The 511,272-nt window shown below is 37.8% G+C and overlaps 4 protein-coding genes across 7 annotated transcripts; 3 read left to right on the top strand and 1 right to left on the bottom strand.

The window, feature by feature from the left end:
* Nucleotides 1–3,161: 3,161 nt before the first annotated feature.
* ARSB (arylsulfatase B) lies at nt 3,162–88,953 on the top strand. Its single transcript, XM_058169360.1, has 8 exons — nt 3,162–3,458; nt 8,854–9,040; nt 10,775–10,965; nt 12,093–12,300; nt 38,009–38,252; nt 40,704–40,774; nt 82,412–82,537; nt 87,773–88,953. Exons 1-8 carry the CDS (start codon nt 3,195–3,197, stop codon nt 88,036–88,038), a joined length of 1,557 nt encoding a protein of 518 aa, XP_058025343.1. The 5' UTR covers nt 3,162–3,194; the 3' UTR covers nt 88,039–88,953.
* Nucleotides 88,954–120,937: 31,984 nt separating this feature from the next.
* Nucleotides 120,938–261,293, top strand: LHFPL2 (LHFPL tetraspan subfamily member 2). Of its 2 annotated transcripts, XM_058169363.1 has the most exons (4): nt 120,938–121,345; nt 212,404–212,466; nt 243,500–244,250; nt 255,392–261,293. In XM_058169363.1, exons 3-4 carry the CDS (start codon nt 243,821–243,823, stop codon nt 255,646–255,648), a joined length of 687 nt encoding a protein of 228 aa, XP_058025346.1. In that variant the 5' UTR covers nt 120,938–121,345; nt 212,404–212,466; nt 243,500–243,820; the 3' UTR covers nt 255,649–261,293. The 2 variants fall into 2 exon arrangements, with proteins under 2 accessions (XP_058025346.1, XP_058025347.1); XM_058169364.1 differs by lacking the exon at nt 212,404–212,466.
* A 2,580-nt stretch (nt 261,294–263,873) lies between these two features.
* On the bottom strand, nt 263,874–297,498 carry SCAMP1 (secretory carrier membrane protein 1). The gene is made up of 9 exons (XM_058169362.1): nt 297,312–297,498; nt 285,285–285,362; nt 284,830–284,928; nt 284,619–284,730; nt 283,226–283,354; nt 276,508–276,667; nt 274,303–274,404; nt 272,442–272,559; nt 263,874–267,934 (listed from the first exon to the last, which is right to left on the bottom strand). Exons 1-9 carry the CDS (start codon nt 297,366–297,368, stop codon nt 267,770–267,772), a joined length of 1,020 nt encoding a protein of 339 aa, XP_058025345.1. The 5' UTR covers nt 297,369–297,498; the 3' UTR covers nt 263,874–267,769.
* Nucleotides 297,499–312,937: 15,439 nt separating this feature from the next.
* Nucleotides 312,938–497,130, top strand: AP3B1 (adaptor related protein complex 3 subunit beta 1). Of its 3 annotated transcripts, XM_058169358.1 has the most exons (28): nt 313,130–313,244; nt 336,000–336,290; nt 339,382–339,457; nt 344,550–344,624; nt 353,301–353,396; nt 357,519–357,679; nt 358,057–358,123; nt 366,964–367,146; nt 375,762–375,917; nt 379,229–379,326; nt 380,456–380,510; nt 380,604–380,675; nt 382,716–382,778; nt 383,278–383,410; nt 386,077–386,186; nt 399,909–400,085; nt 404,816–405,002; nt 405,945–406,075; nt 406,964–407,099; nt 408,796–408,946; nt 411,411–411,558; nt 423,746–423,815; nt 425,570–425,676; nt 453,608–453,839; nt 455,437–455,521; nt 468,899–468,996; nt 473,915–474,053; nt 496,354–497,130. In XM_058169358.1, the coding sequence occupies exons 2-28, from the start codon at nt 336,070–336,072 to the stop codon at nt 496,505–496,507; spliced, it is 3,381 nt and encodes a 1,126-aa protein (XP_058025341.1). In that variant the 5' UTR covers nt 313,130–313,244; nt 336,000–336,069; the 3' UTR covers nt 496,508–497,130. The 3 variants fall into 3 exon arrangements, with proteins under 3 accessions (XP_058025342.1, XP_058025341.1, XP_058025339.1); XM_058169359.1 differs by lacking the exon at nt 336,000–336,290 and having other exon boundaries at nt 312,938–313,244; XM_058169356.1 differs by lacking the exons at nt 313,130–313,244; nt 336,000–336,290 and adding an exon at nt 335,715–335,952.
* Nucleotides 497,131–511,272: the final 14,142 nt, after the last annotated feature.

The raw sequence follows: 511,272 nt of genomic DNA, 5'->3' as shown, positions 1-511,272 counted from the left end.
TTTAGGCCAAAAACAAAATGCACCAGTACCGTATATGTGGTACCTTGCTCAATAGTAGTACCTGTGAGAGGGATCTTGGAGTCCTAGTGGATAACCATCTAGATATGAGCCAGCAGTGCAGCAGCCGTTAAAAAAGCCAACACAGTTCTGGGCTGCATAAACAGAGGGATAGAATCAAGATCACGTGAAGTGCTAGTACCACTTTATAATGCCTTGGTAAGGCCACACTTGGAATATTGCATCCAGTTTTGGTCGCCACGATGTAAAAAAGATGTTGAGACTCTAGAAAGAGTGCAGGGAAGAGCAACAAAGATGATTAGGGACTGGAGGATAAAACATATGAAGAACGGTTGCAGGAACTGGGTATGTCTAGTTTAACAAAAGAAGGACTAGGGAGACATGATAGCAGTGTTCCAATATCTCAGGGGCTGCCACAGAGAAGTGGGAGTTGGGCTGTTCTCCAGAGCACCTGAGGGTAGAACAAGAAGCAATGGGTGGAAACTGATCAAGGAAAGAAGCAACTTAGAACTAAGGAGAAATTTCCTGACAGTTAGAACAATTAATCAGTGGAACGACTTGCCTGCAGAAGTTGTGAATGCTCCAACACTGGAAATTTTTAAGAAAATGTTGGATAACCATCTGACTGAGATGGTGTAGGGTTTCCTGCCTGGGCAGGGGGTTGGACTAGAAGGCCTCCAAGGTCCCTTCCAACTCTGATGTTATGTTATGTTATGTTACATATAAGAAAAGATATGTCCATTAAGAATCACAAGGTACAACACTTAATGATAGTCATAGGATACAAATAAGCAATCAAGAAACAGTCAATATAAATTGTAAGAATACAAGCAAGAAAGTTACAGTCATACAGTGATAAGTGGAAGGAGATGGGTGATAGGAACGATGAGAAGATTAATAGTAGTGCAGACTTAGTAAATAGTTTCACAGTGTTGAGGGAATTATTTGTTTAGCAGAGTGATGGTGTTTGGGGAAAAACTGTTCTTTTTTTCTTTTTTTTTATTCAAAAAGTTTTACAAAATTTTTTTCCCCCTTTCCCCCCCTCCTCTCCCCTCCCTTCACAACCCCCCTCCCCTCCCGACTTCCCGGAATGGGCACAAGGTATAGTTAAAAATAAAACAAACATATGCTAAAAAATTTTCATCCCAACTTAATTATACCCCTACAATCATCAATTCCTAACTTCCCCCAAAAACAGTCAAGAATAATACATCATAATCATTCAAAAACAGTCTGATAACTCTTAGTCTGATATCTACGTTGAATATAGTCAATCCATTTTTTCCATTCCTTTAAGTATCTTTCATGATATCTTTCAAAAAGGCTGATATCTTCGCCATCTCAGCCAAATTGGCAACCTTCAATATCCATTCTTCTATTGTAGGTACTTCTTTTTTCTTCCAGTATTGTCCTATTAATAATCTTGCTGCTGTTATTAGGTTTAAAATCAATTTAGTCTCAATTACTGTACAATCCGTAATAATTCCCAACAAAAAAATTATGCAGGAACTTTATCTTCTTTTCAAAACATTTTGTAAAATCCACCAAATTTTTATCCAAAAGGCCTTTATGTCCTTACAAGTCCACCAAATGTGAAAATATGTAGCGTCATCACAATTACATCTCCAACATTTTGCTTGCATATCTGGATACATACACGATAATTTTTTAGGATCTAAATGCCATCTATAAAACATTTTATAAAATTGTCCCTCAGATTCTGTGCCTCATGAATTTAACATTTCTAACCCAAATTTTTTCCCAAGTTTCCAATAATATTGGCTCCTGAAAATTTTGTGCCCACTTTATCATACAGTCCTTTACCAAGTCCCTTTCAGAATCTATTTCAAGTAACACATTATACAATCTCTTTATATGCTCCTGAGACTGATTTCTAATTTGCTTTACCAAATTTCCCTCGTTCTGCTCTATACCAATTTTCTGATCTTCCTTCCATCTAGCACGTAGTTGCTCATATTGAAACCAAGTATAATTTTTCCCTTCCTCTTTTAATACGTGCAGAGATTTTAATTGCAAATTACCTCTTTCAGTATACAAAAGATCTTTATATGTAATCATTTCCTGATTCTGTTCTATATTTATGTTCTCTATTGTATGTCTAGGACTTGCCCATATAGGAACCTTATAATTTAGTTTATAAGAGTATTTTTTCCAAACACGCAGAAGAGCAGTTCTTAGCACATGATTTTTAAAGGCCTTATCCACTTTTTTGTCATAAATTAGATATGCATGCCATCCATATAACAAATCATAACCTTCTATATTCAAAATTCTTTCCTCTGTTAAATTAAACCAATCACTTATTGCAGAGAGAGCAGCTGCTTCATAGTATAATTTAAAATTGGGCATTTTTAAACCTCCCCTTTCCCAAGAAACTGTTCTTGTGTCTAGTAGTGTGCAGTGCTCTATACCGTCGTTTTGAGGGTAGGAGTTGAAACAGTTTATGTCCAACAACCAAGCTCAGAGAGCACTAAGGACCCCTCAAATTAGATGTGATACAGTTCAATTAACCCTACAATAGGAAAGGGGCTCTACTCTTCAGAGGGAGATGAACCACTAGTCTTTTCTTGCTCACTTATATGTTCACAGTTGGCCCAATCTCACTTTTCTATCTCCAAGATGTGAATATGTTGGCTGGAGAATTGTGGGAGTTAAAGTCCACAAGTCTTAAAGCTGCCGAGTTTGAAGACCTCTGTTCCAAATGTTCAATACAGCTACAGCCCCATTCACCAAAGCGGAGGACGAGGGATACTAGAAGTCGTCTTCCAGCAAGATTGCACTGGTGCAAAACCTGCTCTCTAAATGGGGAACTCTCTAAACGGGGAACCGGGCCCAGTTTAAGAAGCACAAAACAAGCCGGCCAGTTCTCGGGGTTGCACTCTGCACCCGATATTCATTTCATCACACGGCGGGCTATTAGCGAAATCGCCTCAACTGCACAGATACCGGTGGAGTTTCCCCTAGAAAAACGCGCTTCAATCGAACCAGCCGGCTTCTAGTCCCGCCTCCTTTCATTGCCCTGGGCCTGGACGAAGCTGTTTTCGTCCGGATTGGGCGGATAGTCTGACTTTGATGGCGGTCCCGCCTATAAGGAAGATCATAATTCTTCCTTATAGGCGGGCTGTCGACTCAGTTCCTGCTTGATCAGGCGAGCGATGATGGTTCGGCGGCTCCTATTCCTGGGGCTGCAGGTCTTATTGCAGCTGGGTCGTTTGAATGCAGGGTCTCCGAGCTCGTCGCCGCATCTGGTCTTTATCCTGGCCGACGATCTAGGCTGGAACGACGTGGGCTGGCACGGCTCCCAGATCCGCACCCCGAACTTAGACGCGCTGGGTGCCGCTGGAGTGCGCTTGGAGCGCTACTATACGCAGCCGCTGTGTACTCCCTCTCGCAGTCAGCTGCTGACCGGCAGGTACCAGGTAGGCGCGAAAAGGAGTTGAAGTTGTCCCCAGGAAAGTTGAGATGCATAACAACATTGGCTGGTTCTCTTCTCACCGTGCTCCTCTTGCAGGAGGAGGTAAAACCCTGATGCGATGAAGCTACTGAGATAGGCGAGAGCGTTTTATAATAATAGGGACTCCTACTATATATTAGTATAGGGTCTCCTGCTTGAATAGGGGATTGGACTAGAAGACCTCCACATCAATTATTCCATGTCTCATAGAAAAGAGTGCAGAGAACAGCAACAAAGATGATTAGGAGACTGAAAGCTAAAACCTATGAAGAATGGTTGCAGGCATTGGGTATTTCTAATTTAATGAAAAGTAAGACTACAGGTGATATGATAGCAATGTTCCAATATCTAAGGAGCTGCCACAAAGAAGAAAAGGTCAATCTATTCTCCAAAGTACCTGAAGGCAGAACAAGAAGCAATGGATAGAAACCAATCAAAGAGAGAAGCAACCTAGAACCAAGGAGAAATTTCCTGACAGTGGAAACAGCTTGCTTCCTGTCCAGAGGTTGTGTGTGCTCTAACACTGAAGGTTTTTAAGAAGAGATTGGACAACCACTTGTCTGAAATGGTATAGGGTTTCCTGCCTGAGCAGGGAGGTCGGACTAGAAGACCTCCAAGGTCCCTTCCAACTCTGTTATTCTGCTGTTCTGTTATTCTGTTAATTAAACTTGATCAGAGAAATGTTGGATCACGTTAAACCCCATCTTGATTTTTAGAACAAGTATGATGATTTTCTGACAAAAATATATCATTCATAAATCAGGAGAAATCATGACCAGATAATACAGAATGACAGGAGGTGGAAAATTGGAATTAAACATTTTCTTAGGATGTAAAATGTAGGCTTTCCCAAGAATCTCTTTAGTTCTTTTACCTGATGTTAAAGGTGAGCAGGGAAGTAGCCAAATTGCTGATACTTTAGATTTAAATAATATGAAGAAGAGAATCTCTATAAATTAAGAAACTGGCATTAAAAGCAAATATAATAATTAAATTTATAAGTTCACAGATACAAATGTAAAGGGATTTTGGAGAAACCCAGGTTCAAGTATTGCCCATAGAAACTAGTCATTTGATCTCATCCCAACCTACTTCACAAGGTAGTTGTTACAGAGGAAAGTTGAAGCAAGTGTGGAGTATGTCTCTGAGCTATCGGAGGAAATGTCAAGTAGAAAACTAATGAAAGGGATCATAGAGAAAGGAATCAATGCTGAAACACTATATACCAGTGTTGCGAACCTTTTTGGCACTGAGTGCTGAAACAGGAGTGTGCGTGTGTGCTTGTGCCAAAAACCAGAAGAGCAGCCACCCAGTGCGCATACTCGCGCTGGGAAGATAATCTTCCAGTTTCCAGCACGCGCATGCGCACTGGCCACCTGGCCTTCTGGTTTCTGCCACGCATACACACATGAAGACCAGCTGGCTGGTGCAGATGCGCATGCCGGCAACTGGAAGATCACCTTCCCAGTTCGTGCATGCGTAGTGGGCGGCTGCTGTTCCAGTTTCCGGTGGTCCCACAAGTGAAGAACAGTTGGCCGGCGTGCCAGAACCTTGAAGAGCAACCGGCGACGGCTCGCATGCCTGGAAAGATGGCTCTGTGTTCCACTTCCGGCATGTGTGGCATAAGTTCGCCATAACGGCTATATACCATTCTATGCATAATAGTTCAAAAAGAGCATTATAGAGCCGGAAAAGGTGCAGAGAAGAGCAACAGTCAGCTCATTTCTAAGGAAATATTGCAATATTTGGGAGATTTGCCTTTTTTTCCCAAAAAGCAAATAAGGTATAATAGAAATGTGTGCAGGTATAGTTAGTATAAAGAAAATAAGAGTCAATCAATCATGCTGAATTATGGCAGTTTCTGGCCAACACATTTAAATGTTGAATTCCTGCAACAAAATAACAAAATAAAAAGATGCCTTGGATAAAAAAAACCCAATTAGGGTAGTTAAAGGGAGATGAGAAACATAATGCTTTTGTTTAGCCTCACTTTGTACAAATTCAGCCAGTTATTTATTCAATGTGTTCACTTTGTTACTTAAATCGGTCTTAAAAATGTAAGAAATTATCTTTTGTTCTTAAGATATAGTCAAAATGGATAATGTCCTTTATAGAGTCCTCTTGTGGCTTGTAATTTTGTTTTTTTAAAAATGGGGGCATTGTGCATTCTTAAACTTCTCTATTCTGCTATGGAAAATAACTTATAAATGGAAGCACCAATATTTTTTCCATGTTAGCAACATGTTTAGTAATAAGTTCCTTTTGCAGAATAGGAAATGAGGGAGTAGAAAACCACAAAGCCTTTTCTACTTTTCTGTCAGTATTATACCCAAAATAATGTTAATAATAGAAATGTGGGAAGAAGCCAACTAAGAAAAACTAATTAGAGTAGTTTTTTCAATTAGTACCTGTGACTTAAGTAACTTTGTGCTTATAAGTGCTTCTTGTTACTCAAGATTTTGAGTTGATTCCCCCTCCCCCCTCTTTTTTAGAGTGAATGTATTGCATCTAGGAAGTCTGACATTATCCATTTGGAAATAGACTAAGGAGAAGCAAAAGAATTTTGGCAATTCTGAAGAAACTTGTAAGAAATTTCTGTTTCTTACAACATGCCAAATTGCACCAGCATGATTGGTTTCTATAAGAGACCACAGTGTTTAAGTTCTCTTCGAGAACATTTTTGCAGGGGGAAATGCATGCATAAATAACATGCTTGCTTCTTCAAAAGCTTTGCTTCAGGAGTCAGAATTGCACCCTTACTTTCCCCAAAGTTGCGATGGAGGCCAAGAGGTTGCTTCAAGGTGTTCCCAGCAATTTGTAATAATGCTTGTTCTGGACTTTATTCACCTTTTCTGTATCAAAAAGTGTGTGTGGAAAGCTTTGGCTCTCTGACTACAAATCAGCACATGAAGCCAATTAAGGTTTGCCATACAGAGAGCTAGATTTGCAACAAAGATGTTTTAAACAAAATAGAGTTGTAGTATTAGTACTGTGTATTCTCTTTATTTATCAGATCTTTGAACATATTATGAATTTGAGTATGAATATAAACTTGCCTCTTTTTCCTTCCCATTCCCCAATATCCAGGAATTTTTTGTTTTGTTTTTGTATTTATATCCCGCCCTTCTCCGAAGACTCAGGGCGGCTTACACTATGTCAATGTTCAATATTTTTAAATCTAATAAGTACAAATACATTACTGCTTGTATGTTATATTGCAGTTATGACTACATTTGGGACCAGAATCTCTGTTGCTAAGTGAGGCCCTTAAGCTCAAGTTTTATGACCTTTTCTGTTACGACCATTAAACAAACCTCCATGGTCATTAAGTGGATCACACAGTTGTCAAATGAATCTGGCTTTCCCCATTGACTTTGCTTGTTGGAAGCCAGCTGGAAAAGTCACAAATGGTGATCACATGACCCTGGGACACTGCAACCCTCATAAATGCATGCCAGTTGCCAAGCACCCAAATTTTGATCAGGTGATCAAAAGGATGCTGCAGTAGTCGTAAGTGCAAGGTCTAGTTGTAAGTACATTTTGTTACAACTTTGGTCATTAAATGAATGGTCGTAAGACAAGGAGTATCTATATTCTCTCATAAGATCTCCCAAAGCCTCAGTGTTCATCAGTAAACCTTGGGATTTCTCAAGATTTGAATAATTAAGAAAGGATGTTTCTTGTGGCCCCAGCGAAGTTCTGTTGTTATATCTGTAGTGGCGGGATAAAATGTAAGATCCTCTAGCTGAGTTTCCATTATACTTCCCTTCTGCCTCTCCCTTCCCCAGCTCTAAGATAATGAAGGATAAATAGGGAGTTATTAAAAAGAAGAAGACAGAGTTAATGAGTCAATTTCAAACATTTTCTGTAATAAGATAACCGTACCTAATCTGATATAAGGTAGCAGCAGTTTTGGGCTTGATTTTCTTTTATTTAGAATCAAAACACAGATGTCCTATAAATGCAAGTTAACTATGTTTAAGTGTTTTCTTACAGATACATCATGCAAAATATTCTTCATATATTTCTTTAATTGATTATACTTAAAGTTGTCACAATTTATTTTTCCAATATTCACATTTCTCTTCTGATAAAAATATGTCACTCTTGTTGTGTCTTGCCCGCTCTCACCGCAGCCGGGGCCTTCTTATCTGCTTCCGAACGCTGAGGAATGTCCTAGTATGCCTCCCGGCCCCAGCCCTGGGTCCATGCCCAGACAGGCTGAGGAGGAGGAAACACCTCCCGGCCCCAGCCCTGGCTCCATGCCCAGACAGGCTGAGGAGGAGGAAGCACCTCCAGCCCCCAGCTCTGGCTCCATGCCCAGGCAAACGGAGCAACTAGACCCCTCCCCCTCCCCCACAGCATGTGAGCCTGAGGGAGGTCAATTACCAACAGCTGCTGACTGGAGTGACCCTCGCTTCAGAAGAATTGATAGGCGGCGGCGTCAGAAGGAAGGGAGGGGCAGGCCTGGATAAGTGCTGAGTCATGGAGCCACACCCCATGGCCTATATAAAGGATCTGCTTTCTGGCATTCTCTGAGTCAGGCAAAGTCTAACATATCTTGCTGAAGTCACTTTCTGGTCTGCCTGCCTGCCTTGAGGACTTTGCTAGGACTTTGGCAGAGCTGCAGAGGCACGCCTGATTCGGATTTCCCTGACCTGGCCGTCAGCGGAGGAGTGGGACACAACAACTCTAGACCAGAGGTGTCAAACTCGCGTCGTCACGGTGTCGTCATGTGACGTATCACAACTTTCCCCCCCTTCGCTAAACCAGATATGGGCATGGCCAGCGCATGATGCATTCAGCCTACGGGCCGCAAGTTTGACACCCCTGCTCTAGACCAATACTGGTAGAACTCAACTTACAACAGTTCATTCCAGTTGCAATGGAACTGGAAAAAACGAGTTATGACCATTTTTCATACTTAACAACCATTGCAGCATCCCTACATGATCTGGACTCTTGGCAAGTGATTCATATTTATGATGGTTGCAGTATCCCAGGGTCATGTGATCACCTTTTGTGACCTTCTGGCAAGTAGATCAGTGTGGAAGCCAGATACACTTAACAGTCCTGATACTAACTTAACATCTACAGTGATCCACTTAATAACTATGGCAAGAAAGATAATAAAATGGGGCAAAATTCATTTAACAAATGTCTCACTTAGCAACATAATTTTTTGGCTCAGCTGTGGCTGTAGGTTGAAAGCTACACCTGTATTTCTCAAGTTTGACAACTTGAAGAAGTGTGGACTACAACTCCCAGAATTTCCGAGCCAGCAGAATATGAGATAGAACTGGTTAAGCTTCCTAACATTATGTGGGAACTAATATTTAAGGCACATTTGTTTTCATTAGATCCATACAGGTTTACAGCATCAAATAATTTGGCCTTGTCAGCCAAGCTGTGTCCCACTGGATGAAAAACTCCTGCCTGAGTTGCTTAAAGAAGCTGGCTATGTTACTCACATGGTGGGGAAGTGGCATATAGGAATGTACAGAAAAGAATGTCTTCCTACCCGTAGAGGATTTGATACTTACTTTGGTAAGCAAATTTATTTTCATCCTTTCTTTATGCTGAATGCTAAAAATAGTACCTGACAAATTACTTCTAAAACTAAAATCCTATGACATTTCTGGACTTCTACATAAATGGATAACTGCCTTCCTGTCAAACAGACAACAAGTGGTCAAAATAGGAAGCACTTCAGTAACAGAGTGGTCAATGCCTGGAATGCACTCCCTGACTCTGTAGTTTCTTCCCCAAACCCCCAAAACTTTAAGCTTAAACTGTCTACTGTTGACCTCACCCCATTCCTAAGAGATCTGTAAGAGGCGTGCATAAGTGCACCTGCGTGCCTACCGTCCCTGTCCTAACATTCCTTTTTACTTACTCTTTTCATGTATCCAAATTATGTTTATACTTTTACCCGTTACCTTATATATGATTGACAAAATAAATAAATAAATAAATGTTCTATCATTTCCAGCAGCCCAGACTGGTAAGCCCAGTCATGATTTCTTTTTTTATTGACCAAATTGTAATTGCCTGAGATCACTTATAGGCTGCGGCAAACTCCATAGGTTTCAAACACTGATATCTAGGTTCATTAAATGCATCAAGGCAGAACCACACGAACCACGTGGAAACTTAGTGATGAGTGAACCTCAGGTAGAAGATTCTATTGAACTGGGTAATCAAGACACAAAGAATGAAGCCCTTCAATGTTAAATAAGTAATTGAGTGCACAAAAGTGAAAGAAACATACACTGTGTATAATTTATAAAATGGATTTCTTTTGCCTGTTATTCAAATATATTCTTTGCTGGTTGTCGGTAAGCATAAATGAACTGACATATGTATGAATTCATAAAGGAAACCTATCCTAACTGATACGATGGGCATGTTGAACCCTTTTATATGTTTATGAAGAGCCGCATCAGTGTTCTCCAGCCTGAAACTCTCCAAATACTTTGTTCTTGTGGGAGTTGCAATTTCAAAACAGTTGAAGCACAGTAAGTTGGGAAAATTAGGTAATACTGCAATAGTTGTTTCTGTAGAGATTTCAGTTTCTAATATAATGTACCGTAAGTTTGCTGCGCAATGATCTTCAGCTTCGTTGATGGCAGGTTCAGAGAAGAACTGGAAGTGAAAACTATATACATACTCTAATTACTTTAATATTGTCTCTCTTAAAGCTGGAGAAGTCTATTGAAAATATTCGGAGAGACAAGTTTATCATTCTATGCAGAAATTGCTAATCATTGATATATGTATTAGTTTCAAGGATTCATAATATTCCAGCAGTCGTAAGAGAAAAAGTATTTTTCCTTACTTGAATCAGGTAATTCCTGATTCTGATGAGTCTCTAAGTCACCAGTTGGTGTCAGTAGTACATCAGATTTTTTACACTTGCCTGGAGAATGTGAACATAACTAGCACAAAAGTTGTATGAGCATCTGTTGCTGCAAGCCTGATTCAGTTTATTCTGCAAATTTCAAAACAAAAACAGCTGTTCTTGCCTACAGTGTTCTATAATTTCAATATCCATGTTTCTGATATATCAAACCACTTAATATATTACTGCATTGCTTTTAATAATTTTACATAGTGTATCTATTTATATTTTTTAAATAGAGGATGGAATACATTGCCAAATAAGTGATAAGAGTTTAGTTATTTTTTTAAAAAATCTGAGGAGGTTTTTTTTCAGGTTTAGGGCATCTCTGTAGTTTTTCCTCCTGAAATCATATCATAATCGATCATTTCTTGTTTTAGGCTACCTTCTTGGAAGTGAAGATTATTATTCTCATGAACGCTGCGTGCCTATTGTGTCTAAAAATGTGACCAGATGTGCCCTTGATTTTCGAGATGGAGAAAAAATTGCTGAGGGATTCAAAACTATGTATTCTACTAATGTATTTACAAAAAGAGCTCTTGATCTTATAGCAAGTCATCAAACTGAGAAGGTATAATTCTATTATTTTTTTTTGGTCATACATCTGTTCTTCAACACAACTAAATATTTGAATGCCCCTGAATGAGTTGTTGTAAGCAATAGCAGAAGACTATCTGTCTGGATAGGTCCTTTATTTAAATGCACATTATTTCTAAGAAAAATAATAGTCTGGGTTCTTCCATTGCACGAAGTGAGGTGTCATCAGTTGTTTCAAGCATGAATTGCTATTATACAGTTTTACATGAAGTTGTAGGTGCCAGTAAATAAATAACTCAAAAATGTTAGGTATTTGGGGAATTCAGTCCGTAAATCCATAAGACTTTAGATGGGAAAATTAATATCTCATTAGATTTGAGGCAATCAATGCATGATTGTGAATAATTTAAAAATAAACATGATTTTTGTTATTTAAGGCTTCTGAATGCTACCTAGAGATATGTAGTTGACATGGCATCGTTGATTCTATTTTGCTGGTTCCTATGCTAAAGCATGATTGATTTAATTATGTTTCATAGCCACAGCTAACTAGGTTCACATATACTAATCGTGGTGAAAGGTGCAATGGGGTCACATGCTTATTTACATATCCGTGAGCTTCTGTTTCTCTCCTGCCATCCTCACCTTTGTCTTATCTTACATATTAGGGTTTTATATCATTTTGAATCCTGGGTAATTTGGATTCTAAGTTCTAAGTTCTAAGTTATGAAACCTCATAAAGTTTCCTTTTGCAAAAAACTAAAATGAAGAGCAAAAGTCATCTTGGAAATTATGGAACCATGATCCAACCAACTGTCTTTCAGCTAGTCATATCTGATTGTAAATGTTTGTCAGTGCCTTTGGCTCCTGAACATGTTTCTGCAGCAAACAGAATTCGGTTGCCATATTTTCTATATTATAAATGTTTTTAAAGTTTTTTTTAAACTAAACAAAAGTTTTGTTCAGAGATTAAGCTCATTATCAGAGCTTCACAGACATGGAAAGCAAAGTTCTTTTCTCAAGTGCTTTTTACCCTAGCCAAGTGACAATATAAGGAAGGAAGAATACATAGCTGAAAATGTTATCATTTGTTCTTCTGATGGTTTAATGCTATGGTATCTTAACTTTTTCTTTTTTGTCATGTGTCTGTTTATGTTATAGCCATTATTTCTTTACTTTGCCCTGCAATCTGTCCATGAGCCCCTTCAAGTGCCTGAAAAATACATAGAACCATATTCTTTTATCAAAGATGAAAAGAGACGCAAATATGCTGGAATGGTTTCCATAATGGATGAAGCGGTAGGAAATATCACTTCAGCCTTGAAGAGATGTGGCCTTTGGAATAATACCATTCTCATCTTTTCTACAGGTAAGAATGAATAATTAAATATATAGGTACGCAGTGATAGATCTTCTGATACAAAAAGTAGAGGTCAGATTGCTGTAAAAATGGCTGTTGCAGAATAATAATTGCACTGGTCATCAGTGGGCTTCCAGACCTAATTCAGAATAGTGGTCATTCCCCATAAAGCCCTATATGATAGGGCCCTGAATTACATCATTAAGGATTCTGTCTCATCTAAATGTCCAGAGAAGACCTAGTCAAGGTCCAAACTTCAAATGAGCTAAACAATGTGTAAGCCACAAGGAAGGTGGTCTTGGTACTAGTTCCCCCATTGTGGAACATATTGGTCTCCCCAGATACCTTTGGCCCCTTCATTTCTGGGGTTTCAGAAAGTATTAAAGTTACTTTTTAAAAAATCTAATAGGCTTTCAGCTTCTATCAAGAAACATTTAGTGATTTTTTAAAATATTATTTATGGGGGAGAGCTATTTAATATGTTGGTACTTTTAGATGTTTGTTATTGACAGTTTTTTCTGCACATCACCTGATGTTGACATGATCAGGTCATACAGAAATAATCCAAATAAATAATTAAATCTATAGAAAATGAGGCACCATAAGTAGATGATGGAGTTTGATATCAAGGGCAGAATTCGGAACCAATTCTCCCTTGCTTTGCTTTGCTGCAGTCCTAACACGATAAGGCAATTTGCAACATTTAATGTACTTACATGGATAAATATGATTATCATTAATCCCACTTGTAGCTGAAATTGTGTTTTTTTAAATTTGGTAATTTTCTAGGGTACCTTTCATTCCTTTTTTATTTTATTTTTTACAAATCTTAGGAAACATTTTCTTTCCCCAAACACTTGGAAATGTTGCAATACAAACAGTTGGTGCAGTTGCACAACATACAATTTCCAACACATGTTTGTTTATTGTATATGGATGTATTGAGAATTTGTTCTCTAACAAGCCTATTAATGTGTTTACTTACAGTAAATTAAAATATTGTTGACTAAATATTGCTTTAGTTTTGTGCATTAGTTTTGCCCAACTTTGCTCTACCCAGGTGCTCTAAAAGTATATATGGAAAGCTTGGCATGTTCTTTACAAAACTGACCTTGTGACATTTTAAATACAGAACAATATTGCTATCCAGATTTTATTACTATGATGATTTTATGCAATGCTTTCTCAAATTGCCATGTAGTTTCTTAAAAAATGTCTTCCTCTATAAAATTAGCTTCTGTTTTTCTCCCATAATTAAGTATAATTAAAGTTGTTTTCAATTTCTCTTAGCAATTTTAGGTTATTTTATTATTGAAATAATGAAGAGTGTTACTGCTGAGTTGCATGTCTATGGAGATTCTTAGTCATCCAAGTCATAGTTGTCCCAAAGGTGCTTTTTCAAAAGGCAACTGGACTTTGTTTTTCCTTGAAGACATTTTGCTTCTCATCCAAGAAGGCTCTTTAGTTCTAGGTTGTAGTTTTCTGTTGTACATTATTAAAAGTAGAGAAATCAAGATACCTATCCATTATGATTCTGGAGAGATGATTATACAAAACAAAAAGATCCAGACCCACAGGTGGGCCTCTAAGACATGCAAGAACATCATCCCTGAGAATTCCATCAGAATTCTCTTATTTTTCTTTGAAATTTCAAAAGCAAATTCTCTAGCAACAGAATGAGACAGTTATAAAAAGACCAGGCCTTACCTTGCGGTAAGCTTAATAAAATTGAATCAGCTTCTGAGATACAAATACCCCACTTCTCAAGCAGAGAAAATAGCAAATAAGAAAGAAATGTTTAGCCTAAATATATTAAAAACATTTCAGTTCATGATTTGACTATTGTCTAAAAGTACTTGTAAAAAAGGCAAAATGAATCCAGGTATATTTTAAAATACCTTAACAGTATTTTCAGGTAAAATATTAAATAAATCTGCTGGAGTTCTACTTATACAGGTAGTCCTCGATTTACAACAGTTCATTTAGTGATCGTTTAAAGTTACAATAGCACTGAAAAAAGTGACTTATGACCATTTTTCACACTTATGACCATTGTAACATCTCCATAGTTACCACAATTCAGACACTTGCCGACTAACACATATCTATGATGGTTGCAGTGTCCTGGATCATGTGATCATCCTTTGCAACCTTCTGACAAGCAAAGCCAATGGAAAAGCTAGATTCACTTAACAACTGTGTTACTAATTAACACATGCACTGATTCACTTAACTGTGACAACATAGATCGTAAAATGGGGCAAAACTCACCTAATAAATATTTAACAACAGAAATTTTGGGCTCAATTGTGGTCATAAGTCAAGGACTACCTGTATATTTATCTGTATTTTTATACAATTAATTTTTTTTTTGAAATAGTACTGGTGTTTTTAAGAATTCCTCTTTTTAAGGAATAATAACTTTAAATCAAGCATTGTACTAACTGTCATAAAGCACCCTTAGTAATAACAAGACAATTTTCACAGTCCAATCACAAGATAATTATAAAACTCTTTACATATATTTGTATTTTTTTCATAGGAAGCTGCTTTATGCTGAGTCAGATAATTTTTCTCAATATTGTCAATTCAGCAGCAATTCCAAATAGTAGAGACTGTATTCAACAGATTTAACCTAGGGCTTTTAACTTACAGAAAATGGATTCTGCCATTGAAGTAAGACCAATTTTTGTTTTAGTTCTTATAGAATAGAATAGAATAGAATATTTTTTATTGGCTAAGTGTGATTGGACACACAAGGAATTTGTCTTGGTGCATATGCTCTCAGTGTACATAAAAGAAAAGATACCTTCATCAAGGTACAACACTTACAACACTTAATCATAAGGTACTAATTTAACACTTAATGATAAAACACTTAATGATAGTCATAGGCTACAATTAAGCAATCAGGAAAAAATCAGTTACAATAAAATCGTAAGGCTATAAGCAACAAAGTTACAGTCAAACATGGAAGGAGATGGTGATGGGAACGATGAGAAGATTAACAGTAGTGCAGATTTAGTAAATAGTTTGACACTGTTGAGAGAATTATTTGTTTAGCAGAGTGATGGCATTCGGGAAAAAACTGTTCTTGTGTCTAGTTATTCTGGTGTGCAGTGCTCTATAGCGTCGTTTTGAGGGTAGGAGTTGAAACAGTTTATGTCCAGGATGTGAGGGATCTGTAAATATTTTCACAGCCCTCTTTTTGATTTGTGCAGTATACAGGTCCTCAAGGGAAGGCAGGTTGGTAGCAATTGTTTTTTTCTGCAGTTCTAATTATCATCTGAAGTCTGTGTCTGTCTTGTTCGGTTGCAGAACCAAACCAGACAATTATAGAGATGCAGATGACAGACTCAATAATTCCTCTGTAGAACTGAATCAGCAGCTCCTTGGGCAGTTTGAGCTTTCTCAGTTGGGGCAGAAAAAACATTCTTTGTTGTCCTTTTTTGATGACGTTTTTGATGTTAGCTGTCCATTTTAAATCTTGCAATATGATAGAACCGAGAAATTTGAAGGTTTCTACTGTTGATACTGTGTTGTTTAGTATTGTGAGAGGTGGAAGTATGGAAGGGTTTCTCCTAAAGTCTACCACCATTTCTATGGTTTTAAGTGTGTTCAGTTCCAGATTGTTCTGGTCGCACCACGAGGCTAGTTGTTCAACCTCCTGTCTGTATGCGGATTCATCATTGTCTTGAATGAGACCAATCACTGTTGTGTCATCTGCGAACTTCAGTAGTTTTAACAGATGGATCATTAGAGAAGCAGTCATTGGTATACAGAGAGAAGAGAAGTGGGGAGAGCACACAGCCTTGGGGGGCCTCTGTGCTAATTGTACAGGTATCTGATGTGATTCTGCTTAGCTTCACCTGCTGCTTCCTGTTTGTTAGGAAGCTTGTGAAACACTTACAAGTCTGTTCAGGTACCTGTAGCTGGTTTAGCTTAGTTAGAAGAGTGTCTGGAATGATGGTATTGAATGATGAACTAAAGTCTACAAAGAGGACCCTTACATAGGTCTTTGGAGATTCAAGATGTTCTAGGATGTAGTGCAGAGCCATATTAACAGCATCATCTGTTGATCTATTTGCTCGGTATGCAAATTGCAAGGGGTCTAACAGCGGATCCGTGATGGTTTTCAAATGGGACAGCACTAGCCTTTCAAAGGTTTTCATGACTACAGATGTTAGAGCAACTGGTCAGTAGTCATTCAGTTCCTTGATGGTGGGTTTCACTGGGATGATAGTAGAGCATTTGAAGCAAGAAGGAACATAGCACATCTCTAGTGATTTATTGAAGATATGGGTGAAGATGGGGGCCAATTGGTCAGCACAGACTTTTAAGCAAGAAGGAGTTATCTTGTCTGGGCCTGGAGCTTTTCCTGGCTTTTATCTGTGAAATCTTAACCAAAAGAATAGAAACCCATAAATAAGGTGGCTACTTGGCAGACCCTATATCTTTAGCAACTTACAAAATGTGGAAGTTCAGCACATTCTGTACTCCAAATACAAACATAAAACTATGGAGAAGACTGTGCCTACTACTGTATACCTGGTAATTTCCAGAAGAGGGTGCTACAAGATATGGAATTTACTTTTATTATCATGGTCAGAAATTAGTTTCATCTATATTGTTCTTTGTTTTGAAGTGTAATCTTTTCCATATTACTTTCCTACTGTTATGATACTTCATGTAGCAAAACAATGATCTAAAATAAATCTGAGTACGTTTTCTTCCATCAACAGCTAGTACAATTTAGTAAACATCCTGATCTTCTTTGGAATGCTGTTTGTAGTCTGGGTTGGCTTTCTGGTACAGCAGTGAAAAATGTATTGCTGTCCAGATGTAGCCATTCAGCATGCCCCACTGTAAATATTAGTTGAAGTTGTTGGGAGTTGTAATACAATATCTGGAGGAACTGTTTCAGTAGACAGTACCAGAGAGTCAGTAGTAAAATAGAATAGAATAGATTTTTTTTATTGGCCAAGTGTGATTGGACACACAAGGAATTTGTCTTGGTGCATATGCTCTCAGTGTACATAAAAGAAAAGCTACGTTCATCAAGAGTTCTAAGGTACAACATTTAATGATAATCATAGGGTACAAATAAGCAATCAGGAAACAATATCAATATAAATCGTAAGTATACAAGCAACAAAGTTACAGTCATACAGTCATAAGTGGAAGGAGATGGGTGATGGGAACGATGAGAAGATTAATAGTAGTGTAGACTTAATAAATAGTTTGACAGCGTTGAGGGAATTATTTGTTTAGCAGAGTGATGGCATTCAGGAAAAAACCTGTTTTTTTGTCTAGTTGTTCTGGTGTGCAGTGCTCTATAGCATCATTTTGAGGGTAGGAGTTGAAATAGTTTATGTCCAGGATGTGCTTTTAAAAGGCTCTAATGATCCCAGCTGAGCCACGCTATCATCAGAGCCTTTTTTTTAACTTTTAAAAGCATTTTTTCGGCCGAAGAAAAAATGCTTTTAAAAGTAAAAAAACAACAACCTCTGATGATTGCGTGGCTCAGCTGGGCATGAGCGGGAGGTGGGGGGCAGGGATTTTTGCTACCGCTTCTCCAAACCACCCACTTGAGGCAATTAATCAGACTTGCCTCAAGAAGTTGTGGGGGCTCCAACACTGGGGATTTTTAAGAAAAGATTGGACAACCATTTATTTGTCTGAAATGGTATAGGGTTTCTTGCTTGAGCAGGGAGTTGGACTAGAAGTCCTCCAAGGTCTCTTCCAATTCCATTATTCTGTGGGAATTCCACTTTGATTAGTCTGTGGTCCGGCTATTTCACAGGTTCCTTCTCCCATCTCAAAATGATTTATCTCTCTATTGACTATAATTGAAATTATAAGTAATAGGTGAGACCAGCACTATTGTGCACTGAGAGCAATATGTTCATATGTATCTTGAGTATAATTATTAATACTGGAGTCTCCCTAAGTTACAGGGCAATGATGACAATAATGAGAGTCAACATTATCACTTTGCTACTCAAGTGGAAACTTATAGTCACTTCATTAGCGAGGCAAAGTGTAAATTAGATTTTGCTGGATCCACAGTTTCTTTTTGTCCCAATGTGATATTAGAGACCAGAAAACATACAGTATCTGACTTTGTAATTAGGTTCAAAGAGAGCAAGAATGTGAAGGAAAGAATTTTTGATAGCTTCCCAGCCTTCTTGGTTTCAGCAATAAAGAACATCCCTGTCCTATAGATGTATTATAATGTTTGGACCGCTTTTGAAAATGTTTAGTCCCACCTGTTTGGAGATGAATCTGAAAATCTCGTCCTGCTAGGACGAGCCTGCCCTACTCGTGCTGGTAGAGAGTGGCTACTGTGGATCCCATTGGTCAAAGAACTCCAACTGTTGGGATCCAAAAGAAGAACCTTCTCTGCCACATTGCCCACCCTTTGGAACATCCTAGGGTAAGATCTGTTCCCTCCTATCCTTCAGCAAGAGCCTGAAGACCTGGCTCTGCTGGTTGGCCTTGGGACCAAATGTGAGAGTTCCCCGCTGGAGGTGGCTGCTGGATTTGCAACTCCATCTCCCCTCCTTGCTCTCTACACTCCACTCATCCATCTTTTTGTTATCATACTGATGTATTCTCATTGGTTTCTTTTTCATAGTTTATTCTATTGTTCTATTATGTTACTTTTGTTTATGTTTGTTTAGTCTTTTTATTCCTTTTTATTGTAAGCTGCTACAGTAGGCAAGATAGGTGGCAAATAAATTTAGCAAATAAATAAAATAAAAATAGAGGAATTTCATTATAGATTCATTTTTCAAAGAAGACGTGTCTCTTGTTATGTGTCTATGTAAGGACTGGATTCGATGTAAATGCTTCAAAAACGTGGTGAAATCCAATTTTTTTTACTATCAGTTATGTGGGTGTGGCTTAGTGGGCGTGGGGTGGCTTGGTGGGTGTGGCTTGGTGAGTATGGCAGGGGAAGGATACTGCAAAATCTCCATTCTCACCCCATACGAGGGGAAGTATATTGCAAAATCTCCATTCTCACCCCATACGAGGGAAAGGATACTGCAAAATCTCCATTCCCACCCCACTCCTGGCGGAAGGATATTGCAAAATCTCCATTCCCACCCCACTCCAGGGAAAGGATACTGCAAAATCTCCATTCCCACCCCACTCCTGGCAGAAGGATATTGCAAAATTTCCATTCCCACCCCACTCTGGGGCCAGCCAGAGATGGTATTTGCCGGTTCTCCAAACTACTCAAAATTTCTGCTACCGATTCTCCAAACTACTCAGAATTTCCACTACTGGTTCTCCAGACCTGTCAGAACCTACTGGATTTCATCCCTGCTTCAAATACTGATACCATATGTGGAATCATTGAATTATACATAAACAGCATATTAAGGTTTTTAAGAAAACAGTGGTATATACTCTGTAGCTATACTACAAATAGGCTTTAAAAACAGTTTTCAAAATGTATGAGTGATTTTGGAGTTCAGACTGGGAGCAGAATTCTTCAAAATATAGAAGTTGTTTGTATGGGTTTAAAAATGGGTGCATTTTTAAAAAATTTAGTAGGACGAGTGGGAAGGAACTAATCTTGCTCAGAGAAGAATAAACCTATCACAGAAATTATTCATTGTGGATGGCATTGAAACACACAATACACAAAGACCAAAAGGGAGAGAGGAGGGAGCTGCTTAATCCTTGAAGTACAGAAGTTCAAGAATCCAGGTCAGTGGGAATGCCTGAGGTTAGAAATTAAGTGGCTCAGTCAAGCTCTGAATTAAAGCTTTCATAGAAGCTGCACAACTAATAAATACAGTGCATACTACTAATCCTTTCCTTTTATAAGTTTTGGAAGGATTCACTCCCACAGTTTAAAAATTTATAATGAAATTGAAATCAGAGACTTCCATTGCTATTTTTGGCAGTCAGTTCTAAATGCTCCAAGCTGATGTGAACAGAAGAACAACTTGAATTGGTGGCAGGTTTGCCCCTTTGCTTAAACTCATTCCACAGCCTCCTGCCTTTTAAATAACTACATGTTTCAGACATTTCATATTGGTACCACCATATATAATTCTTGACATATTAGTGTCTCTTTATTGCTTCTAAGATATATGTATAAATAGCCAGACTCCAGGCTCAACAGATGGGCTCAATTCCTTTTTTCATAGTTACATTGTGCTTCTTGCTATTGATTTCTTAACTTATTTATCCAGTGGTGAAATTCAATTTTTTATTCTACTGGTTCTGTGGGCGTGGCTTGGTGGGCATGGTGTGGCTTGGTGGGCATGGCAGGGGAAGGATACTGCAAAATCCCCATTCCCTCCCCACTCCGGGGCCAGCCAGAGGTGGCATTTGCCGGTTCTCTGAACTACTCAAAATTTCCCCTACTGGTTTCCCGAACTACTCAAAATTTGCGCTACCAGTTCTCTGAACTACTCAAAATTTCCGCTACCGGTTGTCCAGAACCTGTCAGAACCTGCTGGATTTCACCTTTATATTTATCTCTTATTACGGAACTAACTTTATGCTAATATGAAATTGCTTTAAAAAACAGATCATTATTTATTTATTTATTTATTTATTATTTAAATTTGTATACCGCCCTTCTCCCGAAGGACTCAGGGCGGTTCACAGCCAGGTAAAAATACAATACAATAAATACAAATTAAAATACAATTAAAAAACTTATTAAAATTGGCCAGGATTAAAATTTAGAGCTAAAAACCCATTAAAACCCATTAAAACACTAACCCAGTCCAGCGCAGATGAATAAGTAGGTTTTAAGCTCATGCGAAAGGTTCGGAGGTCCGGAAGTTGACGAAGTCCTGGGGAGTTCGTTCCAGAGGGCGGAGCCCCACAGAGAAGGCCCTTCCTGGGTGTCGCCAGACGACACTGTCGCGCCGATGGCACCCTGAGGAGCCCTCTCTGTGAGAGCGCACGGGTCGGTGAGAGGTATTCGTAGCAGCAGGCGGTCCCGTAAGTATCCCGGCCCTATGCCATGGAGCGCTTTAAAGACATTCACCAACACCTTGAAGCGCACCCGAAGGCCACAGGTAGCCAGTGCAGCCGGCGCAGGATAGGTGTCACTGGGAGCCACGAGGGCTCCTCAATCACCCGCGCAGCTGCATTCTGGACTAACTGTAGCCTCCGGATGCCCCTCAAGGGAGCCCCATGTAGAGAGCATTGCAGTAGTCCAGACGAGACGTCACAAGGGCGTGAGTGACTGTGCACAAGGCATCCCGGTCTAGAAAGGCGCACTGGCGCACCAGGCGGACCTGGTGGAAAGCTCTCCTGGAGACGGCCGTCAAATGGTCTTCAAAAGACAGCCGTTCATCCAGGAGAACGCCCAAATTGCGCACCCTCCATCGGGCCAATGACTCGCTCCCGACAGTCAGCCGGACTCAGCTGACTGTACCGGGATGCCGGCATCCACAGCCACTCCGTCTTGGAGGGATTGAGCTTGAGCCTGTTCCTCCCCATCCAGACCCGCACGGCTTCCAGACACCGGGACAGCACTCGATGGCTTCATTGGGGTGGCCCGTGGAAAAGTACAGCTGGGTGTCATCAGCGTACAGCTGGTACCTCACACGAAGCCACTGATGATCTCACCCAGCGGCTTCATATAGATGTTGAACAGAAGTGGCGAGAGAATCGACCCCTGCGGCACCCCACAAGTGAGGCGCCGCGGGGTCGACCTCTGCCCCCCCGTCAACACCGTCTGCGGCCGGTCGGGGAGATAGGAGGGGAACCACCGATAAACGGTGCCCCCCACCCCCAATCCCCCCAGCGGGCGCAGCAGGATACCATGGTCGATGGTATCGAAAGCCGCTGAGAGGTCTAATAGGACCAGGGCAGAGGAATAACCCCTATCCCTGGCCCTCCAGAGATCATCCACCAACGCGACCAAAGCCGCCTCAGTGCTGTAACCGGCCGGAAGCCGGACTGAACGGGTCCAGATAGACAGTTTCCTCCAGGTGAAGGGGAAACTGATATGCCACCATATTTCTACAACCTTCGCCGCGAAGCGAAGGTTGGAGACTGGACGATAATTACCTAAAACAGCCGGGTCCAAGGAAGGCTTCTTGAGGAGGGGCCTCACCACCGCCTCTTTCAAGGCGGCCGGAAAGACTCCCTCCAACAAAGAAGCACTCAGAATCCCTGAGCCAGCCTCGTGTCACCTCCTGAGTGGCCAGCACCAGCCAGGAGGGGCACGGGTCCAGTAAACATGTGGTGGCACTCAATCTACCCAGCAACCTGTCCATGTCCTCGGGAGTCACCGGGTCAAACTCAGCCCACACAACATCACCAAGACCGCCTCAGACGCCCCGTCCGAATCGCTGCAATCTTGGTCCAGACCGTCCTTCAGCTGAACGATTTTATCGTATAGATAACCGTTAAACTCCTCAGCACGCCCCTGCATCGGGTCATCCCGCTCCCCTGGTGAAGGAGGGAGCGGTCACCCAAACAGGGCAGCTGGGCGGTTATCTGCCGACGCAATGAGGGAGGAGGCGAGCAACGCCTCGCTTCCCTCAGTGCCACTAGGTAGGTCCTAGTATAGGATCTAACTAGTGTCCGATCAGCCTCTGAACGGCTGGACCTCCAGGAACTCTCTAGGCGCCTTCTCCGCGTTTCATCCCCTCAGCTCCTCGGAGAACCAAGGAGCCGGTTGGGATCTACGCCGGGTCAGAGGTCGCAAAGGCACGACACGGCCCAGCCCCAGCCGCAGCCCGCTCCCAGGCTGCAGCCAGTTCCTCTGCCGTGCCGTGAGCCAGACCTCAGGAAATGGCCCAAGCTCCGTCCGGAACCTCTCTGGGTCCATCAGGCGCCTGGGACGGTACCAACGTAATGGTTCCGTCTCCCTGCGGTGTTGGGTAGCGGTCAGAAAGTCCAGGCGAAGGAGAGAGTGATCTGACCATGACAAAGGTTCAATGACTATTTAATTTAAGTCCAGATCTCTCAACCACTGACCAGAGACAAAAATCAGGTCCAGTGTGCCACCCCCGATGTGAGTGGGGCCATCCACTACTTGAGTCAGGTCCAAGGCCGTCATGGAAGCCAAGAACTCCCGAGCTACCGTCGATGACGAGCCGGCAGATGGCAGGTTAAAGTCCCCATGACTAAAAGTCTGGGGTCTCCACCGCCACCCCGCAAGCACCTCTAGGAGCTCGGGCAGGGCAGCTGTCACGCAGCAAGGAGCCAGGTACGCCACCAGCAAGCCCATCTGACATCTATGACCCCACCTCACAAAGAGGGATTCACACCGCCATCTGAGGTACAGTGGTCTCCTCGGCTCTAGACTCTTTAATCACAACCGCCACCCTCCACCCCTACCCTGGGCCCTCGGTTGATGGAATGCACGGAAACCCGGTGGGCACATCTCAACCAGGGGCACACCCCCTTCATTGCCCAACCAGGTCTCCGTAACGCCTATAATATCCGCGGCACCCCCCTGAATTAGATCATGTATTAGGGGGGCCTTATTGGCCACGGACCGTGCGTTGCATAACATTTTCTTAAAGCAGTGCAGTATAGTACTGTGAGTTCCCCAAGATTTTCCCCTTACCTTTGATCCAGTGGTGGAATTCAATTTATTTTACTATGGGTTCTGTGGGCGTGGCTTGTTGGGCGTGACAGGGGAAGCTGCAAAATCTCCATTCCCTCCCCACTCCTGGGGGAAGGATATTGCAAAATCTCCATTCCCACCCTACTCTGGGGCCAGCCAAAGGTGGTATTTGCTGGTTCTCTGAACTACTCAAAATCTCTGCTACCAATTCTCCAGAACCTGTCAGAACCTGCTGAATAGCACCCCTGCTTTGATCCAAGGAGAGGCATCTGAATGCCCTCCAAACGTTTTAGGCTCCAATTGCTTTCAAATCAACCGTTATAGCCAGTGGGAGGAAACTCTGAGAGATGTATAAAAAATTACTTGGATCCTATGTTTACCATCTCAAATTGTGAGACTCAACACTTGTTTATCCATATGGATATTTTATTTTATTGATTTTGGAACTGATTTCATCCATTCTTAGGCAAGATGATCCCTGGAATTCAAAGTGGAAACAGACTAAGGAAGATGTGTACATAGGTTCACACTAACCAATAATGCATTTCTTTTGATTTTGGCTTAATAGATCATATTTTATGTCAATCCATCTATTTCCTTATGTAAACTATAGATTGTGGGTTAGTGTGCTGTGTTGATTGTGATTTATTTAGCAAATTATTAAAATAAATCATGGCTGCTGAACACAGCGTGCAAATGTGTAGAGTAGAGTAGAGTAGAGTAGAGTAGAATAGAATAGAATAGAATTAGAATAGAATAGAATAGAATCCTTTATTTTTATTTTTATTTTTTGTTTACATTTATACCCCGCCCTTCTCCGAAGACTCAGGGCGGCTTACAGTGTATAAGGCAATAGTCTCATTCTATTTGTATATTTTTACAAAGTCAACTTATTGCCCCCCCAACAATCTGGGTCCTCATTTTACCTACCTTATAAAGGATGGAAGGCTGAGTCAACCTTGGACCGGGCTCGAACCTGCAGTAATTGCAGGCTACTGTGTTCTTAATAACAGGCTTTACCAGCGTGAGCTAAACCGGCCAGATTATTGGCTAAATGTGATTGGACACACAAGGAATTTGTCTTTGGTGCATGTGCTCTTAGTGTACATAAGGAGAATAAAATACATTAATCAAGAATAAAAAGATACAACACTTAGTGATAGTCAAGGTTACTAATAAGCTATCAAATTGTACTAGGAAACAAATAAAAACAATATAAATTGAAAGATACAAGCAACATAGTTATAGTAATAAGTTGGAAGAGATAGATACTAATAAGGAAGAGAAGATACAGTCTTAGTAAATTATTTTTACTAAGGGAAGGAGTCAAACTATTCTCCAAAGCATCTGAGGGTAGAACAAGAAGCAATGGGTGGAAACTAATCAAGCAACTTAGAACTAAGGAGAAATTTCCTGACAGTTAGAACAATTAACCAGTGGAACAACTTGCCTGCAGAAGTTGTGAATGCTCCAACACTGGAAATTTTTAAGAAAATGTTGGATAACTATTTGTCTGAAATGGTGTAGTTTCCTGCCTGGGCAGGGGGTTGGACTAGAAGACCTCCAGGGTTCCTTCCAACTCTGTTGTTGTTGCTGTTGTTGTTGTTGTTGTTGTTGTTGTTATTTGACAGTGGTGCGGAAATTAGTTGTTAAGTGATGGCATTCGGGGAAAAAACTGTCCTTGTGTCTAGTTGTTCTGGTGTGCAGTGCTCTATAACGTCATTTGAGGGTAGAAGTTGAAACAATTTATGGCCAGGATGTGAGGGGTCTATAAATATTTTCATAGCCCTTGTTTTGACTAGTGCAGTATACAGGTGGTCAGTGGAAGACAAGTTGGTAGCAATTGTTTTTTCTGCAGTTCTAATTATCCGTTGAAGTCTGTGTTTGTCTTGTTTGGTTGCAGAGCCAAACCAGACATTTATGGAGGTGCAGATGACAGACTCAATAATTCCTCTGTAGAACTAGGTCAGCAGTTCTTTGGGCAGTTAGAGCTTTCTGAGTTGGCGCAGAAAGATCATTGTTTGTTGAGCTTTTTTGATAACGTTTTTGAAGTTAGGTGTCCATTTTAAGTCTTGAGATATGATAGAATCTAGAAACTTGAAGGACTCTACAGTTGATATTGTGTTGTCTAGTATTGTAAGAGGTGGTAGTATAGGAGGTTTTCGTCTAAAATCTACCACCATTTCTATGGTTTTGAGTGTGTTTAGTTCAAGATTGTTCTGGTTGCACCACCAGGCTAGTTGTTCAACCTCCCGTCTGTATGCAGATTCATCATTGTCTTGAATAAGACCAATCATTGTTGTATCATCTGCAAACTTCAGTATTTTAACAGAGGGATCTTTTGAGATGCAGTCATTGGTGTATAGAGAGAGGAGTAGTGGAGAGAGCACAAACCCCTAGGGGGCTCCTGTGCTAATTGTGCAGGTATTTGATGTGATTTTGACTAGCTTCACTTGCTGTCTGTTAGGAAGCTTATGATCCATAACATTTTTATAAGATGCAAAAGATTGTGGGTTGCATTAAACAACTAAGCACTCAGATTCACTTTGTGAGTCATCTATAGTGAGATGGGTGATATATGGAAGTCTGAAAATTGTGCTGGCTTTAGAGGACTGCTTAGTACTGGTAATAATGTCTCCAGTACCTTATCTTGACAGTTTAAATTCAACATAAGAAATAATTATTTTGCATTAGCAGATGACAGATTTTATTTTCCTGGGCTCCAAGATCACCGCAGATGAGGACTGCAGCCGAAAATTAAAAGACACTTGCTCCTGGGGAGGAAAGCTATGGCAAATCTAGACAGTGTACTAAAAAGCAGAGATATCACCCTGCCAACAAAAGTGCGTATAGTCAAGGCTATGTTTTTTCCAGTTGCAATGTATGGATGTGAAACTTGGACCATAAGAAAGGCTGAGCACCAAAGAATTGAGGCCTTTGAACTCTGGTGCTGGAGAAGACTCCTACGAGTCCCTTGGACTGCAAGGCGAACAAGCAAGTCAGTCCTAGAGGAGATCCCAACCCTGACTGCTCCTTAGAAGGCCAGATCCTGAAGATGAAACTGAAATACTTTGGCCACCTAATGAGAAGGAAGGACTCACTGGAGAAGAGCCTAATGCTGGGAAAGATTGAGGGCAAAAGAAGAATGGGACGACAAAGAATGAAGTGGCTGGATGGAGTCACTGAAGCAGTAGGCATGAGCTTAAATGGACTCCAGAGGATGGTAGAGGATAGGAAGGCCTGGAGGAACGTTGTCCATGGGGTTGCGATGGGTCGGACACGACTTCGCAACTAACAACAAGCAGATGGGATTTGAGATTCTTTCACCAACATGCACGGAAATGCCTTGGCAATGAGACACGGTATATGAATGGCAAAATACTCATTGGAAGAGGCACTCTGAGTTTTGGAAGCAGGATTTACTATTTCAGCTCCCCTGAATATACTGTAGCAGTGGATGTAGGCTAACTGAAATGGAATTCAATTTAACTTATTATTTATGAAGATCTTGAGTTTGAAGAAACCATCTGAGAAGTTGGTGGACTTCACTGTATAAAAGCCTAAAAAAGGTTAGGAGGCTGGATAAATTTTATTCCAAGGGAATATGAACTTAATAACCATATTTTGTCAGTCATTGTCACTTGCATTTTCCCCTTACAATGTATTTCCCCTTTTCAGCAAAATGACAGCAGTGCAAAGTAGCAAGTGCACATTGAAAAGTACACTTTTAGAATGAATTTTGCTCTTCTCCCAGAATGTCTAATAAAGTTCAAAAGTCAGTGTGAGGAGATATATTTTTCTAAGTCTCCCTTTTTTTGTTCAGAAAAACGATTCGAAAAAGGAGCGTGCATAAACCATATATTTCTCAAAAATGGGGAAATTACTTCTCTCAAGAGAAAAGGGTGAATTCCTTGCCAATACATATTAAGGTAAATATGCTCACTAATATAGTGTTTTAATGTACATTTTGCCAGAGTTAAATAAGGAATATTGTGTACAGTTCTGAATGCCCTATGAGGCAGTTTTGCTAATAAATATTAAATCATAGAATCGTTGGGCTGGAAGGGACCTTGGAGATCTTCTAGTCCAGACCACAAGATAGTATAGACCCGTGATGGCGAACCTATAGCATGCGTGCCACAGGTGGCACGCAGAGCCCTCTCTGTGGGCATATGTGCCATCGGCAGCAGCTCTTCTGGTTACCAGCATGCACATGTGCGCTGACCAGCTGGTCTTCGCGGGTGCCAGAGCACTGGAAAATGGCCTGGAAACAGCCAAAAATGGTCAAAAAATAGGCATGCATGCGCCAGCCAGCTGGTCTTCGGGTTTCTGGTGCTCCGGCACGCGCTCTTGCACACACTTGCACGTGCGTTCCGGTTTGGGCACTCGGTGCCGAAAAAGTTCGCCATCACTGGTATAGACATTTGTACTATGCGGGATAAATTAATATCCACTCTTTTCTTGAAATCTCCAGCGACAAAGCATCTCCAACTCCAGAAGGCAAGCCGTTCCATTATTTAATTTCTCTCACAGTCATATGGCATATCCTGTAAGAATAGCTTATTTACATTGTTCTTTTTCTGGGATTTTCAATTCTTCAAAAATTGTTTTGTTTTCTCCATATAATAACAATTTCACAGGTCACTATTTTTTAGATATGGTGTGTAAATGATGTGGAAGAAGACAGTGAAATGTTCAGGCTTGCTACAAACTGCAAAGGTTTTAAAATTGGAAATGATTTTTTATTTAATTATGACATTGTCTTTTTCTTGACATGTAAAAAGTCCATCTTTCATTACTCCTCAGACTTTGATTGTGTCACTATTTGAATGATCAGGCCTCAGGGTTTATGTCAGATTTCACCATTGTGTGCTTTACTGCTTTTAATGCTACAGATTGCTTATGATATATAAGCTTAATAATATTCAATACCTCTTTCATATATAAGAGCAAACCCCTTTGGTGTATGCTAATGAAGACAATACTGTTTATGCTTCTAAATTAGAGTAGCATTGACAGATATATTCTATTCAATTTGAAATGGGTTAGAGTATGTTTGGATTTTGACTTGCATTGGCCTTGCAATATGAGACTATTTTGAAACATGACCAAAAAAAAACGTTGGTAGGTAGATGGTGAGGGGAGGCACCTTGGTAAGATAAGAAAGTTATTTATACTTTTGTAAGAACTCAAAACATCAGTAACTAGATAAGATAACCTAACATTAGTATTATCCTAATTTGTCAGAAGGCTAAATTATTGTGGAGATACATGGAATTTTTCCACTAGCAAAGCCAAATTAGAAATATGCTTTGAATGGGCCACATATTGAGATTATAATTGCTAGACTATCATTATTATCTCAAATAAATTTACTAAGAAGTATGAAATACCCAGCAATTATTTGAACCCAGGTGGCATAAGTTCTTCTTCAGACATATATTCTAAATATGTGATAGGAGAACATGAATAATTCCTGAGAAAATATAACAATAGGCTTTGCCCTGTTTTGTTCTTATTCACATATCACATACAGCTCTGTAAACTTTAGAAGATTTGAAAAGCTAAAAAGATTATTCCCAAGCTCTTTCAAAGTACTTTACTAATTCACTTAAGAAATGTACAACATTAAATCCAATCTAACTTTGATTTGAAATTCAGAATGATAATTTCCTTTAGTTTATGCATATTCCTGAGCTTATCCTCTCAAAGCCCTAAGCCCTAAAATAGCTTACAACAGTTAATATATTCTAAAAGAGTTGGATAAAGATGGAGAATGATCTTCAAAACAACTTAAATATAAACAACTTGGTATTTATTTTTCCATGGTGGGCCAGACAGTGTAGATGTTTATCTACCTGTCTGCCTGTGTACCTATCTATTGTGGTATGCTGTTACAAATCCCAGCAGATCAGGTTGCAGAATCTGTATTTGCTTTAGAAACAAATAAATGTAAGCAATTGTTTTCTTCATTATTGCCTGCATTAATATATCACTTTCCTGTCTCAACATTGGTATCTTACAGTGACTTACAATCTAAGATATAAAATGCACATTCAGTTTTGTATAATGTTTAGATAGTTTGTGGAGAGAATTCTGGAAAAAGTGAGATACTGTATAGCATTTGGCCTCAACCAAAAAAGGTTTGTGTCTTAATCTTTCAAAATATTTCCCTTATTAATGTGATAGCTCACTCTGGGACAGTATTTTTCAACTTTGACAACTTTCAGATATGTGGACTTCTACCTCCAGAATTCCCCAGCTAGCATTGTTCAGCCTTTAAGAAGTATCACAATTGTTTAAGATCAAGGTTTATGTAAGGAGAAATTTCCTTCATGGAAAACCAATTGAAACAAAATGTTTCACTATGAATAGAATGTTCATTTCTCCAGATGCTTTCCAGGTATGTGAATTTCCTACAATTCTAAGCAATAGCTGTGCCTGCTAGAAAGTTATACAGTATTCTTTTATTTATTTGCAGTAAGTAGTTTTGCTTGCTAATGGCTCATCCTTGTATAATCTTGAATATAAAATCTGAATGTCAGGCAGGAAAAAATACACTGTAACTCATGGTTTGCAAATGGCCATTTAGGTGATTACTGAAGCTCTGAAGCCTTGCATATTCTAGTAATTTCAACATTTATCAATGACATTTCAACCAAAATCATCTTATCTTTATGTACTGTCACAATGAGTCAGTTTCAGATAACATGTTTTGGATAAATAAGAAGAAAATCCAAGAGTATTTGGATAAGATGATATAATGTAAACAAAAGGTTTTGGAGAGCACTATAAATGTCCCCTTTCTCCAAGAATATTCTAGTCATTTTTGTTGGGCTGGGTACTGCTGTTTGTTTAAGATGTTGAATAAATAGCAAGAAAATATTATGGCTAAATTACAAATTTGTGACTTCAGTAAAAAATATTTTCTTTCTTGTACTTAATTGTAAGTTAAAAAGCTTGAAGCATGATTTATTTCAATGGGATATAATTCATGTTGGTGTGCCCCTATTGAAATAATTACATGGAGTACCAATCCTCTTATGAAGACCATATATAATTTATTTTCAAGATTCACATTCCTCCAGGAATAATCTGTTGGAAATTGCATACATGCCAACAGTAGATGGGATTGAACCAAGCAGGCCGGACTCTTTTGGTGGCATTCACTTTTGTTTATATCGCTTTCCATTTTTTTCTGCATATGCATTTTCTTTTTTATTCTTCCTCATATTGTAGGTTGTCATTGAAGGCACAATTCACTCTTTTCAGAGGTCTGAGTCAGTGGTGAAATTCAAATTTTTTTACTACTGATTCTGTGGGTGTGGTGTGGCTTGATGAGCATGGCTTGGTGGGCATGGCAGGATACTGCAAAATCTCCATTCCCACCCCACTCCTGGGAGAAGGATATTGCAAAATCTCCATTCCAACCCCACTCTGGGGCCAGCCAGAGGTGGTATTTGCTGATTCTCTGAACTACTCAAAATTTCCTCTACCGGTTCTGCAGAACCTGTCAGAATCTGCTGGATTTCACCCCGGTCTGAGTGCCCCAAACATCTCTGCTTTAAGATAAAATTTCCAGGTTTTCAGGATGTTTTATTGGATATCTTTTTTTGGATATCTTATTTGACACCCCTTTCCTAACTGCATTGAATTATTTCTGCCTCTCTGTTTTTGTCCAACTAGGCCTATAGCCCAGAAAATGAAGGAAAATGCAAAATACAGCCATTCGTTGACTTATAGCCATTCTGTTAATGACCATTCGAAGTTACAGAAGTACTGAAAAAAGTGACATATAACTGTTTTTCACACTTATGACCATTGCAGTAAACCCAGAGTCACATGATCAAAATGTAGGCGCTTGACAACTGTCATGTCTCATGGTCATGTGATCACCATTTGTAACCTTCCCAGCTGGTTTCTGGCAAGCAAAGTCAATGGTGGAAGCCAGATTCACTTAACAATTGTATGATTGACTTAACAACTGCAGTGATTTGCTTAACAACTATGGCATGGGGCACAACTCACTTAACAACTGTCTTGCTTAGCCACAGAAATTTTGGGCTCCATTGTAGTCATAAGTCGAGGACTTGTTACATTGTTAAAACATTGTAATTATTTTTCTGTCATGAATGAACGACAGTGGTCCATCTGATTCAATCAATAGCTTGCATAGATTGTATCCCCATAAAAAGTGGCCAGGAAGCTATCTAAATGCATTTAGATCATTGACAAGGGGTTTTTAATTTATTCATTCTAAATTTAAAAAATTAGTTTTAGTGAATCTCATAAATTTCCTAATCAGGGATCTGTCCTAATCCTATTATGGTATGTCTGGACCAATTCCTTCCCATTCTGCTGTTGCTTTATTTTTCATAACCCCTGTCTTAAACCTTCTTTTATCTCCTTTTGTATTATTTTCCTCTGTACCTTCCTATATTATGTCTGGGACTTTAATAATAATGTGGGAAACAGATGTCAGAACTCACCAGGATGGAAATAGCCTCATTATTAGCAGTCACTTCCAGGTTTAAATGCATCAGGTGCTTGGAGACACAATTTTGGCTATATTGCCTGGGAATTCTGTATGATGTACACACAGTACATCTGGAGACCATCAGATTACAGAAAGTTCTTGTATGGCTCTTGGTTTCTAAGTCAGGAAAAAGTCAGCTGAAAATCTGCTTAAGAGGGTACTTAAAAATATTTACATTACGAAGATAGATGGGAGGAAGAGAATGTTATTTCCATGGGTACCAATACAGTTTTGTATGATGCTAAGTTACTCTGAGAGTCCTCCTAGTATTGTCCCTACTGCCTTTGTGCTATATTCTGCAATAGCTGCTAGGAAAGAAATGCTAGGAAAAAAAGATCTAGAGACAAAGTCTTTGCTTAATTGTTGGAAAGCTCTGAACTAAATGGGGAATTCTTGAAAATCAGTAAATACCGAAGTACATGATACAGTAAGCATAATTTTTAAAAAGTCAGCATTACTTGGAAAAAAATAGTCATGCAAGACCTTAGCCCAGATGAAAATAAATATCTGGGAATATTGGAAGATTGGTCTTGAGAAACTAAAGAGTCAGTGAAAACTCTGCTCTGCTAAATCTGTTTCAGATAACTTGTGAATATTAAGTTGAATTTGTATCAGAGGTGATTAAGATGATATCTGATCTTCAGCTATGCCAAACTATAGAAATTTTGATTATGTTTGCTCTTTATTTCAGGGTAAATACGTATCAATTCTTTGGAACCAGTCCTAAGATTATTTTTTTTTGGAATTTAGTTCTTTATGAAATCAGAGATGTGATAACATAGTTTGCCACTGAATCTATACTTCATTATATATCTGTAGAATTTGCTGTTACTTTCTTTCTGAATATATGGAAATAACTATCCATTTCTTAAAAGTAGTGCAGATATGCATGAAAAAGGCTAGTTTTTAAAAGACAGAAACCAGTATGACCAATTTAGTTCTTTTTGTTTTCCTTCTGTTCACTCGTGTCTAATTCTTGGAGTCTGTCTGGACAAGTCCCTGAAGTTTTCTTGGAAAAGTTTTTTTTTTTAAAGTGGTTTGCCATTCCAGTTTCTTTGGGCTGAGAGAAAGTGACTGGCCCAAAGTCACCCACCTGGCTTTGTTCCTGAGGCAAGACTAGAACTCAGGGTTTCCTGTTTTCTAGCCAGGAGCCTTAACCACTACACCAAACTGGCTCCTCACTTATCTTTAACAGGGAAAAAATAGGTGGACAGATTACCATTTGATTGAGAAGTCATTTTTTTTTAATATTTAAAAGTCCAAAGTGCATTAGATATTATTTGAAGTCATACATATAAGATGTATTCTTAATATTTAGGTGTGATTTATTTCTTTTAGAATGATTCTTAGGTCTATTTTAAAACGTTTAGATGCAAAGTTTTAAATTTATTTTTGGTCTGGTGTCCATTATTGTTTCTTTAATGGTTAAAAATACATGTCACTCTGGGGAGAGGACTGATTTGCAAAACAGATGAAGATACTGTACGTCTGACTGCCTGAACTCAGTTGCAATTCACAGTAAATAAAGCCAGCATATTGGCTTTGGGCCTGTGTTTTGCAGATACGGTACTTTAATTGCAGCTGCTCTTTATTTGTGAATGGGGGAGGGCAAGGAGAGGAAGGGGAAAAAGAAGCCACGTGCAGTCAGAATATCCCTGACACTGAATTATGTCCATGACACTCAGGCCACTAATGCTGAAACGTTTAATCCTTTGTTGGTGTTCCTGAGCTGGCTCGGGAGGTTAGATCCTGGCCAGTTTTCATTGGCTGCAGGAAATGTTGTTGGAATGGCTGACAGCTGTCTGCCAGCCTGTCTGCAGAGCCTTCCTGTCCAAGCTGCTGTTCAGCTTCACAGAGCCATTGTTTGCCCCCTGCGCCTCCTCCCCCCTTTCACCCCCCATTCTCCCCCCCCTGTAAAGCCTTTCCAGCCATATCCTGATCCTGCTCGAATTAGCTCCAGATTGCTTTATTTATTTTGTGTCAGATAGGCGACAATGTGCAGCCCCAGCCTGCCACCTCAAGTAAATTGGGGAGAGGGACGGTAGCCATTCCCAAGCCCTAAGTACAACCATAGAGATGGTCCTTTTCCCATCTCTCTTTTCCCCTCCTTCCCTTCCCACCTTGCTATAAGCCTTACCAGACCAAAGTATATTTGGATGGAAGGAATAGCGAGTGGGCTTATATTTGTTTATTTATTTTAAAGGAACTGCTGTCCTGCAGTGCTGCCTTGCTAAGGAATCAGGCTCATTTCAGGAAGGGCCTATTTGGCCACAATTGGAAGTGAGCCTTCTGTTGCACATTTTAATGTTAAACTGAGGAAATCAATCTGGTGGCTATGGCTGGATTTTTTTTTTAACCTGCATTGTGCATATGATGCACATATAACAGGGCAGGGCTTCAGATATGCAGTTGTGACCACCAGTTTGACTTTTTAGTCCACTTATACCCAGATATCCCTGCTTTCTCATGTGTAAAATGAAAACAGCAATACTGACACTGATCTATAAACAGGAAAGGCATAGTTATCAGAACTGTTACAGCAAAAGAGGTTCTGGATTTTCCTCAGCCTTGACAAAAATTGTATCTGTCCAGCTGACTTTTTAATTGTGACTAGTTTCCCCCCCCCTCAGTTTGCTATGAGTTTAAGATAGTGAGGTTTCTTTATTTGTTTGAAGTTCCTACCTAACATCTGCAAAAGTATATAAGAGTAGCCTCATTTCCTCCTTGGCCCTTTTGAAGATGTTATAAATATACATCTCAATTAGATCCTTAAGTTTAAAAAAATCAGATGAGTAAATCCTGTTCTAAAAGAACATAATGTTTCAAAAGGCTTTGGGGAATGCCCAAACAGTGTATTCAAGATAAACTTCCTTCAGTGTCTATACACATACACACAAACACATCAGACACAATTTTGCAGCATTTGAGTATTCATTCAGTAGATACAAGGTTTTGGCAACAAATACAAGACTTTGGCTCCATTCCTAAATAAACATGTGACAGTAAATTCCATTGAAATCAGCGGGCTTTCCTTCCAAAAATTTGGCTGACTTGTACTTCTACGCTCAAAAAAGAGCTATATATGTAGAGCAGATATATAAATTAATCAAATAAATAAATTTGCCTCATGCACTGTGCAGAAGAACGTGGCATGAGAAAATCAAGTTGTCTACAGAAGCTTTTTTTTCTTTTACACAAAACTAATCACACACAGTGAATATGAAAGTTGCTGGTTTTTTCACATGTCATCGGTGGATATTTGTACCAGCTAATGTGTTTAAGATTAAGACATGAGTACAGTTTTTGTCTCATGTTAAGCCTCTGCCTTTCCATCATAGGATAATATTTAGGAATATTGTAGAGGAGACTTTCTGCTTGAAAGATTTAAAGTCGTTTCTCAATAATTTCATAAAGTACAGTAAACTTGCAATAGCAGTCATCCTAACTGTGAAAGTTGGCTCTCCAAGTCAGCATGATTATTATTCATCCAGTATTCCTCAGTACATTGTGTGCACATAGTTTGTACTGAATTATACTCAGCTGACAGAGCTAATGCATCAGCAATTCTTATTCCTGCAATAGCCAAAGAAAGAATTATTTTCATTACTTCTGTTACTGCATATTAAAATAAAAGATTCCTTGGTTATGTATTGAAACAGAAACTCTGAAATTACCATATGGAGCCAAAATCAGTAGGTATCTTCACCCCGCAGTTTAACTATCACACATTCAACATGGCACTGTAAAAAGCATAATAAGCCCTGGGGAAAAGCTCAACAAATGCATACTTATAGGTTTGAATTGCTGTTACATTGAACTGGTCCATAATTTGGTTTATAGTATGATTTGTAAATTCCACCATAATGGCTTGCAGACCAGAGGGATTTTAATGTATTTTGTAAACCCAGTCTAATGTGGTTTATTCACCAAATTAAGCAAATTATGGCTTAATGCTATACACAAACTCAAGCAACTGGTGATGCCCAGTTGGTCAGATGACATGCCTGTTTACAGTTTTCAAGGTAATCTGGACTTGGACCAGATTATGAGATATTTATATTTTATCATAATATTTGTATCTATTGATAATTAAATATGATATTTGATTTCTGCATGCATTTCCAGTTGGTGAGATCAGAACAATAGGAGGTTGGCTTTAAATTTAAGATAGTAGCTTACATAAATATTTGTGTAAATGTTTGAATGGTCCTTTTGATAAAATGACAAAAATAAAATGATCCCTAGCATCAGCAGAGAATGGGCATATGACATGAGTACTACTAAAGCTAATATCTTAGACTCTTCTCCCGTTTAATATACTAAAAACCATTTTGTGCGAGCCTCAGTTGATCAAAGCTTTGCAGGCTCCTCTGTTGGCAACCACAACATATGGAGAGTATTGTGACTTGGAAAATAAGAGGAATAAATGGTAAAAGCATTAGTTAATGTTTGAAATGAAGGAAACAATGGATGCATTGTATATTTCTAAAGTTTAGGGAAAAGGGAACAATAGAAATCTTAATGGAGCTGGCTGGGTATGTGGACTGAACATTATGAATTTATTATTTCAATCTATATTTCTGCATATTTCAATTTCATGACTCTTGGTAGCTAACAACTTAAAAAACATCATTAAAATATAGCAATAAAACATACACACATAATGAGCAGAGGTTAAAAAACAACTAACAAATCAACATAAATATTGCACAGATCCTGCCATTCATCCAGTTCTACAGGCTTGATGACACAACTATGTCTTTAAGGCCTTATAACAGGTTGACAGGAATGGGGCCAATCTCTCCTCCAGAACAGAACAACTAATTTTAAGTGGTTTGAATCTAGACTGAAATACACACAATTTTGTGTTTAATTTTTGTTTTAAATTTAAAGAATGTAAACGTGGAATCGAAGTGAAATATAAAAGATGATGGGCATGGTAGAGAGGTGTCCATCAACACCGTAGTTGCTACACAAGGGTCCTTATCCAGTCAGGTGATTAATCCCTTTAGTTTACATTATATTTTTTATATAGATCCAGAGCACCTATCCAAGATTTTAGTCGTATTTTCTACTTTATAATCCCAAGAGGTATTCTATTATTCTGAGTGACAACTGTTTATTTAGATGATAACTGCTAATGAAATTGAAGGCAGGAATTTTTGCTTTCACTGGAGATTCTGAGGACTGATTCTTTCTTTACTATTCCATGTTATCTGTTTGATTCATATTGTATAAACTATTATTTATTTAACTATGGTTTGTTAATTACACAGCAATGGATTGTTATTATAAAATTAAGCTATAAACTATGATGTACAAACCATAGCTTCTGGGTTCAGACTATCAAACAAAACCAGAAGTAATACCCATTTGCAATAGAGCAATATGTGACCCAATATGTGACCCAATGTTGAACTCTAGGCCTGCCCTATACAGCCTTCTATTTTCCTATAGAAAACATCAGTTTAATATATTATTTACTCTGAATCATAGAATGAGATGGAGTAAGTTGTCTGTTAAGTCCAACCTTCTGTTTCACACACAAAATATTACATAAACGTACAGTATATGAGAAAATGTTTTCAGGCTCACTCACATATATTGTTAAATTATTTCAGATAATGGAGGGCAAACTCTGGGAGGTGGAAACAACTGGCCCTTAAGAGGAAGAAAGTGGACATTATGGGAAGGAGGAGTGAGAGGAGTTGGATTCGTTGCCAGTCCTTTATTGAAACGGAAAGGAGTCGAAAGCCATGACCTGATCCACATTTCTGATTGGCTGCCAACTTTGGTGAAGCTTGCTGGAGGACATACCAATGGCACAAAGCCTTTAGATGGCTTTGATGTCTGGAAAACACTCAGGTAATATGCTTGAAGTAGAATTTGATGAAGCCCAAGAAGCAAAATATGCTTCTAAAATATATATTATTATAATATGAAAGGAGTTTTTTTAAAGTACATTTGTTAAAAAGTCTATTCATCAGATGTTAATATGTTGTTAAAGCAAAAAAGATGTTGAACAAAATTGGAAGGGACATGAAGGAAAACTGTTCATCAGGACTTTTAAACAGCAAAGTGTCTTGAAAATGGCATGATGATGATGAAGATGAGGATGATGAAAAAGTATTCACTTTCACATTTCCTCTTTATAACACTTTACAGGACAAACAGATTTCCCCTGAAAGCTTATAATTTTAAAAATGTAACTTGATTAATTCTATCATAGTAGAAAAGTAACTGGTTTTCAGAATTGTGAAGTAAATGTGGAGACATGATAATTGTTTAATAAGCTATCAGCAGCATAAAATGATTGCGGTCCTAACATTGTTTCAACAAAAACGTTGAAATATAATGACTGAGTTTTAATAGGTAGTTTTTAAACATATAGATGTATTTTGGATATGAGATTATTGGGAGACACCCCTCCATGGGAAAAGAAATCTGTTGCCCTTACAGTTTTGTATTAAGGCCAAGTACATGAAATTGACCACACTCTACTTCCTGCTTGATTCTGTCATGCATCAGTTACTTACAACAGCTTTCTATTAGAGTTATTTAAACTATTTTGCTTGCCTCAGGGTAAGGTTTTTGTTATTCTCTTTGGTCAGACAACCATCTCTGGGGATGTTTTAGGTACTCTGTATCTGAAGGATGATATTTTATGAATGATTGGGTATTCTCTGGCAGCTGGTGTCCCTGAACTTTTCTAAGTGCAGTAGACCAACAAAGATTCTGATCTGACAAGGCTGTCTAAATAAAATTACACCATAGCAACCAATGTTGTGTAAACTGAGTACTGTAAAACTAAATCTCATATATGCTGAGCCACAGTCTTGTGACGCACTATTTCCAGCAGTGTTTGGGAAAGGGAGCAAGAATGAGAACACATTAGGAACATCTTTTGTATGATTAGCCTTTGGTGGATTGAGATTCAGAAAGAGAAGTCTAGTCAGTAAGGCAAAACATGGATAAGACATTTTTTCATTAAGTGGCACAGGAACTTTGGAGCTTTTTCCCAGAAAAAGTCTTCTAAGATTCTCCTTTGAACTATTTAGAAAACAGCTTTTAAATATGAAGCCAGGTCTTGATTTGCTGATTTGTTTTATGGTGGGTGTTTAATTTCATCTTGTAAGCTCTTCAAAATGAATTGATGGATTGCATTAATAGTTTCCAGTTTCGGAGTATTATGCTGTAGGAAGGTAGCCATTGTGGTTTATAAATCATGAATAGGGTTTAACACAAAGTGCTAATATATAGCAATAGCACGTAGATTTACGGTATATACTGCTCCATGTTTCTACTAGGGACATAGTGAATGTGCTATACTAGGGCCACTTCTGTTCTAAAAATAGCTTGGTTGCCCATCTGCCATATCACCTCCCCTAGAGTCTGAACCACAGACCCAACTCACCAATGATGTTCTTAGAAAGAGACCTGGATTGCTGAAGGGCAATATTGCAGCTGGAAGTGCAATGAGAAGAAAGAGTGGGTTGGGCTAGTCTGCTGTAGTGGTTAATCTTTGGGATTGAAGAAAACCAGAATTCCGGCAAGTCACTTTATCTCAGCCTATGTTACTCCACAGGATTGTTCTGAGAAAGAATAAAAGAAGAGAATGCAATGCATATCACCTTCAGCTCCTTGAAGAAAGTCTAGTTATCAATTAATCAAACAATCACGTTTCTATGACTTTTCTTATTTCTAGATAGTAATAGCACTTAGACATATACTGCTCCATAGTGTTTCACAGCCCGCTCTAAGCAGTTTACAGAGTCAGCATATTGCCCCCAACAATCTGGGTCCTCATTTTATCAACCTGGAAGGATGGAAGGCTGAGTCAACCTTGAGCCATTCAGGATCAAACTGCTGGCAGTCAGCATTAGCCTGCAACACTGTATTCTAACCACTGCGTCACCACGGCTCTGGTGGTGTAGTGGTTTGGTTATGTTATGTTATTGAACAAACTATGTTTAAATCTCGCACAATGACTTAGTGTGTGATATGAACCAGAACTGCTTTTTTAATTGAATCAGCTTACTGTATTACAAGAGATTGATGCAAATCTCTTTGATTTTTATTTCATATAAGGAAACCAGACATACTCCCTAAAATAAAGAAATAAACTAGGTAAAGTTTTTCCCAGTGCAATGAAAGGGGCATCCACTATTTAACACTTATTTTGGAGCAACTTTGCAAATGTGATTGGTTAACAAGCATTCCTTTATTTCTTCAAAAGGAAACATTGAAGTGGGAGGAATGGGATTCTATTGAACTATGGAAGGAGATTGAATCTTTTTATAATAATTTTTGTTTCAGTGAAGGAAAACCATCACCCAGGAAGGAGCTACTTCATAACATAGATCCAATTTTTGTGGATCCATCTCCATGTAAGTCTGACATTAATTGCTGGATCTTTTTACAAATCTGTGCAGATGTACTAGAATGAGTCTTGTTGAATCTAGTGGGACATGTTCCCAACTATGAGTGTTATTTGAATCCTCCTGAAGACCAAGTGAGGCTTTCCTGTGACAGTGAGAACAATTAATCAGTGGAATGGCTTGCCTTCATAAATTAAGAAGAGATTGATCAGCTATTTGTCTGGAATGGTATAGGGTCTCCTGCATGAGCAGTATGTTGGACTAGAAGACTTCCAGGGTCCCTTCCAACCCTGTTATTCTGTTCCCCCCTCCACTGGGAAGAACCTATACGGCTGGGTACAAACTATTCTATCTCTTTGTCATAAAACTATTATAGTAATTTCATCCACATAGCATACAGTTAACCACTCTAAACCATTCCCAGAAATTATAGTCCTAACTAGTGCACCTAAGTTACTCAAATGTAAATGTAATTCACAGTGTGCAGCTGATAAGCAGCTACATGTCCTAGATACAGATAATCCTTGACTTACAATAGTTCATTTATTGACTATTCAAAGTTACACTGGCATTGAAAAAAGTGAGTTATGATCGTTTTTCACAGTTAGGACCATTCCAGTGACCCCCTTGGTCAAGGGAATAAAATTCAGACTCTTGGCAACTGACTCATATTTATGACAATTCCAGTGCCCTGGGTCATCTGCTCTCATTTTGCAACTTTCTGACGAGCAAAATCAATGGGGAAGCCAGATTCACTTAACAACTGGGTTACTAACTTATCAACTGCAGTGATGACAGATAACAACTGAGGCAAGAAAGGTTGTAAAAGGGGGCAAAATTCATTTCAAATATGTCTCACTTATCATCAGAAATTTGGGACTCAGTTATGGTTGTACGTCAAGTAGCACCTGTAGACTGTTCAGACCAAAGATATAACCACCTTCTCCAACCCTATTTAAACTATCTCTTAAAACCTGACTCTGTTGTCAGGCCTGGGTCAGAGTGAGTGATGAACACCTTGTGTGTTGTTGTGGCACTATGAATGGTAGGAATCTTTTTATGGACTTTCTCATTCTAATGATGTAATTCCTTTTTTAAAACTTCTGTCTTTAATTTGTATTCTATACGCTGCCCTTCTATATGCTAGAGTTGCAGCAGATTGGGGTGTCCTGTAATGGCCAGAAATGAAATAAAATGTAGTGATTTTGTTCTGATAGTTGTTTTCTCTGATAGATACACGGATTCTTTCGTATGCAATCAAGTTTCTTTGTTGACCTCTTAGAAAAGGGAGGGGGCTGGGGGAAGCCGGAGCCCATTTCTCTCTAAAGTTCCAAGTACTCTGGTTGCTTTTGCATTCTAACAATATGATTTGGAGATTCCACCCGATCTTTTTTCCCGTAAACATTGTCTATTCCAAAACTCTCTCCAGGTTTTTTTTTCTTTGCCAGACACTAAGCTTTTCAATATGGGAATGATTTTAAGAAAATTTTCATTGGAACATGTCACTTTTGCATTCTCTCTAGATTTCTTAATGAAATTACCATGTAATAAGAAAACGGTATCTAAAACTACAGAGGACACCTCCCTGCAGGGTTGTGGTTTTATGCTGCTTTTTTAATCTTCCCATTCCTACAAAACTGAAAGCAGAGAGACCACAAGCAGGTGTGCAAGTTGTGTATTCCACAAAGGTTCCATGACATGGAGGGTGCCAAAGGATAGTAATGATAGAGGAAACAGCTCATCCAGTTGCTACTTTGTGCACATGCCCTATAGAAGAAAAGGAGAATGAAATACTGGGAAGCCATAACTACCATGTAATGCACATGTGCAGTCAACGCACTCCTAACTGTAATTGCAAGAAAGAAAGAAAGGTTTGGAGGCAGAATCAGGATGGCCTCTGCTTTTTTTCCTTCTTCCCAAAGCAACTGTGCAAGATGGATAGAAGATAAATAATTGTGCAGGCATGAGAGAAAGTCAATAAAGGAGTGGAAGAACAAGAAGTACATCACAATCAAGGTCATAGAGAGCATTCCAGGCATATATTTTTATCTTTCTGGAAGTCTAAACACGTTTTATGAGGTATTAGGTTAGCTAATTAATATACTGTATATAACCAGGGAGCCATGTGCTGTATAAAACAGTTGCTTTGAGTTCTGTATATTCTGGATAGTGCATAGAGTCCCTAAAATCATTTGTTATGAAGAAAAGCAGTTGCTCTGGAGGAAATAAAGACAGCTGCCCGATGAATTATGGTTTTCTCCAAACATATCTATTTTGCTTCTAGTGTCTGTAACTAAAAGTCGTATGCATAGGATTTGCCCATCTAAACCTCGACCAGTATCTTACTTGCAAATTCAGCATGTAAACCACATGAAGTCATCTAATATTTAATAAGATTGTCAAATATTCTGAGATTTTTATGATCTCACTGAGTTCTTACACGAGATCCTAAGATTTTGAAGTTCTTAGTAAATTTTGCAATTTTGTCGGATTTGGGCATTCTCAATATAGAGTATTATGAGACTTTAGATAGAATTAAAAAAGAAAGACTAAAGCCCAAGATTTAGTGAGCATAGATGAATAATTTTTAATTTGCTGTTTTAATGGTGGATGGACATATAACTATATAAAGTGCTGTGGACCATCCAGTCCTGAACTATCTTAAATATATTGTAATAAGGCATACTAATCCATGTTGACAATGAAACAGCTTTCAATATGTGTTCATGTGGATGGCAGTTTTTCTGCTTATTTTGTACATTAGTTCTTTGAACATAGCTACTCTGCAGAGAATAGTTAATTTAGATAAAGGACCTCCTTTGTAGTTGATCAATAAGTTGGAAGTCATTGTGGGAGATACTTGAGATTCTTTATGCCCGTGATGGCGAACCTATGGCATGCATGCCACAGGTGGTACACGGAGCCATTTCTGCAGGCAGGCAAGCTTTCTCCCAGGTCAGCTCCACCGCGCATGCCCACGTGTCTCCCGCTGGCCAGCTAATTTTCAGGTCCCTGCCTGGAGACACGCAGGCATACCCAGAATTGGGGGGCCCATGTGCACATGTGTGTGTGTGGGGGTGCAGTGCCCCCTCTTCACACCTCATTTTTGATTCCAGGAAGCTTCCAGGCCTGCTATCACCAAAACGGGAGTCACATGCGCATGGGCGAGGAACAGGGGAAGGTCGCACGTGCATGCGGGGGGGGCATCCACGGTGGGCATTGCATTATGGGTGTCAACATGCGCATGCGTGCTGTTGGTACCCGAGGAAAAAAAGGTTCGCCATCACTGATTTATGCTGTGCCTAATATGAGCCAGATTTGATAAAGCCTTGGTTCCAGAACCTCTTTTCAGTGCTATGGCTACTTAGCTCTAAGTATATAAAATACATTTTATTAACATCTGACTTCTACAACAAACTCATGCCTCTAGGATGAAAATATCCCTAAACTAGAAGGTGTGATTTGGTTATTAGTGATTGCATTTACTTCAACTTTCCTCTACATGCTCAGTGAAGTGTATGTGGTTCTCTTACCGATCTATCACATTTATTTCACAATGATTCTATGAATGAAGGCTGAGAAAAAGTGGCTGGTTATGAGTGAGTTTCATATTCGAATGGGGGTTTGATTTAAATTTTCTCAAACCATCATCTACTCACTTTGACTGTTAGTTGTTTAGATTTTGTACGTGTGAGATTTTGAGTCATTCTTGACTCTTGGCAATGGACTAATCACAGCAGTTTTCTTGTTGTCATTGGAAGTGGTTTGCCATTGCCTTCTTGCTAGGACTCAGAGAGTTTGTGTCTAAGGCAGCAGGACTAGAACTCACAGAATCCTGGATTTTAGCCTGGTGTCTTAACCACTATAACAAACTGGCTCTTTTTTAGATGTTTACTACAATTAAAACAAAAACAAAACCTATTGGCACAGGATGGCTGTTTCTCAATATAGGAGCAACTTAAATATATACTCTGTTATGGAAGACAGGGAGCTCAGAGCTGGTGGATATGAAGATCAGGTGTGTGAAATAGTAAAAACAAATAAAATAAATTGCTAGTAGTGCCACCCAATGTTAAAAAATTTCTGAAATAAAAGAAAGCTAAGAGGAATCACACTGGATAATATTTTTGTGGGAAACCATCAGGAAATATCATAATGGTAGACAATCTTGGAAAATGGATAAAATATCTTGGAAGAAGGCAGTGCCAAACCAGGGGTGAAATGCTACTGGATCGGACCGGATCGGCCGAGTAGGTAGCGGAGATTGGGGCTGGTTCGGAGAACCGGTAGCAATCTCTGGCTGGCCACGCCCCTGAACCAATCTGCGGCCCGCAGCCATGTGTGAAGGCAGGCAAGCAGAAGGCCACGTGGAAGGCAGAAACTGAAGAAAGCATGACAGGGCTGCAGGGAGAGGATCTATAAGGTAAGCCAATGCTGGCAGTGGTGGGGGGAGGGAGACCCACTGTGCTCAGCCTCGGGGGGGACCTGCAAGGCTCGCTTGCCTTTTGGGCGTGGTGCGCTCAGCTTTTGCGCTTGGCTTCCACAGGGCCTTTGGCTAACTGCTGCTTCCCCCCCCCCACCCTGTATCCAGCCCATGATGGAGAATGTGCCGCTTCTGGGCCAGGCCACCCACCTTCGGATCCCTGAAGGGCAGGGTGTGTTCTGCCGCTGCTGCTGCCGTTGGCACCATGGCCACACAGGAAAACTCCCCGGTGCAGCGCAGTTCTGGGATGGCGGGGGAGCCCAGGCAAGCTCTGCCGCCACCGCTGCTGCTGCCGGGAGCATCCATGTGGGAAAACTCCCCGGCGCAGCACAGTTCCGGGATGGCAGGAGAGCCCAGGCAAGCTCTGCCGCCACTGTCGCTGCTGCTGGGATCGTCCACATGGGGAGAACTCCCTGGCAGAGCACAGTTCTGGGATAGCGGGGGAGCCCAGGCAAGCTCTGCTGCTGCTGCCGCTGCCACTGTTGCTGCTGCCAGGAGCGTCCCGGCAGGAAAACTTCCCAGGAAGGGCTCTGTTTAGACCAGGTTGTGTGTGTGTGTGTGTTTGTGTGTGTGACAGAGAGTGAGAGACAGAGAGAAAAAGAAAGAAAGAGGAAGGGAGAGAGAGAGAAAAAGAAAGAAAGAGGAAGGGGGAGAGAGAGAGACAAGAGAAAGAAAGAAAGAAGGAAGGAAGGAAGGAAGGAAGGAAGGAAGGAAGGAAGGAAGGAACGAAGGAAGGAAGGAAGGAAAGCTTATGACCACAGTTATGCCCCAAATTTTGGTTGCTAAGCAAGTTTCACCACATTTTACAACCTGGCCACACCCACCCTGTCACATGACCACCAAGCCACACCCACAGGACCAGTAGCAAAAGAAATTAGATTTCACCCCTGTGCCAAACCCCTTTGTATTAATATTGAGAAAGCAACATGAGTGTGTCCATGAAGCTGCCAGGAATCAAACTCAGATTTTTGCCTTACTTTCCTAGATTGTTTGTATTTTGCAAAAGCATTTGAGTGGTTTCAGCGAAGGGGCCTATGCAGGAAAAGGTAGACTATTAAAAAACAATAAATTTACTGAAAGCTTCTAAAGTGTTCTTGTTTGTCTAGTTCTAGTTGATTGCTGCTTTAAAATCCTCTGAAATTTGTGAAAGTGACATAATAGTTGCAATTTTGCAAATGGGGATTTTTTCTGTTAGGGTATTATCATGATTGGATGCTATTGTGTTGACTGAATTAGGGGAGTGGCGTGAAAGAAGATAAATTCTAAACTATGATAGAACATGAATAAGGCTGCTTCTGTCCTTTTCAGGTTAAAAAAAAGCAAAATTTTAAGCTGCAAAAGAAAGAAGGAAGGAAGGAAGGAAGGAAGGAAGGAAGGCTTATGACCACAGTTATGCCCCAAATTTTGGTTGCTAAGCAAGTTTCACCACATTTTACAACCTGGCCACACCCACCCTGTCACATGACCACCAAGCCACACCCACCCTGTCACATGACCACCAAGCCACACCCACCCTGTCACATGACCACCAAGCCACACCCACCCTGTCACATGACCACCAAGCCACACCCACCCTGTCACATGACCACCAAGCCACACCCACCCTGTCACATGACCACCAAGCCACACCCACCCTGTCACATGACCACCAAGCCACACCCACAGGACCAGTAGCAAAAGAAATTAGATTTCACCACTGTGCCAAACCCCTTTGTATTAATGTTGAGAAAGCAACATGTGTGTGTCCATGAAGCTGCCAGGAATCAAACTCAGATTTTTGCCTTACTTTCCTAGATTGTTTGTATTTTGCAAAAGCATTTGAGTGGTTTCAGCGAAGGGGCCTATGCAGGAAAAGGTAGACTATTAAAAAACAATAAATTTACTGAAAGCTTCTAAAGTGTTCTTGTTTGTCTAGTTCTAGTTGATTGCTGCTTTAAAATCCTCTGAAATTTGTGAAAGTGACATAATAGTTGCAATTTTGCAAATGGGGATTTTTTCTGTTAGGGTATTATCATGATTGGATGCTATTGTGTTGACTGAATTAGGGGAGTGGCGTGAAAGAAGATAAATTCTAAACTATGCATATAGAAACAGGCTTCAGGAACAAGATATTGAAGCTCTGTGAAGGGGAATTGATGTGCACTGGCTGATTTGAGCCCCCAAAGCAGGATGAGGTGAGAATTTCCTGCAGTGGAAAATGGACCACCCACATGTTCTGCAGAATTGTAGGACAAGCTCTCCAAAATGAATTTAAAAGCCACTGTTGCTGTAATTTCCAATAAGCCAGTGAAGAGTCAGGAATAAGTCAACTGAGCTTCAAAACAGATAACGTCATGTGAACAAATAGGACTGGAGCCAATCCTGAAGTGAAGCAAAAACATTTGTCTGGAAGTATTCCCATTCACCCTGTTTGATATGCAAATGTGCTGATTATCTTTGTTTGAGTGCTGAGAATTGGAATGGTTTGTCTGAAAGATTAAATATCTTTCAAATATTGAGTTTTAAACATTGCTAGAATAATTATTATTTCCGAAACACATGTTTAGATTAGAGGATCCACCACTGGTGATTTTCTCAATATAATTTCATTTCTTTTGAAAAGAACATTGGTACTTGAAGAATTACAAACACATATTGCCAAGCATTTTCCTTTAAAACAGATGTCCAACTTACAAAATAAGGGGCAGGTATGATTTTATACATTTATTTTTTTATAACTTGGGAAAACTATGACTGATAGAACATGAATAAGGCTGCTTCTGTCCTTTTCAGGTTAAAAAAAAAAAACTCGAGTATAAGCCGATATACCGAGTATAAGCCGAGGTCCCCAATTTACCCCAAAACTGGGGTAAACTGGGGACTCGAGTATAAGCCGAGGTGGGAATGAGGCACCACCGTTGAAACCTCCTCCCTCAGCTGAGAAGGCTGGCCCCCGCCCGCCCTCTCACTGCACCGCAGGGCTTCGCCGTCATCGCAAAATGTGAAAAAGAAAAAACTCGAGTATAAGCCGATATACCGAGTATAAGCCGAGGGGCTTAAAAAAAAACTCGAGTATAAGCCGAGGGGCTTAAAAAAAAAAGCAAAATTTTTAAGCTGCAAAAAAGAAAAGAGAAAAAGACATGGATTCCCTATTTAGAGATGTCAGTTTTATAATGACAATAAAAACGATAGCATGGATGGAAAAATGCAGCATCCTGTATGTTTCAGACGTTTTTCAGCACAAAAAACGTGCTGAAAAACTCGGCTTATACTCGAGTATATACGGTAATATTTCCTCATAGTTTATTTTTTTTCTAGTAAAAACAAATAGTTTTGTGTTATCTTCAAGACTAACACATTTATTTTTGGATAATCGTTTGTGCATCTAATCTTAGTTGCCACAAGATCCTTTGCTATTTTCACTGAAAAAGTGTAGCACAGCTATCCACTGTAAAAAATATTCTATTGTTCCTCAGTTCCAATTTATTATGATATTGTTTTAAATATTTAAAAAACCAGTAAGGTTTATGCATCACCATGGTTAACGCATAATAGCCTGCTCATTCTTGGTGTGTCGTACACTTTTATTTGTAAACCACAGTTGTCTTCTTGAAACACATTAAGCTCAAATGAACCATATCGTGTGTCATGAACACAACTGTGGTTTACAAACAAAAGTTTATGGCGTACAAACAGTGAACAGGGTCATTATGCTAAGCATGGTGATTTGTAGCCAACAAACACACACAAGCACACAGCCATATATAATATTATCTGAAGTGGTCCAGTTGTAATATTCAGTTGCATAATGAACAGATTTTCCTTTAGACACCTTTGGCTCATTATTTAAACTTGGATAATTTCCTTGTTTGTATGTTTAATAAATAATGACAGCATCACAGACACCTGGCTCTTTAGTAGGAGAATTATAGAATTATAAGTGCTGGAAGGAATCTTGGAGGTCTTCCAATCAATCCAAGGCAGGAATCCTTATACCATCTTCCTGGACAAATGAATATTCAATCTTTTCTTGAAAATCTCCAGCATAGAGCATCCAAGACTCTGGAAGGAAAGTTGTTTCATTAGGCTAACTGAAAACTGAAAATTTGTTCTTGATGTGTTCTACAATATGCAACTGAACTCTGTGCTAAATCAAATTGGAATTGGAGGGGTTCACATATTTAATTGATGAATCAGAGCTGCCTCTCTGACACTTCAAACATTTAAATGATGGCTAAATAACAGCAAAGAGAGGTTCTTCTGTCTAGTAGCTATCTTGATTTTAGCAGATTAACTGCTGCATTTGGATTGTATTTTCTCAAAGTTCTAAAAAGTTAGCAAAACATAATGAAAAATATTGGAACTCTGACCACTTGCATATTTACTGTACATTACTTATAAAACAGATTTAAGAATTTCACACACCTACACACTACTCTTGTGTAAGTCTGTTCAGAATTAAGTTACTTGGAATTCAATGGAAATAGTTCTCATCCAAATGACATAAGTAAGACTGCAATTTAGAAATAAAGACTTGGTTTTCCAGCAGTGGCATCCACAGTAATTTACAGCAATAAAAACAATAAATGCAAATAGCACAATATTAATGAATAAAACAGCAGCAAAATATCAAAGATAAAAGAGCTGGAATAGGACATTTCAAAGAGATGATAGTACCATGAGTATCAAAAGCTAAAAATAACTCATTTTCTGCACATAGCACATCTTTGGCACAATCTAATGTGCATTATACCAGAGAAAATTATTTTTTTTAAGTTTGTTCATTGACAAAATTGTAAGTAAATATGTTTGAAAAATATATAGCAGAATCCATCCAAATTTTAACATGGACTTATCAGAAAACAACTCACAAATTAAAATTAAAGACCAAATTTCATTTATTTGAAACAAAATTTCCAATTTGCCTACATTTTCCTGTCAGTGTTATAATTGAAGTCTAAAATGTCTGGAAGCAATCAAGATTATGAAAGTTGTTAGCTACTCAGAACTGTTACTGAAATCCTTTTTCCTTGATCAATAATCTATATATTTTCAGGGTTTCTTGATCTTCTGTTTAGTCAGAATTTCAAACTGAACATCAAATTAAAGACAAACTTATCCCTGATGAATACACTAAATTAACCATACTGAGAACTCACAAAATATATGTTTCAAATTAAGTGACTTATATGCATTGGAACAATATTCCAAAATGTAATATACACATTTGGTACAACTTTGCATCTTTCCTTTTGAAAAACAGCTCTGCAAGTTATTGATGGCTTGGCAGCTTTGAGGGTGACGTCAGCTCTTCTATTGTGAAGGATCTGCTTTCTTTTAGATTGTCTTATGGCATTTCATCAAGTTTCAGTGATTCAGCTGAATTAAAAACCAGCTGGCTTTAAATCAAAATTCCCTTAACTGCTAAACCAAACATATTCCTAACCACATAGACTTTGCTCTATGGCTTGTCACATACAAACCCTCAAACTTTGTGTTCTACCATATCCAATTTTATTTTTGCATAATCTGAATTGAATGATGATAAAAATAATTGAATCCTTGGCACTGATTGGTTGTTAATCAGAACTTGTCTATATAGTTATCATTTTATCTTATTAATAACAGCTATAAAAATTAAGAAAATTTTAAATAGGATTTTTATCAAATATATCTAATGTTGAGCACTAAACTCAAAATAAAAGTGCTATTTTCATATCTTTTGGGAAGAAAAATTCTACATTCTAAATTTTATACAACTACTATTACTAATAATAATAATAATATGCAATTATGGATGAAACATGCAACAGTGATACCCATGGTCATCAGGGTACTTGATACTTTGTCCAAGAATTTTACAAAATACAAAAAGAAATTGCAGCTTCCTGCAATAACACCAGCGGAACTGCAAAAAACTGCACTACTCGAAACAGCGTACATTTTAAGAAGATACTTGGTTGATACCTAGGATGCTGGCAGCAACCCATATCAACCATCAGTGCCAGTCAATGATATTTGTGATACATTTTTAAATGTTCAGTTGACTGAGTTTCATGTTTAATGAATAAAAGAGATAATAATAATAATGATGATGATGATGATGATGATGATGATGGTGGTGGTGGTAGAAATGGAAGCATCATGAAAGCATTAGCAAAGGATGACGGTTACAAATATCTAAGCATATTGGAAGCAGATAACATCTTGAATGGAAAAGTCAAAGAGTCAACGCGAAAGGAATACATCAGGAGGGTCCACAAAATATTAAAATCAAAACTGAATGCTGGAAACATAATTAAAGCTATTAATACATGGGCAGTTCCACTACCCAGCTGGAATTATCAACTGGATTGTAGCTGAACTGGAAAACCTGGACTGGAAAACGCATAAACTTTTGAATATGTACCACGTTTACATCCACAAAGTGACACCAACAGGTTGTACCTGCCAAGAAGAATAAGGGGCAGAGGGCTATTGCAAATCCATCCAACTGTAGAAGAAGAAAAATGAAGTTTTAGTGATTATGTGAACCAAAGCACAGAAAGATTGCTCAGGCTGTGAAAATGAAAAACATTATAAAAACAACAGAAACAAATGCAGAATATAAGGAAAAACAGTTTGATGACAGATTAAATGGATGGAAAACCAAAGCTCTGCATGGACAGCACTTGAACAACATTGAAGGAAAGTGTGATAACAATTTGACATGGATATGGCTTAAGAGAGGAACCATCAAGAAAGAAACGGAAGGTTTAATACTTGCTGCTCAAGAACAAGCACTACAAACTAATGCCATGAGAGCAAAGATACAAAAATCCACTGACAATTCAAACTGCCGACTTTGCAACGACAAAGTTGAAACTGTTTCACACTTAATATGTGAGTGTAGCAAAATCGTGCAAACTGATTACAAAACTAGACATGATCAAGTTGCTAAATTAGTCCACTGGTCATTATATAAAAAATAAAACATACCTGTATCTGAAAAGACATGGGAGCACAAAATGGAAAAAGTTATCAAAAATGAGACAGTGAAGATTGTGGGACTTTCAAATACAGACAGATCTGTATGGATTTGGAACATAACACACCATATCATGGTTGTTGAGAGCCGAAGTGTACAGTTTATTGATATCACTATACCAGTAGACGCCAGACTCGAAGAAAAAGAACTGGAAGAAATCACAAAATATCACGACCTGGCCATCAAAACTACACAGCTATGGATGAAATATGTAACAGTGATACCCATTGTCATTGGGGCATTTGGTACCCTGTCCAAGAATTTTACAAAACACATCAGGAAATTGCAGCTTCCTGCAATAACACCAACGGAACTGCAAAAAACTGTGCTACTTGGAACATCGTACATCTTAAGAACAGCGGTGCCCTCTATGTACGAGAGGATAAAATCAGCAAAATTCTCCACAAACACAACATCAAGACAGCCTTCTGCACTGACCAAAAAATAGCCAACATCTTAAGAAACCCCAAAGACAAGATCCAGCTAGAAAACCAAGGAGTCTATGAAATACCATGCAAAATCTGCCCAGCCACATACATTGGACAAACTAATAGGAGAATAAATGCACACATTGCAGAACACAAGAACGCAGTCAGAAAAGAAGAAAAAACTTCCTCCCTTTTCCAGCTCCTTAAAACTACAGGACATGAAATTGATTTTGAAGGAACCAAATTAATCTCCAAAACTGAACACTACAACAAGAGAATAATTATGGAAGCCATCAAATAGAGAAATACCCCCAAAACATGAACAAATGTGATGATACCTCCCACCTACCAGACATCTGGAAACTAGCCCTAGTCAACAAATGTGTCCCAGCCATGAAAAGTGACACTGAACGCAGGATAACACACGACGCCACCACCAATCATCCTCACCAGATTCAAACCCAAACCCATCCCACAGACGAAATACAACCACCATCCAGAAGCCAGACCACGTTGGCACCACCAGCTGCTTTATCCCCCTCCGATCCCCACACAAACTGACACATGCCACAAACTGACACATGCCATAAACACATGACAAGACTTCAAACTCGGAGCCAAATCAAAACACGGGATGTTGCATCACAGCCATCTGTTCAGGACATTACATCACAGAACTCAAGAGGTTACAACACTAAAGCTCAGGATGTTACAACACAACCAACCACCCAAGATGTTGCAGCACAAGATTCAGGATGTCACAGTACTAGAGCTCAGGATGTTACCACACAGTCCATTACCCAGGTCGTTACAACACAGAAGACTAATGGGCGCACAACTAGGACCACACCAGGGGTGAAATCTAAAATTTTTCCCTACTGGTTCTGTGGGTGTGGCTTAATTGGTAGGTGTGGCTTCATGGTCAGATGACTGGGTGGCCGTGGCCAATAACAATAAATAATAAAAATAATTAACAAAGTATAAAAAAAAATAGGTACCAAAAACCAACTTTCACACTTTACACACACACAACACAACACAACACAACTGACTGACATACAATGTAAAAGCAGCTGCACTTCACACTTCACACAGCCACAAAAAGCTCAAAAACCAACTTTCACACTTTACACACACACACACACACACACACACACACAAAATGCCACATACAGCTTTCTGAGATTTTGTGTGTTTGTGTAATTAGAGTGAAACACTACATAAACACACCAAATCTCAGAAAGCTGCACAAATATTTTATTATTTTATTTTATTTTATTGTGGACTTCAAATCCCAGAGTTCCTCAGCCAGCAAAGCCAGCCAGTTGATCACCGAGGAAATAGATTAGCTAAGCAGTTGATTCTGTCTGGCTGAAACTGAAACTGCTTTCTGGCTGGAAAGAGAGCCATGCGTTCATCAGTAATCAGGTAAGTGCCTTAGAATCTCTACTCTTACTTGTAGAAAACATGTTTTCTACAAGTACGAGTACAAGTAAGGTTCTGCTGATGAGGAACTCAGGTGAGATCGCCAGAGGAAACTTTAAATTTATTTTTTTTAAGTTTAAAGTCTCTGCTGATCTCAGCTGAGGGGCGGGATCCTCAAAGACTTTTTTTTACTTTGCTGAAGCAAAACCGGCTTTTAAAAGTTAAAAAAAAAACCTCTGCAGATGGTGCGGCTCGGCAGACGCGGGGGGCGGGGCAGGGATTTTTGCTACCGGTCCTCCGAACCAGCAGCCGCCATTGCTACCAGATCGCGCGATCCAGTCCAATCTGGGAGCATTTCACCCCTGGACCACAGCCACACAGGATGCTACGAAACAGCCGACTAATCTGCAAACATCAACTCCGCCAACCAATTAAGATGTAGCAACACAGCTAACCAACCCGCTTACAGCAACAAAGCCAGCACTCTACATCTCCCCACCAGTATTTACAGAGAGACGGCAGCTCCGAACATGCTTTGCTCGCATAGCACGAAGCCGTAGGCACCAGCCTATGCCATCCTACTCTAAATGGCTCTTCGGCAGCTCACAAAAATAAAAATAAAAAATAAAATAGAGATAAAAGATGTTATATGAAAAATCAGATATATTTATATGTCTACTGATTGCAACTTGGACAAATTTGCATTTTAATCTATGACACTGTAATAAAAGAGACACTATCAATTATGCCTATTTTAAACTTAAAAACTAATTTAATTTAAATTCCTTCACTGACTATGACATCTATAAGATCAATACTTCAACAACTGCCAAAATAAATAACCTCGTAGTAGGTTCAGTGTGTGTGTGGAAGTTGTTTTTGCTTTGCGCACATACATAAACGCATACACAATCATTGTATATTGGCAAAATGCAGAATGCATTGGCTACAATTTTATTTTCAGTTATTTGCTTATAGTTTCATTCATTTCTTTAAGATTTTAGCACCTATAACATTATCAGATGTTGGTGGCAGCCACTAATTAACATTCAGAGACAGTATCGGTTATCAGAGAGAAAGAGGGAAATAGACAAACCCTCTACTGAAGATACAACAGCAATTAGATCAAAAGTCTGTGGAGTTACCAAAATGATTAATTCAACAATTATATTCATTTTTGGGTAAACGTGTTTAATAATATCTTAATATAGTTTCTGTGGTATGGTATTTATGCATATCTATATTCTGCCGAATCAGTACTTTTTCTTTTCTATGGAATTGCCCATTACCTTTTGAAGTAATATTTTATAATATGTGAGTACTGTATTTAGTTTATAATAAATCACATTTGAATTCCAGTGACATTATATATTGCATCTGCAAGAATACCAGAAGAATTTGTCTTGATTATTGGACATTTAGTCCTTTGGGCTCCATCTTTCATCCAGTGCACAAGAGCTAGACATGATTCTATGAGTTATTGTACAGCTAGGTTGATTTGTGCCATTCATACTTCTTTTTCAATATTAGAAGAATATAAAATTGATATAAAGAGAACAAACATGCAGTGTAAGGAAATGGAATGAACTGCTTTTGGGTTGAGTGCACTTATATAGCCTCTTAAAAAGAAGCAAATATTTTTCTTTATGCTCAGGCAGATAACATTGTTTGGGGAAAAAGTTAACAAAACTTAAAAGTCCCATAAGTGATCTCTTACTAGTAACTTACTGCATTTAAACTTGTCAAGTACACATAAATTGTCTAATCCAAAACTTCCATAAGAAAATTGTTTATCTTTACACTTGATCATGATGTTCTATTGAAAAAGAGTTCAATACACCACAACTTTACCAAGCTATGTGTGGAAAACAAAGAAATAGTTTATAATATTCTTGTACGGCAGCAGTAAATTCTATTATATAAGCATAAAATTCTAAATATTCCCCCTTTATGGTGGGATCATACTGGTAGGTAGTATCACTTGGTATGTGTACTGTTGTTAAGGATACTGAAGGAAGTAGCTGATTCTTACATTCTACTGCCTAACCAGTGTATCTACACAGCTCCCTTTGAAATTTTATTTTACATGATTAAAATATTTTAATGTTAAAAATGAGGTGCTAATAAGTTGCCAAGCAAAATGTCAAAATCCAGTTTCATTTCTATTTCCAAAAATGTCTCTGGGTCCCAAAGCACCTCATAAAATTTATTTTAGAAAATAAAAGTAATTGGTACCTATTCTTTTAAAAATACATATGTTTAAAAATTATCTCCAGAAAAAAAAACAAAGATAAGCAGAGGTAAAGGAGAGTGCTGTGGCTACTGAGTTAGAGCAAGAGTTGACTTATTCTAGTGGTTTGGTAGTCTGTGATTGGTTTGATCTCCCATGGACATTTTGTGGATGATAAGGCTCAGCTCCATGGCAAGACATTCTTATTATGGCAAATATTCTCAACAGCTCCAGAAGATTAGAGATCCCAGAAATAGATTATGCCTATGGACCAGGGGTGTCAAACTCAAGGCCTACAGGTCGGATTCAGCCCGCAAGATGCTTAGATCTGGCCTGTGGGGCCGCCCTGGAAACAATGAAGGACTGGCCTGCAGTGCCTCTGACAGCAAAAATGGAGCTCAAGAGGACCGCGCACAGTCCTCCCAGGCTCTGTTTTTGGCTGTGACGGCCTCCTGCAACCCTCTCCCAGCAAAAGCGGAGCCCAGGAGGACCGAATATTCTAAACAGCTCCACTTTCAGCTCAGTGGTGGGTTTCAAATTTTTTTACTACTGGTTCTGTGGGCATGGCTTGGTGGGTGTGGCATAGCTTGGTGGGCGTGGCTTGGTGGATGTGGCAGGGGAAGGATACTGCAAAATCCCTATTCCCTCCCCATTCCAGGGGAAGGATACTGCAAAATCCCCATTCCCTCCCCACTCTAGGGGAAGGATGGTGCAAAATCCCCATTTCCTCCCAATCAGCTAGGACTTGGAAGGCAGAGAATAGAAGGCAGGGCCAGTCAGTATTTTTACTACCAGATCTCCGAACTACTCAAAATTTCCGCTACTGGTTCTCCAGAATTGGTCAGAACCTGTTGACACCCACCTCTGTTTCAGCTGCTGGAAACATTTCAGCTGTAAGATGGCGGTTGCTCCTGGTCCTACTGCTTTTTGCCTGTTTCCCTCATGGAAATGCAATAGAGAAGCCTGCAGGAAATCGCTTCCATTCTCACTGCTTTTTTTCCCCACGGTTGCTCCCATTCTCACTACTTCATTCTGTTTCTCTGTTTAGGTAAGGAAATATCTCTGAAATGATGACCCATCAGGTTGTGGGCTGTCTAGTTCCTTATAAATGCCTCATTTTTGTCTTTACAAAATAACAAATTTAATTCCTATCTCCTTTTTTCATAAGTGGGAGTGTGTCTATTAATTTTGTATTCAATGTGTATTGCAGAGCATCCAAAATTTTGGATGACCAAGGGGGCGCTGGACGGTTAAAGGCTGAGGACTGCAGACAACAAGGCAATACTGGAAAATTGGCAAGGCCATATCATACCTATAGGAATTTTTCTCAGATGTTCAAATATTATAAATTTAAATATATTTATTAAAATATAAATTTATAATACAAATACTGGGGAATAATATTTGAGTTGTATTCAGTGCATTGTGCTGATAAACCAATACCAGAAGTGCAGTTGAGAGGAATTCACACTTGGGTTTCTCCTATGGACTGAAATCCTAGGATGTTCCCTCCTGCTTTCCTGAAAATCAAGTAAACTTAATAGACCACTTTTTCCCATTAGCTCATTACAAAATATAAGTTTGGGAAGGAGGTTGATATTTTTTATTGTTTCTACAGGATAATTTCTATGGGGGGACGTGGTGGCTCAGGGATAAGGACGTTGAGCTTGTCGATCGAAAGTTCAGCAGCTCGACAGTTCGAATCCCTAGTGCTGCCGTGTAATGGAGTGAGCTCCCGTTACTTGTCCCAGCTTCTGCCAACCTAGCAGTTTCGAAAGCACATAAAAATGCAAATAGAAAAAATAGGGACCACCTTTGGTGGGAAGGTAACAGCATTTCGTGCACCTTTGGCGATGAGTCATGCTGGCCACATGACCACAGAGACGTCTTTTGACAGCGCTGGCTCTTCGGCTTTGAAACGGAGATGAGCACCGCCCCCTAGAGTCGGCAACAACTAGCACGTATGTGCGAGGGGAACCTTTACCATTACCTTACAGGATAATTGTTCCCTCCCCTCCTGGGACTTTCCCTAATTATTTTGTTAAATAGCTTTTATGCTCTTCACAGGAAACTTTTTACTCTGGAATAAATCGGGGAACTTCCGATTAGGAATCAATGAATTGGCAATCAATAAAATGTGATCTTCTGTACAAAAGTTATACTTATCTGTGCTGGGAAACAGAGGATGAACCTGAATCATGTGTGCCAGTAAAATGCGAATTATATTACCATTGGCAATCTAAATTCATAACTCAATTTTTTAGAACCCTCTTGATATCTCCACATTATTAATTTGCTTCAATTTTCTTTTATTTATCATATTTCCTGTACTTTGCTTTATGATTAGTTAATGATTATTGGGCAAATAATGCATCAATTCGATCACAGAATGAGGGAAGATCAATAAAATTTCATTGCAGTTGCAAAAGTCTTTGCCTTTTTCATCCTGAAGCTACCAAATATTTTCTAAATGTACTGCAAGCCTTCAGAGCAGGTTTGAAAAACATAGGAAAAATGGGGAGAAAGATTTTTCTCCACTTTTGCAGATTTGACTAGACACATCAAATAAATTAAATTTAAATATTGTTCCAAGATTTTCTTCTCAAGAATTAGACAGGCCTAGCTATATGGACAAAGATCTCCTGCTTACCTGCCTTCCTGCTGCCTGTCTCACAAATGTAACTCTAAGCAGCATGCAATAAGCAGTTAAAAACAAGTCTAAAGCAACCATTAAAAACAATCATACATAAAAAGAAACAAGATTGTCAGAGAATGGACCAACAGCCTACACACAATGTAACCATCTTACAGGCTCTTTGTTTACATGGGATCCCCAAGTTTGATGGAAAAACCATATTTTAAGAAATTTCTGGAAAGCCTATACTATATATAGAGTGTAGTTTGGGCACTCGGTCTCTAAATGGTTCGTCATCACTGGCCTATAGGGACTAATCTTACCTCAGAGGGAATGATGTTCTAAACTAGATCTTATTTCTGTCTTGATTTGTATGTATGATTTTCTTCACTGTAACTTTCTTTCAGGTTTCTATGTAGCACTGCCAGAAACTAATAAATTGGTAGTGGTTTTTTTTCTCTTTTTTTCTTTTAGAAAATAACATTTCTAATAAAATTTAAGGTTTGGGAAACAGCTCACTGTGATTGTCTTGAAATAGAAATTGATTTATTTACATATTTTACTAAATTTATTGTAGCCATTCATTTCAGCAGACCTCAGGGGTGGGGGCTTACAAAATCAAATGATTAAAACAATTTTATAAGCTCTAAAATAGTGTTGTAATAAAGCACAATAGCCCCTCTAATGATAAAATTTTGTGGTTTTTTTTTTAACCTGATCTCTTAAAACAATAATTGAAGACTAATTGGAAATTTGAACGAGATAAGGCTTTGCTAAAGACAAACCCTGGTTATTTTGTAGTTCACTTAAATTAAAAGATAAGGCCTGGAACTAATCCTGTTCAAGTTGTTACTGTTACTTTTCTGACTTGCAAAAATCTTTCAACTTGAACAAAAACATCCTTATATAAAACTGATATTGTCACCATGAAAAAAAAAATCAGTAGAGGGTTTATATCTAAATATCAGATGTTAATAGTTCAACTCAGGAGTGAAGAAGGTTGAATAACATTGTTTGGTTTTTGTAAAAAATATTTATCAGATGTTATCTGGGCATTATTGCCATAACAGTAATGAATCACAGTCTAGATAATAGATTTTTATCAGTTCCTTCAAAATCAGTTTTCCATTAATTTTTTTCAAAGGTCAAGGTCACAGCTATTCCTCAAGCATTCTTATTTTAATAGAGTAACTGAAATTGTCTGAGTCCTGCAGAAAATTCATTATCGCCATAAAGCTGCAAAAGGTCACAAAATGTCTTTCTTCACTAAAGGAGCAAAAAAAATTTTTTTTTATTTCTCCAATACTTTATTATCACAGTAGAGCCTAAAGGAGCTTTTGACATTTCAGCATCTTCCTCCTTCAGGGGAAATAATTGTTTTCATATATCATGATTTAGAAAAATGACAGAAAAATTAGTGAAAAATAAACACAAACCTTTCTGGTCTAAGAATCATCTGTATTACCTTTTGTTCCTAAGTTCCTCACGTGCCATGCTGTCATGGATGCTTTTTGCATCTCTTTGTGCAAAATTGGTAGTTGGATCTATGAGATCTCTCCAAGTACATATACAGTATGCAAGACACTTGGAATAACTTTCTGGACTCACATACTGTAATATTTTCCTTTTTAGATTAGAATTACTGTTTAGTAATGTCATCACTTTGCTTCCAATATAGGACAGCCAAGTGCTTCTACTTGACTATCTGTGTCAAAATGGGGAATTTTTCTCTAGTCACTCACAATATTTTTTCTTATATTTTATTATTTAGGCTATCAATAGTTTCAAGGAATGTAGTGGTAATGTATCTGAAGAGAGTGGGGCTGTATAGTAGCTAAAAGGTAAAGGTTTCCCTATCAGTTGTGTCTGACTATAGGGCATGGTAATCATCTCCGTTTCTTGACTGAGGGAGCCAGCATTCTCTGAAAACAATCTCCATGATCATGTGGTCACCATGGCTATATGCCAAAGGCACATGGAACACTGTTAACTTTCTCACCAAAGTGGTACATATTAATCTACTTGCATATGCATGCTTTCAAACTGCTAGGTGGACAGGAGCTGGGGCAAGTAGCGGGAGCTCACCCGGTTGTGTGGCGCTCGGGCCTCAAACTTGGGCTGTCAGCTCTGCAGCTGACAGCTGACAAGCTCAGTGTCTTTAACCACTAAGCCATCACACCCCTATTGTACTGTATTGTAGGACACTAGTTAAAAAAAAAACGTACCAGAGACTTGACCTATCAACTTTAGGATGTAGCTGAGGGAGGAAAAAAGAGAGAATACAAAACATTGCATCTTCAAACATTGCCACTACTTCAACAGCATAGTTTTAAATTCTAGAGGCAGCAGAAATGTCTGTGGGACAATAGGTGCTCAGTGCTTGCTCAATATTACTTTCAAATTAATATTTGGTTAAATTCTTGAGAACTGCAGTTGATTGCAGAACACATGCATGTAGAATTCCAAGTTCAGTTATGATATCTTTTTCAGATAGAATGTGTTCTAAGATGTGTTCGACAACTTGAAGCATAATTTCCAGGCAGTATTGGTTTAATGGATTTAGTAGCTTCCCGTATTTTATCTATGAGCATAAAATTATTGATAGCCTAATTGGAAGCCGCCCAGAAATTCATATAAGATGGGTGGCTACATAAATGTTTTGAATAAATAAATAAATAAATCTTATTTTCGATGATAATGAAAGCCTTCGAAGCTAATGTGCCAGCTCATCCTTATTAAATGACCAATAGCCAGGTGTTCCAAACCAGTAGCATTTAAAAAAAATTATAGTCTTCGCTTATAGCAGTGTTTCTCAAAGTGTTGTCTTAGGACCCATGGGGGTGACCCAAGACTCTCTCAGGGTTAACCAAAATCAAAATTATTTGAAAAATAAGGAAATATTAAACTCTAAAAAAAGTGAGAGAAGAAGTAGCAACAATGACTACATTAATTTTAATATGGTAAATATCTGTCACATCCCCTGCTGGAACGTTGCCATAAGGGAAGAAGGGGCTATCTTGAAGACAGATGGGCTTCCCCCCAGCCGGTTCAAGCCGACACCAAGGTCGCTGCGTCCTGGGGATGAACTGTTACCAAGCTAACACCTCAGAGTTCTCAAAACACCTATATGGCATTGTATTGGCTAATGGTGGACTGGTGAAGGGGAGTGGGGTTTGAATTGGGAAGAATAGCTTAACGCTTTGTGTGGGAAATTCAGATTCTGCCTGAGTTCTCTGCAATCACTTTCACTCAGCAAAAGTTCCTGTTGATAACTAATTATTTCAAGAGTCATTCTTTCCTGAGGGAGTAGTTGAAGCAGGTCCTTAAAATATTAGTAAATATAACCAGTAAAACAAAAAAGCTTTTTGTGGATTTTCCGTAATTTTTAAAAGTGGGGGAGGGCCCTGAGAAGAAAAAAGACTAAGAACAACCACCAGCTTATAGGAACAATTTGGTCTTTTCAATGAAATGTTAACTTTATAAGGTTTCTTCCTTTTACATATGTATGTGCTATTACTTATGTATGTTATTTATATATGTATTAATAATGTGCTTCATTTTTAATTTCTGTGACTTGGACTATAAATGAATAAATAGCTACTTTTAATTTAAATTTATAGGCTGACTGATTCCCAATGAGTCATCGTCCCTATGAGATTTTTGTATGAATACATGTTCTTCAAATAATCAATTACCAATTAATATTACATCATTATTAATATTAGGTCATGCTTTCCATTTCTCTTTTAGTCTTATTATTGTAAACTTTAAAAATGGCATATTTCTGCTTTATGAAGAATATTGCCAGATATTCTGAGAATATAATCAGATTTTCATAGCTTTATGGAAAGATTTTAGAAGGTGAGCTTGTAAAAGCTGATGATATATGATTTTTCAATTTGGTTACTGCATACTTTTTTAATATCAGTTTTTGTATTCTTAGTTTCTTTTCCAGGCAAGCCATTTGCCATTTATACTTCTACAGTCTACTTTGCAATTGTTTGCTTGCATTTTACATCTGCAATTTTGCTTGCAAATTACAAGTTCAATTCCATCCACAATAGGTAGGAAGCAGGGGTGAAATGCTCCGGTTCGGACCGGCTCGCCCGGTAGCGATGGTGGCGCGTGGTTTGGAGAACCAGTAGCAAAAATCCTTGGTCCCATTCCCTGCCCCTGCTGAGCCGCGCCATCATTAGAGGTTTGTTTTTTTTACTTTTAAAAGCCAATTAAGCCCACCAATTAAGCCACACCCCCAGAACTGGTAGGGAAAATTTTTAGATTTCACCCCTGATAGGAAGGACAAAAAGTTATAGTGCTGGGACACTAAATGCTTCTAGATATTTTTGACTAAACTCTAGCTATTTTTTTTAGTTTTCTGCTGGTTGGCCTTTGACTCAGCAGTTGGCCTTTGGCTCAGCCTTTGGCTCAGCGGTTGAGCCACCAGAAGCAGGGGCTTCTGGTGACTCAACAGACTAATGCAGTCTGTTATTAACAGCAGCTGCTTGCAATTACTGCAGGTTCAAGTCCCACCAGGCCCAAGGTTGACTCAGCCTTCCATCCTTTATAAGGTAGGTAAAATGAGGACCCAGATTGTTGGGGGCAATAAGTTGACTTTGTATATAATATACAAATGGATGAAGACTATTGCTTGACATAGTGTAAGCCACCCTGAGTCTTCGGAGAAGGGCGGGATATAAATGCAAATGTAAAAAAAAAAAAAAGTAAGTCTTTTTCTTAGCAGTTTTGGGCCTCGAGAAACTGCTCTCTCAACTGCATGAGTTTCTCATTGCTGATATAAAATCTTCTAATTTCTTCTGTAGTTTTATTGGTGTTTTGTCTGATTATTTTCATTTATCTCATTTTACTTGGCTCTTTTCTGTTTTATTGGCCTTATTGTGTGCTAATATTATTTACTCTTCTTGAATTCTTTCAGTAAAAAGATGGAGATGTTTATTTTAAATCAACTGTGGATAAAGAAATAATTTGCAGCAAACTCTTCTTTTTCTTATGAAAAGGCAGGAATTATACTTGTAATCTCTCATACTGGAATTACTGTTTGCAGATCTGTCTTCTAGGGAAACCTGTCATACAGTAAATACAGTCATGGCTCTATTATGGTGCCAGCTGTGGAAAGAGAACATGAGCAGATATAGTGATAAATTCAATGCCTTTCTCTGCTGTAGATTGTTGGTAGTTTGAACTTCCTCCTTATGATAGCAAGAAGGATAATGCCAGGATGTTTCTGTTATTGTAATGTTTATGCAATGGCCAGTATAATTACTTTCAGCTACAAATATTAATTCTGAAATTTTCTGGAGAATATGGAAATTCATGTGCAAATTCTGGTGTAATCTCAGATGCAATTCAAAAGCACAATCAAAGTGGCAACATCATCCTGCCACAAAAGTTATACAAGTAGTCCTCAATTTAGAACCATAATTGGGCCAGAATTTTTGTCACTAAGTGAGGCAGTAGTTAAATGTGTTGTAACCACTTTTATAACTTTTTTTGCTGCGATTGCTAAGTATATTGCTGTGGTTGTTAAGTGAATCATGCAATCATCAACCGAATCCAGCTCTCCTCATTTACCTTGTTTGTTGAATGTCATCTGGAAAGGTTGCAAATGGCAATTACGTGACCTTGGGATACTGCAGCTATCATAAATATATGCTAGTTGCCAAGTGCACGAATTCTGATCACGTGATCACAGAGATGCTGATTCTGTCACAAGTATGAGGAGTCACTTTTTTGACTTACAAAATTGAGACAGAATTTTGGCTTTATTCTTCTTTTAAATAAACAGCTCTTTGATTTGCTGACTTGTGAGATTATATCACTTTACAATCTGATATTTGAAGTTGTAGAGTGGAGGATAATACAAGTAGTCCTCCAATTTATAACTGTTCATTTAGTGACCATTGGAAGTTACCAAGTGGCACTGAAAAAATTTGACTTATGACTATTTTTCACAATGACAACTGTTGCAATATCCCCAAAGTCATGTTATCAAACTTCAGATGCTTGGCAACTGGCTCATATTTATGATGATTGCAATGTCCCAGGGTCATGTGATCCCCTTTTGCAATCTTCTGACAAGCAAAGTCAATGGGGAAGCCAGATTCATTTAACAACTGTAACAAAAAAGGAAGTAAAATGAAACAAAACTCACTTAACAAATGTCTTATTTGGGAACAAAAATGTTGGGTTCAGTTGTGACCGTAAGTCGAAGACTACTTGTATTTCATGGGAAATAGTATGTTATACTATGATCTTGGTTTTCCCTAGCTTCTTTTTCAAGACTTTATTAGATGTGTAAAAGGGGAGAATAAAGGATGAATATTTCATCCTTTTATACAAATGTAACTGGAACAGGAAAACTGTTGTTGGCAGAGCACAGCTGAAATCTTGAACTAATGAGTGGAAACATTCTGGAAGCAATTATTTTACAAAGGTTTTCTGTTATTTTTTTGCTTTCGTCTTATTTCTAAATGTCTGTTCAGAATATCTGAGGCTCCGATATTTCTTAGAACTCAGATGGTCATGGAATCATGAGTTTTAAGCATTTTTTTAGATCACCAATATTTGGGGAGTGTTTACAATACAATGGAAAGGATTGTGCTTGTAGTTTATGAAATTGGAATTGAAACTTGTGAAGTTTCTGAAATTGATTTATGTGTGTTTTAATTGGTTGTAGAGATTACTACTTTGAATACACAATAACTGTTGATACAAACATGTCGGGCCACTTATCCCTGGAGAAAATACAGTAGTTTTTCAGAGGAAGCATCATTTTCCTGGCTTTTCCCCAATCCCAACCTCTTTTTTGGTGTATAAATTATAAGATGGGAGATGGTATCATTTTAATTGTGTGTGTGTTTGTACATTTGTATGACTGTCTTCAAGTGTGCCTTAGGTTCACGTTTTCTGGTTTGGTTCAACTCTTTTGAGCAATGCTGCAAAGAAAAGCATTGTCAGCCCTTGAAATATATACTTGAGAGAATAACATACAAAACTGCTTATATTGGGGGGAAATTCATCTAAAAATATGCACGAATGTAATTGTTGCTTTAAATCTCAGATGGGGAAATAAAATGAACTATGCTTAAGGCTGGAAACATAAGACATCCAAATTGGCAAGTTTGTAATTCTATCCAAATCATCTAGGAAAAATTAATCCACCAACAGTATATGGCAGTCCATCAGCATTTCATAAAACCTCTTATTTTTAATATCTGTCCGGACTGCAGTACTTGTCTGATTGCATGCTTATTCCTTCTCTACCCGCTTCATTTTTTTACTTGATGTGTTTTAAGTTATGTATATCTGATGTGAAGCCAACATTGAAACAAAACCATGCTTGCAATTCTGAATTGTATATCATTTGAGATCCATTAAGCTGAAGGAGCAACAGTGTAATGCAACGTAACCTTCCTTGATACCAGAATTGGGATGATGGGAATTGTAGTCAAAAACATATGGTGTGCACCAGGTAGGAAAAACTGTTGCAATGCATTGAAGGGTAATCTTAATTTAACTGCTAAATGATGGTGCAATTTTAACACAAGGATAAAGTTTAAAACTCTATTGAATGGAGCAGGAGCAGGAGGCAGTGAAACTAGTATATCATGAACCTCAAATGAGAAACAGAAAAGAGACATGGCAAGGCAAAGTTTCATATGACCAGTAAATTAAAACAAAACAGCAGGGAAAGCAGATAACAACAAGACCTGGCAATGGCTAAGAACAGGGAAGTTGAAGAAAGAGACATAAGGGCTAATTCTGGCTGCACAATATCAAGCCTTCAGAACAAATGCATTCAAAGTCAGAACTGAGAGGAGAGCAGCAGACAGCAAATGATGTGTCTGCAAAGAAGCTGAGGAAGCAATGGACCACCTAGTTAGCTGCTGCAAGAAGATCGCACAGACTGACTACAAACACTGGCATGCCGAAGTAACACAGTGGTGCATTGGAATACCTGCAAGAATTATCATTTGACTGCAAGCAAGAACTGGTGGGGCCACAAAGCAGTCATAGAAAATAAAGAAGCTAATCTGGGACTTTAGAATTCAAACAGATAAGCACCAGCCACATAACATCCCAGACTTAACAACTGCCAATAGGAAAGATAACATTTCATTCAATAGGTTTACAAAGAAAGTCTCAGTGAAAATCACTATGTATACAATATAATTCCTTATGAATTTCAGGGAGGAAGGCATCACAGGAGGGAGACAGCATTAGAGAAAGCTGAATAGCATAAGGTATTTGTCTGCCAACCTTGGCCCATACAGTAAGATATCATCTGATGATCTTAGTAAGCAACAGACGTATAAGAATGAAATCAGTTGATCAAATAACCTGCGTAGGGGCATAATGATTAGAATGCAGTATTGCAGGTAACTCTGCCCACAGCCAGAAGTTCGATCCTAACTGGCTCAAGGTCAAATCAGTCTTCCATCCTTCTGAGGTCAGTAAAATGAGGATGCAGATTGTTGGGGTCAATATGCTGATATTTGTAAAGCACTATAGAGCAGTATATAAGTCTAAGTGCAGTATATAAGTCTATTGCTACAGTTTAGCAGCCTGTATTAATTGCCCCACTACTCTAGTCATCGTACATATAAGGCTTTTTGTTTACATTATCTTAAATAAGTAATACATTTGAATGTTTTTAATTAGCCAGTGAAAGAATGTATTTAATTTTTTAGCCCATTCATACCTCCTGCTCTCAATTACATTGTCTTATAAAAAGGAACTTCATGAATTCCTGAAATTTTTTAAAAAATGGGAAAGAGGTCTCATAACATCAAGGCCATGTATAAGAGTGTGGAACATGAACATACTTTTGTAAGCACCACTCAAAATAACATAATTTTACCATCTTTTGAACTTGAAGCTCTTTTCTTTTTCTTTGGATTAGAATGTAACTAAATAGTTACATTCCATTTGCTATATTAAGAATCTATAAAGTAGATTTTGTGTTTCCTAATTTTGATAGCATTTTTTGGTGTGTTTGTACATCCACCTTTTGTGGATGTCTAAACCTGACAAACCTCTTTATCCAATTATATCACTACCAGGGGCCCCAACATAATTAAAGAAATTATTTTAAAAGCTTGGAAATCTCGCAAAGAAGAGTGAATATTCTATGAACTCCCCAATACAGTGCCTCCAGAAAATCAAAGACCTAATAATAATAGAAGATAAGATTATGATTTCATTTAATGTCACAGAGCTCTTTAAATACATGGAACAGAACTAGCAAAGGAATCCACAGTAGCAATACTATATAATACAGCCAACTTAATCCAAAATTACTAAGATCAAAATACCCAGAATCATGGATCTCATCTTTGTCTCACTATCTACTTTCAATGTGATGGACAAATATACCAACAAATCTGAGTAATAACCATGGGATCACCACTCTCAGAACTTATAGCACAGACTGTGAAATAGTATCTAGAAACTATGGTACTCTCACACATACAATCAAAAATATGAATCCAATGTGTAGACGATACTTTTGTCATAATAAGGAACAACTAGAGAAGACACATGAAACAAATTTTCAGAGGAATAAAATTCACAAGGGAAGAAGAAAACAACATATAATGCTTCCTGGATAATCCTCATCAACAAAGGAAATGGCAGCAAATTAGAAATACACGTCTTGAAAAACGACCCAAGTGCTCCACTTGAAGTATCAAAGTAACAACCCAACTTTTCACAAGAGGAACTGTGTAAGAACATTATTGAGATAACTATAAATGTACTGCAACAACCCAGAACACCAGAAAAAGGAAACAGATCACTACACAACATCTTCCAACAAAATGGATACCCATGCAATTTTATCAAAAGGTGCGTGCCCATTCAAATCACTACAGCACAACCAACATAAGCTATGAAAAGGATAACATTGCATACATAAAAAAACATCACAGGAACAACCAACAAACTAATACAATAACTAATAGAGTGGAGGTGGCGCAATGGTTAGAGTTCAGTACTGCAGGCTACTTCAGCTGACTGCTAGCTGCAGTTTGGCAGTTCAAATCTCATCAGCTCAAGGTTGACTCAGCCTTCCATCCTTCCGAGATGGGTAAAATGAGGACTCAAGATTGTTGGGGGCAATATGCTGACTCTGTAAACTGCTTAGAGAGGGCTGTAAAAAGCACTATGAAGTAGTATATAAGTCTAAGTGCTATTACTATTGCTAATACAACCACATAGCATCACCATGGCACACAAACCAGCCAAAGCCTTCCAAAACATTTAAGTAAACTAAAAGAAGATAAAATGAAATGCATTGTAAAGATGAGCCACTATTTAAGACAAACACAAAACTAGCAAAGCACATCCATGAAGATCAACTACCATTCAGTTCAGATACAATGAAAACTGCTTAATTTCATAGTGTATGGACATAATTAACCATAGTTTCAAGTGAGAAACTGGGACAATCCTAAACCAAGCTAAATCTAAAAATCCTGGAGAATTTGTGGAAGCCTGTCATTCGGACAAATCAGCTATCAATGGGCACATGGATATAAACAATATTTATACACTATTCATAGACAATAAAAAAGTTTAAAAGAGAACAAAAAGATCAAAATACCTTGACTCCAACAATCAACACCATATAAGCAGGGATTAAGAGCGGAATTTAGATAGATAAACAATCAACCAACAATTAATCAATTAACAGCCTAATCAAGAAAGTATCAAGGTGAAAAGAACATTCCCACCAACAGTGACAGGCAAGCTATTGAATATAAACAGAGACCAAATTGCATTCCCATCTGGTACCGAATATATTATGTATTCTGGTTAATGAAAAGTCTGCAAGCAAACAACCAACCCCAGAAAGTACCAAGGACTCCACATACATATACATATAGAATATATACATTCAATGTAGTTGACCACAAGTTCCCATTAAATCCTTTGGAATCTTTTTAGTACATTAATAAATAAAGCTGAATTAGAAAGTAATAATAGCTTTTGAATGGTAAACTAAACTAAAAGATTAAGTGATTTAGGCTGGAGAGTTGATTTAAGAGGTGTGGAATAAATGACTAAGATAATACATATAATTAGATATTATGGAAAAAAGACAAGATCTTTTAAGAACGGCTTTCCTTTATTAAATATTGAACTGATAAGTCTTAGTAGGTCCTTTTTGTTCAGATAATTGATGTTTGCATCAAATATGTCTTGCATATTTAATGCGTTGCTTGCTGCTACTCTCCATCCTTTTTAACAATTGCATGAACTGATCTGCATATTACTGATAAACGTGGAATTATAATCCCCACACATTACTACAGAAAAGAGACAAAAGGGTGAAATTAATTCAATAGCAAAGTTTAAAGTAGCATAATATTTTACTAGGAAGTATGTTACACAAAAGAAATACCCTTAATATGCCAGCCTGTCACACTCTTTCTAATATAATCAGTAAAGAAGATGGGATAGAATTTGTTTTTGTCAAACAATGAATAGGAAGATTGCTGTGAAAGTCCTATTATGAATACATACCATTAGTCTATGTGGGACATAGAATTAATGAAACCTAAGAATTTAAGAGCTAAAGAAAGAAATGGAGCTCAAAGAGTAAAAGAGACACCCTGGAAAAAGAGAACATGCAACCTTCCCTAGTCCACTAAATATTATCAGGATGAAAATGTCCAAGTCGCCAGACTGACAGCATTTCTAGATTTCTCCACTTGACTCTGGAGGAGAACTTCTCAGTTAAAAATCCTATTTTCTGTAAAAATTGTATTATCATTGCTGTGAGCAAGCTGCTGCTCATTTCTGTCTATAGATTGGATCCATGGTGTTTCCCTTTACAGCTAAAAACTGATATGTATTTGCATATTCCGCAAGCATAGGTGCATAGCCTGAGGCCCCTTGCACACATGCAGCCTTACAGAGATTTCAAGTGTGATCCATTGGCTTAGATTGTACTACTTTGTTTTGAGGTCATTTATACATGCTGCCACTTCTGCCATCCCGGATCCTTCTTTACTCTCCACTTTAACCTTCCATGGCAGCCTCTCTGTATCATCTTCTCATTGCCACATCCTCCATTGCCACATTCTGTCATCTACTGTCTTCTCAGGCAGCCAATTCCGTTACCTTCATCACTCCTTTAACTCCATGCTCATCCTGCATTCTCAAGTCTTCCTTCCAGCCTATGCAACAATACTCAATACCACATTGTTATATTTATTTATATATAATTAGTTATTCATATGTTTATGTACCATTAATATATTTAAATACTTATTTAACTTTTGTTCAAGCTTCCTCTGTTTATCTTTTTGGTGTGGCCCCACTCTCTTTTGGTAATCATGCTCCCTTATATGCCATTTTAAGTCTGTTGCAGCCCCTTGAACAAATAAAGATGTACACTTCCTGATTACAGGATCCAAACCTGGTTATATCATTATTATTGTAAAATAATTTTATGTATTGTGGTAATCAATATTTTTAATTGTCATGTATTCATTTTGACTACTTTCAGTGACGTCTGAGTAAGTTAGGATAACTAAATTGGACACCAAGAAAATGTACAATGGTGACAAAAATAAATGCAATGCTTTGAAAGTGAGGTATTTTTCAATGTATCAATCCCTTAGTTAATTGGATAATTACTTAGATAAGCCATCTACAATTTTTGGATGGATTCAGCAGTCCTGATTGGTGAGGAAATATTGGAGATGATTTATAGGTAAACTGGCAAGTGTTAATACATTTTTAATAGAATTCCTTAAAATCTCAGCTAGCATGAGATAGCTCACCTGTTTCCAGAGGTGAAATCCAGCAGGTTCCGATAGGTTATGGAGAGCCGGTAGTGGAAATTTTGAGTAGTTCAGAGAACTGGCAAATACTACCTCTGGCTGGCCCCAGAGTGGGGTGGGAATGGAGATTTTGCAATATCCTTCTCTCAGGAGTGGGGAGGGAATGGGGATTTTGCAGTATCTTTTCCCAGCCACGCCCACCAAGCCACACCATGTCCACCAAGCCATGCTCACAGAACCGGTAGTAAAAAAATTTGAATTTCAACACTGCCTGTTTCCCACATAAAGACATGCTCAGAAACTACAAAATCGTTCCCTTATAGCCCTAGCCATTGACCCACAAACATTCTCCACCCGAAAACAACCAAAAAGATTGTACACTATTATGATATGCTTGGACCAATACTATTTGCAAGACTGCAAAATAAACTGAGCTATTTAGATTTTGTAGATCAATGGCCCTTTTGGTTAGCTATAATATTTTGGCAGTTGCAATCATGTAATAAATCTATACTAGTAACAAACTCTTTCCTTACCACCATTTCTATGAAGTGGGAGGTAGCCAGCAAGCAAATCTAAAGAGAAAATATGGAAACTCTGTGGAAAGATGATTGAGCATAGCTCTGCCTCCAAAGTATTACATTTATATGGTTTTAGTGTTTTTTCCAGTTTTTCTTCAAGCCCCAAAATATACTGTCCACTCATTGGAAGAAGAGATCACAAATCTCCTGTAATACAGAATGCCTTAACTTTTGTGGTTGAGTTTTTACTAAATTACACCAAAATCATGTGCCCTTTGATCACTTGCCACATAGGAGGAGGAAAGAAATCTCTCTCCGCCTAGTTCTCTCTCATCATTTTAATCACAGACTGAAGAATGTATTTGGTTATCTTCCATTCTTCTCTTTCTTTTCTTACATACTGAGTATCTATTTATATCTCATCTCTTTTATTGGCTGTACCAATAATATTGTTGGAGCTTTGAGTGAATGAACGTGAGTAAACTAAACAGTGAACCTTTGAGGTTAATGCTGAAATTGTTAAACTGTAACTCGGTGTTTGCTAAGCTGGCATTCCTGCAATTTTCAACTCCCAGATTTTTTTTTTTATTTGTCAAGCATGTATAAGATAACAGATGTAAGTATAAACTTGATTATGAATACAGGAAATAGATATGAATAGGACACGGAAGGTAGGCACATTGGTGCACTTATGCATGCCCATTACGGACCTCTTAGGAATGGGGTGAGGTCAACAATAGGCAGTCTAATGTTAAAGTTTGGGGAGTTTGGGGATGAGACCACAGAGTCAGGTAGTGCATTGACCACTCTGTTGCTGAAGTCGTATTTTCTGCAGTCGAGTTTGGAGAAGTTTACCTTAAGTTTGTATCTATTGTGTGCTCGTGTATTGTTGCAGTTGAAGCTGAAGTAGTCATTGACAGATAGGATGTTGTAGCAGATAATTTTGTGTACTATGGTTAGGTTAGACCAAAGGCAGCACAGTTCTAAGTTGTCTAAGCCCAAAATTTCAAGCCTGGTGGCATAAGGTATACTTTTGTGAGCAAAGGAGTGGGGCACTCTTTCGTGAAATATCTCTGGACTCGCTCAATTGTATTAATATCCGATATGCAAGGTGGGTTCCAGACAGATGCCAGATAGCATGGCAAAGGCTTTTGGCTTTGAAGTTGTAGTCTGACAAAACTTGGCGAATGCAAGACAGGGGACAGTGTTTATGAGGGATTGGTGGCCAGATGCTGTACCATGGCCGGCAAGAGAAAGATGAGATCATGCTATTTCATACATCTTCTCCAGACAGCTTCTTCTCGTGAATAGACTACAAGAACTGAGATTTTTGCATTCAGGTTATGAGTCAAGCCCTCAGAATTGCTCAGCTCATAAGCAACCATCAAAACTCATAATTGTAAGGTAGCCTTTATGGGCACAAAGTTCAAATGAACCTCATTTCTTAATCATTTTAGAATTAACTTTTCAAATATTAAGTACTTTCTGAATGGTAACTTTTTATAATATTTACGGTGTGAGTCTCCTTCTCCTTAGCAAAAAAAGATTTAATAATAAATCTAAGGATTTAGAAAAAAAATACTTTTTGGAATAAAAAGGAAAGATGTTTAGAGTGTGGATTTTGGATAGTTAAAACTGACTGGGGGGGCCAGATGAATTTGAAATAAGACTTTGAAATTAAATATAAGAATCCTTTTCTGTGGGAAATTGCTGGGTTTTTGGATTCCTTAGGAAAATGTATGATGGAATGGGACTTTGAAAGTTGGGTACCAGAGGGAACTAGAAGCAACAAAAAATTACAATTAAAGGAGAAGAATACTTAAAAGTCAACTCGTTAACACAAAATGGAGCAAAATACTTTAACATTGGATATTTTGAATGAAAAAGAGCCAAGGTGGCGCAGTGGTTAGAGTGCAGTACTGCAGGCTACTTCAGCTGACTGTTAGCTGCAGTTCAGCAGTTCAGAGCTCATTGGCTCAAGGTTTACTCAGCCTTCCATCCTTCCAAGGCGGGTAAAATGAGGACCCAGATTGTTGGGGGGGAATATGTTGACTCTGTAAACTGCTTAGAGAGGGCTGTAAAAGCCCTATGAAGCAGTATATAAGTCTAAGTGCTATTGCTAGAATTAGAATAGATTAGATTAGATTAGATTAGATTAGAAGAGAAGAGAAGAGAAGAGAAGAGAAGAGAAGAGAAGAGAATTCTTTATTGGCCAAGTGTGATTGGACACACAAGGAATTTGTATGGTACACCATATTCTATAGGTATTGGGAATATTATATGCAACAATGAAAAGAGAGACGGAAATGGAGTGGAGTGGAGTGGAGTGGAGTGGAAGGGAGGAGGAGAGAAAGAGTAAGGGTAGAGAGGGGAAAGAAGAGAATGGAGGGGAGGGGAGGAGAAGAGTAGAAAGGGCAGGAGATAGAAGCAGAGAAGAAGAGAGAGGGAAAATAGAGAGGGGACAGGAGAAGGAGAGAAGGAGAAAGGGAAGGAGAGGGAAGGAGAAGAGAAGGAAGGAGGGAAGGAGAGCGAAGGAGAGGGGAGGAGAGAAGAGAGGGAGGAGAAAGAAGAGGGAAGGAGAGGGATTGTTGTAAAAATGGGTGAAATATGGTGTACAGGAGAAAAGAAAACAGACGGGCAATTCCGTATTTTTTTTCCTTGAGGGTTATACTATTGAAATTATAACGGAAGATAATATGGATGCTAAAGCACATCGGTTTAGATGTTATTGCAAACTAGTTAATATTTATATGAAAATTAAAATTTTGTGTAAAAGTTAGGAGTAAATAATATGGAATAAGGAAAATAGAATGTAATTAGAAATATGTTTGTATGTATTGAAATGTAAGATACTCAAACATCGCGCCATTCACACAATAATACGTATAAACTTTTAAAAAATAATAAAAACTTGATTAAAAAAAGAATCATAAGGTACAACACTTAATGATAGTCATAGGGAACAAATAAGCAATCAAGTCGCATTAGGAAACAGTCAATATAAATCGTAAGGATACCAGCAACATACAGTCATAAGTGGGAGGAGATAGGTGATAGGAACGATGAGAAGATTAATAGTAATTTATTAGTAATAGTAATGCTATTTTTGAGCAATGGTCACAAAAGTTAATTTTAAGAATATCATAGAGAGATGATGTATAAATGATATTACAGAAGAAGAACAAGATATATCAGACAAGATTGAAATTGATTTGAATGTGGATTCAGAAAGATAAGCTACAAGAATGACACTGTAATGATATGAGGAAATGATTTTGAAGGACGAAGGAAAAGATGCTGCCAAGGGAATAATGGGCCAAGAGGGAGAGGAGGCTGCAGATGTCTAGGATCATCTGCAGTCAGATGATCCTAGGTCTGTGTGTGTTGAGGGGGGAAACATGACTTCTTAACTCAGTTATTAACAGGTACAATCTGCATACCCACACGGGCTCTGATATCACTTTTTCGCCTTTGAATCTGGTCACTGCACTGCCATAGGAAGTTTGCCTTCCCAGAATCCTTGAAGAGTCAGAATTTACTTTCATAGAATGGAATCATGGTTCTATGCTTAGATAGCCTTAAAATGGGATCCCCCACCAGATCAGTGGTGGGTTGCTACCGGTTCACCCCGGAACGGGCAAACCAATAACGGCAGCGGCAAGAGGCTCTGCCCACCCACCCAGACATCTCTGCACATGCACAGAAGCTTTTGCACATGCGCAGAAACGTCGCACAAGCGTGCACGCATCCACAAGCAAACCGGTAGCGATGGGATTTGAAACCCACTACTGCACCAGATCCCAGCTTTTGAAGCACATGTAAGCAGCAATGAAGGGGAAGAGGCAGGGAAAAAAGATGTTTCTGTACTGCTGGATTTCGCACGGTGGGTATGTAAATAAGAAAACTGAAAACTATCACTCAATGCTGCGACTAATTTCAGTCTCTAAAATAGCCATTCCTAATCTGGAGAGCTCTATAGACATATTGATTTGTCCTCTGGAATTCTGCAGATCATATCACTAAAATTCAGCAGCAAATGCAAACAACTAGGCATAAAATGTTTGCATGAGTTTCTACAAAAAAATACAGTCTAAAGAAAATGGGTACATCATATTCTTACTTGCTTAACTTATTTGACTTAATTTTCCAGTCCTTATAAAGGTAAAAAAAAAAACACCCCAAAGTTTTATTTTATACTCTCTGTTGAGGTTATGGCTGTGAATTCAAGAAGCACCTTAGCCATGAATGCCAGCTGGGTGACTTTTCGCCAGTCACTCTCTCACTTCACAGAATTGTTGTGTGGGAAAAATACAAGGGGGGGAAGTGTGTTGGATATGTTTGCTTCCTTGAGTTTGTTGTAAAAATAATTAAGGTGGGATACATACATACAAACAAGTAAATAAAAAACAGGAAGTATTGACAATTCCTAGACAATAGCATTGTAGTTTGGAGAATACCAGATTAAAGAAGACTGCCACCTAAAGAGTGATTCTGAGTAAGTCTTGAGTAGCTGGGGAATTCAGCAGTTGGAAGTCCTGACCTCTTAAAGTTGCAAAGGTTGAAAAACAATGGTCTATATAATGTTTGATTTTCTACACTGCAAATGAGAAAGTTTCAATCACTTTGCAACAAGCCATATGGAATGTATGCAAAACGATGGAAGATCTGACTCTGGCGCTGTTAATAAATACCATGTGTTGTTTTACTGTTGCTGATTTTTCTAAGTCTGGCACTATTTTCCCTTCTTTCCTGTTCTGTGTTAAAAGAAGAGCAAGAAACTGTTAAAAACATAATGAAATTTACAGAGATCAAGGACAAAGCATAAACCAACATAATTTAGCTTGAAACTTTAGGATGAACTGGACTGGCTTTATTTTATATTTAAAAACTGTGTGGGAAAGTGCCTGTTCTAGAAGAACATACAGTATCAAATCTCATGGAATTGTTTATTCGCCAGTACTCTTCAGAAAAGGAACTTTTTCACCAAAGATTTCACACACCACCTAATGAAACACTGTATATGAAGACAGAGATAGATTGCTTTCAGTCAGAATGGAGAAAATCCAACCCTCTCCTAAACTAGCCTGGGACAAGTCACCTCTCCAATTCAGCTCTCCAGTGTTGTTATGATGGCGTTCCAAATATATTAGACTACTACCACCATGATTCCCAGCAAACACAGTTGTCATTGTTGGGTGTGAATTGTTACAGTTAGAGAGCAACACATATTGGGAGCAAGTTGGAGAAAGCTATACAGGTAGTTCTCGAGTTACAACCAGAATTGAGATCAGAATTTTGTTTGCTAAGCAAGGTAGTTGTTAAAGTGGGTCATGCCCAATTTAACAACCTTTATTGTCATTGTTGTTAAATGAATCACTGCATTTTAGTGAATCATGATCATTAAGTGAATCTGGTTTCCTCCATTGACTTTGTTGCTTGCTAGCTGGGAAAGTCACCAATGGCAATCACATGATTCCAGGATTCTGCAACTGTCATACATCTATGCTGATTGACAAGCACCCAGATTTTGATCACGTGATCGTGAGGATGCTGCACTGATAATAAGTGTGAGGAACAGTTGCAAGTCACTTTTTTGAGTGCTGTTGTAACTTTACATAGTCACTAAACAAATGGTTGTAAGTTGAGGACTACCTGTAATGTTGGCTATTACTATTGTAATAATAATAGTAAAAAATAAGGTAAAGGTAAAGGTTCCCCTCACACATATGTGCTAGTCGTTCCCAACTCTAGGAGGCAGTGTTCATCTCCATTTCAAAGCCAAAGAGCCAGCACTGTCTGAAGATGTCTCCATGGCCATGTGGCCAGCATGACTAAACACCAGAGGTGCACGGAACGCTGTTAGCTTCCCACCAAAGGTGGTCCCTATTTTTCTACTTGCATTTTTTACATGCTTTCGAACTGCTAGGCTGGCAGAAGCTGGGACAAGTAATGGGAGCTCACCCCGTTACGCAGCACTAGGGATTCGAACTGCTGACCTTTTGATCAACAAGCTCAGTGTCTTAGCCACTGAGAAGTACAACGCTTAATAAGAAGGCTAGCTTACAGTTATATAGTATAGTATAGGTGGTGTTGGACTTCCGGAGGAAGAGAGAGGAACCTGCCCCACTTTACATTGAGGGGGGCTGTGTAGAGAGAGTTTCCTCCTTTAAATTCCTGGGAGTCCATCTCAGCGAAGACCTCACCTGAAAAAACAATACGATTCAGGTGGCCAGGGAGGCCCAGCAGAGACTCCATTTCCTTAGGGTCTTGTGTAAAAACAGAATGGAACAACAACTGATGACCTCCTTTTACCGGTCCACAATAGAAAGCTTCCTCACTTATTGCATCACAGTATGGTAGGCTGGTCTGACAGCCGCAGATAGAAAAACATTACAGAGGGTGGTGAGTACAGCACAAAACATCGTGGGCTGTCCCCTGATACCACTAGACGAGATCGCTAGGGCTCATTGCCTTAGAAGAGTGAGGAAAATTCTCAGGGACGACTCTCACCCTGGTCATCACTTCTTTACCCTCCTACCATTGGGAAGGAGATATAGAAGTATAACCAGCCGCACAAACAAGCTGAAAAACAGTATTCAGAAAAACTCCTGAATGAGAAACAACATCATAACTATGTAGTATGATGGACTGCAGGGCCAGTGCAATGTGTAACATGTTCACTGGTGCAATAGGACTGGGTGTTTTGTTAATATGATTTATTGGGTTAGGGATTTTCTGTCTTCACTGTGAGTTGTATTATGTTGCGGGGGGGGGTGCATTGAGGGAGCGCAACCAAGCTCATTGTGCATAAGTTGCGCACTGACAATAAAGTATAATAAAATAATAGTCTTAGCAATTAGGGAACATTATATTACCTTCAAATGTTTCCCATATGTACCCTTACTAATGTATAGAAGTCTTATTATTAAATTTTGTAAACTAGCTGTCCTATTAAGCTTTGGCTTGTTAAGTCTAAGTGACAAAAAATCCTGCCCATAGGCATTCCATCATGGTTCCATTGATCAGACTAATAAGGCTAGCTATCTAGAGAGCTATATGAACTATAGCTTCTCCTATCTTTAGTCATACTGGCTGGAAATGATGGGAGTTGCAGTTCTACAGCATTTAAGTAATCAACGTCATTGCTTTCATAAAAGTTATCAAAAGTTATTCAAGCTACTAGCTCTTTTATGTATCTTGCCCTAATCATGATGTATTTTTTGAGAATGTAAGAGACATCTCAGTTATGAACTACCTACTGTTTTCATAATTCGTTGACCCATTCTTTGATCTTGGACAAGATTAAGAATATTTTGGGCTAAGCATAGGATTCCACCACTCCAGGATGGAGTGGAATACAGTGACATGAGAAGTGAAATTCAGAGGGAAGAATAGCACAGTGTCTTTATCTATATGCAAAAAAAGAACTTAAATAAAAGTCTATATTTACAAAATATAGTCTGAGCTATAATATATAGTAATATATAATACAGATTCTTACATTTAAGGGTGGAAGGCCTCCAGACACAAGAATTTCCACTCTGCAGAACTGCCTTTCCTGCGGGAATTGAAAACTGTCCCTACTTTGCTGATCTCTGCCTGCTGTTGAAGTCATTTTTATGTAGCTTTTACTTTGGCTCAAATATTGAATATTTATTTTCAACTGGCTTCTCTGCATTTTATAGTATGGCTTGTTTTTTATTCATTTATGCTTCTATTTGTAGTCCCTCTTTCCTTAAAAACAGGGCATAATAATATAAAACCACTAATGATAAAAAATTAGTAAAAACTTTTTTAAAAAGCCAGTTAATCCCAATACATACAACCCTAAAGAAAATAAGATTCCAATATATTTATTACATTCATGAATACTTGAAGAAAGTAAGAGTATCTATCTAGGTGATAAAATATCAGTCGGGTTGATGGAACAAGTTCTAAATATTATGAAAAGACAGCAAATTGTTTCTTTTTTCTATTTATAGATCTGTTTTACTACCAGGGATGAAATCTGCACTGATAGAATCTTCTGTTTCATATGAACAATTTGGTTAATTTGGGGTATGATGTAGTTTGATTTTGGATTCTGGAAGATTATCACATCCTCAAAGTTTTAAGAACACAGGCTACTATACAGAGATTACCATTCAATACAACCATTTTAAATTTGCCCCCAAATCAGTGGTGGGTTTCAAATTTTTTTACTACTGGTTCTGTGGGTGTGGCTTGGTGGGCACGGCAGGGGAAGGATACTGCAAAATCCCCATTCCCTCCCCAATCCAGGGGAAGGTTACTGCAAAATCCCCATTTCCTCCCAATCAGATGGGACTCGGGAGGCAGAGAATAGATGGGGGCAGGGCCAGTCAGAATTTTTACTTAACTACTCAAAATTTCCATTACCAGTTCTCCAGAACTGGTCAGAACCGGTCAGAACCTGCTGAAACCCACCTCTGCCCCAAATTAATTAATTCAGCTTTCTCAGGATCACTTTAATATATTCCTCCCTTCATTCTTTTCCTCGCAGTATCCTAGAAGCCTTGCATTTTGATTCAAATATGGTTTTCAGATTGTCTTCAAAAGAGTTCTTTGTAGGATACCCTAAAATATTTTAAATGAAAGTTTCATTTAATCAAAGCTTATTGGAATATTGCCAAAACTGAGGAAAGGCACTCCCACCCACCTGTGTCCCTCCCATCTCTGCTTTTTTGAACGCCCTCCACCCTACATTGCAGGGCAGTAAGCAGCCCCAGAACAGTGTAGCCCTGGGACTACTTGAAATGCCCCAGGAAGCTGCAGCCACCCCAGTCCAATCCCACTTGCCTTCACCACCCTACACTCCGAGACCTCTTCTGCCCTGTACTCTGCCACCCCAGCTGACTTTCGCCATCATCTTCTCACTTTCAATGATGATGAGATGTATCTGGCCTGACTATTGGACTACTACTGCCAGCTGCTTTAGTGCTATGAAAAAGAGAATGACTAGGCTTCTTTCGGCTTTCTCCCCCTTTTTTACAGAGCAAAGCCATACAGCCCAGCAGCCAGAACAGGCATGGTTCATCATCATCAGTAGCAATAAGGCAAAAGTCAGCTGGGGCAATGCAAGATATGAGGGGGGGGGGCGCAAAAGGACAGAGATTGAGGAGATGGGTAAGGAAGGTGAAGTACCTCTGCGGTCATAAGTGGGAATGGATTGCCAAGTGCACAAATGTTGATCATGTGATTACAGAGGCACAGCAATAGCCATAATTTCATAAATCCCTTCAGCGCCATCATAATTTCAAATGATTGTTGAACAAATGGTTGTAAGACAAGGATTAGCTGCAGTGAAAAGTGATAATCTTAGAATTCAAAGACACATTTTCTTCTTAAGATTTAATTCTCTGCTTTTTCATTAGTTGGATTTTGAGGTTCATTTTTTGAAATTTTGAAAAGTTGGACAGAATAATTATAAGTTTCAAGCTATTTTGAGCAGCCCGTTGGAAACCTGGGAAAAATAGGACTGAGAAACAATTGAGAATTGTTTAAATTATTACTGTACATTTTTTCTAGTATTATTGGATTGCAATTAGCCCAGGTTGCATCCATCTCCTTAGTCTGAAAGGCTTGGAACAGATGTTCATTATAATATTTACATTATTGCCAGGGCCAAATGAAAAGCTGAAAAATATTCTCAAACCTCTCATATGGCTGGACACATTTTCCCTATAAATCTTGTAAATTAGATTGTCCAAAGAGTGCATTATTCACTGATCTTTAATATGCTTCCACTTCTCACATTTGCATATACATTTGTACATATGAGGAAATTATTTAGGCTTCAAGATGAAGCTAGTTGACTAAACTTTAAGACTACAGTTAACCACCATCAGAGTGACTGGTTTGGAAATCTGATATTGTTAATCCCTCGAAAGGTGCCAAGGTAGGGAAGGCTTGCTTTGAACATTGTACAAATGTTTCTTCTGTCCTTAGGCAAAAATGTATCTGTGAACACTTTGAAGTGTTTCTTTCAAAATACCAAATAAGATTGAATATGATTGTTACCTACTTTTCATCTGAATCCACATAACATGTTTGCAGAATCATCCTTACCTATTTTTCCCTTCTCCTTTTAGGTGCTGTCAGCAGCCACAAAATTTCATCACAGAATAATTATTTTTCATGGGAAGATTCCATTTTCAATACCTCCATACATGCTGCAGTTCGACATGGAAAATGGAAACTACTCACAGGCAATCCTGGTAAATTTGGAAAAAGTACTTGACAATTCTGAAAGCAATTGATACTTCAAAGCGGGACTTGCAACGTGGAGATCCTTTGAAATCCTGTTTTGTTCCTGCTGGATTCTCTGTCTTTCCTAAGCAGATTTTTTTTAAAAAAGATTATTTTATTTAACAAATTTAAAGGGGAAGTTGATGAAAACAAAGTACCAGCCCTTAGCATGGTCTTTATAAAAATGTATCTAGGCCCTGCCTAGCCCTCACAACCATTGTTGTAGCCAGCCATTCTTTCAGAAGGTGTGATCACTTGCCTTGACAACAACAAAAACTAGATGGAATGTTTTCTTCTTTTGCCAATGGATATAACTTTCTTCTATCCATTAAAACCGCAGGAGATTATGATTTTAAGCATGTTTACTCAGTGGCAGCTACTACTTCTTTCTATTTCAAGCACCAAGCTTGGACTGGAATTACCAAATATACTTGCAAGAAAGTCTCTTATTTATGCCATGTTGTTTTGAAACTCTTCGTTTTCTTTTAGAATAGAATAGAATTGGCCAAGTGTGATTGGACACACAAGGAATTTGTCTTGGTGCATATGCTCTCAGTGTACTTTTAATTCATCTTTCGTGCTTTCTTTTACTCAGAAATCACAACTAACAAAACAACAGCTTGCATGCATAGTTGTATTAGTGCAGGGTTCTCCTTTAGTCTGTATTTTCAGAGTATCTGATTATGCGGTAGCTATGCTTGACAAGATCATAATTATTGAATGAAAATATTTATTTTATTTATTTATTTATTATTCGAATTTATATACCGCCCTATCTCCCAAAGGACTCAGGGCGGTTTACAGGCATATAAAACATCAAAATCAATAAATTAAAATAATCCTTAAAAAACTTATTCTAGCGCCCGAATTATTAAAAATAGAAATATAAATATCAAATATAAATATTAAAATCAATTTAAAACCCCTCTAAATTTAAAAATCTAAGCCAGTCCTGCACAGATGAATAAATGTGTCTTGAGCTCGCGACGGAAGGTTCGAAGGTCAGGAAGTTGACGGAGTCCTGGGGGGAGTTCATTCCAGAGGGTGGGAGCCCCACAGAGAAGGCCCTTCCCTGGGCGCCGCCAACCGACACTGCCTAGCTGACGGCACCCTGAGGAGTCCCCCTCTGTGAGAGCGCACGGGTCGGTGAGAGGTATCTGGTCGCAGTAGGCGGTCCCGTAGATAACCCGGCCCTATGCCATGGAGCGCTTTAAAGGTGGTCACCAAAACCTTGAAGCGCACCCGGAAGGCCACAGGTAGCCAGTGCAGCCTGCGCAGGATGGTGTTATGCGGGAGCCACGAGGGCTCCTCTATCACCCGCGCAGCCGCATTCTGAACTAACTGCAGCCTCCGGATGCCCTTCAAGGAAGCCCCATGTAGAGAGCGCAGTAATCCAGGCGAGACGTCACAAGGCGTGAGTGACCGTGCAAAGGCCTCCCGGTCCAGAAAGGCGCAACTGGCGCACCAGGCGAACCTGGTAGAACGCTCTCCTGGAGACGGCCGTCAAATGATCTTCTAGAGACAGCCGCTCATCCAGGAGGGCGCCTAAGTTGCGCACCCTCTCCATCGGGGCCAATGACTCGCCACCGATGGTCAGCCGCGGATTTAGCTGACTGTACCGGGATGCCGCATCCACAGCCACTCTGTCTTGGAGGGATTGAGCTTGAGCCTGTTTCTCCCCATCCAGACCCGCACGGCCTCCAGGCACCGGGACAGCACTTGATAACCGTTGGGGTGGTCCGGTGTGGAAAAGTACAGCTGGGTGTCATCCGCACAGCTGGTACCTCACACCGAACCCACTGATGATCTCACCCAGCGGCTTCATGTAGATGTTGAACAGAAGGCGAGAGGATCGATCCCCGCGGCACCCCACAAGTGAGGGGCCTCGGGCCGACCTCTGCCCCTGTCAACACCGACTGCGACCGGTCGGAGAGATAGGAGGAGAACCACCGTAAACGGTGCCTCCCACTCCCAATCCCTCCAACCGCGCAGCAGGATACCATGGTCGATGGTATCGAAAGCCGCTGAGAGGTCTAATAGGACCAGGGCAGAGGAACAACCCCTATCCCTGGCCCTCCAGAGATCATCCACCAACGCGACCAAAGCCGTCTCCGTGCTGTAACCGGGCCGGAAACCGACTGAACGGGTCTAGATAGACAGTTTCATCCAGGTGTAAGGGAAACTGATATGCCACCATATTCTCAACAACCTTCGCCGCGGCAAGGTTGAGACCGGACGATAATTACCTAAAACAGCCGGGTCCAGGGAAGGCTTGAGGAGGGCCTCACCACCGCCTCTTTCAAGGCGGCCGGAAAGACACCTCCACCAAAGAAGCGCCAGAATCGCCTGAGCCAGCTCGGTCACCTCCTGCGTGGCCAGCACCAACCAGGAGGGGCACGGGTCCAGTAAACATGTGGTGGCATTCAGCCTCCCAACAACCTGTCCATGTCCTCGGAGCAACAGGGTCAAACTCATCCCATAAAATGTCACCAAGACCACCTCAGCCGCCTCACCAGATCACCGCAATCTTGGTCCAAACCATCCCGGTTGAACGATTTTATCGATAGATAACCGTTAAACTCCTCAGCACGCCCCTGCACGGGTCATCCCGCTCCCCTGGTGTAGGAGGGAGCGGTCACCCAAACAGGGCGGCTGGGCGGTTATCTGCCGATGCAATGAGGGAGGAGGCGAGCTACGCCGCTTCCTCAATGCCACTAGGTAAGTCCTAGTATAGGACTTCACTAGTGTCCGATCAGCTTCTGAACGGCTAGACCTCCAGGAACTCTCTAGGCGCCTTCTCCGCGCTCATCCTCTCAGCCCTCGGAGAACCAAGGAGCCGGTTGGGACCTGCGCCGGGTCAGAGGCCGCAAAGGCACGACACGGTCTAAGGCCCCGCCGCGCCCGCTCCCAGGCCGCAACAAGTTCCTCAACCGAGCCGTGAGCCAGACCTCAGGAAATGGCCCAAGCTCCGTCCGAACCCATCCGGGTCCATCAGGCGCCTGGGGCGGAACCAGCGTGTCGGCTCCGTCTCCCTGCGGTGGTGAATGGCGGTCAGAAAGTCCAGGCGAAGAAGAGAGTGATCTGACCATGACAAAGGTTCAATGACTATTTCCTTTAAGTCCAGATCTCTCAACCACTGACCAGAGACAAAAATCAGGTCCAGAGTGCCACCCCCAATGTGAGTAGGGCCATCAACTACTTGGGTCAGGTCCAAGGCCGTCATGGAAGCCATGAACTCCCGAGCTGCCGATGACGAGCCGGAAGATGGCAGTTAAAGTCCCCCATGACTAAAAGTCTGGGGGTCTCAACTGCCACCCCAGCCAGCACCTCCAGGAGCTCCGGCAGGGCGGCTGTCACGCTGCAAGCTGCCAGGGACGTGACCAGCAAGCCCATCTGACACCTATGACCCCACCTCACTAAGAGGGATTCACACCCGCAATCTGAGGTACAGTGGTCTCCTCGGCTCTAGACTCTCTTTAATAACAACCGCCACCCCACCACCCCTACCCTGGGCCTCGGCTGATGGAATGCACGGAAACCCGTGGGCACATCTCGACCAGGGCACGCCTTCAGTGCCCAACCAGGTCTCCGTAACGCCTATAATATCCGCGGCACCCCCCTGAATCTGATCATGTATTAGGGGGGCCTTATTGGCCACGGACCGTGCGTTGCATAACATCAGACGAAGGCCCAGGCTCTGAGGGTCTTGACCATCCGGGGGACGGGAGAAGGGAGGGGGATCGGGGCGCGCGATCGCCTGCAGACATCGAGCGCGCGCCCCCCCAAAACGATGCGGTCCCCCCCTTCCGCCAGGAGGAATAAAATACAGGAGGAATAAAAGCTAATACGAGTTTTTACATGGGTGCATTTAAAAAAAAAAGAAAGAATAATTGAAGGACACATTTTTAGCCACAAAAAGGTAGATCAGCTTCTTCTTTCCCAATCAGTTCCTGTGTAGATACATAGAATGGAAAAAAACTGAAAGACGTAAGATGCAGGATTGGGCCTACAAATTGAGTGTTTCACAATCTTAGCAGCTTGATGAAGTAGAATAGGGACTTCAAATCCACATATCTTAAAGCTGCCAAGGTTAAGAAGTACTGACTTAAAGCTTTAATATATTACTCTTTCAGTATAATATATTCCATGATGATTCACTATAAAGTACAACTATATGATTCAAAAGCTGCCTTTAGTTCAAAATTTGCCAGAATTTTAAAACTATTCAGATAGCCAAATAGAAGCTCTTTTGTTCCAATCTTTAAATATATCTTCTTGTTTCCATCAAATCTTTTTTTAAAAACTGATTTTGTCTAAAAAGCTTGAGATTTGAAGAAAGAATCTCAAGTGGAAAAGACAAAAATAATGTAGAACAACATCAATGGAAAACCTATCGCTTTTGAATATTGATGCTCGTAGCAGTCTGAAAAGGGGGAAAGATACATTTTAATGGGGAGACTATGCATTTGGTAGCACTTAAGTTCCTTTTTTTTTTGTATCTTGAAAAACATTATCTCTGTCTTGTGACTTGTTTTTTTCCTGTGCACACATACAGGGAATGAATGAGGTATAGTGAAATATAATGGAAAATACCAAAACAAGCCAAAAAGTAATGAACTGCAGCCAAGTGGCTTTGTCACATGCATATTTTCATACATGTTATATCAGGAATCCTAATTTTTATTAATGTTTAATTTCTCTTCACAGTACCTGATATTCTCTTGTTCATTTAACACAGGGGTGTCAAACTCAAGGCCTGGTGGGCTGGGGCCAGCCCGCAGGGTGCTTAGATTTGGCCCGCGGGGCCACCCTCGAAATAGTGAAGGATTAGCCTACGGTGCCTCTGTCAGTGAAAACGGAGCTCCGGGTTCCTTTTCACTGACAGAGGACTGCAGGAGGATCCCCCCAGGCCCACCTGGGCCACCACAGGTGCCCCCGACACGAATGATGTCAAGCTGGTCGTGACTACCTTGGCCATGCCCACCATCCCCCCAAGGTCAAACACAACCCTGATGCAGCAATCGAGTTTGACATCCCTGATTTAACGGATCTGAACTGACCTATTACCACCACAACAGAATCAAATCTAGGTGGCAAATTCAGTTCCATGTCAATGTAATTGAAGAACCTAGATCTGCAAACACATTGGATTCCAATTATGAAGCAAATACTTTCCTAGCTAACCTTTGATTTTCTCTTTATAGGCTGCAGTCATTGGTTTCCACCACCGTCTTTATTCAACGAGTCAAATACTTTGTCATTAGATCCATCCACGAAGAAGCTTTGGCTGTTTGATGTTGTCCATGATGCTGAAGAAAGAAATGATTTGTCAGAACAGTATCCTGACATTGTGAAAAAACTGCTGTTGCGACTCCAGCATTACTATAAGAACTCTGTCCCTGTGTTCTACCCAGAAGAGGATCCGCGCTGTGATCCATCTGCACAAGCTGCTTGGGGGCCTTGGTTGTAGGAACTTGCACAGCAAACATTATTATGTCATGCAGTAGAGTTGAAAAGTGGTTTGCCATGCTCCATTTGTGTACATCAGATGTATGTGCTCTTGCATAACGATAACAGCAACCATTCCATAAACTCAGGGATACAAATAAAGAACTCTGGGATCCTTTTATTGTACCTTGACAGTTTCAATTTCAGACATTTGGATTTATTTCTTACTCAACGAACCTGGGCAATTTTAATTTCACATTAGATTGGTCTTGAAGTTCTACCGAAATCATAAGTCTGTAATTTGGAAGTTAGTTTTTGTTCAAAGCAGAGGGTAAAGAGATGCTGCCTTTCCAAAATTTCTGGGCAGCAGCTGGGAAACATTATTTCATTTGGAAAGCTCTGAGTCATGGGTGGTGGTGGGATGATAGGGGCTTCTAAATTCCTTCACATTTGAAGTCAGATCCTGGATTTCAATATTTGCCTGAAGCAGTCAGCATTAGTGGAGGTGAGGGAGGATGCTGAAGGAATTGAGAAGAAAAAGTGAAGAAGCAGATTATTGCGCTGTCTTGGCATTTCTTCGTTCACCTTTATCTTCCCAATTAGAAGAGCATTCCAATTTTCTCATGTGTACAACTTCTTATCCAAGAAATTCACAGAACCTCTTTAGAAACTGCTGCCAAATTTTAAGAAAGTATTAAATACTATTTAATTCCAATAATCTTTTTTTTCTGATTTCATGTTTTAAATCTGGCCTTGTTAACTTTGTGGAATCTGATTTTCAGAGGCAAACTGTGGCTCATAGATTGAAGAGAGGTCATACACTCCTATAATTTACAAGGTCTTTGCTTATACAGCCTTCATTTAAAGTCTGTCTCTAAATTCTGCAGTTTGAACAGAGCAATCTTGACATATCTATTTAAATTTCAGATTTGGAACAAGACTACAGGCTCTCTCGTGGACCAATAACTGGTTTAAAAAAACCCAGATGTAATTAGCAGTTATCACAACATAGAGAAATAAAAACTAAAATCCTGGGACAATCACTCCTGCTATAACAGGTTTTTTTTAATTTCTACATAATTACCTAGAATTAGTAATGAAATGCAAAGAAGACAAATTGCTGATAATATCCAATAATTTTAGGAGATGGTATAAAAATAATTATCAAGAAAATCTGTCCAAAATAAGTGGTTAATATTATTAATATATAATAATAATAATAATAATAATAATAATAATAATAATAATAATAATAATAATAATAATAATAATAATAATAATAATAATAATAATAATAATAATAATTTAATTTATAGACCGCCCTTCTCCCGAGGGACTCAGGGCGGTGAACAGCCAGTTAAAATACAGGAAAACAGACAATATTAAAAAACAACCCTTAAAAAACTCATTCAATTGGTCAAAACTAAAACACAATTACACCCTATAAATTATTAAAAATTTAAAACCCCAATTAATCAAATTAAAAAAAATTTTAAAAAATCAAGCCAGTCCAGCGAGATGGAACAAATAGGTTTTAAGTTCGCGGCGAAAGGTCCTAAGGTCAGACAATTGTCGGAGTCCAGGGGGAAGCTCATTCCACAGGGTAGGAGCCCCCACAGAGAAGGCCCTCCCTCTGGGGGCCGCCAGCCGACATTGTTTGGCTGACGGCACCCTAAGGAGTCCCTCTCTGTGAGAACGCACCGGTCGCTGGGAGATTGAAGCCGGCAGAAGACGGTCCCGTAAATATCCCGGTCCTAAGCCATGGAGCGCTTTAAAGGTCGTCACCAAAACCTTGAAGCGCACCCGGAAGACCACAGGTAGCCAGTGCAGTCTGCGCAGGATAGGTGTTACATGGGAGCTACGTGCTGCTCCCTCAATAACCCACACAGCCGCATTCTGGACTAACTGGAATCTCCGAGTGCTCTTCAAGGGGAGCCCCATGTAGAGAGCATTGCAGTAGTCCAGGCGAGATGTAACGAGAGAATGAGTGACCGTGGATAGGGCATCTTGGTCCAGGAAGGGACGCAACTGGCGAATCAGGCGAACCTGATAAAAAGCTCTCCTGGAGACGGTCGTCAAATGGTCTTCAAAAGACAACCGTCCATCCAGGAGCACGCCCAAGTTGCGCACCTTCTCCGTCGGGGCCAATGACTTGCCCCCGACGGACAGCCGCATCTGCAGCTGACTGTACCGGGGTGCCGGCATCCACAGCCACTCCGTCTTGGAGGGATTAAGCTTGAGCCTGTTTCTCCCCATCCAGTACGGCTTCCAAACACCGGGACAGCACTTCGATAGCTTCGTTGGGGTGGCCTGGGGTGGAAAAGTACAGCTGAGTGTCATCAGCGTACAGCTGGTATCTCACCCCAAAACCACTGATGATCTCACCCAGTGGCTTCATATAGATGTTGAACAGGAGAGGCGAGAGGATCGACCCTTGCGGCACCCCACACAGGAGGCACTTCGGGCTCGATCTCTGCCCCTCTGTCAACACCGTCTGCATCCGGTCAGAGAGGTAGGAGGAGAACCACCGATAAACGGTGCCTCCCACTCCCAACCCCTCTAGCCGGCGCAGCAGGATACCATGGTCGATGGTATCAAAAGCCGCTGAGAGTTCTAATAGGACCAGGGCAGAGGCGTAACCCTTATCCCTGGCCCTCCAGAGATCATCCACCAACGCGACCAAAGCCGTCTCAGTACTGTAACCAGGTTGGAAGCTGGACTGGAACGGGTCTAGATAGACAGTTTCATCCAGGTACTGGGGTAGCTGCCATGCCACTGCACTCTCTACAATCTTCGCCGTAAAGCGAAGATTTGAGACTGGACGGTAATTACCTAAAACAGCTGGGTCCAGGGAAGACTTCTTGAGGAGAGGTCTCACCACCGCCTCTTTCAAGGCAGCGGGAAAGACTCCCTCCCGCAAAGAAGCATTTGTAATCCCCTGGAGCCAGCCTCGTGTCACCTCCTGTGTGGCCAGTACCAACCAGGAGGGACACGGGTCCAGTAAACATGTGGTGGCATTCAACCTTCCCAGCAACCTGTCCATGTCCTCGGGAGTCACAGGATCAAAGCTATCCCAAACAGCCTCAACAACACGGGCCTCGGAACCCTCGCCTGGATCTACCCAATTTTGATCCAATCCGTCCCGAAGCTGAACGATTTTGTCGTATAGATAACCGTTAAACTCCTCGGCACACCCTAGTAATGGGTCCCCTCGCCCCCCCTGTTGAAGGAGGGAGCGGGTCACCCGAAACAGGGCGGCTGGGTGGTTATCTGCCGACGCAATGAGGGAGGAAACATAAAAACGCTTTGCCTCCCTCAATGCCACTAGGTAGGTCCTACTATAGGACCTAACTAGTATCCGGTCAGCCTCGGAGCAGCTGGATCTCCAGACACTCTCTAGGCGTCTTCTCCAGCGTTTCATCTCCCTCAGCTCCTTGGAAAACCAAGGGGCTGATTGAGATCGGCGCCGGGTCAGAGGCCGCAAAGGCACGACACGGTCCAAAGCTCCAGCCGCGGCCTGTTCCCAGGCCGCGACTAGTTCTTCAGTCGTGCCGTGGGCCAGATTCTCAGGAAACGGCCCAAGCTCCGTCAGGAACCTTTCAGGGTCCATCAGGCGCCTGGGACGGAACCAACGTATTGGTTCCGTCTCCCTGCGGTGGTGGGTGGCAGTCAGAAAGTCTAGACGAAGGAGGGAATGATCTGAACATGACAAAGTTTCAACAACTAAATCCCTTAAAATCAGATCATTCAACCACTGGCCAGAGATAAAAACCAAATCTAGGGTGCCACCCCCGACATGAGTAGGGTAGTCAACTAATTGAGTCAGGTCCATGGCTGTCATGGAAGCCATGAACTCCCGAGCCGCCGAAGAAGCCACGCCAGTTGATGGCAGATTGAAATCCCCCATGACCAACAGTCTAGGGGTTTCAACTGCCAACCCGGCCAGCAATTCCAGCAGCTTGGGCAGGGCTGTTGTCACGCAGCAAGGAGCCAGGTACGTGATCAATAAGCCCACCTGAGTCCTAGGACCCCACTTCACGTAGAGGGATTCACACCCAGATATCTGAGGCACAGTGGTCTCCCTCGGTTCCAGACTCTCCTTAATAATAACTGCCACCCCACCTCCCCTACCCTGGGCCCTCGGCTGATGGAATGCTCGGAAACCTGGTGGGCACATCTCCACTAGGGGAACCCCCCCTTCGGTGCCCAACCAGGTCTCCATAATGCCCATAACATCCGTGGTCCCCTCCCGAATTAGATCTGATATCAGGGGGGCTTTGTTAACCACGGACCTCGCGTTACATAACATCAGCCGAAGGCCCAGGTCTTGATAATATGTTCAAAATATGAAAACAAAATGATATAGAAACTTTGCCCTTGCATATACATTGATATAGTCTAAACTTGCAGTCATGGACTATTAAAAATTCCTAGAGTTCTGCTAGATAGTACAGATAGTCCTCAACCTTCTATCACAACTGGAACCAGAATTTCTGTTGCTAAGCAAGGTTGTTTTAAATGAGTCACATCTGATTTTATGACTTTTTCGGCATGGTTGTTAAGTGAATCATGTAGTTGTTAAGCAAATATTGGTTCTCCCATTGGCTTAGTTTGTCAAAAGCCACCAGGCAAGGTCACAAATAGTGATCACATGACCCGCACAATGCAAATACATGTCAGTTGCCAAGAACCTGAATTTTGGTCATGTGACCAGGAGGATGCTACTATGCTTGTAAGTGAGGACTAGTTGTAAATAACTTTTCAGTGTGCTATTGTAGCTTCAAATAGTAGCTAAACAAATGGTTTTAAATCAAGGACTGTATATTAAACTGACCCAACATCCAGAAGGTCTATAAAAGATAAGTTGTGAATGCTCCAACACTGGAAATTTTTAAGAAAATGTTGGATAGCCATTTGTCTGAAATGGTGTAGGGTTTCCTGCCTGTGCAGGGGGTTGGACTAGAAGACCTCCAAGGTCCCTTCCAACTCTGTTATTATGTTATGTTATGTTATAAATTGAGAGCTAGGGTTCATTAGGATGGGATTCAGAATCACTAACCATAGTATCCTCAGTGTTGTGGCTTAGAGAGACTATCTTACAGTGGTTCCACTTCTTCCTAAGTGTGTTGGTGTGCATATGAAAATAGTGATCATATCCATGATTACTCAATGTGGAGTTTCACAGGATTTCCCACTTGGGGAGGTCATTTGTCAGTTTGGAGTGAGATAGTAGAATATTTCCAATACTCAGTTGTATAGTACTACCCCAGATTGGATGAGAGATAGTCACAATCTTGTCTTGATGTTTGAAGACTGTGTAGGTCTGAATTGATCTAATGGAGCTCAAATTAAATCCTTGCAAGATGGGGGTACTATTTATGCTGATTGATCTAGCTTGATTTTGATTCCATGTTTAACTGTGAGTTGTGCTCTTCTTAAAGAAGCAGATAGGTCCTCCTGAATTCACAACTCCTGGTAGAGAAGATGGGGGCATGAGTAAGGAGTAAGGAGGACTTTTTTTCCACTATATTGCAACACACTATACATCAGGGGTATTAAACTGGATTTCTTCAAGGGCCGGATCAGCATTGTAGTTCTCCATAGGCTGGAGGGGGGGACAGGCGGGGAAATAGGACGGCTGCCTCCTGCAGCACTTTGCTCCCCATTTTGGCCTCCAGAATGCGGCAGGAGGCCATCTCGGCCAAAAATGAGGGGCCATTTTGGCTGTTAGAAGCACTACAGGCCATCCCTTTGCTACTGCGGGCCAGATTTAAGCACCCCAGATCTGGTCCGCGGGCCTTGAGTTTGACACCCCTGCTATACATGTATGTAACGTATTTTTGAAGAAGCTTCAGCTGCACCATAATACTATCTCCCACCAACTAATTAGAAATAGATTTCCCAATGTTTACATATATACTGCAATCACTGCATTAAGTTCTGGATCCATTTCAAAGTATTGATGTTTATCTTCAAAGTTCTTTGTGGCTTGGCACCCAAATGCCTATTAGTAAAGTTGGCTATACTTTTCCCCAGCTAAATTTAGCACAACCTACATATTCTTCAAGAGAGGGTACATTGAAAGGATTCTCTATCAGGTAAGTGAAATTGTTAACTGTTGTTATTTTAATTGCTTGTTTTTAAGATAAACAAAACAGAGTCTTAGGAAGTATGTAGTGAATGCAATTACCTATGTAATTATTACATAAAATATCCAAATTCCAAGTTCGTGAATGAAATGAGATAAGAGAAAATTCAGGACAGACAAATGGAATAGCTTTTCACACAAAACCCCCCAAGTGGATCAGTTTTCAAAAGATTGGTTGAATTCATGGAAGTTTAAGCTTTGCAAGGATACATAAGATGACTGCAGGTAAGATTCTGTATCTCTGAATATCAGTTACTGAGCAAATTAATTGGAAAAACTGTTGCTCTGTCCGACTTGAATCAGGCTATCAGATTTGAACTACAAAAAATCTGGATAACCAGTAGGTAGCAGCAAAGAGATACTGGAAATTCAGATCCAGCATTCAATAATTGAGGGCCAAGGCGCTTCCTGCCATTAGGCTGTGAAGGAAGCTATTTCAGGCAATTGATTTTGTATGTCATAAAAAGGCAATCAAGTTCTTAATACTATAATGCTGTTTTTACAATTCGTGAGATGCACCTATGAGATTTCATGGCATATGAGACAAATCAACTTAGCCTATCTTAAGTACATATGCATCTGAAATTAGGGAAGCAAGAATGCCTTGTTAAAGGCTTCCTGTTTTTGTTAGGCTTGCCGCTCTGGGAATAAAACACAGATCTAAATTTGGCTATGACCTGTCTGATCAATTAGACCTCTTATTACAGTAAGCAGTTCTAACTAGGGATGTGTAAACCTATTCCAAGAAATAAAATGTTCTGGAGAATTCTGGAATGTTCCATTACTCCTTATGGACTACCCCATTTCTTGCCAGATTAGCATGTTTCAGAAGAGAAATTGAATCTTTAAGGGTTCTCTGGAATGTAATTATTAGTGCCCAGCAACATAATTTTTTAAAATCACTTCAAATAGTGCTTGACAACATAATTTTTAAAAATCACTTCTGAGGCTTTAGATAAGACATACAGTACCATTCATAATCCCACCCCAAGAGAATAATTACCTCAACATTAAAATTGTATATTGTCAAAAAATAGTACTACTATTAACCAAATAGTACCAAATTACTTTATTTCCCAGCTGAAGTTTTTGACTTACTATGTAAGCTTTGTAAGCTTTTCTCTGATTCAGTGCCTTGCCAATAATGTAATCTAAATTACATTAGCAATAAAATCTTGAAATAAAACCTTGAAAAGAATTTAAACCAATATTTTAGAATCTTACATTTTTGCAGATATAATTTCTTTAGAAATATGAATATATTTTAGCAGGAAATTAAAGCAAAAGGCATATTATAAACAGGCAATTATTTTTTTATCAGTTCTTTTGTATCATAATCTTAGAAGTCAAAATTATATCAGAGCTGTCTACCATAATACACTCTCTGAAAGCAACAAGAAGGGATATATTTATACCTATGGCATATAATTTTTGCATTGTTTTCATGGTCTAGTGATATTTGAAAAATAGACTGTTTCCACAGATTCTACTTTTGGATGGTGATTCCCAAAAAATGGTTTTGTCAAAGATCTAATTGATTTGAAAGATCATTTAGCATTTAATGTTGTTTTGGTGTAAGTCTTTCCTCAACTTCTACCTTGTAGATTTTAAACCTTAGATTTTATTATAAATTATAAAATTGTTTGTTAAATTACTTTATTTAAGTCATTTACAGTATTTTCAAGTTACAATGTCAATTAGGACCTAACAATGAGATTGTAAAATGTAACTATCCCATGATTTTATCATTAGCCATGACAATTCTGGCAGTCCCAATGCCATTGTAACCCCAAGATGTGCAGGTCATTAAAAAGGGAGTGGCAGGAGTCCCAGGTTAAAAAAAAAGGGGGTATCATAGTGGGGAGTGGGAGAGGGCTGGAAATCTGCACGCAACTTACAGGACTGACTTGTGACCTTTCCCGCCAGCTTCCCCATTGCTTTCGGAATTTGAAATTGGAATATTGGCTAAGTGTGATTGGACACATAAGGAATTTCAGTGTACATACAAACAAAAGTGATAAGTCATAGAGCATAAATCATAAGACACAAACAGGTGATAAATCATAAGATACCAAAAGGAAAAGGTAGTAGGAAAGTAGATTAGATTAAATTAGATTAGAGTAGAGTAGAGTACGAGTAGGAGTAGGAGTAGGAATAGGAATAGGAATAGGAATAGGAATAGAATAACAGTGTTGGGAGGACCTTGGAAGTCTTTTAGTCCAGCCTCTTGCTTAGGCAGGAAACAATATACCTTTTCAGACAAATGGTTATCCAATCTCTTCTTAAAAATTTACAGTGTTGGAGCATTTACCATATCTCAAAGAATTGTGTTCTCTTTGCTGACGATGTCAAACTATTTAACACCACAGACAATACATCTATCATTCAAAAAGACCTTGATCATCTAACTGCTTGGTCTAAAACTTGGCAACTCCAAATCTCAACCAGCAAATGCTCAGTCTTACATATTGGAAAAAAGAACCCAAACACTAAATACATACTTGATGGACATTACAGATGACCCCCATCCCATTAAAGACCTTGGAGTTTTCATGTCAAATGATCTAAGTGCCAAAACCCACTGCAACTACATCGCAAAAAAGGCTCTAAGAGTTGTTAACCTAATCTTGCGTAGCTTGTTTTCCAAAAACACTACACTACTAATCAGAGCATATAAAACATTTGCTAGACCAATTCTATAATACAGCTCGCCTGTTTGGAATCCTCACCACATCTCTGACATCAATACAATTGAACGTGTCCAGAAATATTTTACAAGAAGAGTTCTCCATTCCTCTGAAAACAACAAAATACCTTATCCCACCAGACTTGAAATCCTAGGCTTAGAAAACTTGGAACTCAGTCGCCTTCGACAAGACCTAAATTTAACTCACAGACTCATCTATTGTAATGTCCTTCCTGTTAAAGACTACTTCAGCTTTAATTGCAATAATACAAGAGCAACCAATAGATTTAAACTTAATGTCAACCACTTTAATCTAGATTGCAGAAGATATGACTTCTGTAACAAAATCATTAGTGCTTGGAACACTTTACCTGACTCTGTGGTCTCTTCCCAAAATCCTAAAAACTTTAACCAAAAACTTTCTACTATTGACCTCATCCCATTCCTAAGAGGACCATAAAGGGCGTACATAAGAGCACAAACGTGCCTACCGTTCCTGTCCTATTATTTTTCTTTTCTTCTTCCTATATGTATATATGCTTATATCTCCTAATATTTACTCATATATATATAACCTTTTGTACGATGCTTATATATATTGTTGTGACAAAATAAATAAATAAATAAATAAATAAATAAATAAATTAATTAATTAATTTACAACTTCTGGAGGCAAGTTGTTCCACTGATTAATTGCTCTGTCAGGAAATTTTTTCTTAGTTTTAGGTTGCTTCTCTACCTGATTAGTTTGCACCCATTGCTTCTTGTCCTACCCTCAGGTGCTCTGGAGAATAGTTTGACTCCCTCTTCTTTGTGGCAACCCCTGAGATATTGGAACACTGCTATCATGTGATTCCTAGCCCTTCTTTTCATCAAACTAGACATACCCAATTCCAGCAAACGTTCTTTATATGTTTCAGCCTCCAGTCCCCTAATCATCTTTGTTGCTATTCTCTGCAGTCTTTCTAGAGTCTTACCATCTTTTTTACATCATGGTGACTAAAACTGGATGCAGTATTCCAAGTGTGGCTTTATTAAGGCATTACAAAGTGGTATTAACTCTTCATGTGATCTTGATTCTATCCCTCTATTTATGCAGCCTAGAACTGTGCTGGCTTTTTTGGCAGCTGCAGCATACTGCTAGCTCATATTTAAGTGCTTGGCCACTAGAACTCCAAGATCCCTGTCACAGTTACTATTATTTGAGCAAGGTACCACATATTCTGTACCTGTGCAGAAGATGAGGTTAAAAACAATACAGCCCTCTGCATGGGTAAATATCTTTAGGCATAAGACAGTGCTGTGGGGATTAGGTGTTTAACAGTGATGGCAAGGGAGGGAAACTATCTTTATGTCTAGTTGTTTTGGCATGCAATGTCTTATAGCAGTGTCATGAAGGGAGAAGTTGAAATATTGCCAAGAAAGGCAGCAAATGGCAACCACAATTACATGACTCCCTGCGACATAACCACAGTGCTGCAATGGCTGGAACTTCAGGGACTGGTTGCATGCCCATTTTTTTAGTGCCATTGTAGCTTTGAACAATCACATGGTACAAACCAAGGACTGCCTGTATTTCATCAGCAGGAGGTAGCATAGAAGAGTCAAGGTGAGTTATGCTTATATGTTTGTTTGTTCAGTTTAACTGGCAAATGTAACAAGTATCTGATTTTAAGTATAACTTCCTTGTCATCATGCTGAATGTCAGAGCTGATTGCTAAAATAGAATGCAGGAAACGAAGTAACATGTACTAAAATCAAAATAAGCATTGAAGCCCCATCAGAGAGATTCAGCATTGCACAGAGGACTGTAATATAAGTCATAACTTTTTTAAAAAAGCCTTCAGATATTTTAAGAATTAAAGGCCCTTTGTAAAAATCAACCCCGTATTTTTGTCATTGCTTGAGATGCCAACATGTGCCCACAGTGAACCCATGCGGCTTTGAAAGGCTTGCTCGTTGTGGTTTTTAAAGTGTATGTTCTTTACATCTAAATCTAGTGTTTCTTCTTGACTGTACTTATTCTAACTATAGCTATGCAGACAAAACACACCATGTTTTATACCACAGGTCCAAACAGAAGAAAGGATAAGTAGCAGAGTAGAGAGCTTTCTTTTTTTTAAAAAAAATGCAGATGTTCAGTTTTTTTTTTTTAAATTTCTTCTAGTAGACTTCTTTTTCTTCTTTTTAGTTCTTGCATCTATATTACTTTGATGCAGGAAATAATGCGGTATGATGAACACTTGATATATCAGTTAAGAATAAAGGTTTAGGTTTGCGCAATCAGTCAGACCTCATGCACCTTTATTCAGTAAATTTTATTTGGGGTGTGTGTGTGTGTGTGTGTGTGTGTGTGTGTGTGTATGATGTTGACTCCTGGCAAGTCCCTGCTGTTTTCTTGGCAAGATCACAGATATGGTTTGCCATGCCCGCTTCCTGGGGCTGGGAGAAACTGACTGGCCTAAGAACACCCAGCTGGCTTTGTGCCTAAACTGGGACTAGAACTCATGGTTTCCTGGTTTCTATCCTGACACTTTAACCACTACACCAAACTGGCTTTCATAAACATAGTAGCCCTCCTCTAATTTTATTCTCATAGCAGCCACATCAGGGAGCTTAGGCAAAAGTGGTCAGGATTTCATGACCCAATAGGAATTTGCACCTGATTCTCTCTTATTCTAGTGCAACATTAATCCAGCGCTATATGTGACCAAGTGTATCTGGCTTCAACTCTCAATTGTTATTGAATCAAACAAAAAGTTAATAGTGTAACACAATCCCTGGGAATCTATTCAGCATGAAGGATTTTTCTCTATTAGCCCATGAAAACACATCAGCTAGAGATAAATTACAGAATATAATTAATGGTTAAATACAAACTTACTCAATTAACAAGGGGAGACTCAGATTCAAAAGCAAAAGTGTGGCTTCAGGATTTCCCGTTAAACTGCAGATAAAGAAAACCTATATGAAATGTTTTATAGATGGCACTTTCCACCTTCAAGACTGGCAAAGATTTTTAAGGACATGTCCACTAAATGTTGGAAATGTAATCAGACACCAGGTGGTGGACATGCCCAAAGGCAAAAAAATATTGGACAAAAATACATACATAGTTAGAAAAAATGGTAAAGCAGCACATAGATCTAAAAGCAAAAATACTTTTGCTGGGTATCCTACCATAAAAATACAATAAAGGAAATACATATTTAATAGAACAGCAGCTAGAATTTTGTTTGCACAAAAGTGGAAAAATGGAGAGATCCCTACAGAGGAAAATGTAATAAAAAATATTAGAATATGCAGAAATTGATAGATCAACACTCAAAATTAAGGAGAAGAAAGTAAATACTTTTTAACATGGGATTCGTTTTATCAATGGCTAACTAAAACATAAGTTAGAAATTTAAAAGCATAAGAGAATGATTATTTAGATAAGGAAGGTTTACTAAAACGGATAAACAAATATTAGTATGATGTGATCATTATTGTTATGAATATTGTTATTATTATTACTAGTACTTAAAATTAACTGTACCCGGACAACACACTGTTTATGTAGACATTGGTGTGTTTTTTTAAAAAAAACTTTTTAAAAAAAACTAGCCCAGTGCATAATCACTTGAGAATCGTTAACTCTACATGTATAAATGTACTGCATTTATGTACATCCATTACTGCACAAATGTACATTTTAGGATTCAAATATCAAATATACTTTCCTACTCCACACATAACTTCAAGGTATTGGTAATCATCTTTAAAGCCTGTCGGGCTACCTGAGGGACCATGTCAACCAACTTAATTGGCACATCCCATCTGTGCCAGCAGAGAAGGGATGCTGCGGTCCTTTCAGGCCACTTGTTCCAGCTGGCAGGGTCCAGAAAAAGGACCTTCTCTGCTGTTGCACCTGACCCCTGGAACATCTTGACCCAGTGAGGTTGGCTCCAACCCTCGTGACCCTTTGTAGTGGCCTAAGAATAGAACAGAATAGAATAGAATTTTTTATTGGCCAAGTGTGATTGGACACACAAGGAATTTGTCTTGGTGCATATGCTCTCAGTGTACATAAAAGAAAAGATACCTTCATCAAGGTACAACATTTACAACACAAATGATGGTCAATATATCAATATAAATCATAAGGATTACCAGCAACAAAGTTACAGTCATACAGTCATAAATGGAAGGAGATGGGTGATGGGAATGATAAGAAGATTAATAGTAGTGCAGATTTAGTAAATAGTTTGACAGTGTTGAGGGAATTATTTGTTTAGCAGAGTGATGGCCTTCGGGAAAAAACTGTTCTTGTGTCTAGTTGTTTTGGTGTGCAGTGCTCTATAGCGTCGTTTTGAGGGTAGGAGTTGAAACAGTTTATGTCCAGGATGTGAGGGATCTGTAAATATTTTCACGGCCCTCTTCTTGATTCGTGCAGTATACAGGTCCTCAATGGAAGGCAGGTTGGTAGCAATTATTTTTTCTGCAGTTCCAATTATCCTCTGAAGTCTGTGTCTTTCTTGTTGGGTTGCAGAACCGAACCAGACAGTTAGCTTGGGGCCCCAATGGATCATTGTGTTTGCGGGTATTATTTAACATATATAACAGTGGTGAAATGTAAAATTTGTTACTACCAGTTCTGTGGGCGTGGTTTGGTGGGGGGGAGTAATGTGACTGGATGGGCATGGCCAACTTTTTTTTTTTACTTTTAAAAGCATTTTTTCTACAACCTCTTCAGCTGAAGAGGTTATTAAAAATGCTTTTAAAAGGTTCTTCTGATGATCCCAGCTGAGTTGCCTGATTGTCAGAGGCTTTTCTTTTCTTTTAAAAGCAATTTTTTTGCCTTTAAAAGAAAAAAAAGCCTCTGCTGATCAGGCAACTCAGCTGGGATCGTCAGAGGAGCCTTTTAAAAGCATCTTTTTACAACCTCTTCGGCCGAAGAGGTTGTAGAAAAAATGCTTTTAAAAGCCTTTGACGATCCCGGCTGAGCCACATGATCATCAGGGCCTTTTTTTTTACTTTTAAAAGCACTTTTTTGACCGAAGAAAAAGTGCTTTTAAAAGTTAAAAAAGAAAACCTCTGATGATCGCGTTGCTTGGCTGGGTGGGTGGGGGCGCAGAGATTTTTGCTAACAGTTCTCCGAACCACCCGCCGCCATCGCTATTGGCTCGGGCGATGTGGTCTGAACCGAGAGCATTTCACCTCTGATATATATCTTGTATAAAGATTAACAGAATTACCTTGTAGTATGATGGGTGGCCAAAAGATTTAAGAAACAAACAAACAGACTTAGCTATGGCCCTATTTTTCTTCTTTGGATATTGCCTTTGATATCAAAGGCAGGACTGCAAGCTTGGAATCCAGAATTCAACATCAATTAAACTGCATGATGATTTCTAAGGTTGCAACTTCTGCAACTTTAGAAACCCCTAACAAATTGGTCATGCAGAGAATCCAATACTTTCATGTGTGCCCAACGATGGCTTAAGCAAAATGAAAGGTATTCTTTCCAATAATATTTTCCCACGGCTAACTAATAATAACTATTAACTGTACACAATAATTTGAAGTCACAGTTGCCAGTTCTTTGGCCGGTGTTGGCCTTCATATGCATTAAATTCTCCAAAAAACCTAGGGTGTTGTAATGTATCATGTAGCATATGTGTGGATCCAAGGAATGTGCCCTTTTGTAGTTTGGATAAAAAGAGGAGTTATTTCCAGTTCTATCTTTGACACCTCTAGGTAGGGCTGGAAGAATTGAACAGCCACTGCCACTCAGTGTTGACCGTATCAGACCAGAGAGAACAAGAATATGCAACCTGCAGCCCCAGTCATCATCACTGCATTTCCAGATTTGACAGGACCAGATATAGCTCATTTTTAGGAGTTCGGTTTGAGCCAATCTTAAAGATGTCTTAAAGCCTTGCAGATTATGCCCATACTATCCCTAAACCTACTAGTAATATAAAAAATGTTGACACCCTCCTCCCTAAGTTCAAATATGTATCTAGTTCCACTCCTTGCAATCTTTGGAGCGAAATTAAAAGAACAGTTTCCCAACCACAAGAAAGTTACAGAGCCCTGAGACAGACTAGTTGTCTGACTCAGAATGACACTTTCCTAGGCTTGGGGCAACAAGACATGTTTGGCCACTTCCCTGCTTTCCCTGAGCAACTTCCCTAGCCAGCCATCTCTCCACATTCAGATATTAAGAAGTGCTATCATCTAAATACAAAACTTCTTCCAAATATTGCAGGCATTCTGGCACAACTAAAGGGGAACACAATATCATGTGGACTGATATAAACATTAGATCTCATCAGTGTGCCAATTTTCTCACTCAAGAAAATAATAAGCACACTTGTTTGATTCTACTGTCCCTAAAAGCTATATGATTTTTCCTCCTCCTCTTCTATTATAGATTTAAGTTCATTGCAACTTGATGACTTCAATTAATTTCAAAACTGTTACTATAAGAGCTGCGTTATTTGTCAACTGGAGCTTGGCGAGGATACATACTTGTGTAAAATGTGAAAATTAGCCTAGGGAATCATTGTTGGCATTAACTAGGGGGTGGGTTAAATTTGGCTTAACTAATAAAGTAAGCTTCTGAAATGCATTGTCAAATTGGGTGGAGCGGGGGAGGACATGGAACCCCAAGCTCTGCTTCCAATAGTTCTCAAACTTTTCTTCATGGACCCCCTTTAAATACCTTTTGTGGTCACAGACCATGGCCACAAACCCCCAAGACTTAACTCAAGATTTAAATCATAACATTTCTTCAAGCCTTTGTGGACCCCCAGGACAACCTCATGGCCCTCCAGGGGTCTGCAGACCACAGGTTGACAATCACTGCTCTCAGGGATTGTAAGATTTATTTTCTTTTCAAAAAACACCTGAAAACTGCTATGTTGCTGCTCTTCACAAATATTGCTGCTCTTCACAAATGCTACTTCTCCCATATGTATGAAGTGTGCATATTGTATTTGCTTTGTAATCACTTGGCTATTGTGTTGTACTATGTGTCATAGAGCTGGTGAGAAGCAACTTGAGTTTGGAATGATACCGTCATAGTTATCTCATACCTGGAAAGTTTCCACTGTGAGTTCTGTTCTTCTTATCACTTAAATATAAGATATGTGCTACCCTTGAGCTAATGTTTTGGTTTTTCTCCCACCTATGTAGATATGATTACCTCAGCTTTTTCTCCTCAGCTTTTGCTTACACTCTTCAAAAAACCAGGGGTAGTCTTTGCAGTCTCAATGCTTATCAACCGTATATGTAGAAATCCCTTTCTGATACAGAAGACTTGCTAAATTGGAATGACTCTTTTTAAGTGTATTAAGAGTGGAGTTGAAGACAGTTATTCCATACTATTGGCAGAAAAGCACATTCCGTATTTTTTTTAAAAAACGATATGTTGGAAAGGAAACACATTAACGTTTGCTTTAGGGTAAAAGCTGTTTTAACAATTCTTTAGAATACTGTCTAGTTGAAATAAAGATTTACATAGTCCAAAATTATAATTTCCAGAATGGTCATACATGCTAAATTAAGAACCAGCACGAAAGCTTTTACTGTTTCAAAGAGAAGCTTGGGATTTTATAAAGTGTCCTCAGTTACATCACTGGCCATCTGTTGCATAAACATCTGTTGTTTGAAGGTCAGGAGTTGCTCTCAATTTTAGTGTGGAAAAAGCTCAAAGCAGTTGTGTTGAAGTATCTGTCTTTGGCATTTTACATGGCTCACAAAGTCAGAAAAAGATTTAGTTCTTGTTGTTGAAGCTTCCACATATCCAATTAAATCAGCCTGGCAAACTTTCCCAGCTTCCACCCATATCCACCATATTGATAAGCTCATGGTAAATGTAACCATAACTACCTGGGATGCGGTGGCTCAGTGGCTAAGATGCTGAGCTTGTTGATCAGTTGATCAGGTTGACAGTTCAGCGGTTTGAATCCCTTGTGCCATGTAATGGGGTGAGCTCCCATTACTTGTCCCAGCTTCTGCCAATCTAGCAGTTCTAAAGTATGTAAAAAAATGCAAGTAGAAAAATAGGGACCACCTTTGGTGGGAAGGCAACAGTGTTCCGTGCGCCTTTGGCATTTAGAATAGAATAGAATAGAATAGAATTTTATTGGCCAAGTGTGATTGGACACACAAGGAATTTCTCTTGGTGCATATGCTCTCAGTGTACATAAAAGAAAAGATACGTTCATCAAGGTACAACATTTACAACACAATTGATGATCAATATATCAATGTAAATCATAAGGATTGCCAGCAACAAGTTATAGTCATACAGTCATAGGTGGAAAGAGATTGGTGATGGGAACTATGAAACGATTAATAGTAGTGCAGATTCAGTAAATAGTCTGACAGTGTTGAGGGAACTATTTGTTTAGCAGAGTGATGGCCTTCGGGGAAAAACTGTTCTTGTGTCTAGTTGTTCTGGTGTGCAGTGCTCTATAGCGTCGTTTTGAGGGTAGGAGTTGAAACAGTTTATGTCCAGGATGCGAGGGATCTGCAAATATTTTCACGGCCCTCTTCTTGATTCGTGCAGTATACAGGTCCTCAATGGAAGGCAAGTTGGTAGCAATTATTTTTTCTGCAGTTCTAATTATCCTCTGAAGTCTGTGTTTTTCTTGTTGGGTTGCAGAACCGAACCAGACAGTTATAGAGGTGCAAATGACAGACTCAATAATTCCTCTGTAGAATTGGATCAGCAGCTCCTTGGGCAGTTTGAGCTTACTGAGTTGGCGCAGAAAGAACATTCTTTGTTGTCCTTTTTTAATGATGTTTTTGATGTTAGCTGTCCATTTGAGATCTTGCGATATGATAGAACCCAGAAATTTGAAGGTTTCTACTGTTGATACTGTGTTGTCAAGTATTGTGAGAGGTGGAAGTATGGAAGGGTTTTTCCTAAAGTCTACCACCATTTCTACGGTTTTGAGTGTGTTCAGTTCCAGATTGTTTTGGTTGCACCACAAGGCTAATCGTTCGACCTCTCGTCTATATGCGGATTCGTCATTGTCTCGAATGAGACCAATCACTGTTGTGTCATCTGCGAACTTCAGTAGCTTAACAGATGGATCATTGGAGATGCAGTCATTGGTATACAGAGAGAAGTGGGGAGAGCACACAGCCTTGGGGGGCCCCTGTGCTAATTGTACAGGTATTTGATGTGATCTTGCTTAGCTTCACCTGCTGCTTCCTGTTTGTTAGGAAGCTTGTGATCCACTTACAAGTCTGTTCCGGTACCTGTAGCTGGTTTAGCTTAGTTAGAAGAATGTCTGGAATGATGGTATTGAATGCTGAACTAAAGTCTACAAAAAGGACCCTTGCATAGGTCTTTGGAGACTCAAGATGTTGTAGGATGTAGTGCAGAGCCATATTAACAGCATCATCTGTTGATCTATTTGCTCGGTATGCAAATTGCAAGGGGTCTAACAGCGGATCCGTGATGGTTTTCAGGTAGGAAAGCACTAGCCTTTCAAAGGTTTTCATGACTACAGATGTTAAAGCAACTGGTCTGTAGTCATTCAGTTCCTTGATGGTGGGCTTCTTCGGCACTGGGATGATGGTAGAGCGTTTGAAGCAAGAAGGAACATAACACATCTCTAGTGATTTATTGAAAATATGGGTGAAGATGGGGGCCAATTGGTCAGCACAGACTTTTAAGCAAGAAGGAGTTATCTTGTCTGGGCCTGGAGCTTTTCCTGGCTTTTGTCTGTGAAATAGGTCCTGCACTTCCTTTTCTGTGATCACTAGGGGTTGTGAACCCAATGAAATGGGGTCAGTTGTAGGAAGCTTGGCTGTTGTTGGTGTGTCTGAGATGGGTGTTGTGGAGATAGGTGGCTGTAGTTTCCTTTCAAACCTGCAGTAAAACTCATTCAGGTCATCTGCCATTGTTGATTACCTTCAGCCTGGGAAGGAGGTTTGCCATAGCCAGTGATATTTTTAAGAGTTTTCCACATGTTTGCTGGTTCATTTGCTGAAAACTGATTCTTTAGCTTTTCAGAGTAGCTTCTTTTTGCTGCTCTGATCTCCCTTGTTAGTGCATTTCTGGCCTGATTGTACAGCATTTTATCACCTTTTCTAGTCATGCCAGCTACATGACCACAGAGACATTTTTGGACAATGCTGGCTCTTTGGCTTTGAAATGGAGATTAGCACTGGCCCCTAGAATCAGGAACGATTAGCACATATGTGCGAGGGGAACCTTTACCTTTACTTTACCTGGTACAAATATATATTTAGATCACAATACTATTTACAAGTGGGATGCAAATATCTCTATAATTTTGACATTGTTTCCAGTCTTTCCTTGCTCAGAATACTAGTGGCATCTATCTGAGAATCTATCAAGATGGTTATATGTTACCTTCTAACTGCCTGTCTCAATCCAGGTACACTTATAATTTTGCCTTGATTAGATAAGTGGTCTAGTAGTTCATCCATGCATACAGTAATTTATTGCTTGAAATCAAGTTTAAAAGGAGGTCTTTCTTTAACTTAGTATAGTAGTGTTTTATATTTCCATCTTCTAAGATTTTGTTTTACTTCTCAGCCTAAAGAATTCCCAACCAAAAGATAATCATGATTGATCCTGTTTTAACAAAGTCAACCAGGTTTTGCCAGCTGTTTATGTATATTGAGGGCTGCCAAGAATATTAATACAAACTGTTTGTACAACAAACCATAATATAGATAGTAGCAGGACATTACAAAGTACTTTACTCCATGGACATGATGAAATATCCTATCTCCATCCCTGTATAACTTTCCAAAAGTCAATTTTTATGTGTACACCTTAACTCACGCTAAAAACAACTGCATTCTGGCTGAAATAAAAATAATCCATATTATGATCATAACTCTATCAATCCATTTTTTATTATTTGCCATCAAGTCAGTGTTAACTCTTAGCAACCACACAGGTAGATTTTCTTCAGGAATAAATCCCATTGCAAAGTGACAAAATAATATGTAGCTCTTCAACTTTGCAGAAATCTGCTGTTTTTAATATTGTGACTTTATGTTTTATTTATTGCCATTATTATTGCCAATCCTGGTTTTTACATTTGCCCTTTCTATCTTATGATGCCTCAAGTTCAGATTATATCCTTTTATCAGTTCTTGTAGAGCCTGGTTTATTACCAAATTTTCTATCCACCAACTAAGCCTCACTGCTATGACTCCCCATTGTCCATTCACAGCTAAGACTTTGATTTGTTTCTTCTCTGATAGCTATATGGTCAGATGGGGTTATTAACCAGAATTCCAATGTGCAGTTTTTAGTATAAGCAGTCTTTACGGAGTTGACAATTATCTGGGATTATAATAATTTATCCCATTCAAAATGAGGTACTTATGCATTTAATTATAGTTGGTTAGTAGACATATTAGTAGATGTTCCAAACAATGGAGATCTCTGTCAACAATATCCACCAATGAGACAAACTGCAACATTTGATGGGAAACAGTATTTAGCACTACAAAAAATCCTTTAAAACTTTTTGTCCTGACCTTTTGATCTCTACAGTAATGCCTATTCTGAAATTTAGTCTACAGTACATCATTCCCATACAAACCATATTACTGTATTTTTCGGAGTATAAGACGCACTCCCCCGCCCCCCAAAGTGGGTAGAAAAGTCTGTGCATCTTATACATCGAATATTGTGGTGGGTGGGAGGGGAGTTGGTACAGCACTGATCAGCTGTTCTGAATGGGTGGCAGCAGCAGTGGCAAACAGGCAGCAGGGATGAAAGGGCAGCAGCAAACGGGTGACAAACGGGCTGTGCTGAACGGCTGTGGCAAACAGGCCAGATGAATACCGGATGGATGCTGGAAGGCAGAGACAGATTTTTTTTTCTTGTTTTCCTCCCCAAAAGCTAGGTGCGTTTTATAATCTGGAGCGTTTTATAGTCCAAAAAATATGGTATTTGCATTTTTCAAATTACAAGTTGTTGTAATACTATGTTGCTCAAATACGTGAATATATTATTGTTATGTGACAATGTGACCTCCAATGTAATACCAGATGAAACTGATGATGGAAATTTCAGTTTAAGATAAGAGAAGGAAAACTTGAGATTTATACAATTATGTAATTGCATGCTGTATTGACAACATCTCTACAACAAGGAACATTATGACTTACTCAGGCAGAACAATATCTGAGCAAAATGTACTATCATTACAAGTGCACAATCCAAACTTCAATTTTAATGTACTATCCAAATATTATTAGTTATTATAATAGCTGTTATTCTTTCTCATGGATGACTCATTTCCTAGGAATAATTCCAAATTGTCTTCTAACTTATTGGCTGTGTTACTAAATGTGTAAAAGGAAATGGTCTAGTATTATCTCTAGGAATTGTTTATTTTAGGAGTTTTTCTTCTTTAGCCATTTTAAACACTATAAGGGATTTGCATTGTCTTTTAATAGTTGCAGAAAACCTGTATCAGGCATGCAAGCACGAAAGAGACATTCAATTTTGTTCCAAAATAACACTTCAATAAAAGCATTACATACTCCTAGTTGACATTCCACTCAAGCTGCAAGCGTGCAAAGAAAGTTGGAGCCAAATAGCAAAAGTGAGGAAGTAAGTTGCTTAGTTTCTCCATCTCTTGCTCTGGCTTCTTTTTTCCACAGGTGCAGTCTCCAACCTTTGTGGTTTGGGAGCCCAGTTGCAGAAGGGCAGCTGTGCGAGTGGCAGGCCAGCATGCATACACATGTGTAGCTCAATTTGTGTGAGTTGGTGGGATGGCGTGTATGCACACACAGCTCAACTGCAAGTTGAGCTCATATAAATGCTCGGATGCACCAGTCCACTGTGTTAGATTCGGGCAATAACGAGGCAGGAGACCAGGATAGTGACAACAGCTCTTTACTATATGGTGAACCCAGCAGCCAGTGCTGGGAAAAACCTCTCTTTATATACAGTTTAGCCAGAGGCTTCAACCAATCAGCAACGTGCTATTTTCCCGCCAAAACTTTTAAAGATACATTACACTCCTTCCCTCCCAGAAAACACTTTACCACTATTTACATAAAATTAACATCTTATTTTTCAACGTAATCACGCAAGTAGACTGGGCGTCTCCTGACTCTTTCGGACCTGCGCAACTCATTCTCTGGGAGTGAGTCGAGCTGACCAGAGGGACTGTTTGTTCCTCTCAGCTCCTCCTCTAGGCCATCCGGCCCTGGATTATTTGCCGAGTCGTCCCTGTTGTTTTCCGAAAGAACCGGTTGGCGTCGCTGGACCTCCTGGAACTCAGATAAGTCTCGCGTTTGCCTCGGGTTTGAGTCAGTTGTGGATTCATTCGTTGGGTAGTCAGGGCCTGTTTCGTCTGTTTCTGATTTACCGGTTATGCGTTTCCTTATCTGGTCTATGTGGCGCTTCCATACCCGGCCATCCTCTATCTCTACTAGATATGATTTTGGTCCTGTTATCTCTAGGATTTTTCCTGTTACCCAGGTCGGACCCTCGCTGTAGTTGTGTGCCCACACTAGGTCGCCTACTGCCATCCCTCTTGTTTTACCCTGTACCCCTTTGTAACCGTCTGGTGTGTAGTTTGGGTTTAAACGGTCTAGTGGGCACCTGAGCTTCCGACCCATTAATAACTCTGCCGGGCTTCTGCCAGTTGTGACACAGGGGGTTCTGTGTTGGACGGCCAGGAAGGTATCGATTTTTGTTTGCCAGTCGCCTGGCCTGATTCTGGACAGTGCTTCTTTTGCGCTCCGAACGGAACGTTCTGCAAGGCCATTCGTCGCAGGGTGGAAAATAGGCCACAGCCCAGGGGTTGGGGACCCCTGCTTTAAGATGTTTGGACTCCCAACTCCCAGAGAATTAATGCATTTTGGTTGCTTACCTTATTTCAAGATTTTATTTGGATTTAAGACATTTCACTTTTGGAATAAAGTGGCAAGGGTATGGTTTAAAAAAGTCAAGGTGGCAGCCTTTGATAGTACAATCAAAACTCTGTTTTCTATGGATGCCACAATATTCTTAACCCCTGCATATGGGCTCTTTTATCTCTTTCTTTTAGATTTGACTTTGATGCCAGACATTATTATGGAACCCTTTGGGGGGGAAAACAGTCTTGTTTGTGGAAATCAGCATAATTTTGCATTTCCTGACTAATTATTTTCCATACAGGCTTCCTACAACTCCTAATTTAGATATTATTGTTTTTGTCTTTACTTAATGTGTGGTTTATATGGGAAGATACACAATTTTGAATCAGCTGTTTAAACTGATTTCATTTTGGAGATTATCCAAGTTTCCTCATAGTGTATCATGTTAATAAATTTAGAAATGGAAAATGTTCTCAGTAAATCCACTTCCAGAGTAATATTTTACAAGTGGTGTGCAAGTCTTTTGAAAGCATTTATACGCATTGTACTGATGCTCTGCCTCTTCCAAAGATTCTGAACTAGTTTCCAAACATTGTTTTTTTCCATTCCAGTCCTTTCAATCAGCCAAATAATTTTGGATAAGTCTGAAATACTAGCTGTTGTGTCATTGTTTGGATATTGGAAGATTTTTACTGTGTGATTCTGCAGTGACAATTATAGATTTATTAATGTATTAATTTCCCCAAATGCACATACTAACACAATTGTAGATTCCAAGTCTTTGAGTTTTAGGCTATAACTCCTGCTTATACTTTTACTTTTGTTCTGATTTATGTCTTGGTCACTTTCTTAACCTTGGAGACTAGAAAAGTGTGGCTTCAACTCCCAGAATTCCCAGCCAACCATGATTCATTCAACCATTCATAAAATCAATCAAATAGTGTTTAAAACTGAAAAAGTATTGCAGTTCTTGCCATATTGAATCATTTATGGAACCACTATGTTTTAGTGTTATCTAAAAGCTAATTTTGTTGAACATCCTGACCTTTGGATAAGTAATTCAGGCTAATTTCTTCTTTGTAAATGCTTTGTACAGTATTGGTTTACATTAGGTAAAGGCTATCAATAAATAATTTGTTTTGGCAGTGAATTTATACATTATGGGTAGGAACTGTACATTTGCACCTTCAAAAAAACATTTTAGTCATCAAATTAAATCAAGAAATCTACTTTGAAATCCTGAGCAAGTATACCTGAAGCTAATTACCACTTTATCAGAACTTATACTTCAGTAAACAGAAATAGAATTGGCTCATATGCTATTTTAATACTTCACTTGAGAGGGATTTAATGCATGAAGAGAAAAAAAAATCTGAAATAGTTTTCTCTATCATAAGGCAGAGGGAAGCAATTAGGCAGTGAATACAAATAAACAATACACAATTTGCAGCAGAGTTGTTGAACATGGAATCTAATCTGCCTTCTCATTCCTTGTATAGTATAAGATGCTACCCTAGCATCTTGGTTGATCTAAAATTTATTTTTATGCAGTCTTTTATGTTTATAAAGTATAGAACACTATCCTTGGGAGTTCCACAAGTAATTGTTCGATGGCAAAATTGTGTAAGGTACTGTATCTAGAAATATCACTTCTCATATCTGAAACCTTTAAAGCCCTTGTATTGCTAACTAAATTTACCTTTCAATGCAATGACCCCATCCTGACTGTATCTAGATAAGTTCTTTAAGTCCTCTATGTTTTCCCAGGCTCCTAGAGTGGGTTGCAACCTTGGGGGTTATTGTGATTGGTTAGATAATTGCTATCTCTGGTCATTCTTTTTGTGTATTTCCACTGCATGGACTGTTTTAATTTTTTCATATTATATGCTGTCCAGAATTGTAATGGAGTTGAGCTGCTGATAAATTTAAATAAATACATAAATTCATACATAAATTCAGTGCAATATTTTTTCTTACGATGCTTCCCTGACTGCATTCTTTCTGTTAAAACAAATGATATTAGGATAGCTCACATATGGAGGGATATGGAATCTCAAGGCTTCCTTAGTTGTCCTGCAGAGTTACAAGTTTGCATCATAGTCTAAAGCCAATATTTGTAACAGCATGTGGGGATATATAAATTGATAGATTGTAAGTGAAAAACAACACAGAAATAGCTTAGTTCTGGCTATAAATCTAACTGCAGTTCCATGAAAACTGTCCCTGAGAAAAAGATGCACAGATTGATTTATATTACTTGATATAATATTAGAGATACAAAAATGTAACTGTATTCTGTATTTGACCCATCATTTGTATCAACTAGGTAAGACTTGTATTTCTGGTTAGATCTAAATTTGACAGTTCCAAATAAATACTTTTGCTGAAAATGTTGACTTGCGGTTGCAATATTATATCTACTTCTCATACATCTTGAAGTGAACCTTAACCAATCTGTATTGAGCAATAACTCTCTCCAATGGATATTTTATTTAGGCAGCATCAAGATATTGAGGCTGGGGATGGAAATGTTTATTTGAAACCTGACTGTATTACAGATAGTCCTCGACTTGCAAACATTTGTTTAGTGATCATTTGAAGCTACACCAGCACTAAAAAAAAGGTGACTTATGACCAGTTTTCACACTTACAATCACTGTAGCATTCCCATGATCACATGATCAAAATTCAGGCATTTGGCAACAGACGTATTTATGACAGTTGCACTGTCCTGGGATCATGCAATCAATCACCTCTCTAACCTTCCCAGCTGGCTTCCGACAAGCAGAGTCCATGTGGAGAGCCAGATTTGCTTAATGACTACATGATTCACTTAACAACTGCAGTGATACACTTAACAACTGTGGGAAAAATCATAAAATGGGAAAAAACTAACTTAACAACTGCCTTGCTTAGCAACAGAAATGTTGGGCTTGGTTGTGGTCATAAGTCGAGGACTGCCCATACTGATGTACAAACAAAAATATGTATGCTTTTGTTTCAGATCGCTAAGAGTTACTATGGTGATTAAGCTGGCCTATATATTGACTAATTATAAAATGAGCTATATAAATGGTCAATAGAATGAGACTATTGCCTTACACAATGTAAGCCGCCCTGAGTCTTCGGAGAAGGGCGGGATATAAATTTTTATTTATATTATTTTTATATAAATTAAAATTTTTAAATTTTAATTGTTTAAATTTTAGATTTGGTTTTAAATTGGGTTTTATTATTTATATGTCTATTTTAAATATTTGACCTATTTAATAAGTTTTTTAGATTAATGTTTTACTTTGTATATTTATGTTGTTTTTATATGGCTGCACACCGCCCTGAGTCCCTAGGGAGATAGGGCGGTATAAAAATATGAATAAATAAATAAATAAATAAATAAATAAATAAATAAATAAATGTAAAAAAATATATATATACAATTAGGGGGAATCGAGGTGGGTGGGTTGAGAAGTTAATATTTAATAGCAGCATCAAGATGAAACAACAGAGATCATTGTTATAAAAAATGAAATATTTGGATTTAGAATAAGTAATAGTTTTAGTAGAAACTTACTAAAGTAGCCATATAATTTGATTATAGACAAATTATGATTAGATAGATAAATTATGATTATGATAGATTATGGAGCAGAGTTTATGTGGATTAATTAAATAGTTGCCTATTTAACATATATACATACATAGCATATGTATATGTGTGTGCATGTATGAGTGTGTGTACACACACACACACATAGACATACACACTCAGATTCTTTGGAGAGCTGTCATCAGAATTTAATTTTTTAATGCGTGTCAGTGTAAAAATCTTTTTTCATTTGATTCTTACTCTATGCAGGAATACAGTACTTATGGCTGGTTCTTGCAGTTAAGATCATCGCAGCATGCTTAAGGTCATGTGATGAAAATTTGAGTACAAATTTGTGACCTTCCCAGCCAACTTCTGACAAGCAAAGTTAATTGGGGAAGCTGGATTCAGTTAACAACCATGGGATTCACTTAAAAACTGCAGTGATTCACTTAACAAACCATGGAAAACACAATAGGTAACATGGGGCACAACTCACTTAACCACATTTTGGTTGCAATTGTAGTCACAAGTTGAGGACTATCCCTACATATTTTTGCATCACTTTTTCACCTCCAGGCTTCCTACAAAGTAGAAGAGAGTCAATCAGATTTCCAATCCATTACTTCAGGGCAAAGCAGAGGGTGTTATGGGGGCAATTCCATCAACCTCATTTTTAAAACAATTAGTCCCTTTTAATAATTTAAACAATACAGCAAAAAGATGAACAGAGGTAGATGCAAGCATTTCGTATTGACTCATCAGTACCTACATTACAATAATTATAGCTGTCGGCCTCTTTGATGCTTGCTTGCTATCGGCTGCCATAGTAACGGGGAGGGGGGCAGATTGGCATTTGGGTGGGGAAGTGAGTTGGAGTGAAGATGGCCTGTGTGAACAAAAAGGGAAGGATGCTCTCATGATCTACTGCGCAGCTGAATGGAGTTGTTTATGCCCAGTCAAGGTCAACCATCCCAGAATACCAGATGGATGAAAACACCTGAAGATGTGCCCCACAATACCATATAGGATGGGGATTGGACATTCAGCCTGGGTCCTTGTGGGGAGGGATTTGGGGAAACTTTCAACATGTAACTTTCGTGCCTTTTGCTTCAGATCTCGCTTTTCTTTCATTGCTATCATTTCAAACTGGTAAAAGTACCTCTTCTCTACAAACATGGAGTTGGGGGTTTTCTTTCTTCTGTTCTGAACGGAGGCAAGCCTGACAACAGCTTTATGACAATCTACTCCTCCCGTGGGTGTAAGGCTTGCCATTGGTTGCTTTCCTGCATACATTATAGGCTTAATTAATGCCCTTGCTAGGTCTTATATTTGAGGCTGACTTCAAGTGTGTTATTGTAACATAGGTACTAATGAGTCAATACAAAATGCTTGCCTCTATCTCTGTTCATCTTTTGGCTGTATTGTTTAAACCTCATTTTTCTTCACTCCAGTAAAGCTTTTGTTTGCTTACTTGTCAGTCTCCCCGTAATTCTCTGGTTCAATCACTTTCCCCTCAGTACCTGTCATGGCAAGAGGCTCTTTTCTTCATCTCTGGGACTCTTTCTGAATGTGTTACCCATGTTTCCTTATTTCAGCTTATTTTAATTTGGGAGATGCTGAAATGGGAGGAGAGACAGACCTCCCCGCCATCATCATTTGTTCTGTGGTAGTATATTTATTTATTTATTTATTTATTATATTTGTATACCGCCCTTCTCCCGAAGGACTCAGGGCGGTTCACAGCCAATAAAAAACACAATACATAGAATACAAATTAAAAACTATATAAAAAACTGATTCAATAACGGCCTAAAAATTTAGATACAATTTAAAACCCCATTTAAAACCCCCAATTAAAACCCATAAATTTAAAAAACTAACCCAGTCCTGCGCAGATGAATAAATGCGTTTTAAGCTCGCGACGAAAGGTTCGGAGGTCCGGAAGTTGACGGAGTCCCGGGGGGAGTTCGTTCCAGAGGGCGGGAGCCCCCACAGAGAAGGCCCTTCCCCTGGGCGCCGCCAGACGACACTGTCGCGCCGACGGCACCCTGAGGAGTCCCTCTCTGTGAGAGCGCACGGGTCGGTGGGAGGTATTCGGTAGCAGTAGGCGGTCCCGTAAATAGCCCGGCCCTATGCCATGGAGCGCTTTGAAGACGTTCACCAGAACCTTGAAGCGCACCCGGAAGGCCACAGGTAGCCAGTGCAGTCTGCGCAGGATAGGTGTCACGCGGGAGCCACGAGGGGCTCCCTCTATCACCCGCGCAGCCGCATTCTGGACTAACTGAAGCCTCCGGATGCCCCTCAAGGGGAGCCCCATGTAGAGAGCATTGCAGTAATCCAGACGAGACGTCACGAGGGCGTGAGTGACTGTGCATAAGGCATCCCGGTCTAGAAAGGGGCGCAACTGGCGCACCAGGCGAACCTGGTGGAAAGCTCTCCTGGAGACGGCCGCCAGGTGGTCTTCAAAAGACAGCCGTTCATCCAGGAGAACGCCCAAGTTGCGCACCCTCTCCATCGGGGCCAATGACTCGCTCCCAACAGTCAGCCGTGGACTCAGCTGACTGTACCGGGATGCCGGCATCCACAGCCACTCCGTCTTGGAGGGATTGAGCTTGAGCCTGTTTCTCCCCATCCAGACCCGTACGGCTTCCAAACACCGGGAAAACACTTCGATAGCTTCATTGGGGTGGCCCGGTGTGGAAAAGTACAGCTGGGTGTCATCAGCGTACAGCTGGTACCTCACACCGAAGCCACTGATGATCTCACCCAGCGGCTTCATATAGATGTTGAACAGAAGGGGCGAGAGAATCGACCCCTGCGGCACCCCACAAGTGAGGCGCCGCGGAGTCGACCTCTGCCCCCCCGTCAACACCGTCTGCGACCGGTCGGAGAGATAGGAGGAGAACCACCGATAAACGGTGCCTCTCACTCCCAGTCCCCCCAACCGGCGCAGCAGGATACCATGGTCGATGGTATCAAAAGCCGCTGAGAGGTCTAATAGGACCAGGGCAGAGGAACAACCCCTATCCCTGGCCCTCCAGAGATCATCCACCAACGCGACCAAAGCCGTCTCAGTGCTGTAACCGGGCCGGAAGCCGGACTGGAACGGGTCTAGATAGACAGTTTCCTCCAGGTGGAGGGGAAACTGATATGCCACCATACTCTCTACAACCTTCGCCGCGAAGCGAAGGTTGGAGACCGGACGATAATTACCTAAAATAGCCGGGTCCAGGGAAGGCTTCTTGAGGAGGGGCCTCACCACCGCCTCTTTCAAGGCGGCGGGAAAGACTCCCTCCAACAAGGAAGCACTTGTAATCGCCTGGAGCCAGCCTCGTGTCACCTCCTGAGTGGCCAGCACCAGCCAGGAGGGGCACGGGTCCAGTAAACACGTGGTGGCATTCAGTCTACCCAGCAACCTGTCCATGTCCTCGTGAGCCACAGGGTCAAACTCATCCCAGACAATATCACCAAGACCGCCCTCAGACGCCCCGTCCGAATCGCCACAATTTTGGTCCAGACCGTCCCGAAGCTGAACGATTTTATCGTATAGATAACCGTTAAACTCCTCAGCACGTCCCTGCAACGGGTCATCCCGCTCCCCCTGGTGAAGGAGGGAGCGGGTCACCCGAAACAGGGCAGCTGGGCGGTTATCTGCCGACGCAATGAGGGAGGAGGCGTAGCAACGCCTCGCTTCCCTCAGTGCCACTAGGTAGGTCCTAGTATAGGATCTAACTAGTGTCCGATCAGCCTCTGAGCGGCTGTACAAATGTATTACAATGTTTTCCCTGTTGCTTTCTAATATACCAAAGGGGGAGAAGAGCAAACCCAAAAGGAGGGGGGAAAAATTCCTTTGTCTATAGCCATGATGGCGAATCTATGGCACATGTGCCATAGGTGGCATGTGGAGCCATATTGGTGGGCACGCAAGCTCAGCTCCAGCCAGCTGATTTTCAGGCCTTCTGGCCCATCAGAAGTCAGGAAACACACTGTTTCCGGATGGGGAAGGCTTTTTTCACCCTCTCCAGGCTCCTTGAAAGGCTCTACCGGGTCCACTGTGCCATCATGTGCCAAAAGCTGGGGGAGCACAGAGAGTTGTGTGGGTATGCGCTGGGGGTGGGGCGCATAGAATTATGGATGTGGGCATGCGCACGTGCAACCCCCCAGCACTCCCCCTGCTTTTAGCATGTGATGGCAAATGGGCCTACCGGGTCCACTGTGCCATCATGTGCCAAAAGCTGGGGGAGCACAGAGGATTGTGTGGGTATGCGCTGGGGGGTGGGGCGCATAGAATTATGGATATGGGCATGCGTGCGTGCAACCCCCCAGCACTCCCCCTGCTTTTGGCATGTGATGGCAAAAAGGTTAGCAGTCACTGGTCTATAGTGATTAGTGCACAAAGCAGGACAATATGATTTGGCAGTGACCTGGAATAGCTGCAATAGAGACAAGATAGGAATTGATAATGCAAGAACTCTTTTAGTACTATTGTTTTGTCTTATCAAAGATAACATTATCTAGAGTGCATTAAAACAATCCGGGTCTGTTGAAATTAGGGTTAGGCATGTGTTGCCATGGCCAGATCCACACAGCCCGGATGTCAGAGGGTGAAGACCAATGACACTCCTGGCTGCTGAAGTTTGGAACAGAAAGTAAAGTCCAGACAAGGTGGAAATAAATCTCAACCATCCAACAAAATAGAATTTTATTGGCCAAGTGTGATTGGACACACAAGGAATTTGTCTTGGTGCATATGCTCACAATGTACATAAAAGAAAAGATACCTTCATCAAGGTAAAACACTTAATGTCATAGGGTACAAATTTAACACTTAATGATAGTCATAGGCTACAAAAAAGAGCAATAACAGGATACCATCAAGCATAAGGTTATGTTCTTGCACATTATGATTTGTAAATTTGTGCTGAGTTGTGCAGACCACAACATTGTGGCCTATTTAACAAGCCATGACTTCTCTAGGCTTTACTTGATTCCTTGCTCAAGCTTTAGCAGCCAGGAGTGTGGAAATCAATCTCAACCACCCAACAAAAAGAACAGTAACGGAATACCACCAATCATAATATGACATTCTCACACATTATGATTTGTAAAATTCGTGCCGAGTTGTGCAGACCACAGCACCGTGGCCTATTTAACAAGCCATGACTTAGTCCTGCATGAGAAATTAACAATTTTCTGGCGGTGCCACTAAAAAAAAAAAGAATCACTGTTTTCGAATCGTTGATCTCTCGAGACTGATTGAATCCTTCTGTATCTCAAGGGCTCCATGCTATTGCAGGCTATTCGAAGAGATTCCCTCAATATGATCCTTAGCAGCCTTCGTGGCAGGGAGGCACCTAGGCAGGCCCATTAACGTGCGCGCGCGCGTGCGTCCCGCTCTCCCGCCCAGAAAGCAGAGAGGTAACCTCGGGGTTGTCGGGAACTTCGTTTATTAAACCAGCGATTTCCCTTCCCGCCTCCCCCGTCTTGAATTTCCCACCAGGCCGGCCTAGAGGCGACTCCCTCCTGCGCGCTCTTCACCGTCGGCGGGATCCGGGCCCCGGGAGTTCCGCCACCCCTGCCGCGCTTCTCCTGCCTCCAGCCCTCCTTCCTCTCCCGCGCTCTGCTCCAGGCATGAACCCTTTATTGTGTCTGCCGCGCTCACTCCTCCCCGCCTGGCGGGGCCTCCCTCGACCAACAGGCAGCGGCTGACCTCGTTTTGCGTCCCCCGAGAGACACTGCTTGGACTGCGCCGCGGGGGCAGCCTGATTTTCGGCCAGTCCTCCGCCTCGCCAGTCCATGAACGGGAACCTGGGGGCTGCTCCTCCCACAAGTCCTTCCCTGGGTGATTTCTCCCCCACCCCGTCCCTAGGTATGGAGGAAGAGAGGCGTGTTCCCTCTCATCCATGTAACCTTAAGGGGCCCAGGCTGCACACTTGCTCTGCTCTGGCAAAGCAACCCTCAAGTGGCTGCTATCCGGTGAGAAAGCTGCTTCCCCGTCTGTCCTCAACCTGGTGCCCTCTGGCCGAGGTGGGAATATAATTCGCAGGACCTCCAGCATTATTCTGAAAGATGGGACCCCAATGTACCTCGCAGAGCGCAGAGTTGTCTTCTCCCCCCTTCCTTCATTCTTAAAATTAACCTCGGTTTAAGCAAGTAAATTACATTTCTAGATCCTCCCAACCAGTCACAAACCAATCCCACGGGCTGCGTTCAACAGGCCCGCGCTAAAGTTTGATCGGCCAGCTGTACGGTATATTCGCATGTACATTCGCCTCCGTTCGTGCAAAAGAACCCCTTCGCCCCCGGAATTGGGAGCGGCCTTTGCGGGGCGCTTGCGTGGCTCATTGAGCCACCCCGTTTCCCTCTGCGAACGCCTTAACTCCCCTTTTGTTAACTCTTCCCTCAGGACTCCCGCTCCCCGCCGTCTCTCCTAGCTGAGGCTTCCCCTCTGTGTCCGGGCGCGCCCCAGGCTCCCTGAGGGCAGCCCTCTCTTCAGCGGGAAAACATCGGAGCGCCCGGCTGCCTCGGCACTTGCCCGCACGGTCCAGCGCTGCCCAGCAGAGAGCCCTCCTTTTACGCGGATCCACCTCAGGCCTCTTCCGCGTCCTGCCCGCCCCCTCTCTCGCCTTTCGGTGGGGAGATCCCTCTCCCGCTCTCCGGGCCGGCTCTTCCGTGGGGCGCCCGCCCCTTTCGCTCTCCGAGCCCTCCCTTCATCTCGTCCCGCCGCCGACCCTCATCGCTTTAATCTTGGTGGGCCCGGGAGGGAAGGCGGGGGACGTCAGTGCCGAGTGGGCTGGTCCAGGACAAGGCAAGGCAAGGCAGGGCAGAGCTAGGCAGCTTCGCTTTTCACGGCTCCTTCCCTCCCGCGGGAAGCAGCAGCCGCCCTTCTGGACTGGCCGTGCCGAGGCCTGGCGGAGAGGAGGCTGGGACCGAGGTGACCCTAAGGGCTCCGCGGAGGCGCGCTCAGAGGCGCTTTCTTCCCGGCTCTGGGAATTGACTGGCCAGGAGGGAGGCTGCGAGCAAGCGGCCGTGGACTGCGGGTAAGTCGGGAAGGAGAAGCCACAGTTATGCGGCCGTTCCCATTCATTGTATCGAGGGGAATTGGGGAGCAAGGAGGAGCGGAGAATGCGGGCGGCTTTTGCTTAGTCAAACTTTCCTCCGGGTAATTCAACTTCGAATTGGGGACGAGGTGCGGGGTGGGATCGATTCTGCTTCGCTTGGGTGACTTGCAAACGGGTATCACGCCGGGTAACCTAAGGCGCATGCAGGTTGCTCCCGCAGGAAGAGTCACAGGCACACGCCTCTTAGAGAAAGTAAGTTTGCCCATTGATTTCAACGGGATTCGTTTCTAAGGATACCCCGCGTAGGATTGCAGTCTGAAAAGTTCTGTTTTAAGATGGACCCAAATTCCAGCCTTCCGGGTATTTAGGTGGCCGGGTGGGAACGAGAGGAAAAAGGCAACGAAATTATGTAGCCTTCTCCGGCTGATTTATGTATCGGAGCAGTTGGAGAGAAAAGCTGGGATCCTGCTAAGGGGCTGGCATCACAGGAGTTCTGCCTAACCAACAAGGGAATACACACCATAAACCCACATGCAGCCTCTGCAACTCAAACAAACTTTACTCTTTAGCATTTTCCGCCCCTGCGGAATAAGCCTCTGAGAGCCCCAAACGTAGCAGCTGTAACCGATCTGGCTTTCTAAGGTGCTGGGACTGCGTGGCCTTGTACCAACCCGGTTCTTCTCCCAGGCGGCGCTTTTGCTCTTGCAGAAGCCGTTTCCTTCCATCTGGCTGAACCCAAAGTGAGCAGGCTGATAAATCTGCCAGTCCTTTTATTGCTCGGTCTCCTGCTGTGGTTTTTCCAGCACGAAAAGGAAAGCGGGGCTGCTTGCATTGTTCGTGCACGGGACCCCTTACTGGTTGGGTGACTGGCTTGGAAGGAGGCGTTTGTTTGTCTTGGTGGGTTTTGTTTTTTTTTGCACATGCATTCTTTGGAAGTGAAGCACTTTCAGAAGCCTGGTATCCTCTCCTCTTCCTTCGCGCCTCTTTGTGTGTCAGGGAACTGTAACATTCTTGTTCCTTTTGCACGCATAAATTATAAAGGGGGAAGGGGAAATTACCAGACGCCTTGCATCCAAACCTTCCCAACTGCTTTTGTTTTTCCTTTTGGACTGGCTGCAATGCCCTGAAGGGGAAAACCGCAGGTCCAGGGGTTGTTCCATTGATTTGGCAGGAAAGAGGCTCGCCAGCCGCCTCCATGTAAACTTTGGGGCTTTCTTCTTTCTTATCCTTTCCCCTCCTCCACCTTCTGTTTTCTATTTGGTGGTGTACTTTTTCCTGGTTTTGAGAAAATAGGAGACCTACTTTGACAACAGGATAATAAACAGTATAATTATTACAGGAAAAACGTTGGCTTATAGAATAGGTTTGGGGATGCTGTAATGCACATGAGGCCAAATAAGGAATTGTAGAACAAGAGAAAGAGTTTAATAACTGCAGTGTTTTGTTTTACACTGTTTGCTTGTAGTTTGATTTGGTGCAGATCTTACTTGTGTCTTTATAACTTCTTAAAGGACACTGAAATGTCTTTGGATTGACAACTGGTCTTTAGAGTACCTGGTACGCACTTAATTTGATCATTAACCTTTTTTTCCTATGCAAAAGTAGTCATATAAACCAGGCCTGGTTGAAGCTGTAGCTTATAGTGTATCAGTTATTTGGTATTTCTATTACTTGTTAACTTTTATTACTTCAAGTAGTATAACTGTTCAAACCAACTTCTACTTCCTGACCTTGTTACAACTGTATTTTTGGAATTGTATGATGGAAGGGAGTCAGCCTGTCTTGGATCCTTTCTTCTGCATTGTGCTACTGTTGTTTTCTAGACTTTTAATATATATCGTTGCCAGCTGTGTCAGGAAGGGAAATAGAGAAAGATAGCACAATTAACAGTTGTTGTTCAGTACAAATTTAGAAAGAGCAGTTATGACCCCTAGAAAAAAATGTATTTCCAAGTTGGGAAAATTGGACTGCTGTCAAGTAAAACAGTGGCATTAAGTGTTATCTGACACATTGGAAAAACGCTTTGTTTGTATTTTTATATCAATTTTCTGAATTGTGTATTATGTTATACTTACGTTTTTCTGAATGGTGGAATGTATTGCCCATGTCATACAATTTATTTTCTCAGAGAAGAGTGAATGAAATGTATATCTTGAGACTCAAAATGTATATTTGCAAAAATTATTTGCCAGATTCCATATAAAATATATTAAATGGAGAAGCTTTATATACCCCGCTCCTCCCCCCTCTCTCTTTCTGTGTCCCATCCCCCACCCCAACCAAATTGATCACTGCACTGGTCAAAATGCTAAAGTTTTAGAAGTTATGGCTCCAAAATAGGCTCTTTAGACTTCCTTCTGCACTCAGTGAAAAACATTTATATTCCTGTAGCATATACAAACAAATGTATTGTACAATCATGTTTATTGTACAATCATGTTAAATTATATGAGCATTCCAGAATTGCATCAGACCAGACTTTTAATCTTCTGGATGACCATGAAGATCTGTTTTTCCCATAAGCTTTGGGCTAGGATGAGGGTTAAGCATGGGGGCTAGTCTGGTGGCTGGGATGGAGACTATTTTTGTTTTTGTCTTTGTTTTTATGGTAAATTGCTCATAATCATTATATGAGATAGACAGACATCTAAGTCCTGTACATAAAGAAATACACATAGCACATTGACTTATGGCCACACTTGGGATGGAAACTTTCATCATTAAATAGTGTGGTTACTACATGAGTTGTGCATGATTTTACGGGGGAAAAAATTGCCATCTTTATTAAACAAACCATCTAGTTGTTAAACAATAATGGCTTTTCCTATTGACTTTGCTTGACAGAAGCCTCGTGGTAAGGTCACAAATAATGATCACATGTCCCAAGGATGTTGCAGTGTCATAATTACATAACGTGACACTGTAATGTTTGTAAGCATGAGGACCAGTCACAAGTCACTTTCTGAGATTTGTTACAGGGGTCACTATGCAGATGCTTTGAGTGGTCACTAAGTAAATGCTTGTAAGTTGAGGATTTCCTGTGTGTCGTGAGTGCTAAATTACCTTTGTTTTCATCCACAAGCCTCTTCTTCAGATCCATAGGGCCATTTGTAGAATATGCATGGTGCAAGTGCCAAAAGAACCATGCCTTACCTGATTTTATTGATAACACTTTGATGGGTTTTATCAAAAGTTTATTCAGATCTCTTTCCAGCTGCTCAGGTCTAAATCAGAAACTGTCATAATGCAAAACATGTGATCTTCCAGTTAGTATTATCTGTCTCTGCATGAGCTTTCCAGTAACTTTGAAGTTTCCTTTATGTTCTGCTGTAGTAACATTCCATTTTATGCAATGAGTAAAATGTTCCAGGTTGTATTTTCTTAGGTAGGACATGAAATAAAACAATTGCCTATTAGTCACAGGAATATTATTGGTACCATAGTAACTAATGTTGGCTAATCTCAGAATTGAAGTACACTCAGCCTGGTCAGAACTTAGATGAGATATTGCTTCAAAATTTGAGGTTAGCTTGTCAGAAAGAGATCCTGGAAGTGTAAGGACTTTCACCATAACATGTAAATTCAATATTTGATAGCTAGTCTAATAAAGAGACTATCATATAAAGCAAGCGTTTTCAAGCCATGACCCACAGGCTGCATATGGCCTTGAACAGCTAATAATGTGGCCCCACAAGATCTTAAACATTTCTTATTATTATTTAGCACATGATGAGAATATGAAGTGAAATAAATATATATACACAGTCCATGTAATTATAAATAAAGCTTCTAGGCAGTTTGGCAGTGGTGTCATAACTGAATGTCCAGTTCAGCTATCTAGGTGATTGCCTCTGGCGTTGCTTCATGCAGATCTTCTAGGGAACAAGCAGACTTGAGCAATTTTGCACAAAATGTTTAATAGTTTGCATATCAGCACCATAATCACATCAAGAGGAATATTTCCATCCCCACCGATACAAGGTAGAGGCACTTCTTCCAGTATCACACCTAGTTCTGTACAATTTCGACAAGACAAAGCAAGGCAGGTCAAAAGCAGGTGGTTTGGTAGAGGATTTTATACTGTGTTTCCCTGAAAATAAGCCCTACCTTGATTTTACATGTGCGCCCAATATAAGCCCTACCCCCAAAATAAGCCCTAGTTAAGATCCCACCCACTCGGTTGCACCTGGTTGTATGAGGTGGAGCGAGGTTCACAGGTAAAAATCAAGCTACGCTAGGGATGAGGGGGGTGGACCTGCCCCATATACTCTGCACCCGCTTACCTTAGGACAGTTGCAACCAGGCCTCCTACATCCCGACACCTGCCTCACCTTGCCAGCCCACTTCTTCTGTGGCGGCTTACCACTGCTTGCGCATGTTGCTCCTCAGCTTCCATTTCGCCATCAGAGGCCTGTGAAGCCAAGAAATGAGCTGCAGATTGACGCATGCAGCGCACCCTCCCCCCCGGCCTCCATTTTGCTGTCAGAGGCCTTCAGAAAGGTTTCTGCAGCTGAGAAACAGGTTCTGGATTGATGGCGAAAGGCCTCTGATGGTGAAACACGCACCATGTTTATCAATCCAGAGCTTGTTTCTCAGCTGCAGAGGTCTTTCCTGAAGGTCTCTGATGGTGAAATGGAGCCCGGGGGGCACCTCATGTGTGAGCGGCAGCAAGTAGCTGCAGAAGTGGGCTGGCAGTGCCACACTCCTGCTGGGCAGAGCTGTTGGTGCCACCACCACAAGGTGAGACAGTGGAAAAAACATCCCTGAAAAAGAGACCTAATGCCTCTTTTGGAGGCAAAAAAAAAAGACCAGTTTTTATTTTTGAGAAATCACGGTATTATAAAATTAAATCATAAGGTAACTTTGTTATTTTTTTATTGTGCGCACACTGGCCCACATTAAAAATGAAATTCTGTTGCCTGCTCTCAAGAGAAAGTATATATCTCAAACACATAACACACATATACACATGGTATATTCATATATAAATATATACCTGCACCATACATATATGTACATATTAATCACTGTCCATTTTGAATACCTACTGGAAATAGATAACTTGAGAGTTCACAAGATTGATACTATATTTATTTATTTTATTTATTTATTTTATTAAATTTTTATACCGCCCTTCTCCCGAAGGACTCAGAGCGGTGTACAGCCAGAAATAAAATACAAGATATATACAATTAAAAAGGAATTAAAATATAGCAATTACTAAACGGCTGATAGTTAAAAATGAATTTAAAATTTAAAATATTGATAAAACCCCAATATAAAACCAAACTATTATGCCAGTCCCGCTTGAGTAAATAAATATGTTTTTAGCTCACAACGGAAGGTCCGAAGATCAGGCACTTGACGTAGGCCAGGGGGGAGTTCATTCCAGAGCGTCGATGCTCCCACAGAGAAGGCCCTACTCCTGGGGGCCGCCAGCCGACATTGTTTGGCGGACGGCACCCTGAGGAGACCCTCTCTGTGAGAGCGTACGGGTCGGTGGGAGGCATACGGTAACAGCAGGCGGTCTCGTAAGTACCCGGGTCCTAAGCCATGGAGCGCTTTAAAGGTGGTAACCAGAATCTTGAAGCGCACCCGAAAGACCACAGGAAGCCAGTGCAGACTACGGAGCAGTGGTGTTACGTGGGAGCCTCGAGCGGCTCCCATTACTACTCGCGCAGCTGCATTCTGGACTAACTGCAGCCTCCGGGTGCACCTCAAGGGCAGCCCCATGTAGAGAGCATTGCAGTAATCCAGCCGAGACGTAACCAGAGCATGAGTGACTGTGCATAGGGCATCCCGGTCAAGGAAGGGACGCAACTGGCGGACCAAGCGAACTTGGTAAAAGGCCCTCCTGGAGACGGCCGCCAGATGTTCATCAAAGGACAGCCGTCCATCCAGGAGGACGCCCAAGTTGCGAACCACCTCCTTTGGGGCCACTAACTCGCCCCCAACAGTCAGCTGCGGGTGCAGCTGACTGTACCGGGTGCCGCATCCACAGCCACTCCATCTTGGAGGATTGAGCTTGAGTCTGTTTCTCCCCATCCAGACCCGTACAGCTTCCAGGCACCGGGACAGCACTTCGACCGCTTCATTGGGGTGGTCCGGGGTGGAAAAGTACAGCTGAGTATCATCAGCGTACAGATGATAACTCACCCCGAAACCACTGATGACCTCACCCAGCGGCTTCATATAGATGTTGAACAGGGTAGGCGAGAGAATCGACCCCTGAGGTACTCCACAAGTGAGGCACCTCGAGGACGACCTCTGCCCCCCTGTCAACACCGTCTGCGACCGGTTGGAGAGATAGGAGGAGAACCACCAATAAACGGTGCCTCCCACTCCCAATCCCTCCAACCGGTGCAGCAGGATACCATGGTCGATGGTATCAAAAGCCGCTGAGAGATCTAATAGGACCAAGGCAGAGGAGCAACCCCTGTCCCTGGCCCTCCAGAGGTCATCCACCAACGCGACCAAAGCAGTCTCCATGCTGTAGCCGGGTCGGAAGCCGGACTGGAACGGGTCTAGATAGACAGCTTCCTCCAGGTGCCGGGGGAGCTGCCATGCAACCACACTCTCTACAACCTTCGCCAGAAAGCGAAGGTTGGAGACTGGACGGTAATTTCCCAAAATAGCTGGGTCCAGGGAAGGCTTCTTCAGGAGAGGTCTCACCACCGCCTCTTTCAATTATAAATTATAAATAAATTGTGCATTTTATGTTGCCCAACCCTAACCTTAACCCTAATTCCTCTTAATTCAAAGCTGAAAGATTTGACATATATGATCTAAAAATCCACAATTGTACTGATGCTCTCCATTAAAGACTTACGTCAAATTACTTATCAAATTGAATGTTGAATTCTTCAAGTCAAAGCTTGCTCCCTTTGAATTTCAAAATACAGATTTGAATAAAATTTTTGAATTTCAAATGTATCTTAGATGTTCACAACCTTTTATCTTTTCTTTATGAGTGTACTAGCAACAGCAATAGCACTTATATATCGTTTTACAGTGCTTTACAGCCCTCTCTAAGCCGTTTGCCCCCAACAATTGGATTCCTCAATTTACCCACCTCGGAAGGATGGAAGGCTGAGTCAACCCTGAGCCTGGTGAGATTTGAACTGCCAATTTGCAGTCAGCCGGCAGTCAGCAGAAGTAGCCTTCAGTACTGCACTCTTAACTACTGTGCCACTGTGGCAAAGTATAAACATTATATAGGTATAGAATGCATAAAAAACTGAAATGTAAACCTAATATGGTGACTTCATATAATTAAAAAAGTCAAATTACTTAGAAAAACATGGAAAATCCTAATTCCCTCTACTGTAGCCACTGCCCCACAAGTACAGTAACGAAAACCTCATCTTCAGCAACTCAAGAATGATGTCTAATTATTTTGCATCTGTTATAATAATAATATAATTGACAAAATCACCAGTCAATTGCAACAGACAGCAAATGCCAAATCCAGTCTAAACATCTGCCTGACTGCAACAAGCAACAATTATTTAGACAATCGACGATAAAATGAAAAATAATAATTCAAAATGCAGATTGTGCAAAGAAACAAAAGAAACAGTACATCATATACTCAGCTCATGCAAGAAGATTGCACAAACATTATAAATAATGACATAGTCACCAAAATGATTCACTGGAACATCTGTAAAAATTATTGTGCCAATTTTGAAAAATTGGTGGGAATATGGGGTTGGAAAAAGTAGTTGAGAATGAGTAGGCTAAAATATTGTTGAATTTTCAGATAAAAACTGATAAAACCTTGGCTCATAACAGTCAGATTTAACTGATTGAAAAGAAGAAAGTGTAAATAATTGAGGTGGAAATACCATGAGCTAATAGAATTTGAAAACAATACAAAGCATCAAGATCTATAAATTGAAATGAAAAGATATAGATGAATATAGATAGAAAGATATAGATAGAAAGATAAACCAGCCGTGGTAATCCCAGTAGCTACTGAGTGCCATACCAAAAAATATTGGATGGTGCTTAGAAAATATGTGTATTGTCAAAATTTCCATTTGTCAATTTCAAAAGGCCACATATACTGCATCAAAACATTATGACATCCTAAGTTCTCAAGAAGAATTCGATGTGTATGAAGGCCAACACCAATAAAAGAACTGGTAGCTGAGATTTCACACTGTTGTGTATAATAATACAGGTATCCCTCGCTTACCAACTACAGTTAGGAGTGGCAATTCCATTGCTAAGCACCACGGTCATTAAACGGTGTCATGTGACTGCTAGATTTATGGTATCACTTCTGTTTCTGTCACTAAGTGAATTGATGCGATTATTAAGCAAGACAACATGACTGCAGCTTGCAATTTCACTTCTGTGTTCTCCATTAATTCTGCTTATTGGAAGCTGGTTGAGAAGCTATGAAATGGCAATCACGTGACCATGGGACTCTCCAACAATCTTGTGATGTATCCAAGTGGCAATCATATGATCGCAACAGGTTTTGTTAACTAACTTCAAATGGTTTCTAAAGAAAAAAAATAAACATGGGCTATCTATATTAATAATAATTTATTAAGCTTATATGCCTCTTGATTCCTAATGAGTGGTATGTCCATGAATGTATTTTCAAGTTCAGCATTTTGTTGCTAAGCCTACTAAACTGTCAGTATAAAAAGCAAATCTATAGTAAACTCTTCAAAGAACATTGAACTTAAATCAGTACAACTGAAATCCAATAAAAGAATCAATTTTCTGCTTTGATATTCATAAGTAATGCCTATTGAATTTGTCTGAATTTATAATTTTGGATGGTGTGAGCAGACTGGTGCTTTTTGCTTCTTAAATGCCATTTCTTAAAATAATTATTCTACGTTTTATCTCATTAGATTCTTTCTCTTTTCTGTTGCTTGGATTGTGAATTTACTGTTTTTTTAAATTCATGAAAATATTGCTATGGTCTCTAAGCAAATATACCAAAGATGTCAATAATTTTGTTGCAATAATTAAATTAAAAGAAAAGAAAAACATAAGGGTATTTTTGAGATCTGGGGTCACAAGTCTTATTATTTAATTTATGCAAGATGTTTTAAGGTTTGACAGCATAGCTATTTTTTGTAATAATAATATATGCCTATTCATTCAAATACTTCTTGGTTTTTTTGTATTTGATGATAGTTTTTAACGTCTGCCCTCACATTATGGTCCAGATCTTAATATAAAAAAACTACAGTTTTAGTTTGAAAAGCCTGAAATAATTGTTACTCTTATCTTGTTTTGATCTCTTGACATAAAAAAGCCCAGTTAGTTCTATCTTGGTTCTCAACTGCAATTTTATTGTGACATCTTACAGGAAAAAAATTATGAACAGGCATAACATAATCACAATTGTTTGTTAGCAGAGTTGTCTACTTTAACTTAAGTACATAGATGCTTAAAAATACATTTATCCAACCATTTTACCACTGTGCCCATTTATAAATCAGTGAAAATGATTTCATTCAATTTTTAAAAGACAGGTATAGATGACTCATTGCTAATCAGTCAAGACAGTTCGCTTGATACTTGAATATGGATGTGTGAAATTTACTTTTAGGAAAAACAAGCATTTTCTATTTTTGGGAAGAGAGTGCTAAAGTACTTGTTTTTATAATACCTCATGGATTTGAATAGGAGCTGCATGTACAATAAATGTGAAATATACTGTGGAGACCTTTTTTGTTTTTTAATTCTACATGCAAATTATCAAAAGTACACCAGATCCACAGTGGAGAACTGTGGTGACAGCATTATGCTTTGGGGCTGCTTTTCTTCAGTTGGAACTGAGATTTTAGTCAAGGTGGAAGGAATTCTTAACACTTCCATATATCATGTCATTTTTGGCACAAAACCTTCAGGCCTCTGCTAAAATGAAGAAGAACTTTGACCTTTGACCTTTCAACACCACAATGATCCCAAAGCATACTTCCAAATCAACAAAATAATGGCTTCACCAGAAGAAGATCGAAGTTTTAGAATGGCCCAGCTACAGCCTGGACCTGAATGCAATTGAAAATCTGTGAGGTGATATGAAGCGGGTTATGCACAGGAGACACCCTCACAATCTGACAGATTTGGAGACTTTTTGCAAGGAAGAGTGGGTAAAGATTCTCAAGGGAAGAAGTGCTATGGTGATAGGTTCCTACCCCAAAAGACTGAATGCTGTCATAAAATGAAAAGGCTTCAACGAAGTACTAGTTTTAAGTTCTGTATTTATGCAACTATGTTTTCCCCCTAGAACAGGAGTCTGTAACGTTAAACACTTAAAGACCCATTGGGACCCATTTCCCACAGAAAAGAAAACACCGGGAGCCATAAAACCTGGGTGGGTGTGGCCAACTCGGTGTCACTCCCACCCAGTCACATGACCCCCCCTAGCTACGCCTACCCAGCTGGTCATTAGGGCAGAGAACCACACCGGGAAGCACAAAATCTTTTGACCTCTCTCTCTCCCCTCTCCGTCCCATCCCTCCCTCTCTATCTCCCCCCTCTCTTACCTCTCTGTCCTCCCCCACTCTCTCTGTATCTTTCTCCCCCTCTCCCTCTGCGTCTTTCCCTCTTCTATCTTTCCCCCTCTCTCTATATCTCATTATGTCTCTCTCCCTCTCCCACTTCTCTCTTCCCCCTCTCTGTATCTCTCTCTCCCCCTCTCTTTGTATCTCTCTCTGTTTATCTCTGTATCTCTCTCTCTCTCTCTCTCTCTGTGTGTCTCTTCTCTATTGGAAAGCCCTAATGAGCTCTCCTTGGGGCTCTTTGCTACTCCTTTTCTTTCTTCTTGGCAACTTTTTGGAAATCGGAGCTGGCTGAGGAATGAGTGTGAGCCATGGTGTAGGCTTCCCTTTGGGTGACCCTCCACCCTCTCCTCTTGCGACCACCTGTCCAGCTGTGGTGGGGCCTGGAGGGTGCGCATGAGCGGGGAGACCCTCTTCAATAAGAAAGGAGTAGCAAAGAGCCCCAAAGAGAGCTCACTGGGGCTTTCCAAGAGAGAGAGAGAAGAGAGAGAGATACAGAGATACACATACACACACACATACATGGACAGATACAGAGGGGGGACACTGGCTGATGGATGAGCGTCTTTGGTGAGGGCACTCCGGCTTTCTCCAAGCCTGACCCCCGGGGCGGGCATGCAAAGTTTGGTGGGGCCTCCCCCTTTTCCCACTGCCCTGAGCTGCTTTACTTCTCCAGTGGAGTGGTGCCACTGGCGGTTTTCATTGAAAAGCATCCTCTGGGCGGCAAAAGTCCCCTGTGCAAGTTTTAAAGCCGCAGCTGGGTACTGCAGGCCTGGCCCCTTTTCGGTCATCCCCTCCTCCCGGATCCCATTCCCACCCCGCCATCCCTCGTGTTAGCGAGGCTGGCATCAGTTGCGGCTGGGTTGGGCTAGTGTCTCGGGGTGGAGAACAGGTTGTGCATCTCCCCAAGTGACCGAAGCATACCCAGCACCAACGGGCCAGAAGAAGCTCCAACAAGAGTGAGGCCACTTCTCCATCCCCCACAATTGCCCTTACCTTCTCAGGCCAGGCGAGGAGTGACTGGGAGGGGAGGGCAAGTGTTCTGAACTAGGCTTCCTGTGAAAGTATACAGCACAATCTTAGTCCCGGCAAACCTCTTTTATTCATACAGCTGTGAATTACAAACACCCATCTTGTCTCCCATGGAATGCTGCCAGAGAACTAATAGCCACACACAGGGCAAAAAGAACTTTTCCAAAGCTTTTACTGACTAGATTAACTAATTGCTTCCTGCAAAAGATCACTTCCCGTTCGCTTCTCTTTTATGTCTTATGGGAGGGCCCAATCATCTTCAAGCCTTACTTCCAAGTTGACCCTGTTTTCTTAATTGTTCCTGTCTTCTGGCAACTCTGCGCATGCACACACTGGGAACAGGCTCCCGCTGGTCTGCCTCGCTGATGTCAGACTCTAGAGACTTTGGAGGCAGCAAGGAACTACCAGATGGCCTTGGCCCCCTCTCTGCCTCCGACTCAGAGCCCTCGTCTGAGCCTTTCCCAGACTGCAGGACTGGCCCACATTCCTCCCCAACCTCCTCACTGTCCGAATCTGCTGCTATCTCTGCTGGCTCTGGCAAGCCATAACAGCCAGCCAGTGGTGGGATCACCCAACAGGGAACCATAGCAGAGGGCCGCAGGTTCAGTGTGTTTTTCAATTGAATTGAACAGTATCTTATATTAAAGGTGGAAACAATTCTGAAATGATTTATATTGGTCTGATTTTTTTTACATGTCAAAAACCTGGCATTTTAACAGGGTGTTTTTATATCCATTGTATATTTTTAATGCTCATGGTATTGTCTTTCTTTATTGCTGCTTTCCTTTTATTTAATCTTGCTCCATTTTAATTCCTAGGGCTAGTAATGTCTAGCAAGCTGCAATCCTCCTCTATTTTTTGAAGACCTACAATGACTTAATGCAATTGGAATTGATTTGTCTTTAGCCAGCCTATAAATTTAAATCTGGACAGTCCTGGTCAACCAACTTGATAAAGAGATGTCTACAAATACGTTTTGTGTCACATCTAATATTAAAGAATATAAAGAATAAATAGCTGAACCCAAGATGAAAAATATGAGAAATCATAGAAACCAAAGCTAGAAAATATGTATTTTGTTACCTGGAATCTCTTTCCACAATTGGAGTATAAAGCAAAACTAGAGTGCAAAGGGGAGGTCTGGAATAAAGCTGCAAAAAAGTAGGTGCAATTACATAGGCAGTTGGCCAACTTGACTTTTAGAGTTTAGGAACTCTTAACAATTATTGCTTAGAGAAGAATCATGACATCTGGATATACTTTCAAAGCTTTGATCTGCTATTTTAAAATGTTTAAAATGTTCTGTGCTACAATTTCCATGTTAAATTCTGTGTGACTTGAAATGCTTTCTTAAAAGCAGCCTGAAGCAGTTTTGAGAGTAAAATGAATGAGATGAGACTGGATTATGATCAGTAAATATATTAACTGTGTATATTAGTCATACTGTGATATAAATGTCCAAATCTTACAATATAATATATATTGTAAACTCAAAATTAAGACCTACTGATAGATAAATAGATAAATAGATAGGTAATAGATATGCACACACATTAAATTGTACTGGACTTATTTCTGAGGAAACAAGCACAGAGTTGTGAGATTAGTATATAATATTTCTAAATGTTATGAGTCTAGGCTTACAAATGTATTCATTCTTACCTGGAACTGAATTTAATCCGTAGGGCTGCACTGGAAAAGATATGAACAATCAGGATGTGAATCTTCTGAATACCCAACTGCATGCAAATTAGGGATTTTTCAGTAATTGTATAATGCCTGAAAAGTAACACAGAACTTTGTGCTGGTGTTTGCATTCTGTTCTACAGTACTACAGTACAAATTAACTGTGGAAAAACAAAGACTTTACTGAATGAGATACCATCCTTCCTTAGACTGCTGCTTTTACCCATATTGGCTAAGAATTATGGAAGCTAGTCCAAGACATCTGGAAGGCACCGTAATAGCAGAAGATTGTTACAGAATATTTTATTTGGAAAAGAATGTCTGAATATTTAATAGATTTTTTTCCATCTTAAGGCAAAATGTGTTAACACTCTGTGGATTGAAGCAATCTGATAAAACGCAAATGATCCAGAATAACCATTGTTCTTCTTGTGCCTCCTTTATAAAGAGCTTGTGATCTATATACAGGTATTCTAATTTACTAAACAAAAGCCTTCAGTTCATTTTCTTCGTAACTTAAGTTCCAATTTGTTTATGTCTGCTGTAAAGACTTCTGATTTGTGAAGATTTTACCTGTATCTCTGCTTGTCATTGTTTCTTTTTCCTTAATATGCCCTAGATGTGTTTGGCAAGGTTTTCACATTTCCAACTACCAATCTCTATGGTGTTATAGTCATTCTTACATATAAGGTAACACACTTAGTCTCCTTTATGGATGTATTTTTTCTGAACAAATTATATATTTCTAGTACTAAGATGCCAAGTTTTGATTGTTCTCCATCCTTTGCAGTGGGTATATAAGCATCTGAGCCCTTCAGAGCTGTCCTCCTTAGTTCACATGCTACCTTTTTCTTCTTATTACTTTGTCCCTGTGAGGTTTACTATCTTACGGCATATGCTTTCTTTTTTTTTTTTTTTAAAGTTTTATTTTGACATTCTTATCCAATAACATATCCAATAACATATTTAATGTACCATCATATACAATTAATCGGATCTGCCCGGTCACCACCCCCTTCCTTTTCCTTTTACTCTCCTTCTCTACCTTCTTCTACTTTCCATAACCATCCTCCCCCTCTCTTATCTACATCCTCTCCTCTTTCCTCCCTACTCCTTTCTTCTCCCTCTTCCCCTCTTCCTTCCTTTCCTCCTCCTCCTCTTCTCTTTCCTCCTTCTCTCTTCTACTTCCTTCTTTCCCATCATTCTAAAGTAGTAGCCAGGCAGGTCCGATCTTACATTAATTATACATCTTCAATCATCTTTGTACATTAACTATCAATCCATTTTCTGCCCCCTCCCCCCTCCTTCCCCTTCCTCCCCTCCCCCAGGACTTCCGAGAACCGAATACAGGGTATAAAACTAACAACAAAATTAAAATCTAGCACAAATCATAATCCATAGTCATTCCTTAAAACCTCCACTCCCCTTCCAAAGACAAAGAAGATACTTTTCTTCCAATCCATTATATATCAGACCATTCCACTCCTAGAGTTCTCAGAAATTTCCGATTGAGTTAGTGTTTATTCTTGAATAAAGTACATAGTTTTAATATCCAACCTTCATCAATCAATATCAAAACAACGTTCCATCTTCCAATATTCACCAAGGGTTCTTCTAAAATGTCTTTCTTCCTAAGCAATCTCTCAAAATAGTTCATATTTCCAACTTAGTTTCTTTAATTTTTCTGTCCAACCTTCAAGGGTAAGCAATAGTCCATCTTTTCACATCTTTAACATTTATATATACAACAAATAATATTACAAATATCCAAAGTATCAATTGTAGTAGTTAAAATCTTCACTTTACCTTACTTATATCAAATAACATTATTAAAATTACACCTATAACTTATCCAAAATATATCTATTATAACAATTACATTCTAATTAACATTACATCCATCTCTCAAATATAATATTTAATCCAAATTCCTAAATTTTACTATCTATCCTCCAAAATTAAACAATATTCCATCTTCCTATTCCTTTATACCTTAAATATATCAAATAGTACCCCTAAAATTACACATTTATATCCACAATAAATCATTTACAAAATTAACCATAATCATATATAATAAAGTTAAACATTCTCCTCCCTTCTTCTGTCTTACACATTTTCACCATCTATTCACCATTCAACTTAACATCTGTTAACAAAGAATTCCCAATCTTTAATACATTAGTATAAAAATCTCGTGCTTTACAAATTGTGTTGAGAAAATACTTTTCTTCCTTTATAATTCAGTGTTAAACCAGCTGGAACCTCCCATCTAAAATATATCTGATGTTTCTTAAGCTCATCCACCAGAAAGGCAAATTCTTTTCTTCTTAACATTTTAGGAGGAATTTCCTTCATCATTATTATATCTTGTCCTAATATTTGAAATTTATTTTTATAAAATGCTCGCAAAATTCCATACCTAATCCTCTTATTTGTAAAATAAATAACCACATCTCTCGGTAAGCACTTCTGCCTTGCCCACCAAGAATTAACACGATAAATTTTTTCAATATTAACTTCAAAATCTTCTGGTTCCACCTCTATCTGAGCAAAGGCCTGAATAAAAATCTCTTTCAAATTTTCTTCCTTACACTCTCTTATTCCTCTCACCCTTATAGCATATTCCATTAATTTATATTGTAATATTACCCTTTCTTCCTCTGCCTTATCAGCCTTAACCTGAATATCATCTATTTTATTTTCTAAATTCAAATTAATTTGAACTTCATCTATTTTCCTTTGCAAATCTAAATTAATTTGGTTAAATTCATTCAGTCTTTCTTCTGTCTGTGTACTAGATAACAATAATGGGGTAATTGATTCCTTTAATTTTTTCATCTCCCTACTCTGCTCTTCCACCAAATCTTTAAAATCCAGTATTTCTTTCTCCATTTCATTAAATTTTTGATCTATTTCTGAAAGATGAGCCTCCATAAGCTCCTGTAAAAAATTCCTTAGACTTTCTTTAATATCCTCTCTCAATTTCCGTACCTGAAGTGAAGAAATTTCCAATATTTTAGAAGTGGGTAAATCTCTTTGCTTAAAAGCCATTTTTAAACTAAGTAATATCAAGAAGAAAAAAAGGGGGGGGGGAATAAAAAGAAAAAAAACCCAATAAATTTTTCTTCTTAAACACTGTAAGAAAAAGATAATTAAAAAAAAGAATAGATTTTTTAAAAAAAGAATTCCATTTAAAAAAAATCTTGTTATTTTCTTCTTAAAGGTTCCACGCCAGCAATTGTAATCAGCATTTCCTTAGCTTTCACTTTCAAAACACAAAACGCCATCTTTCTTCATCTCCACTCTTAAATACAAATAACTTCTCTGTCAGGGAGTTAAAATCATCTTACAAACAAATGCCAGCCCTCCTGCTTTCGGCTCTTTCCGTGTTGACAATTTATCAATAATCCTCTTCAGTCACGGAGATGGACGCTGCGTTTTGCTCTGCTTTTGCAGAGGCGTTCTGGATTCTGGAGCTTTTTTTGAGCTATAGAAGGAGCGTTCCCATCAAACCACCAGAAATCATTCTGGGGCTTTTCTTGGGGGCTCAACTTCAGCTCAAATGCTCATCATCCCCCTCCTTGCCCGAGGGTAGAGATTTACGAGCTGTTGATAGCAGATTAACGCTGTCTAAACAGCTCTCACAGAATCACAAAGAACGGGCGGACTGAGATTGCCCGCCATTTAGCGCAGCGGAGCCACCCGGAAGTCCGCATATGCTTTCTTTAAATTTGTTTTTGTAGATAGTTTTCTCTGTATTTCTCTCTTTAAATTGCAGTGATTTTTTTGAAAAAAAGTTCACAAAACTAAAGTCTCTGCCCCCCCACCCCTTCTGTCTCCCAAATCCACCACACTCTCCACAACAGAAGAGTAAATCAGGAGAATGCTTTTCAGGAACCAATAATAATGAAGGAGAACAGCAAATAGAAGATACAGTCAGATAAGAATGCCTGTTACTCTAGCTCTAAGTCTTTAAACAAACCAACTTGTATGATCTAATCTGGATGTTTTAGGATGGTAAAAAAGAGAATTGTAATTTTCAGCAGACATAAACTAATTGGAACTTAAGTTACAAAGAAAATGAACTGAAGGCTCCTTAATAGCAGTAACTGTTGTAACATCATGTTGATAGTGGATTTCAGACAAAATAGAGTTTTGGATTTCAGACAAAATAGAGCTGAAATAGTACATGCTTAGATTGTAATGTTGCAACTTCTGCATTGTGCCATTAGAAGAAAGTCAACTAAAACCATGCCTTGCTAACATTCTCTGAGGTGCCCAGAATACATGAAGCAACATGCTCAGTTGTATTAATCTTATTATAAAATCAGAAGAAAATAGTTTGACTTTAAAAACAACTGGTTTTCAAGAGCATAACAGTTGTGGTCATAAAGGTCAAGTAAATTATCAATTTCATCTATTTCCTTGAACTTCATAAAAAGATAATTGAAAAATATGCAAAAAATATTTAGAAAGATGCATCTAGGTGCATTTAAAAGAAAACATTGTCTGGAAAGCAGGAAAAAGTACAGAAAAGTAATTGTATAAAAAGTATCTTGGGTATAGTTGAAATAAAAATAAAGTTTAGCAAAAGTTACAGGCACCAGAAATTATTGTGAATAACACATAACGTTTTTTTTAAAATGCACTGAAAGATAATGACATGCAATGATAGATAAAATGTGTATACTTCAGTACTCTATGGTATGGAAAGTGAATCCTAAGAATTTTCAAACATCTTTGTAAATTTCCAATGACAACATACTCTAACATGTATGTATCCAATATTTTTAATATTTCAATTATTTGGCACAAGTTCCATATATGATTTCCTGAAGATGGCAGTAGAACCCTTAAATTATAAGTTTTTAGTATTTCAGCTGAAAGCAGAATTTCAAATTAGAATATAATTAATGTATTGTTCCCTGAAATTCCTGCTGTGTCCTTAAAAGATGACAATAACTTAATTTGAACCCCATTCCTATTCCCTCGTGTATCAGTGAACATTAACCTGAAGATTTTATGTTTAGCCAATGTAAAAATAAGACTTGAAGATTTTACTTGGAATCTAGTATAACTTGATAATTTTAATTTTGCTAAAGGATTCTAGAGTGCTATCCAAAGCTCTGGAATGAAATGGTTCTACAGTGTGGGGGCCATCACATAAAAGCTCTGCCTTTGGATCCCAGCTCCTCCCCCTCATGCAGCAATTACTAAGAAAACTAATGGGCGTACCTATTAAATCAATACAGTGAAAATAACTTGAAGATTTTATTTTTACCTGGTATAATTTGATGAGTTTAATTTTATTTAATAACAATTACTTTTAAAGTTTTACTGTTGTATATTTAAGCTTAATTTGAAGATTTGACCTTTACCTGATAAAGATAACATATAAGCCGTTTTAAAATTGCACAGAAGAGATGTGGAATAAATGCAATAATATGAGTAATATTATTTCTAGAATTATTTCTGTAATGTAGAGAGGATGTTTTTGCCCTTAATAAATTGCCAGGAAATATTCTCGGCAAATCAAAATGTCATTTTTAGAGGTTCAAGGAGTTCAAAACATAGCCACTTGATACAGTATGCAATCCAACTTCTAGCATTGGTAGCTGGGAGCAATGAGAATTCAGCATTGGTATGTGACCATATGTGGTAGAGAAGAGCAGTGGGGAGCTTCCTCAGTGCCTGAGGCTGTTCTAGAAGCTATTCTGTTCTTTCTCTGGTGGTGACAGATGAGATACTTAGGGTAGTGTGTTTCTTCAGCTGTAAACACTAGCTTTGAAATGAATCGGTTGCCTCAACTGTTTCAAGAATGTCAAGTACAGCTGATTCATAGGTAACCTCCCTCCATCCTTCACCTTTTGTCCTGACTTGTGGGAGTCATTAGCACTGGAGATGAATCTAGAGATCCTTGTCATTTCTCTTCCAGTCTTGCTCAAGATTATGTCTTAGCTGGTAACTGGGACTAGTTCATTATGAAACTTTGGAACAGCTTGATAGCTGCAGTGTGTTCAGAAGAAAAGTACAAATGTTGCTACTTATCTTTTAAAGGTCTTCATAATGTAGGGCAACCTTACCCATCTTAGCAAACAGATTGAAAAGTTTAAAAGTATCATCTTTGCATTTTCAGGCATTTTGAAATATCGTGCTTTTATCTATGTTTCCTGATTCCATTTTATTGATCAATATCTAGACTCTGTTTGAAACTTCAGTGAAGGGAAACATTCTTCATATTCCGTTCTCCTGGTTGGCAAATCTTACTGTGAGGAAATTCTTCCTGTTAATCTGGATCAAATTTATTTCCCTGTGGTTTCAGTCCACTGCTTCTGCTCCCTGAGCCAGAAAAAACAACCCCACTTCTTTTGTATGACAGCCTGTTAGTATCTGAAATTAAAAATAAAATCAATAAAAGATAAATATACTTCACAGATCTCCAAAACAGTATCTGATAGAGGGATGAAGGGAAAGCAGAAAGTTTGATTTATCTTGGGGCAGTGGTCTTATTCTGTCCTGAATGCATCTCTCATTCAAAATTTGTATATTGTCCTTTCCAATTTGCCATTTTCTTTATACATAGATACTCAAATGACGTTCTGTGGGATTTCTTTTCTATTTTGTCCTCTTGCAAACACATGTGACTGTATCTGTCTATCTATATAAGCATTTTGCCATTGCTTCTTATCCCTCGTGACATTTTATAGACAGTCTACTTCAGCTATTTCAATTTATTATTGGTTACCAACTTCCTCTTGTTTCTTCTGACAACTCAGCATCTTTGCCTGAAAAATCTAAACAAAATGCCTTTGGGACTTTCCTCAATAAGGTCCTATACATTTTAACATCATTTTCTTTGAGGTACAGATCATCTATAAATTTTGAAACGGTCTAACAAAAGCTGGCTGTATCCATTCATCTTTATTCCCAGTTCGGTTTAAAATCTTAACAAATTTGAATTGGCTGGTGATGAGGCAGTTCCTGAGCCCCCTGAATCTACTTTTATGCATATATGAAGTAAATATAGAGGGAGCACCTACAACATTCAGATTATGCAGCTATAAGAATACAGCTGTATTTCTGCAGGTAATTAATAGAAATTACAGTATTGTGATTATTTTCTTTCACCTTTTACAGAATTATCAAATGCCCTTGCCTATGTACATTCCTAATGTTCCACTTTACATTGTGTAGAGAATGAACTGTTGCTATATCCAGTGAAGCTGGATTATGCCTCCAGCTTTTCAGTTTCCTGCTAAATTATGTGGAACATGTAATTAATAAATAGGTGAGAGTGTTCATTGGAGACAATTGGAGGGGATGGCAGTTAAAGACAAATGTTGATGAGTAATGATGAGATTTGGCTGCAAAATGCATGTGTTAATACATTTTTAAGTGTCAACAAAATTACTGGGCAACTGCTTCTGTAGAATCTTTGATTTAGTCACTTCTGGAGATGAGTAATCTTCATAATTTCAGAAAGACAATTATTTTTCTGGCTGTTAACATTCTACTTAATATTTCCAATATATAAAGTACAGTAGTTAAGTTTTGCTGTTCATTTAAAATAAACTTGGATGTCACACAAAAGAAAGTGTGAATTTATCCACCATTGTTCCAGAGTACAGGACCAGAAACAATAAATTCAGACAGGAGCTTCTTCAGGCTAGACACCAGATTTCCTGATTGTATGAACTGTCAGCCAGCAGAACAGGCTGCAACATGTGGGAATCCTATTTCACTACAGATCTTCAAAAATGGTCATTTATTGGAGATGGTCTTGTGGATCCTACCTTGAGTTTATAACATTGAAATATATTATCTTCCTTCCAACTCACATGATTTTAGAAAGAATATACACATAAGAACAACAGAATTTCCAGAGATTCCACTACATCCTTCAATAAGCGCCTTAGGAAAATAGAGGATGTACGGTAAGCTTCAAAGCAGAAATGAGTGTGGGAAGGAATAAAAATCTGAATTGTGAGATGGACAGCAAATAAATTTTATAAATAAATAAATATTTGAAATCTCTTGATAAATCAGATTAGTAGCTTTATAAATTGCAGTAAACTTCCTCAACATAAAATCAGTACAGCAGTGAAGAAGTCAATCTCTGGAGCTTGTGGTTCTCCATCTTCGCAAGTTTTAAGAAGCTGGATAGCCACCTTTCATAGGTGATCCAATTCTTTTCAATGTGTTTTGTAGATTAGACCAGGAGTCTCAACCTTGGCAACTTTAAGACTTGTGGACTTAACTCCCAGAATTCCTCAGCCAGCTGAGGAATTCTGGGAGTTGAAGTCCACAAGTCTTAAAGTTGCCAAGGTTGAGACCCTGGGTTAGACTATGCAGTATTTTTTGTTGCCTCATAGCTCCACAACTGTATCTACAGTGTTTCATTGCATAATCAAAGTATGTATTAAAATATAATTACAGTATTTGTGAAGCATTTCTCAGGTGTATTAGAAAACCACACTGATGTATAAATTCAGCTGGATATGAATTGATATTGCTGTTCGATGGACAATTTTGTTGGTCTCTTGATTCCTATAAAAAACCTCAGTTAAATGAAACCAATTAACAATATTTACTCTCAAAATACCACATCCTTTTAAAGACAACAGAATAAAATAGCATATGCATGAACCTGAAGTAATATCTAAAGGTCCTAAAAAAAAGACTTTGGGGAGAGGCCTTTGCCCTTGCAAAAGTGATGAAATGGACGTCTGTGTATCCTCTCTAGAGATTCAGCTAGATCAGGGGTCGGCAACCAGCAGCTCTGGAGCCATAAGTGGCTCTTTGGGCGCTCTGCCATGGCTCCATGTCCCACCACTGGTTCGCCCGGCCCCTCTCATTTCTTTTTTGGACTCCAGCCCAAAGTGGAGGGGGGAGGGAGACACACACGCACAGAGAGACTTGGAGAGAGAAACAGTGATACACAGAGAGGGGGTGAGAGGGACAGTGATATATAGAGGGGATGACAGAGGTGAAGAGAGGGAGAGAGACATAGAGAATAGTTTTGTGGCTAGGTAGGCGTGGCTGTGGTCATGTGACTGGGTGGGAGTGAGTGACATCGAGTTGGCCATGTCCACCCAGGTTTTGTGGCTCCTGGTGTGGTTTTTTTCTGTAGGAAACAGGTCCAAGTGGCTCTGAGTGTTTAAGGTTGCCGAGCCTTGAGCTAGATGGACCATGTAGTCTAAATAACCACATGGAAGTAGTTGATACCACCTCACTAATTCTTCTACTATATTACAGCCATTGTTCTTCTTAATAGGTAGTTCACAACATCACAATTTAGTCTTGATGGAAGACCACATAAGTTCATAAAATTTTGAAAATAAGATTTAAATTCCAAACTCCTATGATCTGACTGTTGACACATTATTTGATCCCGGAGGCAGAATCTACATTTGTAGATTTGCATATTTTAAATTACCACATAATTTTTCCTTCCTTTATTAAAGTAGCTCAATGTGCAATTTTATTTCTACATTGAATTTTTCAGTATCTTAAGTATCAATGTTGGTGTGGAACTATTTCTTAGATCAGGAAGTTGACAGAAATTTTTCTCATTAGAAAAGTGGTAACGTGAAAAAAAAGTATTAGTGATTCAGAAATATGTCTAACTTAAATACTAGAGTCTACAAATGTTAATGATTAAACTCCAGGCTCTGCATTTCCAGTAACTCTTTTTTTAAGCTGCTTGAATATTTTACCAATTAAAATGCAATGGAAAGATTTTATCTAGTCTTTTTGAGAAAATGAGACTTTATAATGCAGTAATTTTAGGTTTTGTCTGCAGCAAAGGACTTCATTTCTATATTTAATATAAGGGTATTTTCTGATTAGTGTACTCAGAAATATCAAGTTTAAGTTCCGCTGAATTTTTGGTTTATGTATATTAGTTGGTATTTTGGAAGAGATCAAATATGTAGTTGCTTTATTTATTTTAAATTCTTCAAAGTAATTTTAGTGGATAACATATATGGTTAATTTAAATTAATGGTTTCTGATCTAGGGTACATTAGACTACCGATTATTCACACAGAGTATCACATTCAGTCTGTGATACAGGAACCACAGTAAAAAAATAGGCCATTTATTTTCAAATTTTGAAATTCTCATTTGATGTTTTGGGGAATATGGATGTTATTGCTTGTGGATTACAGATTACAAGTGGGTGCATCAAAATCTTGTGGAATTTGGTCATCTCATGAGATCCTAGCCATTTGATTTATTAAAATTGTAAAGTTTAATTATTTTGAGGTCTAGCAAACCATGTAGGTTTCATGATGCCCAAGGGCACGTTAAGATTTTGTAGCAGTTCTCAAAATCTTAATAATGTATTATGTAATTGAAGGAAAAATTAGGAACCATTGTTTTAAACAGAAGTATTTCTTTTTTACTGTGAGCCTCTCAGAGAGAGTTATATAGTGAGGTGAGTGATGTATAAATTTGATCAATGAATAAAAGAAAAGCCATTTGAAACATGAATAAGCAACAACTGGTTGCTAGAGGCATTCAGCTGTTGGAAATTTTGAAAATGAGAATTGTATATTAACTGGCTTGCAGTCATAATTCTTTTCGTAATTATGAATCATAATTTCAGATCTTATTAGAGAGATTCATATTACAACTTCAACTTTCATTCACCTGTGCTTCCCGTGTTTTTAAGAGGCTATATTCTTTTTCATAACAACTGAAGTAAAGAAATAGCGGTCAATATACAAGTAGAATGCTCCTGAAGCTAGAAAATCTGTGCTATGGAATTTGTGACTTTTTAAATCTTCTAAACATGGATTTTTTTTCCACTTCCCATTCTAAGAACCTTAGAAAAGCATATGTGGAAGTCAACAGGAAATCTTATGCATTCATTATGAAGAGAAGATATTTTACCTTCTGGTCACCTTTCCCCTCAGCAACCAGAAAGCTTATTGTAAAATTAAAAAAGGCAGGAAATACATTTTTTAAGATGGGAAAACTTAGTTAAACAAGAGAGAAATTTCTCCCTAGTGGATTTCAAAATTTGGCATGGGTTCTGCATTGTTTCAAAGCTAAGGTTAGCAAATTTTCATAATGTTTCAACTCAACTTTTTAAAGCAAGAAACAAGCAGGCCAATAAAACCACACAATACAATATTAAAGCACTAGAATGCAGAGAGTATAAATATCTTTTAGGCCTCAACAATAATAATTTAAACTGAATTGTACAAAATCTTAGCTATTACATTTATGTGCTGCTTTTAGACAGTGGGTAGTCTTGTGGACCCCTTGGCACCCTTGGGTTTTTGTGTCGATGGTACTGTTTTCCTTTGCTTCCTAAACTTGCCACCCTTCATATTGTTGGTCAAGAGCCAATCTTTGATTCGTTTACCTGACACTAGAGCCAATCAATAATACAGGGTCTTTTCTTGGTGCTGAATGGGGGCTGCTCATGTGGTCAGTTCAGAGTTTGAGGCTTGATCATTTGCCGCAGATTCCAATTATTCCTAGATATGTGGTTAGCCCAAGTCAAGTTTGGGTTGGTTATAGCAGAAGAAACAAGCACCACAATTTTAATTTGAGATGAATCTGAGTTCCAGTTAATTATGTCATTGTGGAGGCCCCCCGCTTGATTACCTCTAGGAAAAAATTCTGTTTCACTAAGAATTGCCTATGGGTGTGATTGTGGAGAAGACTTCATAGGTGGTGGTGAGTTATTGTACTATACTCTTGACTTGTGAATACAACAGCTTTTTTTCCCCTAGAGGTTGTAATTTAAAAAGAGTATTTAGTTTTTCAAATGGTTCTGCCTTTCATGTGGCTGAGGGAACTCTTTTTACTTGTGAATGATGCATTCAGGGCTTGACTCTTAAGAGATCCAGGATTTAAGCAGAACTCAGTCTTCAGTTCTGTATGGGTGAACAAGCTGGTCCAATCCTACTGACTGGTAACATAACATAATAACAGAGTTGGAAGGGACCTTGGAGGTCTTCTAGTCCAACCCCCTGCCCAGGCAGGAAACTCTACACCATTTCAGACAAATGGCTATCCAACATTTTCTTAAAAATTTCCAGTGTTGGAGCATTCACAACTTCTGCAGGCAAGTTGTTCCACTGATTAATTGTTCTAACTGGTATTGGTGGGCATATCTGGAAAGAGAAAATAAAGCATCAGAACAACAGCAACAGATGTTGCTCCTTCTGGTTGACGACAACAGTCATTTGCACTATAGGGTATGGCTTCTCATACAAGATTTCAAAGGGACTCATTTCCAACCTCTTGCTTGGAGTGACTTCATATGCAAGTCACTCCAAGCAAGTGTTGGGAATGAGTTCTGTCTCTGTGGTTTGAACATAATGCTTCTTTCTTTTCCTCTTTTTTCCCCACAAAAACATCCTTGTGTGATGGGTTGGTCTGACAGAGACTAAATGACCCCAACTTACCCAGCTGACTTTCATGCCTAAAACTTGGTCTCCTGGTTTCTAGTCTAGGCCTTAACCAGTACACTAGGAGGGTGGTATTAGCTCCATATGCATAAATGACAGATGAAACTGTTCTGTCTAAATAATCAATAGGAAATATGCTTCTCTTGCAGGCCTTCTCCCATTAGATTTCATGTTGGAAAAAATAACTAATAATGAAAAGTTTTGTATACTTGGTGACAGTAAATTAGACTCTGTTTGTAACTTACAATAGCTCTTTTGAGAAATAATGTTTATTTGCAAGATTTGGCTGTGGGTATCTTATTATAACTTTTAAATCTCTGTGGGCGCCGTGGGTGGCCAGTTTTGTTAACTCTTTTTTGAGATGTATGTTTTACTTCCATAGCATGATAACATTAAAGTACATACTGAAAATAAACAGGTATCTAAAACCAAGGCATGAAAACTATTTCAACATTTTCATGATGAACTGAAACCTATGAACAAGTATTTGCAAAGTTTGTTCAAGTAATATTTTAAGGAAAATACTATATAACCAGCATGGGGGTTGTTTGACAAATTGCAACTTGGCCTCCCAAATTTCCAACAAGCCACATAGGATTGAAGGCCCCTACTCATGACTGCATTCAAATAACATTAATGATGTAATGATGATTTTTTGTAATATACTCAGGCTTCCATGAGCATTGGGGCTTGTTCATTTCCTTTCTCTACTGCTGGCCAAGGGGTTTTGAAAGCTATACTTTTGTTAAATCACAGCTATACTTTTGTGTGAATAAAGTTTCATGACTTTAAACTAAATTTAGTCAGTTTCAAAATAAAGGCAGGTTCAGAACTGATACCATGTATACCATGCAGTGGCGCAGTGGTTAGAGTGCAGTACTGCAGGCTATCTCTGTTGCCTGCCTACTGCCTGCAGTTTGGCAGTTCAAATCTCACCAGGCTCAAAATTGATTCAGCCTTCCGTTCTTCCAAGGTAGTTAAAATGAAGACCCAGATTGTTGGGGGCAATATGCTGACTCAGCGCTTAGAGAGGGCTGTAAAGCACTTCGAAGCGGTATATAAATGCTATAGCTATTGATAAATTTATATGCCACCCTCCCCCCTGGGGGGGGGACTCCAGAGGAACGTAAGTGCTAGCTTTCAGCACCAGCCAGAGCTCTCACTCTCTAAACCCCTCATTCATACAAAGTATCCCCTCCAGTAACCGGTGTCTCCCACTGACCAATGGGGGAGGATTTCATGCACCCCCTGTGCCATCTCTCACTTAGGAGCACACTAAAACAACAGTAAGAAAACCACATTATAATTGTGATTTGTAAATCTAACCTAACTATAATTCTTGATAATTGTGATTCCCCATTGTGGATCTATGAAAATTATATTTTGGTTACATAAAATTAAAATTAAAAGTCATCCTACCATCCTTGTGTAAGGGGGACACTGGTTCAAACTAGCTACTTTAAATAGAAACAGTTACTTCCTATTTATTTTGTAATAATCATTTGTAAGGGACTTAAGTCAAAACAATGCCCTTGTAAAACATTAATCTGTTTTAAATGATCCTGGCGAACAATTAATTGCAGGCAAGCCATAGAACACAGGCTTTCCAGGAGGTAGCTTTGTAGTCTGTGGTAGCAATTAAAAAACATCCAATCTAGAAAAAAAGATAATAAAAAAGAATAGATTTTAAAAAGAATTCCATTTAAAAAAAATCTTATTTTTCTTCTTAGAGGTTCCACGCCAGCAATTGTAATCAGCATTTCCTTAGCTTTCACTTTCAAAACACAAAACGCCATCTTTCTTCATCTCCACTCTTCAAATAACTTCTCTGTCAGGAGTTAAAATCATCTTACAAACAAATGCCAGCCCTCCTGCTTTCGGCTCTTTCCGTGTTGACAATTTATCAATAATCCTCTTCAGTCACGGAGATGGACGCTGCGTTTGCTCTGCTTTTGCAGGCGTTCTGGATTCTGGAGCTTTTGAGCTATAGAAGGCGTTCCCATCAAACCACCAGAAATCATTCTGGGGCTTTTCTTGGGGCTCAACTTCAGCTCAAATGCTCATCATCCTCCTGCCCGAGGGTAGAGATTCTGAGCTGTTGATAGCAGATTAACGCTGTCTAAACAGCTCTCACAGAATCACAAAGAACGGGCGGACTGAGATTGCCCGCCATTTAGCGCAGCGGAGCCACCCGGAAGTCCGCATATGCTTTCTTTAAATTTGTTTTTGTAGATAGTTTTCTCTGTATTTCTCTCTTTAAATTGCAGTGATTTTTTTGAAAAAAAGTTCACAAAACTAAAGTCTCTGCCCCCCCACCCCTTCTGTCTCCCAAATCCACCACACTCTCCACAACAGAAGAGTAAATCAGGAGAATGCTTTTCAGGAACCAATAATAATGAAGGAGAACAGCAAATAGAAGATACAGTCAGATAAGAATGCCTGTTACTCTAGCTCTAAGTCTTTAAACAAACCAACTTGTATGATCTAATCTGGATGTTTTAGGATGGTAAAAAAGAGAATTGTAATTTTCAGCAGACATAAACTAATTGGAACTTAAGTTACAAAGAAAATGAACTGAAGGCTCCTTAATAGCAGTAACTGTTGTAACATCATGTTGATAGTGGATTTCAGACAAAATAGAGTTTTGGATTTCAGACAAAATAGAGCTGAAATAGTACATGCTTAGATTGTAATGTTGCAACTTCTGCATTGTGCCATTAGAAGAAAGTCAACTAAAACCATGCCTTGCTAACATTCTCTGAGGTGCCCAGAATACATGAAGCAACATGCTCAGTTGTATTAATCTCATTATAAAATCAGAAGAAAATAGTTTGACTTTAAAAACAACTGGTTTTCAAGAGCATAACAGTTGTGGTCATAAAGGTCAAGTAAATTATCAATTTCATCTATTTCCTTGAACTTCATAAAAAGATAATTGAAAAATATGCAAAAAATATTTAGAAAGATGCATCTAGGTGCATTTAAAAGAAAACATTGTCTGGAAAGCAGGAAAAAGTACAGAAAAGTAATTGTATAAAAAGTATCTTGGGTATAGTTGAAATAAAAATAAAGTTTAGCGAAAGTTACAGGCACCAGAAATTATTGTGAATAACACATAACGATTTTTTTTAAATGCACTGAAAGATAATGACATGCAATGATAGATAAAATGTGTATACTTCAGTACTCTATGGTATGGAAAGTGAATCCTAAGAATTTTCAAACATCTTTGTAAATTTCAATGACAACATACTCTAACATGTATGTATCCAATATTTTTAATATTTCAATTATTTGGCACAAGTTCCATATATGATTTCCTGAAGATGGCAGTAGAACCCTTAAATTATAAGTTTTTAGTATTTCAGCTGAAAGCAGAATTTCAAATTAGAATATAATTAATGTATTGTTCCCTGAAATTCCTGCTGTGTCCTTAAAAGATGACAATAACTTAATTTGAACCCCATTCCTATTCCCTCGTGTATCAGTGAACATTAACCTGAAGATTTTATGTTTAGCCAATGTAAAAATAAGACTTGAAGATTTTACTTGGAATCTAGTATAACTTGATAATTTTAATTTTGCTAAAGGATTCTAGAGTGCTATCCAAAGCTCTGGAATGAAATGGTTCTACAGTGTGGGGGCCATCACATAAAAGCTCTGCCTTTGGACCCCAGCTCGTCCCCCTCATGCAGCAATTACTAAGAAAACTAATGAGCGTACCTATTAAATCAATACAGTGAAAATAACTTGAAGATTTTATTTTTACCTGGTATAATTTGATGAGTTTAATTTTATTTAATAACAATTACTTTTAAAGTTTTACTGTTGTATATTTAAGCTTAATTTGAAGATTTGACCTTTACCTGATAAAGATAACATATAAGCCGTTTTAAAATTGCACAGAAGAGATGTGGAATAAATGCAATAATATGAGTAATATTATTTCTAGAATTATTTCTGTAATGTAGAGAGGATGTTTTTGCCCTTAATAAATTGCCAGGAAATATTCTCGGCAAATCAAAATGTCATTTTTAGAGGTTCAAGGAGTTCAAAACATAGCCACTTGATACAGTATGCAATCCAACTTCTAGCATTGGTAGCTGGGAGCAATGAGAATTCAGCATTGGTATGTGACCATATGTGGTAGAGAAGAGCAGTGGGGAGCTTCCTCAGTGCCTGAGGCTGTTCTAGAAGCTATTCTGTTCTTTCTCTGGTGGTGACAGATGAGATACTTAGGTAGTGTGTTTCTTCAGCTGTAAACACTAGCTTTGAAATGAATCGGTTGCCTCAACTGTTTCAAGAATGTCAAGTACAGCTGATTCATAGGTAACCTCCCTCCATCCTTCACCTTTTGTCCTGACTTGTGGGAGTCATTAGCACTGGAGATGAATCTAGAGATCCTTGTCATTTCTCTTCCAGTCTTGCTCAAGATTATGTCTTAGCTGGTAACTGGGACTAGTTCATTATGAAACTTTGGAACAGCTTGATAGCTGCAGTGTGTTCAGAAGAAAAGTACAAATGTTGCTACTTATCTTTTAAAGGTCTTCATAATGTAGGGCAACCTTTCCCATCTTAGCAAACAGATTGAAAAGTTTAAAAGTATCATCTTTGCATTTTCAGGCATTTTGAAATATTGTGCTTTTATCTATGTTTCCTGATTCCATTTTATTGATCAATATCTAGACTCTGTTTGAAACTTCAGTGAAGGGAAACATTCTTCATATTCCGTTCTCCTGGTTGGCAAATCTTACTGTGAGGAAATTCTTCCTGTTAATCTGGATCAAATTTATTTCCCTGTGGTTTCAGTCCACTGCTTCTGCTCCCTGAGCCAGAAAAAACAACCCCACTTCTTTTGTATGACAGCCTGTTAGTATCTGAAATTAAAAATAAAATCAATAAAAGATAAATATACTTCACAGATCTCCAAAACAGTATCTGATAGAGGGATGAAGGGAAAGCAGAAAGTTTGATTTATCTTGGGGCAGTGGTCTTATTCTGTCCTGAATGCATCTCTCATTCAAAATTTGTATATTGTCCTTTCAATTTGCCATTTCTTTATACATAGATACTCAAATGACGTTCTGTGGGATTTCTTTTCTATTTTGTCCTCTTGCAAACACATGTGACTGTATCTGTCTATCTATATAAGCATTTTGCCATTGCTTCTTATCCCTCGTGACATTTTATAGACAGTCTACTTCAGCTATTTCAATTTATTATTGGTTACCAACTTCCTCTTGTTTCTTCTGACAACTCAGCATCTTTGCCTGAAAAATCTAAACAAAATGCCTTTGGGACTTTCCTCAATAAGGTCCTATACATTTTAACATCATTTTCTTTGAGGTACAGATCATCTATAAATTTTGAAACGGTCTAACAAAAGCTGGCTGTATCCATTCATCTTTATTCCCAGTTCGGTTTAAAATCTTAACAAATTTGAATTGGCTGGTGATGAGGCAGTTCCTGAGCCCCCTGAATCTACTTTTATGCATATATGAAGTAAATATAGAGGGAGCACCTACAACATTCAGATTATGCAGCTATAAGAATACAGCTGTATTTCTGCAGGTAATTAATAGAAATTACAGTATTGTGATTATTTTCTTTCACCTTTTACAGAATTATCAAATGCCCTTGCCTATGTACATTCCTAATGCTCCACTTTACATTGTGTTGAGAATGAACTGTTGCTATATCCAGTGAAGCTGGATTATGCCTCCAGCTTTTCAGTTTCCTGCTAAATTATGTGGAACATGTAATTAATAAATAGGCGAGAGTGTTCATTGGAGACAATTGGAGGGGATGGCAGTTAAAGACAAATGTTGATGAGTAATGATGAGATTTGGCTGCAAAATGCATGTGTTAATACATTTTTAAGTGTCAACAAAATTACTGGGCAACTGCTTCTGTAGAATCTTTGCTTTAGTCACTTCTGGAGATGAGTAATCTTCATAATTTCAGAAAGACAATTATTTTTCTGGCTGTTAACATTCTACTTAACATTTCCAATATATAAAGTACAGTAGTTAAGTTTTGCTGTTCATTTAAAATAAACTTGGATGTCACACAAAAGAAAGTGTGAATTTATCCACCATTGTTCCAGAGTACAGGACCAGAAACAGTAAATTCAGACAGGAGCTTCTTCAGGCTAGACACCAGACCGTTATTTCCTGATTGTATGAACTGTCAGCCAGCAGAACAGGCTGCAACATGTGGGAATCCTATTTCACTACAGATCTTCAAAAATGGTCATTTATTGGAGATGGTCTTGTGGATCCTACCTTGAGTTTATAACATTGAAATATATTATCTTCCTTCCAACTCACATGATTTTAGAAAGAATATACACATAAGAACAACAGAATTTCCAGAGATTCCACTACATCCTTCAATAAGCGCCTTAGGAAAATAGAGGATGTATGGTAAGCTTCAAAGCAGAAATGAGTGTGGGAAGGAATAAAAATCTGAATTGTGAGATGGACAGCAAATAAATTTTATAAATAAATAAATATTTGAAATCTCTTGATAAATCAGATTAGTAGCTTTATAAATTGCAGTAAACTTCCTCAACATAAAATCAGTACAGCAGTGAAGAAGTCAATCTCTGGAGCTTGTGGTTCTCCATCTTCGCAAGTTTTAAGAAGCTGGATAGCCACCTTTCATAGGTGATCCAATTCTTTTCAATGTGTTTTGTAGGGGGTTAGACCAGGAGTCTCCAACCTTGGCAACTTTAAGACTTGTGGACTTCAACTCCCAGAATTCCTCAGCCAGCTGAGGAATTCTGGGAGTTGAAGTCCACAAGTCTTAAAGTTGCCAAGGTTGGAGACCCCTGGGTTAGACTATGCAGTATTTTTTTGTTGCCTCATAGCTCCACAACTGTATCTACAGTGTTTCATTGCATAATCAAAGTATGTATTAAAATATAATTACAGTATTTGTGAAGCATTTCTCAGGTGTATTAGAAAACCACACTGATGTATAAATTCAGCTGGATATGAATTGATATTGCTGTTCGATGGACAATTTTGTTGGTCTCTTGATTCCTATAAAAAACCTCAGTTAAATGAAACCAATTAACAATATTTACTCTCAAAATACCACATCCTTTTAAAGACAACAGAATAAAATAGCATATGCATGAACCTGAAGTAATAATATCTAAAGGTCCTAAAAAAAAGACTTTGGGGAGAGGCCTTTGCCCTTGCAAAAGTGATGAAATGGACGTCTGTGTATCCTCTCTAGAGATTCAGCTAGATCAGGGGTCGGCAACCAGCAGCTCTGGAGCCATAAGTGGCTCTTTGGGCGCTCTGCCATGGCTCCATGTCCCATCACTGGTTCGCCCGGCCCCTCTCATTTCTTTTTTGGACTCCAGCCCAAAGTGGAGGGGGGAGGGAGACACACACGCACGCACAGAGAGACATGGAGAGAGAAACAGTGATACACAGAGGGGGTGACAGGGACAGTGATATATAGAGGGGATGACAGAGGTGAAGAGAGGGAGAGAGACATAGAGAATAGTTTTGTGGCTAGGTAGGTGTGGCTGTGGTCATGTGACTGGGTGGGAGTGAGTGACATCGAGTTGGCCATGTCCACCCAGGTTTTGTGGCTCCTGGTGTGGTTTTTTTCTGTAGGAAACAGGTCCAAGTGGCTCTGAGTGTTTAAGGTTGCCGACCCTTGAGCTAGATGGACCATGTAGTCTAAATAACCACATGGAAGTAGTTGATACCACCTCACTAATTCTTCTACTATATTACAGCCATTGTTCTCCTTAATAGGTAGTTCACAACATCACAATTTAGTCTTGATGGAAGACCACATAAGTTAATAAAATTTTGAAAATAAGATTTAAATTCCAAACTCCTATGATCTGACTGTTGACACATTATTTGATCCCCGGAGAGCAGAATCTACATTTGTAGATTTGCATATTTTAAATTACCACATAATTTTTCCTTCCTTTATTAAAGTAGCTCAATGTGCAATTTTATTTCTACATTGAATTTTTCAGTATCTTAAGTATCAATGTTGGTGTGGAACTATTTCTTAGATCAGGAAGTTGACAGAAATTTTTCTCATTAGAAAAGTGGTAACGTGAAAAAAAAGTATTAGTGATTCAGAAATATGTCTAACTTAAATACTAGAGTCTACAAATGTTAATGATTAAACTCCAGGCTCTGCATTTCCAGTAACTCTTTTTTTAAGCTGCTTGAATATTTTACCAATTAAAATGCAATGGAAAGATTTTATCTAGTCTTTTTGAGAAAATGAGACTTTATAATGCAGTAATTTTAGGTTTTGTCTGCAGCAAAGGACTTCATTTCTATATTTAATATAAGGGTATTTTCTGATTAGTGTACTCAGAAATATCAAGTTTAAGTTCCGCTGAATTTTTGGTTTATGTATATTAGTTGGTATTTTGGAAGAGATCAAATATGTAGTTGCTTTATTTATTTTAAATTCTTCAAAGTAATTTTAGTGGATAACATATATGGTTAATTTAAATTAATGGTTTCTGATCTAGGGTACATTAGACTACCGATTATTCACACAGAGTATCACATTCAGTCTGTGATACAGGAACCACAGTAAAAAAATAGGCCATTTATTTTCAAATTTTGAAATTCTCATTTGATGTTTTGGGGAATATGGATGTTATTGCTTGTGGATTACAGATTACAAGTGGGTGCATCAAAATCTTGTGGAATTTGGTCATCTCATGAGATCCTAGCCATTTGATTTATTAAAATTGTAAAGTTTAATTATTTTGAGGTCTAGCAAACCATGTAGGTTTCATGATGCCCAAGGGCACGTTAAGATTTTGTAGCAGTTCTCAAAATCTTAATAATGTATTATGTAATTGAAGGAAAAATTAGGAACCATTGTTTTAAACAGAAGTATTTCTTTTTTACTGTGAGCCTGTCAGAGAGAGTTATATAGTGAGGTGAGTGATGTATAAATTTGATCAATGAATAAAAGAAAAGCCATTTGAAACATGAATAAGCAACAACTGGTTGCTAGAGGCATTCAGCTGTTGGAAATTTTGAAAATGAGAATTGTATATTAACTGTCTTGCAGTCATAATTCTTTTCGTAATTATGAATCATAATTTCAGATCTTATTAGAGAGATTCATATTACAACTTCAACTTTCATTCACCTGTGCTTCCCGTGTTTTTAAGAGGCTATATTCTTTTTCATAACAACTGAAGTAAAGAAATAGCGGTCAATATACAAGTAGAATGCTCCTGAAGCTAGGAAATCTGTGCTATGGAATTTGTGACTTTTTAAATCTTCTAAACATGGATTTTTTTTCCACTTCCCATTCTAAGAACCTTAGAAAAGCATATGTGGAAGTCAACAGGAAATCTTATGCATTCATTATGAAGAGAAGATATTTTACCTTCTGGTCACCTTTCCCCTCAGCAACCAGAAAGCTTATTGTAAAATTAAAAAAGGCAGGAAATACATTTTTTAAGATGGGAAAAACTTAGTTAAACAAGAGAGAAATTTCTCCCTAGTGGATTTCAAAATTTGGCATGGGTTCTGCATTGTTTCAAAGCTAAGGTTAGCAAATTTTCATAATGTTTCAACTCAACTTTTTAAAGCAAGAAACAAGCAGGCCAATAAAACCACACAATACAATATTAAAGCACTAGAATGCAGAGAGAGTATAAATATCTTTTTAGGCCTCAACAATAATAATTTAAACCGAATTGTACAAAATCTTAGCTATTACATTTATGTGCTGCTTTTAGACAGTGGGTAGTCTTGTGGACCCCTTGGCACCCTTGGGTTTTTGTGTCGATGGTACTGTTTTCCTTTGCTTCCTAAACTTGCCACCCTTCATATTGTTGGTCAAGAGCCAATCTTTGATTCGTTTACCTGACACTAGAGCCAATCAATAATACAGGGTCTTTTCTTGGTGCTGAATGGGGGCTGCTCATGTGGTCAGTTCAGAGTTTGAGGCTTGATCATTTGCCGCAGATTCCAATTATTCCTAGATATGTGGTTAGCCCAAGTCAAGTTTGGGTTGGTTATAGCAGAAGAAACAAGCACCACAATTTTAATTTGAGATGAATCTGAGTTCCAGTTAATTATGTCATTGTGGAGGCCCCCCGCTTCGATTACCTCTAGGAAAAAATTCTGTTTCACTAAGAATTGCCTATGGGTGTGATTGTGGAGAAGACTTCATAGGTGGTGGTGAGTTATTGTACTATACTCTTGACTTGTGAATACAACAGCTTTTTTTCCCCTAGAGGTTGTAATTTAAAAAGAGTATTTAGTTTTTCAAATGGTTCTGCCTTTCATGTGGCTGAGGGAACTCTTTTTACTTGTGAATGATGCATTCAGGGCTTGACTCTTAAGAGATCCAGGATTTAAGCAGAACTCAGTCTTCAGTTCTGTATGGGTGAACAAGCTGGTCCAATCCTACTGACTGGTAACATAACATAATAACAGAGTTGGAAGGGACCTTGGAGGTCTTCTAGTCCAACCCCCTGCCCAGGCAGGAAACTCTACACCATTTCAGACAAATGGCTATCCAACATTTTCTTAAAAATTTCCAGTGTTGGAGCATTCACAACTTCTGCAGGCAAGTTGTTCCACTGATTAATTGTTCTAACTGGTATTGGTGGGCATATCTGGAAAGAGAAAATAAAGCATCAGAACAACAGCAACAGATGTTGCTCCTTCTGGTTGACGACAACAGTCATTTGCACTATAGGGTATGGCTTCTCATACAAGATTTCAAAGGGACTCATTTCCAACCTCTTGCTTGGAGTGACTTCATATGCAAGTCACTCCAAGCAAGAGGTTGGGAATGAGTTCTGTCTCTGTGGTTTGAACATAATGCTTCTTTCTTTTCCTCTTTTTTCCCCACAAAAACATCCTTGTGTGATGGGTTGGTCTGACAGAGACTAAATGACCCCAACTTACCCAGCTGACTTTCATGCCTAAAACTTGGTCTCCTGGTTTCTAGTCTAGGCCTTAACCAGTACACTAGGAGGGTGGTATTAGCTCCATATGCATAAATGACAGATGAAACTGTTCTGTCTAAATAATCAATAGGAAATATGCTTCTCTTGCAGGCCTTCTCCCATTAGATTTCATGTTGGAAAAAATAACTAATAATGAAAAGTTTTGTATACTTGGTGACAGTAAATTAGACTCTGTTTGTAACTTACAATAGCTCTTTTGAGAAATAATGTTTATTTGCAAGATTTGGCTGTGGGTATCTTATTATAACTTTTAAATCTCTGTGGGCGCCGTGGGTGGCCAGTTTTGTTAACTCTTTTTTGAGATGTATGTTTTACTTCCATAGCATGATAACATTAAAGTACATACTGAAAATAAACAGGTATCTAAAACCAAGGCATGAAAACTATTTCAACATTTTCATGATGAACTGAAACCTATGAACAAGTATTTGCAAAGTTTGTTCAAGTAATATTTTAAGGAAAATACTATATAACCAGCATGGGGGTTGTTTGACAAATTGCAACTTGGCCTCCCAAATTTCCAACAAGCCACATAGGATTGAAGGCCCCTACTCATGACTGCATTCAAATAACATTAATGATGTAATGATGATTTTTTGTAATATACTCAGGCTTCCATGAGCATTGGGGCTTGTTCATTTCCTTTCTCTACTGCTGGCCAAGGGGTTTTGAAAGCTATACTTTTGTTAAATCACAGCTATACTTTTGTGTGAATAAAGTTTCATGACTTTAAACTAAATTTAGTCAGTTTCAAAATAAAGGCAGGTTCAGAACTGATACCATGTATACCATGCAGTGGCGCAGTGGTTAGAGTGCAGTACTGCAGGCTATCTCTGTTGCCTGCCTACTGCCTGCAGTTTGGCAGTTCAAATCTCACCAGGCTCAAAATTGATTCAGCCTTCCGTTCTTCCAAGGTAGTTAAAATGAAGACCCAGATTGTTGGGGGCAATATGCTGACTCAGCGCTTAGAGAGGGCTGTAAAGCACTTCGAAGCGGTATATAAATGCTATAGCTATTGATAAATTTATATGCCACCCTCCCCCCTGGGGGGGGGACTCCAGAGGAACGTAAGTGCTAGCTTTCAGCACCAGCCAGAGCTCTCACTCTAAACCCCTCATTCATACAAAGTATCCCCTCCAGTAACCGGTGTCTCCCACTGACCAATGGGGGAGGATTTCATGCACCCCCTGTGCCATCTCTCACTTAGGAGCACACTAAAACAACAGTAAGAAAACCACATTATAATTGTGATTTGTAAATCTAACCTAACTATAATTCTTGATAATTGTGATTCCCCATTGTGGATCTATGAAAATTATATTTTGGTTACATAAAATTAAAATTAAAAGTCATCCTACCATCCTTGTGTAAGGGGGACACTGGTTCAAACTAGCTACTTTAAATAGAAACAGTTACTTCCTATTTATTTTGTAATAATCATTTGTAAGGGACTTAAGTCAAAACAATGCCCTTGTAAAACATTAATCTGTTTTAAATGATCCTGGCGAACAATTAATTGCAGGCAAGCCATAGAACACAGGCTTTCCAGGAGGTAGCTTTGTAGTCTGTGGTAGCAATTAAAAAACATCCAATCTAGAAAAAAAAGATAACTGTTTGCATGACACGATAAGCTGGTAAATATAGCTTATGTTCAAATAAACTCAGCCTCACTCTGCTCTATTGAAACAGTTGTTTCTGGTTTGTTTGAAGCTTACTGAATTCTTTATAGGATATTTGCACTGCAATTAACTCAAGAATATCTCCATGACATATGCTTCTGTTACACTGTTACTCTCTTGCTATCATTATTTTCATTCTGTTGTTACGCTTAGTTTTTGTGCTTTCTTGTGCATACTGTTTTTTACTTCCTATTAGCCTTATTCTTATCTATGTTCATAGCAACCTGCACTTTGTTTTAGCATTTGCTATTAATGAAAGAAAAAAAATGGCTCTGGAAGGGGTTTTTAGTTCAGCTTTTTTTCTTAGCTCAGTTTTTACCTTGGCTAAGATTTTGCTTTATATAATAGAAGAATAGTGTATCATGCTATATGATTATCTGAAATTGGAATGCACATTATGTAGTTCTCCTGATAACTCAAATCATCATTCACCATTTGCCCTATTTATTTTTTTGGGCATCGTTATACTGCCTTGATTTCAGGTGATTTTAAAAGGTTTATACTTTGACAATATGCATTCTAAAATAGCGATCTAGCACAGTACTGTGGTAATTTTTCTATAAATCATCATAATGCAATATAGTAATTATCAGTATTCATTCATTTTTTTGTGTAGCTTCAAGTCACTGTAAAGTCCTAGTAACTGACTGGCAGTTTCTTTGCAAGATTTTTCCTTCCTTCCTTCCTTCCTTCCTTCCTTCCTTCCTTCCTTCCTTCCTTCCATCCATCCATCCATCCATCCATCCATCCATCCATCTATCCGGTAATAGCCATGTGGTCTCATGATAGTCATCCCTGATCCAGAGGGATGGAAAAATATGGAATTTAGAATCCATATTCTACTTCTCTGATATCCATATCATTTTCCAAAATAAAGCAGAAAGCAGAAATTTTTCCTTCACCCTCAAAATCATCAGGACGTTAAGATGAATGTGATAATATAAGTTCACATATGGAATCCTGTTAGTGGCTTCCTCCTTCCTTCACACAGAATAAATAGGTAGGTAGGTAGGTAGGTAGGTAGGTAGGTAGGTAGGTAGGTAGATAGATAGATAGATAGATAGATAGATAGATAGATAGATAGATAGATAGACTGACTGACTACATATAATAGACATTTTTGTGTGTTTTTAAGGGGCTGAATATAAAACTTTCACATTCAAAAAACGTTTGTTTAAATTAGCACTACAGCACTCTTAATCATTCAGTTGCTTTATAAGTAGTTTATAACTACCTGTATTTTGAAAAGCCGATGAAATGTGGAGTAGTTTGTTGCAAAAAAGAAAGAGTGGCAAACAGAACAAAGTGCCTTATGAATGATGGAATATTTGATTCATTTATTGTTCCTTGAATTGACTTGACAGCTACAGCTACAGAACTCTCTGTTGTTATCTGAATAATAAGCTTTGTATTCTGCTAAGCCTGCCATATTAAGGCTTTATATTGGAAACAATGGTTTGTTTGTAATATAATGACAGGAAAAGTTGAGGCACAGCTGAAGATCCTTACTCAGAGTTCTGTCAAAGAGCAAAATGTAACATAATAGACAACAGAACTCTTCATGTTATATGCCTAACATTTAAATGATCTCAATGTGTCACTAGAATTTCTTAAACGTTCTGTATGTGCAGAGTCCCATATGCCTGGTGCCACATTACATGGGTGCATGTGCTTTTTAAAATACTTGAGAGGCCCAGGCCAGGGTGTTAATTTGAGTTCTGTTCTTGCACCCACTTGGTTATTTTTTCTTCTTCCATTAATATCAGTCATATAGTAAACAAGTTAATGGCAAGAAAGCCGAAAATATGGACCAATTTTATGGATGAAATTAGAAAAGATTTCCTACTTGAATAAAAAAAATACCAGTTCACAGATATATATTAAATTGTCCTAATTTCAGTTAGTAAAAGGAAATAAGAAATTTAATTCTTTTTTTTTTTTACTTAGACTGCTGTGCATACCAAGTGGACAGAACTATGAATTAGTCATCTATTGAAGACTTAAAAGGCAGGTTTGAAAAATGGATCGTTCAATTCTGTAGTAAAGCAGGAGTGTTTCATTTAATTGACTTATATAAAAGTCCTTTTTATAAAGATGATAGATTCAACTATAGTGGTGTAAAGAACCATAAGATACAAAAATGAGATAAGATGCTTAAAAAAAATTTCTGCTCCTGAATTACAAAGGTGCTGCTGCTTTAAGAGTTACTTGAAGCTTGATGAGAGATGCATCAAAGCAGAAACAGTTATTTTCAAGTTCATGAGGAAACGTTGGGCTACTTATGTGACCAGTGGAAAAGGGGTGGTTCATCCCTTTTTTAAACAGTTTTCAAAGAACATATAACATATGAGCACCCTTATGAGCACACTCACTTGGCCCTTAAATGCCCATTCATTGCAGCTCTCTATGTGGATGCAGATAAATTGAAAGACAACAACAAAGGAATGATAAAAGCAATACATGTGAACCACTTGGAGTAAGTAATAATGCATCACGCAGTAGAATAAAATACATTTTAAAGCATTAAATGAAATCTTAAAGTCCCAGGGAAAATTGAAGAAAAAGTCTTCCTACGTCCTCAGAAGAATCGGAACATCTGGGGAAGATGCCCAGATGTACCTGCTTTGCTTTGTACAGTAGTTACAAGTAGTTCTCACTTACTAATGGTAATTAGGACCAGGAGCTCTGTCACTAAGTGATACATACCAATTTATGATTGCAGTTCCAGCAATTACTGCTGTTAGGCAAATTCAGAACATCAGAATTTTGCAAGTCTGAAGGTACAACTTCCAACCTCCATTTTTAACCACTTGATCAATTAGGGCAGATCCTTCCTAAGTTTATTTGATTTTATTTGACAAATACATTTTATTTAAGTTTGACATTTTAGCCACTGAGGCTCCTGCCCCTCTTGTCTGGTTGCTTCCTAAGCACTTTTCCCCCTCAGTCCTCAAGGTTATTCTATGACAATAAGTAGTTATTAAACAAGGACTGCCTAACTGTAGTGTAATAGCCCTTGGATGATTAACTTAAAATCTGGGGAGATATATGGAGTGGTCCCTACTTCAGGCCTCCAGGTCTCAAGCAGGTTAAGGATTTAAACCAGCATGTTGATTTTGTCATAGAAATTGAATGGTAATCACTGTATATTGGAGCTTTCTGTACTTGTATTGATTAGAGAAAGCTCACTCTAACCAAGAGGCCCAAACCATTAGGACACTTTCAGATATTTGTGAGTATAACAACATGTTGGAATACTTTCACAGAATGATTGTCCTAAGCCATTCCCCAAAGAATTGCTATGTTGGTATAAACAGCAGTCAAATAACTTTTATCAAAAGTCAATAGGTGCTCATTCTAGCCTCCAAGGAAATGCCCTACACACTTTTCTAAATTATTCCAGTGCGCGGAAAAGAGGCTATTTCTTCAGCTCGTGTGGCCATGAGATGTTTGGTATGGCTAGGTCTCTGTCAGCCCCTCAGCCGGTGTACACGGTGCCATGGGAGATGCTGCTGGAGAAATTGAAGAATCATTATTCTCCAACTCCCTCACGCATAGGCAGAAGACATGCATTTCGCCAACGTATCCAGAGTGATGGGGAGTCCATCAGCGATTACATGGCTTCACTCCGGTCAGTTGCGCTATACTGTGATTTCCACGAACTAGATGAAACCCTGCTCAACCAACTGGTGTGCGGAGTCAAAGACCTGAAGCTGCAGAGCCATTTGCTAGCCCACAAAGAACTAATCCTTCAGACGGCCCTGGACGAAACCAGGGCTTCCAAAATGTCTGATAAGTCAGCCACAGAAATCCAGCATTTCCACACACCCAGCTACCAAAAGGAAAAAAGCCACTCCGTGCATTATGAGGAGTTGGAAGGTGACACCTCAGAAGAAGAGGGGGTGAGCCGCCTTAAAACCGCATGGAGAAAGAAAGAGGCTCCGCTCATCAAATTTCCTCAGGCTAACTGCACTGGTTGTGGCGGGAACCATAATAGGACTGATTGCAGGTTCAAAATTGCCATCTGCTGCCATTGTGGCAAGAGGGGCCACCTATCAAGGGTCTGCCAAGCTGCCTTACCCACTGCAGATGCACTTCCAGAGCCCACCGGCTACAAGAAAATCTTCAAAAAGCCTCCTAAGCAGCAAGAAGACTGTTTCGCAGTCAGCCATGCCACTGTGACCTTACCTAACAACAAAATTTACCTCACAGTAATGCTAGAGGGCATCCCCTGTAAGATGGAAGTAGACACTGGCTCGTCCAAATCCCTGATCTCTTGGGCCACCTTACAGCGTCTTCTGCCTGGCCTCCCTAAACAATGCCTCAACCCATGCCAAATAAGACTCAAAGACTATCAGGGGAAACCTACCCCATTGTGGGATGTGGCACCTTTCAATTCACCCACAGAAAGTTCTCAGGCCGCCTGCCCTGATCGTAGTCAAGGGGAACCTGCCAAGCCTCCTGGGGCTGGACTGGTTTGCAGCTTTTGGCCAGGACGTCTTGGGCATCCATGACATCCATCCTTGGGCAGCTACTATTCCAGACAAATTCAGCAGCCTGTACCGAGAATTCGAGGATGTGTTCAACAACAAGCTGGGTAAATATAAGGGGAGACCCATATCCTTTAATTTGGACCCCCAGGTGGCACCTGTACGCTTGAAATCTAGAAGGGTGCCATTCGCCCTCCGCCCTAAGGTAGATTTGGAGCTGGAGAAGTTCATAGCCCAAGGGGTGTTAGAGCCTGTAGAGCATTCCAGTGGGAGACCCCCATAGTGATCCCCCTTAAACAGAATGGCTCTATAAGAATTTGTGCACACTACAAATGCAGAATCAATAAGGCATTGCAAACTAATCCCTATCAGTGGTGCAGCACCTGTTCCACTCGCTGGGCCAGGCTCCATCTTTGCAAAGCTGGATCTGGCACAAGCCTATCAGCAGCTCCCTGTGGATGAGGCTACTGCCATGGCTCAGACTATAGTCACCCACAGGGGAGCTTTTAGGTGTAACCGCCCCAGGTTTGTTCCAATGCCTGATGGAACGCTTACTACAGGACCTAGCAGGAGTCATCCTCTACTTTGACGACATTCTAATCTCTGCCTCAGATCAGAAGGACCTCATCCATAAGCTAAGGGCAGTTCTGTCAATCTTTAGATGCACAGGCCTCAAGTTAAAGAAGGACAAATGCAAACTGGGGGTTTCTCAAGTTGAATTCCTGGGGTTCCTTCTAGATTCCCAGGGAATTCACCCAACCACTTCAAAGGTTGAAGTGATACAGAAGGTGCCCACACCTTCCAATAAGTTGCAGGCCTTTTTAGGCTTGCTTAACTTTTACGCTATATTCTTACCCCACAAGGCATTCCTTGATGAGCCTTTGCACCGGCTTTTAGATTCCAAGGCACCATGGCATTGGAGTAGGAGGGCTGCCGCCTTGTTTAAAGCCATTAAGGATGTGCTGACCTTAGAGGAAGCAGTCTTGGTCCAGTATAATGACCGCTTATTACTCTAGGACCCTATCAGCCCCAGAGAGAAATTATAGTCAGCTGGATAAGGAGGCTTTAGCTGCTGTAGCAGCTGCTGTTACAGCAGCTGCTGTAGCAGGAATTAAGAGATTCCATGACTGCCTTTATGGCCATTTTTTTTTTACTTCATTACAGATCATAAACCCCTTCTAGGATTATTGGCTGGAGACCACCAAACGTCACTAATTCTGTCCCCACAGATGTCATGATAGGCAGAATTCCTGGCTGCCTATACATACCACCTACAGTATAGGCTGGGAAAAACTTGGGGCATGCTGATGCCCTCAGTAGGTACCCCCTCCCAAGCCCTGTAGAGGACCCTGCCCCAGCTGCCTCTGTCCTCCTGATAGACGAACTGCAGTCCCCAATATCTGCAACGGATATTGCCTGCCACTCCTTCATGGACCCTATTATTTTCTGCATTTTGGACTAGGTGTGAAGGGGCTGGCCCAGAGAACCGGTGTCAGCTGAGTTCTTGCCCTACCAATGCCGACAGCATGAGCTGTTGGCGCTGAAGGGATGCCTCCTCTGGGGAAACCGGGTAGTGGCCCCGTCCGAATTAAGGGTGCCAATTTTGAACAGCCTGCATGATGTCCACCCTGGCATTATACATATGAAATCCCTGGGGCGCAGTTATGTGTGGTGGCCTCAGATGGACAAGGAAATAGAGGAATGGGTAGCCCGGTGCCAGCTGTGACAGCAATCCAGGCCGGTGCCTCCAGCCACTCCTATTCAGGAATGGGAAACACCCAGGGCTCCCTGGTCGTGGATCCATCTGGATTTCGCCAGACCATTCTTTGCAAAAGCAATGCTTCCAGAGAGCCTAATTGTCCCTCCCTTCTCAGACAAGAAAGAAGAGAGAAAAAAAAATGGAGTGGGGGTGAATGGTTTTCCCCCCCGTAGCCCACCCTTTTTCCTGGCACAGCAAGGAATGAAGGGGGGAGTAGTTAAGATAAGCCAGAGGGCAGAAAAAAAAAAAGTTAAAAGTAACTCACTGGAAAGACACTCTCATGCATATGAAGAGAAAAAAAAAATGTCCAAAAGTAACTCACTTGCTTGCAAAAGGAAAAAAAATGTTTTATTTCTTTTCCAAAAGTACCTGGCTGCTTGCATACGGAATTTATGCAGACAGATACACACACACACACACACACACACATGCAGAGACAATTTCTCACACATGCACACATTTCTTGCAAATCCAAAAGACAACACAGAAATTTCACACCTTCTCAATGAGTTTTGCACATACACACATTCCATGCAAATCAAGCATCACAATTATCTCTACAATTCTTATGCAGGTCTGAAAATGATCACATACATACATACACAAGCACACACATCATCAAACAACATTTACAGACCTGGGGAACTTGTCTGAGAAAACTCAGCAGTTTAAATCATGACTGTGATTGTGGATCCTTTTAAGTCATTTTTGATCTAAGTGACGTCTGCAAGTAAAATGAGGCATTCAAGGATCATGTGCCAGATGGACAAAATTTTACAGGGGCTCTTGGACTTTCATGGAAAAAGTTCCCAATGTTTCCCATGTAGTCGCTGTGAGCAAATTCTTTTCCAGATTGTTTCCAGATATAGAGAAGCAATTAAACCAAATCAGTTGCTGATCACCCATGGGGGAAAGGGAGGGGTGCTCTGGGGGAAGGGAGGCAGGCAGGGGAAAGGAGGCAGTTTTCAAAGCAGGGATGGAAGAAACAGGCATTTGGTACAATACGCTTTCTAGCTCAATATGCTTTGAAGGTTCAGAGTGGGGGGAAAGGGAGGAGGAGGGAAAGGAATGAGCAGACATAGGAACTGAAGGAGAGTGAATGTCATAGGAAGTAACAGCTTCTTTTAAATTTTTAAGCACCCGTACATTGATGTTGTCATGTATCGGCTGTCCTCCTCCTGCTGGATTGAGGTTTAAAGGGTAAGCCGATATCGGGGGTTCAGTTCTTAGAGAAAGAGAAGAAAGAGCAACCAAGGCAGAGAGAGTGCCTGCAGCTAAGTCTGTATCCTCCGGCGGGGGGGGGGGGGAGACGCTGCAGAAGGAGAAAGAGCTGTGTCTGCAGGGGGAGCAGAGGCAGCTACAGAGACAGACGGAGACTCATAGGCATGAACATAGGATAGAAAAGAGGCAAGAGATTTCTTAGAAAGAGGATAGACAGTGGTGCCATTAACTTTTTGCAAACAATTAGCCTTCTTCACCAGAGAGTAAAGCTCATTCCTATGCCATGATGAGACTTTCGAGTTCGAGGAGCTCATTACTTACGTGTGCACGTGTCGCATCCCGGACGGGTAAGCAATGAGGGTGAAGGTGACGCACCGCTAGACAACGATCACGCCTCTGGACAACACAACAGGTCCGGACGAGCCCCCAGATGTTGCTGTTGGTCTGCAACAATTATTTGTTGTCCTAGGTTCCCTGTTAATGTTGTCCTGGGTTCCCGCAGGAACGGGTCTCAGCCCTCGCTGAGACAATTTAGTGGGTCCTCGCAAGGACGAAAGAAGCCAAATAAAAGACACCACACCAGGAGTTCTTCAAAATGAGAGAGTACGAAGAAAGGGTTGTAAAAGGAGATGTTGTAAAAAGATCCCCCTTAGATCGCAACAGTCTCTTTTATTATGCAGTTTTAGCAGGAGGGTAACTACAGCAATGAGGGAATTTAGCATATAGAAACTTAACATCACCAATCAGCAAGCGTTTAGAGTATACGTATTAGCAAAATACCACGTGTTTTTCAGGAAATCATGCGTTTTACCTGAATAGAAACTCAACTTAAGGAATGCAAAACTAGAAGCTTATCTCAGGGAAGGCTAGGGGCCCAAATCAGGGAGAGCAATACTATGCATCTAACTCAGAGAAGGTTAGGCGGAATAGAAACTTAATTCAGGGAATCATGTCTGTCATGTAGCACTGAAAAAAGTCAAATCAAGTTCTCCCGGCTGTGAGGCCTAAGAAAACCTGAACCAATGATATATCCATATGTCCTCTGTTTTTATTTTTTAAGATGGGTAATTGATATATCCATAATGTTGCCCAACCCTAACCTTAACCCTAATTCCTCTTAATTCAATGCTGAAAGATTTGACATATATGATCTAAAAATCCACAATTGTACTGATGCTCTCCATTAAAGACTTACGTCAAATTACTTATCAAATTGAATGTTGAATTCTTCAAGTCAAAGCTTGCTCCCTTTGAATTTCAAAATACAGATTTGAATAAAATTTTTGAATTTCAAATGTATCTTAGATGTTCACAACCTTTTATCTTTTCTTTATGAGTGTACTAGCAACAGCAATAGCACTTAGACTTATATATCGTTTTACAGTGCTTTACAGCCCTCTCTAAGCCGTTTGCCCCCAACAATTGGATTCCTCAATTTACCCACCTCGGAAGGATGGAAGGCTGAGTCAACCCTGAGCCTGGTGAGATTTGAACTTCCAATTTGCAGTCAGCCGGCAGTCAGCAGAAGTAGCCTTCAGTACTGCACTCTTAACTACTGTGCCACTGTGGCAAAGTATAAACATTATATAGGTATAGAATGCATAAAAAACTGAAATGTAAACCTAATATGGTGGCTTCATATAATTAAAAAAGTCAAATTACTTAGAAAAACATGGAAAATCCTAATTCCCTCTACTGTAGCCACTGCCCCACAAGTACAGTAACGAAAACCTCATCTTCAGCAACTCAAGAATGATGTCTAATTATTTTGCATCTGTTATAATAATAATATAATTGACAAAATCACCAGTCAATTGCAACAGACAGCAAATGCCAAATCCAATCTAAACATCTGGCTGACTGCAACAAGCAACAATTATTTAGAACTAATACAATCGACGATAAAATGAAAAATAATAATTCAAAATGCAGATTGTGCAAAGAAACAAAAGAAACAGTACATCATATACTCAGCTCATGCAAGAAGATTGCACAAACATTATAAATAATGACATAGTCACCAAAATGATTCACTGGAACATCTGTAAAAATTATTGTGCCAATTTTGAAAAATTGGTGGGAATATGGGGTTGGAAAAAGTAGTTGAGAATGAGTAGGCTAAAATATTGTTGAATTTTCAGATAAAAACTGATAAAACCTTGGCTCATAACAGTCAGATTTAACTGATTGAAAAGAAGAAAGTGTAAATAATTGAGGTGGAAATACCATGAGCTAATAGAATTTGAAAACAATACAAAGCATCAAGATCTATAAATTGAAATGAAAAGATATAGATGAATATAGATAGAAAGATATAGATAGAAAGATAAACCAGCCGTGGTAATCCCAGTAGCTACTGAGTGCCATACCAAAAAATATTGGATGGTGCTTAGAAAATATGTGTATTGTCAAAATTTCCATTTGTCAATTTCAAAAGGCCACATATACTGCATCAAAACATTATGACATCCCAAGTTCTCAAGAAGAATTTGATGTGTATGAAGGCCAACACCAATAAAAGAACTGGTAGCTGAGATTTCACACTGTTGTGTATAATAATACAGGTATCCCTCGCTTACCAACTACAGTTAGGAGTGGCAATTCCATTGCTAAGCACCACAGCCATTAAACGGTGTCATGTGACTGCTAGATTTATGGTATCACTTCTGTTTCTGTCACTAAGTGAATTGATGCGATTATTAAGCAAGACAACATGACTGCAGCTTGCAATTTCACTTCTGTGTTCTCCATTAATTCTGCTTATTGGAAGCTGGTTGAGAAGCTATGAAATGGCAATCACGTGACCATGGGACTCTCCAATAATCTTGTGATGTATCCAAGTGGCAATCATATGATCGCAACAGCTTTTGTTAACTAACTTCAAATGGTTTCTAAAGAAAAAAAATAAACATGGACTATCTATATTAATAATAATTTATTAAGCTTATATGCCTCTTGATTCCTAATGAGTGGTATGTCCATGAATGTATTTTCAAGTTCAGCATTTTGTTGCTAAGCCTACTAAACTCCTGTCAGTATAAAAAGCAAATCTATAGTAAACTCTTCAAAGAACATTGAACTTAAATCAGTACAACTGAAATCCAATAAAAGAATCAATTTTCTGCTTTGATATTCATAAGTAATGCCTATTGAATTTGTCTGAATTTATAATTTTGGATGGTGTGAGCAGACTGGTGCTTTTAGGAACATGTTTTGCTTCTTAAATGCCATTTCTTAAAATAATTATTCTACGTTTTATCTCATTAGATTCTTTCTCTTTTCTGTTGCTTGGATTGTGAATTTACTGTTTTTTTTAAATTTATGAAAATATTGCTATGGTCTCTAAGCAAATATACCAAAGATGTCAATAATTTTGTTGCAGTAATTAAATTAAAAGAAAAGAAAAACATAAGGGTATTTTTGAGATCTGGGGTCACAAGTCTTATTATTTAATTTATGCAAGATGTTTTAAGGTTTGACAGCATAGCTATTTTTTGTAATAATAGTATATGCCTATTCATTCAAATACTTCTTGGTTTTTTTGTATTTGATGATAGTTTTTAACTTCTGCCCTCACATTATGGTCCAGATCTTAATATAAAAAAACTACAGTTTTAGTTTGAAAAGCCTGAAATAATTGTTACTCATTTTATCTTGTTTTGATCTCTTGACATAAAAAAGCCCAGTTAGTTCTATCTTGGTTCTCAACTGCAATTTTATTGTGACATCTTACAGGAAAAAAATTATGAACAGGCATAATATAATCACAATTGTTTGTTAGCAGAGTTGTTACTAACAAAGTTACTTTAACTTAAGTACATAGATGCTTAAAAATACATTTATCCAACCATTTTACCACTGTGCCCATTTATAAATCAGTGAAAATGATTTCATTCAATTTTTAAAAGACAGGTATAGATGACTCATTGCTAATCAGTCAAGACAGTTCACTTGATACTTTAATATGGATGTGTGAAATTTACTTTTAGGAAAAACAAGCATTTTCTATTTTTGGGAAGAGAGTGCTAAAGTATTTGTTTTTATAATACCTCATGGATTTGAATAGGAGCTGCATGTACAGTAAATGTGAAATATACTGTGGACACCTTATTTGTTTTTTAATTCTACATGCAAATTATCAAAAGTACACCAGATCCACAGTGGAGAACTATGGTGACAGCATTATGCTTTGGGGCTGTTTTTCTTCAGTTGGAACTGAGATTTTAGTCAAGGTGGAAGGAATTCTTAACACTTCCATATATCATGTCATTTTTGGCACAAAACCTTCAAACCTCTGCTAAAATGAAGAAGAACTTTGACCTTTGACCTTTCAACACCACAATGATCTCAAAGCATACTTCCAAATCAACAAAATAATGGCTTCACCAGAAGATCAAAGTTTTAGAATGGCCCAGCTACAGCCTGGACCTGAATGCAATTGAAAATCTGTGAGGTGATATGAAGCGGGTTGTGCACAGGAGACACCCTCACAATCTGACAGATTTGGAGACTTTTTGCAAGGAAGAGTGGGTAAAGATTCTCAAGGGAAGAAGTGCTATGGTGATAGGTTCCTACCCCAAAAGACTGAATGCTGTCATAAAATGAAAAGGCTTCAACGAAGTACTAGTTTTAAGTTCTGTATTTATGCAACTGTGATGTAAGTTTTTTATGTTTATGTTTTCCCCCTAGAACAGGAGTCTGTAACCTTAAACACTTAAAGACCCATTGGGACCCATTTCCCACAGAAAAGAAAACACCGGGAGCCATAAAACCTGGGTGGGGGTGGCCAACTCGGTGTCACTCCCACCCAGTCACATGACACACACCCCAGCCACGCCTACCCAGCTGGTCATTAGGGCAGAGAACCACACCGGGAAGCACAAAATCTTTTGACCTCTCTCTCTCTCTCCCCCCTCCGTCCCATCCCTCCCTCTCTATCTCCCCCCTCTCTTACCTCTCTGTCCTCCCCCACTCTCTCTGTATCTCTCTCCCCCTCTCCCTCTGCGTCTTTCTCTCTTCTATCTTTCCCCTTCTCTCTATATCTCATTATGTCTCTCTCCCTCTCCCTCTCCCACTTCTCTCTTCCCCCTCTCTATCTCTCTCTCTCCCCCTCTCTTTGTATCTCTCTCTGTGTATCTCTGTATCTCTCTCTCTCTGTCTCTGTGTCTCTTCTCTATTGGAAAGCCCTATTGGGGCTCTTTGCTACTCCTTTTCTTTCTTCTTGGCAACTTTTTGGAAATCAGAGCTGGCTGAGGAATGAGTGTGAGCCATGGTGTAGGCTTCCCTTTGGGTGACCCTCCACCCTCTCCTCTTGCGACCACCTGTCCAGCTGTGGTGGGGCCTGGAGGGTGCGCATGAGCGGGGAGACCCTCTTCAATAAGAAAGGAGTAGCAAAGAGCCCCAAAGAGAGCTCACTGGGGCTTTCCAAGAGAGAAGAGAGAGATACAGAGATACACATACACACACACATACATGGACAGATACAGAGGGGGGAGACTGGCTGATGGATGAGCGTCTTTGGTGAGGGCACTCCGGCTTTCTCCAAGCCTGACCCCCGGGGCGGGCATGCAAAGTTTGGTGGGGCCTCCCCCTTTTCCCACTGCCCTGAGCTGCTTTCATTGAAAAGCATCCTCTGGGCGGCAAAAGTCCCCTGTGCAAGTTTTAAAGCCGCAGCTGGGTGCTGCAGGCCTGGCCCCTTTTCGGTCATCCCCTCCTCCCACCCCACCATCCCACCCCACCATCCCTCGTGTTAGCGAGGCTGGCATCAGTTGCGGCTAGGTTGGGCTAGTGTCTCGGGGTAGAGAGCAGGTTGTGCATCTCCCCAAGTGACCGAAGCATACCCAGCACCAACGGGCCAGAAGAAGCTCCAACAAGAGTGAGGCCACTTCTCCATCCCCCACAATTGCCCTTACCTTCTCAGGCCAGGCGAGGAGTGACTGGGAGGGGAGGGCAAGTGTTCTGAACTAGGCTTCCTGTGAAAGTATACAGCACAATCTTAGTCCCGGCAAACCTCTTTTATTCATACAGCTGTGAATTACAAACACCCATCTTGTCTCCCATGGAATGCTGCCAGAGAACTAATAGCCACACACAGGGCAAAAAGAACTTTTCCAAAGCTTTTACTGACTAGATTAACTAATTGCTTCCTGCAAAAGATCACTTCCCGTTCGCTTCTCTTTTATGTCTTATGGGAGGGCCCAATCATCTTCAAGCCTTACTTCCAAGTTGACCCTGTTTTCTTAATTGTTCCTGTCTTCTGGCAACTCTGCGCATGCACACACTGGGAACAGGCTCCCGCTGGTCTGCCTCGCTGATGTCAGACTCTGGAGACTTTGGAGGCAGCAAGGAACTACCAGATGGCCTTGGCCCCCTCTCTGCCTCCGACTCAGAGCCCTCGTCTGAGCCTTTCCCAGACTGCAGGACTGGCCCACATTCCTCCCAACCTCCTCACTGTCCGAATCTGCTGCTATCTCTGCTGGCTCTGGCAAGCCATAACAGCCAGCCAGTGGTGGGATCACCCAACAGGGAACCATAGCAGAGGGCCGCAGGTTCAGTGTGTTTTTCAATTGAATTGAACAGTATCTTATATTAAAGGTGGAAACAATTCTGAAATGATTTATATTGGTCTGATTTTTTTTACATGTCAAAAACCTGGCATTTTAACAGGGTGTTTTTATATCCATTGTATATTTTTAATGCTCATGGTATTGTCTTTCTTTATTGCTGCTTTCCTTTTATTTAATCTTGCTCCATTTTAATTCCTAGGGCTAGTAATGTCTAGCAAGCTGCAATCCTCCTCTATTTTTTGAAGACCTACAATGACTTAATGCAATTGGAATTGATTTGTCTTTAGCCAGCCTATAAATTTAAATCTGGACAGTCCTGGTCAACCAACTTGATAAAGAGATGTCTACAAATACGTTTTGTGTCACATCTAATATTAAAGAATATAAAGAATAAATAGCTGAACCCAAGATGAAAATATGAGAAATCATAGAAACCAAAGCTAGAAAATATGTATTTTGTTACCTGGAATCTCTTTCCACAATTGGAGTATAAAGCAAAACTAGAGTGCAAAGGGGAGGTCTGGAATAAAGCTGCAAAAAAGTAGGTGCAATTACATAGGCAGTTGGCCAACTTGACTTTTAGAGTTTAGGAACTCTTAACAATTATTGCTTAGAGAAGAATCATGACATCTGGATATACTTTCAAAGCTTTGATCTGCTATTTTAAAATGTTTAAAATGTTCTGTGCTACAATTTCCATGTTAAATTCTGTGTGACTTGAAATGCTTTCTTAAAAGCAGCCTGAAGCAGTTTTGAGAGTAAAATGAATGAGATGAGACTGGATTATGATCAGTAAATATATTAACTGTGTATATTAGTCATACTGTGATATAAATGTCCAAATCTTACAATATAATATATATTGTAAACTCAAAATTAAGACCTACTGATAGATAAATAGATAAATAGATAGGTAATAGATATGCACACACATTAAATTGTACTGGACTTATTTCTGAGGAAACAAGCACAGAGTTGTGAGATTAGTATATAATATTTCTAAATGTTATGAGTCTAGGCTTACAAATGTATTCATTCTTACCTGGAACTGAATTTAATCCGTAGGGCTGCACTGGAAAAGATATGAACAATCAGGATGTGAATCTTCTGAATACCCAACTGCATGCAAATTAGGGATTTTTCAGTAATTGTATAATGCCTGAAAAGTAACACAGAACTTTGTGCTGGTGTTTGCATTCTGTTCTACAGTACTACAGTACAAATTAACTGTGGAAAAACAAAGACTTTACTGAATGAGATACCATCCTTCCTTAGACTGCTGCTTTTACCCATATTGGCTAAGAATTATGGAAGCTAGTCCAAGACATCTGGAAGGCACCGTAATAGCAGAAGATTGTTACAGAATATTTTATTTGGAAAAGAATTTCTGAATATTTAATAGATTTTTTTCCATCTTAAGGCAAAATGTGTTAACACTCTGTGGATTGAAGCAATCTGATAAAACGCAAATGATCCAGAATAACCATTGTTCTTCTTGTGCCTCCTTTATAAAGAGCTTGTGATCTATATACAGGTATTCTAATTTACTAAACAAAAGCCTTCAGTTCATTTTCTTTGTAACTTAAGTTCCAATTTGTTTATGTCTGCTGTAAAGACTTCTGATTTGTGAAGATTTTACCTGTATCTCTGCTTGTCATTGTTTCTTTTTCCTTAATATGCCCTAGATGTGTTTGGCAAGGTTTTCACATTTCCAACTACCAATCTCTATGGTGTTATAGTCATTCTTACATATAAGGTAACACACTTAGTCTCCTTTATGGATGTATTTTTTCTGAACAAATTATATATTTCTAGTACTAAGATGCCAAGTTTTGATTGTTCTCCATCCTTTGCAGTGGGTATATAAGCATCTGAGCCCTTCAGAGCTGTCCTCCTTAGTTCACATGCTACCTTTTTCTTCTTATTACTTTGTCCCTGTGAGGTTTACTATCTTACGGCATATGCTTTCTTTTTTTTTTTTTTAAGTTTTATTTTGACATTCTTATCCAATAACATATCCAATAACATATTTAATGTACCATCATATACAATTAATCGGATCCGCCCGGTCATCACCCCCTTCCTTTTCCTTTTACTCTCCTTCTCTACCTTCTTCTACTTTCCATAACCATCCTCCCCCTCTCTTATCTACATCCTCTCCTCTTTCCTCCCTACTCCTTTCTTCTCCCTCTTCCCCTCTTCCTTCCTTTCCTCCTCCTCCTCTTCTCTTTCCTCCTTCTCTCTTCTACTTCCTTCTTTCCCATCATTCTAAAGTAGTAGCCAGGCAGGTCCGATCTTACATTAATTATACATCTTCAATCATCTTTGTACATTAACTATCAATCCATTTTCTGCCCCCTCCCTCCCTTCCCTTCCTCCCCACCCCCAGGACTTCCGAGAACCGAATACAGGGTATAAAACTAACAACAAAATTAAAATCTAGCACAAATCATAATCCATAGTCATTCCTTAAAACCTCCACTCCTTCCAAAGACAAAGAAGATACTTTTCTTCCAATCCATTATATATCAGACCATTCCACTCCTAGAGTTCTCAGAAATTTCCGATTGAGTTAGTGTTTATTCTTGAATAAAGTACATAGTTTTAATATCCAACCTTCATCAATCAATATCAAAACAACGTTCCATCTTCCAATATTCACCAAGGGTTCTTCTAAAATGTCTTTCTTCCTAAGCAATCTCTCAAAATAGTTCATATTTCCAACTTAGTTTCTTTAATTTTTCTGTCCAACCTTCAAGGGTAAGCAATAGTCCATCTTTTCACATCTTTAACATTTATTTATACAACAAATAATATTACAAATATCCAAAGTATCAATTGTAGTAGTTAAAATCTTCACTTTACCTTACTTATATCAAATAACATTATTAAAATTACACCTATAACTTATCCAAAATATATCTATTATAACAATTACATTCTAATTAACATTACATCCATCTCTTAAATATAATATTTAATCCAAATTCCTAAATTTTACTATCTATCCTCCAAAATTAAACAATATTCCATCTTCCTATTCCTTTATACCTTAAATATATCAAATAGTACCCTAAAATTACACATTTATATCCACAATAAATCATTTACAAAATTAACCATAATCATATATAATAAAGTTAAACATTCTCCCCCTTCTTCTGTCTTACACATTTTCGACCATCTATTCACCATTCAACTTAACATCTGTTAACAAAGAATTCCCAATCTTTAATACATTAGTATAAAAATCTCGTGCTTTACAAATTGTGTTGAGAAAATACTTTCTTCCTTTATAATTCAGTGTTAAACCAGCTGGAACCTCCCATCTAAAATATATCTGATGTTTCTTAAGCTCATCCACCAGAAAGGCAAATTCTTTTCTCTTTCTTAACATTTTAGGAGGAATTTCCTTCATCATTATTATATCTTGTCCTAATATTTGAAATTTATTTTTATAAAATGCTCGCAAAATTCCATACCTAATCCTCTTATTTGTAAAATAAATAACCACATCTCTCGGTAAGCACTTCTGCCTTGCCCACCAAGAATTAACACGATAAATTTTTTCAATATTAACTTCAAAATCTTCTGGTTCCATTCCCTCTATCTGAGCAAAGGCCTGAATAAAAATCTCTTTCAAATTTTCTTCCTTACACTCTCTTATTCCTCTCACCCTTATAGCATATTCCATTAATTTATATTGTAATATAACCCTTTCTTCCTCTGCCTTATCAGCCTTAACCTGAATATCATCTATTTTATTTTCTAAATTCAAATTAATTTGAACTTCATCTATTTTCCTTTGCAAATCTGAATTAATTTGGTTAAATTCATTCAGTCTTTCTTCTGTCTGTGTACTAGATAACAATAATGGGGTAATTGATTCCTTTAATTTTTTCATCTCCCTACTTTGCTCTTCCACCAAATCTTTAAAATCCAGTATTTCTTTCTCCATTTCATTAAATTTTTGATCTATTTCTGAAAGATGAGCCTCCATAAGCTCCTGTAAAAAATTCCTTAGACTTTCTTTAATATCCTCTCTCAATTTCTGTACCTGAAGTGAAGAAATTTCCAATATTTTAGAAGTGGTTAAATCTCTTTGCTTAAAAGCCATTTTTAAACTAAGTAATATCAAGAAGAAGAAAAAAAAGGGGGGGGGAATAAAAAGAAAAAAAAACCAATAAATTTTTCTTCTTAAACACTGTAAGAAAAAGATAATAAAAAAAAAGAATAGATTTTTAAAAAAAGAATTCCATTTTTTAAAAAAAAATCTTGTTATTTTCTTCTTAAAGGTTCCACGCCAGCAATTGTAATCAGCATTTCCTTAGCTTTCACTTTCAAAACACAAAACGCCATCTTTCTTCATCTCCACTCTTCAAATAACTTCTCTGTCAGGGAGTTAAAATCATCTTACAAACAAATGCCAGCCCTCCTGCTTTCGGCTCTTTCCGTGTTGACAATTTATCAATAATCCTCTTCAGTCACGGAGATGGACGCTGCGTTTTGCTCTGCTTTTGCAGAGGCGTTCTGGATTCTGGAGCTTTTTTTGAGCTATAGAAGGAGCGTTCCCATCAAACCACCAGAAATCATTCTGGGGCTTTTCTTGGGGGCTCAACTTCAGCTCAAATGCTCATCATCCCCCTCCCTGCCCGAGGGTAAAGATTTACGAGCTGTTGATAGCAGATTAACGCTGTCTAAACAGCTCTCACAGAATCACAAAGAACGGGCGGACTGAGATTGCCCGCCATTTAGCGCAGCGGAGCCACCCGGAAGTCCGCATATGCTTTCTTTAAATTTGTTTTTGTAGATAGTTTTCTCTGTATTTCTCTCTTTAAATTGCAGTGATTTTTTTGAAAAAAAGTTCACAAAACTAAAGTCTCTGCCCCCCCACCCCTTCTGTCTCCCAAATCCACCACACTCTCCACAACAGAAGAGTAAATCAGGAGAATGCTTTTCAGGAACCAATAATAATGAAGGAGAACAGCAAATAGAAGATACAGTCAGATAAGAATGCCTGTTACTCTAGCTCTAAGTCTTTAAACAAACCAACTTGTATGATCTAATCTGGATGTTTTAGGATGGTAAAAAAGAGAATTGTAATTTTCAGCAGACATAAACTAATTGGAACTTAAGTTACAAAGAAAATGAACTGAAGGCTCCTTAATAGCAGTAACTGTTGTAACATCATGTTGATAGTGGATTTCAGACAAAATAGAGTTTTGGATTTCAGACAAAATAGAGCTGAAATAGTACATGCTTAGATTGTAATGTTGCAACTTCTGCATTGTGCCATTAGAAGAAAGTCAACTAAAACCATGCCTTGCTAACATTCTCTGAGGTGCCCAGAATACATGAAGCAACATGCTCAGTTGTATTAATCTCATTATAAAATCAGAAGAAAATAGTTTGACTTTAAAAACAACTGGTTTTCAAGAGCATAACAGTTGTGGTCATAAAGGTCAAGTAAATTATCAATTTCATCTATTTCCTTGAACTTCATAAAAAGATAATTGAAAAATATGCAAAAAATATTTAGAAAGATGCATCTAGGTGCATTTAAAAGAAAACATTGTCTGGAAAGCAGGAAAAAGTACAGAAAAGTAATTGTATAAAAAGTATCTTGGGTATAGTTGAAATAAAAATAAAGTTTAGCGAAAGTTACAGGCACCAGAAATTATTGTGAATAACACATAACGATTTTTTTTAAATGCACTGAAAGATAATGACATGCAATGATAGATAAAATGTGTATACTTCAGTACTCTATGGTATGGAAAGTGAATCCTAAGAATTTTCAAACATCTTTGTAAATTTCCAATGACAACATACTCTAACATGTATGTATCCAATATTTTTAATATTTCAATTATTTGGCACAAGTTCCATATATGATTTCCTGAAGATGGCAGTAGAACCCTTAAATTATAAGTTTTTAGTATTTCAGCTGAAAGCAGAATTTCAAATTAGAATATAATTAATGTATTGTTCCCTGAAATTCCTGCTGTGTCCTTAAAAGATGACAATAACTTAATTTGAACCCCATTCCTATTCCCTCGTGTATCAGTGAACATTAACCTGAAGATTTTATGTTTAGCCAATGTAAAAATAAGACTTGAAGATTTTACTTGGAATCTAGTATAACTTGATAATTTTAATTTTGCTAAAGGATTCTAGAGTGCTATCCAAAGCTCTGGAATGAAATGGTTCTACAGTGTGGGGGCCATCACATAAAAGCTCTGCCTTTGGATCCCAGCTCCTCCCCCTCATGCAGCAATTACTAAGAAAACTAATGGCGTACCTATTAAATCAATACAGTGAAAATAACTTGAAGATTTTATTTTTACCTGGTATAATTTGATGAGTTTAATTTTATTTAATAACAATTACTTTTAAAGTTTTACTGTTGTATATTTAAGCTTAATTTGAAGATTTGACCTTTACCTGATAAAGATAACATATAAGCCGTTTTAAAATTGCACAGAAGAGATGTGGAATAAATGCAATAATATGAGTAATATTATTTCTAGAATTATTTCTGTAATGTAGAGAGGATGTTTTTGCCCTTAATAAATTGCCAGGAAATATTCTCGGCAAATCAAAATGTCATTTTTAGAGGTTCAAGGAGTTCAAAACATAGCCACTTGATACAGTATGCAATCCAACTTCTAGCATTGGTAGCTGGGAGCAATGAGAATTCAGCATTGGTATGTGACCATATGTGGTAGAGAAGAGCAGTGGGGAGCTTCCTCAGTGCCTGAGGCTGTTCTAGAAGCTATTCTGTTCTTTCTCTGGTGGTGACAGATGAGATACTTAGGGTAGTGTGTTTCTTCAGCTGTAAACACTAGCTTTGAAATGAATCGGTTGCCTCAACTGTTTCAAGAATGTCAAGTACAGCTGATTCATAGGTAACCTCCCTCCATCCTTCACCTTTTGTCCTGACTTGTGGGAGTCATTAGCACTGGAGATGAATCTAGAGATCCTTGTCATTTCTCTTCCAGTCTTGCTCAAGATTATGTCTTAGCTGGTAACTGGGACTAGTTCATTATGAAACTTTGGAACAGCTTGATAGCTGCAGTGTGTTCCAGAAGAAAAGTACAAATGTTGCTACTTATCTTTTAAAGGTCTTCATAATGTAGGGCAACCTTTCCCATCTTAGCAAACAGATTGAAAAGTTTAAAAGTATCATCTTTGCATTTTCAGGCATTTTGAAATATTGTGCTTTTATCTATGTTTCCTGATTCCATTTTATTGATCAATATCTAGACTCTGTTTGAAACTTCAGTGAAGGGAAACATTCTTCATATTCCGTTCTCCTGGTTGGCAAATCTTACTGTGAGGAAATTCTTCCTGTTAATCTGGATCAAATTTATTTCCCTGTGGTTTCAATCCACTGCTTCTGCTCCCTGAGCCAGAAAAAACAACCCCACTTCTTTTGTATGACAGCCTGTTAGTATCTGAAATTAAAAATAAAATCAATAAAAGATAAATATACTTCACAGATCTCCAAAACAGTATCTGATAGAGGGATGAAGGGAAAGCAGAAAGTTTGATTTATCTTGGGGCAGTGGTCTTATTCTGTCCTGAGTGCATCTCTCATTCAAAATTTGTATATTGTCCTTTCCAATTTGCCATTTTCTTTATACATAGATACTCAAATGACGTTCTGTGGGATTTCTTTTCTATTTTGTCCTCTTGCAAACACATGTGACTGTATCTGTCTATCTATATAAGCATTTTGCCATTGCTTCTTATCCCTCGTGACATTTTATAGACAGTCTACTTCAGCTATTTCAATTTATTATTGGTTACCAACTTCCTCTTTCTTGTTTCTTCTGACAACTCAGCATCTTTGCCTGAAAAATCTAAACAAAATGCCTTTGGGACTTTCCTCAATAAGGTCCTATACATTTTAACATCATTTTCTTTGAGGTACAGATCATCTATAAATTTTGAAACGGTCTAACAAAAGCTGGCTGTATCCATTCATCTTTATTCCCAGTTCGGTTTAAAATCTTAACAAATTTGAATTGGCTGGTGATGAGGCAGTTCCTGAGCCCCCTGAATCTACTTTTATGCATATATGAAGTAAATATAGAGGGAGCACCTACAACATTCAGATTATGCAGCTATAAGAATACAGCTGTATTTCTGCAGGTAATTAATAGAAATTACAGTATTGTGATTATTTTCTTTCACCTTTTACAGAATTATCAAATGCCCTTGCCTATGTACATTCCTAATGTTCCACTTTACATTGTGTAGAGAATGAACTGTTGCTATATCCAGTGAAGCTGGATTATGCCTCAGCTTTTCAGTTTCCTGCTAAATTATGTGGAACATGTAATTAATAAATAGGTGAGAGTGTTCATTGGAGACAATTGGAGGGGATGGCAGTTAAAGACAAATGTTGATGAGTAATGATGAGATTTGGCTGCAAAATGCATGTGTTAATACATTTTTAAGTGTCAACAAAATTACTGGGCAACTGCTTCTGTAGAATCTTTGCTTTAGTCACTTCTGGAGATGAGTAATCTTCATAATTTCAGAAAGACAATTATTTTTCTGGCTGTTAACATTCTACTTAACATTTCCAATATATAAAGTACAGTAGTTAAGTTTTGCTGTTCATTTAAAATAAACTTGGATGTCACACAAAAGAAAGTGTGAATTTATCCACCATTGTTCCAGAGTACAGGACCAGAAACAATAAATTCAGACAGGAGCTTCTTCAGGCTAGACACCAGATTTCCTGATTGTATGAACTGTCAGCCAGCAGAACAGGCTGCAACATGTGGAATCTATTTCACTACAGATCTTCAAAATGGTCATTTATTGGAGATGGTCTTGTGGATCCTACCTTGAGTTTATAACATTGAAATATATTATCTTCCTTCCAACTCACATGATTTTAGAAAGAATATACACATAAGAACAACAGAATTTCCAGAGATTCCACTACATCCTTCAATAAGCGCCTTAGGAAAATAGAGGATGTGGTAAGCTTCAAAGCAGAAATGAGTGTGGGAAGGAATAAAATCTGAATTGTGAGATGGACAGCAAATAAATTTTATAAATAAATAAATATTTGAAATCTCTTGATAAATCAGATTAGTAGCTTTATAAATTGCAGTAAACTTCCTCAACATAAAATCAGTACAGCAGTGAAGAAGTCAATCTCTGGAGCTTGTGGTTCTCCATCTTCGCAAGTTTTAAGAAGCTGGATAGCCACCTTTCATAGGTGGTCCAATTCTTTTCAATGTGTTTTGTAGGGGGTTAGACCAGGAGTCTCCAACCTTGGCAACTTTAAGACTTGTGGACTTCAACTCCCAGAATTCCTCAGCCAGCTGAGGAATTCTGGGAGTTGAAGTCCACAAGTCTTAAAGTTGCCAAGGTTGAGACCCTGTTAGACTATGCAGTATTTTTTTGTTGCCTCATAGCTTCACAACTGTATCTACAGTGTTTCATTGCATAATCAAAGTATGTATTAAAATATAATTACAGTATTTGTGAAGCATTTCTCAGGTGTATTAGAAAACCACACTGATGTATAAATTCAGCTGGATATGAATTGATATTGCTGTTCGATGGACAATTTTGTTGGTCTCTTGATTCCTATAAAAAACCTCAGTTAAATGAAACCAATTAACAATATTTACTCTCAAAATACCACATCCTTTTAAAGACAACAGAATAAAATAGCATATGCATGAACCTGAAGTAATATCTAAAGGTCCTAAAAAAAAGACTTTGGGGAGAGGCCTTTGCCCTTGCAAAAGTGATGAAATGGACGTCTGTGTATCCTCTCTAGAGATTCAGCTAGATCAGGGGTCGGCAACCAGCAGCTCTGGAGCCATAAGTGGCTCTTTGGGCGCTCTGCCATGGCTCCATGTCCCACCACTGGTTCGCCCGGCCCCTCTCATTTCTTTTTTGGACTCCAGCCCAAAGTGGAGGGGGGAGGGAGACACACACACGCACGCACAGAGAGACATGGAGAGAGAAACAGTGATACACAGAGAGGGGGTGAGAGGGACAGTGATATATAGAGGGGATGACAGAGGTGAAGAGAGGGAGAGAGACATAGAGAATAGTTTTGTGGCTAGGTAGGCGTGGCTGTGGTCATGTGACTGGGTGGGAGTGAGTGACATCGAGTTGGCCATGTCCACCCAGGTTTTGTGGCTCCTGGTGTGGTTTTTTTCTGTAGGAAACAGGTCCAAGTGGCTCTGAGTGTTTAAGGTTGCCGAGCCTTGAGCTAGATGGACCATGTAGTCTAAATAACCACATGGAAGTAGTTGATACCACCTCACTAATTCTTCTACTATATTACAGCCATTGTTCTTCTTAATAGGTAGTTCACAACATCACAATTTAGTCTTGATGGAAGACCACATAAGTTCATAAAATTTTGAAAATAAGATTTAAATTCCAAACTCCTATGATCTGACTGTTGACACAATTATTTGATCCCCGGAGAGCAGAATCTACATTTGTAGACTTGCATATTTTAAATTACCACATAATTTTTCCTTCCTTTATTAAAGTAGCTCAATGTGCAATTTTATTTCTACATTGAATTTTTCAGTATCTTAAGTATCAATGTTGGTGTGGAACTATTTCTTAGATCAGGAAGTTGACAGAAATTTTTCTCATTAGAAAAGTGGTAACATGTGAAAAAAAAGTATTAGTGATTCAGAAATATGTCTAACTTAAATACTAGAGTCTACAAATGTTAATGATTAAACTCCAGGCTCTGCATTTCCAGTAACTCTTTTTTTAAGCTGCTTGAATATTTTACCAATTAAAATGCAATGGAAAGATTTTATCTAGTCTTTTTGAGAAAATGAGACTTTATAATGCAGTAATTTTAGGTTTTGTCTGCAGCAAAGGACTTCATTTCTATATTTAATATAAGGGTATTTTCTGATTAGTGTACTCAGAAATATCAAGTTTAAGTTCCGCTGAATTTTTGGTTTATGTATATTAGTTGGTGTTTTGGAAGAGATCAAATATGTAGTTGCTTTATTTATTTTAAATTCTTCAAAGTAATTTTAGTGGATAACATATATGGTTAATTTAAATTAATGGTTTCTGATCTAGGGTACATTAGACTACCGATTATTCACACAGAGTATCACATTCAGTCTGTGATACAGGAACCACAGTAAAAAAATAGGCCATTTATTTTCAAATTTTGAAATTCTCATTTGATGTTTTGGGGAATATGGATGTTATTGCTTGTGGATTACAGATTACAAGTGGGTGCATCAAAATCTTGTGGAATTTGGTCATCTCATGAGATCCTAGCCATTTGATTTATTAAAATTGTAAAGTTTAATTATTTTGAGGTCTAGCAAACCATGTAGGTTTCATGATGCCCAAGGGCACGTTAAGATTTTGTAGCAGTTCTCAAAATCTTAATAATGTATTATGTAATTGAAGGAAAAATTAGGAACCATTGTTTTAAACAGAAGTATTTCTTTTTTACTGTGAGCCTGTCAGAGAGAGTTATATAGTGAGGTGAGTGATGTATAAATTTGATCAATGAATAAAAGAAAAGCCATTTGAAACATGAATAAGCAACAACTGGTTGCTAGAGGCATTCAGCTGTTGGAAATTTTGAAAATGAGAATTGTATATTAACTGTCTTGCAGTCATAATTCTTTTCGTAATTATGAATCATAATTTCAGATCTTATTAGAGATTCATATTACAACTTCAACTTTCATTCACCTGTGCTTCCCGTGTTTTTAAGAGGCTATATTCTTTTTCGTAACAACTGAAGTAAAGAAATAGCGGTCAATATACAAGTAGAATGCTCCTGAAGCTAGAAAATCTGTGCTATGGAATTTGTGACTTTTTAAATCTTCTAAACATGGATTTTTTTTCCACTTCCCATTCTAAGAACCTTAGAAAAGCATATGTGGAAGTCAACAGGAAATCTTATGCATTCATTATGAAGAGAAGATATTTTACCTTCTGGTCACCTTTCCCCTCAGCAACCAGAAAGCTTATTGTAAAATTAAAAAAGGCAGGAAATACATTTTTTAAGATGGGAAAAACTTAGTTAAACAAGAGAGAAATTTCTCCCTAGTGGATTTCAAAATTTGGCATGGGTTCTGCATTGTTTCAAAGCTAAGGTTAGCAAATTTTCATAATGTTTCAACTCAACTTTTTAAAGCAAGAAACAAGCAGGCCAATAAAACCACACAATACAATATTAAAGCACTAGAATACAGAGAGAGTATAAATATCTTTTTAGGCCTCAACAATAATAATTTAAACTGAATTGTACAAAATCTTAGCTATTACATTTATGTGCTGCTTTTAGACAGTGGGTAGTCTTGTGGACCCCTTGGCACCCTTGGGTTTTTGTGTTGATGGTATTGTTTTCCTTTGCTTCCTAAACTTGCCACCCTTCATATTGTTGGTCAAGAGCCAATCTTTGATTCGTTTACCTGACACTAGAGCCAATCAATAATACAGGGTCTTTTCTTGGTGCTGAATGGGGGCTGCTCATGTGGTCAGTTCAGAGTTTGAGGCTTGATCATTTGCCACAGATTCCAATTATTCCTAGATATGTGGTTAGCCCAAGTCAAGTTTGGGTCAGTTATAGCAGAAGAAACAAGCACCACAATTTTAATTTGAGATGAATCTGAGTTCCAGTTAACTATGTCATTGTGGAGGCCCCCCGCTTGGATTACCTCTAGGGAAAAAATCTGTTTCACTAAGAATTGCCTATGGGTGTGATTGTGGAGAAGACTTCATAGGTGGTGGTGAGTTACTGTACTATACTCTTGACTTGTGAATACAACAGCTTTTTTCCCCCTAGAGGTTGTAATTTAAAAAGAGTATTTAGTTTTTCAAATGGTTCTGCCTTTCATGTGGCTGAGGGAACTCTTTTTACTTGTGAATGATGCATTCAGGACTTGACTCTTAAGAGATCCAGGATTTAAGCAGAACTCAGTCTTCAGTTCTGTATGGATGAACAAGCTGGTCCAATCCTACTGACTGGTAACATAACATAATAACAGAGTTGGAAGGGACCTTGGAGGTCTTCTAGTCCAACCCCCTGCCCAGGCAGGAAACTCTACACCATTTCAGACAAATGGCTATCCAACATTTTCTTAAAAATTTCCAGTGTTGGAGCATTCACAACTTCTGCAGGCAAGTTGTTCCACTTATTGATTGTTCTAACTGGTATTGGTGGGCATATCTGGAAAGAGAAAATAAAGCATCAGAACAACAGCAACAGATGTTGCTCCTTCTAGTTGATGACAACAGTCATTTGCGCTATAGGGTATGGCTTCTCATACAAGATTTCAAAGGGACTCATTTCCAACCTCTTGCTTGGAGTGACTTCATATGCAAGTCACTCCAAGCAAGAGGTTGGGAATGAATTCTGTCTCTGTGGTTTGAACATAATGCTTCTTTCTTTTCCTCTTTTTCCCCACAACAACATCCTTGTGTGATGGGTTGGTCTGACAGAGACTAAATGATCCCAACTTACCCAGCTGACTTTCATGCCTAAAACTTAGTCTCCTGGTTTCTAGCCTAGGCCTTAACCAGTACACTAGGAGGGTGGTATTAGCTCCATATGCATAAATGACAGATGAAACTGTTCTGTCTAAATAATCAATAGGAAATATGCTTCTCTTGCAGGCCTTCTCCCATTAGATTTCATGTTGAAAAAAATAACTAATAATGAAAAGTTTTGTATACTCGGTGACAGTAAATTAGACTCTGTTTGTAACTTACAATAGCTCTTTTGAGAAATAATGTTTATTTGCAAGATTTGGCTGTGGGTATCTTATTATAACTTTTAAATCTCTGTGGGCGCCGTGGGTGGCCAGTTTTGTTAACTCTTTTTTGAGATGTATGTTTTACTTCCATAGCATGATAACATTAAAGTACATACTGAAAATAAACAGGTATCTAAAACCAAGGCATGAAAACTATTTCAACATTTTCATGATGAACTGAAACCTATGAACAAGTATTTGCAAAGTTTGTTCAAGTAATATTTTAAGGAAAATACTATATAACCAGCATGGGGATTGTTTGACAAATTGCAACTTGGCCTCCCAAATTTCCAACAAGCCACATAGGATTGAAGGCCCCTACTCATGACTGCATTCAAATAACATTAATGATGTAATGATGATTTTTTGTAATATACTCAGGCTTCCATGAGCATTGGGGCTTGTTCATTTCCTTTCTCTACTGCTGGCCAAGGGGTTTTGAAAGCTATACTTTTGTTAAATCACAGCTATACTTTTGTGTGAATAAAGTTTCATGACTTTAAACTAAATTTAGTCAGTTTCAAAATAAAGGCAGGTTCAGAACTGATACCATGTATACCATGCAGTGGCGCAGTGGTTAGAGTGCAGTACTGCAGGTTATCTCTGTTGCCTGCCTACTGCCTGCAGTTTGGCAGTTCAAATCTCACCAGGCTCAAAATTGATTCAGCCTTCTGTCCTTCCGAGGTAGTTAAAATGAAGACCCAGATTGTTGGGGGCAATATGCTGACTCAGCCCTTAGAGAGGGCTGTTAAGCACTTCGAAGCGGTATATAAATGCTATTGCTATTGATAAATTTATATGCCACCCTCCCCCCTGGGGGGGGGCTCCAGAGGAACTTAAGTGCTAGCTTTCAGCACCAGCCAGAGCTCTCACTCTCTAAACCCCTCATTCATACAAAGTATCCCCTCCAGTAACCGGTGTCTCCCACTGACCAATGGGGGAGGATTTCATGCACCCCCTGTGCCATCTCTCACTTAGGAGCACACTAAAACAACAGTAAGAAAACCACATTATAATTGTGATTTGTAAATCTAACCTAACTATAATTCTTGATAATTGTGATTCCCCATTGTGGATCTATGAAAATTATATTTTGGTTACATAAAATTAAAATTAAAAGTCATCCTACCATCCTTGTGTAAGGGGGACACTGGTTCAAACTAGCTACTTTAAATAGAAACAGTTACTTCCTATTTATTTTGTAATAATCATTTGTAAGGGACTTAAGTCAAAACAATGCCCTTGTAAAACATTAATCTGTTTTAAATGATCCTGGCGAACAATTAATTGCAGGCAAGCCATAGAACACAAGCTTTCCAGGAGGTAGCTTTGTAGTCTGTGGTAGCAATTAAAAAACATCCAATCTAGAAAAAAAAGATCACTGTTTGCATGACACGATAAGCTGGTAAATATAGCTTATGTTCAAATAAACTCAGCCTCACTCTGCTCTATTGAAACAGTTGTTTCTGGTTTGTTTGAAGCTTACTGAATTCTTTATAGGATATTTGCACTGCAATTAACTCAAGAATATCTCCATGACATATGCTTTTGTTACACTGTTACTCTCTTGCTATCATTATTTTCATTCTGTTGTTACGCTTAGTTTTTGTGCTTTCTTGTGCATACTGTTTTTTACTTCCTATTAGCCTTATTCTTATCTATGTTCATAGCAACCTGCACTTTGTTTTAGCATTTGCTATTAATGAAAGAAAAAAAATGGCTCTGGAAGGGGTTTTTAGTTCAGCTTTTTTTCTTAGCTCAGTTTTTACCTTGGCTAAGATTTTGCTTTATATAATAGAAGAATAGTGTATCATGCTATATGATTATCTGAAATTGGAATGCACATTATGTAGTTCTCCTGATAACTCAAATCATCATTCACCATTTGCCCTATTTATTTTTTTGGGCATCGTTATACTGCCTTGATTTCAGGTGATTTTAAAAGGTTTATACTTTGACAATATGCATTCTAAAATAGCGATCTAGCACAGTACTGTGGTAATTTTTCTATAAATCATCATAATGCAATATAGTAATTATCAGTATTCATTCATTTTTTTGTGTAGCTTCAAGTCACTGTAAAGTCCTAGTAACTGACTGGCAGTTTCTTTGCAAGATTTTTCCTTCTTTCCTTCCTTCCTTCCTTCCTTCCTTCCTTCCTTCCTTCCTTCCATCCATCCATCCATCCATCCATCCATCCATCTATCCGGTAATAGCCATGTGGTCTCATGATAGTCATCCCTGATCCAGAGGGATGGAAAAATATGGAATTTAGAATCCATATTCTACTTCTCTGATATCCATATCATTTTCCAAAATAAAGCAGAAAGCAGAAATTTTTCCTTCACCCTCAAAATCATCAGGATGTTAAGATGAATGTGATAATATAAGTTCACATATGGAATCCTGTTAGTGGCTTCCTCCTTCCTTCACACAGAATAAATAGGTAGGTAGGTAGGTAGGTAGGTAGGTAGGTAGGTAGGTAGGTAGATAGATAGATAGATAGATAGATAGATAGATAGATAGATAGATAGATAGATAGATAGACTGACTGACTACATATAATAGACATTTTTGTGTGTTTTTAAGGGGCTGAATATAAAACTTTCACATTCAAAAAACATTTGTTTAAATTAGCACTACAGCACTCTTAATCATTCAGTTGCTTTATAAGTAGTTTATAACTACCTGTATTTTGAAAAACCGATGAAATGTGGAGTCGTTTGTTGCAAAAAAGAAAGAGTGGCAAACAGAACAAAGTGCCTTATGAATGATGGAATATTTGATTCATTTATTGTTCCTTGAATTGACTTGACAGCTACAGCTACAGAACTCTCTGTTGTTATCTGAATAATAAGCTTTGTATTCTGCTAAGCCTGCCATATTAAGGCTTTATATTGGAAACAATGGTTTGTTTGTAATATAATGACAGGAAAAGTTGAGGCACAGCTGAAGATCCTTACTCAGAGTTCTGTCAAAGAGCAAAATGTAACATAATAGACAACAGAACTCTTCATGTTATATGCCTAACATTTAAATGATCTCAATGTGTCACTAGAATTTCTTAAACGTTCTGTATGTGCAGAGTCCCATATGCCTGGTGCCACATTACATGGGTGCATGTGCTTTTTAAAATACTTGAGAGGCCCAGGCCAGGGTGTTAATTTGAGTTCTGTTCTTGCACCCACTTGGTTATTTTTTCTTCTTCCATTAATATCAGTCATATAGTAAACAAGTTAATGGCAAGAAAGCCGAAAATATGGACCAATTTTATGGATGAAATTAGAAAAGATTTCCTACTTGAATAAAAAAAATACCAGTTCACAGATATATATTAAATTGTCCTAATTTCAGTTAGTAAAAGGAAATAAGAAATTTAATTCTTTTTTTTTTTTACTTAGACTGCTGTGCATACCAAGTGGACAGAACTATGAATTAGTCATCTATTGAAGACTTAAAAGGCAGGTTTGAAAAATGGATTGTTCAATTCTGTAGTAAAGCAGGAGTGTTTCATTTAATTGACTTATATAAAAGTCCTTTTTATAAAGATGATAGATTCAACTATAGTGGTGTAAAGAACCATAAGATACAAAAATGAGATAAGATGCTTAAAAAAAATTTCTGCTCCTGAATTACAAAGGTGCTTCTGCTTTAAGAGTTACTTGAAGCTTGATGAGAGATGCATCAAAGCAGAAACAGTTATTTTCAAGTTCATGAGGAAACGTTGGGCTACTTATGTGACCAGTGAAAAAGGGGTGGTTCATCCCTTTTTTAAACAGTTTTCAAAGAACATATAACATATGAGCACCCTTATGAGCACACTCACTTGGCCCTTAAATGCCCATTCATTGCAGCTCTCTATGTGGATGCAGATAAATTGAAAGACAACAACAAAGGAATGATAAAAGCAATACATGTGAACCACTTGGAGTAAGTAATAATGCATCACGCAGTAGAATAAAATACATTTTAAAGCATTAAATGAAATCTTAAAGTCCCAGGGAAAATTGAAGAAAAAGTCTTCCTATGTCCTCAGAAGAATCGGAACATCTGGGGAAGATGCCCAGATGTACCTGCTTTGCTTTGTACAGTAGTTACAAGTAGTTCTCACTTACTAATGGTAATTAGGACCAGGAGCTCTGTCACTAAGTGATACATACCAATTTATGATTGCAGTTCCAGCAATTACTGCTGTTAGGCAAATTCAGAACATCAGAATTTTGCAAGTCTGAAGGTACAACTTCCAACCTCCATTTTTAACCACTTGATCAATTAGGGCAGATCCTTCCTAAGTTTATTTGATTTTATTTGACAAATACATTTTATTTAAGTTTGACATTTTAGCCACTGAGGCTCCTGCCCCTCTTGTCTGGTTGCTTCCTAAGCACTTTTCCCCCTCAGTCCTCAAGGTTATTCCATGACAATAAGTAGTTATTAAACAAGGACTGCCTAACTGTAGTGTAATAGCCCTTGGATGATTAACTTAAAATCTGGGGAGATATATGGAGTGGTCCCTACTTCAGGCTTCCAGGTCTCAAGCAGGTTAAGGATTTAAACCAGCATGTTGATTTTGTCATAGAAATTGAATGGTAATCACTGTATATTGGAGCTTTCTGTACTTGTATTGATTAGAGGAAGCTCACTCTAACCAAGAGGCCCAAACCATTAGGACACTTTCAGATATTTGTGAGTATAACAACATGTTGGAATACTTTCACAGAATGATTGTCCTAAGCCATTCCCCAAAGAATTGCTATGTTGGTATAAACAGCAGTCAAATAACTTTTATCAAAAGTCAATAGGTGCTCTTTCTAGCCTCCAAGGAAATGCCCTACACACTTTTCTAAATTATTCCAGTGCGCGGAAAAGGGGCTATTTCTTCAGCTCGTGTGGCCATGAGATGTTTGGTATGGCTAGGTCTCTGTCAGCCCCTCAGCCGGTGTACACGGTGCCATGGGAGACGCTGCTGGAGAAGTTGAAGAATCATTATTCTCCAACTCCCTCACGCATAGGCAGAAGATATGCATTTCGCCAACGTATCCAGAGGGATGGGGAGTCCATCAGTGATTACATGGCTTCACTCCGGTCAGCTGCGCTGTACTGTGATTTCCACGAGCTACATGACACCCTGCTCAACCAACTGGTGTGCGGAGTCAAAGACCTGAAGCTGCAGAGCCGTTTGCTTGCCCACAAAGAACTAACCCTTCAGACGGCCCTGGACGAAGCCAGGGCTTCCGAAATGTCTGATAAGTCAGCCACAGAAATCCAGCATTTCCACACACCCAGCTACCAAAAGGAAAAAAGCCACTCTGTGCATTATGAGGAGTCGGAAGGTGACACCTCAGAAGAAGAGGGGGTGAGCCGCCTTAAAACCGCATGGAGAAAGAAAGAGGCTCCGCTCGTCAAATTTCCTCAGGCTAACTGCACTGGTTGTGGCGGGAACCATAATAGGACTGATTGCAGGTTCAAAATTGCCATCTGCCGCCATTGTGGCAAGAGGGGCCACCTATCAAGGGTCTGCCAAGCTGCCTTATCCACTGCAGATGCACTTCCAGAGCCCACCGGCTACAAGAAAATCTTCAAAAAGCCTCCTAAGCAGCAAGAAGACTGTTTCGCAGTCAGCCATGCCACTGTGACCTCACCTAACAACAAAATTTACCTCACAGTAATGCTAGAGGGCATCCCCTGTAAGATGGAAATAGACACTGGCTCGTCCAAATCCCTGATCTCTTGGGCCACCTTACAGCGTCTTCTGCCTGGCCTCCCTAAACAATGCCTCAACCCATGCCAAATAAGACTCAAAGACTATCAGGGGAAACCTACCCCATTGTGGGATGTGGCACCTTTCAATTCACCCACAGAAAGTTCTCAGGCCGCCTGCCCTGATCGTAGTCAAGGGGAACCTGCCAAGCCTCCTGGGGCTGGACTGGTTTGCAGCTTTTGGCCAGGACGTCTTGGGCATCCATGACATCCATCCTTGGGCAGCTACTATTCCAGACAAATTCAGCAGCCTGTACCGAGAATTCGAGGATGTGTTCAACAACAAGCTGGGTAAATATAAGGGGAGACCCATATCCTTTAATTTGGACCCCCAGGTGGCACCTGTACGCTTGAAATCTAGAAGGGTGCCATTCGTCCTCCGCCCTAAGGTAGATTTGGAGCTGGAGAAGTTCATAGCCCAAGGGGTGTTAGAGCCTGTAGAGCATTCCAGTGGGAGACCCCCATAGTGATCCCCCTTAAACAGAAAGGCTCTATAAGAATTTGTGCACACTACAAATGCACAATCAATAAGGCATTGCAAACTAATCCCTATCCGGTGTCAGTGGTGCAGCACCTGTTCCACTCGCTGGGCCAGGCTCCATCTTTGCAAAGCTGGATCTGGCACAAGCCTATCAGCAGCTCCCTGTGGATGAGGCTACTGCCATGGCTCAGACTATAGTCACCCACAGGGGAGCTTTTAGGTGTAACCGCCTCCAGTATGGGGTCAGTGTGGCCCCAGGTTTGTTCCAATGCCTGATGGAACGCTTACTACAGGACCTAGCAGGAGTCATCCTCTACTTTGACGACATTCTAATCTCTGCCTCAGATCAGAAGGACCTCATCCATAAGCTAAGGGCAGTTCTGTCAATCTTTAGATGCACAGGCCTCAAGTTAAAGAAGGACAAATGCAAACTGGGGGTTTCTCAAGTTGAATTCCTGGGGTTCCTTCTAGATTCCCAGGGAATTCACCCAACCACTTCAAAGGTTGAGGTGATACAGAAGGTGCCCACACCTTCCAATAAGTTGCAGGCCTTTTTAGGCTTGCTTAACTTTTACGCTATATTCTTACCCCACAAGGCATTCCTTGATGAGCCTTTGCACCGGCTTTTAGATTCCAAGGCACCATGGCATTGGAGTAGGAGGGCTGCCGCCTTGTTTAAAGCCATTAAGGATGTGCTGACCTTAGAGGAAGCAGTCTTGGTCCAGTATAATGACCGCTTATTACTCTAGGACCCTATCAGCCCCAGAGAGAAATTATAGTCAGCTGGATAAGGAGGCTTTAGCTGCTGTAGCAGCTGCTGCTACAGCAGCTGCTGTAGCAGGAATTAAGAGATTCCATGACTGCCTTTATGGCCATTTTTTTTTTACTTCATATACAGATCATAAACCCCTTCTAGGATTATTGGCTGGAGACCACCAAACGTCACTAATTCTGTCCCCACAGATGTCATGATAGGCAGAATTCCTGGCTGCCTATACATACCACCTACAGTATAGGCTGGGAAAAACTTGGGGCATGCTGATGCCCTCAGTAGGTACCCCCTCCCAAGCCCTGTAGAGGACCCTGCCCCAGCTGCCTCTGTCCTCCTGATAGACGAACTGCAGTCCCCAATATCTGCAACGGATATTGCCTGCCACTCCTCCATGGACCCTATTATTTTCTGCATTTTGGACTAGGTGTGAAGGGGCTGGGCCAGAGAACCGGTGTCAGCCGAGTTCTTGCCCTACCAATGCCGACAGCATGAGCTGTCGGCGCTGAAGGGATTCCTCCTCTGGGGAAACAGGGTAGTGGCCCTGTCCGAATTAAGGGTGCCAATTTTGAACAGCCTGCACGATGTCCACCCTGGCATTATACATATGAAATCCCTGGGGCACAGTTATGTGTGGTGGCCTCAGATGGACAAGGAATAGAGGAATGGGTAGCCCGGTGCCAGCTGTGACAGCAATCCAGGCCGGTGCCTCCAGCCACTCCTATTCAGGAATGGGAAACACCCAGGGCTCCCTGGTCGTGGATCCATCTGGATTTCGCCAGACCATTCTTAGGACAAACCTTCCTAGTGGCGGTCGATGCCTATTCCAAATGGGTGGAGCTGGCCATCATGCAATCCACTACGGCAGAGGCAACCATTAGGGTATTAAGAAGGCTGTTCGCCACTCACGGGCTGCCCGACCTAGTGGTGACAGATAACAGACCCCGGTTCATGGCGTCACCCTTCCAGTTGTTTCTGTCCAAGCATGGCATTCGCCATGCCCCAACGGCTCTGTTCCACCCGGCTGCTAATGGCGAGGCTGAATGGACTGTCAGATCGGCCAAAGAGGCCCTAGGCCACCTGGGACCAGGAAATTGGCACAACAAAATTTGCCAGTACTTGCTGGCCCAATACACAACCCCATGCCCAGTCACTAAACTAAGCCCAGCCGAGACACTGATGGGATGTCGACTCAGAACAACCCTAGATTGACTACATCCCAGCTATGCCGATGAACGATGCCCAGAGTCTCCCCACTGCCCAGGAAGGCACCCGAGCCTACCGCCCCGGAGATCCTGTTTTTGCACAGAACTACGGGTCTAAACCAAGAGGCTTCCAGGCCACATAACCCAACTAACTGGACCCTACTCTTACAGCGTCCAGCTTGAAGATGGCAGGTGTGGCGCAGACATGTAAACCAGCTCAGAAGAAGATCCCCGCTCACCACCCGTCATCACCCAGAGCAGGCCTACCCATGCTCTGGGGAAACACCAAGCCCAGTCAACAGCTATTCCGACCCGGAGACACTGCAACCCTCCACCACTGAAGCATTCTCGATGCCAGGCTCACCTGTGGAACAGGCCTCCTCCTGGAGTGGTTGCACAGTCTCCAGGAGTTCCAGAGATCCTACCAGCAGCTCCTCCTCCTTCGGCTGCTGGCCTTGAACTGAGACGATCTGGGCGGAGGCGACGTCGACCAGCGTACCTATCTGATTACGCATGCGCTATCTGGGAGGAGAGGAGTGTTAAGTCCTCGTGGCTTAACTTACCAGCAACCCGGCGATCCTGATTGGCTAAGACGCGAGCTGCTGAAAAGCGGGAAACCCGAAGCCTTATCTTTGGTTCAGCCGTCTGACAGCTCTGTATTTAAGCAGCTGTCAGATGGCACTTGTTGCTGTGTGCCTCAAAGAAGTTAGCCTGTTAACTGTTGCCTTGTTAGCATTAAAGGTTGTTAATTGTTACTCGCAACCTGCCTTGCCTCAGTTCTTGACCACCTGGGTTCTCCATATAGAGCACTAGGCCACTCCGGAGGCCCCATTTTGGGCCTGGATGACTCCAGAGGTCCTCTTTTGTGCCTGGAAAGCCTCCTGAAGCACTCAGGAGGTCCCATTTTGGGCCTGGAAGGCCTCCTGGGCAACTGTGTAGGCCAAAAGCGGTTGCGGGGGGTTGCACCCCCCATGACCCATTTTTGCTAACAGAGGCACTGTGGGCTGGTCCTTTGCTATTTCCACACCACCCCCAAGGGCCAGATCTAAGTATCCCTTGGGGAGGATCCGGCTCGTGGGCCTTGAATTTGATACCCCTGGGCTAGACTGAGAAAAGTGACTGGCTCAATTTTGTTTCCATGGCTGAATGTAGATTAGGACCTAGGTTTCCCCATTCTTAGTTCAACACAATGCTCACTGTACCATCCCAATTGCCTGTTTCCTGGTTACCATCTTACCTATTGATGCTATCTACTGACCTCTTCCATTTCTCCAGCTGCCCAAGGCTTACTTCCCATTCCTCGTTTTCTGAATAAGCAAATTTGATTGGCTTTACTCTTTTTAGGCAAGGAAGCAGACAATGTAATTATTCCCAAGTGATTCTAGGTAAGGACATATAAACATTGTGAAAAATTGAAATATTGCACATCATTTTCACCCTTTTTGATGTCTTCTCTGGGAATGACATGATTGCTTTGTTGTTTTTATGAAAAAAAGCTTCTTTTTATACATACTGACAGTGCCTGATTTTTAGAAAAATTGGTTGAAGTGGAAATCTGAATGCAAAGGATACCAGGATGAAAGAGGATGTGACATAAAAAATTAAGCCACATTCATAATTTACACTTTTGCCCATCCAGTTGTACATAAACCCAGCCCAAATAATATACATACTTTTTATTTTAAAAAAAAAACTATTTAAAATAAGCATACCAAGTCTTCAGAAAAGATTCACTGTTGGGACGGGTTGATACAAATTTTAGGTAATACTAGTTTATTCCCAAAAATGTTTTATATACTTACATAAATATAGAGATGCACAAGGCAAAAGCATTTAAGCAAGTGTGCCTTCTTTGTGTACTCAGAATATAACTTTTTCAGTACTTAACACATTTAAAATCAGTTGTAGCTTCAACCATCTTTTGTATAGACTTTTTTTTTGTGTACGTGCATGAAGCCAAAGTCTCCGGGGCCTAGTTATTTAATAGAGAAGCCAGGATGTATTAAAACCCTATTACTCACTGTGCTTTCATTCTGGCACATGGTCAGCACACATACATATGATCCATTGATTTTCTGTGTATGTGAATGTAATTATGTAGAAGATCACAGTTTAAAATATTATTGCTTTTAGCTGAATAATTTATATGCAGTGCCCTCATACTGGAGCTGCTTTCTTTCTTAATAATTCTAGTCAAGGACAATCCAAATTTTGCAGGAAAATAACTTGGACCTACTTAGAATATACCAAAATAGCTATAACAAAAAAAGTTTATCAGAGATCTATTCTTAAAATTGCAGCAGAAAAGAAAGATAACTCTAATTAACTTTGTGCTGAACTTGGAAAATTGTAGAATATTTTGTTGCTGAATGCAGTAATGTGTTTTTCTTGCACAATTCAGATTTGTCACTGAATATAAAAACTATTTATATGATGTTAAACATTTAAGCTAAAGAAATGTATTCACAGCATGTTTATATATAATATATTCTCCCTGGAGTATTTTGTGCTGTAGTAATGAGGGTAATTTATCTAATAAAATGCTTAGTATTATAAACCAAAGATGTAGAAAGCATTTTTCAGTTCCTATATTGAACTGCACTGAGCATGAACTTCTTGAACTCTTTAAATCAGAAATTGAAATTGCTTCAGTATTTTTTATTTAACAAAATGCTGTGATACAACCTCAGATACATTTTTTTCAAGAAAGTTGCATGTGAGAAAGTTTGTTGGATACTTGTTGATTTAGAAAAACTGAGGCTAAAAGGAGTATACTTGAATTTTGCTCTGTTTGCACAAACACAAGAGTTGAAGATTGGTTGCTCATTATAGTAAGAGCATATGATAGAAGTCAAGTAAGAATTAAAATAAATTTAAGGGTTAGTGAATGGTTCATCATTGAAAGGTTTCTGAATCACTTTCAATGTTCAATATATTTGTGGATAAATATATATAGCTAGTCTTCGTTTAGCAGTCACAATTGGGACTAGCAACATGGCTGTGAAACTGCAACTATGGTTATGTTCTTACCATCAGCTTTCCTTTACTTTTAAAGACCAGCAAAGTTTATAAATGCCAGGGTCAGAAAGTTACTTTTCTGTCACTGTCATAACTGCAAATGAAGCAATTGTTAAACAAGGACTAGCTGTAAAAAGGCAGGATATTATCTATATGTTGGTTGTGGATGTGATTAGATGCATATGAGATAGTGCCATTTTGTTATCTCAGATAATTTACAACGAACGTTAGATCGGTGTTGTAGTACAATGTGGAATATATAGATAATGAAAGTTATGGAAGAACAAGATAATTCCTTGACAGGATAAATGAGATAAACAATTGCAAGTATATAAATAGTTATGGCAAAAATTAGGGCAAGTAGAGAAATTTGACAGTTTTTACAAGGCTAGAAAGGCAGAAGAGGTATATAGTGAATAGCTCTGGAATTAGCTTCAGTTATGTTTCCTTTCCTTTTTCTTATCTTAGCCCTTTTTCTGGCTTACTGTTTCTTATTCCTTTTATTCTTCATAGAGTTACTTATTCCGAAAAGGAATAAACAATAGGTACATTTATATATTGGAGAGTGAAGTAAGATTCCATTATACAAGTAGTCCTTATTTAGCAACCCTAATTGTAAGCGGAATTTTTGTTACTAAGCAAAACAGATCATAGAATAGAATAGAATAGAATAGAATAGAATAGAATAGAATAGAATAGAATAGAATAGAATAGAATAGAATTTTATTGGCCAAGTGTGATTGGACACACAAGGAATTTGTCTTGGTGCATATGCTCTCCGTGTACATAAAAGAAAAGATACGTTCATCAAGGTACAACATTTACAACACAATTGATGGTCAATATATCAATATAAATCATAAGGATTGCCAGCAACAAGTTATAGTCATACAGTCATAAGTGGATCATTAGGCAAAACACATCATTAGGCAAAACACATGACCACGCCACTTTATGACAGCAGTTCAAGTAGTTTTGGTTGTGGTTGTTAGGTGAGGCCCTCATGTTTCAGCATTCCAAGCTGTCACCCCTCCCCACCCCACCCCCGCTATCCTCCACTGATCTCCCTTCCGCTGCTGATGAGGTGCACCTGGTAGTTGCCTTGGCTGGGCATTCCTCATCAGAGAAGGAAGATGAAGATGGTAAAGGTCAGCTAGGGATGGTGGGAGTAAGTGACAGCAGGGAAGGGCAGAGTGGCCAAAAGAACAGAGATGGGGGGGATAGATAGGCGGGTGAGCAGGTGGAGTTGAAACATGCTGCAGTTGTAAATGTGGTCATTGCAACTTTGAATGGGTACTGAACAAATAAGCAAGAACTATCCTCTAATTCATCTCCTTTGTGTTAATTATGAAAATTTATATTAATCAAAGAAAAGGTTGACTTATCAAGAGTTGTTAGAATAAAAGCATGGGCAATATAAGATGAAATCAGAAGTACAGCTGGCTGCAAAGGGATTTAATTTTCAATAGTTTTCATATCCAGAGTTAAGGGAAAGATTTAAAGTAGATAATCATTTGGAATTGAGCAGCAAAAGACAGAATTTAAAGCTGAACTATATTTAAACAATGAACATATAATTGCTAAAATGTATACATTTTTATAGATGTATAGAACAAGTGAAAGAGCATAAGTAAAATGGGCTAAGAACTTTGGACATAACGTATTGATGGAATAATGGGAATACGTTGTTAAAATGATTGAAAGTTATATCATGTTATAACTTAAGAGAGGTTTTTTTATAAGATGATGCATTGTCAGTATACTCTGTCTCCATAAAAATAGTTTAAAATGTGTAAAAGTATTTTAAATTTATGTTGAAAATGTGGACCACCAAAAAAGATCACTTTTATTATGTCTGGTAAACTTAAAAGAAAGATAGAGAATTTGGGGTTCAAATACACACAATAATAGAGAGAATTTGAAAAATTAATATTCAACTGAATTCAGAACTTTTTTGGATAATTTTAAAAAATCCATAGAACACTATTTTTATATATGATTACTGTTGTGAGACTATTATATATGAAAAATGAAAACACTCTGAAATTTTATAATGGAAGAATAGTTTGTGAAGATGATGAAACTAGCGGAAATTAACTTTTTTTCTTGGAGAAAGTTCAATTACTACATTTATTAGTCACTGGAAATTCCTTAGGACTTTTTGCTGAATTTTTTTTAAACTTGTGTATTTGAATTATTATTCAAATTACTATATCAAATTATTGAGTCTGTCATTTGCACCTCTATAACTGTCTGGTTTGGTTCTGCAACCCAACAAGAAAGTCACAGACTTCAGAGGATAATCAGAACTGCAGAAAAAATAATTGCTACCAACCTGCCTTCCATTGAGGACCTGTATACTGCACGAATCAAGAAGAGGGCCGTGAAAATATTTATAGATCCCTCACATCCTGGACATTAGCTGTTTCAACTCCTACCCTTAAAACAATGCTATAGAGCACTGCACACCAGAACAACTAGACACAAGAACTGTTTTTTCCCCAAAGGCCATCACTCTGCTAAACAAATAATTCCCTCAACACTGTCAAACTATTTACTAAATCTACACTACTATTAATCTTCTCATCGTTCCCATCACCAATCTCTTTCCACTTATGACTGTATGACTGTAACTTTGTTGCTGGTAATCCTTATTATTTATATTGATATTGATTGTTCCTGATTGCTTATTTGTATCCTATGGTTATCATTAAGTGTTGTATCATTAAGTGTTAAATTGTACCCTATGACCATCATTGGTGTTGTACCTTGATGAAGGTATCTTTTCTTTTATGTACACTGAGAGCATATGCACCAAGACAAATTCCTTGTGTGTCCAATCACACTTGGCCAATAAAATTCTATTCTATTCTATTCTATTTGGTGATTGGAAAGGGTAGAATATGAAAAGAAGGAAATTATGGTGTAATTTGAGAGAGAGAGAGAGAGAGAGAGAAATATAAATTCATTTATAACTGCTGTTAAGAATATCAGAATCCACTTCTTTGTAACTTTTTATCTCTTTTTCACTTCTTATTTTTTCCTCTCTATTTCTCTTTTTTGAGTTGTTTTTTGGGATGTTTTTTACCATTATAATTAAAAAATCTTCAATTTTTTAAAGATGAAAATTTGTATTAATCATTTACAAAGTAATATAACATAATATGCAACTTCACTATGATATAGTAGTTTTATTATTTGCATTTTTTATATATCTTCTTGGGAACATGTAAATTTTCTGTTTGTTTTCGTATTTACTGAGTTGTAAACATGGTTGCAGTTTTTCTAGTTTGCACCCTAGTGTGAATTGTCACTGGCCTGTATAAACACTTTTATGCACATATGTTATTCAAATCTGTGACTTCTCTCCATGCAGACTTGATAAATGACTCAACTTCTTCAGATCTTAAAGGCTTAAGCTATGCAATATGTTTTGCCTTTTACTCTAAGTAATAGACAGTATTTCCCAATAGTTGTAAATTGGATGTACACTCAGCAGTATGAGAAGAAAGCTATAATCTGATAAACATAGTGTCTCATAGTTGAGAAATTACTCCATCTTTGCCGCCATTAAGCTTAATTCCCAATTGACAAGTTAACATCTGTTGGAAGATATGTCCATCTAGGTTCAGTTCCATGTGGAGAGAAAGACACTGGAAACATGGAGGCTGTTTAGAAATATGGTTTAATGATGGACAGGACCACATGGTTTGAACACATGGGTGAGAGAGAGATAGAGAGAGAGATTTATACCCTCTCTTGGGCTTTGAACTTGCTTCCTGTTCCTGTGGCAAGGGCATGTATTCTGATTGGTTGTCAGATTCCCATGGGGCATGCAGGGGTAACTTTTTATGTTGTCTTGAGTCCCAGGCTTGGTTGAACCTTGCTGGTTGATGCAATCTTCCCAGGTGCCATGTGATGAGATAGAGGGCTAATCCTATTATGTCCTGAGGGTAAAGGTCTTTTGTTTTGTAGATAAGCTGGCCCAACCTTTTGTCTTGTAGATAGGTTGGCATCAAAATATCTGCTGGGGGGCAGAGAGCTGAGGCTCTGAGTTTATGTCTTTAGAAACATGTTTCTCCTTTACAGAAAATATAATATTCTGCCTTTTTAATATATCCTAGAATTTTTCATTCTTCTAGGAAAAGGGTGGATGCTAACTTTCTACACTTCCTATACTTTAAATAAAGAAAGTTGTGGCATTATAAATGTATAGGAATACAAAAGTACAGGAAGGCAAAAGTTATTAACTAACAGCAGTATAATATATTCAAATAGTATTTCTTCTCCACTGATCATTCAGGAAATACTATCTACTACTGAAATTTCATTGAAAAATAGAAGATAAAACATGCCTGGTAAAAGATGGTGTTTTGTCTGTTTCTTATTAACACGTGAGGTTTCAGAACTGATGGCACAGTATTGTCATGGTCTTACTGGCTTAAATGAAACATCTGTTTATAATAGTGAGAATTGATACCACTTGCAAGAAGTTACAATACCAGGCTGTTTCAATTGTTACAGAACATACTAGACTTTTATGGAACAGGCCCACCTCAGAGGACTGCAAGCTGAGTTTCAAAATATCTGCATTTGAAAGACTGACTGATTGGCTCTTGGGTGTCCTGTGGGATTTTGTTAGTTTATTTTGCTAGTTAGAGAGCCGGACTTCCAACATTGATTTATTTTTAATTACAATATTAAGCACAGATAATGATTTATCAATACAATTGCAAATTATCCACACGTAGTTAAAGGTAATTAAGTGAACAATGCCAGACCCCAAAGAGCCATATATTGCTCAGCAAGGAGTTAATAAGACCAGCTTCATGCTCACTGAAAGATACGTGAGCAATTTAGTCTGAATTATAGAGAGAACAACTGTTGGACTTTCTTGTCTCTTCCACTTTCTCTGTTTCCCCGACTTTCTCAATTTCTTTGATCCTCCAGCTCTCTTATCTTAAGACTTATCATTTAGCTGTCCAGAGCACTCAGATAACAGGATGCGCCAGCTGCAACAGTAACTTCAAAAGGCAGCATAGGAAAATGCTCATTCACTTACAGACGTCTCTGTATATCTCGGAAAATGCCTATGAAGAAAGCAAATAGACTGCAGAAAGACATATAGAAATAAGCTTTTAAATATATATGAATACTTTGAGAATTTATAGGGTAAGATAAAAAAAATTAAACAGATTACAAAGATAAAGAAATATACTTGATCAAGCTCTTCCTTCATGATTTGATTTCTTCAATTGCCTTTAATCAATAACCATCTGTAATTTAGTATTGTTTTTAATTTTAGGTAATTTTAAAGGCTGGGTGCCTACACTTCTATGCTTTCATCCTTGCTCAGCTCACACTTTCTTTAAAAGTTTCTCTAATGTCTGTGAATCATTTTATGAAAACGTTGGATTGAGTTTCAGCTTTCTGGTCGGTGATGATGCATTAAATCTTCCATCGTATTGGCAGTGAGGAAAGGGGGATCCTTTGTTTAGCCAGACAAATTCAAAAACTGTCAACTCCAGATGTTTTGAGGCCAGACAGAGCTTACTAAAGAATGGACAATGCCTTTGGGACTGGTGTGTGTGTGTGTGTGTGTGTGTGTGTGTGTGTGTGTGTGTGTGTGTGTGTGTATTGAGTTCATTAGGTGTGTTTTTTTCCTTCTTCACCAGCTGCAAGTAAAATGACAAAGAAACAATGGAATATATTATGAATCTATAGGGTTGCTAGTGAAATATGTTTTAAGCTCTTTTCGTATGTGCTGTGATTTCCATTCACTATTCTAATCTTAGATCCAGCTGTTCTGAAGATCTCTTTTCTTGAACATGAACGACTGATCTTTTCAGCCTAGATTTTAAAAAACTGAAAATAATTGAATAGAAAAAATTGAAAATATTCTCTGTTTTTTGCCTTCTCTATTTTCCTGTTCCCAAAATCTGATTTTAAATATTGACATTTACTGTAGTCCTCAACTTATAACCATCCATTTAGCCACCATTCAAACTTTACAACAGTACTTAAAAAAATGACTTACGGCCTGGTCCTACACTTACAACCATAGAAGCATTCTCATGATCACATGATCAAAGTTCAAGCACTTGGCAACCAGCATGTATTTATGACACTCACAGCATCCTGTGGTCATGTGATCTCACCATTTGCAATCTTCACAGCTAGATTCCAATAAGCAAAATCAAAAGAAAAAACTGGATTCATTTAATGACAACATGAATCACTTAATAACTATAGTGATTTGCTTAACAAAAAAAAGGACTTAAAATTTAATGCAACTCCCTTAACAACGGTAAGGACCTAGCAGTGGAAATTCTGGTTCCAATTGTGCTCCTAAGTCGAGGACTACCTGTATACCTTTCAAATTATTATTGATATAATACCTTTTATAGTGTATATTACCGATTGGCTACACATTTTCAATTTTAAGTTTGTTTTCCTATTCTCTTCCTTATATGTTGCACCGAAATTCCAGGAAGTGGTGCTGAAATCTTGCTTGTTATTCATGGAAGATATTTGTGTATTGTGCACATGCATACAATGTGTTTTCTCACTTTCTCTTACAAGCCAAAATCATAAACATTAAGCTCAATGTAGTAGACCAGTGATGACGAACCTTTTAGACCCCAAGTGCCCAAACTGTGCACGCGTGCATGTCCAAATTGAAAGGTGCACAAATGTGCAGACGTATGTGCGCATGCATGAACATGTGCAGGTGCTGATATGCATGCACATATGCATGGACATGTGCAAATGTGCACATGCATGGACATGTGCAAATGTGCACATGCATGGGCACGTGCAAATGTGCACATGCATGGGCACGTGCAAATATGCATGACTGCACATGCACAGACATGCATGCATGCATGGATGGACATGTGCGCATGCACAGCAGAGACCCAAAGACTGGTGGCCAGAGGGAGGCGGGGCATCCTAACACTGGCAGCGCAGCAAGACGTAAGATCTTTTTCTTTTGTGAGCTTCTTTTTCGTCATTTGCAGGGAAACAGAAGCTCATGAAAGAAACGCCACAGAGATCTGACCTGGGGCGACGGTGCGCGTGCCGAGCAGAGAGGGCTCTGTGTGCCACCTCTGACATGCATGACATAGGTTTGCCATCACAGTAATAGAATAATACAGGAGACCTAGATTGAAATCCATTCTTCCCATGATCATTTACTGACTTTCAAGACAATCTAATTCACAGGGTTGGGCTGGTGAAAAACTAGAGGAGTGTTATGTATACTGAGACAAAACTCCTGGAAGAAAGGCAGAATATAATTCTAATCAGTATTTATTGGCTAGCATAAGAGTTCCACTTTGAATGATATAATGTGAAAATAATATCAGTTTTATTTAGCAATTTGTATCAGTTGGGTCCTAAAGGAAATCAATCCAGTTTTTTGGAAGGACAGATACTAAAGCTGAAGCTCAAATACTTTGGTCACTTAATGAGAAGAGAGGACTCATTGGAAAAAACACTGATGTTGGGAAAGACTGAAGGCAAATTTTATTGTTCACATTTATTGTTCACATTTATATACCGCCCTATCTCCCTAGGGACTCAGGGCGGTTCACAGGCACTTAAAAATACACATAAATACAAACTAAAATAACAAGTAAAAAACTTATTCCATAGCCGAATTGTTAAAACCATATAAATAATAAAACCCATTTAAAACCATAAAATTTAAAATCTAATCCAGTCCCGCGCAGATAAATAAGTGTGTTTTAAGCTCGCGACGGAAGGTTCGGAGGTCCGGAAGTTGTGAAGTCCTGGAGGAGTTCGTTCCAGAGGTGGGAGCCCCACAGAAGGCCCTTCCCTTGGGTGTCGCCAGACGGCACTGCCTAGCTGACGGCACCCTGAGGAGTCCCTCTCTGTGAGAGCGCACGGGTCGGTGAGAGGTGTTTGGTAGCAGTAGGCGGTCCCGTAAATAGCCCGGCCCTATGCCATGGAGCGCTTTAAAGATTGTCACCAAAACCTTGAAGCGCACCCGGAAAGCCACAGGTAGCCAGTGCAGTCTGCGCAGGATAGGTGTCACGCGGGAGCCACGAGGGGCTCCCTCTATCACCCGCGCAGCCGCATTCTGGACTAACTGAAGCCTCCGGATGCCCCTCAAGGGGAGCCCCATGTAGAGAGCATTGCAGTAATCCAGACGAGATGTCACGAGGGCGTGAGTGACCGTGCATAAGGCATCCCGGTCTAGAAATGGAGAAGGGTATGGCAGATGATGAGATGGTTAGATAGTATCATCAACACAATGAACATGAATTTGGGAAAACTCCAGGACAGGATGCGGAGGCCTGGTGTGCTGTGATCCAGTGGTTCCGTTGTGACCCAGGCCCAAGTAGGTAATAAGAAACTCAGTCCATGGACAAACAAACAAATTTTATTCGAACAGCTGGGAATTACTTCATTCCCAGCATTGTTCAACTCAAAGTAAAACAAATGCCTCCCAACACAAATTCCTCAGTTATCTCACAAATCTTGGTCCAATTAGGTAAACTGCCAAAGATCCTTCCTGGCAAATGTCCAGAAGCCACAAAAACAAAGATGTAGACAAAGCAGAAGACAAAGCAGAAGATGCAGCTACTACGTTGTTTTCAGGCAAAGCTCAAACGCTGGTGCTGGTCTGTTTTAAGCCTTATGGGAGGGGCCAATCATCTCTTGGCCCTACTCCCAAATTGTCTTCTCTGCTTGAGCTGCTCTTGCCTTCTGGCAGCTCTTCTCATGCATGCATTAGGAACAGGCTCCTCCTATTCCTCTGCCTCACTACTATCAGTCTCTGGAGTCCACACCTCACTTCCCGATAGCCCTGGCTTCACCTCAGCCTCATCACTGTATGACTCCGTTGCCAGCTCCGTAGGCTGCTGATGGACCACAACAGGTTCGTGAAAGATTGGGCATGAGTTAGGGACTGTACAATAACAACCAGTTAGAGGAATAGCAATGAATAAGTGTAAATTATAATAAACTAAGATACCTCTAAATCCTCCTCTTCACATATATCAGCAGTCCCCAACCTTTGCAGATTGGTGGCCTGGCAGCAGGGATAGAGGAGAACCCGCCATGCAAGCAGTGGCCTGGACCACATATGATGTGTGCGCAGCTCGATTTGCACAGGAAATCGATGCCACTTGCACAGCCTGATTCCAAATAGGCCACAGTCTGGTGGTGGGCCATGGCCCAGGGCTTCAGAACCCCTGACATATGATAAATGTAGTTCTTTAGCATGGAAATTATTTTGTGCAGTTTGACAAAATTTAGTTTGATCTTTGGGCTTTTTAGGATCAACGGGAAATTTTGGTGTCTCACTTGATTCAGCTATAAACAACAAATCCGTTCTTCAGTGCTAGACTTAAGAATGAATAAACGTGATTAATCCAAACAAGGAAGATTTGCTGTTATGGAACTCAGCAACTCAGCTAGATGAGGAAATACCCAGTCTATGTATTATGTCATACCTTCTTTGAAGGAATAGGCTTCTGGCCCAGAATAATTCTGAGCTCAGTTTTGCTCCTGGGGTCTCAAAATGCTTGTGGCTATGATTCAGAGTATTTTTCTAACTTTGGCTGCAGGATCAAGACCTGGCTATTGTCATCCATCTGTTGGTAACTTGCCAATTATGTATTAATGTATTTTTCCAGGTGGTCTGGCAATTGCAGTTGATGGATACTGATATGCATGATATTGTGTGGGTGTGAGAGAGGAGGGGGGGAAGTGAATGCATACTTCAAGATATGAATAATATTTTTTCAAATCCAATTATCCCAAATTCATTTCTGAGCTTAGTGCTGAAATTTGTTAATGACCTAAGTCATACTCTGGCTGTTTTATATGTAACCTAATAACACCAAGAAGCAGATGTTTTTCAATTGGAGTCCCAAACTATTAGAATGCATTACCCAGTAGTAGTCAGTATATATTTCTCCCTCTTTTTCAATGGCTTACAAATTTATTTTTTAGGTAGGATCTCATTATTTCTATGTGCTTCATAAATTGGATTTATTGTGACTTGATGAGAGTTCAGAGCCACAATACTTAGCTGTTGGCTGCCTTTCTAGTTGTGATGTTTCCATGATGCTTAGGGAAGATGCACAACAGGAAATGGGAACAATTAAAGTCTCCTCCTCTCTCCAACTTCTTTATTTCTGGGGCGGAAAATCCATAGAGCATATGTTTTGCATCCAAAAGTTCCAGGTGCAGTTTTTCTCCAGATAGAATTAAGACTCTTCTTAAGAGTCATATTACTCAGGGTTATTTCTCAGTGGAAATTACCATCTTGTGATCTAAAGGCTGGATTTTTGTGATGGGATGACATGTGTCTTGCTGAACAAATTAAGGATTCTGAAAGAGAGTTGAGAAAAATAACACATTTTGATGAGCAGAAGGAGAATTAAGTACCCTTCAAAGGAAAGGACTTCAAGGATGTGTGTTGATGCAGTGATAGAAAACAAACTGAAAGCCTTTCACGTAAGCCTTGCCTAATCATGCAACAAATGTGTGTGTAGGTAAAAGAAGGTTCCCACCAAGTCATCAGCAAGGTCTAATTTAAGAGTCTTCTAAATTTATAAGTGTAAATGGGTTCTGTGCTAATCTATAATCTGTATATGCAAATTCATGGAGCCACACATTACTAGTGTCCAAGAAAAATAGCATGAAGCAGCTAAATGAATTGTGAAAAGAGAAAGGTATACCCTACTTTCATAAATAAAACTGTAGTGAGGCCAGATCTAAAGAACATGGAAATATTTTAGGAATTAAGTGCAAAAATCCTGTAATAACAACTGATAACGCCCTATTCTTGGAATGTTTCACTTGAAAATTTTTGAAATTTTATATTTTTTAATTTTAAAACTATTTAATTTTAAGTTCATTCTAATTTTAATGTTAATTATATATATTGTTTGTATATTTATTATGTTGTACACCACCCAGAATCCTTCTCTGAGAAAAGTGGGCAGTTAAGTAATAGGAAATATAAATTAATAAACAGAAAAAAAATCTTCAAACTGTTCAAAATAAGTGTCATTTGGCAGGTACAGAATAGCCAAAATGTTGCTTTAAAGAAGACCTGAAGCCAGAGGTGGTATTCAGCAGGTTCTGACCAGTTCTGGAGAACCAGTAGCGGAAATTTTGAGTAGTTCGGAGAACCAGTAAATACCACTTCTGACTGTTCAACTATCCGTAGTTATTTTCTTGGTTTTGCTCTTGAATTTTCTTTTGTAAAGCCAAGTTATAAATATAAACAGTTGGGTTTTTTTTTATCTTTATGGATTTGCCTCCTTTCCAGGGTTGACCTTTACTTTTTCTGAGAAAATATAGTTGGTGAATGTATGTGATATGTTTGCATGTATACTGTAAGCTGAGAGAGTGACTATTTGTTTATGAGATAAGCTTTTTCTGTAACTTTCCGTAACAAGGGAAAACAGAAGAAAAAAACCTAAAGAAATAACATCTGTGGAGTAGTTCATGTAGCCTCTTAGTCATATATGCAGGATTGCCTTAACTAGACAAAATTGGCAAACAGATCCACTTGAGAGAATAAGATTTAACTTGGCAGAATGTTAGAGCCACAGCTTTTGAAAAAGAGTACTTATCTTTACCACCTTTCCAAAGCTGATGACAAAGAGCCAGTAAAACTAGAAAGATTCTGTTTATTTTGTAACAAATAGAACAGACTATTTTTTGTGAAAGTAATGGGTAGGCTCTTAAGAGTATTTAAATAATGAAGTCCCTACAGTGAATTGTAGAATGACCAAAAAAAGAAAGAAAAAGTTCTTTGTGGTATATTGTTAACTACTTTTAACATTCCCACTAATCCTGCAGCTGGACTTCATCTGAAAAAATGAGTGCAGTGTTAACTCCTTCAAAACCGGCAAACTGATCCTACAATTGTTTTTCTGGCATCAGAGAATACCAGTTTTGCAAGTTCCTCCCCTTTTCTGGAAAGCAATCAATAAATAAGAGAGTCAATGCTGTTAAGAAGTGAATGAAAACCAAGGGAGTTTAATTAAACACAGAAATGTAAAAAATGTAAAACAAAGTAGACTATTTGGTTAGTTCTAAATTGAATTAAGAAGAATTGCTTCCTATTTCAGTTTTATTTTTCTTTGTATTCATAAATCTAGTTAACATTAAAAACCTAATAGCGGTGGTCGGTTATTAAGAAAAAATGTTGGGCATGATGTAGTAAAAGCTAGGTCCTAGAGATAAAAATGTCTTAGGATGTTTGTACACTATATATTTAAATCATAAAATTTTTAAATTTTAAAAAATGTAGAAACATTGCAAATGCAGTTTTATTGACGCTTTCTGGGAGGTACACAGTACAATTTAAATCAACCAGATTTTTGTGTTTAAGCTTCAACCACAAAACTATTTCTGTACCCTAAATCAGTTGGCCAGGAATTCTAGGGTTACGTCTTCTCCAGGCCATCAGTTTAGAGAAGACTGCCCAAGCAGGATAAGGTTTATAGCTAAGAAAGAGGGCTGCTTTGTTAATATTGAGTCTAATGCAGTTTTGTTCAGTGCAATTATCCTGTGTAGTTCAAAAGATACAGCTAGCTTAGTTAATGTTTTCTGAATTCATAATGTATTTGGGCAGAATGCCATGTAGATTTGCCAGTATTGAGAAAGACCTTTAAGAGACCTATGGTAATTTCACTTGCAAATGATAATATTATTGTTAATTACTCATTTGGGTCATCCTTTGGGAAACAGAGGTACAGGTAGTCCTCAACTTTCGACCACAATTGAGCCCAAAATTATGTTGCTAAGTGAAACAATTGTTAAGTGACTTTTGTCCCATTTTAGACCTTTTTTGCCACTATTGTTAAGTGAATCACTGAAGCTGTTAAGTTAGTAACACGATTGTTAAGCGAATCTGGCTCTCCCATTGACTTGTCAGAAGGTCGCAAAAGGGGATTATATGACACTGATTATATAGGACACGGCAACTGTTAAAAATTTGAGGCAGTTGCCCAGCGTCTGAATTTTAATCACGTGACCATGGGGATGCTATAATGGTCATAAGTGTGTGAAAAACAGTCATAAGTCACTTTTTTAGTGTTGTAATTTGAACAGTCCTTAAATGAATAGTTGTAAGTTGAGGACTACCTGTATGTTCTCTTGCTGAAGAGATAAAATATGCTTATGACTGAGGGATCCTCAAACTGTAAACGCTCAGCTTCTTCAGTCGCCCTAACTCTACTCCGAATTAAGGGATTACAGAGTTGTGAAAAGGGAGTTATGGATATTGTACTACGAAATGTAAACTGGATTAACAGACTGGTACATTTTTTTTTTAATTGAAAAAGTTTTAGAACAACAATTAAATTTTCCCCCTCCCCCACCTTCCCCCTCCCCCACCTTCCCCCCTCCCTCCAAAACCTCCTCCCCCCCCCCCGACTTCCCGGAGCAAACACAAGGTATAGTTCATTAAACACACAGTCATACATTAAATTTTTAAAATCTAACACAATTATAATCCTTCTCTCCCACATAACCTGACTTCTTCCATTAAAGTCAGACTGGTACATTTTTAACTAATACAGTTTTGCTTACATGATGTTAATATTTCTTCCCAGAAACACCCTACTGAATGACAGTCCTCTTTTTCTCAGAAGGAAGGACTCTGATATATTGATCAGGTAAGTAAAATGGAGGATTCTCTTGGTTAAATAAGCTTAAAGTTAATTTTATTCTTTATTTTATTTTATTCAAAAGGTCTTTGATGAGCAGCCCCTCAGAATTTGGGAACAACCAAGGAAATGAAAGATAGCTTTTCATTAGAAGTTCACTTACAGTTAATATGATGGTTCCTTATTGAAATTTGCAGTGATAATAAAATAATACCTTGCTGGATCAGACCAAGACCCATCTTAGAAATGTTTTCCTCGTTTCTTTGGGTTGTTTTCAAGCAGGAAATGGAGGCATTCTTCTCTCTTGCTATGGTTTGCCTTCAGCTGTGATTTGGAAGTAGCATGCCCCAACCTGGAAGGAAACATTGAGTCTTCCAAACAACAGCTCTTGACAAACCTGTTTTCTATGTGTTTATCCAGTTCCTATTTAAACTCATCCCAGTTAGTTGCTATCCCCACATCTCCTAATACTGGTAGTCCTTGACTTACAACAGTTAATTTAGTAACTGTTCAAAGTTACAATGGCACTGAAAAAAGTGATTTATGACTGATTTCCCTGCTTAATGACTGTTGAAGCATCCCCATGGTCACATGGTCAAAATTTGGGCACTTGCCAGCTAGCATGTATCTATGATGGTTGCAGTGTCCTGGGGTCATGTGATCACCTTTGACCAATGGATCCACAGTAGGCCTGCTCTGCCAGCACAAATAGGATGTGTTTGTCCTAGTAGGAGGAGGCAGTTCATCAGGTAGAATGGACCTATGCCATTAGGGGCTTTAAAGGTCATAATCAGGGGTGAAATGCTCCCGGTTTGGACCGGATCCCTGATCGGTAGCGATGGCGATGGGTGGTTCGGAGAACCAATAGCAAAAATCCCTGTCCCCCCTATGCCCAGCTGAGCTGCGTGATCATCAGAGGTTGGTTTTTTTTTACTTTTAAAAGCATTTTTTCTTTGGCTGAAAAAAATGCTTTTAAAAGTAAAAAAAAAAGCCTCTGATGATTGTGTGGCTCAGCTGAGATTGTCAGAGCTTTTTAAAAGCATTTTTTTACAACCTCTTCGGCTGAAGAGGTTTTAAAAAATGCTTTTAAAAGTAAAAAAAAAAACTTGGCCACGCCCACAGAACCGGTAGTAACAAATTTTACATTTCACTACTGGTCATAACCAACACTTGAACTGCATTCTGCCAGTGAAATTGGCAGAGTAGAAGTATAATATGGGCCATCCTAAGGCCCTCAAAGATTGGTCTCATTGTTGCACTTTGTACACCAGCTAAAGCTTCTGAATGAACTTCAAGGGTAGCCCCATGTAGAGTGCATTGCAATAGTCTACATGAGTGATAACCAGGGCTTGAGTGTCTGAGTGCAGGGAGTCGTGATGCAGGAACATAGATGCATAGACTTCATAGACATTTTTTTAGAAAAATAAAAAATGTCTGTAAATCAGTGCTTGTTTGAAAATGGGCCTGCAAAAGAAAAAGAGAGAGAGAATTTAACGGGAGAGTAGGAATGTTGGCAGTTACCAGTTTGCCTTCTGCTAAATGGATCTGACACATCTGGCTGCACCAACTATAGTCCCTATTTTTGCAAGAGCACAGCCTTCCCTCCGTGTGGTTTTGATTTTGTGAGAGTGCACATCTTATACTATTAACCAGAAGAAAAAAACCCTCTGCTCCAGATTGTGGTCTATATCAGGGGTCTCCAACCTTGACAACTTTAAGACTTGTAGACTTTGCTGGCTGAGGAACTCTGGGAGTTGAAGTCCACAAGTCTTAAAGTTGCCAAAGTTGGAGACCCCTGATATATATCCAATATCTTGAATCATATCATGCAAATGTTAATATGAAGAAGGAATCCTTGAAGAAATTTTTATTCTTCACATCTGGATGTTTTCATTTTCTATTTCCACCTGCAAATAGAGGAGCTGTTACTCTGACTGGAGCTCTCCAAATTCTACTACCTATATCAGGGATGTCAAACTGGCGGCCCATGGGCCAGATGTGTCACATGCAGGCCACGCCCACCCCAGCTCAGCAAATGGGGAAAACGTTGCAAAATGTCATGTGATGACAACGTGATGCTGCGAGTTTGACACTGGTGACCTAGATTTTACTTTTTTTAATTAGATTTTTATCCTGCCCATTTTTTCATACCCAACTTAAGGTGGCAAACATATCATAATACCCCTTCCTCCTCCTGTTTTCCCCACAGTAACCAATGTGTTAGATGGGCAGTGCTGAGAAGAGAGAGTAATTGGCCCAAAATCAACAACCAGCTTTCATGCCTCAGACTTACACATCTTAGCCATTGCACCATCTGCATTTCCATTATATGAGTTATTGATGATTAGTTCAAGGCCATCATTTCAGCCAGCTTCATTTAGGTCTCATTCTCATGGTCAAGAATTGGATTTCAAAGAGAGCTCTTGCCTCAGATACAGTCCATCTGTTTTACTAAATGCCCAGCTGTAGACATGCAACATCCCCCTCCCTCACCCCACTTTCCACATTGCTTTCTGCAATAACAGGTATAATTGTAGCAGGTTCCTGAGAAGCAATCTGATTAGCAGATGTTAAAAGGGGATGTTTTCAGCAGGTTCTTGGTGTGAAGTGGTAATTTGAGAGATCTTGTGCATGGGCTTGCTGGGGTCTGATTGATGGGCTGTCTGCCTTTGACTCTGCCTCTGCTTTGGGAATTACATCATTTCCATAGCCCCCAACTGTTTCCCTACTCCAATGAGGCCAGGTGGAAATATTTATATGGAGAGCAGCCAAGTACCATTTATACAGCTGGAAGGCTGCTTTTCCCATAACCAAGACAAAATACAACAACTCCTCCTTTTTCACAAGACACACACCAGCTGCATATCTGTTCAGGCCCATTATCATATGAAGGCATACAGCCTTGGCAATTAAAGAGAGGAGAGTTTACTGTGTTTTGTCTGCAATCTCTTCTGATAAGTCTTCATTGTTCCATTGCATAAATTACCCTACTTTATTCCTATTCTACTTGAAAAGTAATAATTGGGATCTCTGGCAATTGGTGATAGATTTGATTTCATCTCCTTTGTTTATTAAAATTATGTTCAGCAACATCAGGTCCTGTTATCTTCTGTATAACATGCTTTTAGGTACATTACCCCCTGTCCTGGCAGATTATAACATGTAATCAACCTTGTCTGGGCTCAGAAGCGAGCAAGTCCAGTTACTACTAACTGGTAGTTCCAGGACTATATTCTAGTGAGAAATGTTTTTTAAGAAAGTTCCATAAGAAATCAGCAGAAAATATCTTCCATATTACTATCAAAAAACCTAAGTGGATAAATATGTGAATTGACTTGGACTTGTAGGAATATTTACTTTTTTAAATTGTTATATCTCAAATAATTAATATGTCTATTAGCTAAATGGATCCTGCCGAAAAGCATCTTTTCACCCCTAACAAAACTGTTTTTGAAATAGGAATGGCATTGTACTTAAAAAAACAGCTCTCTTCATTTATTCAAGGGTTTTTTTAAAAACCTATCTGGAAAGTTTTCTAAGTAAGCAGAAAATATTATTTTATTTTGGCAATGCTTACATTTGGCTTCCACATTCAATGCTAACTAAAGTTATTGAAGGGAATCTTCAGTAACTAAATATTGAATATTAAGAAGTGTCTGTATAATATCCCTCATCCCTGCCACAACTAACCAACTTTATTTCTATAAAGTGTGATTAACTATGTGGAATAGAATGTTGGATTAAAGAAAATAAATAAATAAAATAAATAAATAAATATTGGGGGGGGCAGTGTCTTCCAAAACTTTACTCTTTTCATTGTGTTTTAACATATAAACACTGCATGTTATTCCCATAATCCTGAGTGTCTGTGGATATATTCTGCACTACTTAAATGAAAACAGGAACGCAAGACAGTCTTTGTTTCTCAGTGCTAGTGCTGACAACATTGTCTGCTGTCGACTCATGTGTTTTGTCTACAGTCTCCAGCATGAGACTTATTTGAACTTAAGGCATTATGGCTGAAATAGCTGGCCTTAAGTTTGAACTTCCTCTTTTTCCATCTGTCACTTGTTTCTTACCAATTTCCCTAATTGGGTGGTCTCAAAACTTAAAACTTGAAAACTCTTTTTCAGCTATTTGTTTGTTAGTCTTTCTTTCTTTCTAGACAGATATTGATATAATTTTCTGACAAGAATCACTACGTGAGCATTTCACCTGTTTAAAATTATTATAAGTTTTTTCTACGCTTTCACTTCGTCTGTCCTGTAGATAAACTGAATAGTACTGTTTTATCTTATTAAAGAGAGTGATTAATCTCACAGGGCTATGCTGTTCATAGATTCAGTTCAAATATGTTCAAACAAACTTATAATGTGGATAGTTATACAGGAAAATGGAAGGCCTGTAAAGTACCCCCAACAGACATAAATGGTTAGCCCCCCCCCCATGACATCAGTGCAAATTGGGTGGTCACAGTATTCCACAGTCACATCACCACAATTCGCTATAGGCTTTTTTGCTAGTTTCTGGCATCCACCACCAAATCCAGTTGCAGCACCCATTCAAATGAAAGGGGTTCACTTAATGATCATAGTGTTCGCTTAACAACCCTAAAAAAAAAAAGGCCAGAAAATTACTTCTGGTTATGTAGCTGCCTCAATTTACTGCCACAATGACTTAAGACAGTAATTCAGGTTTAAGTCAAGGACTACCTGCATCAAAAGGTTCTAAGGCTGTGATGGGGAACCTATGGCATGCGTGCCACAGGTTGCACACAGAGCCCTCTCTGCAGGCATGCGAGCCATCACCCCAGCTCAGCTCTGCAGTGCATGCGCACGCACCTTCCACCAGCCAGCTGATTTTTGGGTCCCTGCCATGCATGCGAGGGGGGGCACACGGGGGATCGTGTGTGCATGGGCAGGTTGCACACGTGGGTGTAAGGCATGCATGCATGGGATGCAGGGGGGGTCACATGTGCATGTGTAGGGGGGCACGCATTGCATTATGGTGCGCGTGCTTTCGGCACTGCCGAAAAGGTTAGCCATCATTGTCCTACAGCATCAAGGAGGACATTACCCCAACCCTAGTCTCTCCATAGTTCATCCACACGTGGAACCAGTGCAGTTACCATTCTGTCCTGGTCTGAAACCTGACTGTCAAAGGTCCACCTTTCTCCTTCTCCTCCTCCTCCTCATGATGGTGGGAAAAAAGTCCCATGCAGTTTATTTCTGCCAAGCATTCAGGTTAATTCTCAAGATGAAAAACTTTGCTGCTATAGTTTTCTGTCCTGAGAACACTTTTTACACTCTTTGTTTTGTTTTCCGTGCCTTCCATCTTTTACATTAATATAATGTCTTTTTAAAGAAAATGCTCCCAGAACTATAGTAATTTTTCAAATGCAGCAATGCCAGCAATGGGTATAAATGCACAAGACAGTATGATGCTGGCCATTTTATTTTAAAATCCATCCCTTATTATTCTCAAAGCAGAACAGCTGCTGAATCCTGGCCAACTGTAAATCAACAGATGGCCTTTGAGAAATAGAGGAAGGTATCAACATGCTCAGTAGATCCACATACACACACACACACACACACACACACACACACACACACACACACAAATTGAAAGGGGCAAACTGCTAAATATTTCTGTTGTGATCTTGAGAAACAAGAATGAGCAAGAAAAATTTAAAACTTATGTAAAGAAGAAATAATGTAATTTGCCAATTTTAGCATCTGTGGATATGTAATTTATACATATATGCATGCACGCATGCACACACGTGTGTATATATGTGTGCATGTGTATAAAATTTCACATATGTATCTATGTGTAGATATGTGTGCGTGTGTATAAAATTTCAAATGATTATAATATTTTGCCCTCAGAATCAAAAACTGATACATTTATTGTAGCTAAACAGTTCAGTTGTCACTATGCATACATTTATACTCAATCTTTAGAATTGTTGTGCTACAAGTAAGTTTTTCCAGTGGATATGTCAATTGCTATATTCAGAAACAGAGTTCCCCCTGTTTTTCCCCCCTATGGAATCTTTTTCTTCTTTTTTCCCCACTTCCAAAGAATTGGATTATTTTAAAAACAATTTGATTGTTCAGGACAATTCTTATTCTGAAAGTTTTATCCTTAATAATGTAATTTCTGCTTTCTACCTAAAGTAATTACAATTAATGCTTGCATGCTATGATTTTTTACAAGAGAAGAAAAAAGAATTCACGTTGTTTCCTTCTGAGGTCCATTGGTAAAGATTGATGGATCTATTCCTATCTTCTGACCAATTGATCAGGACCCAAAGCTGGCAGTGCAGTGAAGAAGGTGACAGTCTATTTACTCAGGAAGAGATTAGATTAGAAACAAGAAACTGCCCTGTTTTCTCTGGAGAAGAGACAAACCTAAATATGTTTTTTTCAGCTACAAAGAACCTCTGGCCATGAAATTCAGTTTTAGAGACCCACCAAAAAACAACATAGTATGAAGGAGCTGAAAGAAATCACCATTTTCTTCTTTGCTAAATGCTGAGCTTGTTGATTGAAAGGTCAGCAGTTCAAATCCTTAGTGTTGTGTAACGGGGTGAGCTCCTGTTACTTGTCCCAGCTTCTACCAACCTAGCAGTTTGAAAGCATGTAAAAAATGCAAGTAGAAAAATAGGGACTACCTTTGGTGGGAAGGTATCTGCATGAATTCGGCATTTAGTCATACCAGCCATATGACCATGGAGACGTCTTTGGACAGTGCTGGCTCTTCGGCTTTGAAACGGAGATGAGCACCGCCTCCTAGAGTCGGGAACAACTAGCAAATATGGACGAGGGGAACCTTTACCTTTAGACAATATCTTAAATATAATATACTGCATTTTATATTAGCCATATTTGTATGTTTTCAGAATTTATGCAACTTACTTTACTAGTTTCTTATTTTTTTGTGGCCAAATATTTTATTCAGTTAAACTTCTGAATTTATGAACCCCTCTTTTAATTTTTATACACCAAATGTTATGACTTCATGATCAGATATATTGTTTAGGTAATTTTTTAGACTTTTCTAGAATTTTAGGATCTATTCCTTGGAAGACTTTTTATTATTTGTGGTCAGCCCTTTCCTATTTTCAAGGATTGTTGCTAATTTGCTATACATTGCAAATTCTGCTGGAATTGAATTATTTCAATTCTATTATTTCAAATCTATAATTGTGGTTGGTTACACACTCAGCCAGATGTTTAAACTGAATTTGCCATTTTTATCCACCATCAATTCCTTCCCAAGGACCTGGGTTGTTGTTCTTATCATCATCATCCTATTCCAAATCAGTAAATGAAGTTGGTATTTTTATGTCCAGCATGACTATGGAAGCAGTTCAATAATATATACCTTTGAATAAAGACTAATTTATATTGGGGGGGGAAAGATTGATATACTTTTAATCTATCTGCCTATCAAAATTTGAAACAGTATTATACTTGGCATATCTTTTGGTTGATAGATCATTATAAAGCAATTTAAGTATAATCACTAAAGCACTTTGCTTTAATTCAACATTTTTGAAACATGAAAATCACAGTTTTAATTATCCATGGGGAAGATTTGATGAACTGCATAATTTCAAACAATGGATTCTTTAAAAATACAGAACTGCAAAATGATAAATAGCTACTGGCTGCATTGTTAGTGTATTAATGTTGGTTCCTTCCAACTTTAACAAAGATTATTAATATAGACAGCTTGTAAATGGGGTGTTTGATCCATTTTAGAAGCTTCAAGGTTCTTGGATTGAAAGTGGATTAACGGAAATGTAATATATTTTTCAGACAAGTGATTTGAAACTGCAAATTTTAATTTACATTCAGCTGATAGAAATGTATTGCAGGGAATATATTGTACATACAGAAGTATTAGTAAATGGTGGAGGCTTCAATGCTGATTTTGATTCTTCACTTCATTTAGTGTTTGATTTGTGTAGGATTAACCTGATTCAATTTTGATTAACTTTTGGAGATTTTGTTGTTAGCCTTGCATTTAAACATCCTATTTATGGCTCACACATAAACATCTGTTGTTAATGAGGCAATATATATGAAAGAATTGAGATTCATGTTGCAATATACTAAGTATTTTGCTGAGGGGATCTGCTGCTAAGCCTGTCATTTGAGGCTTTTGAAGTAATTTCTCACAAACCATTGCTCGTCTTGTGGCTAATGGGTGAGGCTTATACTGTATGTGCATGTGTGTGAGAGAAAAAGGTTTACTCCCCAGTCAGCCTGATGGTATTTATATCCTAATTTCTTTTCCATGGTAAATACAGGGTATTTTAAAAATAAAAATAAATATTTCTATGTTCATCCAAAGGGAAAATTATGACTTGCTATAAAAATATGTGTCGGCCTCAGTGTCCTTAAAAATCAAAATTATTTCTGAGGAAAGTTGAATTTGATACATACATTGTTAGATTTTCTTTTTATCTCTACTATAGTTGGAATGAATTTTCTGAAATCTGTTAAGAGAATAATAGTTGGAAGGGACTTTGGAGATCTAATTCCATGCTCAAGCAGGAGACCCTATACCAGTTTAGACAAGTAATTGTCCAGTTTCTTCTTAAACGCCTCCACTGATGGAACAGCTACAAGTTCTGAAGGCAAGCTATTCCATTGATTAATTGTTGTAACGGTCAGGAAATTTCTCCTTATTTCTAGCTTGGTTCTCTCCTTGATTAGTTTCTATCCATGGCTTCTTGTTCTGCTTTCAAGTGGTTTGGAGAATAGTTGTCCCCCACTTCTTTGTGGCAGCCCCTTAGATGAAAAGTATGGGGATGTTTAAATTACATGAGGATGTATTGATCTATTTGTACATTAATTATTCTGCAGTGCAAAGTAGTTCCTTTGCTACATGTATATGTATTGTAGAGCTTCCTTTCCCCTGCCTCCAAATTTATTGGAATTATAGCCCCCAATATTTCCAGGTAGATGTAGCTGTTATTTATTTTCAAATATGAGAATCTAAATGTTATAATTGATTATATTCCCAAGGCTTCAGAAGTGGGGAGGCTGTTATATGTTCTAGGATGGATTATATAGAATTAAGATATACAGTATTTCATCTCCCTGAACATACAAAAAAATTACTTCTTAGTTGGCCATAAAAGCTTTACTTAATGACCTGTGCTTTTAAAGCAGACTGGTCTACAGTATTGTCAAGTGGCTTATAGTGCATGAAATTTTTTTACTAATTAGAATCTTTTAAACTGAATCTTTTATCAGGACATTACTTTCTGCAGAAAAACGCTCCAAAAACACTTTCCTATCTAAAGTATATAACACCTTTTCAGATATTTTAAAGTAATTATCATATTCCCATTTAATTATTTCTTATCCAAGCTAAACTGGTACAATATCAGATCTTAAAACAGCTATTTTGTTCCTTGTTTAATGGGGCAAAAATAAGGACTCAAATCTGGTGTTGAGAGGAAGCTAAGGAACGGAATGTTGAAATACTCCATATGGAAGATGACCAGGGCATGAGTTATCATAAAAAGGATTTCCCCAATCTAGATCTGAGCCCAATTGATGCACAACATGGATTTGTGGAAATGCCTTTATGGTCATGGTTGCCATCTGCTGTTTCAGCAATAGCCTAGAGCAAGGGTGTCAAACAATTTCATTGAGGGCCACATCAGAATTGTGTTTGATCTTGGGAGGCTGGGGTGGGGGTGGCTAGCTCAACGTCACTCATGTCAGGGATGTCTGTGGTGGCTCGAGCACTCTGCCAGTGAAAACAGGCTCTCAAGCTCCGTTTACAGCTGCCACAGCCTCCTGCTACCCTCTGCCAGTGAAAATGGAGCTCGGGGTGGGGGGGCTTATGCGGCCCTCCCAAGCTCCAATTTCATGGCAGAAGCACTGAGGCTGGTCCTTTGCTGTTTCCAGGGCGACCCCGTGGGCGGCATCTAAGCATCCTGCGGGCCAGATCCAGCCCCTGGGCCTTGAGTTTGACACCCCTGGCCTAGAGAAAAAGAATACTCCCTAATGATGTACTATTCTGTCTGAGTATAACAGATAGAGAATCCCAGACTCAGGGAATCCCGAAACCCAAAATGATTTTGTCTTGCTTGGTTAAACTGAAGCCTTTCTTCCCCATTCCGCTCAACTATGGCAATTGAGATTGGGAGTTGCAGTGTTTTTCTTCCTTTCTCTGTGGCTGGTTCTAACTGATATTGATAGGAGGGGATTGAATACATAGTCCATGGTTTGTGGGCTGCCACAGGACCTAATGCTCTTGTTCCCCTTGTTTAAAAAAATCTACATTAAGATCAGTGGTGAAATCCAAATTTTTTTACTACCGGTTCTTTGGGCATGGCAGGGGAAGGATATTGCAAAAACTCCATTCCCACCCCACTCTGGGGCCAGCCAGAGATGGTATCTGCCGGTTTTCTGAACTACTCAAAATTTCCGCTACCGGTTCTCCAAATTGCTCAAAATTTCTGCTACCTGTTCTCCAGAACCTGTCAGAACCTGCTGGATTTCACCCCTGATTAAGATGGATGAAATCATTTATTGGCATAGGATTAGATAACCTGGTCATCAACAGTCAAATTGTGTTTGAGTGCCTTGAGGAGGTTGGGGTCTGGACAAGGAGGAACAGTTTGAAACGCAACCCTGTGTAAATCCAGAGGTTATGTCTTTAGTTGCTTTATTATCAGAATTAGCATATGATTCCAAACAAATGTTCTTTGGCACTTATTATAGGTTTTACCTAAAAATATTGATCTTTTTGAGATTGTTGGCAGTACTTTGAATGTGACAAATGTATACGTGTGTGTGTTTTTTAAAAAAATGAAAGTTTCATACAAAACTAACAGAATTGTTGAATAATTCAATCTTGTTCATTAAGCTTAAAGAGATTTTTCTTGGATGTGCAAGTGTTGAATACATATAATTAAAAAAAGGTTGGCTGCATTGGCTATGGTCCATTAACCTTTAAACTGGAATAGTCCAATGGAATTGGCACACAGGTCCTAAATTATCTCATCTGATGGATGTGCCTGCAATGCTTGTAACATTAACAAGGTCTTTCAATGACAATATTTTGTGACCTTGCCATGGGATAACATTTGGTAGGAATCCAACTGTAAGCATTGCTAGTTGTAAAGTTTTTAGGATTTGGATCACAAAGTAAATTTTAGATTTGTGTAGTTTAATTCAACTGGACTGCTAATTATAATGATGAACGGGATTTTCATTTATTGAGTGAAGAAATACATTTATTTGCTTCTCTTTGACAGCCCCTATATTTATTTAGCAGCATCATGCTTTACTTTTCCTAGAGGTGTAGAAGAAACAAGGCATATGTGTGCAGACAGGTATGTGTTAGAAACCGGATACCATGCCTTCCGTTTTTTAATGTAGATGGATTTTATAATGAAAAGATTTTTTTCAGATGGTTATTATATATTCCAAATCTCTCAAGATGGTAAAAATCTTATTTTATTATTATTTTTGCAGCATTTGGAATATTTATTACAACTTGATAAAGTTGTATGCCTCCACGTACCCACCCTCTGCAGAACTCTTGCATGTTGGAAAGAGTGTATAATAGGATTTCTCTTTTGATTGCAAGAGCCCTGCTATTTGGCAAGATGTTCGGAAATGCCTTCTATAAGGTCTTTGGAAAACCGCCTGGAAATTTCAGCGTATCCAGAATGCTATGATAAGACAGTTGATTCCATATTGCCACAGCTTCACTGTTCTGTTTCCAAATCAAAGTTCAGGTTGCTGCCTTTAAAACCTTGAATATTTTGCAGCCAGGTTTGCTGGTGTTCTGTTCTCCAAATTTGTGGTTTAGAAAGAAACAGGCTTCCTTAAATGTGCGTGCCAACAGATGAATTACAGTATATTTAGCTGAGAAGGCCTTTATCTGGCTAATCTGTAGACTTTGGTGTATGCACCCGGTTGGATGGGAAATCATTTTCTTTTTTGGCAAGCAATAGTCTTTCTCCTGTAATTTTTTTTTAACTACCTGGTGAGCAAAAGTAATCATTGGATTAACAGTTATTGAAAGATTCAATTTCTCTGAAAGGACATTCTCAAGAAATAGCTGGTCTATGCCTAGGTGTTCATGAGTAAACTGTAGCTTTGCCCTAATGCTCTTTTTGGACAGCAGAGCAGGGGTGAAATCCAGCAGGTTCAGACAGGTTCTGGAGAACCGGTAACGGAAATTTTGAGCAGTTCGGAGAACCGGCAAATACCACCTCTGGCTGGCCCCAGAGTGGGGTGGGAATGGAGATTTTGCAGTATCCTTCCCCTGCCATGCCCACCAAGCCATGTCCACAGAATAGGTAGTAAAAAAAATTGGATTTCACCACTGCAGCAGAGGTTTCTTCCTGGCATACCCTTTATCTACTAATATTATTGAAATGAAGATCAAATGCCTCTGTATTGAAATAGGATTAAAAAGTGGAAAATTTCAATGGGGCAAGTTTAATTTTTCACATAACTCTATATCACATATACATCCAAGTGTATGGATTACATGGTTGTAATGAGACAGTCTTTGCATTTACGGAGTGAAAATGCCACGGTTGTAATATTAGCCTTTACTATGTTCCCCCATCCTGCTAATATAACTTTTGTTTTAGGTTAGCAAACTGTTCCACTTGGATTCCAGGGTGCAGGAGTGGGAGGAAAGGAAAGAGAACTGGTGGTTATTAGTCAGTCTTAATTCATGAATGCCAGAAAGCTGAGAAAATAGTTTAGTAACAGAGAAGGTTTGTTTTGTTTCTAAGTCACTTTCTTGTGCCTGTGCACTAATTCTCAGATAAGGAGGCCCTGTGAAAAGATTAGTATCCAGTTTTATCAATGAGAATTGCTTAAGAGGATAAAAACAAATTCTGTCTCTAAAGTTTTTGTTATGTCTTCCCCTACCACCACCACCTATAAATTGTTCTTCTAATAAGACTAATTTTCTGATTATGCTTCTGCTTAGCAGAAACCTACAAACACAAATTAAGAAATGGAAAATTAAAAGCATATTATAGAACTCCAATTTTTCCCCTGCAATTTGACCATTTTTTTCATACAGGAGGACCATATGAAAAGATTTTTGATCGCCAAGTCTGCATTCATTGTAATGGTGGTCGCTGAGTTGGAATATATATTGAAAATAGTACAACTGTTTTTTATGTGGTTTGTACAAGCTTTTCATGAACAAAATACAACTTGATGTCACATGATCCTATAAACCTTGATATGCTTTTATTATTCTTACTTGTAGGATTGTTTGCTAAGGTGTTACTTCTCACCATCATGTTTCAGTATGTTACTGTTTTTATACATTGGAAGCTCCCTTGGAGAGTTTGATTCTAAGCTTTAAACAAATGAATGTTGTTGGATTATGTGGGTTTACTGATTGTCCGGGCAGTGTCAGAAGTTGAATTGCTTAGTGTCTGCTGTTCAAATCTATGAGTTTCTTCATAGACTTTTTATGGAATTTCTTGTGTTTCTGAATTAATATTCCTTTTTAATTTTTTTTAAAAACAAGGGCATATTATATATTCATATATATGTTAATGTTGGAAGAAATATCCATCTGGTTCAGTTCCAAGCCGGGAGAAAAACACTGGAAACTTGGAGCCTGATTGGAAGGATGGTTAATGTTGAAGCAGAATTACCAAGCACATGGTTCTCTGGTGCAGCTGAACACATGGAGTTGAGAGTGAGGGGTATTTATACCTTCTCTTGGGCTTTGAACTTGAGCTTCCTGTGCAAGAACATGTATTCTATTGGCTGTTGTCAGACGCTTATGGTGCCAGGTACAAATCCTAGGAGTTTGTCTGGCCAAGCTTGATTGAAGTTTGGCTGATGCAATGTCCTTAGGAGATTGTACAATGTAGTGGGTTAATCCTATTATGTTCTGGAGTGTCATGTCTTAATCCCATCACCCTGAAGCTGAAGGTCTTTTGTTTTGTACATAGGCTGGCCCAGTCTTTAATGGGCACAAAATATTTGCTGGGGAGAGGGAGCTGGGGCTCTGGGTTTCTGTCTCCCTTAAGATTTTTATTTCTTTTTTAGGATAAATATTTTATCCTGCCTTTTTTAATATTTCTCAAAATATTTCATTCTTCTAGGAGAGGGGTAGCTTCCCACACATATATATTCCGTTATCGCTTCCTTGTAATACAGTAACTAGGATAACTGTGAATAACCATGTAGATTTGCAAATGATACCCATCTAGGGGTAATTGAGTAATTATCTTCAAGGAATAAATGTCATTACCAAATGATTTTGATAGGCTTGAATATTATGCCAGATCCATCAGAATAACTTTACACTGTGTCAGTTCCTACATATGAGTGGGGGGGAGAGGGAGAGGAAAATCAAATGTATTGATAAGCACAGTATCTAGAAGTACTATGTCAGTGTTCCAGAAAACCTCTCCTGCAGAAAAGACTCCGAAACCAACATCTTTCAAAGTTCTTTTACTAGCATAGGTAAACTGGCACAGTTGGATGAAAACCGAAACTGGGGATTCCGGTTCGTCCCTCAGTAATACAACCCCCAAAATCTCCACCCTCATGACCCTTCTGCCGGTCACATGCTCCAATCCCCAACCATCCCATGTCGAAGCCTCACTCCAGCCATTCCTTCTCCAGATGCGAACCCAGCCTGACCTTGACCAGCAGGAAAAAAACGTTATGTCTAATCATCCCTTGCACTACCACCCTCCTCCCCTCCTTTCCCACAGAGGAGAATTGTGGCAGCGTATGGAAGCCTTCAGCCTAGTACGGCTTCCAAAGCTGACATACTAGTGAGCTATACCCTTAAGTTGAACTGAACCCTTAAGTTGAATGAACTGAACATGAATAAGCAGGGCCAATGCAATTGTCAGTTGCTTTAACAGTGCTCAGAGCAAAGGAGATCATTTCATTATACAGGTAGTCCTTGACTTACAACAGTTCATTTAATGACCGTTCAAAGTTACAATGGCACTGAAAAAAAGTAACTTATGACTGTTTTTCACAGTTAATGACCTTTGCAGCATCCCCATGATCATGTAATCAAAATTCAGATGCTTGGCAACTGGTTCATACTTAACGACTGTTGCTGTGTCCCAAGATCATGTGATCACCTTTTGTGACCTTCCGACAAGCAAAGTCAATGGGGAAGCCAGGTTCATTTAACAATCAGCTTACTAACTTAACACCTCCAATGATTCACTTAACAACTGCGGCAAGAAAGGTCATAAAATGGAGCAAAACTTACATAACAAATGCCTCACTTAACAACACAAATTTTGGGCTCAATTGTGGTCGTAAGTTGAGAACTACCTGTACTCTTCACTGATAAGATCACTTCCAGTGCTTTTCAAAGAATCTATAGAAGTCAGTGAAGATTCATTCCAGATTCTAGAAATCAAGCCATTCAGGAATGATTAAAGGAGCCAGGCATGTTTAGCTTGGGATAAATATAATAAGTAAGCCTTGCATTAGATGCATAAATAGATAATGATAGGGGGATGGAATCCAAATAAGCAAGACTTATCTTTTATCACTCTGTAATAAATGGGTTTACAGTAAAATGGTTTAAGTTCAAATTAGCAATTAAAGAGATGCTGCCTATTTTGAGCTGGGCATTCATTCTCTGTCCTTGAGAATGGAAAAGTTAACAAATCTGTGATTGATACACACACACACACACACACACACACACACACACACGGGTTTGGAGGAAGGTCTGTTTAAGCAGAAGAGGTGATATAATTGAGTTGACTTTGTAAATATACAAATAGAATGAGACTATTGCCTTATACACTGTAAGCCGCCCTGAGTCTTCGGAGAAGGGCGGGATATAAATGTAAAAATAAATAAATAAATAAATAAATAATCCAGGGATGAAATCCAGCAGGTTCTAACAGGTTCTGGAGAACCCGTAGCGGAAATTTTGAGTAGTTCGGAGAACTGGCAAATACCACCTCTGGCTGGCCCTGGAATGAAGATTTTGCAATTTCCTTCCCCTGGGAGGGGAGGGAATGGAGATTCTGCAATATCCTTTTCCTGCCAAGCCCACAAGCCACGCCCACAGAACCGGTAGGGAAAATTTTTGGATTTCACCCCTGATACAATCAGATAAATCAAAACAATTATATCAGAATAGCCAATTTAGACAGTTCTATTAAATTCAGTATTATGTTTTAAGACTAATTTATACATTTCAATCCTCAAGTAGTTGGCTGAAAGATCTTTGTGAATGGATTACTAGAAAGACAACAGATGGTAATGTAGTAGTTCCCAAACCTGAATAAATTACTCAAAATTGAGTAAAAAGGTTTCTTTTTAATTTTATTTATTTATATCCCACCTCTACAATTTTTAGGTATAACTCAAGCTGGCAAACACATCCAACACACCTTTCTCCTTTTTCCCCCACAACAACCCTGTGAGGTCATTTTGGCCTGAGCGAATGACTTTTTTTTTTTTTTTTGGCTAACAACACAAATCCATTACCCAAATCACAACCTGGACATTTAAATAAGAACTTCCCGATAAGTGGTAAAAAGGACTTTCCAATAAGCGGTTTTGGCTAATGAAGAAAAAAATATCCGAAGCAGTGAGGTAATGGGCAGCGTTTTGAAAAGACAGAATCTACTGTCCTTTCCATTGGCTAATCTGCTAAATAATTTGAAAAATGATTAAGGGTGATGGATTTTGTAGTATTTATAATTAAGCTCTGCTTCATCTGATTTAGAGTTTTTACATAGAGAAATAAGGTTTGAAGTTCAAATACTTAATGGTTCCCTACAGTGAAACTGAGGATGGGGGGAAATATTGCTGACTCCTTCCACTTTTGCTTTGATTCTGACTTCTAATGGCTATTACACAATAGAGGCCCCATTGCTTATCAGGTCTGTGGTATAGTTTGCATCCATGTAATATGAATGTGGACTTTGTTCTAAAAACTGAAATTAAATACATATGTAGCAGTTTTGAATGCCATTTAAATTTGATGTGGAATAAAACTCTATGGGCTTTCCTCCCCTAAACAAAACATAAACATCTGTAAAATAAATTATGATTTCAGAGGAAAAACTTCATGGTGGATTTTAATAATTACAATAGGGAATAGTGCTCACAATGTCTAGTGTTGTTGTGTGATTTGGGTAACTATGACTTAAATCTATAGAGAAACAAGTAAACTAGAGCTTTTTTAACTAATTCTTTCCAGACCTTGTTTGATTTGCACAAGACTTTGGTTCTTTCACTATGTTATAAATTTATGAGTTAAGGGCCATATAATATCTATAAATCTCATTTAGTGCTTGACTTTTTCCTGGCTTAAATAAATCTCAGCAGAGATGAAAATTGCTCTTGTGTTTTTGTATGTTTGTGAGAAGGGATCTGTAAATAGAATAAATTAAATAGTTTTTAAATAAAGATTTTTCTAAACAATTTTTAAAAGAGAAAAGAAATACAATACAGACTAATTAAATGAAAACCTGCATTTAAAATGGTATTTTGATCTAACATACTACCAAATATATTGGATTAAAAAGAACTTGCTGTTTTTCATAGATCTTTTAAGGATATGCATGACAGCTATGTTATTGAAGATTATTATTAATATAGACATGATGCTGGGACCTAGGGAATTAGAGAATAAATTTAATACTAACAACTTGGTTTTATGCCCTTTGTGTTATGTCACATCTAATTTTTATTTCAACAAAATAGAGCTGCTTCTTTAAATGTCTTAGCTGTATTTTGTTTCTTCTGTGATTACTCCCACTATTATTCGTTACTATTATTTTAAAATTTATTTAGTATATTCCATACTAAATTTTATGCCTTGCATCTGAAAATAGAATTTTTGCTCTACTTACAGGTTTGGAAAGATGTACAGTAATTTTGAGGTCTTCTGATACTTGTATCTGAAATTACAAATTATTCAAACAAATTAAAGAACCGTAATTTATTCTAAAGTAAAAACTACTATTCTTCGTGTACAAAGGAGTTAAAAGGGACAAGGCAGCCCAAGAGACCAAAGCTGTTCTGTTGGTTTGATCCTGATGTGTCAAACAATTGAGTAACATTGGAGAAGAACTTTTCAATAAAACATTTGAAAGTAATAAGGTACCCATGCAACAGGGATGAAAACAATAAGAGGTACCAAAACCCAACTTTCACACTTTACACACTCACAACACAATACAACTGACTCACACACAATGTAAAAGCAGCTGCACTTCACCCAAAATGGCCCCTGCAACAAACAGGAACCTCACACAGCCACAAAAAGCCCCCAAACCAACTTTCACACTTCACACACACACACAACACAACACAGCACAACACAACTGACTCTCTCTCTTTCTCACACACACACACACACACACACACACACACAATGCCATATACAGCTTTGTGAGATTTTGTGTGTTTGTGTAGTTAGAGTGAAACACTATAGAAACACACCAAAACTCAGAAAGCTGCACAAATATTTTATTATTTTATTTTATTTATATTTTTAGATAAAAGCAGCTAAATTTAAAACTTCCTTAACTTTAAAACTTCCTTAACTTTAAAACTTCCTTAACTAAATTGCTATGTCTAAAAAAAAAAAATCCTAAAAAACCCCAATTAACTATTTTTTAAAGCTCCCCCTTAATTACCTAATTCAAGGGAAAAGGCAGGCAGATTGAGTTGCTCACCGATGAGATGTATTGCAGGCAGGCAGATTGCTATGTCCCAAGATCATGTGATCACCTTTTGTGACCTTCTGACAAGCAAAGTCAATGGGGAAGCCATATTCATTTAACAATCAGCTTACTAACACCTCCAATGATTCACTTAACAACTGCGGCAAGAAAAGTCATAAAATGGGGCAAAATTTACAATTGATTGCAGCAGCCGAAGCAAGGCCGGAATAGAGAATGAGACCGAAAGAAGCAGAAAGTTGCCAAGTAGACAAGTGGGGACAGGGCGAATGGGTGGGGTGGGGACAGGGATTTTTGCTACCGGTTCTCCGAACTACCCGCCCTCATTGCTACTACCAGGAGCATTTCACCCCTGCCATGCAACCTATATTCAGTTTGGAGCCCAAATTGCTGTATATCCATTAAATAATTGGGTAATTGTTTCCTCTCAGAAAGTTAGAATTTTAGAAAGCCAATATATGTTTTTTTTTCTTTGGATGTCTCATAATAAAGCATCTTATCCTCTTATTCTCCAATGATCACCTAATGAAACGAGAATAACATGGAAGTTTGGCCTCCTTTAGATAAGGTGCACTCCTGCTAGTGAGTAGTTATAAATTATAATTTTGAACAAATTATAATTTTGTTCAGTTTTGTTTACTGTGCGATTTTCCCCTTTATCAGTATTTTTCTAGTATTGGCAGAGTCACTTTAATTTTGGTTCAATAAATAAATAATTATCTTGCATATATGTCATAATAGTGTAAAACGTAATACTGTAGCAGTTCATTAGGATTCTGATGCCTAGAGCAAAAGTTTGACAGTACATGGTGCTGAATTAGCTGATACGTTGAAGCAGGAGTGAGCAACCTATGGCAACTTTATGACCTGGGGATTTCAAGTCCCAGAATTCTTGAGCCAGCATAGAAGGTAAAATTGCCATAGTTATCCACCCCTGGATTAAAGTTACCCTTTGACAGTAAAGTTGTACCTGTCCTGTGCAGGATAGCCTGTCTTCGTAGGTTGGATTTCTGTTGAAGTAACACTGCCATCATGTGGTGGAGTGTTATGGGACTATCTTTCCTAGACAATACATTTATTCATGAGGAACTTTTCAAGATTTCACCCTTTCTGAGTTTCAGGTTTTCCACTTATCCCTAAGAAAAGGAAAAACTTTTGCTGTTTTTTGTTCTTTGTGTATTATTTATTTATGCTTTCTCTCTTCCAAAACCTGACTTTGGTTTTAATAGTTTCCTGCTTTTTCTTTCTCCTGGATTCCTCTGAGAATCTGTTTGATAAATAATTCCCAGACAATGTTAATAAAACATTTAAAAGTTGGAAGTTTTATATTTTAAAATTGTTTGTTGAATCTTCAATAGTTAGATGTCCAGCCATTCCTCTTTCTCTTTCAGCTTTTGTTTGGATAAGACTAATTATAATAGAATATTATAGTAGAATATAATAGTAGTATGGATTTGTGTCTTTATTTTTTTAAAAGAAAGAAACCTATGAGCTTTAATGTTCAAAGTTCTCTGATTTCAATCTTCCAAGACTCAACTTAGAATCCTAAATCAAAGATGTATAGGTGCAATTGCTTCTTTATAAGTATTTATTTAAATAATTTTAATCACAAAATCTTTTCTCAGAGCTACCAAAACATTATTCAGTAACAGAATTTCTGCATCTTATAGAATAAATGTTATTCAGTAAATTATTTAATATTATCAAGTAAAAAAAATTTGTAATTTACTTTATTATAGCCAATAAAATAGAAGAAAACTAGTTTTTTTGGGCTAGAAACTTTTGAAGTTACACATACTTTCTTAGTTTTATCTACTTTGCTACAATTTGCATTTTATTGTAGATTTCTCATTGGAAAAGACAAAACAGTTGTAAAATATTCATATTTATTACAAATTAATATTGCACATATGTACTTGGACAAATGAAATTTGGTAAATATCAACATTCAGAAACTGAATATCATAGCCAAATTTTGTTTTCAGTGTATATTGTAATAATATAAACAATTATAATAGGTGAAAAGCTTAAGACATATTAATCTATATTCCATTAGTTTGGGAAAAGATGCATTTTGTAATAAATATAACGAGTAAATTCATCCATGTCAGGATAATAAAGTGTGGACTAAACACTTCATGATCCTAACAGGTCTTCCCTCAGAAAACTAACCAGCCTTATTAAATTGTTTTAATTTTAGAAAACAATTAAAAGTAACATGGTTCCAATCACCTTCAATCTTGCAGATCATAAACCTCCATCACAGATATTGCTGATGTATTAGTGATGGGTTTACTCTTTTGTTGTTTATATTGTTCCTACCTGAGTTTTAATTTTATGTCGTTAGACTCCCAGAGTTCTTTGGGGCTGGGATGTATTATAAATACCATGAAGAAAAGAAAGGAAGTACTTCTTTACATGTACAATATTAAGGTTAAATATGGGCATTGAGCTTAAAGCCTCATACATTCCAGCTGAGAACAAAGTCCACTGCTCACACAATAAAGAGCCAGGATGTTTTGCTACAGAAAGGATCCATCAGAATCAGCAGTATTAAACCAGCACACAGATTAGCTCTGGGAGCCTCTTAAGCTAATATTTAACTAATAAGTTACCATAAAGCAAAGTAGGAAGATAAAGCTGAATGTCTCAGGATAAAAAAGTCAACAGAATGTGGGTATTCATGTACTCATCCATCCCACATTTATTACCACAGAAACTTCTGTGTTTGTGGTTCATTAGAGCCACAGATAATAATCTTGCATATATCGTATCTATGCAAGCTATACACCTAAATGGCACGTAGCTGATGAAGCAGGTAGTGAAATAGAGGTAATGATCCATGTGCTGTTCTATAAATTGCAACAAGTTTATTTATTTATTTATTTTGCTGCAAAATAGAGCTACCCATCGAGAAATGGCAAAGATTTCCTTGCTAGTGCACATGTGCATGTAAACTCAGATGGGTTTAAATTATCGTTTAGATCAGGGCTGTGAAACTCACATTGTCACAGCGGTGTCATGTGACATATCAGGACTTTTTCCCCTTTGTTAAACCGGGCGTGGCCAGCGCGTGACAGCCCTGGTTTAGATATACTAGTGGCAACATCTTCAGTGAGGTGAAAATAACACTTTAAATTAAATTTCCCGAAGGCCATCACTCTGCTAAACAAATAATTCCCTCAACACTGTCAGACTATTTACTGAATCTGCACTACTATTAATCATTTCATAGTTCCCATCACCAATCTCTTTCCACTTATGACTGTATGACTATAACTTGTTGCTGGCAATCCTTATGATTTATATTGATATATTGACCATCAATTGTGTTGTAAATGTTGTACCTTGATGAACGTATCTTTTCTTTTATGTACACTGAGAGCATATGCACCAAGACAAATTCCTTGTGTGTCCAATCACACTTGGCCAATAAAAAATAAAATTCTAATCCTGAAAACAGGATCTGACATAGTAAAATTAACAGAAATTATGTGATCTGAGAATAGATTCAGAATGCAGATAATTTTATATCACTTGACTCTCCAGATCTTTTTGAAGGCAACAGTGAAAAGTAAGGCACACAACTGTAATCTAATCAGAATGTAAACAGGCCATGTGTAAAGTGACTGTGACAAGATCTGCCTCTTTGAGGAATGGATGCAACTAGTTTCAAAAGCATTCCTGTCTACTATCATTAGCTAGTTATCCAGGACTGAAGATAAGAAAAAGAACAAAACAACAGTGAAAAAATTCTCAGGAGACCACATTCTGGGCCACAGTCATTCAAGTGTGCAGGAACTGAGATAGTAATGAGTCGGACAAAGCCAGGACTAAGAGGAAAAACAGTAAGAGCAAAGAGATAAAGGAGCAAAGTAATCAAAAGAAAGCAAAAAGGGTGTGTGAGAGAGGAAACAGCGCAAAACTGTAAGAAGCAGGAGGGAAAAAAACAGAAAATAGTAGATAAAGATTTCTGCTAAAACAAGCCTACGCTGAGTTGGAAGAAAAATCCCTCTGGTTCAGTTCCAAGCTAGGAGAAACACTGGAAACATGGAGGCTGATTGGAAAGCTGGTTTATTGATGGGCAGCTGACAAAATGGAGTTGAGAGTGGGTGGTTTTTATACCTTCTTTGGGCTTTGTATTTGAGCTTCCTGTTCCTGCAATAATGTGTAATATTCTATTGGCTGTTGTCAAATTCCTATGGAGACATGTCGGGGTTATGTAGGGGTCATAGCTGGCTCTATAGGCAAAAGAGGAAATGCAAATCCTAGGTGCTTGTCTGAGCTAATTTTGTCAACCTCTGGCTTATTGTTTAATTGAGCTCCCAGGTGAAGCACCAGCAGCTCTGGGGGTGGTGCAATGAAGGGGCTTTAGAGTGCTCTGGGTTGCTTCTAAGCCTTTGTTTCAAAATACCCTGCCTTGAATGGTTTACCAAATCTGCATTTCTAAAAGGTGGCCTCCTCAGTTTGTGTTTGGGGCAGGGAGACTGAGTCTGCTTTCTGTCTCTAAAAAAACATGTTTCTCTATTCCTCATTTAGGGAAATAAAATATTCTGCATTTTTAATATTTCCCAAACTATTTCATTATTGGGGGGAGGGGGCTTTCCACAATTGATTGCAGTGACTGTACAATATGTCTTGTTCATATATTTAGATGCTGCCAGTAATATCAATTGAATGTGAATGAGGATTTATTTTATTTTCATTAGTAACTTTTTTGCATGGCACCACCCATAACAAAAAGCTTAATCTAATGAAATTACCACTCAATTAAATATAGTTTGACACTCTTTTTGTAGAACAGCAAAAATTTGACTTGTTTTCTCATTTGGAGCATAGATTGTTTTTAACCTTCACACATTTTTGTCATCCTATGTTTTTATATTCTTGTTCTATCACTGTTATTTTATGCATTTTTATTTGAAAATTGGAGAAGGGTGGGACATACATTTAGTAAAGAATGATAATAAATAATGCTTTGAACAATTCATATTGCTATAGTCAGTTTTTTTTTTTTAGTTTTGAGTGTTGGAGAAGAATGATTAATTTGATTCAAAAATCTGTTTTCAGAGCAAGCTGTGGGTGTGGGAGAATTTATAGATGCATAGTACATAGATCTATAATGCTTCCAGGGTGATCTCCTTTCTTTAACTTTTTGGTGAGCATGATTGGTGTGATTTTCCATCACATTACAAAGAGAGGAGATATTCCAGTTTCATAGATTGCATAGTGATTTCTTGTTGAGAGTATATCATATCCTGCAATTACCTGCCTAACTTCTTTCTTTGGCTCTTCTTGTTAGAGCTCCAGTAGATGCTCTTTGTTTCTGGTTTTACATTTTCTCAGATTCAAATGAATTCTAAAATGTACATCTCGATTAGGATGAGCAATCTAGCTTCATAGAGAGATCTAGCTTCATCAGCTTCATCCCAATTTGATAAATTTGGGATGGCATAATTTTGATAAATTTTTATTTCTGTTTTTCTTGTTTAATAGAAAAAAATGTTGGAAGTAGGTTGAAGTGAGATGGAAAACACTAAGCAATTTCATCCAATTTTCTAACACCAACCGTTTATTTTCTTTCTCTTCTGTAGAATAGAGGCAGAGAGACATCTGTATAGGAGGAATGTGAGAGTTGAGAATATTGTTAAGTGGGATTAAACTGATGTGGTGGGATTCAAATTTTTTTACTACTGGTTCTGTGGGTGTGGCTTGGTGGGTGTGGCGTGGCTTGGTGGGCATGGCAGGGGAAGGATACTATAAAATCTACATTCCCACCCCACTCCAGGGGAAGCTTACTGCAAAATCCCCATTTCCTCCTGATCAGGTGGGGCTTGGAAGGCAGAGAATAGATGTGGGCGGGGCCAATCAGAGGTGGTATTTACCGGTTCTCCGAACTATTCAAAATTTTCACTACCGGTTCTCCAGAACTGGTGAGAACCTGCTGAATACCACCTCTGGACAGGATGCCATTCCCTCACTCATATGCATCCTTTTTGTGAACTCAAGTGTGTATCTTTAATTGGTAATAATTTAAAATAACCTTCATACAAATAATATCTCTTTCTGCTATTCATTTGTTCAAAGCATTCTTAGAATGTGGTGGATCTGACAATGAATAACATTTCAGGAAATGAACGCCAAGAGTCTAACAGCTCTTCCTTGATTGAGACATCATATGTTAACCTTGTGTTTGGTAAACAAAAGATATAAAAACGCCTCTGCATGATATCATTGCAGACTGTTCTGGACATAAGAAGAAAAGATCTTACTGTGTTCGCAGCTGCTTTCTTTTCTTCTTTTTTAATGGTTTCATTTTAGCTCTCTGTGTGGCCCTTAACTTCAGCTGTTTATTTAAATTGAGCCAAAAGACACTTTTCTAGAAATGATTTATTAGTTGACAAAACAAGGGAGGCTGAAGTAGAAAGAACTGTAGGAGTCTGGTTGATACTGTGCTTTCAGATGTGTTTTTGTTCAAAAGAAATAAGAAGCATATTCTTTGAAAAGCTCGAAAGGGAGGAATGTCTGCTCTTACCATTGACTCCAGATTCTCTGCATCCCAGATCATCTTCAGAAGCAGCAGCCTTGGCCTTATGATGATGTGTTCTACTTCAGCTTCCGTAGGCCTTAATGGGTCTTCAGTGAATCTGGAAAATGCCTGCTTAGGATAGTCTGCTTTATTAGATTTGACTATATGGTGAGATTTGGCCACATAACAATTGATGCTGTGTTAGAATTATTCCTAACAATAACAATAGCACTTATCAACAGCTCTTACAGTAGACTTATATACCATCCTCATAACGCTTTACAAGTCTCCCTAAGCCGTTTACAAATGTTACAAATCCAACAATCTGGATCCTCATTTTACCAACCTTAGAAGGATGGAAGGCTGAGTCAACCTTGAGCCGGTCAGGATTGAACTCCTGGCTGTCGGCAGAGTTTGCCTGCAATACTGCATTTTAACCACTGTGCCACCATGGCTCCTAATTTACCCTAATCCCACCATAATGCCTACCGGCCTTTATTTCTAAGCATGTTGTGAGAACATTATATCCTAGTGCACAAGTATTAGAGGAATTGGGAGCTGTCAAGACACTTCAGAAAGGAAAGAGTAGCCTTTCAGGAGTGTGCAAAACATGTCAATTTGAACTGTTTCAAATTTGAAAAGCATTATCCTGAGCTTGAAGCAGTTGTTTTGCATTTGACACATGTGCTTTGCATTCAAAACAGGTGTTTTGATAATTTTGGAGACTTTTTGAGAGTTTTGAATTCAAAATACAGCTTTAAAAAAAAACCTCAAAAGAGTTACAGAACGATTGCGTTGGTCTGTTTTGAATGCAAAGCAATTGTTTGAGCTTGAAACGGGACATTTATATTCCCTAACGTTTCACATTTTTGAAACTTGCTCTTCTCGTGGCCAACCCATTTATTTTATCCACTCTGAATTGAGAAATGCAAATCAGAATGAGGAAAACAGTAAGAAACATACTTTCATCTGTGTACGAAATATGAAAATAAAACACTTTGTTCTTCAAGAATGTTGGGACCTAGTATCCTTGAGCACGTCAAGATGCTTTCCAATGTAAGGATTCAGATTACACAGTCCGTGTTTTCCCTATGAATGGTAGAATTCATATAATGCAAACTGAAAGGAAGAATGCTCAAAGTACACCATCATAAAACTTAGGAGAGCGAGGGAGAAAGGAATTTTAATAAACAATCTGATCCTACAATTAAAATGAATATAGGTAGTCTTCAACTTACAACAGTTCATTTAGTGACTGTTTGAAGTTACAACAGCTGTGAAAAAAGTTGGCCACTTTTCACACTTATAACCACGGTTAAGTGATCCAAATTCAGACAGTTGGAAACGAGCTCCTATTTATGACAGTTGCAGCATCTTGGGTCATGTGGTCACCTCTTGTGACCTTCTGATAAGCAAATGGGGAAGCCAGATTCACTTAACAACCATATTACTAACTTGACAACTGCAGTGATTCACTTAAAAACTATAGCAAGAAAAGTCATAAAATGGAGCAAAATTCACTTAATAACTGTCTTGCTTAGCAACAGAAATTGTGAACTCAGTTGTGGCTATATGTTAAGGACTACCTGCACTGCAGGGAACGTTGTTTAAAATCAGGATGCAAAATTGCCACCCAATAACATATAGATAATTCATTCTACAGCAATTGAAAATTTATTGTGCAACACATGATTAAGCCTGGGTTTAATGACTTTATACAAGCATTGCCATTTGTTAACTATTTCTGATTCCATTCTTGTTGATGATCTTTCATTTTATTGTAATTTAACATTGAATGTTAATGAAATTGATGATTGAAAGTGCATTATTTCCCCAATCCTAATTTTTTAAAGAAATAAATGCAACCTTATTTTCAGGGTGGTCTAATATTGATATAGAATAATAAATTTAATCAGCACAGCTATATTTAATTTTTTTTAAAAAATAATAGAAAAAATGTTCAGAGCAGTCTATTTTTAAAAAGATGAAAAGCTACAATATAATATAAAGAGAAAGATGTAGAAAATAAGACATCCTGATGTGGTGAGTGTAAACTCATGAATTAGGGACAAATTGAAAACAGACACAATAATTATCTATCATCACAGCATATGGCAAACAGATGAGTGATGCATGCTTTAGTTCTAAAACTGTGTTTATTGCTATTCCATTACCACTCTACTCAATTACCTGTCCTCATTGAACTCAGTTAGATTTATTTTTGAGGAGATGTATTTATAAGTGGGTTTACTAATACTTAGAGAACCCACTGAAATCCCATCATTGGATTCAACTCAATATTCTCAATATTTATTAATATAGAGATTTATTTGCAGCATGCTTGTGTTTATTAATGCAAAAGTAGTTATTACTGGTATATTTTAATATTTTGCTGTTTATTCCAAGAGGAAATCTAGGGTATGTCTACAAAAATTGCACTTGATTTCATTTCCAAATAATTTCCATCTGTACTTTGGAATTGATACTATTGACATTAAATCATAGACCGGTAACTAAAGAAACACATCATTTCTTTTTAATATGAATTGTGCACTGGGATATAAACTAATCTTAATTCTTTCAGTGGAACCATGAATCAATTATTGTTTGATTTTGTCAATTCTTGAAAAATTCTAGCTGGACTGATTAGACATATGATCATTTCGTAGTGACATTGGATAAAATCTGACACCATTAAATGGACAGCCAGTTTCAATAGGACTTTTGGCAGAGAAAGAAGGATTTGAGGGAGCATCTTAAAATAATCACAGATTTTGAACGAATGTCTTAGAGCATTATTTCTTAAACTTTCAAGAACATAGAATATCAAACAATATCTATTTTTATGAAGAATGTAATGACTGTTTCTATAAAAAAAAGACCAATATTGAAACAAGCAAACTTTAATAATCATCTTTATTTTCTTTTACTTTTTATATATCAGTTAAAAATCTTAATGAGAGATATGAGTTTATTATATATCTGATAGTATATTTCATTAAAGACTAGAATGAGATTTGTTTTTAATGAAGTCTTTAGAGATAGAAGATATTACTTCTATAATCTTGACTGCGCTTTTTCATTGTAATGCTTGCATCTGTTCTGGTCCATTGAAAAGTCTTCTAATGGTGCATTTTTCATTTGCTTCAGTGTGATCTCTAAGGAGAATGACGAGAATATTGAGTAGTAAAATTAGATATATCTAAACCCAGGAAGAACTTATTTGGCTCTTAGGATCGTCGTGCAGAGGATCTTTAGACTATTTAGGGAGCACCAATGCCCCTGCAAAGGATAGTTCAAGGAACAAGATTCTAGAGCTCTCGTGAACTTTGTTTTTACAGTTTAAGTACACAGTTACCTCTTTACTTAAAAGATGGTGCCTTAGTATGTCCCATTATTTTCTTACAGCTTATCTTTTTATGTACAGTAACATGATTTTACATACTGACCACTGCCTTCTGAGACTATTATGCTGATACAGAGTTGGGCTTGGAGAGTGGCATGTTGATCCTAGAAGATGGATGTAGTTCTTACTACCAATATCCACTCAGGTCTTTTGACATTTGTAAAACAAATTAGTTTATGACACAGGTGTCAGACTTGCAGCATCACACTACCGTCACGTGACATTTGTGATGTTTTTCCCATTCATGGGGCTGGGGTGGGCGTGGCCTGCACGGAACGTACCCAGCTTGCGGGCCGCCAGTTTGACACCTGGTCTATGAGAACTGCAGCATACCTAAGGGTTTAAATTTGTAAATTTCAAAATATAAACTAGGCAGGGCTTTTGAGTTTGTTTGTTTGTTTATTTATTTATTTATTTATTTATTTATTTATTTATTTATTTATTTTGCAGCATTGGTAATTACTATTCATATCATGAACAATGACTCATGTTTTTATTGCTTTTTCTTTCATGATACAAGTGATCTCCACACCCTTGTAAAATAAATATGAACTTTGCTTCTTTCTGAAGATCTGTGAATCTAACTAGCTGTACTGTATTGTGATTTACATTTTAATCTGCTCTATTGCTTATGCTTCTTTCCCCATACCTTCTTAAAACTAATTTCAATAACTGTACAAGTGTTTTCGTTCTAACAAAATAACACTGTCTGCTTTTGAACATGGTAATTATTTTGCTTCCTGCCTGTTAAATTCTTCACCTCCTTTATGGCATGGGTGAAGTTAAAAGAGACAGTTACTATATTTCCTTCCTTCCCAATTATTATAAAAATTTGACCTGCTGAGAGGATTTGCTGCTTTGGCAACTTATAAGTTATCTCCCAGCTTTTATTATTTACAGAGGATGTGTTTGCACCACATCCCTGTCGATCTGCCTGACAGCCGTGCTGCTTATTTCCCCCTCTACGCCAGAAGTCAAGTTGTGAACTGTACTAATTCTTTGCTGACTGACTGAGAATAGCCAGAAGTTGTGGTCTTTTATTTCCATTTAAAATCCAGAATATTAAATAATGATCAACTCCCTAAAAATGGTTTTCTTTTAAGCAAGGAATATTAAAATAATTTGTGTCCACACAAGAACATCCTCTTTGGGTCCACCTGTATGCACGCTGGAGGAGACTTCTCCAACCCAATGTTTTCTGGATTTAATGTGAATGAAACTTCGAGAATTTTCAGCTAGCCATGGCCATGTTTGGATAGTTTATGATGGCTTGCAGAAACTCAGTGGATCCATGTTTTAAACCTTGGCACATGAATTCTTCCATACAGTTTGTGATAAATTTTAAGCTACACTGAAGCTGTATTCTGTAGTCTTTTATTTCCTCCAACAATTTCATAGATGTTTTCACATGACTTCTTCTTTAAGGAGGTGTCTCTGTTCCAGTCCTGCTTCACTAGCAAAGTTGTAACTTCTGCTTCTAGATTGTTCTCTGGCCTTCTCAAGGATGCCTACTCTCCATTCATGAATTCATACATAAATGTTTAATAAAAATATGAAACAGCAAAAAGCTATGAGGAACCTTAAACTTAAAAATAAATTTATTGAAACATGATCATTTTCTTCAGCAACATTAATTAAATTTTTCCTAACAGGTTTCCCATATTCTGGATGTATTGTCTTATGTGTATATATACATGTGTCATTATTCTGAAGTTTCATTCATATTTAGTTATTTCTTGATCTTTTGTGTAGTCAGTAAAAAGTAGTATAAAAATGTACATGGCTACTCTATCAAATGAACCAGCCCCAAATGTCACTTTTAGAGGTAAGTGCCAACCAGAGAAGTAGTTATGACCAATCAGATCCATAGTTTATGAGTAGTTGATTCTTCATTTTCCTGGGGTTAGAGAAAGCCTTTTTAAATTACTTAGGCCATTTAAATTTTATTTTAGTTTGCGGATTTCCTTTAGAAAAGAATCATGAAAGTTGTTCATTTTACGTAATAGACTCTGTTATAATTCATAACTGACACTGGCTTATTTCTCCAAACCTATGCTCACAAATGATACTAAGTGTGTTCTTTTCAAGTGGAAATTTGAATGGATAGATGTACTCTGAATATCCGTGAAACTTAAAAGCAGACCACTGCAAAGTTTTATACTGTGTAGCAATACTGTAAGGCATTGGTCACAGGAAATTAATAACCCTGCTGTGGGTAAAGATTACAGAAGATTCCTGCCGATTGTATTTGACAAGCTGATGTAAAAACTATTAGATGCTTGTTTAGATCTTAGCTAAAAAAAAAACAAAAATGGGTTTTCTCAGAAATGAAGGGTTTATTTTAATTCTTCTAACTCCTCCCACACCTTCTTTCTTTTCTTTCTTTTAGGTGTGGAGTATCAAACCAGAGGCAGTGCTCTGTAAACTCCCACACGGGGTTGAAACGTCATATGCCAGTATGACTACTAGCACAGATGTACACACTTCAGAGCTCGGCAGTCAAAGAAGAGGAAGAGAGAAACAAGATGTTTAGAGTTAACAACAAAACTGCTTGCATGACTACCGCCTTCCAAGAGTGCCTTCAGTTTCTGAAGTTGAAGAATAAGTAAACGGAAACAAGGATTGCAGATTATATTCCTTTTTCTTTTCTTTTTAACCACTTGGGATTTTAGTCTTTGAATTGACGTGGCCACAAGCACTGGACAGCAATATGTGTCATGTCATTGTTACTTGTCGGTCAATGTTATGGACACTCTTGAGTATTGTTGTGGCATTTGCGGAGCTCATAGCTTTCATGAGTGCGGATTGGCTGATTGGCAAGGCCCAACCTGGAAGTTTTCAGGACACAGACAGCAGGAGGGCAGGATCAGTGGATCCTTATCGTCCAACCTTGGGGATCTATGGACGTTGCACCAGAATTGAGCATCTCCAATCTTCCATGCCTGATACATCTTGTGGTCCCTATGCAGATAACTTCAATGAAATTGCGAGTGGTTTTTGGCAAGCTACTGCTATTTTTCTTGCTGTGGGGATCTTGATACTCTGTGCAGTTGCATTCGTTTCTGTTTTCACCATGTGTGTACAGAGTATTATGAAGAAAAGTATTTTTAATGTCTGTGGGCTGCTACAAGGAATTGCAGGTAGGTGTGACAAATAAAAAGGCAAGCTCTTACATATGTTTGTAATGAGTGGATTTGGAACACCCACATTTAGTTTTTATTTTCATAAATCCTTTTCTCATGTTATATAGCTGACTCAAAGAAATATTATGCGTGTTTCCAAGTTAAAGATGGTTTAGTTAGCGACAACAGCTGCCCAGAATTGTCTTATCTTGAAAAGCAAGACAGGCTTGGATCAGGTGAGTATGTAAATGGGAGGCCACCAGGAAATCCCAGGGCTCAGATATTGCAAATAACATTCTGTTAAGAGGGAAAAAAAGAGTTTCAAGGAACTCTGAAGTAATAGAACCATATCATTAAATCTGTAATTGCTGTCTCGTAAGAAAAAGCCACTGAATGATTTGAGTGTCTTTGGAGTGTGCATAAGCTGTTTTTGTAAAAAGCTGTGAATGATTTGAAAGAGCTGAGAACAAGGAAATCTGTTCCTAAAACACTAACAAGAAATTAATTTTAACAGGATTGATTGTAATAATAGTTTCCTCTCTTAAGCAGCATTGTTTGGAGCCTCCAGTTATTTAGTCATTTAATGTACTTACCACTATAAATACGTAGGTACTTAAGAAAATATTAAGAGAACCAGTTTGATGCTAGAAACTGGAAGCCAGCTGAGTCACTTTGAGCCAGTCACTCACTGTCAGTTCTAGGAAGGAGGCAATGGCAAACTATTTCTGAAAACCTTGCCAAGAAAACCTCAGTGACTTGTCCATGGAGTTGGTTGGTTGTCTGTCAGGAAGGGAAGAAATATTGGAGCTTGGAATACAGCAGATTGTAGTTTGATGCAAAACTTTTGTAAATCAGCTACAGAACTATGTCCTAAGAACTTGCTTGTCTAATTCCAGAGTTTTATGGCATGTGATCATCAAAGAGATGAGAAACTGGCAGATGTAGATGGTAGTTTTGAAATTTTAAAATAAATGAGGAACTAACAGTGGTATAATTGTCCCTTCAGACATGACTGATGCTCATGTGGTCAGAATTTTTTTCTCCTTCATATGTCAGGACTCTTGTCATGCTGGCTTTGCACTACTCTTAAACTAGGCTGAAATAGAATTGAAAAATGTATAGCTCAGTGTATGAGGGAACCCAACTTTGTAGTCTGTGAGGCAGGCCATCACATTAACTCATAATGTAATTGATCTATTTTATATAAAATGGTAGATAACACAACTGCTATCACTCCTAGCCTATGTTTAGGTTTTACTGCATTGTATGAAGTCAGGTATAGAGCTGTATACCTCTCTTCATGCTACTACTCCATTCACCTGCAATCAGTTTATATCACAGTCTGTGGCTTTTGTCATCTATATTTAGTGCTTCCTAGTAAGAGTTCAGCTGAGTATAAAAGGGCAGTTTGGTTACTTTTGTGTAAAAGCAATCACTGATAATCACACAAAGACACAAATGCTGCAATGGTCATAAGTGTGAAAACTGGTCATAAGTCACTTTTTTAGTGCCATTGTAACTTTGAGTGGTCACTAAATGAATGTTAAGTTGTTAAGCATTATCTGTACTAATAGCTGGCAGTCACAAGCCTAGCCAACAACCACACTATATCATGAGGTAGCATTGTTAGGACTTTCAAAAACAACAGGAAGATCTTTCTCAGGCCCAGGAATGTCTTATTTATTTATTCAAAATATTTCTCAAGTATTTCATTTAGTTGGATTTCAGAGCAATGTGCAAAGGTATAAAAATAAATTCAACCTAATAAGAATGCAGTGTAATAAACAGCTGTTAGAATAAACAAGAACAAAGTAAAGTCTTAAAAACTGCAGGGAAGTAGAAGCATCCCTACTGTGCCACGTGATTTGGCAGTAAATCCCAAAATAATTGTGCTATCAGTATCATATTTGCTTCTTGGGAGTGGGTGCTCTAAGGTTCCCAATCATGCAGTCATGAATTCTTGATTATAGGGAGGACTCTAACCACATTCACAGGTGTGAATGCTAAGCCAGAGATTGCTTGAACAATAAGCCATTATTGGTTGGCTTCACACAACTTCTTTCCTTTGAACTCCTGCCTTAGGCAGGGTTGGACTAGAAGACCTCTAAGGTTCCTTCCAACTCTGTGATTCTCTGAAATTGCTAAGATAAACAAATCATGCCTCCCCCCTTTTGACATAATAGTTTTACAAATAACAATGGGACTTGCATATTCTTCATATCTTAGCCTTGCTTCTTTTTCTTCCTCTGTTGCTGTCAGTATCTCCTTAAGATAGCCTTGCCCGGCTTTAGTGCTTCCAGCAAGGTTGCATCATTGGGCCCAACAACACATAATCTCACAACACATGGATAGCCACAACCACAATTTTCATTGGGAAACGGAATCTCCTAAAGGAGAATCAGGAGAAAATCACATCTCCATCAAAAATGGCAGGACAAACTACTAAATATGAACAGGGAACAAAACCAACACTCACGCTGATGATATCATCTAGTTGGATAACAAAATGTCTGCAAGCAAACAACCAACTTCAGCACCAAAGACTCCATGGTTTATTTATTGTCTGTCATGAGATTTCCTTGGTTAAAATCCAGGAGTGGTTTTCCATTGTTTTCTCCTACACACCATGAAATTAGGTCTTTGTTGTTGTCACTAAAGTGATCATCCACTTTATATCCCCCAGCATCATTATATAACACCGTTGTCTAATATAGATGCTTTTTTTGCTTTAGTCGATCAGCTGGGATGACATTCATGTTGTAGGTGACCCTGGTGGGACTTCATACTCTGGGCATACATTCCTGCTGTTTTTCATTCATCCCTCCCCCTTGCCACATTTAAGCAAGATCATAAGTAGCTGTAGATTTTTAAGACATCTTATGCTGATCTACTAATCTCCTGTAATTGAATCATGCAAGTTGCGATGGACTTGATTCTTGTGGCATTTCTGGAGAAAGTTCAAATGCTACCCAGGACAGTTTCATCCAAGATATTTTCTGAAATGAAAACTTGTAGGAAAATTGGTCTGCTGTTTAAGCAATCTGTTTGGAATGTGACTTCATTTTTAGAATAAGCAAGGTAGGATTTACATCGTCTTGTGACTATACCCTGTTTCCCCCCAAAATAAGAACTCCCCTGATAATAAGCCCAATCGGGCTTTTGAGCGCATGGCAATAAGGCCAAGCGCTAATTTCAGGGTTCAAAAAAATATAAGACTGGGTCTTATTTTTGGGGAAACACGGTAGTAGTCACTAAGATAGCGGATACTCTCAAGATGAAACATTAAGAGTTACAAAATATCCTTTTGGTTTTCTTCAGTCATGGGATCAGGCAGCTTGTCTATCTTGGCCCAGTGATCTATGGAGCAACCCCCTTCTACATTTTGGTTGGCTCCTATCCTGCTGACCATTAAGGCCTTGAAGGTTTGGTTCTTCTCCTTGCAGGTCCTGGCCCAAGATGATATGTGAGCCGTTTGCAACTATTCAAGTTGTGGGTCTGCCCCACCCCACTCTTCACAATATATTTTCTTGCTTTAGAATTTTCATTTGTATTTGATCTTTTAAGTTCTTGTTAACTGCTCTGAGGTTTCTGCTGAGTGGGCAGCCATAGAAATCAAGGTAGCAACTAAGCAAGGAACAAAACAAACTTGGAATTAGCATACTCTGACAAACCCAGGTTTCCAATTGGCTGCCAGAGCAGACATGAGAAGAGAAATAATTGGGCGTAATAGCCATCTAATGCAGTGGCAAAATCAATATATATTGATATTCAAAAATGCTAACTGATTTTCTTATTAATTGAGTTGTAGTAACTGGCAAATCCTGATACAGCACTTAAAAAAAGAAGCCCAGGTAACTGAGGATCTGTCATAGATTAGAATTAGAATTAGAATTCTTTATTGGCCAAGTGTGCTTGGACACACAAGGAATTTGTCTTTGGTGCATATGCTCTCAGTGTACATAAAAAGAAAAGATACATTCGTCAAAAATCATAAAGTACAGCACATAATGATAGTCATAGGTAAAAATAAGCAATCAAATCATACTAGGAAACATTATATAGTTCTTGTGATTTTGATGCTACTCCTGATTCACTGTCTGGGTTTTTTGAGGGGAAGGAAGGCTATATGATATTCAGCAATTCAGGGTAACTGCTGTAAAACAAGTGAATTAAGAAATAGTGTGGAAAGTCCCACTGCAGTCAATCATACTTGTGGCTTTCACTTTCAGATTCTTCCATTATTTTCTTTGGTAAATGTGTTTTTACAGAGATCATCAAAGTTACTGAACATTTCCAAATAGGGCAGAGTTTGGAAGATGCCTAATTCAATAAGCCTCATATAAATTTAGTAATAACCTTGTTTCCTATGCACTTGAATCTTAAAGACATAGTATAAAAGCTATGTTGTTAAACTTTAGTTTAATAAATAAACCTCAATTGGGCTGTCTTGTTCAATATAATAAAAATCATTGGTTTACACACCAGTGTGGCTGAGTTTCCACAGTATGCAAAAACCATATAAGCCACTTCACAGATATTTTACTTAACTTCTGGAGACAAAAACATACAGCTGAAAAGGGTCTGTTCATACGGTGGCATAAGGTGAGGGAAAATATTTATTATTCTGTCTCGGAGGACAAGTTGAGGTACTTGTTAGGTTAAAAATTCATTTCCAAAGAGTTGATCAACTAATTTGTAGATATTGTCTCAAATATGACAGTAGCAAATTGTGGAAGACTCCTTTAAATTGATTTATAGTTAATATACACAAGCAGTGTGGATGGCAACAGTATGGAAGTTGTTTGCCACTGCCTAACCTACCAGGCCTAAGCTTTGTTTGGCTACTGGATACAGATGTTGGTAGTCAAGCAGTGTAGCTTAGGTAGTTAGACAGAATTTAACTTTTCCTTGATTTCTAAAATAATAACAAGGTCAATTCGGTAGTTTTCCAATAGCTGTTAATGTCTAAATTTCCAATTTTTCAGAAAAATGTGTACAGCTGTCCCCAAGATTAGGCTCCAATCTCTAAGCTAACTTTCAGAAATAGACAGTATTTATTCTTTAACGAACATGCAAAGAAATATTTCTTGATTTGTGCCATAAACATTAAAGCAGCTTTCTCTCAGGGTATCCTGCATGTTAATTGTCTGAGGAGAACTAGATTGGCATATAGTCTTATGTAGAACATAAGTTAACCAAAAATTGAACAAGACAAAGATTAATTGGATGCGTTAGTAAGCTGGATGTTGTCATTTTACCTTAAAATTGATGAAGATAACCATCTGTTTTTTAACCAGTGAATTTTACTGAGTTATCAATCCTTTTGGACTTGAGAGTTTGTCCTGGCAAGCACACAAGGGGCTATGGATTAGCATTTTCTAAATTTAATAATTAGTCTTTGATTGTATATATGCTTCTCTAAGAGGACCCCTTGATGAATTTAATGCAATGTAACTCCAAGGAGCCATAGGAAATGCACTATAATCCTATTAATTTCCACTAGGAAAGAAATAATTAACACCAATTCCAGATCTTGTAGGATTTCCCCCTATTCTGGGAGTGGTAATAATAAAATTTTGGATGTTGAAGATTCAGTGTCATTCCTAGCACTTCCGAAAAACACTTGCTGATAATCTCCCAACATTAAACCTACATCAGCTATCCAGAGGGACTTTTAACACATCATACAGATATAACCTGTACATTTTTAAAGACAGGAACAGTCTTAAAAAGGGGCTTATATTTCAGTAGGCTTAACATTAAACAAATATTTCCTGACTAGATGGCCTTGCTTTCTATACAGAAGTTGTGGGGTACCTAGATGCCCCTACCTTTGCAATATTTTTCCATGATTTCTTCCATCTTTCTTCTCACAGCAGAGTCAAGGGAAGAAAGATGGGAAAGATGCATGGTGCATTGTGATTGTAAGAGCTAGAAGTTTTCTACCTGGAAGAGTAATGTCTGATATAAGAAGGGCCTTGTGACTTTTAGGTCACTTCATGTAAACTACTTGTAATGTTGTTGTTTTTTTAGTTTAAATTAAACAGCATCACATATGCCTTTGACAGAGGTAGCATTAATTCCCTTTTGATCACATTTAGCTCCTGTGGATTTTCTGGGGACCTTTTAACAAGCAAACACTCCCTGAATTTTGATAGAAATTGGGAGAAGGGTCATCTTTGAAATGGAACTAAGTTTGCCTTGCAGTACTTCACTACTTAATATGGCAGAGCAACCGGCATACAAACAACTGTCAGATCTAAAGTGTATGTATGCTTCTGCTTAGCCAAACAAACAGCTGGGTAACTATGGTTTGAAGTGGCTGTTTCCATATCAGGCCAGGGGATCAGCTTTACATCAGGGCAAAGCTGCTGTTCTGGTATTACTCAGACAAAGTGCATGGCCGTTTTTTAGAATGGTACTGTGTGGATGTTGTTACTGTTAAACCTGCTTAATGAAGGCTCCTTTTTTGTTTAACATTTAGTTGTTTCTTACATTCAGTGGCTCTTAGGTAGATCTATTAGTACTTCAGTGTTTGGACAGCAAACCAAATAAATTACAGTAACTGCTTTTCTGAAAATGGTTGAAAGGGTTACTGTAGGCATACAATCCTGTGCATTTAGACTTTTTAATCCAGTCCAATATATAACATAACATAACATAACATAACATAACATTACAACAGAGTTGGAAGGGACCTTGGAGGCCTTCTAGTCCAACCCCCTGCCCAGGCAGGAAACCCTACATCATCTCAGTCAGATGGTTATCCAACATTTTCTTAAAAATTTCCAGTGTTGGAGCATTTACAACTTCTGAAGGCAAGTCGTTCCACTTATTAATTGTTCTAACTGTCAGGAAATTTCTCCTTAGTTCTAAGTTGCTTCTTTCTTTGATCAGTTTCCACCCATTCCACCCATATAGTTTTCTTAATTCTTGTTACATTCCTAGAATTCCATTCAGGAATAAGTAAAGTTATTTCATAACTTTGTTGTTGTTAGTTGCAAAGTCGTGTCCGACTCATCGCGACCCCATGGACAACGTTCCTCCAGGCCTTCCTATCCTCTACCGTCCTCTGGAGTCCATTTAAGCTCATATTTCATAACTATGATGGGCATAATGCTTGACCTCACCATCTAATTCATGTCCATTTAAAAATACAAGACCTTCCATTTCTTTTCCTGATCAGTTGTAGTTAGAACATTTATAACACATGCACACCCTTTTTGTAGAATTTCATTCTTCAAGTTATCTTGGGTTTAATAACTTGAGAATTTCATGATTTGTTTTTAGTATAGTAAATAGAATTTCTTTTCCAGTCATTAAAGATGACTGGAAACGCATAAAAATAGGTTGGGTCCCAAATTATGCATTGCTTGGTTATTTTAAAGACAGGTAGAATAATTGAGAACTTACTTTTTGGAAGGCACTAAATCATTTCCTTCACTTCCTGAATATGGCAGACACAAGGTTGTTAAATATGGGAAAGTACAATTTTTGAAATGCTGAACAATTTATAATACCAAATTTTTCAGAGAGAAAATAACAAGTCCTGGATATAAATGAAAAGACAAAAGAAACTTTACATTTTGTCTTAAATTAGTTCTATGAATTACAAATTTTGGTTGTCTGCATATACCTCTGATGGATAGATGCAAATCCCATACTATATGGCACAAAATAGCCTTTGTTCTTTAATCATATTTATTAGATAGTTCATAAATGTAAACCGCTAAACCTGTACCGTAGAGATAAAATGCTGAATTAATGATAACTGAAGCCAAATATAAGTCTCAGAAAGGTTTTACTCTGCAGGGAAGGCAAAATAGCTTTATATAAGTCCAGTACATTTTAATTTAGAACAACAGTTCCAAATTATCTGGATATGGAATAAGAATGCATAGAGACCAAAGCATTGTCAGAGGCAGTAGCCTGGACTTGCACAAGACTGAAGAATTCATGGCTATAATATCTGCACTACCCTCCCCTTCCGTTACCGTTCTAGAAATACTTAGTTGTTTTTCATGAAGACCAAGTCCAAGTGGGATCAAGTCCCAAGTGATCAAATCAATATAAACATTTTGTAAGAATTATTGTGCTGCACTCATAGGTTGCCAAAAGATTGCTCTTTTTCTTTTTTTACTTTTAGTATATTGGAGCCCTGAAAAATGTTGGCATTTTAATAGAATTAATAAACATGATTGTCATAGGTAAAAATTACTTTCAGTCTAAGTATAAAAAATGTTTGTGCAGCTTTTTCAGGTAGCTATGCTCCATTTCAGCAAAGAATATACAATTGATAGTCTTTGCAGTGCAATTTTTTCTCCATTGCCAGGGCCTTTTTTTTCAGCTTTCAATGTTTAAAGTTTGGTAGCTTCCAGAATCTACTAAGGAAGAAGTGAGTTATCAATACTGATAAGGACAGTTTTTTAAACCTTATACAGTTATGTCCCCATGATGGAAAAAGCTCAAATCTGGATGTATTTGCACACAGAGTTTCTACAGACAGAGGGAGAGACATGCTTGTGCTCATGTGCTCTGTATTTCAGTCTCTACTGAAGTAGAGAACAAAATTCAGTGCCTTTATTGAAAGCAAAAGGGAGCAGTTCCGAAAACTGGAGTCCTTCTCTCATAACTGTAACCATACTGTTCATTTTTAAATAAATGAACATAAGATTGCAATGAAGTTGGAAGCTGTATTTGGGAAGTACATCAGTCTTGCCTAATAGCTGAAGAAGAGCCGTGGTGGCACAGTGGTTAGAATGCAGTATTGCAGGCTAACTCACTACTCACGCCAGGAGTTCAATTCTGACTGGCTCAAGGTTGACTCAGCCTTCCATCCTTGAGGACCCAGATTGTTGGGGGAAATACGCTGACTATGTAAACTACTTAGAGAGGGCTGTAAAGCACTATGAAACAGTATATAAGTCTAAGTGCTATTGCTATTGGACTAGGCCATGTTTGCCAAACCCTCCACAGCAAAGACCTTCAACTCCCAGTCTGTGGACCAGTAGTCAGTAGCCTGTTGGGAACTGGCTCCATTTGCATAACTCACGAGCATGCATGCAAAACCATCCCCCCCCCATCACCACTGCCAGTCTGCAGAGCCGGAAAGCTTGGGGACCTCTGCTCTACTGGTTAAGACCATATATATATAAAAGGAGAACTTCATGCCTCTCTTATTTCCCTTTAAAAACAAATCTTGATTTCTTCTAGAGCAAAGCAGCGTAGTCATAAATGACTATTTGCTTTCACACAACTAATAAACCCTATATTGCAGAGATCCAGTGCTGCCAGGCACCACAAGCAACTCAGCAATAGGCCAGAACCAGTGCAGGGTTAATAATTGCTTCTTCTGTACAGAAAAATGGTAGGGGAAGCAATAAAATTCAGTTCCAGCAACCAATTCTTTCAGGAAAGCCATGACAATAAAATCAGTATAAAGTCAAGCTCTCTGCTATGGAAATTTCATTATGCTTTTTTTTCAATATATGAAACCATGTTTGCGCAAATAAACTACATTTATTTTTTAAGGAAATATGTCTAAAATTTAATGTGGACACCTTGGACAAAATACAGTAATTTTCAAACTGCCTTTCAGTTGTGGCTGTAGAAACAGTAGAACCTCCAGTCAAAAGAATTATGTTGCATGTCTTGTTGACAAAAGAACTTGTGATGATATCAAGAAGGGGATTTGGGGTGTTTAGTCTACCAGAGTTGGTGGGCTCAGAGGATGAAAGCTCAATTTATCCCTGTCTGCCTGACCTTAAGCAATATTTTATATGTCCATTGGCTCAGGCATTCTGACAGGAAATGCTACCCAACTCCCAAATTCCATAGAGAAAGTGCTACAGTCAAGATAAGAGTCATAGTCATATATGGATTCCAGTAAGCAATAACACAAGAAGTTACAAGTAATCCATGGCTTTTAAATGTTTTGTCTTATTCTCCTAGGTGGCTGATGCTATATACCAATAACCAGAAGAACATATGAACTTTTGTTTTAAATGAGAAATTAGTTCTTGGTTTAATATCTTAGTAGATTTGAGCTTGATGCAAATGTCAGACTTTTAGAAAGCAAATGTACATTTAGAATAGAATAGAATAGAATTTTTTATTGGCCAAGTGTGATTGGACACACAAGGAATTTGTCTTGGTGCATATGCTCTCAGTGTACATAAAAGAAAAGATACCTTCATCAAGAATTCTAAGGTACAACACTTAATGATAGTCATAGGGTACAAATAAGCAATCAGGATACAATCAATATCAATATAAATCGTAAAGATGCAAGCAACAAAGTTATAGTCATACGTGGAAGGAGATGGGTGATGGGAACGATGAGATTAATAGTCGTGCAGATTTAGTAATAGTAATAGATTTAATAATTTAATGCTGTAGTTAGGCACAGTATTACAAGCCACACTGTGGATTTTCAATTCGTTTGTAGAACTGTGGATACTTTGAGAATGGCCTGGAAGAATTGCTTCAGATCACACATTAAGAAATGCCACTGAGTTAAGGAGTCCAGTCCAATCATTAAAGGTACTGTGGTCCTTAAAGCAGCACCATCTTTTTTTTCTGAGTCACACAGGACTGAAAAAATGTTGGGCTGCTTTAATGCATAGCAGGCAGGGCCTGCACAAGTATGAGGTCCCAACTGTTGGTGAATCATCCTTGATGCATGCATAGCACTATTAATTTCACATAGAACAAATGAACTCAACAGACCATTTCTCCCGGAATGAAATACCCGTAACTTTAGTTAGGGATAGCATTTTAGGCAGCAAAACTCCAGATGACCACTAGATGTCATCAAAAAATATAGTACTCAAAACTGACTATGAGCTTTCTATATTTGAATGAGCTTTTAAACTGATGCTTTCTTTCCTGAATTCCTAAATTCTGAATTCAGCCTTCATTGTTGCAACATCTTTCCCCTTGCTAAAGTGCTCCATTCATATTCCCTCATCATGAATTCAGTAATGAACAGTGTAGACAAAAATATGGTCCACCAGTTTATAGATTACAGGCCAAGTCATAGCATTCAGCAGCAGCCATCAGACATTTCAGCTTGTATCAGAATATATATTCCTATGAAAATTAGTTTTGTGCCTAACTTTATTGCACTTTTGTCTGTTTTTTCTCTTTCTTTTAAATAGGCCTATTCCTTATCCTAGGGTTGATCTTATACCCTGCTGGTTGGGGTTGTCAGAAAGCAACAAGCTATTGTGGACCTTACGCTTCAGCTTATAAACTTGGTGACTGTTCTTTAGGCTGGGCTTTCTACACTGCTATTGGTGGCACAGTCCTGACGTTCATCTGCGCAGTCTTCTCTGCCCAAGCCGAAATCGCCACCTCCAGCGACAAAGTCCAAGAGGAAATTGAAGAGGGGAAAAGCCTGATTTGCCTTCTATAACACACTCTTCTCCATAAAAAAATTTTTTATCTCAAAAATAATGGATTTCAAGTAGCTATTTGGACTCTTCTAGGAAGAATGAAGACATGTAAGTGTTCTGATAGTCCAACATCATAAAAGGTTGAAAGGCACTGAAGTCTACAGACAGTATTAAAAAATGTGAAGTAGTGCGAATTCTCCATGAATATGAAGGAATGCCACAAAGCAAACCTGTTGGCTTTCCAATTTTTCTGGAAACAATTATTTCTATTTTGTCTTCACCAAGATGAATGATTATGAAGGATTTTTTTTTTTGAAGAATAACTTGAAATATGTCAGGTTGTTTTCAGTACATACATTTTAAGACAACATAATCAGGCTCCAGTGTCAAAATGGCAAGAACTACACTATTAAATTACTCCATAGCATCTTTTCGGAAAGCAGGTCATGAATATTAAAAAGACACAATATTCTGGGTTGTATGCAGTAGCACATGGAAAGAATATGTCTTAATAAAGTAAGGCTTCCAGTTGAAACTAGTGAAAACAATTTTTGTTAAGCAATACTTTAAACATTGTTCAATACATACCTTACATACCTGAGGCATGGAACTATAACAATTTACGAGGGTAGCTCTGAAAACATAAGCTAAATTACTTTTATTTTCATTACACAGATAGATAGTTCCATTATTTGATTAATTAATCTGGGTAGATATGTATAGCTATGGGGAAAGTTTAGACTCTTGTATATCTGATACTGAACTCATTATTTGTCTTCAATGAAGGTATAGGAGGCATCTTCTGCTATTGGTCCAGTTGTAACCAAGACTGGTCCTTTCCAAGAACCATCTGTTGCATTTAAGTCCATTTCAAGCAGAAATGGCCATTGTGCTCATCTATCAAAGGATACCACGTGCCTAAATTGTGACGTTACCGAATGCTTTTGGGACTTTTTTAGTTGCATCTATAAGAGAAGTGTACTGATTGATTTTTTTTCAAAAATGAGCCTTTTGCATTAGTCAAATATGTAAAAAATGTTCTGAGAACGTAATGTACTGCATTGCAGTGATGGCTGTAGAAAGAGAAATGATGGGAGAACTAATGCCTAATGTCCAGATCCTCAATTTTTAGATTAGCCTTATTAACACTGATATTTAATGTATCTCTTGATAGACAGAAATAATACATTGTAGTTTAAGTTGCCAGGATGAAATAACACATCAGACTCTGAATAGTAACTTATTTCTAGCATATCTTCTAAAATTAAATTTTGAATCTCCAGTGAAGAGGAATGTACTGTACTGTCTAACTCAGGATTTTTGTGAATAAGCCACTTCTTTAACCATTGCTATAAGTATTCCAAAGAGGCATTTGTGAATTAACTGTGAACATGCACACTTTACAACCTTGTTAATTCATTGAGCACCAACACTGTTCATGAGGGATTAATTGAACCCAAACTGCTTTTGCAGAATTGCTGTCATAATACCCCTTGTTCAGAACATGTTGCTCTCACGATAGAACCATGAAAAGGAGACTGAACTGTTCACATTTATAATAGTGAATACTGAAATTTACTAAAGAATTATGCAGACTGATCTGCAATCTGATTATAAAGTATCGTAATAAGCATGGACCCAGTATGGGTCCAAAACAATCTTACCTATTCTGGCAGATTAACTTTCCTAGTTTCTAGTGTAAAATGATATAAGCCAAATTGTGGCCTGATACTTTTTACAACCAGGTGCTTGAGAAATTCTCTCTCATCAGCAATCCAAAACAGAGTTGGTGACTGGGCTAGAGTTAACTCCAATAAAATTTTGTTTGACGTTCTAAAATAAAATTCCACTCGGAGCACAAGAAATATCTATGCTGGAGTAATATGCAATTTATTTTTTCTTTGGTACTGTAACATTTTTGTGTTGTAGAAATTAATTACTAAGATTGGACTAGAATCAAAAATTTCAAGTTAGAGTACTTTTTCGTGTCATTAAAGATACAGGACTATTCATATACATACATTTGGAAGTATAAATGTACCATGTTTTATAGAGTAAAATTTAATTTGATACTGCCCCACATCAGGGGTGGGTTCTACTTACCTTTACTACTGGTTCGCAATGGGAGCATGTGTATGTGCGCGCTTCTGGGCATGCACAGATTGTCAATTATGATGTCCGGGCTGGTGTGCATAGCCTCCTGCCACTTTTATTACCAGTTTGCAAGAACCAGACAGAACCAGGAGCAACCCACCACTGCCCCCACATGAGTGTTGTTACATGGGTAGTCCTTGTTTAACTATGATAATTGGGATTGGCAACTCTGTCACTAAGTGATGTGGATATAAAGTGTAAATGTCATATGATCACATCATTTTACAACATCGGTTGCAGCAGTTTCAGTTGCCATCAATGTGTCATGTGATTGCCATTTGCCACCTCCTGCCGGCTTCTCTGTTGACTCTGCTTTTTGGGAGCTGGCAATGAAGGTCACAAATGGCAACCACATGACCAAGAGACTCTGCAACCATAGTAATTGCAAACTGGGTGACAAGTGCCTAAATCACAAATGTGACCTCATGGATAATGCCACAGTCACAACTATGAGGTAGTAAGTCTCCTTGTCCAGTGCTGCCATAACTTTGAACAGTCACCAAATGAATAATTATTAGTCAAGGACTATCTGTAATTACCGTGACTAAGATGAAGTGTACAAATACTTCTGTCTAAACGTGCACATCATTGGCAACAAGGCTCTCTTAATTAAAAATGCATAACCAGCTCTTCGGTGTTTTAAAGTTCTGCATTCTGAAAAGGCACTTTGGAAATTAGTTGAGAATAGCAGTTAAAGGAGAATAAATATTGGCCTCATGATGTGAAAATATTTTTTTACCATTTTTCATTCTCATTGCCTTTCTATTTTGCTCTTGCACAATCTCAAAATGATTTTGAACAGAAAAGTTTGAAACAGTTCAGCAGTTTTATAGCACATTTTAAAAATTAAAATCTGGGACAATATTCTCATGTTTCCTTCTTTGAATTGGCATCAAAGAAAATTTATCAGATATTTTGAACAAACAGCTTTTACAGGAGCAGAAGTGATAACTTCAGATTATACAGAACATTTATTTTTTTAAAAGAAAAGGTACTAATCCCAACAATACATTATTCTGCATACTTCTCTTCAAGCATCTCCAATTTCCTTTTCCAATCCAGGTTCAAAATCTGTATACTGATTTCATACAATGTATTCTAGTTCTCCAACATTTAATTGATTAAAAATCATTCAAGTATATTCATTGATTGTTCAGCAAATTTAAAATAAAAATAAGTTCCAATAGAAGAGACCAGGCTTCGTATAAGCAAACATAATTTTATACAGTCATCCAGTATTGTATAAGGGAAAAGAATATAGGGTGATGTCTATGGGACATATGCATTATCTGTAAGCTATCTTCAGAATTTAATCTCATACATTTGATTACTTAAGTCAACCTTATGTGCCACTTTTCCAGATCTAAACCCAGTGGTGGGATTCAGCCAGTTCGCACCACTTCGGGAGAACCGGTTGTTAACTTTCTGAGCAGTTTGGTGAACTGATTGTTGGAAGAAATCATTAGGGCAGAGAACGGTTGTTAAATTATTTGAATCCCACCACTGTCTAAACCTATGTTTTTGTTGAATGATAATATCCCAAAACATTATAATCCATTTTATTAGGAAAACATTACAATAAAAGTGAACCCTTATTTCATTAGAAAGATCTTTATAATTATATAAAAAGATGGGATTGCTAATAGTTTACTGTACATTTCTGTGTCTCTTAATATTCAGCCTCCCTGAAGCTTCTGAGTTTCAGGGTCCCTGGTATTATGAGGCAGGAATAAAAAGGGAAACCAGGTAGAAGCAAGCAGGTGGGCAGTGGGGAGAGAGGTAAGTAAGGAAAATTCACTTCTGTTTTTCTAATTCCAATGCATTATTATTCCAATGCATAAATTTATTCTATAGCAAATTATAGCTATAACCTTAATGAAATTTCCTCTGAAAATGTTCTGCAGCTTGCAGATCTCTTAATGTTGGAGAATCACAACTCCTAGCATTGATCTCCTTTTTGAGAAAGATGCTAGCACTTGTAATTCATAGCAAAGTGGAGTATAACGGCTTGTTTACCTTACTATGAAAACATAGTAAACAGGGATGCATGCAGACTAGGTAATATAGGCCCTGGTAAATCTTAGCAGATATGATGAGTTTGTTTCCTAATTGTGGCATTGCTTTACAGTACTTAACGTTTGAACCACAACACCATCTCCATCTGGTGCAGTTACCATAAATCCTGCCTCAGAAATGCCCCAAAAGTATTTTTTTGTGTATGCCATATACACTGTGATAACACTTAGTTTTGATTGAAACTTCAGCCAATGAAATCTTATTCATAAACAATGGAACAAATAGGGCTACCAGATTGGAGGTATAAAGACAACCACAGATGATAGATGAAGAAAACTTGCCATTTCCGTGACCTTCCAGATTTTTACAGTCCAGATACAGTAGCTCTATGTTCAAGATCTACAATATAGTATTGTATTTCTGATAGCTGGAGTAATAATGTTTTTGTATTACTGCATGGTCTGTAAATTGAGAGTGATATTTCTGGGGAAATATATGGCACAATTTTATTCAGTTGAATATTCAATATCACAACTTCAGGCTTATATGCAACATCCCACATACTTCTGTATTTAAATAATTAGACCACTATATTCCCAACAAGGAAAAATGTATGGTTTAAGAAATCTTTTCAGTGTCTCTTGATTTTTTTTAAAAAATTAAATATATTTTACAGAGTACTATATTAACTTTACACAATGGCACATATGACTTCTTTTTAATACATATTACTTTAAATCAAGAAATGGTTGGTGATTAAACCTGTGTTCAGACAGCTCAAAATAAAACACTGTGGATAAATCATTTTATAACATTTATTGTGTTATCTTCTGTTGCAATTTTCATTTAATAATAAATTCAAATTATAATATGTATAATATGCAATAAGGACTTTAAAACTGATTTGAAAGAGTCCAGAATGGCATATCTTTGTGGAAAAGGAAAGCTACTGCAATATTATTTAATCATTTCTAAAAAATCTTTCTGTGGAAGAAAAAAGGATGTTAAAAATACAGTGAAACCTTGATTTAATAGTCCAATTGGGGGGAAGGGATGTCTGTTATTCCTAATTGTCCATTAAATCAGAATATATAATCTGTGGTGACATTAATGAAAGATATAAATTGCACATATTTTGCATTATAGTACATCATTTGTTTAACCTTATCAAGCAAATGATATAAAAGCAACATAGGTATATATTGGGAATTTTATCCATAGCATCTGAAGCCTATTGGACTTAGGTCTGTTAAATCAAAAATTTACTGTATTGTAATAAGATTTCCAAATCTTTTGAAATCTGGTTATTACAAGCTTACTCATTTGTAGCATTCTGTCTCAATGTGAAAAGTATTCACATATTTAAAAATTCATGAATTGCTCAACATTAAAGAGAGAACAGTAAAAAAGTCGATGAGCTACAGTGTGCTGTTGGGCTGCATTGCTAATTTAATTTTCTACAATATTAGTAATTCTTTGTCTAATAAACCATAATTAACCCCTGATTGTTTGTGTCAATTTATTTCTGATTTTGTTACATTAGTATGGTAGTAATACAATGTTCTGAAAGGTGCCTAAACCAGGCAATCTGTAAAAAAAGGGGGGATTAAAATTTAATTAGTTTCCGAGTACAAAAAGAAAGGGTTTTATTTGCACTGTGCCAGACTTGGTCCACAAAAGGTTCTTTCATGATACGTGATGAGCTAACCAGGACACTAGATTTCTCTCTTCCAAACAAGAAGCCATTTGAAGCCAACAATCAGGCAATTCTTTGTTCAGTCATTTTCATTCTTTGACAGCTGGCGCACACACCATCTCCAGCATATCATCAGGAGGATCACTGCTGTGCTACTTGGTCATGCTAAGCCAGAATTCTTTAGAAGGTTGGTTTTATGGGCAAATACAATCCATGAAGGTATGTTAGAATCAAATAGAAACAACTGGACAGCGTAAATTTCATAAAAGGTTACAACTGTATAAAAAAAAATGGGTAAATAACTATAACAGATTCACCCCTCTTCAAATGCTACATGCTAGAAAAGACAATTGTAGAATGACTTTACCAGTTCTCTAAATTTTTTCTTCATAAATTATATACAAATGACCAATAAATATACCTTATTATTCCTTTTATGATGCAGCATTCACATGAAGGTAATTAGTACTATGACATAATCATACGCACCCTTGGACTCTTGCTTCCTAAAATACTTTTACTTCTTAGATCAAGTTTTCTATGATTTCCAGTGAAATGCAAACTCTGCATCAATACAGGAAGTTTATGGTCAATTATTACATGTAAGAGAAGCCAGTAAGTGCAATAATTAAATAATTTCCATTGCATTTTGATCAGAGGAACTCAGCACATGAAATACATTTATTCTAAAAAAAGCACTTTAAAAAGTTTTCACTGAACACTGAAAATGAAACAAGCTATTATTTAGAACTATTCTAGAAAACTTGAAAGTTACAGTATTACGACACAACCTAGGAGCATTAATGTACTCTACTGAAAATTACATTTTACATTTTTAATGTCACTTTGCAAGCTATAAATACTTGCTTTTAAAAAAAACGAACATCACAAAATGGGAGTATGTTTTTCATTGTCTTCTTATTGGCCATGTATAATTGGTAGCTACAAATTTATACAAGAAGTAATGAAAAGGGAATTCATTTGCCATTATTGATTTGCACAGTTTACTCCAACTGTAAACAGATCCGCAAGTCTTGTTTCCAGGGGAAACACTAATTGCTTATAGGAAGAACAGTCTAATGGTACCTTAATGGTTAAGTTTTATGGACTATAGTTCATTTATTTGCCTTTTCCAATAGCATACATGCTAATGAGCAATTTCTATAACCCAATGGATGATTAACTATAATAGTTAAGTGTTTTGTAGAAATGGCCAATCTTTGTTTTCCTGCACTGGTAGATTGAGTACAAAATAACCATTTCCTTATTATTGTTTTTTAAAAAGACTGCTGAATCCTAAGGTATTTGTCATAGTACCTTATTCAAAAACATACCGGTACTACAGGTATTTTTAACGTATATATTATTATCAAGTAAAAACATACCCCAAAAGATAAATAAATGTCTGCTTCTACTAAAACATGAGTTCTAGTTTCCCGATTCTTGCCATGTAAATACTTATTATCAATCAACCAAACTATATATCCTCCATTTATAATGACATAGGATTATAATGTTGTGGGGATGTTCTTATTGTTACTGTAGCAGACAAATATAAAGTTTAGTTACAAGTATCAATCATCCACCCAATTAAAAAAAAAGTGATTTTTTCACAGTGAAGAGGACTTTTAGATACTTAAAAAGATGAATTATCTGATGACATCTGATGACATGGTTCAGAAGAGCCTTTGAAAAGGGAAAACAAAAGAAAAAGACCCCAGTGATGTATTAAAGAGCAAGTGATAGGCTTGACAATTGTGGCCGTTATAAGTAACTTCACTGCTATGCAAAGGACTAACAGTAAAGTGGCCAATCACAAGTGTAACAAAAATAACATTCAACACCCCTCCATTCAAAACAAATACTAGGAAATAGTATGCGTTTTCAAAGGTTCCATTTTACTTCCATGACTTCCTCTAATAACACCTATCAACTGCATAAATTTCAATAACTCCTTTTTAAATTTCCAATTTACATCACAGAAATAAAAAACAATCGACTATTTCCTTGAAAACCAAGCCCAGTTTTGATTGTTCTTTCAATGAGTTGTTCTCCAAACAGACATACTGTAGCTTTGCCATGGTTGCAGACTGTAGAATTTATATACATAATACAAAAAAAACTCAACTCCCTGATCCAGCATTAGTTGTGCATAGTTACATGTGACTAATAATGCCAGAATAAAAATGTGGAATGCTACTGATGTACATCACAATGCTCCAAAGAAATCCTCATTCACATTCTGCCTCCAGGTAACTTACACAGGACTAGAGCTGAACTGGGACAAAAACCTGGTGTTCTCTGTACATATTAACCTTTTGGTATTTTATCCTGCATTTTATAAAAGACCCTACTTTATTTTTTAAACTATACAGAGCAAACAATCAGGAAACATTTTATTCTATGTCATTGAAATAATACAATAAATATGCAGAACTACCCAGACATGCAGTATCACAGAATCTGTGTGCATTTATACAGAATTGTCACATTCACAAGGATGGCAAAGCATCACTAGTAATTTACAAAATATACAGACTTTCCTCACCTAAATATCTCCAATGCCAAAATTAGAAATGACAAACTACTGACATTCTAGTATGACTTAAAAACCATTACAACTGGGTGTTTACAAAATTAGTGTAGTAATAGGTGTAGACTTGTTCACCAACAGACTTCAATAGCATTCATTTGTTAAATATTTAACATACAACAGCCTTCTGCCATAGTGAACAATAAGGAATTGTGAATAATAGGTATATTTACTCCATTACTTTTGATTTAATCCTGAAGAATAATGTCATTATGTGTCCATGTGTGCAGATTTTCTTTATTATGGTTTATAAGAATGAAAATGGACATTACAATCAACATGTGTTCTACCTGCTGGAACTAACATGACTATCAGACCTACTGCAAATTAGGCCCACATTTATGTATTTTCAAGTTTCAATCTGCTTTATCCCCTGAGAAAAATTAGATTCCTTAATAAGTGTGAACACAGTTTCCTCAATAAGATTTAAATGATTAGCAATTAAAGTGGCCATGTGTTAGGTTTGTGGGATCAAGGATTGAAATAAATACATGAAAAAGAAATAAAACATCTACTTCAATAATTCTGTAAATTTTTATATGGTGTTTACTGCCTGAAGTCTCTGGAGATGGAATGGAATGGAAACATTAGTAAGTAAGTAAAAGTAAAGAAGGAAAAGTCCATATCTTTAGATTAAAACTATTCATAGAATTTAATTCCTATATTTTCCAGTATTTCTTACTTTCAGTAATAGTAATCGTTATTCCTGTTGCAGTAGGAAAAAAAGAAAAGAAAAAGGAGTTAGAGGAAACCCTGTGAGAAGATAGTAGGATTGAAGGGGAGAAAGCAGAGTTGCTGAACTTCTATTCAGCCTTCTTCCCAAAGAGAAACTATATATACAAAGGGACCTAAGAAGAACTACTAACAAAAGGGAATAGTAATCCAAGGTAACTAAAAGGCTAGGAAGCACCTGGCTTCCCAGAATGGATTTGCTTCCAGAATGTGACCAATTACATTCAAGAGTCCTGAAGGAGCCTGCAAATGTTATTTAGGAGCCCTTATGATCTTTAAGAAATCATGGATGATGGGCATAGAACCACAGGACTGGAGAAAGGCAAATATTATTCATGTGGGTCCTTCGTGCTCTCTGAACTTGATGATTTTCTTGCAGACTTTTGTTACCAGACAAAGTAACATCATCAGTGTCAGGAGGGAGTGGGGTTTGCTCTCATTTTACTACCCTGTTGGTGCGAGTGAGCGTGGTGATTTCTCATTTAGGGTGTTCTTTACTGTTAGTTTGTCTTCATTGGTGATCCTTGATTTGAGTATTGTTTATTTCTTGATAGCTGGTCTAGTATTAATCTCTGCTCATATAGGTGTTGATTGCTAGTGAGGAAACCCCATTCTTTTCTAGCACTGAGGATGTTACTTAGTTTGGTGAACAGTACCAAGATTCAGCAGGACCTTGACTAGGCTACAGCAATGTGTAAAGCCATTCATCTCAGTAAATGAGTTTATAATTGTTTAGGAAAAATATGAAAGGTAGAAATGGGGATGCAATACTGGGCAGTATATGTGAAAACTACCACATATACTTGTGGACAAGCCGAGAATTTTAGGTACCAATATACACCTCCAAACACTTGATTTTGGCTTATCCATGGATGAGCTAATCTGTGAGTACCTATTATCGCCATATACACTCATACATAAGCCATCCATGCATACGCTGACCTTGGGATTTTTTGACCAAAACTTCATGAAAAATGTGGGTCAGCTTATCCTTAGGTAGCACATTTTTTTTGACATATTGGTTAAAAATTCCAAGGTCAGCTTATTTGTGGATGGGCTTACATGTGAGTATATACTGTACCTGGGTATTTTGGTAGATCACAAGGTTAAGGCTGGAGGAGAAAAGACATGATATTTGTGTTCAAGTACCTGAAGGGCTGTCATGTAGAAAACAGGCCAGGATTGATCACAGTTCTTCCAAAAGACAAAAGAAATAATGGATAGAGATTACAGGGAAGCAAAGTTCAGTCAGACATCAAGGAAAATAGCAAAAGCTATTCAACAATGGAACAAGACTACTTTGGGAAATGGTGGACTCTCCCCTGCATATTCAGAGCTAGGATAGCCATTTGTTGGGATGCTACAGAATTCCCAGCCAGTCACAAAGTCCACACATCTTAAAATTGCCAAGGCTGAGAAAGACTAGATCAAATACAGTCTAAGGTTCTCTCCAAACATTACAGCCTAGGATTCTAGAGTCTACTGAACATGTTAAACAAGACATGTTTACACTTCATGTGGAAAAATTTAGAACATGATGAATTCCATTTTTTCAAATAAATGTTATGTCAGAATTCAGGACAATCAAATTCGCCAGTATAATATGTAAAATGGAATACCATTCAAATGATTAATCCATAGTATGTTTCAAGTTATTATACATTAACACCTAGAATTTAGAAACTCAAAAGGGAAAAAGTGACCTGAAGAGGCAATTAAGTCTTAGAATAATATGAAGAATTAAAATAATAAAAAGCTGCCATATAGCACCACACTAAACTAATTATGATAAAGTGTATCTTCAATTTGCATTTAATAAAATGCACTTATTCAGATTAAATCTCATATGAAGGCTGAAGTATGTTAAAAGAATTCAAGTGCATAATTATCAGTGTTTAGAAGCCTGATTAGGATCTACAGTAATGTTAAAAATTTAAATAAGTTATTGAATATTCAGATGTTTATACAAATACTAAACAGAGTGACTGACAAGACTAAAGATATAATAGCATTAAACACAAATGCACACTCTAAAAATGTCAAAATTCTGAAACACAAAATAAATTCCACTACAATTTAACACAAGTCAGAATGGACTAGCTATTAGTGTTTTAAATATTGCTAAACAGATTCTGTTTAGAAATATGTGCTTCCTAGTCATGAATGGTAAAATCAAAAAGAACAAATGTAACAATTCTGCCTCAGTTAAAACATAATTCTTTTCACTTCATGTTGCATTACTTGGATGAAGACATCTGTGCTCCAAGATACCTAATTAGAACACTATATACACCATGAAAACAGATCTTAACAAATACTATTAACCTGATAGACAATTTCTGGACCAGAACACTAGTGCAGCATGGTCAAAATTCTTTCATGCAGACTCAGATTATTAAAAAAATCTATTCTCCTAAAAAAAGAATTTACATTATCTATCATACTTATTTTAAGCTTACGTCTGTCCTTCATCAGCTGCTGGAGCTACAAAGCAGCAGCCAAAATTTAATGTTCAAAATTGTCAGCTTCTTTTGTTTCTTACGAAAACAGGGAAGCAAAGTGTTATGAACAGGATTAATTCAAAGTGCTTGTCTCAAGTCAGGAGGAACAGCTCCACAGAGAGCGATACACACCATGGAAAAACAAAATTGTTTGCTTATCTCAGAAGCTAAACTTTCTGTATGAATTTTAAAGCTACTGTTCTAATTTTCATCAAATATCACGTACCTCCAAAAAATATGGAGAAAATAAGTAACTATTGTAAGCTAGTTGTGTAGCTAGGAAGAACTTCTCATTAAAAAATTCTAAAAGGAATGAAATGATCTTTTTTCTGTCTTAGCCCATGCACAGCTGAAAAGACATACATGCTGTGTGCATTTTTAACATAAGTCTTTAGGGACTGGAAAATAAAGTACAGCCAGAAATTTGTAATGTGTTTCATCTCTTTTGTCTATATTTGATTACCCTTGAAAGCATTTTGAGCAGCACTGGTTGCTGCTGTTGAGGCAGCATTTGCTGCAGCAGTTTGTACAGTTTTGTTGGACATCACACCCGTTGCAAATTCTTGTTGGGCCTTCTCAAAACTTGCTCCAGTTGTACGGTATAAACCATGTACCTATAAAGAAGTCCAAAGAGAAAATTTGAGGCATGATCCAGGACATAATCATTACAAAGAGGTTAACCAAAAGTTTTAGGTCACCAATTAAAAGGAAAATGCTGAATTTTCAGTCACCACTTTCAGTCATGTCGAGATGTCCTACAATATTTACAGACATTGCAAACTCTGATGTCTCTTCCTTGTACAATGTTCTTGCTTTTTACAAAACATAGTAAATTGCATCATTTGCTTAATAATGATACAGCATATATGACACAGTGGCATCAAAATTACTTGTTATAAACACCACAGTATAAAATTCCATCCTAACTTAGGTAAAGGAGTCCCTGTGGGTTTTACTCTGCTAGTTGTAGCCAACTTTAGAGGGCTGTGCTCATCTCTGCTTCTAAGCTAGCACTGTCCAAAGATGCTTTCGTGGTCATATGGTCAGCATGAAATCAAATCGCAGTACAGAGCATGTGGCAAAATACTAAGTGTTGTTACCTTCCCACCAAAGTGGTACCTATTTATCTACTTGCATTTACATGCTTTCGAACTGCTAGTCTGGCAGCAGCTGAGGCAAGTGATGGAAGCTCAGTCCATCATGCAGTGGTAGGACTTGAACCACCGGAGTTTCTCCGGCATCTTTTAAGCCACTGAACCACCATGCATCCTAAGTAAAACCAAATAAATAAAATTGATGTCTTGGCATATATGTGAATAGGCGAATATTAGATTTCTATGCACACCAATTTTCATGGATAGAAGTTATTATGGTTCAAAGAAACATCCTATATGGCTCTTTTAGAACATCATGATAAATTAAACAGAATTAAACAAGATTACAAGTAAGAAAATGGTTATAGGCCTAGTAAGCTCTGCCTGCTGAGCAAATATATGGATCTGAGAAATCCTGAAAAAAAATCACCTGAACTGAAATCTTTTGATAGAAATAATTTGAAATAATCAAATCAAATAAATTAATATGCATAGAGCTAAATTAGGAAAGCCAAACTAGAACGATATTCCTTTAGTACAGTGATGGCTGTACCCCCCGCATGTGCACATGACCCTCCTGTCCTGTTTTAGGCCTAGGCCTCCCTGCAGCCTCCTGGGACCAAAAACCCGGCCACTGGGAGGCACACTGCATGCCCCCTGCGGCCCCTTTTTGGTCCCAGGAAGCGGCAGGGAAGCCTGCTAGGCCCAAAATGGAACGTGGGGGGATGTGCCGCACCCCGCCCCACGGTCCCCTCGCCCCCTAAGCATGCATATCCCACATGCACCCTGCCCCCCGTGCATGCACGGCAGAGACCCGAAAATCAGCTGGCCGGTGGGAGGCATGTGTGCATGCAGGGTGGAGCTAAGCTGGGCAACGGCTCGCATGCCCACAGAGAGGGGTCTGCGTGCCACCTGTGGCACACGTGCCATAGTTTTGCCAAGACGGCTTTAGTATCTTTGAGGAAGAATGGACCTCTTGCTGAATTTAAGAGCACAAAAATATTTCTAATAACCTATAACTTTAAGAGTATTCAGTTAAGGGCTGAGGAATAGTAAAAGAGCATTCAATAGCATATTGTAGTCACAATTAAGATTGCAATTCTAAATATGTTTATAGGGGAATAAGTCTTACCAAACTTAATAAGGCTTGCTTCTATGTAAATTACCGTAGTTTAGAATTGCAGCATAAAGCAATACAATGAGATTACAATAGTATTTTTTCATGAATTATGAAAGCTATTTTAGGCCAACAACTATTAATTATAGTAGACTAAAAGCGAATAAAAACTTTAAAAATCTAAGTTACCAACAATTTCTTGAACATGCTGGTTGAAGTTAACAGATTAATGCTTGAAGTCAGTACTTGGCAAAGAGAAAAATAAACTTATTTTTAGCTATTTTTAGCTATTTAAAATACTGTTGATATTTCAAATCACAGGACTAAGGTGTTTTTTTTTTCCTTTTCTTTTTCTGCCCTATGATACTATTTATGACCGAATGTAAGTCTAGTTGTAAACATAAACTATGACCCCTAGTGGTAAATAAAAAGGCCACACAATATTTCATTGATATTGGTTATGATACAGTTGAAAAAATGGAAATGGAATCTATTTATTTTTTTATCGAATTTATATTTGAGGTATATCAGAGAGCAATTTCTGTTTACTAGCTCTAAGCACTAAAATAAATTTAATATATATTATTAAGGGCCCAGACGCAGATGACTCGGATGCTGAGGAAGAGGTTCCAGCAGAACCTGTAGAATTCAGCCACAGGAGTCACAAAGCAAAGAATTACCTGAGGTTAATCCAACACAAGCACTGCAGATAGAGCAGTCAAGCGACAATGACTTTAAGACTACCCAGCCCCCCTACAGTGAATAAAATGCAGAGCAGAGCAGAACTGTTCTATGAGGCTCCTTGCCAAGCAAAAGAGTAAAACTCTTGATTAAAGGCAGCTGGCTGAAGCCTGATTTAAGGGAGACCTGACCCATTATTGTTCATTGGCATCAACTATTTGATCTCTGGTGGCTCTTGCAAAAGGTTCAGTTGGACTCTGCTTGAGAAATTCTGGCGTCTGGACTAGCTGACAACCCTGATTTGGCTTTTAAAACCTTGGACTGAATTTAGTCTTTTGCATGCTGCTGTTAAAAGCAACCATTTAGGCAAGCTATTTTCAGAGACTCTGTTTTTGTTTGCGCTTATTGTCTGCTCTTATCTTCCTGACTTTAATTACTAATTACCATAGCAGCTGAACATGTGCATGTTCATTTGAATCAAGAAACAAGAAAGTGATGTGACTTACCCTATTGAGGTGTCTGTTTTTGTGGTCTCAAGATTCTTCAGAAAGTTTATGATTTAATGTTCAACTTTTGAGTATTACCAAGGGGTTTTATTCCTCTGAATGAAATGTGATATTTTTATCCTATTCTGTTATTTCTTTCCATGTCTATTTGTTCTCACATGTAGGTTACTACTGCAGTTATTTCTTTAATTAAACATTAGTTTAATTAATTAATTAATTAAGTTAATTAATTAGTTTAATTAACCTTGTGGTACAACCAAAACAATCTGGAACTGAACACACTCAAAACTGTAGAAATGGTGGTAGACTTTAGGAGAAACCCTTCCATACTTCCACCTCTCACAATACTAGACAACACAGTATCAACAGTAGAAACCTTTAAATTTCTAGGTTCTATCATATCGCAAGATCTCAAATGGACAGCTAACATCAAAAACATCATCAAAAAAGGACAACAAAGAATGTTCTTTCTGCGCCAACTCAGTAAGTTCAAACTGCCCAAGGAGCTGCTGATCCAGTTCTACAGAGGAATTATTGAATCTGTCATTTGCACCTCTATAACTGTCTGGTTCAGTTCTGCAACCTAACAAGAAAGACACAGACTTCAGAGGATAATTAGAACTGCAGAAAAAATAATGGCTACCAACCTGCCTTCCACTGACGACCTGTATACTGCACGAATCAAGAAGAGGGCTGTGAAAATATTTACAGATCCCTCACATCCAGGACATAAACTGTTTTAACTCCTACCCTCAAAACGACGCTATAGAGCACTGCACACCAGAACAACTAGACACAAGAACAGTTTTTCCCCGAAGACCATCACTCTGCTAAACAAATAATTCCCTCAACACTGTCAAACTATTTACTAAATCTGCACTATTAATCTTCTCATAGTTCCTATCACCAATCTCTTTCCACTTATGACTGTATGACTGTAACTTTGTTGCTGGCAATCCTTATGATTTATATTGACCATCAATTGTGTTGTAAATGTTGTACCTTGATGAACATATCTTTTCTTTTATGTACACTGAGAGCATATGCACCAAGACAAATTCCTTGTGTGTCCAATCACACTTGGCCAATAAAAAATTCTATTCTATTCTATTCTATTCTATTCTATTCTATTCTATTCTATTCTATTCTATTCTATTCTATTCTAGTTTATATTTTTCCACTTATCATATTTTGAAACAGTAAATAAAAGCATGTGGAAATGAACAAATCTACAATCCTGACCAGAAAGATGAGAGGGGATGGATAGGAAAATTCTTACAGCAGGAGTTCACGCTTTTAAAATTGGATGTGACACATCTGATTTCTAAATATTAAAATGCAGAAATTTAAAGAAATAGTGCAGGAAAGAACAAAAGTATTTTTTTTTACTTTTAAATTTAAAGATTGATTAAATTTAAAGATTGTGTAAAATCTTTTGAAAAAAACCCCTAAGCTCATAATGGGTTCTCTTCACAAGAAATCTTAAAATAAAACAAGTTCTAAATCAACCTAATTTGCTATTACTGATATTTTACATTGAACAATGAAAGAAATCTATTTTGTTTATGTGATTTCTAAATATGGTATACCAAATATGAATAGTATCAAGAAAGACTTTAGTCAACCCACCTGAGTATAGTTATTTATTTTTACAGCTATAATCAGTTGGATTGACTAAAACATGTTTAAAAAATTCAATTTTTCTGGATGAAAAAAAACTTACCTTTTTAAACATAATTAGTGAGATGACTGCAGAAGCTGTAAAAAGTGCTGCTATGACTATCATCATAATGCCTACTGGAATGCTCTGGTTAAGTCCAGTGAGAGATGAAATCCATCCACTAAAGAAAATATAGAGAGCTCTAAAAACACATCTATACTCTTTAAAAAAGTATGGCTATTTTCTCCTCCATCACTATGTTTTAAAGGAAAATATCATTTTTCCTCTATGGATTATAGAGGAAGCTCTTAAAAGCATATTTTGAAAACCCACTCCTAAAAGAATTGAAAACACAAATACTTCAGGTTTTTTTTTTTTTGTGGAGTGGGAGGACAGTAAGCAGTCCTGAATTCTTTTACCAATTTACTGGATTTTGTAAATTGCCTGTATTAAACTAGAATTACATTTAATAAAGTGTATCTCATGCAAGCATACTGACAGTTGCTATTTAAATTACATCAACTACTCAGTTAAGCTTTCCTTTCCTGATTGAGATACCGCTTGAAAATATGGACCATTAATTACATCATATTTTATGCCATAAGGAAGAATTCTTGAAGTTTTATTTAAACCGAAAAACAACCATATACCCATAGATGGGAAACAAAGCTAAATTATTTTCAGCATGTGGTACAGCATACCATAACTCAACCAAGTGACTGGGTAGTTTAAAATTCTAAAATTATAGAACAATTAATTTGCCTTTTTAACTTGTAATGAATTTTGAGGCCTTGTGGATCTGTTTTTTTTCCCCAGATGCTAGGATGTTAATGAAGCCTACAATGGCCATACATACAATAAAATTATAAAGACGTATTCTCCTTTTTTATTAATCCAATAATAGTCCACAACATTTTCACTTAAAAATATAAGCATAGATTAAGAAAGCTATTCTTGTAATATTATTCCAGCATTCAGTTTGCTGCAGCAAATCTACAATATATGGACTGAATTAGATATATATAAAGAAAAAAAGAATAGAACAAATACCGCAGTCCAGGCAGAATGAATTTGAATTAGGACTGGCAGAAATCAGTAACCTAAAAGAACACGTCACCTTCAAAATGTTGAACCACAGCTCCTATCGGTCTCAATTCAGCATACTGGAATTAGGATTGTTGAAAACTGTGGTTCAACAACATTTGGTCAATGGTCCCCCATTTCTGCACAAGAAGGTACAATTTAAACCGACAGTAACGGCTTCTCTCTGACTGCTATGAGAAAACAGTTTACCTAATTCTGAACTAGGCTCCATGCAAAATTGAACTAAAGGATGTCCTCATCCCTACCCATCAGTGCACTTTTCTCGTTTCTGATAATCTGGCAAATGAGAAGCACACATGACAAGGATAGCAAGCACGTGTTATTCCTTCAATAGACATCCTCCTTGCAAATAAGCAGCAACTAGCCTATGGACTGGCCTGACACCCATTCTATCTCTTGGCATGCCCTGATTCCTGACACCACTTGCCTACTGACTCCAATAATAGCTTATTATTGCAAACACCTGATGTTTAACTCTGTAAAAGATTTAAAGAGAAATGGGTCATAATACCTTTCCAAAAAATGGCAAGCTATTGCTCTTACTACATGAGATGTGGTGACACAGTGGTTATAATGCAGTACTGCAGGGTAATTCGGCTGACTGCCAGCACTTTGGCAGTTCAAATCTCACCAGCTCCAGGCTGACTCAGTCTTTCCTCCTTCCAAGGTTGGTAAAATGAGGACCCAGATTGTTGGGGACAATATGCTGACTCTTGTAAACTGCTTAGAGAGGGCTGTAAAGAACTGTGAAGCAGTATACAAGCCTAAGTGCCATTGCTACATACATTTACCAAAGAATGTATTACAACAGGACACTTACCAGTTCCCCCAACCTTGGAATCCTACAGCTTGAAGGACATGCACAGCAAATTGACAAATGTATACAAAGAAGAAAACAAAGAACCTGAAGGAGCTATCGCTCCTGAAAGAGAAAGAAAGAAAAAAATGAGATATTGTCATAATATTTGACAAACAAACTAGTGAATCCTGTTATAAGATTAACAGAACAAGTGAGTGAAAACACTTCAAACATCTCTTTTGTATATAAATTCTGTTTTATGACTTTATAAAACCACTGGAAATCGGAACTTTCAGAAGCATTCTTACCAAACTGACCAATTACAATAAACACTACCAGAAAGTTAAACATCAGTTGCAAAACACAGAAGTTAAAAGCAAACAAAGCAACTACAAAGTAAGCTTAACAATATTGCAAAAGAAGAACAGGAAACTTATGTTTCACACTATATTGTCAATTTTATTCATTAAGATGTCCACTAGCAATTTTTCCATCTCTCATTTTCTTACAGAATCAAAATCAAACCTCGTAATTTAAGTCAGCAATTCATTTTCTTGCCCAGCTAACATTCCAAGGAAAGTAGAATATTACTTCATTTTAGAGAAATGCATGAAAAGAACATTTTAGAGGAAATATAATTCAGTGGTACACCAGCTTAGGTTCTCAGTAGTCCTGCACAGGTCCTTTTATGTCTTGAACAGCTTCTCCCTATATGCTCGACTATATTATTATACTGCAGTCCAGAGTTACTTCAAAAGATAAATTGTTCTCCTCAACAATGATCTGTGAGGAAGCATGACAGACCAACTGCTGTGCCAACTGACACTTTCTGGTAACTGCATGGTATCAACTTCATGTATTATTTCAAATCTACCATTGTTGTAAGGAGCTTGGGAACCCTTCCAAGTACGCTGCTGACTAGGCAAATTACTCCTCAAATTACAAGTAGTTGCTTAGCAATTGTTTGGAATTATGACAGAGCCCCAACCCAAAGTTTTGAAACTCCTCCCCCCCCCCCAGTGATGGCATTTTGGATGTTGGGCAGTTGGTCCACATTTACAACCATTTGCAGTATCCTACAGTCATATGATCACAATTTATGATGTTTTTGCCAAAAACCGGGGTTTACTTCCAGTTTTCAGCAAACACACCCTATTGCAAACAATGGATTCACTTAACGACCACTACAAAAAGAGTCATAAAATTAGATTGGCCATGTGATGATCTGCTTTACACATGTTATAATGTATGACCACAATGGGTATGTTTTTCTGAAAGTAAGACCAACTGGAAAATAAGCCCTAGCATGATTTTTTAGGATGCTCATAATATAAGCCTTACCCACACCCCAGTTAAGATCATCAGCCAAGTGGACACATTTAGTACTGTATTTCCCCCAAAATAAGACCTAACCAGAAAATAAGCCTTCTTGCGTCTCTTGGTGTAAAAATTAATATAAGATCCAGTCTTATTTTCAGGGAAACATGGGTATTATGGTCATAAATTGAGGATTAATTGTACATCCAAAATGTTACAAAAGAAACCAAAAAATCAACTTTGAATATTATTGATACTAAATTGTAAAACCTGAGTTAAATGATATTTTAGATAGCTATATTTTTGTCAATGTACAGGTAGTCCTCGACTTACAACCATTCATTTAATGACTATTTGAAGTTGTAATGGCACTGAAAAAGTGACTTCTGGCCTTTTTTCACACTTATGACCACTGCAACATCCCCATAGTCATGTGATCAAAATTTGGACACTTAGCAACTGGCCTATTTTTATGACGGCTGCAGTGTTCCAGGGTCATGGAATCACCTTCGACAAGCAAAGTCAATGGGGAAAGCCAGATTCACTTAACAACTTTATAAGGTAGGTAAAATGAGGACCCAGATTGTTGGGGGGGGCAATAAGTTGACTTTGTAAAAAATATACAAATAGAATGAGACTATTGCCTTATACATTGTAAGCCGCCCTGAGTCTTCGGAGAAGGGCGGGGTATAAATGTAAAAAAAACAAAAACAAAACTGTGTTACTAATTTAACTGCAGTGATTCACATAACTGTGAGAAGAAAAGTCATAAAATGGAGCATGCTTAACACTGGAAATTTTAGGATCAATTGTGGTCGTAATTTGAGGACTATTTGTTTTTTAATTAATTGAAAAAATCAATTATATATCTTTTTAATAGCACAAATTACAAATTAGTTAATACTTTACCTGAAAGCTCCATAAAGTGGTCTGTACCAGCAGACAAATGAACATGGCGTAAAAAGCAAGAACCAGAGAATACTCAGTCCAAAGTCAACTCCTCGCCTGGGCTGAAGGCAAAACCAGGCCAGACATCCAAAAATATTAAGAAATAATGTCACTGCATGGACTTGAGAGAAGAGAAGAGAAGAGAAGAGAAGAGAAGAGAAGAGAAGAGAAGAGAAGAAAAGAGAATTTAAAATTGAGTTTCTATATTTCTATAACTAATAAAAGAGCAATGTATCAAACTGAATAAGACACCTTCATCAATCAGAATTTTGTCATTGTAATCATTGCATGAATTTTTTTCACTATTCTATGTTAAAAACTTATTTTTAAGCATTCTTCCAACAATTATTCAAAAGGAAATTACTCTATTAAACTTAATTGCATTAGTCAGGAATCACCAACGAAGGGTTGCATGGATACCACCTCTTAATCCCTTATGGGAAACTATTAGAGGATCCTGTGATTTCAGATAAGGTTCACTTGCTTTATAGGAAATCCGGGCAGGAGGAGGAATTTGAAAATCCATGTTGATACAGAAGCTTGGCTCTGAGACACTGAGATAAAGCCTGCTTCTCCAAAAGAAAATGAAACCTGTAGCCCGTCATGAAACTATGCTATATTGTAACTCAGATGTACCTGGAAGGCGACAGGTTTTTCACCCTTACATAAGAGAATAAGTCAGAGCAGAAATATCTGATATGCTATCTCAAACAGCATACAGTACACCTAGCAAACTCTGGGTTGGATGTAAACTTTCTTCACCTAGCAGTTAGGTCCTTTGAGTGGTGTTCTGTTCAAAACATTGTTAGCAACACTGGAAGGATGTTAGATTTTCTCCCCCCTACCCATACAGTTCCTAGTGTTGCTACCCCCATGCTACGGAAGAGATTTTTGGAGGGGATCAGATGGAAACCTTTTTGGAAAAGTGTATTTTCTAAAACTAGCTAATAATATTACTTTTTTTTTAGTAGTACCATAAAATTATATATCAATGGAAAGATAATTTAATCAAGAATGTAATGCAATAACTTTTATGAAGGATTTGCTACTAAAATAGCAGTTATGAAGAAGAAAAGTGAAACAAGGTATACAAAACAAGGTATACTATGGTTTCCACAATTTTGGCCACTACTGTATGTGTTGCCAGATGAAGAACATGCCAATTACTAGTAATTACTACTAATTACTACTAATATCAAAGGAAAGTACTACAGTAACATACTCAGCTTCTATCAGCCTCAGAAATTATTTTAAAGAACAATGGATGCTTTTTCCACTCAACTTTCTGTCTTAGGGTAAAAAGTAAAGGTAAAGGTTCCCCTCGCACATACGTGCTAGTCGTGGCTGACTCTAGGGGGCGGTGCTCATCTCCGTTTCAAAGCCGAAGAGCCAGCGCTGTCCGAAGATGTCTCTGTGGTCATGTGGCCGGCATGACTCAACGCCAAAGGCGCATGGAATGCTGTTACCTTCCCACCAAAGGTGGTCCCTATTTTTTCTACTTGCATTTTTACATGCTTTTGAAACTACTAGTTTGGCAGAAGCTGGGACAAGTAATGGGAGCTCACCCCGTTACACGGCAGCACTAGGGATTCGAACGCTGAGCTGCCGACCTTTCGATCGACAAGCTCAACGTCCTAGCCCCTGAGCCACCGCGTCCCTCTTGCCTTAGGATAGCAGGATTTTAACAATAGTCTCTTTCTATTCTTCCATATCACTCAATTATGGTTTTCAGGAGAAGAGCTCTTGCATACAGCATTTTTAAAAACTGTGCCTGCTTAGAATTTCTGCATATGTAAATAATATCAATTAGAAAACTTTTATTTTAAAACAATATTAATGATGAGAATGTTTTTCAGTACAAGTAGTCCTTGATTTGCAACCATTCACTTAATGACTGTTAGAACTTGCAACGGCAGCAAAAAAAGTGACCTATGACCATTTTTCACATTTACCACCACTGCAGCATCCTTGTGGTCATGTGATCAAAATTCAGATACTTGACAATTGGCTCATATTTATGACAGTTGCAAAGTCCTGGGGTCATGTGATCAGCTTTTGCCATTTTCTCACAAGTCAAGTCAATGGGGAAGCTAGATTCGCTTAACAACTGTGGCAAGAAAAGTCATAAAATTTAGCAAAACTTACTTAACAACTGTCTTGTTCAGCAATGGAAATTTTGGGTTCAATTGGGGTCGTAAGAAGACGACTATCTGTAGTCATCTTAACCACTATAAATGATTAATATCCTGACCAATCTGCATCTCTTCATAACTGTCAAATATTATAAAATAGTTCCAATTATATAATTTTGAAAAAAAAAAGACTTAAATAAAACTTGACCTTTTCAATATCAGTCCTGGATTATAACAATTTATGTGTTTATGAAAGTATGATAAGAATAAAGTTTTTACTTCTGAAATAAACATTAACCCTATATATTGCCAAATTTCCCGGTTACAGAAGTAAGCAGTGGTACTTGCTTTAGCAGCTGATGTTTCTGCAATAATTACAGGATGTACAGATTTTTGTAGATACTATTTAATTATCTGAAAGCTGGGCCAGTAAATACATACAGGAATAGCACAATACCCTACAATTACTTATATCAAATTATATACTGCTTAAGTCATTTACAAGTTCTTATTAGTTAAAAAAAGTTTACATAAAAAATTGTGATCATTTGTACATATACTTTATACGAAAGTTTTCATGTATGAATTTAGAAATCTTGGTGGTAGAATTCTACATTAAGCACAAAATTGGTACAGGATTCTGGTTAGGCTTTGACATATGTATTGCATATACAGCATGGAACATTTCAAATTTGGAGAAAGAAAATCTTGAAATAGTCAGATGCAAATAATCAGGAGCATTCACTGAGTTCAAAACAGAAGAGTTTATTATTGCTACCTCTGTACAAGAATCCAATCAAGTTAACAGTCAAAGCTAAATTGGAACTAGAAAAGGGTCAATGGAATTCACGGGGGCTGGACTTCGGTCTCTTGTGGCAACGCAATGATTCTAAACTGATGACACATTTAACCCCATTTTCCAGCTCAGCTTGTTCTTGTCCCACAGGTTACTACAATTTACTGTAGTAACAGTTTGTGCATCTGTTATTACTTACAATGGTAGCAATATGCTACATTAAGGATGGAAAACATTCTACAGTATATGCTTACAATGGTGACCTATATTTTCATCATTCCTTATTGATGGCTAAAACTGCTAAGACTTGTAGTTTAACAACTGGCAGGCTACATGTTCTACAACCTTGGCTTTTATTAAAGAAGTTTCTTTTTCTAGTCCTCACTTTATTCTCTCAGCAGGTAATTAGACAAAATCAGTTATTACTGGTTAAACAGAACAGATTTAAATGTTATCTAATTGTCCAGTAAGGTATATTTTGTGCATCTAAATACCCAACAATTTATTAAAACGATATACAGTCAATTGTTCTCCAATTATATCTTGATGAAATGCTGGACGCGATACACCAGTTAAGTATTTATAAATAAATGGAATACTAGTTTTAGATAACTAAATATTATTACAATCAGCTGGCTTTGGAAAGTGAATGTCAAGATAATCAAGAAAACAAAAATACAGGTGGGAAATTATTTTTATCACCACCCACCGCTACTGTCATCTCCAACTAGCAATTTGCCCAAAGCTAGTTTGAGACACCCTACAAAGCAGTTTTTAAAAATATTTAAATATTGCTGCTCGAACAAATAGGAGAAATAGCTGATTTAATGATTAAATAGAATATATAAATATGTGCGTATGTGTATTTCTGAAAATGTCACCTTGCAAAAGGCATAAAATCAATATCCCTCACTCATGTTATAGCAATAACAGTTAGACTTATATACCGCTTTACAGTGCTTTACAGCCGTCTCTATGCAGTTTAGAGTCAGCATATTGCCCCCAACAATCTGGAGCCTCATTTTACCCACCTTGGAAGGATGGTTCAACCTTGAGCCTGGTGAGATTCGAACTGCTAAATTGCAGGCAGCTGGCAGGCAGCAGAAGTAGCTTGCAGTACTGCATTCTAACCACTGCGCCACCGTGGCTCTTATAGTGCCAAAAGCTTAAGTAAATCTTACTTTAGATCTTAGTCCATTTAGCCCACTGTCAAGGGCTTATGTGTATAGCATGTCATAATATAGCCTAATTTCATGACCTCTATTTGATCACATTTAACCAAGCTTCAACTGCCATAAACCCATTTGTATATTTTAAAATACAGTAATATCAGAAGATGCTTTGCCAGTATGGAAACTGGAGAATATACATTAAGTAACAAAAATGAGTATATAGTAATGTTCATTAATAGTTATTAATACATGCAAACAGTATTAAATACAAAGAAAATGCAAATGGATTTTATTGATAAACTATACTTGAACTTTTTAATGAGCATCTTAAATCTAGCTAATGATTGTTGATAGCCTTGTTGCCTCATGTGACACATGCCATAAGCAGGAGGTATCTGGGAATACATCAACAGTTATCCATTTTTTTATTGTTTCCTAACATGCTTACAAAGCTGGAAAGAGTCAGCTATATCAAGGCCATATTTTTGTGTCAACCAAGTCGAATATCTGCCAGTCTATAGGTATTCAGCAATAGTTCATATGAACTATTCCAGGAAGAAAAGAGGAACAAATTGGTATTTTTATGATAATGCAAGAAAATGGGAATAAAAGAAAATAGAAGAAAGACAACACTGCTTTTTATTTATCTGCTGTTATGCAAAACCTGTAATTCTGGAAAACAATTCCTATATTCCTAAATTAGGAAGATATTTTAGAGAAACTGTTTCCTACTTCATTAAAGGCCATTTTCATTGAAGTTGCTGTATTTTTTGGACTATTTTTTGGACTATAAGATACACGTAATTTACAGGAGGAAAACAGGAAAAAAATAGTTTTTAGGTTCTGCATGTCCCATTTTCGCCCTTCCTGGTACCAGAAATACTCTATAGTGCTCCGCGGCCTGCTTTTGTCAAAAACGGCCCCGTTTTTGGGCTCCCAAGCTCTCCCCTCATCACATTTTCACCCTCCCCAGCCCCCAGAAGCACTCTGCAGGCCAAAAATGGGTGCATTTTTTGGTGAAAAAGGGCTGTGTAGAACACTGCAGAGTGCTTCTGGGGGCCTGGGAGGGTAAAAATGGGATGTGCGGAGGGCTTGGGAGCCCCAAAATGGGCATTTTTGGCAAAAACTGGATGTGCAGAGCACTGCAGAGTGCTTCTGGGGACCAAAAATGCCCGTATTTGGCATATAAGACGCACCTAGACTTTCACTCACTTTTAGGGTGCGTCTTATACTCCAAATGGTGCGTCTTATACTCCAAAAAATACGGCATTCCTAAATTATCTTTTGTGATAAAAAAGTTAAAAAGAAAGGAGATTTTACATTACTTTAAATAGGATTCCTATTTGGACAGAAGGACTGTCATCCTAAATAAAATGAAAACAATCATCGCTGATGTTTCTAGAGATATTTCTCAGGAATCATAAAGAATAAATAAAAATGACTTTCCTTTTTAACTCAAGTAAAAGCATCACACTGATATATTCTCATTATGCTCTTTTTCATTGTTTGTTTTATTGTTCTATTATTTTACTTCTGTTTACACTCTTCATTTTTTTCCTTTTTATTGTTGTAAATTGCTTAGAATAGCCCTATGGTGAGATATGCAGCAAATACGATAAATAAATAATTAAATAGAAAGTTTCCAGGAGTAAAATAAATGCATTTAATCTATAACACCTGTATATCTGAGGAACTATCCTTCATGGGCCTTTGCAAATAAATAATAAAGGCTCTTTGCTTGCAGATGAAGTATCCCTGTACAATATATCTATTATGAATGAAGGCAAATATACATGTCCCAGAATAATGATACAAAATCTAATTTGATCGATCACCAGGACCAGAGATTTACTCTTCTGAGCATTCAGACTCATGTTGGAGCTTCATCTTGACTATGTAGGATAAACGGGGAAGAAACTAACCACCAGATTGCAAGAACACAAGTGAGCAGTCAGAGAGGAGACTGAAGTGGAAGCCTCACATTGCAATGAACAAGGACATATATTTAATTTTGCAGCTAATAAGATTATTGGCCATGCAGGTACAAAGATAGCTAGGAAAATGACTGAAGCCTGGGAAACGGGCCTATTTTCAGTTAACAGGAGTGCTGATTTACCACTAGCTTACCAAATATTTAGGAGCCGAGGGCTTGGTAGCACAAAGAAATGACAGCCAATCACCAGCCATCAACATACAACCAATAGGAAGGCACCATATAAACACAACTCACAGAACAACCCAAAGCACGTATTCAAGTAGAGAGAATTTCCCTGAAGGTGGGCTCCAGCATGAGTCTGAAAGCTCAGAAGAGTAAATCTCTGGTCCCGGGTGACTGACCTAAATTTGATTTGCAATGTATCTATTCCTTGAAACTATGAAGTACAACTAGTTCCAGGCCCTTTCAAGGTCTTCTGGTCCTATGTGGATATTCATAAAAGTTATGCTAGACAGGTAGCAAAATGCTGATTGAATTGCACAAGCTTAATTTTCAATAACTTTTGCTTATGAAAATATTGTCATTGAAACATTATCTAAATATAATTCAAGATTATAAAACATGTTCCATAGGTATTACTTACACATCCACAAATAGTACATAATCTTTACTGTTTTCTGGAACTCTACAGGGATGTCTACTGAAAAATCCTGGTAAAAACAAGGGCCCACTGGGAAATTTCCTGGCAGTGGAGGCCAATTGTTCTTTCTTCCTGCAACAGCAAAAGGCAAATGCTTTGGTACACATTAAGGGTCACTTCACATGTTTCATTTTATAATTTCTGAAGAAAAGTTTATGGATTGTCTCCTGATTAAGCAGATTGCATTCTAACAACAATGTGCACATACAAACAAACATAATGCTTAATTTCCCATAGAGAATGGTAACTGGATGAAAAAAGTTTTGAAATCCTACAAACATTGTACCCCTGAATTAATAGAAGTCAGGCATTATTTATTTTCATTTGGAACTGCATTCATTAAAAGAGACTTCATATAAAGTAGGGGGAATCTCCAGTCTGTGGCTTCAACTCTACGCAGCAATTTCCTTTTAGAAAAGCCATTACTGCCAGTGGAAGCTTTCTTCAGTCTAATTATAGTGTTGGAACTCAAAAGACAAGAGCTAACTCACTCTACACACTGTGAAACTCACCAAATGATCTATATCACAGTTAGTGTTGTATATGAATGGGGGTATAAGAAAAAATGTTACTAGCAGTGGGCTTTCTATGCCTTTGTATTCTATGCCTTTCTATGCCTTTGTAACTCTTACAGGTTCTTCCAGAAAGTGATGTTGGCTTTTGGTGAGAAAGAAGACCACCACATATGCTTAATTGTGAAAACAATGTAATTTAAAAACTAAAATAATTCACTTCTTAAAATACACAAAATTCTAGTGCCTAGACCAAATCATTACAATAAGTTTTTTAAGTAAAATAAAACTGAAGTGGCGAAATGCTGAAAACGTTGTAACAATGGCCTTTCCCCAATTATTTAAGTCAGGAATTTCTTTTGTTTCTCCTGACAATTATTTCTACACCCAGAGAAACGACTGACGTGAAGAACAATAGTTCAAAACTGGTAGAAAACAATCTCCTTATGGGTAATCTAAAATCAAGTGTCTGAAAGTGTCATCTGTTACTTGCACTTCTAGGAGAAGACCAATGAAGTCTTTCTCAAATTCAGTTCACTTCCAGGTCCACATTGTTTTCTTGGCAACTAGAGTGAAAGTCATTTAGGGCAGTTTTGCTTTTTAAGCCTGGCCTAGAGTCCAGAAATTTCTCTATGGGTCTCTACTGAATTATTATTAGTATATTCTAGCTTTTCCACGTTCAGTCAAGACTGGCCAGGTGCTGCCACCTACTGTAAAAAGATTGACAAATTTCAGACAATAAACTGCTAGCACCAAATTTATTTTTTTTCCATTGCAATATCAGCTTTGAGGATCACCACAGCACACTGTCTTAAGAGACATACCTCCCTGCTGATTGAGACTCTGCATCTCTCTTTCCCTGCGATCTAGTTCAGCTGCTTTTCGCTCTAATTCTTCCTGTCGCTTAAGCAGTTCAGCCTGGGCCAAGGCATGCTCCTATGGAAAAAGAAATGCAGAAATAAGCAGTAAAAATGATCTGAATAAAAACGTTCACTTTCATTACTGAGATTCTGTTATAAATAATTCCAAATATACCTTTGCAATTTGAGTATAAGCGGGTGGTTCCTCAGTTGGTTTCATTATAGCAGGTTGTGTACTGGGCACATTAGGAATTTTGACATTTCCTGGTGGTGGCTAGTAAATTAAAAAAAATCAAAATTATTTTTGAGACACTCCTCAGAGACCACTAAAGATATATCTTACATTATGCAGGACCTCAAGATATATGTGAAGCATTACTATAATTTGCTGGATACTTTATGTATTTCATAAACTCTGTATGGAAATACTAGTGATGTCTAATCTGCTAAGCTTTACAAGGTAGTTGTGTCCCATCAGACTATAAGATTACACTTTGTTTTTAAAATAGCCTGCTTGAAACATTATTTATTAAAATACAAATAGGGTATGGTCTCTGAAAATATAATGAATTCATAGTAGCACATACAAATTTTGCAGATGCCATCTAAAAGAAAGATTAAAATGTTTACCGTTCTGGCGTCTGAGAAAGGGTTGTACTCATCTAATCCTGGTGGAACATTTCTAGTCACTTGTGTAACGGAAGGATCCTACCGACAGAGGGGAAAAAAAGAGAGAAAAATTATAGAAAATATGTATAAACTAGCACTAGTCCCCAGATATGAACCAAAGTAAAACACTGAAAGCATAGTTTGAGGTTTGTGATAGCTATTTAAACTAGATTATTTCTAGAACTCATCACAAAATCAACTTCTCTATATTAAACTACATTAATAAGAAATTATCCGCTGTTTTGTTTTTTTTCAAAAAGTTGACCTATCCTTACAGTAAGCAGGACATTTAAAGAAAATGTTGTTTTTATACTGAATTCCTTTATGCTGGCCCAGAATCACGTCCTGTTGGACTCCAACATCTCGCAAATACATATTGTTCAAGATAGTTATTCTTTAACAATGGAAGAAATGACAGAATACAATGAGGAACAGTTGAATTAACTTAATCAATGTTCATTTCTCTCACTTGTGCCTTGTTATTACACTTCGGTATAAGTATATTATCAACATCCGAATATTATAAATATTACTTTATGATAACTTCTTGTAAAAGTATCACAATAAAGCCATTTTTTCTAATTTATTTCCTTTGATTTCACTGTTATACCTATGGATAGATGTGTTCTGACCCAGCTCCCTAAACACAACAAACCCTCTGAAGTTCCCTCAAATATTCCTTTATTAGGAGCGCCAGCAGCCCTGGCCAAAAGTATCCTTCTCATCACAGGCTAATAAATCTGTCCGGCAAGGAGATAAATAGTTGTCTGCCACATCTATTCATCTCCGCCCCCTCTCTTTTATACCACAGCTAGGGTGGGACTTCGCTAGCAGTGGTGGCTCTTCCTTCCCAAGGATCGGCCCATGGATTTCCACTACTCTTCTCTCCTCTGTCTTCTGCGCATTCGCATGTCAGGCACTGGACCCAGCTATTCCTCCTCTTCCTCATCAGCCACATCCAGACCTGGGGGCTGTTGACTCTCCATCTGAGGGCTGATAAGACGGTCCAGATTCCGTCTCTGTCTCTCTCTCTCTGCCAGCTCCATTCCCTCTTCCCCCTTAGAGCTCGCAGGTTGCCTTGATGCTGTCCCTGATTGCCAAGCCACCGCTTCCTCCTCCTCTAATTTGGCTGCTGGAGGGGCCGGCGGCTGACAAGCCACAACAAGATGCTTGCATGTGCATAAATCATCTCAGGACATATCCCATGGAACTGGTAACATGGACACCAATCCACAAAACTATGCCTAAACAAAAAAGGCAATTTAAAGACAAAATACTCTCCTTTTTTTTCACAAGCATAGCACCCCTATAAAAATTCTTTAGAATTCTTTGAAGACTTGTTAATTTTGGATGCAAGTATACAGTATGTACAACTGATTAAGCCAATATCATTGTACTACTTCAAAAATATACTAGAAATTATATTTACTAGTATTCTTTATATAAGAACAGAATAAAGATTAGGCAAATCTGCACTGTTTTTACTTGTAGACCTGATTTCATTTAGTACAGAAGAGAGAAACACATTTTATTTTTATTTTCCCTATACTGTAAATCAATTTCATGCAGAGAACCTTTTAAATCTATTTTAACTTCTATGAAATAGATCTGCTCTTCCTACATATGTAACTGAATTCTCAATTTTCAGCTGAATTTCCAGCTTCATTAAGAAACTGAAATACAAAATTCATAATCAACCATGCATTGAAAGCTATGAATAAGCAATTTTATCCTATCAAAATATTATGTCAGGCTCTTATTTGGAAAAAAAAAAACAAACACCCAATACTTTGTGCTAAACATGAAACCACAGAAGATAATACAGAATTGAACTATTATCCATTATCTGTCAAATCCCAAGTTGTGATGTTAGAATTCTTCAACATAACATGGGAGAAATCACAAATAAAAAGGAAGAAGTAAAGTACCTCTTCCAAAGCTGAATTTCATTGGAGAATGGGGGCAGAATACATTACTCACAGAGGTAGCACAAAAAAGGAGCTCCGAGTTCAATTTTCCTCACTTTTAGTCCACAGACTGAAATTAAGTTAGTCTTCCTGCCTGCTAGAAATACTATTATCTACTTGCAATTGTTCTCTAGAACATGGGTCCCCAGCCGTGGCAACTTTAAGCCTGGTGGACTTCAACTCCCAGAATTCCCCAGCCAGCAAAGTATTCTGGGAGTTGAAGTCCTCCAGACTTAAACTTGCCATGGTTGGAGACCCCTGCTCTAGAAGGCAATACATAGATAGTTCTTGACTTATAAATCTTACATTTAGTGACCGTTCAAAGTTACAGTAGCACTAAAAAGTGACCATTTTTCACACTTATAAGTGTTGATGCATCCCATGGTCACATGATCAAAATTAGACTCCTTGCAACTGGCTCATATTTATGACAGTTGCAGGGTTCCGAGGTCATATGATCATGTTTTTTGACCTTCTGACAAGCAAGGTCAATGGGGAAGCCAGATTCACTTTATAACTCTGTTACTAGCGTAACAACTGCTCTGATTCACATAATAACTGTGGCTAGAAAGGTCATAAAGTGGGCCAAAGCCCATTTAACAACTGTCTCACTTAGCAACAGAAATTTTGGGCTCAATTGTGGTTGTAAGTCGAGATTACCTATACATGCAGCCTCCTCCTTAGGAAGTATTTATCCGAAGATAAAATAGAGCTATGTCCATTGCATATATATATATGCACAAGGTCCAACTATGCTAGCATGTTAGCTTACTATTACCACATGCAGTTCTGTTCAGCAGTACACAATGCGCCCTAATTCATACCTTAGACCAGTGGTGGCAAACCTTTTACTTGCCGAGTGCCAAACAGGTATGTGCTTTGTGCACTTTGCATGCATGCGTGCTATCCGTGCAGCTCCTCCCCAGTGCGCTGTGCACACAACTGCACCATCTGCGCATGTGCACAGCTTTTGCATGGCTGTGTGCTGACCGCATAATGGCGCCATCTGTGCATGCACATAGGTTTCATGTGGTTCCCCCGTGCACTGTGTGCAATCATACCATCTGCACGTGTACTGTTTTCACATGCGCAATGCACATGCACAAATGCTGTCTATGCATGTGCATGCTGCATGCAAGCACTCTCACATGCGCAAATGTCCACACATACATAGGAGAGCTCCGAAGACCAGCTGGGTCCCCTGAATTGCGCACATGCGCACTGGAGGGCCAAACACCAGCTGGGGCATGTGTGCATGCACAGCTGCAAGTGAGTTGGGTGACAGCTCACGTGCCCGGAAAGATGGCTCTGCGTGGCATCTCGGGCACACATGCCATAGATTCACCATCACAGCCCCAGACAATATTTCATTTTTATTTCCCCCAAAACTAATTTTACAACATTATCTTGGACTGATTGCAGTTTCTCTGCATGACCAAATCATGTGCTTTGGTAGGGAAAGCTGCCTTCAAGTTGTGCTCTAAATCTAGTGAGTCTGTATCCATGCAATGTTGTTGACATGGTAAAAAAGTAGTTTGTCATGCCTTCTAGATTATTTTTATGATTTTCAAGTCTGGCTTGTAGTCCTATTCCCTGACCAGTCACACACACACAAATGTACACAAGTGATCTGTACAATCTCATTCCAAGGATTAGCTAGCTAGCATTTTCTATTACAAATTCCATGAATCATACAAAATGGTTCCTAGGTATGTTTGATTTTATATTCTAAGAACGTAATGAACAGTCCTAACAGGAAGGGGTTTGACGTTGATTACAGTTGCAATTAAAGTGTTTTAAGTGTATGTACTTTTCAGTGTTATTTTTAGAGAACAAAAAACAAAAGGTTTTCTTAAACTGGCTTGATTACTGGACTATAGCCAGAAACCTGAAGATGCATTTCAACACTGAACCAAACCAATTGGGAATTACCATTTTGAAATTAACATATAGACAAAAAGTAGTATCTCCAAATAACGTAAGAAAGAGGCCCAAATTTTATTTAATTGTAATATTCTAATATTATTAAAATGTGAGTTACATGTCCATCATATGACAATGGGACAAAGTATCATCTTTATTTCGGTATATTGCTCAGTCACTCTGATGAATTAAAAAAATATATCTATTTTCCAACCTACACTAAATCAGCAAGATAACTTATAGTTTCCAATCTTCAATCAAGAGTCCTTCAATCTGAAGCGGATTGACTTGGGCTAAAAACAAAAACCTTTGCTGTTAGCAGTTCAAAAAGTTAACTATAGGTTTATTATTATTAATTTATTATTGTCTCCAAAAAAGAAAATGGATAGCTTGCAACATAACAAATATACAACTAAAACAATTAATTAATCAAATCCCTCACATAGCAGAATAACAGACAATGGATATTCTTTCCCAATTCTGATTCACAGGAACATTAGGATTTGCAGAAACTTTGGAGCCATGGTAGTGCTATGGTTAGAATACAGTATTGCAGGTTTTCTCTGCCCACAGCCAGGAATTCGATCCTGACCAGCTCAAAGTTGACTCAGTCTTCCACCCTTCCGAGGTTGGTAAAACGATGACCCATCCTTCCGAAATCAGTAAAATGAGAACCCAGATTGTTGGAGAGAATATGCTGACATCTGTAAACAACTCAAGAGATCGATGTAAAGCACTAGGGAGTAGAATATAAATCTGTTATTGCTATTTTCAAGTAATTAAAAATATGATTTTCTATGAAAAAGTAAATTATAGAGGGGCAAGAGAGAGACAAGAGCTACTTCGGGATAATATAGTTATGCTATTCAAGTTATATTTCTCATGTTCTCTAATAGAGAAAAAAAGTAAAGCAACAACTTTCATTGCATTTGACAGGCACCACCTTTCTCATTGTGTACAATCAATGAGACACGATACATTATTTAAAAAAATTATCTATTATCCTAGAAACAGCATTTAACTATCTTCCATTACTTATCCATGGAAGTTGAGACTAACTAACTAACTAACATTCAGGTAACAGAACAACACCTATTTCTCTATTTTAGGATATAAAACAGAAAGAATTCTACATTACAGAGTAGATATGAACACAAAAAAAGTTTCTTTTGGGGGGTTTGCAACATGCAATGTTAATTCATTCCAGGCAAGTTGTTTTTTAAATCTGTAATATTGAAGATACAATAAATTTTCATTGCAGCCATTTACTAGTAAATTAACTCAGAGCAGAAAGTTTTAAAATGAAAATACCACTAAGCAAATTACTTTTTAAAAATTAGTTACCCTGACTATTGGAATTGCAATTTCAGCACAAACATCAAAACAAAAAAAGCACTATCCAGGGAAATCAAGGTTGGATGCAATTTTAAAGATTGGTAAACGAAGTGAACTATGCTGCCAATTAATACACCAAAAACTCAAACAATCAACAAATCCTATCTAGAACAGTATTGCTTTTTGGTTCAAGATACAACAAATATTTATAGATGTTGTAGCTATAGTATATTCACAGAGCTTTCCCGCAAGAAATTTAGAAGATGGAAAATATAAAACAGCAAATACTTGGAAATGAGGTGTTTTCTATTAGCTTCTACAGAAGAACTGCAATGGAATATAGTAAATTCCATAAGACAAGTATTTCACAATAATTAAATAAAATGTTGATGAAACTATTTATAGAAATTAAATATTATTTGTATGGCCATTAGAAAACATTACAAAATTTTTAGGAAAATGGAGAGATATCAGCACTTCTGGATGTATCGGTCTGATATTTTTAACAGGGAGTTTTTAATTTTTTCAGCATTGCTGTATCTCCCAATGTTCCCAAAGAAACACAATATTTATCGAAGTAGATTTAACCTCAGGACTTTGGATAATTTATATACAGGTAGTCCTCAACTTATGACCACAACTGAGCCCAAATTTTCTGTTGTTAAGTGAAACTTTTTTAAAGTGAATTTTGCTCCATTTTACTTTTCTTTCCACAATTGTTAAGTGAATCATTGCAGTTTAGTTAGTAACACGGTTGTTAAGTGAATCTGGTTTTCCCATTGACTTTGTCAGAAGGGTTTTTGTTTTTTTTTAACAGTTGTAATCCGAGGACTACTTGTACTGACAAGAGTGCCATGTTGGATGCACAATTTGTTGTTTTAAGCCTCCTACATGGATGCTCTAACATGAAAGTCAGAATATTTTGTGCCTTAAGATACTCTTCCATCCTCTGGACTGGACTAGAAAATTGTGCTCCTACCTCAACATGTTACTCATTCTGTGAGGCATTTGGGGCTGGAAGTGAAACTCTTTCCCTACCTAACTAATTGGCTTATATTTTGGCTCCTTGTCTTCTTCCTTTTCCATTAGAAACAGGGAGAACTGTGTCATAATAATGTAATTTTTTCCTTCCTTGAAGAATAAGATTTTACAACTCTGCTCTTACAAGCAACCTGTCAGGTAGACATTCTGAACTATTTCAAATGCCTATATCCTTCTCGGTGACTTTTTGTATTGTATTAGAGAAGATATCAAGCCTTGGGTTTCTTCTTACCACTCTTGTTGCCATGCCAAACCTTTCACTGACAAACTAGCTAGAGTAATGTATTCCTTCACCTTGTAGAGAGATCACAGGATATAATTTCTCTGCACATCTATTGCTGACCTACCATGTATCAACTGCCTGGAAATTATTCTGATAGTACCTGCTACTATTTTTTAAGTTATCTCAATTTAATCCACCATAGTCTCCTTCTGCCCCTGAGACAGCTCATCTATTTGTTCAGTAAGTTTTCCAGAATCTAGAATTAAGCCTGCCCAATTATCTTATATTTTTCAGAGGCATACCATAAATTCTGAGAAGCTGTGTCATTGGACATTAAGCTCCACCTACACTACATTTATCTTCTGTAGCTGGAGAAATCAAGAAAACATATGCTACCTTTATTCTTGCATAAACTACCAGCAGGACAACTGATCTTTTAACTACAGCTAAATTTACTTTTAAAATGCCTCTATTCAGATGTCACTATTTCAGATCACTGTCATGCCTGCTATCAAATTTATCCCAGTTGTTAAGTTATTTGAGTGGCCTCTTCAGGATCTCCTTAAAAGAACAGCTAGATAATGCCAAAACACTGCAAGTCCTCTGTTGCATTGCTGTGAAGGTCTCCTATCACACTTAGCTTTCAAATGTGATTTGATTCTACCTGATTTCTCTTCTCCCCTCAGCTAAGAAGCTGAATGCCTAGTGGAACATTTTAGACTACTTGCATATATAAATCCCAACACAACCTCCATTCATGCTGAAGGTCTCCATTATTTCCTACCCCAGTAATGATTCCCTCTCCCTCCCTCCCTCCCTCCCTCTCTCTCTCTCTCTCTCTCTCACACACACACACACACACTATATATATATATATATATTACAACATCATTGGGGAGAAGAATTTAGGTGGAAATATGTTACACATCTGTCTCAGAAGAGACTCAATGGAACATCTTATTCATTTGAAGGGGTATCTAGGAAGGGAGAAAGTTCCCTACTGAGAAAAGTTGAAAATAAAAAAATGGAAGAGATTTCTTCTCCCTCTTTTTGCTTTCTTCTATTAGGAAGGAGAGGGGGAACTCTGGAAACAACTCCAATTTCCACCAAAGAAAAGGAAATCTCTCCCCTCCCCACATCCTCAAGCAGGAGGGAAGAAAAGTTAAGGAAGTTGTGTTGTCCACTCTTGCCAACTAACAAATGGTAACAGAGAGATATGATGCCTTCCAATATTTCTTACACTCAGAGGATAAGAGGGAGAAGGTGCTCCTGGCACTACCACATTGCAAAGAAGAGGGGAAAGAGAAAATAGGGAGGAGGTGCCTTAAGGTCTAAAGTTGACAAATTAGAAATCTCAGTCTAGTTAAAAATATGGGCTCATTATGTAATCTGAGAATTTTACCTTGTACAAGTGTATTTAATATTCCCAAAGAACACCTTACCTCAATCCTTGTAACCTACCATTGCAGGTTTACCAGCAAATTCACTAGAGGACAGATACTTATGCAACAGAGTAAGCTCTAACAGCTGAAAGCACAGAAACTACCAAGATAGTATGACCTTTCAGAAAAGCACATAGGATCTTAATGGCTAAACATTTATTACAGAAGAAGGCTTCAGAAATTACAAGTCACTTCACTAGATGCAGTGAGAAAAATATATGCATCTATGAAGGAAGAAAACACACAGAATAACGAAAGGTCAAAGAGAGATGAAATATAGTATGTGAAGATAATTTTAATTATCTATACGTAGTAGCTATTGTAATGGTAGATAGTAAAGTCCTTGAGTGTAGGGTGAGAAGGTAACAGCGTTCCGTGAGTCTTTGGCATTGTCATGCTGGCCACATGACCACGGAGACGTCTTCCGACAGTGCTGGTTCTTCAGCTTTGAAATGGAGATGAGCACCGCCCCCTAGAGTCGACAACGGCTAGCACGTATGTGCGAGGGGAACCTTTACCTTTACCTAAAGTCCTTGAGAGAGGGGCAAAGAAATGCTGCCTTGGGAATGATCAGATAAGAGATATAGCCTACAGCTGGACAGTGGATGAGGCAAGAGGCTCAGAAGGAATCTTCTCTAGTTTCTTCAGCTAGGTTGGAGAATTAATTGTACTTTCAAATTAATGTCAATGTAGGTTTACAATAAAGTAAAATTAGCTTATCTGGTTGTATTTCCTGACTAGCCTACCTGATATGGCTGACAGCTTTCACAAAACAAGAACTGGGTATGACATAGGTATAGACATCTTATACTGGGTGAGGCCATACTTCAGGAATTTAAGATAAAGCCCATTAGAAATTCAAGCTGGTTTAAAAGTTGCTGTCTTCCTTCAGACAACAGGTCTTGCTAAGTTTAAAGATCTGAATGGAGAGAATCAATACTGTAAAGCATTTTAAACAATTTCAATATATTTTGAAGAGAAACACATAAGGTTGAGTTTGGATAACTTTCACTAAAGTTGATGGTGATACATGGTATACCCACCATGAAAAGAAAGAACTGTCCTAAATGGTTAAAGTATAAACAGACTAAATGTCTAAGGAGATTAACAGGCTAAAAGTTCAGGAGCCAGATAGATTATGCAAATCTAATTCACTAAATATGAAAATATACTTGTAGGAATTACTGAGGAAAATGAATTTTGAAGTTCGTGTGTAATAAATTTACAACTGGAAATGCTAACACATTCCAGGAAAGCAATTTGCTTACTACTATTCTGAAGTTCTCTAAATTACTCTAGATTTTTCTTCCAACTTGACAAATCCTAAACACTACATTTTAAATAAATACTAAGTATTTAAGATAATAATTTAGAACAAAGCAGGTATTAATCAGAAATTCTCTTCATTTACTATTAATTAATGGCATCTAGAAACTATATTTTCTTTAGAGACTTTAACACTGTCATCTGTTTAAGGCCCTTTTGACAATTTTGAAAGGAAGAGAAAACATAAGAGAAAGCAGGGTGGATTAAATTAAATGCTTACTTAACCTAGCATTTTCCTCAAACAACCAATATAGATATCTGATGGAAGTCCACAAATAAGAACATTGTAGTAATAGCACCTTCCTGCTAGCAAATGAACTAAGAAGTACAATAGATTTTTTATGATACTAAAAGGAGGACTTCCAGATGTGGACTGTAAAACATGGGATAATGACTGCTACTCCAGCCCTAATTAGAAGTAATATTTAGGATCATGAGTTAGTCAATAATTTGTCTTAATATTCTAAACAGTCTATCATTACATTCAGAGAAATAAATTTATTGGTTTAAATATACATTGTAAGGTAAGGTAAAGGTAAAGGTTCCCCTCGCACATACGTGCTAGTCGTTGCCGACTCTAGGGGGCGGTGCTCATCTGCGTTTCAAAGGCGAAGAGCCAGCGCTGTCTGAAGACATCTCCGTGGTCATGTTGCCAGCATGTGTCAATGCCAAAGGCGCACGGAACGCTGTTACCTTCCCACCAAAGGTGGTCCCTATTTTTCTACTTGCATTTTTTACGTGCTTTCGAACTGCTAGGTTGGCAGAAGCTGGGACAAGTAACGGGAGCTCACCCCGTTACGTGGCACTAAGGATTCGAACCGCTGAATTGCCAACCTTTCGATTGATAAGCTCACCGTCTTAGCCACTGAGCCACAACTCAGTCCCTACATTGTAAGGTACTGGTTCTTTTTACCTATCCTGAGCCATATATTGCCTTACACAATGTAAGCCGCCCTGAGTCTTCAGAGAAGGGTGGGATATAAATTCAAATTATATATATATAAATCCTATGCATTTTTTTTTCATTACAGTACTTGCTTAAGTATCGCTTTCTCCCAACTAAAAAAAAGTGTGACACTTCTCAAATGACTTCAAGTCCCTCGAGTATTCTGATTGCACTTTCTTGCACTTTTCCTGCTCTACAGTATTTTCTTAGCCTCAAAATTGTATATGATATTTCAAATGTGGTTACACCACCGATTTTCACAAAAACATTACAGTGCTAGAAATTTATATTTTTGGCTTCTTTCTTAATAATGTCTGTAATGTTTCCACAGTGCAACAGCTTCATTTCACATTAAGCTATCTCTTCCAGCCAGCTGGAAGTCTTCTCTCTCTCTCTTTTTCCTTCCTTTTCTTTTCTTTCTTTCTCTCCTTCCTTCCTTTGTCCCTCCCTCTCTCACACACACAAACACACACACTGTATATTTATAAAAATGGCAGGCCAATTATTTATTGTTCCTGCTACCTCCTACTCCAGGTTGGGAGAGTCCCTGGGGAAACCCAGTTCTATTCTTATTATATGACAAGTTCAGAAGTAGGCATCCTATTTTATTCAACCCTGCAAGTTGGTACAGATGCATACATATACTTATTTCATCATATTTGTATATCACCTTAATAATAGTTGGTGCATCAATCTTATGTCCTGCCTGCATACTTAATCCATTTTACATGTATGGCCTGGAAACCACATGACTGTTACTTCTGGTTCTGCCTTAGCCATGAAAACCCACTTGGATGACTTTGGGCCACTCACTCACTCTCTCTGTCTCTCTCTCAACCCAAGTCACCTCACACAGGATTGTTGTTGGGAGAAAACTGGAGGAAGGAGTATTGTGTATGTTTGCAGCCTTGAGTTACTATAAAGAAACAAAGGCAGGATTTCAAATAAACGGATAAATAAAATTTGATAATCCTCCAGCTGACCTTACAAAATGATTACCTTGATAGCATCTTTTTAAACCACCACACACACACACACACCCTCAATTCAGCTGCCTTTGCTTTTTAAGGAATTCAATACTTGCAGGCACATCTGGCCACCTCCCCCAAGTAATTCACAAGCCATTTAAAACAGGGGTCTCCAACCTTGAAAACTTTAAGCCTGGAGGACCAGCTTCGCTGGCTGGGGAATTCTGGGAGTTGAAGTCCACCAGGCTTAAAGTTGCCACGGTTGGAGACCCCCTGGTTTTAAAAGTACCAGTCATCAACTCAGTATTTCTGTCCATCATTGACTTTTCCTAGCCAGGAGATGGGAAGGCAGACGGCGGTTACAAGCGAGACAGCAGGAACCTGACAACAGAGGGCAGCAGCCTTCTGGGAGAAGCATCCGAGCCCTACATCCCTCCGCGCACCTGGCCACCCCTCCTCTATCAGCCCCTTCGAAGGCAGAACATGGCTAATACAACCAGACAACAGCCTCCTCCTCCTCCTCAGAGAAAGGCAAGGAAGGAAGAGCCGGTTCCCAAATGGAGCTTCCTTGGGAGGCCAAAAGATCCAGCCGGGCGACATCTCTGTATCCAGCAAAAGGGTGGAAGAGGGCGGGGCGGAACAGGACGCCACCGTGGAAGGTAGAGTTTGCAAGTATGTCCGCCAGCCCCGAGAGTAACGAATAACGAACGTCCGTTCCCCCCCCCTCCGGCGCAACTCAGCGTGAGCCGAGCGGCCGCTCAGCCGAGACACGGCGGTTCGTCCACTCCTGCCTGCGTCTCCCTCCCTCCCTCCTTACCTTGAAAGGGTTGTTAAGGTCCGGGTCCGCGAAAGGGTTGCTGTCGAAATCCGACATAGCGACGGTTAGACAGGCGCTGCGATGCGCGAATGGCGGCCGCCAGCGACTTTAGTTCGAGCGCCCCAAAGGCAGCCCCGTCCCCGCCGATGCCAGCCGAGGTAGATCCGGCACGAATCCCCACCCACCCCCCTCCGAAATCCAATGGAGCCCGATAGGATAGCCAGGCCTCCAAGATGGCCGCCCAGGAAATGACGTCAGGGGCAGGGACGCGAGGAGATGGCACGAGAATGAAGCGGCGGGGGAGATCGGGGCAGGGGGTGTGTTTGGTGTCCCGCGTTCTCCCTTTCTCTCCCGTGCCTTCGACAGGATTAAGGTGAACTGCCAGGTCGTTCTCTTTGGCTTTCTTCCCTACAGCTTCCCTGCTTCCCTGCAGCAGCTTCAAGATCTGTTTTTATTGATGAACTTTTGCAAGTTTTGGCATTTGGATCCCGGTCCCTTTTTGATCGTGTGTGTGAAACATTATTTTTAAAGTTTAACTTTTCTTGATGTCGTATTAAGGTTCTTGCATTTATTTAATATTAAAAGCCATAGTTGGGTGGGGTGTGGGAGGCGAAGATAGTTTTACTGCAGCTGTTTTCAAACTTTGGCAACTTTATGATGTGTGGACTTCAACTTCTAGAACTCCCCAGTCGGCAAGATTGGAAAAGAATTCCAAGTTTAGAAAATACTATTTTATTGCCCATGTCTGGCATTTGTCAATTGATAATCTTAACTAAGATGATTTACGATTGGTTCTGTTCTCCCCAAACCAGCAAGAACCTAGTTTTTGTTTTAAACGTATTGTTTGCACAGTTTTTCACATTATATTTAGGACTTGTGTAGAAAAGTTTTTAATCATTTTTATTAAAGAAAAAAATTAATAAAAGAAATATAAATAATAGTGAAAATAGAAAAAGAAGTAGAAATGAACAATTATAAACAAGGATCTTCTGATCTTGATAGTGGTTTTAGATACATTTATACCCGTAATTCACAAATTCACTTCTCTCTTTTTTTCAGCAAAAAGTCCATAAGGGGTTTCCAATCACTAATAAATGAGCTTTCTATAATTTAAAAAAAAAAAGTCATCTCTGCTATTATGTCATCTTCACCAACTATTCTTCCATTGTAGATATTTCAGTCTTGAGGCTGACAGCAGTATCCATATATAAAAATAATCTTCCATGGCTCTTTTCTAATTGACTATCCATTAATCTAGCAAGAAAAGTTCTGTTTTCAGTCAAATGTTGATCTTTAAACATTTTTGTATCAATATATGTATTTGAACCCAGAAATTTTAATTCAAGGCATGATCAAATTATCCTTCATGTTGTCCCTATTTCCAACAAAAGTTTGAACTACCTTATACATTCTAGACAATTTTGGGGTAGTTATCTGTTTTTATGCATCACATTAACTTCTGATTTTGAAAACATTTTTGCTAGAACAGATAAGAGATTTTTAAAAAAGCAATATGTAAGCTATTCACAATTTTTAATGTAGTCAATTCCCCATTCCTAGCCATCTTCATTTCCCCTTTCCTGATAAGATCATTTATACATTTAGCCTTCAAGGCGCCTCAGATTATCAAATTGCTGTCTTTTTGACTGAAGTCATGATCTGAGATGTGAAGAGTCTAAAGCAAGGCTGCATATACTGTAGAAGGGAAAGGCCAGATTAATATCTTGAAAAATAATTGTCGATTACAAAGGAATAGCTGGCCAAAACTAGCAGCCCAGTAGGCATTGATGGAACTGTCATTGTGAAGCTCGGTGGCACTTGGCAGTGCTTCTTCAGAGTGGAAGTGACTGCAAAAATCTAGGCACAGATCTTTCTTGGTGGTGGTGAAGTTTGTTGGCAGTGGATTGGTTATTTTTCAATAAACACCAGTGGGTCATATTGCTGGTTGTATGTCATGCAGGCTGGTCTAAACAATAACTATTGTATTTGTTACCTGAATTTTTGATGCGGGGAAATGGGAATGCCAAGATCATGTTTTAGTATTAATACTGTATTCCTAGATATCTTATTACATGATATTTCATGTGCTATATTTCATGGGATTGATAGATCTAGTCATATCTCAACCTTGTGTTCCATTTCCAGCTTTTTCACCTCCACTCCTTACTCTTAATTTCCAAATTCCTTTGCCTCCCTCTGTCTGACATGGTATTGGTGGACAGTTTGCAGCTTTAGCACAAAGCTTTGACTTAGAAACTGTGTTTTAAAAATGCTACCATACAGAGAAGCTCTGTTTGATCCCTATCACGCATAAACCCAATTCTGAACTTTCCATTATTAGAAACTAAAACAAGTAACTAATGGAATCATGTGATTGATGTGCTGTATGTAATAGTTATATATTGCATTAAAAATGCCATATAATACCAGTAGGAACCTGGAGAAAATGTCCAGCTAAGACAGAAAAACTACACCTTGACCAAGATGTATAGTTCTTAATTCTGGATTTGTAGTTCCAGGAATCTGACAGGATTATCCTGTCCCACCTGTATTGACAGAGGAAACATGCTGTGCCTCATTGGTCAAGGAATTTGGGCTGGTGGGATTCAGAGATCCTGTTCTGCTATGGCACCTGCCCTTTGGAACATGCTGCCCCCCCCTTCCCCAAGATAAGCTCCATACCCTCCTTTCTAGCCTTTCGAAAGGGTTAGGGTTAGGGTTAAGACTTAAAGACCTGACTGTGCCAGCTCGCCTGGGGCCCCAATGGGGAAATGACATCTTGCAGGTGAGTAATCGATTAGTCAGACCCCATCTCCACCCCTTTGTGCACCTTGCTCCCTTCCTTTCTATCTTGGTTAATTGAACTTTAACTGAATTTTAAATATATGGTTCTTACTTAATTTATGTGGTATTTTAATTGTATAAGTGAAAGCCGGCTAGAGTCATCTCAGCAAGGTGGGTGACATCTTAATAATAAATAAAAATACATTCAGAGACTATCAGATTTGGGAAAGCTGTTCTAGAGACATGCAGTTCTGTCAAGATTCATCTAAAATCCAAGTGTACTATCAAAAGTTTGCTTATGCTCATTCTATGTATAATTATGTCATTCCACTAGATGACTGTAACACAAGAATTACCATTTATATCTGTTTTAGAGGGTCATGCCAGTAACTACTATTTTGTTTTAAGATCTTCACTATTCCAAAGTCTCATGAATTGGCAATCTGCCTGATTTACAGACCATACTGAGCCCCCTTCCAGCCATAGCTTCTGTTTTCATGCAAGTGTGATAGGAGTTTCTTTTAGCAATCACTTTAATATGGATCGAACGATTTGTATTTTGCATGCATTTTTCTCCTTGTCTAAATAAAAATTAAAGAAGTATCTGTATGTGTATGTCTGTAAGTATTGTAGAAGATACCTTGTAGAACCAATTAAAAATACATTTATTGTGGTAGATTAATAAAATATGCACACCTAACAGTATTAACCAACTCCTGAATTTAGTGTGGTAATTATAAAGTAGTTTGCAGTTAATATCTTTGTCAAAGTTCTCCCAATTGCTTCCCTGCAATTGATACTAGTCTTATCCTCTGGAGTAACCGAGAACAAATCTAGTCATCTTTGGCATGACAGCCTTTCAGATATCTGAAGATCATTATTATAATTCTCCTTCTCCCCAGACTAAACAAATTCATGTCTTCAGTTTCAATTGTTTCTCATAGGACTTGATTTCCAGATTCCTCATCACTTTTGCTGTTCTATAAATTCACATGTATTTGTCAATGTCCTTAATATGTGATGTCCTTAATATGTGGTGAGCAGAATGAAAGAATGAAAATGGAGCAGAACCATTTAATTGCTATGATGTACACAATAGTACGTAGTTTCACTGACTATAGTCTAATACTGCAGCTGCATTAAATTTCTGGCTGAGCTTGAGCTTGAAATATACTAAAACACCCAGAACCTTTCAGATATGTGCATCTATTTCATCTCTTACACTTCTTTTTCTGTTGAATTCTATGGACTATTTAATTATAAGCTGTTAAACTATATGAGATAACTGCATCGTCAGTGAATAATGGTGGTTACAGAATAAGTCTCTCAAATCTGGTAGGCATCTGATAAGATGGAATTGCCATTTTTTTGAATTTTAAATCATGCTAAGTAGGAATGGGAAAGTTTAGAGTATGCCAAATTGGGATATGATGTCAAAAGTATATGGTTTATTTTTTCTAAAACACGAGTTATGAACTCCCAGCTGCTAGTGACATCTACTAAAATATACTTTTTACTTTTATAAACTGCTTTGCAATATTTATACTTTATGCATTTTGTTGTTGTCAAGAGTCTGACTTGCAAATAGCATAAAACAGCTCATTTTTTTTCTTTTTTATTAACTAAATACAAAAAAAAATTACACAAAGTTATAAGAGGAAAAAAGCTGTTAAAAAGCTGCAAAACATGCATAATGTATATTAATAGACGTACATATATTAACAAATTAAAACATGGTTGGTTACAATCATCAATGGTTAATCTATTTTAATCAGTTCTGCAAACCATCAAATAGATAAAGCCATATGTATGTTTTTCTGATGCTGAACAATATTTTCTTTGTTCAGAGGTCAGCACCCATTTGATAAAGATGGAATATGAACATATGAAGATATTAAACTCAAAGTTGAGTATAAGTAATAGATTTTTACCAAAATAGAACAATATATTTAGATTAATATATTTCAACTGCATCTCAACATAAATGTAATGAGGTCATTTCTAAAATATTTCTTGTTAAAAGTTATAAATTAAAATCTATTTAAAATTTTGGATATTTTAACTCCTTTTTAATTGGTTAAATAAAATTTACAAGCAAATATATACAGTACACACACATACACAAAGGATTTTGAGGATTTTTTTTTAAAAAAAGCAGAATAAAATCTTTTTTAAAAGAGGATTTTAGTAGTCTTCCTTTCTCTCTTTGTCCTCCAACACCTTTTTCTTCCCAGCCACTAATTGCTACTTGGATATTTACATTTTCTGTCTGGATCATTTCCATTTTCATTATTATTAAAACAATTTCTCTTTCTCCTGAAAAAATATATTCTAAGTATCTTGGCTATCCCTGCCATGTGAGGAGTTTTATATATATAAGGGAACCAAAAGAGTCCATTTTCAAAAGTAAGATAAATCTAGAATTCATTCATTTTGGAAAATCAAAATAAAATACCCTGATAGAAAAGACAATAGTGCAGTTTTTCAATAAATTATATACCAAATCAAGAACATAAAAAATATGAATTTTTTTAATACTAAATGAGAACATTGGTCCATCAGTCCCAGAATTATTGTGGTTAATTTAATCATGCTTATCCGTAGTTAAATTAACCATGTTTTACTTGTTCCAGTTTTCTGGGTTTGTACAATAAGTTGAACTATAAACTTTCACATAGGCTGGATATGCATGATACCTGACACTAAAATATAATTGGCTTGTTGGTTTGTGATTTTGTACCTTCTGTGAATATAGCAATTGACTGGCAATGCTTGTCCTGTGTTTCAGGCAGGACTTAACCTGGGACCTCTTGTAACAAAAAGCATATGCCTCCCCTATCCCTCATGTAATCGGTTTTTCACAATGTTCTCCAAATATCTTACATATTTTTCCACCCAGATTGAACTCACAACCATCAATTACAAAACATGCAGCTATAGCAGGTCTATAAACCAGGGGTGGGCTTCAAAAATTTTAGCAAGGGGTTCTCTTCCTGGTTGCTGGGTGGGTGTGGCCATGGTGGGTGTGGCCTAGTTGGCCTCCTGCACCATGGTGGGGCGTGGCATTTATGCCCTCCCTGGGCTCTGGAGGTTTTCCTCGAGCCTCTGGGCGGGTGAAAATGGCCTCCCCAGTCTCTGGAGGTGCTCTAGAGGCCAGAATCGGGCTCCATTTCCGTTTCCGGCCTTCCTGAACTTCTGGTAGGCCCATTTTTTGCCCTCCCCAAGCCTCCGCGTGCACCCTGCACTTAACTGCATCCAAAACGGGCTGCATGGGGACTCCTGGCTGGCCCGTCCACCCCTTCCCTCCCAGGAGTGGATTTGGGGGTTCTTGAACTGCACAGAATCTTAGCCAGAGGTTCTCCCGAACCCCTGCAAACCCCCAGCCACCCACCCCTGCTATAAACTAGTGGTACATTTCACTGAACTGAACCACAAATCTCTTCATTTTCAGCAGCTGTCATTAAGTCAGCCAGAGGATTTTGCACTGAAGAGGCTGGGTGTGTTCTATCAGCCTGGGACTGTATTTTAGCAGGGCTTAATTTTGCCTTGAATAAGGGGTGATTTTGCTACTTGTGCTGCACTAATTGCCTCCTAGGTTACAATTTCCAGTGCTGTAGTAAAGATAAGCATTAGATTACACATCAGTTCACAAAGAATTATCTGGGAAATGTTAATAGGGCACAGTGTGATAGAAGTGATTAAACAGAGTAAATATTAGATGTTTTTTGTGAAAACAACCACCTCTGGTGCTCATAGTAGGAACTGCAGAAAAAACTAATGGAATAATAGCTAGTTCACCATAAAAGAGAAATTGAATATGGTTTTTGCTTTCTAGGACGAAGACAGAGTTTTCACTGGATTAATTTCTAATAGATACCATGGAGGTTTCGGATTAGATTTAAGGCTACTGGTGTTAGCTGAAGCAGCAAATAAAGTGTTCTACAAATGTCACTGAATTTGTGAATAAATAGCTAAACAAAGCTGTACTAATAAATCAAAGATGTAAAATGTGACATTTAGGAAATATACACCAATCCCATGCTCAATTAAAAAGGACCCAAATCAAGATCTTTGTCAGATGATTGTGTAGCCTCTGCTTGTCACATCCACCTCCCTCTGTAATTGATTCCACTATCAAATTGCTCTTATTATTGGAAAGCTACTTACTTGGATAGTTTGAATCAAATACAACTTTCCTATAATTTAGGATAATTATTTTTTGTACTGTTCTCTACAGACCTGAAGAGCCACTTTGGTGTAGTAGTTAAGCATAAGGTTAAAAAATGGGAAGCCATGAGTTATAACCAGTGGTGGGATTAAATAATTTAACAACCGGTTCGGCTGGATTGGCGTGGCTGGGTGGGTCATGTGACTGAGTGGGCATGGCCAACTCTACGTCACACGTGTGGGTGGTGCCTGTATGGGACAGGCAGGGTTGGGGAGGGAATCCAGGGATCTCCAGTGGGTGGGGCAGGGGGTACGGGAGGAAAGAAAGAAAGATCCAACCTGTGTGTGTGTGTGTGTGAGAGAGAGAGAGAGAGAGAGAGTGACATGAGTGACGTCACGTTGGCCACACCTACCCAGCCACATGCCCACCAAGCCATGCCCACCAAGCTATGCCCATGGTGGCAAAAAAATTTAGATTTCACCCCTGCTTCATACCTTTTCCACAATAAACCTACTTACCTAACATTTCGTGTCCTTGGAAATTTAATCCAAAAGTTACTCCCTTCACAAATAATCGAGGCCTGTGGACTTTTTATAGCTTCTGTATGGAAAGAAAAAGTTACTTCATATTTCTAAATATGAATCACGGCAACTAATTCTCTATAGTCGCTCTTTATCACTGAACAAGTTACAAATGTCTTGCTTCATTATAAATATAAAAATCAAATATTGTATATCATCATTAGACCCAAGTGGCTGCCTGGATTAACCATTTAAATCAAGTGATAGAATAAATGATAAAACAGATGGGCCAAATCCAGCAACCACCAGCCTCTGCACAAGTATCAAGGAACAACTCAGTTAAGGGGCTTAAAACCTTCATCAATCAATATGAATTGTATATCTCCTCATTTTTCACAGATTACTCTGACATAGAATTTACATTTGGACATTTGGCCAGGGAAGTTTCAAAATAAACATTTCCTCTTTGTCTTGAGCAACGCTGTTCTTGACACTTACGCTAATTTCATAGACGGACTCTGAGTTGCTTTCAGTGATTCAGCTATGAAGGTTACAACCAACCATGAGGTTTGACAATTGCGACAAAGTAAGTGCAGAGAATAGTACAGATGACCAAATATTATCCTTATTCTCATGGGTTTTTTTGAGAAATAGATTGCATCTGATTTACCCTTCTTGATCCTACGACTGAATTTATAAACTGGATTCTTGCTAAATGCCAATATTCCATGCCGTCAAAAGAACCGGTTTGCATAGAGGAATTTTTTAGTAATAAATTACATAAATTATTTCTTTCACCATTCACCCACTATTACCTTACCAACTTTCTTTGTCAAGGTGGTTCTCTTAGAGTGGTACATGATTTCAGTTTACTTATTTATGTCATTGCAATTTTCCTCTCATTCCCAAATATTTGAAATACCGGGAGCTGCAAAAAAAATGCTTTCAGCAAGTTGGATGTCAGAAATGTGCACCATCTAATTTCCATGGAGGTGCTAAAGAAACCATTATGAAAGAATCACAATGACTGCTCTAATAACAAATGCAAGATAAATTTATAGTGAAATTATAGTTTCCAGCTTTCTATTGTTTTAGGAACAGACTGATCTGGTATCAGGCTGATTGTTTATGACTATCTGAGAACTGGCCCTGAAACCACCTCCCTAGGCAAGTGCCTCATGGAAGAGTGCTCATTTGCACTGTCCCTGAAAAAAGCTGCTGATGCCTGCAATAATCTGTGAAAGCAGTCCTGGTGCAGTCCTTGCTTAAGTTTTTGATCTAATCATATATAGCGAGTCATAGCACAGAAAAATGTAAAAAAAATAATAACTGCCTACAAATTTATGTGAATGTTTGAGAGCATCAAGCTCTCGCAGTTGAATGTTACAGAGTTACTGCATTGAGGCAAACTGCAGGCAGTGTCTGCGACAAAAGAGCCTGATTAATTTTCTGCTAGAAATTACCATCTGTGTATCTAGTGTTGTTTCCAAAATAGATCTTTCAAATTCCTCATCCTTGATCTGCCAAGAAAATAATTTATTGGCCTTTTCACCTCGTTCATATACAAGCGCACTTGAGTGTAGCAAATGCTTACAGATCTGATTCTCAGACAATTTGTTACACTCCACCCAGAAACCATTTATAAATTATCAGATATTAGAGAAGATTTTACACTAGGGCAAATAAGTTAAGTGTTTCACTCTTAGCAAAATGTTATCAATTCCTGGGCTGTCTCTTTTCCATTCCCATTTTCTCTTCATTACCAGCCAGCAGTACATTTCTCCAGTTTATTGCAGAGAGCCATAGCGGCTGGCTCTAAATTCACAATGGAGCAACTGTAAGCAAGTGGTTGTATGTTTCAGATAGTTGATGAGATTAATTTTACCACACAGGCACATCTGGTGAACAGCCAACTTCCCTTGAGGATGACATTATTCCACAGATGGTTGATGAGTGACATCACCTAGCAGTCATAATGTTTATACTCCATTAATTATAATATTTATGTTATTGCTTGCAGTTGTTATCATCTCCCAAATGCACTGAATATTTTTTTTAGACCTCATTGCTTTAGACCTCATTTAGTTCATCAAATTTGCTTGTGAATAAAGTGATATTCTTCACAGATTAGCCCACAAGCTCTTCTGAACTTGCATCTTTCTTTTCAAATCATGCCCAGGATGTTGCTTCTGAGAAGTCCATGGAGAATATGACAAGTTGATTGAACAGTTATAAGTTGTAAATTGACTCCTTCATTGTTTATGATGCTGCATATTTTTACCCATTCTGTTCCCATCAGTAGAACAGCTCTTTCAGGGGAACATTCTTAGGCTCTACAGAGACTCTTCAGAGTGACAATTTGCAAGAATGCTTATCAAATCTTATGGCTTACTTATTGGATATTTATTGAGTACAAAAGTGATCTGTGATAATCTCATTTTCTACCGACTTATTTGGAAGTATGGTTGACTTTGATAGGATTTACTTCCAAATGTGAGTGGAAGAGTATGACTAAAGATTTAGGAAAATATTTTTTTGTTTGTCTTCAATTGGGGGGAGGGGTTGAAGAGAAAATTTAACATCCAATAGATTTGCCTCTATAGTTTGAATTTATACATCTCTTTCCATTATTTTTAAAAGTATCTTTTATTAAGCATTTTGGAACAATCATAATCATGCAGTACACTGCTGTAAGAAATAAAGATAAAAAGGGAGTGATATTGGTAAGAATCAGCATTAAGTAAAATTTAGTATCATGAAGGAGCACATCTCCCAGAGTGTTAGGAGACTGAGCAGAAAAGCAAATGCCTAAGTTCCTCTTAATGTTGCTATCAGAGAAAAATCAACATTCAATATAAACATCTTTCAGTATTATATCACAGATTACATGAAACAACACTGTACTTTGTCATTTTAATTAATAAGTTGTTACAGAGTGAACATGTCTGCAGATTTTTTTCTTGGTAAAGGAGATTTATAAAGGCTACATTTAACTTCTCACTATTGAAGTGGGATGGCAAAGCTCAAAATAATATTAATAAATACAGTTTACATGGCTTTCCTTTGTTCTGATGGCAGCATGTATTTTTAATTGTGATTCAGATGAAGCTATCCCTTCCTTCTAATTGTAACAATAAGATGATGCTTTTTATTTTTGGCTATATAATTTAGTCATAGAAAGCCAGTTTGATGTACGGGCAAGAAAATTGGACACACTGAGTTTTAGTTTTAAGCATGAAGTCAGCTGAGTGACCTCAGGCCAGTCATTCTCAACCCTAGAAAGAAATATCATTTTTTCTAGGTTTATGCCTTAACCACACTAAACTGGCTATCAATTTGTCTGTCAAAAGTTAATTTAGGATTTATAGAATAGATACAAAAGAACAAAAATACCATGGAAGACTCTAGGACAACAGTAAACCTTTTCAACAAATTTTATTAAGAAATTGTCACCAAATATATGCACCACACCATGGGGATCTATCTCCAATCAGCCAAATGAGTGAGGACAGCCTTTGGAATTTGACCTACAAAGGGGCTGCTTTGGTTGGGAAAGTTTTATAGCCGGTAACTTCTCTTTCTCCCTCCACTCCCAGACTTGCTTCATTAGGCATCTATAAAGGAAAATTCAATATTAACTGCTACAAAAGAGGAAAATAATTATCTAATTGGGGTTAGAGCAAAAAAATTGTTATGTCACAACTTGTAAGAATAGATAGAAAGAGCTACTTGTCTGAGAAGCCTCTCTTCCAGGTGTTATGGAAAATGTAAGTCAATCACAGGATAAAGAAAATTATATGGAAGTAAGGATTCAGGCCTAGATATAAAACTTAAACCATACTGGTTACCTTCAAGGATGACTTGGGAGATAATGCGACCATCCTCATTTTTCTTGATTTTTTGGAAGCTTATGATACTATTGACTACAAAGTCAGTGTTATTCTGGCCTGCTTACAAGGATGGGAGGGGTGGTTCTGCTCCTTACAAGCCAGTAAATTTACTTGGCGCTGCAGGCAAGAAAAAGTTTAATTCATAGATGCTACGTTATAGCAATATCCCAGGATTCACTTCTCTGACCCCATTCTGTTTAATATCTATATAAGCTTTCTGGGAGAAATTGTCTGCCAGTTTGGGATGAGGTACCATTGACATGCCGATGATGTTGTATAGGTCCTTCTTAGGACAAATGTGACATGTGGCAGAAAACCTGAACTATCTTGAATCCTGATGCCTAAAAGATGTCTGGGGTTGAATGGGAGAAGGAGACTGAGATACCACTCAAGCAAGAGTAGCTATTTATTAGACACCCATTCATTCATTCATTCATTCATTCATTCATTCATTCATTCATTCATTCATTCATTCAACTTATATAGCCATCATAGGGTAGCTCACAAGATAATAAAAACAGCAAAAACAAATAAACTGCAAACAAACACAATAAAAACTCAGGCAACATTTCTCCACCTAGCAATATACTATCTTACTGGGTTCCAGTCTCAACATACCCCAATGTTTGTGAAAAAAATAAACTCCTCAAGGTCTTCCAGAATTCAATAAATATGGGGGTCTGGAATTTCTGGGGGAAGGGTATTCACAGGATAGGGACATCTACAGATAAAATGTACTTCCTAAGTCTTGCTAGATGACAGCATTTATGAGAAGGGATCTGTAGAGCACTCACTCCTGAAGGACAGGCAGGCAGATAACCTAAGGCAGAGGTGTTGCTGCATGTTACCTGGTCCTGTGCCATTTAGGATTTTAAAGTTAATAACAATACCTTGAGTTGCTCTCCCTCCTGCGCCCCCCCCCAAAAAAAACCCCATATCAAGAGACCTCTGGTTTTGCTGCTGGTATAAATATACTTTTCTTTCTTTTTTCTTGTCTCTCCTATACTTGTAGGTAGAACCAGATTGGAAACTGTTTTTGTTTGGGTGAGAGGAACCACTACTTTAACTGTGAATTTTAAGTGAAACCTGCCCATTACTGACAAATACCTTCAGTATATAAACATCATTATGAAATGGTTTTGAACAACAGACATCCTGATTGTAAATTTGACCTAATTTTTAAATTGTTTTAACATTCCATTGTGAAGAGTTCTAGGAACATAAAAACTTGTTAACTGCTTCATAACATTTGTACTATCTTAATAAAGGTATCATCCAATTGTTAAGTTTGCATTTTTAGTGTAATTTTGCAGTTCATAATCTAAACCACAAGAGGACACCAAACAAGTATGCAGTAACTGGAACTAATACTGTACAATACATAGTCCTCTTCACACAGTAAAAATAAGAAATCCAGGTAAGATTATAATGAACAAGATTTGCAAGTTGTGACCTCAGCACTGCACATTCAGTACAATTTCACAAAATTTGAAAAACCATGTAAAAATAATCATTTAAAATCAGCTAAATCTTAGTTTAAAACAAATAGGTACAACCAGGGGTGGGTTTCTACTGGTCCACCCAAATTTGGGTGAACTGACAGCGGCGGCAGGAGGCTCTGCCCACCTACCCAAATCATAAAAAATACTCTGCGCATGCACAGAAGCACAGCGCGCTCGCCCATGCGCTACCAATAGCAAACCCTACAGTAGCGCCAGGATTTGAATCCCAACTCTGGCTAGAACTTATAGTAAGTAGTAAGAAAGCCAGTTTGGTGCAGCCGTTAAGGCATCAAGCTAGAAACCAGAGATGTTGGCTTCTAGAATGCAATGTTGCATATTTTAGTGGCTACCAAAAGGTATGTGTCAAGGTTCCAGAAAAACCTCTTCTGCATAAAAAAAACTCAGAAGCCATTGTCTTTCAGAGTTCTTTACCAGCATGAGGAAACTGGCACACGATGAGTGAAATTCCAAAACTGAACTTCCGGATTCTTTTCCCAGTTATACAAACCCTAAGAGTCCCCCCTAACCCCTTTGCTGGTCACATGGTCCTATGTTCTCCCAGTTCATTCGAATATCTTCTCGCCACTCCTCCTGCAGATGTGAACACCATCCGACCTTGACCGCTTGAAGAATGTTACCATACCCCTCAACCCCCCTTCTTCCCCTCAGGGGAAAAATGTGGCAGCGTCTGGAACCCTGAAGTCTAGTATGGTTTCCAGGCCTGACAGTATGCTTTATAAGGGGGAAAAGTATGAAAAGCAGGAAAAGGCAATTAGGAAATGAAATATAAAACGGCATGCCTTTCTGGTTGGAGAAGCTCCTACTACAAGTTTTTTTTCATAGGTTTCACTATTTAAGGATAGAAATGGAAAATAAGAGAAGTAAAATGATAAAAGAAACAATTTAAACTACAGGGAAAGTGATGCAGTATTTCTGCTTGCATATTGATCCTAATCTGTCTGAGACTAAATCAGTGTTTCTGAACCTCAGCAATTTTAAGATGTGTGGACTTCCCAGAATTTGTTGAATTTGTCCAAATATCTTAAAAGTTGATGTATTTAGGGTAAGATCGCTGTATATTAAAATATAAGCAAAATTATTTTATTTGCATGGTTAACAAAAACAGGTAGCAGAATAATTGTCTCTTTCCCATTCTCTGATGAGCTGGCATCACCCTTTAGTCCAGTGTTTCTCAAACTCAACAATTTTACCAGTAGCAATGGAAATCATTTTTTCCATCACTTTGGTTGCCTTCCCATCAGTGCCCCCGAGCATTAAATGACAAGTTATATATATTTTTGTTGGGAAGTCAGGAAATTCGTATTTGAGTTATTCATAGATTCTTAGGTGGCTATTAACTAGGACCCATCTTAGTGTAGTAGAGATTCTGTTTTTCTATTGCTTAATACAGAACATGTTTGTTTGCAGAACAAACTCATGATCATAGTCACAAGCGAAACATTTGCTTTGGCACAACATAGCTGTTGTTGTTAGTTGCGAAGTTGTGTCCGACCCATCGCGACCCCATGGACAACGCTCCTCCAGGCCTTCCTGTCCTCTACCATCCTCTGGAGTCCATTTAAACTCATGCCTACTGCTTCAGTGACTCCATCCAGCCACCTCGTTCTCTGTTGTCCGGTTCTTCTTTTGCCCTCAATCTTTCCCAGCATTAGGCTCTTCTCCAGTGAGTCCTTCTTTCTCATTAGGTGGCCAAAGTATTTCAGTTCAACCACATGAGTTGGCCCACAAGAGACTAAAATGTAATTGGCCAGTTTGTTTGGCTGCATCGTGCAAAAATTGCTTTAACTGTCATACCCTCATTAACTTCAGACCTGACCGAGCTGTGAAGGTGGGAATCGGAGGATATTCCTCTAAGGCAGGGGTCTCCAATCTTGGCAACTTTAAGCCTTGGCGGACCTCAACTCCCAGAATTCCACAGCCAGCAAAGCAAAGCTGGCTGGGGAATTCTGGGAGTTGAAGTCCATCAGGCTTAAAGTTGCCAAGGTTGGGGACCCCTGTTCTAGAGAACAATGGCAGATAGATAATAGTATTTCCAGCAGACCGGAAGACTAACTTAATTTCAGTCTGTGGACTAAAAGTGAGGAAAATTAAACTCAGAGCTCCTTTTTTGTGCTACCTCTGTGAGTAATGTATTCTGCCCGCATTCTCCAATGAAATTCAACTTTGGAAGAGGTACTTTACTTCTTCCTTTTTATTTGCGATTTCTCCCATGTTATGTTGAAGAATTCTAACATCCCAATTTGGGATTTGACAGATAATGGATAATAGTTCAATTCTGTATTATCTCCTGTGGTTTCATGTTTAGCACAAAGTATTGGTTTTTTATTTTCAAATAAGAGCCTAATATTTTGATAGGATAAAAATGTTTACTTTTTAAATCAGGGCTCTCCAACCTTGGCAACTTTAAGCCTGGTGGACTTCAACTCCTAGAATTCCCCAGCCAGCTTTGAAGTTTGAGTTGAAGTCCGCCAAGGCTTAAAGTTGCCAAGGTTGGCGACCGCTGCTCTCAGGCAGATCAACCTCAAAAAGTAGCGTAGCTTGTCTTTGGTTACGTGGCACGCGAGCATCTAAAAGCGAGCAAGTATCCCGTGACCAGGACGCCTCCGGGAGGCTCCCACGGCGGAGATTTCCTCGTGACGAAGGGCGGGTCATCCTGGAAGCGAGGAGCCCGGAGAAGCTTCGCGCCGTTCCCTTGGCAACGATGGCGCCGCCGGGCGACTCTCCAGAAAAAAGTCGGTTGGGCCGGCTGGTTCCCCCCGCCCCTCTCGGCGATCATGTGACATGGCTTCGGCTGCTGTTTGCCGACAGCTTCCGGGAAGAGCCGGATCGCGAGGGGAACTGCAGGAGGTCGGGCTGGAACTGAAGCGTGGTTCAGGTGGGCTCTTCGACTGGTAACGGTGCGGTCGCGGGACGATGTTGACCAACAACGTCAGTTACAACGAGCAGGCCGGGGATGCTCAGCCTGAGGTGGGCCAAGAGGCAGCGCCCACTACAGCCTCCACCGCTCCTCCGGCGGCCTTCGGGCTCTTCAGTAGCGATGGCAAGAAGTAAGTAAAAGGGCGGAGGCGGGGGAGCCTTCGGACCGGTCAGAGACCGGAGCGGGCTGTTAGATGAGCTTCTCTGCTGGCGGCGACGGGAAGCGCAAGCGCCGCGTTCTCCGAAAACAGCAGAAGCGGAATTAGTAGCGCCGCTCGCTCTTCCCTCTGCGCCAGGGGTCTCCAACCTTGGCAACTTTAAGCCTGGAGGACTTCAACTCCCAGAATCCCCCAGCCAGCAAAGCCTAGTGTTTCTATTTAGCTGCTGCTATTATTATTATTATTATTATTATTATTATTATTATTATTATTATTATTATTATTATTATTATTATTATTATTATTATTATTATTATTTATTATATTTGTATACCGCCCATCTCCCGAAGGACTCAGGGCGGTTCACAGTCAAAAAACAACAACAGAAAAACATATAATATATAAAAAACAGCTAAAAGAATAGATAGTTAAATTCAATTGATGCTCTAACTTTTAAATACAAATTTAAAACCTCATTTAAACCCCTTTTTTAAAAATCCCAATTTAAAACTACATTCAAGCTATTATGCACCCAGCTAATACTTAGATGGTAAAAGATAAGACTTTTTAAGTATATGTTGAGGATTTAGAATTCAGCATTTAAAAAATTCTCAAGCATTATATTATATCACATATAAAGCAAAGCTGGCTGGGGAATTCTGGGAGTTGAAGTCCTCCAGGCTTGGAGACCCCTACTCTGGGCCACTTTAGGGGAGCTGAGGAGCTTTCTGTGCTACAGCCCTCTGGGCGCTTCCAGTTTCTCCAAAAGGAGGGTCTCTGTGACTCCCATTTGATAGGTCGCTAAGCAGGAAAGTGTTGGACGTTGTGCGACACTTGAATTTAGTCATCATAATTTGAATTTAGTAATAATTTCCCCTTGTGGTTTGTACTTTGCTGACCCATCGCTTCTACCTGTTATTTTGTTTTTTTACTTGAATAGAATAGAATAGAATAGAATAGAATAGAATAGAATAGAATAGAATAGAATTTTTATTGGCTGAATGTGATTGGACACACAAGGAATTTGTCTTGGTGCAGATGCTCTCAGTGTACATAAAAGAAAAGATACCTTCATCAAGGTACAACACTTAACAACACTTAATGATAGTCATAGGGTACAAATTTAACACTTAATGATACAACACTTAATGATAGTAATAGGCTACAAATAAGCAATCAGAATAAGCAATCAGAATGTGGGGGGAGTTAAAGATGAATGTTTTTGTCCTGCTAACACAGAAACATACCTTTCAATAAATACTGCTCAATTGTCCACAGGATCCTTAATGCTGTCCATGTACCTCTTGGTTTTTCTGCTCCATTTAAAGTACGCTTTAAAAAAAAAAGTTCAGAGAAAGACTAAACCAGTTGCTTATAACGTCACTTTTCAGTGACTTAATAGTTATAGAGTTAGTAAGATTTTTTTAAAAAATGCATGCGCTTGGAGAATTTGAAAGATTTACAATCAGAAAAATGGAAGTTAAATCTGGGTAGTGATGGTGGGATCACACATAGGATTATTTCCTAATTGGTGTTTTTTTTTCCAGTTGGGGTTGACTGCTGTGAAAGGACTTGACAGCCTCTGGTTACTTTTTATTACAGTACCATTCTTTCCATTTGGCATAGGCTAATATCAGTTATTTTTAGCATTTCGATTTTGACAATAGGGCATATAATGTGCATATAATCTGATTTATTTAAAGAGGTGAAATTCTTTTCTTACAAATTATCACATGAAAATTATTTCATTATATTCTATTATATAGTCTCATCCTCTGTTATAAAGACTATAGTTTATTAAAATCTGATCTCTGGTAATTCTACTCTTAACTTTTCAGACTTGCCAGCAAGTTTAATCATTTCCCAATAGTTTTCCAAGTAACCCTAAAATTTATTTTGCTGTGTTGATTACTTTATAGTTTTAATAATGCTTATGTGCATATGTTTGTAATCTCAGTTTATTGAATAATTTTTACTATAAAGATTATAGTTGTGAATTTTTTAGTTTTACTTTTAGTTCATTATTATTATTATTATTATTATTATTATTATTATTATTATTATTATTATTATTATTATTATTATTATTATTATTATTATTTACTTTTAGTTCATTATCCAGTATATAACAGATTTTTTCATAATTAATGTAAAATATCGTACTTTAAGATAGGGTGTGCTTCATAGCCTTCTCTACGAATGGGCTAGAAGCAGTGGTGAAATTCAGCTGGTTCCACCCGACTCGGGAAAACTGGTAGTGCCAGCAGTGGGAGGCTCCACCCACCCGCCCGGACATCATCACATCACATTTTTGATCCTCTGTGCATGCGCAGAAGGCTCTGCGCATGCATGGAGGAGGCGCATGCATGTGCGTGCCCTCACATTATGAAGCGAAGGTAAGTAAATTTCACCCTTGGCTAGAAGTGACAGTTGAGTGTTAGGCCAAGTCTCTTGTTTTTAAGACCAACTCAGTGGTTTCCAGTTTGATTCTATCCATGATTCTCAGGGCTAAAAAAAAGTAAAAAGCCTTTTTATTATAGTAAAGTATTTATCAGTATGCACAGGTTAAATGTTGAGAATTTTCAATTTTTAGGTCTAATATTTGTTTAATATGCTATTCTTTGCCCAAATTTATTCCATGCTAACATTGAAATATTTTTGTACTAATCTATTATATCAGTTATAGAAAGAATTTTATATGTTCACACACTGTGTGTATTAAAACCTATAAATAATATATTCTGTACTTTTTCATCTTCTATATCCCTATTCTATCCAAAGCACAGGCACAATGTGGTATATCTTAGAGGCATGGATGCTATATATTTATTTTCTATTGAATATGAAGAGTACTACTTATGTGATATATTGTTTTTTTTTTCAACAAAAGTTGATTAGTTACTTTGGCAGAACTAGGAAGCATAGGATTAGACTCTCCCATCATCTGGTGTGCTTCTTTTTTTGTTTCTTTTATTTTAAATCACTTTTTAGCTGTGGGAAATTGGTTCAAAAATAACATAAAAACCATTTTAACCATTTCCTTCTTCATATCTTGATGAAGATCACTACTTCACAAGCAGCTGTTTTTAGAATAGAATAGAATTTTTATTTTTATTGGCCAAGTGTGATTGGACACACAAGGAATTTGTCTTGGTGCATATGCTCTCAGTGTACATAAAAGAAAAGATACGTTCATCAAGGTACAACATTTACAACACAATTGATGATCAATATATCAATATAAATCATAAGGATTGCCAACAACAAGTTATAGTCATACAGTCATAAGTGGAAGGAGATTGGTGATGGGAGCTATGAAACGATTAATAGTAGTGCAGATTCAGTAAATAGTCTGACAGTGTTGAGGGAATTATTTGTTTAGCAGAGTGATGGCCTTCGGGAAAAAACTGTTCTTGTGTCTAGTTGTTCTGGTGTGCAGTGCTCTATAGCGTCGTTTTGAGGGTAGGAGTTGAAACAGTTTATGTCCAGGATGCAAGGGATCTGCAAATATTTTCACGGCCCTCTTCTTGATTCGTGCAGTATACAGGTCCTCAATGGAAGGCAAGTTGGTAGCAATTATTTTTTCTGCAGTTCTAATTATCCTCTGAAGTCTGTGTTTTTCTTGTTGGGTTGCAGAACCGAACCAGACAGTTATAGAGGTGCAAATGACAGACTCAATAATTCCTCTGTAGAACTGTATCAGCAGCTCCTTGGGCAGTTTGAGCTTACTGAGTTGGCGCAGAAAGAACATTCTTTGTTGTCCTTTTTTAATGATGTTTTTGATGTTAGCTGTCCATTTGAGATCTTGCGATATGATAGAACCCAGAAATTTGAAGGTTTCTACTGTTGATACTGTGTTGTCAAGTATTGTGAGAGGTGGAAGTATGGAAGGGTTTTTCCTAAAGTCTACCACCATTTCTACAGTTTTGAGTGTGTTCAGTTCCAGATTGTTTTGGTTGCACCACAAGGCTAGTCGTTCGACCTCTCGTCTATCATTATCATTAGAAAAGCTCCCATGCAATAACAAACTACCATCTGATTTTACATTTAGTTTGACAGTTTAAATATTTTTTTACTTTCTTTGATAATATGATAATATGAGAAGAATTATGAGTAAATTGATGGCTCAGTGAATGAAGTAGAGTTGGAAGATTATCAGCTACAAGTGCCAAAATGACAGTTTTGATTGGCAAATCTCTCAGGAAGCATTTCCATGCAGAGTTAGAATTAATTCAACATATAATTTATATTGACAGTTTTATTTAAGTTGCTTTTAACTATCGAATAGAACTTTATAGCATTCTTTAAATTGTGCTATTAATATGTAGTTGTGTTTTCTTATTCCCTTCTTAATATCAAGCATAATTTATTATTACAATTTGGTGTGTTCTAGAAAGTGCAGTCATATAGAAGCATCTGCTTCTGAAGTTTTTGAGTTTGTAGAGACAATGTGAAAACTTAGTCAGTGCATGCCAATGACTTTTAATTATAATGAATTCTGAATAATGTTTATGATGTAGTTTTTGCTAATTGAGACTATGCATTAGAAAATTGAGATAGAAATCATTACATAAATAAAACAATTTTGAATCACTGAAGATTCAATCTCTTATTTATTTGTCAGTAGTGCAAATTGATGAAGGATTATTGAGGATTATTATCAACAACTTTTGTGTAGCCAAAAGCTGAAGTAGAAAAATGAGCGTTCAGTTCTAATAAGAAAATGGGTGACTGATTTATTTCCTTTGTAACGTACTACAAATCATAAAACTTCAAAGAATTCACCAAAAATGTTACATTATTTTGAAATGGTATAACATATATTTATTTTTATTTATATTGCTGGTATAAATGGTATATGTTATACCATTTATATTGAAATGGTATAACATATATTTATTTTATTTATATTGCTATTTATAATGTTGTAAAATTATACTGCATTCATCTAAATACCAATTATCTAATTTTTTTTAAAAACAACAACAACAGTATAGTATAGTATAGAAATACTATAGTATAGTATTTTCTATAGTTCTCTAGGTGTCTTTAAGAAAAACCAGATTTTGCTAAAGGTTTCCTTTCCAAAGTTTCCTTTCTAAAGGTTACAATTACAATTAATTTGGGAAAGAGTTGGAGTGAATGGATGGACCTAAATGTTTACTGACCAGATGCCCTTCATGATGGCATGTGGAGTTTGCAGCAGATATTTTTTTCTTTCTATCCTAGGAGAGAAACATCTGCTGCTTCCTAGGATTGAACTCTCAACCTTCTGAGTGGGAAGCAAACGTCTTTACCACTAGGCTACAATGCTGCGATAAATGTATACAAAGTCTCCAAGACTAGTTTCTGCTGAATTTCACAATTTAAGTGGAAAAAGTGGAGAAATTGGCAATGCACAAAATTTCAGTTTGCTTATAATTTTTATGGTTTTTAAAATTATTTTTGGAAGATTTGTGTGGAATTCAGGGGTATCTTATCATTTACATAAATAATAGTGTTTCTAAATTTCTTTCCAGCTAAATTTCTTTCCAATTTCTACTCAGCTGGAATATCTTCATATCCATGACTTCGTGGATAGGCCTATGAATTTTACTTGACAATAATACAGGATGTTCTTCTAACTTCTCAGTCTAGTCTATATCTCTAGAGTCCCCTGCTACTCTTCCATTGTGGTTTAATCCCTATAATACTCTTCTTCTAAGCCCTGATAAGAATAGTCAAGTGCTGCTGTCTACTAAGATGTTGGATAAATGTAGCCTTAGATTTGTGACTGACATCCATTCATTATTAATGAATAATTTTTCCTTGGAGAAATTAATTTTGTGGAAAATTTTCTACCTCACATGACTGAGTATTTAATTCCTACAATCTATTAGTTTTTAAAACACTTCTAGTGCTTGGAGACTACAATGCACGTCTAAAAGAGGAATTTTATGTAGTAGTTAAGGTGCTGGTCTAAAAAGCAGGCAACTAAGTCTCCCTTCTAAAAGCTATAGTTAATATATTGCATCATAAATATCATGCACCAACAAATTCAGAGTAGCAACAAATTTAGTTAAAATAGTTTTTGACATTTTAGTAATTTAGAGCCCCCTCTTATACTAGATAAGAGAGTATTGATTGTGAATGAGATCAGTCTGGGATAAAAAATATTCCACTTTCCAATTATCTGTTTTATTGAGATGAAGACATTCTATTTTGATCAGAGTTTAAAGTAAATCGAACAATTTACTTAGATTTATGTTAGATTTACTTCTAACAAATATTTTAATTGACAGAATCTACCCAGCCATATCAAGAACACAATTAGTTTTATTAATAAGTAATAAGGCTTGTTCATTTGGCAGAATTATATGATAAAAGTGCTGTAGAACTATATGCTCAGAAGTAAAAGTTCAGATGTCTTGCTGTAATGTAAAGTTTTTTCAGTAGCTTTGGTGATTCCCTAAATCTGATAAAATGAGAACTAGGTTAATCTAGTACAACAACGTGAAGCATTTTGGGCTTGGTGTGTCAAAATTTTTGAAAACACTTGACCTTGTTGGCATGTCACACCTCCCCCCCACAAAATAGAATCATAGAATCATAGACAAATAATTCCCTCAACACTGTCAAACTATTTACTAAATATGCACTACTATTAATCTTCTCATCGTTCCTATCACCCATCTGTTTCACTTATGACTGTAACCTTGTTGCTTTTATCTTACGGTTTATATTGACTGTTTCCTAATATGATTTGATTGTTTATTTATACCGAAAGGCTATATTAAGTGTGCAATTTTTGGAAGTTCTGGAGGTCACCCTCTTTCTCACACAGCCCATTATCTTGACTTTCTGAGATCCTGGGAAAGCACATTCCATTCTCACGCGGCCTCTCCAAATTCTGTGAGAAGGGGACATGTTTTCAAAAATAGTTGTCATGTCAATGAATATTACGTATTCAAAAATATTGTGGCATTTCATAGGTTCACCATCATTGTTCTAGTGGTTAAAGCACCCGACTAGAACCTGGAGGACAGGGAGTTCTAGTCATTCCTTACGCATGAAAGCTGGGCCAACTCACATCACAGGGTTGTTATTGTGGAGAAAATAGGAGGAAGCGTATTAGCTATGTTTGCCTTCTTGATAAAGGCAGGGTAATATAATGTGTAATCTGGTCACCATAAGCTTTATGATTCTTATACTTTTAAAATAGCACAAAGCAATTCTTTGTCTAGTTTATTTGATTAGAAAATCTGTGGGAGTATCTGTATGTAATTTTGATATTTTTTTAAAAAATAATTTGATTTTATATAGAAGTTTGTATATGCCACTGTAAATAAAAGAGTTTATCAGAGCTGTTACTAATCCAGCAGATGGCCGTCTTGATTAAGCTCTGTGAGCACATGCCTTTTTCATTCTTTTTTATTTCTTCATAATAAAAGGATTTTTCCTTGTTTTTGTTTGTGTTTATAGCTATCTTTCTACAAGGCACTAGTAGCAATATATAATATTTTGATGGCAGTGTAAAAAATTCTTAAAGTTTAATATTTTGAATGCAGCATAATAATGATGAAGCTCATTTCTCTCTATGAGGCATGTGTCGTAAAAGGGCCTTTTTAAAAGCTGCAACCATTAATTTAACCAATCTGGGAAAGGTAGGACCTATGATGATTTCAAATTAGAGGAAAATTAATATGAGAGAAGGTAATTTTACAGTGGGAACTACCAAGTGTGACAAGGAAGAATTGAAAATTATTGTAATACATCCAAGATTTGTGTTTATGTGGGCTGTTTTCAAAAACTAGATAGTAGTCTTTACACTGTATTCTGCAGTAGCTGATTTTATGTACCGTTTTGAAGTGCAGCGCCATATAGAGTGTGTCATGCTTATCTGTTCAGTAGATTAAACTATTAATATAGTATTCAGTCAAATGTTAAAATTTGGAGACAGGGAAAAGATAAAGGACAAAGTTTCCTTTGAGTTGAACTGACTCATGGTGTCTTCATGGGCATGTCTGTGCTGTTTTTTAATATTATACAGAAGTGGTTTGTTATTCCCTTTTTCTGCTACATTTTTTGGTTTCTCAGTTTAAGTTATCATGGTAATGTTTTCTAATTATCTCCCACTCAAGTTTTAACCAGAAGCTACCTTGTTTAAGCTCCTTGAGCTTGTGCTTACTTAAATATGCAAATGTTGCAGTTAGCAAAAGAATAATAGAATTTAGCCATATGCATCTTTAGAATAGATTCTTCCTATGCACAGTATGTTTTCAAATTTGTAGGGCTATTTTTAGCTAAAAATGCAGTTGGTATTGATCATTCTTTGGTTTTACAAAGGACTTTTTTATGGAAAATTCATTGGATATATTAATTTTATATAATGTTCTTGATTTTTCTCTGTAGAAAAATATTGCAGATTAATGCAGAAACTATTTATATAAAACATTTATATAATTCTGGAATGATTTAATGTTGAATCAGCATATTCCATTCAAAAGGTTTGGAAAGATTGGAAGTGAATGCGTGAATTTATTGCAGAGAACTCCAGATTTAATATTTAAATTTCATGCATATATTGCTTTATTGGCATGACTACAGTCTAGGCCCATCTGTTAGAGTGGCAGTGTGCCTGCTGCTATAGAGTTATGCCAGTTTCATTAAATATTTGAGCCAGGAAAGATGAATGGTTTGGATGAAGTATTCTATAAAATAAGTCCAAAATGGGTTTTGAGCTATTAAATCCACATAGTGTTATCTGATGCTCAGTCTGTGACATAATAATAAATAGCATAAAACCAGCAAAAAATTCTTGGTTGCGATCTGACAGGTGGCATGAGAATAAAGTATGTGGCTTAGACAAGCTTGTAGTAGAATGAAATAGAATAAAGCCACTTAGTGGAAGAGTAATGGATCCGTGGTAGTGTAAATGTTGCTGAATTTCCCAGTTATCATTACTTCTCTTTTAAAGACAAATGTCAGAGACAATCAAGGTTGTCAAAAGTCTTGAATGCTACAAATTATATATTTTTGGCTTGTAAGTAGTTGTACATTTGTATTACCTCCATTGTTCTTTCAATATTCAATATAACATTTACACAGATTTTATACACATATGGAGTTTATGTTGTATAAACTCACCCTACACCTAAAATTGATTTGTATGTTGCCCTATATAAACACAGCCAATGTATGAAAGTTTGGACATAGAGCCAGCATAGGCTAATAGTTAGGATGTAGCAGACAAATTTAATTTGATCCCACCATTATTCATAATTGTTATAAAAGTGTAAGAGCATATGACAAGCCTTGCTGGATTGTGCCAGGGCCCATCTTAGTCCAGAATAATATCTCTCAGATTAGCCTACTAGTTATTTCTCTAGTGTTCACAAAATGGAGAAGTAATCACTTTCCACAACTGATATTTTTGAGGCACATTTTCTCTAAAGTGCAAGTAATATCTCAAGAATAACAGTACTAGATACGACCTGTCTTCCATGAATGAATCCAACTTCCTTTTAAGACACCCATTTGAGTTTACGGTAGTGAATTCTACAAATTATGTGTTTGTGTGGGGAAATTTTTAGGGGGAGGGGAAAGCTCTGACTGGATGGTGGGGAATGGAAGGATTTATATTCCTTATATTTTTCTTTTAAATGTCTATGGCGATTCTCAGTCATCCAGGTCATGGTTGTCTCAAAGAAAAATCAAGGAAGTCCAGGTGCCTCCTTGAAAAAGGACCATTGGGACAACCATGACTTGGATGACTGAGAATCTCCATAGACATTTCTTTTAGTTTATACCAAGATTGGAATAGGAGATACCATTGTGTTTCAAAAATCAGATGTTTTATCTCTCATACCCATTATTATACTCAGAAATGGATGAAAAACAGGGAAATTCTACCATCTGGAATCTTGTCTGAATTCCAAAAGTACATTATAGAATAGAATAGAATAGAATTTTTATTGGCCAAGTGTGATTGGACACACAAGGAATTTTCTTGGTGCATATGCTCTCAGTGTACATAAAAGAAAAGATATGTTCATCAAGGTACAACATTTACAACACAATTGATGGTCAATATATCAATATAAATCATAAGGATTGCCAGCAACAAAGTTACAGTCATAGAGTCATAAGTGGAAAGAGATTGGTGATGGGAACTATGAGAAGATTAATAGTGCAGATTTAGTAAATAGTTTGACAGTGTTGAGGGAATTATTTGTTTAGCAGAGTGATGGCCTTCGGGGAAAAACTGTTCTTGTGTCTAGTTGTTCTGGTGTGCAGTGCTCTATAGCATCGTTTTGAGGGTAGGAGTTGAAACAGTTTATGTCCTGGATGTGAGGGATCTGTAAATATTTTCACGGCCCTCTTCTTGATTCGTGCAGTATACAGGTCCTCAATGGAAGGCAGGTTGGTAGCAATTATTTTTTCTGCAGTTCTAATTATCCTCTGAAGTCTGTGTTTTTCTTGTTGGGTTGCAGAACCGAACCAGACAGTTATAGAGGTGCAAATGACAGACTCAATAATTCCTCTGTAGAACTGAATCAGCAGCTCCTTGGGCAGTTTGAGCTTACTGAGTTGGCGCAGAAAGAACATTCTTTGTTGTCCTTTTTTGATGATGTTTTTGATGTTAGCTGTCCATTTTAGATCTTGCGATATGATAGAACCTAGAAATTTGAAGGTTTCTACTGTTGATACTGTGTTGTCTAGTATTGTGAGAGGTGGAAGTATGGAAGTCTACCACCATTTCTACGGTTTTGAGTGTGTTCAGTTCCAGATTGTTTTGGTTGCACCACAAGGCTAGTCGTTCGACCTCTCGTCTATATGCAGATTCGTCATTGTCTTGAATGAGACCAATCACTGTTGTGTCATCTGCGAACTTCAGTAGCTTAACAGATGGATCATTGGAGATGCAGTCATTGGTATACAGAGAGAAGAGAAGTGGGGAGAGCACACAGCCTTGGGGGGCCCCTGTGCTAATTGTACAGGTATTTGATGTGATCTTGCTTAGCTTCACCTGCTGCTTCCTGTTTGTTAGGAAGCTTGTGATCCACTTACAAGTCTGTTCCGGTACCTGTAGCTGGTTTAGCTTAGTTAGAAGAATGTCTGGAATGATGGTATTGAATGCTGAACTAAAGTCTACAAAAAGGACCCTTGCATAGGTCTTTGGAGACTCAAGATGTTGTAGGATGTAGTGCAGAGCCATATTAACAGCATCATCTGTTGATCTATTTGCTCGGTATGCAAATTGCAAGGGGTCTAACAGCGGATCCGTGATGGTTTTCAAGTAGGAAAGCACTAGCCTTTCAAAGGTTTTCATGACTACAGATGTTAAAGCAACTGGTCTTTTAATTATGGAAGTAGAGTTTCAAGTACACCTCCAAAGTGATCTCTAAATAGACTGGAAAGAGTTTTTTTCAACTGTTGTTAAAAGAATCTGTACAAACTTTGGACCTATTTCTTCCTTTCAAGCACTGATGATCATAAGAAAAATAACAAAATAGGTTTGTATATTAACTTGCATTTCTAATCTATTGTCATTGGTTACTTATGATTAACTCAGTCTGTTAACTGGCTGAGCGATTACTAATAAGATATTATAATACTGGAATTCTTCCTCTGAATGGCATAGCAGCTGTATCATATCACTTTGGGGAATTTTACACTAAACTTGACAGTTCTCCATACAAGCTGATCCATATGGTAGTAGAGAATGTTCTTTCAGAAAAGAATTCATGAGTTGGGAGGAACTGCAGAGGTTATCTAGTCCAATTATTTGCTAAGGGTAGGTACAACCTTTCTGAAAGATGACCATCAAAAGTCTGTTTAAAACCTAGAAAAACCCAAGAAAATAGAGTGAGACAGTTCTTTCATATGATCTGGACTCTATGTTTTTGTTGTTGCATCCCAAGATAGTGTCAAACTGCTGGCCCATGTTTAATGTATAAAGAACTTGGTTCAAAATGTCCACTTTTAATATTTGTCTTTTACAAGATACTAATTTATCTTTTGTATTTTCCCAATGATTGTATTTGGGCTGCTGTCAAATGTCTCATGGCAGCAGCTGTATTATTTATTTACTTTATTTAATTTTATTGTGGCCACCCACTCTCATAAACTTTGAGTGATTTACAAATAATTATAGTTGTAGTCCTACAAATTGTTATGCCTATAATTAATATGTGGTAAATAGATATTCAATAGATCCAACTTTTCCTAACACTTTTATTTATCTAAGATATAGACAATATTTTCATTCATCTGTGAATAAAACTATAGACATACAAAATAAAAAATAAGTGTCAAGTACCAGGAAATCGGGAGATTCAGGCAATTCAAATGAGTATAAAGATTTATTGCAAGCTTAAGCTCTCTACAAAAATCTGGCCTACTAATAGTCAATGGAAATGAGCGGGAATAAGAAAGTATTCAAGGTGGGCTGGACTTAGATCTCTTGTGGGCACACAGGGACTCATGACTTAAGATGCATTTGACCCCTGCCTTGGGCTCAGATGGTCAACTCCTACAATAAGACACTTAAAACCAGAAGTTTTATTTATTTTATCAAATTTATATTGCTATCTATCTCACAGATATGATTCTGAGCAGCGTACAGTAAAAACAAAACAGTAAAAAAGAAAAGAAAAACATCTTAAAATAACCATAAGAAGCAAGAAACATGCCTTATAACAGAGGAGTATTTAAAAAAGCTCATGCACAATAAAGCCAATTGATGGGCTTTCTATTTCAAAGTGTTCCTCAGTGCTAATCTTTGGGGGTGGGGATAATAATGCAAGACAAAAGGCAAGAGATGCGGTGGAAACTCCTGGCTTCTGTCAGATGTTCCTCGTTAGCAAATAGAATCCATAATATGCTCATCTTGCCTATGTCAAGGTTCCAGAAAAACCTCTTCTGCATAAAAGAAACTCAGAAGCCATTGTCTTTCAGAGTTCTTTACTAGCATGAGGAAACTGGCACACGATGAGTGAAATTCCAAAACTGAACTTCCGGATTCTTTTCCCAGTTATACAAACCCCAAGAGTCCCACCCCCCTGACCCCTTTGCTGGTCACATGGTCCCACGTTCTCCCAGTTCATTCGAATATCTTCTCACCACTCTTCCTGCAGATGTGAAGACCATCTGACCTTGATCGCTTGAAGAATGTTACCATACCCCTCAACCCCCCTACTTCCCCTCAGGGGAAAAATGTGGCAGCGTCAGGAACCCTAAAGTCTAGTATGGTTTCCAGGCCTGACAGGCGTCCCCCCTTGGAAAAGAAGCTATATCCTAGGAAAGAAAACAAAGAGTTAATAAAGAAGAGTGTCAGTGGTCCACACTTCCCTTCTACCCCCCTCTCCCCCCTCCAAGAGGTTTTTTAGGTTTGTTAGGAAAAGTGTCGTGAAATTGTTTAATCAAATTGTCCGCATTTACTTTCCAACTTTTGACCCAAGTAGATTCAGATAATGGATATCCCTTCCAGTGGACTAAATATTGTAATTGACCTCTGTATAGTCTAGAGTCAAGGATTTTCTTGATTTCATAGTGGGTTTCACCTTGGATTATCAAGGGTGGTGGGGGAGCGGCAGGTTGAGGTCTCAGACCAGACTGTCTAGCAGGTTTTAATAAGCTGGTATGGAATACCGGGTGTATTTTCCCCAACATTCGAGGGAGCTCGAGTTGGACGGTAATGGGATTAATAATTTTTACAATGGGGAAAGGACCTAAAAATTTTGGACCGAATTTTTTGCTGGGTATTCTCAACCTCAGATACTTAGTAGATAAGAAGACTTTATCTCCAATGCGAAAAGGGGGTTGAAGGGAACGGTATTTGTCAGCTTGGGCTTTGTAATTCCGAGCTGTCACAGCTAAGGCCTTTTTTGTATTTTCCCAAGCTTTTTTCAATGAATTCATCCAGTCCGTTAGGGAAACGGAAGTGGGGGGTTGCATGGGGAGTTCAGGCATTGGAACGAAGTCCATGCCAGTGGTTACTTGAAAAGGGGTTAACCCCGTGCTGCTGTGTACAGCATTATTATATGCGACCTCTGCAAATGGTAACAAATCTGACCAGTTTTCTTGTTGGTAATTTACATAATACTGTATGTATTGTTCCGCCATCGAGTTCAATTTTTCAGCCGCTCCATTGGTCTCCGGATGGAACCCAGAACTAAGTCCTTCAGACGACCCAATGGACCGTAGGAACTCCCTCCAGAACTTGGCTGTGAATTGAACACCCCTGTCGGATATTATCCTTTTAGGAACTCCATGCAGTCTGTAGATGTGTTTGACGAAGAGCTTTGCTAATTTTCTCGCCGATGGCAATCCGCTGCACGCAGTGAAGTGGGCAATACTGTGGGAGGGGTGTTGGGGCTAGGCAAATTGACGCCCGATGTCCTAGTTTTCCACAATGGTAGCATTTGATTATTGTTGAAGGCTGAAAGGTGGAGGGTGTGGTTGGTCTTAAGAGGGAGGGTCTTGTAGGTGGTCGTTGTGGAGTTGTAGTTGGTGATTGGCTTTGGAGGGGGTTGAATTCTCTGTCCAGAGCTATGGACACGTTGTACCAGTCATTTAGTTGTTCCGGGATTCCTCTGGTGGAGCAGGCTTTTCTGATGTTTTGATCGATGGCCTCTTTGAAGTAGTGGAGGAGGATGCGATCTGGCCAATGTCTAAGATTACCAGCAACCCTTCTGAAGTCCCATACAAATTGTTTTAGAGGCTTGTTACCTTGCTTCATCGTTTTTAAGGTGGTTTCACATTCTGCAATTAAGTCATCTTGAAACCGGTTGCGAAGCAGTGCCATGAATCCGTGAACATCGTTTAGTTCTGGTGCACGTTCATTGTGTAGTTGAGCTATCCATTCTGAGGCTAGCCCCACGTTCATACCATCCGAGATGGCGTTGATTAGGCTTCTTTCTGATGGGTATTGATGTCTATATTGTTCAACGTAAGCCTCAATTCTGCTGAGAAAGTAAGCCAGGTGGTGTGGATTCCCATCAAAGGTTGCTTTGAAAGGGGGAGGGGCTGGGTGAGGGGGTGCAGGTGGGTTTAGCTGGCCTGCTTGCGGTTGAAGAGGGAATTGTGGGACGGCTGTTGCTATTGTGGCTGGTTGCTGAGTTGTGAAGGGGGGTGGAATTCCCCCTGGCTGCTGAGAAGGAAGTCCTTGAAATGCTTCAGTTGACGAGGCAAAAATCGGCCTGGGGCCCCCAGGAAAGAAAGGTGCTGAACTGGCTGGTTGCCATTGGTATTGGATCCATCCTTGTCCAGGATAAAATGCCCAACCAGGAGGAATAGAAGCAGCAGGAGGCAGCATAGGCCTCTGTTGGCGGGAAAAGTCAATTGGAGGGGGGGAGTTGCGATTCCCCCCAAGTCCCTGGTGCTGCCTGAACTCCCTGCCGTCTGAAGGAGGGAAGGGAGGTCCTCCTGCATTCATCAGAACGGCTTTGAGCTTCAGTAATTTCTCCCTCTCTGGTGGGAGGGAAGGTGAATTTAGGCTGAGCTAAAGGCTCTCGAGGTGGGTGAGCTGAGCTTATACGAGGCCTCACTTCCAAACGCTCAAAAGTTTCAGGGAGGTCTAATAGGGACTGGGATTTCAGGGGGTTTCTCAGGTCCCAATCCAGTGATTCTCCCGATTCTCCGGGTTTTACTGTCCTCCAGTGAGGTTGAGAAGAGGGAGGGGGCTCTCCATTCCGCCCCGGGGAAATGTTTTCTCCCGAACGACAGCTTACCCATGAATCGGAGTCTTTGGGCCGTGCACCAAGCTGACAAGCAGGCTCTACCACTTCGGGTTTTTGAGTCATATCTTCCGATGGGAAGTAGGTGATTTCAACTAAATTCTCAGATTCCAACTTCTGTGCTACTTCCATGCTTTCAGCTTGCTGCCCTTCCATCTTTGCTGGGTCTTTGCACCGCTGTGGAGGTTGCGGAGGCTGGGGCCCAGCACCCCCCTAGCGGGCCCCCTCTGAGCGGAGGAGAGGGTACCGTTAAGCAAAAGAAAGTTAAGAGTTTTGGAATAATGTCAAGGTTCCAGAAAAACCTCTTCTGCATAAAAGAAACTCTGAAGCCATTGTCTTTCAGAGTTCTTTACTAGCATGAGGAAACTGGCACACGATGAGTGAAATTCCAAAACTGAACTTCCGGATTCTTTTCCCAGTTATACAAACCCCAAGAGTCCCACCCCCCTGACCCCTTTGCTGGTCACATGGTCCCACGTTCTCCCAGTTCATTCAAATATCTTCTCGCCACTCTTCCTGCAGATGTGAAGACCATCCGACCTTGACCGCTTGAAGAATGTTACCATACCCCCAACCCCCCTACTTCCCCTCAGGGGAAAAATGTGGCAGCGTCTAGAACCCTAAAGTCTAGGATGGTTTCCAGGCCTGACAGCTTATCATAATGGGATGGGTATTGTTGTGACTCGTCCTCCCTCCTCTCCTCAGCTGGGCCCCTCCCATCTCCAACCGGGTCTTTTATCAGACTCCAAGTCTGATAATGAAGATGAACGGCCTGTCATGCCTCCAGCCCTCGGCCCTGGCCCCATGCCTGGAGAGGATGCCAGGAGTGAACGAACAAGCCGATAAACCTCACTCATACGGCGTGTGTTCCTTTGGCTCAGCCGTCAGAGGAAGCCAGCCAGGTGCTAGAATTACTGACAGCAGATCCAGCTGAAGACAATTCAGAGTGTGAGGACCCTCGCTTCTGGAGATCTGAGAGGCGACGCCAGCAGAAGGAGGGGTGGGGCAGGCTTGGATAAATGCTGAGTCATGGAGCCACATCCCACAGCCTATATAAAGGACCTGCTTTTGGCATTCCAACCTTGAGTCAAGCAAAGTCTTAGCTAGTTTGCTGATATCGGACTCTATCGCTGAAGTCACAACTTGGACTCCTGCCTGCCCTGATAAACCTCGAAGGAACTTGGCAAGCTGCAAAGGCTTCGTTGCCAAGTCTGTTACGGACTTCCTTGACTCGTGCGTCGGCGTGGGAGTGGGACACGACAGGTATATATATTTGGGAACAAGTGATCCCACAAATATATTAACTGCAAGACATGTAGAGCTTTAAAAATCAAAACCAGCACATTTAATCAGGGGTGAAATGCTATTTGTTTGCTCCGGTTTCAGCAAACCGGTAGTAAAAAAATGCTTTAAAAAGTAAAAAAAAAAAAGGGGGGGGGCTCCTGTGCATCTAAGATCACAGCATAGCTGTGATTGTTGGAACCTTTTTTTTAAACTTTTTAAAGCATTTTTTATTACCTATTTGCCTGAACCAGTAGTAAAAAAATACTTTAAAAAATAATAAATAAATAAATAAAAAAGTTGGCCACGTCCATCCAGTCACATGACCCCCACCAAGCCATGCCCAGAGAACCGGTAACAAAAAAATTTGCATTTCACCACTGCATTTAATTGAACTTGGAAGCAAGCTGGCAACTAAAGCAGCTTGTGGAGCTTAGGTGTAATATGAGACATTCTAGGGTCACCCATTGTTGTCTGCGCTGCCTCATTTTACTCCAGCTGAAGCTTCTGAATACTCTTCAAAGAGAAACCCATGTAGAACAGATTTAGTTAGTGCAGATTTTTTCAAATGTAATGTGGCAAAAAAGAAAAAAAAACCTTTTCCAATAAGTACAACTGTTCAGTTCTTTGAATTCTCTGCTAACTTTGGAATGCCCTTTATCTGGCATAGCTGAATTTCTCTTGTTTCCCTTAAAATGGCATGTTCTTGACTTGGGTTAGTCTATGCTGAGCTGGTAACTGATAGTATTTTTCTACAGCATTGTTTTACATGATTTTCCCCAGAAATTCTGATTCAGTTTCCATAATTAATGCTCTATAATAATGTAAGTTGGGCAACGGTGAGACTTTGCAGTGAGCCCATATAAATTGATTACTTTATTATTTGACTTGTATCACACCATTCCTTCAAAAACTCAAAGCAGCTTACATAGGGAACTCTTTTTGTTTTGTCTCAAGAGCAACAAGTTTGTGAAATAGTCTGAACTAAGAAGGAATGACTGAGTCAAAACCATATAGTGTTTTTCCATGCTAAAGGTAGGATAAGCTCTGGGTCACCTCATTCCTAGTACAACTTCTTAATCTTTGTGGGTGGCCTTGATGACTGGAGTGGGAGAACAACAAAACAAGTATCATAAATCCATCCCTTCTCTATGTGCATCTTGAAGTCACATTCATGCATGTAAGGAATGATGTTTCATTTTGATCAAACTGTTGTATTCTAGGGATATCTCCTCTTCATTATCTTATGAATAAACTTAAAAAATTAAACTTCAGAAGTATATTTTGGAATTTATTTATATTTATATTACACAGATTATACACATGTATATCTTCCCTTGAAAATGTTAACTTTAATAAAGAAAGAATATTTGGCAGTGCTGGCAAAGCTATTTGTACACATTTAGCACCTTCTCTGGTAAGACTTTCACACCCTTCTTAGAAGAATCTGTCTGTTATCAGACAGATATTTTATTAACTGATAGATTGCTCAAGTACATCCAGTTTCAATTTTTGGCTCATATTTTCTCCAGCCAGCTTCATTTTTTGAGTATAGCTCTTGGCATGTTACATAAGATAAAGTGTACAGAGGCCTTCACGGCTCAATTTTGTTTTGGTATAGATAATATGTATTTTAGATTATTGTTCTCTCATTGGAACATCAGCTGATTCAGAATTTAGCAGCCAAGACTTTGACTGGAACCAGGAAAGTAGATCATAATATTTACTGTTCATGTCTTCAATTTTTTTTAGTAAGTTCAGTTTTAGATTCTTTTCTGATTACTGTATCTAAATGTCATAGGCCCCTTGATAATTTAAGAAATTTAATATGAATCTGTCTAGAAAAGTAGCTCTGTTTCCTTAAAGGCCTTCCTTCAGATATCTCTGCCGCTTAATGTAGCTGATAAATTCTAGAATGACTCCCTTTTGGTGAGATATTCAGAGTTTAGGAAAACTGCCATAGATAGATATGTCACTGAAAGTACTTTATTTTTGTAGATTTTTGGCAGGCCTTGCTGCTTTTCACTGTGGTTGTTTGGTGTTTATTAATAGATCCACATTTCTGAATATCTACATTATTGGATTGTTAGGTAGCTATTTCACAAAAAATGTGAAATCAAGTTTGCTAATGTGATTAATGTTTGTTATAGCAGTACAGAATTACACCACAAGATGTCACTCAAATAGCTATAGTACGATAAGCAGAAAATTAAATTTGAGTCTTGTAATTATATAGCTTCTGAACAGATTTTGCACATGCTTATATTGCAACATATTTTGTAACAAAATTCATTTAGAATGATAAAACTGGTTCATTTCCTATAGAAAGCATTGCTATAACTAATAAAGATTTTACAAAAAAATATGTATTTATACAACATTAATAGATCAAATATTATTGGATTGCAAGGCAAACTTTCACTGCAGTATTATAATGGATTTAACTGACATTCTTGATTAAGCATTTCTGTCATTTTAGTTAACTCTGTATTATTAAAAGGCAATGTGCCTTTTTTACTCTTTGCTACTTAGTTCTTTTATAAATATATTGAATTGAGAGCTAAACTCTAGATTCTGTTTGTTTAGCCTGGAGAACTTCTTTGTGAATCAGACTGCAGATTAAATTGAGCGTCTGGTTTAAAGAGGTTAAAGAAACCTTTATGAAACAGGCTTTTTGCTCCCTGTATGTGTACATAATAAGCCTGAATTCTCCTATATTGAGGGCCATGATTTATTAGCTTTTCTTAATTATTGTGAAGTAATATAGACCTGGCCTTAGAATAAGCAAATTGTTAAAAGGAGATTTTGGAAAAGATGGCTCAGTCCTAAGAAAAAGAAAATTCAAAATAGCCTTCCTATTATTTTGTTTACTATAAGAAGGGGCAAAGAGAAGCTCTTACAGGCTTTAAGATTCTGTCATTGCACCCTACAATAATTTAGAGCATCCCTGCTTTGCTTTTTTCTTGCCTCCAGGGAAAGGCTGACAATCACATAGTTGATATCACAAGCAACTACCATTGAGAGATCCATCAAAAAAGGCTGATAGCAGCTCTTATCTCACTAACTTCTCTTTGTTACAATTCCCAATGGCCTTTAAAATATGAGTCTTGCTTATAGAGTACCTTAAATTTCAGGCCACCAGTAAAGTCTTTGACCTCATGTCTCTCTGTTTAATAATATATATACTGAACATGTCAGTCAGATAAATCAGACCAGGAAATCATCTCCACAAGAAGAAGAATACTACTTTTTTGAAAGTGGTCATAATAACAGAATCTTTCAAGTGTTTTTTGTGCTGCCTAGTACCTTCTCTCCTATTTTATATTCCTGTGAATTAGGGAGGTGTTCTTTGTATATTTCTGTCTGTTGTGGACTTAAAATGTGTTTTATCTCTTATCATTTGGTAACAGGTCTCATGTATCTCTTTCAAGATTACCTTCCTTACTTTATACAATAAGCTAAGCTTTTGAAACTAATTTGATGCAGAGATAAAGGCAGTCCTTTAGATAGCAAGATGTCAATCATCTAGGAATGTAAAGATCAATTGAATTAGAACCTGAATCACATTTTTAAATGATGCATCAACATATGTCATATTAATGGTATGAACTCCCAGATGTTTTGCCCCACCCAAGTTGTATTTTTTATTAATAATAGAAGTTTATCTGTGTAAAATATGTTACAATAATCTGTCAAGATTTTAGTAAGTATAGGTAGAAAAACTAGGCCATTGTTTCTAGCAAGGATGGGTTTCAAAACCCGTCGCTACCGGTTTGCTCGAGGGCGCTTGCGCACACATCCAGGCGGGTGGGCAGAGCCTCCCGCTGCCACTGATACCGGTTCCCCTGATCTGGGGCAAAGCGGTAGCAACCCACCATTGGTTTCTACATAAGTCTGTTGCAATGCTGAGCTGAAATGTAATTTCAGATATTGGAATTTATGCTTCCACTGTTAATGCTAGTCCAGGAAGGTGCCCAAGCTATACAAATAACTGAAATTTCTTCTAGCATCAATTATAAAACTTTATTCAGACTGAACGGTTCCCCATCCAAAGTGTTTCCATCTTTCTGGATTACGATTCACCTTCATTCATCCAAAAATATCACTTTATAATGCCTTGGTAAGACCACAGTTGGAATACTGCATCCAATTTTGGTTGCCACACTAGAAAGAGTATGGAGAAGAGCAACAAATATGATTATTAGGGGACTGGAGGCTAAAACATATAAAGAACAGTTGCTGGAATTGGGTATGTCTAGTTTGGTGAAAAGAAGGACTAGGGGTGACATGATAGCAGTGTTCCAATATCTCAGGGGCTGCCACAAAGAAGAGGGAGTCAAACTATTCTCCAAGGCACCTGAGGGTAGGACAAGAAGCAATGGGTGGAAACTAATCAAGGAGAGAAGCAACTTAGAACTACGGAGAAATTTCCTGATAATTAGAACAATTAATCAGTGGAACAACTCTCCTCCAGAAGTTGTAAATGTTCCAATACTGGAAGTTTTTAAGTAGAGATTGGATAACCATTTGTTTGAAGTGGTATAGGGCAGGGGGTTGGACTAGAAGACCTCCAAGGTCCCTCCCAACTCAGTTATCCTATCCTATCCCAACCCATCCCATCCCATCCTATTTGCTGCTATCTCATGTTTTTCTTCTTTGGTCAGTCACCTTAACATGTAATTCCATCATAGTCTATGTGAAATAACTTCCAAGCCCTAATCCAGGAGTTCCACAATCTCTGTTATTTGAAAGGGGAGAAGAAAGAACTGTCATTTGTAGATTCATTATTTTCTGTTCCATTCTTCCTGCATTAAAAAAGATATGGGCAATATTATGTTTGCGTAAACATTCATTTTATTTGGTAATTTACATTGTATCTAAATGCTTTCTATACAATAGTTACTTTAATAATGTTAAACAATTGTGCAGTTTGGGTTAAGGAGATAAGGAAAAATATCTTGCTAATTAATTCTCTGTTTTGTTAATTGTACAGAATGCATTGGAATAGGATAATCAACTGAAGCAATTTCATTAAAAGTTAGTTTATCATGGCTATTCTTTTCATATATTCAGTTTTCATTTTAAACTGCACTGGTTCTAGCTTTTCAATTCTTTAGCTTTATAGTTTACTACTTCATAGTCTGCCAATACCACCTCTTACTTAACATTTCTTTAGAATGCAAAATGCATCATAATCCTATTAATTTCATATTAAGATAATTTGTAACTTCCCTTTGGATGTATGCTACAGGTTCCTGAATGATTTTTGTTGAAAAACTGGAATAAGGTAACAATTGAATAAGAATGATTTTCATGTCTTGCTGTGTCATGCTGTTTGTTGAAGTTGGCTAGTAAGATGTTTTTCTGTGAGGAAATGATTGTTGGTAGCGTATGCATTTCCTTAAAGTGAAGGGAGTTGGTATCCTGTTACTTCATAATCATTCTAATTTCTTGATCGTGATCAGTAGCTTTCACTGCAAGCATGCTTGTTTCTTTTTGCTAAATTTGGAGGCCTGGAACAAGTACTCTTTGTTAGATAAATTCAGTGGGGTTGCTTGCAGGATTACATTTATTCTTGAAAAGGCAGAGATGCTCAACGTTACTCTAAAATCGGAGCCTACTGAGGAAGAAAATAGGATTACTAGCATTTCTGTTGAATCATATGAAGAAAATCTTTTTTTGTAAGTATTTCATTAAGTTATCTTCATTTTTTCTTTGTTTTGATTAGTTTACTTTCACTTCAGATTCTAACTTTGAATACAGTATAGTAGCATTCCTTGTGCAAAGAACAGTGGACCATGCCTCAGATTTGCTACTACTTCTGCTGGGCTCTAAAAAATCTCATTCTTGCCAAGCATTTGGACATGAACGCTGCATTTATTGCTGCACCTTTACAAACTTCCATCTTTTGTATATACTCTGAGGAAATAATTACATCGGGTGGGAGGAAGATGAGAGAAACAGCTGCTTTATCTTACAGCAGCACATTTATGGAGGGAATCTGTTGCACTGGTGACAGGTATGTGGTTTGGACTCACAAAGCAATTTAAGTTGTTCTTAAAAGGAAAAAAAGAGAAAAATACTATCTCTTAGTGAGCTCAGTTTATTGCAGACTAGGCAGACAATTTGTGCTATGAAAAACTTTTTATACTGGAAGGTTGTGGCATAATTTTCTTTTTCCCTATTACAAACTGAAAGACCTCACAGGCAGGTATCTCCTTCCAAGGGATTCCTAGTAATGATTATAGGTCCATGATGGCAAACCTAAGGCACGTGTTGTCAGATGTGGCACGCAGAGCCGTCTCTGTGGGCATGTGCACTGGCCAGCTGCTCTTCAAGTTTCCGGGGCTCTGGTACACATGCGCACACATGCGTTCTGTTTTGGATACTCAATGCCGAAAAGGTTCACCATCACTGTTTTAGGTGACCACCAGTCAAGCTGGTAATCTCCAGCCCAGGGTTTTTCAAAGTGCACCGTATCAACCTCCAAAGATCAATAGGACTATCCAAGGGTTGTTATTATTTGTAATAGTATTAGTTAAAATAGTATTTATTGCATTATTTTTCCATATAATAAATGATAAATTTAAATTTGAAATGAAACTACAACTTTTCTTACTACTTATAGTCTCAGAAAAAAATCAGTGAGAAACATTGTATTTTATTTATTCAGTTTCTGTAACTGTTTATCTCAGTCAACGACTCTGGGCAGCTTATAACTAAAAAATATATATTACAATTAAAACATTTTAATACAATGAAGAATTAAAAAATCCAAAATAAATGTACATAGCATTTAATGGGATATATGCAAGAATAAGAATAAACTTCATTCAACATTGGAAGTAATACCCCATTCCAACAATACCTAATTGAAAACTTAAGCTTGGAGAATACACAGCAATGACAAAACTAACAATACATATATATAATAAAAGTTTAAAAGAAATTGAACCTTAAACAAGAATGATTCCCATACATACAATGCATCACATAGCAATGTAAACATAATCACATAAGGGTCTTGCTTCTTAGGGGCCTAAATGTCTGTAGATATTGCAAATTACCAGATGTATTGCTGGGATTCTCTCTATGAGGCATAGTGTCCTCCATTCAATATGACTGTGGGGTCCCACAACAAACTGTAGATCACACTGCGATCAGCTGTAAGCTGGGGCTGAATACCAGTTCAGAATCTGATTTTTTTAATATAAATGATGCTATGCTTCAATGGTCAGATGGTCTAGACTAGGAATGTCAAACTTGATTTCATTAAGGGCTGCATGAGGGTTGTGTTTGACCTCAGGGGTCATGATGGGCTTGGTGAGGATGGGTGTGGCCAGCTTGACGTCCCGCAGCTGTCTGCCAGTGAAAACGGAGCTCTGTTTTCACTGGCAGATGCCTTCAGGAGAAGGTTGCAGCCAAAAACAGAGCTCGAGTGGGCAGCGTGTGGCTGTCCTGAGCTCCATTTTTGCTGGCAGGCACTGCAGGCTAATCCTTTGCTGTTTCCAGGGAGGCCCCCCAGGCCACATCTAAGGATCCCGCGGGCCGTATCTGGTCTGTAGGCATTGAGTTTGACACCCCTGGTCTAGACATTGGGAAAGACTTGGTAGAGAGAAATATAAAATCCAGTCTAAACATCTGGCTGACTGAGACCAACAACAACCAGCATCACCACCACCACAACAATAATCATAATACTTTCCCACAATATGCTCTTGGTTTTAGCACATTAGATTGCAGAAATGATTTGTACTTCCTGTTTCAGTATTTATAGGAAGACTATTTTTTCTTGTCTCTCTAATCACTTGGGTTGTATAGAATGTGGAAATGTCCTCTAAGCATCTGATAAATCCCATGCTGTGGGTCCTGAATATATGGAAATAAGTTTTTGTTTCCCAAATAACCTTTTCTGTATAATCCCAATATACAAAGGTACAATTTGTGAAACTTAGACATCAAAGTCTGTTAGTTTAGAAGGATTTAGCCCTTAGATAATACTTAATTTGCTAGCTAGACATAGGGCATCATAGAGGGAGCACTATCCTTAACTGAGCAAGCAGCTTCCTTTTCTCCAAAGAGATTACTGTATCTCATTTCAGTCTTAAACTCTTCCACTTGTACATATTCAAAAATAAGTATTAATTTAATAAACATCTTCCTGGGAGACTTAGATTTATATTAGCTACTGTATACAAATGCTCTTAAGTGTGCACCTCTGTTATGAATTCTATGTAAAAAAGTATTTTTAAAGTTAAAAGTATAGAAAACTACTTTTTATCTTCTATATTATTGAGGAAATTTTCTTATTTATATGCCCTGGATCTTATGGATATCGGAAAATGCAAATTAAGTTCAAATGCAGATTTAAAGGAAATTGACCTTCTGACAAAGTATAATATAGCATATGCTACTCTAAATGTAATAGTAAATACGAAGTACTTTGAGGTAGTCCTTTAGAATGCTGCATCTCCCTAAATATCCAGAAACCTAAAAGGAAGCTATTTTTTTGTAACTTATAAACTTCCTGTAAAATGGATTTTTTCCAGTTTGTGATGGGAATCATTTGCCAGAACAGGAAAGTGTAAAATCTTTGTTTTCTTGCTTACTTCTTTTCCCAAAAATAAGACCTCCCTGGATAATAAGCCCTCCCCTGAAAATATTTAAGCACATGTGCAGCCGGTCCCTGCCATTTCCTCTGCTTAGGGTTAGGGAGACAGAGCTGGAAATCAGATAAGACGGCAAGAGGAACCCCGTCTTGCTCAATGAGCCTCAAAATAATAAGACCTCCCTGAAAATAAGGCCAAGCGCTTATTTCAGGGTCAAAAAATATAAGACAGGGAGTTATTTTCGGGCAAACATGGTAGTATTTTATATATTTATACGTTATAAAATATATAGTATTTTATATATTTGATTTGTTCTAAAAGGGATATGTTTAATATCTCCCCAAAATGGAATTTGCAACAGGTTTTCTTTAGGTAAGTTCCCGCATTGCTGAATCCTGGCATTGTGTTGCATGTCAGATCCCTTTTTTGTTTTTATGATTAAGAAGTTCACAATCAGGTTTTGATGCCAATAACCTTACATATTCATTTTCTCTTTTATAGAAATGAAGATCTTAAGCAGATGTTGGAAAGCAGCAAAGATTCTGCTAAATTGGAAGCTATGAAAAGGATTGTTGGAGTATGTTTAGCTTTTATTATGTGTATAATGCAGTTTGCATCTTTCTTTCATTTTGAACATTCATAGAAATAATTTAATAAATTTACATGTCCCTTGATTCCCAGCAACTCTGGGTGATTTACAAATGCTTTAAAACATAAAAACAAAAATGAGAGACCAAAAATGAAGAGCAAGATGGCAAAAACAAGGGGGAACAAAGAAAACAACCCACATGTTCTAAAGGGGATTTCAGACACCTGGCCCAACCACTGAATGAAGAGCCAGGTATTCAAAGCCGTTGGGTTTTGTTGGAATTGGGGGGAGATACCTCATGATAAAAGGCAGGGGTTGTTGTAGAGAACACTTGCTTCCGAGATCCCAATAGATTGTTGTTTAATTGACGGAAGCCGAGAGCATACCAATCTTACAGCATCAGTTCGGTATTTTTTTTATCATTTCCCCCCTACTTTATTGTTTTCCCATAATTGCTGCCATTTATCTAATTCAATTGTACAGTCATGGCACCCCAGAAATTTTTCCAGAAAATCAAGTATTTCTCACAGAAAAGTATTGCATTGACACATGTTTTGCTATACACATGTTTATTCCCTTTGTGTGTATTGGAACAAAACAAAAAAAAAGGCAGGAAAAAAAGCAAATTGGACATAATGTCAGACAAAACTCCAAAAATGGGCTGGGCAAAATTATTGGCACCCTTTCAAAATTGTGGATAAATAAGATTGTTTCAAGCATGTGATGCTCCTTTAAACTCACCTGGGGAAAGTAACAGGTGTGGGCAATGTAAAAATCACACCTGAAAGCAGATAAAAAGGAGAGAATCATAATGCCTTTGAAAATAACTATGCATCTTATTTTTCCCATACCATTAACAAGTATGCCAACTCAATTGTAAATTGTGCCCCTCCAAAGTCAGTAGTCTCGTATTTCTTAATACAATCCATTCTTTTATCCAAAATAGTGCTGCTGCTTGGTAATATAATTTCCAGTTTGATAAGCCAAATCCTACCCTTAGTCTTGCATCTTAACAACCTTTTCTATTTTTTCGCCATTATTGATGCAAATATTTTATAATCCACATTTAACAAAGAAATTGGTCTATAGTTTTTAACTTGTTGTAAATCTGTATCTTCCTTCGGTATAAGAGTAATATACATCTTCATCCAAGAATTAGGTATCTTTGCATTCACTAAAAGATCATTAAATACTTCCAAGTATTAGCAATTAGCAATTGTATTGCTAATTGCATTCTGTAAAGTTTTGTACAATTCTGCTGGTAACTCATCTGGACCTGGTGTTTTACCATTATTTTGTTTTTTGATTCCCTCTATCACTTCCATCATTGTTATCCTTCCCTCCAAGGCCTCCTTATATTTTTCTGGTATTTTTGGTAAATCAGTCTTTTCTAAATATTGTATAATCTTTTCTTCTGGTATTGTCTCTTGTTTATAGAGTTTCTCATAATATTTCTGTACCACTTTTTCCTTTTCCTCATTTTGATAACATAGATGTCTTTCTTCATCCATTAGTTGGTTGATTAGGGTTTTTTTTCATTCTCATTTTTCATTTTGTACGCCAGCCATCTACCTGGCTTTTAGCATTTTCCAAAAAAAATTGTTTAGACCTCTTTATTTTATAAGCCAAGTCCTCTTTTTCAATTAAATTCATTTCATGTTTTTTCAAATCCATTTGATTTTTAATCCTGTTGTTTTGCATGTCTTTTTGTAATTCCATCTCCGATTTCTTGTATTCCTCTTCCAGTTTCTTTTGCGTTTGTCTTTTCTTTTTATTTCTTTTTCCCAAGTAAGTCATTGCAAACCCTCAAATGTATGCTTTTACTGTATCCCACACATTTTGCAGTGAGGTATCTTCCTTTTTATTTTCCTTGAAAAAGAAAAGCAATTCTTTCTTCACAAATTGTTGAAACTCTTTTTCATTTAATATTGTTTGATTCAAAGTCTATCTTAATCTCCTTCTTTGTCCCTTTCATGTAATTATAATCGGATTATGATCAGCCCAAATACATGCTTCAATGTTTATATCTCATACATTAGCTAATAAGTCAATTGACATCCACATCTTATCTATTCTGGACCATGACCTATGTCCATTTGAATAAAAGGTATACTGTTTTAATTTCAAATGTCTTTCTCTCCAGGCATCTTGAATGCCTAATTCCTCTACCATTGTAAAAAAAGCCCTTGGGAGCTTTTTCCTAGGTTTTTTATTAATTTTTTTCGTCTTATAGTCCCAATCAACTTCCCTTATTGCATTGAAGTCTCCCATTATACAAATATTATCGTAATCAACTTCTATTATTTTCAAAGGGTTTTGGTCTCTATAAAAATAGAGACCAAAAAACTCCACCAATCCAAACACAAAAATAAAAAAGAGAAAAAGAAAAGGAAAAAAGAAAAAACCCAAAAACAAAACAAAAAAGACCAAAAAATCCAAAACGTCACACTCTTCAGGTTCTTCTTGCCTTAATCCAAAATTTTATGTAATATAGAAGTTCAAACATCCAGAAAACCAACCAGCCAAGAAAGGAAGAAAAAAGAACAATAACAAAAAATAAAAAAATATTGTGCAAAAAAGAAAAAAGAAAAAACAAAGGCCAAAAGGAAAAAGCACAATTCATATTCTTGGTACACACACACACACACACACACACACACACACACACACACACACACTAAGTAAAAAATAGGGGATTACTAAAAGTGGACAAATAGTGATAAAGTCCCAAACCAAAAAGAAAAAAGAAAAAGAAAAGAAAAGAAAAAGCTCTCACAGTCAAGGCTGTGTATCAAATGTCAACAATCTTGCTATTGCTTCTGCTTATTCACAACTTCAAAAGACACACTATTTCAGCTTGTGTTAAGAATAACAGTCTCAATATGCAGTTCTCTGCCAGACACAGCTGTTTCTTATCAATCCAACCTACAGTCTTCAAGGCCAGTCCTCTTATTCAGTTTATTCAAAGCAATGTCTCTTTACTGGTGCCTCTAGATGGCGCTGCAATTCACTTTCACTCAGGAAAAATAAGAAAAATTTTATAACTATGATTCATGCGATCCTTTGACTCAATTCTATTTCATTTAGTAAAAATTCAACAATCCAAAATTTAAAAATACTCAATCAGGCTTCCTGCTTTTATTTTCTTGTTTCCCAAATTAATTTTGCTAATTTATTCAATTCACTACTTCTGCTTGGGCCAATCCTCTTTCTTCGCCACTAAGCTACTGCAAGTGGAGAGCTGACACACGCCCCACTCTTCCCTCCTCTCCTTGTGCCATTCACTTCTCTTCAGGATATTTCCAGGGATTTATGAAAAGAAACATATAATCAAAAAAAGCTTCTCACCCAGATGATTCCAAGTCTGTTGCTTCTCCGCTTCCACTGTGACCACCCCAGCTTTGTTTCATCTCATTAAATGGCCGCTTTTTCAGTTATCTGGTTGAGAGGCTGCTTCCGACTAACCAGGGAATTTGCAATTTCTCTGTTAGCCAGTCCGTGCCTCTCTTGTTCACTGGCCCTCCAAGATAGTTTCAGTCAATAAAGACCCTATCAATGTTTCTCTGGGAACCCCAAAGAAAGCATTGTCTCACCGCGAGGCTGTTCACGCCTCTCCCTGTTTTGAAGAACTTTCTAAGAGATTTTCAGGAGAATTGAAAAAAAGTTCAGTCAAGGTGATTCTAAATGAATCTAAATGAAAGGAGCTTTTCTGTTCACAGGAGTCCCTATTTGGATCCAAACTGGACTGTTGTATATTTTGTTAAATATGATCAGCAGAATCAAAAATGCATAGGTCGCATTTCCTCACTCTTGGCATCCTCCTCTAGATGCTGGTTAGGAAATTGTGGCAGGTATTTTTTTGCATTCTTATTTTTCCATTCAGACTCCCTGTGGTTTACAGTGTCTGAAGTTCAAGTCCACATGTTGTTTATGCCAATGTTTGGAAAAGCTGGTGTATATTTTGAATAAAAAAATACGTGACCAGAGGCCAGAAACAAATAAACAGACTTACAACAAGTAGTTTGCAAAACCTGAGTGCTAAAATGGCTTTTAAAATTACAGTATACTTAAGTAGGTGCGTATTGATTAGACAACATTATGCAAAACACAGAAAAACAATTAGCTGAAGAAAATAAGGCATGAGATAAAAAGAACATACCTAAAATGTAATTAATACCAACACTATTCTCTTGTCATTTTGATAGTTATTTATCCTTGAAAACCATCCTTATTTCCACCATGTCTGTACACCAATTCATGCATTCCCTTTGTCCTTTAAAATTCTACCTCTTTTTAAAATTCCCATTAATCCGTCCAACGATAACTTTTTAAATGCTTTTGATTTCTTTAGACCCATTAGTTGTATTTTGTGTATTTGTTCTGTGAGTTAATATTATTCCATTCTCTCTCAATGAGCAAGCTTATGATCACTCACTTTCATACTCAATTTATGTTTATTCAGCACCCAACTCTTTCTTAATATAAAGGAGAATAGTCAAGTGAGGCTAAGGATTTTTTTTTAAATACTCAATTTTTATTGAAATTACAGGGATCATGATTTTTATTTGTGAAATTTATCTCACAAGAAATGATTCTGGGCAAAATTATGATACTAAATATATTTTAAAAAGATTCCAAATATATTCTTTCATAGTATGCTGCAGTTATAGCCATTTAAATAATACAACATACAGTACTTTAAAAATAATATTGCCATTTTATTATGCTGTAAGTATTACTGGGATATTTATGGAGTCTCATAACAGTTTGGCTTCAATTCTACCCCTTTTTAATTCAGAATAATTCATTGGTATTCTAGATTTTTTTGAACTATCCCTTGAACAAATTGAAGTAATTTACCTATGTACCTGTTTTAAATTACCGTAATTGAAATTTCTTTGAAAAATTATATAATTTAGAATTTCCTTTTAAGATATGTTATCAAAGAAGAAACTTACTTCAGAGTTGAAGGACCTTAGTTGAAAATTGAAATGTAGTATTAGTGTATATGTATTAAATTATTCACTGTATTTTAAAGTAGCATGTTATATTAAAGGAATTTTTTCTTTTTCTTTTTAAGATGATTGCCAGAGGAAAAAATGCATCCGAATTGTTTCCTGCTGTAGTGAAGAATGTAGCAAGTAAAAGTATTGAGGTATGGTGACAAAACACTTGTTCTTCTAATTCTAAGAGCATCTTTTAAAACTTCTAAGTCCTTTCTTGCCACAGTTATTAAGTGAATCACTGCAATTGTTAAGTTAGTAACACGGTTCTTAAGTGAATCTGACTTCCCCATTGACTTTGCATGTCAGAAGATTGCAAAAGGAGATCACATGACCCTGGGACACTGCAACCATCATAAATATGAGTCAGTTGCCAAGTGTCCAAATTTTGATCATGTGCCTATGGGGATGCTGCAATGGTTGTAAGTGTGAAGAACAATTTTAAGTCCCTTTTTTCAGTGCTGTTGTAACTTTGAACAATCATTAAGCAAATTGTTATAAGTCAAGGACTACCAGTACAGTAATTATAATAATGTTCCAGTGAAACAGATGTAGAAAAAGTAATGAATCTTCTGTGATAGGAACATGTGATATAGGTCTAGTTATTCCTGTCTGTTGACCTTGTTCAGTGTATTTACTTTGCTTTTAATAGAAATTCCTGTCAGTTACATGTTGCTTTTGCTAAACTGTTAATGTTAAGGTTACCTCTGTCCTTATTCATTGCTAATATTTGGCATGATTCTGTACCTACTTATTGTTTGGCAAAGCTGCATCTGTCCTTATTAAAATTCTTTGGTACAAATATTTCTGCCCCCATGAGGATACCTCTGGTTAGGTTAGTTCTGCCCATCATTGGTGAAATAATGGTATGTTAACTCTTGAACCAGCAGCCTGAATCCTTCCAGGAGGATCGGGCCGAATGCACTGCTGTAATTTGTGCATGCCCATGCCTGTATGCACCTTTTATTCAGTTTTGACTCCTGGCAATTGCCTGTACAAGTCTGTGAAGTTTTCATGGCAAAATTTTAAAAGTGATTTGTTTTTCCTCCTGAGAGAGAATGATTGTCCCAAAGTCATGCAGTTGGCTTTGTGTCAAACAGACTCATGATCTTCCAGTTTCTAGACTGAAGCCTTAACCATCACATCAAAGTGGCTCTCATATTAGTCAAATACTTTATTTATTTATTTTATTTATTTATTATTTAAACTTTTATACCGCCCTTCTCCCGAAGGACTCAGGGCGGTGTACAGCCTACATTAAAACAGTTAAATATACAAACTTAAAATAACAATTAAAAAACTTATTCAATAAAGGCCGAAATTAAAACCGTCAAATTGACCATATTAAAATACCCAATAAAATTATTAAAATTGAAAAAATTTAAAAATTTAAAATTCAGGCCAGTCCCGCTTGGATAAATAAATAGGTTTTCAATTCCCGGCGACAGGTCCGAAGGTCGGGTAATTGGCGTAAACCGGGGGGAAGTTCGTTCCAGAGAGTAGGTGCTCCCACAGAAAAGGCCCTTCCCCTGGGGGCTGCCAGCCGACATTGCTTGGCGGACGGCACCCTGAGAAGACCCTCTCTGTGAGAGCGCACGGGTCGGTGGAAGGCATGAGGTAACAGCAGGCGGTCCCGTAAGTACCCGGGCCCTAAGACATGGAGCGCTTTAAAGGTGGTAACCAGCACCTTGAAGCGCATCCAAAAGACCACAGGAAGCCAGTGCAGACTGCGCAGGAGTGGTGTTACCCGGGAGCAACGTGATGCTCCCTCAATCACCCGCGCAGCTGCATTCTGGACTAACTGGAGTCTCCGAGTGCACTTCAGGGGTAGCCCCATGTAGAGAGCATTGCAATAATCCAGACGAGAAGTGACGAGAGCATGAGTGACCATGCATAAGGCATCCCGGTCAAGAAAGGGGCGCAACTGGCGGACCAGGCGAACCTGGTAAAAAGCTCTCCTGGAGACGGCCGCCAAATGATCTTCAAATGACAGCCGTCCATCCAGGAGAATGCCCAAGTTGCGCACCCTTTCTGTTGGGGCCAATGACTCGCCCCCAACAGTCAGCCACGGTTGCAGCTGACTGTACCGGGGTGCCGGCATCCACAGCCACTCCGTCTTGGATGGATTGAGTCTGAGTCTGTTTCTCCCCATCCAGACCCGTACGGCTTCCAGGCAACGGGACAGCATTTCGACAGCTTCGTTGGGGTGGCCCAGTGTGGAAAAGTACAGCTGAGTATCATCAGCGTACAGTTGGTAACTCACCCCAAAGCCACTGATGACCTCGCACAACGGCTTCATATAGATGTTGAACAGGAGAGGCGAGAGAATCGACCCCTGAGGCACCCCACAAGTGAGGCGCCTCGCGGTCGATCTCTGCCCCCCTGTCAACACCGTCTGTGACTGGTCGGAGAGGTAGGAGGAGAACCACCGATAAACGGTGCCTCCCACTCCAACCCCCCCAACCGGCGCAGCAGGATACCATGGTCGATGGTATCAAAAGCCGATGAGAGATCTAACAGGACCAGGGCAGAGGAACAACCCCTATCCCTGGCCCTCCAGAGGTCATCCACCAACGCGACCAAAGCTGTCTCCGTGCTATACCCGGACCGGAAGCCGGACTGGAATGGGTCTAGATAGACAGCTTCATCCAAGTACTGGGGGAGCTGCCACGCCACCACACTCTCTACAACCTTCGCCACAAAGCGAAGGTTGGAGACTGGACGGTAATTACCCAAAATAGCTGGGTCCAGGGAAGGCTTCTTGAGGAGGGGTCTCACCACCGCCTCTTTCAAGGCGGCGGAAAAGACCCCCTCCAACAAAGAAGCATTTATAATTCCCCGGAGCCAGCCTCGTGTCACCTCCTGAGTGGCCAGCACCAGCCAGGAGGGTCACGGGTCCAGTAAACATGTAGTGGCATGTAACCTCCCCAGCAACCTGTCCATGTCCTCGAGAGCCACAGAATCAAACCCATCCCAAACAACATCAACAAGACGCGTCTCAGTCATCTCATCCGGATCATCGCAATCTTGGTCCAAACTATCCCGAAGCTGAGCGATTTTATCGTATAGATAACCACTAAATTCCTCGGCACGTCCCTGCAAGGGGTCATCCCGTCCCCCCTGGTGTAGGAGGGAACGGGTCACCCGAAACAGGGTGGCCGGGCGGTTATCTGCCGACGCACTGAGGGAGGAAGCGTAAGAACGTCCAAGGCCGCAACTAGTTCTTCGGTCGTGCCGTGGGCAAGATCCTCAGGAAATGGCCCAAGTTCCGTCTGGAACCTCTCGGGGTCCATCAGGCGCCTGGGACGGAACCAACGCATTGGTTCCGTCTCCCTGTGGTGGTGAGCGGTGGTCTGAAAGTCTAGGCAGAGGAGAAAATGATCTGACCATGACACCGGTACCGTCACTAAATCCCCTAATACCAGATCATTAAACCACTGTCCAGAGATATAAATCAAGTCCTGTCGGACCCCCCCGTGTGTGTAGGGCCATCAGTTACTCATTGAGTATTTGTTACAGTAGAAGTAGAAGGCATAAGCTGAATGAATAAATAAATTAATGGTTACATGTTGTATCTGTTTTTGTTAATGGGTATCTGTTTTTCCTCATATTTTATTAGTTTGCATTTATTTCTTATATTCTACAGTAATTTATGCATTTCAAATAGAATTATGAATTATCTGAATTATGTTGATACACTTCCCAATGTATTTCTTCTGTATTCTCAAACATTTTTTTATAAAAGTACTTGTTGTAACATATGAGGACCCAGATTGTTGGGGGGGCAATAAGTTGACTTTGTAAAAATATACAAATAGAATGAGACTATTGCCTTATACATTGTAAGCCGCCCTGAGTCTTCGGAGAAGGGCAGGGTATAAATGTAAACAAAACAAAAAAAAATATCAGATTTAAAAGCAGGTTTATGGAGAAACATCTTTACTAGTCTTAATAGTACACTTAGATTTTCTTTATTGTCAAGATATAGGATAAAGGGAACAGTCATAGTTGAAGGAAAATATGGAGACTTGATTATGTCTATACAGTATTAAGTAAAAGCATTATCCTGAGAGGTAAATTGATTTGTCATTGCTATTTTAGACAGAATTACTTATTCCAGGGGCTCTGAATATAGATTATTCAGATTATTAAATTGTATCTATTAAATTGTATAATAATATCCTCTCCCATTATTTCTTTCTTTCAGCTGCTTTTATATCAGGCATAACAATAAGTTAGGAGTATACAATTTTTTTTTCTGAAACCGAAGATATTCTTTGCTGTTATGAACGGGTTATTAATTGTTATGCTTGATTTAATGTACAATGTTTAAATGTAAGGAAATGATCTCATTAAATAGGGCTAATAAAATTATTACTGTATATTAAAAAAATCATCTGTACATCAGTGGGAAGTTTTGTGCAAACTGTTTAGGCTTCATGGAGTTCTGCACTAAACCATGACATGCATTTTGTTTTACTTGGTGGTCTACCTAAACTATTTCTTTCTCCACCATTCTTTTCTCTCTAATCACATTTGGATTCTTCAAAGAATTATAGAATTGGACAGAGACATTTAGGCTGCTCCAAGCAGAAATCCAAATTTCTGATCACATCCAGTGAAATGAAGCCCATCAGCTCTCTTAGTAATTGGTTATTGAACTATTACTTTTCGGAAACTTTTCCTAACATTCAATGATAATCTAATGTTATGTAAAATTAAATTTATTACTCCATCATCTTATAGATTGATATAAAGATGTCTTGTCCTTTTATTGACGCACAGTATTTGGATTTTTGAAGATTATCATATTCTCACTTAGCTCAGTCTATTCATTCTTCATAGTACATAATGTTTGCCTGGATCCTTCTTAAATTAAATATACTTAATAATTAAAATGTAGTCTTTTGTATGAAGTCTATAATTTCTCATCACTGAAATAACTTAATATCTCCCATTCACTTCGACCTCCTTTTCTTATTAACTTCTCAGCCAGATAGTTCTCATTATCTTTGTTCTGCATTTACTCAAGTTTATTTTATTGAACTCCAAGATATGCTTTCAAGCCCCTATCAGCTGCTTAAACTCTAGTGATCAACTGATCAGATCTTTACATACTTTTCTAATGGGATTTTGGAGTCTGATTAGTTGGATTATCTTTTTCTGGATTCAGACACTGTGATTGAACTGTATTGATCAATACAGAGCAATACAGATCTGTGGATCCACAGACTTTGGTAGCTGATTTGTGTCCAAGTCTTCCTTAATATCAAGAGAGTATTCATATTATCATAGTTTTATGGTCACTACTATTAAATGTTTTCTTATAACGTAAAAATGGATGATTTTACCAATGGATGACCAATGGATGTTTTTACACTAAAACAAATGTATTATCACATTTGTTTTTCTTTGTATCCTTAGTATCCTTGCCCCAAGTCATCCTGAGTTTACCTTCCCCGATTACCTTTTCTACAATTCTGGAAAATCTCTGTAGTTTTCCTTGGTGATATATATCTCTTTCCATCAATTTATGGGTATATTTTTTTCTATTCAGATCTTTACTAAGAATTTTGGGTGGTCATGTTTACTTCTGTAATCCTTGATATTCTTCTGCACTGTATATACTTTAACATCTATTTTTCAGGAATTCCACTGCTAATGAGTTCCTTTCCCCATTGCCTTCTCCTTCTGTGGAATTCCATTCATCATTTCTCTGAGTTTATTAAACTCTGATTTCATGAATGAAGGGAAATATATATGTGTCCCAGGATAATGTTTGCAGGATCCAATGTGGGTCGATCACTGGGACCAGAGTCTAGAGAGAAGTTCCCTGAAGGTGGGCTCCAGCATGAGTCCGAAAGCTCAGAAGACAGAACCTCTGGTCCTGGTGACCGACTCAGATAGGATCTTACAACTACATTCAGCCTTAGTTTTCTGGAAGAATCATGCATAGTAGAGTTTGTGTCCCAACAGATGTCAAACTAATTAAAGTCATGCAGGTTAGTAGAGTGGAGTGCTTTAGGGCATGGTGGGGGGTTAGCTTGCTACAGTTTTCTAAAGCTTACATACCTTCATGGTTTTATTTTCCATGAAAAATCAATGGAAGCACTTTCAGTGGGAAGATTTGATAGGATGTTCAGAAAAGTAGTTCAGGACCCACATGTGGCCTGTAGGGTAGGGGTTTCTGATCACTAGCTTAAATCAACCTTACATATGAGCTACTTTAAAACCAATGGGAAATACTGCATGGAGCTACTTGCAGCTAGCTCTCTTTCTCTCCCTCTATCATCATTAAGAGGAATGTAGTTTGTTGTACTTTATTGTATATCTTATTACTGACAATGTACTAGGTGTTATGAGTTTGGCTTCTAGTAATGGAACTAGGAATTTATGAGGTAAGAGATGTAGTGGGTTTTTTATACAGACTGTATATCCAAAGGTAATCCTCCATAGTCTTTATAACATGATATAAAATTTATCTGAAAAGTGTGATTATTAGCTTTTTATTAGAGCAATTCTTTAGAATTGTTAAGGTTTAGAAACTGAGGCATTGAATGTAGCTCTTTTTAAGAATAGGGAATTACGAATAAACTATTTATTTCAGACAAATATTATATATTTAATAAACCATTTAATGTTATTATGAACATCAAAATTGAATAATGAAACAATAATTCACTAATATGAGAATATTTCAAGTTAAAATAACCATAAGGTTCTTCCTAAGAGATAATTATTTCCTCTTTCCTTGCCAATCAGCTTCCTTCATATCTGTACTGAGAAATTTGAGCCAGCCAACATATAAGCTTACTATCCCAAAATAAAAGTCCTCCAATATATTCATATTTCATTTTAGGGAGGAGTTAATGTACCCTCACATCAACATTAGTTAAACTAATTCTGAACCAGGGCAGAAATGTTTGCCTACCTTTTGAAAGATACTAAAGCAAAGCTTTATTGCCTGCTACAAACACTGCATCACATCTTGCTTGTAATAATTAATGGAATATGTTAATGTGTTAGCATGGTATTATCATGATTTATGAAACTGCATATTATGCACTAAATACAAAGTACTCTACAGCTGTATTGTGAACACAGAGCCAGCAATAATCTCTTTCATGCTGGGTTATAGAAGTTAATGCTAAAATCTCTTCAGTCTGATTCAGTCATTTGTTATAGACTATAAAATAAAATTTTATTCATTTGCCACCCATCTCACCTCTCAGTGACTCTGGACAACTTAAAACATTTGCTTTAAGCAAACATTATAAGTATCTTTGTGGAAGAAACTAGGCTGCATTATGAACAATTTCACATAAAATACACATTGCTGGACTGTACACTTTCCAACAACATGTGAATTGAATATTGAAATATGTTTCTTCTGACAATTTTCAATGCATGCTACGTTGAAATTCTCAGAGTAGTTTAGTTGTCTATAGATTTTAATAGGCATTAAGATACATTAATCAAAGATATAAATCTGCAGTAATGCTTGAAACCTATGAGGTAAGTGTATTGTAGCAGTTTAAAATTAACACCCCATATCTGCCATACATTTACAATCTGTTTTGTTGTAGGGATATTTTTAAATTTATTTCTACTCAGCTGTTCTTCTTAGGTTTAATTCTTTATGTTATTTTATCATTCTCTGGCTTTCTGGAAATTAAAAGTTTGCTAATATTGATGTCTGCTTCTTTATCCCTTTGCATACCATTTGTCTATTTGTTAACATGAGTTAGGATTTTTGTTATTTACTTTTATATTTATTTTTAAATAAAAATATTAGGGAATATTTCATACTTCTTTTTTCAGTTTTTAAAAAAAACGTGAACAGTAAAGAAAAGTACTTGAAAAGGGGAAAATGTGTTTTTATCATTGGGTTTTCGCCTTTTTTCTCCCTGACCATCACATTTCTAGAAAAAGATTCAGTTACAGACCATGTGGCAGAACAAGGATTTCAAAGCTAGTCAAGGACATTTAGTTCAGTCAAATTAATTTTTATAAACAGCGAATTGCCCTACACTTAATTTTAGGCTTCACATTAAAAGATGCAGAAAGTGACCTTAAAATATAATTGGTGGTTTAGAGCAGAAATAACAAAAGGTTTAGTCAATAACTCATGAAGTTTGATATACTTGTATTGATAAACTAATTAAACAGAACTGCCTGTGTTCCTCAACTCTAATGTGGCTCTGTTATTATTAGTTTTAAAGGGATGAATGCTGTAACATTGAATGAAAGTAAATGATGAAAGAACGGTGCAGTCACGAAACTGAAGTTCTCCTGCCTCTGATCTCCAAGTGGTTTCAAGGAACAGAGGCTTTCTCTGCACACCTGCAGTCATTCACTATACAGGCCTCTTGTTGTCAGTGTTGATTGCTGCTTGTTCATAGTACAACAACAAATAATTTAAAGCCTTGTAACCTTCTGTGATTTAATATGTTGCTTTTTGGCAGAATAGGCAGAGAAATATTTCTTCAGATAGTGACAATAATTATAGCACAACTGTACTTAGAAGGTTTTTTTACAGGTTTTTTTTACAACTCCTTATGATCTATTTAAAATTGAAATCAATTTTTTGTTTAGGATTATTTAAACCTATATGGGCTTTATTTAGAAATTAACTAAACTGTAATTTTTGTAAGCTGTAGAATTTCAGTGATTTACCTGTTTAAAAACTCTATATATAAAATGCAAGCATATCATGTTGCAGGGAATATAGAATGTCCATAATGTAACAATCTTAAACAACCATATTGGATGTTCTTGTGGATGATACCAAATTTTAATATGTCCAAATGAACTGGTTTGTTTTTCAGATTAAAAAACTTGTATATGTCTATTTGATGCGTTATGCAGAAGAGCAGCAGGATCTGGCACTGCTGTCAATCAGCACCTTTCAGCGTGCTCTGAAAGTGAGTAAAATTAAATGAGAAGCTATTTTTGTTTTTATAAAGTTGTAGCTGATTTTCAAGACAAAACCCAAAAAGTATACTATTTTATTTCTGAAAGTTACCGGTAATCTGTTTTATTGCTTATATAAAGTACCATTTTAAAAGTTGAAAGTGGTTAAACTAGGGGTGAAATGCTCCTGGTTTGTACCGGATTGCGCGATCCAGTAATGATGAGGGTGGGTAGTTTGCAGAACCAGTAGCAAAAATTCCTGCCCCCCTCCCCCACCCATGCCCATCCAATCGCCCGGTCCCCACTTGCCTACTTGGCAGCTTCCTGCTTCTTTTGGTCTCGCTCGCTATTCCGGCCTTGCTTCGGCTGCTGCAATCAATTGCATCAGCTAGCAACTGAATCTGCCTGCCTGCAAACCATCTCATCAGTGAGCAACTCAATCTGCCTGCCTTGTCCCTTGAATAGAGTAAGTAAGGTGGGGGGGAGAGCTTTAAAAAATAGTTAAGTGGGGTTTTTTTAAGGAGTTTTTTTTTTTTTTTAGACATAGCAATTTAAAGTTAAGGAAGTTTTAAATTTAGCTGCTTTTATCTAAAAAATATAAATAAAATAAAATAATAAAATAAAATATTTGTGCAGCTTTCTGAGATTTGGTGTGTTTCTGTAGTGTTTCACTCTAACTACACAGACACATAAAATCTTACAAAGCTGTATGTGGCATTTTGTGTGTGTGTGTGAGTCAGTTGTGTTGGTGTTGTATGTGTGTAAAGTGAAAGTTGGTTTTTGGGCTTTTTGTGGCTATGTGAGGTTTCTGCTTGCTGTAGGGGCCGTTTTGGGTGAAGTGCAGCTGCTTTTACATTGTGTGTGAGTTAGTTGTGTTGTGTTGTGTGTGTGTAAAGTGTGAAAGTTGGTTTTTGGTACCTCTTATTATTTTGTGTACTTTGTTTATTATTTTTATTATTTACTGTTATTGGCCATGCCCACCCGGTCACCTGACCACCAAGCCATGCCCACCAATTAAGCTATGCCCACAGAGCCAGTACGGAAAATTTTTAGATTTCACCCCTGGGTTAAACCCAGTTTTGCAGATGTGGTTTTCTATTTGTATAACTGAAGTTTCCTTCTCTTTCAGTCCCTTGCAGGATCTCAGATCTGCTCGGAAGGGTTTTCTCACTCCTCTAAAGAAAGTTACAGACTTGTACTTAGGGCTGCAGGGAAGAGAATTTTTCAGTGGTATTTTAATGGCAGTCACCGTGGTTGAATCCAATCTGATTGGATCTAATAGATTGCCCTCCATAGATATCAAGTCTATTATTTCTCTAGTTGGGTTAGAAAAGTGAAAGTTCACGGGGAAGGAAATATGATATTTATAGAAAAGTGGAATAAATAACATTGTTTTAATCAAATTCCTGGTAACAACTGTAGAGTATGCAAAACTTATACACTCTTTAATATTGACTACTGAAATAAACTGTAATATTACACTTGTTATATGTTACATAACTGCTCCTGCTTAAGCATTATCCTATTTGGACTATGTATCAGACGCTGTGGAATTCTAGAAGGAATGTAAAGACATTGATTGAGGAATAAAATGCAATGACATCTTTGAGATGGTTTATATATAGCAGGAGTGTGAAAAGCAGTTGCACAATCTTGGGGAAAGACACTACTGTTTTTAGGAATTACAAAATTAAGAATAGCTATAGAAATGGTATCAGTTTGTTTTTAACTGTTATAGTATATTTTCTGGATTTAATAACCTGTATTGTGGTGACATTTCACAGAATTATTTTATTTGTCAATTAGCTGTGCCTATCCATACTTATAGGACAGTGATGGCTAACCTTTTTGCCATCGCGTGCCAGGAGGGGGGGAAGGGGGTGTCGTGTGCATGCCCATACCATAATTCTATGCGCCCTGCCCCTGCACATGCGTGCGCGACCTCCCGCTCCCCCTGCTCCTGGCACGTGATGGCCTGGTAGGCCCATTTTTCTCTCTCACCTGGCTACAGAGCCTTTTTAGGCATCTGGGGAGGGCAAAAACAGCCTGCCCCACTCCCCCAGAGGTCCTCCGGAGGCTGAAAACAGCCTGTTTGCCAACTGTTTGCCCCAACAAGGGCCTCTTGTGGCTCAACAGACTAATGCAGTCTGTTATTAACACAGCTGCCTGCAATTACTGCAGGTTCAAGCCCCACCAGGCCCAAGGTTGACTCAGCCTTCCATCCTTTATAAGGTAGGTAAAATGAGGACCCAAATTGTTGGGGGCAATAAGTTGACTTTGTATATAAATATACAAATAGGATGAAGACTATTGCTAACATAGTGTAAGCCGCCCTGAGTCTTCGGAGAAGGGCGGGGTATAAATGCGAATAAAAAAAAAAAACTTCTGATCCCACCTGTTTCCCTACTTATGGTGGGTTCAGAAGGCCCGAAAATCAGCTGGCGGAGCTGAGCTCGTGTACCCATTAATATGGCTACACATGCCATCTGTGGCACGCGTGCCATAGGTTCGCCATCACTGTTATAACTGGATTATTAACTTTTTGACAAATAGAAACCAGCAGATGAAGCTAGGTAAAGTCACATCGAACACTCAAACTATGAGCACAGGTGCCCCCTACTCCAGGGCTGTGTGGTCTCTCCATTACTCTTTTCTCGCAATACCAATAACCAATACCAATAAGGATCTATCTGTTAAAGTACTGACATTTACAGATGATACAACAGTCATTGGTGTCATTCAGGACGGTGATGAGTCTGCATACAGTATATTCAGGATGTTGAACAACTAATCCTGTAGTGCAGCCAGAATAATCTGGAGCTGAACACGCTTAAAACTATAGAGATGAGAGTGGATTTTGGAAGGAGCTGTTCTGTTCTATCGCTTTTTACTAAATTAGACAACACAGTAACAACAGTTAAGTCCTTCAAGTTTTGGGTTCCAGGATTTGAAATGGACACCTAACATTAGAACCATTACTAAAAAGGCACAACAAAGAATGTTCTTCCTGCGTGAATTCAAAAAGTTCAGACTGCCCCTGGAGATGTTGATACAATTCGACAGAGGAATTATTGAGTCTGTTGTTTGTATTTCTATAACTGTTGGATTTGGTACAGCAACCAAATAGGACAGATACAGACATCAACAGGTAGGACTTGCAACCAGCCTTCCTTCCATTGAAGAACTGCATACTGAACGGGTCAGAAAGAGGGCTGAGAAAATAACTACAGATCCCTCACATCCTGGAAATAAACTGTTTCAACTCCTCTCACTGGAACGCTGCTACATGGCATTGCATGTCAAAACAATTAGACACAGAAACAATTTTGTCCTTCATGCCATCACTGTGGAACATCTAATTCCCATAGTACTCTCTTATATCTAAGTAGTATGGCTATGTTACTATTATCCTTCTCATCTTTTCTACTACCTTCTCTTGGTGGTAGTAGAAAAGTTACTATGTTGTTTTGTATGTACACAGAGAGCTTTTGCACCAGAGACAAATTCCTTACGTGTCTAATCACACTTGGCCAAATAATCCTATCCTATCCTTTCCTAACCCTAACCCTAACCCTTAACCCTATCCCTATCCTTATCCTTGTCCCTATCCTATCTTATCCTCCTGCCCTATCACCCTACCTTTCTCTACTCTATAAAACATTTATATAACCACTCACTTTATACCAAAGTCAGTGTTTTCCAATCAAGGAAAATGAACAATTTATGAAAATACACTATTTTTTTAGTATTTCTAATTTAAAATAATTGTTGTTACAAATTGTTGAATTTGATGTTCTCATTTTTCTCAAAAAGATTTAATGGACAAAGCACAATAAATTAATTACAATTCTAAGCATATATTTTACTAAATATAGGCAGTTCTATCTACCTTAGTTTTAATTATTTAATGGAGAATTTAAAAGTTAAAACAAGTTTTGATTGTTTTGTATCTATTATTAGATAAATATCTACAGTGGCTGGACTAGATTATTCTTTTTGATTATTATTTTTTTTAGAACTGGGTCATAAAATAAAGTGTTAGGATAAAAAAGTAGAAAAAAACCAAAAATAAATGCATGCCTTTAATAAGTGGCATTTATTTAAAGCTTATTTGTATTTTATTTTTATTTTAGGATCATAATCAGTTGATCCGTGCAAGTGCTTTGCGGGTGCTATCAAGTATCAGAGTGCCAATTATTGTTCCAATTATGATGCTTGCTATCAAAGAAGCATCAGCTGATTTATCACCTTACGTTAGAAAAAATGCTGCCCATGCAATTCAGAAACTTTACAGGTAAATTATCTCTAACCATTAATAGATAAGAAATGTTTTAAATATTTAGCATAATGAAGTTTTACAAAGTTTATGATAAGAACCATCTGCTAATGGAGATAAAAATCAACAAAATTACTTTGAATAAGTGCTCTGTTTCAGCATAGATAGAGAACAGTATATATGCTCTGTATGTGACAAGTTCAATTTTATTGAGCAGCTGAAAAAGCTCTGACAAAATTTATTTAATTTTCTCTTTTTCATTGTCCAGTAGACATATATCCATATTATAACTTAGAATGGAGTCCATTAGACTTGTTTCTTTTTGTCCACTTAGAATATACATTTAGCCCAAATCTGTCAAATATCTACTGACATTTTTTATATTAAATTTTTAGTCTTGATCCAGAACAAAAAGAAATGTTAATTGAAGTAATAGAGAAACTTTTGAAAGACAAAAGCACGGTAAGTAACAAAAATTAATAAGCTTTATAATGAAATTAGAATTGTGATATTTTTACCTATGTTAAACCATTTTAAGCATAAAACTCACTAGGATAAGAGTTCAAGTTTTAGATATAGCTACTGATACAGTAATAAAGATCAGACAAAATTCTAATAAAATAAAAATTAAGGTGAACTAGAAGTGCTACTTTATTGTGAAAAAGATAGACATTGTGAGCAGATATGCTGGTTGCTGGTCCTTCAATAATTTCTTCTCATTTCCCACTGTGTTCTTGTCTAGAAAGTCTGAATCGAAGAAATGAAATTTACAAATTAAATGTATACAGTATGAATTACTGAATATTTAAATCTCTTCCCCATTACCACTCGTTATTATTTCTTTATTTATGTGTGTTTATATTTATTTATTTACAATCCTGTCTTTGAATATACATGGAATCCTACTGGCTTACAATATTTTTATAAGAACTATAAAGCTAACAAAATAAAATTACCATGCTATTATCAACCCTCTCTGAATGACTGGACCCTAAACACATTACAGATTGAAAGCTCTGATGAAGAGTTCTGTCCAAAATTGCTTAGAGGTCATTTTTAAGATAGCTTTTTTTAGATTGTAGTAGATAGGAAAATTCTCATAATTAATACTTCAATTATGAAGGCATGATTATCACTGGCAAATATCGTCAGAATAAAAATTCTTTAATTCTGCTTTAACTAAGGTTGAAGTAATTCTGGCTTTTAGATGAATGTTGCGTTCCATACAAATTGATTAGTTGTTATTTTATCCATTTTAAATAATTTTGTATCTTCTTACACAAAAAAGAAAATATTAAAAAAACATAAAGAACATTCTAGACACCTTTACATTTGGAGTCCTGTAGTTTTTGTATGAAGAATATTTAATCTTTAAATTTTTTTAAAAATGGAAGCAAGTATAGAAACATAGCCTCATAGTTTACAGTACAGGTAGTCCTGGACTTACAACCACTCATTTAATGACCATTTAAACTTACAATGGCACTGAAAAAAGTGACTGATGAGTAGTTCTCACATTTATGACTGTGACTGCATCCCTACACTCATGTGATCAGACTTCACGTGCTTGGCTACCAGCATGTATTTACAATGGTTGCAGCATCCTGGGGTCCTGGGATTGCCATTTGTAACCTTCCTATTGTGACCCAGGCCCAAGTAGGTAGTAGTAGACGCAATCAGTTTAAAAACAAACAGACTTTATTAGAATAGCTGAGAATTAACTCATTCTCAGCATAGTTCAAACTAAATCAAAGCAAATTCTTCATAACACAATTCTTCAGTCTTATCACCAACCTTGGTCTAGTTAGGCAAACTGCCAAAGGCTTTTCTTGGCAAAAGTTCAAAAGCAGAAGATGCCAACAAGAAATAAATGCAGCAAGACAAGGAGCAATTCTATCAAACGCTGTTTTCCGGCAAAGAGCCCAAACGCTGTTGCTGATCTTTTAAGCCTTATGGGAGGGGCCTGTTATCTCTTGGCCCTACTCCCAAGTCATCCTCTTTGCTTTAGCTGCTCTTGCCTTCTGGCAGCTCTTCTCATGCGTGCATTAGGAACAGACTCCTCTTGTTCCTCTGCCTCACTACTGTCAGCCTCTGGAGGCTCCGGAGTCCGCACATCACTCCCAGATGGCCCTGGCCCCACCTCTGTCTCTGACGCAGAGCTCTCATCCAGGCCTTCCCCAGCCTCCAGGACTGGCCCATGTTCTTCCTCAGCCTCATCACTGTCTGACTCATTGCCAGCTCCGCAGGCTGCTGGCAGACCACAACACTTCCTAAGAAACTTCTGACAAGCAAAGTCAACGTGGAAAGCCAAATTCAACTGCTTGAGTCACTTAACTGTAGTGATTTGCTTAACAACCACATCAAAAAAGGTCATAAAATGGGGCATGACTCCTTAACAACTGCCTTGATTGGCAAAGGACATTTTGGGCACAATTGCAGTGTAGAGGTCTACCTGTATGTCATAGTAGATATAGCTTCCAATAGAAGAAGCAGTATGTAGTTCAGGGTTGAACTGTGGAGTCCTTGGTACTCTTAGAGTTTGATTCCTTGCTTGTAGACCTTTCATTACCCATCATCAGTGGTTTGATGATGTGATCACTGATGATGTTACCTAGTCAGGTAAGGAAACTTCTGCAAACAGTCAAGCTCAGAGGACCCCAGGGATTCCACAGATACAGCGTCCTTGGTGCTTATTGGCCTTTTTGGGTCTGCAGCTGTGGGTTTTAAATATATATTTCATTTAAAATAAAGTGACTATCATGTGAAGACTTAAATAGGATTATCTGTAGCAGCTTATTCCTGGGAAGTCTAAAAACTTGCAGGTCAAACACGTGTTTATTTTATTACTATTACTCTTAATAGTTTTTTCATTAAAATTGCTGATATATTCTAATGTACAGTATTGTTTTGGGGAAAATGGAGCAAAATCAGATGTATTCCTTAACATATGTAACAAATATGTAAGAGAAAATGTGTAAATGTAATGCTTAGATTACAGATATATGAATAATCTAGTGTCTTCTAAAGATACTGATTCAATGTTTGTAAAAGATTTACGTGGAGGAGGGGAATGTAACACCTGAATTTCTGCAGATGCTATATTGTGATAGATCTATTATCCAGCTATTAGAAGATAAATGACTGATCTTTACCAGCCTCCATGCTTTCAGAAAATTGAAATAAGGAGAAGAATATAATTTGAGCTATATGATTAGGGTAGGTGGGATGGCCATTAATTTAAAAGAAGGAAATGTTGGCACTGTAGGCCAACTTGCCCCATAGTATCAATCAAGCCTTGATATACTTCTTGTGATGACCCAGCACTCTCAGGTTTTTTGCAGCATTAATTAGAATTCATGACAAAATAGATGCAAGGAAACATTTTGTACCCTTCATAATTTTATAGAAAATTTATTGTTATTAGAGAACCATTTGCTTAGTGTGATTTTTTTCATTACCAGCTTGTCAACTAGCATAGATAATCTGGAGAAAATATGAACTCCATAGATTGGGTGTCACTTTTGTTGATGGTTCATGTAGTTTACCTTGGAGCGCAGATAATGGCTGAAGTTCATAGCAACAGCACAGAAAAACATGGCAACCAGTGAAAGACAAATGAACCATGTTTATTGCTTTAATATATAAAAAAACCTTAATGGAAAGCTGCATTTGAATTTGATGAGCTCATTGCAAGTTTTGTAAGAATGATTTATATTTTCCCATCTAGTAAAGCTTATTTTTAATTTTAATCTTGCTTGTCAATGATACCTTTATAAACTTTTTCATTTATATTTTAAGAGGGTAATTTAAAATTAAATATTATTTTTACGGCATACTGAGCAATCTCCTGTACAAATTTGTAGAAATCTGTCCAAAATGATGTCTCATTGTGTTCGTCTTCAAGCTTTATTTAACAGCTTTCTTGAAAATACTATTCTTTGTATGTAAATTATGAATTTAAAAGTTTATGTTTTATGTTTTAAACATATTGTCAATTTCTTGAACAGTTAGTTTTATAGAATTTATATTTTCAGTAGTGAAATAAGTGCTTAAGAAGTTTCACTTATAAGGAATAAAATTTAAAAAGTATAAATTATCTGTGATACTGTGTGTGAAAACAAATGAAAGAACACAATCCTTTGTATTTAAGATTTGTTATTTTAAGTAAATTTAATTTATCTTTATTCCGGTACTAATCCTAATAGTAGCATTACTGATAAAGCCAGTCAAGGTAAGAAGTATTAAAAACACTTGATAAAGAAATAAAAAAGGTAGAATAAATTTTTAAAAATGAAATCCCCCCCACTTTACAAATGATGTGATAGAAAATAAATGTTAGTATACTGCATTTTCTTTAGTTCTTTACAAATAATCAATTCTGTTTTTCATGGAATGAGTTCTATACATGCTGGGACCAGCAGGTTCCAGTATGGAGCAAGGCTGAAGACAATAAATGCAACGTCACGTTTATAGTTATTGGTAATTTATACAATCCCCACAGGATTTGGAACTTGTTTAGCATAATAGCAGAACTATATTCTGAGCTGTTTTCTTTCAGTTGTAATAATAGGTGCATATTAATAAAGCAGATGTCAATGAAAAATAGGGAAAACCTGTAACATGAATATCATTGTATTTAATATTTTTTCTGAAAGTACCATTTCAGTAAATTGTATTTCTATTTAATTGCTTATTTTAAATCATTGGGGAAATTTTAGAGGTTGAAATGCGGATTCCTAGTTCTCTGCTACAATGTGACATTAATTTGCAGCTAGAAACCTTCACATGCATGCTTAACTGCATATGTATCAGTTGTTTCATATAGAAGTCTTGTCAGGTTATCTGTTTTGCATAGCATGTTGTTTGAAACAAAACAAAATTCAATTATAGCAGTTAAGGAAAAGATAATAGGTAATGCACAGTGACAAGTCATTATGTTATATTCTAACTAACAGTTAACAGAGGAAAGACATGGTATTTGCAATTGTTTTTGAATTTTAAATGTTGTGGAACATTGAAAGGTTCCTTGCAAATAATTAGTACAGCAAAAAAGAAAAGAAAGAAAAAATAAAGGAAAAAATGAGTGGTTTACATAGGACAAACTGGTACGCTGCAAATTATTTGGGAAGGTGCTCTCTAGGCTCAGCTTTACATTTACTGATTGTCCTGATCAACTATAGGTACAAGAAATTCAAATAGGTGCAAGCGAGACTGGGAAGGAGAACAGTAACTTTGATTCCTCTGCTGTCAGTTCTGTTTGCTTCTGAGCTGGCCAGGGGAAAGGCTCTTTTTCAGTAGAATAGAATAGAATAGAATAGAATAGAATAGAATAGAATAGAATAGAATAGAATTTTTTATTGGCCAAGTGTGATTGGACACACAAGGAATTTGTCTTGGTGCATATGCTCTCAGTGTACATAAAAGAGAAGATCATCAAGAATTCTAAGGTACGACACTTAATGACAGTCATAGGGTACAAATATTTATTTATTTATTTATTTATTAATCGTATTTATATACCGCCCTATCTCCCGAAGGACTCAGGGCGGTTCACAGGCAAATAAAAACACATAAATACAGATTAAAATAACAATTAAAAAACTTATTCTAAAAGGCCGAATGTTTAAAAACAATATAAAAAAATAAAACCCATTTAAAACCAATAAATTTAAAATCTAATCCAGTCCTGCGCAGATGAATAAGTGTGTTTTAAGCTCGCGACGGAAGGTTCGGAGGTCCGGAAGTTGACGAAGTCCTGGGGGTAGTTCGTTCCAGAGGGTGGGAGCCCCCACAGAGAAGGCCCTTCCCCTGGGCGTCGCCAGACGACACTGCCTCGCTGACGGCACCCTGAGGAGTCCCTCTCTGTGAGAGCGCACGGGTCGGTGAGAGGTATTCGGTAGCAGTAGGCGGTCCCGTAAATAACCCGGCCCTATGCCATGGAGCGCTTTAAAGGTGGTTACCAAGACCTTGAAGCGCACCCGGAAGGCCACAGGTAGCCAGTGCAGTCTGCGCAGGATAGGTGTCATACGGATAGGTGTCATACGGATAGCCCTCTATCACCCGCGCAGCCGCATTCTGGACTAACTGCAGCCTCCGGATGCCCTTCAAGGGGAGCCCCATGTAGAGAGCGTTGCAGTAATCCAGGCGAGACGTCACGAGGGCGTGAGTGACCGTGCATAGGGCATCCCGGTTCAGAAAGGCGAACTGGCGCACCAGGCGAACCTGGTAGAACGCTCTCCTGAGACGGCCACAAATGATCTTCCAGAGACAGCCGCTCATCCAGGAGGACACCCAAGTTGCGCACCCTATCCATCGGGGCCAATGACTCGCCTCCAACAGTCAGCCGTGGACTCAGCTGACTGTACCGGGATGCCGCATCCACAGCCACTCTGTCTTGGAGGGATTGAGCTTGAGCCTGTTTCTCCCCATCCAGACCAGACGGCTTCCAGACACCGGGACAGCACTGATAGCTTCGTTGGGGTGGCCCGGTGTGGAAAAGTACAGCTGGGTGTCATCCGCGTACAGCTGGTACCTCACACCGAAGCCACTGATGATCTCACCCAGCGGCTTCATATAGATGTTGAACAGAAGGGGCGAGAGGATCGACCCCTGCGGCACCCCACAAGTGAGGCGCCTCGGAGCCGACCTCTGCCCCCCTGTCAACACCGTCTGCGACCGATCGGAGAGATAGGAGGAGAACCACCGATAAACGGTGCCTCCCACTCCCAATCCCTCCAACCGGCGCAGCAGGATACCATGGTCAATGGTATCGAAAGCCGCTGAGAGGTCTAATAGGACCAGGGCAGAGGAACAACCCCTATCCCTGGCCCTCCAGAGATCAGCAAAAAAAAAAAAAAATCAGTACTACCCTAGTGGTAAAATTAGCTTATAACAAAGGAATTACAGTCTTGTTTCTAGTTGGATGTGAAAGGGTCTAACATTGAAACAAATATGTCATGTCCCACTCCTCCGCTGACGGCCGGGTCGGGGAAGTCCGTATCAGGCGTGCCTCTGCAGCTCTGCCAAAGTCCTAACAAAGTTCTCAAGGCAGGCAGGAGACCAGGAAGTGACTTCAGCAATCCAAGGTAGACTTTGCCTGACTCAGAGAATGCCAGAAAGCAGATCCTTTATATAGGCCATGGGGTGTGGCTCCATGACTCAGCACTTATCCAGGCCTGCCCTCCCTTCCTTTTGCTGACGTCGCCTACCAATTCTCCTGAAGCGAGGATCTCTCCAGGCTCCAGCTGTTGGTAATTTACATTCCTCAGGCTCACATGCTATGGGGGAGGGGGGGTCTAGTTGCTCCGTTTGCCTGGGCATGGAGCCAGGGCTGGGGGTTGGAGGCACGTCAGGCCCTTCTTCTTGCTCGGCCTGTCTGGGCATGGTGCCAGGGCTGGGGCCTGGAGGCATGCCAGGACATTCATCAGCATTTGGCAGGAGATAAGAGAGACCTGGCTGCGGGGAAAGCGAGCGAGACACAACAAATATTTGCATTTTAGTAGAGTAAGGAACTTTATTTTAGTGACTGATCTAGTATTTTTGCTTCACTATTGTTTTATGTTGGTTATTGACTGAAATAAAGAAGTTTTCATTCTGGTGACTAATGTGTATGGTTGCCCTAATTTTCATTCTTATGACTTTGCTATTTCCTTTTCTAGCAAAAAATATTTCAGATTTTTCCTTTTTGAGATTTTATTTTGCTAATTTCTGCCCACTAGACCAGAGGTCTCCAACCTTGGTCCCTTTAAGACTTGTGGACTTCAACTCCCAGAGTCCCTCAGCCAGCAAAGTGGGCATGGCCTGTGCATGACATATCCAGCCCATGAACCTCCAGTTTGACAGGCCTGTTCTAGACTGTCAGAGTCCTCTTGATTGATTGATATGCCCTTTAAGTGTTTGCTATTATCTTTATGCAGACTGCAAAAGTTATGGTCATATGCAATGATCATATTTTCTTATCCCTCTTCCAAATCAATTTTGAATGTATTAGACAGTTCTAAAATAGAACTCTGTGGCTCACCATTCAAAATTTTTTTTCAACTTGGCATAGAACCATTAATACTTCATACAACTGTTTAATCATCTCTCTAGCCATCTAAACGTGACATAATCTACCTCACTTTTTGTCGTCTTCCCTACTAAAATCTCATAAGAAACTTCACTAAATGAAGTAGGCTCACCACATTCTCTATACCAATTAAATGGCTCACCCTATTTTTTAAAAAAGGAATCAGGTTGATTTGCTTTGATTTAGACTTGATAAAACTCTATTGGTCAAGTTTCTTGTAGGTTTCTACATGCTTACAAATCAATTGTTTAAAAATGTGTTTGAGAATTTTGTAATGTTAGTAACTGTTTTCATTGAAAAACAAAAACTTGACTTCAGCACCTAAGTTATAAGTAACTACAGTAATAAACAATTTTTGTAAAAGTTACAATTTATGTCTCAAAATTTTGGCAGGCTTTACATATACTGTTATTTGAACCTGAAAGCTAGTAAAAATTAAGGCAGACTTCTATATGTCAGCTGTTATTTGGAAGAACTATAGAAACTGATAAATGGTAGAATCATGTAATACTCTGTAGTGTAATCTGTGTAGAGATTAAGAATCTATCTTTTAACACCTTTTTGGTTTTGACAGTTTCCAAAACCTCTGGTTTTGCTGCACTTTCTGGGAAAAAAATCAGATTTTTAAGACATGGGTAATACCAAAGGTGCAAAATGAAATTATTGCACCTAATAAATGCAATTATTTGTGAGCAGACCTCTTTGGTATCATTTTCTCTCCTGCTTCTTGATAATTCACTTATCCCTTAGAGTAGGGATGTGGCGGCTCAGGCTGTAAGATAGCCTGTTATTAAAACACAGCAGCCTGCAATTACTGCAGGCTCGAATCCCACCAGGCCCAAGGTTGACTCAGACTTCCATCCTTTATAAGGTAGGTATAATGAGGACCCAGATTGTTGGGGGGGGCAATAAGTTGACTTTGTAAATATACAAATAGAATGAGACTATTGCCTTACACACTGTAAGCCGCCCTGAGTCTTCGGAGAAGGGCGGGATATAAATGTAAATTAAAAAAAAATGTCAAACTCATGTTGTCATGGGGTTGTCATGTGATGTATTGCAACTTTCTCCTCCATCGCAAAACTAGGAGTGGGCGTGGTCAGTGCATGATGAATCCAGCTCGCAAGCCACGAGTTTGACAACCCTGCCTTAGAGCCTATCATGTTTAAATTTAGAATAAGATTCTTAGGCAAAATTATTGACCATTTATATGTTTTAAATTATTTTTCTCTAGCTTGTAGCAGGGAGTGTCGTGATGGCATTTGAAGAAGTATGTCCAGACAGAATAGATCTGATTCACAAGAACTACCGAAAGCTCTGTAATCTACTAATTGATGTGGAAGAATGGGGACAGGTTGTTATTGTTCACATGCTAACTCGGTATGCACGAACGCAGTTTGTGAGCCCTTGCAAAGAGGTAAGCCACTTAAAAACTGTCTTGAATAGCTAAAAGCAGGTTTTCAAATATATTTTCAGATCTTGGCACTAATAATTTATATCAAACAGTAGTAGTAATGCTTATACACACACAAAAAAAGTGTATGTGTATGTATATGTACATATATACATACACACTTATGTGTGTGTATGTGTGTATATATATACACATATAACCAAAGACCTACACACATATGTGTAGATATACACACATGTACATATGTATATATATGTACATATATACGCACACACATATACACAGTACATATATATATATACCCATACACTGTGTGTGTGTATATACACACTTACACACATACACACACAATATGTATATACATACATCTCTGTATAGCAAAAGTATGTGAACTTTTGCTTTCAATAACTGATATGCCTCCTTTGGGCAATAATAGCTGCATCTACTGGTAGTCCTCATTTAGCCTCAGGCAGTGATAGCTTGCAATTATAACTTCAATGAAAAAGTAATCTTACAATCAATGCTTGTGTATATACTTTCTCAGAGATCAATGCCTGGCTATACAATCTTCTCAGTGGCTCTTTCTCTCTCAGTCATGTTTGCCATTACAATCAGTATTTATGTCCTGTGCCTAACTCATTTCCCCCCCCCCAACCCTAAACAAGCATTTTCTTTGGGAACTGCTTTTCTCCCCAATGCAGTGTGTCTGTAAAAGTTTTCAGCTCTGTGACCTTAATTATTTGATTAGAACACTTGGCTGACTGAAATTGATAAGACCCTAATCAGTTTTACAATAAAGTCTTGTGCCTTCTAAGTACTCTAGGTAAATAGCTGGCATTACCACATTCCATTCTCTGTGTATTCTCCATTGTGTGTCTGCTTATTCTCTTGTAATCCCTTCCTCTCCAATGAATGTAAATACAAACAATTTTTTCCTTAATAATTATCCTAGGGCTGAGGTAAACATTCCAAGGTGGGAGGTGTGTGTTTGTACAGAGAAAAAAGTTATAAGACTTGTCTTTTAATCTGGTTCCCCTACAAGTCAAGTTCTAGAAACCTTCCCTGCCATTTGGATTCCCACACTATTTGGGATTGTATCCTTCTGTTGTTGTAAAACAAAGGAAAGCTGAAGTAAAATTGTAACTACAGTTGCAATCATTTCACTTAATGACTGCTTTGCTTAGTGACCAAGTTGCCAGTCCCAATGGTGGTGTCTAAATCAGAGCTATCTGTAAATGTTTCCAATGTTGATCAGTTCTGCACATTGGTTTGGAAAAAATTTAATCAGTGCTGTGTAGAGTGGAACTCACTACTCATGAATTCAATATTATACTTGATGCAGCCCAATAGTGCAGGGGTCACCAATCTTTCTGACCTCAGGGACCACTAAATTCATAATTTTAAATTCTGCAGACCACTAATATGATCTGCCTTATGACTGGCTGGGTGGGCGTGGCTAGGTGGTCATGTGACCGAGTGAGTATGGGCAACTCGATGTCACTTATGTGGAGGGGTGTCTCGCCAGCCTCTACTCGCCCCTCCCGTCCCAGCCACTTCTCGCTTCCCCAGGCTCTTTAGGGCCCCAACAGGAAGTAGTTGTTGGAGCTAAGCAGCCACCACGAAAAAAAATTGGCAAAACAGCTGGCTCAGTTCAAATTGGATCTGACCAAGAAGGAGGCTCAGCAGAAGCACCTCACTGAGGACTACGAGCATAGGCTTTCCAAGCAGAGGGAAGAACTGTGGGAGTACAAGGCCAGGTACCAGCACCTGGAGGCTCAGAGGGCTGAGATGATCAGCCAGTTCCAGGCCATGATGCAGTCTCACTGGAACAAGGCCCTCTGGCTCTTGGCCACCAGTGGTACTTCCTTCTAGCCTTTGCCCAAAGCCCCACACCAGGAGACTGAAGCAAACCCCAAGTCGGAATTTCTGCCCTCCTCCGACCCACACAAAAAGACTCCAAAGGGGGAGACTGTCTTCAGCAACACAACTATTCATTGCACGTATCCGCCCCAGGAACCGTAGTCTGAGGACCCCTGATTTAATGCAATATAAAAAATTCAAATAATTTTTCTGCAGACCACCAAAATTTTCTCATGGACCACCAGTGGTTCAGAGACCACTAGTTGGTGACCGCTGCAATAGTGCATTGGCTGTTTTGGCAGCTGCTAGTTCATGCTTGATCTGTGTTCTACCTGGTTATTCAGATCCCTTTCCCTGATGAGGAAGAATTTCTTTACGAGTGGAATGTTGGTAGAATGATAGATTCATAGAGTTGAAAGATACCTTAGATGTTATTTAGTCAAATCCCATATTAGTTCAGGATCTATAATATCATTTTTGATGACATTCCAGGCATTGACTGAAATTCTCTAGCAATGGGAAACTCATTATTTTAGAAGTCAGCCTGTTCCATTGGCTCTTATAGTCAGGAAGTTCTTCTTAATGTCTACTCTGAACCTATTTCCTTCTAATTTTAACCCATCAGTCCTGCCCTGTGGGCAACTCAGAATATTCCAACTCCATATTTTGTGTGACAATCTTGCTTTCATATAATTCATAGATATATGATTCATGTATCTATTTTGTAAACAAAACTTACCCAGATCCTTTTAAGTATTTCTCACAGGTCTTGGAGGCTATATTCCCCAATATCTTGGTTGAGGTGTTCTGAACTTACTCAAGGTTTCCACTGTCTTTTCTGAACAATGATCCCCAGAATTGGACATGGTATTCCAAGTGAATTGGATCAGAGTGGAACTGAACACAGTGAAACAATTATTTTTTATCTCATCATCTATGCGCCTATTATAGTCCACCATGATTGTATTGCCTCTATAGCAATTGTATCATTGTTGGCTCATATTGAACAACGTGATTGAAAAAGCCACTGTCATGGAATGTGTTGATGTCCTTGGGGGATGAGGGGAAAAGATGCTGCCTTGAAAACAGGCAAAAGAGAGCCTCCAAACAGCCAGAGGAAGAAACTTAGGGAGGACCCACCCTAATAGTTCAGGCAGTTAAAAATGACAGTTTGTACCTTCAGACTTGCAGTATTTTGTTCATGTAGCCTTCTACTATTCTAATAAAATAGAATTACTTTATCATGGTTTACACAGGAGGGCTGACAATCACCCATCTTTTGTTATAGATACTCTTGCTTGGTTCACACCCATTCTACACTTCTCCCTTTCATTTTTCCCCCAGATGCAGAACTTGACATGTCTCCCTATTAAAATTCCATTCTACTCATTACTGCTCAGGCCTGTCTCTGGCTTTTAAAATCTTCTCTCTCTGCTCTAACTTATTAGCCAACCCTCCTAGCTTTCTGTCATATTCTGACTTGATAAGTGACCCCTCAACTTACTCATGCAAGTCATTGATTAAAATGCTGAGCAGCACAAGGCCCTGAACAGAGCTTTCCACTTAAAACTTCCACTTAGGAAATTGAAATGGAGCCATTAACAAGCACTCTTTGATGTGGTTATTCAGCTAGTTCTGAGTTTGTTTAACAGTGATATTGTCTGGCCCATAGTTCATTTTTATATCTTTCCATAAAGCAGATTATTATGAGAGAGTTTGTCTAAAATTTTGTTGATGTCCAGTACTAGATAATTAAATCATTCTCCTGCTCTACCAAACTATTAACCGTATATTTCCAACGAGCCATGCAACTCCTATTAATTGTCACCTGCATATCCAAATGTTTAAAGCATACAGTTTAATAATCCGAGGACCTTGACTATTATATATGTCAAGCTGATAAATCTATAGTTTCTTCTCCTTTTTGTAGATGGAGGTAATATTTGTTATTCTCCAGTCTTCATGAATTTTTTCCATCTAGTCAAGGATTACAATAACATTTTCCAATTGCTTCAGACCAGTATAGATTTGATTTTCTCAGTTCTTCCTCCTTTGTATATCACAAATCCAAAGATAACACAATCACTTTCCCCAAGTTACCAGTCCCTTTCAGTTTTTTAACCTATTCTCCTTGATATTTTTCCATCTTCTAATAAATGAAGTTGTCAGTAAGAGAGGACAAGAATTTGTTGGACCTCTGGCTCTTGGCTGAGTTAGATTCCCAGTAGATGTCAGGATAATTGAGATCTCCCATTACCCTATTGCATACGTCTCAAAGTCTAGTCATCTGATACATAAAATCTTCAACCATGTCTCTTGCTTGCAAGGCGGTTTATTAAAAACTGCAATAGTATCACTTTTGTTTTCTCTTTTCTTTTATTCTTACACAGATACTTTCAAATTTCCATGTTCTAATTCCTGAATGTCTGCTCAGGTATATAGCTTTTTTATATAAACAGTTGCAACCTTTTCTTTTAGCTTTTCTAACTTTTAAAAAATTATAATTTTCTAGTGCCAATTAATAAGATCATCCCAGTAATTTCAATAGTGCTTCTCATATTTGTCTACATGAATTTCTGGTTCTCTTCTAATTCTAATCAAGCCAGTGTTAACTTTTAGTGACTATTGGAAACTAAACATCTTTAATTTCCATACATTTTCATGAGCACAGGTACATTTAAACTTTTGCTTTCACATTTATGGGAAGATATTTCAGGTTTTTAATATGAAATAGCAGCAACTGGTCATTCATAGATATATTATCAAGGCATCACTCAATTTGCAATCTTCTAGCTAAACTATTGTTTACTTAAGTTGAGACTAAATAGTATAGACACAATGCAACATACGGTGTCTTAGAATGACAAGAAAAAGACATTAGTAAATAAATGATTAGTTCCTATTCTTATAAATATATATAAGAAATAGCAGAATTCACTGCCTCACTCTAGATTGACTCTGGATGACCCAAAATAAAACCAAACTTGTAGAAAGTACAAGATAAATAGGGTTATAAAGAAAAATAAAGAACAAAATGGTAAGACTGGCCAACAACATCCACATATATACACATATCTGATAAAGATCTCAACCAAGTCGTTAAGGCTTTTTGGAATGGCATTGGGGGAGGGGGAAAGGAAGCCATCCATCTATCTATCTGGATACTGCTGCCGAAATCAAATAAATAAGCAGATTTCTCATTTAGATGCTAAAATAGCAGAAGGAAATCTCTGAAATCTAACAATCAGCAGGTCCCCATGTTGTCTTCTAGTACTTTTTTTGAATAAGCATATAACAAGCTTCTTATGTAATAAAACAGATTTTTAATTTAGCTTATCTGCATCATTATAGATCAGTATTTAGTCTGTTTATATGTAAATGTATGATTTGAGGAACAATTAAATGTTGACAAAGTATATTGCAGTCATATCAATTGTACTGCATTTTCCATAATTTTTCTAACTGACATCTTTGATAAATAGTGGTTGCCAAGTCAAAATCGATTATACAGTGCACTAGGAATTCATGGTGCTGTCAGGGAGAAGACCGATTGACTTTAAATTTACATATTAATGAGAAGATTTGTTAAGGGGGTACTTGACTATAGAAAATAACAGCATATTTATAGGGCATGACATTTTATAAAAAAAAGCTGATGCAGGAAAATGGAAATTAAACCTTTCAGATTAATACATTCAAGAATGTTAAAATGCATATTTGCATATTTATTTCCTGAATTTACCTTTCTTTTCAACAATTTCCTCTTCTTCCTTCCCAAGTTAAATGCGTATCTCCCTGTAGATTAATAATTTTGAATTACTTTGCTTCAGCTGCTAAAGAGATCTAACAAATAAGGGGGAAAATCCAAAGTGTTTCTTAATTTTGTTAAATGTCCTTTAATTTTTACTGTGACAAGAGAATGAATATTATTCTGACCTTAGAATCCGTGATGGTATAGAAATATTCTTAAAAAAATAATAAGTGGATGTCTTTTTTGTCCTCTAAAATGAAAATTGCTTAAGCTTGTTGAAACAGTTTTTTACTGAACATTCAAGAATAAATATTATACTTTAAAGGTTACTTAGAAGATTGTTTACTGAAATGGAATTAAAGCTATAGATTTATTGCCTACTCTGTTTTGAGGCTAGATCCTGATCTCTGAAGTAGCTTGATCTGCATTGGTTTGGAATAAATGCTTTTTTCCAGCTCATTTCCAGTTTGTTGAGTGTACATTTATGAAAAAATAGAGACCTCAGTAATTTTTAAAAAAATCTTAAAAAATAAGCACCCCTCTCAGATTTGTTGGTATCACCAACAAAGTTAGCAAACGGCTGAGAAACTAAATCTTATGAATTATGATAAAAAGAACTAGAGTATGCCTAGTCTGAAGAAAAGGAAAGACAGGTTAAGTTAAGTAGTCTTCCAGGACTTGCAGGACTATCACAGAAAAAAAAGGTGTGGATTCATTCTCTGGAGTCTTCAAGGACAGGACAAGACTCTTTAGATGGAAATTTCATAGAAATGATCCAAACTTGATATAAGTAGGAATTTCATGTTTGTGAGAACTATCAAGCAATAAAATTATCTCCTAGAATTGTGGATGTGTCAATTCTACTAGGTAAAATTGACTGGGAAATCAGTTCCATGGGAATACTAGAACTACTCTTATTGAGATTGACTATAATATCAGTATCTGCGCTGAACCTGTCTTCCTCTTCCCCCATATCCCAGTAAATCAGGCTTCTGCATGAGCCCTTTGGAATATTACCTTGTTTCTCAGTACTTAAAAATGTTTACCCTTTGTCTAGATAATGATTTTTGCACGTTTCCATCAAGGTCATCTTCCTTACTCTGTACAGGATGCTCCAATATTGGAACAAAGGCTATCAACCATTTATCTGGAATAGTCTGTGAGGATTCCTATTCTGAGTCCCTTCCATCCTATGTTTATTTAACTGACTGACAGATAGCCAGGTCTCTTTTCTCTCTCTCTCTCTTCCTGCTCAATAGACAAATGACTGTCTCTAGCTTCTTTATAAGAATTCTACACAGATTGGCTCAGCATGAAACTTCCTTATAAACTACCACATCACCTTGCAGGCCTATTTCCAAAATTCATGAAAGAAGGTGGTTACTGTGGAAAGAAAAATAAGAGGTGATGATTTCTTAAAGCTCATCTGTAAGCTTTCCTAATATTCCCTCTGGCTACAGTAACCTCACAGTTAGCAGATTTACTTAGTCTAGCTCAGGGATGTCCAAACTTGGCAACTTTAAGACTTGTGGACTTCAAATCCCAAAATTCCTCAGCCAACAAATTGGCTGAGGAATTCTGGGAGTCTTAAAGTTGCCATGTTTGGACACCCCTGGTCTAGATCAAGAGAATGTTTTGAGATATCTGTCCTCAGTTGTATGTGTTAAAAACTACTCTAGGTTTTCTTATTTCATTTGGCTTCACCCCAAACTGGAACACATTCCACTTGGAACTTCTTTAACTTTACACTTCTGTTAAGATCTTCTGATCTTGTCTGGCAGCTTCAAATGAGTAAATGAAAAATTGTGAATAACTAAAGCAACATAAGCAGCCTTAATTTGTAACATCTTCAGTGGCCCTCGAAGGTTTGATTGCAATTGAGGAGACTTCAGATTCATAAGCCACTAATCAGAAAAAGGATCTTGGGATCATATAAGAAAGCCCAGTGAGCATACTGAGTCAGCATGTGGTCGCTATAAAGCAAATTCCATTATCATGATCATTATGAAAGGATTGAAAATCGAAGTATGATATGTCCACATCTGATATAATTGTTTATAGTTGTGATCACCACAGATTATAGTTGGAAATGGTGAAAGACTTAATTAACTATTAGACATTATAGCATTATTCCAATATTTGAGGGGCTGCCACAGAGAGAAGGGGTCAAACTATTTTCCAAAGCACCTGAAGATCAGACAAGGAATAATGGATGAAAACTGAACAAGGAGAGATTCGACCTAAAAATAAGGATAAATTTTCTGACAACGAGAGCAATCAAACAATGGAACAAGTTGCCTTCAGAAGTTGTGGGAGCTTCATCACTAGAAGCTGTCAAGAAGAGACTGGACTGCCATCTGTCAGAAATGGTGTAGGGTCTGCTTGGGCGGGGGATTGGACTAAATGACCTACAAGGTACCTTCCAACTCTGTTAACATACCTACCCACCTACATCCATCCATCTATCTATCTATCTATCTATCTATCTATCTATCTATCTATCTATCTATCTATCTATCTATCTATCATACACAATCTACTTAGAGATTGGTAGGTAAATAAATAGGCTTATTTTTTTGTAATGCCATATACCTACAAATAACCAGAGAACAATTATTTTCTTCTTGGAATACAAGTTGGATTCAAGAAATTTCCATCTTGGACATGTTCTAATTATGTTATAAGAACAAATTGGCATATGATAAAAACATATTTACTGTATTATTTAAATTGCATTTTCACACTATATATCCTACTAATTAGAATTTTGTGCTTTGATTTTGGGCGGGGCATGATACTAGGTACTAGACATTTTTCCAATTAAATGTCAAAGATCCAAAGAACAAATATATCCTTTTTCTTTTAAATTGGAAAAAAATCCCTTGATATATTTAAACTCTGATTTGAAATTACTGTGTTGGAAAAATTTAAAAGGTATACCATATTTATAATTTGGATGTTACTTAAAAATTAAAAGTAAAATAATGAGTGTTATTTTCCTTTATAGAATGGTGCTCTGGAAGAATACAGTGAAAAGAATTTCTATGAATCTGATGAGCAGCAAGATAAAGATCCAAAAGTGAACAAGCCTTATTCTATGGATCCAGATCACAGATTACTGATAAGAAATACAAAGCCTTTATTACAAAGCCGGAATGCTGCTGTATGGCTATTTTAATTCACTTTTGTTTTTCACTTAGCCAAATGGTTGGATTTACAGTTAAGCATGTGTATTAGAGTTGGTAGAAGTTGTCTTTGCTTTACTTTTTTCTCAGTGGTTGTCTTGAGCTTCCAGCAATGTCCTGTTAAGAGTCCTTGCTGAGTAAGTGACTAGCATGAGCCATTCTGTAGTGAGGTGGAATTTCTGCAGATCAGCTAAAAACACACTTTCTCCTGCAAATATGGGCCTAGTTGATTCTTTGAGATGATGCTTCCCAAGCCTTCTGTTTTGGGCTGTTCAGCTCTTAGGCTTTTTGTGGACTGTTTGGAGAACTCTGGGACAGAAATTGTAGGAAGTTGGATTATATAAATTCACTTCCGCAGCTCTAATAAGCAGGCTTAACAACTAATAAAAAGGACCTATATAATATATTCTTTTTTTACAAAACCCAGTTCAGAATCTCCTCTATGCAATTGCCTTAACAATGGGAAAAATGTTTGAAGGATTTATTTATTTATTTATTTATTTATTTATTTATTTATTTATTTATTTATTTAGGGTGGATTTTCTTAAAGCAAACCTGTTGATTTTTTTAGTTGTCAGTAATAGGCAAGATGTATTAAGCATATACAGTTTTTGTACATGGCCATAATAATTGTGGCTTTTAATTAGTCCTCCCAGGATAGGCAGAAACAAATTTACAAATTAAACAAATTAGAACTGCTGTTCAATTTTGAGATCTCCCTAAGGGAATAGAATAATATTATGAACCTATGGTATTTAAAAATCAATCCATTTATGACATTGAATAGAGGAGCTGTCACTTTATTATAAATGGGCTTCTTTTTAGGATTCGTCTGTTTTTCTACTTCGTTGTTTTACTAAGTTTTTAAAGCAAATCCATCATTGGGATAATAGATATTGGGCCTAATAGGTGGGAAGGGTATTGTATATAATTTTGTGAATGTATATACAACACTGAAAAGATACACACCAAAGAACAAATAAAAAGATACACACCAAACTAAGATGAAAAAGATGATGGTATAAATATATTTTATTATAAATTTGCAGTCCTGATGTGTTTTCATGAAAATACTGTGGATGTGGAACATCATATGCTACAAATGCTGTGTCTGCTGTAACTTTTCCTTGAATAAGAGGTTTTTTTTTCTTCTTCAAATTCCATTTGGATTGAGATTTTTTAAAATGATAAATGTGGTACATTTCCTTTCATGTTTCTTGGGTTGGACATTGAGTGTTCATCTAGTCCAGCCATAAACTTTCTTTTGAGGAATTGATATCTTTCAAGTATATTAGGGGCTATAAAACATTGCAGCAGCATGAACCGTACATTTTTGTTAGCATGAAACAATAGTTTATTGCTTAAAGCCTTTTTTGAAAAGAAATGTAATACATATTTAAAGCATGTAATCTCTGGATTTATTTCATCCCTATAATGTCAGCTAATTTGTTTATTGGAACACGAAGATTCCTATTTTAAATTTCAGTATCTAGTAACCAAAGATAGCATATCTCAAAGATCTTATTTTATTGCTGTACCCATGGCCCTCAACTTATTTATTATTTTATTATTTAATCAAATTTATATACCGCCCTATCTCCCGAAGGACTCAGGGCGGTGTACAGGCATTTAAAAACATATAAATACAATATAAAAAACAATTAAAAAACTTATTCTAAAAAGCCCGTTAATTTAGAATTAAAAATATAGAATAAAACCCAATTTAAAACCGATAATTTAAAATCTAGCCCATTCCTGCACAGTTATAACCACAATTGGATCTTGGTTGTTGAGTGAAATGGTTGTTAAACAAGACATCATGTGACTGCCCATTTGATTGCCTCACTCAACGACCACAATCCAGCCACTTCGGTTCTTGTTAAGTGATTAGGTGAATCGTTAAGTGGATAGAGTCCCAAATAAGAAATACATTGGGTATCTCAGGGGTAGGGGAGATTCTGGGAAGCTCCATTCAGGAGCTGAAAATCTTTCTTTCCAAAATCCAAGCAATGAGTGGAGAGACACTTGTACATAGCCTGTGCCAGGTCTCCCGTGTATTTATCCACCCACCTGAGGCACCCGATGCTCCTTACCATGCTGACTCATTGCTCTCTGTTTGGATTTCATTGTCATCTCCCTCAGGAAGCTGCCTGAAGAGCTACTTGATGAATTAATTAAGCTCCTCTCCATGCACAGAAGGAAACTTCTTTGGCATGGTGCAGAAACAGACCCAAAATCCTTCAGCTTTCCTAGGGAGGTGGCTCTTTCAGCCAGACCCCTGAGAAGACAAGCAATCCTTTCGTGCTGCCTTCCCCATTGACTTTTGGAGAAGCCAGCATAGCAAGTTGCAAATGACGATCACATGTTCATAGGGCACTTGACAACCGGTTGTAAATACAAACAGGTTGCCAGGCACTGAGATCAATGAACATCAGGGTGATTATGCAATGTTGCCGATGACCAGAAGTGCTTTATAGGTCATAAAGCACCCTTTCCAATACACAATTCCAGACTGTCAGACCTTCAAAACATTGAGGACTACTTGTAAATCTGTTTGATGAATATGGGGAATGAGAGATACTCATTTCCCCATGAGCTTTCATTAATTGTTGTATTGCAAACTTTTCTTTAATGATGCAAGTAGCCCCTGAGGAAAGATTATTTTTTCTGCAAATTACTGGAATTATGTAAATAAACATTTGGAGATAGTTTTTCTTATCAATAAATAAAATCTGAATAGTTTAAGTGCTGGTTAGCACGTGTAAAATCCTTCATAATACCCGAAACTGGTTAATTTAGGGACTTCATTCTGTTTTTGCCCATCCAACATGGTCCAACAACTTGGGCATGCTTCAGAGTCTCTATGAAACAATGCCATTTGATGGTACCTAGGAAGTATCTGTGTTGTAATGCCTGTCCTATGGAATAGCATATCCCCCAACACTCGGCCCCAATCCTGCGGGTCCTGAAATTTCTTCCCCCAGGCATTGTGTCTCAATATTGGAGGAGCCAAATCTGATAACGATTAAGGTTATGACTGTGATCAGCCTTAATGGTGTTATTTTCCTTTTTTCCCCCCAGTTCTCTCTAATTTTCTGTATTTTTGTTTCAATCTTACGTAACCCAGCCACAGTTGTAGTTGGCGAATTAGGTGCTAAAGATTAATTAATCTAACAAATAGAACATAGTTTTAAAAAGAAAAATAACAAATATTTCAAGATACCAAGGGAATTAACATATTCTATAGATGAATCTGATCCCTAGCAAATAATGGCTATTTTTTTTAAAGGTGGTGATGGCAGTTGCACAACTTTATTGGCATGTGGCACCCAACTCTGAAGCTGGTATAGTTGCTAAGTCCCTAGTGCGTTTACTACGGAGTAACAGGTAAATCAAATTTATTGATCATCCTAGCTGTGGAGTTTATATAATTTTCAAATGTTAGACCAGATATGCAGTAGCTTATCAATTATAAGTAAAGTAAACATATACAATATTTGAGTACCAATGTATTCTGAATGAATACATTTTACCAAACATTTAGGGGAACTAATATAGATAATAATATAATAGCAGTACATTAAGTATAAATTTGCTTAAATCCCATAAATTGTTACAACTACATATCCAATTCATATGAAACAAAACTGAGCTATAATGATTTTTTAAATTTATTTTTGGCTTAGCATGATCTAGAAAGGTATTCATTAGAGTTATATTAGTTTCTTTTGTGGGGTTGGTTCATAAATTCTACCACGGGGTTACTAACCCTCGGACTGTAACCCTTACCTGGCCTTGAGCCTTTCCGAACCATGCCAGGGACATAGCAGGTGCATGTGCCCACAGCTCTCACAAATGGAGTTGCACATGTGCATTTGCCCAGTGCTTATGCTGAAACCTCCCTTTCTCCCCCTCCTCCCCTGCCTGCCCTGTTGGTCCACAAAGCCAAAAAGTTTGGGGAACTCTGTTCTACCAAACCAAAAAAGTCACTAAACAATATTGGGATCTCCTCTAAACTCTTCTACTACTACAAAATGCTATTTCTTGTCAACCTTTATATTTTCCACATTACTGCTCCTTATTAAAATGAAATCAAATAAGATAATCTTTAAATTTAATTTGAGAATATAGGTTTAATCAGGGATTTCACATAGAAGTTCAGGAGTCTATTGAAATATTTTCAGTAATATTGAATAAAATTATTGTTCTATCAATGAAATAAGACGTTAGACATTTCAGTATGGCTTTCATCTTCTAATAAAATTCGTGGTTAATTGTGGATATAACTAACCCCCTGCATCTCTGCATACACTTATGATGATACTCATAATATGAGTTTCTATGTAAATAATATTTGTCAAATTCAATTGTATAAAATATATATGTAAGTACCTTACTAATCTTTCTATATAAAAGCAGTCTTATCATTTTATATTCAGTTGATTTTTTTTTCATTACATAGTTCTCATGGAGAGATAATTAAGCAAGACATTAATCATCTTCCATTCATTTTTAGGGAAGTACAGTATATTGTTCTCCAGAATATAGCAACAATGTCGATCCAGCGCAAGGTTTGACATATTGGCTTTATACGTTCAAAATACTTCATTTTGATCTTCATATTTGTTGATATTGATTTCTTATTCTATTTTTTTCCCATCCAGGGGCTGTTTGAGCCTTACTTGAAGAGTTTCTATGTTAGATCAACTGATCCAACTATGATCAAGACATTAAAGGTATGCTTGTTATAAGTGTTGCACTAATAAGTTTATGCTAACACTATAGTTATTCTTTAAAAATAAATATATTTCTTACATATGAATCTAGTTACTGAGATTTACAGCAGAAGCAATTCATCCTAGAGACATGTTGCTTTTCATAGATCTGTTACAGACATGTCTAAATTTCCATTCAACATTTCACTGAACATTCATGTGATATTTTTACTACCAAAATAAGCGTCAGTTCAAGACTCTTCCATTTAGTCTTTCATCAATCCCCAAGAAGAACACACTGAGAAACTACTCAAGTGACTCACTCCAAGTGGATTCTGCAGAACAGGGTAAGAGGGAGAATAGGACACTGAAAGCAGAACCTGATGTCCTGCCATGAAGAGGTGATTAATGAAAAATCATGTTAAGAAAACAGCATGGAGGAGATGGTATTTACACTGAAGTTATGCAAAGGAACCACTTCATTCAAGACTTCTTCTTTCTCTGTGCTGCATTCAAGAAGAAGACAGGCAGCACTGGAGAGCTCAAGCACCTCCCTTTTTCTGGGTTGGGAGAAAGGTGACTTGTAAATGTATAAAAGGAAAACGTTAATGCATATGCAAAAATGGCTACAGTCTATGCAGATTTCAGAAACAACAAACATGCCCATCATCGCAGGGATGGGGTAGGAAGTTGAGTCCAAACAAAGTTTTAGTATGTTGTACATAAAATAGCAGATTATTAAATTGAGGTTTCACTTTTTTTACAGGGGGATGATTTAGGAAGTCCAATTATTAGCATTAGTGATGAGTTGGAACTCTCCTGAGCAAGGAACAAATGTTCTTGACCAGTAATGCAGAGAAAATGCTTTGGAAAAGAAAGCTGCTCATTGTACTTATTGGTTGGAGATATGGGTAGTTTATCTATCTCTTCAAATATTTCCCAGCCTAGTCTCAGGGCAGCATATACTTACTCAAGTGACTAATATCACCAGATCAATAACTCAGGGTTTACTTGATCAAAAAAGATGGAAGAAGTATCCTATTCCTAATAACCTGCAGTGCAACACATCAAATATGATCAGAATGGATCATATGAAACAGCTGAATCAGTAGCAAGTATTAGACAGTGGTATCATCACTGGAGTTGTTACCCTCAAGATCAGGGGTCTCCAACCGTGGCAACTTTAAGCCTGGAGGACTTCAGCTCCCAGAAATCCCCAGCCAGCTTTGCTTTGCTGGCTGGGGGATTCTGGGAATTGAAGTCCTCCAGGTTTAAAGTTGCCAAGGTTGGAGACCCCTGCTCAAAATAGTGGAGAAACAGGAGAGTTAAGTACAGATCTGTTTGTACTCAAGATCATTTTGTAAGATCTTCACAAATGAAAAGTTTCTAAATTCTTCTGAAAATCTAGAAAGAAAGAGCCACAGTAATTTTGTTGCTTGGATGCTATTATTGGATTCTTGTTTTTTTCTAGTCTTCCTGGATTAAATATTAACCCATCTTAACTTTTGTGTTTGTTTTGGTTAGTAAACACATGGTCAAAGCACTGGGTCTCAGCCACCTTTTATTTTCAATAAATGTTGTTAATGCTTCTGGAAGACCAGAAATTTTTTTATACATTTTTATAAATAAAATTTATTGTAATTATAATTTATGACATATTACTTGCTATTTATATATACACTGTGAGCTTACGCATTGGAGACAAATTCCTTATGTGTTCAATCACACTTGGCCAATAAAGAATCTTATTTTATTCTATTGTAAATTAGGAAGCTTCCATAACCGAAGTAAAAACTTCAGCTTGCCTAGCATGAGTTCAGCTTAGGAGTTCCTTCAGTGCAAAGTATTTTATGATGCATAGATAGAAATTATATTGTTTTTAATATAGTTTCTCTAATTCTGGAAAAAATATTGTATTAACAGGTACAAATTTGGAGCTTATATCTTTCCATTTTTAATTTGATAAGACTGTCTTATATTTACAGTTTTCAATGGTTTATAAGAAATAGAAAATAATTGTGGTATATCTCTATTACCGTAACATTTTACCTTGTTTTCTAGCTTGAAATTTTAACTAACCTAGCAAATGAAGCCAATATATCAACTCTTCTCAGAGAATTTCAGGTTTGTGCATTATTTATATTTTTATTTAACATATCTGATGTTCTGATTTAAACTAATTTCATGTTCTTCTGTCCTTGCAAACTTGTTTAATGCTCCTAATGTTGTAGGTAAGGAAGATTCTGATATTTTAGGATTAAAGCATTTGGAGTAATGATGGTGGTTGTTAGTGGCCATATATGCAAATATACCCATAATTTATATTCCTTCAAAGTATTTTTTTCTTTGTCTGGCTTTCCTTAGGCTATGCTAATTTAATAGATTGAAATGTTTCTGAAACAACATATGAACCAACCTTTTTTGTGTGCTCAGACTAATACTTGTAACTGAGTTATTCTGCATTACTATTGTACATGAAAATAGACTGATTCCTTCTGATATGTTTTGAATAACTACAGCTAGCACATCCTCTATCCCCACAACTGTTACTAAGCACTGAAGCTAGTTTAGGTGGTATGGCTTTCTTAAACTGATGAGATAATGAAATTCTTGTTTTCTTCAGACATATGTGAAAAGCCAAGATAAGCAATTTGCTGCAGCTACAATCCAGGCAATAGGCAGATGTGCAACCAACATCTCAGAAGTGACTGACACGTGCCTAAATGGCTTGGTATGTTTGCTGTCCAATAGGGATGGTAAGTTAATTATTCTATTTTGTTCTGAATGAACGAACACTTTTATTTTCTAGTAACATTTTCTAGTAGACCCTTATTAGAGGACTACATAGAGATGTCATTTCCCTTAAACAACATGAGTGTAGGACAAATAGTAGCATTGCACCTATTCCAGGATCTTCAAAATGATTCTGATTTTTTTCCCCAAAGATTAATCTTGATGTACTAATATCTAGAAGGCCATACTCTAGACTTTCATATAGAATATAAATTCATTTTTCACTGTTGCATTAAAGTAGCTGTACTACAGAGGGTGCTATAAGCAGAGAAATATGAGCATTTTATGTGTTATTAAAAAAGCATATCAAACTGTTTAGCCATTAATAAATATGCACAGAGTTCATAATTCATTTTTTTCTTTCTTAATGTATAGCTCAGAAAAATTAGAAATATATAGCACATTTATAGTCTCATTGGGTGTCCAAATTATTATTGATGCTTTTCTGTGGAATTATATCACTTTGACTATTAAAATATAACTGTCTTTTCAGTTGCTGAAGTACCTTATTTTGCTATTTTGCTATTCCCTATATTACAGACATAAGTATGTGTTTCAAAATATACCTTCATATTTGCATTATTTTATTGTTATATGAAAGTTACAGATTCCAGCAATGTCTTGTGAACAGCAATATTTGCTGAATCAAAAATTCTCAGGAAGGGGGGGATTTGTAGAATAAAATTAATAGACAGAAATAATTATGTCCATCTGCTGCTCTCTTCCTAAAATTCCATTGCACAAATGTACTTAGAATCCAGGATGAAGCTTTTCCACGTTGAGAAGTAGTTATAGAAGAAAAATGAAAGTTGTGGGTGTGCTTAAGTATCTTTTCCATCTCCTCTCACTATTTAATTTATTTGTTTACTTACATACCAACCTACTTACATGATTTTTTACTCTGAACCAGTCTCACAATTTTATTGATTATTTATTTGATTTCGGCACACTTGCCTCCAATTGATTTTGGGCTTACAGTGTAAAAATAAAGTACAAATATACAAAAAAAAGCATATAGTCCAATTCATGTCACTTCATTTCATGAAAGAAGTGCATTGATGACCTGACAGGAAGAGCAGAGTCACTTTGTCTAATGTGTTCCCTAATGCAATACCTTGTCTTGAAGGACTTCATTGGTAATATCTGACAATTTGAATGTATTTATTCATTTATTTATTTTAGAAAATTTATATTGCTGCCTATTCACACATGGCGACTCAGGGTGGCTTACACAAATATAAAAACCTCATATATAAAAAATAAAACAAATAGAAGAATATAATCAAATAATAAATCAATAAAATAATAGCCCCCACTCCACCCCCCCCCCTCCCTAGCGACAACACATCACACAAGCCATTTAATGGGTTCTATCCTGCTCTGGGTTCCCCGGGCCCGCTGGCAGAACCAGGTCTTCAGCGCCTTCCTAAAGAGCGTTAGAGTTGGAGCCAATCTAATCTCTGGGGGAATGATGTTCCAGAGAGAGGGAGCCACCATGGAGAAGGCCCTTCTTCTGGATCCCACCAGGTGTATCTCCCTAGGGGATGGGACCCGCAACATTCCTTGCCGCCCCGCTCTAGTGGGTTGGGTAGATGTGACCGGCAAGAGATGGACCCTCAGATAGCCATGAAAGGCTTTAAAGGTGACAACCAGCACCTTGAATTGCACCTGGAAGCAAATTAGCAACCAATGCAGCTCCCACAGGAGAGGAAATACATGTGCACACCGAGGTCTGCACAAAATCATGTGGGCCGCTGCATTGGGTCAAAGCCAATTAACAATCAACTAAATAATTAAAAAATCAGTGTTATTCCGTATTAGTTACCAACAGCCTAGCTTCTCCAAGTATAACAGATGCATTTATAGCAGTTACCCTAATTCAACCATGTGACAAGAGCAGGAGTTTCTGTTTTCTGGACTAGATAGTCCAAGAACTAGCATGTCAGTGAAGTTGGGCAAATACCTCCTGACAAGAGCCTTCATCTGCTGCTGAAATAGGAGCTTTAACTTGAAGAGAACCCACAAGTCCTAGACTTCTCCATTGATGGGCTATGACCCCATCAACAGCAACAACTGGGAGGCCTATGGATGAGCAAAAACTCCATCTTGTTTAGATTTAGTCTGAACATAGTTCTCTCCAAAATCCTTCAAAGCTTTAACAAGCCTCTTTTGTAAACCCAATATAGGAAAGTTATCTAGGTCATGTTACTTGTATATCCCTTTTAATTATTCAGACATCAGCTGGTTTCTTTTGTGTGTCTAATGCAATATCTTTTTCTATGTTCTTGTAGCCTGTCTAAATCCATATTAAAATCAAACATATCCGATTCCTCAAGATCATAAACTCAAAATTATCCAAGCTGATATTGCTCCACTCATCTTGCCTGATTTTGTGGAACTAGTATCCAGTCTTGACTAAAAGAAACAACTTTATTCACAACAATAAGGCTGACTGTCCTAATAGACTTATTGTTCTGCAGAAGTGCAGGATATCAACAAACTACTAAGCTGAATATTGGAGGATATTTTATTTTGTCCCAACATATTTTGGAAATAAATACCAATTTTCTAATTATTTGACGTTTTAAAATATCTTTTAAAAACGTATTTTATTCTTTTATTTTACCAGAAATAGTAGTAGCAGAAAGCATAGTAGTAATTAAGAAGCTGCTGCAAACACAACCAGCACACCATGGTGAAATAATTAAACAAATGGCCAGGCTCCTTGACAGTATAACTGTAAGTATTGAGTATTTACATGATTATACTATGATGTTTAGACTTTTTTAAACCAAAATTTCTCTGAATTTCATTTGTTCAAGATAATTATCCAACAAATTAGAATTTTTTGAATTCAGTCTGTGTATTCCATGTACCTTCTACAGTAAATGGGAAAATCAGTATATAAGACGCACCTTTTCCCCCCAAAAAATAGGGTGAAAACCTGGGTGTGTCTTATACTTTGAATGTAGCCCCACTCAGCTTCTCAAGAGGAGGTTTCAGAGGCTGAAAAAAGCATCAGAAACAGAGCTTCAGAAAAAAAAACCCAAATGGAGCTTCACAGAGCTTAGAAAAAAAGCCCTAAACAGAGCTTCAGAAAAAAAGCCCCCAAATAGAGCTTCAGAAAAGAATCTCTCAAACAGAGCTTCAGAGGCAATTTTTCTGAAATTCTGTTTTGGAGGCTTTCAGAAGCAGATAAAACAGAGTTTCAGAGACAGGAAAAAAAAGGGAAAAAAAGCAAGGCAAAAAAAAGCAAGGCTCACAACCAAGGAACCTTTTGCTAAAATTCACCTCTGGGAACAGCTGATTGGAGGTATTGGGGGAGGCCAATCCACCTGCCAATCAGCTTTTTTCTTATTTTCCTCCCCAAAAACTAAGGTGCATCTTATGCTCCAGTGCGTCTTATACTCCGAAAAATACAGTACATTAAAATATAAGCATGAACGCACACACATACAGACAATGTAAGGAAGATATAAGATCTTTTTTTAACTACATTTGTTAATAATTTGAAATACAAAAATTGTACATAGGGATTGTATTAATACTTTTTTAAACGAAACATATGTTTTAATATTTATGATGCCGTTGATCAGTAAATTAATGGCTCAAAAGTTTTAACCTGCAAATTAAGTGTTATCAATATTGTACAACATCTGTATTAATATATATCTCCTAATGCTTCAGATTCGATTAGGAAAAAGTGCTTGGAATACAGCCCAACACTATCTGCATCTCATTTCAGCCACATGTATGTTTCTAGTATCAGACCGATAGTGAGACCATATCATCCTAAAGGTTCATAAAGGACGAACCTTTCCCATGTCAAGAAGTAGTTATGGAAAAAAATACGTTGGTGTGTCTAAATACTGACAGGAAGAGCAGAGTCACTTTGGCTAATGAGTTCCTAATGTAATATAGCAATGCAGCTGCTTTAATAAGTTGCTGATAAATATTGTATTTGCATTCTTGCAGATTCTGTAACACTTCTTCCACATCAAATTCAAAGCATTGCACATTTCTTTTATCTTTTATATTCTATCTTTTATCTTACCTACATCAATAACATCAGCACTAAATTTCCTGTATTAGCCTGTATGGTCTTAAGATCTACCATATTTTGCCCTTTGGGTTATTACTGAATGATCTATTATCTTGACCTCTAACCTACATTTTCTAATAGGATGAGAAGTATATTGTATGTAGTCTTTAATATATCTTATTTCTGAACTATATTATATACATATGTATGAACATAAGGTAATTCTTTTCTGAGGAATTTGGATCTGTAAAAAAATTACTAGTATGATGGGACAAACTATTGTATGATATGGTATGATCAGACTAAGATAAAAGTGGATAGGTTTATTTTGGTGTAAACTTAACTCAAAGTTACATCTGTCCATAAATGTTTTGCTATAGTTGGGATTATTTTGATTATGATATATGTTTCAAAGCTTCAGGCAAATTAGCATTTGCTTTGTATTGATTACATTTTGTAGTAATGCATTGCAGCACAGTTGTATTCAGGTTTATCTTGAAAAATCTTATCAGAGCAAATAAGATGACTAAATACCATGCTTTATAAGTATAAGAATTGTTCTTAAAACTCTCAGGTTATAATATGAAGGATAGCAAAATATACTCAGATGTAGCTGGTTTATCTGAGATTCTATGTCATCATAATTTCTCATAAATTATGTGAAGGGGAATATATTAGGTGCTTTATGTGATAAATATTACATCATGTTTATTCCTGGTTTAGAACTTAATTTCCTTCATTGGTAAAGCCACTGTATATAATCCACAGGTTTGAATAATATCCATAACTATTTGTCTATCTATGCAGTGTAGTATATAAAATAACAGACAGTATATTTTACAGTCTTGTTTGATCTTCAAGAATAATACAAAACAGAAATGTGTACTGAATCTATTATTTTCTCTATTGTTACATATTTAGGGTCCTTACATATAATTCAGGAAAAGCCAGGAAAAGGATCAGTTAACTTCCTATCTTTATAACTGTGTGTGAATTATTTAAGGATGATACAGACAAGGGAAGCAAGAATGCATCCTGACCTTTAAAATTAGATGGATAGATTATTTGACATTGCGGAGGACAGTTCTGGCCAAAGGATGCTTCTGCTCACAGATATGAGCAACAGATTTCTTGTTCTTTTTCCCCCCTTGCTCTTCTTGTTCTTTCCTCCTACTCCTCCACCCCCACCCCCCCGAAGTTTTATTTTTCCCATTGGGGTTATTTAGCCAATATTTAATGATAATGATAAAATGTTTTCCTACAATAAAACAGATTTCATTGTTGTATATTCATATAAATGTAATATACACAGGGAGCCTTTACAGTCTTTCAAAAGACTGTTTAATAATATTATGAGATATTTCTTGTAACATTGCAAATGTAGCTCTTGAGCTAATCTGTCTTAATATTTAAATTATTCCTGCATTCTTATGTAGAAGTAGCTTTGGTTCTGCCAGGTGATTATACCTTTTATACTTTAAAAATTAATGTAGCATTCAGTTACTATTCTTTAGCCCAATTTCACTTTGGGAGTAAGGTCTTAATGCAGTGTAATTTTTGGAATATTAGAAATAATCTCATTCTCACTATGTAGTAATGACATCAGTCTTATATTTAATTGGGTAAATGGACTAAAACATTTAAAACTTCCCTTGTCTAACAATTCCTCAATGCATCTTTTTAGTCTGTTGCTTTCTGTATCTGTAAATCTTTATTTATGGATGTTTTATACATATAACAATAAAATTCAAATATAAATATTGCGAAATATTTGTTTATAATGGATTGCTATTAAAAGAAATGAATATTGTAACAGAGTTATGATAACAAATGGCAGTGGTAGTTTTCTAGAGTGACAGACCCTGATATTCCTGATTAGATAAGCGAATCTCTCTGAGATTAGAGCTTTTGAACACAAAGTAGCTCAGATTTAATGACTCTGTGAACGTAAGTGTTATTATGATGACTTTCAAGATGGGTGTGACAGAATTCATACTCCAGACCTTCTCTGGACACATGGCTTACACATTTTTGGCTCATTTTGTAGCTTTTCAGGATAGAATAGAATGCATTAAACTCCCCAAATTCAAAAGCATGGTTCCAAATTCAGCCAATTTGTCCTGAGTTTCACTGACACAATCTCAATAGGAAACTGCAAGGAGTCACATATTGATCATCCCAATTAAAAAGTAACAGTGGACCAAAATATTTTTTATCGTAGAATGTCCCCATGTTTGCTGGTGGTTTGGAAATTGTGGCTCATATCTTGTGTAACAACAGGTATAGGCCTCGAAAGAACTAAAATGGTTCCCAAGTTTCTTTTTATTGTCCATGTGAAGAGAAATAGCTATTACAAGCACCAACAAGCAAGATTATTTGGCAATACAGAACTTCAATACAGAAAACGGGTTGTAAAGGCTAAATTTGATGATAGTGCTATAGGATATTAATTATTTTTCTTTTAAAAAATGATTTTTCTTATAAAAAGTTGAAATAAGGTGGATTTTGTTGTAATGTTAGTATTTGAACACCCATCTTTTTGAACACCCATCTAAAAAAATAGAAATGAGAATCTGTTCTGGTGTATTCAAGGAAACATCAGAACCTTTTCAGGAAAGTTAGAAGAAAATTAATAGCAGGCATGGGCAGCTATTGCCTTGCCATTCTACCACTAAAAGATTGCTGCTTTGAAAATCTATTCTCCAGGATGGAGGAGAGAAAGACATTTAAATAGGCCTTGGTGAAGAAAATGATAAGTTTGGCAAAAGTAAGTGAAAATAGATATGGCCCTTTATTATTCAAGGGAAAATAAATGTCAAATCTGAAGGGAGAGCAGATTCCTTGATCCTGAGGGTAGATTCTGGTGCTTGATACCATAAAGACATCAGAAAAAAGTTTACTGTGTGTAACTTAGTGTATTACAGGTTACTAAGTACTTTTATACTGCTATTAAAATTATAGCCCATCATTTTTATATAATCAAAATAACTGTATTCAGCTAATTTTATATAAGTATCACACTTGAGCTATAGGATATGTTGCATTTTGTTGATTGGTCAAAAGCTATAGTAAATATTCACTTGTATGCACCTTATATCTACTTATTATGAGGATTAATATTGCAGTTCTTGGCAGTGTCAAAGTAGATGCAGTTTCTTGAAAATAACAATTTCTTATATTTCTCCAATAGTTACAGGCCTTTTTCTTTTTCACATGAGAAGCAGATTGCAACATCCTGTTTAATAACAGATTAAACTCCCCATTGCTCATAAACTCAAATTCTTACATTTAACTGAGTTGCCTAAAAGTCTCTGGCTTGTATTTTGGCAAATCTTCCACAGTAAAATATAATATTGCTCCAATACCTGTAATATTTTCTTATATTCTTAAAAGGACTATTTAAGCTTCTAATAATCTAGTAAAACCTATATTCTACTATGTCCAGTAATGTCAAATGAGACAATTCGCCTAATAGTATTATGTATACATGGTACTTGTGAATCAAGGGAATTTATAAAAGTAAGCTTGATTCTTGTTTCGTAACTAGTTTTCTGCTCCATAACTTTTCACTAGTGAAAAGTTATTGAATTACTTTGCTTGAGAATAGCATGTAAGCTTTGATTTAAAGTGGCATTTGCTGACCACAGTTAAACAAATTTTACTCCTTTTTTTTTTTGTAAATCATATTAGGAATATTTTCAGAGTTGATATCCCTGTGGATAGGGCAGGATATTGAGAAAAATGAGATTAGTGAACCGAAACAGTAGATGAGTTATGGCTCCTTTTTGTCTCACTATACATTTGGATGTATTAATGAGTAACAGCCAAGATTCAAAGACTACATGAAAATCATTATTTTCTTTGTTTGTTCAAGCAATGCTGTCTTCAGGAGGAGTTTATATAGAAGATTTGAAAAGAAACCTTTTCCTGATATATATCAAGGGCCTTTTCAGTTTAGTATTATTTTCCATGACTGAAATTGAATAAGTCACATCATGTATATGAACAAGGTTGCAAGAATTTTATTTTCATGTGTATTTGCTCATAACAGTTATCATTTGCCCTTCAATGTTGGAAATTCAGCACTTAGTTTTTTGGGGCTACACATAGTATTCAGTGAATTAAACTCTGCCGCCTGTGCCAGTTTGACTGGTCATTTTTTCATCATTTATTTATGACAATGTAAAAACCATCAACATCTATAACTAGAACAACGAAGGAGGCAAAAAATGATCAACTGCATGGTTAAATAAACAGTCAAGTAAATAAACATTTGAGTGCTTTTGTGAAGTTTCAAGTAGAAGCTGACAGAAGATAAAGGATGTGTCAGTTCTCCCTGGTAAATCAGACAGGATACACAATAATATGAACTAATTCACTTTATTGTAAAGCTATGTTAACAGAACCTTGCCAATTGAAAGCAGAGACCTCCTGCCTCCGCGTTTAATTATTTGATCTATTATGGAGGCCCTTTGTTAACTTTCTTTATCTGGCTATTAAGCAATTGCAGCCTCCTGCCTTTCGTCTGATTGCTTCCTAGGGAGCATCTCCTCCTCTCTTTTCCCAAGGTCATTCATACATTCCATTATAAGATGTGATAAACTTTGCCCGGAACCTGTTTTGGTGAATTGAGTCAAAAGCTGTCTTTAAATCAATTAATGCAATATATTATGTACCCCTTTGACATTAAGAATATTTTTATATTAGATAATCTATTATAGATCACTTACAGATTGCAGATTGTAGTGTAGATTGTATCTATACTAACCCTAAGCAAATACAAACAAACCAAGGGCAAAAAAGAAAGCTGTCCCATTTTCTGAGATAGGCAGCCCAATATGGCTCAAATTTCAGATCAGGCTGAAATATAAATCTCTATTCTTAAAAGACTTGATACTGCTTGGTAAGTTGTTTTATTGCCAACAAAAATGTCATATATCAGCATAATACAGAATCACATAGATGACATTGTAGAAGGAATATGGCAGTTAACAAAACATAAATTAAACCTGGGAAAGGAAGAAACTTAAAGTGACTTTGCCTTAACTCTGGTTCTCATAAGAGGCTGGTTTTATAACTCTGGTCTGACCAGCACTAGTCCTTATCTTGACACCTTCATCCCTTACACAGTGTCTTTCATGCTTCTTCATCCAGAGTCTAGAACTAGAGATATAAGCCATCTATATTTTAGTTGGCATGGGGGAAGATTGCTCCTTGCAAGTGGTAGGCATGCACGTGCATATGCACAGCTCTATTTGTGAGAGTGAATCAACATTCATGCACAAGCGCACGCTCTTCATGCGAATCAACATTCATACACAAGCAGCCTCCACTCACATGAGTGGAGCTTTGTGCATGTGTTCTTCTGCTGCTCATGTGAATGAACCTTCGCATGCAAACACATTTCCTGCTGCTCACGCAGCCCAGTTCCAAATAGATTGCAGCCAGGGGTGAAATCTAAATATTTTCCCTACCAGTTCTGTGGGTGTGGCTTAATTGGTGGGCATGGCTTGGTGGTCAGATGACTGAGTAGGCGTGGCCAATAACAATAAATAATAAACAAAGTATACAAAACAATAAGTGGTACCAAAAACCATCTTTCACACTTTACACACACACAACATAACACAACACAACTGACTCACACACAATGTAAAAGCAGCTACACTTCATTCAAAATGGCCCTTACAACAAGCAGGAACCTCACACAGCCACAAAAAGCTCAAAAACCAACTTTCACACTTTACACACACACAACACAACTGACTCACACACACACACACACAAATGCTACATACAGCTTTGTGAGATTTTGTGTGTTTGTGTAGTTAGAGTGAAACACTACAGAACACTACCAAATCTCAGAAAGCTGCACAAATATCTTATTTTATTTTTTTATTTTATTTAATTTATATTTTTTAAATCAGGGGTCTCCAACCTTAGTAACTTTAAGGTTTGTGGACTTCAATTCCCAGAGTTCCTCAGCCAGCAAAACAGGCAGATTAATTGCTCACTGAGGAAATAGATTAGCTAGCAACTGATTCTGTCTGTGTTGAAACTGCTCCTTTCAGGCTGGGAAAGCCATGCGTTAGATCAGTAATCAGGTAATTGCCTTAGAATCTCTTAAAAGGAAGTTTTCTACAAGCTCTTTGGCTGAACAGCTTGTAGAAAACATGGTTTTTAAGGTTCTGCTGATGAGGAACTCAGGTGAGATCGCCGGAGGAGCCTTTTAAAACTTTTTTTTTAAAAAAAAGAGTTTAAAGGCTCTGCCGATCTCAGTTGAGCCGCGGGATCCTCAAAGGCCTTTTTTTTACTTTTAAAGGCATGTTTTCAGCTGAAGAAAAACTGCTTTTAAAAGTAAAAAAAAAACCTGCTGATGGTGCAGTTCAGCAGAGGCGGCGGTGGGGGGGGGCAGGGCCAGGGATTTTTGCCACCTGTTCTCCAAACCAGCAACTGCCATCGCTACCGGATCGGGCGAACTGGTCCAAACCGGGAGCATTTCACCCCTGGTTGCTGCCCAGTAATTAGGGAACCCTGATCTAGTAAACAGCAAGAGATGTTTTCTGAGTTTCTTTTCAGATAGTAATGTTTTTAACTCCACTTAGTAATATTTACAGTAATTTTGGAAAATTTAGAACAGGTAGACTAAGATTGGTCTATAGTACCAAAGGTGCTTTTTCAAAACGCAACTGGATTTTCTTCGTTTTTCTTGAAGACATTTTGATTCTCATCCAAAAAGCTTCTTTAGTTCTGACTGAATGGTGGAGCATGAAAGGATTTATATTCCTGGTCATCTGGTCGTTAGTACTCTCTCTGAAGTCATTGAGACCACGTGGAGGTTTATCTATGCCTCCAGGGTCACCTGAATATTGCAAATGGATGTGGAACCTTATTGGAACTGCTGAAAGGACCGTGTTGTAAACAGGAAAAAGCTGATGTCATATCCCTCCCCCTCTATGAAAGAGGGCTATTCAATTTATTGTAGATGAATCTTTGACCCCTTTTTCAAATAACTGGTCCTCTGTCCAGAATGCAGATGGACTGCTGAATCTTATCTTGGTGGGTTTGTTTTCCTATGTTGTGCCATGTGTTTGTGAAGTACCGTATTTCCCCCCCCAAAAAAGAGACTGAAAATTCAGGTGCGTCTTATACTCTGAACGTAGCTTTTTCTTTTTTTCAGCCCTAACAAGGTGCTAGTGAGTGAAGGGATCTCCCTGCTTCGCCTGCTTTTCTCATTGCTGCTCCCTCTCAGCTGTGCTTTAGAAGCTGTTTTTTATCCCCAAACAGAGGATAAAACTAGCAAACTAATGTGCTGAAGCTGACCAGAGGACACTAGCCAGATAAATACCTGGTAGACAGATTTTTTTTTCTATTTTCCTTCCCAAAAACTAAGCTGCATCTTATACTCCAGTGCATATAATATTACGAAAAATTATATTCCGAAAAATACGATAGTTGTTTTGTTTCTCCAAGGTACAGATCTGCACATGTATCATTGCATTGTACTGCATATATCACATTGCTCAGTTTGTGTCGGTATTTTATCCTTGGGGTGGCCAAGCTTCTGCCTTAGTGTATTCTTGGGTTTAAAGTGTGCATGTGTATGTTGTGTTGACCAGATGATTGCAAGGATATACATGCTTCCATTCTCTACAATTCAGTTAGAACTAAAGAAGCTTCTTGGATGAGAAACAGAATATCTTCAAGAAAAAACAAAGAAAGTCCAGTTGACTTTTGAAAAAGCACCTTTGGGACAATCATGACCTGGGTGACTCCATAGACATTGGTCTATAGTGGTTAAGGTACCAGGCTAGAAACCAGGCAACTACAAGTAGTAGTTTTGCCTTGGACTCAAAAGCTGGCTGGATGACTTTGGGCCAGGTACTCTTAGCTGACCCTAACCCCCTAACCCTAATCCTAACCCTAAATCATCTCACAAGGTGGTGGTTGTAGGAATAATAGGAGAAACGAGTACGTTTGCCACCTTGAGTTATTTATAAAAATAAAGTGGAATAAATGAATAAATAAGATAATGATAAACTGGTTTGGAAGGAATTATAAAGCACTGAATATTCATTTTTTATCAGTAGCCTTGCTTGATTAGCAACTTTAGTTTTCTATTAAACTAAAAACTTAGGTAGATTACCTGCAACTTTATAGATGAATTGGTGTCTTGATATGTGTAATAAAATATATTCAGAGGGGAAAAGATGATCAGAGCATCAGTGGTGGGTTGCTACCAGTTGTCCCCGGTTCTTGCGAACCGGTAGTAAACATTTTGAGTAGTTTGGAGAACCAGTAAATGCCACCTCTGCCTGGCCCCGCCCCAATCTATTGCTGCCTCCCAACTCCCAGCTGATCGGCTAGAAGGAAAAAATCAGGACTCATTTGACAAAGAAGAGGGGGAAAAAACAAGACACCATCGCTTTAAATTGAGAAACCAAGAAGCCTCCCAACTGATCGGCTAGAATGAAAAAATCAGGACTCGCTTCTCAGCCAGGAGATCACTTGGCAAAGAAGAAGGGGGGAAAAAAAAGATGCCATCGCTTTAAATTGACACAGCTGCTGGAAGGAGGTTTTTACTTGCAGAAGCAGTTTGTTTCTGGGTCAGCTGAACAACAAACTGGATAAGAGAAGGAATTCTTATATGGTTCTATGTTTTTGAAGTTTTGGGGTTTGTGCAACATGGGCTTTGTGTTTCTAAAAAAGTTTGGGCAATTTCCATTGTGAAATATCCTGTCTCGAATGAGTTTTCTGCTTGTAAATGGAACCGAACTTCTGGCTTCCACTTTATATTATCTCTAAACACTGGTAGCTGTTTTCTGCTTACAAAGTTTCTTTTATGCAGCTGGCAGGAATGCGGAATGAGTATCACGCAGTTCCTTGTTAGCAGCTTGATTTTTCCTTGCTTATGTGGGTGCTGTTTCTTTTGAGTAATATTTTATTTGGGAAATGAAGAGGGGGGAGTTTGATTCCTTCCCAGAGCAGATTAGTGGGATGGGGAGGGAATGGGGATTTTGAAGTAATCTTCGCCTGGAGTGGGGAGGGAATGGGAATTTTAGGCTTGCTGTCAAACATCAGCCATAATACTAATGACTGTTTTGAACAATATGCAGGTTGTATTACACGAATGGCTATTTTATATGTGAAATTATGACTGAAATCTATATTGGTTCACACTGTCAGGAAGTTTCTCCTTAGTTTTAGGTTGCTCCTCTCTTTGTTCAGTTTCCATCCATTGCTTCTTGTTTTGCCTTCTGGTGCTTTGGAAAATACACTGCCCCCCCTTCTTTCTGGCAGCCCCTTAAAAGCCTGTTGCCTATCACACTCTTGAGCAAAGCATGTGAGCCATTTCCTCCTGTCAGTAGTCCATGAAAGTGCATCTATAGTATGTGGATAATAAAGTTGAAAAAGGTGAACAACACTCACGCACTCGTGACGTCTCGCCTGGATTACTGCAATGCTCTCTACATGGGGCTCCCCTTGAAGGGCATCCGGAGGCTGCAGTTAGTCCAGAATGCGGCTGCGCGGGTGATAGAGGGAGCCCCTCGTGGCTCCCGCATGACACCTATCCTGTGCAGACTGCACTGGCTACCTGTGGCCTTCCGGGTGCGCTTCAAGGTTTTGGTGACCATCTTCAAAGCGCTCCATGGCATAGGGCCGGGTTACTTACGGGACTGCCTACTGCTACCGAATACCTCCCACCGACCCGTGCGCTCTCATAGAGAGGGACTCCTCAGGGTGCCGTCAGCGAGGCAATGTCGTCTGGCGACACCCAGGGGAAGAGCCTTCTCTGTGGGGGCTCCCACCCTCTGGAACGAACTACCCCCAGGACTTCGTCAGCTTCCGGACCTTCGGACCTTCCGCCGCGAGCTTAAAACATACTTATTTATCTGCGCAGGACTGAGTTAGATTTTAAATTTACGGGTTTTAAATTGGGTTTTATTTTTATATTTTTTTAGTTACTGGGCTTTTAGAATAAGTTTTTTAATTGTTTTTATGCTGTATTTATGTGTTTTTAAGTGCCTGTTAACCGCCCTGAGTCCCTTGGGAGATAGGGCGGTATACAAATATGATTAAATAAATAAATAAATAAACATTTTTGCAGAACTATAGATACGTTGAGGCTGGGTGTGACAAGGAATGGCTAGGAGGGGAGGGGCCAGGCGAGACACCCCTTGAAGTGAGCGACATTGAGTTGGCCACGCCTACCCAGTCACATGACCATCAAGCCACACCCACTGTCACATGACCACCAAGACATACCCACAAAATAAGCCACGCCCACAGAACCGGTAGTAAAAAAATTTAGAACCCACCTCTGCAGAGCATGTTTTGATGTAGACATCATATCTGTTGGTACGTCCTTAAATCAGGCATAACTCTTGATAAATTCCTAGCTATTGTTATTTCTCTAAAATCATATTTATTTATTTATTTATTTATTCAATTTTTATACCGCCCTTCTCCTGAAGGACTCAGGGCGGTTTACAGCCAAATAAAACAGCATAAACATAAACAAAAATTAAAAACATATTAAAAAACTGATTATAAAATGGCCAAATAGGATTAAAACTAAGATAAAACCATCATAAAACCATCACTTAAAAAATTTCATCAGGCTAGCCCTGCACGGTGAAATAAAAAGGTCTTGAGCTCGCATTTAAAAGACCGGAGGTCGGGGAGTTGACGCAACCCCGGAGCAACTCATTCCAAAGGGCAGGAGCCCCCACAGAGAAGGCCCTCCCCCTGCGGGCCTCCAGTCGACATTGTTTGACTGATGGCACTCTGAGGAGGCCCTCCCTATGGGAGCGCACAGGCCGATGGGAGGCAATAGGTGGCATATATGTTGATCCTACAATATTGTTTCAATGGTTGAACAATTGCATATTTATACAGTATTTTTCTCCAATAGAGATCTCTGCCTGACATCTCTGCCCATTTGGTGGTGGGGAAAGTGCTTCTGTTACTTTTAGAGCACCCAAATGGCCAATTAGGTTATTTTTCTCCTTTTATGAAAAAAAAAGAGAAAAACGTAACTTATTCTAGAAGGGTGCAGCCACCTTGGACCTTTCCTTCCACCAGATTCCTTGAGCAATATATGAAAAGTTACATGAAATCCTGTGTCTTCCTTTATTTAGAAAGTTTTAAATATTCTTCCAAAGTTATCATTTCATCCTCTCCCTTGCATAAATGACATATGAAAATAATATATTTTTTCCGTAGTAGAAAAACAAAGTGTTCTCTATCTTGCCCTCTCTCTCTTAAAACAGTTAGATAAGTATCAGAACCAGAATTGGACAACTTGCCACGGCCAATCTGCCCAAGCCAACTTGCCATGGAACAAATCGCCATGGGAAATTCAATGCAGGATAACTCGAGAGGGAAAAGTAAATTGCAGTAGACTTTGTCTTGCTTTAGTTTTGAACCTTCTCAAGTTAGAAGTCTTCAAGGCTGAGATCAGCCAGAGTGTGGAGTCCTAGCAACGTTGATTTGTCCCATGGCGAGTTGGCCACTGCAAGTTGTCCTGCAGTCAGTTGGCCATGGTGAGTCAGCTGTGGCAAGTTATCCTAGATCCTATTAGAACTGCTGGCCAGGGAGGAACTGTGTTTGATCTTTCTAGATTGTAGTCCTACACAGCCTTATAGTTATGCTCCACCTTCTATAACCACAGGACTGTATTTACATAATGAATATCACGTCCCATTCTATTGGGAGTGCCTATATTTCAGTAGTTTTGTGTGCCCATGCTCTGCTATGTGACAATACGCAGGAAAGCAGCATGGTCCCCAGTGTTTCTTTTCATGGGGTATTATAAGCTTAATATCCTTCAGGAAAGCCTCTACTGTGGCTTTCCTGAAACAAGTCCAAAACATACAAAGGGCAGTAAGATTAGGCTATGTGCAGAGAGCAGTATTTAAATGTGTATGCTATTTAAATTGACTTGGTCCAAATGGTTAAGAATATAGTAAAAATAGGGAGTTCTTTGCTTAACTTTGCTTCTTCTTTGGAATTAACATTTTTTTCACTCCCATCAGTTTAAGAAACACTGGAAATGTGCATTTCCAGGAGCCCAATGAAATTATCGCAAAACATTTTCTGATCCATCATTTAAAGAAAGTTGTTTTAATGTGGGTGTTGGAACTATTTTCTTCTAAAGTGGTATAGAAGCCTGTTTTAAGCTAAATGACTAATCTCACCAGCAATTTCAATTACTTAATCTCTAACTGCTTGGAAAGCTCCCTAGGAAAAATCACAGCTAGCTGTAAATAATCATTTGGTAAATTCAAAGGTTAAAATATGGGGAGAGTCTCTGTTAAGTTATCTTAAGTTGTTACTAGTGTACCATTAGAGAAGCAATTTCAAAAAGGAATTTAATAAGGTTATAAATTGTTATTTTAATTGATTTATTGCTTAAGGTGCCTGTTGCAAGAGCCAGCATTCTTTGGCTTACTGGAGAATATTGTGAACGAGTTCCGAAAATAGCTCCTGATGTTCTAAGAAAAATGGCCAAGAGCTTCACTGTGGAAGATGATCTTGTAAAGCTGCAAATTTTAAATCTTGGTGCAAAATTGTATTTAACCAACTCAAAACAGGTAAGATTAAAATGCCATTGATGTGTGAAATCACAAACATAACTATGTAAATAGTTCATTAAATTTGACTGAATAAAATTTTGAATGAATGGAAGCCACAGCCATTTATAAAATTAGAATGTTAAGTTTTTCTTTTACACTTTGGAAATCATAAAATTAAAGCCTATAGTCATCACTTTAATATTCAGAAACATATAATCTAAAGCAAAAACCTGGGTTTGTATTAAGCCTACCTTGATAAGTGCATTTTAAAACTGAAATCCATGAGTTCAAAACTGAATCCTTGCTAAGATAAATTTCTGCAAATGTCTCAAGGCATTGGATAAATTTCTATTTAAATGCCAAACATTACCAAATAACCAAAAGTCCTTCACTTGTGTCAGTAACATTGATGATGGTTCATATCTAATACTCTGGTTTAGAAAGTTGGAATGAACAACAGTTAGAGGACCCAGTATATCCTCAAGGATTCAAGAAGAAACAAAAAAAAAGGGGTTTCCTTTTTTGGACAGGTTTTCAGAAAGGAAGAAATCAGTAAAAGAGAGTAATTTGCACTGGTTTCTGGCATGTTCTGGACAGACAGAAACAAAAAGGACCAATTTAGTTTGCAGTACTAAAAAAGTACCTACTCATTGCTAGCAAAATTGGCCCCTTAGCTGTTCTAATATCAGAATTACAGTTACAACATCAGTTGTACAGTTACAACATCAGAATTACATTTTTCCTCAGCTATGATAGTGTCTCCTCTAAAAATGCACATAAATGAATAATGAAAACAATACAATGAAACTTTCGAAGAAGTAGATTTATTGTAACTTTGTGATCAAAGGTTCTTCACACCTCCCTGGGACTCTTGTCTGCGTCTTGCCAAAAGATTTTGTATAGGTATGCTGCAGGGGTGAAATCCAACAGATTCTGACAGGTTCTGGAGAACCGGTAGCGGAAATTTTGAGCAGTTCAGAGAACTGGCAAATAGCACCTCTGGCTGGCCCCAGAGTGGGGTGGGAATGGGAATTTTGCAATATCCTTCCCCTGGAGTGGGGTGAAAATGGAGATTTTGCAGTATCCTTCCCCTGCTACGCCCACCAAGCCATACCACGCCAACCAAGCCACGTCCACAGAATCGGTAGTAAAAAAAATTGGATTTCACCACTGGTATGCTGTTTATTGGCCAAAGAACCACAAATAACTGTCATGAGCTCAGTTAGAATTCCCATAGCCAATCTCTTTCCACATATGACTGTATGACTGTAACTTCGTTGCTGGTAATCCTTATGATTTATATTGATATTGATTGTTCCTGATTGCTTATTTGTACCCTATGCTTATCATTAAGTGTTGTATCATTAAGTGTTAAATTGTACCCTATGACCATCATTTGTTTTGTAAATGTTGTACCTTGATGAAGGCATCTTTTCTTTTATGTACACTGAGAGCATATGCACCAAGACAAATTCCTTGTGTGTCCAATCACACTTGGCCAATAAAAATTCTATTCTATTCTATTCTATTCTATTCTATTCTATTCTATTCTATTCTATTCTATTCTATTCTATTCTATCCCTAACCTTGACAATGCCTGAGGCCCTAAAGTATGGACAGTTCTCAGCCTGGGGGGGTTGTTTTCTGTCTCAGCTGTTTCTCAGGGTGTCCTCCATTGCAGGCCTCACTTCCAGAACTTGTCCTGCTTTAGGCACAAAATAGAGTCCACTCAGCATTTCCTGGATCCAGTGTTTTCCATGACAGAGTTTCATGTATGCTCATACAGTGAGGACATTGACAAAGCTCAAACCCTTGTTAGGCAGGGAACCATACACATGACCAATTTATACTTTAGTGGAAGAATGCATGATGCTTGGTGCAGAACTGATTGGCACCACCTCTGTGGTATTTCCTCTGGATATTTCATTGCTGACACCAAGTTATAGGAGAAGCTTCTCTCACAAATTTTTCTAAGGGCTCTTTTCAAATAAAAAAAATCACACAGCTTCTTTTGAAGCATAGATTGTTTATGACAGTAACTGAGAACAGCTAAAAGACCATTCCAGTATCTAGATGTATGCAAATTAGTATATACAGTTGATAGAATATGATTGGATATAATAGTATTTTATGTGATAGTAAGGTCAGATATAATTTCTCTGAGGTGATAGAGTGGAGTTACAAAAACAGTGGTCCATTGAATGAGCAAAGAAGGTATTCTGTGAATGAATCTTCAACTGTCCTTGGTTCCCAAAATCTGTGCTTCGTTCCTAATATCTTCTCCCAGCTTTATCAGCATTCCTTAGCCTTCTAAATGTTTTTATGGCTGAACTGACAGAATTTATTATTTCTCAAGTTCTTAGTAAGGTAATTAGACAGGTGGATGTTTCTTCGTTATTTCATTTGTCCTAACTAGCACCACATTTCCTCCTGCACAGGATAGGGACATTTACAGGGAGATAATTTCTTAATTATTTGCAACTGCTTTCTTTCTGGCCTTATCACCTGTGTGTTGAATAAAATTGTCAAGAGGCAGTTACTTATAAACCCTTGTAATAATTGTATGTGAAGGCCAGTAATAATGTTACTTTATGTAGCTGGTATTATTTTGAATTGTCTTTGCAGTAGCAGCAAATGCAGGCTAGTTGGTAATACCAGCCTGTATTGTCTTACTGCTTTTATGCCATGCGCTGCATACAAAATTGAGACAGACTTGTTTGGATAGTAGTAGAAAACAATATTTAAGTAAATGAGCTGCATGCTGATTCGGTGAAAGGTGCTATTTAAACAGAACCACAAATCATTTTCTTCAAATTTGTTTTAAAAGCATTGTTTCAGCAGTTGAGCCACATTCCCCTTTTACTAAGTTTGAATGTAACTGAGTCAGTTGAATATCAGTAGTAAGGTGAAACTCCCTTGAGTTGACCTTGATTTACGGTGATTATGTGGATGCCATTGCCTTTTCCAAGGATTATTTTTTTATTTTCCAATAGCCTAAAACCCTGGAATTACTTGATAATCTCTCACCGAAGTACTATTCAGATCCAACTTTCTTAATTATAATAGTCAACTCAGCTCAATATAACTATTCATGATAATCATTTAAAAATTAACCCAGAGATTGAAAATGGCCACTATTATCAAATACTTTAAACTTGAGAATTAGATGGGTTTATACAGTGTGGTAAACTTCAAACTATTGAAGTTTCACACTTCTGTTTTCAAATATGCATGTTTCCAATTAAGTGGTCTAGCTATATCTTTTTAGTGAGAATGAAAATGAATGAAAGAAGATCAAAAATTTTAAAAATGGTTCCCAATTCAGTCTGACAATCCGTGGAGCTGGCAGTCAGAGCAGACGTAGTAGACTTGATTTACTGTTAGTATTCCAATACTAACAAGCATCGAAATTACTAGAGAATTTACCAAATTACCAGGAATATTAAATATTAGGATTCCTTAACAACTAACAGCTAAATAAATATCTCTTTGGTCTCTTTTAATACTATTTGGTAGTTAAAACAAATCAATCTTGACTGGGGAATTTATTATCTACTGCATTTGTTGAAGTGTACTGCTTAAAATGTAACATTTCAGGAATAATTACAGAGTACCAAAACAGTAGAAGTTTTATGTCAAATAAATACATTATATGAATGTCATGCATTCATATAAATACATTGTGCTTTCCTAATTTCTTTTTTGAGAAATAATACTTTTATTCATCAGAATATAATTCTGTGCCATGCAAAGGTGTGACTGTTGAAATGATGTTCAGATCAAGTAATGTACATAGCTTATTACAAGCAGAATAAATATAATACTTCCTATATTTTGTGTTTAAATGATGTATTTTTATATTGTTATCAATTGTGTTTTGTAGATATCTGCCAAACCAAATATACAATTTATGCAAACTATTTGTGCATTTCCAATGCTTTTTATAATGCAAAAATTAAGCAGTATGCATTGAATAATTTTAGTAATTAATATTTCTATATGAAATTTAAGGATGTGGTTATGTTGTAAAAAGCTGAGGTAATATAATTTGCTTTTACGTATATAAATGACCAATATTACCCGAGGCTTTAAGCTGTGAGAGGAAAAATGGAAGAAGTCTTTTATCCTGGTTTTTAGAGGGCATCAGCAGCTTGCTTTTATGAAAAAGTAACAGCTAAATGCACTGCAAATAATTTGCAGTAATCCAGTTCAGTGATTCATGTGTCTGCTTTAATGGGTCATAATTCAGAGTAAAGTAACTGAGTGCAGTCAGAGTGCAGAGACGGCTTGTGCCAGGGACAGTATCTCTTCATAAAACACACCTCAGCAGAAGCAGTTTGCCAGCCTCCTAATACCCTCTGATGTTTTGATGTCCTGCATATTTTTCCGATTAAGTTTTGAGTGCCATGTTTTTAGTTGTATTTCCACATTCATTATTCTCACGTAGGCCCTTCAGCGGGTTTGCCATATATGATTATTTTTTTAATGATGCCTTTCTTTCCACTTCAGCAGTTTAATAATCTAGCACATGGCTGCTTCTCAGTACTCAGCATTCACCTCCCCTACGCAGAAGAGGACATGTGCTTTGGCTTCAAAATTCCATTTACTGCTTTCGAAATGCATATTCCCTATGGAACAACATTTGTTTGACATAACCATTCATTTTTATTACCTTTTTAAATATGTTTATCCAGAGTTATCAATAATCATAAATAACTTGTATTTTCTTCTTGTCCTGTTTTTCACAGACAAAATTGCTTACCCAGTACATATTAAATCTCGGCAAGTATGATCAAAGCTACGACATCAGAGACCGAACAAGATTTATTAGGCAGCTTATTGTTCCAAACGACAAGAGTGGAGCTTTAAACAAATATGCCAAAAAAATATTTCTGGTACAAAAGCCTGCCCCACTACTTGAGTCACCTTTTAAAGGTATGCTAGCTAAATTTTCTGTCTAATGTTAGATAGAGACATGCATCTGTTTTATCTAGTTCTATATATTTAAATAACCAAGTGGTCAGCTTAAAAAATAGTATATAAACAATATGATTTCAGCGTTCAGAATTTAAGAAAGCAGTCAGAATTGTACATTGTTTGCTATTGTGAAATGTAATTAAAAAACGGAAATCGGATATGGTTTAAATTTGTTTTCATATATGGTATAAGTTTCTGGAAAAATAATCATAATTTGTGCTAAGCGCAGTCTGTGTAGAAAGTATCTTTAGCAGTTTAAGAAGATCTCTAACTTTACTTTGGAGAGTATTCATTATACTTCTGATATAGCAACATGAAATTAGAGTCCCATATTCACTTTTGTTAGCGTATCAGGATTACTGATGTTATTCTTCTAAATTGTTGCATAGAGAAGGATGTCATGTGGTACTTTCTCCATTGCTTTTTAACTAATTCTAAAAATCATAATGATAATTAGTACTTTTGTCATTTCCATTATCTGCTTTCTAAATTTTCACACACTATCCTATATTAATCTTACTTTAAGTCCTTAAAGCAGCACTCCTTCTGAAAGAAAACTATTAGCATTCTGGATGTGTTTGTGCCAAGACATGTATATGGTTTATTTAACTGTGCTGTCATTCTTAATATTCACAGTAAAGTAATTTTTAGAGAAGCTACATTTCAGATCAACACCTTTAAATACACTGACTGATTAGCTTTTTTATTGACCATTATGGGGGAGATTATTGTAATCTATGGACTGGAATCAGTTTTTTGACCTATAAAGAGCTTCTTGTTTATATTTATTCCATGACATTTAAAGTAATGTAATACCAATTACCTTTACTCTTGATTAAGATTGCTCTTTATGATACAGAGCTCATGTGTATATTTTTCATATTTCCCACCCTCAAATAGATAGGGAGCACTTCCAACTTGGTACTTTGTCTCATACTCTGAACATGAAAGCCTCTGGCTATCTGGAGTTGTCTAATTGGCCAGAAATTGCACCTGACCCTTCAGTGAGAAATGTAGAAGAAGTTGGATTGGTATGTTAACTTTTCAAAATAGCATTTTATACTTTTGGAAACAAGGAACTGTAAATCTATCTAACTATATGTTTTTCAGGTTTCAGGTGTATTTTAATAAACAAAATTGCAAAATAAGGCTTCTGCTCCAAATAATTATTTTGAAATTCTCTGCATTACTCTTCTGATGTTCAGTATGTTCTGTCTGATATCCTATGTTTTTTTCCAACTTCACTTGCTCATGATTAATTACTCAAACCAATTCAGCTTTCCCAAATTAATTGGCAAGGTGTTTTCAGATTAATAAACCATAATGGCTATTCCTAGATAATTGCAACTATTGCTGATAAATGTTATTCACTGCACTTCCTAAAAACTTCTGTTTAGTTTCTTCCCTCAATTCATCAAAACAAAACGAAAATGATTCTGGGAGTAGGAATGTAGAGAAGGATATATGTTGCATGATCTTTACTGCCATTGTTACTGTTATTTTTAATGTTATCAAAATGCAAAATAGTATTTTCAGGGACTTACAAAAAAGTAGATAATGTGGTTTATTTTAAAAAGGTTTTGATGTTGAAGAGTGTGTTTTTAAGCATTCCTTATTGTAAAATGGCCTATAAATCTAATGACATTATTGTTTTCCAATAAATACTATTATTCTAGTAATAAATAGTAGTAGAGGATTAAGTAAAAATGCCCATATTTTTACTCCAAATTTAGGGGGTTCACATTACTTGTATGTGTGTGTATATATGTATGTTTGTGTGGGGTGTGTGTGTGTGTGTATATATATTTACACACACAGAGTAATATATATATACAAGGACCCAAAAGAGATCTGTAAAGTGTGGATAAGTATAAATATTTCTACTCCAGCTGTATAAACCTGTCCACTTATTTGAATAGGCAAAAGAACAAACTTATCTACAAGGAAAGGCAATAAAAGAAACCATTGAAAAATTTTATCCTGAGTCTGATGAAGAAGAGGAGGAAGAGGACACTAATGAAGAAAGTGACGATTCTTCTAGCAGTAGTGAGAGTGGTATGTTCTCCTGCAAGCTCTGCCTCAGCCCACTCCCAGCTTTTGTCCTACTCATTTCTTCTCTCCCAGGGCACTTTCTTTCTCCTCCTTTCCAATTTCTTCTCCTGCATACAATTTATTTTCTCATTACTTTACTGATGCCATTTCTTTCTTACCTTTGCCATTATATAGAGCTTCATAGAAGCCTTTTAGTATATGAAGATGCCATCTAAAGCAGCAGCTGAAGTCTTTTAAAAAACAAAAATGTGCCATTGTAGCTGTGTGTTGTGGGGGAAGGGGCTTTTTAAAAAAAAGATGGGGGTACTTGGGGATGTGGAGCTTTGAACCTAAAAGCAGTACTCTTAACACTATCAGTATCACTCCATATCATCCAGTTATATTAAGGTGAATGATTCCAGTTTATAGGTAATGGTAGAAGTCGTGTCAAGTAGTTGTTGTAAGATATATAAATGAACCCAACATTTTTACACTCTTTTGTTTATTTTAATCACATCTTTATTTCATATATTCAAAAATAAATAAAATTATTGCTTGTATATAATTATACATACAGCCACATGTTTTAGGCAATTTCATTACAGGTACTCTATAAACCACTTTAAGATTTTTTTAAAAGTAGAAGGTGGTATGTGCTTAAATTTTAAATAATCTCAAATATCCGTAGTTTCATTTTCACATTGTGATGCTGGAATCCTAAGTTTTGGGTCTCCTTTAAAACAGAAAAAGAAAAACTAACCAAAACCAATAGCAATTATGAAATCCAAGCGCTGAAGTTTGAAGATTAATCTCTGAAGTCTGTAGTCTGTTATTTGGTATATAGACAATAAAAAGGATAAATTGCCAGGGCACATATTTCTTTCAATATTTCTTACTTTCTGAATACTGTTTACATAGTAAGATACGTTTTAGATTCTAATTATTGCTAATGTGCTATGTCTATTTGCTTCAATAATAAAATAGTTATTATTTCAATTTTACTGCTAGTCAGTCATGAATTTAAGATAGATATAGATTGAAATAATGAATGAATGTTTTGTTACTAATATGTCAAAATGCTTTCATTTTCTTTTTCTCACACCTTCATTCTGAATATATCTACAATTTTATATCTGCACTGGGTCTTCCCATCTATCTTTTTAATTTAATGAAATTATTGAAATACAAGTAAGTAAATATAGACACATGTATAAATATAGAAAGGACACATTTTCAAATCCTTTGGAGCTAGTCCTCTGAACACTGGGAAACAAGAGAAAAATTGCTAAAGATTATTAAGGATAATGACTAGAAGCAGTGGACTGAAACTGGAAAAGCGTACCTTCAAGTTAAATATTAGAAACACTTTCCAGCCGATTAGAAACTGAATAACTTGTTTAAATTCCTGATTAAATTGTCATCACTGGATGTGTGTGCAAGAATAGATTAAATACTTAAGTTCTGAAGATGACACTATGTTAGAGCAGGAAAGTAAGGATAGAGGACATGTAGGTCATGTCTGATTTCTTTCCTTTTCCATCATCCTGCAAACATGTTATGGTCAAAAACTAAGCTAGATTTCAAAAATACAATGTTTAAAAACTGTGAAAGCAACATTTTTATGTCACTGTTTTATGATAAGATTGTATAAAAATGCTTAAACATCATTGGTAGGTAGTGTTAGAAGCTACTCACCTGAATTGTTCATGCATACAACTAGAAAATGAATCTGAATCTGAGGAAGGAAAGAAAGAAGGGCAAGGCGATACCAGCACAGAAAGTAGCTCAAGTTCTTCTACTGAAGATGAGAATGATAGGAAACCAAAGTCTGAAAGAGGAATTCCAAGAAAAAGAACAACAGTTTCAGAAAGGTATCTATGTACTTGTTTATGCTAGATCACAATGTTAAAATTACACAGCCTTTTATATTTCACTACCTTCATAGAGACATTCACTTTGGAAAAAAATATTGTCCATTTCTGTAATTTCAGATGATATAGTTACGTGTAAGTTGAGCAAACCTTTTTATATATTTAGGTGAGCAGACCATATTAACATAACCTTGGGAGGCTATACAGTTAGCCTGCCACTTTGTGAAACACTTAGTTACCTTATATAGTAATTTTGTGAAGGATAAAGTTCTATATCTTGCCATTAGGTAACTAAGGCAATTGATTTTTCCCTAAATAATGTTAGATTAAAAGGATTATGATTCAGATATTGGAGGCAAGGGCTGTGAAGAGAGACGGTCAGAAGCTGCTTAAGGGAAAGGTCTTTTAAAGATTGCCTGTTACTAATAGAGTTAATGTGTATTAAAATGCCATTAAGAATTTAAGTAATTGGGGCTAATACCTTGGATTGTCTGAATCTGTTTCTTCCACTTCTGTCAGCAAGTGGCCTCAGTGGACATGATGGCCCTTTTACTCTGTAGCCTGCCGCCAATGCATTGATGAGTTTGCAGCTCAGCTCAGTCGTGGCTGACAGAGCTGATTGTGGCTCAGTATGCACTGTGCTCCTTTTATTACAGACAGTAATTAAAGCAGCTCGCCCTGCCACTTCCATAACAAACACAGCATAATGCCCTAATTATGACTTTATTAATTTAAGTCAGGATTTAATGATTTTAAAAGTGATTTATATTGTTTTTCCTGTTCAGAACAAATGAAATCTGTAGGTTAAATTAATACAGGCTTTTCATCACTGCAAAGTTAAAAAGCTAGTTACCAGTAAATTTTTTTCATTAGATTAAACACATGAAACTCTTAAATAGTAAGATAAATAAAGATTTGTCTATAAAAAAAACCTAAGTAATAAAATAAGTTTGTCCTGAAAAATCATAGCTTCAAATTTGAAATTGGATTTTTTGAAAAGTATTTCATTTCACTAAATTAATAGTGAGTTTTGATGAATCATATTTGGAATTAAAGCTGTCTCACGAAGACAGAGGTGGAGAATAGAAGTGAAAGGTATGGATATATTGCTCAAATAGACACTTCTCATATGGAATATTATGGTTTTATTTTTAATTTTTTTTACTGGTTGTTAATATTTCACAAGTGAATACTATAATGTAATATACTATTAATACAGTATTGCCATTGTTCTTTTTTGTGCTGTTTTTTTGTATTTATTTATTTTCTTGAATGCTTTTATCAGGATTAAAACTTTACTTTTATATTATTGGTTATGATCAGAGCCACCTGTTATTGGGAGATGGGTGGCATATAAATGTAATATTTTAAATCTATTAATAATATTTATAAATATTTTTATAAATTTTTGGACATACAATAAATCAAATTAAAAATATAACAGTTAAAAGTATAACTTTAATAACATAGTTTATTAAGAAAATGTTAGATAACCATCTGACTGAGAGGGTGTAAGGTTTCCTGCCTGGGCAGGGGGTTGGACTAGAAGGCCTCCAAGGTCCCTTCCAATTCTGTTGTTATATTATATTATATTAAAATTATTATGGTTCCTAAGATAATATTATTATATACTTTCTCTAAAATCCTCAAAATGATTATGACAATATTTAGCTTTTGTTCTAACAATCAAACATATTGTACAATACAATTAATTTATTGAAATGTAGTAGCCATTTCAATTTAGACCCATTTATTTCAGAAATATATATTTTTAATTAAATTTCTATCCCATCCATCTCACACTTACAGCGATTCTGGGTGGCTTATAGATTAATAAACATTTAAAAAGATAATACAAGTATATAATTTATACATCCAAATTACATGCAATTTATATATTTTGATTGTATATATGATATGGATCCACATATTTTATTTCATTTCTGAAATGTCTTGTGGGTGTGTTGTATGCCAGAATTATTTTTTCACACAAAATCTATGATAATTATACTTTGTGAGGATATTTGAATTAGTCAAATTGTGATTATTGCTAGTTTCGTCTTGCATGAAAATTGGAACAGGATGCTCACTTTATGTAGTTTTTGCAAAGTAAGTGCAGTGTGCCAGAATACAAAGGAGAATATTGCAGTATGTGATAGATGGAGGAAATCACATGAGGCAAGAATACCTTCTTATACCTGAGTTCTATATTGAGCATACTATTTGTAGCAAGCAATGCTTCTTATATATATTTATAATTGTAATATTATAATAAATATTATAATTGACAATATCAATTATTAATAATTGAGTATAATATTAATTATAGAGTAATATTTTATATTATGTGTACACTAATTTTTGAAGATACAATTTCTGGGAAATGCTGCTGAAAATAATTTCTGTCAAGGCTACATAATATTATACATATAAATGTTTTTAATCTGTATTTATTTTATATTAGAGATTCTAAAAGAAAAGAAAAAAATAAAGCAAATTCTCAGAAAGAGCAGTGTTCTCCCAACTCAGAATCTAGCTCATCTGAGGAAAGTTCTTCAGATTCTACCTCAGAAAGTGATTCTGAAAACAATTTGGATCCTCTTCCTCCTAAGGTATGTCTTGTATATATTGTTTAGATACATAGATCTTGAAATTATATTGTTAATTGTTTCTGTAAGTGTGTATAAGATGCTTCAAAAATTTGTGTCGTCCCTTTTGTCTGGATTGGAACTCTTTTGCAAAAGCATTATTTTAAAGTTAGTGAAAATAAAAAGGTGTTTGATTTTTTTTTTAAGAAGGCTGTTGGCTGCTAATAACCAACCACAATAGAATGATCTAATGGATTGGGATCTAATATATCATGCATGTTATAAAACATAAAAATATCAAAAAGTTAAAAGATTTTATAAAATTTGTATACCTGGTTATGATCAATCAGGTTATTAGTGATATTCATCTTCTAAGGAAATTGGTTTTGCATACATCATTTGTAAATTTCAAAAATAAATAAAGTAAAACTGAAAATTCAGTCGAAAGATACACTATAAATCACCCTGCATCAAAGTTTTAAACACTTAATTACTATTGCTTACTCTCCTTAGTATGAATATGCTATGGGCAGTCTAAAAATATATGTAACTTCTATAGAAGTCATTTTATGTTCATAGTAATGTGTTAAATAATAGCATTAGTTATATAGGATATAGTATTCTTGCTGCCCTTAGAAGCTCATTTTCAACCCATGAATACCTTCAACTAAAAACATTAAAGTTTAAGAAATGAAAATTCCAGAGTAGCTTGCATTCTGCAAATTTTGTTGCACATTTCTTGGTTTTTTTTCCATAAGATGATTGATTTGATTTGGGTATTGAATTTCAAACATATGGAACCTGTAAGAATATCTCTTGCTGCTTGCTGCGCCATTAAACCCTGGTATGGGTTGACCCTCAGTTTGTCTTCTCATCTTATTGGAGAATATAGAGAAAAAGGCAACCAGGGTAATCATTGTCTTCAGAAGCAAGACAAAATATCAGACGTCTGCAGAATATAAACATACAGAAGAAAAGTACGAGCTACAGTTAAATTTTATTACTTTATAATATACTAATGTATGGTATAGGCATATATCAATGGACCACAAAAATCATAGTTGTTGTCTTAGAAGGTTGTGGCAGGCTTAATTGCTGTCAAATGATAAGCGCCGCAATCATGCTTATGAAAGCTCATCTGTGGTTGACTCTGAAATACTGAAGGTTGTATTTTATGACCAGTTAAAAATAAGACATCTGCTGTCATGGTTGGCAAGAACAAATATTATAAAGGCACCTTGCAGTCTGACTCAAAAGTTTTATTTCTGCACTAGAGAATGTTAGCAAACATTTTTTCCCCAAATTACTGATTCTACAGTGAGAGATAATCAGTATAAAAGATATGGCAATCCGCCGACAATTATATCTAATAGATAATCATACAGAGCTACCAAACTGTTGCTTGATCAAACTACTATTCACTGCTGTGACTGGATGTAATTTTCCAAAGTCTCTGATCAGTAGCTGTGCCAGTCTTGCAATCTGAGATATTCTAAAATCTCATTATAATGAGATTTCATGTTTCATGGAAAAAAGGTACATTCAACTTTGCAACAGTTTCAAGCTTTTGTTGAGAATAGACTTTAGCAAATTGCACATACTGATAGGTTTGTATGACATCTGAAAAGCTATGCTGTATTCCAGTGGTAAGGAATCTGTGCCTGCCTAAGGACAAGTACAGAGATGACCTTGCAGAAGGTATGTGAAGACAACTTAGTCCAAGAAAACAAGGAAGCATGAGAAAGAATAAAGTCAAATTGCTCTTTGGTATAAGAGGGAGAGAAGCAGAAATGCTATTCGTCTTCTAAGAATTTATTATGATATACTATTTCAATTAAGAGAATTCTTGTGTTTTCTTAACTGCCTTACCCTTTCCAGTTTAGTCTTCACTGGCTATGGTTTTTTTCAAAGAGTAGTTCAACAATACAGCAAATACATAGTCAGGCAAATCTCAAACACTATATATTAATTTTGTATTAAATTTACTCTATCTAATGGCCTCTATCTCCCAGCGTCCGGTGCGTTCCCACAGAGAGGGACTCCTCAGGGTGCCATCAGCCAAACAATGTCGACTGGCGGCCCCCAGGGGGAGGGCCTTCTCTGTGGGGGCTCCTACCCTGTGGAACGAGCTTCCCCCCGGGCTTCGACAACTACCTGACCTCGGGACCTTTCGCCGCGAACTTAAAACTTATTTATTCCGTTTGGCTGGATTGGCTTGATTTTAAATTCTAAATTTTTAATTTTTAATTGTGGGTTTTAAATTCTGTAATTTTTATGGGGTATAAGGTTATTTTAAATTTTTTGGCTAATTTTGAATCAGTTTTTTAAGGGTTGTTTTAATTAAGGTGTATGTTTTTGTTTGTATTTTATTTGCCTGTTCACCACCCTGAGTCCTTAGGGAGAAGGGCGGTATACAAATTAAAATATTATTATTATTATTATTATTATTATTATTATTATTATTATTATTATTATTATTATTATTATTATTATTATTACTACTACTACTACTACTACTACTACTACTACTACTACTATTACTTCTTTCTCTTTTATTTCTCTTTTTCTCTCTTGATTCTTCTTCTCCTTTCATGTAATAGTTTGTTATGCCTTTCTTTTTCTATTTTCCTATAACTGTAACTGCCCTTCATGTTCTCCCCCTTGTTGAGAAATGAGTCTAAAAAACAAACACATTTAATTTCTAATTTCACTATACCTTATTGATTTTTCTCTTCCCTTCATGGAAGTGAAAACTGCTGGTGGAGAGGTCTAAATTCTAGTATATATTTGATTGGACATTCAGGTCTCCATTATAAAAAAAATGCTACAAAAGGCAATAAATAAGCAGATCTGTCTTTATAACTAAGGACTTGGTGATGGAGAAAGAATGAAAAAGTAAAATCTAAGTTTTGGAGCATAGGTTCACATATATCAAAGACAAACATCCTTTTTGAAACTGGGAGCATTGAGGAACATCGGAGGCAACATCCTAAAGAGACTTCCATAGGGCATAATCATTCACAGCTTTGACTTTTCACCTTTACAATTGATTTCCATCATATCCAATCTTTTTCTTATGCCCAAAGAGCTAAATAATAGAGTTGGAGAAGAGAATGGCATGGTCGATTTGGCAGTAGAGGCAACAACAGAGAGGAGTTGGAACATCTTGTAGAGAAGACTTGAGCATATTGTTTGCTCTACATTTTATATTCTTGTTACTATTTTTTTTTATTTGCATTTATATCCCGCCCTTCTCCGAAGACTCGTAAAATGCCTTGATTGGCAAGCTGATAGAAAGATGGGGTAAAAAGCCAATAAAGAAATTTATTATGGTGATGGCTTTATCTTAAGGAAAGCGATAATTACAGCAGGAATGCTCTTTACTATTACCTGTTCTTTATAAATGGGCAAGCTAAGGCCTAACTGAAAAGAAAATACATTTCTTCATCTATTTATAGTGATAATTCTCACTTTCACATCAAGGGACATTTAAAAAAGCTCCTCAAGGTGACTTGGAAAGGCTTGATTTATCCAATTGAATGAATCACTTTGCTTATTTATGTATCTTCTTTTTTTCCTCATTCATTCCTTAAGCTTCTCTAAATAAGAAGTAAGGAGTACATAAGAAACCCATAAATGAACCCTGTTCAGGGCTTCAGTAAACAAGGTTACTTTACACACTTATAGAATAAAATAGAATAGAATTCTTTATTGGCCAAGTGTGATTGGACACACAAGGAATTTGTCTTGGTGCATATGCTCTCAGTATACATAAAAGGAAAGATCCGTTCATCAAGAATTCTAAGGTACAACACTTAATGATAGTCATAGGGTACAAATAAGCAATCAGGAAACAATCAATTCTGCCAGGTTGTCCCACTGTGTCTGAATGAAAGAGGCTCAACTCCTGCCTGGTAGTTCATCTTTCTGTGGTCCTTTCCCTCTCCTGATTTTCATCAGCTCATCCGCATATTTTGAAGACATTTGGGTTATTCTAATATGGCTCCTCCTTTCCAATCAGTTCATCCTGAGCCTCAGGCTTCCCAAATCCTACAGATGATGTCAGCAATGAGGGACAGTGACTAAAAAGAGAAAGCTTTATTTGGCTCATTTGCTGAGGAAAAACCTAATCCCTGGTGTTAGGACTTGTATAGGAAAAATATATATTGCTTCTTTTAGTTTCCATTTTTTCACACCATCCTAATTCAAGGTTTCAGTGTGGAAAATGCCTCCTGTGTGAGAAAAAGTACCCTATGAACTAACCATAAAATTGCTTGCAAATTTTTTTTCAAAGGTTCTTGCTTGTTTACACCCAAAATACATTCAGTATCAGTTTACTGGATGTTTGGCCTATGCAAACAGACAGGTTGAAGTCTGCAGTGCTATTAGCATGCATTCCCATATGGTGTTTTTTCTGAGAGTGATTTCTTTCTGTGGTGTTGATTCACAGCTTAATATAACTTACGTTGTAAATAATTTTGAGATTTTACAGATTTGTGACTGTTGGGTTCTAGTATATCAAAATATCTATACCAAATGTGCTTTTTACCATGTAAATATGTAAAATTATTTTGTGGAAATAAAAAAAATAGAATTCCTTGTCATAAATGCAATTTGGAACATCATCTACTTAGAGAAAATAGTGATTTTAAGGAAACTCTGGTCTAAAGCCGTTATTTGTTTAAAATCATGATTGTTAGCTCCCCTTAGCGTTCATCTTTCTTTATAAATATTCAAGTACAGTACATTTTTAGAGCAAAATACAAATACCTTTAAAAATCATTTAACGAGGATAGTTATTATGGAATTCTTGTAGATTCATAAAAATAAATTTGACGTGGACATATTTGTATATTTATATAATGGCATTATATTTGTAATATAGTTGTAATATTTACAAAATAGAAGTAAAATATCCCCTGATAATTATAGTTTGATAGTACACTGCTGTAGAAATGTAACTTTTAAATTAGCTCTTTACATAAAGATAAAATCCTTTAAAAGTATCTTAAAAGAAATAAAACACTGAAATGTATAATCATATACTTTTAAAAAAGAATTTAAGATTTGAATATAATGCAGGGGTAAATAAAAGTCTTTGCAGTTACTGTTGGCCTCCTATACAAGCCTGGTATAGTCAGTCAACTGTTAAAAACCTGGTTCACTGTTTAAAAAAAGATATAAAAACAAATTGTCTATCTTTCTGCCTGATCTCTTTTCAACTGCTAACACAATGGAAACAGTAGGTGATCAGTCAGTGCATTTGGTTTGTCAATGGTGGTTTTGTATAAATATTGGAAGGATAAGGAGCAGAATTCGCACTGAAAAATATGATTTCATCTGCCTCTTCTCTGCAGTTCCATGCCTCATGCTGCGGTGTGAAATTCTCATTTTACACACTTTGCAGGCGGAGCACATGAATTATGCATTGAGCAAGAGAAATCTCCTGCTTCAGCTCCTATATGCATTTACCCAGGTTCTGTCTCTATTATCAAGATGAATTGAAAATAGAGAAATGTTTGATGGGATATGGCTTAACTTCTTTGTTTAGCATTCAGCTTTGGGCTGCATTCTCTTCTCTAAGGGGGAAACATGTTTATTTTATATGTCTATCTGGATTGTAATTTTAAAGAGAGAACAGAGATATTAGTGTTCTAAGTTCAATTTCAGTTAAAGTTCCTGTAAATGGAGAACGGCAGCATTGGTAAGTGTGTTGGGTTTAAAAAAATTTTTTTTAAAGTTTTAAAAATAATGAATAAGCTTGGCAAGTTTAGAATGCTGTAGCCACAGTTTCTATTTGTAAAAATAAAATAAAGGTGGGGGGAGAATTGGAGACTCAATAATAGATTATAAAGCACTTTGTACATTCAGCTGCCTGCTAGTTCATTTTAGAGCACAGATCAAAACTCTGCAGAAGGGCTAACTCAGCTCCAAGTGGCAGTTTTAGGGGCTTTATGGTACTTCTGGACAAGGAAATAGCCCCAAATGAGCAAGCTCATCCATTGGTATTATGTCCCCTTCTCCCCCATTCCTTCCAGAGTCATATACTTTGTGGCAGGTTTCCAATAAATGTCTGGCTGAGGAAAAAAGAGTTGCCCGGAAACGTTGGTTGGGTGGTCAGTCATATTGAGAGCTTCCTGGTTCAAAATGGGGCACCAGTTTATAATTCCTCTTTAATGCCTTTAATCTGCTGTTGAAATACTTCAGCCTTTTTTCCCATTTGGCTTGGTAGTTCTCTAAATGCTGGTGAAGCCTTTCTGTCTTTGCTTTCTAAGTCAGAGCAGATGGCAACATGTGAAAAAAGGGTTCTATCTTTGAATTCAATCTTTTCCTGTAGCCTGAATCCAAAGATACCATGCACAAGCAGAAAAATCATATTCATTGCCACTTTATTCCAATTTTCCCATTCCATTCCCATCCTTCCTGAAAGTCAAAGCTCTTAGTAACGGAGAGAGGCTGTAAATGGAGGAATGAATGCAAGCATGACTATGTTTGTATTTCCCGAAACCAACTAGTATATGAACTTTCCTGCCCTTAGAATTCAGATTGCCTTCCTACCAGTGTCCCTTTTATATTTGAAAATGTTTTAAGTAGATTTTTTTAATTTATCTTTGTTTTAGATTTTGCTACCACCAGTTTGCTATTGAATATTAATGTTTAGTCCCACTTGTAACATTTTTGTGTTTTGATATTTTATTTTAAGTTATATTGGCATCCAGAAAGTGACACATATATTGCAAAAGAAGTAAACTGAAATGTAAATAAAAATATTCTCAGTATGTGTGAGTACAGTGGTAGTCCTCAATTTAGGACTACATAAGCCGAAATTTTGAACCCAAAATTTCCATTGCTAAGAAAGGGAGTTGTTAAGTAACTTTTGCCCCGTTTTGTGATATTTTCTGAGTTGTTAAGTGAATCACTGTAATTATTAAATACATCATGTGGTTGTTAAGTGAATCTGCTTTCCCCCATTGACTTTGCTTGTCGGATGATGACTAGGAAGGTTAAAAATGGTGATCATATGACTCTGGGACAATACAACTGTCATAAATACATTGTCAATTGCCAAATGTCCAAATTTTGACCATGGGAATGCTGCAACAGTCATAAATGTGAAAATCGGCCATAGTTCACTTTTTTCTGTGCCATTGTAACTTCGAACAGTCACTAAATGAATGATTGCAGGTAGAGGACTACCTGTATTTCCTAGCTGGTAGAAGGTGGGAAACAGTATGTTAGCTTAAAAGGTAATTGCTAAGTTAGATATATTGTCTTGTTATAAACCAATGGGAGTAAACTGAGAGTAAACATAGGTGTTGGTTGTGGAAGTATTAATAAATTAACCTTCCCACAGAATGATCAGAAGAAGGATGTGGAAGCTGCTTGGAAGAAAGTAAAATTTATATTGCAGAGTGCCATGTAAGTGAGTGAATTTAGACTTAGAAATTAGAATAACTTTATTGTCACTTTGAATGTACACTAATTGGCATACATTAAAATGAAATTTCATTGCATGCAGCTCTCAAAAGGTCCCCAGCTCTAATATATACTACACAAATATGAGAAGTTAAATAAATAAATACAAAATAAAGCATGTACCCCAGTAGTGGGTTTCAAATCCCGTTGCTGTCGGTTCGCTCGTAGGCGTGTGCGCACAGTGCTTCTGCGCATGTGCAAAAGTGGGTGGGTGGAGCCTCCTGCCCCCACCGCTACTGATTTGCCCGATCCCATGTGAACTGGTAGCAACCTACCACTGATGTACCCACATATATTATATGACATGGAGAAACAACACAATCTAGTTCAGATGCATACATGTATACAGTGAGAGAAACAAATCTTGCGAGTTTACCAGACAGATAGCATAGGGAATAAAGCTGTTACAGAATCTGGAAGTCCTGCTAGAAATACTTTGAAACTTCCTTCCAGAGGGGAGCAACAGAAACAGAAACAGACTGTGAGGTGGGTGTGTGAAGTCTCTAATAATGCTTTGAGCTCTAAGCACATAGTGCTTATAAGCAGTATCCTGAACATCAGGAAGTGAGCCTCCTATAATCTTCTCAGCTGTCCTTACCACTTTCTGAATGGACTTTCTATCTGAGGCACTGCAGCCACCAAACCAAACAGTGGTGCAGTTTGTTAAAATGCTCTCAATCCTGCTTCTGTAAAAAGTGGCAGGATAGAAGGAGAAAGATGTGCTCTCCTCATCCGATACAGGAAATGCATTAGCATGAAATCATGCTAATGAAAACTATGGGAGATCTGCATGAAATGACAACAAGAGAGAGCCTGTGGACAAGAAAAATATATATTTAAGAGAATAACAGCAAATTGGATTAATTATATTTTACAATGCTTAAATAGAGAAAAGATGCAAAAATTCACTTAAATTATAAGGAATGGTTAAGAAAAAAATTTAAATTGATTTTGATGGAAATTAAAAGCAGAAAAAGAAAAGAAAAAAGTCTCCAACAATGAGAAGAATGATGCAACAATTGAGGGAATGTTAAAAGGAATGTTTTATTTATTTAGATGATAGAAGTCCTATGTTTACCTGCAATATCCCTATAGGATAGGTTGGGCTAAGAGAAAGTTACTGGCCCCAAGTCACCAATTGGACTTTGTGAGTAGATTAGAACATAGCTCACCAAGAAATTATATGAATGTGAGAAGTCAAGTTAATTATATGATCATTCAGAAGAAGTCTATGATAATGTAAACGGTGTTAAATTATGGAATATTTTGTACAATACGAAGTTGAAAGTTACTTGCAAATGTAATAAGAGATCTATATGATGGAAATAAGCATGTTTGGGAATAAATGGAATGCTTAGCAAACAGTTCAGGATTGAGGAGTCAGTAAGAAAGGGATGTGTGATGTTTTTTGATTAAGTATATTAATATAAATATATAAGAAATACTTGTAATGGATTAGAGACTTATTGCTTGAGGATGTGAGTATTAATATAGTATTTATAGTATAGTATAGTATACATAGTATAGTATAGTATACATAGTACATAGGATTCATGTAGTATTCATGTAGTACATAGGGCTGGGAAGTGGCTCACCAGGCTAATGCAGCCTGTTATTAACACACAGCTGCCTGCAATTACAATTACTGCAGGCTCGAGTCCCACCAGGCCCAAAGTTGACTCAGCCTTCCATCCAAAATGAGGACCCAGATTGTTGGGGGGGGGGGCAATAAGTTGACTTTGTATATAAATATACAAATAGGATGAGACTATTGCCTTACACAATGTAAGCCGCCCTGAGTCTTTGGAGAAGGGTGGGATATAAATTCAAAAAAAAAAAAGTACTTTTAAATTCGTTGATTGAGAACCGAAATTATTTCCAGCAAATATTAAAATTGTTTGATGGATCTGAAAAAGGAAAATGGATCTGATGAAACACCAAGCTGCTTTGTTTTGAGTTAGTGAAGTGAATGATTGCACACAAATGACAAAAAAATTAGAAAAGCAGATGCATTATAGCTTTTCATACAATATTTACTGAAGATGGAGTACAGGCAGTCCTCAGCTTATGACCGATCACTTAAAATGGTTTGAAGTTATGACAGACATTCCCAGAGTTACTTACAACCAAGTTTCGTTGCAACTGGTTCACCTTTTCAGTTGTTGTGGTGTCCTGTGGTTATGTGACTGATTTACAGTGTTGTGGGGTTTGTTTGTTTTTTGGTAGTTTCTGGTGTTCTGATTTTTGGAAAAATTGTTCATTGGGGAGTTAGAGCTAGATGGAGCTAGAGTATGATCCTGAAGTAGGATCATAAGCACACATATAGTTTCACTTAGCAATTGCTTCACTTAACTGAGTTGCTGATTCCAGCTGTGTTCCCTAAATGAGGATTATCTGTTTGCTACTTTTTCTTCATGCTTTTAATTTCTTGGGCTATTTCTTTCTCCTTTCCTATGCACTGCTTAATCAAAAAATAAAGAAATAGATATGTACATGTGCTTTTAATTAAATGTTAGGTTAGCTGGTTTCCGTAATATACATTAGCAGAAAGTTTTGTATTGTGTATTCAGTTTTATGAACTCAATTCATAATTAATTATAGCTTTCATGTTTCAGAGTGGACCAAAACCACACAAACCTAAGATTAATTATAGGACTGTTCCATGATTCCCACATTCAAACCAATTGCATAACTTAAACTGTAATTAAGTCTCTTTGCTTATTTTGAAATTTAGTTAGCTAAACTTGAGTGATTATTTTTCTCAAAGTGAACTTATGCCACAGGGTTTAGCAAATGTTATCCTGGTTAGCAGCCAGGGTTATTTAATTTTAATATTTGTGGTAGCTAGCCTCCTGCAGATGCAGTGGAAAGAACTTTTTGATTGATTTATATGGCCACCCACTTCACACAATAATTCAGAGTGGCGTATGTGGTTAAAACAACACTTTGCTATCTGAACCATAATACCCAAACTTTAATTATAGATCCAGTTTATAAAAGTCGTGTTGCTAAGAGAATTCACATAGCCTCCTGACCCAAACACCTAGGGAACAAAACACTAGGTCTACAGAGTCTGATGGATGTCTAACAGGGTCAGAGCCAAGTAGATTTCTAGAGAGATGCTGGTACTGTCACAGAGAAGGAACGACTCCCATATCCAACAGAAAGACATTGTTTAATGGAAGAGACCCAGAGCACACCCTCCCAGCTAGATTTGGTAGGGTAAACAGAAATGATGGGAGAATTATTTCCACATTCTTACAAGTCATTCCACTTAAATTTGTAATGTACAGGCAACAAGACAAGATCTTGAGATATATGGGTTTGGACATGCAAATCATTCATGGTTGCCAGCAATATACCAGTGATTATATTTACTGAATTCTGTAGATTTAATAGATATGTAAATGTACTGATGGTGGTTTTGAATTTCTTTTACAATACTTAGCAGTTGTACCCTAGATAGAGACAGCAATGGATTTTGTCTGCCATCTCAACAGAAGCGGGGTGAACCCTAGAGGAAACATGCTTCATATTCCTGATATACTGTATATTGTATTGTAACACTTCAAATAGGTTACAACTTTATTAAGTAATCTGTGCCAGAATTCATGGCAAGCTATGACAAGGCATCTCATTTTCACATGAGAGGAATACTCTTATGATATATTACAGTGTAACCTAGGGGATAATTGATTCATTTTTTAAATGCTCTATCTTTGTTATAAATATTGCTCTCCTTCCCAAAGGAGACTAAGATATTGGCTATGTATGCTGTAGCAAGTAGTGAATTCTGTACAGTTTTTGAGAATAATGTTTCAAAGTAAAAAATAAAAAACCCTGATTTCACTCTAAAACATTATTGTCAAAAACTAATAATTTTTTCCTTTCTTTTTCTATGTTGATAGGCTAATTTATGTTTAAGACTTTTCTTTGCTGGGTCTTAAGTCTTTTGCTATTTTATTAAGTAAAGATAAAAATCATAACATTTAATATGATTCCCCCTGCCCCTATGGATGCATCCACATAGGTTTTTTTTGAAGCAATACAGATATAGTTTTTTACTGCCTCCTTCTGGGTTGTTTGTTCAGTTTGAATATTTGATTAATGAAATCTCAATTCTGAGGCTTATAGAGTCCAACAAAAATCAAATTTTATTCCCACTGTTATCTGGCTTTAGCTCTCATTTGATTTATTCACATATTCAAATGGCGAAGCACCAGATTGGCCATTGACAATCTGGAACTCTCCAAATTTTAGTCCACCGTGTTTGGAATGTGCTGGATTGAGAAATGTGAGTTTAACTTTAGAGAAGAAAAGCCAAACTGAATGCTAAATAAATAACCTCAGGGTTGTAGCGAAGAAAAAACTGTGATACCAGAAATTGAAAATGTAGTGTCTTATGAGCTAAACCATAGCCATCATAAATTATTTTTAGAACACTACAAAAAGCTTATAGTACAACAATGTGATTAATGTAAAACATTAATCCAGTCCTGTAAAAACTGCCTCATGTTATGGTGTAATACTACTCAATAAGAATATCGCATTGTGGTAGTGCTTCAGGCAAATAATATTACAGTCACAGTATTGAAGGAATTGCAGCACTTACGAATTCTTACTCTGTGAAGATTGTTAAGATAGAGGGCATAGAGTTACTTTATTTTTTATAAAACTATGGGAAATGTTTTTGCACAGTGATAAAAAGCATCAAACATTCATATGCTTTTTGCAGAAGGAAGCAGAACGTTTGCAAGAGAAGGAAACTATTAAACAAGATGTGTCGCTCTTAGATTTGGATGACTGTAAGTACTTGAGATATTTGCCTTTGATTGTGTTATTTATATATATTTGGCTCTGCCAATTAAATTACTTGAATTCATTTTTGGGGAAAAAAGTACTTCTAATAGTCTTGTACAGGTATGTTAACATATCTGCATGTTCAAATTGAGTCCTTTTCTTAAGTTATGCAATGTAATAACTAATTTCAGAAATTCTGTATAATATATTCAAATCTCTATTATTCTTTCTAAAGAAGTTAATGTAAATGTGAAAATCTCTTGCTTTTATTTCTGTAATAATAATATACTATATAAGACTAAATATATCTGTATAATTCAGTTGCATTTTAAGTGAGACTATAGATAATATTTATAATATTCTTATTCAGAAATATATTTTAAATGATAAATTCCTGTGATGGGTCTAGGAAAAATGTAGCCTCAAGTATAAATAAAACAACAACAACAACAAAAGCATTTAACTTGGAAATGAGATTTTTTAAAATAACTCTTAGCTTTACATTGTCAGCTCCATCTTTCACAATATGAAATATGAATCCACTTCTGCTCAGTGGATTCTCCTACCAGCAAAAGCAAAGTTGGAATCCAAGATTTCTGTTTGCAATATCTTATAATTTCAAAATGCACATATTTATTTTTATACGGCCCTTTGTAAAGTACAAAAATCCGGAGGTCAGACTCTCTCTCAATCTGTGTGTGTGTCTCTCTCTCTCCATATATAACATTTCCACGGTTTATTTTCAGCTCTGTACATTTATTATAAAGCATTATCAGCACAAATTTTATTACAAATTTACAAGTATGCAGTAGACAACGTATGTGGATTTTCAGACATAAAAGTTGCACCATTACAAAAAAAGAGTGAAAATTATACAGTTGGAAGAGAGGCCATTGAGACTAATGCTCTGCTCAATGTCGGGATTCAGCTTAAATCATCACTGGCAGGTGGTTGTTCAGTCTCTATTTGAACATATCCAGCTGAGGGGAGCCTGCCACCTTTCTAGATAATTTGTTTCACTGTGGAAGTTTCTTCCTAACATTCAATTAGAATTCACCTTCCTGAAATGTAAGACCAAATAAAACTGTCCATATGTAATGCCATTATATGATACAACTTCACTTGGAATACTGTGCACAGTTCTGTTAACAATACCTTGGAAAGCATGGTGAGAAGCTGGAAATGATGCAGAAAATGCCAATCAAAATGATTAGAGCATAGAATGCCTTCTTTGCAATGAAAAATACATCATCTCAGGTGTTTTAGATTAAAGCAGAAGTAGATAAAAAGTGATACAATAGAAATTTTTAAAATTATATACAGCATAAAAATGTGGTCATATACAGTAGAATTTTTCTCAGAATGTTAGAACTTAGGTGTATAGTTACTGAACCTAAATGTGGTAAAATGAAGACTAACAAAAAGAATGTATTTTGAGAACAGAAAAGTTATCAGATATGGTGATGGGATTTAGATGATTTTACAAGGAGACAAATGATTGGAAGAGAGAAGTAGTACCATTAGTCTTGATGGCTATAAATCACAGACTGCAAATCTTAAGTACAACTTTTTAGAGAGTAACTGGTATCCTGAGACTGTGCTTTCAGCACACTGTGACAGAATATTGGGCTAAATGGGTGAAGTGATATGGAAGAACCCTTATTTTTTTTGTTGCCATAGAATCATAGTCTTAGTCATATGATTTATTGATATATGTATTCAATTTTAATTATTTTTCTTAATCACATTTTTTCTTCAGTCAGCCCTGCACCAGCTCTTACTACCTTTTGCAAACCATCAATTCTCTCTCCCATCTTAGCAGCAGACCTAGAAGGTTTAAGTTTATCAAGTTCTTCAGTCATTGATGTAAGTAATTATGAATTGATTTATTTTTATGTTTTTAAGTATGTTTGCATCTTCAACAGTTTATTATTTGGACTGTTCCTCTTCTCTTTAATATATTTGAAAGTAGAAAACAGGGACAGCAACAGGTTTGAGTGAGTTTAAAATGCTCAAGTTTATATAATGTATTCATAGAATATAATTTTATAAATTGGTATTACAGATTTTTTTTAACCAAAAGCATTTTCTGCAACTATGCCATTTTTTCTACCAGGATTTGTATCAACTTTTATAAGGAGTTCCTATCTAACAAAGAGCTCACATTTTAGTCTGACTATATTATGCTACATAGGTAAGAGAATACTGCATGCTAATAAGAAACCTTAAGAGTGTGAGTTTTAGAAAAACAATAGTGATTGTCCAAAGCATAAACTATTCTCAGCACATTACGACTCAAAATTTTGTTCTGAGTGTTTGACAGCCACAGCAGTAAATTCCTTAGTTGCTGCATTGGTCTATTGAACTGAGTGCCTTTCTCTTGTGTTTTTTATTACGAAATCTAGTGGGATTTACTTCTGCTATATGCTATATTAAATTTGATAGTTCGTATATAAATACTGAGGAAACTTCACAGTAAAACAATAAAACCAACATATGGTTATATGTGGCTTTCGTCTTACCTGAAATTTAGAATTCAGACACAAAACTTTACAGTTTCATAACACTGCCAGTACTAAACTAGTCCTCAAGCGAAATATAATTATTACATTGATTTTTTAAAAGATCATTTGTCTGGATTCTACAGGTGTAAAACAAGGCCATAGAGACAATGCTTTTATTTACGTGTTTCCCCGAAAATAAAACCGGGTCTTACATTAATTTTTACTCCAAAAGATGCATTAAGGCTTATTTTCTGGTTAGGTCTTATTTTGGAGGAAATATGGTACTAAATGCATCCATCTGGCTGACAATCTTAACTGGGGCTTACTTTGGGGTAGGGCTTATATTACAAGCATCCTGAAAAATCATGCTAGGACTTATTTTCTGGTTGGGTCTTATTTTCGGGGAAACAGGGTAGATCAACAGAATTTGTAAAATATCATGCCAAGCTTTCAAGATTCAAGAAAGGAAAATTAGAAAAATTGGTTGGGCTATCTGGTTGGAAGAAAAGGATGCTCTAGCATTGGTTTCCATAGGTCTATATACTGCCTTTCATGTCTGTAGAATCCTGCTGTAGATTAGCTAAATTTATTATTATCCATGTTTCATGAACAGCAGAATTATCCACATTGATCAACAGAATAAAAATCCATAAAGGTAGTACTTTATTGGACCTACTTTAAATTTTCCATGTAGACTGGTATGGGACTACTTCAATATAATCTTTCATGTTTTTTCTTACCCTTTCTTCCCTTCCCACATCCAAATTGCCTGATAGAGTTTTCAACATTCAAGCTGCCAATTGTTTTGCACAACTTCAGTTGGCCTAATTGAAATATTGCTTCCATGGATTTTGTATTGATCTTATTTAACTCTGTGATCTGTATGGCAATTTACTATTTATAATAAAGTAGCTTTACTCCTATAAAACTAGTTTATCCTATGTGCATAATATTTGTGTGCCATTGTTTGTTGTTGTTTACATTAGATGTGATAAAGACTATAAAATGCATGGGATCTAGTGAATATAAAACAGAAAAAGTATGAAATGAAGAATAAAAGATCTAACAGTGGAACCTTTTTAGTGTACTTACAAGAGGTACCCATCATGTCTAACCACTGGTTCTTATTAATTCACAATACTTGTATATGTTTCTCATTTTTCTTTTTATTCACATCAATCATATAAGAAAGTGGACATCCTTCTAAACATTTGCCTTATTTTGCAGATAGGGTGCTGGGTTCAAGTATTTGGGGCAAAAGCACCAGAGAGAAAATGTAACAATTATAGAGTCATATTTTGTAGGAAAAGATCATTAAATTAACCTAATTCATTATTTAGTGCAGAACTCTTAAATCAGCACTGAGAATTCACCATCTTTTAAGTCAGAAGTACTATGAGGCTTGAAGATTTTTTTCAGGTGTGACTTTCAGATGGAATGAAGTACTGCCATTGGAAAGAGGAACCTGAGAAGTGTTAGTGCATCATGGAACAACTGTTGAATTCTTAGGATATATATTAGCCTTATCTCAGGAAAATACCTGAATTGGAAAAAGTTTGGTTTTTAAATTACACAGTTATTTAGAGGGTACTCTTTCAGACATGACACTTTCCCTAGAAATACTTCATATTGAGAAGGAAAAGTTTGGATGGAAATAGGATCCATTTGCTCTCTGACCATGTTAAGAAACTAAGACTTTACTTTACTTTACTTTACTTTATTGATTAACCCTTGGGCCATATCAAAGTGTAGAGTTCCAGACTCAAATTATTACTAAAATCTGATAAAAACAATTTAAAATGGAATTGGATAAAATACAATTTAAAATGAAATTGGAATAGAATACGATTTAAAATGAAATAAAATACAGTTTAAAATGATAGCTTTGATTAGCCTATAGGCCATATCAAAGCACTAAGAAACTAAGACACAATGTTCTGAATGTCAAATAGTGTCAAATAGCAACTATGTTTATCTATGTAAGATTGAAAGATTCCTGGTGAAAGCATGTCATCTTTTCAAGCTATAACTCACAATGGCTGAAATCAAATGAAGACAATAAATACCTTTTTTGATTCTGACTTATTTGATTAAAGAAGGGTGTTGATTCTGCTTAATTTTGATAACAAAAAGCAATTAAACTAGGAAATAAGTATCCACCCTTATTGTTAAATCCAAAGCAGGATCCATGAATTATTTCTTTCTTCATCTAGAACTGTAAGTCAGGGTTTCTTCTTGACTTAGAATATTCACTTTATTTTATTTTACTTTATTTATTTACCTTTATTAAAGCTTGATACTTTTATCTTGTATCAATACTTTTCTTAATGTACCTGATTTAAAGAGATAAACGTAAAAAAATACTTGCTTTATTTCTTTCCTTTAGCACTTTTTAATTTCCTTGTTATCCACCAGCTCTCTTAAGTGCTTCCTATCTTGGATGCATATAGAAAAATATTGTTATACTTGGTCTTAATTTTATTAGCAGTCTGCAGCTGAAAAATCCTTTTGCATTTGTTTCATGCTGATTTGTATTCCTATTTGTTCTCTTGTTTGGCCACAATTCTTAACTAATCATCCTTATCTTTTATCGTTGTGAATTGGTTGGTGACATCTTGGACAAAATGGTCCTTTTCTGATTTACTTACCAAATTTATTTACTATCCATCTCATGGTTCAATGCAATTCTGAGTGGCTAGACTTACAATACCAATATTTACTTATGTATACTGTAGTTGACCATCTGTTTTTTGGATGTTGGTATATTTGATCTTCTATTTTTCTTTTCATTTTTTTATAAGCAAACCTTTACTTTTTAAAGATTCCTTTTATTTCTTTGCCTATTAATATTTCAGTACCATCTTTTCATTAATTAGAATATATGATAAATTTGATAAAATAACAGCTGAACTATGAAAAGCACTTAAAACCAGATAAAATATTAGTTAAGTTAAGTTTATTTAATTTCTATACCGCCCTTCTCCCAAAGGACTCAGGGCGGTTTACAGCCAGGGTAAAAACAACGAAATACAAAAATTAAGAACAAATTTAAAACAAAAATATTCGAATTGGCTAGAAACTATAAAATCCAATAAAAACCCCATTTAAAAAACCATTAGGCCAGTCCTGCATGATGAAATAAAAATGTTTTCAGATCGCGTCGAAAGGTCCGGAGATCCGGGAGTTGGCGGATCCCTGGTGGTTGCTCGTTCCAGAGGGTTGGAGCCCCCACAGAGAAGGCCCTCCCCTGGGGGTCGCCGGCCGATATTGTCTGGCCGACGGCACCCTGAGGAGACCCTCCCTATGGGAGTGCACTGGTCGATGGGAGGCTATCGGTGGCAGTAGGCGGTCCCGTAGATAACCCGGTCCTATGCCATGGAGCGCTTTAAAGGTGGTAACCAACACCTTGAATTGCACCCAGAAGACCACTGGTAGCCAGTGCAGCCTACGCAGGAGAGGTGTTATATGGGAGCCACGTGTCACTCCCTCTTATCACCCGCACGGCTGCATTCTGAACCAGTTGGAGCCTCTGGGTGCTCTTCAAGGGGAGCCCCATGTAGAGAGAGTTGCAGTAGTCCAGGTGGGAAGTGACGAGGGTATGAGTGACTGTGCACAGGGAATCCCAGTCTAAATAGGGACGCAACTGCATCAGGCGAACCTGATAAAAAGCTCCTCTGGCGACGGCTGTCATATGCTCTTCAAACGACAGCCATGCATCCAGAAGGACGCCCAGATTGCGGACCCTCTCTGTGGGGGCCCATGATTCGCCCCCCACAGTCAGCGATGGAGTCAACTGATTATACCGGGATGCCGGCATCCACAGCCACTCGGTCTTGGACAGGTTGAGTCAGAGCCTGTTTTTCCCCATCCAGACCCGCACGGCCTCCAGACACCGGGACATCACTTCAACGGCTTCGTTGGGGTGGTTAGGGGTGGAAATGTACAGCTGCATATCATCAGCGTACAGATGACACCGCACCCCAAAACCACGGATGATCTCACCCAGCGGCTTCATATAGATGTTGAACAGGAGAGGCGAGAGGACTAACCCTTGTGGCACCCCACATAAGAGGCACCTCGCGGTCAATCTCTGCCCCCCTACCAACACCGTCTGCGACCGGTCGGAAAGGAAGGATGAGAACCACCAAAATACGGTGCCCCCCACTCCTAACCCCTCCAACTGTCGCAGCAAGATACCATGGTCGATGGTATCAAAAGCCGCTGAGAGATCTAATAGGACCAGGGCAGAGGAACAACCCCTGTCCCGGGACCTCCAAAGATCATCCACCAACGCAACCAACGCCGTCTCTGTGCTGTACCCAGGTCTGAAGCCAGACTGGAACGAGTCCAGATAGACAGTTTCATCCAGGTACTGAGGGAGCTGATGTGCTACCACACTCTCAACAACCTTCGCCACAAAACGAAGGTTGGAGACTGGATGATAATTTGCCAAAACAGCTGGATCCAGGGAGGGCTTCTTGAGGAGGGGTCTCACCACTGCCTCTTTCAAGGCGGTGGGGAAGACACCCCCCCTCAAAGAAGCGTTAACAATTCCCTGAAGCCAGCCTTGTGTAACCTCCTGTGTGGCCAGTACCAACCAGGAGGGACACGGGTCCAACAAACATGTGGTTGCATTCAGCCTCCTCAGTATCCTGTCCATGTCCTCGGGAGCCACAGTGTCAAACTCCTCCCAGGTGACAACCTCAAGATCCACCTCCGTCATCCTGTCCGAATCTACCCAATCTGTGTCCAGCCCATCCCGGATCTGAGTGATTTTATCGTACAGATATTGTCCAAAATCCTCAGCACGACCTTGCAAGGGGTCCTCCCTAGCTCCCTGGGTAAGAAGGGAGCGGGTCACCCTAAACAAGGCTGCTGGGCGATTATCTGCCGATGTAATAAGAGCGGAAAAATACTCACGTTTCGCCATTCTTATCGCCACTAGGTAGGTCTGAATATGAGACCTATAAAATAACTAAAAGGTTTTAAATAGCCAATTTAAAGAAGCATATCTTAGTTTTCATTTCATAATTTCTGTTTAACATTTTGCCCTTGTAGAATGCATCAGCTTTAAAAACAAACAAAGCTAGATTGGAAATTAATTTAATTCAAAAAGGATAATACTCCACAATTTGGAACAAGAACAATGTCAGAGAAATAGAACTCTTTGAATAATGATGCCCCCAAAAATTTTCTGCAGATTTAATAACCAGATTGGTTGTTGAAGAACTCCTTTAGTTAGGCTCCAATCTGGTTTTGTTAATGATTTTAATATTAATATAGCACCTTCATTTGAATCCAAAGTTCATATTTTCCCAGTTTCCCAGTATGATCTTTTGCATCATCAAAAATGTTCGGACTTTCTGCAAGTATGACCTTATATAGAACGCATTCAGGTAGTCAAGTGGATCATGACCAAAAATATGATTTAAGGAAGATATCAGCTGTAATTATTACCTTTACTTTTATTTCTTGGAAATACAAGGAAAATACATCGTGAAAAAGTGATTCCAAACTCCAGAATTAGCCACAATTAAATGTTTCTGTGTTAGGTTTCTTTAATATTACTACGTAATCTAATAGAACACAGCTTGTTTCTATTTGATGCATTGCTTGTAACAAACATTCACTTCTAGCGCTTCTTAGAATTATGTCCAGGACTACCTCTTCTCTGGTTGATTCCATAACTAGATTCTAGTACAGTCAGTAAACATACTGTGAAATCTGTTCTTCGGTTTTGCAATTATGGTCTTATGATGTTCTTTCTTTGTGAAACAAAAAGTAGATCAACTTTTCTATCCAGAGTGAGTTGACTAGCATTTCAAGTTAGCATCCATTTGAAATTAGGACACAATTCTATGTTTTCTTCAACCAAGTTGATCAATTTTGATTTGTGCTCCTAAATACTAATCTGTCTGAAATTATTTTCATTTGAATTAGGACAAGAAATTAGTCTTCTAATACTTTAGATAATGTTGCCCATTGAAAATCTTCAGTAGAAGATGTAGAATGAAGAGCAAAGCTAGATGGTAACTTTAATTAAATTTGGTCTGCTATCCGAACCCTCAAAGATCTCTTGATGCTGAATCTTCCACTTTGCCAAGATTTTATTTGCAGCCATCTCTCCCTAGTCCCATCTCCGTTCCAATATTGTAACTTGTTTGGAGACAAATCACCTCAAGGCAAAACTTTCAGTGAGAGCAGGGATTCATTATCGATCCTGCTTACTTCTTTTATTGTTTAAATTAGATCAACCTATAATTCATTTGTGATTGGGTAGATCTACAGCTGACAGATACGATTGGTGCTGCTAGTTTATTTATAAAATAGAAGTGCTTTATAAAAATTAGACATACAAAGGCACACTAAATTAATACAGTGAAACATTTAACATAGCATAAACTGAGCTAAAAGCTCTAAAAAACAAAATGACTGATCAAGTAACTTGTATCTTAAAAATTAAGTCAGCACAGCCACCTGGTAAAAATTGCAATGATGAAAAAAAGATCAAAAAGCATGTTGCAATTCTATGACATAAAGTCCAGGCTTTCATACTTTTGATTCATATTGGATGCAAATAGCAAATCATGGAATTTGCAACATGATATGTTTTGTTATCTGGAGTGAAGGGAGGTTCAGGATGGTGTTCCATAGTCTATTTATTACAATAAGGAAGATTAAGGACACAGATCCTTATATGTAGACCTATTGAAGATGACTTAACTTCCATACCAAGGAGAATTACTTGCAGCTAGCTATTTGGGTCATATAAATCCTTTGTCAGGTGCAATGATTTATTTTCAATTATAGAGATTATAGATTCAAGTTGTAAACTATTGTATTTTGCTGCAATACAATATCTTTCCATTTTTTGTATCCTTTTAAAATTTAAAAGGCCCAATTTAGCTAACAGAAAGCTATTAATAAAATTAAGATTGTTAATATTTGCACCTTATTCAGACAGCATCAGAAATTTTAAGTGCTACATATGGAAATATATTTGTTGAAGTAGGGTTGTTCTCAATAAATTTCTATTTAAAGTTTATACGTATCAGAAAACATAAATCTATAAAAAATTAGGATAGTAGTGCTACCTTATTCTTCCAGATAATTCACTTATATATATTCACATATAAGTCATATATAGCAAATTATAGTACAAGACTGCTTTCAATTTTTTTAATATAAAATGTAAAAAATGCAGTTTTTATCCTTATTTTATCCTTGTTGATATTTTCTTTGGAAAATGAAGATCCAACATTTTTGTCAATAGGATTAGTCTCTTTAAAATTGCAATCACATCTTTCTAAGGTAACATTTACGTCCTCACATCTTTAGCATCTATCAGACATGACATGGGACATATTCATTGACCCTAAAAATTTTCATCAGAATCATGCACTGAAAGGGGGCAGCCCCAGTCAGACAAGAGGCTCATTTCAATTTTAACAGCAGTAATTAAAGGTTAATTCACTGAGTCAGGATTAACGAGGAAAGTACAAATGATAGGCAAGCAGCTGCCTTTATAATACAATGCAATTACAATCAGAATTAGAAAAAATCAACTTCCTGAAAGGTTCTGTAATGAATGAACTGCATTTCTCTGCTGCTAATTGTGCTACTTAAAGATGAGGATGGTACAACAATAATTTTATTGTGATATTTCTTGATCAGCTGTGTTTAACAAGATAGTATTCTAAATTCAGCAATCACAGCTGATACTTTGAAAATCACCAACAGCAGTTTAAAAAAACCAATAATTGCCGTTAAATCATAGAAGGTTGTTTAAAACAAAATATTCAAACCTAACACACAAACACAACACAGTATTTGTTCTTATTAATGGATTAGGTTTTGAAACATACTTGATATGATGTTAGTTAATATAAGGATTAGAACATTCTTGCAGCTGCTGTTTCTTTTCATAATAGTAATGCTCTATTGTAAAAAAGGGAAGTAAAATAGCTGGTTATTGTGAGATCTGTTTTGTGTATGTTTTACCTTATGTACCTTGTCTACATAACAGGGATTAAAGAACAGGGAAATATTATGTTAAAGCAATAATTAGAGATATTTTCAACTCATTTTGAAGTAGCTTTGAAAATATTTTCACTAGATATATATATCTTTTTAAATGGCCTATTTCTTGCTGACATCTTAAAATTATGACATTTTATTTTGTTAGGTGTCATAGGATTCAGAATAGTTAAAAACTTGTTTTTACATTTGCAAAAAGAATAATAGTAAACCATCTTAAAGCAAGTTTTGATTAAATTGACATGTGTAATCAGTTGTTTTTATGTGTTTAATATATTTGTCTGCTAGGACACATAGGCATATTGATGCTTAAAATATAGTAGTTTAGTGGCATCATCCCAAGACAGATATAGGACTTTTGAAAATTATCCAGCCCATGATACCAAAAATATTTGAGCTCAGTATCGCTGCTATTGTGATGGAAATGGTTTGTATGTGCAATAAAAGATTTGCTTTATAAAATATTTTTGCTAAGCAGGCAACAGCTGGTAAACTTGTGTCATATATTCAGTAACTTACAAAAAATGTGTGGGTTTTCTTTGATATTTAGATCAACCTAAGCATTGTTTGGCTCAAAAACTGGCCCAATGTGCTGTTCTTTACAATATTTTGACATTAAAAGCTTGGAGAAAAGGTATTTAAGTAGCTTTTGGTGCAGGCAGTTGATAACTTTTCATTCATAATTAGCTCATAGAGAACCGAGAGACATTGCAGGGAAATTGAACTGTCAGTGGGTAGAAACAAGCATTTGACCTCATCACATTGAGTGGGGCCCATCATAATTTGTTCATTTGGTGCCCATCAGCCCAGCCTCATCTCTCATACGGCACCTCGCTGACCTTCCCTCTCCAATTCCACTCAGTTCAGCTTTAATTATGACTCTGCAGACCCGAAGAAATATTGCAGCTTGCTCTCAAAAACCCTGAACTGCCACTCACCAAAAGATTGGTTTTTAACAGGTAATAAATGCCCAGAGGAAATGGTACTGTGTCCCACACAGAACATACCAGCTCCTTTGGAGGTTTTCTGGCCTCTCAAGTATCCTATTGCCTGATAGATTTTTAAAAGAAAATAAAAAGAACATAGTATTGAATTTAGTAACACATGTATTAAGTAAGCTTTTTATATACGAAGGAAAAAAACCTAGAGTTCATAATTGTATAAAAAGTGATTATAGTAAGTAAACATTAAATATCTTTTAATATCAGAAGTTTTAATTGACTTAATTAGCAGATAATCAATTGCTCCTCCATTCACAGGTTAAAAGTTCCCCCTCGGTTTAATAGGTTTTCCGGGTTAAAGGGCACATCATTTAAGTCATAAAGTCATGTTTCTCTGTGTCATATATGTGTGAGTATGTGGGTATATGCATAATTGTTATCCTTTGAGGGCTGAATGGAACAACATTTCAGTTTATGCTGATTAGTGTACATTTAAAGTGACAAAAAAGTTCTGTTCTATTCTATTCTATTCTATTCTATTCTATTCTATTCTATTCTATTCTATTCTAAACACATGGTAGCTTCTTATTTCTCATTACAAATTTGATGAAAAAGAAATTTAAGGGCAGCTTTCAATTTTGTATATAGCACATTATTGAAAAAAATAATTACTGTTCATTCTTTTAATCAACTGTGGATTTCCCTTTGCTGAAATTTGAACTAATTGTAGTAATCCACTTTTTTCCTAATAGGATATAGAACAGAGGAATTGTTGGTAGTTTAGATTCCCACATTGAGGAAATAAATTAAATGGCTTCTTCATTAGAAGAACAATAAATCTGTTATTCAGTATCTTCAGAAAGACCCTGATAATTTGTTATGCAGTCCAATTAAATATAATAAATTCAAGTAATTATTGGTAACCTAAAATTAATATTGTATACTTTAATTTTGTTACTCTGGGCTTTCAAGAAGTAGAAAAAGATTCCACAAACACAGTAATTAACTCAAATTAACAACTTTTTGTAGATAAAGTATTTTGCTAATCCAATAACCAGGCATTGCATTTTTCTGTTAAATAATTTTGATAAGACTACGTTTCACTTGCTAGTACCACTTCTTCTAAGATATTATGTGCAGTAACCGATAAAAACGGAGGTTTAATGATGTATGATTGAAAAGTTTGAAAACCCAATTTAGGCTCCAAAAACTTATACCCAAAGTCTTGAAGGCAAATAAAAGTATTCAAAACTACAGTGTATCCTTGTAGTGAATGTGAAACTGTCAGCAGGATTTTCAGGTCATTTGACAAAAAGGATACAGGTGCAGTAGTTAGCAGTGAAGGTGACTGCTAGTTTCATCAATCACTTTGCCTTTCTTTAAGTTGATACATAATGGACCCCTTCAATCAGCTTCCTTGTTCTTTGTCACTTGTTTAGAAAAAGTCTTTAGAGAAAGCCTTTAGAAAAAGGCTTTAAAGTCAAGGCTACAAAATGAATTGTTTCTTATTTACAGAAGGTAAGATGTCAGAATGAGCAGAAGCTCTTCATAAAATGTTGAGTTTGTCAGTAGAGATAATATGCAGTTTGAAGCTTTTTCCCCATAGGCCTTTATGGTGCTTGTGAAAGCAAAGAATTCAAACAAAAATGTGAAATTAAGGTAATGTCAGTAGCACAGTACAAAATTAATTCAAGGAAATGTGTTCATAAGTATATGCTTTTATTTACTAGAGTCATAAATGCCAGTGGCATCAGATAGATTGCATTTATAATTAAGTCCTGGGCTTTTTAAACATTTACCTAATATACCACTAATAATTTCACATGCAAAATATTGCATAATTTTTCCTGCAGAAAACCAGATGCACTGATTTAAATATCTCCCTCTGGATATACAAAATTATGTTCTGAATTGAGTCTGTATGTTCCTATATCACCTGAGTGCAGCCTATAATGTCCAAACAATATAAGTTGCTCTAGGAAGCAATGAAAGAGGCTTTTGTTTTTGGCATAGTTTTTCACAAATACCCTTTGGTGAATATCAGGTTCACTGATCCAACTGAATTTGGAGGATTTTGAGGGATGGGTTAAAGCAGGGCTGTCAAACTCTTGTCGTTTCGGTGGTATTACGTGGTGTATTGGGACTTTTTTCCTATGCTAAACCGGGCGTGGCCAGCGCATGACATATCTGGGCTGTGAGTTCGACAGCCCTGGGTTAAAGTCTTTTTTTTAACAAGCAGGCAAGGAAGAAAAGGTGACAGATTGCAAAGCACCATACACTTGTGTTATTTACAAAAGTCTCCAGGCCATATAAAATTCATAGGCACTAATGTAAACATGCTGACTTGCTGCAATCCAATGTTACATTTGATAGAAAGTATCCTATAAAAGTAACAAACTCAAGTTTGCATTGGGTAAGCTATGATTGACCTTGACAGTTATATGTAAATGAAATGATGCTTTTGTGAGGAATTCCAAATGTTCCTTATCTAAATATATGTATTAATATATGTTGGAATTTTTTATCAGTGTGTGAGCTTTATAATAGCTTCATAGATTTGGATAAGTCTTTTGCTGTGAATTTTTCAGAACCTGAATGGGTAGATGACAAATTACAAAATGTTACCTTCTCCAAATATTTCTCAGTCCTCCTTTATTAGGCAAATAAGCACCTCCCTGTCTATTAAAAGGCTGTAGCAAGAGAAATAGGAAGTTCCTTCCTACTAAACCTAACATAGATTAGAAGCTGAAGTAAAAGTATCAGCTATCAAGATTTCTATAATGTCATCTCTTTTCCCTTTTAAATACCGTATATACTCGAGTATAAGCCGAGTTTTTCGGCACGTTTTTTGTGCTGAAAAACGCCCCCTCGGCTTATACTCGAGTCTACCCTTGCAGAGCCGACCCAGGGAGAGGGTTTTTTGCCCTCGGGAACAGCTGGGCCGGCAGGACGAGCCCAAATGCTGCCGGCATGCTTTGCCAGCTCGGCCGGCTCGTTTTGGGGCGGCGGCTGGCCTCCGGCGTTTTCTTCCGCCGCTTTTTGATGGCGGCGGCGGTGGTCGGCGGAGGAGGCGGGGGGCGGAGGGGGCGTTCGACATTTTCGCCCCCCTCTCACTCGTCCTCCTCTCGCCCTCGGAGGGGGCGGCGTTGTCACCCTCGCCTCCTCTCCGGCGAAATTGAGTGCGGCGGCAGTGGGGGTGGGTGGGTGGGGAGGCCGCCGTGAAGTGCCGGCTGGGGAGCCCAGGAGCCAATCCCGGCTCCCCAGCCGGCACTCACGGCGGCCTCCGCCGCCGCACTCAATTTCGCTGGAGAGGAGGCGAGTGACAAACGCCAAGGGGCGAGAAGAACTCTCTTTATTTGTTTGTCACTCTCGCCCTCGGAGGGGGCGGAGGGGGCGTTTGTCACCCTCGCCCTCCTCTCCGAAAAGCCGAAATTGAGTGCGAAGCGGCAGGGGGGGGGGAGGCCGCCGTGAAGTGCCGGCTGGGGAGCCCGGGATTGGCTCCTGGACTCCCCAGCCGGCACTTCACGGCGGCCTCCGCCGCCCGCACTCAATTTCGGCTGGAGAGGAGGCGAGTGACAACGCCAAGGCGAGAGTGACAAACAAATAGAGTTCTTCGCTTGGCGTTGTCACCCTCGCCCTCCTCTCCGGCGAAATTGAGTGCGGCGGCAGGGTGGGGAGGCCGCCGTGAAGTGCCGGCTGGGGAGCCGGGATTGGCTCCTGGACTCCCCAGCCGGCACTTCACGGCGGCCTCCGCCGCCGCACTCAATTTCGGCTGGAGAGGAGGCGAGTGACAACGCTGGCGAGTGACAAACAAATAGAGTTCTTCGCTTGGCGTTTGTCACCCTCGCCTCCTCTCCGGCGAAATTGAGTGCGAGCGGCAGGGTGGGGAGGCCGCGTGAAGTGCCGGCTGGGGAGCCCGGATTGGCTCCTGGACTCCCCAGCCGGCACTTCACGGCGGCCTCCGCCGCTCGCACTCAATTTCGCTGGAGAGGAGGCGAGTGACAACGCCAAGGCGAGAAGAACTCTCTTTATTTGTTTGTCACTCTCGCCCTCGGAGGCGGAGGCGTTGTCACCCTCGCCCTCCTCTCCGGCGAAATTGAGTGCGGCGGCAGGGTGGGGAGGCCGCCGTGAAGTGCCGGCTGGGGAGCCCAGGAGCCAATCCCGGCTCCCCAGCCGGCACTCACGGCGGCCTCCCCACCCACCCCACTGCCGCCGCACTCAATTTCGCTGGAGAGGAGGCGAGGGTGACAACGCCTCCGCCCCCACCGCGGGCAAGAGGAGGACGAGTGAGAGGCGAAATGTCAACGCCCCTCCGCCTCCGCCGACCACCGCCGCCGCCGCCATCAAAAGCGGCGGAAGAAAACGCCGAGGCCAGCCGCCGCCCAAAACGAGCCGGCCGAGCTGGCAAAGCATGCCGGCAGCATTTGGGCTCGCCCTGCCGGCACTTCAATCCCGGCTCCCCAGCCGGCACTTCACGGCGGCCTCCCCACCCACCCACCCACCCCACTGCCGCCGCACTCAATTTCGGCTGGAGAGGAGGCGAGGGTGACAACGCCTCCGCCCCCACCGCGGGCAAGAGGAGGACGAGTGAGAGGCGAAATGTCAACGCCCCTCCGCCTCCGCCGACCACCGCCGCCGCCATCAAAAGCGGCGGAAGAAAACGCCGAGGCCAGCCGCCGCCCAAAACGAGCCGGCCGAGCTGGCAAAGCATGCCGGCAGCATTTGGGCTCGCCCTGCCGGCACTTCAATCCCGGCTCCCCAGCCGGCACTTCACGGCGGCCTCCCCACCCACCCACCCACCCCACTGCCGCCGCACTCAATTTCGGCTTTCGGAGAGGACGGCGAGTGTGTCAAACGCCAAGGCGAGAAGAACTCTCTTTATTTGCTTGTCACTCGCCTCCTCTTACTGTCCTCCTCTCGCCTCGGAGGCGGAGGGGCGTTGTCACGAATACATCCCAATAAAATGCAAAGGTTTCAAAGCATGTTTTGGAAAAGCAGCGAGGATGGGGAGAATGCTGCCTTGAATGTGAAAAGAAACGTGGAAAACTCCAACTACAGTATAAAAAAAACATTTGCACTCAGTACTTTTTATTTTATTTTATTTTTGCCAAGTTTTCCCCAGGGTTTTCCCCTATGGAAATTGGGGAGGTGGGGAGAAAGAGGTGAAAAGAAAAGCCTCTTGGAAAGCGGAGAAATACGGCAAGAACAAACAATTTCTCCCCGCCTCCCGGCGCCGTCCTTCTCTCCGCCAGTCACATGGTTCAGTTTTTTCCAGGCTAACTATACTTTGCGTTTCACTTCCCGAGTGAACATTGTAAAGTAAACAGTGAGCAACAGTGAGCAAAATTACGGTAATCTCCTCTGCCAAATCTATTCCCAAACCTCCCCCAACACCTCCGCCCACAAAGGCAAGAAATGAACGCCGAATCCGAGAGGGGGCAGGAGGAGGAGGAGGAGGAGGAGAGATGGGGCATTGCAAGCTAGGGTGGGAAGAAGGAGGAGGAAGAAGAAGGAGGCAAAAGAAACCGACCCTCGCAGATCAGCAAATTAGCTTTCCTTCTCCAAACCAATTTTTTAAAAACCCGTTCTACCCAGAGCAAATGGCAAATAAGCAGCCCGTTTGAGTCTGATTATTGTTTCACGGTGGTTGCCCTCTCTGATCTCCTTGTACATGACAAGGCACCTCTAACCCAGCGCTTTGTGTTTGTTATTGGTAATTCTCCTCTCCTTCTTCCATTGGAGTCCTCTCCCCTTTCTTTCCGAACGGGGCGGGCGATTTACCTTCTCTGCCTCTTTTTATTTTCCTGGAGGTGGAGGTGTATTCCTAAGGATGCCTTCAGTGCTGGGGAAGGAGCCGATCCATGGAGGGGAGGGGGGCGACGCTGCCGAGAAGCCGCTGCTTACAGAGGGCGAAAGAGCCAGGGAGACCTTGGCATAGGTGGGCGGCTGGTGTAAGGCAGGGCAGAACCTTCGACCCGCAAGGATCACGGGAGGCAGAGAAGGAGGGAGGGAGGGAAGGAAAAGAAAAGAAAAGGGGGAGTGAAAATAAGAGCAGTCCGAGCAATAAATAAATATTGCTGGGCTGCTTTCCAAAAATCCTCAGCACGGAACTAAAAGTTGCAAGTGTTTTGTGAGTTCAAACAGTCCCTTCCAGACTAACACGTTTCATTAAAAGATACAAAGTTTGGTAAACTGAAGCTCGCTCTGTCCAATGCAAAAAAATCATCATCATCATATAATAATAATAATAATAATAATAATAATAATAATAATAATAATAATAATAATAATAATAATAATAATAATAATAATAATAATAATTGTATACCGCCCTTCTCCCATATATTTGTAATATTAGCAGGAAGGGTTACAGCAAGGAAAATCAATACAACCCGTTCTAAGCCGAAAACACATTTATATAAAGAGACCTGAAAACGTATTTGTATAGAAACAAATGTACGGTATTTGTCTCTTGTGATGATGTGTTGCAGGGTTGCCTTAAATTGCTGTGTGATAGTTACAGCATTTCCAGAAAACACAGACTGGAAAAGAAAAGAAAAGGGAACGGTAGGAATGAAAATGGATGACTGTGTCATCCATATCATCAACCTTTGTGAAGTGTATTGGGAAGCAACTTTTAAAATAAGACCTTTTCTTGATCGTCTCCCTTATTAAAAGGGGCATTTGTCACTCTCGCCTCCTCTCGCCTCTTGGCGTTTGACACACTCGCCTCCTCTCACTCGCCTCTTTTCGCCTTTGGAAAAGATAGCTTGCCGTCCATGGGTCTCTTTGGACAGCTTTCTGGGGTGATGGTTTCCTGATGGCAGTTGACGTCGTAATAATTTTTTTTCCTGTTAGGAATGGATCCCAGTACTTCTAATCCTGGACCATCAAAACAAAACGCAGGTCATAATGAAGCTGCTTTCAAACTTAAGGTTGTGTCAAGAGCAGAAGAAAGCAATAACAGTATTGCAAGTAGGAATTTTGTGTTGATGAAAACAAGTAAGGAGTGGCGGAAAATGAAAGCTGACTTGGAAAAGCTTCCAAAGGCAAAAAAGCTCGGCGTGGTTTAACGAGTCCATTTGGGGCTCTAGAGACTGAATTGCATGAATGGGTTATGGAGTGTCGTCAAAATGGTTACTGTGTAACACGATGGGAATTCGCTTACGTGCCTTCAAATGGCTAAAGAAGAAAAATTTAAAGTACCAGGCACTGAAAAATTTGTTGCATCAGCAGGATGGTGTACCCGCTTCATGAATAGGTTTGGCCTATGTTTGCGGCAAAGAACAAAGATTGCACAGAAGCTGCCAAAAGACCTTGATGAAAAAGTGATGTCATTCCATTCATTCATCATAAAACAAAGAAGGATCCATAACTATGACCTTCAAGATATTGGAAATATGGATGAAACGCCTATGACCTTTGATCTTCCAAGCAACAGAACTGTGGCAAGTTTGGGAGACAAAACAATTTTACTAAGAACCACAGGAAATGAAAAACCATTTCACAGTCGTTCTGTCATGTTTGGCTAATGGAACCAAGCTGAGGCCTGTTATTATTTTTAAAAGAAAGACCTTGCCTAAAGGTAAAATTCCCGCCACGAATTACAGTGCATGCACATGTTAGAGGCTGGATGGATGAAGATGGAACAAAAAAATGGCTGGAAGAAATTTGGAACGGACGACCAGGAGCAGCCTTAAAGAAAAAACCATCACTGTTAGTTTGGGATATGTTCAGAGCCCACATATCTGATGACATAAAAAAATTGGCAAAGTCATCTCAAGTCACTTTGGCCGTTATTCCAGGTGGGCTTACATCTGTATTGCAGCCCCTAGATGTCAGTTTAAATAAACCTTTCAAGGACCGTGTGCGAAGGATGTGGCATGAATGGATGACATCTGGTCAAGCTCAACTGACAAAAGTTGGAAATCTGAGAAAGCCAGACATACAACTAATAGCACAGTGGGTTCGTGATGCATGGGAAGATATTCCAGAGGACATGGTGCAACGTGCCTTCAAGAAATGTGGCATTAGTAATGCTATGGATGGCAGTGAAGACAGCGCATTGTATGAGGGTGACAGCAGTGATGATGACGACTGTGAACTCAGTGATGATGACAACGATTATGCGGATAACACCACAGACGCTGAAGTAGCTGAAGCTCTGTTTGGACAAACAGATGATGAGGAGGAGAGTTTTGAGGGATTTTAGCTCTCGTTAGCTTGGTTGCTGTTACTTTTAAAGATACTGTATTTTTGATACCATATTCTTTTTGGGGACCCCCTTTTGCACTTTTATTGTTTTTCGTTCAAATAAATATTCATGTTATTTTACTTGGCTCTATCTTTATTTTTTACATTGACCAGTAGCTGCCTCATTTCCCACCCTCGGCTTATACTCGAGTCAATAGTTTTTCCCAGTTTTTGTGGTAAAATTAGGTACCTCGGCTTATATTCGGGTCGGCTTATACTCGAGTATATACGGTAAAAGGAAGGGTTTGTGAGAATGTTGTTTTTGATTGCCAAGAGCATGACATCTTTTTGCTACAGTTTTTAAAATCAAATTGATAAATGGAAGTTGGATCTAGGCCTAATTATACTTAAGAATGATTAATTTAAGTAATATAGATTTCACTGGGTCTAATGATTAAATCTGGATCCCACACAATTAACCAATCATAATAATTACATCTGCACTGATTCTTTTTTCCACCATGATATTTAAATGTTGCCTGAAAGTGGTTTATTTTTGATACACTATATAATTACCAGGTCAGTGATTGCTTACAAAAATAATAATACATAATGGGATGTTAGGTTAATATTTATATTGGAGATTGTATTCCATTGAAATCAATATTCTTTATGAGTACAGTTTTTTATCCAATGGATTATTTTAACCCAGGTGAAAGACTTAATATTTATTTAAAACTCTTTGCTTACTGCTTCAGATTTTTTTAAAAAAATATTGATATTAAGTATGAGCAGGAACATATGGGCTATATGGGAAGAAAAGTTTCACCAAGCACTGTGATCCCAAGCAGTGAAAGACTTTAGAAATTGATACCAACACTTTGAATGCGACATTGAGTGAAGTTAATAAATAATTGTGTGATGTATCCATATTATCCAATTCCAATCTAATTTTACCACAATATTTTGTGCAAAGTGAAGTTTCAGCAAGTGGATATATCTTCTCTACCCATACACACAAATACACATACACAGAGAGAGAGAGATACAATGATGCTTAAATAGTTAACTTGGTTTTCTTTATCTAGTTTTAGGACTTGTGTGGAAAACAGATCATACATTAAGTGACATGTAGAAAGAATGATTCAGTTCTAGCTTTTGATTTTTTTCCCATTTATTTACCAGATTATATGTAATATTTGGAACTCCCTTTTATAAAAGTAACAAAAGCAATCACATTAGCTCTTAATTCTTAGAAACATTAGTAATAAATCTAAGTGCAGGTAATCCTCGTGTTACAATCATAATTGGGACCAGAATTTTTGTTACTAAGTGATGTGGTCATTAAATGAGTCATCACATGACTGGAGCTTATTTTATTACCATTTTGCCATGGTTGTTAAGCACATCACATGATCATGAAATGAATTATGCAGTTATTAAGCAAATCAACTTTCCTTAATTGACTTTGTTCATCGGGCAACAGGAAAGGTTGCAATTGTGATCATGTGATCGCAAGATGCTGCAATCATCATAAATATGAGCCAGTTGCCAACTTCCCAAATTGCAATCATGTGACCATGGGATGATATGAGAATGGATCATAAGTCACTGTTAAATGAACAGTTGTAAGTCGAGGACTAAGGATATTGCACTTAGCATAAAAGTGCAGTAAGAAACAATTTTTAAAAATCCCATTTCCTCTGCAGAAAATATGTATAATTACATAATTATCTCTTATTCTTTGTTTACAAAAAATTCAGTTATTTCTATTCTCCATTTTTTTTCTAATCCTCAAATCCACAAGTCATAAGTGTTTTTTCCCCATTTCATGCAAAAAGTCTGTAAGTGGTCAACCATAAATGTAAATATTTACTCAAATCAAGAAGGTTAACTAAGCCATCTCTCAAGTTCCATCATCTTCACCAATCATTCCTTCATTGTGGGCGGTATTGAATCTTTCCACTTTTGAGCATATAATAGTCTCACTGCAGTTGTCATATATACAAAGTTCCACAACTTTTTTTCTAATTGCCTGCCAATTGGTCTCAAAAAACAGTCTCTTGTTTCAGTTGTACTTTAGACTTCAATTGTACTTTAAAATCTTCTGAATTAATACATATATGTCTCAATTTTTTTTCTTTTTTACACATCCACCAAACATGATAAAACATCTTTTCATGTTGTTCTTATTTGCAGCAAAAAATTGAAATAATATTTTATAATATTTTAGGCAATGTCTTTGGTGACAAATACAAAGTATGGCTAATGAATACTGGAATTTTTATATATAAAACTCCTTTTCTGAACAATTAGTGAAAAAAATGCATGTCAGTTTTTACAGATTTATTGTGAAATCTTAGGAAAATGCCATATTGTTTTTGTTTCTCTAATATATTGATCATTTCTGGCATGGTTCAGTTCCACTGATCTAAATAATGATTCAACCATTCCAATCTCACCTTGTTAGGACAAAATATACAAGCAGATTACTCGAACGACCTTAAACTCTGAATCATTTATAGGTGTGCCATTGGTGTTGTGTAGCATTTTGAGAGATTCTCTGGGGGCCACAAAAGGAATGGTGATGGTCTATACCTTTTATTATTGAATTACTATGTTATGGCTACAAGGAATTTCATCCGAATGCTGATTATACTCAGAAGTTCTATATGTTAATACAGAGGTAGTATTCAGCAGGTTCTGACCAGTTCTGGAGAACTGGTAGTGGAAATTTTGAGTAGTTCAGAGAACCGGTAAATACCACCTCTGACTGGCCCCACCCCCATCTATTCTCTGCCTCCCGAGTCCCAGCTGATCAGGAGGAAATGGAGATTTTGCAATAACCTTCCCCTGAAGTGGGGAGGGAATGGAGATTTTACAGTATCCTTCCCCTGTCATGCCAACCTAGCCACACCCACTTAGCCATGCCATGCCCACCAAGCCATGCCCACAGAACCGGTAGTAAAAAATCTTGAATCTCACCACTGGTTAATACATAAATCATAGTAATTGGGGTAGTTCATAATGAACCAGGAAATCCCTCAGATAGTCAAGATCCAAGCAGTTTCAAGTTTGAAATTATAATAACGGCACTATGCATTCTGAGCAGAAAAGAACTGTGAGCCGTTGTAGAACTTGGAATAAGATGATGCAGCAATAGTAAACAGTCTAGATAACATGTTTACTACCATTTCAAACTCTAGAAACTTCTAAAAGGAATCCTATATAAATGGCATTTCAACATTCTAAATGTGTTATAGTAATGTGGCCAGAACATAAGTGACTATTTCAAATTGATTTAGGAAGAGAAAATAGTTAGACACAAAATCATGTTGTGGAAACAACTGAGTCCTGAAGATGGATGTTTAGTATAGTTTCAAGGAACACCCTCCTAAGTGTGTAATGTAACCAGTTCCAAAGCTGATTGAATCTGAATTCTTAAACCAGATGTCCTACTGACCAGTATGACTTCAGTTTGACCTAAAAACTATTTCAGTTGGCTTTTTCCTACCCAAGAATTTGAATCCAAGCAATATTCAAGATCATCATTTTTGGGGAGTTTGGTGATTTAACTTAATGGCAATAACCATTAATGTATTGATGGTGCTTCATTGGAGAGAGACAGATAATACTTCCTTACAGTTTCATATATTCAATATGGGCATGATAAAACCATATGAAAAGCTATAGTCTATAGTTAAGACAAAACTTTCTGGGCATGACTCAATAGAACAAATTTGCAATTACTTCAGTAATACTTTCATTTAGAAAAGGGCACACTGAAATAGCAATTATCTTTATTCAAATAATGAGTGGTTTTTTAAATTAAAAATGCATTTAAATGTTCAAAGTACTGGGAGAAATTGAATTAAGTCTCTGAATGCACAAATAATAATCCATACTTTGTGACCTGCAAAGAAATGTAATTCTCTTAAGCTTCAATTTTCCATCAGTTCAGTACTTTATTACATGGCAACCTATATAGGGAAATAAATGTGTCTCAACTTCTGATCTACCAAGCCCAATGATGCGGATGTCTTGTACAAGCTTGCTAGCTTTATGTTTTTGCAGTCCCAGAGAGATAACAAGGTAATTTAATTGGTACTTAATGGTTTGCCTCTAGGTGGTAGGTGGAACATGTGGTTCCAAATTGTGCAATGTGGTCCTTTTTTGTTTCAGATGTTTTACTTTTGGAATCCTTAACTCTTGTGCAGAAAGACATTTAAAAAGTATTAAGCTAGTAGTATCAGTTTCTGCTCTCTCTGCTTGAAATACTAATACAAACTCTAGGCCTGTTTGATTCTGAAATTTAGAAATGTTTTCTGAATTTCATCATAAAGATAAATGATCTGGAATGATTTTTGTAAATTTCTAAAATTGGGAAAGTTTTGGAATGTTTTATGTATAGCTAGGTCACAGAAAGCTGTAACTCAGTTTCAGCCCCAAAACTAATTTGCAAGATGACTTTTCTCATTGCAGCACATTAATTTGCCCTCATTTGACTTCTGGATTGCATATTTTTGCAAGATTGTCTCAGAGTTTAGCAGCTTGAATTGTACATGTTCTTTTTGTTTTTAATCTATATTTTAGTCAGCTTATGCAGTGGCATTAAACATTTTATGATTTTAATCTTAAATCTACCCCCTAAGAATCAGACATGCCATATCATAAAATAACTATTAGTGATTAGTTTGTATCATATAAATCTAACTTGAGTTGATAATATGGTCCATTACCAGCTAACTGCACAGAGTATTTTTCATTTTACACTCTTCAGTTGCTTTTTAGTGAAGTGTTGAAAATATGAAGCTTTTTCCTTTCTAAAATTGTATGCTGTCTGTCTGTTATTAGTGAAATAACAGTTCTTATAAATGTTTCAGTAAGCACTAAGTAGACAGTTATGTGCACTCTCATTCCACGCTTATTTGCTTACTGTAATAAACTGATAAAATATGTGTGGCTTGTCTCTGTATCTACAGGCACATAGATTTCCTTTAATATGTCTACTGAATTTCCTCAAACATACAAAAGTATATAGGCAATTTTCTTAACCAGATGCCAGTGGGATTTGTTGTTGGTTATCATACTGTAGCTAAATGCATGTTAATGTGTTAAGCCCCATATTTCTGTTTTTGAAATTTTAATTGAACCAATGCTAAAAGAAACAGTTTCATCCTTTCTCAGTTGAAAATTATCTTGAGAACCATAATTCATGCTAAAGTACTATACAACTTAGATAATCAGAGAAGCAGGAAACAGCACCAGATAACCAAGAGAAATCAAATAAACACAATATCCACACACACCCATAGGATTGATAGGACAAGCTACTATATATAATCACCAAATCTCATTTTCCTATGCCAGAGTATTGATGATGTAACCTAGTGTGCTAATGAAATGTCTGCAAGAAAAACCAAGCCTGGAGAACAATAAGAATACTTACTAGAATGTTAATATTTTTGGAATTACTTTCCATTATTTTCCCTTTGCAATATACCAAGTCTGCACACTGGGATGTTTTAACTGCTTCATGAAAACTCATTTTTTAATATTTATTTTTCCAATGCACATTAGTATTAATTTTTTTACTGAAGTGTTCGATTTAATGTAACCACTTCACTGCAATTGTAAATCACATCAGGATTTGTACCAATAAGCAGTCTACAAACACTTTAATAAAATATTTATTTGATAAAATAATAAATCCATTACTCTATGCCAGAGGATGTCAAACTCAAGGCGTGGGCCCCGGATCCGGCCTGCAGGGTGTTTAGATCTGACCCGCAGGGCCACCCTGGAAACAGAAGGACCTGCCCATGGTGTCTCTGCCAATGAAAATGGAGCTTGGGAGGGCTGCGTGAGCTCCATTTTCACTGACAGAGGGTTGCAGGAGGCCGTTGCAGTCAAAAAGGGAGCTTGGGAGCCCGTTTTTGCTGGAAGAGTGTTCAGGCCACCACAGATGCCCCGACACAAATGATGTCAAGCTGCCCACCCCCACCCTGGCCATGCCCATCCCAGCCCTCCAAGGTCAAACACAATCTTGAGGTGGCCTTCAATGAAATTGAGTTTGACACCGCTGCTCTATGCTATCAGTGGTTATATTAATTTATTTGCTTTACAGTTACTCCTCGACTGACAACCACAATTGAACCCAAAATTTCTGTTGCTAAACAAGTCAGTAGTTAAGTGAGTTTTGCCCCATTTTACAACTTTTCTTGCCACAGTTGTTAAATTAATAACACAGTTGTTAAGCGAATCTGGCTTCCCCATTGATCTTGCTTGTTAGAATTCACTGGGGAAGCCATTGACTTTATTTTCTTTTATGTACACTGAGAGCATATGCACCAAGACAAATTCCTTGTGTGTCCAATCACACCTGGCCAATAAAAAATTCTATTCTATTCTATTCTATTCTATTCTATTCTATTCTATTCTATTCTATTCTATTCTAGACATTTATTTTCTTACTATTTTATTTATTAATTAATCAAATTTATATAGCTGTGTATCTAAGTGGTGCACATAACAAGTAGAAAATAACATATAAAAACAATATAAAAGGTATAAAAACACTTTTAACAGCTAAATATTATTAAAAACAAAAATACAAACTTTAGGCAAAGAGAGGATAAGGATAATCAGATCAGCAATGGAACCATCTTTGTAGTTTCCTGGACTACATATTCTGGAAGACCTTCAAGACCTGGCTATGTTATCGCCCAGGATAACATAGACAGGTCTGGAAGGTCTTCCAGAATATCAAAAGTAATGGTTTTCCATTGTAATTTTAAAATGGCTTTGATAATTTTCTGCTTGTTACTAAGAGAGAGATGAAGCGCCGAAGAAGACGCCTAGAGAGTATCTGGAGGGCCAGCCGCTCCGAATCTGACCGGACACTAGTTAGGTCTCAAATTCGGACCTATCTAGTGGCGATGAGGGTGGCAAAACGGGAACATTTTTCCACTCTCATTGCATCAGCAGATAACCGTCCGGCCGCCCTGTTTAGGGTAACCCGCTCGCTCCTTCACCAGGGAGCGGTGGAGGATCCCTTACAGGGACATGCTGAGGAGTTTGGACAGTATCTGTTTGATAAAATTGCTCAGATTCGGGAGGATTTGGACACAGATTGGGTAGATCCAGGCGGGGTGGGAGAGGCAGGTCTTGGGATTACTATCTGGGATGAGTTTGATTCTGTGGCTCCTGAGGACATGGACAGGATACTGGGGGGACTGAATGCGACCACATGTTTACTGGACCCGTGTCCCTCCTGGCTGGTACTGGCCACCCGGGAGGTTACATGAGGCTGGCTCCAGGGAATTGTTAACGCTTCTTTGGGTGTCTTCCCTACCGCCTTGAAAGAGGCGATGGTGAGGCCCCTCCTCAAGAAGCCTTCCCTGGACCCAGCTGTTTTAGCAAATTATCGTCCTATCTCCAACCTTCGTTTTGTGGCGAGGGTTGTTGAGAGTGTGGTTGCACGACAGTTACCCCAGTACCTGGATGAAACTGTCTATCTAGATCCGTTCCAGTCCGGTTTCCGGCCTGATTAAAGCACGGAAACGGCCTTGATCGCGTTGGTTGATGATCTCTGGAGGGCTCGGGACAGAGATTATTCCTCTGTCCTGGTCCTACTAGATCTCTCAGCGGCTTTCAATACCATCAACCATGGTATCCTGCTGCGCCGGCTCGGAGGACTTGGAGTGGGGGGCACCGTTCATCGGTGGTTCTCCTCCTACCTCTCCGACCGGTCACAGACGGTGTTGACAGGAGGGCAGAGATTGGCCCCGAGGCACCTCTTATGTGGGGTGCCGCAAGGGTCGGTTCTCTCACCTCTCCTGTTCAACATCTATATGAAGCCGCTGGGTGAGATCATCCGTGGTTTTGGGGTGAGTTGTCATCTATACGCTGATGATACACAGCTGTATATTTCCACCCCTAACCACCCCAACGAGGCTGTTGAAGTGATGTCCCAGTGTCTGGAGGCCGTACGGGTCTGAATGGGGAGAAACAGACTCAGGCTCAATCCCACCAAGACCGATTGGCTGTGGATGCCGGCAGCCTGGTACAGTCAGCTAACTCCATCACTGACTGTTGGGGGCGAGTCGCTGGCCCCCATGAAGAGGGCTCGCAATCTCGGCATTCTCCTGGATGTACGGCTGTCTTTAGAAGAACATATGACGGCCGTCGCCTGGGGGGCTTTTTATCAGGTTCGCCTGATACGCCAGTTGCGTCCCTTTCTGGACCGGACTTCCTTGTGCACGGTCACTCATGCCCTTGTTACATCCTGCCTGGACTACTGCAATGCTCTCTACATGGGGCTCCCCTTGAAGGGTACCCGGAGGCTTCAACTGGTCCAGAATGCGGCTGCGTGGGTGATAGAGGGAGCACCTCGTGGCTCCCATGTGACACCTCTCCTGCGCAGTCTGCACTGGCTTCCAGTGGTCTTCCGGGTCCAATTCAAGGTGCTTGTTATCACCTTTAAAGCGCTCCATGGCTTAGGACCGGGGTATCTACGGGACCACCTACTGCCACCGGTAGCCTCCCATGACCAGTGCGCTCTCACAGAGAGGGCCTCCTTCGGATACCATCAGCCAAACAATGTCGGCTGGCGACCTCCAGGGGGAGGGCCTTCTCTGTGGGGGCTCCCGCCCTCTGGAACGAGCTGCCTCCGGGGCTTCGTCAACTCCCCGACCTCCGGACCTTCCGCCGCGAGCTGAAGACGTTGTTGTTTCGACGTGCAGGACTAGCTTAAACATAGTTTTAAACTGGGGTTTTAAGTTGGGGTTTTAAATGGGCTTTTTAATTGTATTTAAAAAAATTTAGGCCGTATATTGAATTAGATTTTTATACTGTTTTTTAAATCTGTATTATATGTATTGTTGTTTTTATTGGCTGTGAACCGCCCTGAGTCCTTCGGGAGAAGGGCGGTATACAGATGTAATAAATAAATAAATAAATAAATAAAAAATATCACAGAAACATTTCAACTGAGAACTGTATTCAGTCTGATGAAGTAAAACAGAATTTCATGAAATGCTAGCTGCATATACTGTGTTTCCCTGAAAATAAGACCCTGTTTTATATATCTTTTGCCACCAAAAAAGGCACCAGGTCTTATTTTTTGGGGAGAATGTCATCCCCTGACTCGCCTCACTTGCATGTGTTGCCCTTGGCCTCCTTTTTGCTGTCAGAGGCCTTCAGGAACTTCTTCATCCCGCAAGGCCAGCAAGACTTTTCTGAAGGCCTCTGCAGCCAATAACAGAGCTACGGATAAATCGAGAGTTCTGTTATCAGCTGCAGAAGCCTTCAGGAAAGCTTTGCTGGTTGCAGAAGAAATGAGCCGAGGTTTGCGGGGCCTGGCTGCAACTATCCGAAGGTAAGTAGTACGGCAGCTCACACCTCCCATCCCCACCCTAGCTTAATATTTACTGGTGCACCCTGGAGTGGGCAGGGTTTTAATTTGGACTTATTTGTGGGAGGGAGTAGGGCTTTTATTGGGTGCACATGTAAAAATAAAGCTAGGATTAAACTTTCTGAGTAGGTCGCATTTTCGGGAAAACACGGTAGAATCTAATATTGTCTGAGGCCAAACTACCGATGGAATTGTCTTTGTCCCCTTTCATCAACCCATTCCATCTAGTCAGGCAGGGAAGGCATGTTGCAGAGCCCGTCAATTAAAGAATTCCAACTGGAATGGTCTAAGAAGAGAGCCTTCTCTGCCATTGTCCCCACTCTGTAGAATATTCTCTCCTCAGGGGTGAGACAGACCTCCCCCCATTCTCCTTGCATTCCAAAAAGTAGTTAAAACATGGTTCTGTGGCCTTGTGTGGGAAGTGCAGTGGAATATATAGCCATGGAGTTGGCTAGTGCCCTGAGAGTCCTCCCTTTGCCTTTTAAGTAATTTTAACAGTTTGCAATTATCTATACTTCCTTTTAAAAATTTAATTTTTTGTGTACTGTTTTTACATTCTAACATTTTATTACACCCGGCCCAGATTCCCTCTCTGAGGGAAATGAGCAATTCAACATTGTGAAAAATGAATGAATGAATGTTTATATTTGATTGTTCACAATTATTTAGTAGTCTATAATCGCAAAATTGTTTTTCATGTATAACAGGTCAGTGCACCCTTCTTTGTGCCAATGAAATCTCATGAACTCCTTCACCGAATGAGTGGAAAAGGATTAGCAGCCAATTATCACTTCTCAAGACAGCCATGCATTTATAGTGATCAGATGGTATCTGTACAGGTGATGCTGACTAACACCACAGACCAAAAGATAGAGAATATCCATTTAAGTGAAAAAAAGCTACCAGCTGGCATGAGAATGCACATATTTAATTCAATAGGTAATTAAATTCTTATCTTGAAACAATCTAGTCATCATTGTAAAATTAAAAAAACTTCTGATTTGCATGTTTTTAAAAAATCAGTGTATTTATCAACTTAGTTCATGATTTAATTAGCCTTTTGTATTTATTGAATGTTTTATGATATAGGACATGATTATATTTGCAATGCCATTGAAATGTGTTGTAATCTGTGACGTGTATATAGTACATCATTGCAAGGTAAATAACACAAGGTATCTGCAGGGGGCCTTATGCAAAATATGTGTCATGACATCATGATGCAAATTCTGCCTTTTATGTACATGAACAGAATATTACAAGATAAATATAAAAAGGTAAAGTTAGCCTTTAGCACGTGTTTTGTCATTTTGGAGTCCTCATTGTTGGGAACAGATGCATGCAATAAATAGCAATGATAGAATGATCTGGATTATACTCCCAAATGTAGTGGAGCCCTGCAGTTATAATAGAAGTTTTCCTATTTCATCTCCTCTCTCCCCTCCTCCCCACCCACTTTTGACATTTTTAAAATATAATTTCATTCAAAAGATATTCATGGAAGAAACTGGAGAAAGTATATTTAGAATATTTACCCATTTCTCCTGCCCCCTGTTGCTCTAAAACTACTTTGAAAAGTCACTGCTTGGCATCTGGCTTTGGATGCGGCAGAGGAAATTGAGGATTTGCAAAAAAAAATCCTGTTTTTTATTGCTTTACTAGATGGTAATGGAAGAAATCTTTTTCTTTGAAGTGTTGGAATGTTTTTTGACACATCAGGATCTAATCATATGAAGTTCTGAAAATACTGATCTTGGTGAAGAAAATGTACAAAAACCCCACAGTTTATAATCTATTATAATCTGTTAATAGATTCAAAAAAATAACATTAATATTGTTAGTGCAAAGGTGCAGCTATCCAAAATTATCTGTAGATATGCAGATTAACCATTCACTATGGTTACTTTCAGATAAAGCAAACATTTAGAAAATAAAATCACAGAATTTATGCCTCAACATTATTGGTTAATCGTTTGGTTTAAGGTTTATTTTTAACAATGAAAAGCAGAAAGTCCCATTATTTCTTCTGCAAGTCTTTGATCTTTTTAAATAATGTATTAAATACTATTTGTTTAAAAATGTTTTTAAAACCCATGTGACAATTTCCCCACATTTCTCTGTAATCTCCTTTTCCATATTTCATATTTCTATATTTCATTTTTAAATTAAGCAGATTAATTAATTTCTTATGGTTATAAAAACATTAATGATGTCCTAATAGTATTTCTATCATTGATATACAGGCTTGCAAAATTATAAATGTATCTTGCTTTAGCTTCTCAGTGTGTTGACAGATGGTTTATTCAAACTGTAATTTTCCTTGATAAATAAACACCATTTTAAATCTCAAAGCTAAATCAGGTAAAAGGAAAATTAAGATAGCTTCTATACACTGACATTATTTGAGCATTTGCTCGTATTTCTTGCTGATAACTTATTTTAACAGACAGAGATATATAAATATAGATAAGGATTAGATATTGATAGGATGGTTTATCTGAAACTTATTCAGTGTTCACAACATTGTGTTTATTAGAATCCCTTGAACCTGGGAAATCTATTACCGTTCCAGTAGGAATTGACTTCTGTGATTCTACACAGGCTGCTAGTTTCCAGTTATGGTAAGTTATGCTAGAATGGCATTTCAAAAACAAATCGCTTATATGCAGTGCAAATGAGTAACATTGATGTCCTATGCTATTGGAATGTTAACATAGTTGACTGGAACACTTTTAAAACAAAATGAATTATCTTTAAGGTTGATCAGTATATTCAATTTTGAGGTGCAAAAGTTCTTTCTATCTTTATTTTTTTGAAAAACAGCATAGTTTATAGCACAGCATATAGCATAGCATAACAATGTTTATTAATTTAATGATAATATTTATTTATATCCTGCCTTTATTGCTTTTTATAAATAACTCAATGCAGCAAACATACCTAATACTCCTTACTCTTCCTATTTTATCCACAACTACAACCCTACAAGGTGGGTTGGCCTGAGAGAGAAAGTGACTGATCCAAAGCCACCCAGCCTGCCTTAATGCATAAGGCGGGACTAAAATAATACAAAGAACATTGCCAGAGCCATTCTTTCAAGTGCAATCTATAATTTTTATACAGTAATCATTACTAAGATCAAGCGTTTCTAGAGAAGAATAAGAAGAGCCTCTACAGTGAGTTGCTGAGTTTCTCAAAGTTTTATAATGTTCTAGAATCTAGATAGTAAACAAATTAAGCTAACTCAGCCAGATGTTACATACTTGGGGGAATTATGTCTTAAAAGCTTGTGAGAAAAAAATTGCAATTACAGGTAGGGCTGGACTTACAGCCACAATGGAGCTCTTAAGTTGTAATGGTTATAAATAAAACCATCTATGTGATTGACCAAATTTTATGACTTTTTTTGCGGAAGTTGTTGAGCAACACCACAATACTGAAGCAAACCAATAGTTTACTATGGGTTGGTTATGTGAGAACCAGAAGCAAATGAGGGTTTTCAGTAAAACTCATAAAATGTGATCACATAAATGCGAAACTCGAGAAATGTCCATATATGTGGGCCTTTTGCTAAATGGCGCTGTCTTACTGTGGGGAATAGCTGTTGGAACTTCAGAACCAAGTCATAAGTACCCTCAGAGAAGTCAGTTGTAATTTTGAATGACTAAGCGACCTGTTGTAAATTGAGGACTACCTGTGCAAGATTAAAGCAGACTCTTATGTATTACCTGAAAGTTAGAAATCGGAAAATGAAAGAACATATGGAATGTTTTTTATAGAGGACAGCAAAGTAAATGTAGGCAAAGTTTAATTTCAGAATAAAAGAATAACAGATTTGGAAGTGACTTTGGAAGTCTTCTAATCCAGCCCCCTGCTCAACCCTCTATACCAGTGATGGCTTACCTTTTCCAGACTGAGTGCCCAAAGCACACCTGAACCCCCAAAATGCAATGCACGCATAGCCCCCGTCATGTGCCCTTCCCCCTACACATGCACGTACACACACCGGCATGCACTCGTGCATGCGCACACGCCCCCACATATGCCCCTCGCATGCCTGCACCTCCTGCATGCACTGCCCCACACACATGCATGGCAAAGACCCAACTACCAGCTGGCCAGTAGAAGGTCCGTGCACATGCACGGCAGAGCTGAACTGGGGCGACAGCTTGCATGTCCACAGAGACGGCACTGCATGCCACCTGTTCCATAGATTCGCTATCACGGCCCTATGCTATTTCAGACAAATGGTTGTCCAATCTCTTCTTAAAAGTTTTCAGTTTTGGAGCATCCACAATTTCTGGAGGCAAGTTGTTCCACTGATTAATTGTTCTAGCTGTCAGGAAATTTTTCCTTAGTTCTAGATTGCTTCCCTCCTTGATTAGTTTTCATCCATTGCTGCTTCTCCTGCTTTCAAGTGCTTTGGCGAATAGGTTGACTCCCTCTTTATGGCAACCCCTTCGATATTGGAAAACTGCTCATATTACCCCTATTCCTTATTTTCATTAAACTAGACATACCCAATTCCAGCAACGATTCTTTATATGTTTTAGCCTCTAGTCCCCTAATCATCTTTGCTGCTCTTCTCTGTACTTTTTCTAGAGTCTCAACATATTTTTTACATCATGGCAACCAAAACTGGATGCAGTATTCCAAATGTGATTTTACCAAGACTTAACATGTCATGTGATCTCCATGTGAATTTCACCATCTCATTCCATCACTTTTAGTTCTGAATCCTTCCCTTCCCTTTCTGTTGGAACTGCCCTGTTCCATCAGTGAACAAATATTTTCATGTGGAGAAGCATCTTACTCTGAGCCTTAATGAATCCTTGTCATTAATCACAGCATCTTTTGACATCATATGTACTAGAGTCATTCATATTCCCCTTGTATTAGCTACATCCAATGATGCTGGATTCCTCTACACTTATCTTGGATAAAGTCACTGGCAGTTAACTAACCCATTTAGTCAACTCCATTCTATACCATTACAATCTTAGATAGAGAGCTTAAGAAGGCATTCCATTTTTAGGATAAAGGTGAACAAAAACATAACTTGCTCAACTGTCAAGCTATTGCACAGATAGCTTATCAAACTCTTTTCTTCCAATCTTTTATTGACCATTCTCTTCAAATTTTCAAGAATCTCCATTTTCTTAGCCTTGTTCTAAGTATTGTTCTCAGACCAGATCAAGAATAACATTTATGTCATATCACATCATCATCACTTAATGACCATTCTTGAAGCTGGAAATGAGATGGACTTTGGGCTTTATTGCTTATATCATTATTCCCTTTGAATGGACAACACGAGTTATTATCTTGAGAATCCTTGGTGCATCACTCACATGATTTCCACTCAGGATCACATTCAACACATTAACTTACTTTGACACAACCACATTTGATTATGACTTACAGTTCCAGGTACCATTTCTGCCCTTCCAATATCGATTCTAGTAAGATTACCTATCATTTCTTAGATAATGCAAACACTTGCCTTCATGTTAACTGTGCTACTACAGCATTTACAAGTCCTGCTTTTGAAATGAATGTCCAGTGCTTGTCTGCTCGGGTTTCAAGGACTCCTTAGCGATAGTTAGTGTGTTTCTCTTTCAAAGATGGAAGGCTATGCACGTGATCAGTTGGTATTGCCTGTCCCTAAATTCCTAAAGGAAATAAACTATGTTCTTAGCAGCTTTTTTGTATGACTCTTAAGCTTAGTTATAGCAGTTCATCGCATATTTCAAATTGTACACATGGATATGTGCTGCACAGTAGCTCACCTGTGCTTGCCAACCCTGAAGCAGCTTCTGCATCTGTAACTACTAAACTAGAAAAATATAAAGTACAATGGAACAGAAGTCATGTTATTTTTCTGTCATTCATTGCCAAAAAATATACTGCAGTAATAGAAATCACTTAAAGCAGGATTCAGTCTCTGAATCAAATGACTTCCTATGGATTGCAAGTTTGAGGCAATGGGCAAATGATATTCATCTCCCTTTCCTTTAGAAATATGAAATAGGCCTGTACGGACTGTTATTAGCATTTACTATTGCTTGTTTTACTCATCTATTAGATGAGAATAGAGAAATTTAAATTTCCTAGCCAAACAACAGATAAAGCATGTGGTAAATTACAGTTGCAGCATTTTTCTAGGGTAATAACTGCCATGGAAATAAATGAGTGAGTGAATGAATGGATGAATGAATGAATGTCTCTAAATCTGTTCTTCAAGTCTTACGAAATATAACCTAGTGTAAATGATCTTTGTTGTCAGTGGGATATTTAGTGTGAAAATGGGTGGTCAGTTTTATGTTACCATTTATTTATCCTCTCTTTTAGTCTTTCCACAGCCCTAAGGATCTTTACCAATATGTTGCCATTGGCTATCTGTCAGGAATCCATATATGCAAGTATTGGAATAATTTGCTGCTTCTGGCACCATGTAGATGACAGTTGTTCTGCGACTTTGATATCACTCTCTCCCATCTTCATTCCCTAAAGGTTTTCGTCAACTTGGCAAGTTGGCGCCTTGCTTGTTCTGTTCTGCCTTTTCAGAGAAGTCTGTCCTGATTTTATCTCTGAAGGGCTTTCCTCCAGCCAGCCAGCCAGCTGTCACCTTATTTTTCTTAGTTAATCAATCCAGACTCAGTGTCATTCTTCTACTGTGATAAGCCAGCAATTATTGGCACCATCTTACTCAGGACTTTGGCAGAATTTTCCAGATATTCAACCTAAATGGCTTGATTAGACTTTTTAGATACCTGGCTAGTTTTGTGCCTAAGATAGGAATAGTGACAGTGCCTTAACCACTACACCAGATTGCTTCTTATTAGGGGAAAGAGAAGAAATGTAAAGTGCTTTAGACGAAAGAACAGTTGAGTCACTGATAAGGGTAAACCCTGCTATTATTAACAAAAGAATGGTCTAGGCCAGGTGTGTTAAACTCAAGGCCCGGGGGCCAGAACCCATTTTCACTGGCAGTGGGCTGCAGGAGGCTATGGCAGCCGAAAATGGAGCTCAGGCGCCCCCGACAGGAGTGACAGGCACCCCCGACAGGAGTGACATCGAGCTGGCCATGCCCACCCTGGCCACACCCACCCACCCCACCCCCAGGTCAAAGAAAACCCTAATGCAGCCCTCAATGAAATCGAGTTTGACAATCCTGGCCTAGGCTATGACAATTTTATTTTAGATAGATGTTCTCTTTCTACAGCTGAAATTGTTTTACCAAGTTCCAGTAATCAACAGTGCAAATGGGGAAAACTGAAGGGGGGCCATCTCTTCAGTCTTAGTTTGGGAAGGTAATCTTTTAATATTTTTATTTTCTATAACTACCAGAACAGCTGTACAGGGGGTGTTATTGAAGAGATTTATTAATTTATTAAATGTATATGCTACCCATCTCCCTAACAAGCAACTCTGGTTGACTTAAAAAATATCATAAAAACAGAGGTACTAGCATGAAAGCATTAAATATAAAATAAACCAAAATTAAATACGTTTTAAACCAGGATACTATAGGGTGGGGGTGGGATGTTCTTCTTAGTTGACTAACAACCTCCAACATGGAATACCCACATTGGGTCCCCAGGCCCATTGGCTGACCCAATTTTAAGCCTCTTATGCAGGAGTGTCAAACTCAAGGGCCGGATCCGTTTTGCAGGGTACTTAGATCTGACCTGGAGGGCCACCCTAGAAACAGCAAAGGACTGGCCTGCGGTGCCTCTGCCAGCGAAAATGGAACTTGGGAGGACCGCAAGCTCCATTTTCACTGGCAGAGGACAGTAGGAGGCTGTCACAGCTGAAAATGGAGCTCTGGAGCCTGGCAGAGCGCTTGGAAGATGGAATAGTTTGACTGACAGAGTCCACAGCATGCCCCTTCTGCCAGAACAACTGGGGCGGACCAATCCTATTTGAATGAAACAGTTCCTTGGGTAAATTGTTGAAGACATTTTTCCCAAACCAGGATCCTTTTTCCAACTAAACATGCCCGCCAGACTTCATTTAGTGCATATTAATACTGACTGAAAAAGGAAATTAACTCCTACAAATAATGTGAGCTAGAATTCTATTACAGAAGTATCCCATACCTTGTTTCTTTTTTTGTTTAAAAGATTTGTATATTTATTCTCATCAAATACTATATACTGAAATGGTATTGAAATAAAAATAAGTAACAATTAGGCTAGGCTATATTGCTGCTAAATTCAAAGTAGCTATGTAGAAATCCGCTAGCTAAGGAATTATGGTTATCAATACAAAAGAAAATAGATTGTATAATTTTTATATCCTTATGTTGAAATGTAATCTAGATTTTTCATTTTCTTTGGGACTGGAAAAGTATCACAGTGCAATACAATAACAGCATTTTATTCTTGCAAATTATAAAAGAGTATTAAAAGAAGTTTACCTTTTTTCTTTGCCTCATATAACAATATTCAGTGTCAGTGCTGAGTTACTATAAAGGACACTATGCTATGGGTATATAGCATACGATCTCATGTTAAATAATATGTTTTACATTTTTCATTTTTACAGACTGTTTGCATTTCAAGTGCTTCTTGCTCCATATAGTAATAATTCAGTTTCAGACTTAAGGCCCTGAAAGCTTCAGAATTCTCTGCAGTGATGAATATAAGCAATGTAGCATAACACATTGATTTTATGCATATCATCATCTTTATGTTTTGGGAGGTCTGCTGTATTAGTGATATATAAAAACTGATTACCTTCTCCAACATTGCCTAGTAATTGTTTATTATTTTCCTATTAGACAAACAAGAAAGATCAATATTCCTCAACACTGGTCTGTGAGTAACATCACTGTAAATAGATTTGCTTCAGACACCAGTGGTGTTTTCATTGTAATGATTTGAACAATGTGAACCCAATGACACAACTCAAACCAAGCATAGAGTTGGAGGGGTAAAAAGCCAAAAATAATTAGTTTCCTCCAACACATTTGGGGGAGGTGTATCTTCAAGATATTGTTGACTCCTAGCAACTGCCTGAACCAGTCCCTGACATTTTCTTGGCAAGATTTCAGAAGTGATTTGCCATTGCCTGTTTCATAGGGCTGAGAGAATATGACTGGCCCAATAGCACCCAGCTGGCTTTATTTTTAAGGTGGGCCTAGAACTCAGGACCTTGCAGTTTCCAATCCAGTGCCTTAACCACTACACCATAATACCAAGAATCTGTCAGATGCAATGAATATGAGCCTGGCTAGAGAAAGAAAAAGAAAAAGGGAAAGGGAAGGAAGGAAGGAAAGAAGGAGAGAGAGAGAAAGAAAGAAAGAAAAAGAAAGAAAGAAAGAAAGAAAAGAAAGGAGGGAGGGAGGGAGAGGAAACAGAGAAAAACAGAAATAAGAGGGAGGGAGAGACAGAGAGAGACCCATTTCCCACAGAAAACACAGAGAGCCATGAAACCTGGGTAGGCATGGCTGATGGAGTGTCATGTGACTGGATGGGGTGACATTGAGTTGGCCATGCCCACCCAGGTTTGTGGCTCCCTGTGTTTTCTTTCCTTTGGGAAATGGGTTAAATGGCTCTCTGAGTGTTTAAGGTTGCAGACCTCTGCGCTAGATAAAAGTCAACAGAATTCCCAGGGGGCTCAAGATAGGTCTGTTGTGGGAACGTAGTGACTTCAAACTTCTACAAAATCTGGTATCATTAGTTATGTAATTTGAGTCAAATGTGAATTAAGTAAAAGTATAGGATATAGTTTAGCTCAATAAAAATGGAATTGAATTCGACATTTGTTGTTATAGAAATATTTTACATGTTTCTTCTGCACTTCTTCGTTGAGATATATTTCTTCCTAAGTGGGGCAGGAACCTAGCAGCAAAAGCAGGAAGAAAGTTCGGCTGAATCTATAGGGACTGGAAAATGACTGATGCTTAAGTACTAAATTTATATGACTTATCGGTTTAAATCTTCTCAGAGCTTGCTCACTTCCACCAAACAGCTTGATGAAACAATTGCAGCTACCGTTCCATTTCTTAATGGAATGTGTGGGTGACTTGGTAGACAAGGAAAAGACAGGCTGCCTAGGAAAGAATCAGACAAGGAAAGAGAGAATCCCAAGGGCTTAATTTTATTTATTTATTTGTCAAGCATAACAGGTAAAAGTATAAACATAATTTGAATACATGAAAAGAGTAAGAGTAAAAAGAAACATTAGGACAGGGATGATAGGCACATTGGTGCACTTATGCATGCCCCTTACAGACCTCTTAGGAAGGGGGTGAGGTCAACAATAGACAGTTTAAGGTTAAAGTTTTGGGGGTTTGGGGAAGAAACCACATAGTCAGGTAGTGCATTCCACTACTTGATCACTCTGTTACTGAAGTTATATTTTCTGCAATCAAGTTTGAGCAGTTTACCTTGAGTTTATATCTATTATTTGCTCATGTATTGTGGTTGAAGCTGAAATAGTCATTAACAGGTAGGACACTGTGGTAGATAATTTTATGTACTACGCTTAGGTCAGACAAAAGTCGGCGTAGTTCTAAATTGTCAAAGCCCAAAATTTCAAGTCTGGTGGCATAAGGTATTTTATTTCAGGTAGAGGAATGGAGGACTCTTCTCCTGAAATATCTGTGGACTCTCTCAATTGTATTAATGTCCGATATGCAGTGCGGGTTCCAGACAGATAAGGTGTATTCGAGAATTGGTCTAGCAAATGTTTTGCTCTATTTAGTAGTACAATATTACCAGAGAAGAAGCTACACAAGGTTAACAACTCTTAATGCCTTTTTGGCAATGTTGTTACAGTGGGCTTTGGCACTTAGATGTTAGAAATGAGTACTCCAAGGTCCTTGACAAAGTGAGGGTCATCTACAAGGTCATGTCCATCTAATTTGTATTTTATGTTTTGATTTTTTTTGCTAATGTGCAAGACAGAGCATTAGTTGGTTGAGATTTGAAGTTGCCACTTGTTAGACCAGTCTGACACATACTCAAGGTCTTTTTGAAGGGTAGTTGCATTTTCAGTGGTGTTGAATAGTTTAACATCATCAGCGAAGAGAATGCAGTTGCTTTTAATATGATCGCAAAGGTCATTTATCTAAAGTCAGAGGAAGAAACTTAGGAAGGGTCAGCCCTAATTGGTCAGATGGTAAAGTGTTGGTGGGAAGTTTGTACCTTCAGATTTGCAAGATTCTGTTAATGTAGTCTTACAGTAATGTACAATTAGCTCATCTATTTTGTGTCTGGTTTACCCAGGAGGATTGAAAATTTCATCCATTCTAGGGACACAGCATCAGGTCTCTTCTTGTCTTCTTTCCCTATAAGAAGGGAGAATAGGCTGCTCAGGATATTTAATGGTGAAGTACAGAAGTCACACTTTTACTCAGAATCATTGCAGACGTTTTTGCTGGACTGAAAAGAGTAATATACAGTAAGCCACCTGTTTCTCATAGCCATTCAGACCTGAACCCCAGTGGCCAAAATTTGTACCTTGTGATATTCTCTGCAGCCTACAGTTCTATTGGCAGCCCTCTGTAGTGGTGTATTACAAAGGTAAAAGGTCTCTATGATGACTAGAAATTGTTTCCATTTCCTGAAACCACTTACATTGTATGTCACAAGTAATAGATTTTTCTCTTACACTTTCTAAACAGAGCATATGTTTTATCTACACTGGTCTTTCAAATGACTTTATATTTGTTTGGAATATTTTATGTCCACATTTCAAGGACCGAATATATGTGGCATTTGTTTATAGTTAAGGGAAGGTTCACCACATAAAACAATTCTGATGATAATTATTTCCTTACATTGTTCGAAAAGGGAGAACTTTGTCTTACATCAAATATAATTGATCCTGAAGCAGTGTAATCACAATTACTCACTTTCTTAATTAGCCTGCCCAAAATCAGAAAATGGAAACCGATCAGCAGTGTTTAAATCAATAGCTTTGTAGTAAGGCTTGAGTGGGGAGGGAGATAATGGTAATGGGTAGATCAATTGGTTTAGATGCCATTCATTGACTGTGTTTTGCATCACAAAACCTACACTTTTAAAGTAACCAATATATTGGAGCTAGTAATTCAGGAAAAAGCAAGCTGTATAAAAAAAGTAAAAATTAATAGTAAAATATTTAGAATTATTTTATTAAGTAGTTCCTTCTATAAATTATGGTAAAAGAGGGAAAACTTAACAGAAAGAAATAAAAATGTAAGTGTTCTTTTATAAATGATATTTTTATTAGACTATGCTTATGAAGAAAAATTAATTTCTCTTTAATTAAAGAATCTTAAAGGTTACAACATGCTTCTTTACCAGAATAATGCAAGGGAGGGTTGTCTAATTTGAAAAATTATATTCCTTGCTATATTCCACTGCCTTGCATCTGTACTTAAACCCTTTGGGTAAGCTATACAGCACTTAATAATATGCTAGATTTTGGAAATTCACAACATTTTTGCCATAGACAAAGGACCCTTAAGTTTCTTTCACTTTTTTTTAATAGTTAACTTCTGGGAAAGATAAGTTAATTATTTAATGTAGAGTTGATATTTTCTTCAATATGTGGTCTAGAATTTTGGAGTTGTTGCTTTCAAAGCATCATTGATCATATTTATTAATATTTTACAATCTTTTTCTAATAAAGTTTATTTATTTACTTACTTACTTAGCTGTCCCAGACTGCAGTTTATTTTAGTAAACATATGAATTCAAGCAAAATACGATTTCATATCTGCTTATCCTGAAGCTGTGTGTTGAATGGATCGAGCAATTTCATTTTTCTATCATCATTACTCTTTTGAAAATTTAGGCAAAAAATTAAATAATAGATTGATTTTATGCAGACTAATCAGATATTTAAACATTTTACTGTATAGCTATTGCATTAGGTTTTTTAAGTAGATTTATTGTACTTACAGATTAGAATAACATTTCTAAAAAATGATTAACCCTAGATTTACTTCAACATATTAGTTTGCTAATGTAATATACTTGTAATTTATTTAAATGTTGGTGATTTGGATTTTAAAATTTTGCGTTTTTTTAAATTTTTATCTGCTATTTATCTGCTTTATAAAAGAAGAACAACTTCTATATTTATCATTATATTTACTTATTTAGTAATCAGTATCCCTTCATATTTATAAGGTCAAAAGTCTATCCAAACCAATAACAAATGTTTGAGGTTAATTTAAATACTGTGGATATGACTCAAATTGATTTTTATGTTAGAAACTATTGTACTAATATTTGTAAAGATAATAAAAGGGACTTTCCATTGATTATGGACTAATTTACTTTTCGTATTCTGCAGTAAAATAATACTTTCAGGCATCTCTAATGCTCAAAAAGCATCCTAGTCTATTTTTATTTTTTTTTTGTTAGTTGCGAAGTCGTGTCCGACCCATCGCGACCCCATGGACAATGTTCCTCCAGGCCTTCCTGTCCTCTACCATCCTCTGGAGTCCATTTAAACTCATGCCTACTGCTTCAGTGATTCCATCCAGCCATCTCGTTCTCTGTCGTCCCCTTCTTCTTTTGCCCTCAATCTTTCCCAGCATTAGGCTCTTCTCCAGTGAGTCCTTCCTTCTCATTAGGTGGCCAAAGTATTTCAGTTTCATCTTCAGGATCTGGCCTTCTAAAGAGCAGTCAGGGTTGATCTCCTCTAGGACTGACTTGTTTGTTTGCCTTGCAGTCCAAGGGACTCACAGGAGTCTTCTCCAGCACCAGAGTTCAAAGGCCTCAATTCTTTGGCGCTCAGCCTTTCTTATGGTCCAACCTTCACAGCCATACATTGCAACTGGGAAAACCATAGCCTTGACTATACACACTTTTGTTGGCAGGGTGATGTCTCTGCTTTTTAGTACGCTGTCTAGATTTGCCATAGCTTTCCTCCCCAGGAGCAAGCGTCTTTTAATTTCTTGGCTGCAGTCCCCATCTGCGGTGATCTTGGAGCCCAGGAAAATAAAATCTGTCACTACCTCCATTTCTTCCCCATCTATCTGCCAGGAATTGACAGGGCCAGATGCCATGATTTTAGTTTTCTTAATGTTGAGTTTCAAGCCAACTTTTGCACTCTCCTCCTTCACCCGCATCAGGAGGCTCTTTAGTTCCTCTTCGCTTTCTGCCATTAGAGTGGTATCATCTGCATATCTGAGGTTGTTGATATTTCTCCCGGCAATCTTAATTCCAATTTTTGATTCATCTAGCCCCGCCTTTCTCATGATGTGCTCTGCATATAAGTTAAATAGACAGGGTGACAGTATACAGCCTTGTCGGACTCCTTTCCCAATTTTGAACCAATCAGTGGTTCCGTGTCCAGTTCTCACTGCTGCCTCTTGACCCGCATACAGGTTTCTCAAGAGACAAATAAGATGGTCTGGTATTCCCATCTCTTTAAGAACTTGCCACAATTCGTTGTTACAAGTCTGTTATTATTTTTAATTGTCCAGCCTTTATTGTCAGCCCTGTCTGATAGCAGAAAGTAAATTGGCTTAGAACTTGACTACTTCTAGGATGGAGACTGCCGGAAAATTCTGAAGTTCTAGGTTTAGATCAAGACTTTTTTTAAAAAAGCCAGAAGAAGCAAATCAGTTCCATACAATTGTCATGATGCTACATACTTCCATGCAATCACCAAATGTTTAGCTCAGCTTGAGGGAGTCTTCATTTTTTAATATTATGGGAGATCACTATATTTGTACAATTAGTGTTACTATGGTTTATATTTTACCTTTCTTCTCAGGTGTGCTTTTTTCATCCTGTACACTAAATGGTTAATGTTTTCTGATTCAACTATCTGGACCCCTAATTTTATAAGCATATTCCTGAATTTCCAGGTTTCCCGGGCACATAAACTCTGAATCAGAGAAAATCATGAACTGTCTTTACAATTACAGTTTTAACATTTCAGGTATTGATTGATCCATATCATAAGATGAATGAAAATAGTTCCTTTTCTCTCTCTTATGGGTATTGTAGACTGTTTTGTTTCTCCTTTCTTTTCATAGTGGCTCCTCACGCTTGTCTTCACCTTATATTTTTCTTTTAATTATTTAAAAAGTGAAACTGTACAGTGACTTAATTTACAGGCATAGGATCATTATGAGGAATCTTAAGATGCACTTGAATTTTTTCTTCAAGTTCAGAGAGAGGCTCTGAATCTAATCTAAGAAAGAAAAAAGTAACACAGGTACTGTGTTACCTGATTGCTTTGCCTGTACCTGAATTTTCTGAAGAACCTTTTAAAATATCCATATTAGATAGGGAAAGCAGGGAAGATTGAGAAACATAGTATGGGAAAATTAGTGTGGTATTGAATTTTTAGGATCATTTTCTACTAAAGCTTTGGTCCATTGTTAGCAGTACAGAGGGAAATTAATTTTAAAAATTCTAGGAAAAGTAACGAAACTTCATTTCCATCTTGCCGTTTTATCATAGTACAGTGCTGGATTCATAACATTCTTCTGTCTTGCCTCATGTTTTGGATACAGTTTACCATTTTAGGAGACAGTTGTAGTTGTTGGGCTGCTTTTAATCCCTCTATCTTAACTATGTTCTGTGGTACCTAAAAAAGGAATCTTATGCCAAAAGGTTATTAATGTGATGAGTAATAAACCGTAAACAAGTTACCTAACCAGTGCCTAAGGAGATTCTCAGTCATCCAGGTCATGGTTGTCCCAAAGGTCCTTTTTCAAAACTGGATTTTCTTTGTTTTTTGTCGAAGACATTTTGTTTCTCATCCAAGAAGCATCCTCATTTCTGATTAAATGCTGGGGATGCTTCTTGGATGAGGAGCTAAATTTCTTCGCGAAAAAATAAAATATAACTGCCTTTTGAAAAAGCCCCTTTGGGACTACCTAATAAATGATAAAAAAATATGAATGTAATAAATAAAAACAATGCTGAAAATTACTTGGGAAAAATCAGTTTATATTTTCTCTTTTTTTCCTTTTCTTTTTTTGTAAAAATTTATATAATCATACAATTCTCACTTATCTGTGTTTTCTTCCACAGTACAAAGAATGATCACTTCAGTGTTAGTATTCAGCCTCCAGTTGGAGAGTTACTTTTACCAGTAACTATGACAGAAAAGGATTTCATAAAAGAAAGAGGTGAGAAATAAATTTAAAACTGGATAAATAAATTATCTTACTGTAAAATATTGTAAGCATTCCAGACATCTCCAGTTCTAGTGTTTCATGTGGCATATTTCCAGCAGTCAGCTATGAAGTTATATAGCCCTGTCATCAAAAACTTCATAATGCTTGGACAAGCTTTTTTTCTTTTCCCTTTTTCTACCATGTGGTGATTTCACTGCAAATACCAAAAAAAATGGTATTAAGGCAGACCTCTTCATTATATCATATTAACCAATATTAAGCTACAATGAGAATTTCTGGTGTATAAAAACCACTATTCTGGCACTGACTATAGAATAGAACATGATGGTTTTATATTGAATCTGGTGTATACTGGCTGCATAATATCTTCAGCTACATTACAAAAAGGGTTATGCACTTAGTTGCATTATTTTTTTACAATAATTTAATGTCATACTCCAACAGTGATTGTTAATTTCCAAAATTCTACTTGGTTTACCTGCACAAAATATAAGCTTTTTTGTATTAAATAATTTTTTCTTAATTGAGCTTTCCTCCTGACAAAATATCCACGCAGCTTTCTATTGCATAGAAATAATTTTTCACTGGAATGTTTTTCAATTTCTCTGTCTACCCTGAGCCCCAGTATTTTCTGGTAGTTCTCCATCTAAATATTAAACAGGCTTGAGACCCCGCTTAGCTCCCATTGGCAAATATGCTCAGACAGGTTCTGTCAACTGTCCCATATTTCATATGCTTCTTTTAATGGTTGTTGTGAGGTTATACTCTCATATCATCAATTATTTCAGTCTAGTATATCACCCCCCCAAAAAAAGTGTGCTTTTGTTAAAGAACATAGTACATCAGAATAATATTGTATATGTCTTTCTATCTTGCATTCAGTGGCTTGAAATAATAACTTCGCAGTTATTCCAGTTAGATTATTTTCATGCAGTTGACATCTGATATTAAAATTAGGCCAGTAATTTCTTTTTTTAATCTGTTCATAACTATTTACCATTCTTACTTCTTGCTGGCCTAAAGCCTACTTTACGTGAGCACAGCAACCAAGGTGAGTGGATTTTGGATTTGGATTTTCTCATATTTTTTGTGAACAATTTCCTTCATCTTCTCAAATTGTTTTCCAGCAGTGTAGTTTTAAGCAAAATGGGATATTGTACTCTGTCCCTCTCCCATTCTTATTGTGTGCTTGCTTGCCTGGTGTTTGATTGAGTTTTCTATGCTTAAATGTGACTGAGAGCTTTTTCCCCCCATGGCTGGCCATTCAGAACCAAGAGTGCATAGAAAAAGTGCACTTTGAGAATAGCTGTGGCCCTCTATGGAGTTGTTGCCAAAATTCCTTTTTCTTCTGCCATTTTACTTCTGAGGTTGTTGATTATTTGTCTGAATACATCTGGCAGTTGTTTGCTATGTTTAATAGAGCAGAAAGGCTACTCTGAATAAGCTATTTGAAAATTTGTTTATATGAAGTATTTGTAAATCCATGGAAGCCTCTTGACATTTCAGTATGGCTCTTTCTGTCTTCCTGAATTCATTCTTTGATGCAGGACTGATGCTTTGAAATTTACCCCTAGTTTAAAATTTCTTTTCTTTTTTTTTTGTTAAATGTTTCAGCTATTTTATAAAATTCATAATAATAGCAGTCTTCGTTCTTAGCTTTATTTGTTTTATAAATAAGATTACAAAGCCATTGAGAAAATATAGAAAAGGGAATTCTTAAGCAGAGCTATTAAATTGGATTGTATCCAGATTTGGCCTGATTCAAGCAGACTTGGAAAAGCAGGCATCCTGCAACTGAAATCCCCCAAATATTGTGTGATATAATTCTTGCTAAATGAGTATGTTCATTTTATGATGCAGGAAACATAAAATCAAGGGGTTTTCTGCTCATAGGTTTCCCCAGGAGAAAGCCTTCCATGAATAGAAGGACATCCTAGCTTCTCACACCAAAGACATCCTATTTAGCAATTATCTCCAACCTCTGTACAGCATTTCAAGGAATTACAGTAAGCTTACATGGAAAGATTTATAAAGTTGCAGTCCAATTCTAGCTCTCTGACCAGTTCCCACATCACACTATCACATAAAATGATATGATGGGTTTCTGTTTAGTTTGTTGCTGCAGCAAGCTAGCCCATTGTGCTGTATTCAATAAACTGTAATTAAATAAACAATGGATAAATGTGAACTACAAACTCAACCACTACTAATAGTAAAATCCAGGCTATATTGTATCTACTTAAAAATAATCCCTATTCCTATCAGTAGCATCTGATTAAATTTGCACATATTTGCAGTATAAATCTGAGATAGGATTCTCCTAATTTCCCATAGTTTTCTATGATAAAAGGCCTTCCAAGTATAATAATGTAATCAATATAGAATAATTTCTGAGTTTTCTTCCTTTTCTGAAGTGTCTCAGACCTTTGTATCTAGAAATACTTCATTTCATAGTTATTCATTTTAAAATATTTTGAAATAACAGGATTTCTTAAAATAATAATAACTTTTGGAATTATTTTTACAACAGAAATAAACATACATACTTGCATTATAATGTGTATGACGAATGCTGATATTCCTGCATAAGATTTTTAAGTAGCTCGGAAAGATGGGAAGGGGTATTAGTGCACAGGCGCTATTTGATAGGCTTTGTTGTGCTAGCCCTTCCCTTCCAACATAGTTTGAAACAGCAGCTGAAATTTGTCTGACTTTGCTCTCCATAATCATTTTAAATTAGGTCTGTCCTTTAGCTTATGTTTCCAACTTCAAATATTGAGCAGTGTTTATTGATGCAAATCATTTAATAATACCAGTGCTAATTCTTTCTGTAATATGATAGGCTACCACACTTCACAGAGGTGTCGTGCAGTTTTCCTTAAATACCCAAAATTCTTTAGGAAGAAGCCAAAGGATCTAATCTCTGTCAATGATTTTAATATTATGTTTGCATTTTTTATAATGTCAAAGTTACTTAAAAAATCCTACAACCTTTGTGTTTCCAGCTTCATGCTACAGTTTAAGTTGCTTGGTTATTCATTAGGAATGCTGTTATACATTTTTATAATTAGATGCAAGATCTGCAATTATTTTATTTTTGAAACCTAATTGATTTGTTTTTCTGGATTTTTTTAAAACTTACTGTTTTGATCCAAAACAGTATATAGATTTATATTTATAGATTTATATATATATATATAGGCTTATATCTTTAAAAAAAAGAAAAAAATTCCACAAAATGTTTGCTTGATTTTTATCAAGATTTATGCTTACAACATTTTCTGTCTCCCTAACAAGCAAGGTGCTAATTCTTTAAATGGTCAGGCATTCCCTATTTTCTGGCCTTTAACTACCACAAGCAATCATATTTGATGCCCCTTAATTAGAGCACCTTTTTTTCTTTTCAGGTTCTTTTCCACCTCAGCAATCGAGACAATACATTTGCTTACCATGCTAAGTGTTCTTTTGCATGTAAATTAATCTTGATTCAGTTTACACTGTCATGCTGAGTGGTACAAATTGCCTATAACAATAAAACAGCATGAGTTAAAAATAAAGGGGGTGGTGGTAGTGGTAAGGCAGATTGAATGTGTGCCTTACTTGATAGGATGTTACTTTGCTTTATGCCAATACATTAGTCAATGATAATGAATCTTCTGTTCTGAAAAGCATGGTTTAGTTGATTTTTTAAATTTTACTTCAATGGAGCAGTACCTTGTCTTTATAGAACAAGTTAGACAAACCATTAATGACAAGAGTGTTAAGGTTAAATATGAAGCAATGCCTTCCCTTCTCTGAGTGCTATCCATCTTTCCATTTACAGGAGCTTGACAAAAGTACTGGCTTTGTACAATATTTCCCTTAATTACATGGTACGGAAAACAGGCTTTTAACATAAACATAGTTGCATTCATTTATTCAGCATTTGCTCTTCAATAGAGCTTAATGGAGAAGGTTTAAATCCTTAATAAGTACACACATCTCTCAACAGTGTTATCCCAGTCCTGTGCTTTTGCTTAAAAGCAACTGTAGATGGCTTCTGTATTTTTTCAAAGTATTTGCCTAATATCACTTTTTAAATATTTGCAACAGAAAACATACAGCTCTAACTAAATTTGCTGTTTTTTTTAAAAAAAGCTGGATAATGTTAATATTTTTTTGAGTGAAACATTTTGGCTTAAAGGACAAAAAAACTTTGATATTCAAGCAAATTAAACATTTTAATACTCCTATAAATGTCTTTTTCTGCTTCCAGCACTAACCATTACTGCTTGCTGCCTATCATTTAGCCATGCCTGAATGGACTTTGAGATGGGACTTGAATGTGCTTGTTCTTTCCATTTGATCCTAGTGAGCAGAGAGACATGTGTCTCAGTTCTGTGCCTGTCTGCAGTAAAGTCTGTTTTCACAAGACATTAATCAGGCTTTACGTGGTAAACGTGAGATGGAGGGGCTGACCCTATGTTATGTCTCTCTATATTTTTTTCTTGCACTGATTTCCAATCCAGTGTCTTCATTTCTTTACATGTAGACTTTTTAAGTTTTCTTTATAGGTATGCTTTTTTTCTTAACATGTACACTTTTTAAGGGGAATTTCCATTATAATGCATTTATTTTTTGGGTATAATTGAAAGAGCTAAATGTTGTTCAAGCTTTTTAGAGGTGGGAAACTTAGCTATTCTGTCTGTTGCCATTCAATATCTTTTTGTCAGCTGAAGAGAAATTACCAAAAAGTACTTCATGCAACTGCAATTTGAATAATAGGAATAATTGATTATATATTTATACTGTATCAAAATCCCTTTAAAAAAAGAAGAGTTAAACTTTTAACAAAAACTAAATCTATTCTCAGGTGCTGTACATTGTCTTTAATATTAATTGCATTGATACCCAGCTTTTACTGTTTCAGGAAGGCTGACTGGTATGAATGAAGTATCCGCTACAATCTCTGTCGCACCACAGAATACTACCCGTCTTATGATACTGCAGAAGGTAACAAGCATAGCAAACCTTGGTGGAGTTCCTTCTGGTGAAGATAACACCCACAGGTGATCACTGTCTAAAATCCGTAAAGTTTAATATAAAAATTTTGTATATGAATAGGCGACTACTTAAAGTTTGCATTCAAAGTCAGGTTTGGTCTCTAGCACACTTAAATGATATTGATTCATTGCTTGTGAATGCCCATTTTCAATTATAGTAATAATATCTTCTAGCAATATCCCAATTAACTCCAGCAATCTGTTTATAAATAATGTTCTACATGCATGTGAATAAATATATATATAAAAATCAGAGGGAGTAGTAGGTAAATTGTCTGTGCTTCCTGTTTGACCACTTACTAAAAGAAATATTCCTAAATAGTTGTAACATTTAGAAGCAAGATGTAGAAAATGGCAACAACAACAAAAAAGACACTCATACTAGGAATTTGTAGCACTGTGTCATTTCTAATAGCAGTTTTGTGCTATTCGCATAATTTTCCTTTAATTATAACTATTATTTCAGAATTACTGAATAATTGTTATCTGCTCCTATCATGTTTGGCTCTTATTTTTAAGCTTCCTGATGGCACTTTTTCTGCTAACGAGGGACACTTCTGTATCCTTATGAATGCATTACTCGATAAAATAAGAAATCAGTATTCATCAATGTACAGAGAAACAGGATGAAAAGAAAATATTGCACAGGCCACTCTAAATTCCTTATTAAATTTTATAAATACTGTTTTATCGCTATAGGATTAAATAAAACTATAGAGAAAGCCTGTGTATGAGCTATTTTCTTTATATGTGTTATCCCTTATAGAAGAAAGCTTATCGTTTTCTAAACTTTAGAAATCTATAGGTTTCTAAATGAATAGAATTATGTAACTCTGGAAATAATGATAAAGTTGAGCTCAAATGAGGGGTGGATGAATATAAAGTTGGATGGAACAGAAAATATTTGCTAGCGGCAGGGAAGTCAAGAAGAAGCAAGGGAATCTTAGGAAAGAAAAGTAGAAGAAACAAAGAGGAAGCAAACTGTAATAAGTGAGACCTTGAAAAATAAGCTGAAACAAGGGGAAGAATACTGAGTAACTTAGGGTCTTTGACAAAAATATTCTCATGAAGGTGTCAGAAAAAAAGATGAAGAAAAGCCAACTACAAAATTGCGGTGGTCTCTCATGAAGCAATGAGCCAGAAGCAAAGTCTTCGTTGGGATGAGAGCCCAGAACAAAATCTAAGCCTCCCCTTTTATTAGGATTCTTACCGGAAAGCATTTGCATAAAAGACAATAACATCAGAAGGCACATACATCAAAGAGAGTCTATCAGAAAGCAATACATCAAACAAAACCTTGTATATTGATCATGTAGCAAAACATAGCAATACATCCTGTGATATCCTAACCTTGCATACCAATTGATCTCCACATAAAGGGATTCCTTAGATCTTTGTGAGGAAGATCTTATCAAGTAAAGGAAACGGGATGTAAAACTGTAACTGCATCTTCACACCATAGAGGTAAATATCCTGCTCCTCTGATGTGACTCTAACATCAAAGAAGTTTCTACCTATGTGATCCAACTAGCTGGGAGAATCCCACGCTAATCTAGCACATAGGTGATCTCTCAGATGGAATCCATATGGCTATATTGCAACATCTCTTCCTTTTTTATTTTTTAAGGCCAGACAATCAGTCGGTTTCATTATTAGCCATACTATCCTTGTCTATTTCTGAGTCATCATCCAGGGAAAAGTTTTTAGGTGCAGGCAAGATGTAATCATCTTCGAGTTCCTCTACGGTCAGCAATTGATAACGGGCCGGATCATGCTTATACCACAATGCCATGACTTGTGCAGTTGCTTTCTTTTCTGCTAGTAAAGATAGACTTTTAGAAATTGTTTTAACAAAAATAGGTAGAATACAAGGTAAAATTATACATCCTAATGCAATCATACCGATTAATACTATAATAGCTTGTAAACCGGGTAATTTAGGCAACCATCCTGAAAAGGCATCTTCAAAGTTAAATCCCTTAGTTTATTCATAGAGTCCTGTACATTGCCAGAATGGTCGGCATAGAAGCAGCATTCTTCCTTTGGAGCCACAAACAATCCACCTTCTTGGAGGAAGAGAAGGCCAAAGGAGCGGTAGATGTCTCTTGTAGGAAGAGAGTCAATTGCCGGTATGACTCTGCAGCAGAGAAATGTCAATGGTGTCAGATGGCGGAAGGTCCCCTGTTTTTGTTTTTTGATGGTAGGGACGGATATGTCGGCCAGGGACCCACAAAGTCTCACCATTGATTTGGATGGCAGCTGCTGACAGAAATCTCAAATACAGTCTTTACATGAATACATAAAACAAGAAAGAACCAAACTGTCTTCTGGGAATTGAAAAAAGTCTTTTGATCGTTACATGTTTACTCATTACATGTCCATTTCTTTATTGGGAAGTGTCTCTTTTGGGGAAAGCATCTTGACCCATGTATTCGACTTCCACAGGTTGAAGTCATCTGCAGGACTAAAAGACATGAGAAGGGATCCCCTCCTCCTCCCTTTCTGGGTGAGAAAAGGCATCGTTGGAGGATTAGGGAGGGGGCCAAGGGGGAATAGATAGCTTGCAGGTAGAACTTGAAAAGAAACAACAACAGATTAGCATTTAAACAGATAAACTGGTATAATATATTCCCATATGAGAAAAGGTATGCTTCAGGAAGGAGATAAACAGGTAAAATCATTTAAACAAAAGTACAGAGAAGAAAGAAAGTTGAACTCTGTTCTTCATCCTGTCTAGGTAGCCGGTCCATCCTGGGCAAAAAGTCATTTTTCTTCTTTCTAGCACTTTTAAAATTCATACCCACACAAAAGCAGGGACAAAGAAGAGATGACACAACTTGTGGGGGGGGGGTTTACATACAAATCTCAGTTTTGTTTTTTAACAAAGGTACTATGTGGAAGACAGAGAAAAAGACAAACAATCAACAAAAACCCAACTCCCACCCTTTTTATTCATGTGTGGAAGTTGTTCACTAACAAATCCATACTATCAAAAACTTCCAAAAACAAATCACATTATATCTTAGCAAAATCACCATTTGTCTTATTTGCTCATGTTTTTCTAACTCCTAATTCCTAACATTAAACCTTTATTTCAGCTTCATTAACAAATTAAATCTTTCACAGCACTAGTATCTGCTCATCCTTCTAAATCTCTCTTCACATCCTGTAACTTTCTAATTTATCTCTGAAATAGTTCCTAAACCAGGGCACATCTTGTGCTGCTAAAAAATAAAGATAAACAATACAAACAGCAAATAAGAGGCACCTTGAGTCTGATTCAAAAAAGAAAAACATTTTGTAAGCTTTTGGGTGAGTCTGTTTATGTGGAAAACCTGAGTGCATTTCCCCAAAAAAAAGATTTCTGCTTAAAAAATTGCATCCATACATAAGAAGATAGCCATTTGTCTGAAATGCTGTAGGGTTTCCTGCCTGGGCAGGGGGTTGGACTAGAAGACCTCTAAGGGTCCCTTTCAACTCTTATTATGTATGTTAACAGCTTCAAAAATACAAAGCTAAATGACACATTTTGAGTCAACTCTGTGCTTTGAAAACATTTATAAAAGTATAGGTTTAATCAGGCAGTTTAAACCTCAAAAAGTTCCAGAAAAAAGAAAAATTAAAAATTAAAATCAAAATCAAGATTGCATGCAGGGTTAAAAATTAAAATCAAAATTGTTTTCAGGGTTGAAAAGAAAATATATCTGCATATTTGTCCCTCCCTTCTCAGACAGGCACAGCAGAGAAAAAAAATGGGGGAGGTGAATGGTTTTCCCTCTTCACCCACCCCCTCCCCTGGCTCAATAAGAAGGGGGGGGGAAGTAGTTAAGATAAGCCAGGAGGACAGAGAGAAAAAATTTTTAAAAGTCCACCCTGAGGGGGTGTTTTCCAGCCCCCCTTTCTCTCACCCCTCCCAACCTGGCTCAGATACACACACACACATTGCAATCAGGCACATATTTCTTGCAAAAACACTCTAGATACACGCGCACGTGCACACACACATTTCTTGCAAATCCAAAAGACAACACAGAAATCTCACACCTTCTCAATGAGTTTTGCACATACACACATTCCATGCAAATCAAGCATCACAATTATCTCTACAATTCTTATGCAGGTCTGGAAATGATTACCTACATACATACACACGCACACATATCATCAAACAACATTTACAGACCTGGGGAAGTTGCCTCTTTAAATCTTCTTCCCTCAAGTGAGAAAACTCAGCAGTTTAAGTCATGAATGTGATTGTGGATCCTTTTGAGTCATTTTTTGATAAGGAGGAGGTCCTGACAACTTTCTAAGTGACATCTTCAAGTCCTTTTTCATGTAAAATGAGGCATTCAAGGACCATGAGCCACAGAATTTTTGCAGGGGCTCTTGGACTTTCATGGAAATAGGTTGCCAATTTCTTCCATATAGTCACTTTGAGATGGTTTTCAAATATAGGGAAGTAATTGAACCAAATTGGTTGGGCTATAGTCTGAGTGACCATACCCATGGGGGAAAGGGAGAGGCACTCTGGGGGGAGGGAGGCAGGCAGGGGAAGGGAGGCAGTTTTCAAAGCAGGGATGGAAGAAGCAGGTATATGCTTTGGAGGTGGGAGGCAAGGGGCTGAAGGGACAGCAGGCACAGGGTTAATTTTTAGCTCAGTATGTTTTGAGAGTTCAGAAAGGTGGGGGAAAGAAGAGGACACAGAGAGGGGGAATAGATCAGTTTTTTTTCTTTCATTACTCTCCATGAAGGTTTCTTCTGACACTGCACTGATAGAAGGGTAAATAGGAGGAGGGGGGAGTGGGGAGGAAACACAAGGGGTTTTGGATGCAGGAGGATTTTCTGCTATCGGGGGAGGGCGAAGATGAGGAACTTGAAGAGTTAGTATCAAAAAGGGGCTCCGAAGGACGGGAAAGGATATCCTCCGGGGCAGGAGTGGTCAATTTAGTAGCAGCATTTTCATGTGGTGGAGGTTGTCTCAAAGACTCAAGGAGAGACTGATTCTGAGCTGCTAGGATTTCCATAATTATTTTCCAGGTACTTAAGATAGAGGCTGGGGCTCGTGGGGATGCGTGGAGATATTTGCCAATCTGTCTCCACGTTGCTGGTTTTAAAGAGCCTGCCTCAGGATAAGAAGGACAATGATGCCAAATATATTTTAACAAATCCTTCAGTTTTCCTTTTGTTACGGCAGCTTGTAGCTTGTCCGCATGGTTAAAAAAGAATAAATTTGATTTGGTTAGTTCCCTCAGCTCACGTAAATGTTTCTCCTGAGCCTTAGAGAATTTCCCTCCCATACTTACGAAAGGTCCGTTGTTCGCCAGCGATGAACGGATGAGGTGCACCAAGCCTATCCCAGGCGGTAAGGATGGGAGGTCAAAGGATGTGCAGGGAACGTATCCTTTGGTAGAATCTCATTGAAAGAAAAGATCTTTTGGGAGCGTATCCTTGATGGGATCACACTGAAAGAAAAGATCTTTTGGGAGCGTATCCTTGATGGGATCACGCTGAAAGAAAAGATCTTTTGGGAGTGTATCCTTGATGGGATCACACTGAAAGAAAAGATCTTTTGGGAGTGTATCCTTGATGGGATCACACTGAAAGAAAAGATCTTTTGGGAGTGTATCCTTGATGGGATCACACTGAAAGAAAAGATCTTTTGGGAGCGTATCCTTGATGGGATCACGCTGAAAAAGAAAAAAGAAAAAAAATCTTTTGGGAGCGTATCCTTGATGGGATCACGCTGAAAGAAAAGATTTTTTGGGAGCGTATCCTTGATGGGATCACGCTGAAAAAGAAAAAAGAAAAAAAATCTTTTGGGAGCGTATCCTTGATGGGATCACGCTGAAAGAAAAGATTTTTTGCAGGATCGCATTGAGAGAAGTATTCTTTTAGCAAAATCTTGGTAGAATCACGTCCGGGGTCACCAGTTGCGGTGGTCTCTCATGAAGCAATGAGCCAGAAGCAAAGTTTTCGTTGGGATGAGAGCCCAGAACAAAATCTAAGCCTCCCCTTTTATTAGGATTCTTACCGGAAAGCATTTGCATAAAAGACAATAACATCAGAAGGCACATACATCAAAGAGAGTCTATCAGAAAGCAATACATCAAACAAAACCTTGTATATTGATCATGTAGCAAAACATAGCAATACATCCTGTGATATCCTAACCTTGCATACCAATTGATCTCCACATAAAGGGATTCCTTAGATCTTTGTGAGGAAGATCTTATCAAGTAAAGGAAACGGGATGTAAAACTGTAACTGCATCTTCACACCATAGAGGTAAATATCCTGCTCCTCTGATGTGACTCTAACATCAAAGAAGTTTCTACCTATGTGATCCAACTAGCTGGGAGAATCCCACGCTAATCTAGCACATAGGTGATCTCTCAGATGGAATCCGTATGGCTATATTGCAACACAAAATAAGGTGGAAAAGAAAGCTTGTTAAACAGATTCTTGCCTTAATAAGTAGAAATATTCATTACAATTGATTGAGCATTGTTGGAAGATCTCTGAGAATTTTTTAAAATAACGAGTTGTATTCTGCTGTGTAACATCCAAACGTTAGCATTACACAGTTTGAAATTCATTTCTAGACTGAAAAACAGCATTTGATTCAGCCTTTAAAAGGGAAACCCTGCAATTTTACTAAAAACGAATATGAACCTTATCTTAATGTTCACCTTTTTAAGGTAAATGTTTAATAATAATCATCACCATAATTACACCCTGAAACAATACCATTAACACCATCAAACAACAATATCTTATCTCTCCCAGGTCCTTGGGAAGGACTTGATACATGGCTAAAATGCCAAATCCAGTCTAAGTATCTGGCTGTGTGACACTGACAACCCATAATAACAGTCCTTATATTAAAAGAAAACACTGGTGTGCTGGCCAAATTCTAAATGATAAGTATGTAGGAAAAATCCAGCCTTCTTCAGTAAGCTGAAATTGTATGTCTTTTCTAATACTATTTTAATAGAATTAATTAAACATTATTTACATGTGATTGTTACACTAAAATTTGCATTTTATTTTATTGTATTCAAAAAGCTGCAAAATACATTGTGCACACTTTTCCTGCCTGACCTTCCAAACATATGGCACCCATCAATTTTCAGAATGTTTTGAACAAAAAATACTTATGCTTGCTGATTCCCAATATAACAAACAGTTATATTTATTTTAGAGATATTAGACAGAAACATTTGCTCACTTTTCAATAATATTTGAATGAATTAAAACTCAATTTCTATTCCAAAACGTTCAGTAATCACTTTAAAAACTATACTTGGTTTTATTGATCTTGTTTGGCAAATTGTGCAGTTGAATGCAAAATAAAGCTAAATTAGGATTCTTCTTTTCTTTTTTCTTTTCTTTTCTTTTCTTTTCTTGTCTTGTCTTGTCTTGTCTTGTCTATGTTTTTTGATGAAAAAAGGAGCACTATGAAAGAAAAAATATTGCAGATGGTCTATTTATGTATATGAGCTGAGCATTTTACTAATGTTTTCAACCTTTGGTTTTCCTGATGCCCTTCCACCTAAAAATGATTGCTTTTATCTTAATCAAATATGCAAATATATTTTATTGTATTATTACATTACACTACACTATACTATACTAATATTAGCATAGCATACAAGGCTTGGTTCTCATTTGCTGTATCATCCTATCAATGCATCAGTGGTCAAGGAACCAATATAATAGGTTTTTTTTTTATTTTCACCACAATGTTATAGGAAAATACAATTATGAATATACATAGTCCTTGACTTACGATTACAATTGAGCCCAAAATTTCCACTGTTAAGCAAGACAGTTGTTGAATAACCTTTGTCCCATCTTATAACATTTTTTGCCACAGTTGTTAAGCGAATCACTGCAGTTGTTAAATTAGTAGCACAGTTATTAAGTAAATCTGCCTTCTCAGATTTGCTTGTCAGAAGGTCACAGAAGATGATCACATGACCCCGGGACAGCAACCAACATAAATACATACCAGTTGCCAAGCATCCAAATTTTGATCATGTGACCATGAGGATGCTAGAACGGTCATAAGTGTGAAAAATGGCCATCAATCCCTTTTTTCATGCCATTGTAACTTCATGCCATTCATCATTAAATGAAGGGTTGTAAGTGAGGACTACCTGTACATGGTTCCTCTTCCTTACTGAGGAAGAGATTTTTCACAGATTTATGCCTTTATGTGTTTTGATGAGAAGCAAACATTTTAAAAATTCTATTGAATTCTATGAAAATTAGAACTATGAATAAATGAATTTTATTTACTTCCATTCTTAGTGTTGTTAAGAGTCAGGTAGCATACAAAATAATGATGATGTTTTCACTATATCCTGAAAAGTTTCATGTGTGTGTGCGTGTGTGTGTGTGTGTGTTTTCTGAGGCTTTCGCGGGTGTTTGTATGTAGGTCTTTGGTTATTCGGGTTTTCTCCCGCGTAAAATTGGAAGTGTCTTGGCGACGTTTCAACAAAGTCTCATTCGTCATCTTCAGGCTGGTGTTTACAGCTTCATGCTTGCTTCTAGAAGCACGAAGCTGTAAACACCAGCCTGAAGTTGACGAATGAGACATCGTTGAAACATCGCCAAGACACTTCCAATTTTACTCGGGACAAAACCCGAATAACCAAAGACCTATACACACACGCACACACACATACATACAGTCATGGCCAAAATTGTTGGCGCCCCAGAAATTTTTCCAGAAAATCAAGTATCTCTCACAGAAAAGTATTGCAGTAACACATGTTTTGCTATACACATGTTTATTCCCTTTGTGTGTATTGGAACAAAACAAAAAAAGGGAGGAAAAAAAGCAAATTGGACATAATGTCACACAAAACTCCAAAAATGGGCTGGACAAAATTATTGGCACCCTTAACTTAATATTTGATTGCATACCCTTTGGAAAAAATAACTGAAATCAGTCGCTTCCTATAACCATCAATAAGCTTCTTACACCTCTCACCCGGAATTTTGGACCACTCTTCCTTTGCAAACTGCTCCAGGTCTCTCTTATTGGAAGGGCGCCTTTTCCCAACAGCAATTTTACAATCTCTCCACAGGTGTTCAATGAGATTTAGATCTGGATTCATTGCTGGCCAATTCAGAACTCTCCAGCGCTTTGTTGCCATCCATTTCTGGGTGCTTTTTGACGTATGTTTGGAGTCCTGTTGGAAGACCCAAGATCTCGGACACAAACCCAGCTTTCTGACACTGGGCTCTACAGTGCAACCCAAAATCCTTTGGTAATCCTCAGATTTCATGATGCCTTGCACACAGTCAAGGCACACAGTGCCAGAGGCAGCAAAACAACCCCAAAACATCATTGAACCTCCACCATATTTTACTGTAGGTACTGTGTTCTTTTCTTGGTAGGCCTCATTCCGTTTTCGGTAAACAGTAGAATGATGTGCTTTATCAAAAAGCTCTATCTTGGTTTCATCTGTCCACAAGACATTTTCCCAGAAGGATTTTGGCTTACTCAGGTACATTTTGGCAAACTGTAGTCTTGCTTTTTTATGTCTCTGTGTCAGCATGGGGTCCTCTTGGGTCTCCTGCCATAGCGTTTCATTTCATTTAAATGTCAACGGATTGCTGACACTGATGCTCTCTGAGCCTGCAGGACAGCTTGGATTTCTTTGGAACTTGTTTGGGGCTGGGTATCCACCATCCGGACTATCCTGCGTTGCAACCTTTCATCAATTTTTCTCTTCTGTCCACGCCCAGGGAGATTAGCTACAGTGCCATGGATTGCAAACTTCTTGATAATGTTGTGTGTGGACAAAGGCAAATCTAGATTTCTGGAGATGAACTTGTAACCTTGAGATTGTTGATATTTTTCCACAATTTTGGTTCTCAAGTGCTCAGACAGTTCTCTTTTCCTCTTTCTGTTTTCCATGCTTAGTGTGGCACACACAGACACACAATGCAAAGACTAAGTGAACTTTTCTCCTTTTTATCTGCTTTCAGGTATGATTTTTATATTACCCACACCTGTTACTTGAGGTGAGTTTAAAGGAGCATCACATGCTTGAAACAATCTTATTTATCCGCAATTTTGAAAGGGTGCCAATAATTTTGTCCAGCCCATTTTTGGAGTTTTGTGTGACATTATGTCCAATTTGCTTTTTTTCCTCCCTTTTTTGTTTTGTTCCAATACACACAAAGAGAATAAACATGTGTATAGCAAAACATGTGTTACTGCAATACTTTTCTGTGAGAAATACATGATTTTCTGGAAAAATTTCTGGGGTGCCAACAATTGCAGCCATGACTCTGTGTGTGTGTGTGTGTGTGTGTGTGTGTGTGTATAAAACAGCAGTTAAAATCCACACTTCACGCACATAAGAACAAAGCCAAAGCCTGAAGATGATGAGTGGGATCTCATTGAAACGTTGCCTAAATACTTCCAATCTTACAGGGGAAAAGACCCGAATATACCAAAACCTGCATATACATATATATATGTAGGTCTTTGGTTATTCGGGTTTTCTCCCACATAAAATTGGAAGTGTCTTGGCGATGTTTCGACGAAGTCTCATTCGTCATCTTCAGGCTGGGGTTTTCAGCTTCGTGCTTCTAGGAGTAATATATATATAATTTTAGAAAACTGAAAGAAGGCTGGCTCAAACAGCAGTTCCGTTTTGATGATGACTGATTGTGAATGAGTGATGTGTCTGTGTATCTGGCTCCTGCTTCTCTGTTCTCTCCCAAATAAACAGAAATAGTTTCACCTGTGAGACGTCTGAACTGAGAAATCATATTATGATTCATTATATGCTTTGCAAAACACAGTTCATACACCATGAACAAATCTTGATTTATTATTTAGAGTTCTAAAAAACACAACAGGCCAGCTGTCTGGTTCAGACAACACAGTAACTAATATTTGGTTCCTTTTTGCTATTACGGATTTCAGGAAGAACCAATTGGGAATGAACAAGCTGCATGTCTAGTTTGCCATCCACACTGCATGCAGACAAAATTTTCCCATAGGCTACTAAATTCATGTTAGCACTTTTATACCCTTTTATGGCTTATGGCTTATGATTATGCAGATAATCAAATAGATGACATATACAGAATTCTTCCACTTCAACTGACACATTTCTAAGGCCTGTTGAGAATGAGAAGAGATGCTGTATAGTGCACACACACAATCGGCCTTTTGAGACACAGATAGTCCTTGAGTTAACAACCATAATGGAGCCTGCCTTTATGCTTGGGGAGCCTTAATGCTTGCCTGCCTAAGGCCTTCCCCCCAATCCCCGTCACGTCCCCAAGGCCTTCCGTTTGCTTTCCACTCAGCGGAGCCTCAGGCCAGCTGACAAGCCTATCAGTGCAGCTTACAAACTTTAGGCTTTCTTCCCACCCGCCATTCAGCTACCCAAGACTTGCAGGACTTGGCCGCCTCCTCACTCAATCCAAGGCCCAGCCACCTCTAACTTACCCTTCTGTTTTTTGCAACTTCTGAGAGACACGCCCAGCCGATGCAAGGCTCAGGTTTCCTATAGAGAAAGCCTCATTGCAGTGTTATTCCGCAAGCAGTTGCTATTTTCTCAATCCTTTTGAAGGCTCCATTTTTAAAGAAGCTCCCTTTTTAATAACAGAATCTTAAAAGTCTGGCTGAGTTTCCCTTTTCTCTCTCTCTCATATCCAAGAGAATCAAGGTGGGCCAGCTTTGAGTTTCTTTCTCATTCCTTCTTGTATTTCAGGGCTAAGCAGATGTTTTTGTAATATAACATCTTTCAGTGCAATTCCTTTTGGAGATTCTCTACACATTTTTGCAACTTTTTTTTTAAACAGGTTTTGGGCAGGCTGAAGAAATACTCTCTTACTATACTGAACCTTATGCAGGCATATTGTGGATATTGTGCTTACTACGAAAACCAATGTACTGTATAAAGACACATTTTATTTTTAAAAATACATTTAAATATTCCTCTTATTTATTTGTGCAAACAAATACTATATTAAACATATGATATGGATAACATCAACATTTAGTATTCTTTATGGCAACATTTTACTTTATATTTTGGATTAAAATCAAAGAACGTTGGAATGTATATTACTGCACAGTGGTGTATATAGAATAGAATACTTTATTGGTCAAATGTGATTAGACACACAAGGAATTTTTCTCCAGTGCATAAACTCTCAGTGTACATGCAAAACAACAAGGTAATAATAATCATAATAATCATACCAATAAGAGAAGGTAGTAGAACAGATGAGAAGGATGAAAGTAATATAGCCATACTACATGACAGTGGTGGGTTGCTATCGGTTCGCCCCAGATCAGGTGAACCGGTAGTGGCGGTGGTGGCAGGCTCTGCCCGCCCTCCCACAGGCTCCGTTCACATCACACACGCACACGAGCAAACCAGTAGCAAACAAAAGTGAAACCCACTACTGCTACATGAGTAAATGTACTTAGACATGTCAGTACTGTGGAAATTAGATGTTCAGCCAAGTGATGGCACAAGGAAAAAATATATTCTTGTTTATTTTATATTCTATAATTTTGCCACAATTGTATCTTGCTACCTTTCATAGTTAAAATTAAGTCTTTATTATCTGGAACAATATATGATTTTCAGCTATTACCAAGGAAGAAAAATCATTTTATTGTGCAGTAAACATTTGTCAGGATGTAGCTTTTAATATTTGAAATGTGATTCCATGGATAATTTTCACTGGGTTAGACTTTTCTGTGAACTGTGTCATGACTCTGTTGCCACTTCTAATGTATACAGCTGTATTTTCCCTTATCATCTTGATTTGTTGTCAGCTGGCAGTTCTCATCCATATCTCCAGAATATAAACAAGTTAATAATCACATCCTTGGGATATCTGACTTGTTTACCATACAGTACTCCATTGTGAAAAATGACCTTTTACAGAACTTTTCTGTTCTTTAATGTGCTCTTTTAGAGGACTTTTGTTAACCTAGGACTGTTTATGAATAAACGTAATATCTTTGTTATGGAATTTTGTTATGGAATTTTGTCAAAAGCTTTGTGGAAGTAGAAGTAAATAACCTTGCCATAGTACCCCCGATTACATACATATTAGAATAGTTTCATCTTCTAATACAGGAATTTTCAAATTTTGCCATATAAAATAAATGAATTTGCTTATTTCTGCCTCTCCCATCACTGCCTCCAATAAAACTAAGAATTTAATTGAGGTTTGGCAAGAAGAAATTGACTATTTATTCAAAGATATAGCTTTCATTATACTGTCTTGACAGCTTACTTTCAGTAGTATTGCTAGATTGTATTTTTAAAAACTTTTTTCTTACATCCTACAAAATACTTTTTTCTTTTGCTTAACATAATTTTTATTGAAGTCATTTTAAGAAAATAAAAACTAGAAAATAAAAGTAATAAACAAAATAGAAAAAGGAAGGGAAAGAAAAGAAAGATAATTTGTAAAGTCTTCATTAACCTTAATCATATTGTGCAATAGAAAACCATGCCATCTAAAATTCAAATTGTGTGCTTCTAATTCTAAAATTCTTCTATTTCTCAGCAAAACCCATTCTTTCATCCCAACTAAGCAGTGAGCTGTAAAATACAGTTTCAAATCAGGCAGTCCCAATTGTCCTTGTTCCTTTGAAATCACTTTCTGTTTTAAAACACCAGATTTAGTCTGCAAACATCTGAATAACTTTATTAAAAAATGGACTATCCCTTCCCCCCCACCTGTTTTATTTGACACAGGTTTTGTGACTTCACACTTTGAGATCTCCTACTCTGGTATTTATAACAAATATCCAGATTCTACAACTCCATGGCAGCAGGGGCATGAAAAGCTTGAACAATACAGGCTTAAGGGTCTACCAAACAGGTACACCTGCTTGCAGAAGCATGCAAACAGATCATCTAATTTAGAAGTCTTCAAACTGGGAGCTTTAAGACTTGTGGACTTCAACTCCCAGAATCCTCCAGCCATCATAGCTCACTGGAGAATTCTGGAGTTGAGGTCCACAAGTCTTAAAGCTGCCAAGTTTAGGGACCCCAGTCTAATTCCTGTGTGCATTCTGAAATGGAACCATCCAGCAATGTTTCAGCTGTTTATTAAATTTAGAGGTTTTCCAACTCAGACAACTCTGGCCTGCTTATATTTTGAAAAGTAAGAAAAATATAATAAAGAAAAATAAATGTCCATCTTTAAAAAAGCATTCAATATACTAATAAACACTTACAGCATCTTCCAACTACCACCAAACAATTATTTTTTTTAAATTTCCATTAGATGGCTTGAACTTTTCTTTGTTGTTTTGCTGCATAGAGCATGGAGGTTTTGGATGTTCACTAAATATGCTTGTCTCAGGCAACAACATTTACAGTTTTCACATTAAATATGCTCAATTTTGATATTTTAAGAAATTATTGTTGTCTCTGCAGTTCAGTTGCAGCTCCTTGTAGAGGCTTGTTTTATATTTTAGCAACAAGTACAAGTAGGTTGGGTATTATGAGGCATCAAGATTGAATGAATGAATAAAATCAATACAATTGTCATATTCTTAAAAAAATAAACCTAGAAATGGTATCTTTTGATTCATGTAACTTACCAAAATCATAAAATCATATATATCTTTTCTCTAATTCAGTATGCAGCCAGAGGGATTTTTTTGCCTTATATTATCAGTAATGAGGTTGGTAATATTACCTTGTTGTGGAATATATAATTACTATACTGGAAATTATTAGATTTTAATAAAGGTAATTGATATCTGTCACCAATAAAGATAATCTTGTCATTTTGGAACATTTTTCTTTGAAAGAATTTTTCATTAAAATACCAATTGATTTTCAATATACATTTAAGGCTTTCACATGCTATCATTTTAAATTGTATCCCATATGGATGATTGAGAAGTAAAAAATAGTCATAAGTAGTGCTTCATGTTTGTCATTTAACAGCATGAAAGTTTCATTCATTGCAGTCGTATAGATTTAACAATACATGTAAATTCATGCGTATGCTGGGCCAGTTCATAATTCTAATTATTACCATTTGGTATTTGTGTTGTATGAACTCTTAAATCAAAGTTTCATTGGAAGCAGACATGAAATAACTTTGCTTTTGCAGAAATGATACAACCAAAATTATCAATTAATATTTTTCTATCTGCAAGAAATTACATCTTACTAAATTAATTGTATAGTTAAAGTGCTGTTACTTCTGGATGGCAAAGCGTTGTTATAATATGAAATGTTTATGAACAATGCAGTTACATTTATAATCAGCTGTTAATACAAATCACTATATTTCTATTATTTTCTGAAAACTGGAAAAATTTCTGGAAATCCTTCTTATGCAAATTTGGCTTATCTGCACAAAACATTTAATATAAGAATACTTTCTTTTCCACCCACAAATGGACAAAACAATCCTCTTAAAATAGATACTTAGAAAGTTATATGATTTTGGTTTTTTAAAATTTGTACAATATATTCTTCCTGATAAACATTCATACATTTTTGTGTTCTCATAGTAAATATAGATACTACACTTATTTTTTCTCACATACTCGCTAAAGATAACCACTTGGGGGAAATGATTGAACTCTCCAACAGGCAAGCTTGGCTAATACTATGTTTGAAATTACATCCCTTATTGTTAGTAACAAACAGTGTGAAACAAGCAATTTTCTGTAAAAAACTTAAACATTAGAAAATTTTCTGCCTTATGTCATTAAGCATGGATAAAGTCTAGAACTGATAATGGTCCAATTCAGTATTTCTGAAGAGTCACAGCTTTGTGAGTAATAGGAATAATTGCACATGGCATAGCAAATAATTGCAAACTCTTGTTCTGGGATATGTTTGTGATGCTTATGAAGTTACGAAGTCTCAGAATTCTAACTGTACGGCTGCTACTGACCAACATCCATTTGCAGATGCCCCTCTTTGGCATGAAAGAGATTTACATTTTACAATCCAGAGAATTGTTTGTTGACTTTTCTAGCATTTGCTTTGAAAACCAAATCTTCCAGCCTATAGTGATCACTGGCCAATTTTAACTGTTAAATTCATATACCTGGGCTTGGTCAAAAATTTAAATTTTAGTTTTTGAATTGTTGAATATTTGCAAGCCAAAACACATTCACAATTTTTCATTATGATACTCAGCTTCAAACTTAGTATGATATCAATTTTTCTTACTTTACTTGTATTTGACTTTCAATGTTAATATTGATTTTCAAGCACTTTTCCCCAGGTAATTAATAATCATTCAGTTTAAAACTCACAGCCTTCCATTCCTCTAATAATTTATAAAGTTTCAGGATGTGGTTCTTATTAGTCCTTAAAAAAATAATCTGAATATTTTTCCAAAGTAAAAACAGAGGCAATGAAGTATATAGATATGTATCCATATGAATGAACCTATCCCCAATCTTGTCAATTGAGAAGTTAATGATTATACTAAAGTGATGGAATATTTTTTCTGTGTTTCAGAGGTTGGCTCACAGGAATATGAGAGGTTTTATGCCGAGGTATTGAATATAACTGATTTGATTATGTGCTGTCAAGTCATTGTCAACTCTTAGCAACCGCATAGATATAGATTCTCCAAGATTTGACCTGTTGTCAGGTCAGCAATGGTGCACCCAACACCATTTTAATTGAGTCCACCTGCCTTGCTATTGGTCATTGTCTTCTTCTCTTTCCTTCTAGCTTTACCATATATTCTAAAACAACTAGGTCTTCTTAATAGGAGTCCAAAATATGATAATTTGAGCTTAGCTAGCTATAATATTCAGGAATTTTCTCCATCACCAAAATACAAAGTATCAACATTATTTCTATCATATTTCAAAGGGCAATTTCTGTTTCCACAGACAGTCAGAATTTTGATATTTTAGGTATGGACAGCATCTCAGTATGTTTTCCAAGGCCTTCATTTGTACCCTACCAGGTTTGGGTTAGTGGCATATAGATGCAGTTAAAAGTATCCGTAGCCCTCCATTCCCACTTCCAAGTTGCTGTGAAATAAGTTGAAACAGATGCAAGTAAATCATTATTTTTTCCATAATCCATAGCAAAGGCACTTTGCTTTGGACGTATGGCTTAACATATTTTTTTGCAAATAATAGAACAAATAAAATAGTTCACTTTTTTTCTAAAACAAGTTTGAATATTTGGCATCTGCCTTTTCATGTAAAGCTCTAATCTGCACTGGATGATTATTTTGTCAGCATAAAATTGCATCCTGTTAAGTTTCCCTTCTATGCTTCTTTGATATCAGTGTTGTAGTCATTTCTAATCTATTGTCTACTGTATGATTCCCAATTCACTGTCACTGTTTGGTTCGTCTGTTACTTGCCATATTTCTGTAGATATTCCATCAAATCCTGTAGTCTTCTGACTGGTTAATGATGGAGTGCTTATCTAACTTCATCTTGTAAGTAGTACACATCCTTATTAATAGGGACATGTTTTAATGTTGATTTTAATATTGAATTATCTCTATTTAACATATTCCTATTTGTGCGCAAAGATTATCTCTGCAGAATTTTACTATTTATGAGTCATATGGAACCAAAATTCCATTTTAATTAGCAGTGCATTAGTTTTAAATCTGCCTGTGTGCTATTTTGATTTTTTTTGATGAATCAAGATAGGTATAGCAACTATCCTGATCACTGTCCACTAGAGAGCAGCACTGCTTTTATATCTGAAATTAAGAAGTGCAAAATATATGGATCACTTTCTTCTCTATGTTGTTGTCAACTGATTCTCTAAGCAGAGCATGCTTGCAAGACGGTTTATGTTTAAACCACTATGGATTATTTGTGTAAAATTCACCTTTCTGGCTGAGAGCTCAATTTTACAATTTGATTATTATAGCTGCTTCTCAATAATGAGAACTAAACAATGATGCTGTTTATAAATTCCCTTTTTAACACGGAAATACTCAATTTTTCAGGGAAACCAATTCTTTTTCAGGGTGCAAAATGTAATAATAACCTAAGAGATACTAAATTCTAGAATAACTATTAAATGTTGATACAAATCAAATTGGAGGGTTTTTTGTAGTGTTTTTCAATATTAAACAACTGCATGTGCCATTCTGTTTCCCAAGCTATAATACTTACTGTTTGGTTGACTTCTGGTAACTACATTATAAGAAGAATAAAATGAACCTAAACAATACAATTGCAATCATACTTTTCTAGACAAAACTGTGAATCTGCCAATATAAAAAAGTGGTAGAGAAGGGGGTGAGGAGAGATTGGCTTGCTTGCTGTCTTGTCTGCCTTTTGTGGCTTTATTTTGTTTGAAGCACAGCTAGAGAGAGAAAATAAAATTGCTGGTTGTGTACAGTATATTAAATTGTAGAATCTAATTGTTTTAGAAACTCTATTTCACCATGTAGTTACTTTCTAAAGTGACTTTTGTTTATGACTTACAGCTCTCTTTATGTTACTGATAAAAGAAAGAGAACAATTGTTTTCATCACTTTGGACTGGTTTATGCTAAGTTTATGGTTTACAATAGTTACAAGACTGTAGATTCTTTTCATGTCTGCTCAAAGACTACCCTGGTATTTCGGATTGGAAAATTAATTCATTGTACAATTTCATTATTCATTTGTCAACTTTGGGCTAATTATTTTTATACAGATAGGGCTGGGCCTCTGGAGATGGTCTTTCTTACTAATAGGATTCTGTCTGCTTCAGCAGGCAATAAATGAAAGCTACATGCAGAGAGTAGGAAAGAAGTTGTAGCATGAAAGGGCTATTGTAACAGCTTCTGATTAATTTGAAAAGAGGAAGAAATTGAACTTGGATCAGAACTACATGAAAGAAAGCATGCAGTTGAAAAGTGTTGCGAATCTTTTGTAGCCAGTGATTATATAAGTGAATAAACAATTAACATCTTTTTAAAACAAAAGGAATAATGTAGTGGCCTTCTGATTCTGAAAATTGTGATTTCTAGACCAACTTCTAAATCTTTATCTTCATGTTAAGAGTGAAGAAGAGACTGGGAGCAGCACTAGTTTAAAAAATCAGCAGTTTATTACTTTAGAATTCAAATCAGGGATGTTTTTTGTAATTAGATTTTGCTTTATTGCTTCCTTTGAAGGACAAGGGTAACCATATATAATCTGAAGGGCTTTTTTTCCTTTATGAAGGATATCAAGCATTCCTTTTAAGTGTAGATCTCTTTTTCAAAATGGAGATACATTAAAATGATCAGCATTTAATTTCAAAACCTATGATTTATGACTTTTCATTGAACAGTTGTTCGAGGTTACAGTGGTACTGAAAGGAGTGAGTTATGACTGATCCTCACACTTATGACTGTTGCAGCAGTCATGTGATCAAAATTCAGGTGCATGGCAACTGGCATGTATTTACAGTGATTGTAACATCCTGGGGTCATATGATCACCATTTGCAGCCTTCCTAGAGGGCTTCCAAAAAACACCTTGGGTTATTTATAAAAATAATAAAGGATGTGTGTGTGTTTGTGTGTGTCTGTGTGTCTGTGTGTGTGTGCACACGCGTGTGTGGATGTCTGTGTAGCAAAAGAGAAAGAGAAAGCCAATGAGAAAAGCCGGATTTGGTTAACGACTCTGTGATTCATTTAATTACCATGGTGACTCAAGTAAAAAAAGATGTAAAAACAGGCAAAACTCACTTAAAGACTGCATTGCTTAGCAATGGAAATTCCAGTGCCAATTGTAGTCATAAAGGAAGGACCACCTCTACTCTTCAAAAACAGAACCATCCCCCACGAGCTTTATATGCCAGGGTTGTACATACAAATAGATATTTGGGAAGAGAAGATTTTAAAAAAAGCTGCCTTTTGTAATCCCTATCAGATTTGTATAATTAATCGGAGTATGCAAAGGAGTGGGCTTTTTTAATTGTATAGTTTAATAATTTCAAGTTTTTATCTTGAACGTATAAAAGCTTCATATTCTTCCCTTATAAGAAAAATGTGTACATATGTATATAGAGGTTATGAAAGTTGCAGAACAACTTGGTGAGGTTACAAATGAGAAGTGTCTATGTATAGATAGATGCCTTGGATGCATGGGGCTGTATATTTCTTTGCCATGTGTATTGGTCTCCTAAGTAGACTACCTCCATCATTTTAGAGCCATTGTGTTCTCCCTTAGGTAATTGTTCAGCATGTTTGTGTATGTTTTCTTTACTGACACAAGTGTTCCTGAATGTTGTCTGTGTGTTATTTTATTAAAGTAATGTTTACTTCCCACAACCCATAATATTTGTGACCACACTTGCTTACCTTTTTAAATAGATTTGTCTTTTAACAGTAAAATGCTGTGTGACACATTACTAGTCATCTGACTTGCATAAGTGCTTCCAATATTAGCTTGTCTTAGATATAATAGCAGCATTAATCCCTGCCACATGGGAAGTTAATACTTGTTTGAAGGTGGACGGTACGGATTTCTTGCTATTACAACAAAATCTTTTTCCAAGAGATTCTAAGCTATTTATTTCAAAGAGTTTTTTTCTTAACTAATTACTTAAGTGACATGAAAAGCACCCAACCAGAATTGACCCCCTTGTGCCTTTGGGCTATGTTTGCTTTTATAATAACATTGACTTTATATCGCTTGCAGTTTAGACTGGAACAAGAGTAAAATGAACCTTGAGGCTATGAAAAACCATGAGAGCCCCAGCTCTGGTGCCTTTATTATGTGAAATCAGGCATAATCGGCTTCTATAGTCCCAGGACACAAATGATAAAGAAATAGATTAATAAGAGTATTGTTTACTTAATTATCACCCTTTCCAAATTGATGGGAGAAGCATAGATTTTAACATTTTGCTGAAAGAAAAAGAAAAGACTAAATGGCACTGTTGGCATTGCTTTGATGGGAATGTTTTTTCTCCTTAGCCGTGAAGAGTGAAAATAGTATATTTAATCTAAATAAAATAAATACATTGACCTATGAAGAGTGCAGTTAGGAAAGGCTTATATTTTCCTAAATTAGTATAATGTGTTACAAGATTTTGATGCTGATATACTTAATATTTTTTAAAAGAAATTACTTTTCATTTAAAGAGAAGCTGCTTCCTGCTGAAGAGGCTAATATTTTAATTAAGTCTAGAGTGAAGCTTTTTGAGTATCTGCTGATAAACTCCCACTTTTATGTTGATGGTAATTAAACAGATCCCTAAGGAGCCCAGGAGGCGCTGTGCAAGGCCCATGCTAATTGTCAGACATGAGACACTGACCAGTTGGTTTGCTCTTGAATAGCTGATGGCGTGCTGTCAGCACAGCAGTTTTATTTTTATGTATTGTGAGCTGTTGTCAGGGCTAACTGGGTCCTATTGTGGCTGAAGATGTTGCGCAAATTGAGGCAGATGGCTCTGATTCAGACACGTGTCATTCAGAAAGGGGAGAGGGAATTGGCCCTGCAAAGTGGGGTCACTGTGGGTCGCAGACCTGCTCCACACTTGTTAGTGTTTTCAAAAGCCCATGTGCAGCAACTTTGTGGTGCCTTTGGTTCTCCCTGCTTTTTTTTTCAAGCAGAGAAATGGGGGCAGTTTGCTTTGTGGAACATTGAAAAGTAGCCTCTTGCCATGTCTTTCCATCCTGTCTCTTGGGTCTGGCTCTGCATGTAGAATGAATTAACAGGATTGACAGAAGTTCATTGTGCCTAAAATGGCTTTTCAATCAGTTGCAGTGCTTAAAAGACTAGTTTTGCTTTTAATTCCATGTAATGAGTAGGTTTTTCATGTTTTGGAATTTAGTAATAGAGGATTATAGCTCATGATTCCTTTTATTGGCTAAAGTCATTAGAAATCTATTTAATGTTCCAATATGTAAAACTGAAAAGATTTGTTAATTTGGAAAGTTCAAATCATTGAGGGTGCTTCAGAGTGGATATTGTGGAGAACCTTCTTTTTCCCCCCCGTATATATTATATTAACAAGACTTTGACTCCTGAATGAAATAGAGTTAACCTTCAGATCAGCTATGTGCTCTTTCAGGCAAAATTCAAACAGAACTATTACGTTTTAAGCATTTTTAGTATTCTTCTATGCAAATTATATAGATATAATAATTAATTATATGCAAATTATATACATATATAAAATTATACTATTTTCATATTGCATTGTGCAATGTTAATAATGGTTTGGCTTTGGAAAAGCTTTGTATACTATGGGTGTCTTGTGAAGTTTCATCCCCTTAATCACTGAAACGAACACTGCATTTTATGTTAGTTTTCTAGGAAACCACTGACCAATTTTGTTTTTAATCTGTTAGGTTTGCGGCTAAAACTGTGCACAGTGGGTCACTTGTGCTTGTCACAGTGGAGCTGGAAGAAGGATCCACAGCACAGCTCTTCATCAACACAGAGAAGACGGTGATTGGCTCCATTCTTCTGCGGGAGCTGAAGCCTGTCCTGTCCCAGGGGTAACCCGCTTACATCTGGACTTCAGAATCTGGCACACCACAACAGTGCCTGGCATCCACTACGGCTGCCTTTCATTTATAATAATAGCCTTTCCATCTGGCGGTGGGGGAAGAATACACTCTTGACATTCTTGTTTCCTGTTTTAGAATGCTATAGTGTGTATCTATCACACAAACAAGTATATTGCTCCACTCCCCCCCCCTTTTTTTTTCTCTAACCAAAGAAATACGCATTTTACTCTCGGTTAAATTTTAAATGTTACTTACACATTTTCCTTTAGCCTGATTTTTCCTTCAATCTGCTAGTTTTATTATGATATTTTTAAAATTTTCTGCGAAGACAGGGAAAAATCTCATAAAAGCTGACTTAGAAAAATTAGTTTAAAAAAAATCAGTTTAATCAGAACAATTAAATAATGTCTGTGGAAATCAGTCTGAAATGGTCCATCATGAGATAAGCTTTTGATATGGAATTTGGGGGCGGGGGCTGTCATTTGAAAGGAATAACGTTTTTTAGTTTTCATTGCCCAGTGGTTAAGCCTGTATTAATCATTTATTTGTATCTGCTTTCTGTAGCTGCCATAACTCCTAAACACTGAGATGATAATAAAGTCATATTATGATAAATATAGGTTTTTCTCTTTTTTCTGAGAATTGGCTAACACCCCAACTGATTTATATATTTATATATATATGTCCTACATATTTAAGTTTGTTGTGTTACTGAAATAGCACTAGACTGCAGATACTTCATACAAAAAGAGCTGCAGTACAATTAGCCTTCACAGTTTTCTGGCCATGCAATCCATCACTGTATTGGGTATACCAGCAAAACTACTTTCTGTGTATTTACTTGCATCCTCAGAAATTCTTAGGTGGACCACAAAGTAGTCACACTGAACTTTTAAGAAACCTTCAGAAACATTTCAAAGAAAGAATACTCTGCAGTCAGTACATAGGCTCTAATAGTTTTTTTTTAATTGCTAATATTCCTTGTGAAAGAACAGCCCTATTGCTATAGCATATGAATAAAAAGTAATACATTCTATTTCTGAAATCCATCAGCATTGGATTTCCAACAGTGTTTCGTTTGTTCAATTTTTGGATGCAGGGTTTTTTACTGATTTCCTACCTGCACTTTTTTAATGCATTCCTATCTAACTTTGGGTCATCCTTACTTAAGCAGCGAAACAGAATGACCACCGGCAGATTGCTATTGTTTAGGTCCTAAAATTAAGAATAAATTATTTTATTAAAGATGGATAGCAAGACAAATATAAAAGACTTTTGTTAAACAAAAGACACATTTGGTGCTAACATTTGTGGTTGATCTGCCATTTCTTAAAAGTATTCCAATATTTTCACTTCTTTTTCCTTGGCTTAAAGTGACATACAGCTGACCATGCTGGAATACTGGCTTCTCCAGACTCTTATGTAGTTCTTTCATAATCATCCACATTCCATTGCAAAGTCTTGGAAGATCCAAGTTCCTCATTAAAATGTTGGGAGATCCTATCTTGAATTCCAGTTTATGTGATGGCAATCTAAAGAATTCAGTTTAATGAAGGAATTCTGTGGCAAAATGAGTAGTGTTCCAGCTTCTTTGCTGATAGCATTGAAGGAAGACTATTCTTTCATCCTTATAGGGAAGTGTCTAACACATAAAGAATGTATTTTTCTCAACATTTTGTTGTGGGGAATCAAAATTCAGTTCTTTGAGAACAGTTCTGCAGAATTGTCAAATGTTGAGTAGATGAAATGTATGCATTCTTCCATAGTTCTTGCTTGCAGAACCATATTTTCAGAGACCCAGATTGTTGAGGGCAATATGCTGATTCTGTAAAATCGCTTAGGGAGGGCTGTAAAGCACTGTGAAGCGGTATATAAGTCTTAAGTGCTATTGCTAATTCTATTTCATCATTTTGATTTTTCTGAATTTCATCTTCACCAACATCCCTCTCTCAGTTGTATGCTTCTCTTCAATTAAAACTTGATAAAGCTTCTCCATAAATAGGATTTTTGATAGATGGATTCTGCACATTAACAACATTTCTCTTTTCACAATTGGTAGAAGCTCATGGAAATTTTCACAGCAAATGGTTAAGATTCTTCCAAAGGCTTCATTTTTCATACATCACGAAGAGACCAGTCTACAGCTTCAAAGCTCAGTCTCCTAATAATGGGACTTTCATCTCAGACAATTATGCCTTCCATGTCATACCAAATTTGCAAATTTGTTCGGTTTTTTGTTTATGTTACATAGAGCACTTTCATTCACTTTGAGGAGTATCTTGAATCTTGAATGCACTGTCTACCATCAGACATCAATTTTGCTGAAGTACCGGATAATGCTACAGCAATAGCAACATTTCCAGCAAGGATCAAGTTGATAACAAATGCATGTCCCATTTCCATGGTGCATCAATGAAAATTATTGAAAAAAGATTGCAAGCACTTACACACAGTCAAATACTGCTTTTTGTTCATTATTCAATAGGGGCTCATTGTCTACTAAAATCTTTGCTCTTTGTCTCTGTTGTATTGCAGTTTGTGCAATAATTCCTTATTGCCACTATTTTGGTTAATTGTACTGTTTGTTGGTTTTGGCAAATTATATTCTTTAAATGTATTTCCAAATTTCTTGAGTTTTTCTTAAAAATACATCAAAATACATCAAAATACATAATATGACTATGACTATCGTTAAGTGTTGTAAGTGTAGTACCTTGATGAAGGTATCTTTTCTTTTATGTACACTGAGAGCATATGCACCAAAACAAATTCCTTGTGTGTCCAATCACACTTGGCCAATAAAAATTCTATTCTATTCTAAAAGACTGTTCATGATGTCTCCTATTGATCTTGATATTAGGAGCATTGATATTTGTCCTTTTGATTTGCAGAAAATCATCACACATTCCATTCTTGAACTGGTTCCACAGTTGTCATGGATTGTTGATTTTAGTATTTGTTAGCAAGACAATAAAGTTTTTCTTCATGGAGAAATAGTATGCTGTACACTCAACCCAGAACATTGGCTTCAAAAATTCTGGAGAACTTGTACATTCTTTTTCCAATCTTCATTCTTTACCACTTCTTATTAGTCCAAGTGGAGAATTTTGGAATATCCACATAGTACTGTGTTTTTAACAAATGGATCATATTTGCAAAGATCCATGATCCATGTTAAAGTGGTTCATTCAATATCATTATTAAGCTACACAGCAACTGGGGGGGGGCGGGGAAATGCCGTTGTGGAAGGTGCAGTTGAAGGCAAATAGCAGCTAGTTCCTTTTCAATAATTTGAAATCCAAGTATTGATGCAACTGCTTTAGAAGGCCCAATATATCTATCTGTCAAATACTGTGTGATTTTTGTTTTTTGTGTTCAGTGCAAAAGTTGCATGATCACTCCCTTTTATGGTATACTTGATGATGTTTTTGATGGATTTGACAGATGGGCATATGTTGAGATGACAATTGAACACCTTCAGTAATTGTGCATTATAGAGTATTGCCCATTGAGAAACTATAATTCAACTCTGTAGTCCCACTTGATGTTCCTCATTTCTGAAGACCAGCTCATATGGATGGGATATGACTCTTTGCCACATGTGATTGCTAATTGAATGGCTTTGATACCTCTTACTCCATGTGTCATTTTTCCAACACTGAGATTCTGCTATAATATTAGCCATGGTTCCTGTGCTTGAATACCAACTTATGCAGCTCTGGATCTTCATTTGGGTTTGGTATTTCGGTTTGCTTGAATGTATTATAATCTTATGGACCAGGCCTTTGTTCATGCATCTTAAAGAAGTTGTTGCTTCTTTAAGAGCCATGTGATGAATCGATTTTTTGCTGCTGGGAGGGGGAAGAACGAGGGATTACAAGACTGGCTGGGAAATTGTCATAGAATGTTGAAAATGAAGATCACATGACTGCCATAGCAGCCCAGCAGCATGGCAGAGCCTGTAGCAGTGAAGCAGCCACAACTTCTCTTTTTGAAATGTTGTCTTCAGTATTATCAATCTTCTCTAGTTAAACAGATTTCAAATATTCAATTCTACCTGTCTAAATATAAATTTATATAGGTAAGCCTTTTTCATCATGGCACTTCTAACCCTCTACAGTCTCTGTAAATGCACCTGTTTGTTTTCATATATTGTTCAGATCTATGCTTGGTAATGAAGTACTGTTTATAAATTAGATTAACATTTGTGACTCACCAATTATTTTTAAAGTACATTTTATGTTATTTTTCAATATTGTAGTTAAATTCTAGCATCAAAATAAATGCATTGGGCAATTATTAGTCTATTTCATTTAGAAGTATTTTATTTTATAATATGTACGTACATGTTTCTTGTATGATTCTTTTGTTTTCTAGACTAATAATGTGTTTCTGTGTGCGTTTTATTTCTATGCTTTCTAAAACAGTCTATGCATTTGTGAAAATCATTTTTCTGTCTCTTGTTTCTCTGAAGATATACTCCTTAAAAACCTAGAAAGTTATCTCAGGGCTATAGGATAATTCAGGATTCTTCTAAAATCAGAGCAAAAACTATGTTCAACCCTAGTGGGTGAAATATAGTGTAAGATTTCCTTGGTAATCTGTGAGATTGCTACACTTTGGATGTGGATTTAAGGTAGGGCTGAGGCTGTGGAACTGCTGAATTCAAAGCCCTTCCAGTTACCATGCCCTTAATGAGAAAAGTGAGTATTTAGTTCATATGGAAACATGTACACTGTTCAATGAATATTCACGGAGAACATCAGATGCAGTTACCTTGCTCAGTAACCAGTATTTATGTTGTAAGGTCCACAAAAGTATTTGTTGCTTTTACTGCTACTAACAGATGCAACTCATCCTTTTAAAATGGCTTAAACTGAATTTCATTATATATTTTCTGTTTATAGCCTATATGTATTCCTGACAAATTGCATAGGGAAACCATATGACTTTTCTCCTGTGTTGTTTGCCAAGTTACTATCAGAATAAAGATTTAAAATCTTTCTTGGTTAAATACAGTGGTGAAATCCAATTTTTTTTACTACCGGTTCTGTGGGTGTGGCTTGGTGGGCGTGGTGTGGCTTGGTGGCTGTGGCAGGGGAGGGATAATGCAAAATCTCCATTCCCACCCCACTGCAGGAAAATGATACTGCAAAATTCCCATTCCCTTCCCACTCTGGGGTCAGCCAGAGGTGGCATTTGCCAGTTCTCCGAACTACTCAAAATTTCTGCTACTAGTTCTCCAGAACCTGTCAGACCTGCTGGATTTCACCCCTGGTTAAATATCATTTTGTATGCTGCTTTATTAGTCAAATGGTCAATTGATAATTGTTCTCAAGTGTAATCAACAGCTTAATAACTTTAAAAAATTTTTTTTTAATACAGATGTTTTTAAAAAAGGACCATTTTAGCTGATCAAATGCTTTTGTGAAACAATCTCTGGTAGTAGTAATTGTATTTGGATTCATCACCATCATCATTTTAGCCATTGTCTATCCGCTGCAGGATGAAGGTCTCTTCCACATGTTTCCAACTAATATGGTCCTGAGTTTTCTTTTACCAATTGGACCCACAATACTTGCTGATGTTATCTATTCTTCTTGTTTTAGGTCTCTTTGGTGGACACTTCTTATCAAATGAGATCCATTCTTAAAATATATAAGTTTCTGTTGTCCATGTTTATAATCAGATGTGAGATGGTTTGATCCAACATTCTCTGCTGGCAATAAGGACAGCCCTGGTTGAATGGGACAAACTTTGGGCAGTGTTTGATTAGAAACTCAATCAAAACTGGATTTTACCCAGATGTGGCTACAATATCCTTTACAAGCAAAAATTCTTAATTAGAGAATAGTTTGCTAGCCAGAATGCTGTTGTGTACATCATGTTAGCTAGAAGATACATGAACTGAACATGAAAATGAATTATTCTAAGCAATGAGGGTCTATAGTATGATTTCACATGATCATGTTGCATATTGACAGCAATTCTGGCATGTTGGTTGGAAGCTGACAAAGGAGGTTTCAACTGGGGACACACCATTGAATGCTCTGATATAATAGCAAGCTGAGCATCAAATTCCCCTCTCCCCATTGTGATCACGTGACTGTAAATATGTTGCAGTGACTGGAATGCCGAGGATGGTTGTAAGTCTCCTTGTGCAAGTTTGAGAGTCCTCATTAACTGAGGACTACCTGTATCTATGTGGGCAATTAATTTAAACAGTATTTTCTACACATTGCCCATCAACTGTGATGTTTGGTCAGAAACTGCAGCTTCAGGATGTAGGTGTGGGTTACTATAATAAGCCCGTCTGAAGTGACCTAAGATTCTCTTTGCTAAAGTGGTTGAAGTCTCTGGAGGTACCATAATCTGTACTGCTGAAGTGAAAAGGCCATTTGGTTTACTTTGACCAAGCAGTTAAGGTCTCTTCAACTATTTAGGAATGCTGCTGCTGGAGACAGGTCCTCTCAGTCTTCTTCCCAGACTTGCCCAAAGTACTTCTAGCTTTAGCAGTTTCAGGATTACCTGTTAGAAACTGGCTATCAATGTATACTGAAATATATATTGAAAATCTTCCAAACCAAATCTTGGCTTGGCTTCTTGGACACAAAATTGTACTATTATGTGACAGTTTGATATAATAGAGTTAGATCTTTATTTCAACGTTAAATAGCCAGCATAGAATTTTCCCTCCTTTTTGTTTGTTATTATTTTATCATTTCAAATTTTTTAACCCAAATTTAATTTTTAATGTTAATTTTTATATGTTTTTATTTGTTTGGTTATATTATCTTGCACACTGCCCAGAGCCTCGTTTTGAGGAAGATGGGTGGTTTAGAAATATGAAATATAAATAAATATAAATAAATAAACAGAGTTGAATTTCGCAGCTATGGTTTAAGTCCCATAAAGTGATTTTTGCCAACTATGGCTTTCTTTTCTTAAAAGTAGCCATTCATTTGTTGCAGTCCTGGTGTATATGTGTATGTATATATGTTATTTTGGTTCGGGTTTTTTGGTTTGGAAAAAGTTCTCAGCTAAACTTTGAGTAATTGAAAGTAATTTCTGATTTCTGCAGCCCAGTGTAATTGCCTAAAAAGGTGATTTGGTGATTAGGATTCTAGAGTGAATTTTGTTCTTCAGGTTCTTGCAACGTTCCTGCATCAGGGGACTCAGCTTCAGTGCCGTGCAGCTGCTGGAGCTGATTTACAGTGCTGTGGCTGTGGCTGGTCATAAATAAATCCTCTTATATAGTTGTTATGAACACCTGTTAGATCATCTGTCAGCAAAGCACTGTTCACATTTATCACGGTGCGATAGTTATTTTACTTCAATCCATTTCCAACTGACTCTGCCTCCATCACTGGATTACTATTACCACACCATAATCGCTCGTTTCCACTCCATGTTACAACTTGCAGATAAAAGATTTCACTACTTGGCCAAATTTCATAAATAAAGGAGCAGTTCAGTGCAGTAAAAGTTTATTTTTGTCATCATTTGTCACCCCATTATTCTATAAATCAAATGGAATAGCAGTATTGCTAGCTCAGGCGTTGCTGTCAGCTCTACGTGTGGAAATGGTCCGTTTCTTCTTTTTAGATGAGATGACATGTCTTTCAGACTTAACCAGCTTATGGCTTTGTTTCACCCATTTTATTTTATTGCCCCTTCAGAAAATTCCTTGGGGATGCAAGGAATAAAATAGGATTGAAAAACACAGTAAAACATCCACCCTTGCTGTGTTATGTCCATTTCCCACTTTCACAATTGTTCATTTACAAATTTGGCCACAAATATAATAGCTCCAGGTATGAAGCACCTTCTGGGTTTTTAACAACAGAATCCTAGGTACCCAAATGAAAAACCGGTCTAATTTCTTATTTGCTGGAGTGTGTTTTGCTCAAATTTTATTTATTTCTAGATTTCTATAACCATTTGAAATAGTCTTTCACTTTCTCCCGAGGGACTCAGGGCGGTTCACAGGCAAGTAAAAGACATATAAATACAGACTAAAACCACAGTTAAAAACTTATTCTACAAAGCGAATTAAAAGGAATATAAATAATAAAAACCATTTAAAACCAATATAAATTTAAAAACTAATCCAGTCCTGCGCAGATGAATAAGTGTGTTTTAAGCTCGCGACGGAAGGTTCGGAGGTCCGGAAGTTGACGGAGTCCTGGGGGAAGTTCGTTCCAGAGGGTGGGAGCCCCCACAGAGAAGGCCCTTCCCCTGGGTGTCGCCAGACGGCACTGCCTAGCTGACGGCACCCTGAGGAGTCCCTCTCTGTGAGAGCGCACGGGTCGGTGAGAGGTATTCGGTAGCAGTAGGCGGTCCCGTAAGTAATTAAGTGAAACATGCAGCTGTTAAGTCAATCCGGCTTCCTCCATTGACTTTGCTTGTCAGAAGCTGGCTGGGAAGGTTGCAAATGGCAATCACAGGACTCTGGGATACTGTGATTATTGTAAATGTATTTTGGTTGCCAAGTGTCCAAAGTTTGATTATGGTAAATGATTGTGGAGATGCTATGATGGTCATAAGTGCAAGGACCAATTCTAAGTCATTTTTTTCAATTCCACTGTAACTTCGAACTGTCCCTAAATAAATGGAATTGAGGACTAGCTGTAAGGCAATACATCTCTCATTTGGTCTGGAAACAGCTTCCAAAGAGGGGAGGCACAATAGCAAAAGCCAAGAAGAGGGTGAGACCATGGGATTGAACCCCTATATTTTTTCTGATGTGCCCTAAAAAGGAATGAAGCTTTGTTCCTTTGATTGTGTCACCATCTTGATTTTTTTACCCCATTCAGCAATTTCCATAGTCCTCTTAAATGGGTTCATACATGTTTGTGGATATCCTCAATCATCTAGAAGTCATTGTGCTTCTTAAGGTGCTTTTTCCAAAAGGCAACTGGATTTTCTTGGTTTTATGTTTGAAAATATTTCACTTTTCATCTAAGAAGCTTCTTCAGTTCTAACTGACTGGTGGGGAATGGAAGGATTTATATTCTTTGCAGTCATCTGGTTGTTAGCACTCTGAGGGTTGATTGTTAGCTCTCTGAGAGCTGTTGAGGCAGGGGTGAAATCTAAAAATTTTCCCTATCAGTTCTGTGGGCGTGGCTTAATTGGTGGGCGTAGCTTGATGGTCAGATGGCTTGATGGGCATGGCCAATAACAATAAATAATAAAAATAATAAACAAAGTATAAAAAAACAATAAGAGGTACCAAAAACCAACTTTCACACTTTACACACACACAACACGACTAACTCACACACAATGTAAAAGCAGCTGCACTTCATACTTCACATAGCCACAAAACGCTCAAAAACCAACTTTCACACTTTACACACACATAACACAACACAACACAACTGACTCACACACAAGCAGCTGCACTTCACAATTCACACAGCCACAAAAAGCTCAAAAACCAACTTTCACACTTTACACACACACAACTAACACACACACACACACACACAATATGCCACATACAGCTTTCTGAGATTTTGTGTTTGTGTAGTTAGAGTGAAAGACTACAGAAACACACCAAATCTCAGAAAGCTGGACAAATATTTTATTTTATTATTTTATTTTATTTTATTTTATTGTGGATTTCAAATCCCAGAGTTCCTCAGCCAGCAAAGCTAGCCAGCTGATCACCGAGGAAATAAATTAGCTCAGCGATTGATTCTGTCTGGCTGAAACTGAAACTGCTTTCGGGCTGGAAAGAGAGCCATGCGTTCATCAGTAATCAGGTAAGTGCCTTAGAATCTCTACTCTTACTTGTAGAAAACATGTTTTCTACAAGTAAGAGTACAAGTAAGGTTCTGCTGTTTTTTACTTTTAAAGGCCTGTTTCGGCTGAAGCAAAACCGGCTTTTAAAAGTAAAAAAAAAAACCTCTGCTGATGGTGCGGCTCAGCAGAGGCAGGGGGCGGGGCCAGGGATTTTTGCTACCGGTCCTCCGAACCAGCAGCCGCCATCGCTACCGAATTGCGCGATCCCGTCCGATCCAGGAGCATTTCACCCCTGTATTAAGCCAATTGCGAGTTTATCCAATATCCTCAGCATCACCTGAATCAGAGTGCAAATGAGTGTGGAACCTTCTTGGGACTGATGAAAAGCCTGCATTGTAAACAGGAGATAGGTGGCATTATATCCCTCCACCTCTGTTGAAGGAGGGCTGTTAAATTTTAACATAAATGACTTCTTTTGACCCCCTCTTTAAACCAGCGGTCCTCTCACAGAATGTGAATTTTGCTGTCTTCAGAAGAGTGACCCTTGTCTTTCTGAAACTAATGACCAGAAGCCTATAAGAATATAACGTATTTTTTGGAGTATAAGATGCACCTTAGTTTTTGGGGAAGAAAATAGGGGGAAAAAATCTGCCTACCAGCAAAAGGTGGATTGCTACTGGTTCGGACTGGTTTGGGAGAACCGTTAATGGAAATTTGGTGTGGTTCCCCGAACTGGTAGTGACCTCTGGCTGGCCACACCTCCAAAACGGTCCCCACTCACTCACCCTGCCTCCCTGCCCGCCCCACCCAGTCACTACTTGCAGAATCTAGCCGCGTACTTCTGCTCACCACTGCTGACAAAGGTAAGGGCTAAGGGCATGGGCCAGCAGGTGGGCGGGGAAGGGAGAGCTGGTGGAGGGGTGATACAGCTGATCATTGGAGGCAGCTCTACTGACTAAAGCAGGTAAAGTGCGGAAGGGGTAAGAGAAGATAGTAACTGTTCCAGGTAACCATTTTGGGCACTGTGCATTGTGTTTTCAGCCTCCAAACACGGAACCCAAAAACACAAGCCATTGTCAGTGACAATCTCTGCAGGCAGGAAGAGGACGCTCAGAGGCCGAAGGGTGAGGACTGGCAGATGGCCGCGGTTACATTCAGAGTATAAGATGCGCCCAAATTTTCAGCCACTTTTAGCGGGGGTGGGAAGTGCTTCTTTTTCATTTACCAAAAATATGGTAAATGGAAAAAGCACCTTTGAGGTCATGAAGATTACTATATTGCTAAACATGGAAAGTAAGCATGATCTCCAACAATTTTCTGTTTTAATCTATTTATCTATATGGAGTATGTCCCATTTTGCAAAAAAGAAAAAAAAAAGAAAAAAAGAATGATAGAAACAAATGATTCAGTGACAGAACAACATTTTATGCCCACTTACCCAGGGTCAATTTTTTTATTGGAAAATATCTCAGAAAATATCTCATTTTTTTAATTCTGAAATTTGTGGAATCTGTAACAAATGGTGTTTGAATGACAGAATGGAGAAACAACAGAAGATTCGAATCAGCATTATAAAGGAATTCAATAGACTAATAGGAATAATCAAATGCATATTTTTCCAGATTAATCTTCAGACACATTTTTATAACCAACTTCTGCTATCAATCCTACAAAATATACTTGCAAGCAGGCAAAGAAAATGAGTGTGCTTATTTTTAAAAACATATTGCTAGAATGTTGAGCAATTACTAGGTCCTGCAGGTTTCTTGGTTAGAGGATGACTCTGTTTTGACTACACAGAGTAACAGGTTCTTGTCTTCATATGAGAATGCTGGCTTGGAATGCATAATCCATGAGTGTTCATTATAAAATAATACTATATGTGAATGAAGGCAAATATACGTGTTCCAGGATAATGTTGCAGTATCTAATCCGGGTTGGTCACCAGGAACAGAGGTTTAGTCTTCTGAGCTTTTGGACTCATGCTGGAGCCCATCCTCAGGGAACTACTTTCTAGTGAAATGTGTAGAGAGAACACATTCCAGTAGAGAGAAGTTCCCTGAGGATGGGCTCCAGCACAAGTCCAAAAGCTTAGAAGCCTAAATCACTGGTCCTGATGACAGGCCCAGATTGTATCCTGTAGCACTATACAATTGAATTGCCCAAAAATCTAGACTTGCCTCTAATTTCTTTAATAAAATCAGGGTTGAGCTGCTGGGGATTCCCAGGGGTTCAGGAGAACCTCTAGCTAAGATTCTGTGCAGTTTGGAGAACCCCCAAATCCCACTCCTGGTTGGCCCCACCCTCCCCACCCTTCCCAGGAGTCCCCATGGGGCCTGTTTTGGATGCAGGTACATACAGGGCACGCATGGAGGCTCGGGAAGGGCAAAAAACGGGCCTACCAGAAGTTTGGGAAGGCTGGATACGGGCCCATTTCTAGCTTCCAGAGGGCCTCCAGAGTCTGGGGAGGCCGTTTTTGCCCTCCCGGAGGCTCAAGGAAAACCTCTGGAGTTTGGGGAGGACAAAAACGCACTCCCCCCATCATGGTGCAGGAGGCCGACTAGGCCATGCTTAGTAACCGGGCAGAGAACCCCTTGCTAAAATTTTTGAAGCTCATCCCTGAACAAAATAATACAAAATTTTAACTTTGTTCATCTTCCAGAATCACTTGAGCTGGGCGGCCATATAAATGTGATTACTAAATAACAAATGATATTTTCTGAAAATATTTTTCAATAATGTAAAGCTGAAGCTATAGAGGAATTAAGGTAAGGGCAGTTAGGTGTTCCTCTCTGAGAAAAGGTAGAGAGAAAGGAAAAATGCCTTCATTTTTATACAATGCATTTTTAATCATAAGAATTATGATTAAATCAGAATCAAATTGAATCAAATTGAATCAACGCAGTTTGTTGGAACTAATTGATAATTCAAATCATCCTGAGGGTTTGATTTATTCTCCCTAGCTGAATTTTCCACTGCCTGTACTAAATCTTTGTGACTCCAGCCAGCAGTGAGCTGTACACTTTCTTGTCTTTTGTCCAATGATTTCTGAACAATATCAAATTATCTACAAAGTGAAATGCCAGTACCAATACTATTACAGGTCCACAACTTTTCCTAACCCACTCAAATTTTACCCATCCGTCCAGTGTCTTTGTGTCTTTGGGTTTCTGAAAGACAATAAAAAGCAGCAGGGAACAAGGAAGAATTGTTGTGGACGTTTGTGCAGGACTACTTTTGAAGGAGACGGGAGAGTGGTGGGTAGAATCTATTCATTCTGCCTTCTTTGTTCATATTGTTTAAGGCTTGCTTTGCATGATCTTTCATTCCTCTATTAATTAATGGTGGAAAGAGATATTAGAAGAAAAGTGGCCACTATAAGCAGTCCATTAATTTATTTTTAACAAATGGGGAAATGTCTCATCAGGGGGAAAAAGCAAAAAGCTTGAAGTATCTCTCCCTTTTTTAGTTCCTATTCTTAGGCTGCTTATGTGGTTGCATCCCTTCTTTTATTTAGAGCTTCCACAATCAATGTACTATGGCATTAAACAAAAATATTGTGGAGAAAGGAAAGGGCGAGAGGTACTTTTGAGAAACTGTTCAGTTTGAATCATCAGGAAGTGGAGAGCAAAAACAGTAGCAACAAATTCCAGTCTAATTGATGTTATTTAAAGTCAGCTACAGCCAAAGAGCAGAAAAAGGTACTCAACTCTGTGCTGAGCATTTGTGGTCTGTGCTAAATGGAAAGAGGTGAAATCAGCTCTTCTGAAGGCCCAGGACATTACGGGTAAATAAAAATAATTAGCCACTGAAACTGGATCAGTTGTGTAAAGTGCTTTGCTGAGAGTCCAAGAATGGCTGTTCTAATGAGATTTCACATTATGTTCCCTTTTTTCTCCAAAAGATGGTCTTCCCTTATTATTAAACTATTTAAAAAAAAAAAAAAAGCTTTATAATGTACATCATTTACGTTTAATGTTTTCTTCTCAAGCACCTCCATTTCACTAAGTGCATGTAATATTAGTAAATTGCAATAATTCACCTCCTGGCCTACATGATGACATCAGAGAGTAGAAAAGAGAACAGCAACACATTATGAGGCACCTGCCAATGTGCTTTCCTAGTCAAGGTGGTCAACCTGAGCAAATGGGATGGTACAAAGGTGCATTTGGCGGTCGTTTTCTTTCCAACAACAGCAGTTCCTTTCTCTTCGTTCACCATTCTTTCCGTTATATAGGGTGTATTTTATGCATTCATTTTGCATTTAGAAAAGTAATTTTGTTTAACAAAGCACTATTCCTAATATCTTCAAAATGTTACCTTAACTGTACTTTTTACTTTAAAATACAACTCAAGACCGGAGCTTAAACTGTTTTTGTGTCTTAGACACACACACATGGATTTTTCAAAGTCTGTCCTCAGAAATCTCTCCTTGGTGGAGGAACTGGGCTTCCACCATTGTGTGACTAGAGAGGTTGTCTATGGTTATTGGAGACTGAGGGGGCCAACATCACCTTATCTCTTCTCCACTAGACTTCAGTGGGTAGAAGGGAGTTAGGTTTAGAGTCTGAATATATTCTGACAAATTCAGAGTAGGAAGCCTGACAGATTCTAATCATGAGTATTAGGGCAAGGCGCTCCGAGGCTTTCAAGCATACAGGCACTTTATCTCCCCACCATCACCCTCCCTCCCTCCCTTCTCACTCTGTTTTCTATCGCTCCCCCCCCCCCGTCCCCCATTATTCTTCCCTTGCCAAACCATGGCTCTCATCTTTTAAGTTTAAGTTTCCTTTCCTTTCATTTTTGAACAAGTTTAGTAAATGGCCAGCGCACCCTCTTTATTTCAACGTTCCTGAAATCATCATACCTTCTTCAGAAGATTTCTAAGAAATGGGCAGGAAACAGGACAGCATCTCTGCTGTTTTCTTTTCTTTGTTTGTTTAAAAAAAGATGTGCAACGAATTAAAAGGCCATATGGATTGTGCGGGATCAGAGCTGCATGCTATCAGC

This window comes from Ahaetulla prasina, chromosome 2 (assembly GCF_028640845.1).
Source record: "Ahaetulla prasina isolate Xishuangbanna chromosome 2, ASM2864084v1, whole genome shotgun sequence".
Taxonomy (NCBI): domain Eukaryota; kingdom Metazoa; phylum Chordata; class Lepidosauria; order Squamata; family Colubridae; genus Ahaetulla; species Ahaetulla prasina.
The sequence above is the reverse complement of the archived record's forward strand: the minus strand, read 5'-3'. Positions and strand labels throughout refer to the sequence as shown.

Coding starts and splice junctions, on each gene's coding strand:
- ARSB (XM_058169360.1), top strand. CDS start 3,195: ATGATGGTTCGGCGGCTCCTATTCCTGGGGCTGCAGGTCTTATTGCAG. Junction 3,459..8,853: donor TGCTGACCGGCAGGTACCAG/GTAGGCGCGAAA, acceptor TGTTTTCATTAG/ATCCATACAGGTTTACAGCA. Junction 12,301..38,008: donor CATTCTCATCTTTTCTACAG/GTAAGAATGAAT, acceptor AAATTATTTCAG/ATAATGGAGGGCAAACTCTG.
- LHFPL2 (XM_058169364.1), top strand. CDS start 243,821: ATGTGTCATGTCATTGTTACTTGTCGGTCAATGTTATGGACACTCTTG. Junction 244,251..255,391: donor GCTGCTACAAGGAATTGCAG/GTAGGTGTGACA, acceptor TCTTTTAAATAG/GCCTATTCCTTATCCTAGGG.
- AP3B1 (XM_058169358.1), top strand. CDS start 336,070: ATGCCTCAGATTTGCTACTACTTCTGCTGGGCTCTAAAAAATCTCATT. Junction 380,511..380,603: donor CAATGTCGATCCAGCGCAAG/GTTTGACATATT, acceptor TTTCCCATCCAG/GGGCTGTTTGAGCCTTACTT. Junction 423,816..425,569: donor GCTCTTAGATTTGGATGACT/GTAAGTACTTGA, acceptor TTTTTTCTTCAG/TCAGCCCTGCACCAGCTCTT.
- SCAMP1 (XM_058169362.1), bottom strand. CDS start 297,368: ATGTCGGATTTCGACAGCAACCCTTTCGCGGACCCGGACCTTAACAAC. Junction 284,731..284,829: donor CTTATACTCAAATTGCAAAG/GTATATTTGGAA, acceptor CTTTTTCCATAG/GAGCATGCCTTGGCCCAGGC. Junction 272,560..274,302: donor TTCCAAGGTTGGGGGAACTG/GTAAGTGTCCTG, acceptor TATTTTCTTTAG/TGGATGGATTTCATCTCTCA.